Raw genomic sequence first — 569,106 nt, 5'->3', positions numbered from 1 at the left:
CCTCCTCACACATGTGCATGCACCTGCCCCACAGGGCTGTCTCACACCAGCTGAAACAGCCGAGCCCCCGGGGTGGGGCAGGGGTTTTTTCTGCTCGGGAAGATTTCTGGACCACCTGCCTCTCTGTCCACACTTGCAGAGGCTGTGTGACCTGCCCCAGGTCATTTGGTGCAGATGCTGTGTTCTTTGGTAGGAGGTTTATCTGAAACTTTCTGGAATTTCAGGAATTTGGGGGGGGTCTCCTGCCTGAAGGCAGAAGGAGCAAGGTGATAGGAAAATTAACTGGGGACAGGGCCATTCCTTGTGGGTGACAGCCTCCCGGCAGAGGTGCGGTGGGGATGGCGGGGGATGGGAGGAGGAGGGTAGGGTCTCCCAGGGGCGCACTCCTTCCCTCAACAGGCCCAGGAGAAGCAACGGAGTCTCGGTTATTAGACCCGTGAGTATGGAACTTGGCCTCAGGTGCAGTTGGATTCTGGTGACTCTGAGTTCTAAGGGACAAAAACCTCTAAGCTCCCCAGAGCTGTTCCCCCATCTATGAAATGAGATGTGGTGAGAATTGGCTGGAATTAGCATGAAGTGACTTAACACAGAGCCCGACGTGTAGTCAGTTACAGACGAAAACACAGTCCGGAGAGGTTAAGCAACATGGCTAGGGTCACACCGCCCCTGAGGGGGAGCCGGACCTCAGTGTCAGCTCATCCCGCCTCCCCTCCGCCCCCATCCCACAGCATCACGTGGCTGGGGCAGGGACTGGCTCCTCTGGGTGTCCTGGACTTCCCACGGCCCCGGCTCCTGGACCACAGCAGAGAGAGCCGAGGCTCCAAAGGGTGTCGGGAGGGTCTGACCGCATGCGCCCCTGCTCAGGGGCTTCCTGGGGGGAACCTTGGGGCCAACCTCTCTCTCTCTGGTGTCAGGTCTGCCTTCTGGGGAGAAAGGGCTCTTGGCAGCTGTCAGACGTTCTGCTCAAGTGGGGCGGCCGTGAACACGCCCAGGCCAGGCTCCTCTCACCGCCGAGGCTAGCAGACCTCACTGATCACACGGTCCCAGCTTTGGGCCGGCCTCACACTTCCACTGCCCAGGTGGCCTTTCTGAGGCTGGAAGCTGCCAGTGGTCCCCGCCGCCCGCAGGGTGGAGTCTCCACGACGTTCTCCGAGGTCCCCGAGGTCCTCTGTCCCCGTCCCCTTGGACTTTGTGTCCCCAGCAGAGAGCCAGCCGACACTGGCTGATACCCCGGGACGTCCACACCTCGGCGCCGTCACCAAGCTGCTGCCACTGCCCGGGACGCCTCCTCCCTGTCACTCTGGCAAAGACTTTCTTACCTCTCAAGACACAGCTTGCCCGCCATCTCTGCTCTGTAACTTTCTCTGAAGCTCCTTTCAAGCCCCCAGGGCCACCCTAACACCCAGACACTGATAGAGCATCTGCACGGCCCCCCAGGTCCTGGCAGCGGGGGCACCAGTGTCAGAGCCCGTTTGCACCTGTTCTCACCTCTGGGGCACTGAGCCAGGCCAACTTGGGGGTCCCGTTTCTGTCCACTCTGGCACAAAGCTTTGCAATGATTCCCCCCCGCCCCGGAAAACAGAGAGCTCCATTAAACAACCCAGCCAGCACACACCCGCTGGAGCGGGGCCATCTGGGGAGGGTGCTGTCCAGGGCACGCCCTTCTTTGAACCTCGGTCCACCTGTCTCCTGGTCTGCTCTCAGGACAGATGTCCTGGGTCCGTGAAGGGGGTGCCTGGGAGCTGCAGGCCCGTCTCCACCCATCGTGGCCCCTGCAGCTCCATCTCCACCCACCAGGCCTCACACCTGGGCACCTGCGTCCGGCTACCTACTGGGGGCTCCACGCCACTCCCACGGGGGTGCTGGTTCCTCCTCCCCTTTGTCATTCCTGGGGAGGAGGCGGGGCCGCGGCTGGAGGTGGGAGAGACCTGGGAGGAGCCTTGGGAGGCGCACCTGGGCCTGTGGGGTGTGGTGCCGTGCTGACCCAACAACTTCGGCCATTATCTGCACTCTCGTCCCTCCTCCTGGGACATTCTTCCCTGCTCTTGTCTACTGGTTCCTCTCGCTCAGCTCCCAGCTCTCCCGCGGCTCAAGTGCCTTCTTCCCTGGGAACCTCCCCTCGGGCTGGGTTAGCTGCCCTCTCTTGAGGGTGGAGGCCGGGCAGCCACAGGCCACACCTGGCCCGTAGGCTGTTTGCCCAGCACCATGTTTCAGAAACATTTGAATTAGTTGCCAATGTTTTGAAACTGTATGGCTTCTCTGGAAAGACTGGGCGCTGGGCTAACTCGGGGCCCACATTCCCAAACACTAGGGAGGGGCGGGGCTGAGTCCCAGCAGTGCCCTCTAGAGAGGACAGGGTCTCACAGTCTGCGGCCAGCTGCTCACGGGTTTCTAGTGCCTGCCCGGACCCCGTCTGCATTAGAGTTGGCCCTCCTGGGTTCCAGAATGTAAATTCCTCTGGGGAAGGGCCTGGGGTCTCATCCATCCCTGAATCTGGGGTCTAGCACAAGCATAGGTCACGGGGACGCCCACTAAGTATTGGCAGGATGTTTCTGAAGAAGGCTGGCCAAACACGGGGGAGGAATTGTTTTTAAGAGAAGGGGAGGCGGGGCTGGGTCCCGAATGAGTGGCAGAGATAGGACCCCCTGGAGAAGCGCCTTCCAAGCAGGAAGAGCAGCCTGAGCAGAGGCTCAGAGGCGGGGGCTGGAGGTGGCAAGGCGTGGCTGCAGTCCGGGCGTCCACAGGGACATGGTGGCGCATGAGGTCAGAAGAACAGGAGCTGGATCTTGAAGGGTGAGTGGGTGTTTGTGAGGATCCAGATAAGCCTCGGTGGAGAATTCCAGGGGGAGGGGTCATGGAGTGCAAACACAGGGACAGGAAGGTGTCCCTCATGTTTGTGCACAGCCGGGAGTTCACAGTGACAGAGCGCAGGGTGTGTGTTGGGGACAGGGCTGCTGAGAGGGGTGAACATGATGCAGGTGGTGAGTCAGGCCTGGGCAGAGAGAGCTCTAACACAGGCCTAGCTAAGGGTTGCCCGTTTTTTCTCTTCGTTGTTTTTTCTTTCCTAAAAGCACTGGGAGTGAAGTCGTTGGATTTTTGTGTGAGAAGGATTGCTTTAGTAAACCCACAATTGGACTTGTCAGTTTAAACACATACTTCTCAGAAACTGATTGATCAAGTGGGCCAAAAATGATATAGACAGACACCATTAATAAACTCAGATTTCCATAGGCATGTAAATGTTGCACAAGAATGTCAAGGTTATCCAAGCACACATGGAGCCGTCACAAAAATCGTCCTTGCGCTGGGCCTCAAAGGAAGCCTCCATGCACTTAACACGACCCACTTCACACCCACTATGTTCTCTGATTACCATGCAATAAAATCATAAATGAGGGACTATAGAATCAGTGCAAACATTCCGTGTGTCTGGGGACTAGACAGCAGCTTGGTCAATTACACCTGGATCAAAGAGGAAATCACCAGGAGGAATTATAAAACAATTAGACCTGAATGACCTTAAAGGTACTCTATATCCAAATTTTAAGATATAGCTAAAAAAAAAGTACTCACAGGAAAATATATAACATTAGATACATTTATCAGAAACAAGAAATAATGAAACAAATGAGCTAAGCATTCAACTCCAGCAGTAAAGCAAAACAGAAGAAAGGAGGGATGAAATAATAACATTTAAAAATCAAAGAAATAGAGAGCAAAAATGGATGGACTACTGAACACCAAAAATTGCTTCTTTGAGTAAATTAATATGACTAATCGAGGCAAATAGAATAAGCATTCAAATACGATGTATAATAAAAAATAATAATAACTACAAAAATGATATTCTATGAATATAGTAATAAGAATAACCACATGATGATAAATTGATAAACCTGAGCAAAATGAATAAATTCCTGGAAGACACAAAGCAATGAATAAAGTCAAGAAGAAATAGAAAGCTTGAGTGGGTCAATAGTTATTTTAAAAATTGAAATGATAATCACTGATCTTTTTACCAAAAAAGTCTAGGGCTATTCTGTCTTGCATGTGAGTTTTGCTAAAATTTCAAGGAATAGGTTAAGTGTTCTCTTACAAAGTCTGTTCCAGAATTAGACAAAACAGGAAAGATGCCAATCCATTTAATAAGGCTGGTTAATATAACCTGGATTCTGAAACATGTTTGGGACAGTACAGGAAATTATAGGTTTATTTCATTTATGAGTAATGGACATAGGGTTTATTCTGGAATGCAAGGATGATTAAGTATCAGAAAAATCTAATGATGCAATTCTTCCCAGTCATGAATGAAAGAATAAAATCATTTCATTATTTCAACAGCACTCAAGAAATGTCGACATCCATTTCTGATTAAAAACCTCTTAGAAAACCAAGAATAGAAGGAAATTTCCTTAACTTGATCAAGGCTGTGTACCAAAACCTACAGCAAAACCATAATTAATGAAGAAACTTTAGGCTCATTTTCATTAAGATTTAGAACAAGGCAATTCTACTCATCCTATCAGTACTGTTTTTTTTAAAATTATGATTAACATAGTATTACAGGCCAAAGCTATAAGACAAGGAAAGGCATGTGAAATATAAGGATTAAGAGGGAACAGACAAGACAGTCATTTGTGGAAGATATGACCAACTGCATGGAAGCCCAAGGAAATCAACAAGGAAGTATTACAACTGGTAAGAAAACCATCAGGTTTCAAGAGGAAAGACCCACTTAGAAAAATCAACAGAATTCCTTTATATTCGTTGGCATTTTCCTTTCCTTTTCTTTTCTTTTACTTTTCTTTTTTCAACAACCCTTTAAATGCATAAAAACAATTTTTAGCTGATGGGTCACCAAAAGACAAGCCGTGGACTGGATTTTAACTGCAGGCCATAGCTTGCCCCTCCCTACTCTGTAACTGCAGTGCTAGCCAGAACACAGAATCAAAATAAGCAACTATTCACAGTATCATAGGAACCATAAACTATCTGGACTTACCCTAACAAAAAACGAATGAGACTTTCTTGAAGAGCATAGCCTCTCTACTAAAGGAAATGTTTTAAAATTTGAAAAATGAAGACACGTTATACATTCACAAATGGAATGACACCTAGCAAAATCTCAATAAAAAATGTCACTAGATTTCTCAAAGAAACCAGCACATTCATTCTAAAGCTTATATAGAAAAATAAAGGTCCATGGATAGTAAGTCCATTTGGGGAACGGACAGCAAAATTGAGTGTGTGTGGCAGATAGGCAGCTGGTCCCCACTTTGAGCGGCACTGATGGAGACTGTTCAAAGAATTCTAGATCAACAGGATAAAGACAGAAAACCCAACAGAACAATGGGCAATGGCTTTGAATAGGCAATCCTCAGTAGAGGATTCCCAAATGACTAAAGCAGATGTGAAGAGATGCTCCAGCTCACCAATAATGAGTGAGATGCAAATCATCATTATGCCCATCAGAATGGCAGATTAGAAGCGTGAGGAATGGATGCCAGGTGTTAGCAAGTATGTGGGGAGATGGGGACTCTGCACCGCTGAGTGTAGGATGTGAACAGGTATAACCAGTCTGGAAAATATTCTTTATTTTAATTAAACATGCACATGCTTTTTTGGCCTAGGACTCCACTCCTGGTTATGCATCCGAGAAAATTCTTCAAACAGGGCCACGAGCGATGATTCGCAGAGGCATTGGTTACAATAGTTAGAAGTTGCCAGGGACCCAGGTGTGCATTCTGAGGGGGTGGGTACCATGCAAATGGACGCAGCGTTTGGAGCAATGAAAGAGTTGTATTTACAGCACAGGGAGGGGCCTTGAGTCGTATGCCGAGCGCAAAAAAGCAGAAAGAGCAGAAAATTGATCACACTATACCAGAGATTCTCAAACTTTCATCTCAGATACTCTGAAAAATTATTGAAGACTCCAAAGAGCTTTTGTTTTTGTGCATCTATCTATCTGTATTTATCATATTAGAAACTAAACATTTAAAACAATTTATGAATTCATAAAAAACAAATCTATTACATGTCAATATATGTAACATATTTTGTTAAAAAAAGTTTTATTTTTCCAAAATAAAAAATACAGTGAGAAGCAGCATTGTTTAACGTTTTTGCAAATCTTTTGAACATCTGGCTGAATGAAAGACAGCTGGATTCCCATATCTGCTTCTGGATTCATTCTGTCGTGATATAACACATCCTGTAGGCTCTGGAAAACTCCACTGGACATTCAGGAGAGAACGAGATGAAAAAGGCCAAGAACACCGTAGTATAATCATGAAAACAATGTCAGCCTCCTGCATCCCTGGGCCGTACTTTGAGAACCACTGCATTATACCGTTCGTGTCTATTGACAACACGTAAGTACACATAAAATTTCACTACACATTTTACGTTTCAGTCATATTCAAGGCTGTACGTAAAACGTACAGAGGTCAGAGCCTGTGCGGTGCAAGAGGGGAACAAGAGGGGCATAGGATAAAAGGGAAAATAAGATAAAACAAAGCAAGACAGAATCTATATGTGTTTTACCGAGGATCACAATTAAACTCAGGTCTCCGCACCTGAAGAACAAGAATGCTGAAAAACAAAATGAACTAAGAAGACAGTCCAGGAGGCTGACCGGCCAGGACTCAGCAAGGAAGCAGGGAGGCCAGGGTGTGTGTGTGCGCCTACGCGCACGCACGTGTGCATGGGGGCTTAGAAGTGACGAGGTCTAATGGGGACAGAAATGCATCTGTGAATTCATCTGGACCAAATCCAGGTTAGCCAGGGCCGGGAGGGAGGAAATGCAGCTTCCGCCGCCTCTGTCTCCTCCTCTCTCCAACACCCTCCAAGCTCCGGGGGAGGACCCTGCTCCCCTCAGGGCAGCCAGCCTCCTAGTTTGAGGCTGGGCCAGTGTGGAGAGGTCTGTGCTCACAGCCCACTGCTGCAGCATTACAGACCCTACTGCAGGGCTGAGTGGAGATGCTCGGGTGACCCCAAAGGCCTTTCCAGACCTCTAGGCCTTGACGTCATGATCATTCGGTGGCCGCTGAATGGTGACCACAGCTCCCGGGCTGCACAGAGCCGGACTCCTCCCTCTCGGCCTGCGCCCTGCCAGGTGTGGCTCAGGCAGGTAGCAGGCATCCTGTATCACCGTGTCAGCCGTAAGCAGCACCCTCCCCAAGGTGACCTCCCCACTTGCCTCAAAGCAGGGCTATGCACTGTGCCCAGTCCCCTGGAGGACATCCAGGCCCCCCTGGCACTCAGAAGCAGGAGGAATTGACTTGCGGGTCCCTGGCTGATGCCAGCCAGAATCCATGGCCGCCCGCTTGCTCACAGGTGGCCCCGCTGTGCCTGCCCGTCATCTTTAAGAAGGCAGGTGTCCTGGACAGGCCTCTTGTGGACGCCCCCCGTGTGCTACTCAGCCTCTGCCCCGTCTTCACCCACTTCCCCCTACGGGCTCTTTGTCAGTCTGCCCAGGTGTCCTTATTCCCGGACCCAGTGCTCCACCCACAGGTGTGTCCCCCAGCTGTGCTGTGAGCGATTGAGAACAGGGACATTCTTCCTTCCTTCCTGTGTCCCCAGGCTGGCCACTCAGGAGGGACCTGGCATTTGAGAAACAAATGAAAGAAGTAAAGTCCTGTGCAGGCGTGTGGATGTAAGGGGCCGGGGCTGGGGGCTGGGGGCTGGGACTGGTCAGGAAGGCGGACGGCTACCTCCGGTCACATCCCCGCTCCCATCGTGGCCAGGGACTCTGTCTCTCCTCTCCTCTCCTCCCGTTACAGTCAGCACCCTTCCTGCCTTTCACCAGAAGTAGGAAGCATTTCAAACAGGCAGAAAAGTCGAGAATCATGTCACGCATGTAATGAACACCCATGGACCCCAGGCTTGTATTCGGCTGGGATGGTCCGGTGGTTAAAGCACTGAACTCTCCATATGTTCAGATAGGCTGGGAAACGAGCTGCAATCCTGAGGCCTCAGATGACCTGTGCCCTCCACCAGGGCCCTCCCGCTAGACACCTCTGCCACCCGGCAATTAAAGGGTTAATGCCAGCCCAGCCCAGGGGTGAGAGGGCACAGCCTGGTGCCAAGATCTCAGCAGTTCCTATAGACTGCCCCTGCGGGACCCACTTCTCAGCTTTGTCAGAGGCGAACATATTTGCCTATTTATTTCAGATTTTCTTTAAAGAAACAAAACAACAGGGAATCTGGAAGCTCCCTGTGGACCCCTCCCCATCCCATCTCCACCATAATGAATTTCTTGCTTTTCATTCCCTTGCATGTGGTTGTATTTTTGCTCTAGAGATAAGTATCCGTCAACAAAATATTGTACTGTTTTGCATAGCTTCAAGCTTTATATAAATGCTACCAAGCTGTCCACATCCTTCTGCAACTTGCTTTTGCGCCCAGTGCTGTTTTGAGAGGGTCCACGTCGACACACGTGGCTCCAGCGCACCCCTCCCCACGGCTGAAGGGTATTCATGCCATTGGACGAATAGACCATGATTTGGAAAATCTATTTTTTTCTTATAAAGATTCGGATTGTTTCCAACGGTTTGCTTTTACAAACTGTGATATCCTAAACATCCTTGTGCATATCTTTTGGTGCACACGTGCATAGATTTCCATTGGATATGGTTCCAGTTATCTGTGGCTGCAAAACAAACTACCCCCAAACGTAGCAGCTTTGTAACAGCAACCATTTCATCAGACCTCACGAGGCTGTGTGTCAGGAATTCGGGGCAGGGCTCAGCTGGAAGGGGCTTCCGGTCGACATGGCACTGACTGGGGTCACCCGATGGCATCCCTCTGCGTTGACCTGGGTGGTGGTTTGGTGGGGACGGCTGGAAGACTGAGCATCTCTCTCTGGTCTCTCCAGCGTGGAGGTCTTAGGGTCCTCAGACTTCTTATCTGATGGTCCAGGTCTCCAGGAGTGAGTGTCCCGGACAGCAAGGCAGAAGCCCTGTGGCCTCTTATGTCACCTAGCCTCACTTCCACTGAAGTCATTGACTGCAGTAGCCCCAGACCCACCCGGATTCCAGGGGACGGAGCCTAGACCCCACCTTTGGGTAGGCGTGTCAAGCAATTTTCAGCCATTCTTAGAAACCACCTCCTGTACTCAGGGGCAGAGCTACTGTGCTGGGGGCCTGGGCATCCTCAACAAACCGCACTGGGCGTTGCCAGATCGCCCTCAGAGGTGAGGCACAGCACGTTCTCCACACCCTCACCAACACTTACTAGTGTCAGACTTTTTCTTTTTTGAGAAATGGTATCTTACTATAGTTTTAATTGATTTATTTAAGTGTAATCATAGTATAGCATGATTAGTAATGAAACTGAATGCCTTTTCATATGTTTATTGGCCATTCAGGTTTTCTTTTCTCCAAATTGCTCTTCCTTATCACTTGCACATTTTTCTCTTGGGTAGTTTGTTTTCCTCCAATGTATTTGTAAGTATTGTTTTTATTTCTTTCTTTATTTTTGGCTGCGTTGGGTCTTTGTTGCTGCACGTGGGCTTTCTCTAGTTGCGGCGAGTGGGGGCTACTCTTCATTGCGGTGCACGGGCTCTAGGTGCACAGGCTTCAGTAGTTGTGGCTCACGGGCCCAGCCGCTCCGTGGCATGTGGGATCTTCCCAGACCAGGGCTCGAACCCGCGTCCCCTGCATCGGCAGGCGGACTCTCAACCACTGCACCACCAGGGAAGCCCAGAAAGGAATACAATCTAAAGCAAGACTTAAAGAAATAAAAACATCAAATCACATGCAGTCTCCTTTGACACTGAACTCCACGATGATTAAATGAAACTTGGCGTTTCTTCTGGAGGGAAACCATGCTCCTTTGAGCTTCTGGGGCCAATGCACGGGCACGTCTTCACAGCTTCCCACTGTGGAGGCAGCTCTGGACATTTCCGGCCCCCCCGGAGCAGCTGGCTCCCTGTATAGAGATACAGCTACATGCTCTTATGGGATCACTCACTCTCGGCCCTGTTCCTTGGGCACTTAGCCGCACCTGGATCCACCCTCTTTCCTGAGCCCAGCGCCAATCCCCCAGCATCTCCAAGGGAAGATGGTAGCCGCAGCAGAAGGAGGGGATGTGCTGACCCCTGCTCAGAGGCTGGGGCTCAGTGAGTGAGCCTCCACTGGGCAGGGATGTAAGGGGCAGGAAGTGGAGGGTCTTGCCAGAGGTCAGGGAGGAGTAGACTTCGGTGCTGCTGGGCAGGAAGAGCACGGGGAGAAGAGCGTGGGTGAAGGGGGCCCAGACGGCCCTGCAGGAGGACTTCAGGAGGGTGGCCAGGCTGCCGGTGCAGAAAGACGCTGCGCTCCCATGTCAAGGCTCTGATCCTTCTGCGCCCGCGCTGCCTCACCTATAAAACAGGAGAAGGAAAACGTGACGTCCTTCCTAAGGTTTTATGAAACTCAAGCTCGTTTTACTAGTAAGAGTGATTAGCATAACGACCAGCAATTTAGGGGATGTTTGGGTTTCCTTTTTCCCATTAAAAACAAGTACCGATTACTTGGATGGATGGGGCTGGCTATGTTCCTTATTTGATAGGTGGGGAAACTGGGCCCCAGGGACTAGGGGGTGCCCTTCAGGGAGAGCTGGAAGCCACTTTCAGGGCTGGCCTGGAGGATTTTCCCACGAGGCAGGGTGGGAAAGCATTCTGGCCCCAAGTGGATGCCAAGCAGGGGTAAGCTTCCATGTGGCTCCTGCTGTGATAACGCAGTGTGGCACCCCGTCTCTGGCAGCAGAAAAGCTGAGAGCAGAGGGAGGGGCCGCAACCCGGTTGGTTCCCAGCAGGGCCGGCTAGTTCCGTTCCCTGCCATCCACCAGGAGGAGGGGATCCCGCTGCTCGGAGGGAGTCGTGTGGCCAGCCTAGAGATGGCAGCCTTCCTTGGAGCTGGGGAGGGGATATGCCCACACCCTCCCGGCTCAGGGGGGGCTGCCCTTGACACCCCCTTCTCAGCACTGCCCTCCCCCTGGGCGGGTGGGGGGCAACTGATGCAGTTACTGCCACAGGCTGCTCAGATGGCAGAGAGGCCCTTCCCACGGGACTTGAGGCTTAAAAGTGGGTTGGATAAGGGCAGTGTTTACCCTGAAGGAATGAACTGGGAATTGTGGGGTTTTAGGAGCAGCAGGAGGCCTAAAGGGCGGGGGGTGGGGTGGGGTGAGGATGGGTTTCCCGGCACCTATCAACATCATTCAAACTCCCGACTCCTGCCCTCCTGGCAGACACCGGCAACAAATGAGCTCTTAGCCTCAGGCTTCAGCCCGTCTTCTGCAGCCACCCCTACCTACCCATTTGTTATTTTCTTCATTCTGCACCCATCCATCCATCTGCCCACCCACCTACCCATCCATCACCCCCCCATCCATCCATCCATCCATCCATCCCCCCCATCCATCCACCCATCCACCTATCCATCCATCCCCCCCATCCATCCACCCATCCACCTATCCATCCATCCATTCATTTATCCATCCATCCCCCCATCCATCCATCCATCCATCCACCCATCCATCCATTCATTTATCCATCCATCCCCCCCATCCATCCATCCATCCATCCACCCATCCATCCATCCATCCATCCATCCATCCACCCATCCACCCATCCACCCATCCACCTATTCAATTCATGCTCATCAAGGGGCCGTAAGGTCCCGCCATCAGGAGCCAGCAGTCTGTGTTTGCAGTCCCCGGGCCCAGCACTTACAGGTTGGTTGCCCTTGGGCAGATCACTTCACCTCTGTGTCCTCAGTTTCTGCAAGTGTCCAGTGGGGATGACAATAGTACCTACTTCATAGAACCTTCTGTGAGGCTCAAGTGACATGACTTACCCAGCACACATACATACACCTTCTCGTGTTAGCAGTTTTTTCTTTAAACTCTTCTTCACTTCACTCCTTTATTCAATTTCTCTATTCACTCATTCATTTATTCACAATCACTGTCTTAGTCCCAGGAAATGAACCTGATTTTCTTCTTAGTTTTTCTTTCATCACTTCCCATCTCTGGCCTTTGGCTGGAGGATTGATGCTCTTCTTAGAAAGTAGATCCTGAAAGCTGATCCTGGAAGCCAGGGTTGTTTTTTGTTTTTTTTTTAATTTATTTTATTGAAGTATGGTTGATGTACAATGCTGTGTTAATTTCTGCTGTAGAGCAAAGTCAGTTATACATATATACGCATTCTTTTTCATCTTCTTTTCCATTAAGGTTTATCACAGGGTATTGAATATATCAATAGTTCCCTGTGCTCTACAGTAGGACCTTGGGTTTATCCATTCTATATACTGGAAGTCAGGTTTTAAGAGAGACCAGAAGAGGGGAGGACCCTCTCAGCAAATTCCCAGGACCCTGCCCACCAGTTTTCCTTGCTGACCAACTTGAGGCTCCTCTTGGGTTCCTGGGTCCCCTGTACCCACCTTTGTCCCGTCTCTTCCAATGGACAGAGATCAGAAGGCAAAAGGACCAGAGAGGGGTTACCAGCCTCTTTTCTACGCCAGGCTTTTCCTAGACCTTCTCTGATTTAATCATCCTTATAGCCTTTAGAGGTATAGGGCTGGTTCCAGGTTGTCATAAGAAAACTGAGGCTCAGAGAGGTGAAGTGACTTGCCCCACGTCGCACAGCAAGTAAAGAGCAGAGCTGGAACTCACACCCGGGTTTAGTAGGTTGCGAAGTTCAGAGCCCTCCCCCCGCTCCGAAAGCCCTCAATTCTCTGGCTGGAGGAGAGGTGCTCAGAGTTGAGTGTCTCGGCTATGGCTCGCCTATTCCCCGCCTGCCGACCCTTGCTGCTGAGTGTGCAAAGCCCCTTGACCCGCCGTTGCCTGAAGCCCTAGGAGCTGGTGGGGCTGCAGGAGCTGATCTGCAACAGTTTCAGCTGGGGTGTGTGGGGCAGGAGGGCGAGTGACTCCGGACTGTCCTGGGAGAGCGAGGGCGCTTGGTTCTCACCACGGGGTCGAGGGCAGCCAGCTGGCCCGAGACACCAGCTGAGGGTCTGGAGAGGTGGTTCCCCCACGTTCCCTGCTCGCGCTCAGTCCCCTGAGGGTCCAGCTTGTGAGGATCTGCCCCCAACCTGCCGACTGTAGCAAAAACAGACGCAGAGTCCGCCCTCGTCCTTGCCAGGCTGGACCCTGGCCTCAGGCCCAGGTGGATCCAGGCCTCTGGGAGTTCGGGGGTCACATCCCTCTCATCATCCTCCAGCCTGGGGCGGCATCCCTGTGTCAACTCAACTCAATTCCATCCATTCCACACGTGTTTCTGGGGCCCCATTCCCACGCCAGCCCTGTGCCAGGTACAGGGGACACCTGCCCTCAGTGGATCGACCTCATCCCCGTGTCACAGGAGGCCCCAGCTTATCTCCATTGGGTGGCCGAGAGCAGAGCTGCCCAAGGGGCCCCGTCTGGAGAGGCGCGGGGAGCACCGAGCCAAGGGTGCGGGACGAGGTTGGCTTTGCCCCATTCCTTCCACAGCTCACCTTGGCGCCCACAAGTGCAATGTGCCGTGCTGGGGGCTGGGGTGGGGCTGGGGCTCCAGGCGGGGAAGACGATGCCAGCGCCGCAGACGACTCCGCAGCAACGACCAGCCCCCCTCCCGCCCCTGCCTTGGCGCGCACGTCTCCCACAGGGTCCTTCTCGGTTTCACTACGAGCGTCTTAGATGGGTGGGTGGTTGGCTGCTGGGGTACAACCTGGCTGGTCTGACTGGCAACAGCCACAGCGTGGCATGTCCCGTCCAGACCTCTTTTCTGGGCTCCATGCAGTGCCCACGGGGCATCTCCACGTCGAGGCCCCACCGCTCTCTCCCTCGTGCCCGTACTTCCGGCGCTGCCCGTCCAGCTAGGGGAGGGCCACACAGCCAGCCTGCCTTTCACTCCAGGAGCTTTGCAGCACCCTTGCGGCTCCGACCGCCTCACCCCCATGGGTCCTCCTCTGCCAGCCCCTCTCTACGGTTGGTGATGCGGGTCCTGAGCAGCCCTGGGCGTCCGGCCCCCTCACTTCGACGGCTGCAGCCTCTCTCAGCCCAGTTCGCTGCCAGCATCTGCTCTCTCCCTGTCGGCCAGAGCGGGCTTTGGAAAATTAAAATCTAATCAATCATGCCCCTGACTGTCTAGGTCCCGTCAGTGGGCCCCCTTTGCTCTCAGCTTCCAAGGCCCACAACTCGGTCACGCAGGCATCTCCAGCCACGCTCTGGCCACACGGGTCCTCTTTCAATTCTGTCTCCCCGCCCAGGTATGTCTGTACAAACCGTGTCTCTCATCTCTTGTATTCTGATGCTTTGACATCTGGGGCCTGGCCGGCCCTGGAGGGACTGCCCCTCTCAGGTTAATTCCTAAGGATGGTAAACCAAGTGAGTGTGCTTTTCAAATACAAGCCAACCAGTCCAGTCCCCACCCCACCACCTCCTCTGTTGGGCCTCATGCTCCAGGCCACTATCCCCCTGCCCTGATCACCCCAGGGCCAGGTACTGGGCAACCAGGGACAGCCCCTGTGTCCCAGAGCCCACGGAAATCATTCGAACTAGCCAATCCTAAGCCTGTGGACCCTGCCTGGCCCATTGCATCCCATGGAAACCACAGTCAAGGTTCTTGTCCACATTTTCTCCTGTTCCTTCTGCCTTCTGGACCAGACCCAGTGCTCCTGGGACATGATGTGCCCCTTGCCTTGGGATCTGCGAGGATAACCTATTATTTTCAGTGTGTTGGCCTTCCCATACCAAAATCACAGTAAAACCTACACACCAGCCTCCCGTGCCTCTGCGCCTGGCCCACTCCTCCACTTCCTCCAGCCTTGCTTAGGCGTCCTGCTTCTGGCGGCCTTCCCGCCACGGTCCTCCGGGGCTTCCTATGCAGGTCCCATCACACTGTACTGTCATTGGTGGTTTCAAAGCTCTGTCTTCCCAGAGAGGATCTAATCTCCCATGGAGCAGCAGCCACTGTTTTCTTGCTCACTGATGGTAATCCTGGCACATAGTAAGTGCTCAATAAATACCAGCTGTGGACTGAGCAAACACGTGCCGCTCACAGGCCACGTTATAACAGAGCTCAGCGACCCTTCTGGTCAAGAGGGGGAGGAATAAAGCTGTCTGCAAAGTGGTTGCCACTCTCCTCGGTGCAAGGTTGGGTCAATTTCCCCTCCCCTTGGATAGAGGCTACCTTTGACCCACAGAATGTACCAGAAGTGACATTGCAACTTCCAAGTCCAGTCCCAGCCCCGAAGAGGTCTTGCGCTTCTTCCTTGGCATCTTGGAATGTTCCTCCTTGGAATCCAGCAGCCACATAGAGCATCCCACGTGTAGAACGGACGTGCCCGCAGCTGACGGCGTGAGCTGGGTTCCCCAAGGAACCTGACTGTCATGTGCGTGAAACCGAGGAGGACCCTGCGGGGCTCTGGGGCGTGGAAGCCATTTTTTGTCCCCTGTTTCTTGTAGGCAAGACTCCAGCCTCCGTGACTTTCCCTGACTTCCAAAGGGTGGATTTGAACAGTTGCTAGTTGAGGGAAGAACAGCCCGGAAACCACCTGGGGCGCGATGACAGGGACTAGAGAAGCTCGTCAAGGTCAGTAGACCCTGCGCACACCCTCCTCTTGTCAGCAACCCCACCCTTGAACTACTGCTAGAAAACCCCTCATCACGTCCTCCCGGGTCGGGACCCGTAGTTTTGGAGGGCAGGAGCCCACTGCGTCCCCCTCTGCCTGGCAAAGCAATAAAGCTCTTCTTGTCTACCTCACCCAAAGCTCTCTCTCTGGGACTTGACTCGGCCCCGGTGCGCAGAGGCTGAGCTTTCAGCATCGCGAGTGGGGCCTTTCCGGACCTCTCCGCCCAGAGACCCGCTCGAGCGGGTGAACGAGCCTCCCCGGACGCTGCACGTAGCAGAAGAGCTTCCTACCGGCGCCGTCGATGTCGCTGACCCACAAAACTCATGAGCAAGTAAAACGGCTGCTGTTTCAGCCGCTCAGCTTTGCGGTACAGGGCTAGGCAGCGACGGCCACGGGGACAGAGACCCCGCTGCACGCCGGGTCGTGGTCTCGCACTCTTTATGAAGCCCAGAACAGCCCTGCCGGGAAGACAGGGTCACCGTCTTACAGAAGGAGACTGAGGACCAGGGATGAGATCATTTGCTAACGTCACAAAGGTGGAGAAACGTCACAAAGCAGGATTTTTGTCTGGCTTCAAGCCTGTCTTCCTTCTGTCCATCCGTCCACGTGGTAGAGAAATGACTTGAGACTGGGGCCGGAACCCAAGAGCCTTTGTGGTGGGCAGAGGAGGGGAGGAGGATGCTGGGAAGGTACCCCATGACCAGCCAGCACAAAGTGGCCCCAACCCTGGCTGGGCATGGATGCCTGGCTGCGGGTCTGGGTGTGAAATCACATTTTCTCCACCAGTCTGATGCTTGGTCGCAGGGTGCCTCTGGCCTCACACTGTGCTGCTGGCCTCTGCTTGGCCTGGGAACAGATGCTGTCAGCAGCGAGGGGACACCCCAAGGCCCAGCCTCGCGTATTGGGAGGCATTAGTAGGAGGCTTTGAAGTGGGGACCTCGGGCCTTGCTCAGGATGCTCTTTGCAGGGTTTGCCCTACCCCTTTCTTCCCTTGGGGATGGGGGCCGTCCAGGGCTGGCGTGGGCACTCGAGGCTCTTTCCTCGGGGACTTTGGGGGGCTCGGCCTGGCATCGGCTAGCACACTGACTCTTCCATCTCTGGCCAAACCAACAGTCACAGGTGCAACTGTCAAACGTGGCCCAAACTGAGAAGACAAAAAAGATGAACAGTGAACTACAGTCTGATTAGCTGCACCCTTTGGCAGAACTCTGGGTCTTTCTTCTTCAGATTCTACAGAGAAGATTCTTGTGATTTCTTCTCTAGGGCATAAAGGCCTGGCTGCCAGCATTCAGGAGGAAAACGAAGGCATAGAAAAATTAAGAAATGTGTTCAAGTTCGTACGGCTGAGTCAGTGGTGGGGCTGGGATTCGAACCCAAGTAGACTGCTCCTGAGGCTGCTGTACTAGCTTAGGGAGCACGCAGGAGGGGTCATCACTGTACTAAACAGACACTTGGTACCTACTTTCGAGTTAAGGACCAGAGGGGTTGTAGAATTTATAGTCACGTGTCTCTCTCCTCTTCTTCCTTTTTGCCATCACTGAGAGTTATTATTGAAACAAACCAAACTTTGTACGTATCCTTTTCTTTTTTGGCCGCACTGCAGCGGCAGGCAGAACTTCCCTGAGCAGGAATTGAACCCACGCCCCCTGCAGTGGAAACGCGGAGTCTTAATCACTGGACCGCCAGGGAAGTCTGAAACAAACCGAACTTTGGTAGCATACCTGAAGCTATTAGAAAAACACAGAATGTGCAAGGAAAAAAAATGCTTATTTCATGGATTGGATACAAGACTTCAGAGAGGTTAATTAAGCTGCCCAGAATCACACAGCATAAGGAGAAGGACTGGGGTTTGCATCCCATACCGTACCCACTGCCCTATCCAGTCACAAAGCACTCCGCTCTGGATCATCTCTTCCCTGTATGGTTCTCATCTGCCTCAGTCACCCTGTTCTTTTCACTCCTGGGATGCGTCTGACTTACCTTTGAACTCACAGAGGTCTGTACAGTGCCTGGCACATGCTGGGCGCTCAGCACCTACTTCCTGAAATGAACAGTGCCTGTAGAGGTTGGGAAACAGAGGCTCAGAGAGGCCAGTGACTTATTTCAGGTAGTCACAGCACAGGGACCAGGTCCCACGACTCCAGGACAGGACCCTGGCGCCGCCCAGGAGGCCAGATCAACACACTTAAACCCTGGATAAAACCCGGAGGGGTGAGTGATTTGGTCAACAAAGGCCTCGTGTGTTCAGAGAGCACCGGCAGGGTAGGGCTCTGACAGGGAGAGGGTTGGGGAGGCTGGTGCCAGCGGCCTGGAAACAGGGGGGCTTCCGGAGCCCAGAGCAGGGGTGGGAGGATGGAATAGCCCTTTTTCTTTCTCTTTTTTTTCCACCTTGGCCTTGGTGCTAAGGTTGGCAGATAACATACAGTGCACCCAGTTAAATCTGAATTTCAAACAAGCGACAAATCATTTTTAGTACACGTATATCCCCAATATTACATGGGATAGAATTATACTGAAACAATGTACTCCTTTACCTGCAGTGCACATTGAACTGGGTGTCTTGTAGTTTTGCTTGCTAAACTTGGCAACCCTGCCTGGAGCTGGCGGCCCAGGCTGGTGGATGGGGCAAGGCAGGACTGGGTTCGCCCTGTGGTCTGACTTCCTTGGCCGTGTGGCCAGGGGCGGATTATCAGCCTGAGTCCTCACTGCGCACGAGGAGCCCGAGCCGGGGCCTCTCCTGGGCTCCTGTCCGCCCCCCTTTTTCCCTACACTCACTTCGCTTGCTTTTCCTCCCCTCCCCCACCCCATGGCAAGCATCACTCTTTGCAGTACATTTGTATGTATTTGATGTTCTGTTTTTATGTTCCCCCAGATGGAAAGCACCACGCAGACAGGGCTTTGATTTTTATCTGATTTTTATCATTCATCTGTGCACGTTTGTGTCCCAAGATCACGCCGTAGGGCTCATTGTACACTGTCAAAGGAAGCAGTGAGGAAGGGGAAAGTCAGAGAGGGGTGCTTGTCCAAGGCCACGCAGTCGGCCAACGGCAGAGCTGGGGGTGTCCGTCGGGGCCCTGAACACACGTGCTGATGACTGACGCTGCGCTTGAGGGTGTGCATGTGTGACGCTGGAGGAGAGAGCTGGGCTCAGTCTGCCCTGCGGTGGTTGGCAGGGCCGGCAACGTGCTCTTCAGCCCTTCCCGACGCCCCTCCCCACTCTGGGAGCCTCCACAGATGACTGGCTGATGGCTGACCCCAAACCTCCCAGACGGTGGTGGGGAGGCAGAGGGGAGCTGGGGGGCTTTGCGGGAGGCCCGCCTGGAGCTGTCTAGACGCCAGCAGTCTGTGTGGACGGCGTAGCAGCAGCGGCAGTGGGAGAGCCGGGTGGCTTTGCCGGGGAAGCTGCCCCCATGACTGTCACGCCAGGACAGGCGGCCGGAAGGCAAGTCAGCACCTTGCCAAAGCCTGGTCTCCTTCCCTCCTTCCAGGTCCCCTGGGGCACCCCTGGAGGTCCAGCGGGTGATTTCCTGCACTGCCCAACCCTGGGGGGAAGGGCTGGACTGAAGCACGCCAGCACACAGGATCCCCGCTGCGGAATGCCGTGGGGACGGTGCCTGGCCAGGGCTGCGGGCCTGCCGCACGCTGTGCTCACACCAGCTGTGAAAAAGAGAACCGTGGGACTCCCCGGTGGCGCAGTGGGTAAGACTCCGCGCTCTCAGTGCAGGGGGCCCGGGTTCCATCCCTGGTCGGGGAACTAGATCCCACACGCCGCAAGTAAGGAGCCGGCGAGCTGCAACTAAGGAGCCCGCCTGCCGCAACTAAGACCCGGCGCAACCAAATCAATCAGTCAATCAAATAAATATTAAGAAAAGAAAAAGAAAAAGAAAACCATTTCCCCACTGCCTGGTACAGAGCCTTTGCCTGCACAGCAATGCCACGAGTCACTGAATGGCCTTGTCAGCGGCCACTGCAGGTAGATCAGAGTCCTGGAGGTGTCCCAGGGCTGCCGAGTGGGCTGATGGCCAGGCTGCCTGCAGGATGAGGGGCCTCTTCCAGTGGAGCCGGTGGGAAGTCTGGAAGCCTGGATGCTGGGTTGTCGGCGAGGTCCAGAGCGGGCTCTCTGGGTCAAGGCCACGTGGGAAGCTTTGGCGCCTAGGTGTGGTGACCACCAGGGCTCTGAAGACTCTCGGCCTGATGGAGACAGTGGGGGAAGCTGGACGAGGGCCCCTGAGTCAGATCGGGGCTCAGACCTCGGCCTTGTTCATCTGGTGACAGCTGCAGCCAAGCAGAGGCCCGGGGAGCAAGTGAGGGGGACGCCAGGCTGACCTGGGTGAGAGGTCTGGTTCTGAGCGGCAGCACTGGGGAGGCAGTGCTGGGGGAACGTCGAAAGCATTTGGCAAAGTGCAGGCGACACACTTTAAAACCTTTCGTGGATATCTGAATTTACATAACAGCCCCTGGTGTTAAACACTTTGCCATGCCTGCCGTGACTTGGCTCTTCCTGTGGGGGTCACGGGCAGTGCCCAGGGCACAGTGGTGCCCAGTGAGTACAGACCGGCCCAAGGGCAGGGAGGTCCGTACTCTGGCACATCCCAGAGGCTTGGCAGTGGCTCGAGAGGCCTCTGGGAGTCCAGGGGTGGACCATGGCCCCCAGTTTCCAGCACTGGGATGTGGCAGAGAGGAACCAACAGGGCCTGGGCACCCTTGACCCCAATCCCTCTGGGTATAAGTGATCTGAGGCCTGGCTCCTGTCCCATCGGTGTCCCATGTGCAGGAGGGGACGAGGACAGACAGCTCCTCCCTGGGCTGCTGTCCTGGTGGCTTTCTGTCTTGGCTGCCTGGCCCCATCCCCACACCCCAGCTCCCAGCCCGGTGAGAGGTGGCTCTGAGGTCACACAGTCTTGGGGCTCAAGATTCATGAGCTTACAAAGGTGACACAGTTTTCTCACCTGTAAAGGAGATGAATCTGAATCACAGAACCGACCTCTCAGGATGATCCTGGGATCAGAGATAAGGCCCAGCTCTGAGCAGGAGTTCCATCACGGGACAGGGCTGTGTCCACGCTTCCATCCGTGGGTCTTTGCCCCTCCCCACCTGCAGCGGCCCGTCCGGTGGCCTCTCCCCTCCCTAGGACACAGTCTCGAGTTCCGCTGTGGCCCCGTGGCCCCGCCTCACACGCCGCCCCTCCCCCCTCCTCCCCCCTCACACGCTCCCCCTCCCCCGCTCTGCTCTAGCCACCCAGGCCCCCTCCTGGCTGATTCTCAAACCTGCCGCTCGCCTGCCTCAGGGCCTTTGCACATGCTGTTCCCTCTGCCCAGAAGGCCCACCTCCCAGATGCCTCATCCCTTCACCTCCTTCAGGCCTCTGCACCCCCCTGCCAAGGGCCCAGACCCACATGCCCTCTCCCCTAACTGTGGCTCCCTGTGCTGGCTTGTTCCCCGCGGGGACGTGTGGCTCCCTCACCCGTCTCCCAGGGGAGGAAGAGCCGCGAGCACCCAGCAGGTGTGATGGACAGGAGGAAGCAGCCACCCCAGGGTCCCAGTGCCAAGACTGGTGAGGAAGCTGGCGCTCTGACCAAGGGCTTGGGAAGGAAGCAGTACAGGGGCTGTGAATCTAGAGCCCTCGGAGTCACCGCCAAAGCAACAGGCCAGAGACGGGCACGATGCCTGCCGCCCGGCATCCAATGCCTGCTGCCCGGCGTCCACCCTGCAGAGAGCACGAATGGCTCTGCCTGCCTGTCCCTGGGCGTGGGGGACACAGCGCCGGCACCCAGCACCTCCACAGCAGCTCTGCCCGAGTGCCTGGTGGAGAGCATCTGGGGGGCGCCTGGGGAGGACCAGCCGGCAATGGGAAGGCCAGGGGTGCAGGACAGGCCCCGGGGCTTCCTTGCCCTGCAGGCAGCCTCTCCAGCCTGCTGCCCACCCAAGGGCATCCGGCCTGCGGTGCCAGCACCTTCAGGCACAGCTGCCTGCAGGACCAAAGGCCCTGGGCACTGCTGGCCAAGGTCACTGCCTTCTGTGCCCATGATGACCTGGGCCCGTGGCCCGGCCTTCCCCTGGGGCCGAGACTCTTGGGCTCTCCTCCACTGCCCATCCCCCTCCCCCCGCCCATCATCAGCTCAAGGACTGAGTAATATGTGTGTGTGGCCGTGGTGGGGGGGGGCAGATTTCAAAGTTTCATGCAGACACGAAAACTGCCCAGAAATCTTGGGCCTGGGAGAGCCAGGCACTTACTGTCATCCAGGACGTGTCGGCCTTGGGAGACCCGAGGTGGAACCTTTGCCCCTGGGCCCCAGCTGAGGGCACAAGCACCTGCCCCCGGGGGAGGGTCCCACTCTCTGGGCCTGAGGGTGTCCCCCGCCACACCTGGGGAGATGCTGCAGTGAGGCCCGCCCCGGAGGGCGCCGGGAGGGCCGCCCTTGTGTGGACACCACCCTCGGGCAGGACTCTGTGCTAGGCGCTTTCCCGCCATGGTGGTCTCTGGAGGCCCTGTGTGGCAGGCACACTCGGCGCCCCCATGGGAAGACTGGGGCTCGGAGCGAGAAAGGACCCAGGGTCCCCATCGGCAGGGCTGGGCTAGGCCCTGGGTCCGCCCAGAACCCAGGCTTCACGCCGGATCCTCCGGGGCCTCATCCCTCACCACACAGAGCATGAGGGGAGGCCCAGCGGCCCAAGTCCCCTGCTCGAGGCCCCTGCAAGGGAGAGCTGAGCCAGCCTGGCCTGGCCACCGCAGCTGCGTCTCGGGCATGTCACTGGGAGAGGGGCCGAGACCCCTCTCTCTGCCCCCTTGCCAGCCGCAGCTGGACCCTTTGGAGGGTCACACCTTTGAGGCCATCAGGGAAGACCTGGTTGTCACCCGCATGTTACAGGTGAGGAAACTGAGGCCCAGCGAGGTAAAGCTTCTTATCCACGGTCACGCAGCAAGTCAGCTGCCTTGCGCCCAGGCCTCTTGTGCCCCGTGGCCGTGGTTAAAAACAAGGTCGTTGGATGGAAACCTGAGTTCCTAATCCTGACTCTGCTCTGTGAACTTGGGCAAGCTGCTTGGACTCATGTCTCCCATTTTCAGAATGGGAAGAACGATGCTACAGGGGGGCGCTGGGGCCCTTAGCCTGGCACATTCTACGTGGCACTTAGAAGTGCCTCAGGAACAATGGCCATGATTGCTCCTCAAAGGCCAGCCAGGGCCAGGGTGGGCGCCGGCCCTGTCTGACCCGATTCCCAGCCCTCCCCCCCCGCCCGGGTCCCGGAATCTAGGCCTCCTGACGGGCTGAGGCCGCCCTGAGGTGTGGGGCTTCCGACGGGGCTGGGGAGGTGCACGCTGCTCCCCTCTGGGGGGGGCTGCCTTTGTTTTCTTCCACCCCAATCTGTTTTGAATAAACCACGTTTTCATCATCTTGAGCCGTAATCCCCGGCATCAGAGGAAGATTGTGAAATGTCAGCCCTTTCTGGAGGAATCTCAGCAACATGTTTTTTAATGTTCAGTGTCACATATGGGGACAATAAATACCGAAAATATGTGGAAGAGAACAAGGATGGGAGCGTGCTTGGCGCTCAGCTCTGCTTTCCGCCGCCCTGGAGCCTGATTTTTGCATCACAATAAATTAGCCCCAGAGGCTCCCTGGGAGGCCCCGATCCTGGGAACCAGGTCTTGGGTCCCCAAGGCCTCAGCACCAGGTGCTCCTGGCAGATCCCTGACTGGGCAGTGCCTCTTGGGTCGTATCTGGGTCTACCCTGGCCACACCTGCTAAGCCAACGCCATCTCCTCACCTCGCAGCCAAGGACACTGACAGCCAAGAGTGGGGACCTGGCTCGCCCCAGGTTAGCCTGCTGGCGGGTCGCGGGGCAGGGATTCCAGCCTGGCCTTGAAGACTCCGTGTCGTGTTCTTTCCATGTGAGGGTCACAGACCGCCCCCCCCCCGCCTGTCACAGCCAGGGGGCCTCAAAGATAAAGTCCTGTCATCCACCCTCCTCTTCCCAGAGGTGAGGAGACTGTGGACTCACACCAGGCACGTAGCACTGTTACTCCCACCTTCCCTCACCCTTCACACGGTCTGTGCTTGAATCAAGTGTGGCCTCTTCTGAGATGTGTGACTTGGAAAAGGCATCTAACTGCTCTGAAACTCAGTAGGCTAATCTGTAAAATGGGGGCACGATGCTTCCGCTTTAGAGTGACCGGGCGTATGAAGGGAACCGCCCACAAGAGGCTTTGAGAACTGAGTCCGGCTCTGGGAAGTAACGGTGCTCTTCCTTCCTGCCCTGCCCCGGGGCAGAGACAGTGCTGTTCGCCCTGCCTGCCCCATCTGGACGTAGACCCTGGAGAGGGATGGGCCTCAGGAATCATCAGGAGCTGGTCCCTTATAGTTGAACATCAGTACTGTTAGTGGCTGACCGAGCTGCCAGGCTCCGAGCAGATGGTGTCCGCCAGCTGACAGGCCAACGGTAGGCACGGATGCCCCTGTGCAGTGCCCGGCACAGGTGGCAGGTGGGCATTCTTCTGCTGACTGCAGCCTGCCCTGGTGTCAGAAGATCATTCTGGGGACACGTACTCTTCCTTTGCAAGGCCGGGAGCCTCAGGTTCAGAGCAGGGAAGACACTTGTCTGTGGGCGCCCAGAGGGACTGCCACCCCTGACCAGAGCCCTGAGCCCCCAGAGGCCAGGCCTCCCTCCCCCTGGGGCCAACCGGCCACGCCCTGCTGGCTCGGCCCCTGCAGGTGCCTGGGAAGCTGCCCAGCCTGCCCTCCTTTCTCCAAGGTTTGTTACCTGGGAGCTGGCGTCTCCCTGGGGTCTCCCTAAGAGTGCACGTCCAGCTGTCTCAGGGGCATGGCCCCCTCAAAACAAGGACCAGAGTCGGTCCTGACTCTGCCCCTTGCAGCTGGGAGACCTCGGGCCGGTAATCTACCTCTGCTTATTTCCATTCCTGCAGGATGGCGTCAAGCCCCTCCCTCCAGGGCTGCTGGGGACTAGGTTTCTCCTACTACGAGCCCTAGTAGATGCTCAGTAAATGAGTCACTGCTGCTTTCTGGGGCGAATCCTCAGGCTTTTCCTCTTACTCAGCTCTGGCCCCATCTGGGCGGGGCCTGTTTTGACCCTGTCTGGGCTCCCCAGAGTGCCCCGAGCAGCATGACTTTGGCTCCCGTGTCCAGCAGCCCCCTCTGCCCAGCTCCCCGCCGGCAGCAGCTGGCTCACCAAGGCCATGCACACCAGTGAGTCATCTGTTTTGGTCTAGGCCCTGCCGGGAACACTGTTGGCCCCGGGTCAAGTGACCTGGTTCCTCACCAACAAATAAGGGGGCCGCTCAGCACCCCACCCCCGCCTCAGCCCCCCAGCCTCTCACTCAGCCTCTCACTCACCCGGTGCCCCGGCCCCAGCCCTGCCTTCCCCCTTGGGTCCCACTCACTCACTCGGCCAGCTCTTCATCTATTCAGTCCCTTTACTGCCCAGAACGGGCCTGGCACACCAGAACTGCCCCGTAAACATCTGTTGACCGGTGAGGTCACTCATTTATTCCTTTGCTCCCTCACCCAGGCTTTCACGCCTAAAACATCTACTGAGCCAGCCTCCTGACCTCCTGGTGGACTTGCAGGGCTGAGTCTTGGCAGGGGGAGGCCCTTGCAAGAGGCAGAGAAGGAGAGAAGAAGGCGTCCCAGACACAGAGGATGGAGGGAGAGGAGGTGGTCCACGGTGTTGGCCAGGATTCATGGCGAAGTTTCAGCTGAACAGCAGGGTTGGAAGAGCCTGGAGGAGATGGGAACCTGGCAGGGGCAGGTTACTTAGGGCTGGGGACCCCTGGGCCTGTGGTGGGTGGGGTAGGTAGGGCCACGGAGACAGGGAGATAGATGAAAGGGCAGGAGCAGGGGCCAGAAGATACCGGGCAGAGGAGGCCTGGAGCTCATGCGCCCACAAGGGGCCAGCCTGAGCAAGGATGGAGACCCAGCACGCTCTGTCCTGGGGCAGGGATGCTGGTTGTAGGCAGCCCAGCTGGATCCAGCTTGCTCAGTGCTTGAGGGGGAGCCACCTGGTGGCAGCGTACCCAAATTACCGACTAAGTCCTCGGACCAAAGCCAGGAAGCTAGACTTCCTCTGAAAGGCCAAGGGGTCAGGCCCGCATGGCAACCCATGCTCTTATCCCTCTTGGTCCCCAGGGTGTGAAGGAGCAAGGGGCAACGGCCAGAGTCGCAGGGTTCTGGGAGCACCCTGAGGGGCCTGTCGGGCCTCAGGTGTCTTCCTCACACTGCCGAGATGATCGCCACTCAACCCCCCACTCACGGAGCTTTTGTGACCTGGGTGGGATCAAAGGTCACCACCGGGTGGGTCCCCTGTGAAGGGCCGCCTTTCTCCCCACAGCCAAGGGCAGCGAGGGGTCCGGCCCCCCACAGTGTCGGGCAGGGTCTCCCCTGCCCAGGCAGGGACCATGGGAGTCACAACCATCTGAACAAGCCGGGCTGCTGTCCACACACCCCCCACACAGAGACAATGGGCCCTGTGGCTCCCCTCACACAGGGCAGGGCCCTGGGGACATGGGATAAACCCACTCAGGCCAGAGGAGGACAGCAAGGCTTGGCAGTGCAGGCCAGGACCACCCTCCGGGGGCCTCTCTCCCTGCTCAGCCACCCCCGCAGTCGGCCATGGCCGCAGCCTCGCCTCTGGGCTCTGCCGTCCATCCCGGCTCTCAGCATTGGTGCTAATGACCATAACGTCAACCCTGACTTCCTGGGTTCACTATTCAGACTCATTTAATCCCCACAACAACCCCATGAGGGCGGTGCCACGGTAAACCCCCTTTTACAGATGGAGAAACAGAGGCCCGGAGAGGTTAAGTAATTTGCCTGAGGCCACATCCCGTAAGCCCCGCAGCTCCGGATCCAGCCCTCTCCAACATGCTGTAGCTGGGGACGGGCGGTGGAAGCCAGGGCTGCCGTCCCCCAGCTTCACTGCCACACGGTGGCTTCATTTCATCACTTGTTAAAGGTAGAATGTTGCAGGAGGGTAGCCGGGGTGACGTTGAGCAGATGTCAGCAGGAGCTGCAGGTGGGGGGTCTGAGCCCTCTTTGGTCCAGGAGCTGTGAGCAGGATGTGTCCTAGACCCTCCAAGGGTCCATCCTGGCCCCCAGCCCCACCCTCATGCCTGCGGACGATGCCCTGATGACTATGCAGTCCCACCGCCCCATCCGGTGTCTCCCAAGGTTGGGCACTTGTCCGTCCTCAGTCCTCCAAACTCAACAGGCTTCAAACTTGGCTTTGTCACACTCCTGCCAGGAAGCCCCTTCCAATCACTCTCTTTTACCAGCAGTTTCACCATTGCCCAACCCGAGGCTGGGGACCCGTGTCCCCTCCGCCCTGGGCCTCTTCTTCCCAGCTTGACCAAGTCTCTTGCCTTGTGAGACCCCCTCCGGGCTCTTCCATCTCCCAGCCCTAGAAGCTCTCCTTCATGGCAGAATGATGTTGCAGCTCCTTGCCATTCAAACCCCACTGTGGTCAGACCCCAGCCAATCACTCCCCATCCCTGCTTCCTCCAGGGGACCAGGTCTGCGCACCCCTCCCCATCTCCATGCCAGAGCCCACACTGTTCCCACCATCCACAAATTCTCCCTGCTCTGCCCTCTACCTGGATTCACTGACACCCTGCCGATCCCTGGAGACCCATTCCAAATGCCGCCTCCTCCAGGAAGACTTCCCTGACCTCTCCTCCAGGGTGGATTTTGAACCCTTCCAGGCAGCACGTCCCTAGGTGACAGGCTTGCAATCTCACTGGAGACGGTGGAACAAGCCTTCAGCTCCTGATTCCACTGCCTCTTGGCTGAGTAAGCTTGGGAACAGTATCCAACTTCCATAATAGGGTCTAATAAATACCAAATGAGGGGCAGGGCGGGCGTCTCGAACTGATGTTCGGCTAAATGGTGGTGCTCTGAGATCTCACTTGTGAGCTGTGTGTCCCCCTAATTTCTTCGTTCTCTCAGAGGCATGTGTGGTGTATGGTTGGGTGGGGGGCAAGCAATAGGGGGCACCTCGGGGCTCTCAGGTTTGAGGGCCCCTGGGCACGTCTGTAGCTCCAGGGGCTCGAGAAGGGAGTAGGCAGAGACCCTCTCCCAACCCTGCCGTCCCAGTGGGTGAAAACCCAGAGGGCAGCCCAGCCAAGTGGGTCAGTCCAAACAAGGGAGATACTGGGAGCAGCCCAACGCCCTGCACCTGGCCCGACAGGTGAGGGCGGGGGTGGGGTGGCGTGGGCAGCGCCGCACCTGCCGCCTCTGGGACCCTCCACCGAGCGGTCACTGGCGCAGCCCGTGGTCACTGGCGCAGCCCGTGTGGGTCTCAGCTCTAGCCCTGTCCCGCTGCCGAGCGAGGGAACCCCAAGCCTGGCTGAGGTCTCTCGACCCCGCTTCTCCTCCCCAGAGCTGCAGGGGTCTGAGCCTTGAAGTGTGTGGAGGCAGCCTGGAGCCCCACCCCCAAGCTCCGGGCACTGCCAACTGCATCACCAGCACCTTGGGCTGCAGGCTGGAAACCTGGTGGCTGCGGCCACGAGCTGGGGGGCGGCAGTCCCGCCCCCGCGCCAGGGCTCAGGATCGAGCTATCTCCTCTCCCAGCGCGGCTCTGAAGAACCCAGAGGGCGGAGAGGCTAATAAAAGGCCACGAGGCGGGTCCAGGAAGGGACCCAAGACTTCCTAGGGGGGTGCTGTGTGCTCTCAGGTGGGGGCTTGGAGCCTGGGGCCCCAACTCCACTCAAGTGCACATCCCTTCCTTCGGGATGGCGTCAAAGTTTGAAAACCACTATCCTGGGACTTCGCTGGTGGTCCAGTGGTTAAGACGTCGCCTTCCGATACAGGGCGTGCGGCGTCGATCCCTGGTCGGGTAGCTAAGATCCCACATGCCTCGCGGCCAAAAAAACAAAACATAAAACAGAAGCAATGTTGTAACAAATGCAATAAAGACTTTAAAAGAAAAACCAGAGGAACCCGCTCTGGTCCCTCGGCCCACAACCTCCCTCCCCATTAGCCCATTTTACAAAAGAGATGAACTGAGGCCCTGAGAGGCCTGTGGCAATCGAGCGACAGGCCAGGCCCTAGGGCCAGCACGGGGCTCTGCCCCTCGTGTCACCGTGTCCCACGGCGGTGGGGGGGGCAGGCACAAGCCCACTGGGCTTGCTCGGCCGGGCGGCTCTGACCGCTGCCTGTGTTCTCCCGGTACACCTGGATTCCCTCCCCCTGCCTTGCCTCCCTCCTGCCCCCACCCCTCCTTCCCCGACAGGCCCACAGTAGGGGGATCGCCAGCCACGGGGTGGAGGTGGGGGTGGAAGGTGACACGTACACACGCGCACGTGGGTGAAATGTAACATTTCCCGTGTGCTGAGTACAGCGGTAGGAGCAAGTGAGGGTGGGCTTCCTGGAGGAGGTGACGCCTGCTGTCAGAAAAGGCGTCCAGAGCTCAGCAGGAAGAGACGAGGGCTGGGCTCCAGGGTGGGGGGAGACAGAGTGGGAGGATGGGCTTTGGGCAGCGTGGCCTGAGGGCCCAGGCCTGGCCTCCGTCACACTCCAGCTGGAGGCCGGGGGGTGGGGGGTGGGGACGGGCAGCCCCCTCCTGAGCCTACCCCCGCCCCCTCCTCCACGGCCCTCCTCCTTCTGGGCCCTTCCCACATGTGGAAGTCTGGGAGTCGTCCCGGCTCTCCTCGTCCAGCACAGTCCCCCAACCAGCCTGTTTCCGAGGACCAGAGGACCTGCCCCCAAGACATCTGCTCGCCCTACTCTTCTTACCAGCCCCGCGCCCCGCGTCTTGGTCCGGGCCACCCTCCTCTGGCCTGGACTCCTGCAGTCGCCCCCCAGCTGGTCCTTCGTCGTCTGCCCGCTTCGGGCAGAGCGAACAGCTAGCGTGCAAATCAGACCTCAGCCCGTCCCCCAGACCCTCCCGTCATCCCTACTGCTCTCAGGGCGAAGTCCACGTGCCTCATCAAGTCCCTGCTGACCTCCGAGAAGCGTGGGGTTTGGGATCAAGACCCCAGAGGAATGTGGGCCTCGCTCATGAAGAGGTCAGGATGCACAGGGTTCCAGATCCGAGAAGGCGAGAAGAACCCCGCAGTTTGTAACTGAGGGCAAACTGGGTCTCTGACTTTGGAAGGAGCCCACAGCCCCATTAGCAGAGCTTTAAACCGATACAATTTGTCCAAGCAGGGTGGATCTGAGCTACAAAGGCCTCAGGGTTCTGCTCCCTGGCCCCCAGGCCTCCCTCCTGAGTCATTTACGGAAGGCCTTCATCTACGTGGGTGAATGTCGAAAACTTGGGAGTTAGGGCCTCTTTGGGAATCTGTGGTGAAGGACCACTTGGTCACTTAAGCGAGGCCCTCACCCACATGGAGAAGAGCTGCTCTGAGGGTGAAACGCTGACCGAAGCCCCGGGTAATCAGGGAAAGACTCACAGCCTCTGGCCCGCGTATGCAGGGGGTCACATTTGCAGTAAAGGAGTGATTCGGTTGGACAGCGGGTGCATAAACTTGACCGCCCGGTGGTTTCACAGTCATAGCCCAGGTTTACAGCGATATCTGTGGCCTCGTTTGTCCCCTGCTGTGGACCCAGCGGGCAGAGGGCGGTCAGCTGCACCCGAGTCCCTGAGGCCAGCTCTTCACCTGGACACTCAGCCACAGAGTGTCCATGGGGCAATAACCAGTCCCGAGGCCTGGCGAGGGGTGGGGAAGGGATGCTCCCGTCTCCAGGAGGGCCTCTCTGCAGGGGTCCACAGTCAGGAAGCAGTGAAGCAACCCATCGCACCACCAGAGAAGGGTCGGCAAGGAGACAGAGAAGGGAAAATTTTTTATCCCAGCCCCACGTACATTGGGGGTGACCGTATAATTTATTATCTAAACCAGGACCCTTCTGAGAGTAAAGGCACAATAAATAATCATGCTGGGGTCACAGGTGTGACTTGGGACGGTCCCAGGAAAGCTGGGGTGTAAGTAGGACTTCCTTGTACTTATACATAGGATCTCACGGAACTCCTAAACCAGCCCTATCGCTGGATCTGATTCACTCCTTGTGAGTGGCCGGTGGCTCTGAGAAAGTCATTTGTTCCAAGTCACAAAGCGAGAGCTGGCATGCGACCTCTGAGTGGTCCGATTCCAGATCTGCTCACCTTCCTTCGTCTCAGCCTAAAATCTGCCTGTACAGAGAAGAGGTTGCTTGCTTGGGGAGTGGGTGAGGGTGGGGTGCTGGGCTGGGGGGTAGGGGGCTTCCCAGAAATGGCAGGCTGGAAAGATCAGGAAGGATTTTCCAGGGAGCGCCAATGCGGAGTGAGCCTGGGGGCCAGTTCCAGGTCCGGGCTCCCGAGAAGCACAGGGAATCTTGAGGCTCCGGCCTTCCCATGCTGGCGAGATCAAGATGGCAGATGCACATCCCCCTGACCTGGCTGTGCTCCTGAGCCCACGAGGGGTGCCCAGGTGCAGTGCGCGCCTACAGAAGTCTGTACTTGGGGTCACGCCCTGCGAGCGTTGGGTCAGTGCAAGCCATGTAGGTGCAACCTGCTTCAAACACGGGCACAGGAAGACACCCACGACTGCACAGATGGGAGCAGCGTGAAACCAGAAATACACGCACGCCAGTGGGGACACACGTCCACCCGCGTGTACCGTCTACAGGCCCGGTCGCCCTCGGCCCTACCTCACGGAGGGTGTTTGGCTGAGACGTTCCACAGTTACCGGGCGTCTAACCCCCATGACACGCCCAGCGTCTCCCCGGGGAAGCCCCCTCCCTCACTAAGGGTGGCAGCCTCGGGGCCCCAGCCTTTATGCAAACGCCAAACCGCAGCTCACTCTGTCTTTTCTCTCCTCCCTAATTGACTGTTTTCTCTCCTTGCTGGGGCTGCGGGGAGCCCGGGGTCGGCATTCAGGAGGGATCTCGCCCCCACGGCCCGGCCCCTCCAACCCGGGCTCCCGGCGCTTTTATTTAATCTAGTTACTTTTCCATCAACACACCGGGAGAAAGACACAGGGGCGTCATCTTCTCTGTGGCTGTTGACGTTCAATTAACCGCATAACCTTCAGGCGCTGCCTTTCTGTCTCTCTTTCCCTCCCCGGACCCCACCCACACCCCTTTCCAAGCCAGCTGCCCCTCTGAGCCTGACTCTGCCCCAGGGGCCCTGGAACACCGCAGCCCCCAAACCTGGAGCCTGGGGGGATGCCCCGACGCTGCGGGGAGGCAAGCCACCAACCGCAAACGCAGCCGCACCCGCCTCTTGCCCCTGCTGCCCTGGGCCCTGCCGGCCCCCGCGGCCACCCGAAGGCCCACCGCAGGGCCGGAGCGAGGGATGCCCCGGAGCGAGGGGTGCCCGGGTGCGGGCGCCTGCGCAACCCCACTTTCTGGCCCTCGTCTGGGGCCAGCAGCTGTCATTTGCCGGGCGTTCCGCTTTCTCCAGTGTACCATGCTAATTTTTCGAGGGACAATTTTTCGACAATGAGCCCTCCAGCCCGAACAGAACCCCTTTATGGGGCCGGCCCCAGGGAGGCCGTGGCGCTGCCAAGGCGAACAAAGGCGCATTGCAGCAGGAGCATGCCTGCGCCTCTCAGGCCCGAGAGCGCAGAGCGCGCCGCCGAGCGGACACCTGGTCCGTCGCCTCCTGGCGCCCGCTCAAGTCATCCGTCCCGGCGGGAGGGGGGTGCCGCGGAAGGCTCCAGAAGCCGCGTGGGCAGGTAGGCGGCCGGCAGGCGCGGCTTGGCCGGGAGCGCGCGGGTCTGCGGAGACATTGAAGCCCCAGAGCTGGAGCACTTAATTAGGCTGATATCATCCCGCACAAATGTTCCTCCGAGAGGGAAAGGCTTCTGGGCACCAAAATTATTTTGTGATTAGAAGTGAAAGCGAAGGAGAAATTATTCCGCCCTCTGAAGACCCTGGAGGGGTGAGGGAGGCGGCGGGGGGCGAGCCCAGGGGGGCTGGACAGGCTCAATTGTCCGTTGGTCCCTTTCACTCTCAGCCTTTCCACTAGACCTATATCGTTTAAAAGAGTGACAGGAAATGTCCCGATGCCTTCCTATAGGTTGTTTCTTTGAGCTTCAGACCAAGCCTGAAAGGCAATACCTGCTCTCGTCGCCCCCTTTTGTAGAATCCCAAAGTCCCACAGTAGCCAGTGGCGAATGGGGCCAGTCCTGCCAAAGGCTCTTGTTCCTGGAAGACGCTGTCAGGAGTTGCCGTGGCCCCATTGCCAGGTGCACGCCTGTCTGTCCTCTGAAGACCTAGCTCGAGGAGGGCGAGCATCCCAGCTCTGGAGAAGAGGACCCTGGGGCGGGGGCGGCGCTTGGCTCAGGCCACGCCTCCTGAGAGCCAGCGCCTCGACCAATCCCCAGGTTTGTCCCAATCCCCGGGTTTGCCCCAGGGACCCTCAAACCCCCCACCCCCCAAACCTGGTGCCTGGGGGGATGCCCCGACTCTGGGGGGAGACAAGCCACCAATCCTGAAAATCACGCCGTCCTGCCGGCCCCTCCCAGCACCTGCGCAGGTGCAGCATGCCGGCCATCCACCACTTGTGTGGCCGCATGCTGCATTGTCCCAGAGGACACCTCTGCGGGCCTGGTCCAGGGCCTGGTTCAGCCACTTTCTGGCCGTGCGACCTCCTATGAGCAGCTTAGCCTCTGAGTCTGTCTGGGTGTCCTCGCTAGAACATGGGACAGTGGTAGTCCCTCCTGCCTTCTTGTGCCCTTTGAGGATGGAAGGACCTGAGCGTGAATCTCAGCCCAGAGCCGGCCATGGGCATGCTCAGGAAACTCCACGTGCAGGGCTGCATCCACCAGCATCTTTGCAGAGACGCTTCTGCAAAGTGGGTGAAGAGCTGTGCTTCTCAAGCGCCCCTCCCCACTGGCCATTTTAGTCCTTCCCTGGGACACGCCCCTGACCTCCCCAGGGTCCAGTGGGGGCCGCAGGACCAGATCCAGCCCTATGGGGGGTGTCCTCCCTGATTGGTTGGTGCCCATGCTGTACTGCTTGTTAAATATTTGAATATTACCCCAATTATGTATATGATAAAATATTTCGCTATGACATATTATATATATATATATATATATATATATACATATATATACATAAAATTGGGATACAGAACGTAGGTAGTGTCCCATTCAACCAACCAACCAATCATTCATGACCTAAGTCACTCATTTACAGAGCTATTGATGATTGATTCATTGATTTCTGTGCATGTTCCCTCATAGGCTCAGTCATTAATTATGCTACAGTCACTCCACCTACATATACAAATCCCTTTTCATGGATCTGGGCGTCCCAGGCGGGCCTAGAAGTCTCTCTTTAAGAGCCTGTGGGCGATTACAGGGCATCAAGTGTGTGTACTGCCTTCTGTAAACCAAGAACCCACAGGTGGCCGGCAGGAGAGAAGAGTTCCAGGCGTGCAAGGAGAGGGGTCAGGAGGCTCCATGAGGAGGGGCAGCCGAGCTGAGCTTCGCAGGATGGACGGGACAGGGACACTAGGGTGGGGGCCCTTGGTAACCTGAGAGAGAGGTCAGATCTGCCTTGTAAGCAGAGTTGCTTGTGACATCAAAGATGAATCCAGGGGCTTCCCTGGTGGCGCAGTGGTTGGGAGTCTGCCTGCCGATGCAGGAGACACGGGTTCGTGCCCTGGTCCAGGGGGATCCCACATGCCGCGTAGCGGCTGGGCCTGTGGGCTGTGGCCGCTGAGCCTGCGCGTCCGGAACCTGTGCTCCGCAGTGGGAGAGGGCGCAGCAGTGAGAGGCCCGCGTACCGCAAAAAGAAAAAAAAAAGATGAACCCAGGAAGGCAGGAGGGGCACCAGGGGTACTTCCGAGCCCCCGGGCCATCACACAGAGGACCTGGGCTGAGCTGCGGCGGTGCCAGGCTGGCCACCAGTGTGGGCTCTGGGACAAGCCTGGGTTCTAACTTGATTCCCTACTTACCCAACTGGGGTGACTCAGAGAGGTTACTGAGCCTCTCAGCCTCTTAGGCGCTTCAGCTGTAAAGCGGGGACAACACACCTATTTCATCCAGCGGTCATGACTCTTCCGTGAGGACTCAAATGCTGCATCAGGAGCAGGGCACACAGTAGGTACTTTGACACACAGTGGATGCCCAGTAAAGGGCCCTTCTCGCTCTGAGGCTGCTGGAAATAGGGACCAGAGAACAGAGGATGAAAAGGGAGAGATGTCGTAAGATCGAATCCGCAGGTGGGATGCAGTGAAGAAAACACGGACTCTGTGACGATTGAGATCTGAGGATGGGGAGAAACAAGGACACTGGAGGGCAGATCGGTTTGCAGAGGGTGTCAGTTCTCTGTGACAAATGACTCCGAAACCTAATGGCTTAATCAACAGTTAATACCACTCACGGTTTCCACGGGTGAGAAATTTGGGAGCAGCTTAGCAGCATGGTCCTGGCTGGAGATGTGTCTTGAGGTTAAGTCAAGATGTTGTCCAGGGCTCTGGTCCCCCGAAGTCTTGACTGAGGCCGGGAGCCTGTCTTCCCAGGTGGCTCCTTGGCAACGTGGACAAGGCAGTGCTGCTCGAGGGTCCTCGCCTGTTCCCTCGCCTGATGCCCTGGCAGCTGCTCCCACACACAGCGGTCGGGGGGAGCTCCCCTGTGTTCTCTCCGTGTCACAGATCAGCTCCTATTCAATGGGAGAGGAGCTCACGCAGATCAGGAATCAGGAGGCCGAGGTTGTGGGGGCCATGCTGGAGGCTGCTCACCACAGGTGGTGATTTGACACAGTTTTTGACACGTAGACTTTGGAGTGTTGGTCAGGGACCTGCACAGGGAAGACCCGCAGGCCATTAGCGATGCCTGAAAGCAACAATGTCATCAGAGCGTTGGAATCAGGGCAGCTCTGGAGACCTTTGTCTTCAAGCAAGGCCACAAATGTACCTGAGACTGGCTTTCAAAGTCCTGGGGAGAAGGAATCTGATTGGTTCCACTTGGGTCAGGGACATTCTCTGAGACCAGTCGGCTATGGCCAGAATACTTGATGCAGCACGGGGGTGCCTGTGTGTGTGCGTGCATGCATGCGTGTGTATGCCAGCGTGTGCCCATATATGGGCTTGCATGCGTGTGTGTGTGTGTGATTTCCCAGAGAAGCCACCTTGAGAGGGGCTTCTGGCCCCACAAGTACCAGCTGGAGCAGGGCTAGCACACTTTGTCTGCAAAGGGCCGGGTTGGGACTATTTTAATCTCTGCCAAAGCAGCCACAGGCAATAGATGTAGAACAAAAAGAATGAGCGAGGCCGTGTCCCAGTAAAACAGTTTCCAAAACAGGTAGTGGGCCAGCTTCGGCCTCCGAGCCATCGTTTGGCAGTCCTCGAACTGTGTGCTAAAATTGTTCCATGTTTGTTTGAGATTTTTCTTTCTTGTCTGTGGTGGACAGTGGAGATGCACACGCCCTGGCCCCCTCCCCCGCCTCGCTGCAGATCCTCCTGTAAGGAAGGACCGGCTGCCCAGCTGCAGGCAGTGTGGACAGCAGACAGCCCTGGGCGGGGCGGAGGGTGCTCCTCAGGGTGGCCTCAGCTGCAGGAGACTCCTCGCCAGGCCACACCCTGGCCCTTGCTGGGGGACAGCCAGCAACAGGGTGCAGTGGAGAGAGGTTCGGCCACTTCCGCCCAGAGTGCCTCACCGCTTGGCCCAGCCTTCGAAGGGGCTGCCTCACGGTTCAACGTCCAGCTTTGTCCAGTCCTGCCTTTACCATCTTATGCATTCCTTGGAGAAAATTTTTTAAAAAAACCAAATTGTAATGTCACGTGAGTGTGGTACCAAGAATAGTTGCTCTGAGGGACCAGAGGAAGAAGACATCGCTGAAGGCTGAAGCAGTCAAGGATGGCTTCCTGGAAGAGTTGGCGTTGGAGCCGCCCTTAAACGATTCCTTAACGAGTTAGTTTGCTGAATGCTGGTGCTGAGCTGGGGTCACATGGGGTGACCACGTGGGCAGAGACACTGCCATGGGGATGAGGGCTCGCCTGGAGGAAGGAGCTGTCCTGAGGGGGAAAATGTCAGTGCTCCTCGGGAAAGGGGGGTCCCATCACTGCTGGGCACTGAGGGCTTGGTACTGGGGGGCGGTCCTGGTGACCCCGTTGCTGACTCTGGGATTTCTGCACATTTCCACCACAGGTAAGAACCCCTCTATTCCTGAGTTTCCAGCTCTGGGTGCATTTCTGTGCTTCTGGTTTTGTGGTGTCACTGAGCTGGGTGGTACAAGAGCAGAGAAAAACGAGCCTCGATTCCCCTCTCCTTCCATCGTGCTGGGTCATTCCGTCGCAAACTCTTCTGCTGAGCCCTGTGCTGTGGCCGCTGTTGTCAGAGGTCACAGCCCAGTGAGGGACACACCCTCGTGCTTCCCACACAGGTGCCCGGGGACGAGAGCCTTCCGGAGGGCTCCACAGGGTGGCGGTCATGTGGAAGGGCGAGTGGGATCTCAGCAGGCAGGCGTGGGTGGAGGATCTCAGAGAGAAGAACAGGCGGCACGGGCCCTGTCGAGGACTGGAGAGTGTGTCTGGGGGCAGCCTGGGCAAGGCTACTTGGGTGTCGGTGCTCCGAGCCCCCGGCCTCTCTCAGCATCTCCCCCGTCACAGGCCCAGGGACGTTCTGCTCCTGCCCTGAACCCTCTGAGCTCTGGGCCACCCCAAGGCCCAGGACATCTGCTCCCAAGGCAGTCGTACCCCTGGTTTACCCGTCATCCCGACACCGGCCAGCTGCATAGGGGACAGGGGAGGTGGGGGCATTTGGCAGGAATCGGTCACTCAGTAGAGCGTGATGCAGTGCAGGTGTGTGACAGGTGATGGATTCCCTGGCGAGCGAGGCTTCCACGTGGGAGAGCCCTTGACCCTGATATTCCTCTTCCTGAAAGCGACCCGTAGGTGAGCGTCACAGCCGAGCCGGGAAGCCCTTGGCCGTACTGAGGGTGCCGGCAAATCCAGGGCCTTCCCTCCCCCGAAATGAGCAGAAAATAAATGGAAAAATGAATGGAACACTTCAAACAAGGCCTAATGCAACAGGGGAAAGCTAGGACTTTGCCAGATGTCCTTACACTGATACTACTGCTTATATCGAATGGTGTGCCTTCTGGGGGGAAGGCCGGGTGAGAGCTCCAGATGCTTCCAGAGTCTTAATCTGCTGTGAGAAGGGTCACGGGGTGGAGTCTTGCATAAAAGGAGGAAAAATTAGAAACAACCCCAATGCCCATCTGTGTGGGGTCGGTTCCCTACATCAGGGGGTGCGGCCGGGCTGTGCTCTGGGTATTGTGAGAAAACATGAGGACGTGGTGTCCTGCAGAGCTGCCCAACTTAACAGGCAGCAAAGTGTGCCCGATATCACCCACTTGGGTTTTGTTTCTTAAAGTGTAGAGGCACAGAAACGCCTGAAAGGAAGCATTCCATAAAGTAAGAAGTACACACCTGCAGCTAGTGGAATTACAGGGGGTTTATTTTATTTTATTTTACTTTTGAATTTAAGTTAACTTTATTTTACCTTTTTATTTTATTTTACTTTGTAATTTTACTTTATTTTTTAATTGTATTGTACTTTATCTTACTTTGTAATTTTATTTTCATTTGTAATTTTACTTTTTTATTTTACTTTTAAATTTTCTTTTATTTTCCTTTACATTTTTTTACTTTAATTTTATTTTACTTTACCTTATTTCATTTTACTTGATTTGCCTTTATTTTATTTTTGCTTTTATGTGTTTTCCAAATTTTCCACAGTGAATAGATGCCACTTTGGTGATCAGTTACAAACGTCAGTGGTTCCTGAAAAGCATCAGCACAGCCGTTCCTGAGCTCCCCAGGGCTGCTGCTGAGAGCTGGGTGGAGGAGGGGTCAGGTAGGGGCCTCCAGCCCTGGAAATAGAAGTGCCCAGAACACTTTTTCTGAGCAGCCCCTGAGCAGGAGAGCTCCAGTGAAGGGGGGGCCAGATTCGGAGCCTTGGGGTCCTCCACACGGACAGTGTGAAGGAAACAACCCAAACCAGAAACCGCTCGAGTTGGTTGTGAAGACACACACCCGAGACTGCAGCCCCAGCTCGCAGGTATCCACTCCTGCTTCCCGCCTGTTTAGCTGCCCAGGGGAGCTCTGGGCACCGTGCCAGGCCCACCCGCAGCCCGGGCACACCCCCGTGCATCCCTGGCGGAGCGGGGCCCAGGGAGGCTCCGGGAGACCCGAGGGATGCTCAGGCCGAGGCCTGCAGGATGTGGCATCCGGTGCGAGGACTGGCAAAGCTGAAGCACCAGCTGCCCACGCAGGACGTGGGGGAGGACGCCGGCTGAGAGCCTGAGAGGGGAGGAGCGGGGCAGGCTGGGGCCCCGCAGGCATGCAGAGGAGCTCAGAGCCACCCTGCCTTGGTCGTCAGAGCCAACACAGGGTCACCGGTAAGGCAGGGCAGGGGAGCCGCGGGACGATGCCCCGGCAGAGGGGAGGCCCCGTCTCTTAGCGTCTGCCTTGCCCCGGAGTGTGGAGGTCTCAGGACAGGGGCCGTCAGGGGCTGAACGGCGGGGGTGCTGAGGGGCCTCTGTGTACTGGGCAAGACCGGTCTCCAGGGGAGGGGGTCCTGGACGCAGCAGGAAAGGGGCAGCACCGCAGTCACACCCTAGCGTGGCTCTTGGATTCGATTCGACTTCCGGCTTCTGGTCTCAGCTGTGTGTAGCTGGGCGCTCGCCCCTCTCGGTAAACATTTTTGGTTTTTTAATAATTTCCCCATTTGCTTCTTACCCCTCTGGTGTGTGGCTGCCCCTGCAGGCTCCGCAGGTCTGAGGCAGGAGGAGAGGACACCCCGCCCTCTGGGTCCCTGCCGCCAGGGGAGGGAGCCGTCCTGGACCTGGACCCCCAGCCCGGGTCCCGCCTTTGGATGACTGCAGTCCCGCTGACGGCAGCCTCCCTGGAGGCCCCGAGCCAGAACGGCCCAGCTTAGCCGCTCCCGAATTCCTGTCCCGCAGAAACCAGGTGAGATAATAAATGCTCTTGTTGTTTTGGCTACCGAGTTTTGTGGGAATTTGTTATGCAACCATAGAGAAAACGCTAGAAGAGCACAATGGCTGAGTGAACAGAGAGAGCGGGTGGAGTCCAGGTGAGGCCGGAGAGGTGGGCGGGCTCTGGCCAGGGGAGGACGGCGGTGGGCCTGAACCTGAGATCCTTGGGGAGCCCTGGGTAGGGGGGAGAGGCCGGGGTGGGGGGCCTTCCGCTCAGGCAGGACACAGTGAGGTTTCATACCGGAGCTCCTGCGGGGGACGGGCGGGGGTGGGGCACCGTGTTAGAGCCTGCGGGGGGTAGGCGGGGGGGGCAAGCAAGCGGGGCTCGCAAAGTGCCCGTCAGGCCCAGCAACCAGACGGCCAGACGGGGGCCCTTGGCCAGAGCCGTTTTGGTGGGTTGGGGAGAAATCAGACCACGTGGTTTGAGACGTGCGTGGAAGGTGGAGGAGCGGCTAGATGGGGAGTAGCTGCTGCGTCACGGAGGTGGCTGCGAGGGCGGACAGGGGCAGGGCAGGGCCCCCCGCAGGGCTGTCAGTGCTCCCTTCCCTCCAGGAGTGTTCGATGCCTACGACCCGGCGTTTGCGCATGGTGATCCCCAAGGGGTCCTGAAGAGTGGGCTTCTCGAGGGTGAGCACGGGCCGCACCTCCTCTGCGTTCCCGGCGACCCCCACCCCCACCCCGCCCCCCAACGGGTCTGTGGAGTCAGTGAGCGAATGAGTGTCTGCTTGGATTGTTATGGTGGAGAGCAGGCAATTTGCAGACCGGCATTCACAGACGACCGAGCAGGTGGCCACCACGTCCCTGTGCGCTTGAATGCGTCCTGTTGATGGCCGAGCTTCCTTCCCACGTCATGACACGGGCGGCAGTTCAGAGGGGCACGCGGCTGGCAGTGCTCTCTCAGCTGGAGAGCCGGTCACAACGCTCACCTGAACGACCTCAGACGTGGCTTCGCCATCACTGAGTGAGTGAAGGCATGAGGGCACGGCCACGTGCCAGCAGGGTGTCCAGGTGAGAGCCCGTCTGGGCCCCAGTCCAGGGGCATGGCCTGACTGGGGCTCTGATAAACCACAGCCTCCTCCAAGCCCAACCCCGACAGCAGATCTGGGGCCCCATTCAAGAGGCCATTTCTCAGCCCTACCGAGCAATAGCACAAGAGCTGACAACAGCCCACAGGGTCTGCTGTGAGGACTTGGCCGACATGGAGAGGCAGCCAGGAGGTGGTGGGACAGGCAGAGTGTGTGCACAGGGCTTTCCCCCTCTCCAGGCTGGCTCGGCCATGCCACCTCGGCCATAAGAGGGGGTGTGGCCAGGGTCAAATCCAGTCTCTGACTCTGAGCCTGTGTCCTCTGCTCTGGGCAGACAGAGTTTGAACTGGATGACAGAGGAGAGGGTCCAACGGTCTCAGTGCGGGGAAACCACGTGGTCAGACCAGGCCTGTGGGTGGAAAGGCCTGCTGGGGGTGGCCTGAGACCATGAAGGGTTAACCTGGGGGCCGTCAGTGGTGGGGAGCCAAGGACTGGGAGGGTATGAGAGACAGCCAAGGAAGAGTGGGGAAACCATGGCAACTGCTCCGCCGAGGGGAAAGAGGGGCAGAAGAGAGAAAATAGCCTCAGGGTCAACCCCAAGGGCAGGTGTTGGGGTCTCCCAGCAGGCAGGCAGGGTGGGGCGTCCTGGGGGCCAGGGAACCAGAAGAGCAAAACAATTTTGAAAAAAGAATAACATTGAAGGGGCTTCCCTGGTGGAGCAGTGGTTAAGAATCCGCCTGCCAATGCAGGGGACACGGGTCCGATCCCTGGTCCGGGAGGATCCCACATGCCGCAGAGCAACTAAGCCCATGTGCCACAACTACTGAGCCTGCGCTCTGGAGCCCGCGAGCCACAATTACTGAGCCCGTGTGCCACACCTACTGAAGCCCATGCGCCTAGAGCCCGTGCTCCGCAACAAGAGAAGCCACCACAATGAGAAGCCCACGCACCACAACGAAGAGTAGCTCCCGCTCATCACAACTAGAGAAAGCCCGCGTGCAGCAATAAAGACCCAATGCAGCCAAAAAAATAAAATAAATAAATTTATAGAAAAAAAAAGAATAATATTGGAGAACTTAGATGACCTGATTTCTTCAAAACAACAGCAATCAAAACAGAGTGGTATTGGCAATGGGATAGACACATAGATCAATAAACAGAATCGAGAGCCTGGAAATGGACCCATATAAATGGCCAGCTGTTTTGCAACAGAAGGGCAAAGGCAATTCCGTGGCCAAAAGATAGTCTTTTAACAACTGGTGCTGGAATAATTGGACATCCATAGGCAAACAATGAATTTCGATCCATACCTCACACCATATACCAAAAATGACTCAAAATGGACTGTAGATCCAAATGTACAATCTGGAACTATACATTTCTAGGAGAAAATATTTGTGACCTGGGTTAGGCAAAAAAATAATTTGCAGCAAGAAAAATCAATATATTGGAATCTACCAAAATTTAGAACTTCTTCAAAATGAAGAGGAGACTTGGGTTCAGAGTATATTAAGAACTCTCAAAAGTCAATGATAAGGAAATAAATCACCCAATTAAAAATGCACAAAAGAAGACATACAAGTGGCCAATACGCCCATGAAAAAGATGGTCAGCACAGCTAGAGATATGCAAATTAAAATGATCCCAGGACACACCTATTAGGTTGGCCAAAATAAACAGACAAAACTGACCGTGCCAAGGCTGACAAGGATGTGGTGCAATGGGGTCTCTCATACATTACTGGTGGGACTGCAGAAACGTACAACCACTTTGGAAAACAGTTGGCAGTTTCTTAAAAAGTCCAACACAGCCCTACCATACGATTGAGCCTTTTCACTTCTAGATATTTACTCAGGTGAAATGGAAACTGATGTCCACACAAAAACCTGTATGCGAATGTTCATAGAAGCTTTATTCATAATCAACCCAAACTAGAAACAAACTAGATGTTTTTCAAGAGGGGAACAGGTAAGCAAGCTATATCCTTACAATGGCACACTCTTCAGTGATTAAAAAAAATATATAAGACAAAACTGCATGGATGAATGCATTCTGCTAAGTGAATGAAGCTAGAAATAAAAGATAACATAGCGTATGGTTCCATTTATGTGCCATTCTGCAAAAGACAAAACTATCAGGACAGAAAGCAAATAGGTGATTGCAGGGTTGGAGAGAGGGGTCGAGTACAAAGGAACAGCTCAGAGGCAGTTTGGGGTGACGGAACTATTCTGTTTGGTACTGTGCTGGTTGGATGTACAACTCTATGCATTTGTCAAAGCCCTTGGGACTGTACACCACACAAAAAATGAGTTTTACTATCAACAAATTCTAAAAAATCAACCAGGGGAACCCAAAATGGAACGCAGATTGTGACCAATGAATCCAATTTTATTACAAATGAGTGACATAATCACATTTAAGGAGGTGGGAGTGAAAGTAGCTACCTAAAAAACTTTGGAAAATAGTGTTTTATTTGGTTCCTGTAAGGCTAAATAAAATGGACTGTCCACAAACACTGTACTCTGGTTGGTGAGTGTGTTTCTCACACGGTACAGGTTAATGTTCTGACACTCGTGTACATGTATGCTAGGGTTGAACAAATAAGTAATCTACTGTGGATAAGGGCAGGTTTATCCCTTCAGAGAAAGAACTTACAAATAAGGAAGGAGGAAATGCTAGAAGGGACCCCGAGTTGGAAATGTCAGTATGAACTCATGTGTACACACACACACACACACACGCACACATATAAATGGACACATAAATAAACATAGATGTGGGCACATACATGGGTTAGTATATATGCACACATTTCCTGCCTCTGTCCACAGAGAGGGCCTAGAAGCAGTGACACCTCAGGAGCAATGAGTGTATCTAGCACACAGATCTTGGTTTCTAAGTATCACCCTCCAATAGGAGGAACCACGGTTCTTTGGAGAAGTGGTTGATTCCAGGGCTGGGGCAGGGAAAATATAATGCTAAAAAAATTGGTATATATCAGAACGATACAGGACACAGGAGAGAATTTCTAGTGCCAGGAAGATGAACTAGATGTGCTTTCCCTGATTCCTATGACTAAGCACAACTAAATCCTCCAGGCTATATATACTACAAATATAAGAAGACTCTGAAAGGTGGAGAGCAGGGGGCACACTATCTAGGGACAGCTGGCTGCTGTGTGGTTGACGTAGAGCAGTTATTGACTCAAAGTTTCATCTTAACAAACCCTCAACTATATGGTCAAAGGACTTTGGACAAGGGTTCTAAGACTATTCAATGGGAAAGGATAATCTTCAACAAATTCTGTTGGGAAAATTGGATATCCACCTGCAAAAGAGTGAAGATAGAACCTTATACCATAGACAAATCAAAGACCTAAATGTAAAAACGAAAACTATAAAACTCTTAGAAGAAAACATAGGGGAAGAGCTTCATGACATTGAATGTATGAATGATTTATTGGATATGACACCAAAAGGCAACTAAACAGAAAATAGGTAAATTGGACAACACTGAAATTAAAAAAAAAACTATGCATTAAATAACACAATTAATAAAGTGGAAAACCAACCCATAGAAAGGGAGAAAAAAATTTGCAAATCGAATATCTGATAAGGGGTTAACATCCAGAATACATAAAGAACTGCTGCAACTCAACAACAACAAAAAAAAACCCTGATTTTAAAACGGGCAAAGAATTTGAACAGACATTTTTCCAAAGAAGATATACAAATGGCCAGTAAGGATATATTCAACATAAATAATCATTAGGGGAATGCAAATCAAGACCACAATGAGATACTACCTCACATCTATTAGAATCATTGCTATGAAAAACAAAACAAAACAAAAAAACCAACCCAGAAAATAACAAGCATTGGAGAGAATGTGGAGAAACTGGAACTCATGTGTTTGCTGGTGGGAATGTAAAATGGTTCAACTACTATGGAAAACAATATAGTGATTCCTCAAAAAATTAAAAATAGGATTATCATACAATCCAGCAATTCCACTTCTGGGTATATACCAAAAAGAATTGAAAGCAGGGTCTTGAAGAGATATTGGTGTGCTTAAGGTCATAGCAGCATTATTTATAATAGCCTTTTGGTGGAAGCACATCAAAGGTCCATTGACGCATGTAGAGACAAAATGTGGTATAGTCCATACATATAATAGAATATTACTCAGCTTAAATAGGGAGGGGATTCTGACACCTGTTATAACATGGTTGAACCTTGAGGACATTAAAATTGCTAAGTGAAATAAGCCAGTCACAAAAAGGCAAATACTATATGATTCCACTTGTGTGAGGTACCTAGAATAGTCACATTCATAAAGTCATAAAGTCCCATGGTGGTTGCCAGGGGCGGGCGGGGAGGGGGCCTGGGGAGTTACTGTTTAATGGATACAGAATTTCAGTTTTGCAAGATGAAAAGAGTTCAGAGATGGTTGCACCACAATGTGAATGTGCTTAATGCCACTGAACTGTAAAAATGGTTAAGACTGCAAATTTTGTGTTTTGTATATTTGGCCACAATTGAAAAAAGTTTTCTGTCTTGCTAGGTTGCCCATTTCCTGAAACTTTAGTTGGAGAGAGCAGGCTTTTTTTCTTTTTTTCATTTCTGTCCATTGGTATTTCTGGGTTGTTGACTCTTTTGCTCAATGTCTGGGGTATATGAGGCAACTCTCTGCTATGTGGTTCCTCGGGTCCTGAAGTCCCTATCCAGCTGGTCTCTTCTCTCCACTTTTTTTTTTTTTTTTTTTGCGGTACGCGGGCCTCTCACTGTTGTGGCCTCTCCCGTTGCGGAGCACAGGCTCTGGACGCGCAGGCCCAGCGGCCATGGCTCATGGGCCCAGCTGCTCCGCGGCATGTGGGATCCTCCTGGACCAGGGCACAAACCCGTGTCCCCTGCATCGGCAGGCGGACTCTCAACCACTGTGCCACCAGGGAAGCCCAATCTTTTTTTTTTTTTTTTTTTTAATTGAAGTATAGTCAATGTACAATATTATATAAGTTACAGGTGTGAAATACAGTGATTCACAATTTTTAAAGGTTATGCTCCATTTATAGTTATTATAAAATGTCGGCTATATTCCCTGTGTTGTATAAGATATCCTTGCAGCTTATTTTATACCTAAGAGCTTGTACCTCTTAATTCCTACCCCTATGTTGCTGCTCCCCGCCTCACGCACTGGTAAGCACTACTTGGTTCTCTATATCTGTCTGCGTCTTTTTTGTTATACTCACTAATTTGTTGTATTTTTTTAGATTCCTCATGTAAACGAGATTCTACCGTATTTGTCTTTCTTTGTCTGTGAGTCCTCTTCTGTTCGTGTGAGAAATGACGCCCAGTGTTTTTAGTTGTTCTAGGAGTTGGGAAACTCCTCCATCTCCCCAGAGCAGAGGTCTTGGTCGACTGTGTTTTGTTTTTTTTTTTTTAATTTATTTATTTTTGGCTGCGTAGGGTCTTTGTTGTGGTGCGCAGGCTTCTCACTGCGGTGGCTTCTCTTGTTGTGGAGCACGGGCTCTAGGCACGTGGGCTTCAGTAGTTGTGGCTCGCGGGCTCTAGAGCGCAGGCTCAGTAATTGTGACACATGGGCTTAGTTGCTCCGTGGCATGTGGGATCTTCCTGGACCAGGGCTCGAACCCGTGTCCCCTGCACAGGCAGGCGGATTCTTAACCACTAAGCTACCAGGGAAGCAGGTCGGCTGTGTTTTTATTGGTTCTCCAGGCAATGCTGATACTCACCAAGGTCTGAGGACCACTGAACTTGCATCTGAGCCCCAAGTCCCCAAGGGCAAGGACTGGGCCTTCCTTGTTTACAGCGAGTCCCCTGAGCTTCCCAGAGTCCTCACACAGGGCCCCCCAAACCCGTCCTGTGTCTTCCAGGTGGTCCTTGCCCACGCTCACTGCTGCATGAGTTCACTGATTCCCTCCCCGACTCCTCGGGCCACTGGTCCTGAGCTTTCTCTTCTTGTCCTCCAGCAAGAGGTCAGACCCTCCCCCAAGGCCTCGGGAAGGTGCTGCAAAGCTCCCCCAAAACCCAGCCTCTCCAAGCCTCAGCCAGGCCCACTCCCCAGTCCCCAGCCTTTGACCAGGAGGGACTCCTTTCTTCTGGGTCCTCTTGGTGCTGGTTCAAACTCCCACATTTACTGATAGACAGATCGTGGGCTTAGCGGGTGAACAGCATCATGCTGCCCCGGATTCAGCCCTTCCCAGAGCTCTGGGTTCTGGCCCTTTACTGAGTATAGCCTCATTGAAATCCTCCCAATTCTTCAAAGATCAGACTTAGTGCCAATTCACTGAGGAGAAAGTGGAGGCTCAGAGAAGTTAAGTCATCTGCCCAAGGTCACACAGCTGGTGAGTGGCAGGGCTGGGACCAGGAGCCAGGTGGCCTGACTTTGTGGCCCAAGATTTTCTGCATGTGAGAGAAGCCCAGATGCGGGCTTGTCCTAGGGACCCAAAACCTCATGGAGAGTCCAAATACCATCAGTCTAGACCATTATCCAACCCCGAGGACCAAGTACAGAGCCGGATTGACCTAAATCCTCTCGATTGTAACCCCTGTTCCGCCTGGTTCGGGGAACAGGTAGATACCACGTGATTTCAAATGCCAAGAAGAGGAGAAAGAGGCCAGCTGACGTCAGGTTTTCTGAGGGGCTCTGGGTTTCTATTTCCCCCGCTGCGAAAAGCCTAGCTGGGTTCAGGGTTAGAACCACCGTTTCCTCTATAAAGCAGTTAAGCTGCTCCAGAGAGAAACGGTTCTGTTTGGTCCTTGAATACCATTCCTGAGAAATGATGGTAGCAGATAATGTACATTCAGCAAACCTCTCGTGTCTGACGACTGGCTGGCTTTGGACGTGGTCCAAGACCTGGTGTGCTGTTGGTCTCTGGTTCCAGTCCCAGCTGGTCCCGGCTGCCCTGGGTGAGGCTTTTCGCTGGGCTGGATTCTTGGGACTTGACTTAATACATACCAAGCTGTTTGGGTCTTCCACGAAAAAAAAAAAAAAAAAAAGAGAGAGAAGAAGGAAGGAAGGAAAGAAAGGAAGGAAGGAAGAAAAACATTCCCTGGATTTCAGGAACAGTCATCGTCGTAATCCTCACAACAATGACGACGCAGCTTCAGGGCAACCAGTTTTCCTGAGGCCCGCCGTGGGCCAGGCTGCTCGGGGGTCTGTCTGCTGGCCCTCGGGGCAGGCACTGTTATTGCCCACCCATTTCACAGATGCAAAAGCAGAGGCAAAGAGCAACTTCAAAGTAGCCCTGTTTTTGAAATGCTTCCCACATTCAGGTCCTTCTTTTAGTGTGAACTGTATACCCAGGAGAGTAAAGTGGCACAGAGCATTCAACAGTAAATTTTGGTCAAGTGAGTCAAATTCCCACTCAGTGCAGGAATCGCTTCTATAACATCCCTGGCGACGTCATCCACCTTGACTACCTCCAGAGATGGGGAGCTCACTCCCTCCAGAGACAGCTCTTCCCACCTTTGGACAGCTCAAACCCTCAGAAAGGACCATAGTTTCTTATTCTGAGCTGGGCTCTGTCTGCATTTGCTGGGTCACGATTGGTTCTGGTTTTACCCTTTGCTGTGTTCAAGCTCCTTCCGTATCTATAGGTCTGTCCGTAAACAATCAAAAGGAGCCTGGCTGCTTTTCCGCCAAGTTTTCCCACCTGGAGACTCGAGGAAGGCTGGCCAGGATGTTCAGAGTCTGAGACCCGGCAATAGGGTGGCCGTTGAAGGAAGAGCTGCGTGTGCTCAGCTGGAAGAAGATGCGTCTGTAGCAACGTGACGGTGCGTGATTGCAGCCCGCGGCTACTTTCAAGGCACTGCAGACACAGATGAAGAAATCACAAGAGTAATGACAAATAATCATTACTGTGGTTCTGGGCACTGTGTCATCTCATTTGATCCCCATAAGAACCGTCCGCAGAGACCCTTATTGTCCCCACTTTACAGATAAGGGAAGCGAGGCCCCGAGAGCCCAAGTCCCGTGTGCGGTGTCACTCAGCTGATCAGTGCAGCAGCTTCCACGCAACCCCAGTCGCTCTGACCGGATGCCGCCCTCCCACCCGCCCCGTGCACGGGGACACGCCGCTCTCGGCGGCCAGAACCTGGCTGGCAGGTAGAAGCTGCAGGAAGACAGGCTGGAGCCCTTTCCAGAAGCCAGGAATGTTGGGCGGATAGAATTGGCCACCTGAGAAGGAGGAGACGCAGCTGTGGCAGGCCGGTCCAGGAAGTCTTGGGCAGGCCTTTGGACCACACTTATTCAGCTGAAGCCGGAGCAACCTTAAAAAGAAAAAAGGAGAGTGAGGTATGAGTGGAGTCTGCAGTGTGTCTCTGAGGCCAGTGGTGTTACGAGTGAGCTGGAAGCTCCTTCTTTGGTGCCTGCGTCTCTGAGTCTTCCCCCAAATGCTATGAGCGCCTAAACACTGGGGCCCTCGGGAGGTGGTCTTGACCCTGCTTCCGGGAGCTCGGAAGCGGAGAAGGGTTGATGGGTCTTTCGCTGCCTCACCCTCCATTCCTGTCTTTGTCCAACCAGGGTGGCCCCTGGAGGCCCGAGCTGGCTCTCTTTCCTCATTGCAGGCCCCCCCACCGGAAGGCAGAGTCTGTGGGTGCCCGGAGAGGGGAAGCAAGGATCAGGAGAATGTCACCCAGAGGCCGCCGGCCCCCTCCTGACCTGGGTTCAAATCCCGACCCTACTACTTCCTGGCTGGGGGCCTGGCGCCGGCTCTGTAACCTCTCCGTTCTTCCTCTCTAAAATGGGGATGGAACGCTAACCAGTAGAGAGGAAATTCTCAATGAATGGTTACTATGTTGTCATTATTCTCGTCCCTTTTGTCCTTGAATCACACTGGTAGCTCCACTTGGAAGTTAGGGACAACAGAAGGAGCAAGAAAAGTGAATATAAAAACAGTGAGGAGGGTTTCCCTGGTGGCGCAGTGGTTGAGAATCTGCCTGCCGATGCAGGGGACACGGGTTCCAGCCCTGGTCGGGGAAGATCCCACATGGAGCAACTAGGCCCGTGAGCCATGGCCGCTGAGCCTGCGCGTCTGGAGCCTGTGCTCCGCAACAAGAGAGGCCATGACAGTGAGAGGCCCGCGCACCGCGATGAAGAGTGGCCCCCGCTCGCCGCAACTAGAGAAAGTCCTCGCACAGAAACGAAGACCCAACACAGCCAAAAATAAATAAATAAATTAAAAAAAAAAAAAAACAAACAGTGAGGGGCTGACATAGAGAACAGACTTGTGGTTGCCGAGGGGGAGGGGGTGGGGAAGGATGGAGTGGGAGTTTGGGGTCAGCAGATGCAAACAAGTATACATAGGATAGATAACCAGCAAGGTCCTACTGCAGAGCACAGGGAACTCTATTCAGTATCCTGTGATAAACCATCATGGAAAAGAACATAAAAAAGAACGTCTATATGTGTAAAACTGAATCACTTTGCTCTACAGAAGAAATTAACACAACATTGTAAATCAACTATACTTCAATAAAAAAAGTTAAAAAAAGCAACAACAGGGAGGGGTATTCAGACCCTCCAAATGTTTACGGAGCTATTTTGTTTGTTGGACAATTTATATACATGCTATTCAATCTTTACAAAAGCCTACAGAGCAGATGCCCTTTTATTTCCATTTTCTGTAGGGTGAGATGAGCCTCAGAGAAGATAAGTAACTTGCCCAGGGCCACACAGCTCATACACAGCTCAGCTGGGGACCCGGGAGAGTGGGGTCGGGACGGGGCTAGTCCTCATCCAGTCTTGGGAAGCCATCCCCATCCCCTCTGGGTCACTGGCTCTGGACCCTGGAATTGTGTGGTTAGAGAATTTCGGTCTCTGATTTCTTCCTGTTGGCGAATCCCAGGCTCATGAATATCAAGCTCTGAGCATCTCGAGAGCTGGGGGTTGGAGGCATGTCTGATCTATTGCTGCCGTCGAGGGCCTGGCTGGCGCCCAGGCAGTGCTGGGGATCCTCTGGGAGATGGCCCTGCGGTCAGTGGACGCCTGCTCCTCCAGGCTCTGGGCCTTTTCCCACCCGCCTTTCTTCAGCTTCTCCTGGTTTTAGGGACTCATTACATTCGTCTGTGCTTCCGGCTCCGTCCCCTGCAGGCTGCACAGTGACCTGGCATCTGGGTGGCAATGGGGCCGCGTCTCCTCCTGGAGAGGCCAGGGGTGGGGGCCTGGGAGAAGGAGGCCTGGGGGTGGGCAGGACCTCACGCTGCTGCCCCCCAGGACCCCTCCGTCCAGGAGCCGCGGTGAGGGAGGCTGCGTGGGGTCACTTCTCAGCACAGGAGGCTGAGTCACCTGCCTGAGGCCGCGTGTCTGGGGAGTGACCGACTGTGAACCGGTGCGGTCGGCGTGACCCCAGGCCCGCGGTGCCGCCACGGAGCTCTCTTACCAGGGCCCGACATCGTCACCCGGCCAAGGCGCCCCTCCCATCGCCTCACAGGCCCCTCGGGGGTCAGAGTAGGCCCGAGCTTCAGGCCCCGGAAGGGGAAGGGCCGCGGAGAGTATCTTACATCTTGTTTGATGGACAAGAAAACTGTAGCCCAGGGAGGGTGGGTGGAACCCGGGTGTCCTGACAGCCAGGCACGAACGCTTGTAGGTAAGGCCTCCCCAGCCTCCCCGTCTTCTGGGGCTGATAGCTTGTCACAATAAACGTGGGAAGGACCAGCCCTGTCTGCTCAGCCGTTTAAATATTCTAAGAATCCATCAAAAGCAACAGTTTCTTGGTGGGGACAGTTATGGCTCCCAAATGCCCCCAAGTATCCACCAGAGGCACCAGAGAAACCAGAGAAGCGGCAGAAATCACACCCCAGCAGTCCTCTCATCTCATTATTCCCCACGTGAAGAGTGAGGGCTTGCGCCAGTGGCCCGGGCTCCTTCCAGCCACCACGTCCCAGATCCCTATTCTGTGCCCCGGTTTCCCCGACTGGCTTGTTGGCCGCATCAGCAGAGGCAAGGAGAGTCGGGGATCAGCTGAGCCTCCGGTTCCCACTTTTTTAAAAAAAATGTATTTCGTTATTTTTATTCTTTGCAGTATGGAAAGTTAGCTTTTTAAAAATTTTATTGGAGTAGGCTTGCTTTACAATGCTGTGTTAGTTTCAGGTGTACAGCAAAGCGATTCAGTTACGCATCTTCTTCTTCAGAGTCTTTTCCCTTATGGGTTATTACAAACTGGGGACCGCTGTGCTCCAGCCTCGGCCTCTGCTTCGTTTCAGGAAGCTCCCTCCTTGCGCCAGGGACCCACTGACCTCACAGGCTGGCCCGCAGAGGGGCCCTGACATCTCTGGGAGCAATGTCACGGGTTCACCTGACAGACCGTCTGCTTTCTTCCCATCTCGGAGAAGAGCTCCCGCTAGGAGCCGCTAAGCCCAGGGTAAACGGATGACCTCGTGGGGCCTTTCTCCCAGAGGTGGGGTGAGCAGCGAGCCCCCAACTGTGCAAACAGAGCGAGCCTTGCGCCGCAGGGGCGTGGCCCTCTCCCGGCCCCTCCTCCTCCCTTTGTGGTTTCAGACCGAATGGGGAGAAGCTGAAAGGCAGGGCAGGGAAGGTCAAAGCCAATTTGCAGGGCCAAGCGTCGGGGAGGAGAGAATGGCAGAGACCAAGTGTTTCCGGAGGCCTGACCTTCACCTGGAAACATCCCCTGGGGCCCCTCCCAGCTCTTCTGCTGGTCAGCGTGGTGTCCTTGCTGCTCCGAGACTCAGTTTACTCATCGGAGACACGGGTGAAGACACCCATCTGTTAGGGCTGAGCTCTCAGCCAGGGGCAGTGATTTATGCGCCGGAGGGCCATGGCTGAGTCTGGGAGCTGGAACCAGGTGCCTACGGAGCGGGGAGGGTGTCCTGGGAGGGCCAGGCTGAGCTAGGACAGAGGCAGTCAGCTGGGGCTGAATAGTGCCTGTGTGGGACACAGGGAAGAACCGCCCTCTGCAACAACATATCCCACTGCGGGTGGTTGTCTCTGGGAGGGGACCCGACTCCCCCACTTCCTAGCCGCGTGACCTTGGGAAGCCTCCTGGGCCTCCCTGTCCCTCGGCTTCCTCCTTTATAAACGGGGGTGAGAACTTTGATTTCAAAGGGCTCTCACGAAGATGAAAAGAACCTGATACAGAGTAGACACTCAATAAATGTTAGTTCCTGGCGGCTGAGGGAGGGCAGGTCCTTCATCCCCTGACAGCAGTGGAGGAGTCTGGGTGGGCCCAAGACCTGGGGCCCCCTCCCCGCTCACTTGTCACAGACCGACAGTGGCCCTCCCCCGGCTGCAGGGACCCGGCTGGGCCCTCCTATGGCAGGAGCGCTGAGCACCCCGCTGGTTGCAGGGCCTGTGTCTGTGGGCCTCCCCCTCCACCCTCTCCTGGCTGCACCCCCAGGTCTTGCTTGTCTTGCCTGGGCACCCAGGGCATGTGTGTCTCCCAGCCCCTCTCTGGGGTAGAGAAGGTGAGAAAGGCTTAGGTTCTGTTACGTGGGCCAGTGTCTCTCTTAGCATCAGGCCCTTGGCTCAAACATGCAGTGTCTTCCTGTACCCTCAGCTTTCTTTTTCAAAGGCAAGGAAGGAGAGAGAAGAGGCTATGCAGGGAGGGGATGCCATATTTGATGAGCATCTTAAAGCACGCTCATAGCCATCAGCAACATGCTTGGCTTTCCTTAGCAAACTCAACGTACGGTAGCTCAAGCAAGTGGAGCTTTCTCTTCCTAACAGATCAGAATTCTGGAAATGGGTGGTTGCTTGCTCAGCTGCTGGTGATGCCAACGAGGACTGGGCTCTTTCCAGCTTTCAGCGCATCATCCGTAGCACGGGCCTACGTTTGGCCTCGTGGTGGCAAAATGGCTGCCTGAGCTCTATCAGGAATGGAGAGGGTCTCCCCGAGTCCCCTGTTGGTGTCTCATTGGCCAGAAGTGGGTCACGTGGCCACTCCTGGCGGATGCTGGGAATGCAAACACTCCAGCCTCCAGCAGGGCAGGCAAGGGTGGCGCGTGGGAACCAGAGGAGAGAGTGCCACTCACATCCTAGTCTTACAGATGAGAAGCTGGTGCCAAGGGCAGAGAAATACTTACTCAATACGCAGTTGGATTGATTTACTTTGACATTCTGGACCAGCAACCAGAGATGCGAAGATAAAAGCCACTCCCTTGCCTTCCAGAGCGGGGAGGAGGATAATAATAATAATTAATAATAATAACAATATAATAGTTGAAATTCACTGAGCATGCACCAAGTGCCAAGTGCTTGCTGAGTACCTTCTGGACTTTATCTTGTCTCTTGCTCACTCCAGCCTCAATCGACAGGCATGATTCTTTCCGCTACGGAGGAAGCTGAGGCTCAGTGACGCTCACAGCACATGGGCCTGCCCCGCTGTGCTGCACCACGCAATGGATGTAAGGGCCCAGGTGTGAATGAACCAGGCTCTTGGGCAGCATGGGAAGAGGGAGCCACTATCCCTGGAGAAGACATGGAAGGTTTCTGGAGGCGGGGAGATGTGCGTAGGATCTGGAAGCACCAATTGGAATTTCCCAGGCAGACAAAGTAAGGGAGGTGCCCCAGGTGAGGATAAACATTAGAAGTGATATCAGGAAGCTCTGAGGCACCCCTAGGGTCTGTCCACCCACACTTCCCCAGAAATGTCTGTACTTAAAAGGAGCGTTGAAGATAAAATCATACTTATAACATCAGGTAGCAACATGAATAATAGAAAATGAAAAAATATTGAAAATAAAATCTTTTAGTTTATAGAATTGTCAAAAAATTTTAAAAACACATGAACGCTTTTTTTTTTTTTTTTTTTTTTTTTTTGGTGGTACACAGGCCTCTCACTGCTGTGGCCTCTCCCGTTGCGGAGCACAGGCTCTGGACGCGCAGGCCCAGCGGCCATGGCTCACGGGCCCAGCCGCTCCGTGGCACGTGGGATCTTCCTGGACCGGGGCACGAACCCGCGTCCCCTGCATCGGCAGGAGGATTCTTAACCACTGAGCCACCAGGGAAGCCCTCACTGTAGTTTTGATTTGCATTTCTCTAATAATTAGTGATGTGGAACGTCTTTTCCTATGTCTGTTGGCCACCTGTATGTCTTCTTTGGAGAAATGTCTATTTAGGTCTTCCACCCATTTTTTGATTGGGTAAAAGACACATGCACACTTGATGCTGGTGAGAGGGGGAACTGGTATGAACGTTTAGACAAGCAACTTGAAAAATACTCTTTAAAATGTGCTGGTCTTTCACCTGGACTTTTAGAAAGATATCCTCAAGAAATGATAAATAAAAGTAGACAGAAAACTTTGTGCAAGACAGATAATTAACTGAACTATGAATCTGTGTTTTCTCCCTTGTATTTTTCCTCTCCGTGTCCCAGATTTGTAGCCAGACCTATTTCTACTCCTTAGTCCCAGGGGCACTTTTAGAACCCTACCAAACGCTGCTTAAAGGCAACATCTTTTTCTGCCTTTCGTGAAAAAGGAAAATCAAGAAAGAAAACATGCAAGCAGTCTCAATAAAAGGTGGGAGGAGAGCTGTGAGAAGGCAGGAAGAAGGGACCTAAGTTCCAGAGGTGGGACCTGGGTCCCCTCCACAGCAGCAGCGCAGGACGTGGCATGATCTCCCAAAGCTCCCTGTCCAGGGAAACTGGAGTCATAGCTACTCCCCAGGGTCCCGAGCGCCCAACCTGGCACATAGCACCAGCCACTGGGTACCAAGGAACATGCCCTCAGCCAGGGAGGGGTGGGGGGCGAGGGGGGCACGGGTATCTCTGGGGCATCCTCCGTGGTGCCTGGCAGACTGTCCAAACCCCAGGGCCTTTGCACGGCCCCAGGAGACAGGGAGTTCTGAAAATGTCTGAGGTTGATTTTTCAGGCCAGGCGTCCAGTGGAATTTAAAGGAAACTTTGAATGTGACATTCTCACATATCTACATTCTCGAGAAGAAAGGTTTTTAAAGGCAATGGAGTACAAAGTGATAATCTCGTTTTGATTTCATTTTTAGCTAGTAGTTAAATATTTTCCATAGGAAGATACCAAAGTCCCTGCCCTGTGTGTCCTGAACTCTGGGCACATATGTCTACCCTTGTACAGACCCCGCTGGGAGGGTCCTTATCTATATTTAGTGGTCACTGCTCTTCGAGGTTCTTGGGCCCCAGAGACTCATCAGAGCACTGTCTTGTTTAACTCCCTCTCCCCAGACCTCGCACAAGTCCTGGCAAACACTCAGGGGATGAATGAGGGAAGGATCGAGGACACGAATGAATGAACGAATGAATGGATGAACTCACAGGTGTCTGGTGTCTGAGATAAAGGGCCCGATGAGGCCGGCCCCTGCCGTTCTCACACAGCTGCTGCTGGCAGCCCTAAGGGCTGTGCCCTCGGCCAGCGGAACAAACTGCAAACACACATTTGGGAGTGTAAACAGCCCTCCTCCGGGCCAGGGCCGGCTGGCAGCCTCACGGGTAGCTTGCACAACCCTGTGGGCTGCTGTGATTCTCATTTTTGGGGCATGGAGTCATCTCTGCCGTGGGCCTCTCCCTCCTTGCCCTGGATTGTCTCTTGGCAACATAAAAGGAGCTGCGTGCCTGTTGGCAGTGGGAAGACGTTCAGACCCCCAGCCCCTCCCGGAAGCCCGTCCTGATTTCCTAGATCTGCCCGAGGACCCGGAGAGCTTGGAGCTGAAAGGGAACTCTGAGATGACCCAGCCCCGCCCCTCCCCCTTTCCAGATAAAGGACCCGAGGACTTAAGAGGTGGGGACGCTGAGCCCGCTGCCAGGGCGAGCAGGCTTGGCAGGAGCCGAGTGTCCTGGGATGGCAGCTGCTTTCGGAACCAGCCAAACAGGGCTGTGAATTCCTTCCTGCCCAGCCACCATCCAGCCGTGTGAACTTGGATCAGGGCCGTGTCCTTCCTGAGCCCCAGTCCTTTGGTCTGCACTGCGCCGCACGCAAGGTTGATGCGGAGACTTAAAAAGATGCTGTCCCTAAAGCGTCAGCGCGGCGCCTGGTCCAGACGAGTCCTCCCGTCTCCCGCTTCTCCACGCTTCTTTCTCAGCGCGAGGTGCCGGGGCTTCGTTCTGAACCCTCCACTGCAGGGAGCGTCCCCTCCGCGCTGGACCACGCGTGCCGTGATTGCCTCTGAGCTTCCCAAGTGTCTGCCTGCTTTCTCTCACGCTTTTTCTCTCCTCACGCATCTCGTGGTCTTGCCAAATTTGTTCAGATTGTCCTTCCTCCTTCCCTTCCCCCAGACTTTCCCAGGCCCCTGCTGCATGCCAGGCACCTGCTGGGCAGAGATGCTCATGGCCAGCGCCCGCCCTTACAGACCTCATCCACTGCTTGAGAGGCCATGCGGGCCAGGACCGGAGAGGAAAGCCGAGGGGCAGAGGCAGTGCCGTGTGTCCACGAAATCCTGGGTCCTAGCTCTGGTTTCTGAAACTCCCTGGCGGGCAGAAGAAGAGCCCCTTAAAGACAACCACGTCCTGATCCCCTGAATCTGTGAATGTTGCCTTGTAGGACAAAAGGATGTGACTGAGTTAAGGATTCTGAGATGGGGAGGTCATCCTGTATTTTCCATGTGGACACAAGGATCCTTATAAGAGAGAGGAAGGAGGTCAGAGAGGAGAGGATATTTGCTGGCTTTGAAGCTAGAATGAAGGGACCACGAGCACGTAGGTGCCCCCAGAGCCTTCAGCAGGACCCAGCCCTGTTGACACCTTGATTTCAGCCCCTAAGACTCATTTTAGACTTCTAAGCTCCAGAACTGTAAGAGAAAAAATGTGTGTTATTTTAAGCCACTAAGTTTGTGTTAACTTGTTACCACAGCAATAGGAAGCAAATACATACACGGGAGACCCTGTCCTCCCTGTAGTGAGGTGGCCACGCGACTCAAATCCTGGCCAATGCAACGTGAGTGCAGGTGACGCCTTTCTTTACCCTGAGGCTTGACCCTCTGGCTTCCCTCTTCCCCTGTCACCAGCTGTTGAGGATATTACAGCCGGTCACAGTACAAAACGGTGATGCTGCGGGCAGCCTGGGTCCCCGAGCAGACGCCCAGCTGACTGTCCAAACCTGTCAGGACTGGGGCTTGTTCATGACAGCAACAAACTCAGGCTTTCCTTACCCTGGGAGCTCTGATGAGGCTCCTGCTTCACAGGGGAGGTGACAGTGACGCCTCAAGAAGACTCCAGGCAAAGGCAACATTGCCAACAGGGGCCTGGGGGATGGGTTGGAGTCTGTTTGGAGGACGGGGTGGTGATAGGCGTGGAGGCTGGCTGCAAAGCTTGGGGCCGCCGGGCACAGGAGACTCTCAGGCGAGGAGCATGGTGTGTGAGCACGGATCTGGGTGAACGCAGAGCCTCTTAAAGGCACCAGTGCTGGAACAGCTCTGGACGCGGTGGTAGCTCGGAATGTGAGGCTTACCACCCCGTGGCAGCCTTCAGAGCTGGGCGATGATTCGTAACCCTGTGCCCTCCCCGGAGGTGACTGGCTGCTGTGTGCGCCTGGCTCCTTCTCCAGGGCCGGCGCGGGGCAGAGGACGCCCCATCCCGTCTGTCCCTCCACCGGTCAGGTTTGCACGATGTAGGTACTGGCCTCGTTACTCACTAGTTTGTTACCTGCAATACATGTAATTCCTACAATACCGAGCACTCGAGGGCATAGATTCCACCACGCGTGCTCCACGACTTTATCGCAGGTTACAAAGCAGCTGCCCCGGACAGATGACGCGGCCTCTGGAGCCAGACCCGCAGGCCCGACCCCCTCTCCCTCGTGTGGAAGTCGTGCGGGGCAGTGTGTGGTCACAGGCAAACATGTTTTCTTGCACGCTTACAGCAGCTGTGAAGGTAATCTTTTGTTTTCTTGGCCCATCTCTGGGATGCCGGAGGGCTGCTGTGCCCCCCACTGGTGTGATGTCCTAGACCCGAGACGGGTGCCTGCTTTACAGAGAGTCCACTGCAGGCCAGGGCGTGGCTGAGGCCTTTCAAGGCTCTTCTCTCTTTTTTTCTAAATTCTTTTTCATATTCTTTCCCATTATGGTTTATCACAGGATAGTGAATATAGTTCCCTGTGCTCTACAGTAGGACCTTGTTGTTTAGCCGTCCTATATATACTCGTTTGCATCTGCTAAACCCAAACTCCCAATCCATCCCTCCCCCACCCAACTCCCCCTCGGCAACCACCAGTGTGTTCTCTACGTCTGCGAGTCCGTTTCTGTTTCATAGGTAAGTTCATTTGTGTCATATTTCAGATTCCACGTATAAGTGATATCATATAGTATTTGTCTTTCTCTGTCTGGCTTACTTCGTATGAGAATCTCTAGGGCCATCCATGTTGCTGCAAATGGCATTATTTCATTCTTTTTTATGGCTGAGTCATATTCCATTGTATATATGCACCACATCTTCTTTATCCGTTCTTCTGTCGATGGACACTTAGGTTGCTTCCATGTCTTGGCTATTGTGAATAGAGCTGCAATGAATGTTGGGGTGCATGTGTATTTCTGAACTATAGTTTTGTCCAGCTGTACGCCCAGGAGTGGGATTGCTGGATCATATGGCAGCTCTATTTTTATAGTTTTTTGAGGAACCTCTATGCTGTTTTCCATAGCGGCTGCTCCAGGCTCTTGTCTCAAAGCAGCCCCCGGTCCCCCGAGGGTGAGGGCTGCCATCCTCATTTTCCTATGGGGAGATGGTGGCTTCCAGAGACCAGAGGAGCTACCCGTCCCACCGTCCACCCAGACAGGCCTGACTCCAAAGCCCGGACTTTCTTTGCTTTCATGCCGCCTTGCACCTTCTTTACGTGCCTGCCCCTCGGTTTTCCCATCCCTCCTCTACCCACGCAGCCTTACAGGGCCCTTCAGGATCAAGTGAGATGACCTTGAAGTGTTGGCCACGCTGGCAGGGCTGCAGGAAGGTTACTCATTCTTCTTCTTTGTTTTTTCCATAACTTTTGCATCTTTCGTGAATGGCTGTGAGAGTCTCCCCTGCCCCCAGCCCGCTCAGCGCAGGGCTGGTGAGAACAGATGTCAGAGCCCGGGTCGGGAGAGTGGTCCAGGGGCTTGGTGGAACTTGTCTCCCGCCCACCCAGCACACACACTGCCTTTGCAGAACACGATTCCCTATCTGGCAGAGGGCAGTGTTTGCCCTGGGATAGGACCTTGCAGCCCTGTGCCAGGCCCTGTTTGTTCTGGCATGAGCCGTGGTGATGCCCAAGGCCTCCAAGTGTGTTGAACTTCCTGGATTTCTTATCGTGCAGCCGGCCCCGCTGGCGAGCAGGTGAGACGCTGCTGTGTGCCCAGGAGAAGATATGAAGAAGTTCCACAAACACCACCCCGGCCCCCCCAGCTCCGAAGGGGCGAGCGGCACCGGGCAGGGCTGCCGAGGGCGGGTAGGGGCGAGGCCGCGGAGCAGCTCAGACACGCAGGTAAAGCGTGCCCCCTCCTGCACCGGGCCTGAGCACCCCCTTCCCGTCGCCGCGTTCCCGCTCCCCAGTCCTCTGCTCTGGTCAGGCGGGTCTCCTCGCTTTTTCCAGAGCAGATCCTGCCCTGTCTGGCCTGCACGCCTTCGCCTGGGCCTGCCCACCACCTGGAATCTCCTCCCCAACCGGCTGCCCCGTTGTTGAAATCCTACCTGTTGGGCAGAAGGAACGAATGGCTGGAAGGTTTGAGGGTGGGCCTGGGTAAGGACGGTCCGTGCCCCGCACGCCTTGTCTGTCCGGCTCCCTCCCCCAGGCGCCCTGAGCCTCAGGGGCTCATCAGGATGTCAGGGTGAACCCCCAGAGAGCCCCCCAGAGACGCAAGAGAACTCGTCTCTGCCCCATCAGGCTGGCGTGGGGCAGGCGGGGCTTCCAGGCTCAGGTGTCAGCCAGGGTCAAGGCCAACTCGCAGCCTTCTAGCTCCTGAGCCTCCGGAGGCAGCTCCAGCTTCCTGGGCCTCAGTGCCATGAACGTAAGGGCAGTGCCTTCCTGAGCGGGACCTCTGCTCACCTGGCCTCCTGTGTCGGGGGCCGGGGCAGGAGCGGCAGCTGCCAACGGGAGTGACCCCAGGGCCTCCCCAGGGTCCCCTCGTCAGACCCCCTCGTCTGCCACGCTCCGTAAACGTCAATCCGTGCTTCTGCTGCCGTGGCTCCCACAGCGTGCGGGCAAGACCCCCAGGGGCAGTGCCACCTTCTATCTGCCTCTGGTGGCGGCTGGCCAGGCTGTCGATGGACACAGCGGCCCCTGGTACCCGAGGAAGGGGTCCCCTGAGCCAGGGACATTCTGCCGGGGGAGGAGTGGGGCGCTGGGGGCAGTGTTCCCGCACTGGGAACGTGGCTGAGGAAGTGATTTCCACCTTCAGGCGGAGCTGGCTGGCCTGCGTGGACCAGAGGTTTCCAGAGAGGAAGCGCTGGCCCGTGAGTCAGGGGAATGGCCAGAGGCCCCGGGGGTGCTTCGGGGGGTTAGTCATCCAGGAGAGCGGCAGACAGGCACCCATCGAGAGGGCTGCTCCACCCCCCCGCACTTGAGATGGGAAAACAACGGTGCCCAGGATGCATGAGTCACTTCCTCCCTGGGACGCACCCCCTCCGTGGGAGGGGCGCCAGCTCCTGCTAGCACTGGGGGCCGTGTGTCTCCACGGGGCTGTGCAGTTGGGCTGCCCCAAATCACTCACATCGCCTCACTGGACCCCACGGGGCACCTGGGGGCTCCGTGACATCAGGCTGAGTAAGGGACGCCTCCACCAAAAACAGATGTGAAGCAAGAATAAAGTTATTTGGGTTCACTTTAAAAGTAAACTAGGATCTTAGAGAAAATTGAGGTAAAATAGTGAAATAAAGGAAAGAGAAATAATTGACCCAGAGACAACCTCTTCTGCCCAGCCCCCGATACGCGTGTATTTGACGTTTCTCTGTGGCCACTGTCATCGCCACCTTGACCGTGTTCCGAGCGCCCCCAAGCTTCCCCGCATCTTTCCTTTACAGGCTCCAGCCTTTGGAGGCAGGCAGTGTAGCTTCCATTTATAGATGGACAAGCGGGAGCTTCAAGAGGTTGACAAACCCAGGCCCACACGTAGTAAGAAAAAGGCAGAGAAGGGGTTAAACTCGAAATCAACCTGAGCACCGAGTCCAAGTTCTTCATTTGCTCTGTAGTCACCGCTGGGTTCCAGCTCTCGGACCTAACATCTCACCAGAAGTGCTTCCCCCTCAGATGAGAAATTCAGCGCAAACACCAGGTTTGATACCTGCACATTATTCCAGCCGGTGGCCGTTCCACAACGGTCACCACCTTCTCCTGGGGCTGGACCTCTGTTATTTCTAAATTCTCACCATTATTCTGCGAAGAATTGCTTTGGGCCATTCCCTGGGGCCGTGCTCACAGTGCTGTTGTGAGGTCAGAGGGTGGGGACACTTTGATAAGCTCCTGGAAGCACCGCCCCATGTGGGCGTTTGATTTCACCTGCTGCGGCTGAGCAGCCGGGCTGCTGCTTCAGAGGCCCCTCGCCCAGCATGGAGCCCCCAGGCTCAGACTCACCAGGAGGCTGAACACACTGCTGAGCTTTCCCTGGGGGGCAGGTGTCGGGCCCTCTATCACACCTCTGGCCTGTTTAAAGGTGAGAAAACTGAGGCTCAGAGAGGCAAAGTCACTGACCCAAGGTCACACAGCTGGGACCAGAACCCACAGAACACAGCATGTCTCATAGGGTCTGCAGAGCGCCTAGCTCTAACTCTTCAGAAGTCCTAGTTAACTTTCCCGGACGGCTCAAGGTCCCCGACCTCCTCTTACTTCCCGCAGCATCTTGGGGAGACTGTCACAGAGGCCGGGTTTGGCTTGGTCCCCGCCTCCTGCCCGCCTCCCTCTGAACTATATTTTAGACTCTGCCTGCTTCTCCCCAACACTCTGCCCGGGGCTGCTGCCGTAGCCTCGGATGACTCACCCGAGCCCACTCTTGCCCTTTATCCACTCAGCAGGCAGGGTGGTCTTTTAAAGACCCCAGGCCCACCCTGCGGATCCCCTGCTCCAGCCTCCGAGGGAGTCCTGGCTGGGTGTGAGCTAACTCACCTGCAAGCATGCAGAGATGGGCGGATTCCACACCTGCTCCAGGCCGAGCACAGTGCGGGCGCTGCGGGGATAACTCACCAAAGACAGGACTTGGAAGGAAAACCGGACTCCTTAGCCTGACCTTCCAGGACCTGCCTCCCCTGCCCCTGGCCTCCCTCCCCGACCTCCGCCCACCCCTTCCCGGGGGCCCCATGGCCTCCAGTTCTCAGCCTCCCTCTGCACAGACAGGCTGAGCTTCCCAGAACAACCTCGCTCGTACACTCCAAGTTCTGGCTGCCTCAGTTCACATGCTGTCTATTATCTTTTCAGACGCACCCCCCGCCAAAAAAAGACACCACACACACACTCACCACAGCTTCCGCAGGAAAACTCTCAACTCAGGAGTTTTAGAGGCTATGAGAAACAAAGGTTTGGGGGGAATACACCTATAGCTCCACGCTGATCATTTTTTGCATGACGCATGTTCTCACATTCATTAAAAGAAAGAAATCCAGCAAAGGCGTCACGCTGAATGAGTTGACGTAGGGGCTAGCGGACGCATCCTGAGCCAGCAGTAGCCGTTCATTTCCGTGGATCTCCCCTCTGGCTGCAAACCCTTCCACACCCACACTTTCAACAGGATCCTTGTCAATTACCTGGTGAGCTGGGTGGCCTTTTCTTCTTGTGTTTGGTCTTCCACGAATCGGCCTCACTAACTCTGCTTCCAGGCCCTCTGTGGTCCCAGAGACACGGCTCAGGAAAATCTCCTGGCAGAAATGTGACTTGAAGGCCCCTAGCTGGAGACAGGGCCTGGCCCCCTGGGTGCGGGGGCAGTGCAGCCGGCCACGTCTCTTCCTTCGCCGGCCTCTGCCTCCTTCCGACCCCGTGCGGGGCAGTTACAAGGCCCCGACTCGTGTCTCCGTTTTCACTGGGCTTCTCAAGGCATCAGTGCGAGGAGCCCTTCTCCTGGCCCGTCCACTGGTCCTCTCTGCTAACATGCCCATCCTCCAGTTTCCTCCCTTCCTTATCCTCCTCAATAAGAAAGTACAGAAGAGCCAGGCAGACGTTCAGTCACGTGCGCTGAACTGTGATGGCGCCAGGGGGACATGTGACGGGGAGGGACAGGCCTGCCCGGAATCCTGTGGGAGAAAAACAAACCAGCCTAATCACAGAAATACAATTTTAACTGAGTTGAAAACCATGAATTCCAACATACTGCAGTTAACGAAGAGGTTGCCTGGGTGAGTGTGAGCTACAGACCAGTGGGCTGGCCCTGCGTTCCCGCAAGGTGTCCCGATGGGGAGCCAGCCCTGGGCTCTGTGAGAACCAGACCTGGATCCTGGTAGGTCCCAGAGGCGAGCGCGGGTCTGGACCGAGCCTTTGTTCTCAGCGCTCTGCCGGACGCTCCCTGTGGGTAGCTGCTGTTCCGCCCCAGCTGAGAGGGGGGACTCTCTTTGGAGGAGCCTGGCCTCCCTCCGTGAAGCCATCTGTCCTCTTGCCAAGGGCACAGGTGAGGTCTCTCTCTCCTTTCCCATCTTGAAACTCCGTTCAGGACCCCAGGAAGGGCCCCGGGCATTCCAGCTGGGCCCTGAGTTCTGCCTGAGCTGGGCCCCCCGTCTGCCCCGGGGTCTGGGTCCCCCTCACCCATGTTCCAGGTGGCAGGACCTGGGCTTACCTGGAGGATGGAGGGGTGCTTGTGAACAAGTCCAGTGTTCCACGGTGACCCCAACCAACACCAGGCTTCAGGGCAGTGCAGTGAGGCCCTCGAGAGCAGCTGGGGACGGGGGTGTGAGGGCAGGGGGCGTTGCAGTCATCCCCAGGGCCCAGGGCCAGCAGTGCTGGGTACCACCCAGTGCGTGGGTGAAAGAGAGATGCATTCAGAGCCAGCTCCTCAGGGGCAAGGGCTCTGCTTCAGGGAAAAGGCGCATAGGGGTGTGTGTGTGTGTGTGCCTGTGCGCGTGCGTGTGTGTGTGTATGTGCACGTGCGTGTGTCTCTGAACCACTGAGACTTTCACGTTGGAGCCCGGGAGATGCTGCTGAGGGGCCCCTCCGGAGGCCCAGCCGCCAACACAGCACCCGTGCTCAGCGCCCTCCACAGAGCAGGCACACAAGCCATGTTTGTCCGCTGACGGCCTGGGCCAAGGCCGGGGGCGGTGTGGCAGCCGCTGGGATTCTGGGGTCACTCTTAGCGGCAGAGGCCCTGAAGCCTCGTGACCATGGGGCTGTGGGGGTGATGGCCTCAGGCTGGCTGGTGGGACCCGCTTCCGCCGCTGCAGGGCAGGTGGGCGTGGATGGAGCTCTGGCCCTAGGTGGGCCCCCCAGGGAGGTCTGATATGTGTGGAAAGGGACACTCCAAGTCCAGCAGAGTTTGGGTTGAAGCCTTCGTGGGCATGTACCTTTGGTGCTGATTCCGTTCATTTACCGAATATTTATCGAGCTCCGGCCAGATGCCAGGTGCTGGCCTGCAGAGCCGGCGTGAGGCTCGCGGGAGGTGATGCATGGCAGAAAGGGCTCGGTGCGTGTCTGCAGGGGAGCCGTGCTGCCTGCAGGCCCCACCCCTCGTGGGAGCCCTGGAGCGGGGGTCCCTGCACCGTCAGAGGAGCTCTGCCTGCCTCTCTGCTCTCCTTGGACCCACGTGGCTACGGAGCTGACAGATCCGGGCTGCCCACGTGGGTGCTCTGGTGAGAAAGACCAGCGGCAAAGGGCCATACGTCTACCCTGAGGCCTTCTTGCTGTCGACAGCCTGTACGAGGCTGGAACTGACCACTCATTCTTCCTTCCTCCTTAAATTGCAGCCGGCTTCTTGGCCAAGTGGTAGCTGAAACCTCCGGGCCCTCCCAGAGAGCATCAGAGCCGTGAATGACTTTGCCCTGAGCTCAGGGTCTCGTTTCCCCCTGTTCCACTGGCCACTGAGGTTCTCTCTCCCACATCTCTGCCAGGGGACAATCCGTATTTGAAGACCCCCAATGACAGGGAACACCAAGGTGGGCTTAGTAGGGTGGCTGTCCTGCGGCCAGGAGGCTGGGATGAGGACCTCGTGGGGACTCAGGAGATGCTGGTGCCCCCCGAGAGGCCGCAGGAGGCAAGGGGAGGGAGGCCCAGGGCTGAACCTCGGGCTCAGCCGCTCGCCTGACCAGCCTGAGGGCCAGGGCGCAGGACAGACGGACTCACCACAGACCACCTGCTGCCTTGCGCCGTCCACGACGGGACCCCTGGCGTGGGGAGGGGGAGGACAGACTCTCCACGACCCCCGGCACAGCACACGCGTGGGAGCCTGCTCGGACACGCAGGAGCCACGCAGAAGGCCGAAGGACAAACAGCCGTCACGCCCACCGTGCAGAAAAGGCCAGAGAAGGGGCTTCCCTGGTGGCACAGTGGTTGAGAGTCTGCCTGCCGATGCAGGGGACACGGGTTCGTGCCCCGGTCCGGGAAGATCCCAGATGCCGCGGGGCGGCTGGGCCCGTGAGCCATGGCCGCTGAGCCTGCGCGTCCGGAGCCTGTGTTCCGCAACGGGAGAGGCCACAACAGTGAGAGGCCCGCGTACCGCAAAAAAAAAAAAAAAAAAAAAAAGGCCAGAGAAATGTCGAGGGTCCATCCAAGACCCTGGTGTCCACGTGGGCCCGTGTTGACCGAGCCATGGAGCAGATTATCAGCTCCTGAGCGCCTCTAATGAGGAATGAAAGTGACTAAATTGAGTTTCAACAAACAAGCCATTGACCTTAAGAGCAGCAGGGCCAACAGGACCCAGAGGAGGAATTTGCTCTTTGTTCTGCCGGAAGGGACCCACAGAGCTGCTACAGGGAAGCGCAATTAAGCATTTCTTTCTTACGTCCCTACCCTGTCTTCTATTGGCAAATCCGGTAGGATGAGGGCCAGTTTTCTAAGGTAACCCGATTTGCTCCGCGGCTGCTAGAGCCTGCTTCTGCTGATGGCTTCTAAGACTTTCTTGAGGTCAGTGATGTGCTCGGGGACTTGTGAGCCGCTTCCTGGCACACACGGGGCATGTCTGGTTCAGGAGTACCAGTTTGCTTTCCAAAGTCACCTTAAAAACATCCTTTCTGGCCCCCCTTCCCCGGCCCGGCCCTATAAGGCTCTCTGTCCCAGGCCATCTGCACAGTGGGGAGCCAGGAACTGCAGGGTCTCAGGAACGGGCCTCAGATGGAGGTCCCCTCACGTACTAGTTGTTTGCTATCAGGCAAGATGATGTTTGCAGACATTGTGTCTGTAAACGGGGATAATAAAACTGGCCAGGCTGTGGGCTGAAAAGGGGGCCGAATGGGTTAAGATGTGAGGGCCTTCACCCGGCTTGGGGTCTGGACTCCACAGGTGCTGGTTCCCGGCATGCGCCCCGTCACTGGACCACACCAAAGCCCCAGTGTGTCAGGCACCCACCTGGCCACGGACCAGGTGTGCCCACACCTGGTGCCCCTATTCTAGGCCTGCAGTCAGCCGGAAGCAGACATGGGCACCACACCCCACTGCCGAGCTTCCCCTGGAGATGCTATTGTCTGGGCAGCCGGAGATCCCTAGGGCAGCTTCGGAACAGACCTGGAGCATGTCCACCCCACCATGCAGCACCTGCTGGGCAGGAGGTCACAATTTGCCTGAGCCAGGCAGACGCTGGAACAGCACTCTGGTTCCGTTCATGTCAGCGTAACCGAGAATTCTGGCAAAGTCTGACCGGGGCCCAGAGGAGCCCAGAGGAAGAGGGAACAGGGAGTCGGCCTCCACTTTGCCACTTCCTGATCGGCTTAGCACACGGGAAGCAAGGAGAGACCCAGATCGTCTTCCATTACAAACTTCTGTGCTTCTGAGCTGCAAATCGAGGGGGTTTGCTTGCTCAGGTATTAAAGGGCCGGAGTAGTTCAGTGGTTTCCAGGCCTCACTTCCCAGAGCCTGGGAGTTCAGCGGGGTAGGCCTCGGGGTTGGGGGAGGGAAACAGCCAGTGGGCAGCAACCCAAGATCGCCCCATGGCTTAACTCTTCAACCGGAATGGATCAGCAGTTACGCTTCCTTTATTGAGATATTACGTTTAATTTGGAGCAGATTAATAACCCCTGGATTACTTGAATTCTCAGGTCTCCAAGCTATTCAGAGAAGTAACACTGAATGTGCTTTGAACGTAAGAAAGGTGATGCGTGGGGTCAGGAGACTCAGCCTGCCCCAGACGGGCGGGTTGCTCTTCCCAGTGCCCATCCGTCTGTCGGTCCGTCTGTCGGTCCCCACTTGCTCCTCCAGGTGGTCTCCAGGCTCGTGCGTCTCTCAGTTCAAGGCGCAGGTCTCCGTGCGTCCTGTCTCCCGACTGCAGGCTGCCTGTTCACCTGCTGCGCCTCGGAAGGGCCGGCCATGGTTCTCCTGCTGAAACAAGGCTGGCGGGACGGCACCGAGGCCACCCGCCCAAGCTTGAAGGCCCATTTTGACTGAGGGTGCGGAGACCATGCTGCAGAAACTCTGGGACGCACCGTTCCGTGGTGAATACGGCACATGGAACTGTGCACGGCCTGGGCGCCTGATAGACGCAGGCACGCACCCTCTCTTTGTCCCCCTGGGGTGGACAGCCGTCTTCCTGCAGCCCTGCGAGGCAGGAACTGCCGCTGTGAGGGAGCGAGTGGCCTGCTGAGGGTGTCAGAACCTGTCTCGGACCCAGGACGGAGCCCAAGCCCCGCGCTTTCTAATCACCACCCTGCTTCTCTCCACACAGCAGTCCCCGAGCTGAGGCTGGGGGCAGGATGGAGCTGGGCAAATGGGGAGGTGGGGCCAGCGCCCCCTGATTTGCACTCTGAGGTTTAAAGTTCCAGACGCTCGGGGCGAGGGCAGGGTCGAGCCAGGCTCTGGAATCCAGGACGTGGCTGCAGGGTTGGGAAAACCCTGGCGGTGGCGACTTAGCCACAGAGGAGCAGGTCCCAGGGGTCTGGACAGCCCAGGGTCAGGCGAGGCAGGTCGGTACCACCTGGAGCAGCGGACTCAGAGTGAGAGTGACGTGGGTCAGCTGCAGCCCCGATTCCCACAGTGAGAAGCACAGAGAAATCGGAGACGCCCGCGGTCGCCGGCTCCTGCCCGCCTGCCCCTCTCTTCCCACATCCCAGTCCCTTTGCGCCGTGCATTGAGCTCTTGTGTCCACTGACAGATTGCGCCCTGTCCTGGCGTTGACCTTTTGTACATTCCGTGTCTCATTTCTCCAGCTCGAAGCCTGTTGAAAGCAGGCCTGGGGTCACTCTTTTCCTGATCCCCTTCCTGCAGCTCCCAGCCCACTGGCAGGGAGCCCAGGGAACCCCCCCATCGCCAAGGTGCAGCGCTCAGGGGTGCCGCCTGGTGGGAGAGGGTCCCATTTCTCCCTGATTCCCACCCCTACCCCCGCCAACCCCGCAGCCGCCACTCTCTGGCTCCAGGCTGTGGAGCCCAAGCCCAGTGCCCTGGACGGCTCCCGGCGTACACCAGTGCCCTTGGCCTTCTGCTCCCGGATGCTCCGTGCTGCTTCCTCAGATCAGCTGACTCTGTGATAAGCCCTTTCTAGTGCTGGGAGCTGAGGAGCTTTTAAATCTTGGATATAATGGTGAGAACCTGGAGCCAAGCTGCTGGTTCTGGCTCTGACACTCAGCATTTAAGTCTATGTAGGCAAATCTCTTCATCCCCCCGGGCCTCTATCTTCTCATCAGGGAAAGGGGTGACCACAAGGCTGCCATTCCCACAGCAGAGGTTCTGGTCAATGTCAAATGAGATACAATAATATGCTACGTGAAGGCCCTTAAAAAGGTTTTAAAAAGTACAGTGAGAGATCCCACCCTCCTCGTCCTCCTCCTCCTCATCCACAGCATCCACGGCCAGAGCCCAGGGACCCGAAGTGAAATTAACAAAGGCGTGAAGGCTCTGGTGCAGCCAGGCTCACGGCCGGACCTCAGAACACATTGCTTCTTGGGACTTCCCTGGTGGCGCAGTGGTCAAGACTCCGCGCTCCCAATGCAGGGGTCCCAGGTTCGACCCCTGGTCGAGGAACTAGATCCCACATGCATGCCGCAACTAAGAGTCTGCATGCCGCAAATGAGGAGGCCATGTGCTGCGACTAAGCAGCCCGACTGCTGCAACTAAGACCTGGCACGGCCAAATAAATAAATAAATAAATAAAATTTAAAAAGAGAAAGCATTAATTCTCTTCCCTTCTTACCCATTCAAAACCTTCTCAAGCCGGTGGGTAAATAAATACCTGCCCGGTGACCCCCGAAAGAGAAATCAATACATAACATGATGTTCCTGGGCTTGGAGGTCCAGCTGGACTCCCAGAAACATTCCTACTCGTCAGCCGGGTTTGTATACCGGGTCGTGATCCACCAGGGCGTCGTCTACCAGGGCACGCACTGCCGGGTCCGGAGGCGAGCTCAGGTCACTGTGTTGGCACCAGGTCCAGTTCTGCCCCTGGGGCCTCTGGCGCAATGATGCCTGCTGACACACAGTGTCACCCTAGGGGACGAACCCCGGGTCCCCAAACAAACAGGCACACCTGGCAAGCCTGCTGTTTGCTCTCCACATCTTTCTGAAGACTTATGTTTTGGTTTTTTTTTTTTTTTTTTTGCGGTACGCGGGCCTCTCACTGCTGTGGCCTCTCCCGTTGCGGAGCACAGGCTCCGGACGCGCAGGCTCAGCGGCCATGGCTCACGGGCCCAGCCTCTCTGCGGCAAGTGGGATCTTCCCGGACCGGGGCACGAACCCGTGTCCCCTGCATCGGCAGGCGGACTCTCAACCACTGCGCCACCAGGGAAGCCCAAGACTTATGTTTTTATTTCCCTTTCTTTTTCTCTGACTCCTCATACAAATACCATCATGAACCATGAGCTAAATTGAAATTCAGGTTCCGGCTGTGTGTGTTTGTGTATGTGTGTGTGTGTGTGTGTGTGTAGCTTTCTTGTAAGATCAAGAATCCCTTCTAAGATGGAAAGATAGAAGTTTACACACAGGCACCATGGACTGCTGGCTGTTTGGTTTGCATGTGTGTGTGCCATGGCCAGCACATGCCTTCCTGTTCTTGGAACCTGTGTGTTTGCAAGTCCCCGAGCACTGTTTTTGGAATTGTCATTAATTTGGCCCTTAACGGGAAAGAGGTGCTCTAAGTCACCTGAGTGCCACTGCTCTCGATACCATGTGACCCCCTGCACCTGTGAGGTCAGCCAGTCTGGGCTGGGCCCCTGGAGGAAGCAAAGGCAAGGTCTCCATCCAAGGAGCATCTCCTGGGTCTGCCCGAGTCAGCCACGTGCAGAGGGGCCATACCTTCATTCGGAGGCCATAGCGCCAACCAGAGGGGTTGTATACATCTCTGCCTCGCATACAGGAGGGGTGAGCAGGAACTTCAGGTGTTTTCTCTGGGGCCCGAGGCTTCACGTTCGAGGGAAGTTGGTAGGGGAGGGTCAGGAGGACACACCTGCGTGTATCAGGAGGAGACACTTGGCTTGGATTTGTGGAGAGACTTGTAATGGAAGAGAATTTGCAGAGATGCCACTGAGGTCAGGGAATGAAAGGGTCGTAAGGCACCCTGGCCACCACGGGAGCTGTTCCCACCCCAGGACCTCAAGGGGCAGGGGAGGAAGCTGGCTTCAGAGCTGGAGATACGGGAGGCCGAAGAGCTCAGAAGGGCACAGCCAGTCCCAGAACAAGACAAAGGAGGGCACGCAGGATCCCCTGACCTCTCTCTCCTCCACCATCCGGTGTCCCGCCAGGGCTTCCCATCCAGCAGGCTTAGGCTTAGGCTTAGGCTTAGGGTTAGATGTGTAGATAGAGAGTGTCTTCCTGGAGCACAGAGCAGGGCAAGAAAGGCAAACAGGGATCCAAGGAACACACAAAGCTCTGGGCCAGACTGGGGGACAGGGTTCCAACTCCAGCTCAGCCACAGATTCCCCTCGTGATTTTAGCAGTTGCTTTGCCATGCTCTATCTCAGCTTCCTCCTTGGGGGCATGGAGATGGTGGAGCAGTCAGCGTTTCTCAGAGCTCGGAGCTCTCTCTCCACATCTCTCCACCATGTGGTCCAGCCCATGGCACACTTGAAGCTGCACCTCACAGCTGATGGGGACGGAGGGACCTCTGTGGGTCCAAGGCCCAGGGAACTTGGGTCTGGGGTGAAGCAGCTCTAACGGATGCTCTTGGTCTGTCAGGGTGAGAGGTGCAAATGCCACTGGCTTCTATTTATGGTGGGGATATAAAGTTTCCTCACACCTCTATTGGAGTTTTTAAATAGTGAGTCTATTTAAAGAAAAGCACGTGGATGTGGACAGAGGATGTGAACTTGGCAAAAGCCATGGTGGTCGTAGGAGTGATGAGCAAGCGATCAATGACTGAAATTTAAGGAAGAAATCATGCCAATTCTATGCAAACCCTTCCAGAAAATTAAAGAACCCGTTTCGCAGCTCATTCTAGGAGGCCCGCATTACTCTGATACCAAAACTAGACAGAAATATTCCAAGAAAAGAGACTTCTCCCTCAAGAACATCGATGCAAAAATTCTTAAAATTTTTGAATCAAATTGAATCCAACAATATAGAAAACGAGCAAATGGGCTTGATCACAGGAATGCGTGGTGGTTTAACCTTTGACAAATCCATCAAGGAAATTCACCATATCAGCTGAGGAAACAAGAAAATCATACGATCATCTTGATAGATGAAGAACACATGTGATGAAATCCAACACCCATCTGTGACAAAGACTCAGCAGACTAGGAACAGAAGGGGATGTCCTCGATCTTACATAAAGGCATCTGCAGAAAACCTACGGCTAACATCGTACTCAAAGGCAAAAGACTAAATGCTGTTGCCCGCTAAGATAAAAAATAAGGAAACAAATGAATAAGGACTAATAAGGAAACAAACCTTTTGCCAGATGGGCAACAGATTCCAACAAACACGTCACCAAAGAAGGTCTGTATATGGGAAGTCAGCACGTGAAAAGATGTGTAATTGCATTAGTCACTAAGGAAACACACACCTAAGCCACAGGATACAATGTATATACACCTTTGAGAATGGCCCTTCCTTCAGGCAGGTTCTATTTTATTTGAAAATATCTGCCTCAGGGGAGACACTTGGGTACCTCTGATTCAACCTGGAAGACACATCCTACCCCTCCAGACGCACTCGTTGAGTTTCCCTCGGAAAGCTCCACATCATGCTTCACTTTTTTCTTTGGCATCTTTAGGGGTGAAAGTGTTATCTTCAGTGTGGATAAGCAGTGGGCTCTGTGTAACAAGGCAGGGCCGAGCGCGGTGGGGGGAGGGTCCAGGAGAAGTTGCTGGGCGGCTGGGCTTCAGTCCTATCTCTCTGCCCTGACTTCCGGGGGTACCTGGTCTGACCCTGGTATTGTCCCTCATGTGACCCCCTACCCCGGCCCCCACCCATGAGCACTCCAGCTCCCATCTGCCTGTCCGGCTCCCTGGGGCCTCCCAGACCCGTCCTTCCTCCTCCCACCCCGTCCCTCTGAGCAGACACTCCGGACTTCCTGCAGCATCTTGAAGATACAAACGCTCCGTCCTCAGGACTCTGTATTTGCCGACCTGCCTCCTGGAACGCTCTTTCCCCAGAAAACTGCACGATGGACCCCTTCCTTTATTTGTTTATGGCCCGTTTCCACTGAAATATGAACGCTGGGCAGGAGCCCCCAGCAGCGGTCGCCACGTGCTCGGCGGCGTCCCAGGCCGTACTGTCAATCGCGGCCTGAGCCTGGCCCAGGGCTGGGTCCCCGAGCCCGCTGTGCTCTCCGGACCCCACCTGCAGCCCCGCGCACGGGACAAATGACGGGCATGTCTCCTCGGGCGCCACGGACCGGCCCTGGAGGGTCTCACATTGTTCCCGGAAATTGGCAGCGGTCCCTGCCGTCAGGGGAATTGCTCCACCCCGCGGGCTGCGGCACCGGGGCGGGGGGTGGAGGAGCGGGGAGAGAAAAGAAAAGCAAGATCCCCGGGCAGGCCAGGGCCGGTGCCTTTTCCCTGCCCGCGACGCACACTTCATTTAATTTTCATAGTGCAGGGAGTCGCGGGGTCTTTTGAGCGTAGCTGTCCTCGTGGGCGCGTCTGAGCGTCACACAATGCGCGGAGGGGCGAGCTCAGAGCTGTCAGTCTTGCTGGATTAACGACTTCATCCGAGCCTTTGTTGATATTGACACTCGGTTGCTAGGTAACATGTTTACTGCCCGGTGAATAGGGACTTGAGGGCCAGGGGGCACAGTCAACAGATTGGCAAATCAGGCGGACGTGCTGGGACTTGATGGGGCCTCCGTGGTGCCCGGAGCCGTGTGGGGACCAGATCTTCCTCTGCCAGCGGCCGGGGGTCAGAGTGGCCTCGGCCCGCGGAGGGCTTTCTCCCGGAGTCCGTCCCCATGGTGACGTCGGTGCTCCGGCCCTCTTGACCTGGACTGTTGCTATCCAGCCATCCCGTCCGACCATCTCCCTGCAGTAATCTCGGGCTCTGGGCAGCCCCTGCCCCACTTCACCCCGTTGGCGGCAGGGAGGGGTGCCGCCCTGATGAGGACCCGCTGCTGCGACTCAGAAGGCCATGGGTCATGCTTTAACCCCTGGGCCTGTAACCTGAGAACCTAGTGCCCGCCTGCCCACACCACCAGGGTGTTCAAAGGACGGGGCAGGGGCAGGACCACCTGGCTCTTGTGAAGTGCCAGGCACCGTGGTAGGGGCTCCCTTTAGGCCTTTCGACCGCCCCCAGAGGTGGCTGTTCTTGTCACCTCCTTTTGATTAGACACAGGGGCTCTGGCCGTAGGGAGTGATCGGCCTGCGGGTCCTCAGTGAGGATTCAGGCTGCAGAGGTTGGAAGACAGTTTTCCCACCGCCCTGCTCTCAGGACACGGTGATCAGGGCCTCCCACCCAGACCCCAGGCAGGATGTTGACCCACTGGCCCCTCCTGGAACTACCGAGTGACTCGAGGGTATGCAAGGAAAGGTCTAGGTGGTGCACAGACGGCAGAGCCGTCGTGGGCACAGGGCGACACGGATTGGGAAAGCAGAGCTGCTCAAGGAGATGGGGTGAGAAACCCAACTAAGGGAGATGAGAACAAGCTCAGAGACAGACTCTGCAATCGTGACCTTCCAGGCCATGGGGGGAGGGGAATGAAGCTTAGCAGTGGGTGTGGGAAGATGAGGAGGAGGGAAACGGGGACCAGTGGAGGCTGGGGACTAAGGGCTCTCACATCCCGGAACGAGAAGAGTCCGGGCATGTCTGCGCCAGACGTGGTGATTCCTCATGGTGTGCGGCCAGGCCTGAGCCAGTGGAGGTCCAGCCTTGCTCATCCTTCTCCTCTGCGGCCTCCAGAGGGTCTTGATGGACGAGCCTTCATGTATTCACACATTCATTCACGTGTCAATGAAAACGTGTCGCTGCTTTCATCAGTAAACAGAGGATGCTGCAGCCATCAAGCCACCACATTATAGCCTGCCCGACGGGGGGCCCCGAGGGGACTCAGGATGGAGACAGGAGGCCCCCCACTCCCAGCAGTCAGCCGCTGAAGCCTCCTGGTCCGTGCACCCCGAGGGGCCTCAGGATGAGAAAGCACAGGATGCTGGCCCCAGAGAGCTGAGGTACCTATCAAAGGAATGATTTCAGTGAGCCCAGATTCTGGCATCTTCCCATACGTAGAAAAGTGCTGAATTCCTTAACCTGAGATGCCTGGTGTTCTTGGATTAACAGTAACCTTTTGATGTTCTGACCACTTGGTCTCCACTGCAAAAGCTCCTATAGATCCTGGCCCCTCCCTTGCCTCTTCAGAGCCGTCCCTCCAAGCCATCTGAGATGTCGTCTCCTGGGCTCAAGTCCTTAGTTTTGTCCGCTAAACAAAACATAATTCTCCGCTTTTAGTTTGTGCGTATTTTTCGGCCGACACCTCCACAAATATTGCTGCCTTCTCTTTGCCAGGCTGTGTGGCTATCGAGGCTAGAGCAGCAAAGGAGACGTTGGGCCTGTTCCCTACGTTCATGGGGCCTTCAGTGTGGCAGAGGACGTAGAAATGAGACCTAGGGCTACACACCTGATTACACCTGATGACAATCGTGCCAAGTGCCGCGAAGAGGTTGGCGGTACAGTGTGCGTGGTAAGGCGGGGGGTGGCTCACGTCACCCAGGGGGCCCAGGAGGCTTGCTGGGGAAGCCAGGATGCAGCTGAGCTGGGAAGGATGACCTGGAGGTGCAGGTGACGGTGAGGGGGGTGACTCTAAGGCCGGAGAGAGATCAGAATGTCGGGGGAACTGGAAAAATCCAGTTGGACCAGAGCTGAACTTGAGGGGGAGACTGGATTAGAAGAGACAGGTGGTCGGGGGCTTGTCAGCTCTGATAGGCACTTGGGTTTTGTTCCAGGAATAAAGTAGTAACAGGGCACCACTGCAGGGGAGTGACATGGTCAGGTCTCGGTACTTTTACAGACACCGACTGATGAGGTCCATCACGGCCGGGATCCCAGCACCCAGGATGGGCTGACCAGGTGGGAAGCCCCCTTCCACAGGCCTATTTGGGGGAGCTCCTCTGGGGACCCCCAGCCTTGGTTAGGTCTCTGTTTATTCCCAGTGTCTAGCTCAGAACCTGGAACAGAGAAGGCGCTCCATCCATGCTTGCTGAAATGAAGGGAACCGTTTTGGAGACCCCTGCACTTTCCGCACACCATGCGGCTGTAAGATCTCTGACAACATTGCTTTCTCTCCTCTCCTGTCTTCCAATCCATGCTCCCAGCCACTGTGAAAATGTGCCAGACTCCCTACCCCCTGGGACCCCTCCACGATTCTCCTGACATCTTCACTCAGGGAGCTGTAGCACCCCAACCTCCCAGGATGCTTGGAGGGTAAAGTGTTCTGGGTAACTGACATTTATATGTAATGGATAATTGACCCTCTAAAGCCAGAAGTTTTTCTCTTATCTGTTTTGCACCAAACACTTTCTAAAACATACATTTTCCTGACCTAAAGGTAATTGAACCAGACCTATGAACTGTATGTCATTTTAATATCACTTATTGAACTGAACAAAGACTTCATTGCTGAGAGTCAAGGAAGCTGTTGAACTGAACCTGAACTGAATAAACCCCTTAGAGTCACAGTGTTCCTGTTGCAACTCAGCAAAGATATGGCACAGACACCCCCATGCCTCAGTCCGTCACCAGTGGCAGACATTGCTAATCAATGACCGGCCTCTTTCCTGCTGAGTCTGGGCTCGGCTTCACAGCTCAGGCGGCCACAGCTGACGGGTGGGTGCTGAGGTTTGAGATGCACCTAAGTTAGTCGCTCAAGTGATTATGTTTGAGGTTCTTCTTTGCAGTCATCTCCCCACTGCCCCTGCCCTGGTTTGGTCTTATGCTACCGCTCACTCCCCTTTCTACCCTCTCCCACACCTCCTCTCCTCCCTCTGGTCCTCCTTCACCTGCTTCTTCTTTACACACTTCTTAGTCTTGGCCTCCAGAACCACCAACAACCCTGAGAGATGGCAAATCACCCTATGTCTCCTTGGACCATCCAGGGTTCGGACCCTTGGGTTGGATCAGGGATTCTTGTAAGAGGACATCCAACAGCTGAGAACTAGCTCAGAGGCTCACTTTTCTGGGAATTTACTCAGTAGAAATGTTTCTAGTGCTTTCACATCCTGCCTCTTGCTTCCTTAGTTGGTCTATATCCTCTCCGAGGAGAGGAAGGAAAAGTGAAAGGAATTCACAACTATTGAGCGTGTACTTTCCCGTTTCATTTACTGCTCAAAACAACTTTTCCAGATGGCGCTATTTGACAGATGAGAAAGCTGAGGCTTGGAGAAGTTAAGTGATACTAAAGGATACTTACTTCACACATCATGGCTGGAAAGGATGTGCAGCCAGTCGCAGCCCACATGCCCGCCTACCGTCTTTCTGGCCCTCCACTGGTTGCTTCCACCGTCTCTGACTCACTGGCTCCCAGCCTCATCCCCCCATCCCATCAGGGCAAAGAGGCTCGGCTCCTGTTGTGGCTATTTGAGCCCTGGGAATTTTTCCAAAGGCAGAGGTTTTAAACTTTGACGAAATCCAATGTACCGTTTTTTTTTTCTTTTTCTTTTATGGGCTGTGCTCTTGTGTTGTATCTAAGAAATGACAAAGATTTTCTCTTATGTTTTCTTCTGGAAGTCTTATGGGCTTAGGTTTTACATTTAAACCTGTGATCTATTTTCAGTTAATTTTTGTGTAAGATGTGAATAAAGATTTCTTTGAATATGGATATCCAACTGTCTCAACACCATTTGTCAAAGATTGAATTGCCTACACTTCGTCAAAAAACAATTGACCATATCTCTGTGTTTCTATCTCTGAACTATTTTTCTCTTTCAATTGATATGTGTCTATCATTTTATCAAGAACATCCTGTCTTTTTCCCCCAGTTTTATTGAAGAATAACTGACATACATCTATGTATAAATTTAAAGCACACAGCATGATAGTTTGATTTACATATATTGTGGAATTATTAACACAAGTTTGGCTAAAACCCAGCTTCTCATATAGATACAATAAAGAAAAGAAAGAAAAAAAGAAAAAAATTTTCTCTTTCTGATGAGAACTCGGGATTTACAATCTTAGCTTTCCTATATATCATCCAGAAGTGTTAGCTATAGCCACCATGCTGTACAGTACATCCTGGGGACTTATTTATTAAGTTGCCTATTTATCTTGTAACTGGATGTTTGTACCTTTTGACCACCTTCATCCGGTTCTCCCTCCCCGCACCCGATACCTCTGGTAACCACAAATCTAATCGTTTTTGTCTGAGTTTGGGGTTTTTTTGTTTGGGTTGTTGTTTAAATTCCACATATAAGTGATATCATATGGTATTTGTCTTTCTCTGTCTGACTTCACTTAGTATGATCAACTCTAGGTCCATCCATGTTGATGCAAATGGCGTTATTTCATTCTTTTTTATGGCTGAGTAATATTCCATTGTATATATGGACCACCTCTTCTTTATCAGTTCATCTGTCGATCAACACTTAGGTTGCTTCCATGTCTTGGCCATTGTAAATAGAGCTGCAATGGAGATGGAGGTGCAGGTATCTTTTTGAGTTAATGTCGTCATTTCCTTTGGATATATTACCAGAAGTGGAATTGCTGGATCATATTGTAGTTCTATTTTTGATTTTTTGAAGACCCTCAATACTGTCTTCCATAGTTGTTGTACCAATTTACTTTCCCACCAACAGTGCCCGAGGGTCCCCTTTTCTCCACACCTTTGCCTGCACCTATTATCTCTTGTCTCTTTGATGACGGCTAGTCTAACAGGTGTGATGTGCCTGCTCATTGTGGTTTTAATTTACATTTCCCTTAGTGACTAGTAATTTTAAGCATCTCTTCATGTACCTGTAGGCCACTTGTATATCTTCTTTGGAGAAATGTCTATTCAGGCCCTTTGCCCATTTTTATTTTTATTTTTTAATTTATTTTTTAAAATTTATTTTATTGAAGTCTAGTTGATTTACAATGTAGTGTTAATTTCTGCTGTACAGCAAAGTGATTCAGTTATACATTTACATACATTCTTTTTTATATTCTTTTCCATTATGGTTTATCACAGGATATTGAGTATAGGTCCCTATGCTCTACAGTAGGACCTTCCCTCCTCCACGCCGCCCCCTGCCCTCCAACAACCACAAGTCTGTTCTCTGTGTCTGTGAGTCTGTTTCTGTTTCGTAGATAAGTTCATTTGTGTCATATTCTAGATTCCACATTTAAGTGATGTTATATGGTATTTGTCTTTCACTTTCTGACTTACCTCACTTAGTATGATAATCTCTAGGTCCATCCATGTTGCTGCAAATGGCATTATTCCATTTTTTTTTATGGCTGAGTGGTATTCCACTGTATATATGTACCACATCTCCTTTATCCATTCATCTGTTGATGGACATTTAAGTTGTTTCCATGTCTTGGCTATTGTGAATAGTGCCACTATGAACATTGGGGTGCGTGTATCTGGTTGAATTAGAGTTTTGTCTGGATATATGCCCAGGAGTGGGATTGCTGGATCATATGGCAACTCTATTTTTAGTCTTTTGAGGAACCTCCATACTGTTTTTCTTAGTCCTTTGCCCATGTTATTTTGCTATTGAGTTGTATGAGTTCTTTACATATTTTGGATATTAACTCCTTGTCAGATATATGGTTTGCAAAGATTTTTTCCCCATTCTGTAGGTTTTTTCACTTTCTTGATGGTTTCTTTTGCAGAAGCTTTTCAGTTTACCGTAGCCCCACTTGTTCGTTATTTATTTTGTTACTTGTACTTCAGGTGTCATTTCAAAAAATTCATTACCAAAACCCATGTCAAGGGGTTTTCTTTTACTCCTGTGGGTTTTTTTTTTTAGGTGTTTCATGGTATCAGGTCTTAATTTAAGTCATTAATACATTTTAAGTTAATTTTTGTGAGTGGTGTAAGATATGGGTCCAGTCTCATGCTTTTACAACTGACTACATTATCCCAACACCTTGTATTGAAGAGACTGTCTTTTCTCCATTGAGTATTCTTGGCTCCCTTGTCAAATATTAGCTGACTATATTTGCTTGGGTTTATTTCTGGGCTCTTGATTCTGTTCTATTGGTCTATTTGTCTGTTTTTATGCCAATACCAAACTGTTTTGATAACTGTAGCTTTACAGTATAGCTAGGAATCAGGAAGTGTGATGCCTCCTGCTTTGTTCTTCTTTCTCAAGATTGTTTTGGCTATTCAGGGTGTTCTGTGGTTCCAAATAAATTTTAGGAGTTGTTTTTCTGTTTCTGTTAAAAATGCAATTGGAATCTTGATGCAATAGGGATTGCATTGAATCTATAGATGGCTTTGGTAGTATTGATATTTTAACAGTGTTAATTCTTCCAATCCATGAACATGCGATACTTTTCCATTTCTTTGATTTCTTTCATCAGTGTCTTGTAGTTTTCAAAGTAGAGATCTTTCATGTCCTTAGTTAAATTTATTCCTAAGTATTTTATTGGTTTTTATGCTATTAAAAATCAATTTCTTTATTTTTTAAAAAATTGTTGTTAGTGTATAGATATGCTACTGATTTTTGGATGTTAATTTTGTATCCTGCAACTTTACTGTATTCATTGATAAGATCTAACAGTCCTTTCGTTGAGTCTTTAGGATTTTCTATATATAAAATCCTGTCATCTGCAAAGAGAGACAATTTTGTCTCTTCCTTTCCAATTATGATGCCCTTTGCTTCTTTTTCTTGCCTGATTGCTCTAGCTGGGACTTCTAGTACTATGTTGTATTGGAGTGGTGAGAATGGGCACCCTTGTCTTGTTCCTGATCATAAAGGAAAAGTTTTCAACCTTTCACCACTGAATGTAATGTGGGCTTGTCATATATGGCCTTTATTATGTTGAGATATGTTCCTTCTATGCCTAATTTGTTAAGAGTTTTCATCGTGAATGGATGTTGAATTTTGGAAATTGCTTTTTCCGTGTCTATTGAAATGATCATATAATTCTTTTCTTTTATTCTATTAATGTGGTGTATCACACTGATTGATTTGTGGATGTTGAACCATCCTTGCATCCCAGGGATAAATTCCACCTGATCGTGGTGAATGATCCTTTTAATGTGCTGCTGATTTTGGTTTGCTAGTATTCTGTTAAGAATTTTTGCATCTATATTCATCAGGCATATTGGCGTGTAGTTTTCTTTCCTAGTTGTGTCCTTTTCTGGTTTTGGTATTAGTATAATACTGCCCTCATCAAATGAGTTTGGGAGTACTCCCTCATCTTCAATTTGTTGGAAAGGGTTTGAGAAAAATGGTGTTAATTCTTTTTTTAAATGTTTGGTAAAATTCCCAATGAATCCACCCAGTCCTGGGCTTTTCTTCTTTGGGAGATTTTTGGTTACTAATTCAATGTTATTACTAGTAACTGGCCTATTCAGATTTTCTATTTCTTCCTGATTCAGCCTTGGTAAGTTGTACATTTCTAAAAATGTTTCCATTTCTTCTAGGTTGTCCAGTTTGTTGATATATTTACCAGTGCCAAGGGGAAAGGATCACACAGCAAATTCTTTCCTAGCTTTTAGCAACTCAGCCACCTCCATGCCTCTAAGCAGCTCCCTAGCAGGGCTCAGAGGAGAGCAGGTGTTGGTTGGGGCATGACCATGGGTTTTGGATCCTGCAGTTCTGGGCTCAGATCCCAGCTTGGCCTCTATTCACTGTGCGACCCCAGGCAGGGCATCACATATCTTTGAGCCTCGGTTCACTCAGCTATACACTGAGCTGCAACAATCTTGGAGGATTATTATGATGACGGGCCTGGGACACAGACATCTGAAAAAAAAGGAGCTTGGGGTGTATGGGCCTAGGCAGGTCCACTCTGCAGGGGTGCGGCCACAGAGCAGCAGGAGGGCCCTGGTGAGTCATGGCTCCCTGGATGAAGCTTTTAAATGCTTCATTCAAGGGTACTTGAAAGAAGAGATCAGGGGGCTTATGGGGTCAGGATGCTGGCTTTGACCTCCTAAGCCTTCATTCAACTCCCATCTACTGAGCACCCACTACCTGCCAAGCCCTGGGCCTCCTCTGCGGCCCCAACATGTCTGAGAGGCAGGCCCTGCCCTTCAAGGCCCCCTCTGCCCAGTAGGCAGTGCTCCTATGGAGAGGTGCCTGAATGCTGCAAGACCCAAGTGGACTGACCCAGGTTGTGTCCTTGGGGACGGCTTGTGTGATGGGTGTCACACACAGGGGATGTTTCGCTGTAGTCACAAAGGACCATCAGTTCATCCAGGAGGCAAGTGGAGAAGGTTCCCCCAGGTGGCAGGAACGGCAGGTGTGGGGCTTGGGGTCCCACATGGGCTTGGAGGGCTGGAGCTCAGCCTTGGTGATGCCTTGGCCTGGGGTGTGCATCGCCAGAGAAGAGCGTCCAGGGTACCGGCTGAGGGGTCTGATCACCTGGACTATGGGAGGTCATGGAAGAGGCTGACACAGGAATGGACAGGGTGAGATCCTCGTGATGGAAACATCAGCCCGGGGACTATGTCAGGGGAGAAATTAGAAGGGCCCAAAGAATGGATGCCTAGGTTCCCAGTCCAGGAAAGCCACCACCTGGCTGTGTGTCCTGGCCTGAGTTTCTCCATCTGCAAAGAAGAGAGACTGCTCCAGAGGATGCTAATGGTGACTTCCTGCTCTGAGACGCCGTGGAGCTTCTCCCTGGCCCTCACAGCTTTGTGTTCCAGGCCAGGCCTGTGGCAGCCCAAGCAAGCGATGGCGGAATGGAATTCTCAGAGGCTTTCAGGAGGAAGGGCCCCTGTGTGTCCCTGCCAGCCCCTGGCATGGCTGGAAAGGCTAAAACCGAGGTGCCGTAGAATCCGGGCTTCTGTGAGTCACACCATTAATATTCCTTAACAAATAAGCCTTGCCAGACGGGGGGAGCCAGGGGGCAGATGGGGCACGGAGAGGCCAAGTAATCTGCTTAAGGTCACCCAGCAAAGCAGCAGCAAGCTGGACCAGGCCCCAAGCCTCCAGATGTCCAGTCTGATGCCCTGCCCACTGGACCATGAGGCCTTTAATGAGGCCACCTCCGCAGGGGCTGTGAGCTGGCCCACCGCCCAGGGCCGGTGACTTGCCAGGCGTCCCAATCAGCCGTTCTGAAAGGCCCTGCCCTTGGCCGCCAGGCTCCCTGAGACCGGCAGTGAGCGCGTCCGCCGAGACTGGCGTTTCTGCGCAGCGGCCCCTGGGTCCAAGCATGCCCGGCCCTCTGGCCAGGATCCCCAAGGAAGAGGGCGCTGTCCACAAACCCGCCTGTCTCCGAGGCTGGCGGGGGTCACCTGCAGGCTCCCTCTCCTTCTAGACCCCCCAAGGGCCCCCTTCTCCTGAGCTGTGGAGTCCGCAGTCCATGTCAACAGCATCTCTGGGCAGCACAGCCTGGATGCCTTCCTCCTGGAGCCCAGGACCCTTTAGGTACAGAAGAGAGCACAGAGGTTGGGTGGGGAGCCCGGGCCTGGGTCACACGGGGAGATGGTGACAAAGGCAAGGTTCCCGTGGGCTCTCCCAACTTCCAGGACAGCCCTCCTGTCCTGCCCTGTAAGGTCTGTGCTTTGTCCCCACCGGGGGGACCCCTGCAAAAGCCACCCAAAGCAGGCAGAGGGGCATGGACCCTGGGCTCCTGGGTGGGCGTTGGCGGGAGCAGAGAGAACACCTCCCTGGCTGCCGGGGCAGCGGCCTGGATCTGAGTCCCGGCCGTGCCACCTCTTCAGCTCTTCGGGGCCCTGGGCCTTGAGGAATTACTGGGTAACCCACCACAGGAACGCCCCCGAGGACCCCTCCGTCTAAAGCTGAGTCTCCCGGGGGCTCCAGGGCAGCCGCGAGCACGGCTGGCAGCCGGGCCCAGCCCGGGAGGGGCGGAGGGGTGCCACTTTCTTCCCAGGGCTTCACCTCCCCCTCCCTCCCCTCTCCCCTCCCCCCTCCCCTCCCTGGGGCTTCCACACCCTCCCCCCACACACACCCCTCAAAGAGGCTCAATTCATGTGGGCCCCTCCCCCAGCCCAGCCCAGCCCCTCCCAGAAAGTGCCCGCTCCGGCCCCCACTTCCCCCGGGCAGCCATTTGTAGGGGTGTCACAGAAGGAGGGGGCCGGGGGGGGGCGCAGAGTAGAAAAGCACATGCCCGACGAGAACAAAACCCCCGACACCCCACATTGCGTTCCACAAAGCTGCAAACACACAACAGCGAGCGGCATCTGTGCGGAATAATAAAGCGGGTGTGGACGTGTGGTTCTCACAGGGCATTGGGCCGAGCCCGGGCAACGCGAAAGCATGCATAGCTAACGCTCCTGTCTGTGTGAAAGCCTTTGTCGCGGCCCCGCTCCGCCAGGGACCCAGGGCCCACGGCTTGGCAAGGGCCCGAGACATTTCTTGGAATGGGTTCCTGTTCATCACTGACACTGGTAATGAGAAATTTATACACCATCCTAAGCGGATAAATTAATTTCGAACACTTTAGACTTTGGAAGACAATGCTTCCTGGCAGGACCCTTTATCACCCCTTTTATTAAAAAAAAAAAAAAAAAGAGGAAAGAAACAAAGGAAGGAAGGAGGAACTCCCCACCCCGTCCTTGGGACCATCCACACACAACCTGTGCTCCTGGCCCTGGCGCTGCTTCCCTAGCTGGGGGAGCCCGTTCAGCCCCCTGTGGGCTGGGGCCCTGGGTCACTTCTTCCACTTGCTTTTGGTGTGTGCTGTCCCCCTGCCCGGTCGGAGCATGACTTCCGCTCACCCCTGGCTCCATGCGAGGTTGGCATTGGGGCTGAGGACTGGGGTTTCTCAGGCTGCGATGCTGAAAGGTAATTAAATTGTGATAATGTTTCCATTCAGACACGGCTCCGGAGGAGGCTGGGGACTCATCACACAGGCGTGTCCTTGCTGTCCACCAGCCCCGCAGGCCAGCCTGGCGAGATTCCCTGCCGGGGGCCACCGTGTCCTGAGCCATCCCCACCGGCGGGGGCTGGCCGTGCCCTCAAGGTCCTTGTCACCCCCTCAGGATGACACCGTCTGCAGCCGGGGCTGTGGCAGTGGATCGGCGTGGGTGTCAGAGGCAAGGAGGTGGGATGCTGGGCCCCAGACCCCGCAGACCCTACCCCGGGAAGCTGGGCACATTTGTCCAGGGCAGGAAAGCCTTTCCTGCTTGGCTGGAGACCTCTTTTTTTGGCCAAGGCACTTCGCTGGTCAGAGGAGTGTCCAAGGGCTCCTCCGACGAGTAGCCCCCTGGCCAAGCTCGCCTTCTTGCAGCTTCCAGTGGCAAATCTTTCCTCCTGGTGGCACCCTCCACCCCATGACTATATGTTCTCAGTGTTACCCAAATGCCACCCACCTTTCACGTCCAGGCCCACTGAGCCCCTCCTCTGCAGGCTGCCCCGTCCTTGGGCTCCTTGGAACCCCTGCCGGGAGCCTCGGAGAGGTCCTGTCATCCCCTGACCTGGCTGAGTCCAGCTAGTCCCACCTCCCAGACAGCGACTCCCACCCTTTTCCAAGTTAGAGCCCACGTAGAAAGTTAGCAATTCACTGAATGCACTTTGGAGCAAAGGGACATTAAGTACAGTAGAGGTAAAAAAAAAAAAAAAAAAATTACATTTTCACTCTATTTGATAAAATTATGCTAAGAAAATAAAATAAAACTTGTAAGGTAATGTACTAAATTTAAATAAGCATTCAAAAAGCAATCTTTAAAAAATTAATTAAATGAGAAACAGCTGCTCCCATAACAAAAGTTGTTTGTGTCAGATTTAATGCTCGAGGTGGCTGTACGCGATTCCAGAACAAGAGGGTTTTTGTTTGTTTGTTAATTTTTATTTTGAAACCATTGTAACTCACATAATGTTGGGAACATAGTAGGGAGAGGTCCTGTCCACCCATCACCCAGCTTCAAGCCATGGTGACGGCTTATATAACCACAGCACACCATCCAAACCAGGAAACCAGGTCTTCATAACAACGATCTATATCCTCAAACTCGCGATAACCCCCCTGACAAGAAACACTCTTCACACAAATAGGAGATGAAAGTTTAAAACTACCTGACAACAATTGAAACTATATTTTAAAAATCTGACAACTGTTTTTCTCTTTCTTTCATGGACAAAAGTGACGTTGAAATGCCTTGTGATTATACAGCAGAGGTTGTACCCTATTGTATTTTTTTCCTGCAAAGCGTCTTTCCGTCGTGATTAAGCAGGTCAGGCTTTTGTGGTTGGCTCAGTCACCTGCAGTGGTGGGGGATCGACAGAGAGGCACCCCTACTTGAGGCGTGCGAAGTGGGGTCTGAGGGCTGCTGCGGGGCTGTGCGACTTCTCCCGCATTCCTGCCTGCGTCTCAAGCAGCAGGAGCCCGAGCCCCTCCGTCCATGCCTTCTGCAGCTGCCGGGCAGCTCCTACTGCTTCTCGACACCTCCTTCAGGAAGCCCTCGGTGATTTGGCCCATCTCTTCCCCAACGCTGAGAGCACAGATCACACTCCATGGCGTTTCCCCTGTCCTGGTCTCTGTCTGCCATGGAAGCTCAGCATCCTGAGGCCAGGGCTGGCTCTGATTCCTCTTGGTTCTCCAGGCACCCTGCCCCACCCGGCCCACGGTTGGGGCTCAGCATTTGAGGAAGGCAGAAAGCTCCTGCCTGGGCGCTCTGTGGTCTCTCCTCCTCCACCCCAGCAGCCCCAGCTCACAGGCTCCCTGCTTCAGCAGCCAGCCTGTTGCCATGCATGACTGTCAGAGCACACTGCCCCCTGCCCTCTGCCCGCTTCCTGCCCCAGCGCTGCAGCTCCCCCGGCAGACGTTCTGAGCCTCAACCTTGCTCAGCCAAGAGCCCTCGGACGCCACCCTCGGGATGCTGCTCCTGGGGAAGCTGCCCCCGCCTCCTTGGGGACCAGGTGGGAGCCGAGCGCAGTGGGACATCGGCTCCGCCAGCAAACACGCATCTGCGCCGGGTCCGAGCCGGACTTCTCGAGGCCGCCGAGCCCCAGGTCGTGGGGACCATCGGGAACAAGCAGTAGCCCGGCCTGGCCACCCTGTCGCCCCCTCCTACCTCCCCCGGCCTTTTCCTTGAACTGCACCGCTGGGCCAGCCCCCTCGCCTCTGCTCGCCCACCTTCCCGTCTCCCCCCTTCCCTGCCCCTGCTCTCTGGTTCCCACCCCTCCCTGGGCCACCCCCTCTCTCCTCTCCCCACTCCCTGCCCCTCTGACTCTTTGGACTGCTTTTCGGAATCCAAGGGCAGAGCCTCACATTTTCTTGGGAAATCCCATCTTGGTGGGTCCGACTCCTTGTGCGGATGGGGACAGCAAGGCCTCTGGGTCTTGACTGGTGCCCCTGACTGTGTGTCCCCCGGCCGCCCCGCCCCGGCATCAGGGAGACTCCCCAGCGTACCCTGAGCTCGGGGAGGACCAGGCTCGGCCCCGGGTTGTCCCCACCTGGGCGCTCAGATCAGGCCTCGGACCCCAGCAGACTTGGGTAGGGTTCTGAGCTTTGGAAATCTGAGTAGGAAAAGCAGAGAAGGGTCAGGGAGATGCAGCAGCTCTGGGCTGTGGGCTGGCCCAAGGCTGTGCTCAAGTCCCGTGGCACCGTTTCCAAGCCGTGTGGCCCAGGACTCCGTGGGAAATGGACCCCGATCACTCTCCTCTCCTGCATAAACACCCACTTGGACTTTTCTTCACAGGAGGGAAAAGAGTCCAAGCTCTTTGCCACAACCTACAAACCCTGCACGTCCACCTGTCCTTCACAGCCCTAGGACCCCTGACCCCTCAGGGTGGGCCAGCCTGGCGTCTTTCTGTGCCTCACCCTGCAGATTCCTGCCTCTTGCTGCACCCCTGCTGTCCCCCTGGTCACATGGCTCTGGGCTCCTCTGTCTGGCTCTGACGTCACCCCCACTTAACAGCCTTCCCTGATCACCCTGCTAGCGTTATCTGTGTCTCCCCGACATCCCTCCAGCCGACGTCCTCGGCCCTGCTGTGTCGTGGGATGGCCGAGCAGCGTGCTGTGCAGGCTCCAAAGGTGAGAGCCCTGTGACCTCAGGCACTCGAGCTCTCTGTGCCTCAGTTTTCCTCATCTGTAAAGTGGGAACAATGACAGCACAGACCTCATAGGATCATTGAGTTTAGAACACTGCCTGGCATTTAATAAAAGTTTTGGCTCTATTATCATCTTCTACAATTGCTTAATTCATCTTTGTGTGTAGTTTTTAACTGCTCTCCTCCGCCAGCCCCCTCCTCTCCCTGGACTGTGAGGGCAGGATACCTCTGGAAGCTCTTGCTTCCGCTGTATCAGCAGGACCCAGAACGCGCCTGGGGCATACTAGGCATTCGCTGAATATCGTTTAGACAAAAGGATGAACAAAGCCTGAATACGACCCATGCCTTGCCTTCTTCTCCACGCCCTTGAGTTTCAGATGCACCCAGAGGAGCTGATGTTTCACGGGCGGTTTCAGGATGAGCTCCATGGGGCCTCTGTTCAAATTTGGGTCCTACTACTTCCCAGCCTCGTGGCCTTGGGCGAGCCACCGAACCCGTCCAAGGCCCAGCTTCCTCAAATGTATGATGAGGATAATTAAACCATCCCAACCTCAGGGGGTGGCTGTGAGGATTAGACAACAATAGGTTTATAAAAGGACCTCATCGTTTTTGCCTCCTGCTTGGAGGCTTTCTGTCACCTGAATATTTGATGAACACCTTTTCTAGGTCTTGACTGAATGCACGGTTAACCGTGTTCCAGTATGGAGCGGGCCACGGTAACCGCGCCCTGTGTCACTCTGCCAGAGACCTCCACCTGGCTGACCTGAGGCCAGTGGTCACTCCCTTGGGAACACAATCGTTTACCCAGTTGAGAGTCCAGCAACCTGTTGTAACATGGCCTCAGCATCCCTGACATCCTCTCCATGCTGGCAGAGCCGTGAACCATCCGGGTCGGGTGTCACCGATTCCAGCACCCCAAACGCTAGAGATGCTTGCAAATACTTTCTTAAAACAAACACACTTTTTGTTTGTTTCAGAGGACACCTCCTCTGACCTCTGAAGCCCACAGGTCCGAGAGAAAGGGAGAGATGAGTTTGTCGTAGCCTTTTCTCTGGAGGGACGCATTCCTTCCCAATTCTTTCCAGACCCTCCTTCAAGTTTCAGAAGAATGTAGCTGTCATCGAATGCAAGTCTATGTGCCTGACAGACAGTAAGGCCAAACAATCCTGAAACGTTGGAATCTGGAGCAGAGAAAGGTTTATTACAGGGCCAAGCAAGGTGACAGGTGGCTGGTGCCTCCAAAACCCCCGGGCTCCCCAAAGGGTTTCATCGAAGCAGTTTTAAAAGCCAGGTGGGGGAGGGGGTGTGGTTGGTTGCTGCAAACTTCTTGGTGCAGGAATCCTTTGTCCACGAAGGTCAGGTCACGGTGTTCCTGTAAACCTCCAACAAAACAAATGTCGTTCCCTGTTCTGCAGCTTTTTATCTCTGTAGGAATGGACCTTATCCCCTTAAAGGTCAGGGCCTTGAGAATGGGCTCTCCTGTGTATTTCAGGCTAGAGGCTACATTCTTAACTCGAAGCAAAAGCAATAGAATACAAAGGTTACAGAAAAAGAAACTGATCTAATATGGAGTCAGGTTTGTTCTTCCCTATGAGGTGGCTGGTTTATAGGGGCAGGGGAAGGAAAGTGACATATTTATCAGCCTTCTTGGAAAGTCACGTGCAGCTCTCTCCTGCACCTGTCAGTATCAGCCTGCAGGCAACGTGTGATCATCCCCATTTCACAGACGAGGAAAGTCAGGCATCACCACGTGTTCAAGCTCACACACACCAGCTCCATCTAGTTCCAAACCCCGCCCCCTTTCCCCGACGCCATGCTGCATCCCACCAGCTGCAGTTGCTAAAAATGTACTTGCTTCCCACCTGGGAAGCACCAGGTGCTTCCCACCTGGGAGATGACAGATTTGGTCCTGTGTCCTGCGTCCACGACTTCCGCAAGGGTCCTGAAAGGAAGGTCGGAGTTCACATCTGCGAACCGCCCTGGTAGACTGGGAGCTCACCTGTCTGGGCCAAGAAGCTGGGGCTTTGTTTGGGGCCACCAGCTGCTCTCTGGCCGTCCCCTCGCCTGTCCTGGGGCTGCCTTCCCTCTCTGGGATGCGGGGCCAGCCCCCCCCATGGGACGACCCTTCTTCTGGCTGACACAGGGAGCCTCAGCCTTCTCTGCCTTTCATCCCCACCATATGAACATGATTAAGCCCCCAACATGCTCTTACTCACTGCGGGGATGCCCAGGAAATGAGAAAGGCCTCCTTTCAAATCAACAATGACCACTGTTGACAATGGAAGTATAAACATGACCTTAATACATGAATCGCCCATCATCAGCCCTGTTAAGAAACACTGTCTTTGTCATACACACGTGTGGTTCAAACATGATGCTTGCATTGGCTGGGAGGGGCCGGCTAGGGCTTGGGGCCACCCAAAATGCAAATCAGAAAAGAGGGGCCGCATTCCCTCAGCCCCCAACACTGTCCTGTGGGGTGACCAAGCTGACTTGCTGGGTTGCTCAGAAGACCAGCGGTCAGGAAATCTGGTCTGTACTCGCAGCCTGGGAGAAAACTTTCTCTGTTTAGCTCAGGACAGATGGGCCCTCAGAAGACCAGCACGCAGCCGCACACACACACCTGTGTGAGGCCCACGTGTATTTTTCCAGGGACCCCATCCAGTTGTGTGAAGTGATTAGAAGGCTCTGGAAGCCTCCTGTTTTCATACATCATGTGATTTCTATACAGACAATGCAGACTTCCATCAGGCCTTTTTTTTAGTTTTGGTTGTAAAGTAACAGAGACCAAAATAACCACGCTTAAGCAAGATAGGATTTGATTTCTGTCTCAGAGGAAAGTCCAAAGGGACACGCTCTAGGCTGGCTTGGCGGCCCTCTCTGTGAAGTCCTCAGGGGCCCAGGTTCCTTCTAGCTTTTTGCTCGGCCATGTGTGGTCTCCGTTCCCAAGGACACCTTCATGGCCAAATGGCTATTCCAACCATCAACCCCACAGTCCAGCCCACTGGATAAAGGAAGGGATGGAGGGGAAGGGAGTAAGAGTCCACAGCTGTCTCTTTTTAAAAAAAATTTATTGAAGTATATTTGATTTACAGTGTTGTGTTAATTTCTTCTGCACAGCAAAGTGACTCAGTTATACATATATATTCTTTTTCATATTCTTTTCCATTATGGTTTATCACAGAATACTGAATAAAGTTCCCTGTGCTCTACAGTAGGACCTTGTTGTGTACCCATCCTACAGATAAAAATTTGTATCTAGTAACCCCAAACTCCCACTCCATCCCTCCCTCACCCCCCACCCTTAGCAAGCACAAGTCTGTTCTCTATGTCTGTGAGTCTGCTTCTGTTTCGTAGATAAGTTGATTTGTATCGTATTTTAGATTCCACATATAGGTGATGTCATATGGTATTCGTCTTTCTCTTTCTGACTTCCTTCACGTAGTATGATAAACTCTAGGTCCATCCATGTTGCTGCAAATGGCATTATTTCATTCCTTTTTATGGCTGAGTCATATGCCATTGTATATATGTACCACATCTTCTTTATCCATTCCTCTGTCGATGGACACTTAGGTTGCTTCCATGTCTTACCTATTGTAAACAGTCACAGCTCTCTCTTAAGTTCCCAGAAGCTGTCACATGACACATCCCTTAGCCAGAAGTTAGTTCTGTTACCACCTTTTGCTGTAAGGGAACCTGGGAAATGTCCTCAGTCCAGGTGACCCCTTGCAAAGGAAGAAAGAAGAACGGGTACATCGAATCAGGGTTCCATCCTGTGCAGCGAGGTCACTTTTTGGCCTGGTGAAAGGATCCACGACCAGTATTCACTTCTCCTGCAGCCAGAAGCGAGCTTAGGAACTGGCCAGTTCAATCTCCTTCCCTCCTGTTTCACCAATGCTAAAACTAGGCCAAGAAAAGGGAAGTGACCCTCACAGATGACGTACAACCCGTGGACGGAAACGCTGAGAGGCGTCCTTTGGTCTCCACGTTCTCAGCCCGGAGCCTCACTCTCTGCCCCCAGGTGCCCTTGTGTCCTGGCTCCCAGCCACAGCCCCTGTGTGACGGAGAAGGTAGGTCAGCAGAAGAGGTTCTGGTGGCAGAGAGGAATGGGGGGAGAGCTCCTGAGAACCTGTCAGAGGCCAGACGGCAGCCCAGACGTTTTACATCCATCACCTTAGTTAAAAACTCCAACCCTCGGTAAGGAGATAAGGACTACTGATTTACAGATGGGGAAACTGAGTCTTGGAGAGGCTAAGGGCTTTGCCCAAGGTCACAGCTGCTGAGCAGCAGGGCTGATGTGTGGGGGGGGAGGCATTACTCGGGTCTGTCTCGTATTTCTGCTGCACCTAGAACCCTCTCTGTCACCCCCAAGCCACCCTTGTCCCCGGGTCCGAGCGGCCCTCTTGCGGGGCACACGGGAGGGAGCGGCGGTGTCCAGCGTGGGTCCCGTGCCTCCGGGCGGGGCCCGGCTTCTCCTCTCTGAGTCCCTTCCACCCTCTCCCACACACGTCCCCACGCTGCCTGCTCTCCGTGGTCCTGGCCACACAGGAGCATGCGCAAACCGCAGCCCCCCTCCGTCTAGTCGGTCAAGGGATCGTGACTGAGCCCAGAAACATTCCAGGCACTTTGGACAGGCAGCCTCTCTGGACTCAGCATCCTCATCTGTAAACTGGGCCCAACGGTACCTGCCTTGCGACACTGCAGGGAAGAGCGGGTCAGTGGGAGCTCCCCCTCCCCTCCCCTCCCCCATCAGCCCAGCCCCAGCTCTGATGATGCCTTTGGGGCCTTGGTGTCCTCTCCTTTGTCTGCTGTGCCTAGAGACAGGCTGGGAATGTCCTGGAGAGCCTGTCTTACCGTTGGCTTTCTCCCTGCATCCCGCACCCCCTTTCTGAGCACCCCTGTACCCGACACTGGCCATGCTGAGGGGAATCCATCCTGGGATGCCTCGAGAAGCTCCCAGGCTGCCAGATGGCTGCCTGGAGGTGTGGGTTGTCCAGCAGGGTCAGCTGGTGGCCCTCAAGGGCCTGACCCCAGATGGCTCCCCCGGCTCTCTGGGGAGCCTGGTAGGTGTGCTCTGTGATGAGACCCCCCAAAGCCCTGATACCATATGAATGTCACCTCCAGGGGCTGGTGCAGGAGCAGTCACGGCCACTGCCCTGGGCCGCAGGGCAGGGGAATGTGTCAGAAGAGGGCCTGCTGCCTGCCAGGCCCCTGCTGGGGATTCTCGTGTGGGCTCGAAGACCCTTCCCCTCCTGTCTTTGCTCCCTCTGCCTGGAGTGCCCTCCGTGACTGCTTTTGTCCAGATGAATCCTACCTGTCCTCACAGTTTAGAACAAGTGCTACCTCTTTCAGGGAATCCCCCCATCCCCAGGTGATTAGAGACCCCCAACGGGGCCCGCTCCGCTTCATCAGAAAAATACCCATCATCTGAGCTCTCATTGCTCGGGTCCCTCCTGCCCATGAGCACCTTGGGAACAGGGCCCAGGCTCGGTTCACCCCTGGGGGTTCTGGAAAAGTCTGTGAAATGAGTGAATGGACTTTTCAGGCCTGGAACAAAGTTGATCCTTAGCAAATGTTGGCTGGAAGCCTGAATGAGTGATGGTAGAAATGAATGAAGTTTCCGGGAAATGGGGGTGGGAGATGCACAGGAACGGTAAAGACACAAACCTCACCTTCGTTCCAGTTTTATCTGGGACCACCCTAGTGTCCACAGTAAGTGAAAATAGCTGTGGACGCTCATTTATTGCCTGCTCTGGACCAGGCACCACTCTCAGCACTTGGTATGCAACCTATTTAATTCTCACGACACCATTATGAGAAAGGTGCTTGTGTGAGTCTGCTTGGTCTGCCATAACCAAATGCCGTACATGGGGGTCTTAAACAACAGAGATTTATTTTCTCCCAGTTCTGGAAGCTGGGTGTCCACGTTCAGGGTGCCAGCAGAGTCAGGCACTGGTGAGGACTCTTCCTGGCATGTAGACTGCCGCCATCTTGCTGTGTGCTTATGTAACCTCTTTGTGTGACACAGAGAGGGAGGGAGAGTGTGTGCTCTGGAGTCTCTCCTTGTAAGGGCACTAATCCCATCATGGGGGACCCCACCCTCACGACCTCATCTAAACTGAATTATCTGCCAAAGGTTCCACCTCCAAATACCATCACGTTGGGGGGAAGGGCTTCAACATATGAATTCTGAGGGCATATAATTCAGCCCATAATGCTGCTAAATGTGTCCGTCAGTTTAGGCTGGGTTATGCCATGGCAACAAACAATCCCAACACCTCAGTGGCTGAAAGCAACAAAGGTTGATTTCTTGCATTTGCTACATGTCCAGTGCAGGTCATCAAGGGGCCTCTGCTTCTCATGGTCATTTCATTGGTCACCAAGGGAGTGGTGATGGGGGAGGGTGTGGCAAATCACTTAGCATTTCATTGGCTAAAGGAATTCACAAAGCTATTTCTAGGTTCAAAGTAGGTAGGGAAACAAAACTACTGTTCTGAGTGTTCCAAGAATGTCTAAAAGACATTAAAAAAAAAAAAAAAAAGTAGAGAAGTACAGCGCTACCATGTGTCCAGAAGGAGAACTAGAGTATTTGTGGACAGCCCAAATGACCTCTGTAATCTTACCCCCATTTTATAGATAGGTAAGCTGAGGCAAAGAGAAGTTAAGAAACTTTGCCCATCGTCACTGAGCTAATAAGTGGAGCTGGTGAGCCTAACACTGCTCCATATCTCCTGTGCTGTCCTAGAGGAAGGCCACGCCATATTCCATGGGCCCTAAGAGGAGCCCAGGAGAATGCCACATTCACACACCACTTGCCCTGTAACCTCTCCCACCATGGAGCTGCCACTCTCCGCCAGAGCAACACAGGAAGCATGTGATTCATTGGACTGGACCCAACTGGACTGAAGACAAGCCACTCATCTCATGGTTTTGCCACAGGCCAGCACTGATACATACATACAGCATCTAAGCATCTGGAGTTTCCCATCCAGTCACAAACTCAAGCACACCTCTGTTCCGACAAGTGCCCCACAGTCCTTGACACGGAAGACTCCGTCGCTCCGCTCCACGGTCCTTGAGATGCCTGGCATGTCGTTTTATCCATTGGCACCAAGAATGAACCTCCAGGCAAATCCGTGTGAACGTGGAAGGGCTGGGCCCTGGTTGCCGGGTCCTCTCTCCCCGCCCCCCTGCCCCTTGCAGCTTGGCATTGCTGCCCTCAACATTCTGCTGGTCTTCTTGGTGGCTTCTCCTTTGGACGGGTCCCTAGTGCTCAGGATGACCCCGGACATTCCTTTGTTGGCTCCTGCAGGGGCCCAAGCATCTCCTTGGTGGAAGTGAATTTCATTAAAAGTGTGCATGGAGTTGCCGTGAAGAGGTTCGAATGAGGAAGAGCTCTCGTCTGGATGTCAGTTTCCCCCAGGGGTGGCTGCTCAGCACAACCCGGGTGAATGTGGGTGAGGCTTACTGCCTCTTGACATCGGTGGCTGGTCAGTTTGGAAACCTACTCTGTGGTAGACGGACAGACAGATGGACAGACGGATAGATGGACAGACAGATGGTTGGAGGGATGAATGAATGCATGGACGGATGGATGGATGCACGGACAGCCAGATGGAGGGATGAACGAATGCATGGACGGACGGACGGATGGACGGATGGATGGTGGGGCTGTAATCCTATGCGGTTTCCTACCAAGTCTTTGCAGGACTGTGAGCCTGTGTGATCCTGGCACATGTCCGGTCAGTACCTGCTTGTGGAATGAATGAATGAGTGAATGAGCAAAGCCAGAGACCAGCACGAGGTCTGGGCACGATGCACCAGGAGCTCCAGCCGGCCCTCGGGTTCTCGCCCTGCTCCCATCGCAGCCCCATCAAGCGCTCCTGTCCCCTGACGATGGGGACTCCACTGTGCCCGGCATTCCTGGCCACAGCCCTGTACGTGAGGCAGGCGGAAGCGCCCGGGAGACTCGGAGGGCGAGCGCCTTTTGGACAGCTTACCTCTTGGCAAGATTAAGCCGGCTCTCCACAGAGGGGCCCGGCCTGCAGGCCTGTGGGGAGGGCCAGGCCCGCCGAGTTTGCACCTTTTACCCGGCATCTGTCCCTGGGATCAGGAGAGCCAGGAGGCTGGATTAGATGGGTCAGCGCCCTGATTGACAGTGACACTTCCTCCCGCGGCCCCAGCTGCCCCCCCAGCCTCTCCCGCTGTTCCTCTCCTGCCTCACCCGGGCCCCATCCTGTTCCCGAGAGCGGCCGATGCTTCCTAATCTCCTTACCAGGAAATTATTTTCCTGGGTGTGAAATCCCTGGCCCGGGCAGGGGCAGGAGGGATGGCAGGAGATCAGCCCGCCCTGGCCTGGAGGCTGACCGCGGGGCCGTATCCCAGAGACATCTGGCACGGGGGCGGAGACAGTACAGCTCGGGCAATGCTACCCCACGTGTGACCCTGCCCCCCAGAGTGGGCTGTCCCCAAACTGCCTTCCCCTGTCTCCATTCAAGGGGCTTTTTCAGAATGGTACGTGTCTGCCAGGCGGTGACTGTCCCCTTCAGGAGAGAGCAGCGTGGGGATGGGAGTGGGCAGGAGCCTGGCAGGAACCTGGCCCCCCGGGAGGCCGCCTGGGACCCCGCCCTGGCCCTGCGCCAGCTGCTCTGTGACTCTGGACACACCCCAACTTCTGCGACTCAGTTTCCCCCTGACGTAACCACAGACGGACTCTGAGGTCAGGTGTGGGGTCTACACCTCACATCCCCATACCTGGGTGTGTACGATGGAAGAAACACGGCTGGGGGACCAGGGGAGCAGCCCTCGGCCCCAGAACGTTCCTCAAAGGGTCTCAGGTGCAACTGGTGACACGTTTTGAGGGGACGTGTCACTGATACAGTTATTAAGACCGTGAAGAAAAGCCTTAGAGGAAGCAGTGTGGAAGCCGGGGCCTCTGTGTGAGTCACAATGTCCCAAACCGGTGGGCAGACCACGAGATGAACAGGTCCGAGGACCAGGGGAGGGGCAGCTCTTTAATGCACGCGCTGGCACCCACCCGTCAAGACCCCCACTGGGTGTCGGTGGCTGAGGGGGTGGAGGAAGTTTGGTCCGACTACACCACGGGGCTGAGTGACCTTGGACCATTGGTAACTTCTCTGTGCCTCAGTTTCCTCAACTGTGAAGGAGAGATACAGCAACTCTTAATCATAGGCTTGTGGTGAGGATTTTGATCCACGAATATGTGTAAAATTCTTAGACTGGTCCCTGGGGTGAGTAAGTGCTTTATGATAGCTACTATTACTATATGGTTATTGTCACAGAGAAGTGCTCAGCTCAGTTCTTTCAATATTTTTTTAATTGAAGTCTAGTTGATTTACAGTGCTGGGTTAATTTCTGCTGTACAGCAAAGTGATTCAGTTATACATATTATATATCTCTATATACATTCTTTTTAATATTCTTTTCCATGATGGTTTATCACAGGACACTGAATATAGTTCCCTGTGCTCTACAGTAGGACCTTGTTGGTTATCCATTCTGGATGTAATAGTTTGCATCTGCGAATCCCAAACTCCCGCTCCATCCCTCCCCCACCCCTTGGCAACCACTTGTCTGTTCTCTGCGTCTGTGAGGCTGTTTCTGTTTCATAGATAGGTTCATTTGTGTCATATTTTAGATTCCACATATAAGTGATATCACATGGTATTTGTCTTTCTCTGTCTGGCTTACTTCACTTAGTATGATAATCTCTAGTTGCATCCAAGTTGCTGCAAGCGGCATTATTTCATTCTTTTTTATGGCTGAGTAATATTCCATTGTATATATGTACCACATCTTCTTTATCCATTCCTCTGTTGTTAGACATTTAGGTTGCTTCCATGTCTTGGCTATTGTAAATAGTTCTGCTGTGAATATTGGGGGGCATGTATCTTTTTTTTTTTTTTTTTCCTTTTTGCGGTATGCGGGCCTCTCACTGTTGTGGCCTCTCCCGTTGCGGAGCACAGGCTCCGGATGCGCAGGCCCAGCGGCCATGGCTCACGGGCCCAGCCGCTCCGCGGCATATGGGATCCTCCCAGACCGGGGCACGAACCCGTATCCCCTGCATCGGCAGGCGGACTCTCAACCACTGCGCCACCAGGGAGGCCCGCATGTATCTTTTTGAATTATGGTTTTCTCAGGGTATATGCCCAGGAGTGGGATTGCTGGGTCCTATGGTAATTTTATCCTCAGTTTTTTAAGGAACCTCCATACTGTTCTCCATAGTGGCTGTATCAATGTACATTCCCACCAACAGTGCAGAGGGTTCCCTTTTCTCCACACCCTCTCCAGCATTTGTTATCTGTAGAGCTCAACCCATGTTTTCTTTAACTGCTGTGGGTTGAATTGTGTCCTCTAAAAAGATGTGTTGAAGTCCTCACCCCTGATACCTGTGAATGTGATCTTTTTTGGAAACAGGGTCTTTGCAGATGTAATCAAGTTAAGACGAAGTCCCGCTGGAGCAGGGTAGGCCCTTTTCCAGTACGACTGGTGTACTTATCCAAAGAGGAGGGCGACGGACAGACAGGCACACGGAGAGAAGCCCTGTGGGGACGGGCAGAGATCGGGGTGATGCTGCTACAGCCAAGGAGCCCCAAGGCCACACTGAAGCTGGGAAGAGGTGAGGAAGGGCTCTGCCTGGAACCTCAGAGGGAGCAGGGCCCGGCGGACACCTTGCTTTGGGACTTCTGACCTCCAGGACTGTGAGAGAATACCTTTCTGTCTTCAGCCACCTGTTGGTGGTACTTTGTTAGAGCAGTGCCTGGAGGCTGTTGCAATACCCAGAGGGCTGACGGTGGACCCCAGAGGCCCAGCAGACGATAGGTGCCCATCAGGCCGGCTGATCAGCACGGGCTTTGGTGTGGCTGACCGGGGCCCTCAGGGCTGCTGGCCGGGAGGAAGCACGGCTTTTTGATGTGGGTGCCTGACCTCTTGGCCACAGGTCAGCCATCAGAGGTGAAGAGGGTGTGACTGCGGGGTCTTGCTGGCAGAGTCAAAGTCCCCGGGGTCAGCGACACCTTCGACAGGTTGCAGCTGCCTTTGAACCAGGCACTCTGGACGGACAGACAGAAAACAGGCCCTGGGGCAGGGCTCCCTCCTCCTCTCCCACACTCACCCTCACAGGACCCCCTGTGCCCCTGCGACACCTCGAATCTTTGCAAGACCCCCGGAGACGGGGCTGCCATGCTGCCTGTCCTGGGAGCCCCGAGGGGGAGGTGCTGGGGTCCCAGGAGAGAAGGAGAATTTCCCACATCCTCCCAGGCTGGGGGTGGGGTATCTACACAGGGCATCTCTGCCGGGAGGGCACAAGCATGCCGTCCTACAGATGTGGAGACTGAGGCTCAGCCGACCATGCACCTGTGGCCCAAAGCTACGCACTGAGCAAAGGGGCATTAGGCTTTGACCCAGTCCCTCGGGCCCCACAGCCCGAGCCCTCCGTGTGCTGTTTCCTTTTTAAGCAGGAAAATTTCCCCTCTGGCTCTTCTGAAAACTTCCACCCACCCTGTAAGCCCTTCCCTTGTCCAGTACCCTGGAATACCAATGCCGTTAACTCTCCCTTATAGGTACAATTCTGATTCCCCTCCCGGATCAATATTTTCCTCCTGGGCCCTTGAGATTTCAAGCTCTACAGAACGAACAGACACAGGGCCTGGGGAAGGTGGGAGGGACCCTGGGGGCTTGAGTCCTACACTTGACGAAGCCATTAACTTTCTCTATCATTCTGGGCAGAATACAGGACCTTCTTGTGCCTTGAATGCCCTATGTACCAGTTACCTACTGCCAAACTGTCCCAAACTTCATGACTTCAAAGCTTTGGTCTGCTCGTGATTCTGCGGCTGAGGGAGGCTCAGCTGGGCTCAGGGTCCTCAGTGGCTACTCGCCTGTCCGGCGCGCAGCTAAGGCTGGCGGCTGGAGCAGCTGGCTTCCCCACTACGGCTCCCCAGCAGGACAGCCCTGTCTCTCACGGGGCAGCAGCGCCCGAAGGGGGCAAGGCCCGCTCGGCAGGCGCTCAGCGACCCTCTGCTGCCTGCCTTACCAAACAAGGCACGTGGCCAAGTCCAGGGTCACGGTGGGCGGGGACCCACAAGGGCAAGTAGAGCAGGAAGTGGGGTCGACGGGGGCATTGACGTAATCGTGGGCCCCATCCTCTGTGTCCTAAATTAAAACATTTTAAAGCCAGAAAACCATACCTAGAAGATCAGGTGGTCAGTCCCTTCATCTGCCATCACACAGCAATCACGTAGGGCTTTACAATTTAGGAAAAACTCACTTTCAACATAATGATGCTGATTGATTTCTCCACCAACCCTCTGAGACAGGTATCCTTAGAGAAGGGGGATTCAGAAAAGCAAGAGGCTAAGAGGTGGTGAGGGAGGTGCGACCCAGGCCATGTCTGTCCCTCTGAGCCATCCCCCTTGGGTCCTTCCCAGCGGCAGGGCTCAGCCCAGCAAAGGGTCTCTCCCTGGACGAGGCAGCTCTAGAAACCGTTTTAGAAAGACCAGGGGCAGCGGCCAGTTTTTCCAACAGCCCTGAAGAGGGGGTGAGGGGTGTGATGGTCGCTGCTGCCCTGGGGGCCACTCCCGGGGATGCTGATGGGTGTCCACCTGCAGTATCTCAAACTGCTGCTGACTAAGAGGGCTCTGAAGCTCAGGCTGAGGTCATGGAGATGGGGAGAAGGGCATGGATTCCCCAGCCTCGGTGGCCAAGACCTCGTGGCCTGGTTTCCCCACAGGGCGTGATCCAGCAGCGTGGGCTCTAGCTGGCCTTGTGCCGTCACCGGCCTCAGAAAGTCCCCGCCTGGACCAGGCGCTGCTTCCTACTATAGACCTGGGCTGCCGCCTTGTCCGGGGTCTCCTCGGGGATGCATTGTTCCTTCTGGCTGTGACGCCATCACCTGCCCATTCACGCAGCGGCTGCTGAAGAGGGAAGATCCAGTGTTGACAACTGTTCGTGTAAATAACGTGTGTGCCTGCTGTGCGGAAGGGGAGACCACGCTCCTGTGATGCTTCTCAAGGAACAGGGTGTGTTCTGCTTTATCGTCCTTTCTGAATGGATGTTAGGTCACCAATATCTGAAAACACAAACGTCACACCGGAATGGGTGCACATATACACGCCTGCTATGTGGGCGTCCGATTGGCAGTGTAGACACTGCTTACAGTGACATATAGTACGTGGGTACCTTGCTCTGAAGTCTGTTTCTAAGCACCACACAGGCAGTCTCATCTCGTATGTGGATCCGGTTATAGACACACACCCACAACAGGGATGTGCTGTGTACATAACTAGATGTGTCATCTTTGGACTTGTGTACCCACGTGTACTTCACCCACACCCACACATGCATAGCACGTGTTCATATGTACTGTACGAAATTTGTCTGGAAATGTACACTGGGGAGCCCGTATGTGTGTACCTGCTGTGTGTGTGTGTGTGTTCCCATAAGCACGCAGTACGTTTACTCTGAACCCCTCTGTGATCAGACCACGTATGGGCGTGGCCACACAAGCACGTGGGTTCGTGGGGCTCTATGGACACCCAAGTGCCACCTCTGTCTGCTGAGTCAGCTGTCACCTCCTGGCCACGCTCCTTGGTGCCCAGCTCCCTCCTTTCAGTGTTTGCAGGCAGTCCTGGCGCCGTCCCTCGGTCCTTAGCCCTCCTAAACCCCCCGTGACTCAGTCCCCTCGTCACAGGGTCTGGTCTCCCTGGAACATCCGCTTGGAAAGCAGGGGCTTGTGGCTGGTCCCGTGGCTATGGTGAGCAGGGAGGGGACTCACTTCCAAACACTGCCACTCCTTCCCCCGTCCCCACCCCTAGAAGCCTAGGACCTGGGGGAGGCGCCCAAGGGCCAGGCCCAGGGTGTCCAGGTGCTTCTAGCTGGGCTCACCTTGGCCACCTCTCTGGAGCTGTGCTGCTTCCCTCAGGACGCACCAGGCGGCCCCCCACCCCCGACCTGAAATGACCCATGGCTCTATCAGCTCATGTCTTTCACTCCCTCGCTCTACATGGGTTTCATCCAGCATCCGTTTCTCATGTATCATGAGGGTAGAATGCATCCCCCTTTCCTCAGGTCCGAGGAGGTGGGATTGTCCCCAGCATCCCTGGCCTCCTGCCCCACTTCTCACCCCAGAGGGGGCACGGGCCACCTGCCTGGGGAACTTAGCATGAGGATGGGGGCAGCCCAGCCACGGGGAGGGCACACACGGCTAAGCTTTTCAGAGCTGCCAGTGACCGGGGCAAGTCCAATTGGAGTGTGTCACATACCTAACCACAAACTCCGGTCCACCTCTTCTCGGTAAAGCTGGTAGTTTTATCTCCATCTGCCATCATTGTACCCTCCCGGTTAGTCCCAAACTTGAAAGTACACGGTATTTTTTTTTTTATAAATTCAGTCTCCTCTAATCCCAGATTCCTGATCCCCCATTTTGTGCCAGGCGCTGCATCAGGTCCTGGGGACACATAGACGATAATGCAGATGTGGTCTCTGCCCTCATGGAATGCACAGCCCACGGAGGAGGACTGCACGCCTATAAATGGATACCTAGGACATAATGACCCAGTGGCCGGGGCTTTAAAGAAGAGGAACAGACTGCAGAGGCAGACAATACTGGTTTGGTCAGGGAGGGTTTAGACAGAGCATTCAGTGAAGATCTATCCAAGGAGAAACCAGAAAGATGAGGGTCAGTCCTGCAGAAACAAGGGAAAGAGCGTTCTGGGATGAGAAATAGCATGTGGAAAGGCCCTGAGGTAGAGTGTGGCTGGAATGGGGTGAGTGAGAGAAGAGAAGCAAGGATTGAGTTTGGAGAGAAAAGCTGGCTCATCCCTCACAGGACACAGAGAGTAGACTGGCTTCCAACTGAACTAGGCTGGGGAGCCTTGAAAGTTTGGGGAAAGGGTAGTGACAAGACTCATGAGTTTTAAAGAGTGATCTGGCAGCTGTGAGATCTAAAAGAACAACCCCTCTGGGCAACCACGGAGCAGGTAGAGGGCAGGCATCATCTCAAATCCTGGGCTCAGCCCAGCAGAGCAGTGCTGGTGGCTGGAACCCTCCCCCAGCCATCAGCTATTAATACTAATACAGGCACTTCCCTGGCGGTCCAGTGGTTAGGATGCTGCGCTTCCACGGCAGGGGGGCACGGGTTCAATTCCTGATCAGGGAACTAAGATCCTGCATGCCATGTGGTGCGGCTGAAAAAAAAATTACTAATACAACAAGAACAGCAACAAGACAGCTTCTCGCCTGTGGGCATCATCTCATTTAATCCTCGCCCCCAGGAGCTAGGCATTATTTTGTATCTCCATTTGCCAGATGCGGAGACGAGACTCAGAGAAGTTAGGAAACTTGCCCAAGGTCACCCAGGCTTTCAGGCACCAAGCACAAGGGCGTACACCGCTGCAGAGTTGGGGTGTCTATCCTCGATCTCCAGAAAGGGATTGATTTTGCTCCTGGTGAGAACTTTTCCTTGGATGTGTTACAGAGTTTGTTCTCAAACCTTTTTAAAAGGCACAATAACTTTGCCATAGCGTTTGCTTAGTTCAGAAAAATATATGGATTTTCTGGGGGGGTGGTCCAGGGTGGGGCAGAATCATGTCTGACGAGATGGGGGCACAGTTTCTACCCCTCACCCAGCAACCTTCCAAAGTGGTGCTTCTCCATGGCTGTTAAGATGAAAATCGGGAGGTTGGAGTGCTGGGGAAGCAGGTGAAAGCGGGAGCCGCAGGGGTGCCTTTCTGATGGGCTTGTTTTCCCATCAGTCAGAAGTGCCCTAGTCCAGGCTCCCTCCCTTGGATGTGAGAATAGGGCAGGCCATTAATGGGGGCCCTGAATACCCCCAATGTCCCAACATCAGGTCCTGACCTCCCAGGAGGGGGGAAATATAATTGCTGGAGATTTGATAGAATTATCAAAAATACATCAAGTCAGCTACCTAAATTGTGAAACATGCTGGAAAAACGTCCTACCGTATAAGAAAGCATCTCAAAGCAAGGTCACGACTGTCGTCTCTTAACAGATGTCCACCACCGTATCCACGTTACCTGTGCCACCCCCAACACACACACACACACACACACACACACTCACATACACACTTACACAAAGACCTACATTTTTCTTTCTTAGCCTAACATTCTGAAACACATGGATTCCCCATGTCTGATCAGCCTTCCATGCAATCAACATTTTTCTACCTATATCACACTTTTTTCTTCCAGTTCACCAATTCTCTTTTCAGCTGTGGCCATTCAATGGTTTTTAATTTCGAGGACTGGCTTCTATGTTAATTTCTCAGCTTAGGGTTCCTGCTTGAAGCCTGCCGCTGGCATGCCTTTAAGGCCCACACTTCCACCTGGCACAAGCTTGAGCTTTCAGCTTCTCCCGGAGGCTTTAAAAATCCCATTCAGAGCCCCGAGCAAAGGGAATGCACCCCCTTTTCTGAGTTAGTCTCATTTTCAGAGACAGTAGCTGCCTTTCCAGTGGTCTAGCTTTCTGCAAAGGTCCCCTCTCCAGCCTCCCACCTGCTCAGGCCCCAGGCCATTTCTCCTGCCCCAACCTGGACATTAAACCCCAGCCCCAGCACTGCACCCCGCCCCCCGCCTCTAACCCCATGGGCAGCTGAAACAGCTGTGGTCTCTCTTGGAAGCTCCCTTTCCTTTAAGGTTAGCTCTGCACTTGAAATCTGTTTTAAATGCCATGTTGGCTTGTATGCAGCATTTCCCTATGCTTGCATCAGAAGGTGGTGGGCAGGGGAGTCCACATTCACTCCGTCTGCCATGTTGTCAGAAATCCACATTCTTAGATATTTCCCTTCTGTGTGTCCTTATCAGTTTTTAAACGATTGATAAGCATGAGTTTGAGTGGCTACTGTTGTGTCTTATTTATGGCAGGAAGAGTCGCAAAGTCAGGGTGTGTGAGCCATGGCAAGTAAGCAGATGCTGTAAGCCCATCTCACAGATGTAGAAACTGAGTCAGCAAGATGATGTAATGTGGTCCAGACCGTGGGCCTGGCGGGGTGGAGGGGCCACAGTTCCAATCCAGGATGTTCCAGTCCACGTGTTTCCACCCACCGGAGGCCTCCTTGTCCATCACATGGGAAGACTAAGAAAGACAGTCATTGATGGATAAATAGACGAATCTGTGAACAGCGGGGCTGGGCCTCTGCTCAGGAAGCCTTCCCAACAGGAAGGGCACCTATTTCTTGGTAAAGTCCTCAAGCGGCCAGAAGCCTGCTTCAGAGGGTCCTCTCTCCCGTTGACTTGGTGTCCCGCGCTCCCCAGCCGTCCCCCTGCCCTGCCGCAGAGGGAACACTACTCAGTCAGCTGAGCGGTGGTGAAGCCCCCCTGCCCCGAGAGTCTGCCCCCAGCAGGACATTCTGTCCACCCGGCCGTGGAAGGCCTGCCCGCCAGTTCAGACGAGCATCTGGCATCTGTGGGCACCTGAGTTTGGGCAGCCGCCCTGGCCAGGGGCAGCTGAGGCCACTCCCTGACCCTTAGTGTCCTGCGGGGAGGGTCAGCCTCTCCCTCAAAGCCGTGCAGACCAGAAAGTCCCCGGGGAGAGCCGACTGGGAAACTCACCGCGGGCTGGACCAGAGCTCCCGGAACCAGACTGAGACAGTGCGGACCAGGGAAGTCCCCCAGCTTCGATGGTGGGGGAGTGGCTCTGAGTTCAAATCCCAGCTTTGCTTTAACCTCTGTGGCTCAGCTGGGCTCACAGTGCTGCCTCGTAAAGATGCGTGAGAATTACTGAAGAGCATATGTGAGGTGTGTCACTGCGTCTCAGGGACAGAGCGGACGCTCCGTGAATGGGGCCTGGGCTCTCGGAGCGTCCTGCGAGGTCACGGAGTCCCAGGGAGTGGAGGAGGCTTGACAAGCTACTGTCGGCTTCAGCCTTGGGATATCGGAGAGGGATCGATGGGGGGCGGGGAGGAACAGAGGCAGGGAGAGGGGGTGCCTCAAGTCCTAATGCGCTCGGAATCACCGCAGTGGAGACGGGCTGTGGGGTATATGGGACCCTCGGACTCTGTTCTCAAAATCCCGTACACTTTTCTGAAACTCGAACGCTGCTCTGACGTAAAAAGTTTACTTCGTGGGCACAGATCTTGTTAGTGGTTCAGCTGGTCTGCGTGGGGCCTGAATATCTGCATGGCTCAGACATCCGCAGGTGACGCTTATGCTGTAAGTCCCCGGACCTCAGCTTGGGGAGCAAGGGAGTAGGGGTCCACGTGGGAGCCAGGGCTCCCACTGGGCCCCCGCAGGAGGGAAGGGTCTTGGACTTGTTGCACTGGGCGGCCGTTTGGCCCGGCAGCACTTTCACTGGCTGAGTCCAGTCTGCTGCCGCGGCTAGTAAGGACGCTGACGACAAGATGAAGACGCGGGGGGCTGGGCGGGTACGGGGCGGGGCTTGGCTCATCCCTCACCCCTGGGCCCTGCAGCAGTGGTGGGCAGCGGGCTGTCCCTCCTCCTGCCCCCGCAAGAAGGGTGTCACTGGCTGGAGGCCAGAAGACCCCTGCCCCAGGTCATCCTGAAGCTTTAAGACCCCCAACGGACCTTGGGATCTTCTAAGGCTGGGGCCCCTTCCCCATCATAGGGAAAGCTGGGCGCAGTGCCTGGGATTCCTCCTCCCCGCGTCCCAGGGACAGGGCCTGTGATACGGCTGCTTCTGCCCTTGGGAGTCCAGGGTGAGTCCTGAAGGCCCTCGCAGGTCGGGCTCCCCAGAGCGCCGTGGAGAGCAGGGCCTGGGTCCATCCTGAGATCCTGGCGCTGAGCGTCCACGGCTGCTGCTGGGAGCCGTAACCCCCTCCTCCACCCTCGCTCTCCCTCCGACTCTCTCTGTCTGCTGTCCCTCCCCACATCACCCACCTGCCTCAAGGTGGGCTCTCACTGCTGTGGGCCAACTCAGACGGCCGCCAGACAGCGGGGGCAGCTCTGCGGGGGAGCTGGGGTGCTTGCGGCTAGTCGTCCATGTGATCTCCCCTTTCCATGCCTCAGTTTCACCAGCTGTGACTGCAGAGGTGGTCAGGATGGATTCCAGAGCCCCTCCAGCTCTAGCATCTCTGGTCTAGGGCAGTGGGTTGGGAGCCAAAGGTGGGGGGCGAGGGCTTCCTGGTCTGCATCTGAAATACAGAAAAAGCTTCATACACAGAGCTGCTTCCCAGAGCATCACTTACAATCGTGAAACACGGAATAAACCGGCAAGGCTTCTAAAAGGGGTTTCGTTCAATCAACTAAGACACATCCCTTAGACCAAATATCTGGCAGCCGTTAAGATGATACTTCTCAAGACTTGCTCACGATAGTCAGTTGGGATGGTCTGCACATAGCAGGAAAGTGTGCTGTGTCACAGAGCCAGCGGGAGGGTCGTGTGGACCCCCTTCTCTCAGCTCTCCACGCTGATGTCCTCTGCTGCTGGTCTTGGGTTGCGAGATGCGCTGGCTGTTCTAGAAATCAAAGCCAGATACAAGGATTCATACAGGAAGGATGAGGACTTTCTCCTCCAGGATCAAGGGAACCCACGTGGCCCCAGTGCGTCCTCCTTGTCCTCACGGCCCTCAAACAGGTGCCACCCATGGCCGGTCTGGGGCTCCCCAAGACGGGCTGTGGCCAATTCCTGGGGCGGCTGCTGGCGGGGTCTCCCATTCACATGGGAAATCATGATACCACGTGAAGGGGAAAAAGCAATTCAAAATCTATGTGTAACAAGAACTCTATGATCATATTTGCCACTCTCCTGTAAATCTAAAATTGTTTCAACGTAAAAGTTTTCTAAAAATCTAAGACCGTTTTCCTGGGCTAAGCTTTCGGAAAATCAGTGAAAGGTGAATACACCTTACTGGAGGTGGTGATATATCTTTCCCTCACTGCTTCTTCTCCTTGACTGATAAAGAGGAATCAGATGTGATAATGTCCCTACTGCCCCTGGGGCGTGATACTGAAGCTAAACCTAGAGCATCTAAATAAGCATAGGACAAATTTTAAAAAATTGTTTTTAAATTATATATATAGTAAGATCACTCACTGTCTTAGCCTGGGGTCCCTGAATGCAGAGCCAGGAGCCAGCACACAGGTGGTGGTTGATTTGGGAATTGTCACCAGCGGCTAGAGGGAGGGGTCCAGAAAGTGAGAAGAGAAGGGAAAGCCAGTTCAAGATACATCCTTGAGTTGACCACCACTGTGGGCAAGTGGGGCTCCACCTGACCGGAGCCTCAGGTCCCGGTGGGCGGGAGCGACAGACACAGCTACCAAGACCTCGGATGCTTGGGCCCCGGCCCATCCCCCACCCTGCCCAGTGCACTGGCCAAATGCCCAAGGTTCTACCGTGACTGTCGATAAAGCAGCCGAAACAAGCAGACATCAGCTCTATTCCTCCCCTGGGAATTAGGGGTAATAACAAACTCTTCCCCAGGACACTGCGAGGACCCAGAGAAGTGACGTGCACGGTGGGTGCTTGGTGAACGATCATGGTTCGTCACCGGAGTGTCCCCACCCCAAGCCTGGGGGGCAGGGGGGACCTAACTCGCCCAAGGTCACACAGCCAAGAAGCAGCCAGCCTGGGAACTGAGCCTGAGCCCTGATCCCCTAATGCACGTTGCCATCTATCTCTGCTTGTTCGTTTCCGTGGCCATAGCTGTGGTCGCCAGCACCCTGTGCCTACGTAAGGCCGGGCCCAGCTGGAGCCGGGAGGCTGTGAGCTGGCCCTTTAAGCCTCGCAGTGTGGGGAGCCTGCCCTGTGGTGCAGTCATGTTCCCTGGAGCTGGCAGCATTACAGCTGCAGTGAGGAGTGTCCTCTGGGGAGATTTAGTGCCTGGCGATAGAGTGTGGTCTTGATTTAGCCAGGCAGCTCCGTTCGGCCCAGAGCAGGCATCGCATGGTTGCAGAGTGGCTGAAAAACTAGAGGAGACCAGAGGGGTCCACGGGGAGCTGGGTGAGGGGGCAGGAAACTTGCATTTGAAGAGCATTTACCTGTGCCAGGCCGTGATCTCAGGGGTTATGCAAAGCAATCCCATCAGGTAACCTACCCATTTTACAGAGGAAGAAACTGAGGCTCAGGAAGGTTAGGGAACTTGACCAAGGGACGAGTCAAAGAAACGAAGGAAATCTTTGCTTACTGTAAGGAAGGGCCTCCTGAGGCCATAGCATCTGCCGGGACCAGGCCCTGGGGGCTCCACGCCATTGCCCCTGGCCCTTAGCCCTGCCAGCCTGCCTGTCATCAGAATCCAGGCCCTTTTACAGGGCTGTCAGCTCTGCAAGCTCCCTGTCTCCAGCTGGTGGGAGACCCCCTTCATTAGCCTGGCCAGGGGCTCAGCAACCTGCCAAGCTGACGCTTGGGCCCCACAGGCTGTGCCTTTGGAATGGCTGGTGTGAGTGACCCAACGTCCTCCACCAGCTGTGTGTCTTTCCACCTCTTCCCTGTCCCCTCTGCCCAGCCTTCCAGTCCCGCCCGGGTGCTGCCCACTCTCAAGGCCTTTGTGGATGCCATGGCCCTCAGGGTGCCCCCCTCCCTGCCGTTTTCTACTGCCTTGGAGCCCGGGTGGCCCCCAAGGGTGGCGAGCTGCACCCAGCTCCGTGCGGTGTGGCCTTGCTCCTAAGCATCTCATCTGGCTGCCTTGTCAGCAGGGCTTCAGGAAGAGACCCCTTCAGGGCACCTGGAGAAATCAGAGAGGTGTCACGGCTCTTCCTCTCTCCTCTGGTCCCTCCAATGCACTCGGCCTGGAGGGGTGACTGTGGGACCCGGGGCCCTGATCCTCAACAGCTACAGGATGTTGTAGGATGTGGTGACCCAGTGGCCTGGAGGGGAGCCGATCTGACGCAGCGCGGGCGCCTCTGCCTCGTGTGCCTGGACGGGAGATGAGAGGGCTGACCGAGCTCTTCAACTCATCCCTCTGGGAGGCTGAGGTCCGCTGCTGTCCACCACACTGTGCTAATTGAGGCAACAAGCGGAGGGCTGGTCGTGGCCAGCTGTGGCCCATCGCTTGGCGTTTACTGAGGGCAGAGTGCCCCGTGCTCCCTCCCGGTGGCCTTGGGAAATCTCAAGTCCCCCCCCACAGTGGTGCAGTCCTCTGTAGACGCTCTGCCTGGGTGAGGCTACCTGCTGTCACTGTTCTAAGTGGGGAGAACTACAGTGTCACAGGGAAGACTCAGACCCGCCTTTTCTGGCCCTGACAGGAGAGCAGTTGGAAGGCTTGATTCATTCATGACGTAGTAATAATGCACAATCTGTTAGATTTGCTGTTGCTGCCATTGATTTACCACCATACCTATTACCAGCAGCATTACTTCAGGCGAGTGATTTCAAAACCTACGCATCGGGGGCATTATGGCAGGGTTGTTGCTGTGGCCACTGGGTAGGGAGTCAAGAGACCTGCCTCTCTGTGTCTTTGAATTATTTACCTTACCTTTCTTTTTTTCTTTTTTGGAATTTGTCCATACCATCTATATCGCTAGGAACAGAAATTCCCAAACAAACTGGTTTCAATAATAACACCTCTGAAAAAGAGAATTTGTTGGTCCACATAAATGAAAACTCCTGTAGTTAGGTAGGCTTCAGGTACAGGTTGATCCAGCAATTAACAACGGCTTCAGGCTCTGGTGCCATTCTCTGTCATGATCATTGCCAGTACGCTGGCTTTCTCCACAGGCTCAGTCCCTGCAGGATATCAGGAATGGGTGCAGCAACCCCACTCTGCATGTCCTTACATCCCTGGTCCCAAGCAGAGAGCATCCGCCTCCCCTCACGCCTAGCAAAAGCCTTGATATCCACACTGCTTGGCCTCTCTTAGGTGTCAGGCTGGCCCCCAAATCCATCACCACGGCCAGAGAGATGGAACATGCTGAGAGGTAGGGGCCTGTGATCCCTGGACCATATGAAGAGGTCGGGAAGGAGGAGGTGGTGATGGGTGGAGAAGCGGCAACAGCTCTTCACTTTGTGCTTTGGATGAGTCACTTAGCCTTTCTCTGTCTCTACTTCTTCATTTAGGAAATGAGAGAATTTGTCTAAAGTCCCTTCTAACACTAGCATTCTGGACCTACCAGTCATCTTTATTTTCCACATCGAATCACTGAGACCAGAGCAAGAGCCAGAACTGGCCTTGCACTACCCACGGAGAAGGGTTTTCCTGCCCCAAACGCCGAAAACCAGATCTTCACCGGCAACCAAATAGCCACTGTGTCCCTGTTCCACGCAACACCACGTGCTGCCACCGTGAGAGATGCCCGGAGTGTAAGACCCAGCCCCTGGCCTCGCGGGCCTTATGGGTAAATCAGCGGCATTCAACAAGAATTTACTGAGCACCTACTGTGTGCGATGCAAATCAAATACAACAGTGACATCTTCCAGCTGTGAGCTTTCCAGTTACAAAGTCAATCCTGTGGGGTTGACATATGTCACTAGAAAAGGACAACAGAGGGAAAGGCGGGACGGCAGCTGATACGGCAATGACAGTCCTCGGTGTCCCAGGCAAGGGCCCTGGCTGTGGAGTGAAGTGATTACAGGAGGGGGTGACTTGAATGTGCTCTGCAGGCAGGGCTGGCTACAGCATTTACGGGGGTCAGTGCACCATGGAAAGGCGGGACTCCTGTTTAAAAGGCAGGAAAAGGGAATTCCCTGGCAGTCCAGTGGTTAAATCTCCGTGCTTCCAATGCAGGGGACACGGGTTTGATCCCTGCTTGGGGAACTAAGATCCTGCATGCCGTGTGATGTGGCCAAAAAATAAAAAATAAAATAAAAGGCAGGAAAAAGTGTCACTAAGGCTACTAAAACTTAAAGCTTTTTCCTTTCTTTCACGGTGCCTTTCTCTCTCAACTTGTCATGGTATTTGCTTGTTGGCCATTTAATGTCATTCTAAGTAATGAAAAGTAAGCATTTTATATGCCACCAATGAACTTATCTATGAAAGAGAAACAGACTCACAGACATAGAGAACAGACTTGTGGTTGCCAAGGGGGAGGGGGGTGGGGGAGGGATGAGTTGGGAGTTTGGGGTTCACAGATACAAACTATGATATATAGAGAATGGATACACAACAGGGAACTCTATTCAATCTTCTGGGATAAACCATAATGAAAAAGAATATGAAAACGGATGTGTATATATATGGATAACGGAATCACTTTGCTGTGCAGTAGAAATTAACATTGTACATCAACTATACTTCAATTTTTTTTAAAGTAAACATTTTAAATGATGAGCATGCATTTTGCTGGTCATCTCTAGACTGCACCAGCAAACGTAAGTAGAAGAACCTTTAACTCAGAGGCGGAATTACCAGGATGACACAGTTCATGCTTCAGAGTTAGTCCACGCGTGGGTATTTCGTTCTTACTAGAGCAGCAGAAATGCAGCCCGACACTCACTCGACTGTTTTTATTTCAGTTCTTGTTATGCATACACTCTATCAACAGGCTCTACCTTCAGCTTCCTGCTGGGAAAGGCAAGACCGGAGGCAAAGGAACCCTGGGCCGCCTTATCTTTCCCTGTCCTTTGGCCCCACGTCTGGCGCACGAGGTTGGCAGGTACAGGAAAGGGAACGTGAAGGCTCCTCAGCCGTCCGTTTCCCGAATGCCAGTGGCCTTCCCTCTGCAGTGGGAGGGAGTTCTGGTCCAAGTGGAGAGCGTGCCCTTTCAGGGCTGTCCACGTGCCCACTGATGGCCCCCGCCCCGGACTTCACCTACAAAACTCAAGATCAAAGACAAAATGACTAAGCACTTCCAGATGGCAGCCCAGAGCATTAGACCAAGCGTGGGAGCCTTTGGTGAGGGGGCCTTGGGGGACTGCACAGATCAGACGCCCATGGCCGGGAAGGACAATGGGATCTGTCCTGGCAGAGACGGAGAGGGGGCATCCCAGGCGGGCGGAAGGAGCGGCTTTCACAAGGATGCAAAGGTAGCAATTCTCCTGGTTGGCGGGGAGAGGAGGGAAGAGCGGGGCTTGGGGGCGGGGCTGCACGGTTAGGGGCGGGGCTGCACGCCGGCTCTGCGCAGTCGACAGCGCGCAGGATGTCGGAGCGAGGCTCATTCACGATCTTGACCTTGACCTGAAAAACCTCAATATCACTTAGCCCTGGGCCCTGATCGTGAATGATGCTGCGCTCGTAAGCCATCCCTCTGGTCTGGCATCAGCTCCTCCCCCGCGGGTGGGGGCGTGGGGAGTGCACCTTCCCCTCCCTGGGCTTTTTGCGCCTGTGTGTCCTTATTTGCCAAATGGGGGCTGACCCCACTTAACGCTAAGCTCCTGAACAAAGGGGTAGACGTTACACTGTATTTCAGAACTGCCCTTTAGGGCCTGACATTAGCACTTCGATAAAAATGTTGTGGAAGGAAGAAAGGAGACCTCACGCCTTGGGAATTATGCTATTTTAAAAAAATTGAAGTATAGTTCAATTACAATGCTGTGTTAGTTTCAAGTGTACAGCAAAGTGATTTAGTTATATATATATATATATATATATATATATATATATATATCTTATTACAAGATATTGAATATAGTTCCCATGCTGTACAGTTAGTACTTGTTGGTTATCTATTTTATATATAGTGGTGTGTATCTGGTAATCCCAAACTCTTAATTTATCCCTTGGGAATGATGCTTTTTTAAGTGTTTCAATCCAAGTAACTGATTCCTTCGAATATTAAAATTTCATCCTGAAAATGGTCCAGTCCTCCCGTTTTCCATTCATTCCAATGGGCTTTCCCTTCGGTAGACAAAAGGGAGCCGCACCTGGGCAGAGTGCCTGCTAATGGTACACGGGTGGGTCTTTCTGCTGTGGGTGACATCTTCCCGCAAGGCTTTAGGAGAGTCACAGACGTGTGGCCCTCCTGTGATGGTGGCTGAGACATTGGCTCAGATCGCCCCTGGAGATCTCTGGGAAGGAAGGAAAGAAATGTTTACAAGCCTCCGTGAAGAGAGTTGCATGGTTAGAAAGAAGGCAGGGAGGGACAGCCTTTACCAGATTGTACGTTGGCTTAGTGCTACTCCCCCGGAAACAATTAGCTAAACATGTGACGTTGCCCTGGTTTGGTTTTCACAGTTCCAGTGCAGAATATACACTTAAGTTCTTGGTGGATTTTTTCCCTCAGTTTCCCTCCAGGTGTTTGGAGGGGTGCAGATACCACAGTACGTGAGCAGGTTTGAAAGGCCAGTAAATTAGGCAAGAGGGTGTGAGGATGTGCCCTTCTGCTGGGCTCCCCTGGGACAGAGACACAGCCTGGACCAGGAGGTGTCTTGCACCTTCAGTATGGTAGGGGGAGGTGGGGAGCCAGGCAGAAGGGTTCTGGAACAGCCAGGCGCTTTAGGCAGCAAGGAATGTTCCGGTGAGGCCGACACCCACCTGAGCTGTCAGAATCCACACCCTCGAAATGCAGGCAGGAGCTGAGGGGGTGCGGGGGGGAGGAGGGCCTGTGTACGTAGGAATTGTGCAGAAAGACGCTGTGTGCCCTGGGGGCAGCTGTGGCCCGTGCTGGGCTGGAGCAGCCTGGAGCCGGGTTGGCTCTGGAATCCACCTGTCAGTTCCTTGCTGCACGTGTCAGCTCTGGGGCATCCGTGCTGCTGGGCTGGGGAAGCCGACAAGCGGCGGTTGCTGTCCGAAGGCTTGATGGAAATTGGCTCATGCTGCCCACTAAGGGCCTTTTCTGCCTTACGGCCCTGGGGCCACACGAGTCTGCATGGGGATGTGGTACCCAGACAGCCTAGCAGTCCGAGGGAGAAAGAAAGGGTTGTTTTATGTGGTTTTAACTCTGAGATTGGGGAGGAGCAGCAGAAAAAAACTGCCTGGAGATTGAACGAAACGAACTCAGCCCTGTTGGGGCGGGAGAGAGCTTCCCTCCCCACCTCGTCCTGTCAGGTGGGGCCCAGAGCATCCTCTCTCAGAAGGTCCCTGGCTGCTGGGGAAGCAGAAGCCACTAAAAATGACGTCCGGCTGTCAAAGGATGCACTCAAAGGCAAGCAGGACCTGGGAATGCCCCACCAGCCTGGAGGACCTCCTTTGCCATCCCGCTGTCCCTGGCTGTTTCCTGGGGTCATTTGCTGGCTTGGATATCCCGGAAGTAGAGTTACTCAGGTTGCCAGCTTTGAGACTGGATGCTGGAGAGCTATCGGTTCATTTACGACTGCTGGGCCCCAGGGTAAGGTGCCCCCAGATTGGGATCACTTCCTCACATGCCAGGGGCCCTGAGTTGAGCATAAGTGGGTCAAACGCCTGCAGCCCAGAGCTGACCAGCCCTCGGAGAGGCTGACCCCTGGCCCGGGGCTTCACCGAGTTCAGCTTGCCTGCTGGGAAGTAGGGTTTGCCCTCTTGCAGGTGGGGAACTGAGGCCCAGAAGTAGTAACCACTAGAGAATGGCAGTGAAGAGCATGGGCCTTGAACCTGGAACTGAAACCAACACCTGCCCCTACTCACGAGCCAAGTGACGATCGATCCTTCTAAGGTCCGTTTGCCCATCTGTGAAATGAGGTGGTGATGTTTACATCATCTCAGGACTCGGCTGTGAGCTTCAGTAGGGATTCCTGTGTCATGGGTGATTTTCTGAGAAATCTATTGCTATCTTAACCTTTTTACTGTTAATGAATTTGTCTCTGGGGCAGCCACACCCCTGAGCCCCAAGCTCCAGCTTACACCCTGAATTTGGGATCCGACAAGGAGAATTCGCCTGTAGAGTCTCAAAGAGAGACGGGGCAGAGGTTTTGGGATGCCCAGCAAGAGAGAAGGCTGTGGTCCCGTCCAGATGGCTCATGACGAAGGGGAGGGGCACAACACAGGGACCAGGAGACATGGGAACGCAAACGTGGAAACGCTCAGGTGGCCCGACCTGTTGTGGAAATGGCTTCCGTGGTGCCTGGGACTTTGGGGGTATAAGCATAGGGGGCCCCGGATGGCTGGATGGCTCGGAGCAGGTATGGCTACCAGCGGGAGCTGCCCTCCAAGGCCAGGCAATGCTGGTGTGGCCTGGAGGCCGGCTGGCAGTCCTACCCCAGAGCTGCTTGTCACAGCCTTGGGGACGTCACTGCCCGCCCGCCACACAGCCAAGCGGCACCACCACCTGTGGCTTCTCGGGAGACCTCCAAAGCCCCCCAAAATGCCCAGAGGCCTTAGGAAGGGGCCCAGAAGGCCCAGCCTGCGAGCCGATGTCTCAAAACTGACTTCATCCTATGTAGATAAGTGAATGGGGCATTTCTTGTGTCCAAGTATCATGGAGCTGTTCACATCTGTCACCCACATAAGGAGCTGGCACAGAGTCTAGGACAGACCAGCGTTCAGCAAATGTCCTGCACGTGACTCTTGATTAAGGGCCCTGAACGGCGCCCATCAGCTCTAGGGTATTTCTGGCGGATGAGCCCGGAGTTGCTGCTGCTAACTCCTTCCCCGTGAGCTCATGACCAGGTTACCATGGAAGCAAGTCTCTGTCCGAATTCTGCCTCACAGAGGCCTTTGGGGGACAAGCATTGCATCTCAAGGCCCTAGTGGTCTGTACAGACTCCTGAGTGGGTGGCATCAGGGGACTCTCAACTCTCTGCCCTTTGAGGAGCTCCCGTTTCTGCACGAGGTTACCTGTGACGGTCACACTCTTCCAGGACAGGACCCGGGGGTCCTCACTGTCCTTGTAGTCAGGCAACCGGAAACTCTCCCAACCTACAGACAGTGGCACGGAGGACCGCTGTGGGGGTCAAGCTTTAGGGACCAAGGCTACAGGCTAAGCCTCCGGGCATCTCTGGATTCTAACCCTCAGTTCATGCAGCCTGGACAGTGTCTCTAAATAATGCAGCCAGTCTGCAAGTCTGGAATACCTTTATTTTCACCAAGGAAAGCTTATTTCTCACGTCATCAGGCTGATTAATGGGCAACTATTTTTATCAGAAAAAGCCACACAGCAAAACACACCATTTCTGACATTCTCTGTGCTTGTTGGCAAAATGCGGGGTGTATTCTGAGGCAAGAGAAGCACTTACAGTAGGGTTTCCTTGCTTAGGAGTGGCCTCCGGGCCTGGGTGTCATGATTTGCAGCTTGTAGCACTTGCTTTGTGGTTTAATCTAAGTGGCATCCCCCAATGTCACATCAGAGCGGGCCCTTGGGAGGTTTGGGGCAGGATCAGGACTAGAACCTGGGATGTGAATTGGTGCCTCAATTAAAATATGAACTGAAGGGTCCTTTTTCTTTTTTTCTGGTATCTTAAGTCTTGCTCCTGGTTAGCTTATGAGCTTTTCGGGAACAGGGCCAGAGTTTTAGCAACATGATGCTAGATTCACTGTATTCGCTGTTTCTTTAAATAATTATTAAGCGGCTTTTGGGAGAGTAGAAAAGTGGGCTGAAAAGGGAAAAGGAGGGTCTTGGTGGCCAGGTTAAAGAAGCTGGATGTAATCCAGCTTCTTTGGAGAAGGGAAGGGATTTGACCAAAGTGACAAGGAACGCTTCGTGGTCTGAGCAGCCATCCAAGGGTCCCTGACGTAAACAAAGCATCTCTCTCCCCAGCCAGGCTTCAGTTAAGCAACTTCTTTTTTTTCTTTTTCTTTTTTTTAAAATTTTTTGGCCGTGCTGTGCGGCATGCAGGATCTTAGTTCCCCGACCAGGGATTAAACCCCTGCAGTGGAAGCGCAGTCTTAACGACTGGACCACTAGGGAAGTCCCTAGCGGTTTCTTAAGAACAGGAACCACGGAGGATCTGCTGAGTGCCAGGCTCTGTGCTAGGAGGAATCCTAGGCACCCGGATGAATCCTCACTCTCCCCATTTTCTAGAAAAGGCACAGCCAAGGCTAAGAGTGGTTGAGTGACTTTCTCAGAACCCCAGACAGGGAGGGGGGAGGGTTTCTGCCTGATACAAACCCTCCCCACATTAAGCCTCCAGTCACCCCCAAGCCGAGGCATCGGATTCTGAGTCGCTCAGAGATATCTGGAATCAGAGACAGATGCAAAGCGGGCCGGTTCCAGCTCTAGCTTGGGAACAGAAAGCAAAACGCTTTCAAGCCACAAAACCCGTTCTCTGCGTCGCAGCCCATCTGTGCTCCGTGGAATTCCGCGGGGATTATGGTCCTCTAGGGATGGGAGGAGGCATTTGATGGGCTGCGGCATCGAGACAGGACCTTTGCCAATGACAAGTCCCGTTAGACGATTACATCCTTAGCTCCTGGGAGCAACGCTTGCTGGGTTGCTGGTATTTCTTCTGGTTGCAAGATGATAGTGCTTAATTAGGACATTTTGCATAATGAGCCCACGTATTGAATTGAACTTGCAGTATTTGGCACATTAAAAATTATTTTTCAGTTGAGATTAAAAAAAAAAAAACCCATACTTTCCTGCTTTAAATTTCCTTCAATCCAGAGACCCTTAAGTTATTCTGGGTGGAGATGGATTATTCATCCCGATGGAGGGCCAGATAGAAGGCGAACCATTTAAATTAAAAAAAAATGTCCTAACACCCAGCATGTCACGAGGGGAATCTTATGGCTCAAGATAGCTATTTATACCCTCCCCGTCTTAGGCCCTGGGAAGTCCACACATTGCAGGGGGTCAACAGGGACCCTGGGGCAGACAGACCTGGATTCTGGTCCCCGCTCTGCCATTTCCTAACTGTGTGACCTTGGGCAGGTTACTCAACCTCTCTGAGAATTGATTTTCTCCTCTAAAATATAAGGCAAGTAATTGATTTCCTGAGGGATTAAACACGGTAACAGATACAAAAGCACTCGATCCACCGCTGCCAGGGGCATGTTAACTCGTGGCTGGTAGTTGACGCTTTCTCTTTTTCGGGAATTCCCAGCTGGGGAGACGGTGAATCAGGATTAGCTGTCAAGTGGAAAAGGGGGGAGTAGGGGGGAGTCATGGGCTTTGGGGTCACTCAGATGTAACTTGCACACTACTGATCACTAGCTCCATGTCTTGGGCAGTTAATACAGCTCTTAGGGCCTCTGTGTTCTTATCTGTAAAATGGACTTATCACACGACCTGCCTGGCAAGGTGTGTTAGGGCAGCTCATGCCTGAGGAAGGGCAGGTTTATATTAAGACTCCACTGGGAATTCCCTGGTGGTCCAGTGGTTAGGACTTGGCGCTCTCACTGCCAAGGGCCCGGGTTCAATCTCTGGTCGGGGAATTAAGATCCCACAAGCCACATGGTGCGACCAAAAAAAAAAAAATAAGAGACGCCATTTGTTGGAGACCACGCAGGTCCCCAGCCTGGAGGCCCCCAGCACAGGTTTCCACCGAGACTCTCAGGGCCCCAAGCATTGTCTGGGGGCTGAATAGACCTGTCTCAGCCATACATGCTGAAGAGTGTTCTCAGGTACACAGATGCTGTTGTGATCAATGGAATCCAAGTTCTAAGGCGCTGCTGAAATTATTTTCTCTCAGACAATGGATGTGGGGAAGGCAAGAAAGAGGAGCGGAAATTTTATTTGGCGCCAGAGAGCGTCAGCCAGAGAGGCTGGACATTCTGGTCCCCAGACCAACTGGTCGCATGTGATGCCGGACCTGGGGACCGCTGAGGGCAGAGGGAGGCTGGGAAGGAGGCCGGTTCTGGGGTCACCCAGCCCGCCACCCACCAGCTCCCTCACTAGGCTCCCCGGGGGAGGAGAAGCCACCCACCTCACGACCAAGAGCTCTGGGGGCAAACGTAAGAGCTTCATTATGGGGGCCAGTGTTTCTACCCGGGCCCGCTTCACAGCGGAGGAAACTGAGGCACGGAATGGTTAAGTGACTCATCCCAGGCAGCAGATTCAGGATTCAAGCCCAGGCAGAGCTGCTCTCAGAGGCTGGCTCCCGTCCAGGGCTTGGGAGAAGAATCTGGGGGCACAGAGGCTGTAGCAGCAAGGGCGGGGGTAGAGAAGCAAATCGCCGAGAGGGCGCGGGTTAGGCAGAGGCCAGTCCTTCTGCATACCCAGCACTGCCGCTCCACAGCCCCATCCAGGAGGCGCGGAGCAGCCAGAGGACAAAACTCTGCAGCTCGCTGAAGGCCTAAAGTTCTTTCTCCCTTTCTCTACCCTTCAGGTCAGGAAAGCAGGAAAGTGGTGTGAATTGCTCCTGCTATAAATGTGGGCGCCAAGACCCACAGACCTGCACATGTCGGGTGCCCTTGCCCGGCAGCCCTAGCCCTAACCTTAACCCGACCCCTACAGAGCAAGGGCTCCATCTAATATGAACGGGGGCGGGGCCAAAGATCTCGTGAAGGATGCACACAGAAGGGACCGGCTGTTCAAGGGCGGCTCCGCTATGGATGTGGATGTGGCCAGCCTTGGGCCTAGCGTGGCATCCAGAAGGCTGGGGCAGCAGGTGTGGAGCGGGACTGAGCTGACCAGGCCATCGCAGGACTCCGGGGAGGCCTTCTGGAAAAGGCCAGCCAGCAGGTCTTGAGTTTTGTGAGCGTCTGGGGAAAGGGCCATGGAGGGAGCGGTGCGGGGATGCTGTGAGCCCAGGTGTGGAGGCAGATAGGCAGGGCCTGTCTGGGAGGCATCAGCCCACAGGCGGTCTAAGGAGGCTGTTTCCCGGTCCTCGTGGCCTCTGTGGGCCAAGCTCTGGGAGCCACTGAATGAGACGCAGCCCCGGCCAGCAGGGAGCTCACAGCCCAGCCGGGCAGCCAGGTCATCCCAGTGATTCTGCAACTTCTGTGCACATCAGAACCCCCATGCCACCCCCGGGGAAGGGCTTGCTCACGTGCAGATTTCTGGGCCCCGTCCTCAGAGTTCCTGCTTCAGTAGGTCTGGGGCGGGGCCTGAGGGTTTACATTTCTAACCAGTTCCCAGGAGATGTTGCTGCTGTTCCCAGTGACGGCGCTTGGAGAACCACGGGGTTATAAGATGCAGGGTGTGGTGGACCACTGGGCCACGTAGAAACCAGACCAAAGGTGGTGTCGTGAATCGAGAAAGCAGAGGACCGAGGAGGAGCTTGCAGTGGAAAGAGGTGTAGAAGCAGAAGGTTCGAGGGGGCGGGGGCGGCGCCCAGGCGGACCACAGTCAGGGGGAGGGGAGCCTGGACTCAGCCGGGGGGGGGGCGACATTTCTCCTGGGAGCACTGAGGACCTCCCGACTGAGGAAGGTGGACCAGAGATGCTAGGGTGTCAGAGGAGAACAGCAAAGCTGAGGATGGAACCCGAGGGGCACTTGCCAGCGCGCAAAGCGTCCCCCACGGCAATCACCGCGCTCGCCTGCCCGCAGCTCTGTGGGGTCTGATTCGACGTGTTTCACCACCCGCCCCGCCTGCCTGTTCCAGAAAAGGAAATTGAGGCGCAGAGGTGATGGCAAAGGCGGGTACAGCAGGGACTAGGTCAGCTGGAGTTAATTCCATGATTCCGCCACATCCTCCAAGTCCAGGGTCAGGCGGGTCCTTCCCTTGTTTCCCCTGAATAGACGTCTCTGTCCTGTTCATCCTGTGAATAAAATAGCAGGAAGCCAATAGCAGGCCACGTCATGTGAGAAAGGTAATCGTCCCATGTCAGGAAATCCCGTCGCTGGGAGTCCCCTGGGAATGTTCACTTTCCCACTATGCCCCCCGCCTCGTTTCCTGACCTTCTGCACGGTTGGCTTCCTCAGGTGAAACTGGGCCAGAAATGCTGGGCCCTTGGCCAGACTCTGACCTTCACCCTCTGGTAGCGAAGAGCCCCTTCCCCGTAGCATCCCTGGGGAGGAGGAGACAAAAGAGGGGGCCACCAGGAGCCCCCCAGCTCCCCGCTCCTGGACTCTGCCCTCCCAGGTGGGTCATGGGCGATGCCTGGGGAGGGAGGCGGCTGCTGGATGCTGAGACACGCGTCCTCCCTGGGCTTCCGTTTCCTTGCCTATAAGTGAAGCAGCGGAGGGAAGTGAGCTTTACCTGCGTGAATCGGCACATGGTAGGTTCTAGCTAACCTGCGGGGTGGGGCTGGAGAAATAGGAAACATGCATAGGTCTGAGCCCCTGGACTCAGGAACTGCAGAGGCGGACCCCTCGGCAACCCCTGCTCTGGAGAGAACCTGAGCCCTGCCCACGCAGGCAGCTGATGCCACGGACTTATGGGCTCATTTGCTGGTGTTTTCTTCCACTGCGTGATCTTACTTGATAACTTGTATGACACGCATTGATTTTCACACGTCATTACACCTCCCTTCTTCCGTCAAACAGCCCTGCAAGTTAGGCGCTATTTACTCCATGATCCATCCCCTCGGCAGATAGGATACTAAGGCATCCTCCAAGGGCCAGGCATGGGGTGGTGCCTGGAACACAGACGCGGTCCTGCCCTTGAGAAGGTCTCCGTCTGCTGGGGAGGTGAACTCTGATAAACGAATCGTGCGCTCAATTAGCTAATTACAATGATAGAAAGAGCTTCAAGGGAGAAGGGCTAGGTGCTCAGCCAGCCTCTAACAGGAGACCTGGTTGAATCTGGCTCCACGCACACCCTGAGCTGGGAGCTGGCAGGGGCTCCTCTCTCCACTTTGCCGCAGTCCCCACCTGGCCCATTCGCCCTACATCGGTAACCGTGTTGCCCTCCTGATCCCTCTCTGAGCTGAGTTTGCAGTGTCTGCTATATCATCTTGCTGAAGCTGTCCTTTTTTTCATGGTGCCAACCTGAACCTGAACTCTAAATGCTGTCTGTCCTTGCAGGAAGACATCTCCCACCCAGACTGCGATCTCTACCTTCCAAAAGTGCAGCAGCTGGTTCCCAGGATCAGGAATCTCTGCTGCAGAGATGCCACCCTCCTCTCCTCCTGATCCCCCAGCACGCCCACCTCTTGTTCACCGTCACGTGTGAGGCATTGGGAAAAAGAGAGGCTCCCATGTCCCAGGGCAACCATGCAGCATGGCAGCATCAGGGAACCATGACGTGACCTGACAGAGGATGGCTCAGGGCACGAGGGCCATCAGGGCCCCCATTCTCTGTAGGGTCCAATCAGAGAAGGCTCCCTGGAGGAGGTGACACCTGAGTTGAGTCTGAAAGAATAAGAAGCAAACAGGGGCAACATTCCAGCCAAGGAGAAGCAGTGAGGGGTGACAGGGTTGGTGGAGAGAGAAAAGCCTGTTCTAGGAATGACAGATAGATGGGTGCAGCTGGACAGCAGAGCGTAAGGGCCACTTAAGCTAGTTGGGGGCATTCAGGGAGGCTTCCTGGAAGCGGTGGCACACGAAGTGAGACAAACTGAAGGACCAAGAGCAGCTGGCAGGAGGGAGGGGGAAGGATGCCATAGACACTGAGGAAGGAAACTGTAGTCACCGAGAGTTTCTCCACCGACAGTCGCTGAACCAAGGAGTAAAAATCTCCACCCACAACTCAGAGAGAAATGACAACCTCAACCCCAATGGGTTTGGGAGCTGTATTCATTTCCCAGCAATACCGTAACAAATTACCACAAACTGGGGCACTTAGAACAACAGAAATTTTTATTCGCTCAGAGTTCTGGAGGCCAGAAGTCCAAAATCAAGGTGTCGGTTCCTTCTGGGGGCTGGGAGGGAGAAGCTGTTCCATGCCTCTCTCCTGGCTTCTGGTGGCTGCTGACAACCCCCGAGGACCCTTGGCTTGTGGATGCCTCCCCCCACCCCACCACCACCTCCCCCCCACCCCAGGATTCTCTGCCTTCAGTGTCACATGGTACTCTCCCCCTGCATCTGTATGCAAATAGCTCTCCCCTTATAAAGACACCAGTCATCAGATCAGGACGCAGACCAATCTGACTACATCTCCAAAGACCCTGTTTCTAAATAAAGTCATAGGTACCGACGGTTAGGACTTGACCAGATCTTGGGGGCGGGTGGGGGGGTGGGGCACAGTTCTATCCACAACAGGAGTATGGGATTATTCTAATGGTGGGTTTCCTACATCATTAGAATTGGAAGGAAGACAAATATTTTAAAATTCACATTTCATGCATCTGCCTTTCTCAAGCACTAACAGGAAGCAGAAATCCTTTTGAAGAAAAGCGAAAAAAACAATTAAATAGTTCCATTCTGTGTTATGATCCGACGGGGGAGAGTAGCAGAGAGAGCCTGGGTGAGGGGAAGAGGGGTGTGGGCCAGCCGGAGACCGAGGCTGACAGATAACCGTGGAGATGCAGCGAGCAAGAGAGAGAAGACAGTGGTGAGGGCTCTGAGGATGGGCCCGCCACTGGAGAGTTCCACAGCCCCGCTGAATCTCTGCAACAAATGGCTTGAGTGGGGAGCTCCCATTTTGTTGCTCTGTCCTCGGGGTGGTGACTTTGTAAGAACAGGATGTGGCCGGAAGGCTGGGCAGCCCCCACTCCTGCTGCAGACATTGTTGCCCGGAACTTCCCAAGCATACTTTGGTACTTGTCAAGAGAATGTCAACACTGGGAAAGTCGGAAGGGACTGAAGTGAGTCTCTAGGTCAGGAAAGGCAAACAGGTTTCCTCTCTCATGCCCCGCCCCCATAGGTAGTCGTCCAGGGCACCGTGGAAAGAAGTATCCAGGCTCAGAGAACCACAATCGATTAGTGATGTCTGCCTGGGGTGCAGGAAGGACAAGTGGCCTCTTTCGACATCTGCTGTTCTAGATCCAGCCCAAACAGTGTATTCTGAGGATGGGAAAAAAGACCAAAGGAGGAGAAAAGAGCACACTGCGATCTCGTTGCTAGTTCATAGTAGAGCCCAGGTATGCCCCACTCCCCACGCCCACCTCAAACTTGATTCTCTCTCTTGTTCCCCACATCAATGAGTGGCAATGACATCTGCCTGGTTGCCTGGGAGTCATCCGCCCCACCTTCCCCTCCCTCACCCTGCACATTCAATTGCTACCTTCTGTTCACCTCCACCTTACCTTTCCCTCGAGCCAGTTCTCCATCCTCCTCCTGGTCCAAGGTGCTCAACAAGGAGCATGTTTCTTCCCCAGAGGACATTTGGCCATGTCCAGAGACATCTTTGGTTGTCACGGTGTGTGTGTGGGGGGGGTTGCACTGGCACCTGGCGTGTAGAGGCCAGGGCTGCGGGTAAGCATCCTACAGTGCACAGGGTGGCCCCACGTCCAGCCCAGAGTGTCAACGATGCTGAGGTTGAGAAACCTTTCCCTGGTCCAAGCCACCACCATCTCTTGCCTGGACGAGCTCAAGGGCCTCTCAACCAGCCTTCCTGCCGCCATCTTGCTCCTACAGACCCTTCTCTACCCAGAAGCCAAAGTCACCTTAACACTCAATCTTACTACTGTACTTCCGTGCAGACCCAAGCTCTTCCCCGGGGCCCAGCAGACCTGGTGTGATGTGGCCCCGCCTCTGCAGCCACCCTGCCTTCTCCCTCCGGCTCCATCTGTGTGCTCCTGTCTCACTGGCCTCCTTCAGGGCCTCCTCCTTCCTCCCTCAGGGCCTTTGCACAGGCTTCTCCCAGTGTAGGAAGCATCAGCCTTCCACTCCAACCTCCCTGCCTGGTTAACTCCTGCTCACCCTCCTGACCTTACTGCTTCCTCGGCCCTTCCTCACCCCGGCCCTCTTCCTAGCATCTGGTAGAGTCTGTAGCTATATATGTATCCGTGAGGTTGTTTCATGTCTGTCTTCTTCCTCTCACTGCTCTGGAAGTGTCCTGTAGGCAGGAGCAGTATCTGTTTTGATCAGTCCCATATTTTCAGTGTCTAGTATTGTGCCTGCAAACTACTAGGCTCTCCATAAGTATTTGTTGAATGAATGAACAAATGGATGGATGGATGGATGAATGAATGGATGGAAGGATGGTTGGATGAATGACTGGATGGATGGATAAATGAATGGATGGATGCATGCATGCATGGTTGGATGAATGGATGCATGGATGGATGCATGGATAAATGAATGGATGGTTGGATGGAAGGATGGATGGATGGATGGATGGATAAATGAATGGATGGAAGGATGGATGGATGAATGAATGGATGGAAGGATGGATGGATGAATGACTGGATGGATGGATGGATGAATGGATGGTTGGTTGGATGGATGGATGGATGGATGGACAGATAAATGAATGGATGGTTGGATGGATGGATGGATGGATAAATGAATGGATGGATGGATGGATGGATAAATGAATGGATGGTTGGATGGATGGATGGATGGATGAATGGATGGATGGATGGATGCATAGATAAATGAATGGATGGTTGGATGGATGGATGGATGGATGGATGGATGGATGGATGGACAGATAAATGAATGGATGGTTGGATGGATGGATGGATGGATAAATGAATGGATGGATGGATGGATGGATAAATGAATGGATGGTTGGATGGATGGATAAATGAATGGATGGATGGATAGATGGATAAATGAATGGATGGTTGGATGGATGGATGGATGGATGGGTGGGTGGATGGACAGATAAATGAATGGATGGTTGGATGGATGGATGGATGGATAAATGAATGGATGGATGGATGGATGGATAAATGAATGGATGGTTGGATGGATGGATGGATGGATAAATGAATGGATGGTTGGATGGATGAATGGATGGTTGGTTGGATGGATGGATGGATGGACGTATGGATGACTGGATGGATGAATGGATAAATGAATGGATGGTTGGATGGATGGATGGATGGATAAATGAATGGATGGTTGGATGGATGGATAAATGAATGGATGGTTGGATGGATGGATGGATGGATGGATAAATGAATGGATGGATGGATGAATAAATGGATGGTTGGTTGGATGGATGGGTGGATGGACGTATGGATGACTGGATGGATGGATGGATAAATGAATGGATGGATAGATGGATGAATGAATGGATGGTTGGTTGGATGGATGGGTGGATGGACATATGGATGACTGGATGGATGGATGGATAAATGAATGGATGGATGGATGGATGAATGGATGGTTGGTTGGATGGATGGATGGATGGATGGGTGGATGGATGGACAGATGAACAACCTCAGGTCTTCGGACCCCTTGGCTCTTTATTCGCCTTATTACCACCAGGGTCTCTCCCTCTTTTTCTTCTTTTCTATTTCTCTGCCCTTCAAATTTCCCTTCTACCCTTTCTTTCTCCATGAACTGTCATCTCATGCAGCCAACGACGGTCTGTAAGTATTTATTGTGCTGATTAAATGCCGTTCTTTGTGAAAGAAATTCAGTTGATTTTCTTATTTGCATAGCCTTCAACGGATGTTGCCAGGAATGAAAAACAGTCAAATAGAATAAGGCATCTATGCTGGATGGATGCCTGGCGCTGCCTGAAGGCAGGCACCGGACCACGTGGCCTTGGGCTCAGAGTCAAAGTCAATGGCCAATAGGTCGCCAGCCCCAGCCCCGAGGGGGACAGAGTTGCTGGCTCCCTGGCCCTGAAAACAGGTCATTCTCTGGCTCTGCCCAAGGCGGGCATCTTCTCAACCTGCAAGTCACAGTCAAATGTCATTGCCTCAGTGAGGTCCTCCCAGACTACCCATCTGAAGTGGCCCAAAGACCAAAAGCTCAACCCAGGAGGTAGAGCCCAGAACTGGGAAGAAGCAGAAGCCCTGACAACATGGTGGAATCACATACCTCCGTGCTTATGCTCATTAAATGTCTCCTCGGGTCAAACCATTCTGAGTTGGATATCTTGTTACTTGCAGCTAAAAGGACTCTCACTGATACACCTTTTACCACATAGGTTAGTTGCCTAGGGTCACATTGACAAAGCACCACAGACTGGGGGCTTAAACAACAGAAATTTACTCTCTCACAGTTCTGGAGGCTGGAAGTTCAAGATTAAGGGGTTTTTTTGTTTGTTTGTTTTTTTGTGGTACGCAGGCCTCTCACTGCCATGGCGTCTCCCGTTGCAGAGCACAGGCTCCGGATGCGCAGGCTCAGCGGCCATGGCTCACGGGCCCAGCCACTCCACGGCACGCAGGATCCTCGTGGACCGGGGCACGAACCCGCGTCTCCTGCATCGGCAGGCAGACTCCCAACCACTGCGCCACCAGGGAAGCCCCAAGATTAAGGTTTTGACAGAACTGGTTCCTTCTGAGAGCCAGGTGAGGGGAGGATCTCTTCCAGGCTCTCCCCTTGGCTTAGAGATGTCCATCTTCTCCCCGTGTGATCACACGATATTCCCTCTGTACATGTCTGTGTCCAAATGTCCTCTTCTTATCAGGCACCAGTCATCTTGGGTCAGGGTCCATCCTAATGACCTCACCTTAGTTTAATTACCTTTTTAAAGGCCCTATCTCCAAACACAGTCACAGCCTGAGGTACTAGAGGTTAGGACTTCAACATATGAATTTGGGGGGTTCTCATAACACCAGTGGAATTCTTTTCCATCACACAAGGCTGGGTCCTGGGGATGGAGATAGAGACCAGGCCATGGAAGCTGCCTTCTCCGGCCTCCCCCACAGTAGGAGTTCTTGGTGAGACTCCTGTGTTATTGGGCCAACTGTCCAGGGTGAGAGAAGGCAGGAGTGAAAAGCTCGCCAGGAGCTTAAATCTCAACAGCCAGGGGAGGAAGCATACCAATAATGATTAAAAAAAAAAAAAAAAAAAAAATATATATATATAAAATATATATCTATTATCTATATCTATATCTATATCTATCTATCTATAGCAATAATAATACTGGAGCAGGTGCTGTGTTAGGGGCCTTGGAAACACAGTTTCCAGCTACCCTGTCAGGGCGGCTCTGGTCCTGGTTCACACTGAGCTCAGAGCAGTTAAGTACAGGCCAGGGGTTCCACAGCTAGTGTGGCAGCCACGGAGACGCCTCTGCCCTCTGCTCTCAATTCAGAACCTGTTGTTCAGCTGTGGAAACACAGGCCTCCAGCCCCAGGGCAGCATCTGCGGGACCTGTCTCCTCATCTGGGTGGAAGCCCCGGCCTTCGGGGCAGCTCCAGCCAGGGTCTGAGTTGGGAGGAGGGATTAGGGCCTGACCCCTCCTGCCCAGCGGGGACTCCCTGAGGGGCCATCTCTGCCCTGCGATCTCTGGCCAATCTCTGGCCAAGCCTCTGTGGTGTCTGCATGTCGGTCTGAGGCTCTCCCTCCAGATTTTGTCTTCCACAGGCCTTATCTCCATAAACCTGTCCCAGTCCCAGGCCTGTCACGGTGTCTGCAGCCCAGAAGACCTGAACTGGCCCTGCTGGGGAGGGCAGACCAGGGTGAGAGCCGACACCTCCCCCAGGGACCCATCACAACCACCGCTCCAACCGCTGCTCGGCCTTGAGGGCAAAGGCTGGAGGTTTCAGAAGGACAAGAGGTGGGGCCGGGCTCTGTGAGCCCTGGAGCGCCCGGGGTGGGGGGGCACTTCCACCTAGGCTGATGGGGGAGCAGCTAAGATACCCGGGCTGGAGGATGGGGAGCGGTGAAGGCCTTGCCCAAGGTCACCAGCTGCTTAGGGACAGACCAAGGCCACAGCCCCGGGTCCCCGAGCCCCATCCGAGTTTGGATCTCCTGCCTGTCCAAACTGACCCAGAGCTGCAGCCCTGAGGAGGGAGGAGACCGGGAGGCTGGGAAGCTGCGGGTCCACCCCTGAGCGGCAGAAGCAGCGAGGACCCTTTGAGGTCCTCCCCCCGGACCTCCGCATCTCCCCGGGCAGAGCACAGACGGGCAGCAAGAGGTGGGGGATGGGAGGGGGAAGCCCCTCCCCGACCCCTGCATTGACTTTGCCAACTGAGGCAGCCTCTCTCATCCACAACAGGCAGAGAGCCCCTTCCTTGCAGGGGAATTGGCGGTCTTCAAAGAGATGCAGTGTAAAGAGCTCCCGGCCAGGCGTCTGGGGCTGCTGCCTGGGACCATCTGACCATGCCTCACCGGGGCCTGCGTGCCGGCTCCCCACACACTGATTTATGACTGGGGTGACCTGAGGCCTCTCCCGGGGGCTCTGGATGCCGGCTTATCGTCCCACCACCTCCAGGGCTAGTTCATCTTATGACCAGCAGGAGAGAAGTTTGGTGAAGTGGCTTGACAAGTCTCGACTTCGGCAGGTGCACAGCACAGCTCTCCCAGGCAGGGTCCCTCCATCCCTCCCGCCCTCCCTCCCCACCGCCACTGGGTCTGAGCTATTAAAACGTGCAGTGTGTGTGGTGTGTGTATTTCCAATAGGCAGACCGCCTGGCGTCACACAAAGCAGAGGCTTTGGAACCAGTCAGATCTGGTTCAGTTACTTCAAGTTATTCCCTGAGCCTTGGACTCCTCATCTGTAAAATGGGCTAGTAATGCATCGTTAGGCTGTGAGGATTAGATGAGATTGTGCAGCAAAGCACTTAGTCTGCTGTCTGATCTGGACTCAGTAGGTTTATTCATATTCATGAAGAATGAGGGAACCAGAGAGTACAGGGCGGCCCTGGAGGTGGAGCTGCCTGTCCCACTGACTCAGGTGGGCCCCTTGGCAGCCTGCATTTTTTTCCTTTTTTTTTTTTTAAATTGAAGTATAGTTGACTTACAATATTGTGTTAGCTGTAGGTGTTCAGCAAAGTGATTCAGTTATATATATATATATATATATATATATATATATATATATATATTCTTTTTCAGATTCTTTTCCATTATAAGATACTGAATATAGTTCCCTGTGCTATGCAGTAGGTCCTTATTGATTATCTACTTTATCTATAGTAGCGTGTATATGTTCATCCCAAACTCCTAATTTATCCCTCCCCCCAACATTTCCCCTTTGGTAACCATAAGTTCATTTTCTATGTCTGTGAGTCTGTTTCTGTTTTGTAAATAAGTTCATTTGTATCATTTTTTTCAGATTCCACATATAAGTGATATCATATGGTATTTTCTTTCTCTGTCTGACTTACTTCACTTAGTATGTTAATCTCTAGGTCCATCCATGTTGCTGCAAATGACATTATTTCGTCCTTTTTATGGCTGAGTAATATTCCATTGTATATATGTACTGCATCTTCTTTATCCATTCATCTGTTGATGGACATTCAGGTTGTTTCTGCGTCTTGGCTATTGTAAATAGTGCTGCAATGAACATGGGGGTTGCATGTGTCTTTTCGAACTAGAGTTTTCATCTTTTCCAGACATATGCCCAGAAGTGGGATTGCTGGATCATAGGGTAGCTCTATGTCTCTCTGCATTTCTGAACACTGATCTGATGGCTGTGGTTACTGTCCTGTTTGAAGAATTTGCACAAACAGAATCCTCTCGCACACACACTCTTGCATATCCAGGTGCATCAGCCTGTATCTGGGCACACACCTGCCTGCACACTGGAAACCACACTCTGTTACAGAAGTGGCTTTGCATGCACTCCTGCACATCCAGATACATGCACACATTCACCACGCCACACAGGCATCTCATGTATGTTGCACACACAGAGTCCTGCAGACACATGCCGTATACATACACGTGCACACCCCTGCCCCCACGCGCGCACACACACACACGTGCACACACAGGGTCCCATGCCTCTAGCATACATGCAGGTACAGAGAAGCAGGCTGACAAATCCCAGAGCCAGACCAGTGAGTGTGGTCAGTTCAGAGATGCGGGCCCAAGGAGAGGAGGGAAGAGCAGACGTTTTCAGCTGCTGAAGGACATCCCAAAGTAAAAATAGCCCAGCTCGGGCCTGCCCGGAGGGGTGCTGGGCAGAGCAGTGGCCCTGACGCCCCAGCACACCCACCTCTCCAGCCTCTAAACCAAGGTCTTCAGAGGACTTGCTCATGCAGCCCAGATGCCACGCGAAGGAGATGCAGTGAAAGGGCGGGACGCCCCCAGCTCATCCCCAGTGTCAGGGCACGAGTGGGATGGCTGGAAAGCTGGAGGTGGGGGGACCCCAGCATTCAGGGGCCCTACTGTTGCCCATTTAGCCCTGGAGTCGTCTGAAGACCGCAGGGCGAAGGCACATGGTGACCCACTGTCCCCGCTGTGCCTGGCTGACTGCTGTGGTCCTAGGACTGCAGGGAGTGGGCAGAAAGCCAGGGTGCGGGAATGAGGGACCTGGCTGGCAGGAGAGGCCAGCACTCGGGGGCCACACTGGCCTTTGTGTTAGGAAGAGTGTTCAAACCTTGCCAAGCAGGGCCCTGGCTCCTGTGGGTCCCAGCTTGAACAACCTCAGCAGAGGGAAGGGAGATGAATACCAACGCTACTCTGACTCATAATACTGCATGTATGTCATAAACAAAAATACATTGCCATCCTTGACTTGTACATTTCAAGGAGGTGAATTTCACTGTATGGGAATTACACCTTGGTGCAGCTGTTTATACACGGGTCCTCTCACTCCTCCAGACCCCACTTAGCAAGACTGGTAGGCTGGGTTTTTCCTTCTCCCATTTATTCAGTCAACATTCTGTCACTGAATCTAGATGTCCAATATCCAACTGGGCCAGGGTTTCCCAAAGTCCAGGATCCAGCACAAACATCACCTGGAATGCTATCAAAACGCTGATTTCAGACCCACTCCCAAGGTTCTGCCTCAGTGGGCAGGGCCACACCTGTTTGGACCCCCTCCACCCCCCAACCCCCGGGGCCAGGTCCCAGGCTGGGCGGGGGTGGGGTGCAGGCTCCTGGGCACCAGGACAGGACAAGGCTGAGTCACAGTGCGTTTGTGTTCGGGTATTAATAGAAACAGAAAACCCCCGATCAGCCGTTTCTTCCCTCTCTGGACAAGCCCAGACGGCACGGACCGCTCTTCAGAGACTCTGACCTCTGCCGTGTATTAAACAAGAGGCGGCGGGTCACATGGACACCTCATTAAATCGCCCTCACCGAGCGACCTTGGCGGAGGACGCAGGAGAGGGACAAGTGTCCCAAGGGGCGGGGCCTCTGTGAAAGGATAAATTAGCGCATCCTTTGTTTGCCAGTCAATAGGTGCTTCCAGGGGAGCTGGGGAGGGGGGGGCGGACTTTGTTTGCCCAAAGCACTTAAACAATACCCCTGCAATCCTGTTTATACTCTTCATTTGCTCAGCAAACCTGACCCTCTGGAAATCGCTTGGGGCTAAACTCGGGCCCAGCTGCTGGTGGAGATTGCCACGTGGCCTGTCTGAGACCCCATGGGGCAGGGCTGCTCTTGGCTTGCACAAGCGGGGCAGGGGCTCCAAATGTACACAGGGCCCAGCTGGATACACACACACACACACACACACACCACCACCACCCCCAGCCCTTACCTTGCAGGGCAAGGGAGAGTTAAACATCCCGGTTCAAGTTCATTCCATCTTTTAGCTAAGTACCTGACTTTTCAAAGGTCAGAGCAGCTGCCAGTTTGTCTCCTGCTCTCCAGAGGGCAACCCTCCTCCCTCTCCCTCTTTGCTAAGCTGCTGGTCCCCGGGGTGCAGGGGACAGGCCATCTTGCTCTCAGCCCCCCTCAGTCCTGTGGCCGGGGTCTCAGGGTCTGTTCACTGCACCTAAGCCGTGCAGGGGGATTGATTGCTCTGGGCTCTGCTTCTGGGTTCCCCGCTCTGGGGGCTGCTGCCCAGAGGTCCAGCCATGACCCCTAAGGACCCTAGGTAAGGCTGGCTGCTCTGCAGTTCTTGGCTAGACGTCTGACCCCTTGGCAAGTTCACGAGGCACTCGTCAGCGTCCTGCTGGTTCTCTTCCACGAAGCCTGGGGGTGCCGGTCCAAGCCCCTCTCATGTTTCCTGAACCTGTGTCACTCTGGAGGGCAGCCCTGCTGTGAAGGCTGGCCCCAGGTTCCAGGAGCACAGGGGACAGGGAAGGGGGGAAGTGCAGCATCCCCTTTAGCCTGTGGACTTTCTTTCTTCCCCCTCTCCTGGGATCCGGCCTGGGCTGCCCGAGGCACCGGGTCCCGAGGAACCCAGCAGCATCCTCAGCTGCGTCTGCCCCCGCCTGACCCCTCTCTTGCCCAGCTCCAGCTCACCTTGTGGTCACATTCTGTGTCCGCTCTACCGTACAGCAGCTTAGAGTAGCCCTCAGGGCTCAGACCTCCAGGCGTTGGACCTGATACATGAAGGACAGCATGCAGAACTCAGCAAACCTCTTCTTCTGCTGCAGAGCCCGCTTCCAAAGCTCTCGTGCTGCGGCTTGGAGGTCCTAGTCTGGATCCACGCTCACTTTCTCTCTGTGCCTTGTTACAGCCCTGGTCCTCCCTGCGGCAGCGGCTGCCTCAGGCAGGCTAGTGGGAAGGTCGCATATGAAGCAAAGAAGAAAAAGCCTGCACAACCCCGCTGTTCTAGACGTGGATCTGCCCTGGGGGGAGGGGCTGGGAGGGCAGGGGCTAACGCAGGAGTGTGTGGAGGTGGCCCCATCTGAGCCCAAGGACCTCCTGGCATCTAGAGGACAAAGGAGCCCTGCCCCTTAGCAAGTGGGAATGAGAAGGCTGGTGTCATCAAGGTATGAGGATTGAGAGATGAACTCCTGAACTAGACTAGGGGCCTCAAGAGGGTGTCCACCCCTTACCCCTGGGCACACGTGGAGATGCCCCTCTTCTTGCTCCCCCTTGGGCGGATCTTAATGCCCAGCTAGACCACGTGGGCCCTGACGGCAGCAGTTGGCCCTGCCTGCCCCTCAAAAAGTAAGCTTTGGTGGTAATGCCGAGGCAGAGGGACACTGTCCCCAGGTGTGCAGGACAGAAAGGAGTCCTCCCAAAGCAGGAGTCCTTGAAGGATGAAGAATCCCGCGAGTCCCGTCGCTGGAGGCAGATGCTGGTGCTCACGTCCCACCAGGCCACCCTGCACGGGCCCCACCCCCGCCTCAGCTTCCTCCCTGTGTGGTGGACACCCAGCTGGGGCCAGAGGGTGGGGGGAGCAGGGGGTCTGCAGCGCACCCCCGGTAGGAAACCAAAGGCAGTCTTCTTCTTGTGGCACGTTTGTACAATGGAATACTACTCAGCCGTCAAAAAGAATGAAATAATGCCATTCACAGCAACATGGATGGACCTACAGATTCTCATACTAAGTGAAGTAAGTCAAACAGAGAAAGACAAATACCATATGATATCACTTATATAGGGAATCTAAAAAATGATACAAATGAACTTATCTACAAAAGAGAAACAGACTCAGAGACATAGAGAACAGACTTGTGGTTGCCGAGGGGGAGGGGAGTGGGGGAGGGACTGGGAGTTTGGGATGAGCCGATGCAAAGTATCATGTACAGAATGGTAAACAACAAGGTCCGCCTGTGGAGCACAGGGAACTATACTCAATAGCCTGGGATAAACCATCATGGAAAGAATATGGAAAAGAATGTGTGTACGTGTATAACTGAGTCACTTTGTTGTACAGCAGAGACTAACACAGCACTGTCAATCAACGATAATAAAGCATATTTTTTCTTAAAGCAACCCTCTCCTGGCTGCTTGCGAGGGTGGCTTCGCCTGAAGGTCAAGATAAAGCCCGCGATGGGGGGGTGGGAGTGGGGTGGGGAGAAGCTGCCAGGGTTTTGTTTGGTGCAGCGGCCGGCGTTGCCTCGGTAGCTGAGAACATCAGCTCTGGTCACGCTCCCCTCCGCTCCAATCCTATTACTCCCTGCGCTTGGGCTCCGAAAATAGTCCCTGTCAGCCCCATCATCACAGTTCAGTGTTTCCACCACCGGCCACTGATTGTTCCTCGGACACAGGCCTCGTTAACCCCTCCGCTGCCAGCCAGCCAGGGGCACCTGTGCTGAGCGGCCACCTTTGGGAAAATGGTTTTATTTTCATTCCCTTCATCACCGCGGGGAGCTCCAAAGGGCGCTGAGGGACCTCCTTGCCAGACACTGCCTACATCCTTTCACTTTAAGTCGCTCGATAACCTGCCCTGCAACGTTGGCGGTTCTGTCTGCGTTTGTTGGAAGGAGGAGGGGAAGTGACGTGCCCAAGGTCATCCAGCCGGTGTGCGGCTGAGCCCAGGTACAGAGCAGACCACCTGACTCAGGACCCCGGACTGCGCCCAGGAGTCTGTACTTTTAACCAGCACCACACACGAGTGTGATGATGAAGTCCGTCAGGGACCCACAGCTGTCCTGACATGCTGCCGGGCCCCCAGACAGTGAAAGAAAATTGGCCTTTTTGCCGTCCAGCGGGCTCTTCAGAGTATTAACAGACATCACTCTACTTCTTTTCATAACAAGTAAATTTTTCACATCAGAAAATGGAGATTTCTTCCATGGCACCAGATTGTTCTCTCTAAAGAAAACAGCCAACAGTTTTACAGCAAAAGACCAGCCTGGAAAAAGAATGCATGTGTCACACGGTCCTGAGTGTGGAGTAGGCTCCCAAGAGGAAAGCAGCTGAGACGGTGGCTTTGAGGACAGGTTCTGGGACCAGACAGCCCCAGAGTTGTTGGGGGCTTGAGTGAGATGGTGTGGGTCTTGGGGCTGTCACAGGGCTTACCGCTAGTGGTAACATCTGAAATACACTGAGGCCTTGATATGTACAAGACTGTCCTGAGAACTGTCTATTTATTAACTCATTTAGACTTGTCAGGCAGATTTTGCTATTAGCCCCATTTTACAGGTGAGAAAACAGAGGCTACTTAGTCCCGGAAGTACGGTTGGAAACTAGGCACCTGGCTTTGGAGCGTTGGTCCTGTCATCATTAGATGTGTCCTCCCGATGACCTTGACCCATCACTCAGACACACCAGTCTTTCTGCACCTGCCGGGCCTGGACCAACCACTCCTGGGGGCCCGTGGGGTGGCCTGGTAGGACGGAGGGATGCTCCCGCTCACTGGATGCGTCCCTTGCTGTCAGGAGGCTCTCTCCACTTGGCTCTCTCGCTGGGATCTGTGACGTTCCCCGCATCCCCTTCCCTTTAGGCCTGGAGGTGGGAATAGATACCTTGTGGGGACCAACAGCTTGGCCTTAACTTTGCAGAGAGTTCTTTTTATTAAACTCTCCAATCCTTCTACTTTGAGCGCGTGATCTGTTTCCTACTGTTACCCTGACTGGTACGGTAGCTAAAATATACAAAACCACTGCAATAAAAAAACCCAGGTTTTAGTGGACCAGAGCTAGAGGCCCTGAGATGGGTGGCTACCTGCCCAACTGTGCCCATGAGTTAGTGGCCCATGTGGGCCCCCCGCCTCCTGTGCTGTTCTTCACACCTCAGGCTCTCTGGTCCCAGGGGGAGAAGGGCGCTCAGTCTGCCCACGGAGAGGAAACCCCAGACCCAGGAGCAGTGGACGCTGGACCCTGGGAGTCCTGGGAGCTAAGGGGATGGGCCTCGCTCGCTACAGGCCAGCTGTCCCCACCCGAGCCAGAAGCTGGTGGCCGATCAGACCTCAGAGGCTTTTGTAGGGCCTCTCCACTTCGTCTGTGAGCTTTCTGCCATGTTACTTCATCTTTGGGTTTTGTCCCTTCTAAGGGAAAGCAGTGGGCTGGCCAGGGGCCCAGAATGCCCCGTTCCCCTTCTCTCTCTCACCTGCATGTGGACACAGTAAAGCTCCCACCCTGAAAATAATGCCCAGTGTCCCACTCAACGGCTAGTGATCAGTGCCTACTCCATGGCTTAGCCTAAGGCTCCGATTACACCTGACATTCAACTGCGACAGACGGAGTGAATTGGCACCACTGTATAAGTGAGCTTAGCAGAGCTCCACCTGGGAAAATACCCTGATGAAAGGAAGGACGTATTAGTCACAACGCTCAACGAAAACTTGCTCAAGTCTGAAAGGGCATTTGTGAGCCTTAACCTCCTTGTCTCCAGGCTCAGGCTCTGGGAGTCTCCGTGCCCCCCTCTGTCTTGGCACTGCTGCGTGCCCAGGCTTGGCTGTTTGCGGGCTGTTCCCCCACTAGCCGCAGCCCCTCCAGGCCCAGGGATGTGTATCGGAATTAATACGAACACCTTTCTTCACCCCCATCTGAACTTGGTAAAAGTTTGCCTCCCTCTCACACACAGCTCAACATGGCTCTTCCTAGGGCGTGGGGGCCCTTCCACTGGGTCATGCAGCAGCCCCACGGGAGCCTTCTCACACCCCTGTGCACAAGTGCCTAGGGCACATTTGAAATATGACTAGCACAGCGGAGGAACTGAATTTTGCCTTTTACTTAATTTCCATTTACGTAGCCACATGTATCTAAGTGGCTGCCATCTGGGCTGGTACAGCCTTGTAGCTTTTTGCTGGATCTTCTGATTCCAGCTGGAAGACGGGGGAGGTTTGGAGATCATTCTGAGACAGGCCTGGGACGTGGCAGTTGCCTCTTTTGGCCATGTTCCATCGACCAAAACTCATGCCTTGACCACATCCACCTGCAGCGGACCCTGGAGCTATAATCTCGCAGGCGCCCTGGAGATAGAGGAGTGAGTTTGGGCGAGAATGTAGCAGCCCTTGCCCCACACCCTACTGATCACCTCCGTGCTTCCCAGACCTAAAAGTGCCTGGCAGGAGGCTGGCATTCAAGAAAGGTTTTTTGAATGAATAGATATGAACATGAGTAAGTTCATATGTCTGAGTATGAACATGGATGAAGTGGTGAAAAAACGAGTGAAGCCTGGGCAGTGGATTCAGCTCCCAGTGGCTGCTGGGAGCTCCAGGCCACTTCACTGACCCCAGGTGCTCCCTTCCAGGACCCAGAATACAGGGCAAAATGCAAAACCTCAAACACAAGCGAATAGCATCATTTAAATAGCAAATATTGACCCTGCAAGGAGATAAGTAGAATACAAAGTGCAGAAGCACCAGGGCAAACTCCCAGCCAAGCCAAGCATGTGGGAGGCCATCTCAGAGCTGGGACCCCGGGGTCAGGGACAGAGTGGGCGGTGAAACCTTTAGGTGAACCTGCACACAAGCCACCAGCAAGGGGCTTGTGGGATGCATTCTAGGAACCAGGGTCTGTGTCAGAAGGTGGGAGTGGCCACAGGAGGGGTCCCGGGGCAGGGAAGGGGTGTGGGGGGAACCCAGGTTGGGGGTCAGGGGTCCTGAACTTTAACCTGCTGTGGGCCTGCAGGCAACCTCCTCCCTGCCCTGGGCTTCTGCAGCCTGAACAAGGAGAAGGCTGGACATAGGATTTCTGAGGCCCTTTCAGCCTGAGAGACATGAAATTGAATCTCACCTCTGCCCCCAAGAAGCTGTACAGAGTCCAGCAAGACCTTTGACCTTCAGAGGCCTCAGTTTGCCCGACTATGAAATGGGAGGAATGCTGCTAACTTGGGTCTGTGGGAGAAAGCAGAGCCTGGGACTTAGGCAAATGGTCAGAGTAGCAAGAGATGGATGGACCACCTCCCTGATAAGCCTGGCCTCCCCGCCCCCAGCACTGAGGACCGGGGGGTCTGTGGGGGTGACGTGATCCCATGAGGTCTGTCTCCTTCAAGGAGATGGGAGATCCTTGAGGGCAGAGGCCCTGCCCAGCACGGAGGGGTCGGGGGAAGCCTGACCTCCATTTCTATGGTGTGGATATCCCCACCACGGCCAATTCCGAGCCACCAGGGCGTCACGGAACATGGAGCTGGAAAGAGACGTCGCGGGTGCAGCAGGCTGGGGGCGGCCCTGGGGTCGTCCTCACAGGCAGCCTGAGCGAAGCCTCCCCTTCTGCAGGTCAGACCCCGTGTGAGTGCGTTGGAGCCCTCAGAGCAGGCCGAGGCATCTCCTGGGCCCGCTTAGCCCCCGCCCTCAGCGGCCAGCCCACCCCTGCCCCTCCCCACTGCCCCTCCCCACAGGGAGGCCTCGGGCAAGACTCTGCACGGCATTGACCATGGGTGGGCCGGACTGGAGGGTCCAACAGGACTTCACTGGCACGCTGGCATGTCTGGGTGCAAACTCAGGGTCTCTCCAGGGTGGCTGGTACTTGGGCTTCTTCTGGGATGGCTGGCTTTCCCAGAGGGAGCATCCCGGAAGAAGGAGGGGCAGCCACGTGGCCTTTTCTGATGCAGGCTCAGCACCCGGGCAATGTCACTTCTGGCCCTGGATTCAACTGGGGCGGTGGGGGGCTGTTGGAATCCAACTTCACCTCTTGACGGGGAGTGCAGGGCCAAGTGCAGAAGGACACGTGGGGTGGGATACAGCTGTGGCCAGCAGGCACCAAAGGGGACCCTGTAGCCAAGCTTTCACCCAGGTCACTGCCTCTGTGGCAGCCTAGGGAAGGGCCCGATTCACAAAGTATTACTAAGAAAATGCTGGGTTATGACTGTCCAATAACATGATAGTTAAGATGATTTGAGCAATAACTGTGTGCCAGGCAATGAGTCCTCAGCGTACACACAGGTTATCTCATTTCTTTCTCACAATAATCCTATGGGGTAGGGACTCTTATTCTCCCCATTTTACAGATGGGAAAACCAAGGTCCATAACAGTTAGGCAGTAGTCTCAATAACTTGCCAGGGAGAAGCACAGGCAGACACCAGCATCGGTCCCCGGAGCGCAGCTGGGCCCATAACCATCGGCTCTTGGGTTTCCTTCCTGGGAAGACCAGGGAAGGAACGGCAGGCTGACCGCAGGCCTGCCACTTCCTAGCTGTGTCACTACTTCCCTGAGGCTCTCTGGGTCCCAGCTTCCGTGCCCATTAGACTGGATCCCAGGGCTTGCCAGGGGATGATATGGAATCACGCATAGTAGTGTCAGGCATGGGATTGGTACAGAGCAAACATTAAGTTCCCTTCCTTGGCCCCCTCAGGAAGGAAGCTTGAAGGCACTGCACAGAACAAAGCTCTATTGTTCCCCAAGAGGGTGGGGACGGTGGAATTCTAGTGATGCTGTGATGAAAACAACAGTGAACCCCACCTGGAAAAGGTAAAAGGGGTGATAACTGTAGCTAATCCTTACCAAGTACATCTGAGCGCCTACTGTGTGCCAGGCTTCCTACTAGGTGCTTTGCATCCTAAGCCCTCCCAACAAAGCTACAGGATGCAATAAAAGCGGCTGAGATTCAGGGAGTTTAAGCATCGGACCCAAGTCCCAAAGCAGTAACTGAAGAAGAAAAATTCGAACCCGGCAGCCTCTCATTTCCTGCGTGCCCTGCGTCTTGTCGGGGCTCCTGAGAGGCAACGCTGAAACACATAAGCTCAGGATTCGGAGGAAAAGTAGTTTGGGAATCACCTCTGGGAAGGGAAATGACAGCCTGCTGTCAATTACACAAATGAGTTGTTGGCCTGTGGCCAGCTGGTGTCAGATCCAAACTCCTCTTGGAGCCCGGGAGCCCCTGCCTGCTCTGGGTCCCTGGGACCTCTCTGATCTCATCTCCTCCCGCACCACCTCTGCTTGCCCCCTTGCTGCTTTTGCCAGTCACACTCCTGCCTCAGGGCCTTTGCACTTGCTGTTCCCAGAGTTTGGAGCACTCTACCCACACACCTGGGCGTGGTCCCCCTTCACCTCATCCAGGTCTCTGCGCCAAAGGTACGACCTCAGCGAGTTCTTCCCTAACCATTCTATGCATCATTATACCCACCGCATTCTGTCCCATTGTCCTGCCTTTTTTTCTTCTTTTGCCAAATAGCACTTGGTACTACCTGACATTACATTTATTTATATTTATTTTCTGTCTTCCCCACTACAATGCCAGCCCTCGGAGGGCAGGGGCTTCTTCTATGCTGGATACCGCTGTATCCCTGGGGCCTGGAGCAGGGCCAGCACACAGCAAGTACTCAGTACAGAGTTACAGTAATAAAAGAAAGACTTGATTAGCAGGACAAAGGGCAGGGCACGGGGCTGAGAGCCTTGTGACTTAAAAATCACGCTGAAGGAGAATCTACTTAAGGTCTCATTTTTTTGTTGTTGTTGTTTTTTTGCTGTACGCGGGCCCCTCACTGCTGTGGCCTCTCCCATTGCGGAGCACAGGCTCCGGATGCGCAGGCTCAGCGGCCATGGCTCACGGGCCTAGCCGCTCTGTGGCATGTGGGATCTTCCCGGACCGGGGCACGAACCCGTGTCCCCTGAATCGGCAGGCGGTCTCCCAACCACTGCGCCACCAGGGAAGCCCTCATTTTTGTTTTTAATCAAAGCTTCATTGGTCTCAATGGATGGACATATCCTTGCCCACTGATTCCAGAATGTTCAGCAGGTCTTTCCTAGTAAGGGAAATGTTCCTCCACGGCTGAGCATGACCACCTTACAGGCATTGCCCCAGAAAGGGTAGTGGTCATGATATCTTCACAGGACACACTCAAGGCATCTATTGCCCAAGACCCAGAGGCCGGGCTACTTCCCAGGTGTGCAACCATGCAGGAGTGCAGGGCCCGTGCTCAGAAGGGCTGCATGCTGCATGTAATGCTCTGTGGTCACCATCTTGAAATTCTTAACGTTTAAACAAAGGGCCCGCGTTTTCACTTGCAGTGGGCACCGTAAATGGTGTAGCCAGTCCTGCCCAAAGAATTGACCAACGGTGGAGCCTTAGGCTTTCCAGATGTTGGTTATTTGTGGACAGAGGTTCCTTGGGGCGTGCTGCTCATCCACAGCTCCCAGAGTGCCATCTGCATCGCCAGATGAATTCACTGGGCATCTGTTGTGCGCCGGGCACTGTGTTAGATGCCGTAGGAGCAGAACGAAGGAGACATGGCACCTGCCCCTGGAGCTGCCAATCAAGACGAGAGACTGGCAGGTGACGGGAGAGGTTACAGGGCTCTCGCGGGGGCAGGGTGGGCACAGAAGGAAGAGCAACGTCGGCCTGCGTGGGTCCAGGTGCTGTTCAGCCCCAGGCAATCTGGCCCCCAAGCCCACACTGTCACCATCCCCACTAAAGCCTCTGCAGAGGCACCAGGGGGGAGGGAAGGAGGGGGACAAAGAAAGCAACATGGCTGGTCCTGGAACCACGAGTTCTGGACCCGCCTGGGGCCCCGGTGCCCAGGAGGAGCCGGAGCCAAGGATGCTGACAGGCTCAGGGGCTCGGGCTTCGTCCGCTCCGTTTGACGGCTGTTTTGTGGGTGAGAGGAGCCCTGCAGGGGGTTAGACAGAGGACTCTGTGTGATGACCTCTTGTCCGAGAGAGCTTCGCTGCAGCTACCGCAGCCCCTGGAGGAAAGCAAGGGAACTCCCAGGAGGGAAAGAGAAATTCCTTTCAAAACATCTTCTCTGCTCCCCACGCCCGAATCTCCCCTCCTTCACGGGGCCTTGACCGTGAATCTCCTTCCATCCTTACAAGCAGCCGGCGTGTTTGTTTGTTATTAGCCCCACGTGTCGGAGAAGGAAACAGAAGCATGAGAGCCGGAGTGCTGGGCTCCAGATCACACGGTCACAGGGCCGCAGGAAGAGAGCATCTGGGGGCCCGAGGGCATGGGCGCCCCAGCAGGGGGAGAGGCTCAGGCCAGCCTCCGGCTGGCGACTGTTTGCCACGGGGGTTCCCCACGTGGGTCCTCGGAGCGGGTGGCCGGCGCCCTGAGCCCCCGGGAGGAGCCGCCGAGGGGCGCGGGCGCGGCAGGAAGAGAGCCTCCAGCTACCGGGGCGCTCGGCATCTGCGCGCTGGGGGTTCACGGCGCCCGCCCCGGCGCCCCGCCGGCCGCGCTTCCGCCTCTTCCGGGCTGTGACGAGCGGACGCGCCGCCTGCGTGTGAACAGGGCTTGTTTTCCCTTCACGCCCTCGGGCTCCGTTTTTGTGAAGAACTTCCTTCTGTTGGCGCTTTGGGAATATTCATTCCTGGCTTGCGCAGCGCGCGGGTGACACTTGGGCTGGGAAATGTACCCGCGGCTGAATTAGGGCATCAGCAGGCCGCGCCGAGAACCCGCCCCCGGACCCCAGGGACCCCAGAGCCTGTCCCCCGCTGCGGGAGGGGGCGTCACTGCTCCCGCCGTTGTGCGCACCATGATGGCTTCTGCTGCAGCCCGCGGGCCCGGGTCCCCAGCCTGCCCTCCGCCCTCTCATCCCAGCTCCTTCTACCCGCCTCCCCCAGCCTTCACTCACCCACCCGAGGGAGAGTCCTTCCCCGCCAGTGGGCGTCCTAAGGCCTCCTGCCGCCCTGCTCCTCAGACAGCCCTGGGCAGATGGACCGTGATGGACCACCTGCTCTCTGTTTCCTGCATCCTCACCAGGGCATCCTCAGGAGGATGGGATCACATGGAGGTTTCACCTTGATTTTGAGGAAGCTGAAAGTGACATTAGCAGGAATGCTGGCAAAGCTGGGTATACACATCATCAGCCTACATGGTTCAGGCCAGGGTGAGGGGAGACCTCACACCCCCAAAGCCCAGAAGAATACTGCAGAAGAAGGCCAATTGGATTGACAGTAAATGTCAAGCCAAAAAATAAATATTGAAAATTTGACTGCATATTAAATTAGAATCCTGCTATAAAAAAAAATCTGGAAAAATATTTGCAACACATATGGCCGAGGGTGAGTTTCCTTAAATGTTAAAGCGCCACTACAGTAGGATGACATCAACAAGCCCAAAGAAAACGAGCAAATAGCAACAGGCACTCTCTCAGAAAGGAAGCACAAACGGCTGCTGAAGAACTGAGATGTGCAGCCTTACGCGTAGTGACAGAAACAAATGTGGAGGGGGGAAATGACATGGTGGTGTGAATTCGATAGAGAAACCTCAAGATGTGTGGTCTCCTGGGAGAAAAGGACTGCAGGGGGGCGCTGTGAGCGGCTCCCACTGGATGGAAGGCCAGGACTGCATCCTGAGTTCAGCGGATGGCGGGTCACTCACTCCTGGTGAGTACAATGGGCTGTGCAGGGGTGAAGCCTGGGGTGAGTCTTCAGCCAGACTCTGTGCAAATCTCTGCTCCATCACCTCCCAGCTGCATGACTGCAGGCAGCTTACTTCTATTCTCTGAGCCTCAGTTTTCTCATCTGTAACGTGAGGTCAGGATGTGCTTCCAGGGAAGATAAAGATGCGGTTAGCAGAAGGGAAGAGTCCAGGAATGAGGCTGAAGCTGAGAGAGGGAGACCTGGGAGGAGACACAGAGGGGGCAGCCCTGGGACTGCGGAGGGGATGGGGTGAAGATGGAGTTGGCCTTGGAGGTCCCACTTTCAAGGTTATCTGGTGGTGAAGGAAAGGGGAGAGCTTGAAGGAGGGATAGGATACAGAGGGGAAGGTGGTCAGGTTGGGGAAGATGAGCTACCTGCAGGCTGTGAAAATGACTTCAGGCTCCCAGGGCCCCTGCTCTCCCAGCAGCATCGGAAAGCCAGGCCTACAGCTAACACTTACAAATGAGCATATTTTTTTCCCACTTATATTTTATTCTTTTAAAGAAAAAGATAAACAATTCAATAGAAAAAAGTGAGCAAGAGATTAGAACAGGCCCATCATATAGGACTGTGTGTAAATGGCCAATAAATCCATTAGAAATAAGGAAAATGCAAATCACTACCAGAAGATACTGCGAATGAGCATATTTTATATGACCCAATCTAGCAGAAGTCCTGGTTACGCTTGCAGGGCCGAGGTACACACAAGGCCCATCGGAGGATGGGCCAAAACCCAGCCTCCTGGGCATTGTTGGAGATGATGACATTTAACCCAGAGCTGCAAGGACAGCAAAGCCAGAGGAGCAGTCTGAAGCTTATGTGAAGAAGGAAGTGAAAAGTCTGGCCTAAGGAGAGCCAGGCTCCATGGCCAAACAGCAAGGCCGACAGGAAAACAGATCCCGGGACCAGAGCGGGGAGCGAGCCTGAAGCACGTGCTCGTGGAGTGGTGATGGACACGCTCAACAAACACTAGTCAAGTACATCCCTGGAAGGAGGCTGTGAGACTTATGAAAACAAGCTGTTCAAGCCCGTGCCCATGAGTACAGTGAGGATACAAAGACACGGTGGCTGTGAAGCCAAGAGCTGCTGGAAATGTCGCCGCGGGTCGCAGCACTGACCGGGTCGGGCCCAGTGGCCCTGCCCTTGCAGCTCTTGAGGCAGGCATTGTGCCCCCACACCCCCCGAAAAGTGTAATCGGAACGGGCAGAAGATGTCTTGCTAGGGCCACGCAGCGGAGCCCAGGCTGTCCGGATTCACAGGGTTGTGTTCCTTGATGCCGTGGGCTCCTTCCACAGAGCAGGAAACCCTACTCGCCTTGGAGAGAGAAAGGGAAAGGTTATTAGAGCTCCAGGGCTCACAGATTCCAGGGGCTGTAGGGGTGTGGCAGGCAGGGGGGTGAGGGAGAAATGAGGGCAGCAGTGGGGACCTCAGGAACAGGTCGCAGGACGCAGACCGCCCTAGCGTCCCCGCTGTTGTCTGGCCTCGGTTCCCCAGCTCCCGGGGCCTCCCGAGCAGACTTGGACAGACCAACAGACATATCTGTCCAATCAGCTCCAGGCTGGGCTTGCGGAGGGCAAGCCTGGTTGGGGAGAGGAAATGGCACGAGACAAGCAAATTAACTGACGTCTGGGTCGTCCTGAGCGATGTGTGAGATGGAGGAGTGCCTGGCAGTGGGATCAGCCGGCCTGGGCTCCATCCTGGCCTTAACGGGCTCTGTGAGCGCAGTGCATTCTCTCTCCGAGCCTCAGTTTCCTAGATTGCAAAATGGTAGGAATAATGCGTTCATCACAGGATTGTTGTGAAGGGAAAATGACATAATAAACAGGAGAGTGTTTTGTAAACCGCAAAGCTAGAGGCCAGTCGTTTTATTTCACACCAAAGGGAGTGAATGTTTTGGGGTTTTATTATATTTTACAATGAACCTTGGTCCACCCCCAGCCGACGCTGGACACAGGTCAGACCTTAGAGCTATATCCTCAGCCTATGAGAGAAAATGCATACAAGGTTTCCTCCAGAATGCACCGGGCTGCACAATCTTAGCTCTGGTGGCACCTCTGCCTCCGGGGAAGCTGGTTAGGCCCTCCGGGTCTCAGTTTCCCCATCTGCAAAGTAGAATCCTTGCCCCGTTCACACATTGCTGGAGGATGAACTTACTCTGTTTCCTCTTCCCTCTCTTCCTGTCTGGGGTTCCGTGGTTGGTAGCAGCCCTTGGGAAGGAAGGAGCCCTTGGAAACTTCCGCATCCTCACCAAGCTCTCCCTCTTCCAAAATCCTCTGACACTCTGGCCATCTGCCCGCGCAGCCCAATGCCAGACAAGGGTGCGTTTTGCATTCCAGTTTTAATGTTTCAAGTGCATCAGTGACATTTTCACAACTGGATTATAAACCTGAGAGATTGTCTTTAACCTCCTTTGTGGAAATCACAACTGTTTTGTCTGCGTGACCAGAACGGGAACCCAGCAAAAGTTTGTTAGAGGAACCGGAACGGAGCAGCCATCCTACAGCGGGGCTTCCGGACTCAGGGCTCCTTCCCGTCCTGCTCGCAGCCTCCTGCTACCACACGGTCCTCAGCAGCCCCACAGCTTCAGTTTCCCGGACCTCGGATCCTGGGACCAGGCGAGGAGGGGCTGCGGCTCCCAGCTCTCACCCAGCCCTGCAGGCCCGGGTGTCATCTCCTGCAACAACTGACAACGACGCCTCTACCGCGCTGGTGTCACTTTTAACACTGAACGTTCGCACCCCCGGCTGTCTGCGCAAGGAGGCCCCAGCAGAGCCGCGTGCAGCCGCACCCCACGTGTGGAGCTGCTAATCCTGCAGTTGTTCAGCAGGTTCTCTCCGCCCCACATCCAAACGTGTTACTTCCGGAACGGAGCTGCACGAGCACCGAGAAGCAGCAGCGGGACCTGCCTGTCCCGCGCCGGCCTGGGGAGGCGATGGCAGGCAAAGATCTGGGGCCTGGGCCGCTGCCCCCTGCACACAGCTCCCCAGAAGTAAGAGGGCGAAGAGAAAAAGGAAAGGGGAAGCGCGTCACCACAGCACTTTAAATGTTTTATCAGAGCTGCATGTTTACCACGTTTTCAAAGAATATTTCATGACGTAATGGTTAGAGACAAAAGCGGCAGGCAGGAGCCTACGCACAAAGTGACAGGAACTCTGTAACGTGCGGGGTAGACGTCACCACTGCTCACCTCTATCCGCCCCCCGCCCTCAACTGCCAGGCGCGCTGGACGATCTCGCTTCCTCGTCCGCGGAGATCAGGCGTGGCCACGTGACTTGCTTTGGCCAATGACGTGTGAGAGAAGTCAAAGCGTCACTTCCTGGTGGTAGCCTTTAATTGCTGGCTCGCGGCTCCCCAGCTCACACTCCTGCAGCTTCAGGCGCCCAGGGCCAGTGGTTCGTGTGCAGGGGCCTGGAGGCCGCAGGAGCCACCGGTGGGGAGCAGCACCCCTGAGAGTCACCCCGACTCCTGTGGTGTGGGTATGAGCAGAAATAAACCTTTGTGCTGTTAAACCACTGAGATTTTTGTAGGGTTTCCCCAGCAGCATGAACTATCCTATATTGACTGATATAATAAATAGACGAAGGGAGCTCCCTGGTGGCCTAGTGGTTAGGATTCTGGACTTGTACTGCTGTGGCCCGGGTTCAGTCCCTGGTCAGGGAACTGAGGTACCCACAAGCTGTGGAGCCAAAAAAAGAGCAAAAAAAAAAAAATATCATCAGAAAACATTGCAGTCATGGGCGATTTTTGTTTTTGAACTTTTCTAAAATTTCCAGATTTTGTATAGTCAACACATATTACTTTTATGTATTACTTTTTTCTTTCACTTTTATTGAGATATAATTGACATATAGCATATGTTTAAGGTGTTCTTTTGTGATTTTAAAACGTTGTTAGTTTTATCCATCACTAGCTTTTTAAAGTAAATACATGTGTCCTTGGAGCTGTGCTAGAGGCTTCAGCTATGTCATTTCATTTCATCCTCAGAAAACCCTAAAAGGATTTTCTTGTTTTAAAAAGGAGAAGTCTGAGCTTTAGAGAGATTAGGAGTCAGGTAGTCTACACTCATTATCCCATTTATCTCCTCAGAGGCTCCGAGTATTTTGTTCCAGTTTCACAGATGAGGCTCAGAGTAGTTAAGTGAGCTACCTAAGGCTAATCACTTGGGAATTGAAGGAACCAAAATTGAAACAACAATAACCAGGACGTCAGACGTCTTTATTGGATGCTTCCCTGTGCAGGGCCAGGTATGATCTCATCTTATCCTCTCAGTAACTCGGTGATGTAGGTACTAGCATTATCTCAACTTTCTAGATGAAAGAAACGGAGGCTCAGAGAGACTGAACAACTTGCCTAGGGTCACAAAGCTAATAATTTGCAGAGCTGGGACTGGCATCTTGGTCTGTCCAAATTTTGGTCAGCTCATTTTGCCGAGAGCAGAAGTGGTACAAAAGGTGCCTTTAGGTGTTGCACACATGAACATTTTTAAATTAAATTTCTATTTTACCAAAATATTTATGCAGAAAAAATTTTAAGTCAAATGGTTCCGTGAAAGTGATAATAAAAAGCAGCAATCCTCTCTTTCCTCTCACCACCCAGCCCCCTCCTCAGCAGCACCTACTTTCAACTCATTTAGCTCTTCCTTCTGACATTCACTTTGATATTTCTAAATATCATTCTTGACCATTATTTTTTAGATACTTATTGGCTTCCTCCTGTGTAAGATTGCTGATGCTCCACCAGACATCACACACAAACCCACACTTTTCCTTCCAATCTAGTTCTATGACAGGTGCTAAATGAATACTCAGTACTTACATTATTTATATGTATATTATTCATAGCTAAATAAAATAGTATATAAGGGTTGTAATTGCTATCTTCTACAGTTTTTTGTTTTCCCTGGAGTTAGTAATTCCCTCAGTTTTTCGTTTAATTAGTTTTTTTAGGTAACGTCACTAATCCATCCCACAGACATGTCTAAACATCTAGTGATATATTCAGACACATCTGGTAATGCATTAGTTCTATTTTTTTCTTGAAGCCCTCTGTCCTTCCTCTCCTGCCTGACCAGTTGCTCTCCTGGCTGGCTGTCTAGTAGAAGTACTGACATTTCTGTTCATCGTTATCCTGAGATTTCCCTTCACCTCTTTCTTGTGTTGATTCCTTGTTTCTTAGCTCCTAAGCCATCTTCTTTCTTGGTTGACTCCATTCATTTTGCTGTAATATGTACGCCAGTAGCTTCCTTGGAAACTGCATATGGGAGTTCAGTTATTGGATAATTGATTGACAGTTTGGCTGAATGCCTAAATCTTGGTTGGAAATCATCTTCCCCCAGAATTCTGAAGGCAGCTCTCTATTAGCATCTGGTATTCTGGGTTGATGTTAAGAAGTCCAATGATCCACATTATGTGTCCTTTTCAGTCTCTGAAGTCTTCTAGAATCTCCTCTTTATCTCTGATGTTCTAAAAGAATTATTTAATAAAATTCAATGTTTATTTTTATTTTAAAAAAGCTAATTTTAAGGGGGACTTCCCTGGCAGACCAGTGGTTAGCACTCCGTGCTTCCACTGCAGGGGGCTCGGGTTCAATCCCTGGTCGGGGAACAAAGATCCTGCATGCTGTGCAGCACAGCCAAAAAAAAAAAAAAAAAAGAGCAAGTTTTTAAGAAGTTGAACTAGATAGATAATGCCATGAATTGACTTTTATATATTTTAACCCCAAGCCGGGGGAGATACTAGAAACTGGAAAGGAGGTAACCTATCAGTTTGAAGATTATTTGACTGTTTACTTGGAAATGCCACAAGAATCAACCACAAACTTATTGAAAATGACAAAATAATCGAGTAAGGTAACTGGATACAAAATTAGTTTTCTATTATCAATAGCTTTGAAATATACAGACAATAGCCAGTACTAAAATACAATGGAAGAAGACTCCATTAGCAAAAGCAACCTAGAAATAAACTTCTTTTAAGTGCAAATGCTCTGTGAAGAAAATTTTTGAATGCTACCAGAGAATACAAATGTGAACTTATACCACATTCATGGAAAAAAGATTCAGCATTATAAGGATGTCAGTCCGCCCTAAGTAACATAATCATAGTTGACAATTCCAGCAGGAGTTTTCATGGAACCAGACAAGTTGATTCTAAGGTTGATATGGAAAGATATCCAAGCAGGATTAACCAGGAAAAGTTTGAAAAAGAAATATAAAGAGCAGAGATAACTCTATCAGATATTTCTGTGTATTTAAAACCTATTATACAGCGAAAATAATTAAAAGTATAGTGCAAGTCCATGGATAGACATATAATGTAGAAATGATAGGAAGTCACCCAATATATATATAGGAAGTTACTATATAGTCAAGTTGGCATTTTCAAAACAGGATTTATCCATATTTGGTATTGGGACAATTCGCTACCCATCTGTAAAAGAAATGAGTGTACACCCTCACTTCATATGTTACACCAAAATAAATTCGACATGAACTGAAGGTTTAAATGAAATCATGAAAGCCTTAAAGGAGCAGGAGAAAACAGAAGACATTGACTCTCGCTATTCCAGCTCAATGCCTGGCAACGGTGAGCAGTCCCAACTTGTGGGTTGTTGACTGAATAACAGATTGATTGTCAGCTTCTGGACTAGATGCCATACGAGCAGCTGCGGATCAGAAGGCCTGGACTAGCTTTGCTGCATGGCATTCGTTTGGTTCTACCAGTGTTAAAACATTTTTGGCCTTGAGCTAATGTTTGGGGGTTTTTTAAAATATTTATTTATTTATTTATTTGGCTGCCTCGGGTCTTAGTTGCAGCATGCGCGATCTTTAGCTGCAGTTCGCTGGCTCCTTAGTTGTGGCCTGTGAACTCTTAGTTGCGGTATGTGGGATCTAGTTCCCTGACCAGGGATCGAACCCAGGCCCCCTGCATTGGGAATGTGGAGCCTTAGACACTGGACCACCAGGGACGTCCCTGAGCTAGTATTTTAAGACTGAGAGATTGCCCATACAAATGGGGATTTCAGACTTCCCCTGAAATGTCTAAATGTCTGGCAGCACTGGGCCCTCACTGCTGCACTGCACGGGACAATCAAATGAGCCTGAGGATGTGGTGTGGACTCCAGTGACCAGAGCGGGTGAAGGGGCACAGTGGCCCATGAGCCGGAGCCCTGGGGTGGGGGTGAAGGGGTGAGGCTGTAGTTGAGGCGGGGGGACGGGGGGCAGTTCTTAGGTTGTCGTCACTCAGGCAAGATGTCATAGCAGAGGCAACAGAAGGGACAGGCTTGGCCAGAGGCAATTTAGAGTGTGAATCCACCAGGCTTGGGGACAGATGGGAGGTGTGGCTGTGTGTGTGTGTGTGTGTGTGTGTGAGTGTTTGGGGTGGGCAGGGGAACTCTTGGAGGAGGAACGAGGAAAGGACCTCCAGATTCTCCCTCAGGCGGGTAAATGCTCGTGAACACGGAAGCCAGATCAGGGCACACTCCTGCTTGAAATCCACACCCCTTGCCTGAGCCGTGTGGCCACGGCTCATCTCTCATCCTTTCCTCTCACTGTGCTCCCCTTGCACCCCAAGCTTTGGGCCATCGCAGAAGCTGCCGGGGGCTTTTTTGCCTCAGAGCCCCTGTTCTGGCTGTTCCCTCTGCCTGACACGCTGTTCCCCTGACTCTTTAGCTGGCTGGTTCCCCCTCACCCATCAGGTTTCCTCTTTAACATTTTCTCCCAAAAGAGGTTTGGAATATGCCGAGGGATAGTAAGAAGGCTGATTCCATGGGACTTTGGGGGCCCTAGAAAGACATGTAGATTTCCGAGTGCAAGAAGGCTTTGAAGGGGCTGGCGCTGCTGGGGGCACAGCGACTGGATCTGATTTACCTCCTGAAAGGCTGCCTCTGCCACCTGCTCGGGCAGGAGATCCCAGGGCCAGAGGGGCAGCAAGGAGGAGAATTCAGGGTACCTGTCCGGACAAGGAGATGGGAGTAGCAGTGGCCTTAAGACAGGTCAGGAGGTATTTTGTGCATGCGCGGGGGTGGGTGGGGTGAGAGCCGTGGGTGTCGGCAAAGAGAGTCAGGGGACTGCTTGGGTTCCAGCCCCAGCAGAGGGGAGGGTGGTGGTGCCGGGGTCCTAAGGCAGGGACCCTGGGGCAGAAAAGCACCAGGCAAGTGTTGAAGAGCCCCCTTCCGTGGTGGGCCTGGAGACAGTCTGATGGCGGCGGTGCTGGGGGCGGGGGAAGGGGGCATCTCAGCCCCACCAATCACGCCGGAGGGTGTGCACAGGTCTGCAAAAGGGAAGGCTGTGGCTGCAGAGCCCCTGGCCTGGCTGCAGCCTGACTGAGAGAAAGCACAGGGCCAGTGACCGGGGAGCAGGCAGATTCCACCTGTGACACGCCTCCCGCCTGCCCCTCACCGTGTTGGTCAAGCTCATCTGGAAAGTGAGGGTCTGGTGGGGAGACACGGAGGCTACCGCAAGGGGGCCCAGCACCCGAGGACCTCTGCGTTGTTCCCAGAAGGGGTGGCATTTAGTTCAGTTAATGTGCAAAACAGGAGTTAATGCTGTCCTTCAGGTGTAGCTGTGCACCTTGAGACCACATACCGCACCTCTCTGGGCCACCGTTGCTAGTCCGGAACACTAGGAGTTCATTGTTATGGAAATCAGGTAACTGGAGAGTACTGAGACTCCTAAATGTTTCTGATCTGAGCTTACTGCTCGTGACCCATTATTATGCTACTAAGCCTTGAATGAGGCCCAAAGCCTCACTTCCTCACACTCAGAAGCAAGCCCAGTTATTCCCATTGTACAGCCGAAGTCACTGAGGCAGTGTAGTTCACACAGACGACCCAGCGCGTATCCACCTGGATGCCTCCCAGGCCTTTGGTATTTTATTAGGCAGCTCCCTCCACTGGGAACATCACCTCCAAAGGCAAAGTTCTGCTACCCAGGCACTGTCCCAACCCTTCCTTGTGCCTCCTGATTCGAGAAACTTAACGGAGCTCTTAACTTTGTGCCCGAACTCTTCTAGACTCTGGGGATTCCAGAACAAAACCGGGGATGCCCATATCTCGAGGGAAAGTGAGCAGGAAGAAAGGGTGGAGCTGACAGGCTGGCCTCTCTGTGGAGGTGACGTTGGAGCAGAGACTGAAGGAAGTGAGGGGGCCGTCAGGGCAAGGGCAAAGGCCCCGAGGCAGCCACCCAGGAGGCCGGTGAGACTGGTAATGTAGGAGCGCAAAGGGGCGTGAGTGGCCGGGATGGGCACCCGGGTGCTGGCTGACACTGGGGTCACCTAGTCTGGGTGTCAGGGGTTGCCAAGCTCCCAGGGGATCCCCTTGGCAGTCAGGATGACTCAAAGTTTAAACTTGGCTCTGCTGGGGTTTTGAGCAGAGAACCGACACGACCTGCCACCCTGACATAAAGGTTTCTTTATTTCAAGTTTAAATCCTTTTGTCTTTAAGCACTGATTTTACAAAATGTGATAGTTCCAAAGGGGAACTTCATTTCCAACTGAATTTGTTCATGTTAATTGCCTTCCAAATACATCGCAGCTAAGATGTGTATACGTTTTTACGTGTGCGTTGGAAGAAAGCACACAGAAGCAGCTGCTTTTTCAATATGCTTGGCTGGTTTCGCATCTCTGTCGGTCAATCCACCAGTCATGCGAGGGGAGAGTTGTCTGGACCTCGTTGTACATACTGAGCCATCCGGGTGATGATTCATCTTCTCTGCTTGTACAACAACTCGGGACATTAAGCCAAATGCCTGATTACAATTTTTGAAGGAGGACTCTTTTTTTTTTTTTTTTTTTTTTGCGGTACACGGACCTCTCACTGCTGTGGCCTCTCCCATTGCGGAGCACAGGCTCCGGACGCGCAGGCTCAGCGGCCATGGCTCACGGGCCCAGCCGCTCCGCGGCACGTGGGATCTTCGCAGACCTGGGCACGAACCCGTGTCCCCTGCATCGGCAGGCGGACTCTCAACCACTGCGCCACCAGGGAAGCCCCTGAAGGAGGACTCTTTGTAGATGGCATCTCTCACTCAATTCCGACCAGCCTGCTGCTTTAAGGTCAAGTATAACTTGGTTCCTATCCTCTGCTGTCAGCCAATCAGCGTCTGCTGACAGGGCCCAGAGGCTCTGGCTCCAGCCCCACGGTGTCACCCACGAACAGCCTCCCACCCCACATGCCCAGGGTTTTCTTCTGACACAGGGTTTTCTTGACAATCCCTCTGATTGTGTGTGGAGACCAGGTTGTAGAGGGACAAAAGGAGAACTTGGGAGACCAGGTAGGGGACTGTAGCAATAGATGGGTGCAGCTGTGGGGAAAGTGTCAGATTCTGGAAAGACCCAGAAAGACAAGGGTCAAGGATGACGCTTACGTTTCTAACCTGAGCTACTTGGTGAACGGAAGGACCGTGGGCTGAGAAGGGCAACTCTTTTGAGAGTTCTGTGTCTTACCCCTCCTTCCAGGGCAGCACATCTCCAAGGGGAAGAAAGGAGGGTTTCCAGGTCACACGTGCCCCCTATACACACACCCTCCATGTTTTAGAGCTTCCTGGTCTGTTTCTGATCCAGGCTCAGAACAATCCAGCCTTTCCAGCATCAAACAAGCCAAGCATAGGGTTACCCCATGCCTTCCACAAAAATCCCAGGCCCCTTCGATCCCATGTGTGGCCCAGACATAAACCACACACGCAAGATGTGGAAAGCCCACGGCTGACCTTGCTGCCTAGCGTCCACTATGGGTTAAGCAATGCTCATCAAGCATTTCCATTTTCCATATCTCCTCTTTTGCCTCCAGACAACTTACAGAAGCATTAAAAAAGCACAGCTCGGGGCTTCCCTGGTGGCGCAGTGGTTGAGAGTCCGCCTGCCGATGCAGGGGACACGGGTTCGTGCCCCGGTCCGGGAGGATCCCACCTGCCGTGAAGCGGCTGGGCCCGTGAGCCATGGCCACTGAGCCTGCGCGTCCGGAGCCTGTGCTCCGCAACGGGAGAGGCCACAACAGTGAGAGGCCCGCGTACCGCAAAAAAAAAAAAAAAAAAAAGCACAGCTCACCTCTTCTGGCCTCAGCTATGGTGAGTGATTTCCCACAGTGCTACCTGTTGTTGGCCCCAAGGGTCTGACCTGGGATTTGACACCCTCCACCTACTGGAGGCCAGATGGCCTTAGGGACAAGTGAGGGCCGCCACCAGCCCCTCTGAGCTGCGCCCAGGCCCCAAGCCCACCAGCCCAGAGGAGGGGGTGCCTTTTTCTAATTCCCATGAAGGCACCGTGTGGGCTGAGAGCAGTCCTGCTCGTGGCAGGGGCTGCGGGTTCATCTCTAGTGTCTGTTCCCTCCTCCTTTCTCAGTGTCAGGAGTTTTACCAGGATCCAGGTTCCCCTGGAACTACATTTCCCAGCCTCCCTTGCAGCTGGGTATGGCCATGTGACTAGGTTCCCACCAATAGGGTGGGAGCAGAAGTATCATGTGGCAGCTTCTGGGAACCGTCTAAAAGGACAGCTGGTATATGACCTCTACCCCCCTTCTTCTCCCATTTTATCATGAAAATTGTCAACTATACAGAAAAATTGGAAGAGTTATATAGTGAACACTCACACATCCATCCCCTAGATTCTGTATGATCTAGCATCAATCTCTGTACCTATGTATCATCTATCTATCCATCCTTTTATCCCTCCATCAATATTCCTATTTTTGATTCATCTCAGAGTAAATTGCAGGCACCAGTATACTTCCCTCCAGATACTTCTGTGTATATTTGTGTATATATACTTCTTTACATATAATGAAATGAACAAACTTTCAGTGTACATTTGCTGAGTCCTGACAAATACATGGAGAATCAGCAGTCCAGAAAATTCCCCCACACCCCTTCCCAGTCAATCCTCGACCTTCTCCCCACTGCTAGGCAACCACTGTTCTGATTTTCTCCACCATCAATTAGCTTTTCCTGCTCTAGGATTTCATTTAAGTGGATCATGCACACAGTATATACTCTTGTGTCTCATGGGTTTGGGTCAGCATCCTGTTTTTGAGGGTCATCCTCGTTGTTGCTGTTTCGGTGGTTTCTTTCTATTGGTGAGTGGTAGTCCACTGTGTGAATATATCCATGCCCCTGTTGATGGACCCTGGGCTGTTTCCAGGCTTGGGCTATCGTGAGTAAAGCCATCTTTTGAAGGATGTTTCTATTGTCAAGAGTCTTGGAAGAAAACATGTCTCCCAATGGAGCAAATGGTGGGTGTGCTTCCTTCCCATTATAAAAGCTCCAGGTTCCCTAATCCCCTGTAACACACCTCACTGCATGTGCAGCATCCATCTGGGCCCATCCACGTTGCTTCCTGGGACTTGGGAACAAGAGGAACTGACGCAAATATGCTGACGCTCTTACTACTTGCTGTGCTGTGAGTAATAAAGTCCATGGTTCTCACATCTTCTGCCAACCTCTGTAAAACAGTGGCAGGCTGACACACTAGCTTTCATGTTGAGTAAAAGCCCCTTCATAGCTCTTGACACTGAACATTCTTGTAACGCGTGTTTTGGCGACCATAGGTTTGCCCCCTTCCTCTTTGTCCTTCCATCCTGCTGCCTGGAGTGCAGATGTGATGGCTGGAGCTCTAGGCACCATCTTGGCCCATGAGGACCAGAGCTTTTCTCTAGGGATAGTGATGCAGGAAGGTGCAAGACCTGGGTCCCCCAGGTCTTTACAGATCAAAATCGCCATACTAGCTCTGGAATTTCACATGAGAGAGAGATGCTTTGCTTACTCTATTGTTACTATGGTGTTTTCCAACCCTATCTAATGCAACCCACATTTTCACTCATCCCTTCTGAGATATCTTCCCTTCCACCACTCCTCCCCTTTCCCTGTTAGATAACGTACATTGTGCTCACCTCAGTGAATGACCCTGTCATGCCTCTAGCCCTTTCCACAGTGATCGCTTCCTGCATCCCAGTGCCTAGTATAGTGTCTGGCACCCAGTAGGTACTTAGGAGATGGTAATTGACAAAGTGGACAAATCCATAAAAGAGAGACTCAGCTTAGTAATGGTGGAAAAGGCCCATCCTCCAAGTGGTGGAACAGGAAAAACATCAGATTGATATATGGAGGGAGTCAGAGCTTTAGGCCTGTGCTCTGTGACCGTGGGCATAGCGCCTGCCTCTCTGGGCTCAGTTCTCTGGCTCTGCAATGTGGGCTTTGGCTCAGGTGATGAATGTCCATGGACCCCACTGATTCTTCTTTTTTTTTTTAAGATTTTTTTTGATGTGGACCTTTTTTTTTTTTTTTTTTTTTTTTGCGGTACACGGGCCTCTCACTGTTGTGGCCTCTCCCATTGCGGAGCACAGGCTCCAGACACGCAGGCTCAGCGGCCATGGCTCACGGGCCTAGCCGCTCCGCAGCATGTGGGATCTTCCCGGACTGGGACACGAACCCGCGTCCCCTGCATCGGCAGGCGGACTCTCAACCACTGCACCACGAGGGAAGCCCTGATGTGGACCATTTTTAAAGTTTTTACTGAATTTGTTACAATATTGCTTCTGTTTTATGTTTCGGTTTTTTGGCCCTGAGGCATGTGGGATCTTAGCTCCCGGTCCAGGGATCGAACCCACGCTCCCTGCATCAGAAGGTGAAGTCTTAACCACTGGACCACCAGGGAAGCCCCCCCCACTGATTCTTAAGCCCTGTACTAACCCTGAAACCTTGGCCTTCCTGGCCATGCTTCCCTGCATCCTCTCCTATATCTTATGCTGGACCAGTAGCATCTCTTGGTGGCCAAGGGAGGACCATCCCTTGCTTTACCCTGGACTGCTCTCCACCCCAAGGTTGGGGAAATGTAGGTGCCTGGGCCACTTCGCAGCTGGGGGAGACTGGCAGCTGTAGCGGCCCAGCTGGTGGCATCATGTTGCTGGGTGCCTGGTCACCATGTCAATCTGCTCTTGGTGCCACTAATACCAATTTGTGATTAGACAGCCAGGATCAGACAGGCCAGCTGTCGGGCAACTGTGGGCAGATCAGTATGTGGTTTGATTTTATGGCTTAGGGCGGGAATTAGAAATTAATTAGCAGACTTAAGTTTCTGGAGCTGTTTCAGACAGGTAGCTCCCAGGGGCCAGGTGACACCCATTCAACCTAGTGACCCCAACCCAACCAACCTCCTTCCATCCTGCTGCCACCGGGGAGTCGGTTCTGGCTCCAGCTCTGTCTGCTGGGCGACCTGGCTGAGCCCCTTTCCCTCTCTGTGCTCAGCCTCCTCGTCTGGACCACAAAGGACTTGGGCTGGATGCTCTCTGCCATCTTCCCAAATCCAGCCTCCTGTGATTCTCATTAGGCACAAGATGCCCAGCAGAAAGTAGAGCCCAGCACGTCCTCTGTCCACCCCCTGTCCCCAGTGGGACCACTTCCCCCACGGCGCCCCTGTAATCTTTGCTGAGCTCCAGTATCCCCGTTTCCAGAAAAACCAGGCAGTAACGTGGAATGATCTGCAGCCACAGTGCAGCTGTGCCACCCCCTCCACTGAATCCTCCACCCTTGCTGGGAAGGAAGCCCCTAACTTTGGCTGCAAGGCCTTGCCTGCCCGAGTCACCCCTCTCATCTCACAGCGCCCCCGCTCCCCACCATCGCTCACAGGGCTCCGGCTATAGCGACCTTCCCGCTAACCTCTAAGTGCCACCTTCCTGCCGGACACAAGGGCCTGCCACTGTCTGCTCAGTGGGAACCTCCCCACTGGCCCCCCCACCCTATCCTCCTCCAGGTCTTTGCTCTGATCCCTGCCCTCCCCGACCCTCGTTAGCGCTCCCTGTGCGTTTCCATGGTACCACTCAGCATAGTGGGAAGCATAACTCTTAGGGTCATTTGTCATTTGATGTCCATCACCTCATCTGGCCGTGCGTCCCCTCAAGGCAGGAGCACGTCTGTTTTATTCGCCAATTTTGTCAGCACCCACTAGTTGTCCCCCACCATTTATTCTCTCTCTCACACAGTGACAGACCTGATTTTTAGCTTGACCAGTGTTCACCCCAAATAAAGACCCCCTTCCCAGCCTCCCTTGCGGTCGGGCGTGGCCATGATCCCGAGTTCTGGCCGACGGGATCTGAGTGGGAAGATGGGTACCACAGCCAGCTGTGCCCATCCTCCTGCACCTCTTCCCCTGGTGGGATGCAGGGGTAAGGCAGGGACCCCTTTGGGCCATGCGAACAGGGGCTTCACTCCAGAAGTGCCGAGCAGCAAGGCAGAGGGGCCTGAGCAACAGGCCGGCTGGGACTTTGACAAGAGAGAATGTCATGGTCAGGGTCCTCCATAGAAACAGAGCCAATGGGATATATAGAGATATACCCAAGGGGAAACTTCTTATAGGCATCGGCGCGTGTGGTTGTGGAGACCGAGAAGTACCACCACCTGCTACCTGCAAGCCGGCACCCAGGGGTGCTGGTGGTATTGGCCCAGCCCAAGCCCGAGGGGCCGGGGACCAGGGAGCCCATGGCGTGAGTCCCAGTCCGAGTCTGAAGCCCCGAGAACCTGTTACAGGGCGGGTATCCTGTAACCGTGCTCAGTGATCTGTACTCGGTGGGTGTGGGTTTGGGAGCTCACTGAGCTGATCCAGAGCTGGCCTGAGTGGAGGGAGGGGGAGGGAGTGGGGGCTGGAAACGAGGAGGGAGGCCAGAGCTGCAGGTCACCTCCCTCCCAAACTGGGCTCGGGAAAGGTCGACAGAAGCATGGGGCACTGACACCTACTTTGCCAGGGAGAAAAGACAAGTGGCAGTCCTTCCACTCCATCAGGGATTCTAGGTCCCTTTGGGGGGTGCAGGGCAGTGGCTCTGAGCTCCCCCAGTCACAGTTTGTCCCCAGCGGGAAGGGTTCCCTGAGGCCACGGGGGCCAGCTCCCTGCCTCAAGGCAAAGATCCACCCAGGCCAAGCTGGATGGATGTGCACAGGCCGACATTTAGGCTGCACGTGTCAGGAGTTATCCACAGAAGCCGGGGCTCAGGAAGATCCCACGTGGCTTGGCTTTGCCACATCCCTGCAGAGATGCCGTGCAGGTGGGCCAGGCCCGAAACTGGGTAGACCAGTGTGCCGGCTCAGCCAGAAGATGAGTCAGCAGGCGGTTGTGTACTTTGTGCAAGTCTCACCATACGAAGGGAACCCCAGGCTTCAGCTCACAGCAGGCTCGGCCGGGGAGGTGAAGCTCCATCTGTGGTCACGACAGTGCAGAGGGACCGGGGCTAAGTGGGGAGGAAGTGAGCATCTGTGGCCTGGATCCTGGCCCCCAAGTGTACCTTGCTCTTGAGGACCCTGAGGCAAGTCACTGCCCTGCTCTGAGTTCCGCGTTCCTTCCTGAAGAGGCTTTGGTCTCCACCACCCCCAAGGCTGATCAAGTCCGTCAGGGCTGCTTATGAGCTGTGTGACCTTGCACAAGTGACTCGACCTCTCTGAGCTCCAGCCTTGTCAGCCGTGGAAAGAGGAGCATCACCACAGCTGTCTCGGAGGCTTCTTTTTTTTTTTTTTTAAATTTGTTTTATTGAAGTCTAGTTGATTTACAATGTTGTGTTCATTTCTGCTGTACAGCAGTGTGATTCAGTTATATATATTCTTTTTCAGATTCTTTTCCATCGTGGTTTATTATGGGATATGGAATAGAGTTCCCTGTGCTCTACAGTAGGACTTTGTTGGTTATCTGCGTTTTTTAAATATTTATTTATTTTATTTATTTATTATTTTTGGCCGCACTGGGTCTTAGTTGCAGCACTTGGGATCTTTGTAGCGACGTGTGGGCTCTCTAGTTGAGGGGCGCAGGCTTAGTTGCCCTGCAGCATATGGGATCTTAGTTCCCCAATCAGGGGTTGAACCTGCGTCCCCTGCATTGGAAGGCGGATTCTTCACCACTGGACCATTAGGGAAGTCCTGGTTACCTGTTTTATATATAGTAGTTTGCATCTGCAAACCCCAAACTCCCAATCCATCTCGGAGGCTTTTTATGAAAATTAAAATGAGGTACCAATGACAGGCACCTGGAATGAAGAGGCTGACCCATTCAATACAGTGAACGGGCCCCTTGGTCACAAACCCCGGCTCCGGACCCTGCTGCCTGGTCGTCTGCTTCTGAATCGCATCACTTAGTTCCTGGTGTGTCTCCACTGCACAGGGCTCAGGGCTGGCCCCAGGACTCAGACCTCAGACTTGCCTGCAGCAAGGCTGTCTCAACCTCCAACCAGTATTTATTTATTTTTAATTTTTAAATTTTTTATTTTTTATCTTACATATAGTTTTTTTTAACATCTTTATTGGAGTATAATTACTTTACAATGGTGTGTTAGTTTCTGCTTTATAACAAAGTGAATCAGCTATACGTATACATATGTCCCCATATCTCTTCCCTCCTGCGTCTCCCTCCCTCCCACCCTCCCTATCCCACCCCTCTAGGTGGTCACAAAGCACCGAGCTGATCTCCCTGTGCTATGCGACCGGCCAGTATTTAAAAAGTCAAGACCTCTCTCTCTCTCTCTCTCTCTCTCACACACACACACATAGACGCACACACACACACGCACTCAAGTGTGCACACATACATACATACACAGACACACACCTTGCATTTCTGCCTATTCTAGATAAATCAGAAGACTGGGCCACCCTAGGTGCCAGTTCCTGCCGGGTACCAAGCAGCTGTCGCCCTTTCAGGCAGGAGCCTGGGCTCTCCTTCCCCCCAGGCCCCCTCCCCGCCCTCTAGGTGACCTCTCACTTGCCCCTTCCTCGCGCCCTGACTGCCCCTCGGGCCACTGCAGTCCTGGCATCCTCCTTGCTGCTCTATGTCTGCTGGGCTCATCTCTCTGGCATCCTCTCTCTGCACCCACTAAGCCCAGCCCAGCCTGCAGCCCGGAGCCCGGAGTCGGATGCAGCCAACACCCAGCGACTGTGGTGCTTTGCTCTTTCCCCACAGCGCCCCCCTGTGACCACGCGTGGGGCTGGCACACGCTTCGGGACAAAGCAGGTGCTCACTGTGGACTGGCTGTTTGAGCCACTGAAACTGGTGCCTCTTTAAGGAAGATCAGAACTCAGTTTCTGTGCCCCCTGGGGTGTAGGGTAAACACGTGGCATCGGGCTGGCCAGGGAGGGGCATGGGGCCGCCTGCCCACGCAGACCCTCCAGCTCTTTCCTCTTCTCAGCTGAGCAGGCTGGCAACACCCCGGGTGGCCTTTGAGGCCCCGAGAGCTAAAGATCTCAGAGCTGTGGGCAGCTTGGATACCCAGAGGGCTATGTGGAGCGAAGCCCCTGCCAACCTAGTACCTGCCCCCTGGACTGTTGGACGAGAGAGTGATATGTCTCTCTTGAGCTTAAACCATCACATTTTGGGGTCTCTGTGCTACAGCAGGTCAGCCTGTCCTAACTATTACCATCTTCAAGAGCAGACTTCCAGTCTTGGAATGTCCGCTTGCCCAGGGCTATCAATTTGGATGTGCACACAGGCGGGGCACACACAGGTGACAGGCCTGCCGGCCGGTCACCACAGACAAGAGGTCCTCACCGGGCAGTGGGAGGCTGGCGTGAGGGCCCACTGGCCCAGGAGTGGCCACGCCATGACCCCGTGGTGGCGTCCCACCCTCCAACCCTGTGACACCCTGGCTATGTCCCACCCTGCGGGGGGCTGGGCCCTGGCCCTGTGGCTACTGCAGCTCAGGTTCCCACCCAAGCACCCTGGCCACCCTCCTCTGTGTCTCTCTCACACACAGGACCTGGACAGCCCCTTATCTGCCCTCCAGAGTGGACAGTCGCTCACTCCGTTTCCCCCAGAGCCTCTGTAGATGGAGGTTGGTGACACTGGTTTCCAGGACTCAGAAAAAGCCAGAACACTGCAAGGCAAAGCTGTTGGGTCTTCAGAAACAGAGTTGCCTGGGGAAAGGTGTGGGGAGGGATACATTAGGTGTTTGGGACTAACATATGCACACTATATAAAATAGTTAACCAACAAGGACCTACTGTACAGCACAGGGAACTCTACTCCATAGTCTGTAATAACCTGTAAGGGAAAAGAATCTGAAAAAGAATGGATACATGTATGTGTATAACTGAATCACTTGGCTGTACACCTGAAACTAATGCAACACTGTAAATCAACTATACCCCAATATAAAATTAAAATGGTAAAGAAAAGATTTTGCACAAGAAAAAAAAAGTACTCAATGCATATTTTGAATAAACAGACAAACTAATGGAAAAAAACATGTGGAGCTGCCTCTCCCCCTCTTGCTGGCTGTGACAGCCCCACCCTGCCACAAAGCCCTGCGTGGGAAAGGCTGTGGCCAGCCTCACAGCCGAGGGAGGGACCACAGGTTTGCATGTGGATGGATATGGGAGCTGGGAGCATCACCCACGCTGATCACAGCTGCAGTGGCAAGCCTGGGCAGTGGGATGGTGTCAGGCCAGACGCAATGGGACACCCCAGGGCCAGGTCCTTACAGCTGATGGGCTTCCAAGCAGCCCCTACACAGCTGCTTTTTATTTTCATTTTTCATCCCTTTCCCCCCCAAATTATGGACCTAAACATGACAAAGGTGCTGATTTTACAGCCCAGGGACCTGACCTGAGGGGGCTCTATTGGGGGAACCAACCCCTTCGGCCTGATGGAGCTTGACCGTGTTAGTCTGCAGGACTGGTGGTCACTCCAAAGCCAAGTTAGGAGGCTTCACGGCCCCAGAGGTTCCCGAGTCCCATCTCTGTGTCCCTCGCGAGGCCACTTTGCAGAAGGCGGCTGAGGGCTGGGTGGAAAGAGCGTAGACACTGGAACCCAAGCGCCCTGGCTTCCAAACTGCGTCCACACATAGTAAGTGTCTAGGCGTCAGCAAGAGTCATTACTCCCCAAGGTCTCAGTTTGCTCATCTGCAAAAGGGGAAGAGGAATGCTCACTACACAGGCTTGTTGTGAGAATCAAGTAACTGCAAGTTTCCAGCATCTGTCATGGACCAGACATGTGACTATTAAGAATGACAAAGCCCTTCCACTCTCATCTCACTCACCCCCTGGTGATGGCGGCTTCCTTCGTGGCACCAGGGGTCCAGCCCTTGATGCCCCTCCTTACTTGAAGCTTAGTGATGGCTCCTGACCTCTACCCACCCACGTGTGCATACGCCTGTGTGTGTGTGTGTGTGTGTGTACGTGCGTGAGAGGATGAGGGGGCGGGGCCAGGAGCAGGTGTGTGTGTGAACCTCGGCGGAGATGTCAGGTTGGCAGCTCCACCAACCCTGGAGTCCCCTTATTCGGGGACACTCCCCAAGGCCCTTCTCCTGGCATCCCCAGCGCCCCTTCTCCAGCCCAGCCCAGACCCCACACTCCATTCTGCCCCCAGCAGGCCCCCTGAGATCAGACTGCCCCCCTTTCCTGCCTTATCTCTGTCTCTGCAGGGCAAACCTCATCTCCTCCATGCCAGGCCTGGGGCCTCCTGCTGGCGGACCCCGAAACACAGGACTCGGGCCCTGCCTGCCTTCAGGAGCCTCAGAGCCTCCCGGGGAGGTGGGCGGGGTCACCAGAGCATGGATCAAGGCAGGGCATGCGGAGGGGAGGGTCTGGGCTGCAGTGGGGGGCTTTCAGTGTCTCCTCTCCCAAGCTGGGGTCTCCAGCCCCCCCTCCCCTGTTCAAGGCAAGCCCAAGGGCCTTGCCTTTCTTTTACAGCTTGTCCAAGCTAATAGCACAAACTGAGCTCTGAGAGGTAAGAATGGTTCACCACCTTTCCAAGTGGGCCCAGCCTGGAGCCTGGCCTGTACATCTGGCCGTCTCCTAGGTACCAGCCTTCTCACCAGCTGGCCTCTGCCGCCCACCTCCAGGCCTCAGGCCAAGGCTAAATGCTGCCCCGCTGGCTCCACCAAGAGCAAAGTCCACAGAGAGGTCTCATCGCTGTCCCAAGAGGCCATGAGGGCTGGTGTTCTCTGTTTGGGGGCACAGGTGGCACTGTCTGCAGAGAGGACCCACCCGTGGGCTGTGCAGTGAACCCTCCAGCCCACCTACGCTAAGTACTGAGCATCAGCCACGCTCCGGCCCTCACGTTCAGAGCGGCAGGGACTCACAGAGTCCAGAGCAGTCCCTGCCTCTGGGGGGATGGAAGATGAAGTTGGAGAGCTGGGTTGCAGTGGGAGGTGGGGACCTTCAGGGACAAGTTCTGTGGATGCTCCAAGGAGGGAGAGGGCTGAGGATCGCAGGTGGAGAGGTGGTCAGGGAGGGCTTCCTGGAAGAGGTGGGGAAGGGACCACAACTCTGAAAGGAATGAGCTGTCTTCTGTGTATGTGCCTGCTGCTCTCAACCCCTGAAAATGTCCCCTTCAGCACATTTAAGGGTTACAGCTAAATGGGTAGCTCAGCGCACAGGGTTCAGCTTATCCAAGGAGTGGGCCCGGGGGCTGTGGTCCATGGAGCAGCATCCCTGGCTGCCTGGCAGCAGCTCGGAAGCTCGGCCACATGTCTGGCTGCCCCTGAGCCTCCGCTTCAGCTGCTGTGTCCCAGCTCTTGTGCGTCGAAGCCTCCAGTCCCCGCACCGTCTACTCCCCGTTCCCAGGAGCAGTGCTGCCCCACAGTCTCTGCACACGGCCTGCTCTCACCTTCCCTCTCTCCGCTCTCTGGATCCTTCTCTGTGTGTTTTGCATCCAAAAGCTCCAAGAGAGAGCATCTGTTTTGCTGGACAGACCCTGGGCTCTGGGCCATGCGCTCAAGCCAGGCTACTGACAGCTGCCCGGGGTCAAGGCTCCAAGTCTGGTGTCCCCAGCTGAAGCCAGAGCCTAGGGTCGCATGGAAGTGCTGGCCCTCCTCGGGGCAGCACGAGGGCGGCGAGAGCCCGGCGTGCATGGGGGGTGCCTTCTCAGGAGCCCTCACATCCAAGATCACCCAGCGATCCCAGAGCCCCCCAGGGCAGCCTTGGGCAGTGCCGCAGCCCGGCAGGAACTGAGGTTGGCAGGAGCTGTGAGACGCCCGTCTGCGATGCTGCACCTGGGATGCTTTGCCTCGGGGCCTCTGAGGGACTCAGGCGACCACTGCGTGGCCCTCGACAAGCCACGAGCCCTGTCCTCTGACCAGAGTCAGGGCGACAGACACTGCGAGCCCCTCGGAGCTCGCCAGACCTCAAGACTTTTTGGGCAAAGGAGTTTGGTTTTTTCCGCCACACGGAACACTTTTCTTTGATCTTGCCATGGTTCTTTCCAGGGAAATCTATTTTTAAAACCAAAAAAACATGTTTTCTAACCCACAGGACACAGGCGTGAGCCAACAAATATTTGATCTGAAAGCAATGCCTTGCTCAGTTTCAGCTTTGTTTTGAAGGGACGGGACAAAACATCATCCCCAGCTGTGCAGAGCGTATGTTTGGCCCCCGGGAAGCTCTATGTTCCTTTCAGCTCGGAAATCTGGCCAGAGGTGTCTAACCAAAACCCCGTTGTGAGGGTCACATAGTTTCCAGTCTGGAGGGTGAGGTGGGGCTGGGTGGCAGCAAGATCTTCCCTTTAAATAAGGAAGAACCAAAATACCCCGGGCTGCGGCGTTATCAACCCCAGATGCCGTCTTCACACACAAGGCGGCTTGTAAGGCACAGCCACTTCCGCGTTCAGGCTCAGGGTGACGCTGTGGACGGTGCAGCTAGTAAGTAACCTGTTGATGGGTGAGATCGAGCTGTTTTGTTTTGTGGGGGTCTCTCTGTCTCTGGAGCGGCTCTTCCACCTCTGGGGGATCCCTTCCTGAGCCCACCTCCTCCCTGCTCCAGAGATGCTGTCCCCCCTGGCCTGGAGTTCCACTGACGTCGCTGTCACCTAGGTGTTCCCAGCCACTGTCTCGGGGGCCAAATCACACCCTGCTCCCACCCTGAATAAGAGGGAAAACTGCCAGGTCCATCCAGTGACAAGAAATCTTGAAGGTGAAGGGTGAGTCTCGGGCAACCGGACTTCTCTGAGACCCGGGGGGAGTCTCGAAGCAGAGGCAGGTGTGGGGCAAATCCGAGAGGGTGGTGGACGCTCAGCCCCTCCCGGGCTGAGGCCTCGCACACCTGCATGGAGACTCTCTGAGCTGCAGTGTCTTCTCCAAGCCACGAAGCCAGTATTTCATGCCTCGCAAGACACAGGTGAGGTGAGGACATGAGGCCCCGTGGCTGAGGTTGCGTGTGGGGACCCACCCCACCATGTCCATTCTCCCACCTTTCCCAGTAACACAAGCCTGGGTTTCACTGGGCACAGAACCGCCCAGAATACACTACGTTCCCCCAGACTCCCTGGCACCTGGGTGTGGCTGTGCGGTTGGCCAGTGGGAGGCTAGCACAACTGCTGCGTGGAGCTTCTGGAAATTTCCTTCCAAGACAGGACTGAAAGTTCACACTTGGCCCACTTCTTCATCCCACCCTTGTGCTGTGATAAATCGTGATAACCAGTCTCCTCAGAAATATTCCCACCTATCCCTGCCGGCCACGAAGTCCAGTACTTTATGGACGTCATTTAATTCACCTTCCCAATAACTCTACCATGAAGACATCATATCCCCATTTTACAGATGAGAAAACTGAGGCTCAGAACAGTGGCTGATGCATAATTTGAACCCGTGTCGTAGAGACTCCAAAGCCATGTGCAACTGCCATCCATTCGGCGAACACCAATTAGATGCCTGCTCTGGGCTGGGCTCAGGATGGGGCCCTAGCAACAGAGCCATGAGCCACACCCATGAAGGGCTGTGGGTTCCCGTTCCGCAGGGGGCGCAGGATCCGGCTCCCAGGCTTCACCCTCCTCTCCACTTTGGCTCAGAGTCAGGTGGTGACGATTGTCAAGCCTACAGACTATCAGACCAACCTTCTGACTCCCCATCTTTGCCACCTGTGAGCACCCACGTGTTCTTTCCTGCCCTCGTTTGGGATAAGACAGGAGCCCCTGGGAGGGATGCTGTACTTTGGCCATGTGGCTTCTGGCGTGTGTCTCCCAGGACCACCAGCCGGCAGGAGGATGGCGGGGCGGGGCATGAGCATGCACAGCCCCCCATGAGATGTAAATGGGGACACCCCAGATCAAGCAGACCCAGAATCCCTTGGTATTCGGAGTCCGACCCCTCAGAATCTCTTAGGACCCAAGAGCTGTCAGAGTTGGGATTTTCCACCTGGTCCTGCCCTCTGCACCGTCCACAGCACAGCAGCTCAGCATCTTTTCTTAAGAAGGCTCTGCTACTGGCTCCAGCATTTTCTCTTGAGCCACGGATGCCCATCCTGCAAGTTTGGATGTGGGTGCCGGGAAAAGACAACAGAGTCACAACAGCAGCCTGGCCTGACAAGGACTGTAAAATGCCCCCAGATTGCGAAGACGCCAAAGTGTAGAAAGGGTCATCGTAGAGTCATCAAACATGGCAAGACAAGGAAGGAGGGTGGGTGCCGTCTTGAGGAGAGACCAGCCTGGCAGTGACCTGTCCTTGGGCTCTTCCCCTGGCGGGCTGGCTGGGCTGTGTCAAGACCCCGGGTGGCCACTGGGGTCGGAATGCGAGTGCTGCGTGCTGCTGGCTGGGTGCCCTTTGTTGACCTTCCTGGGCCTCTTGTCTCCTGGTGTGAAACGGGTCCTATGATACCCAACTCATAGTCGTTGTGAGGCCTCAGAGAAAATGTGTAGAAAGATGTGTGTTGATGCTTAGCAAATATGGGAGCCTCTACATATCTGGTGGTCAGAAGGTTGAGAGGGGGCATCAGACAGGCCTGGCCCAGCTCCTGGCGGCCCGTGTCCGTAACCCCTCCGCAGATGCAGGACAGCCACGAGCCCACCTTGTGGGGCTGGGAGGGTAAATGAGGGAAGAGGACGGTCCATGCGCAGCGGCCACTGAGTTCCCGCTGGCCCCGGGCACGGCCTCCTTCCCCGTATCCTCGCCCTCGTCCTCCTCAGCGGTGCGAGCGGGCACGACCGTCCCGGCCCCGCTGCCCGGCCAGCACCGAGCGAGGGCCTCGGCCACCAGCACATCTGCCCACCACCCCCGCTGGGTCCCCCTGGCCTCTGGCCTCTGGCAGTTGTTTCCAACCTTTCGAATCGCCAGCTGATCAGCTCCCTGAGCTCAAGGACCAAGGTCAGAGGCAGAAATAAAGACAAAACAGCTTAGCTGTCTTCAGTCACATTAGCTGTTGTGGGAAAGGTCAGTAAAACAAAGAGGAGATATCAGGTCTGACACAGAAACACAGAGCAGAGTGACCCGGGGGCAGATGGCAGGCTTTGGAAGCAGGCAGCCCTAGGTGCTATCTGGACAGCCTTGGGCGAGCCCTGCCCCCCCACCCCACCCTGGGGCCCGGCCCTTTGGGCTCAACACAGCAGTGATTACTACGACTCTTAGTATTTTCAGTCTCATACATGTAGGAGGCTCAGGGCTCCGTCCTGGGCCCACGGCTCTTCTCTACACCGCCCCACCCCCACCCCGGGTGTCTTCACCCGCTCAGGACTCTAGTCCCATCCAAGGTCTGCTTCCAGCTGGGTTTCTCCCCTGAGCACACACACACACGTGCCCCTGTGAGCTGGACATCTGCCCCACGGCCTGGTACCCGACTCTACGTCGGCGCGTCCAGAACTGAGCTTCCGGCCGCCGTGGGTATGGACCAGGTACTGTGGATGCATCTATGAGAAGAAGGGGGTCCAGGCCTCCTAGGAAGGGGAACCCGAAATCATCGGAGGGAGGAGGAGAGTTCACAGGGGCTGCTGAACAGCCCCCCACCCCACGATCGCTGAGCTGAAAGGGTGACGCCGGAGCTGGCATCCTGCCACGTCTTGCTGCTGGGGTACCCCTGCCCCGGTTGTGCCGGGAGACGGGTCCCTGCGTCTTTGCTGGGGTCAGCTCTGCCCCTGTGACTCCCACCCTGGAGATGTGGATTTCATCTCTCTCCAGACAAAAGAAAAGGGGGGCGATAGGAGTCCACCGCCCGGGATTCCAGGGAGGCCTCTGCGGCGTCTGCCGCTTGACTTCCACAGCCAGCAAACCTGCCCTGAAGGTGCCCTGCAGTCACCCAAGGGCTCCAGCCGGCCCACGATCCTCGGGCCTCCCATCTTGGCCTACCAGCATCACACACCCCAGCCGCATCCTTCCTCAATGAGTTCTTTTTTCCTTACTGGAAAATGACAATAGTGGTATATGGTAGTTGCTAAAATTCTATGATAAAGAAACAAACAGGAAAGATGAAAAGTCAGACCTCAACCCACCTCTCCCAGGACTCCCTGCTGTTGACGGTTCTCTGGACAGGTGTGTGTGTACGCACGTGCAGGAAACGCTGCAAAGGGGGTCCTGCCAATGCTATAGTTCTGCATCTTGCTTTTATTTTCACTTACTGAGCTCAGAACTTTTCTCAGGGCCAGAGCAGCGTCTTGTTATTGGCTGTTATAGTTCTTTGTCATGCAGCCACCTTCCTGCCGCGGGACACACAGGTGGCTCTGCTTTCTTCTTGCCCTAGTACAGACCACGAGGCATGGGACACCTTCGGCGTTTGGCAAGGATATGTTCCTAAAAGTGGGACTTCCGGGTCACAATGTGCGTGCATTTTACATGTGGCTAAGCCTGCCCAGCTCAGCTTCCCGCTGAACGAGGCACTACGCCCGTCCCGTTGTCTGTGGCACAGGTGCGTCCCTGACCCTCCTTTCAGCTCTGCACTCCCCCACCCCCGCCGTGGGTTTTTCCCATGACTGCTGAGATTAGGGCCCTAGTCAACTGTTCACCGGCCAGGGGTGTTTCTTAGTCTCTGAGTTACCCCTTTCTCTCCTTTGCCCAGTTTTCTCTACTGGGCTCTATGTGTCTTACTTATGGGCTCACGGAATCTCTTTAGAAGTCACACTATTAATCTGTTGTCCGTTGTACATGTTTTAAATATTTTCTCACAGTCAAATGTCCTTTAACTTTGTTTCTCGTGTAATTTTGCCACGCGTCAGCTTTTTATTTTTATGGCCTCAAATCTGTCAGGCTTTGCTTTTCTAGCTTCTGGATTTTGTCTTGCTTGTGACGCTCTTCCAAGATCTTGAAACTATTCTCCTCTCTTTTCATCCAGTGATTTTATAGCTTTGTTTTTCCCTTTCACAGGCTTGATCCATCTGAAATGTATTTTGTGGTGTGACACTCCCTTTCTTGGGAAACCTGGTCCAGCCTGGGCATACACACAGATGCTCCCACTGGTCTGTTCTCCCATCCACCCATTCCTTCACTTGTGCCCTCCACAGCGTTCTGAGGCTTCACTACGCCCCCAAACACTGAAGATACAGCAGGGCCTGCCCTCACAGGGGTCACGTCTGCGTGGGGGAGACTGGTGGCAAACGAACAAACACGCGGTTAGCTAGTGCGACTTCAGGTAATACGGCGGGGAATGGGACAAGGGGACAGAAAGTTAACACGGAGGTGATATTTTCAATAAGGTAGTCAGGAACGGCCTCTCTCAGAAGACAGCCAAAGCCAGGTATGCTGAGACATGAGGGAGGAGCCGCCTGGCTGCCTGGGAAGGGGCTCAGAATGGAGAGAGCAGCAAGTGCAAGGTCCCCGACGGGGACGTGCTCCCCCAGGTCAAGGACAGCGTGAAGGTCGTGTGCTCCAGGTGGGGGCTGGGGGCTGGGGGGTGGGATCACGGGGCCTCGGAGGCCCCTGGGAAGGGGCAGGTTTCACTCCGTTATTGGGAGTCTTTGATGGTGGCCTTTGGTACATGCAGTGTCTTAGGAGGAGGTGGGCGGGTGGGCGTGTGTCTTTCTTTTCTGTCGGCCTTAATGTGGGTGCAGGGGCCCCACGCCGCACTCCCCACACTGCACTCTCACTCCTGTGGGCTTTCTTCTTTTAATTTATTTACTTTATTTATTTTTGGCAGTGTTTGGTCTTCATTGCAGTGTGCGGGCTTCTCATTGCGGTGGCTTCTCTTGTCGTGGAGCACGGGCTCCTGGCGCGCGGGCTCAGTAGTCGTGGCGCACGGGATCTAGAGCGCAGGCTCAGTAGTTGTGGCGCACAGGTTTAGTTGCTCCTCAGCATGTAGGATCTTCCCAGACCAGGGCTCGAACCCGTGTCCCCTGTACTGGCAGGCGGATTCTCAACCACTGCGCCACCAGGGAAATCCTCTCCTGTGGTTTTAATAGCCACTAACGTGCAATGTCACACCCTGGCATATAGGGAGCCTTCCACGGGCATCCGAGCACACCTCATTGGAGCCTCACACCCAAAAGCTGCCACTGTGAACTCCTTCACTGCCTCTGCAGGCTCGAGAGAAGGAGCTGGGGATGGAGGCTGGTCACCGGCTGGCCGGGGAGGCCACGCAGAGGACAGCAAGCCTGCCACCATCTGGACCAGCGGAGGCTCAGCCTTCGGCTGCACACTGCTCCCTGGACTTGGGAGACTGTGACAGCGGGTCACCCAGGTGATGGCACCCGTCCCTCATCACACTCCGGGAGGGTCTGCAGAGCTGGCCAGGACGAGGAGGGAGCCCCGAGCCAAACGTAGGAGGCATAGCTGTCAGGGCTGGCCCAGCGCTGGGCCCAAGGCCCATGCTGAGAAGCAGCAGGGAGGGGCAAGGAGACCCTCAGTGTGGGGGAGGGGAGAAGAGGGGGGCTATCCCAGGGGAGGGGGCAGGGACCCAGAGAAGTGGGGAGACAAGGAGCGACCCCACAACATGGAAACAGTATCACAGTTCACCAAGGGCTCACGACACCAGGCTGTGCTGAGAGGTGTCGCTCAGGGAAGGCTCCACGTCCCACGGGCCTGAACCTGAGATTCCAGCCAGGCCTGCCTTCACCTCCGGGCCCCTTTTCATTTCTTTATTAACTCTTGTCCTTCAGAGGTGCCAAACCAAAGCCTCCTAATGCCATCTTTGTCCATCCTCAGGAGGGAAGGGTACAGCCAGCAGCAGAGGCAAGCAAGGTACCTGGGCCAGGGGTCATTTGGAGAAAGAGAGCCAGGCCAGATGCACAAGGTCCGGGAACCCAGGCCTGGGCAGACACAGATGCGCTTGGCAGGTGGGGGGCCTGGGAGGGAGGGAGCACGGGGACAGGAACGTCCCAGGGCCAAGCTTTCTCGGGCCGGCTTCCCACGGAGGGGCTGGGTGTCGTCCCTGGCCGGAGTCCACCATCTCCCCCCACCAGGAGGGCCGTGTGGAAGGGACACTGGGGGCGAGGTAGGCGGCAGGGCCTCCGGGGCAAAACCACGTAAGCTCTGGCCGACAGACTGAGGTGAGGGCTGGGCGGGGGCGGGCAGAAAGGCGAAGCAGGAGGAGCCGCAGCCCTGGACCTCGCAGGTCGCGTCCACGTGAGTGTGGACGCAAGTCTCCTCTTCTGCATCGGGGCCTGGATGTGGACGCACTTCCGCTCAGGTCTCTGGAACTAATGAAACCCTTAGGCAGAGAAGGATATAGATGCTCCACACGCACATTCCGGAACTCAGAACCATTCAGCTGTCTCTCCAGACCCCCTGACCATGACCCACAGCATCCTCTTCAGCCTCAACTTCACCGCGGTCCCCAGAAGTTCCCAGACACCCGGCCTTGAACTTGTCCGGTCCTCTCCCCCCACCCCGGGGTCCTTGATCTGGCGCCTCTTCCCCCAGGACCCCTCCTGCGGAGTTTTGACGACTGGCCTCCTCTCATCCTCCCGGCTCTGCCCTGGTGAGACCCTTCCTAGACCCCCGTCCACCTTCTCCAGGATTCCCTTCCCACACTATACACAGGCTGTCATGCTTTGTCGCACATATTACTAACTACAAATAGTCGTTCCTTATTAGCTAGTTAGTTGGCTGCTTAATCAGTTATTTGGTTCCTGGTTTATGTCCGCCGCCCCCCCCTGCCCCGCAACTTGGTCGTAAGACCCAGAGGACAGGGACCTTGCTTGCCCTACTCAGCACTGTATCTCTTTGCTTAGCACAAAACGGCACAATGTCTCTGTTGAATGAATGAATGAATGATTGCATCTACTGGACACACGTCCCCTGAGCACTTACCGAGCTTTCCAGCACAGGGCAGCTCAGAGGAAAAGGACACGGCTTTCCCCCCCGCACCCCCAGGAGCTCCCAGCCCCGGGGGTCACCTCTGTTGTCAGCCTGGCCCCGACCCAGAACCTCAGCCCTGACAAATGGCCTTCTTCTTACTTCCAGGCTGCCGGGTGGGCAACAGCTGCAGGCCCCTGGAGGGTGGATGCCCTGGAGGGGGAGGGGCACGGTGTGAGCCGGCAGTGGAGGGGTGACCCCCACCCACGCAAGGGATGAGCATGAGGACCTCCAGCCCTCGTGCCCTGCGGGCCAGGGGTGCCGAGGACACGGGCTCACCTCACCTCTGGGGAAGGCCTTCGGGCTCAGTACCCTCGTCGCCAAAGCACACAGCTCTGGGAAAATCCAGCAATGCAGCCTGGACACTTCAGCAGCTTTAGCTCAGTTTCTTCAGAGTATGAGACCACTCGATTCCAATCTCTACGGCTCACAAAGAGGTCAAAAGAGGCTGTAAGCACATGGAGACAGGGACCCCATCAGTGAAGATGCTTCTGCTGCAAGGAACAGAAAAAACCAACCAGAAAAGGCACTGAAGAAAACTTTACAGAACAAGAAGGCTTGAGGAAGGACAGCACCAGGTTGATCAATTCAGCAATTCAGTGACATCGACCCAGGTTCTTTCCGTGCTCCAACTCGGTTCCTCAGTGTGTGAGCTTTGTCCTCAGGCTAGCTCCCCTCATGGTTTCAACACAGCTGCCAATGTTCCAGGCATCACACACAGACACCACAGAGGGAGACAGAAGGCACATCTTCTAACGTGTCTCTTTACTCAGTGGGAAACCTCTCCCGGAAGCTCCCCCCCCCAGCTCATTTCCTCTCACACCCTATTGGCCAGAATTGTGTCACATCCTTACTCTACGCCAATCACTGACAAGGAGCTTGGGATTGCCGTGTTTGGCTGAGAATAGTTGGGGTTACCCTTGAACCACAAGTGGAGGAGGCATGGACACCAGCAAATCCAAGTCGTACCAGTAAGGTGGACAGCCGTTGAGGAAGGGACTGGCTTCCAGAGCAGAGAGAACAAGGGGGGCCTTCAGAACGACAGAGTCCCAAGGGCCCCATGCACGATGGGTGTGTGGAAGACTGGAAACGCAGCCCTTGACCACCTAGCCTCCCAGGTGACAGCCCAGATGCGTGTGGACCCCCGCCAGGGCCGGAACTGCAGATTAACAGACGAGGGAGCTTGTGAATCAGACTGGACGCCCGACCCTCTGGGCCGATGCTGTCCGGTGTGGAGCGCTGGGCTCCATAAACCTTTTGTCAAAGGAGCGCCTACAGAAGGGAATGATGAGGCTGATGGGGTTGGCCTCGACTCAGAAACCAGGGCCTCCACCTCTCCAGAAGCACCCAGCCCAGGCAGCTGTGGGCACCTCCCATGCTCCCAGGAAAGACAGGCCCCTCCCCGGAAGGTCAGTGAGGGAAAAACCCCACCCTCTGGGACTGCATCCACTTCCTGCCAAAGAATCTTCTCGGCCCTTTACAGGCGGGCGGCTTCCCAGAGACTCCGGAGGCCCTCAGCCCGCCATGAGGCTCCGCAGCACAGGAAGGGGCAGAAATGGACCCCCACCCCCACCCCCCGCCCGGAGTCGTATCTCCCCGCATCTTTAGCCGCTGTTGATGGAAAGTCAAATCACCCTTGACTGGGAGGCAGCACGTGGAGGAACCTACATGCTTTTGGGGCCCGTTTTCCCATCTTGTCATCTGCTCTTAGCTCAGGGCTGAGCTAAGGCTGGTTCTTCCCAATTCCCAGCTGCAGTGTCGTTTGACACTTCGGAGGAGCCCAGAAAGGCAACAGAACAGCCCCCATTCGGGCCATGATGTTGCAGCCTTCAGAGATTTCAGGGTGAACTCAGGCGCAGGAGTCGAGGAAAGCTGGAAGCTGAAGCTCTTTTTAATTTTCAGATGAGTTTCTTATCGATGAGCCCATCTAATTCGCTTTACAGCCCTGTAAGGCGGGTGACCTGGGGATTTTCATGCCCATTTGACAGATGAGGAAATTGAACGAATTACAAAGTCCCACCTTGGGTGAGTGACAGAACTGATATTAGAATCCTCCCAGACCTATATATCCAGACAAAATTATAAGTAAAAAGATACATACACCCCTATGTTCATAGCAGCACTATTCACAATAGCCAAGATATGGAAACAACCTAAATGATTCACTAACATATGAATGGATAAATGAGATGTGGTACATATATACAATGGAATACTACTCAGCCATGAAAAAAAGAACAGAATGATTCCATTTGCAGCAATATGGATGGACCTAGAGATTATCATACTAAGAGAAGCAAGTCAGAAAGAGAACGATAAATACCATCATACAGTATCACTTATATGTGGAATCTAAAATACGACACAAGTAAACTTACCTGTGAAACAGAAACAGACTCACAGACATAGAGAACAGATCTGTGGCTGACAAGGGGAAGGAGGGTGGGGGAGGGATGGATCGGGAGTTTGGGATTAGCAGATACAAACGAGTATATATAGGACGGCTAAACAACAAGGTCCTACTGTAGAGCACAGGGAACTATATTCAATATCCTGTGATAAAACATAATGGGGGCTTCCCTGGTGGCGCGGTGGTTGAGAGTCCGCCTGCCGATGCAGGGGACACGGGTTCGTGCCCCGGTCCGGGAAGATCCCACATGCCGCGGAGCGGCTGGGCCTGTGAGCCATGGCCGCTGAGCCTGCGCGTCCAGAGCCTGTGCTCTGCAACGGGAGAGGCCACAACAGTGAGAGGCCCGCATACTGCAAAAAACAAACAAACAAAACATAATGGAGAAGAATATGAAAAAGAATGTATATATATGTATAACTGAGTCACTTTGCTGTACAGCAGAAATTAACAGAACCTTGTAAATCAACTAGACTTCAATAAAGTAAATTTTTTTTAAAAAAGGGAATCGTCCCAGCCCTGGGCTGTTCAGTTACACCACTCAGGATGCTCTGTGGGTGAGCAGGCCCTGCACTGGGAGGGGCCCAAGGTTGTCCTCTCCACGCAGGCCCCCTCCAGCAATGCCTCCTTTTCATGAGACTCTTTCCCAAGGCACCAGGCTGTCCCTTCCGTTGGTTGAAGCCTCACGAACAAGGCTGGCTGATGCACTCTTGGTGGTGATGCGATGCTTTGAATTTAGCTACCGACTGGGGGAGTCACTTGTGCCCGGTTGACACCTTCCCTTGTCAAAGATAACCGAGGCAGGACTTGGCCCACTTGGCTCCATCAGCAGAAAGGACACAAAGTCTCTCTCTCTGGGGTGCCCAGAGCCCCAAGATGCCCAGCCTGCTGGCACTGCACTTGTTCGGCAGCTGATCTTCTGAAGGACATGCGCTCCCTTGGACCGATAAGGCAAGACCCAGCTCCAGCATCCTTGGTACTGCATTGCGAGGGGCTGCCCCAGTGCCGCTGGGACCTGAGCCACCAGAACACGGCCAGCCTTGGTCTCTGCCGTGGGCGTGCGCCCCTCCCGTCTGGACCTGGGACAAGGATGAGCCCTGGGCTCCCCTCTTGCCCAGGAGCCCCAGCCTTCCCCTCTGGGTCCACCCGTCGGGAAGGCAGCATTAGAGGTGCTCTGTGCTTTGCTCCTTTCCTTAAGCCCTTGACTCCGGGGAAAAAGCCATCATCCCAAAGGGACAAAAGCTGCCTCGAGCTCACTCCAGCGTGTCTCCCTGGCGGCTCTCAAGGCCCTCCGTCTCTCCCAACGCCAGGCCCCCCTCTCCCTATCTGTGAGGCCCGGCCAAAGCCCCTCCCCACCCGCATCCCGGGCCTCCTCGACGACCGCCAAGGGCCAGCTCAGGATTTTCAATCCCACCCCTGTGCGGACAACCCCTGGATCTGAATCTCCAGTCGGGGTCTCTCTCCGGATCTCCAGACTGGAAGTGTCGCCCGGCCTAAGCCGCAAAACCGTTCGCGGCCCGCTTCCTCCTGGGGGAATCATGGTGGACGCCCCACCCCGACTCTGCTCCCCAGGCCAGTCCCAACCCCCCACCCCCCAGCCCCCGGAGCTTTGCTTTCAATCTCCGACATCTCCTCCCGTCCCCCGCACTCTCTTTCCCAATAGGGGCTCCCCTACTGGGTCCCATTGCCCGAGGTGGTCTCCCAGCTGAAAAGTGAACCCACCGTAACGTGCTGTGGGTCGCCCACATCATAAATATTTGCAACGCTACTAGAGATTTGGGAGAAGTGCCTCGGCCCAAAGGACTGGACAAAATGGGTGAGGTCGCTGACGGCAGAGGCACTGCGGTGGGGGACGGGCGGCGTCTTCGAGCCCTCCACCCCTCCCCCACTCCGCCTCTGCCCTCGGCCAGCTCCTGGCCTGGGGGATGAGCAGCAAAGGACCGGAGGCTCGTGTCCCGATCTTCCCAGCTCCGCTCCACCCTGGCCTGGGACCCGTGCGTGCAAAGCCAGGTCCCCGGCTGGAGGAGACCAGGTGGCCAAGGCCGGAGTCCCACGAGCAGAGAATTCAGGGCTTGAACCTTTCAAAGTCTGAGTCCAGTTAGAAAACACAACTTCCGTTCCTTAAACATAAAAGGGGAGTGATGGGTGGGGAGGGGTGGGGAGAGAGCGCAAAGCAGCTCGTGAAAGGGCTGCGGGTCCGCGGCACATCCCCGAGCTCCAGAGAAGCCGCCTGCGGGCGAGCTCAGGGGGAAGGAGTGATCACATATGGGCGAAATCCCTTCTGCATTATGCACCCGCCAGAGCGCAGGGGGGACGGCACACAGCACGGCCCCGGTTCAACGAGCTGGAGGGTGCTCTGAGTCACGGAGGGACCCCAAAGGCAATCAGCGCTCCCCGCCATCCCTCTCTGCCTTCCGCTGTGGAAACACCTGCGCTGGACGACGCCGGTGGGGCTGCCCCGAATCCCCGCGGTCCTCCGCTCTCCCGGACACCTCGGCCCCCAGCGCAGCTGGGCTCGCGGCCCGTGTCTGTCCTCCTGGCCCTCCCACTCCATCCCTGGGCGGTGGTCCTACCACCCTCTCGGATCCTTACGACAGCAACGGGCCTCAATGAGGCGGGGCAGGAGGGCCTCCCGCACCCCGTCCAGCAGGGATGCTCCAGCAGGGATGCGGCTTCATCGTCCCCAGGCCTTCCTCCTGAGCTAGGCCTGTGCTGCCCGCAGCGAGCCCTCCTGGGTGGCAGAAGCTGGAGGCCTCCCTGGAGGAGGGGGCAGGGCTTCCTGTTATGGAAGGACCCCGCTGGGCCCCTGGACCCACTGCTCCCATCCCAGCCTGCCCCACGGCTCGTGTCCTCCTTCTCCTAAATAACTGCTCCTTCCAAATTCATCACCACCCTCCAGGACTTTCCGAGATCCCCGTCCCCCAGGAAGCCCTGGGCTCACAACAACCACTCCTGCCCGTGGCTTGTGCCCGCGCCCCGTCAGAGTTGAGGGCAGGTTCTGTTGCTCCATCCTGGCGTTTGGCTAGAGGACCCAGCAATGCAGGATCTGGCTCCGTTCATCACCCCGCCTCCTCTGAGGTCCTCAGGAGAGATGCGCAAGGAAGCACGAGAACAAGGTGGCTTCGCGGATGCCTCGCTAGATCCCACTTCAGGAAGGGAGGACTCCTGCAGCCGCTGGGAGTGCCGCCCACAGTCACCTCTCTCTACCTTAACCCCCTGCAGGATCCCCTCCCCGAGGACACGCCCCCTTCCTCAGCGGGACCGCTGCCGTGAGTGAGGGACAGCCTCAGAGATACAGAGGCTGGGGTTGCATCCTCAGGAGCCCCTCAGGGTGGGCCCAGGCCTTTGTGGGGGCTGCCTGGCAGCTGCGCACCCCTGCGTCTGCCCTTTCCTTCCATAGGGGTGTACCCCCAGAGCGCTCGCAATAAACATCCTACAGGCAGACCTCCTCTCCATGGCAGTGGGCTCCCCGGGGACCCCACCTGCAACACATGCCAAGCAGGAGATGGAGAAAGGGCCACTTTAGTAAAAACCGGTCTCTTCCATCTTTCCATGCAGAGATCCGGAGAGCTGGGTGGACAGCACATGTGGGTCCTCAGGCCGGAGAGGCTTCCCATTTCCCTCTAAACACGAATCCGAATCTTTCTTGACAGTCATGCCCTAACCCACACTCTTAGTCAGCATGCAGCGGGATAAAACAGTCCAGGATAAGCCGGGGCCCTCTTCCGGGGCCAGGAGAAACAGAAGACCCTGGAAGAAGGCAGCCCCATTCACTGCACATCTGTGAGGGCCAGGGTCCTGCCCATTGGTGCATTTTGCCATTGAGCAGAATAGTAGCTTCTCTTCCCTTGGAAGGGACGTGGAAGGAAGCAAGGAAGCCAGTGGGGCAGTGGAAGGCCGGCTTCGCCTCCGAGCCTCTGATCTGAAGCTGAGCCCAGGGACCACCACAATTGTTTCCGTCTCCACTCAGAGATTATTATTAAGTGGACAGTGATTTTAATCCTCGGAGCCTTGGTTCACTCCACTCTAAGATGGCAACAGCTGCCCCACCCTGCCTACCCGGGACCCGGGTGAAGACGCGCTGAGAAAATGTATCAGGAAAGCTTTGTGAGCCGTGAGGAGGTGCACAAGAACAGAAGCCTACGATGACAGTGATGCTGAAGTTTCTCCCACGAGCTGGTCTGGTCCTCCGCTCCAGATTTCCACCACTCAGCAGGGCTGGGCTCAGGCACCTGGGCTTCCCGCCAGCCAGCAGAACCAGCCTGGACACAGGTGTTCACCAAAGCTGGCCACATGAATGAATTCAGGATTGAAAGGATCGGCGAGCACCCATTCACTTTCTCCCAAGGGCCCGAAGGCACACGGACAGATGGGAGGGTCAGCGTGACACGGAATCTAGCCCAGCTGTTAGGAGACTTCGTGTGGCATTCCTCTCCATAATTATTTCATTCCCTCTGTCCTAACACATCTTGCGTGTTGGTTTCTGTGCTGTTTGTGGTTGGGCTGAGACAGGGTGGGGGAGGGGGAAGGAAAAGAGAGACTTGGTTAATGCACACAGGGGATCTGTGGACTTTATGAAGAGTCCACGGCACCCAGGATACCACTCCTCAATATACAGACTGGGCACTGCACCAAAATGCCCAGCTGGGGGGGCGTGGGGAGGCTCAGGTCCAGCCTGCAGTCCACGGGTCAAGCCCTGTGCCCAGAAGGGCATTTTTCTCATTCTTACAAAGATGCCCCATAGGTTGGCGGTGCCTTCAGAGGAATGGTGCTGTTTTACAGCGGGAGAAGCTGAGGCTCAGAGAGGTTAGGTAACTTGCTCAAGGTCACACCACAGGTAGGTGGTTACAGCCAGGACACAATTTCATCTCTATCTGACTCCACCCGGCTGGTTTATCCCTGAGTCATACAATCTGGGCACGCAGATCATCCCTCACATGGGATGTGTTAGAGTTCTTTTGATTTCAAGTAACACAGACCAAACCAGAAAAAGAAAAAAAAATCCATTAGAAAGATGCTGGGAGGCCTGGTGGAATCTGAGGAAGGAACTAGAAATCCCAACAGGAAGACCCAAAGGACAGAATCTAGGAATGTCTGGGACAGCTCCGAGGACCCCAAAGGTGGAAGTTCATGGCCTTCCGTCCAGAACTCTGTCATTAACTTGATTTGGTTTCTGGTCCCTTGATTAAATTTCCAAAAAAATAATCTTTTTTTTTTTTTTGAGAGAGAGAGAACGTGCTTGGGCAGCATGGGTTAAATGTCTGCCCTTTCTTCCATCTTTTCCTGGGGTTGGGTCCCACAGGACAGTCATGACAGCCAACAGCCTATGGGTCATAGGACAATTGCCAGACCAGGTGCCTTAGACCCAGCAAGAGGGGCCACAGCCCTGGGCTCCATGCTTCAGAGGCCTACATATGAAACACACACACACACACACACACACACATACACACACACACAATCGTAATAGATCCTTTTGAATTTTTTAGAGAAAAAATACTTTTCTGAAAACATGAAACAAACTTTTTTTCCTTACATTTATCATAATTCAGATTTTTTGATGGAAATATATTCAAATTTTATACACTTTAAATATAATACAATGACACTTTCTTTTCAATCCTTCGGGTCAGGGCTGGCCAACTTTTTCTTAAAGGGCCAGATAATAAATATTTGAGGCTTGCAGGCAATATAATCTGTCCCAACTACTCAGAGGGACTGCAAAAAGGAAAAGGTTTACCAGCTCTGATGCCTATCAGGATATCTCATCTAAAATAACAGCTGAAATTGAAACGACCACTTGAATAAGCTTACATGATCTGTATTCTCCAAGATGGATCTGTGCTCTGTACCAACTAAACAGGCAAGCTGTATGAGAGTGTAATTGAAATCACTTCCCTGAACTTTTCTCAAATGTCCCACGTTGGCACAAATATCTGAAATTCTTCAAGGGTGTGGCATTGTATGGGCTGATGGCCTTGATAGGGAGGTGGAATTCTGGAAGCTTCCCCATGGCCCTTCCCTACTATAATTGTCACTATTCCACAAACCAAGGAGTCCGTGTGGAGATTCTGTCAATCCCCAAGCATGTCCAATCAAGTGAGTCACTCAAAACCTTGGCAAATAAACATGGGGTAGATTCTGGTTCCCATTGCCTTCACTGAGGTGGATTTGAGTCAAAACTCCAATTATCACCTTAGCCGCAAAATCCTCTAGCTGGCCACAGTGATGTTTTGAGTTTCCAGGAATCAGTCTCAGCTCAGAGCCAATGTTCAATAGCCATTTCTCCAGTGCAGAATTACCCGGCCAATGACCCGGCTCACTTTGTGGGAGGTCAGGAGGAAGATTCACATTCCTGCAAGGTCCTGCTTTAAGGGTGATGGATTCTTTCCATTGATTCTGGGTCTGTGCATAGAATCAGGTCTAGGGATTGATCGGTTAAGAGGCCATGTCTCTCTGTCGTCATGGCCCAAGCCAGGTCCGAGGGGCTGTTAGCAGACTACCTGTCTATTTCAGCCTAAGGTCCCCGAAATCAAAGCCACACCCAAGATCCCCGCAGGTCAGACGATCATCATTCCAGCCCTACCCTCTCCAAGGGTCACCACGCCCATTGCCTCTGATGGTCCAGTGCCACTGCCCGGCCTCTGCCCCTCAGGCTCCTCCACCCTTGAAGTCAGCGCCTGTTCAGCCACACCATCTCTGACCGCATCCCTGGTCTTCAGAGAACAAGCATCGCAGCACTTTCCAAAGATGCTAGCACGTTCCTCACCAATGTGTTTCTGGTCTAAGAGGTGCCTCTTAGAGAACAAAATTAAGGGAGGGCTCCTGTGTAACAGACTCACTTCAGAAGCGTCATTTTACGGGGAGCTTCTGGCGTTTCGATGGTGGCCACCACTGAGTCCAGGCTTCTGTCACCAGCCAGAAAAGAGAGCTGCTTCCAACTGCTTGGGACGCACACTGGACCCGCATCTCCGGGAAGGCCCTGGGGTACCCCCGATGTAAAGCCCAAGGCTTGAAAGGCGCTTAGAAATAGAGCCCACAAAACACACTGATCGTGTGCCCTGGAGTCTGAGGAAGAGGAGATTTCAGAGATGATTCCCGGGTTTTGTCAAGAGCAGCTGGTGGATGGCATTTTTCTTTGGTGACACGGGTAAAGTGACAGGGATGCAGGTTTGAGGTCAGTGCTGCTGGTATGCCCACTTTGAAGAAGTGGAAATAAATGTCTCAAGGATGTAAGCAACTTGACTGAGAGCATACAGCTGCTAAGTGACAGTGCAGGATTTTTAAATTTATTTTATTTTTGGCTGCGTTGGGTCTTTGTTGATGCGTGGGCTTTCTCTAGTTGCGGCGAGTGGGGGCTACTCTCTGCTGGGGTGCACGGGCTTCTCACTGCGGTGGCTTCTCTTGTCGCAGAGCACAGTCTCTAGGCGTGCGGGCTCGGCAGCCGTGGCTCGCGGGCTCTAGAGCGCAGGCTCAGTAGTTGTGGTGCACGGGCTCAGCCGCTCCGCGGCATGTGGGATCTTCCCGGACCGGGGCTCGAACCCGTGTCCCCTGCATTGACAGGCGGATTCTCAACCACTGCGCCACCAGGGAAGCCCCGACAGTGTAGGATTGAGCCCACCCCGCCCCCGGCCACCCTTTCCTGCTCCCTCGCCTCTTTGGCTGTCTCCGACCCAGGTCTGCCCAGCTCTAGACGGTGCGTTTGGAGGATTCAAGCTAAGCACTTCGCATACTGTTTAAACTTAATGCTCCCTGTGAGGTAGATTCAATCATCCCCAATATTCCAGATGAGGGAACTGAAGTGCAGACATGCTAATTAACTGCTTAAATCTACCAATGACTAGTGCTAACTCCTATGCTTTATCTCACCAGGCTATTAGGAAGATCAAAAGAGAAAGAGTTTGTGAAAGTTCTTCGAAAAGTTTGCTTCCCCGGGTATAATGCAAAATCAACTGTCCACGGTCCTTTCTGTGGCTTCTTGCTCAGCGGCTGGGCAACTCTGGTGAGTACTGTGGCCAAGGAGACATTTCCTGTGGCTCAGGGGTGGGGGCCCAGGGCCCACCCCACGACTTCAAGAGAGCAGCCAACAGCAGTGGCCAGACCCCTGCTGCCAGGGTTAATGGGGAGGTCCAAGGCCTAGGCCTGCTCCAGTCAAGTGCCACCCTCTGCTCAGCCTGGTCCTAGGGAGAGGGCTGGGCCGGGGGAGGGGAGCGGACGCGAGGCTTGTGGATTTGGTGGGAGGAAAGGGCTTTGCGATGGAATGTGTTTCCCTTCCCTCCCCATGGAGAAAAGGGTGGCCTCCTGCCACGGTTGATTTTACACATCAATTTGACTGCACTAAGGGAGGCCCAGAAAGCTGTTAAAAACATTATTTCTGGGTGTGTCCGGGAACCGGGAGGGTGTTTCTAGAAGAGATTAGCATTTGAATCAGTTGACCCGGTGAAGACCACTCTCCCCCACGTGGGTGGGCATCACCTGATCCACGGAGGGCCTGCATAGAACACAAAGATGGGGGACGGGTGAATCTGCTCTTTCTGCTTGAGCTGGGACCATCTTATCCTGCCCTCCACATCGGCTCCCTGGGTTCTCAGGGCCGTGGACCCTGGCCTTACAGCATCCGCACCTCACCCCCCATAACAGGTTCGCAGGGCTTCAGCCTCAGACGGCGAGCTCCACCGCGGGCGCCCCTGGCCCGCAGTTCTTCCGACTCGGGCTGAACTCCACTCTCTGGTCCCTCACCTTGCAGGTGGCAGATCATGGCATTTCCTGGCCTCTCTGATCTCGGGACCAAGTCCTGTAATAAGGGAGGGATCCGCGTGAAGGGGAAACGGTCCTCGGGAAACACCCTTGTGCTGGGTGTGTGACCACCACGTCAGCTCCCTGCCAGCTGCAGAAACCAGGGACAACTTCCCGCTGTCCTCCTCCCCTGGCCTCACCGTGAGGGTGGCCACGTCCAGAAGCCAGGCCGGGGTGAGGCGAGAGGGAGTGGATGTCTCAGAAGAGACCCCTTTTGGGGCGTTCCTGCTATGACAAGTCTGAGCGGGGAGCAAAGTAAGATGTACTGAGGTTGGGATGGGAGGCTGTAACCAGAATCTTCTACTAAAAAAGTCGCTCAATCCGCTTGCCACGTGGTTAAAGATTCAACAAAACTCGCTCGCCGACAGCCACGCGTTGTAGAGTTAAACCTCTCTAAACCGACCCTCTTCCGTGTAACTCCCCACTAGACGATCTGGCACATGGCCCCGCCCAGGTGGACGCTGTTTCCCACAAGCCCTCTGTAGAGGGAAACCTGCAGGTCCCAATTCTCTCCTGTTAGCCTTGGCTGTGACCCCAGGCCTGCGGCCGGTGCAGAGAGGAAAAGGAGGAGATGCTGGATGTTGGCTCAGAGCTCAGTGTCTCCCACCCCACTGACAGCGACCAGATGGCGAAGCCCTGTCCGGGACCACCCAGCGCTCACCGCGGAGCGTGCCTGTCCATCACAGGCCAGCAAATTAGCCCTTCGGGACCGCTGTTTGCAGCCCAGGGCTTGCTTCTTTAAGCCTTGTCCTCTGTGTCGGCTGTCTGTCCGTCAGAGATGGGTTTGAGAAAACCAAACCTAACACCTTCCCTAGGAAGCAGAGGTCGAGGTCAGAGGCTGGTGGCTTGGGAGGATTCTGCTCGTTCCTTCTGGCATCCGACCAGGCTGCATGGCCCGATGGCCCTCAACGTACGGCCCGGCAGTCAGCGCCGGCACTGTGATCACAGCCACCTGTAGTCAAGGCCCGAGGGTGGGAACCAGGCTTCACGCGTTTCAGCACAGAGACGCTGGCCTGCCTGTTGGTCTGCAGGGGAAGTCAGATGTGGTCCTCAGCAGCTTCCGTCACTTCCTGTCGTGATGCTTTGCGTGGGATGGAGGGGCAGGGCCGCCCCATTCCGGGCCCAGCCCTTTGCTCCCTGCACCGCGCACACAAGCAAGGGCTCTAGGCCGGCCTAGGCCACGTCCAGGCTCAGAGTGCGTACAGGAGATGGGGGGGATCAAACAGGGAACCTGGAGCTGTCTTCTCGAAGGCTTCACGCAAGGGGCAACGAGCCCCAAAGAAGGATGAGTTTCAGGGTGACTTGGGGAGCAGGCCGGGGGCGGGATGAGACTCACGGATGTGCTGGCCGAAACTCCAGGGAGGTCTCCTGCATCCAGGCCCCGGGCTGCGGCCGAGGATGCGACCACAAGGGGCCATCAGGACTGCGCCCTCAGGAGCTTCCTGAGAAGACACAGGAGCGAGCAGCCCGGACCAGGGAATGGTCCTAGCGGAGCGCTCGTGCGGGTGCGGTGCCGGAGGACTCCCAGGGGGGCCCTGCGTGTCTAGGAGGCTCCGGACGAGGCCCCGCCCACCGCTGCAGCCTCCCCCCACCTCCTTCCAGCCTCGACTGAACCCTTCCCCCTCCACAGCTTTCTTCTTTGGTGCCTTGGCCGGTACTGTCCAAAATGCTCCTCCCCGTCTCTGACGGGCAAACCCCAACTTATCCTCAGCCTCTCTCTGAAGCACCACCTCCCCTGTGCCCCTCGCCAGACGGCATGGGGGGCCCCTCCTCTGGTCTCTCCCAGACCCTGACGTGAGCGTCATAAGGGTATCAGATATTAACTCATGTTATCCTCCTCCTAACTCTGTAAAGAGACATTAGCATCTTCATCTTCGAGATAAGGCCATCAAGGCACAGAGAGGTTAAGTGCATTGCCCAAAGTCACACAGCGACTTCCTCTATAGCAGAAAACTCTTGTAACTGTTGACAGGTCTGACTCCCTTCCTGCCCAGGAGGGTGTCCAGATGCCAGCGGGCCTTCCCCACCTGGCTTCACGGTGCTTTTCTGGGCCAGAGTCCAGGGGATGTTTGTCCAGCAAAGAGTGCACCCTGGCCCACAAACTCCCACCAGGTGGCGGGCACGGCAGTGATGCCTGTCAGGTGATGTTGCCTCTGCTTCCCCAGGTGCTGCCCTCCCATTCCAGAGAGGGCGGGTGACGGCGGGGCACGGCCTCCAGCAGCAAGAAAATAAACCTCCCCCATTTCTCGGAACTGGATGCTCTCCTGGCTCTCAGGCGTGAAGGCATTCTTCCAAGGGGGACCAGGGAGAGGCAAGAAAGCTGTAGACGACACGGAGTGAAACATGGGCCAGGCCTCATGAACCATGCTCTGGACCTTTGCCTTGACGTCAGCCCCTTTCACCCGGATGCCACCGCCCACGGTCTGTGCAGGCAGGTGGCTGGTCCCACGCCTGGGGACAAGGGAGCCTCAGGCATCAGCCCTCAGCCCACATGGCTTCCATCCTCAGGACAGGCTGGCTTCTTCTCTTCCTGGGTCCCCAGGTCTGTCTGTTTGTCATGCTGGCACCTTCCCAGGTGCCTGATTCCCAGCACGGTTGCATTTAGGCACATACCACAGGGCCTATCTGATTTTATTTTATTTTCGTATTTATGTATTTATTTTTTGGTTTTGGCCATGCCATGTGGCTTGTGGGATCTTAGTTCCCCGACTAGGGATCGAACCCTTGCCCTCTGCAGTGGAAGCCCAGAGTCCTAACCACGGGACCGCAAGGGAATTCCCAGGGCCAATCTGATTTTAATCATGTCTCCATAGGCTGGATGTACCCCTGCTCTTGTCTGCCTCTGCCTTCCTGACAGATACAACAACAACTAGTGGGTAAGCACAGTCCATTGGCCCCACCAGCCTCTCTGCAAACACAGGCAAGCACACGGGGCCACTCACACGGGGCACACGCATTTGCACAGATATGCACACACAGGCTTGGGAGTTCTGATCTCTCCCAGTACTCTGGACAGGCCCACTCTTCACACAGAGCTCTCCCAGCCACATCAGGATGAAAACAGGTCCCCGTTAGTCATGGATGGCTTTCCCAGAAGCCACTGCCTCAATACTCTTAAATAATGGGGAACTCAAGCAAGGCCATCAGCAAGGCCATCGCAGCCATGACCAGTCAGAATTAGGTTCAGCCAATAAAAGTGGCTTACACCAGTGTTTCTCAAACTTTAAAGGGCGTACAAATCACTCAGGGATCTTATTAACCTGTGGTGTTGATTCAGCGGGTGTGGGTGGGACACAAGATTATACATTTCTAACAAGCTCCCAGGAGATGCCAATGCTGCTGGTCCTTGGAACACACTTTGAGTAGCAAGGGCTTAAACAAGATAGCTTCTTCCTCCCTCATGTTCTTGAAGTCCAGAAGGAGTCAGCCCAGGGCCTGTGTGGTGCCCCCTGGTCTCACAGACCAGCGCTGCTCCACCACGTGTGATTTCCATCTTCAGAGTGACTCTCATGATCCAATATGGCTGCTGGAGCTCCAGCTATCACACTGCATTTCATCCAGCCCCTTTCTCATAAAGCAAGAGCTGACAGAAGAGTATGCCCCTTCCCTATGAGAACACGTCCGCATTTGCACACTTCCACTACTAGCCACAGTGAAATCACATGGCCTCATTTATCCCTGCCCCCTTGCCCCTTTGGTAACCATAAGTTTGTTTTCTATGTCTGTGAGTCTGTTTCTGTTTTGTAAATAAGTTCTTTTGCATCTTTTTTTAGATTCCACATATAAGTGACATCACATGGTATCTGTCTTTCTCTGTCTGACTTACTTCACTTAGTATGATCATCTCTAGGTCCACCCATGTTGCTGCAAATGGCATTATTTCATTTTTTTAATGGCTGAGTCATATTCCGTTGTATATTTGTACCACAGCTCATCCATTCGTCTGTCGGTGCTGCTCCCACCCTCTTTGCACAGATGCCTTCATCAATGTTCACACGTTCGCACACAGAGCAGCCCAAGACCCTCCTGCGTTCCAGGTGCCAGGCCTGATGGTGAGGATTTCGGGCCATTTCGCACGTGGGCCTGCCCGCCCACAGTCTGGTGGGGAGACAGGTAAGTCCGTAGACAATTTCAACCTGGGGTGGCAAGAGCCCCAGGTGAGGGACAGCGAGCACAGACCCCTTTGGGGCCCAGAAGCCAGCCCCTCGTGCAGCATCAGAGGGGTGAAGACGGGGGAGGTGGCCACGACATAGCCTGCCCCAATCTGCTCTCAGCGGACCCTTAAGATGCCTCCAACACGGCCCTGGAATGTTCCTGCAGGCTGAGAGCTCCCTGCGGTGCCAGCCGTGAGCGGTCCTGGGGGGTGGGGGACACTGGCCCCACTACTGCCCCCTCCTCCTGCACCAGGACCTGGCGTTCTCGTGCCCTCCCCTTCTTGTGTGTCCTGGCCACTCTGTGCCCAGACCCCCTTTCTGAGCACTCCGTGGGTTGAGGCAGACTCTGTCTCCGATGAAATGAAATGATGGCCACTGAGGAGGGTTTCTGAAGGGGCCCCTGTCTCTTCTGTCCGAGGTCTTAGCCCAGGAGGGTTTTCACAGCAGCCGTGGACGGTGCTCAGCGTGAAGCATCTTCAACACACTTTGCTCAACAAACCCTTCTCTGACCATGTGCTCATTGCTGGGGATCCAGAAACTCACAAAGCCCCAGGCCTTGCCTGCCCCCAGCCCTGCGCTGGCCAGCAGGCCCCGGCCTGAAGGGTCACACGCACCCTGACGGACGTTCCTAAATCCTGGAGTCCCGGCCTGGGGACTCCCAGAGACACCAGACCCCAGGGGGCCAGCTGCCCTCACCATGCGGGACTCATGCCCCCTGGAGAACACACAGCGCGCTGGGTGGAAGGCGGGGTGGGGGGCGGCGGGTGGGCAGGACCGAAGCCGCTTGTCCCTGTTTACTCACCGCCAAGCCAGAAACACTCTGAACTTACTGGAAAGCTCCTGGGACCTTGTTTTCCTGAAGCAAGACAAAAACAGGTTGGACTTCTCCAGTGTTTACTCAAAGACTTAATTACCTAATTATGAACTGGGTTGCCTGGCAGGCTGGCAAAGGTCGAGGTGGGGCAAATGCATTTGTTTCTCACATGACCCTAAGAAGTCTCAGGAGGGGGGCCGCCCTCCCCAAGACTAGAGGAGAAGGCCGAGGTGGGGCTGGAAGGGTCCTGGCTGCAGAGGAAGACAGGGCTGGTTGGAATGCTGTGCAGCTCTGAGCAACTTACTTAACCTCTCTGAACCAGTCTTCATCTGCTAAGTGGAAATAGCAATACTTCCTCCACTGGGTTGTTGGTTAAACAGTGGTGGCCTAGCACCCAGGACCAGGCAAAGGTGGCTGTTGTTAGTAACAAAGTCCTCATCTGGTCAGGCTGTTGGGGACCCAGATGTTCTGGAGACCCACCCACCGCTTTCAACCTCCTTCACAGGTTGATTCCACCCCAGCAGGCACCTTCACTGCCCACCCAGAGTTTGCTCCCAGCCTCATTGCCCCCAGCATGACTTCAAGACAGCAGGTGATGTCGTTGGCAGATATGAAATTGCCACTGATGATGGGAAACTCTTCCAGCTGCTGGGAGAACGTTCCCCCAGGTCACCTCGGCCACATCAGGACTCAGTTCCCTTCTGCTCTCATCTTTCTGAATGCCCGAGGTGCCATGTGCGTCCCCTGTGCCCCGATGGCATCAGGCTATCCCTTCCTTCAGTCCCCTGGGGCCATCACCATGTTGCTGCTTGGGCCCCAGCACCATGGATGGGGAAGAAACACAGACCTGAGTACAGTGAAATTCCTGGTGGGACTCAGGGCCATGCAGATGGCTCAGAACACGTTTACATGCATTTTTAGATTAAAGTGAAAATGAAAACACACCGTGTCTTAATCCTCGAGAAGAAGCTGCTGACTCCAGTCTGGGCAAGTGTGGATTGGGGCCACCAGGACCTGGCACAGACCACCTGACCGTCCACCCCACGTGTAGCACCTCTGGCTCCTGACCCTCTGGGCACACGGGAGCAAGGGTGGGGGTTGGCCCAGAGCCCTCACTGTGACCACAGGTAGATCGCAAACAGCAGGCGAAAGCTTTCTTCCGTCCTGTCTCCAAGTCCATGCAATGAGGCTGCCGCGTCTTCCCCCAGGGGGTGGGAGAGAGGTGTCTGCTGCCCAGCCCTTGATCCAGGCCGGCCGGAGCCTTGCTCCGACCAGCGAACACAGGAAGCAAACCTGCTGGGTCTGAGCCAGGCCTGAGGCCGGCGGCCTCCCCCTCCTCATTCACCCCTTGGCTCTTCCCTCTAAACCCAGAGTCCTTGGCGTTGGTAAAGTGACTTGGAAACCACAGCCCCTTTCCTGTGGGAGAAGCACCTGGCTCCTGTTTCTGGTGGGGAGAGGGTGCCGAGCAGGTGGTGAAGGGAGCTGGAAACGTACAGGCCTCCAGCCCCGAGCTGCAGAGGGGCTCACAGGGCCGCACTGGGCCTCCTTCCCCGTCGGAGGGGAAACTCCAGCAAGCTGAGTAGCTCCCGGCTACAGTGATGCTCCTGCACAAGGGCAGGGTGCCTCGTCTGCCTGCGTTATGGCTGGACTGCGAGGGGACCAAGTCCCCTCAGGGCAGGAGCCCCAGCTCTTCTGGAGCAGCTGCTGCTAAACCGTGTCATGCTGCAGAAGGGACACTCCCAGCCCAGAGATGCTGTGTCCCTTTCCCAAGCCACGGAGCAAACGGGGGGGCGGGCCTGGACCATCTCATGAGCAGACGCGTCCTCAGCCTTTCACCAGGAGTGGCAGGTCCCGCCCCGGCCCTGCCGCCCGCCCCTTCCCCACAAAACCCTGGACAGCGCGGATCTGAGAGTCTCTCTTAAAGACAGGAGCTCCTCGGGAGCTGGACTCCTGCCTGCTTCATTTCTCCGTCCTCCTGGTGTCCAGCGCTGTGTCTGGCCAGAGGAGGGACCAGGACCGGGCTGCTGAAGCAGCTCTTCTGACTCACTATCCCTGGGTGCAAGGTCAAAGTCTCCTGAACAGAATATACAGCTCTCTTATAGATGAGCGGTTATCTGAAGATGTACGTTTGTGAGTATTCGTGTGTGTGTGTGTGTGTGTGCACTTGCGCACACCCATCCTTGTTACTGGATTGTTGAGTTCCTTGACAGCGTGGGCTGTGAGATAAATGATTGATAGATAGATAGATAGATAGAGTAGATAACTGGGTAGGTGAGCGGGTTGGTAGGTGGACGGATGGATGGAGGGAAGGATGGATAGATAGACAGATCCAGCTGTTCATCCCTTATGACCCCAGCATGGTGATTTGATAGATAGACAGATAGATAGTAGAAAGGACTCAGATAACACGGGAGGAAGGAAGGCAGAATCCAGGGCAGTCCTCGTCCCTGAAAGAACAGGAGAGCCAGGAAGACGCTGCAAAGCAAAGGCTCAGGGCTTGACCTAGAGGGCCCAGTGTGGTCTGAGCCACTCAGTTTCTCTGACCTTCCGTTTTCTTCTGCGTAGAAAGGGAATGGTGATAGCAGGCTCTGTCTGTCAAGGATAAATGGGAGGATAAGCCTAGAAGACCATGGTTCACGGAGTGGACAAGCCCAGGGCTTTGAATCCAGACGGGGACAGGGTCCAGCTCCGGCTCTGCTACTTAGGTACTGCTGGACCCAGAGGACACTGCTTGACCCCCTCAAGCCTCAGCTGCAAACCTGGGAAAGGAAGTGGCTCCTTGGCAGGGGTTTGTGAACGTAGACGCAGGTTCCAGGTGTGGGGCGGGTGCTCAGCAACGGTGATCGCCCCGTTGCTGCTCTCAGGATCCTTGTCTAGAAGGCCCGGCTCCAGGCCTCGCGGTCTGGAAGGTCAGAGCGATGAATGTGGAGGCGCAGCCGCCCTGGAGAGTACAGGCTGCAGAGAGGGGCTGAGGTGATAAAAGCTCCTGCGGAGCTCCCGGAGGGGTACCGAGGGTTTGTGAGGAAAGCCCTTTCCTGCCCAGCTGACTCCCAGCAATGGGGAGGTTGGGAGGGAGGTGTTGACAAGGCAATAAGAAGAGAAATCTTTTTTTTTTTTATTTTTTGCGGTACGCGGACCTCTCACTGTTGTGGCCTCTCCCGTTGTGGAGCACAGGCTCCGGACGCGCAGGCCCAGCGGCCATTGCTCACGGGCCCAGCCGCTCCGCGGCATGTGGGATCTTCCCAGACCGGGGCACGAACCCGTGTCCCCTGCATCGGCAGGCGGACTCTCAACCACTGTGCCACCAGGGAAGCCCAAGAGAAATCTTTTAAAGGCAAAAAATAAAAACCAAAACAAATGACAGGTCTGGAGGAGATGCCAGTGTTTGCTAACCTGTGAATCTGTTCCCCCAGGAAGGGGCTGGGGGCTTGGCTGCTGGAGATGGCTGCTAGCACAGCGGGGGGCGGACCTGGCTTCCCTTGTGGATGCAGACCTGGAGTGGGGACCAGGGCCACGTCATGGGGGATAAACGGGGTCTGGGGGCTCCACAGCCCTGGGTCCCCAAAGCGGGTGAATAGAGCTGGCCAGCCAGGGGTCCTGGGTTCTTCCCATCTGGTTAGGCCTCTTGTTCCTTTTGGGCCCTGAGATAATTTGCTTCCCTTTGGCCACCTACCTGTCCATGGTGTGCCCAGCTCACACCATGCAGTCCTTGTGTTGGAGGGACAGTCCTGTCCACTCAGCCCGCTCAGAGAAACCGGCCACCCTCAGCCCCTCTACCGAGGCCACCAGGGTTTGGCCAGGGGTGCCCCTCCTCATCACCTACCCTGGCCCGTGGCCAGAGAAGATCAGACCTGCCTGGCCCAGGGCAGCCGACCCAGGGTGGCTGGTTCCCAATAGTAGTCAGTCATAAGCTCTTCTCTACGTACCTGAGCTCCGACAGAATTTTCCAGGAAATGAAAGCCTGGATGCAGAGGGACTGCTTAGCACAATGGTGCGGATGAGGGGATGCAGGGGCTTTCTGTGGGAGAGGAAGAGATGCTGAAGGAGGGAGGGTGGAAGGGGGCCAGGAGGGGAGAGAGAGAGAGCCCAACCCCCTAAAATACCCTTCGTGGGGTCCCAGTACCAGTCCCCACAAATCCTTACATGAAATCTTACCATGTTAAAAAAAAGTATAGACTTTATTCTCTTAGGCATTTGTATTTTGAAAAATAATATATAGAGAGAAATATGCATAAAATAACTCTTCAGCTTAACAAATTATTGGTGAGCTAAATCGTAGGCCAGCTGGAGAATGGAGATTGCAGCCCCAGCGAGCCCTTCCCGGTCAGCATCCCCCGTCCCTGCAAAGGTGGCCAGCATCGGGCCTTGCAGCTTTTCTTTATTATCTTATAGAGCCACCCAAGCACGCGACCTTAAACACTGTAATTTAATTCTGCCAGCTTTTCAGCTTTACAGAAATAAATTGTACCTACGTGTTCTTTTGAGTTCAGCTTCTTTCATTCAGTGTAATGGCTTCTGAGATTAAATCACGGGTTTTTTTCCTGTGGTTTAGCTCGTTCGTTCTCAGGGCTGTGGATGGTTCCATGGACCACATTGCAACGTGTGCATCCGTCTTCCTGTCGACTGACGTGGGAGTTGTTTCCAGGTGGAGACTATTACAAATCTCCCTTCCTGTCCTACCACCCAAATTTCTGTGGGTGTCCTAAGAAGAGCTCTCGTTTTTACCACCAATAAGCAACTTGAACATGAGGAAACAGCAGCTAACTTGAAAGTGGGGAAATCCAGAGAAATCCTAGTCCTTCTGAGGTACCCGATCCTGGACCGCTTAGGGAATGGAGATTCAGATTCATTTCACTTTCTGGGCCAAGAAATCAACACAGGAGGACAGGGCCTCAGGCTTCCAGAAGGAAGCAGTCTTTGGGATGGGCTGAGAAGGAGGATTCATTTAGAGTAACCTGGAAATTATTTCAGTCGTTTGTACAGAAACCCCTAGAAACGTCTGAGTCTCCTGGCTTCCTTGTCTTCCCAAGCCAGGTGGGTGCGGAAACCTCTCCATCCCCGTCCAAAGGAGCAGCTGGTCACACCTATCTGGTCGTTGGAACCCACTGTCTGCACCTGAGGGCAATGGGGGCCCGTGGGTAGGGACCACACAGGATGGAGCTTGTCACCTGGCAGCCTCCGCAGAGAAGATGATGCACAAAACAAACCAGCTTGTGAACTTCCTGCAACGCTGCTGTCCAATCTGAGTTCTTGTAGATGAGAGTTTGGGTGCTTGGGTTCAAAGATGGGAATTGGATCGCGTTCCCAGGCTGGGCTCTATGGATGCTGAGTGTAAACGCTTGGGATGTGCTCTGTACAGCTATAGGATGGGGACTTGAAAAATCCTGCAGGGCCAGAGGGACACATTCAAGAGACGGTCTGGATTTGTGTCCCACCTCTGACTGCGGCTTGGGAGTGACCGTCCCCCTCTCTGGCCTCAGCGCCTCACTCTGTAGAATGCGGGGCAGAGTAGGAGACCTCTAAGGGCCATTCACTCTCCAACATTCTGTGACTCTATACGTGCTCGGGGGGGAGAAGGCCTCCAAAATGAGCCTGTACAACATGAGAAGACTTTTATGATCAGGGCTGGGTGTTATACACCAGAGCCTTTCAGGAAGACCCAGTGGCTAGCAAGGGTTCGGTTGAGAGAACCCAGATAAACTCAGACCTGCCCTTGTGGGCTGTACTGGTCATGGTCAAGCATTGCAGATGGCTTTTATGGCTCGAAGAAAAACACACACACACACACACACACACACACGCACACGGATAAACTCGACACCTCACCACACAACCTTCTTCTTCACTTCGGATGTCAGGAGCCTCCCTCTGGGGGGTGCACAGAGCTCAAGCTCATAATCCATGGAACGGATATAACACAGTTTATTCAACCAGTTCCCCATAATGCACATAGAGGTTATTTCCAGTTTTTTGTTTGTTTGTTTGTTTGTTTTGCCAATGGTGATGTAACAGACAGCCTCATGCAGTACGTTCTCACATACTGTGGTTTCTAGCCCACAGGTCAGATCACATCACTCGCCTCCTCCAAGATAAAACACAAACTCCTCAGCCTGGGTTTCCAAGCATGATCTGACCCTGCCGCCTTCTCTGAGCTCACTTTGGATCACCCTCGTGCCCATCAGCACCAGTTACACCCACTCAGTTGCAAGACCTTGATCTTGCCAAACCCAATCCTGCCTTGAGGTCCCTGTGCCAGCTGTTCTCTCTCCTAGAAGGCTCTTCCTTGATCATCAGTGACTTCTTCCTCACTGTTCAGAGCTCAGGTTAAATGTCACCTCCTCCGAGAAGCCCTCCTGCTTGGTCAAGTTTAAGTACCCACCCTCACTCTCTTATATTATATTGATATTAATTCTCCACACAGCCCTCTGAGGCTTGGATTGTGTCCTTTAAAAAGATACAGCTGTTGAAACTAACACAACATTGTAAATCAACTATACTCCAATAAAATTAAAAGTAAAAAAAAATTAAAAGAAAAAGATACAGTTGACCCTTGAATGATGCAGAGGCTGGGGGCCAGGACCCTCCACAAAGTTTAAAATCCGTGTATAACTTACAGTCAGCCCTCTCTATACGTGGCTCCTCCAAATCCAAGATTCTGTATCCATGGATTCATCCAACCTCAGATCATGTACTACTGTTCTTTACTATTGAAAATAACACACGTATAAGTGGACCCACACAGGTCAGACCAGTGTGGTTCAAGGTCAACTCCCGGTACCCGTGAAAGGGACTATTTGGAAACAGTCTTTGCAGATGTAGTCAAGTTAAGATGAGGTCAGACTGGACTCGGAAGAACCCTAATCCAATTACTGATGTCCAAATAAGAAGAGATCATTTGCACAAAGACACAGAGAGGAGTAGGCCATGTGACAACAGAGATCAGAGTGATGCATCCACAAGCCAAAGGCCACCAAGTGTTGTTGGTGGCCACCAGGAGTGAGAAGAAAGGCAAGATTCTCCCTCGGAGCCTCCAGAAGGAACCAACCCTGCACACCTTGGTTCTGGACTTCCGGTCTCCAGAACTGTGGCAGCGTATATCCCAGTTGTTTTAAGCCACTCAGTTCGTGGTAATTTGTTACGAATCCCTAGGAAACTAATTCACAGCCCTGATCCCAACCCAGTACGTTTCTAGTTTCTTTGTTTATCTGTGGTCTGCCTCTCCCACAAGACAGTCAGCCCCATGAGAGCAGGGCCCTGTCTGTCCAGTTCGTTGGCTACACCCTCAGGGCCTGACACATTGTCATTTTTGGAATGGAGTGACAATGTGTTACGTCTGAAAGAAGTAGATTCCTAGAGGTGAGCTGACAGACTTAAAATGTAAATGCATGTTAATTTTAACCGACCAGTCAGATTACCTTCCCTCAAATGTTCTAGCGTTGCCCTCTTCCCAGCGGGGGTGAGGGTGCGCATTTCCCACATCCTTTTTGGCTCTGGACACGTGTTACTCTTTTTAATATTTGCCATCTGGAGGGTGTACAAGGGATCTCATTTGCTGCTCTTTCATTTTCCTGACTATTGAGAAAGATGATGACCCCAGCACTGAAAGAAATGAATTTCCAGACTGAAATGGCCCATCAGGCCCCAGCCCAATGGAAAACGGAGACCCAAGATGGAAAACCATCATGCAATTTCAGGATACGCAGGGTAAAGAGAAGGTCCACAACTTCCGGGGCGAAGTGGGTTGTGTGCGGACTTCTCAGCAGAAACACTGCTAAGCTAGAATGTTAGCCTCAGAGCAAAGCTTTCAGAACTGCCAAGGAAAAGGATTTCCAACGCTATCTGTTACTCTTGCCTCATAACAACTTACTGCAAAACTTCATGGCTTTAAATAATACACGTTATTATTTCACAGTTTCTGGAGGTCAGGCATCCAGGAGTAGCTTAGCTGTGTGGTTGTGGCTTGGAGTCTCTCACGGGATGCTGTTCAGCGGTGGACAGAGCTGCAGGCATCTCAAGGCTTAGCTGGAGCTGAAAATTCGCTTCCAAGCTCGCTCATGTGGTTGTTGGCGTGAGGCTGCCTTTCCTTGCCGCAAAGGCTGCCCCATGGGGCTGCTCATGACGTAGCCTCCCCCGCCCAGCGTGAGTGATCCGGCAGGTCGGGAGAGCCCAAGACAGTCTCTTATCGTCTAATCTTGGAGGAGATATTCCATCACCTCTGCCGTATCCCAGACTCCAGACCACTCCAGCACCTCTGAAGCACATGACAGAGTCACGGCGACCACGTTCTTGCCCTCATGGGAGAAGGTCCTGCCGCAGCCTGTGACAGGCAGGAGTCCTCTGGGGTTCGGGAATCCTCCCCATTCCATCTGTGCCCACTTCCCAAAGCCACGTCCGCTCTGCAGCCTCTTCATCGGGCTGAGTGCAAGGATCCTCCCCAGCACGCTGCCTGTCCAAACCCCACCTGGCAAGTGAGAGGCGGGGACCCAGTCATCTGGGGAATTGACGAGCAGCCTCACCTCTGAGCTAAGCCCAGGAAACCACCAAGAAGTGGGACAACACTCAGGTCTCCCCATTATCCGAAGGCTCGGTGTTTGTAGAGCAGAGGAATGGGGGGGACGCAGAGGTGACTGAACGTGAAGAGATTTCTATAGTTCACCAGTTCTTTCAATCATTGCACATTTTTGGTGCACCTGCCAGGTGCTGGTTTGCTAGAAATACCAAGATGAAGTACAGACCCTCAAGGAGGAGGGAGGTTATAAACCAGTAATTCCTGTACCAGATGGTGAGGGTAGCATGGATGTAAGGAAATAAAGCATTTATATCCCTAACCTACAACAGGCTTCCGTGAATTGATAAGAAAATTCAAACATAGTACGCTCATTTCTGTTTAAAAAAAAATTTTATTGAAGTATAGTTGATTTACAATGCTGTGTTAATTTCTGCTGTACAACAAAGTGACTCAGTTATACATATATATACATTCTTTTTTATTATGGTTTATCACAGGACATTGAATATAGTTCCCTGTGCTCTACAGTAGGACCTTGCTGTTTATCCATTCTGTATATACTAGTTTGCATCTGCTAATCCCAAACTCCCGATCCATCCCTCTTCCGCACCCCCTCCACCGCCTTGGCAACCACAAGTCTGTTCTCTATGTCTGTGAGTCTGTTTCTGTTTTGTAGATAAGTTCATTTGTGTCATATTTTAGATTCCACATGTAAGTGATATCACATGGTATTTGTCTTTCTCTTTCTGACTTACTTCACCTAGTATGATAAACTCTAGGTCCATCCATGTTGCTGCAAATGGCATTATTTCATTCTTTTTTATGGCTGAACAATATTCCATTGTATATATGTGCAACATCTTCTTTATCCATTCCTCTGCAGATGGACCTTTACGTTGTTTCCATGTTTGGGCTATTGTAAATACTGCTGCTATGAACATTGGGGTGCGTGTATCTTTTTGAATTATGGTTTTCTCAGGGTATATGCCCAGGAGTGGGATTGCTGGATCATATGGTAGCTCTATTTTTAGTTTTTTGAGGAACCTCCATACTGTTCTCCACAGTGGCTGCACCAACTTACATCCCCACCAACATTGTAGAAGGGTTCCCTTTTCGCCACACCCTCTCCAGCATTTGTTATTTGTAGCATAGTGCACTAACTTCTTATTGCTGCTCTAACAAATTATCAGTTTTCTTCTCTCTGCATAGTCTGTTCTTTCAGGTTGTTTTCTTTGTTTGTTTTCTTTTCTCTCTTTCCTCAGGTTGGAGTTTTCCTCAGATGTCTGACGATCTTGGTTTACTGGTTGGTATTTAAGAGTGGAACACTCAAGGGCTTCCCTGGTGGTGCAGTGGTTGAGAGTCTGCCTGCCGATGCAGGGGACGTGGGTTCATGCCCCGGTCCGGGAGGATCCCACAGGCCACGGAGTGGCTGGGCCCGTGAGCCATGGCTGCTCAGCCTGCGCGTCCGGAGCCTGTGCTCCTCAACGGGAGAGGCCACAACGGTAAGAGGCCCGCGTACCGCAAAAAAAAAAAAAAAAGTGGAACCCTCAAGAATTGACTGGAAGTTCTTAGGCTTTATTGGGTAGAATGTAGTAGGCAGTGACCAACCTTTTCTCATGCTGCACCAACCAGAAAATAAAACTGGATAAATTACAAAAACAGTATTTTAGAGATATAGGAGCTCTGTGAAAAGTAAGAGGGCAAAATGAAACTAAAATTCCAGAGATAGAAGACTTCTTCCTAGGTGAGTTGGGTTCCTAGTCCTTTTCTTCCATGAGGACATCGCTGAGTCAGGGTCCACACTGAGTGTTGAGCAGAGAGGTCTGCTAGGGGGAGGGAGAATCCAGCAGAGCTTTGGATAGCCACGTGGACGAGCCTGAATGGCTTTACTGGATTGAAGCTCGAAGGCTGGGGGATGAAGGCTTGCTCACTGTCTGGCATCTGGGCTGGGGAGATTCCAAGAAGTGGGAGCTCCAACAGCTGCAGCTCCTTGGGCCTCTGTGTGTTTCTGTGTGCTCTCCCCACCATGGAAGCTTCGGGGTAGGTGTTCTTACGTGTTGGCTCAGGGTTCCCAAAGCACGAGTCCAGGAGGAAGAAGGAAGAAGCTGTATCACTTCTTACAACGCAGCCTTGGAAGTCCCACCATTTCTCTCCTTGAAGCAGGCACAAAAGCCCACCCAGGTTTAAGGGAAGGAGAGTAGACCCCACTTCTTTTTTTTTTTTTTTTTTTTTTTTTGCGGTACGCGGGCCTCTCACTGTTGTGGCCTCTCCCGTTGCGGAGCACAGGCTCTGGACGCGCAGGCTCAGCGGCCATGGTTCACGGGCCTATCCACTCCGCGGCCTGTGGGATCTTCCCGGACTGGGGCACGAACCCGTGTCCCCTGCATCGGCAGGCGGACTCCCAACCACTGCGCCACCAGGGAAGCCCGACCCCACTTCTTGACAGGAGAGTGTAGAATTCTCACGGAGCTTGTGGGACAGGAAATACTGTCCTGATTGTATCTGCTTTCTGATTGTCCTACTGATAGCCATTTTTGATACACACTATCCTAATTTTTATGTATACCACGTCCTCGAAAAGTCATTGTATTCATTCCCTATTGCAGTCGTCACAAGTGTGATGCTTTTAAAAACACAGATTTATTATCATATGGCTCTGGAGGCCAAACTCCAAACTGCGTCAGAGGTCCAGCTGGCCAAATCAAGGTGCTGGCACAGCCTCAGCTCGTCTGGAGGCTCCAGGAGAACCCATGCCCCTGCCTTCCCTGGCTCCCTTGGCTTCTGGTCCTTTCCTCTACCTCCACAGCCCATCACTCTGCTTTCACTACCACATCCTCTCTGCCTCTGACCCCTCGCCTCTCTCTCAGAAGGACCCTTGTGATGACTTTGGGCCCAGCTGGATAATTCAGTAAGTCTCGCCACCTGCAAAGTCCCTTTGGCCATGAAAGGTACCATGTTCACAAAGTCTGGGGACTAGGATGTAGACATCTTCGGGGGGGACATTATTCCGTCCCCTACACTCACATACGTAGAGCCGCTTGTACGTGTCTTTCTTGGCTGGCAGTCCTGAGGGGCTGCTCCAGTGGACCTAAGAACGCTTCACCCTTATCCCTGGGGTGCCCACCCTCCAGCCAGAAGCATCCTTCACCACGTACAGACCACCCCAGGACTGGCATCAGCTCTAACACCTTCCTCCCTGGGCATCAAGCCTGCTCTCTGCTCCCAGAATTCTGAGCTAATACGGCTCTGTGGTCTCTCGTGAGCCTGGCCCAGTCCCGAGAATCTATATGGCACTGTGATGCAGGGTCCTTTTTACACATCTGGTGAGTCCTTGGGTAACACACTGACCCTCTTTAGGTTTTAACCTGAGAGGTGACACAAGCTGGAATAGGTGATCAAAGCCAAGTCTCACCTGTATTTAAATTCAGCTCTGTTAATAGGTCCCTGATGGACAGGTCAGCAAGGGGACAATATGAGGGAGGTGAACGGGGAGATCCTCTCAGGAGGAGGCCTCCTCAGCCTCTGCCCGGGGCGCCCCACTCAGGCTGGGCCACCCCTGTGCTTCAGCCCCTGCTGGACCCTGATGTCCCCGCCTCCCCTGCTCCGATCACCACTGCCCACCCTTCGACTCCCTCCCAGAGCAGACCCTCTTCCCACGTGACAAAGACACTCATTTCATCTCTCTCCTCTATAATAAGAAATTTCAAAGCTACAGACAAATGCAGAGAGCAAAATACACATCCATCTGCCACCTGTTCAGTGGTGATAATTTTAACAAAGTTTGCCTCCGATTTTTTTTAAGGCATAAAACACTACAGGTATAATTGAAGTCCCCTGTGTGTCCCTTCTGAGTTCCTTTGTCCACCCTAGACTGAACCCTTCCATCCCTAGAGGAAACCACTCTCCTGGCTTGGATGTGTCCAAAAAGAGTGTGTCCACATTCTTTCCACGTACATGTGCTTCTGTAAACAATAGATTACAGACATGATCTATGGCTACCTACTAATTCAGTGTAATCTCTATCAAAATGTCAACAGCTTGGGCTTCCCTGGTGGCGCAGTGGTTAAGAATCTGCCTGCCAATGCAGGGGACATGGGATCGAGCCCCGGTCCGGGAAGATCCCACATGCCGCGGAGCAACTAAGCCCATGCACCACAACTACTGAGCCTGCGCTCTAGAGCCGGTGAGCCACAACTACTGAGTCCATGTGCCACAACTACTGAGCCTGCACTCTAGAGCCCGTGCTCCACAAGAGAAGCCATCACAATGAGAAGCCCGTGCACTGCAACGAAGAGTAGCCCCCGCTCTCCACAACTAGAGAAAACCTGCACATAGCAACGAAGACCCAGTGCAACCAAAAATAAATAAATTAAATAAAAATAAATTAAAAAAAAATGTCAACAGCTTTTTTCACAGAAATGGAAAGGCTGATCCTCAGATTCATATGGAATTGCAAGGGGCCTTGGATAGCCAAAATAATCTTGAAAAAGAAGAATAAGGTGGTGGGGTGGCGTCTCATGCTTTTTGATTTCAAAACTTATGACAAAGCTGTAGTCATTAAAACAGTGTGGCACAGGCATAGGTTATATAGACCAAGGGGATGGAATAGACAGCCCAGAACTAAACCCTCTCAAATATGGCCAACCCCCCTTTTTTTTTATTAGCATATAGTTGATTTACAATGTTGTGTTAGTTTCAGGTGTACAGCAAAGTGAATCAGTTATACATATACATATATCCACTCTTTTTTAGATTCTTTTCCCATTACAGAGTATTGAGTAGAGTTCCCTGTGCTATACAGTAGGTCCTTATTTGTTATTGGCCAACTGATTTTTGACAAAGGTGCCGAGATCATTCAATGGGGAAAAGACAATCTTTTCAACAAATGGCGCTGGGAAAACTGGATACCTACATGCAAAAGAAGTTGGACCCCTTACCTAACACCACACACAAAAACTATTCAATATGCATCAAAGACCTAAACTTAGGGTCCAAAACTTTAAAATTCTTCTAAGAAAGAAGAGAAGTCTCAACATTGAATTTGGCAACAATCACATGGATTTGACACCAAAAGTACAGGTAACAGAAGAAAAAATAGATATATTGGATTCCATCAAAATTTAGTCTGTTTTAGGAATAAAGACACAGACCTACTTGAGAATGGACTTGAGGATATGGGGAAGGGGAAGGGTAAGCTGTGACAAAGCGAGAGAGAGGCATGGACATATATACACTACCAAACGTAAGGTAGATAGATAGTGGGAAGCAGCTGCATAGCACAGGGAGATCAGCTCCATGCTTTGTGACCGCCTGGAGGGGTGGGATAGGGAGGGTGGGAGGGAGGGAGACGCAAGAGGGAAGGGATGGGGGAACAGATGTATATGTATGACTGATTCACTTTGTTATAAAGCAGAAACTAATAAAAAAAAATTTAGTCTGTTTTTCAGAGAACAACAAATACCATAATATATTGCTTATATGTGGAACCTAAAAAATGATATAAATAAACTTACTTACAAATCAGAAATAAACTCACAGACATAGAAAACAAACTTATTGTTACCGAAGGGGGAAGGGGTTGGCAGAATGATAAATTAGGAGTTTGGGATTAACAGATACACACCACTATATATAAAATAGATAACCAACAAGGACCTACTGTATAACACAGGGAACTATACTCAATATCTTATAATAACCTACAATGGAAAAGAATTTTAAAAAATAGATGTATATGTATATGCATAACTGAATCACTCTGCTGTACACCTGAAACTAAAATAGCATTGTAAGTCAACTATACTTCAATTAAAAAGTTTTTTAAATTAAAAAAAATTTTAAGAATATAAAGCTAAAAAAGGAGGATATGAAAAGAGAATATGAAAAGGTGTATTACTCACATATGAAGGTTTCTGGGGAGAACCTGGAAACTTCCCAAGCAGATCCAAAAATGGCTTAAGAGAGGAGGGAAAGGAGACTGGCTTTGAGGTCATTAGAGGGTGGGGCGGGGCTGAGGGGTCACATGCATTGACCAGGGCCTGCATGATTGGAACTTCCTGATGAAGCAGCACACCAGCTTTCTGATCAGCTAGATGGATCTAAGACAGGAGGGAAGAGGGAGTGGTGGGGCTTGAAAGACAACAGCAGTCAAATATCAACAATGGAGCCAGACTTTCTATTACAATCTGTGCCATGGACTGAAGGTGTGTGTTCCCTCAAAATTTATATGCTGAAGCCCTAACCCTCAATATATTCAGAGGTGGGAACTTTGGGAGGTAATTCTGTTTAGATGAGGTCATGAGGGTGGTGCCCTCATGATGGGATTAGTGCCCTTGTAAGAAGAGGAAGAGACACAAATCATCCTCTCTCCACCAGGTGAGGACACAGAGAGAAAGTGGCCATCTGCAAGCCAGGAAGGAAGATCTCACCAGAAACGGAAGTTTGATCTGGGACTTCCAGTCTCCAGAACTCTGAGAAATAAATGCCTGTTGTTTAAGCCTGCCAGGCTGTGATATTTTGTGATGGCAGCCTGAGCTAACTGAGACACTCTGTAAGTCTGCTGCTACTGTATTTTTTCTCGTGTCTATTAGTCTCATGTTTTCCACCTATTCACATGACTTGTAATTTTTTTTTTTTTTTTTGGCCATGCCGCAGGGCTTGTGGGATCTTAGTTCCCTGACCAAGGATCGAACCTGGGCCCCTGGCAAGGTTTATCACAAGATACTGAATATAGTTCCCGGTGCTATACAGTTGGACCTTGTTGTTTATCCATTCTATATATACCAGTTCGCATCCGCTAACCCCAAACTCCCAATCCATCCCTCCCCCACCCCCCTCCCCCTTGGCAACCACAAGTCTGTTCTCTATGTCTGTGAGTCTGTTTCTGTTTCATAGATAAGTTCATTTGTGTCATATTTTAGGTTCCACATATAAATGATATCATATGGTGTTTGTCTTTCTCTGACTTACTTCACTTAGTATGATAATTTCTAGGTCCATCATGTTGCTGCAAATGGCATTATTTCATTCTTTTTTATGGCTGAACAATATTGTGCTGTGTATATATACCACATCGTCTTTATCCATTCATCTGTCGATGGACATTTAGGTTGTTTCCATGTCTTGGCGACTGTAAACAGTGTTATTATCATATGTTTCTTGACGACCTTTTCCTCTGGCTGTATTTTGCATCCCAAGGACTGAAAAACTGTACCTTGAGAGCCCAGCCCCCAGCATCCTATACTACCCTAGCACACAGTGTCCAGTAAGAAAGTGTAGAGCAGCAGAATTCTCTAGTCATTCAGGATCGTCCACGTGGCTGTCCAAAGTCCTGCTGGATTCTACCCTCCGCCCGTAGACCTCTCTGCCCAACACGCAGTGTGGACCCTGACCCAGCAATGTCCTCATGGAAGAAAAGGACTAGGAACCCAACTCACCTAGGAAGAAGTCTTCCATCTCTGGAATTTTAGTTTCATTTTGCCCTCTTACCTTCCACAGAGCTCCAATGTCTATAAAATAGGATTTATGTAATTTATTCAGTTTTTTCCTAGTTGGTGAAGCATGAGAAAAGGTTGACTGCTACCTACTACATTCTACCCCTAAGTAGACCCTCTCTGGCTGCTTCATTTTTACTGCTGTCTATCATGGGACCATCCTTATGTAGGGGGTGGAGAAGTGTGAAAACGTGGTCAAGACAATAATACAACTTGGTGGATGTTTTAGCTAGTTGAACAGCTCCAGTGGAATTTCCAAATAGTTTTCTTTCTCACTCATGCTAGGGAATTAATGCCTTCCTCTCACACAGGGAGACTTGAATTTTAAGATTCTCATGGCTCAAGCAATGTTTAACTCAAAAAAATAAATGTCAGTGGTGGTGTTTCATCCATCTGCAATGAGGTGAAGAATAAAAGAAGGTAAGTTCAGGCGTGAGGTCTCATGGTCATCCTTAAATCTTTCTTGCTTCGCAACTACTGTCTGCATCTACTCCTTGGGCTGGCTCAGGATCTGAAGAAACAGTAGAATAACTGAAAGAGGGTGAGTTTGAAGTCAAGCAGACTTGCTCTTAAAGCCCCGTGTTACCTTAAGGAAATGACTTAACCTCTCTTAAGTTCTGGTTTCTTCCTCTGTTAAGTAAGACAGACAATGCCCACCTCCCAGGGTTGTTGTGAGAATTATGTGGGGTCTAGAGTCCCCCCACCCACAGGAAACATCTATACATGGTCCTCATCTTACTGTTCTGCAAAATTAAGGTGGTGCCAACGGTGCAGAGTTGTTTTGATTGTGTGGCTCAGAGAGGCCATGTCGGTGAAGGCATTTGTAAATGGAAAGTACTACACACAAAGATTTGGTGCTCTTGGTGGCTGAGGCACCAAGTGCCTTATCTCACAGCAAAGTCCAAAGGCTGTTCTGGTTGATTTTTGTTTCTCCAGGCTCTTCACTGTCAGTGCAATCCTCAAGTCCCCCCATCTACAAAGAACAGCCAAGGGTCACCTCCCGTGGGAAGCCTCCTTGCAGGGGACCCAGCTGGTACCTAGTGTGCTGGTACTTCAGAGCCCGGTGGGTTACTGTCACCCATCTAATCCCTGGGTTACTCTCACCCACCCCTATTAGGTTGCCACAGTGGTGCAGAGCCTGGACTCACACAAAGCAGCAATCAAGTCAAACCCCTGCAACTTACTAGCTGGGTGACTTTGGGCAAGTCCCTTAAACTTTCCGCCATCACTTTCCTCATCTGTAAACCAGGGACGTAATTATACGGGCACACCTCCGAGATACCTCAGGTTCCATTCCAGACCAGTGCAATAAAGCAAATATCACAATAAAGTGAGTCATATGAATTTTTTGGTTCCCAAGTGCACATAAAAGTTTTGTTTACACTATACAAAGTGTTAAAAGTTTTGTTTACACTATACGAAGTCTATTAAGTGTGCATTATGTCTTAAAAAATGCACATACCTTAATTTAAAAATACTTAATTTAAAAATACTTGCTAAAAAAACAACGCTAGGGCCTCCCTGGTGGCGCAGTGGTTGAGAGTCCGCCTGCCGATGCAGGGGATACGGGTTCGTGCCCCGGTCTGGGAGGATCCCATATGCCGCGGAGCGGCTGGGCCCGTGAGCCATGGCCGCTGGGCCTGCGCATCCGGAGCCTGTGCTCCGCAACGGGAGAGGCCACAACAGTGAGAGGCCCGCATACCGCAAAAAAAAAAAAAACAAAAAAACAACGCTAACCCCCATCTGAGCGTTCAGGGAGTTGCAGTAGTGACATCAAACATTGCTGATCACAGACCACCATAACAAATAGGAGAATACAGAAAAAGAAATATTGAAATATTTCGAGAATTATCAAAATGTGACACAGAGACACAAAGTCAGCAAATGTTGTTGAGGAGATGGCGTGGATAGGATTGCTCAAGGGCAAGGTTGCCACAACCCTTCAACTAGTAAAAAGTGCAGTATCTGTGCAGTACAATAAAACGAGGTCTGGCTGCACCGATTTTGCAGGACTGCTGTAAGCAATGGATAAAACAACAGGAAGCCTGGTGTACAAGGCAGATATCTGCAAACGGCAACTGTCCTTCTCCCTGGGTCCCTGTCCCCTCCCGCGCCCACATGCCCAGCTCTGCGCTGGGTCAGCATCTACATTTCCTCTCCGCAGCCAAATCTCCTTGAGGCCCAGCTCACCAAAGAACGGCGCCCCCTCGGCTTCCCCATCTCCCTGGCAACAGGGGGCGCGGCATTAAGGGGACGGGGCCAAGGGCCAGTGGGAGCCAATGAGAGCGCGAGAAGGCCTCCAAGGAGCCAATGGACGCGAGGTGGGGCGGGGCCGGGTCCTCTGGATGCCCCTCGCGGGGGCTCCCTGCCGGCCTGCGCTGTCCGTGGGGATGCGGGCAGGGCGCCGGGCCAGCCACAGGCTTCCACCCCCTTCCCAGCCCGGGAGAGCACGAATAAATTAGCTATTCTTAGTAGGGCCTGAAAGGGAGCCCTTTCTGTCTAATAAGGAAGCCGAAGGTTTGTATCTATTTCTCAAACCCAAACAGTACAGTGATGTGGTCTGCCCGGTTCCGTGTCCGTGGGTCCCGGGCAGGCCCGGGGTGCTGGGTGCCCAAAGGGGCCTCCTGGGCAAAATCCGAGTGGTTTCTGCTCTGCTGGGCTCTGGCGAGGAGAAAAGATCATCTGTGGGGTTGGGGCATCCCCCCTGGGGTTCTGGCAGCAGGCGGCTTCAGCCCTCCGCCAGTTTGGTCCCCGGGCCCTTCCCTCGGCAGCGCCTCTGGACCGGCCTAAAGTGGGCGGGGGCTCGGGACTGCCGGTGGCCCCTGCGGACCTCACAGCGGACCTCACAGCCTCAGCCTGAGCCCTGCCCCGGCCCAGCTGCTTCTGCGTCCTCCTCACCCACCACCCCCTGCGCCTGGGCTCCTGGGCTCCTCACACAGAGCCCTTCCCCACGTTCCCCGCAAGGTCTTCCTCGGCTGCCGCTTCTCTTCCTTCCGGCCTCAGCTTCCCTGACCACCCACCTGCAGGAGAGCCTTCCCGCCCCATCATTCTCCAGCACACCATCTGCAGCTCCTTTCCGGGGCTTATCCCAGTATGGAATCATTAATTCATCTGTTCGCTGTCTACTCCCCAGCTAGTGTCAGCAGCTCCACCAGGCCGGGGACCGTGCCATCTTGTGCACTGTGTATCCCAGGACACAGAGTAGACACTCAACAAATACACGTTGAATGAGTGAATGAATGAATCCAAAAATGCCACTGGAGAACCTCCTGGAACCATTCTTACTGCTGATTGACGAGTGTGACCAACAGCCCTGTCCTCCACCTTCACCAGAAGGGAGGCTCATCACTGGTGGTGGAACCACATGGGGTCCTGTATTAAGTGACACTGTGGTCCAACACGTCGATACCGCTTAAAGGAGGAAAGCTCCTGCCAGCATCTCAGACCTTGGGAATTTTCTAGAACTGTGGTGGATGGGATGTCCAGAAATTCCTGAATATCTTGCTGATATTTTATTAAGTTGAGAGGGTCTACACTTGTCAAAATAATAATAAAAGTGACCGTTACATACTGAGTGCTTGCTATGTTCCTGTACCAGGCATCTCCCTGTCTCAGTTCAGGATAACATAAAGAAACACCACAGACTGGCTGGCTTAAATAAGAGATATTTACTTCTCAGTTTGAGAGACTGGGAAGTCCAAGATCAAGGTGTCAGCAAATTCAGTTCTGGGTAAGGGCCTACTTCTTGGCTGGCAGGTGACCACCTCCTTGCTGTGTCCCCACATGGCAGAGAGAGAGAGCTCTGTTCTCTCCTCTTCTCATAAGGGCACTAATTCCATTATAGGGTCCCCACCCTCATGACCTCATTGAAACCTAATTACCTCCCAAAAGCCCCACCTCCTAATACTATCACATTGGGAGTTAGGGTTTCAATATAAAAAATCTGGGGGCACAGGCATGCAGTCCATAACATCCCTACAAAGACTATAGTCTCTACAGAAATAGCACAAAGTAAATGATTAATCTCCTTTTGTAGAACTCAGGTGCAGGGAGGTGATATGACTCATTCAAAGTCACACAGTAAAGCCAAAGATCAGTGGCCTCCCCCTGCAGTAAGCTGCTCCCTCAAACGTGCTAGCTAACCCCTATCACATGGAGATCACACAACAGGCCCCGGACTCTGGTCTGCCTGGTCAATTAATCATGGAATTCGTGGCTGAAAAAAACCCCAAAAACTCAGAAAAATGGCATCCTGGATTGGATGGTACCTTTTGCCCTAAGCATCCCATTTTATTTTTAAGGTATATTCTTTTTTTTTAATTAATTAAAGTATTTATTTATTTTTGGCTGCATTGGTTCTTCGTTGCTGTGCGCGGGCTTTCTCTAGTTGCTGCGAGCGGGGGCTACTCTTCATTGCGGCACGTGGGCTTCTCATTGCAGTGGCTTTTCTTGTTGTGGAGCACAGGCTCTAGGCACCCAGGCTCAGTAGTTGTGGCACGTGGGCTCAGTAGTTGTGGCCCGTGGGCTCCAGAGTGCAGGCTCGGTAGTTGTGGCACATGGGCTCAGTAGTTGTGGCTCACAGGCTTTAGAGCGCAGGCTCAGTAGTTGTGGCGCATGGGCTTAGTTGCTCCGCGGCACGTGGGATCTTCCCGGACCAGGGCTAGAACCTGTGTCCCCTGCATTAGCAGGTGGATTCTTAACCACTGCGTCACCAGGGACGCCCCCAAGCATCCCATTTTGGGTTTGTTCATTTATTCCTTCATCCCACAAGGGTGTGTTGAGAATCTGCTCTGTATCTGGGGATACACACTGCACAAGAGAGCAGAGGGTCCCCAGCTCCACAGGTGTGTTTCTGAAATTCAGGGGCAAGTGCATCAGAAGGACCATCCAGGCAGGGCCGCATCCCAGGGCCCAGGGTTTGCTGCTTCTCTGTCCCCAGGGTCTCCCCCAGGTCCACCTTCCCTCCGTCAGAGCCACCGGCGCCCCACACCTCCCCTTTGTTTCTTTATTTTTTCACCACATCGGAGGAGTTTTTAATGGGGGAAAGGGCCTAGGAATGGGGTTGTTTGAGGACAAGGAAACGAGTCACTTGCTGTGATGAATGTTCTTGAAAAGCAATGTATTTTTTCACGGGTAGCTTGCCGGGCTTGGGAACAAAAGTGCTTTGGCTGCCTATCAAATATTAACAGAGGCGAACTGTTTTCTCGGCGGTTCCCTTTCCCCACACACGCTCGCTTGCGCCTCTCCCTAGGCATGACAGAAATGACATCGAGTTCAAGGGCTCCCTGGGGTCCCCTCCCGGGATAAAGTGGTGGCTGCTTTCGTGGACCCTGGGACCCTCTCCCTCGCACCCAGCCTCTCCCCTCTCCGCTGCAAGGACATTCCCCCCCTTCCCCATGGGAGGGGAAGGAGTGGATCCCCAGGCAACCAAAGGTCGAGTGGAAACCCTGGATGCACCAACACCTGCCCGCAAGTTCAGCTAGAGAGGAAGTAGCCCTGCCCCTTTGCCCCTGGACCCCAACCACATCCCCCATCGAAGCAGCCATCCTGACGTCTTCCCCGGTTTTCCAGTCCCCCTCCTCCACCCTGAGCAGATTCACTTCCCACCAAGGATGGGCCCCAAGGCATCGAAGTGCGTCTGCCGGGAAGACCTCTCAGGCCACTGATGCTCCTAACCACTCGCTGGGACTCCGCTTTGCCAAATGATGGTTGCATCTGGCTGTCTGGGGGAGGCCTTTCCATCCCTGTGAAATAGGAGCTAAAGCAAGACAGGGCCTTCCCAGGACCGGGGAGGAGCGAGTGTCTGAAACTTACCGTGACGAGAGCCTGAGTTTTAGAAATAATTCCAGGAAGCCAGAAGTCTCCAGCTAGCTTGCATCCTGCGAGGAAGACCAGAACAAACCCCGCCTCTCACTCCGGCTCCCCTTTGAGCTGACTCCTGCTGTTCCATTTGCCAAAGGGACAGTTGTCAGAAACAAGAAGCCAGTGGAGGGGAACCCTCAGCCTGGACACAGAACAGACCTCCCTGTCTAATCATATCGGCCACGTGTCTGGAGGAGTGACCTACCTTCCCCAGCAGAGAGCTGCGGGCAGGGACTTGGGTTTGTTCTCCCGAAGGGGGACTGACTTTCCCATCTCAGTGATTACGGAAAAGAAGCCTTTATCCACTCTGACAAGAACGTGAGACAGGAGCAGGGGGTGGGCTTCCCTCTGCCCACTCTGCCAGCCCCGGTTCTGGAGCTGCACAGATCTCTGGACTGAGGTCCCCAAACCCAGCTCCTGGCAGAGCTGCAGAGGCGGGGCGTGGAGGGGGCAGGTCTGGGCCCTCCTCCTTCCTTCTGGGACTGGTAGCCAGACTGCAAAGAGGGCCTCCAAAAGAGCTTGGCCTCCTGGTATCGCCCACTTTCAGAGTCCACTCCCCTGCAGTGCCGGCTGAAGCTTTTGTCTAGCAGAATGTGATGGCAGTGATGCTTGGACTTCTGAGGCGAAGTCCTAAAAAGCCTTGCAGCTTCTGCCAGGGTCTCCTGGGTGATGCATCTGGGGGTAGCTGGGCTCCATGTAAGAAGTCTGACTCTCCCGCCAGGCTTGGAGGAAGTCCATATACAGAGGCCATGTCAGGAGAGAGCTATCCGGCTGGTCCCCAGTCCTCCCAGCCACCCCAGCTGGAATGCCAGGCACGCCAGTGACACAGCCCTGTAGGATGAGATGCCCAGTGAAGCCTCAGGACTCCAGCTCCAGCCACCACCTCACGACAACCACAAGAGAAGCCCCAAGTGAAAACCGCCCGGCTGAGCTCAGTCAACTCCCGAAAGAAAATGATAACTCCCTATTGTAAGCCACTGTGTTTCAGGGTGTTTTGCAATGCAGCACAGAAACCTAGGACAGAGATCCCGGTCTGGAGAAGCAAGAGTTTTGCAAGGAATTCCCCAGGCCGGCTGGCCAACGGTTTCAAGCAGTGGCTTTGAACTCGCTCAGTGTCCATTGGAAATCATGGTTAGAACTCTGATATGGAAAAGAGATAAAAGCGTGGTAGTAGCTCTCCTTTTAAAAAGGTGCAGGAGCAATCTCCCCCTTCCGCACCGGCCCAGCAGCAGCCCCCGGGCAGTGAAGGAGGCTCCACCAGCTCTCCCAGGTGTCTGTCTCTCTTGTTCTCTTTTCTTTTTTCCCAACAAAACAAAACAAAACACGTCACAGCAGGCTTCCTTCAGCCAAGCTCCCCTGGTCCAGAGGGTATCCTGATGGGGCGTCCTGTGCCTCTGAAAGTAGCACACTCAGGCTCTTCCCTTTTTCAGGCCCCATGTCCTCTGGCGACGCCCTACCTTCCTTCATCAAAAGACACCAGCAGGGGGCTTCCCTCGTGGCGCAGTGGTTGGGAGTCCGCCTGCTGATGCAGGGGACGTGGGTTCGAACCCTGGTCCGGGAGGATCCCACATGCCGCGGAGCGACTGGGCCCGTGTGCCACAACTACTGAGCCTGCGCTCTAGAGCCCAGGAGCCACAACTACTGAGTCCGTGTGCCCCAACTACTGAAGCCCGCGTGCCTAGAGCCCGTGCTCCATGACAAGAGAAGCCACCAAGATGAGAAGCCCGTGCACTGCAGTGAAGACCCAACTCAGCCATAAATAAATAAATAAATAAATAAATAAATAAAAGACACCAGCGGTCCAGCCAGCCCCCCTGAGATGCTAGAACACCTTTTCTGGCAAGAGACACTGTTACCAAGAGACACTGTTATCAACAGACGTTGTTATCAGCTTCCCTGTTAGACAGAGGAGAGGCGAGTAGATATCATCCCTGTGGTGCCAATGGGGAAACTGAGGCCAAAGAAGTTCAAGGTCTCGGTTGAGCAGGAGAGATTTCTCCAGCCTCAGTCAAGCCTCTCTTCAAAGCGGCATGTGCTGCTCGCCCAACCCCTGCGTGCATGAAGGCAGTGGGCCTGAGGGCAGGACACACGTTGCTCTTGCAAAGCAAAGCCAAGCTGAACCCCAACTCTTCCCAGGACCTCACGGGGCAGAGTGACCCGGCACAGCCCCTCCCTGGCTGGCTTGCCCTACTTGATGCCGGAGACTCAGCTCCTCCACGAGAGGCGGTGGCCACGGCCCTCCCCACGGAGACAGTACGTCCCGCGTCGATCTCGTTCCCTTTTCATCTTTAGCGCCGAGTCCCCAGATTCTGTTTTGCTCCTGGTGCTGACTTCTCGGGGAGAACAAGCCCTTGCATAACAAGCTCTTGACTTGTCTCCAAAGCCAAGGTTTGTTCCAATGGCTACGACTTTCAGCCTCCCCACATGTCCTTGAGAAGATGAACCACGCTTTTGTACCACAGGACATGCCAGGAATAGCTCCCACGCAGTGCTTTTGGGAGGGGAGCTGTTTGAGAGGAAGAGGCCACAGCTCAGCCAGACATCTAAAAGGTACCATTAAGATGGCGGATGCCTTTTTCCGTGGTGCCTTGAGCAAGCCATTGCGCTTTATTGCTTATCTCTTCTGTGGGGAGATCATGGCGTGAGAGTGTCCTGGGCTGCTTTGCCGGGACGCGTGCTCTGGGGTCCACACGCACAGCCTGGGGAAGAAAGGATGAAGCAGCAGGGCCTCAGGATGTTTTACCTCTGCATCCCTGCCTGGATGCAGGGCTTGGGCGAAACAGACAAGGGTCCTTTCCATGCCTCTGTGGCCCCGTCACAGCCACCATCTCTCCCTCGCCGCGATCACCCCCCCCCAAGATCGGCAGATTTTCCCAACTGTCTGCAACTTCCCATCAAGTGAAAAATCCCAGAGGCAAAACCAGATTTCTGACCAATTTAGAAATGTCTGAACACACTCCACAAACAACAATAGTGATAGCCACCAATTACCCAGTCATTACAACGACCAAGGGCAGTCCCGGGCGCTGGACACCCCCTGCAAAGGGTTTGGCCATCTCACTTGTCCAGAGTCTTGGTGAAGTTAAGAAACTTGCTACGTGGTACAAAAATGGCAGAGCTAGGATTCGAAATGACCCCTGGCTGGTTCTGCCCATTGGTGGCACTGCCCTTGTGATTCAGGGGGCAGAATCTAAGAGAGAAACGAGGCTGGATTCAAGGCCTGGGATGATCTGGGTCAGCCTGAGCCAGACAATGGGGGTTGGCGACCTCCCTGCCCCCAACCAGCACTCCCTGGCTGGCCTCCACCAGGCAGACATGCAGGATGCGGAACCGGGCGGATCCTTGGGGAGCATCTAGTGGAAGAAAGGGAATGAGGAGCTGAGGACCCACTATGCAGTAGGGCCATCCCCATAGGAACTTGGTGATCCCTAGAGAAAGCCCATGAGCTGGGGGTTGCCTGACCCATTTCACAGATGGGGAAGTAAAGCCTCACTGGGAGTTGCAGGACCCAGGAGACATGCACATTTCAGGCCAGTCCTGTTGAGTCCAAGGACTGTGCTTTCCCACCACTACCCCACGCTGCTTCGACGTGGAAAGAGCCTGACTTTGACCCCAGAGGGACCCAACTCCCTGTTAACCACCACTGGGTACCACTCTTAGGGCCCTAAGCAAACAAGGCTATGTGATATCTGCCTGCTCCCCGAATCACCTTTACGCTCGTATGGGATGACATCTGGGTGATTACTGTGAAAAAGAACAGTTTCTAATTCCTTCACTGTCCAGAAATGGGTTCGTTGCTGTGCTTAAAAAATTGTTTTTTCCCTCCTTTGGTACGTTAAGCCTTCTCTCCTGAAATATTATAATTTTCCTTGTTGACACCGTCACCTAGCTTTTTAAGGTCTTTCTGTGTAAATACAGCAAAGATAAATTTCAGGCCAACTCCCATCTGAATCATTCCAAGCCTGGAATGCTGAGGGGTCCGGGTGCGTGAGCTTTGGCTGTACCTCGAGTCAAGAGGAGGAATACATTAACCCTGACCTTTCCAAGAGGAACTGGATGACTGAGTCCCATCCACTGGGGAAAAGTGAGCCTTTCCCGGCACCGACCCGACTCTGTGACCTGAGGCTCGCTCCCGGAGCCTGGAGATGCTCGGAGACAGGCAGGCACAGGGCAAGGTTCACGCCTGGGTCTGTGCTTGTCGCCTTCAGTTTGCAGCCCAGGGCCACCCTTCGCCGGCCCTGCTCTCTGCCCCAGGACACAGACCCATCTGGGCTCCCTGGCCCTCCACCTTCCTGTGGCTTTGGCCCTGGGAAGCCCACCAGTAGATGGGAGGAGATTGAGGCTGGGACATTTACGTTTCTGAGGCTCCCTCCCAGCAGGTCCCCCAGCCTAGCAATCCTCTCCACAGCGGTTCCGCTGACCACCTGCACACACCACCACCACCACCTCTGCCTGGTCAGGGCCCCTCTGGGACCAGCTTCAGGCTGCTGCACTGGTCTTTGCCTGGGAGCCCTGATACTAGGGATAGGAGCCACCATTTACAGAGGCTTCTCTGCTCAGTCATTTTATCTACATGATGGTGCATCATTCTTACAGCAGCCCTTTGAGGAAGGCATCCTCGTGTTTCAGATGAGAAAACCAAAGCGGCAGCGCTAAGTAGCTTGTTCAACGCGCTCACTGGTAAATGGGGAGGGCAGGATTACAGAGTTTCCGCCGAGCAGGCCACCTCCCACTGGAACCATGGCGGTAGCTCCCCAGGGCCAGTAACAGCCTCCACCCCCCAGGGCAGCCATCCTTGTCCCAGCACCAGTGTGACACTTTTCTAGACCCTCCTACTTCCACTCAAGACTCCTGACCACCTGGGTTTTCCCCAAAGACTGGGCCATCCTTGCTCCCCACCAGTGCCAAGGATGGGGTCCACCACTTGGCTAAGATACTTGCTGTCCAACCCAGAAGCAGTGCATTTTGACCTCGACGGGATTGGAACCCAGCAGTCTCAGCCCCGTCCCCACTTCTGTTCCTGGATCTGCATCACATTTGACCTTTTGGCCTCCTCTCCACACTAACCTCTCACTCCTTTCTCTTCCCCTCTTGTGGCTCCATTTCCCAAAAGCGTTCACAAGTGTAGACTGACAAAGAAAGAAAGAGAACTACCTGCTTTATAGACAATGAGTAAGGAATGTCACCAGTAGACATAACAGTCAACATAAAGTGCATCAACACGATATCGAAATCAGCCCATGAGGAAATAGGTAGGATTGACTAACAACTAAAGAAAGAATTAAATCTTCCTCATGAAGTTTAGATCTGTACCATGTGCTCAAAAGAAACTGGACTTGGGCTTCCCTGGTGGCACAGTGGTTGAGAGTCTGCCTGCTGATGCAGGGGACACGGGTTCGTGCCCCGGTCCGGGAAGATCCCACGTGCCACCGAGCAACTAAGCCCAAGTACCACAACTACTGAGCCTGTGCTCTAGAGCCCGTGAGCCACAACTACTGAGCCCACGCACCACCACGACTACTGAAGCCCGCACACCTAGAACCCATGCTCTGCAACAACAGGAGCCACCGCAAGGAGAAGCCCGCACACTGCAACCAAGAGTAGCCCCTGCTGGCTGCAACTAGAGAAGGCCTGCGCATAGCAACGAAGACCCAACAATGCAGCAGAAACAAAAAGCAGAATAAGCAAACAAAAAAACTATAACATCATCCAAGATGAATAGGCTCTGGAGATCTGCCATACAACACTGTACCTATAGTCAACAATAATGGATTGTAGGCTTAAAAATTTGTTCAGAGGGTAGGTCTGATGTTAAGTGTTCTTACCACAATATAATACATTAAAAAAAAAAAAACTAACATCATCTAGACTCTCAAATGAACACTCTTTAGAATACAGTGTCTGGCATGCAATCAAAAATAATGAGGTGTTAGATGACAAGACCAAAAACCAGGAGAAAAAAATAGACAGTAGAAACAACAGACCCACAGAAGTTCCAGAGAGTGGAGTTATCAGACACAGATTTTAAATTCTCGCTTAATATACTCAAGGAAATGAAAGAGAAGGTTAAAATTTCAGGAGAAAACAAACTATAAAAAAATTCAAATTCTGAAACTGAAACAAAAAGGGAAATTGAGAACACAGTGGACAGATGTATGAGCTAATTAGGCCTGGCTGCAGAGAGGATTAATGACCTGGAAAGGGCAACAAAAGAAAATATCCAGAGGAAAGCTCAATGAAACAAAAGGATGGGACGAATGGAAAAGCTCATGAGAGACATGTGAAACATGGTGATGATTCCAGGCCTATAACTGGAATTTAAGAAGAAGAGAAGAGGACTTCCCTGGTGGTGCAGTGGTTAAGAATCCACCTGCCAATGCAGGGGACATGGGTTCGATCCCTGGTCTGGGAAGATCCTACATGCTGCTGAGCAACAACTCCTGAGCCTGTGTGCTGCAACTACTGAAGCCCGCATGCCTAGAGCCTGTGCTCCACATCAAAGAGAAGCCACCACAATGAGAAGCCCACGCACTGCAATGAAGAGTAACCCCCACTCGCTGCAACTAGAGAAAGCCACACGCAGCAGTGAAGACCCAATGCAGCCAAAAATAAAAAATAATAAATAAATAAATAAATAAATAAAGATACTGCCAAACTATTAAAAAAAGAAGAAGAGGGAAAATGGAGCAGGAGACCCTTCTGAAAAGAAAGAGCTGAGATTTTTCTTCATGTGTGTGCTCTTCCCATTTAATCCATTCTAAATAATTCGAGTTTCTGGATTCTTTTGTCTTTGCTTTCCCTATTCTATTTCCCACCATCCCTTGTTCCTAATGGGTACCTTTTGAGACAATTTAGGGTTCAGATGTTGGCCCCATGCAACATTAGTGAATTAGAAGGCAACATTTTCTGGGGCCTTCAGGGAACTGTGAGAAAGGATGATCTTTCCTCCCCTGGACAGTAGAATGTGAGGCCTGGAACTGCTGCAACTATTTTGTGAGCATACAAGAGTAGTCTTGGGAGGTGGTTAATACTACAGACACAGAGAAAGTAGTCTCTTCTCTCATTAGATCACCCAGTTAAGGCATGCCTGAAGCCAACAACACACACACACACACACCCACACACACATCTCTGATTATTTGGAGCAATAAATTCCTTTTAAGCCAGTTTGAATCAGTTTGTGGGTACTTGCAACCAAATCTGCCCTAAGTGATACAAAATGTTGGAAGTAAAACTTCTCTCTAGAAAGTTTGAAACCAAATCTATCTTGAAGTATATGCAAGGGCCTCCTGCACCCACTCCAATATTTAGTATTGTCATTTTGAACTCTGCTTCTGATAGGCAAAACAGTAATAATTTCTCTTTACTTTAAATTTTCCTATCTCTGATTTCCTGTGAAGTAGATTTTAAGATGTTTATAAACATTTTAATTTCCTCTGTTGTATATTGTTACCTTATGGCTATGACTTCCCAAGACCTTAGATTTCCATTTTTTCCCACTTGCTTCCATTGTTCAATTTACTTCAATAAACAAATGTGGTTTTTTTTACAAGCCTCATCAGACTGAGGGCCAAACACTGAGCTGCGTGGGACAGGAGCCACGGAATCAAATGGACAGGGCTCTGTCCTGGAGAAACCAACTCTCTGGTAATGGTGGACAGACAATGATGCAAACATCTGGGTCAAAGGCTGATGACAGGCCTGCAGGAGGAGATACATATTATGCTTATTAGGACTCTTCCCTTTTATGATCACTGAGTAATTTGAATTATTTCTACCATCTAACCTTGTATTTTGTTTGTATACGCTTTTCCTTAGCTTATTTTTTCCCCCTCTCTTTCCTTGTCTTCACTTTACTGATTGAGTTTTCATTGTTTCTTTCTGTTCAACCAGTTTGAAAGTTATATATTCTATTTCTCTTTTTTTACGTTTCAATATATATTCTAGCGCTAACCCACTATATTTTAAGATGCATACCTAAGCCTAATCAGTGTCTCTATCCTTCAGCCAAATGATACATGGAGCTTAAATTATTTAACTTCAATCAACCAATTAACAATTAGCATGTTATTGCTGTACAGTATTTCACTTCCACCTCATTTTTAAACCCCTTCAACAGATTATTTTTTTTAAATAAATGCTTATTTGGATTTACCCACAGGCTTACTAATTTCTTTGCTTAGTTCACCACTTTCATCACACCCCTTCCTCTGGACCCAATTTTCTTGTTACTGAAGAAGATCCTTTATTGAATAATCAGGTGAGAGGCTGTGAGTAATAAACTCATTCAATTTTTTTTTAACTGTCTTATTTCATCCTCAGCCGTGAATGATTGTTTAGCTGGACACCAGTGATCAAGGTGACAGTTTGTTTTTCTTCAGGTTTTTGATGATTTTATCCCATTGTCTCCTGGCATCAGTTGTTTCTGCTGAGAAGTCTGCTGTCAGCCTAATTAGCATGCCTGTTTCGTTTCTCTCTGCTCTGCCTGCTGTGTTTGCCATTTCATAATGATGTGTCTAGGTGTTGATTTGGTTTTATTCCAGTTTTTTGGAACTTGATTTGTTTCTTCAATTTTTCTTCACTATTCCCTCCTCCTGGAGAGAATGTGTATCTGGACTATTTCATTCTATCTCCCAGTCTCCTAACATCATGGTTACAGCTTTCTTCTCCTTATCTCTTCCTGTTGAGTTTTCCCAGACCTATCTACCACCTCCCTATTTCTCTCTGTTTAAATGATCCATTGAGTTGTGAGTGTTAATTACTACATTTTTATTTCTCAAGATCTATTTGGTTATTGTTCACATTTGTCTCACTTTATGTTTTCTTATTTTATCCTTTTAAATATTTTGCTCATACTTATTTTACAGTCTCTTTTTGTTCAATTCTAGATTATTCAATCATTTCTAGTTCTTAGAATAGGAATCTTCTCTTTATTGACTCTTCAGGACTATTTTAAGGGACAGAAAAACCCCATATAAAACAGGCCTAAGCAAAAGTAAGCCAATTTGTTCATATAACTGAAAAGTCTGGGTTATCTAGTCTTTAGTCACAATTTGACTCAGGACCAAAACACAGGGCCTAATTTCTCCTTTTTTTTTTTTTTTTCTGTCTCTTGGACCCACTTCTTCTGTGTTGGCTCTATTCTCAGACATATAATTCCTCATGAATGACAAGAGAGCTGCCAGCAAGCCAGCAAGAGAGAACCTCTGGTCCCATAGCTCCTATAAGAGTCTTAATATTGCCTCTGGTTAGCCCAGCTTAGATCGTGTGCCCACATCCGCACCAAGGACTGTGGTCACGGGAAGGAGACGGGCTGACTGGCTTGGCCTGGGGTGGAGCCCCACCAGTCCACCTCGTATGCAGGAAGAGCAATCACCAAATGGGCCACTGGAAGAAGGAAGGATAATGGATGCTGGGGGGCATGGTGTGTGGGTGAGGGTAAGTTTCATTAAATGTTGAAAGACTGAATGAGTTTAGTCTGACTTTTCTCTGATTCATGGGTTTGCCTTCTGCATGTGTCCTTCTCCACACACACATGCACACACATGCACACAAATGCACACATCGAGATAGCTCCATCCCCTGTCTTGATAGATGAGCAAGCCCAGACCAGAAAGCTCCTTTCCCAGTGGTTCTCATTACAGCACTGGGGCTGAGACGCTGGCCGGATTAGACCCCAGGCCTTCTCCTGAACTCAGCAGGGTCACTTTGCCTGGCCACGCCTGGGTCACATCCTTCCCCTGCAGCCAGGGACAGGGGCAGCCCCACAGAGCTGCACAGTCTGAGAGTGGGGGAGAGGTGGTCCCTAAGGAAGGTGGGGTGCTTTCCCGAGAGAAGGGGGATGGATGCTGTCAGGCAGAAATAGTAGTTGTCCTCTTCAAAGAGAAACCCACCAGTTCCCAAAGCCAACCTGTTCCCATTGGGCAGCTCAGCCCGCCATGCCCTGCTCAGCCTCCCTGGGCCTCCCACCCCCAGCCTCACCATGCCAAGGACACTTTATGGTTTCTCTGGTATCTCCCATCCACAGATTTACTTTGAAGCTTTTCTCTAATTTCAGCTTGAACCACCTTCTAGAGTAGTGAGCTCCCAAATGGGTCATCCCCTCTCTGAAGCACGGCTTTGCTAGTCACTGGGATCATGAATCCTCACCGGCGCCTCTTTGGAAATCCCTGGTCCAGAACACGATGGATTCCATATTCCTCTGATCAAATGCCTTAATGACTGCATCCAGGCCTCAGGCAAGCCTCTCCTCTCCCGAGATGAGCCGCAGCGTACAGACCACCCTCTCTTCTGTGACCCGGCCCCTTCCTGTGTGGTCAGACAGACCACTGCTGGTCCCAACCCCACCACTTAGAAACGGTGAGACCTTTGGTGATTTACCCAACTTTTCTGAGCCTCAGTTCCAAACCTGCAACATCAGTATAAAGATGCTCACCCGCAAGGTCAGGGGGAGGAAGTACTAATGGCACGGCTGGCAGGGTGGCCCAGGCACCTCGCCTGGCTCGCGTTAGCCCTCCAGGTGGCAGGGCCTCCTTCTCTCCTCCTGATGACGCTGGCTTTTTGCTCAAGGACTGGTCAGTCCTTGGCCTCCAGCTTTTAATAGCCACATGTCTTTGCATCGATATAACTGCCCATCTGACCTTTGATCTCTGACCTGTGACACCTGCTCCTCCCCCCTGGGATTTCCCTGCTGGCCCCTCCCCTCCTGTGACCCCTGACCCATGAAATCCAGGCGTGGATGCGGCCACCCCAGAACGGGTTAGGGGAAGAAGCAGGAGATGAGGACAGGTGACGTGGAGGAGGTGATGGCGGTCACACCAGAGATGTTGCCAGTAGTTCTTCCTTTCATCTGGAGAGAACAACTGTGGCTTCCACGTTGTCACAGAGCAAACAGAAGTGAGCTTCGTGTTTCACAATTCAGGCAGCTCGTTTCATGGACCTTTGACAGTTCTTTCATGTGCCTGACAGTGGCCAGTATTTTCCCCAGGGAAGTTAGGGACAAGCATCGGCCCCCCATGGCCCCGCTCGCCCCGGTGACATTCTACCGGCACGCCCAGCCTGAGGACACTCTGCAGTCACCTTTCCTGTGTGAGCAGAGGTTGCCGCATAGGTTTCCAGGTGGTCGAGCCACATCCCTGCTTCCTCAGGACCCCAACCCTCTGACGCGCGCGGTCCTCCGCCAACAGGGGCCGCCTGCTCCGCCTCTCGTGGGCAAACCTCCCAGTTGTGAAGGAACGCGTTTCCGCCCACAACAGCCTTTCCTGGGGCCTCAGGGGAGGCGGAGCCGGGTGGGGGTGGGTGCTGGGTGTCACCCTCTTGCTACGGTTGGAATCACAGCCTAGGTCTTCCAGTGGGACCCTCAGACTATCCCCTGGTTTGGGGCTCATTAGTGTAGCTAATGTTTACTTCCTTCTCCTCTCCTGCCTCCCCCTCCCCCCATGCTTCCCCTCCCCAGCCTCCCCCTTCTCCCCCTGCTTCCCCTCCCCAGCCTCCCCCTTCTCCCCTCCCCCTTCTCCCCCTCCCCCAGCCTCCCCCTTCTCCCCTCCCCCTGCTTCCCCTCCCCAGCCTCCCCCTTCTCCCCCTCCCCCTGCTTCCCCCTTCTCCCCCTCCCCCTGCTTCCCCTCCCCAGCCTCCCCCTTCTCCCCTCCCCATGCTTCCCCTCCCCAGCCTCCCCCTTCTCCCCCTCCCCATGCTTCCCCCCACCAGCCTCCCCCTTCTCCCCTTCCCCCTGCTCCCCCCTCTCCCTGTTTCCCCTCCCCCAGCCTCCTCCTCAAGGGACCACTTCAGGTCACGGTCCCTCCGACAAAGCTGTGATCAGCCCCACGGGGAGGGAGGGGGCTGTGATGATGGCTGGGCTCCTGTCTGACCCTTCCCTGCCCCTCACCTGCTCCTGCTGCACTGCCCACCCTTCCGCTTGCAGAGCAGGACCAGCCACAGTTTGGAGCCAGGAAGCACCCTTCTCATAGGGGTGCAGACTTTTGCTGGGAAGCCCTGGGCAGTTTCGCCCTGCTCTGAGCCTCCGCTTCCTCACCAACGCCCACCCTGGACAATAGCCATGAGAGTTACAGGAGGAAAGAGGTCTGAAGGGATGGTTTCCAATCCAGCATCATCACGCAGCCAGACTATCGCAGCTCATGTTCTCGACATGCTGACCACACAAGGGACACGCGGAGCACCGGTGAACTCATCCAATCTGCACAGCAAGATCCCACGAGGTACCCGTCCTCCAGCTGAGGAGATCACTGCCCAGAGAGGTCACGCAACCACATAGGGTCACACAGCTGGCGAGCCCAGGCGTCTGCCCCTTTTCCTCCAGTAGGGAGCCGTCCCCATTTCTCCGAGAAACGTGTTCTGGTCTCTCATCGCCCCGCGTGGCCAGTCTCCCCGGTCCCCACCACCTTCTGGCTCCGCCGGACACACAGACGGGGCTCTGGCTGGGCCGGGCACCCACTCCCCATGCTCCTCTGGCGCTGGCCCAGCCGGAGGCTCAAGACTCAGGCCCCTCTGATTGGGCAGGGGACTGAGTTCGGGGCCACACAGTGGCTCTCGGCCCCCACGGCCCGGGCAGGCAGCTCTCGCGGGGGTGCACCGGGCCCCAGGTGCTCCCGGGACGTGTGGCAGGAGGGGAGCCCCAGGCGAAGAGCCCGGGAAGAAGGTGCCTGTTGTCTCCCCCATCTCCGGGAACAATTCCCCTTTTGAGCTTCTTGGCTGCAAGAGTTGAGAGATTCTTTCTCCAAGGCTTCTTCCTGACAGATTGATTTATCTGTTTTGGTAACTTGGCCTTCCTGAGAAAGGGGGGCTGTGCGCCAGGGCTGGCGTGTGGGCTGACCTGGGGGCAGAGGAGGACCCGTCCCCCAGCCCCACGCAGCCTTGGACCCTCGGGCCACCTCCCTGCCCCCTGCTACTGACCAAAGGGAGGATGAGACCCATGGGCAGACAGCGGCGTCCTCCTGCTGCACCCCCCACCCCTGGCCTCCGCTCCCCAAGGTGGGTCCTGGACCCATTTTCTGGATGGGAAAGTTCAGTTCCTACTGAAACCCACTGCCCAAGGACATGGTGAGCATGAGGCAGAGGTCAGATGTGGTGCTGAGCTTGGCCGCCTCCACACCGGTCCCCGGGCACCTGAGGAAAGGACTCTGAGCCCCAAGAGGGACGTGGGCTGCCGGGCCCGAGCTGAGATGGGTGTGGCCTCCCCAGATGGGGCGAGACTGCAGGCTGACAGTTCTTCCCGGGTGCCCCTCACTGTCTCCTAACAGGAGTGCCCACTTCCTGCCCCTGCCGGCTGTCCCCCAGCGGTGTCCACAGCCCCACAGTCTGACCTGTATCCCAGCACAAACCCCTGCCCACTTCCTGTCTCCCCATCAGACTGCCCGCTCCTCCAGATGGGGACCCAGGACCCGAGCAGAGAGGGAAGGAAGGAAGGAAGGAAGGAGGGAGAAAGGATAAAACCCCCAGTGGGAGGCTCAGGGGTCCTAGGGCCATGGAGAAATCTACAAGGCAGGCTGTGCTTGAAAAATCTAATAAAATACAAAGGCCCCAAGAGCAGTTTCTTTCCTGGGTGAGGACACTGAGCCACTTCCTCAGGCAGACGACACAGCCTGGTCCTGGTCGTCTTTGGAGGAGGGGGAGTGGCGACGAGGCTGGGCATGAACTGGGGGTCTGAAGCCTCAGCAACCCAGACGCCCTCGCCCCAAGTGTGCGCCAGTGGGCATGTCACGTCTCCCTGCTGATCCCCACTTCCCATCTCTGTAAAGGGGGATCCTGGTGACACGGGGTCAACCAAAGTGGCACGTGGGGTTACACCCCAAGTTTTGTTTTGTGTATCATTGCAAATAACTCTAGGTCCTTCTGGGAGCAAGACAGGACTCTGTCGTCACAAATAAAACAATGTGTGATAAACACTGGGTGATAAATGAGGAGTTTGGAATGAACAGATATACACCACTGAACACAGCCTAGGCAAACAACAAGGCCCTGCTGTACAGCACAGGGAGCTATACTCAGTATCTTGTAATAACCTATAAGGGAAAAAGGATCTGAAAAACAATATATATATAAAATTGAATCACTGTGCTGTATACCTGAAACTAACACAACTGTAAATCAACACTACCCCAATACAAAAGGAAAGAGAGAAAACACTATGTGATCAGGGGCCGCTGCTGGTCCTGGGGGGCTCCTTTAGGCGCTGCTTCAGTCCCACCCTGAGAGCCCTTTCCTCCTCTCCTGGAGGGTTTTCCCGCCCCTCCCATACTGTCCCCCGGCCGCCAGGTCTCCTGACGCACGGTGACCTTCCCAGGGCTGAGGCTGCCCGGGCAGCAGGGGCAGCGTCCGGGCCCCAAACGGCTCTGCCCCCGGAGCTGCTCTCGGCCACCCAGGGGGCGTCTCCCAGGCCTCAGGCCACCTCTGGGCCAGTCCCCAGGTGTCCCCTCTGTGTGGCCTGGGGTCCTCACAGCGGCCTTGTTGGCGGCTTGCCGATCCTTGGGAGTCCCTTCACAGCCGAGAAGACGGATGCCCACAGCCAGACCCCCGGCACCCGCCCCTCGGGGTCCCCCACGGTCCTTCCACTTGGCCCCTTGGCCCCCACCTCAGGGATTTTCTCTTTACACCTCACGTTTGGCTTCAACTCCTTGCATTTTTAAAGACACAATTTTAAATTGTTTTTTAACTTGTGGTACGCTCTCCATGACATGAGATTTACCTTGTTAACCATTTCCAGTGCAGCTCGGTGACAAGGACATCCATGTGGCTGTGCCGCCATCGCCACTTTCCACCTCCAAGACATCTTCATCCCGCAAAAGTGACTCTGTTCCTGTTGAACCCACCCCCCGCCCCAGCCCCTGGACCCATCGTCCTCCTTTCTGTCCCTCGGAGTGTGACAACTCCAGGGACCTAGTCTACACGCCATCACACAGCGTTTGGCTTTCTGTGACTGGCTTCCTTCACTGGGCACAAGGTCCCCGAGGTTCATCCACGTAGTAGCAGGTGTCGGAATATGTCACCTTTTCGAGGATGAATAACATCCCGCTGTGTGAATGGACCACATGTTCGTCGTCCCTCCATCCGCTGAGGTCCTTCTGTGCTCTGAAGCCGGGGCTGCCCAGCGGATTCTTGCCCCTGGTGGGGCTCGCCCCCCCCCGCCCTCCCCACCCACCAGAGCAGCACAGGGAGACAGGCCGGGCCAGGGACCTCTGCCCCCTTGGCCCCGTGGGAGGTGGCCGCTGCAGGGCATCGACAGGCCTTGCTCTGCTGGCGGCCCTCCCCAGGGGGCCCCATCCCACCCAGGCTCGTCCGCTGCTGGTTTCTCCCCACAGGGCCCCGAGTAGGATGTCAGGGGCACATGGGTGGCAAGGGGACTCAAGGAAAGGGCCGGGCGCACCCCGAGGAGTCCGTCTCTCCCTCCAGGGTGAAGGGGTCAGCCGAGGGGGCCTCGGCCGTGCCCTGGAGGTGCCTCCCACCCAGCACTGCTCAACAGCTCAAGGCTCAGCGCAGGTGCTTGGATGGCCCTGACGCTGAGTCCAGCCGAGCAGCGCTTGAGTCCTGGTCTGCCCAGGACACCTGTCAGGCCCTCGGAGTAACCCCCATCTCAGAACCCCGGTCCCCCTACCCATCCTCTGCTGACCTAGGAGGAGCCTAGGGGGCCTGAGAGCAGAGGGGCCCTTGAGCCTCAGCAGAAAAGAGTGGAAGGAAAAGCAGGACCTGCACCTCGCCCACCCCTGCAGAAGGAGCTCCTGAGAGCCAGCCCCAGGGCCCCCGCCGCCAGCCGCCAGCCGCGGACTCAGCGTAGGAGGGCTGCGTCCTCGGGGCTCAGCCCCTCCCTGGCCGGGCAGTCAGGTCAGGCCCACGCTCCAGGTGCGCAGAGGTGACCCCCACCCGCACTGTGCCGGGAAACCTCGAGGCACCACGGTGACGGCACTGAAGGCACACAATGCCCAGCACCAATCGGTGTTCCCAGCACACAGGAAACAGACACAAAAGCTACAAGGGCACAGAGGATGGCATGGTCTAGCCCTGTGACCCAGAAGGGCTGAGCTTCGGTACTTACTACCTCTGTTATAACAATTTATTTAATTGTAAGTTTAATTTAATGTGTGATGACAGTTCTCAGCATTCCAGATCATCTAACTGCCCGTCAGTTCTGCGACCACCAGCAGAGCGCCGCCCACCCCAGATGCCGAACCTGCAGACCAAGCTTTCAGCGGAGGCCAGCTTCACATCTGAAGCTCCCGACCGGAGCCCCCAACACCCCCGTGGATGGGGGGTCCCACTGACATGCCCACTGCCCAGATGAGACCCTGAGGATCATCACAGCCTCATGCGGCTGGTACTCTGGAAGGACGGTGCCCTCCCATCCGTGGTCTCTGGGTGTCAAGGGGATGCCCTGCTGAAGCCCCTCCCCTGGGGGTAGACAGGCAGTCAGCGAGGTCAGCTGCAGCTGACAGAGAGCAGCACAGGCCCCCAGCCCCACACCTGGGAGGATGAGGGCTTTGCGGCCGGGAGCCTCCGACCCTTCCACCCCCCACCCCCCAGGGCCTCGCTCACCAAGCAGCCTTGGAGGGTCATCTTCTCACCCAGAGAGACTGTGAAGGCCAGAGACAGGCTCCTTGGCAGACGCTGTATGTTAATCAGGTGGCTCGTGGGTGACAAACCAGCAGGCCACTCTGGCACACCTGGAGTGCCCACGGCCTGAAGCCCAGGGGCAGTAGGTGAAATGGGTGCCTCCCTGTAGGGGTCCCTGGACCCTCCCTTTGGCTGTTTTCCACTTGGGCCCCGTCCAGCTTTGCCCTCACAGAGCTTCTACTCTGAAGGGGAAAAAAATAAGGTGCAAAAGGGGTCGGGAGACTGGGGGTTGCTTGTTCAATGATCTCATGTGATGAAAGAAAACAGCCACACCCACTGGAAAGGGCCGCTGATTCTGAAGGAGCTTAGGCCATTGGGGGTGGGGGGTCTGATCCTTCTTTTATAAATATGTTTGACTTTTTCTGTAAAACGCCAACCTCCCCCAGAGGGGTCTGCAAAATGAAAATCAATTCTGTTTTGGGGTTTCTTTTTTTTCTTTTTTTTTCTTTTTTTTTTGTGGTACGCGGGCGTCGCACTGTTGTGGCCTCTCCCGTTGCGGAGCACAGGCTCCGGACGCGCAGGCTCAGTGGCCATGGCCCACGGGCCCAGCTGCTCGGCGGCATGTGAGATCCTCCCCGGACCGGGGCACGAACCCGTGTCGCCTGCATCGGCAGGCGGACTCTCAACCACTGCGCCACCAGGGAAGCCCTTTTGGTTTTTGTTTTTTGTTTTTTTTTTTAATGTAAGACGCCCCACGCATCCCTCTTTAAAAGCAGTACGTTTCTCTTCATGACCTACAGTCCATCACTTCTTCCCATTCTGACCTTAGTCTGCACGAAACCAGTCGGTCCAGCCAGCCTCCAAGCCGGCCTGAGCACCTGCTGTGAGCATCCTTCACTGGGAGCTGAGGGCATGTGATCAGCCCCTGCAGGGTGGCTTACTAAGAAGGGCTGGGGCAGGGGAAGGAGTGGGAGGCTGCCCCGGTGATGTGGTGTAGGCACGTCCCAGGAGAGCCCGGAGGAAAGCCTGGCTGCCAGGCCCAGATAAACCCAGGCAGAGGGGAGAGTCCCAGGGCCGCCGGGGCAAGAGCGAGTTTTCTTGAGTAGCAACCCCCTCTACTGGTCACCTCGGGTATTGTAGGCAGGACTCCTGAACCCTCAGATGGTTGCGTTTTCACATCACTGATAGATGATAACACATCCCTACCTTAGCACCTCTGGTTGGAAAGGATGAAAGCAAGGGTGAATCTTACCCACCTGCCTTAAGAAATAAGAAATGTAAGTCCCCAGAATTATCTCCAGACACCAAAAATTCTTCCGGGGGAAGCAACACCAATTTTAGACAGAGGCCAGAGCTCGTGTGGATGGACCCACTGCTTGACGGTATCCGGGGAGCACACCTAGAGCGGGCCTGTCGGACACACGTCTGGACCTACACAGAGGCCACCTTTGCTTTGCCAGGGACTCCTTTCAACTCTGAGTCTTTGCCCAAGAAACTAGACTTGCCTCTGATCAAGCCTCTAGCTGCAGTGACCAGGGGGAGAAAATACACACCACGGGGCTGCAACCCACAAAGCCCAGACTTTCCTGTGGGAAGCTCTACAGGACAAACAGCCAGTTTCTCCAACAAATAATTTGTGCAGGAAAAATGAAAAGGTGGAGAGGGACATTTGGGTAAAAAGAGACTTGAGAATGAGAGATTGCCAGGGGATATCGCTGAGTAAAAAACAATGCAAAGTGGGAACACGTATCTACCACATGAGATAAAAGGGAGTGAAAAGGGCAATATACATATACCTGCTCATTTTTGCAAAGGAAACACAGAAAGGATAAACGGACACCACTGAGATTGGTTAGCGACAGGGGTGGGAACAGAGTGGAAAAGACGGGTGAACAGGGCAAAGGAGCTAGAGGGGGTGACACTTGAATACACCTTTTTGAACAGTTCTGATTTTTAGAATCATGTTAAGAGTGCATGAACTCAAAACATTTTTTAAAAATAAATTTATTTGTTTGTTTATTTATTTATTTATTTATGGCTGTGTTGGGTCTCCGTTGCTGCGCACAGGCTTTCTCTAGTTGTGGTGAGCGGGGACTACTCTTTGTTGCGGTGCGTGGGCTTCTCATCGTCATGGCTTCTCGTTGCAGAGCACGGGCTCTAGGCGCGCAGCCTTCAGTAGTTGTGGCACGTGGGCTCAGTAGTTGTGGCTCGCGGGCTCTAGAGCTCAGGCTCTGTAGTTGTGGCACACGGGCTTAGTTGCTTCGCGGCATGTGGGATCTTCCCGGGCCAGGGCTCAAACCCATGTCTCTTGCATTGGCAGGCAGATTCTTAACCACTGTGCCACCAGGGAAGCCCCAAAACATTTTTTTTTAATAACAAGGATGTAAAGAAACCCAAAATGGAATACAACCAGCAGTCAATGAAACTAGAGAGTTTTACAAATGAATCATATACATACACTGAAAGGTAGGGAGGGGAAAACTCATTGAAGAAGCCTTGGGAAACAGTATTTTTATTATATCCTCTGAGGCTAAAAACATAAAAACCTGTATACCTCTATTATGCCTTAGGTGGTAGGTGTATTTTTCACAGGGATACAGGAAAACAATTCTGGGTATATGCCCAGGAGTGGAACTGCAGGATCATATGGCAACTCTATTTTTAGTTTTTTAAGGAACCTCCATACTGTTCTCCATAGAGGATGCACCAACTTACATTCCCACCAACAGTGCAAGAGGGTTCCCTTTTCTCCACACCCTCTCCAGCATTTATTGTTTATAGAACTTTTGATGATGGCCATCCTGACCGGTTTGAGGTGGTACCTCACTGTAGTTTTGACTTGCGTTTCTCTGATAATTAGCGATGTTGGGCATTTTTTCATGTGCCTCTTGGCCATCGGGAAAGCAATTCTAAAACTAGTTTATGTGCATCCCAGAATTGAGCCAATGAGTAAATACATTGTGGATAATGAGATCCAAGTCACTCCAAATTGGAGAGAGGAATTATAAAGAAGGAGAGAAGAAGCTAAAAGGAGCCCTGTGGTGCTGGATTGGAGTTGAGGGTATCAGCATGAACTCAAGGTTTTTAATATATATACAGATAAACATATCATACATGCATATATAATATATTATATACATATAATAAATATAATAGTGTATACATATAACTCATGGTTTTAAATACATATACAAATATAACATAATATATACTTATATATTATATACATATAATATTCAATACATATAACTCATAGTTTTTAATATATATACAGATATTATATTGATATATGTGCATGTGTGTGTATGTATAGAATTTTTTTTTTTACATACATACTTTTCCTAGCTCTGTCTGGTGAGAGAGCCCAGGAGCAATGAGCACACCCAGCACCCAGATCTTGGTTCCTACAAACCATTCTCAATGGAACAAACCAGGGCTCCTTAGAGAAACAGCTCATTCGAGGGCTGGCTCAGCAAAGGTACAAGATGAGCCTGGAACACCTTGTGATGGCAGAGAGCAAGGAAACACTCAAAAAATGATAAGGACACATCAGAAAGATACAGAAGCCGACCTGAAGGAGCTTCCGATGGCTAAATCTGGGACAATCTGAACAAGAAAATAAAGGATGATAGTAATGGCCTGTAAGCCATGGAATAAAATAAGAATCCATGAGTTACACTGATATAAAGATACGTGAATAAATACATAAGTGCTGGAGAAAGAGACGCTCTTTCTCACAGAGAAATCTCAAGTATTAAATGTAGAAGGAGCGATAGACACAGAAACATGGCTATTTAATTAAAACCTCAGTAGTAATTGTTTCAAGCAAGGATTAACCACGGATGCTAAAACGAGTAGGCAAAAATATGACGAAAAACAAAATATTACTCACTCTTAAATTATCTCCCCACAGGTTTGGACCTACAATTACAAAGAGACCTACTAATTACAAAGGGAAAAATGGTAACTTCATAGTAGAGCAATCAGACATCATGCACCCCCGAAAGGATACACTGAAAGGATGCGGCATCCCTGCCAAAAAACGCATAACCCAAATTGAATCACGGGGAAAGACCAGACAAACCTAAATTCTACAAAATAAGTGGCAGCTACTCTTCCAAAAAAAAAAAGGATAACGCCAGACTCAGGAATGCTTCCAGATTAAAGGAGACAATTGAATTGGCAAAATTTAAGCAATATCTGTAGGTGAGATCACAGTATTTCAAGCACATTAATTTCCTGATTTTGATCATTGTACTGTGGTGGTTATGCAACACGTTAACATTTGAAGAATCTGAGTGAAGAGTATAATGGGAATTCTTTGTACTATTTTTGCAACTTTCCTGTAAGTCTCAAATTATTGCAAAACGAAAAGTTGAAAAGGGAAGTCCTAGCGGGGCCTCACTCGGTCACTCTGGGTGGATCCTGACTCAACCTGGAAAGGAAATTCTGCCCCCTCTCAGATAACTGGACATCGGACCCTGGGCGTCTGCTGCTGCAGCCGTGGCCCTGCCATCTTGTAGAGATGCGTACCGAAGTATTTTCAGATGGCAGGATATGATGCCTGAGGTTTGCTTCAAAATAACAGAGGGGCTGCAGGAGGTGTGAATGTGGCAAGGCAGGGTGGCCAGGGGTTAATGGTTGGCGAGGCTGCCTCGTCGGTACCAGTGTTCATAATACTGTTCTGTCCACTGTGGTGTGGGCTCGAGCTTCCCCCAGATAAAACGTGTTTGAACATACTGCCCAGAGGCGGTTCTCAGCCTGGACAGGGGAAGGCAGGAAGCGTGCTGGGGTTGCCGGTATTCCTCCCTGGACCCTTCCTCTCTCCGTGCCAGACCTTCCCGGGTCCTGGCCCGGCGGCTTGGGGGCTTGTTCAGCCCCTCCCACGCCCCGATTTCAGAGGTTCTCAGTCACCTGCCCCTCCCCCCAGGAGAGCAGACTTCAGACCTGGGACCACTCGTCACATCTCCCCAGAGCAGCCCCTCCCGCACTCCCTGCCCCCATCCCTGTCCATCGGCAGCGCGGCACGTTTTCACGACAGCTAAATTCACCCCTTTTTTCTGTGGGCAGGGATGCTGTGGGAGTGTCCTCTGGTCCCCTGTGGGGGCGCCGGGACCCAGGGAGAGGGCCATGACTGTGGACAGAAGCATCCTTTGCATCGCAGGAGGCTTGGCATCCCCGACCCACCCTCTAAAAGCCACTCACAGCCCCAAGTCACTGGGACAACCAGCCAAAGTGTGCCCGCAGCCCTGGGAGCTGCCACACCCCTGTTCCTTGGTCTTGGTCTTCCAAATGTCTCCTGTGGGCAGAGAGCACACGCCTGGTCAGATAAACGCTGGAGAGGACCAGCGGGCGTGTTTTCCACCACCCCACCACCACCCCAGCCCCGCAGCAAGACCAGGCAGGAGGCTGGACACAGCGGTCCCAAACGGAGAATCCCAAGATAGCCTCTAGGGACCCAAGGGCAGAAGGGCCCTAAGCCCACCCACCACGGAGAGCTCTGGGGAGGGACGGGCTGCAGCCTGAGTGCTAGCCATTTCCTGAGTTCCCTGCCCACCCCCTAGGTGGCACAGAAGCTGTAGGGAAAGCTTGGGACTTGAAGGATGCTGGGGACGGTGACAGGGAGCCTCACTCTGAGGGGCACCAATGGTACCCAAGACCAGATTGATCTCTCATACACACGTACACACACACACACACAGCACACACATTCTCACACTCACTCTCACCCTCTAAACTTGAAGCCAGAGACCGTGACCAGCAAGGAATCAGAATGCATTAAGGTCCGTACTCTGTTGGAACAGACATATGAAATAGACACTAAGTTATGGAAAAGAAAACAAGGGACCCCTCTTGCATCCCTGAGTTGGTATAAAAGATTAAAAGGTATGTGTCATCATTTCATGCTGTATGTAAGTCAAATCATTATGCTGGTCACCTTAAACTTATACGGTGCTGACTATCAACTATATCTCCATAAAACTGGAAGAAAAAAATAAAATAAAAACATACGAGGGGGCTTCCCTGGTGGCGCAGTGGTTGAGAGTCCGCCTGCCGATGCAGGGGATACGGGTTCGTGCCCCGGTCTGGGAGGATCCCATATGCCGTGGAGCGGCTGGGCCCGTGAGCCATGGCCGCTGGGCCTGCGCGTCCGGAGCCTGTGCTCCGCAACGGGGGAGGCCACAACAGTGAGAGGCCCGCATACCGCAAAAAAAAAAAAAAAAAAAAAAACATACGAGGGGCTTCCCTGGTGGCGCAGTGGATGAGAGTCCACCTGCCGATGCAGGGGACACGGGTTCGTGCCCCGGTCTGGAGGATCCTGCGTGCCACGGAGCGGCTGGGCCCGTGAGCCATGGCTGCTGAGCCTGCGCGTCCGGAGCCTGTGTTCCGTAATGGGAGAGGCCACAACAGTGAGAGGCCCGCGTACTGCAAAACAAACAAACAAACAAACAAAAAACATACAAGAGTGCATTTTTAAAAATATTAAAAAGTAGGAGGCAGGAGCGCTTGATAAAATGCCTGCTACGGAGAAAGCCTGCCCTGTGGGTGGGGTCAGCCTGGAGTCTGGAAAATCAGACAAGCAGCTGGCTGGAAACACAGTCTGTCCGCGGGGGTCCACGGCCCCCTGATCTGGCACACACACCACGCGGTAAGTCACTGGACCTTGCAGGTAGGGTTTCCGGGGTTGATAGGTGTAAACTGGGATGGAGAGAAAGTAAAGGTGTGTAATTCGGTTTTTACTCTTTTCTCCTATGTCCTGACTTTTGGTGTCACTGAACGTGTTTGGGGCAGTGTAGATGGATAAGAAGTGTTGAGTGGTGGGGACCTGGGAACACACTGAACTTTTACAATTAATTATTACAAAACAATGTCCCATTTTAAAGCCTCCCTGTTGTCAATTTCCTGGAGGGTAAATGGGAAATAGACCACTGCAGGTGGGCCCTCTGTAATCGATAGCTAGTGCTGGTGGGCTCATCCTGGCCCAAGCCTCGAGCACCTAGGTCCCTGGATAAGGGCTGGGTCATGTGCACAAAGCCCACCCCGCCCAGACCCCCGCTCCCTGCCTTCCAGGCCGTTCTTGATTTTCTTCTGAAAGAAGAGCATCAGTGAGATCAGATGTCCCAACTGTGGCCTCAGGGCGCCACCTGGTGGTCAGTGTGCGCAGTACTGTTCCCCCATCCATCTGCTCTGTGTGTGTGTGTATGTGAGAGAGAGAGAGAGAGAGACAGAGACAGAGACAGAGACAGAGACAGAGACACAGACAGACAGATGACAAGGGGAGGGTGGTCAGGAGCAGCTCTGGAAGGCGCAGCCTTTACTAAACCTAGTTTCAAATCCCAACTCTGCTATTTACTTAGTAATTGACCTTGGACAAATCACTTAAACTCGATGAGCTTGCTTCTTCATCTGGGAATTGGGAATAATATTCCTTCCCTCATAAAGCTGTTGGGTGAGTATATGGGGCATAGAGGAGCCCTCCGATTCTTCCACCCGTGGTCAGCAGGGGCGCTTTCACATGAGATGGGGGTCTTCTACCAACCAAGTGCTGCCCCCCCCATCCCACACCACCAACCAGAGCAACGCACAGTGAATGTCCAGCCCAGCACAGCCTGTGGCTCCTGAGCTTGGTCTACAGCTTTAACTAGCTCATACTTTAACTGAGGGCTGCCGTTTCCCTTTGGAGCTGGTTCCATACCAAACAGCATTAAGGGAGGCTCATGGGAGCTAAGGGTCAGGCCTGCCAGAGCGGGGCCTGTCTGCAGATGCACAGGGCACAGAGGAGGACAGGAAAGCAGCAGGCAAGAGCCAGGCCTGGTGGGCAGATGGGCCACCAGGTGAGCCACTTCCATTAACTTGGGGCTGAACTGGGGTCACCACAACCGTAAAAATGGGCCCCAGCTGCAAAGTCCGAGGTGGAGTCTCTTTTCCTGATAAGCCTCAAGGTCCCTTTCTCATCCACCATGATGTCTCGTTAAAACTGGAAGAGATAAAGCTCTAATTCAAAAAGATACGTGCACCCCTATGTTCATAGCGGCACCATTTACAATAGCCAAGACATGGAAGCAACCTAAGTGTCCATCAACAGATGAATGGATAAAGAGAATGTGGTACATATATACAATGGAATACTACTCAGCCATAAAAAAAGAATGAAATAATGTCATTTGCAGCTACATGGATGGACCTAGAGATCGTCATACTGAGTGAAGTAAGCCAGACAGAGAAAGACAAATATCATATGATATCACTTATACGTGGAATCTAAAATATGACACAAATGAACTTACCTATGAAACAGAAACTGACTCACAGACATAGAGAACAGCTTGTGGTTCCCAAGGGGGAGGGGGTGGGGAAGGAATGGACTGGGAGTTTGGGGTTAGCAGATGCAAACTAGTATATAGAGAATGGATAAACAACAAGGTCCTACTGTAGAGCACAGGGAACTGTATTCACTATCCTGGGATAAACCATGATGGAAAAGAATATGAAAAAGAATGTATATATATGTATAACTGAATCACTTTGCTACACACCAGAAATACAACATTGTAAATCAACTACACTTCAATAAAATAAAATTTTTTTAAAAAGACAAAAAGATCTGGACCTTCTGTAGCCCAAAACACGCTGGCCGGAGGGGTTCTGGATCAAGGGCTAAGGGTCTGTAGTAGAAACTGACACTGTCTCCTGGCTTATCCACAATGTGCATCCCTTAGAACTGTTAAAACTGAAAATTCTAATTCACTTGCTTCTTCTCACCTCTATTACCTTGTGGCATATTCTGATTTCTAGTTGTATATTTACACAACTTTTGTCAATTTTCTGGTCACTGTCAATTAGACCATGTTTCTTGAGGCTCAAGTTTGAGGTCAGCCTTTGGCCGAAAACAGCTCAGAACAGCCTGGTCCTTGCTTCCTGTCTCCCGGACCATCCCAGGTGGGGCCAGCAGCCCATCACCTGCCAGCATCTTCTCTCTGCCATTGCCCATGAGCTCTGTCCTATTTCCTGGACCTTCTGGTCCCCTCTGTGAGCCCATGGAGCCCTCTTCAAGTCAGGGTTTCTAGATATTGAAATCAACAGGGCTGCAAGGAAAACCGATGATACAGGAAAACAGTAAATGCAAAGTAGTGGTGACTGCAAAGGTGTTCTGAGTAGTCTGCAACGACTGCGCTGTGAGATGAAAATGTTTGTGACTGAGGACAGAGCCATGGGTCCTGCTAAGGAAACTGTTTTCTTTTCCTTTTTTTTTTTAAACCCGCGTACTGGAAGGGAACGTGACATTTCAGTTAGAGGTTACGAAAAGTGCAATTTTTTTCCCATACAAGTTGTGACCACCCTGACTTCTCTCCGTGGACCCTCAGGGTCCAGGGACCCAGATAAAGACCCCTGAGCCAGTGGTCGCTGCCCTGCCATCAGAGCACGATTGTGCCTATGGGGGACCCTGCAGGCAGGTCCTCACGGAGTCCCGGGCAGAGCACGGCCCTTGGAGCACGGGAGGCTGTTCTCACACCTCGTGTGCTGGTTCCGTTGCCACATGCAGCCTGGTAGCCTGGATCAGGTGGAGGGGACCTGGTTCCCTCACCTTGGGCAGAGGGGAGAGTCGTAACTGGACAGGGTCCCCAAGGCCCTTTGGGTCCTGCTGATGCTGTTTCCTGATCTGAGTGCAGTGCCCTAGTGATCTTTGCAAATTAATGGAAATTAAACTTCTATGAAAACTTTACTTTAAAAAAAAAAGGCAAGGAGGGGTTGGAGGGCTGACCATAGGGTCTTCTTTAGAGAGAGATGAGCCCTGAGCATGGAGTCTGAGGAGAAAGGGGCAGGTTTGGAGCTGTCCCTGGAAGAGATGGGAGGGGTCGCTGAGCTGGGACAGACTGCAGGGGGTGGGGAGGGATGGTGGGGGAGGCCTGAGGGTGGAGCAGGCTCCAGTGACGCTCCTCATCCTCTCGGGGAGATCCAGACGGCAATGCAGGACCCACCCCTCCGTAGCCATGGCAATGGGACCCTGACCTGGTCCAAGAGGGGCATTGCTCAATCGTACACCAGGTGTTAGGGCAGGGGCTGGGGTACCAAGATGACCGAGACAGACACAGTCAGCGCCCTCCCAGGGCCCACGGGGCCAAGTGGGGCAGAGAGAAGGGCACGCAGTTCTAGGGCCATGTGACTCAGGCCGGAGGTCAGGGAGAGGAGGGCACATAGGCTGAGACCCAGGGGAAGGGTCAGTCGTGTCCAGAAGGAGAGGAGCCTGCCCGAGGCCCTCTGGGGGGACAGCAGAGCAATCCCCAAACCCTACCTCACACTGTGAGTTAGAGATCTCATCTCACCTGCTCATTGGCTTATATGACCCCGAACTGTTGTCCATCTCAGGGATGATCTGAGCATCAGAATGGTGATGGCTACGATTTTATAATAGAAGGCAGTGACCAGGATCTCACTTGATGCTGCTGTTTAATCCTGTTGGTTTCATGTTCTTCTCCCCCTGGTCTAGGCCTGACTGTTGAACAAGTCAGTTGAAACCAGCTTCTTCTCTGTTACCTGGAGATTCGTGTGTTTTCTTTCGCAGGGGCTTAGATGACTTTCTGGAAACACGGAAGCATGACCTAAAGAAACATCATGCCAAGCTCTCCAGCTCGGCACAGGACAAGGGAAAAGCACACTGACTTTGCACAAACCCTTCCACTGCCTTAACATTTCCAGCCAGTGAAGAAAACATGGCCCAGCCATGCGTTCACCTGCTTCCCTGTTTTTTCCACATGTGATGGGCCTCCCTTATATCGAGCTATAAATAAACTGTCATCCTTCTGGGGGGAAAAATCACTTCATGAATGCTTTGCTGGATTGAAAACAGGCAGCTTTTTTTTTTTTTTTTTTTTTGCAATACGCGGGCCTCTCACTGTTGTGGCCTTTCCCGTTGCGGAGCACAGGCTCCAGACGCGCAGGCTCAGCGGCCATGGTTCACGGACCCAGCCGCTCCGCGGCATGTGGGATCTTCCCAGACTGGGGCACGAACCCGTGTCCCCTGCATCGGCAGGCGGACTCTCAACCACTGCGCCACCAGGGAAGCCCCAGGCAGCATTTTTAAAGTGAAAATTTTCACTTTGTGGATGGTGGTTTGGTATTCATAAGGCTATTAACCCGGGAGAAGCTCCAGGACATTCCTCCTAACCAGAGTCACCTCTCAGCAGACTGACCCGGCAGCAGCTGGGGGATTTTATGGCTGTGTGGCCTGAGCGGAGGGGACTGCGTGAACCCCAGCAGTGCCACCTCCTGACCTCTGTGCCCTCCCCGCTGCAGGCCGGCACCACGGCGACAAGGGGAACCCGGCAGGCGAGAGCCTCCAGAAGCCAGCTGGTCCGGGGGCCCCCTGGGCCTCTGATATCCCTGCCCTCACGCCACACCCGTGACCAAGGAGGCTCAAGATTAGCTTTGGGCTTTGAAGGTCCAAGACCATCCACATTTTACACACGTGGGGTGGGCTGGGGGGACAGTGGAGGGGACAGCAGCTCCCACCTGGGGGCCGAGACAGCCCAGGCCACCGCGCAAGATGCACCGCAATCCCCAGACCAGCCAGCAGACGCCTGGCGCCCTGCCTGGGAAGGGGCCTCCGCATCCCTCTCTACATCTCAGGGCCAGCTCACAGGACGGGAGATGGGGGATGCGGGGCCCTGGTGTCTGCTCCCTACCTCCCACCGGCGAAAACAGCCCCGGGGGAGGGCGGAGGCAGCGCGGAGACCCCGCTCCTCTGATGGACGTCCCATCCCTGCGGCCTCCGCGTCCCACATTGCAACTCTAACCCGCCACGAGGGCGGAAGGCGCGTCCTGCGGGCTCTGGGTCATCAGTGCAGCTGGAGACGCCCCCCCGCCCCGGTCCTCTCTCCGCCTGAGAACCCCGGGGTGGAGCCTCTGCGTTGGACGGTGTGACACAACGGTGTGACGCTGAGGGAACCCCTTTCCTCCCGGGGTCTCGCGGCCCCACCTGCCGGGAGGCTGTGAGCACGGGGCTCAGGTGTGGAGCCCGGGGCAGAGGAGGAGCCTGAGCCTGGTGGGCACGCGGGGGCGGCCGTGGGCAGGACAGCGTCCTCACCCGTCACTCCTGAGGCTCGTGCGCTGAGCCCATCTCCTCACCTGTGTCCCCTGTGGCCCATCTCCACGTCCCCAGGTCCGAGGTCTGCTCCATCCTGCTCCGGCCGGGGCACCTTCCCTCTGGAACAGATGCCCCCCGCTCCACGGGGCGCACCGTGCGCTCCGCCTGGTTCTCAGCACATCCCCCAACAGCCCCGTGGGGGAAGCCCCACTTCTGCTTCCCGTTCACAGCTAAGGAAACTGAGGCTCAGAGCGGTTACTGCACTGGCTCGGGGACCGCATTGTCGGGTCACAGCGGGATTCGCACGCAGAGCCCACGATCTTGCAGCCTGTCCGCTCAGCAGGCTCTTCTCTCTGGCCAGCTTCTGGGGTTCTCCATCCTATCTCCCAGCTCACTTGCTGCTGCCTGAAAATAATCATTATATTTGCCTTTTCTTTTTTCTAACAACTTAAGCAGTACAAGGTCATCTTGCAAAAAATCTAGGTAATACAAAAAAGTAAAGAAAAAGATAAAACCCACCCACCTTTGCGTTCCCTTGTGCCTGGCTCTGTTCTTTGGTTATTATAGCCACAGGCTATATACACGGTTTCTCAGACTTTATTTTTACTTATAAAAAAAGTGTTATATTGAGAGTAATTTTCACATCATGAAATATTTGTGGGAAACGTCATTTTCGTGGCTGCTCAGTGTTCCGTGAACAGCTGAACTAAACTGTGTTCAATGTTAAGGGATTATAACTAATTCACCATTCAAAAGGCTGGCAAAGGGTGGGCTCTCGTTCGCCCCCTGGTGGGAGGGTAGAGCCATGCAACCGCTTTAGAAAGCGGTGAGCATCTGGGCCCCACTGGGTTACCGCCCAGCAGCCCGCCTTCTCGGGACACACCTTAGCAAAACTCACCAGCACGGGCATCAGCAGATCAGTGCTGCAAGGCTGAGGTCCTCAAGCATGACGTGGAGACAAGCTGCAGAAGAATAAAGACTATGCTGTTTATATCAAATTTAAAAGCATGCAAAGCAACACTGTGTTTTTTACAGATGCACGTATCCTGGAGGACTCATGAAGAAATGCGTGTGAACTCTGAGCACGGTGTTCAGGACGGTGGCTGCCTTTGGTGGGGGAAGGCAACAGACAGAGATGGCTTGGGTGTGGACTATACCCAGCTACCCAGCTACAGACTGGATAGGTTGATTTATGAAGCTGTGTTATCGGGTACATAGGTGTTATATTAACAGATTAATTTTATTTTGTAAAAAAATTAAGAAAGAAAGAGAGGGAAGGGATCAACATAACTGGCAACGCTTTAGCTAGATGGACTAAGAAAAAAAGAAATTAGAGGCTAAATAAATGGAAACACATTCATGGATTGCCAGATGTCACTACTACCCAAAGCAATCTTCAGATTCAATGCCATCCCTATCAAAACCCCAATGATGCTTTTTTTCAGAAGTAGAAAAACCCATCCTAAAATTCATACAGAATCTCAAGGGCCCCTGAATAGCAAAAACAACACTGAAAAAGAAGAACAAAGCTGGAGGAATCACACTCCCTGATTTCAAACTTACTACAAAGCTACAGTAATCAAAACAGTGTGGTATCGGCATAAAGGCAAACCAATGGAATAGAATAGAGAGCCCAGAAATAAAGCTCACATATATGGCTAAATGATTTTTGACAAAAGACAACACCATTCAGTGGGAAAGAACAGTCTTCTCAACAAACAATGCTGGGACAACTGGATAGCCACATGCAAAAGAGTAAAGTTGGACCCTTACCTATCACCATATACAAAAATTAACCAAAATGGCTCATAGACCTAAACATAAGAGCTAAAACTATAAAACTCTTAGAAGAAAATACAGGTCAAAGCTTCAGGACGTTGGATTTAGCAACAATTTCTTGGATATGACACTAAAGGTGCAGGCAACAGAAGAAAATATAGACAAATTGAACTTCATGTAAACGTTTAAACATTGTGCATCAAGAGAAACTATCAACAGAGTAAAAAAGGCCTCCCAAGGATAGGAGAAAATTTTTGCAAATTAGAGAACATCTAAAACTCAACACCAAAAAAACCAACAACCCAATTCAAAAATGGGCAAAGGAATTGGGGCTTCCCTGGTGGCGCAGTGGTTGAGAGTCCGCCTGCCAATGCAGGGGACACGGGTTCGTGCCCCGGTCCGAGAGGATCCCACGTGCCACGGAGTTGCTGGGCCCGTGAACCATGGCCACTGGGCCTGAGCATCCGGAGCCTGCGCTCTGCAACAGGAGAGGCCCCAACAGTGAGAGGCCCGCGTACCGCCAAAAAAAAAAAAAAAAAAAGCCAAAAAAAAAAATGGGCAAAGAAATTGAATAGACATTTCACCAAAGAAGATATACAAAGGGCCAAAAAGCACATAAAAGATGCTCAACATCACTAACCTTTAGGGAAACACAAATCAAAACTACAATGAGATAACTCCTCACACTCATTAGGATGGCTACTATCAAAAAAATAAATAAAAACAGAAATTCTCAGGTGTTGGTGAGGATGTGGAGAAACTGGAATTCTTGTGCACTTTTGGAGGGAATGTAAAATGGTGCAGCCACTGTGGAAAACAATATGACAGTTCCTCAAAAAATTAAAACTAGAACTACCATATGATCCAGCAATCCCACTTCTGGGTATATACCCAAAAGAATTGAAAGCAGGACCTTGAAGAGATATTTGTACACCTGTGTCCAAAGCAGCATTATTCACAATAGCTAAAAAGTGGAAGCAACCCAAGTGTCCTTCAGTGGATGAACAGATAAGCAAAATATGGTCCATACATATGATGGAATATTCCTCAGCCTTAAAAAGTAAGGAAATTCTGACACCTGTTATAATATGGGTGAACACTGAAGATATTATGCTAGTGAAATAATCCAATCACAAAAAGACAAATGCTACAAGATTCCACTTACATGAAGCACCTAGGAGAGTCACATTCATAAAGACAGAAAGTAGAAGGGTGGGTGCCAGGGCTGGTTCATGCTCTTACTTCACTTTAATTCCGTATCATTAGTTCCACACCTCTCCAGCTTTACGTCTACACGGCCGATCTGGTGAGCTTGTGACAGTTCGGTCACATGTCCTACTGCTATGCTCATCACCCAGGTGTACTAGAGGAGAGCTGGTCTATGGTTGATAAGGGGCTGGGGTTTCCCTGATAAAGGGACCCCGCCCAGCCAGTGGCCCCTCTGTTTTACTTCCCTCTCTCCTCTCCCCAGGCTGGGGGTGGGGCTATGAAGGGCTCTCCAGGGTAGAGGTAACAGGACAAAGAGTGAAGTCGATTGGAAAGCAGACTATAGCCACCTTTGTGGAAACACACCAGTTCTAAGTCCAATATTTAAAAAATTGAGGATTTAGTATTAGGGTAGAATCAGGGAGTAGAATACTTGTGCTAACTAGACTGGGGGTTCCCTGTGAGCAGGACCCATGTCCAATTCATTACTGGATCCCAGAGTCCAGCATAGGGCCTGACCCAGAGCTACCCAGTTTAGTCAGCATCTGCTGAACAAATATTGAAGATCTCCTCCAGCACCACATTCTGTGATTGTACGAAGAAGGAGAGATGTAAGGAAAAGAGGATAGTTTCAGGATCTTTGAGTTTGAGTTGTGACTCACGTGAATGAAAAGTCCTGGGTAGGTCATTCAGCGTGATTCAGGCACGGCTTGATCCAGGTGTGTACATGGGGTCAGGCACCAGATTCGATTCTCTCCATCTCTTGCCTCTGCTTTTGTCTGAGGTGCCTTTGGTCTTAGGGGGAGACTTGTCAGGAGGGGGGCAGAGATGGTCCACAGCATCTCCTGGTGACATTCCAGCAGCTTAACAACCATAACAGAAACAAAGCTGCTTCCCTCTAGTTCCAGAAAGGGGAAGCTGAGACAGGAAGCAGAAAATAACTGAGGCTCTGTGTTCATTATCCTGAGATAAACCATAATGGAAAGGATATTTTTTTAAATGTATGTAAACTGGAATCACTCTGCTGTACAGCAGAAATTAACACCACATTGTAAATCAACTATACTTCAATTAAAAACAAAAGTGAAAATAACTGAGGTCCAACCTGCAGGTTAAAGAAAGCAGAAACACAAGTCAACCTCTGTGCAGGCAGTTAAAGCCTGCAAACCAGTGTGTCTTGTACTTCTAGGCCTTTTTAAGACAGATGACTTGGGATCCAGAAGACTTTGGGAAAAGTAGAGCCGCAGGACTGGCTGCCAAGGAGAACTGCTCTCACCCCAGAGCCCCAAGACAGGAGGGGCACAAAGAAATTCTGTTCCAATCGTTTAGAATGTCAGTTCCTCTTCAGGAATTACAACCCGTCACGGATGCAAACTACACAGAGTCCGCCCCACTGTGGCGGTATCCGCTCCCGCCTGGGCGCAAATGGATCACCAAGCTGTCACCCCTGCCCATCAGAGCTCTCAGCGCAGAGGCTCCAGGGAAAGCACGTGGCTTGGGGCTTGGCCAGTGAGAGTCCTGCATGCGTCCCCATGGACACGGTGATTGGTTCAGGGAAGGACACAGGAGCCAAACCAGGCCAGCCAATCAGAGGCTTCTAGGACACGCGAAGGCAGGCAGGATCTCAGCGCAGGATGTCAAGGCAGGTGGGCTGCTCAGAGGACCGCAGGGTGCTGGCTGGTCAGGAGCCCCCTGCTACTCTCGGTCAGAAACAGGGTGCTGGCGGCACTGCGTGGCCACAGAGCTCCCGGGTTTTCTCCTGAGGACACAGCCTCGTCCACCCTTTCTCTCCTGGCCCAGGTCCCTGATGCATCTGCCACCATTTCTTTGGCCCCCAAGAGGACTTCCTGTCTTACAAATGTCACCCCAGAAAGTGCCTCAGGCCACCTATACGGGCTGGGGAGGAGGGAAGGGGCTCCCGCCCGCAGCTGAGAGGATGTAAAGCTTGCTGAGCAAGGGGGAGAAATACGACTTCAAACAGTGTGAAGGTTACTTTGGTTTCCGTTTTGGCTGAGGCCACAAAACAAGAGATACCTCATGCTAAAGGTGGGCTGCAAGAACGCCATGAAGGACTTGCAAAAAGGGGGGTAGAGGAAAATAGAGATCCAGGAGGAGGCCTGGAGGGGCTTTTGACTCTGAAGGGGGGTGGTCAGTGGGCAGAGCAGCCTCGATCAGCCCCTCTTCCCCGGGAGGCACCAGGGTCCAAGCTTGCAGATCCTTCCTTGCGGTCCCCGGGACTCCCACCTCCTCCAGGCTCGGCCAGCGGTCTGGCTCAGGGCATGGGCTTCTCACATGTGAAGCAGGTAGAGCCAGCTGCCTTGCTAGCATTCCAGGAATTGCTGGGCTCCCCTGCTGCCCCGGTGGAACGGTCCTAAGGGACAGCAGAGGTTTGCTGGCTGAGGTCCAAACACTGATCTCCAGGCACCCCCAGCCAGCCCAGGCTCACCCTGAAATGCACCAGACAGGGGGCTCCACTCCTGGCCCCTCCCGGACTGCTGTCTGTTTCTGTTAACGGGGGAAGAGCTGCCATCTCTCCGCCAGGTGTCCAAGCCCCTAGCTTCTCTTCTGGGGCTTAAAGAGCCTGCAATCCCGTTGGGAGAATGAGCAGAGCTTCTGCGACAGGAAGAACCCTCCAAACCAGGGGGTCGCGTCCCCCACGGGGAACAGGAAGGCTCCCCCAGAAGGTCCGGGTTCCTCACTCCTCCAGACCCACCCGGTCCCTTCCCCCTCCTCCCCCTTTCCTCCGGGGCTGGGGGCGCAGGAAGCCCCCTGAGGGAGAAGGCCCCCAAATGCTCTTGTACGACGCATCCTCACAGCTATGGGCGTTTGGGGGGGACCTGGGGGAAGGGAAAGGCGTTGAGGGAGCAACTGGAACCTTTAAGTGGTGGTGAGGGGATGGGAACACCGAGCGACACTCTCCTCCAACTTTTCAACGGCAGGACTTTGAGATTGGACCCCGCCTCCGAAAGTGCAGCCTGAAAGCCCGCCACGAGGTGGCAGCGTAGAGCTAAGGATCGACTCACTGCGCGCGGTCCTCGCCTGCGGGACAGGCATCCCACCGCCCAGGGAACTTGTGATTCCAGCTCTGCCTTGTGCAAAGTGTCTGGGACTTCACACCCCGCGGCCTCTCCCTGTCCAAGGGGAAATGACCCGGCATTTACTGAGCATTTTCAGTGTTCCAGACCCCGTGCTGGGCCCTGGGCAATCGTGAGTCGTTATATTGCAGCAGCCCCAGTGACCGTGGCATTTTGAACCTCGTTTTGTAGCCAAGGCAACTGAAGCTCCATGGAGGCTAAGTGGCTGCTCAGTGGCAGAGCCGGAATCCAAGACCAGCGGTCCGTATACAAGTTAGTGTCTTCCCGGCCCATTGTGCTGTGGCTCCAAAAAACCTGAAATGACAGAGGCCCCTTGGCTTTTCCCCTCTTTGGGGGCAGAGGGAATGGACCTGAAGGCTGACCAGGGGTGCAGACAGATTCCCTGAAGACAACACCCCCGAACAGCAACAAAACCGTGCAACACAAACAATAAGGTTGTATCTCACTTCAGCACTTTGTTTTATCTCCTGTGGTCTCAGCATCCCTGGCGTCCTTTCATTTTATGGAAGAGCTAATTGAGATTCAGAAGGGTTAGTCCCTCGGGCAAATGCCCAGAGTCTCCTGGTCAGACTCAGACCTCCAACCGGGACCTCTAAATCACAGCCTCGGTGCTTCTGTACGAAAAACTAGAACTGCGTCTCTTAGTTGGTTAAGTCAGGGAGGATATCACTGAGTCTGATTAGAACTTCGTTCCCTTGTTGGCTGGTGAGTTCAGACAGGAAGGTAGGGGCCAGGGAGAGGAGGAGGGGACCAGGGAAGGGACGGGAGGACTTCCTGGAAAAGCTGGAGAAGTTGGGGGATCGTGTCTCCAACCAGTCTCCACTGAAAGAGGCCGGTGATCAGCACATCTGGGTTTGAATTCTGGTACCACTTACCAGCTTCCCACGCTTTAGTTTTACTATTTCTAAGACTGGGCGTGATTAATCATAGTCTGTATCTCAAGAGGTTTTCTCAGGATTAAATATTTAAAAAAATACATTTAATCCCTTACACCCACTATGATGGCTCCTATCAAAAAAGCGGGAAATAACTGGTGTTGATGAGGTTATGGAGAAATTGGAGCCCTTGTGCCCTGTTGGCAGGAATGTTAAACGGGGCCGCGTTGATGGAAATCCGTAGGGTGGTTTCTCAAAAAAATAAAAATAGGGACTTCCCTGGCAATCCAGTGGTTAGGACTTGGCGCTTTCACTGCCAGGGCCCCTAGTTCAGTCCGTGGTTGGGGAACTGAAATCCTGTAAGCCATGCGGCGAGGCAAAAAAAAAAAAAAAAAAAAGTAGAAATAGAATTGCTATATGATCCAGCAATTCCACTTCCGGTTATATACCCAAAAGACTTGAGAGTAGGGTTTTGAAGAAACATTTGTACACCCATGTTAGCAGCAGAATTATTCATAATAGCCGAAGCATGGGGGCAATCCAAGTATCCATTGAGAGATGAATGGATAAGCAAACTGTGGTCTATACAAAAAAATAGAATATTATTCAGCCTTGAAAAGGCAGGAGATTCTGACACATGCTGCTACATGGATGAACCCTGAGGACATTATGTTAAGTAAAATAAGCCAGTCACAAGAAGACAAGTACCGCATGATCCCCCTTACATGAGGTCCCTAGAATACTCAAATTCATAAAGCCAAAAAGTGGAAGGGTAGTTGCTGGGGGCTGGGAGAAGGGTGGAGAGGGGGACTTAGTGCTTCACGGGGACAGAGTTTCGGTTTGGCAAGATGAAAAGGGTGTTCTATGGGTGGATGGTAGTGATGGCTGCACGGCAGTGTGAATGCGCCCAATGCCACTGAGCTGGGCACTTAAAAATGGTTAAGGGGGTAAATTATATTTATGTATATTTGACCACAATTTTAAAATATAAAAAAATAAATAAAGATGATCACATTATGAATACATAATGAAAAACTAAAGATAATTAGTGTGTATATATATATATATATATATATATATATATATATATATATATATATATATAAGTTTTTCTCAATGAGCCTCTGGGTAACTTGATCCAGAGGTGTTTGTTCTCCCCTTGTGCGCCTACAGATTCTTCAAGAGATGGGGGTCTATGCCCCCTTCCTTGAGCTTGAATCTGAGTGGACTTGTGACTAGCTCGTCACCAAAACAATGTGACCGAAGAGATACAGAGTGACTCGCACGTAGATCAGAAAAGTCCATTCAGCATCTGCCTTGTTTGCTGGGTTATTTGTGTTTGGACCCCTGAGCTTCCAAGGAAGGAGTTGGAGCAGCCCCCAGGGCCATCACACTGTGAGGAAGCTAAGATGTCACAGATGGTCCACGTGTAGATGCTCTGGTCAGGCGGCACCAGCTCCAGTCCTGGCCTGGTGGTCCACAGAGCACGGAGCGGAGACAAGCCATCCCTCCGGGGCCCTAGCTAAGCGCCTGACCCACAGAACCCACGAGCATGGTAAAGGAGTTGTTTCTAGCTGCTAATTTCCTAAGTTGCTACTGCTACACGGCAATAGTTACTGGAACGTGTGTAACACATCTGGAAATGGGTGTCCCTTTGAAATATCTGCCTAGTAGCACACTTCCCCTCTCCCCGTCTACTCCTCCTGGACTCCCTCCCTCTCCCCTTTCTACAGAGACACAAACAAGTCAATCTAAAGTGTCTTCTGAGGGTGACCCCAGGTTGGGTTACAAGGAGCCTTGCAGGACCCTCTGCTGTGGAAATGTCCTCTGAGTTCAGGCTTGAAAACGAAGTTAGGTCACCCACCTTCATGGGAAAAGACACTTTGTAGGGAAGGTTTCCTGTCCATTCAGGGTCTGTCGTCAGACGTTCTTTTCCCACTGGTGTCCCTTCTTGTTGCAGGGATGCTCTCTGGCCCTTAGGCTTTTCCAGGTTAAGCTCCACTGGACATGTGCTTCGAGCAGCTTCGCTCTGAGCATCACTCAGTCTGTCAGGTAAGGGAGCAGACCCCAGCCCTTCCCTGGAAGCTTGCAGTTTCTCCAGGAAGCGTGGGGGGGCCACCACTGTTTGGCTGTGACTGTGCTGTCCCCGAAGGGCACAGATGGGGCATTACTGGGGGGGCAGGGTTTCACTCCCCACCCTGCCTCACACCAACGGGTCATCTGAACAAGTCACCTTGGCCCTCGGCCTCCCTCCTGTTTGCCGTGCATGACGTGACAAGCACCAGCCCACTTTCAGGGCCCGAGGTGTGCCATTCACTGGACAGGTATGACTGTTTGACACCTGAGCTGCCAAAGGGGACAAAGCAGACCCAAACCCTGCCTTCCTGAAACTTAGGTGCTCGTGGGGCAAGGCAGACATCTGAAACCAACCAAGTATTTACAGGCAGGGAATTCCCAATAATCATAATTTTTAAATGCCAGATAAAATTTAGTGAAAATCTGGGCTTCCCTGGTGGCGCAGTGGTTGAGATTCCACCTGCCAATGCAGGGGACACGGGTTCGTGCCCCGGTCCGGGAAGATCCCACATGCCGTGCAGCGGCTGGGCCCATGAGCCATGGCTGCTGAGCCTGCACGTCCGGAGCCTGTGCTCCGCAACGGGAGAGGCCCCAACAGTGAGAGGCCCGCGTACCGCAAAAAAAAAAAAAAAAAAAAAAAAAAATTTAGTGAAAATCTGGACTTCCCTGGGGGTCCAGTGGTTAGGACTGCACACTTCCACTGCAGGCGGCACGGGTTCGATCCCTGGTTGGGGAATTGAGATGCTGCATGCCTCACGGCATGGCAAATAAATAAAAAATAAATAAAAATTATGATTATGAACAGTAAGAGAACCAGCCTGACGCGACCACCCAACTCTTCTGCCAGAATCAAAGCTCTGCCGGGGGACTTGACCCCTGTCACATTGTCAGCAGTAGCATTTTATGACAAAGCTTATATATTCTGGTAAGAATCAGGTGGTTTCTAAATGATCTATATCTCCTAAAAGTCTACTTTATGAATGCAGCCTGAGAGGGCATCCCACTGTCATCTGTGTGCCTGGACTCCTGCTCTGTTCAGTGGGCCAGAGACCACCTCTCAGCCCCCTTGACTTCTGCTACTCTGCCCCTGGAGCGACAGAAACGGTGCAGCCCAGCGGCCTCTGTACGGGGAGCCAGTGTGGGGGATCTTGGAGTTTGCAGCCCTTAACGTTCTGCATCTGAACCCCTCTCTCAGACAGAAGTCTTTCTGGAAGGAAGATTGAACTTCTCCCTAATTGCTATTAGCACCTCATTATGAATGAAGCAGCCCCCCAGCAGCTGTGATGCCCTCCCGGGGTGGGCAGTTTTAAGGGCTCTAGAAATGCACTTTCCTGTAGGGTAGCCACTAGCTACCTGTGGCCATTGAAGTTTAACTGTAAATTAATTGAAAATAAAGAAAAATGCCTCCTTCAGTCATAAATAGACACATTTCAACTACTCAAAAGCCACAGGTGGGTGGCTGTCGGGTTAGACAGCGCAGGGATGGAATATTGCCACTGGCACAGAAAGTTCTGTCGGGAGTCCCTGATCACCTGCTGACGGAGCATGGGATGCAGGGATGCAGAGATCCCCTTTCCCCGCCCCGCCTTCCAGCTCCTTCTCCCAGGCTCACCCCTCCCTTGGAGGGACAGAGGCAGCTCTTTCAGCCAGAGTGGAATCCAGCTCTTTCTAAGAGGGCTCCGCTGGCACTTGGAGCCTCTGGTTCTTTGCTCAGGAAGGCCGGTGCGCTGGAGGATGTTTTGCAGCTTCCCGGCCTCTGTCCACTGATGTCAGTAACCGTCCTCCCTCCCATTGTGACGACCAGAAAAACATCTCCTGACATTGCCAGATGTGCTCAGGAACGGGGTAGGGGTGGGGGCCAGAACTGCTCTGATTGAGAACCACTGGTTTAACTATAAAGACCTACGCTAATCTCGAAGATGGAAGCATCCTGCGGGGAGGAGTACAGGTTAGGCTGCTTCAGCCGTTAGCATCTCCCCAGAATTAATTGCTTAGGCAGGGCCTTGCCCCTTTTCCTAGTCAGGCCTTGAAGCCTTGAGGCCTTGAAGCAACGGGACCAAGAAAGCTCTGAGGGAGGAGTGACAGCAACAGAAGTGACCCAATTACTGACCTGCTTCAGGGCCTCAGGCTCAGTCTTGACGATTTACCTGGGTCCTGGTGGCCTGAGACCCCGATGCATACTTCGGGAGACGATTCAATTCAGAAGGGCACCGGGGCTCCCATTTATTTCCCCCTCAGGGGCTTATCAGGCAGATAAGCTCTGAATGTCGATCTTGGCTCCTTTCCTCCGCCACAGCTGGCTCTGTTGCATCTTTTTTTTTTTTTGCGGTATGCAGGCCTCTCACTGTTGTGGCCTCTCCCGTTGCGGAGCACAGGCTCCGGCCATGCAGGCTCAGTGGCCATGTCTCACAGGCCCAGCCGCTCCACGGCATGTGGGATCTTCCCGGACCGGGGCACGAACCTGTGTCCCCTGCATCGGCAGGCAGACTCTCAACCACTGCACCACCAGGGAAGCCCTGCATCATATATTAAAACGGGAAAGGACTTCCCTGGTGGTCCAGTGGTTAAGACTCTGTGCTTCCACTGCGGGGGGCACAGGTTCGAACCCTGGTTAGGGAACTAAGATCCTGCATGCCTGGCAGCGCGGCCAAAAATGAATAAATAAAAATAAAAAGGGAGAAATGGTTAATGTGCAACCACAAGTAATCCCCAAGTGTCTACTTTATGTGTATGCAGAGCCATCGCCGGCTGCCATCACCACAGATGGCCACAACAGGAGAGCCTGCAGTGACCCGGGTGTTGAGCCACCCTTGCCCAGTGGTGGGTGAGTGAGGAATGGCCCCTGTACAGCCTAACAATTCACGGAGTAATTGGTCCTCTGGGAACTAAGCCCAAGAAATATATTTTTGCAAGTAACGGCAAATAAGAGCCGAAACTCAACAAAGATGAAGACCCACCTCCTGCCACCACCCCCAGGAAAACTCACACGTTTTGACAAAGGCAATCTATAAGCCCGCTATGGACTCTGCAGTGCCTGAGATGGGATTGGAAATTGTATTCGTTGTCAGGCTTGTAAAGCCCAGGGGAGCCCAAGGGAGCCAGAAACCTGCCCCTCCCCACAGATGACTCAAAAGGCAGAGGTTACCCCATTCTTCTGCTCCGAGTTGGAGGGGGCCTAGACCTGCTGGAATTTCGGGATTTTCTTCAAAGTCTGTGTGAATTTTCCAGCTGGTGTGTGATGGGTGGAAACTGGGGAGGGCATTTGGAATAACTTCCCTCATCGGGTTCCCTGTCAAACTCCTATTCATCCTTCAAAACCCTGCCTCTGACTCACCTCCTCTGTGCAGCCCTCCCTGGATCCCCCCACTATTCCCCCAAACATGGCTAGGACGAGAAACGAACTTTTCCAGAAAAGTCTGGTAATGGCAGGAGGGAATTACCATGCAGGAGAAAAAAGCTTCAAATTGGGCTGGAGCACCCCTGCTCGGCAGACTGTGCAGCCCCACCCACCAGCTCGAGGGAGGGGCGCTCTCCAGGTCTGCTACGAAGGGCCTCCCCCAGGATCCAGCCCAGCCCTCTCCCGGCCCCTTGAGGCCAGAAAGGATCCCTCCCTCACCTGGTTATGGGCTCTTCTCCCTGGTCACAAAGATCACCTGCTCAGAAGCAAATCTTCCCCCCCCCCGCCCCCCGCGAGGACAACCAATGACAGTTGCAAACAGGACGACTTAGCCCCTGAGTGCAAACTTTCAGGACAGGAGTAGAATATCTGGCTTTAATTTCACAGTGTTTTCCCCAGTCTTTTCCCAATTAGGAATCAGAAGCTGCCAGAGGCTTACAGTGGGAACTTAGCCTCCACACCATCACAACTGTAGGTGTGAGCATGTGTGGCCGCTCGGTCCCCTTGGGGGCACGGCCTGGGCTGTCACAACGGCAGGCTGTGACAATCCCTCGGACAAACGCTGAGTCTCCTGAGGGCAGGACAAGACTAACTCTGTCTGTGTGTTTGCCAGGCTCTGTCCAAAGCACGCAGCTCGTGTTCACTTGAGTTCATAACACCGCCCTCCAGGCAGCTGCCAATGGCTCCATTTACTGATGGGGAAACTGGGGCAGAGAGAGGCTGAGTAGCCTGTCCAAGCTCACAGAGTCGGCATGTGGCCGGGATTGGGGCCCGGAGGTCATGCACTGAACCACTACACCTGCCCCTGCCCTCCAGAAAAGTGCAGTTTGCCTTTACTTTGGCCTTCGTAGAATCTAGGACAGCCTGGCTGGGGCTTGGAAATGGGGGGCCGGGTTTCCACTGGGCGACTCTGAAGAACACTAGGGTCTCTGCCAGTGACCCCCAGACTCTCACTGTACACCTCTCCTGTGTCTGCCGTGTGCCAGGCTGGGCCCCAGGGTGGATGTGAGGGCGGGCGCAGGTGTGTCAGAGCAGAGGCTGGCCTTCCAGCAAGGAAGCGACCCATGACCTGAGGGCTGTGGGGTGACACGGTCCCCAGGCTCTCCAGCTTTCTGAGGGGCCAGGTGGGCTGATCCCCAGGACAGTGGGTACAGGCGGCTCAGCTGAGGGGGAGGTGAGGGGCCCGGAGGACCTGCAGGTATTCTGGGGTCAGACACCTGGCTTTTGCATTCCAAGCCTCTGAGAGGCTGGAAAAGGATGAATAGAACGGGGACAGCTCAGCCTCTCCGATGGGCAGCTTCCTCCCCTGGACGGGCAGCTTCCTCCCCTGGACGGCAGGCCTTACACTCCCTCACAGGGCAACAAGGGGCATCAAAGGAGGTGATGGATGCAGGGACTAGCTCCGTTCCTGGTGCCAGGTGGGTTATGGGTTCGGCCACTGCATTCTGAAAACTCTAGCCTAGTGAATTTGGAGAGCCTCCACCTTCTTTCTTAACCTTTGGGTGGGCCCTGTGGAGGGGTGCTGAGGAGGAGAGGTTGTTAGGGGGAGCCCGGGGCCCAGGCCCTCTAGTCTGCCTGTCCAGCTGCTCTCGGCCTCCCTCTGCAAGGACTAATGGGGCTCCCAGCCCTTGGGCCCGCCGTTGCTGTGCGCTGGCCACCAGGGGCTGCCGCCTCTCCCAGCACTTGCCCAATTCCAAGGCCACTGTCATCTAATCCCAGCCCCACGCCAGGAGCACGGGGGGAATTAGAATGATTGGGAGGAAAGGAAACCCAGCAAGTCTGCTGCCCATGGTCGATGCCGCGTCTGGGGTCACCTGGATCCTCACGTCCTTTGATATCACAGATCCAACCCTGTTATTCTGCTCGTGCTTAAAGTTCTTCGGGGGTCTCCCGTTGCTCTTAGGGTCCATTTCAAAACCCGTGGGGTCCAGGGCCTGCCTACCCTCATGTCTCATTCCTCTCCCCACACTGTGGTCCTTCCTACTCTGGGGTCTCTGCTTGGAGCGCTCCATTCCCCCACTGCTACGCCCCACCGCACCCCGCGCACACACACCTGTATTTGTTTAATCCCAAACTGGGCTGTATCCCAAGCCCAGCCCAGCGCCTGTCATTGGGAAAGCACTCGGTAATTATTTTATGAATGAATGTCTTGATTAATGGGTGCATTTGTGAAGGAAGGGAAATAAGACCTGAAATTAACTAGTTTGGCCTAAAGCCATTGTTACCGCTCCCCCAGCTTCCTCACCGGCCACATCCTCTCACCCACCAGCGGATTCACATGCGCATTCTCGCTGGACACCTGCCACTTCCAAAGCCACAGAAATGACAAAACCAAACCCAAAAGCATGTCAAAACCCCAGCAGGTCAATTAGCAAAACAAAGGGTTTTTTCATTAAGTACTCAAAGCTTCGGGTTCCTGTTCTAATCCGCATCTCAGATGTCGCCCTGCCCCCAAAGCCGTTCTGGACCTTGGAAGCCTGAGCATCCGACTGGTGGGAGGGAGAGGAAGAAGCTCTGGGAAAAGCACCGGGAAGCTTGGCCGCTGGGAGCTGCAGCCCAATAGCGCTCCAAAAAGGATGCGCCAGCGCCCAGTCCCAACCGGCCTCAAACGAGTAAGGAAGGCCAATTCATTGTTGGTGGAAGTTGAAAAGCCCTGTGGAATTACTTTCCAAAACTTGATATACCACCTGACCCAGCCATTCTAACCTGAGTTTTCTATCCCTAACTATTTTTCCACTTCCGTGCAAAGATCTGTGCACCAGAATATTCTTTATGACATTCTCCATTATCGTGAAAAGGGAAACAACCTACCTGCCCACCAACAGGGGAAGGGTCCAGCACATCAGGTGCGTCCTCACCGTGGGGCACTGGGAAGCTCTTAGGACAAGGGGTCCAGAAAAAGTTGAAGGGAAAAAGCACATTTCAGAGCAATATTTATAGTATCATCCAGTTTATGTCTATCATATTTGAAAGAATGGGTCATTCTAGGACATGAAGCGGAGTTGATGGGCCATGGGGTCACAAGGAGAGGACGGCTTCCAGGAGGGACAAACATTCAGCTACCGCTAGGAGGACGAAAAGGGGAGAGTGGACAAGAGGGTGCCCAGCCGCGAGCATGGAGGTGTGACGGCTCCGAGGTGGGCTGTGGACCCGGACAGTAAGGCAGGGTCCTTGCTGGGCGGGGGGGGGGGGGCGGTGCAGAGGGTGCCCAGGCAGTAGAGGAGGGCGGCAGGCTGCTGGCATCACCCAGGACCTATGTGTCCAGAGAGCAGGAGGGATGACAGGGTGGAAGGTGAAAGATGATCCTCTCCCTCTCATAGGAAGGGGAAATGCTCAGATGCAACCTGAAGCCTTGGCAGAAGCGGGCTGGAAGGGCGGCAGGAGCTGTCGGGCGGGGGGGGGGGGGCGGGGGAGTGCTAGGCCGGGTCCTGCAAGGGGCATTGGCCTCTGCTGCCGGGAGGGAGGATGTCCCTGACCCCTGGGCTTGCAGTCAGGTCTGCACTGCGGGGGCCTCTGTGGGCGGACTCGGCAGGCAGGCGGGAGAAGAGGACACGCAGGGATTGGGGGAGGTTAGTCCCTGAAAGATGGGAGGTGGCGCTTTTCTCCCGGGACCCTTAACTCCTGAGTAGGGAGCCCTCAGGATCTGGATAGTGATATGCGCCTGGCCTCCGGCTGGAACTCGTTGCTTCCTCCTCCAGAAAGAGAAAAGGCTTCCCCATTCCGACTCAGTATCAGGACATCCTGTTTTCAGGGAAAATGTGGGGAGCGGACCTTTTGTTATGTCCTAGAAGTCACTGAAACCACCAACTCCTGTCACTTTAGAGCACCTCTCTGAAGACCAGCGCAGGTGACCTCGATCGGTATTGATTGATATTGTACTTGCCCCAAAGGAAAACGGTAAGGATGTTATCCCTGTACACTCCACATTCCCAGGCAGCGGAGGAGTTTTTTACAATGAGCACACATCGCTTTTATAATCCAAAATACAGAAAAAAAAAATTACTGACCTGAGCAACTGTTTCAGCACCACCCTTTCTAGTTGTTTGTCCATGGGTGGGACCCCAAGGCCCTGGCTGATGCCAGGATGGCTGAAGACAGGTAGACTCCTGCCCCACAGAATGCAATCCACTCTCATTGCATTTGCATTTATGTGCTTCATAGAATTTGGTATTTGCAGGAGCTATGGCAGTAATTTCCTAGTCCAACACAGACACAAGATCATAATCATAATAGGTGATTCTTTATAAAGGATGAGACCATGTACCAGGCTCTGGGCTGGGCACTGTGTGTGGAGTGGGGGGGGTTCCCTCTTTTCACCCTCACAGCCATCCTTTGCAGTAGGTACTGTGATCTGCCCATTTGACAGATGAAGAAGCTGAGGCACAGTGAGATATTGCCACTAAAAGTCTCTGAACTTATTTTTAAAACAAACGAAAGTTTAAAAAGGAAAAAGGGGGCTTCCCTGGTGGCGTGGTGGTTGGGAGTCCGCCTGCCGATGCAGGGGACGCAGGTTCGTGCCCCGGTCCGGGAGGACCCCGCATGCCACGGAGCGGCTGGGCCAGTGAGCCATGGCCGCTGAGCCTGCGCGTCCGGAGCCTGTGCTCCGCAACGGGAGAGGCCACAACAGTGAGAGGCCCGCACGAAAAAAAAAAAAAGAAAAAAAGAAAAAGGAAACTACACTGCTGGTGGGAATGTAAATTAGTGTAGCCACTATGGAAAACAGTATGGAGGTTCCTCAGAAAACTAAAAATAGAATTACCTTATGACCCAGCAATCCCACTCCTGGGCAAATATCTGTAGAAAACCATAATTCGAAAAGATACATGCACCCCAATGTTCATAGCAGCACTATGTACAATAGCCAAGACATGGAAATAACCTAAATGTCCATCAACAAATGAATGGATAAGGAAGATGTGGCACATATATACAGTGGAATACCACTCAGCCATAAAAAAAGAATGAAATAATGCCATTTGCAGCAACATGGATGGCCCTAGAGATAATCATACTAAGTGAAGTAAGTCAGACAAAGATCATATGATATCACTTATATGTGGAATGTAAAAAAATGACACAAATGAATTTATTTACAAAACAGAAATAGAAGACATAGAAACTAACATGGTTACCAAAGGGGAAAGCGGGGAGGGATAAATTAGGAGTTTGCAGTTAACATACACACACTACTCTATACAAAATAGATGAACAAGAACGTACTGTATAGCATAGGAAACTATATTCAATATCTTGTAATAACCCTTAATGGAAAAGAATTTGAAAAAGAATATATATGTATGTATAACTGAATCACTTTGCTGTACACCTGAAACTAGCACAACATTTTAAATCAACTATACTTCACTTTTTAAAAAAATGGTTAAAAAAAAAACCCTCTAAGAGTAGATATCAACCAATATGGTATTGATCTGATGCTGAGTACTTAGGACCTGTGTTGACATCTTTTAGTCAGTCATGTGTTTCTTTTGGAAATTGTTTAAGACGATGGTTTTCAAAATGTGGTCCCCAGACAAGCATCACACCATTACTGTCACTAGGGGGCTTGGAAATGCACATTCTCTGGCCCCGGCCCAGATGGACGGAAGCAGAAACTCTGTGGGTGGCGCCCAGCAAGCTGTGTTTTAACAAGCCCTCCAGGGGATTCGGATGCACCCAAAATTTGAGAACCTTGGTTTAGGCTTGAATTTTAAAGACAATAAACCATTCATCGTCCGTGACTGAATTCTCATGGGATCTCTCAGAGCTAAGTAATTCCTCCAAATACTTGGAGCTAGAGATTAGTTCAATGCTTCTCACACTTGAAGATGCACAGAAGCCTCTGTGGGGCTGGCTGGGCCCCACCCCCAGAGACTGTGATTCAGCAGGTCTGGGGTGGGGCCTGAGCATTTGCATTCCTGACGAGTTCCCAGGCCCTGCAGGTGCTGCTGATGGGGGGGGAGGGGGCAGGGGGCACACACGGAGGACGACTGAAAGAGTGAGTGCCCAGGGAGGACCTTGGCAAATTCAGACAGATCCCTTTTTACTTTTTGAATTAAGAAACTGAGGTTTCTAACTGTGAGACTGCTGCAAAATAAGATCTGATTCAGGCACATCCAACTAGAAGAAGTGCATCCGGGACACAAAGTGAAGGGTTGGGGCGGGGGGGGGGGGTCCCTTCTCTGCAGGCTCCTTTCTGACAGCCCTGCATGTCCCTTTGAGGCTGGGTTCCCTGCCCATCTCAGACTCCCTTGGGGGAGGGAAGGCAAATCCGGGAGACTAATCTCAGGTGCAAAGGGCCGGGGGGGGGGGGAAGATGGTTTAGGGGACTGTTGTGGAGCATCTGTGAACAGCCGGGAAATAACAGGTCCACACGGGCCTTCCAAGTCACTCCTGCACACAGACTGCAGCTGAAAAGCAGGTAGAATTGCTGCCTTCCTGCCGGAAGGACCACGCAGGACTCTCCCGTGGGATACAGGAGCACGCCGAGGGCAGCGCCTCAATGACTTGCTAAGATCACACAGCGGGTCCTGTGCTGAGTCGGCCTAGGAGTCAAGAGAAGAGTGATGTGACAAGAGCAGAGCCGTGAGTGGAAGACCTACGAGGTGTTAGATGGTGAGACCTTGGTCCTATCTTTGAGGAAGGCCAGAACCGAGGGTACTGCATGGCTGTGTATGGAACAGAGGTCAGCATACAGGAGGGGGTCTAAGGCAGGGGGTGGGCAGTGGGCAGGGGACACAGGCCTCTTGGAAACAACGCAGCTGAGCCTGGTTAGATGAAGAGGAGGGAGCAGGGGGTGATAAACAGGACGGGAGCCCTGATGGGAGCCTGATCCTCTGAGAGGATCACAGCATTTTCCGTGGCTGGAGGAGGGTGGGTGGTGGAGCCACCGGCTCCTGCGCTGATGCTGTGGGGACTGGACCAACGCAGGGCTGGGCAGTCCGGGAGGAGGGCTGACACAGGAGGGGTGCTCAGAAAACAGGAGGGAAGGAGGCGGCACAACTTCTGAAAGAACGACATAGCCGTTGATGACATGACAGAGACTAGTTAGAACCCACTAGATCCAAGATGGCGCAAGGGTCAACGTCCAGTAGACCTTGAGCCTCCTTCTATGCTCACTGTAATGCATTAGCTACATGACACACCCACAGACGCCATGACAGTTCCGAGGCCAAACACAAAGGGCCAAAAAGTGGGTGGTGGCCCCATTCCTGGAAATCTCCACCCCTTCCCAAAACTAGTTGGACAAATCCTCCCACTCATTAGCCTATGAAATTATGCAGCCCATAAAAACAAACGAATTCCGTGTTTTGGAGCCTCTTGCCTTCTGAGACGGCCCACATTCTGTCTGTGGAGTGTGTTTCTCTCTAAATAAATCCACGTCCTACTATCACTTTGTCTCTCACGGAATTCTTTCTGGGCTGAGACATCAAGAACCTGAGCTTCAGTAAGTCCTGAGACCATGTGTGTGACCTCAATGAAAAGACAGTGGGTTCGGGGCTTCCCTGGTGGCGGAGTGGTTGAGAGTCCGCCTGCCGATGCAGGGGACACGGGTTCGTGCCCCGGTCCGGGAGGATCCCACATGCCGCGGAGCGGCTGGGCCCATGAGCCATGGCCACTGAGCCTGCGCGTCCGGAGCCTGTGCTCCGCCACGGGAGAGGCCGCAGCAGTGGGTTCAAGTTCCAGTCTGGGTTGTGTCATTTCCCTTAAGGGGAAAGTCTGAAGGACTTGGGAATTAATTGGATGTGGAGCAGAGAGGAAAGCAAGGGCATCGGGGGACCTCTTCGATCCACTCATCATCCTGTGTCTACTTATTAAGCTCCTGCTGCATACTAGACCCTGGATGGCAGCACTGGATTTCTACACTGGAAGATTCCAGAACTGCAATCTGGTCCACGGGTGTGGCTAGGGGACTCATCTTGAAGCAAACACATTGTTTTATCTGAATTTCCTGTTTAGTTGGGGTTGGAAAGAGTGCAGGTAATGAAGATAGCAGAGGTCTAGACTCTCCCAAATCAACCCAAGTAGGACCTCCACTAGGTCCTAGGGATTCCAAGAAGATTGAAATGTTCTCCCTGCCCTTAACAGCCTCACAGTTCAGTAAGAGAGATGTACCAACAGATAATTAACATGTAACATGTCGAGTATGTCGAAGAGACACACACATCATGGCAGGAGAGTCTGCTGGAGAGTTATCTAATCCACTGGGGGAGGAAGAGTGGTCCAAGAAGACTTCCTGGAGGAAGTGACACTGGAGTTAGTTTTACAGCTTTCTGCCCAGGGCCTCCAGGTGTGGGGCTTGGCGGAGGGTGGGCCATTCCCTGAGGTGGAGCATGCCGATAGAGGAGCAGGTTGGGGAGAAGGATGTCAAGTTCAGGTTCGGACAGGTTGAATCCGAGGCTGCTGTGGAACTCCAAGAAGTGATGTCCAGGAGGTACTGGATACATGGGTCTGGACTGCCACCGTTCCCATTTTATAGATGGGAAAGTTCAGGCTCAGACTGGTTAAGGACACTGCTGACAGTGACACGGCTGGATAATGGCAGACTTGAGCTTCAAATCCAAGCGGGGTGGCGCCGAAGGCCGGGCAGCTGTGCTGTGGCCCTGCGGGGGTCACCCTCGACAGACGCTCGGTGGCCTAGTCAGCTGGCCCATTGGTCTGGAAAGGCCTTTCAGAGAGTTTCTGAAGGTGATCAACAGAAGGGAGAGGAATTAATTGATCAGAACCAGAGGGCAAACAAGATGCTCCTATTAGAATGAGCTCACACTCTCTTGTCTGATTTCCTTTCGATGGTGAGATAAGAAGGAGAATGGCAGAATGTCAAGTTCCACCCAAAGCACCAGGAATCCTTCCCCGTACCCAGCAGCCACAGCCTTCAACCCCCATGTCGCCCTCCCACCAGCACTGCGCCCTCAGGGCGCCCCCAGCCCCACCCTCTGTGCCATCAGCCTGTGCCAGCAGCACCTCAGGGAAAGGCCCAGGAGGCCCTCCCAACCAGCTGCACCGGAGGAGGTGGGCGGAGAGCTTTGCGGCGCCCCGTCACTTCCGTTTGGAGGAGAGGGAAACTGAGGCCCGCGTCACGGGGACTTGGGTCCCCAGCCAACATGGCTCCGGTTATGGGCGTATGTGACCAACACATACGCCCATAACTGGAGCCATGTGGTCCAGCGAAAAGGGTGATTCAGGAGGCGGGCGCAGTCTTAGTCAGGACCTTGGCCAGGTCATGTGGACTAAATGATCCCCTCTCAGAGAACGTTTAGCTTCCCCCAAATTAACATTAAATGTCCTTGTTTTTTTTTTTTGGCCACACCATGTGGCACGTGGGAATCTCGTTCTGAGACCAGGGATCTAACCCGTACCCCCTGCAGTGGAAGCGCAGATTCTTAACCACTGGACTTCCAGGGAAGTCCCAACGTTAAATTTTTAAGAAAAAACAAATTGTTCTTTTCCCCACGACCCCACTATGAGATTTTTTTTCCCCTCCATTTTTGCTGGTGGTCTCGGTCTTATTAAACAGTAGTGCTCTCAGGGGACCCTGTTTGGGGCTGGCGTGTGGGCCACTCACCCCTTGTGTTCAGAAAGGCTGCTTTCTTTACAGGACGCAGCTTTACAGGAAGCTCTCGGGAGCTCCTGCTCTGCGCACGTGCAAACTACAGAGCCCTCATCCTGCCAACAGTCAGGGCAGGGTGGCCGGCGTCCAACAACCAGGTTGCAAAGGGAGGGCCGGGGATGAGCAATTGCCTTGACAACGGTAGCCCGTTACCCGTGCTCACATCCTCTACCTGACGAGGCGTGGCATCACCCTGAGCATCCCCAGATCCTGATTCAGAGGCTGGGCAGGGGTTTTGGGTTGGCCCCTGCCCCCCAAGTCCCCAGGGTTGTTTTAATGTGCTCCCCTTGGCACCCTCCTGCCCTGTGAGACCAGCCTCCCTTACTCTCCCCTGTCCCTTAGCTTGGGTTCCTGACCCTGAGATGAAGCTCCAAGTGCAAATACTTTACCTGGCACGTCTAGAAAACACCCTCACGGGGGAAGTTGTCCTATGCCAGAGCTGCCATAACAAAGTACCACAAACTGGGAGGTTAAAACAATAGGAATGTGTAGGCTCACGGTTCTGGAGGCCAGAAGTCCGAAATCAAGGTGTCGGCAGGGTGGGTTCCTTCTGAGGGCTAAGCTTCCGGTGGTTTGCTGGCGGTCTATGGCATCCCTTGGCTTGTGGGAGCATCACCCCCATCTCTGCCTTCACCCTCACATGGTGTTTCTCCTGTGTGTGTGTGTCTCTGGCCAAATTCCCCCTTTTTATAAAGACACAGTCATATTGGATTAGGGCCCATGCAAATGACCTCATCTTAACTAATTACATCTGTAGCAACCCTATTCCAAGTAAGGTCCCGTTCTGAGGGACTGGGGGTTGGGACGTCAACATGTGAGTTTTGTGGGGGGAAATAAGTCAGCCCATAACAGGGATGGAGAAGTGAAACGGGGGAGGGAAGGAAGCCGATGCAGAGCGAACTGTCCCGCAGTTTTCCTCTGTGGGCAGCTAGTAGCCTGTGGGGACTCGGGAGGCGGAGCGGAGCCGGCGTGCGGGTGCTGAGGGGCTCACACACCAGCTCCCATGTATCCTTGGTGGAGGCTGCTCCCAAGGGACAGAATTCCTGGGGGTTTCCAGCTGCTGTGCAAGCAGAGAGGTTCCCAGTGTCCAGATGGACCCCCAGGCCAAGATTCAGGGGTGCTGGACGTCAGGCTGAGGGGGGAGTGCCCCAGATGGGAAGGGTGAAGGGATGCACTGCCATGTCCCCACCCCTGCCCCAACTCCCAAAGCCTTCCCGGTCACCAAGTCCGTGAACACAACTTAGGGGTCTGGACGGTCACACTTGGTCCTCAGCAGCCTCACCAGGATCTGATACATAGCCACCGTCTACTATGGCCAGAGCCGATGCTCACATTTCTTTGAGGGAAACCACACTGGGGTTTTATGGGGGAGGGGCCGTGGGGAAGGCTGACACTGACTCACCAAGCCTTGTTCTTACTACACATCATCCTGGCCCGGCCTCACTCCCCGGACGCCCCATCCTGGCCGCACCTGCCATGTGCCTCGGGGCAGACAGGCAGGGGGAGGCACTGGAGGGGCCCCGTCTTCCAGATGAGGCTCCCCGGGCAGCAGGCAGCGGACCAGGCCCCAGGCCCCGGGGTGCCGCCATCTCATTCGAGCTCCGTCCTGGCATCAGCCTCTGCTGGACCCATGTTCACCAGACCAGAAGGAGGGCGGGGAAACTGAGGCACCGCTGCAGAGACGATCCTGTTCCAGTTCCACCCGTTCATTCTAGACGTGGAAACAGAGGCCCTCGGAGAGAAGAGAGCTTCTCCAGTCCTCACACCGACTCCATCGTGATTTATGAAGGCCGTAGCTAATAATTAAACCCTTCAGATCTACTGAACAGGTCCTGGCACATTAAGTGCTCGTTAGACATTTTCTGATTTTATCATCATGACAGCCCATCGGTAAGTGTTATTTACTGTCTCTGTGTGACAGATGGGGAAACCGAGGCCCAGATGAACCTGGCCAAGTGTGGCTCTGGGCTTCCGGGGGGATTTCACTCTGCGGACAGGGCCACCCCAGGATGAGCCATGCTGCTCTGGCAGGGTGGGGAGCCCCAGACCACGCCAGCTTCCCACATTCCACCTTGGCTCGGACAGGAACAGACAGGGAGCACCCCGGGGCCTGTCTGCTGCCGGATCCAAAGCACCAGGGTGGGAGGCCACAGACGCGGGCGTGCAGATCAGAGCAGGGCGGCGGCCTCTGGGCCAGGGAGGCCCCAAAGCGGCCGGCAGAGAGCCACGCCCATGCCAGGCCCCCATCTCACTCGGTCCCCCAGGAGAGGGCCTGGGAGGAGACAGGGAGGCCTCAGCAGGCCTCTTCCAGGAGTTCTGCTTGCCCAGTGGAAACCCAGCTCCCAAGCTTCTAACTGAACCCTGCCCCACGCCCTGCTGGGCGGCCAGCAAGTGTGGCAGCGTGCACACACGCGTCCACGAGCAAACGTTGACCTCTCCTTGAAACGCAGCTGCGGGAAACAAAAGCGCAGCCGGACACCTGCAGTCAGAGCTCACTGGCCCCTCTGGCCTCACTGCCCTGGTGTCCCCTCACCACCCACACCCCAACAGTCACCTGGTGAAGGAGGCTAGGGGTCTGTGCTTTTCTAAAAAATTTGTTTCATTTTTTCCGAGTTTTATTGAGACACACTTGACATATGACATTGTTTTAGTTTCAGGTGTACAACACGATGATTTGATACATGTAGATGTTGCAAAACTCATCCCCACGATAAGTTTAGCCAACATCCATCACCTCGCAGAGTCACAGAATTGCTTTTCTTGTGATGAGAACTTCTATTCTCTCTCTATATATATATATATTTGTGTGTGTGTGTGTGTGTGTGTGTGTGGCACACGGGCTTCTCACTGTTGTGGCCTCTCCCGTTGCGGAGCACAGGCTCCGGACGCGCAGGCTCAGCGGCCATGGCTCACGGGCCCAGCCGTTCCGCGGCACGTGGGATCTTCCCGGACCGGGGCACAAACGCGTGCCCCCTGCATCGGCAGGCGGCCTCTCAACCACTGCGCAACCAGGGAAGCCCTTGTGATGAGAACTTTTAAGATCTACTCTCTTATCAGGTTTCAAATATACAGTACAGTCTCGTTAACTACGGTCACCATGCTGCACATTACATCCCCTGCTGTACAGGACTTATTATCTCATAAGTGGAAGTTTGTACCTTTTGACCACCCATCTCACCTGGTCCCCACCGCCCACCTCTGGCAACCACCAATCTGTTCTCTGTTTCCAAGAGTTCACTTTTTTAAGGTTCCACATGTAAGTGAGATCATGCAGTATTTGTCTTCCTCTGTCTGACTTATTTCACTAAGCATGATGACCTCAAGATCTATCCATGCTGTCACTAATGGCCGGATCGCCTTTTGATGGCTGAAAACTATTCCATTATATCTATAAATATCACATGTATATATGTGTGCATATACATATACACACACATATATATCTATATCACATCTTCATTATCCATTCCTCCACTGATGGTCACTTAGGCTGCTTCCATGTCTTGGCCACTGTGAACAGTGCTGCTATGAACACTGGGGTTGTTTCCATGTCTTAACTCTTGTGAATAACACGGCAACGAACAGGAGGGTGCAGGCATCTCGTCCACATAGTGTTTTTTTGTCTCCTTAAGAAGTATTCCCAGAGATGGGATTGCTGGGTCATATGGTAGTTCTGGAATTTCTTGAGGAACCTCCATGGGATCCTCTGTTTCGCAGCAGGGAAATAACTCTTTCCTCTGTAACATTCAGGGCCAATAAAGTACACGTGCCAAACAGAGCGTCAGAGCAGAGGGGGCTAAGAGATTACCCCTGGCCCCGAGTGGAAGGAGGGGTCCAAGGCCACACGGACACCCGATGGTAGAACCAGGTCTGGCCACCATGTCCTGACCCCAGCCCGTACTCTGACTATTCCTGCATTTGTTTTCTACCACTGCCATGACAAATTGTCACAGACTTAGTGCTTCGAAGGACACGAGTTTATTATCTCACCATTTTGTAGACCAGAAGTCGAGGACAGGTCTCATCAGATGAAAATCAAAAAGACAGCAGGGCGGCATCCCATCCTGGCAGGTCCAGGGGAGAATCTGTTCGCTGCTCATTTAGGCTGTTGGTGGAACTCAGTTCCTTGTGGTTGTAGGACTAGGGTCCCCGTTTTCCTGCTGGCTGTGAACTGAGAGCAGTTTCTATCAGACTCCTTGCCTCATGGCACCCTTCCTGTGTCTTCACAGCCAGCCATGGCCAGTGGACCCCTCCTCGGTGCACCTCTCTGACCCACTCTTTGGCCTCCTCTTCCCCTTGGAAGGACTCACGTGATGAGGCTGGGGCCACCTGGATAATAACACAGGGGAGTCTCCCCATCTCAAGGCCCTTAACTTCATCATCGCTGCAAAGCCTCTGTTGCCACGTAAGGTGACATAATCACAGGTCCAGGGTATTAAGGCATGGATATCTTTGGGGAGGGGCGTTATTCTATCTACTGCATCTCCCTGCTCACTTTCAAGGGGACCAAACACATAAAAAAGACAAAAAAGAGTGGACCTCCAGCCTCGCCAAGCAGCTTCCTGCAGCCACACCGGACAGGCAGAGCACAAGGTGGGGGGGCGGAGGGGCCGGGGGAAGAACTGTCACTCGGCCACCCCAGCCAGGCTCCGCCCACATGTGCCCGCCCTCCCCACCGTCCCCTCCTGCTCGCCTGCTTGCTGTGGCCCAGCGAGTGGGCTTTTCCATCACGTAAGAACTACATGAGCATGAAAGTTTGGAAAATACAAAACAAGTGCAAGAAAAAAAAACAACAGTCCCCCAAATAACCACGGTTATTATATTATATTATATATATTATAACCACAAGCTGCTTACTAAGCCCAGCCTTTTATACTAAGCATGGGGTGACGCTTTAAGACTAGAGTCATAATCATGTTATACTAATAAAATTGTATTTTGCTTTTTTCACACAGCATTCTCTTAGCTGTATCTTTGCCACATTGAAATAAACTATTTGCAAAACCTTTTCCATTGCCGACCTAATATTCCATTATGTGGATGAACAGACTACAGCTTACTTAATGATCCCCCACAACGTGGGACATTTAGGTTGTGGTCATTATAAACGACATTTTGATGAACATCTTTTGCATAAAGCCTCCCCCAGATCTGAGAAGCATTTTCCAAAAGAAAGGTTGTTGGGTCGGAGAGCATGAGCCCACTTAAAGGTTTAAAATGAGCTGGGCTTGGGGTCCAGCGGTTAGGACTGATGCACTTTCACTGCCAGGGTCCAGGTTCAATCTCTGGCCCAGGAAATAAGATCCCGCAAGCTGCACAGCATGCCGCCCACCCCAAAAAAAGAGCTGAGCTGAATTAAACGCCCTCAAATTTTTCTTTTGTTTCTGTCTCCCTCTTCCACAAGCATCGCTGCTAACCCATATCTCTCCAGTTTTTCTTCATGGGATGGGTTTTCTGAAGCTCAAAAATCTAAGATCACATTTCGCCAGTTTCTCCTCCTTCTTCCAGGGTGGTAAGGTCTTATCTTTTCAAATTCTGATCCTGCGTATTTCAATATGTATGTCTAAAAGATAAGGACTCTTAAAAAGAATAACCCCAGTACATTATCACCTCCAAAGAATCAATAATAATTTCTTATATTAATAATTCTCCCACCAGGGCTCAAATTTTCCCTGTTGCCTTACTTTTAGCCCTTTTCGTTTGATATTAGTTCAAATCAGGGTTCACATAAGGTTCATCATTGCAACTGGATGTTATGTCTCTAAAATCTTTTCTAATTTATAGCTCCTTCTCCAACTGTTTTTTCCTCCTTGCAATTTATTTGTTGAAGAAACTGCGTTGTTTGTCCTGCAGTTTCCCATGGTCTGGATTGCACCTCACTGGTGGTGTTTAGCATGCACCTCTGTCCCCTACATTTCTGCTAAATCACAGATTCAGAGGTTTGATCAGATATAGGTTTGATATTTTTTTAGCAAGAGTACTTCATAGGTAGGACTGTCTATTTTTTTCAGGAAGAACAAGGTGTTTACTGTTGGGATGTCTTTCTTTTCGCCATCCATCAATTCACTAGGGGGTATGAAATGGTGATATCCTGATTATGACATTCCTTCCTTGTTTATCAGGCTGGAATGCTCCTAAAAAGAGAAGCTTCATATATATATATATATTCAATCTGTCCTCCCATGGAGATATTTGGATTGTTTCCAGTTTTTTGATATTATGAGTAATGCTGCTAGTAATGGTCTTCTGCATATGCCCTTTTGTACTGTGCCTGAGAGAGATGCCTGAAAGTAAGATGTGTAGGTCAAAGGGGTAAACGCATATGAGATTTTGCTAGATATTCCAAATTTCCCTCCGTCAGAGTAGTCCATTTTGCATTTCCATAAGAGTGCCTATTTCTCTACAGTAGAGCCTCACTGACAGAATAAGACGTCAAACTTTGGGTCTTTGTCAGTCTGATAGGTGAGAAACAGTCCCTTGTCTAGTTTTAATTTCTAGTTATCCCAGCACAGCTTATGAGAAAGCACCTCTTTCACCCACTGATTCCTGATGCCACCTTTATCGAAACTGAAATTTCCATACGCAATCAGGTCTGTTTCTGGATTTTGTATTCCATCCCATGGGCTTATCTTTTTATCCACTCATCGATACCAAATTGTTTTAATTATAGATACTTTTAAAAAGTTGAAGTATAGTTGATTTACAATGTCATGTTAGTTTCAGGTGTACAGCATAGTGATTCAGTTATACATATATCTATTCTTTTTCAGTTTCTTTTCCCTTATAGATTATTACAAAATATTATTGAGTATAGTTCCCTGTGCTATACACTAGGTCCTTGTTGGTTCTCTATTTCATATAGAGTAGTGTGTATATGTTAATCCCAAACTCCTAATTTATCTCCTCCCTTTTCCCCTTTGGTAACCATAAGTTTGTTTTCTATGTCTGTGAGCCTCTTTCTGTTTTGTAAATAAGTTCATTTGTAGCTTTTTCTTTTTAGATTCCACATACAAGTGATATCATATGATATTTGCCTTTGTCTGGCTTACTTCACTTAGTATGATCGTCTACAGAGACTTTCCATTATGTTTTAAGGTCTGATAGGTCTGCCTGTACCCCCTCCCATTGCTTTTCATTTTCAGGGTTTTTCCTTATCTAGGCCTGCTCCCCCCACCCGCCAAGGAAAGACGGTACTTCTATTTGGATCGCAGGGATTTATACATTAACCTCGGGAGAACTAACTCCTTTACGATGCTGAATCTTCCTAACCAAGAACACATATCTTTCTGTTTGTTCAAGTCTACTTTCATGTGTTTCAATAGTGCTTGATAGTTTTTCACATACAGATTTTGAACATTTCTTTTTACATTTACTCCTAGCAGTTTATAGCTTGTTCCTCTCTGCTATCACAATCTTGCTATCTTCTGTTTTATTTTCTAACTGGTTTTGCTTATTTATATGAAAACTTTTGACTTGGATGTTAATTTGGGGGGGAAGATTGCTATCTCATACACCCTGTGGGTTAGCCTCAGCTACGGACCAACTCGCGCCTGCGCGAACCAGCTTCCTGCCTCCACTTTGCTGACACCGTCTGCCACGCGGCCTGACCCTGGGTGGCCCCAAAACCATCTCCCTCCTTCTTGGATTGATTCAGAGGCAGTGGGAGCTTGCCTCTCCCCGGCTGACTTCTGACAAACAAAGCTCCCCAAGTAACCTAGGCACAAAATAAAACTCTGACACCAAACATTTCAAAAGACAAGTTGAGAGAATTCCCTGGTGGTCCAGTGGTTAGGACACAGCGCTCCCAAGGCAGAGGGCATGGGTTCGATCCCGCCGCAAGGCCAAAAAAAAAAAAAGACAAGTTGAAACATTGAAAGAAATAATGGATAAAAACAGAGGAAGTATCAAAGGGGAGAAATGATGTGTATGCATTTGGGAAGATTTGAGTGTGAATGTTCTTTTTAGAAGCCCATATGATTTAAATTTATTTATTTATTTATTTATTTATTTATTTATTTATTTATGGCTGTGTTGGGTCTTCGTTTCTGTGCGAGGGCTTTCTCTAGTTGCGGCGAGAGGGGGCCACTCTTCATCGCGATGCGCGGGCCTCTCACTATGGCGGCCTCTCTTGTTGCGGAGCACAGGCTCCAGATGCGCAGGCTCAGTAGTTGTGGCTCACGGGCCTAGTTGCTCCGCAGCATGTGGGATCTTCCCAGACCAGGGCTCGAACCCGTGTCCCCTGCATTGGCAGGCGGACTCTCAACCACTGCGTCGCCAGGGAAGCCCGTGAATGTTCTTTTACTGAAGTCCATAAGTGACCTCCACATCATCTTTTTTCTGCTGGAGAGAAAGGAGTGGATGGAACCCCAGGAGGTGGATGCCTTGGAAACTGGCCATCTTCCACATTGAATCTCCATTGCTTCCTGGTAACTCCTCAGAGAAGTGACTAATTTAAGTTAAATTCAATACACTATGGGCAGGGAGTGTCTATCCTTAAGATCAACGTGTGGGTCAGTCCAGTATCTTGTAAAGATTTCATCACATTTTAATTAGGAGTCTTTAATAATTTCTCTTTTTTACATATAAAATTTTTTTATATACATCCAACAAATCATCACCACAATCAAGACAACAATCTAGAGATCACCCACACGTGTCCTTATGCTTCTTTGTTATCCATTCCTCCGTCCCCAATTCCTCTGTCCCTAAGCAGACATTGATCTGATTTTTTTTTTAACTGAAGCATAGTTAATTTACCATGTTGTGTTAGTTTCAGGTGTACAGCACAGTGATTACGTTATACATATATATATTCTTTTTCAGATTCTTTTCCCTTAAGGGTTATTACAAAATACTGACTATAATTTCCTATGCTACACAGTAAGTCCTTGTTGGTTATCTATTTTATATATAGCAGTCTGCATATGTCAATCCCAACCTTCCAATTTATCCCTCCCCACCCCTTTCCCCTTTGGTAACCATAAGCTTGTTTTCTATGTCTGTGGGTCTACTTCTGTTTTGTATATAAGTTCATTTGTATCAAATAATTTCTTTTTAAATTGTCTTAAAATAGTGTCTTTCGTTATTATGTGACTGGTGAGGACTACTGATATTCCTTAGAACCACTGACATCTGTGAGATGATGCTACTTCTTTCACTTCGGTTAAGAAACCCACAAGGGCACTTCCCTGGTGGCGCATTGGTTAAGAATCTGCTGGCCAATGCAGGGGACACGGGTTTGATCCCTGGTCTGGGAAGATCCCACATGCCACGGAGCAACTAAGCCCGTGAGCCACAACTACTGAGCCTGCACTCTGGAGCCCGCGGGCCACAACTACTGAAGCCCGCGCATCTAGACCCCATGCTCTGCAACAAGAGAAGCCACAGCCATGAGAAGCCTGCGCACCACAATGAAGAGTAGTCCCGGCTCGCCACAACTAGAGAAAGCCCACGCGCAGCAACAAAGACCCAATGCAGCCAAAACAAAAAAAAGAAAAAGAAAAAGAAAAAAAAAGAAACCCACAAGGCATCTTGAGAAAAGTTCTTTCAAGGGCTGGCCCTGAGGTGGAAGGAAGCCTGAGCAACATTCGCTGGATCTCTGAGCCCTGCTGATTTTGCTGCCTGCTCTCCACCCCAATGCCCTTCCGTTCTCTCCCCTCCCAGGACGGCTGCATCAATGTCCCTTGGTCCCTTTCCCCAGGTCTTTCCTTTCCTAAGGAAATCTTTCAGAGCCCTTATTGCTCTGAGGCAACACAGGGGCCAGTGGGAGTACCACCCGGACAGGGACTAGCAGGTAGAAGAAAGCAAGGGCTGTATCTCATTCATCTTTTCATCTCTGAAGTTCATGGTACATGGTAGAAGCTCAACAGAGCCGAATTGAATGAATACATGTGTGTGCATGAATGTACCCATTAGCCAAAGAGTTTTGGTCCTTCCACACTTGACTCCCTCCCCACTGTGTCCTCTAAGGCTGCCCTAAGAGGGAAAAGGATTTTCGCTGGTTGCTTCTGTGGGAAGGGGTTCCGGACATCTCCCAACTTGGCACAAATCCCCTGTGTGAGTCTCTGCATGGCTTCATCCCACAACGTTGTCTGGCAGGGGGTTGAAGATTTGGGCTATAAATCAGAAATGATTGTTGGTCTTTGGCCCGTCTGGCATCCTCCCTCTGTGTACCTGTCCTCCTATTGGTGCCCTTGCAGGTGCCATCTTTATGTTGCTTAGTTCTCCTACAGAAGCTGGTTCTTTGGAAAAGATCTGATAAGTTTATTCACAGTGGTAAAGAGTATCCCCTAGCAAGGGTCTGTGTTAGCCCTCTCAGGTGTATCTGCACTGTAATAACAGACACAGCCTAAAGTCATAGGACTCACTCTTGACTTCGCAGTGTCACTGGTCCCAGAGAGCCTGTTGGGAGGTATACTGGGATGGAAGGAGCGGGCGAGACTGAGGGCCATCTCAGGACCCCTGGAAGAGTGACACAGGATCAATCTCCTTTGGGGATTGGCCCTTGTTCTGACGCCTTCTTAGCCACTGCCCACCCCTCACTTACTAAATCATCTTGTGTCCTTCAGTTGTGGCCAAATCTGCGTGTCTCCTGATGAAAGTGTAGATTCCTTGAGGGTAGGGATTGGGTGTCTCACTTCTTTCTAGCGTGTCTAAGTGCTAGCTTCTGGGCCTTGTGGCCAAGCCACAAAATGACACACCTGGCGGGCTACCTCAGAGCCTTTTTCTAGTCTTTTCTGTGTCTCCGGCCAGATTTGTGTGGCAGATTGTGTGTTTCCAAAAGTAGCCCCGGCACCATTTCTGCCCCCACATGCTCTTCAGAATCTTGCCTTTCCCCAGTGAGAAGCAGGGTCTAGTTTTCCTGCCCTTGCATCTAGGCAGAACTTTGGGTCTCCATGAAAAGCATGCAGCCAAGTGATGCTGGGTGACTTCCAGAGGTTCCTAAAAAGCGATAGGGTTCCTGCCTGGCTATCTCTTGTGATGCTCACCCTGGGAACCCAGCTACCACCACGCTGTGAGGAAGCCTACACTAGTCTCAGTACTGAGACCACATGGAGAGGTCCAGACCAAACGGAACCGAGGCCCCCAGCCACCAGCCGGCATGAACAGCAGGCAGTGTGAGGGGGCAAGTCTTCAGAGGACCCCAGCGCCAGCCTTGGAGCCTTCTAGTTGAGGTCCCCCTACTGTGAAGGGGAGACAAACCGGCCCCATGATGCTCTGTCCAAAACCCTGACCCACAGGATCTTTGTGCATAATTAATGGTTGTTTTACACCGTTGAGTTTGAGGGTGATTTTCTACACAACCCTAGTAACGAACACTGTGCAAAGATGCACAAGCCACTTCTCTTTGCGCCTGGATTTTCCTGTCAACAGGTTCCTTTTACAGAAAGAGAAAAGGGAGAATCGGAGCACCGCTTCCCCCTCTTCCCTCCCCTCACTGACTCTCCCTCGGCCCTTCTATTCCTGTCCCCCCCCCCCACCAGCTTTATTGGGGTAGAATCGGTGTATCAAAATTGAACCTACTTAATGTATACAATTTGGCGAGTTTGGACACATGTATACACTCGTATTACCATCACCACAATCCAGATAACAAATATATCCTCCCAAAGTTTCCCTGTACCCCTTTCTTTTCTGTGTGGTAAGAACACTTAACATGAGATTTACACTTTCACATTTTAAAAATAATTTATTTATTTATTTATTTATTTTTGGCTGCGTTGGGTCTTCATTGCTGTGCACGGGCTTCTCATTGCGGTGGCTTCTCTTGTTGCGGAGCACAGGCTCTAGGTGCGCGGGCTTCAGTAGTTGCAGCACACAGGTTCAGTAGTTGTGGCTCGCAGGCTCTAGAGTGCAGGCTCAGTAGTTGTGGCACATGGGCTTAGTTACTCTGCAGCATGTGGGATCTTCCCAGACCAGGGATCAAACCCGTGTCCCCTGCATCGGCAGGCGGATTCTTGTCCCTTCCTTCTTTTTTAAGGACGTTATTCCATTGTGTGTTTATACCACAGTTTCTTTATGCATTTCATCTGATGATGTACGTTTGGGTCGTTCCCCTATTTCGATTACTGGGAGTAATGCTGCGATGAACATAGGAGTGCGGCTATCTTTTCAAGGTCCTAATTGCAATATTTTTGGATACATACCCCAAAGTGAGATTGCTGGATATTCTATTTTTAATTTTTTGAGAGACTGCCATACTATTTTTCATAACGGTTACACTATTTTGTACCATTTTAATTTTACTCCACATTACTTGTGCACTGACATTCCCACTGTCAGTGCACTAGGGCTCCATTCTTTCCACTGCCTCGCCAACACTTGCTAACTTTTGTTGTTTTGATGATAGCCATCCTAACAGGTGTGAGGTGATATTGCCTTGTGGGGTTTTTTGTTTTTTGTTTTTCCGGCTGAGCAGCACGTGGGATCTTAGTTCCCTGACCAGGGATCGAACCCGTGGCCCTTGCACTGGAAGCGTGAGGAGTCTTAACCACTGGACCGCCAGGAAGTCCCTTGCCTTGTGGTTTTGATTTGCATTTCCTGGACGGTGAGTGACGTTGAGCATCTTTTTGTATATCTGTTGGCCATCACTATGTCTTCTTTGGTGCAATGTCTATTCAGGCCCTTTGCCCATTTTTTAATCAGGTCATTTGTATTTCTGCTATTGAGTTTTAGGAGTCCCTTGCATATTTTGGAAATGAACTCCTCGTCAGTATATGGTTTGCAAGTATTTTCTCCCATTCCATAAGCTGCTTTTTCACACTGTGGATTGCTTCCTTTGCTGTGCAGAAGCTTTTTTGCTTAAAGTAGTTCCATGCATCGATTTTTGGTGTCTTTGGTCCTTCATCCCGTCTTCCTATCAGTGCAGCCTCGCTTCCTCAGGGAAGCCTGCTCGGCGCCCCCAACTGCGGCCTCCCGCTAGTTCAGGTCACCCGTCGTAAGCTCTTAGAGCACTTGGTATTTTTTCTTTACCCAGTTTGCGATTATGTATTTGTTTGTGGTTATTCATGAAACATTAAGCTCCATGAGGGGAAGGATCTTGTTCATTCCACTCATCGTGATGTCGCATCACTTGGAATGGTGCCCGGCACACAGAAAGTTGCTGACTGAATGAACTGGCACTCGCCCAGGGTCATACATTTAGCTCTAGACCTGGGGCCAGGACCTTGTGTCCAGTGTTCACTTCTCTGCTCTACCAGTTTGCCTCCGCTCCAAAACTTCTGTTGTTTTTGTTCAGTGCCCAGACTTCTGACCATCTAGAGATCAAGGCGTGATGTTTACACTCTCTCCTCAAACCAAAAGATTCCATCTTCTTCTCAACAGCCACCTTCTTGCCAAAATAAGCCAGGAAAGGTTATGAGAGTGCCTGGATTCCAGCAGGAGTGGAGCGGGTCTGAGAAGAAAAACAGAGAAAAGGAACCATCCCAAAATGTCGATTTGTTTAAACTTCTTCGCCAACTTAACAACACAAGGAAACCAACAGAGACAAGCTTGTAATGAAGTAATCAGCCAACGCTGCTAATACTCCAGTAACATGAAATGATTCTGCACATTTCATGGGGTAGATATGAATGGGGTCATTAAAATATGGCCAAGGAAGGGAGGGAGAGTTTACTTTTTCTGTCTCCTTAGTCTGTGTCTGAAAGCTCAGCAGGAATTTAAACAAATAGCATGGAGGAATGGTGAATCTGATCAGATTTAAAGAGAAAGTCCCTTGCAAACTTCTCTTCCCTTTAATAAATACATTGAGTTCTGCAAGTTTTGCTTTTTTAAAAACCCTGCAGGTTTCCCCCCCCACAAATCTGGAGAGCCTATTTGAGAAATTGCATCAAATTGTTGGGATAGTGGTCTGCATATATATATTTTTCTAGATGAAGAAGAAATTGTTCTGTCATGTAAATGAATGTAAAGAGAATAAAAGGAAGATAATGCTCCCTCTTTGATTAAAAAGTGAAAAAGTTAGAGGAGGGTTAATGGCAAATGGGGAGAGCTACTGAGAAAAAGGGATTACATCAGTAAGATAGGCTGGTGAACGGAGGGTAGAATTGGGCCTCTGAGAACTTGGTCCCCCTGCATTCTAGACAAGATCCAACTGTAGGAAGGAGGGCTGAAGGGAGAGAGCTGCTCTCACCCCCACCCCCTACAGGGTGAATTTAGTTGAGCCAATGGTTCACCTAAACCTGCTGAACTCGTGGAGGACGGCAGTTCAGTGCTCTGGCCTTGGACAAGTTACTTCACTTCTTTAAGCCTCAATCTTCTCACCTGTAAAATGGGGGAGAAGAAAACCTACTTCACAGAGTTTTGTAGGTTAAATAATGTAAAAGAAATATAACGCGTCACCCAGCACATCGTAAGTGCTCCACAGACGTTGGAGAGAAAAACAAAAACCCTCCCCCAGTGAGGCAGTCTTTGGGGGAGGACCCTCAGCCCTAGAGAGGCTGGGGGCCAGCGATGGGTTGGGGGACACTTCAGCCAGCTGCCCCCCGCCGCGCTTCTCCAAGCCGGGCAGCTTGGTGCTGGGCTGCGGTGCGGCCTGAGGGCCCAGGGCTCGTCACCTAGTTTGCTTAAGCAAGTTCTTTCACACACACACCCATACACACTTTGGCCCTAAAATTCAGTGAGGTTTTTTCTTCCTTCTTCCTCTGTTGTTGTTGGGTTCTGATTACTTCCATCTGGTTGCGGCAGCTTGACTGGAGTCTCTAAAAACAAAACAAAACAAACAAAAACCCTTCCTACCAAACACACAGGCACCGAACCTAGAAGGCTGCTTCGCTTCTCACCAGCAGGCGCCCAGAGGGCGACTCGCGCAAGTCGCGGCGGGGGGTGCGCAGGCCGCACCCCGGCACCTGCGCGCGCCGCTGGCCGCCAGAGGGTCGGCGCAGAACCAGCCCCCCTAGAGCCAGCCTCCCCCCCCCGCCGCCCTCCCGTCCCCCGCTTCCGCCCCGGCGCCCGGAGAAGCGGGCGCACTGGGAACAGCGACCCGGGCATCTCCCGGCGGAGGGGAAGAGGGAGGCGGGGAGGGCGGGGGATTTCAGAGATTGAAAACAGAGCCTTCCCCGCGCCTCGGCTCCGGAGCTCATCTGACTTGAGTTAGCGACGCACCCACCCCCGCCCCCGCCCCCGCCCCCGCCCCCGCCCCCGCCCCCAGCGCCTTAAAAAAAAGTGTTGGAGACTGGCGCGCTCCTTCGTTCTCTGCTCGAACTTTCTTCGTAGGTGTGCTCTCTCTCCCAGGCGCTGGGGAGGAGGGTCCTCGCCCGCCCCTCCCCTCTGGGTCCCTCAGGTCCCCTCCGGGCGGGGGCGCGCGGCGCGGGCGGGGGCCCGGCGCCCGGTGTGCTGCAGCCGGGCGCGCGGGGGCGCTGCGCCGTGCGGGCGCGCGGCGGGCTGGAGCGCGGGAGTGCCGCAGCTCGCCAGCCGAGGCAGCACGGCTCCGCGGACTTTTTTTCAAACTCCCATCAATGAGTCTTCGAGGAGGAGCGGGAGGCGGTGGCGGCGGCGGCGGACGCGAAGGAAGGCGAGGAAGAGCCGGAGGAGCGGGAGGAAGGAGCGCGGGCCGCGCGGCGCGCCCGGGCCTCGGGGAGCTGCTAGCTCGCCGGCGGTAGGGTGGCCCGGCCCCCGCCCGCCTCTCGGTCCCCTCCCCTGCCTGGCCCGCCCCGCCCCGGCCGGACTGAGTCCCGGCACACGGCAGCCCGCGGCGGCTCGCCGCGCCAGCCAAGTTGGGATGGGGGCCCGCAGGCACCGCTCGGCGCCCCGGAGGCCACCTGCGTGCTAGAGGCAAACTTTTGTCTCCCTCGGTAAAGTGTCTTTGGCCTTCTTTTGCTTGCTTTTCGTCGCGAAGTGCCCCCTACTCCGGCCGACCCCGGGCCGAGGGGATGCTGCGCCGTCTCGGAGGGTCCCTCGGCCGGGTACCCGCGCCACGGCACGGGGATCGGGCACCGGGCTAGCGGGCGGCCCGGGTCCGGGTTCCGGCCAAGCCGGGCGGGGACGTAAGGGGGGGGGTCCGGGGAACTCGTGGCCGGGGGGCGATTTTGCATCCCCCTTCCCACCTGGGGGAAAGAGCCAGTCTTCTTGGGGTGCGCAGCCAGCCGGCCTCCACCCCGTCTCCACCTCGCCCGAGCCCCGGGCTGTTTTCTCGGGAGGTGGGGGTAGCGCCGGAGGCTGGGGTGCTACGAAGCTCCAGAGGTGGGCGGTGGGAGTGTGTCTCCGGGGAGTGTGCCGGGGGTGGAGGGGCTGCAGCCAGCCGCTGCGAACTTCTAACTGCACTCCTCGGCGCAGCCCGTCCCGAGCCCTGCCTTTCTTTCTTTCTCGCTCCTTCCTCCCCCTCGTCAGGCCCTGTTGCCCCCTCCCCCTCGGTCAGGCTCTTCCCTCCGGCCTCCCTCCTCGCTTCTCTCCTCCGCCTCTATTGCCCTCCGCCCCGAGAGCCGCTTGACTTCCCGGAGGGATCCGCGCGTAATCCCTCGCCCTTTCCTCGGGTTCCCCCCACCCCGCACTTTCTTCCCCGCCCCCACTCATCGTCCCCCCCCCCGGCAATCTCTCAACAAGTATATTTGCTGAGGAATTTGAAAAATCCACTACTGCAACTTGATCTGTGTGTGATGGATGGGGAGAGGCGCGGAGAGAGTTGGGCGCCAATCCTATTAAGGGTTTAGAAAGGGGAGCGTTTTCCCCGGACTGGGGCGGGGGGGTGTGTAGAGGGGGGGGAGGAGGAAGGGGCGCGTGCTTGTGTGTGTGAGTGTGAGCGCGCCCGCCGCGTCGGGGAGCTGGAAGTCCACCCATCTCGGCGCCGTTTCAGCCCAGCAGTAATTGCTGTCATTTCCTAGGAAACCCGACTTTTACTGCGCGGGGAGCTCGGGATGGAGCCCGCGCGCTTCACCCCGGGTGACCGGCCGCAGGGACGCTCGTAGGCTTTGGGTCTCCCCCAGGGGGCCTTCTTCCACTCTCCTCTCTTTTGTGTCATTTTGATGTGGCTTTCCGAGTTGATCCCGGCTGGAAAAGTCGCCCCTTCCCTGGAGTCTGGTGCCGGGCCCCGGGGGTCCTTCCTGCGCTCCTCTGCCCTCCGGCCCGGGCATCCCGGGCGGTGCTCGGCCTGCGGCGCGGACTTTGCAGCCCGGTGGCCGCGGCCGCGTCCTGGGCCCCCGCCCCGCCGCCCCCGCCGGGCGTGTGAAGGTTTAATCCCGACAGCTCCAGATAAAGGAGCAGTTGTAAAACGCTCGTATGCTGTTTGCTGACGAGGCTCAGGGGGATGTTGGAGAATTTGAAAGTAAACGTTTCCCTCGCAAGCGGCATAAAATAGTGTTTAAGCAAATATTGTATTGGAGTGCTCAGGGGGCTCGGTGCCAGAAAGGAAAGTAAATAAACGGCGAAATCCAAAATGTACAGCCGTGGAAAGCCACGGAATAGGCGGGCTCGCCACCGGTGCCCCCGTGAGACCTGTTTGCTCTAGCCACCTCGCCTGCGAGACCCCTCCCCGCCCATTTCCTTACCTTGCCTGGGGGTTTCCTTCCCTCGGTGGCTTCCCTGTGTGGGCGCCTGGGAGCGGCTTTGCACTTGGCTCTGCCGGGAAAGAAGTCATTGTGTGGCTCCCTGGGCTGGTCTCCCCAGGGCCAGGGAGGGCACCCTGACTGTGCCTGGCTGCTGTGAGTTTTGGTGCCCTTTAGGCTCTCCCCAACTTCTGGTCCGCCCTGGGGCAGGAATTCTAGACTATAGCCTCTAGGCCACTGCAGCCACATCCCTGCGGAGCCTCCCTGGTCCCTTTCTTCTTCATCTTTCTTGCTTTCGTTTTCCCAGACTTAGTGCTTCCTCCTTACAGCTGAGGGTTACAGGAAATCATGGAGATGTTCTCCCCCAGATTTTAGGTCCCACTCAAACCTAGACGCATGGAGAGTTGTCAGTTGTCAGAGTGTTTCAGAGTTAGTTCAAGTTTGTGATCTTTAAGGTGGTTTGTATTTGCCCTTTGCTGGGAGAAGTACGCTCATTTCATGAGGTTAGTTAGTGACTCTAGGGGGATTTAAGCTAAGGCAGTGGAGGTGAGGGGCCCACTCGGCCAGGAAATAGCCCTCGGGTGACCCGGCGGTCTCTTGGTTTGGCATCTGAGTGACAGATGATCGTCAGAGCAGTCTGTTTTCAAAGTCTGTGGGCGAGGATACCAATGGTAGGGAGAGAAACGCTTCCAAAGCAGGGCTGGGCGTGCCGGAACAAGGCAGGACTGGCTGTTAGGGATGTTTTTTTATCATCCGTGGGGATTGTTTGGAGGGGAATTTGCACAGGGTTCAGACTACTTCAGCAGGGCCTCCCAGGCTGCTTCCAAATTCACACTGACCCTGCCCGTGGCCTTGGAGGGGACTCTTGGCTTGGCCCACCTTGAAGGGTGTATGGGGTTAGCGAGGCCCTTCTGGCCGGGCGGCCTTAGAAAGGCGGGCCCGTCCATGTTCTCAAGGATGCTGCAGCCCACCTGTGGGGAGGACACTGAACAGAGAAAATCCTTTGGGTTGCCTGGCTGGAAGAGGGGGCCGCAGGGCCGCTGGTCAGCGACTCCTTGCCCGGCTGCAGGGGCCTTGGGGGCTGTGTACTGTAGCTGGCTTGTTTGCACTGCAGACTGAAAGATACACAAATACTTCATGCTTTGTGTACTCCCACACGTGCCCTGTACACAGTGCAGCCCCTAGGGCTGGATTAGCCAACCCGGGGATTCAGCAGGCAGACTGACAAAATTGAATATTTGCCTACTAAACACCGTTCCTCCAGCAGGGCTTCTCTTGACCCTCCGGGGAAGGGCGGGGGGGGGGGACCGTCACCCCACAGATGCCAGCGATTTCTTCCAACTGGGACCAGGAGGTTGTCATGCACACTTTGAAAGGCTGTGTGACCCCTACACACCCAGCTGGCTTGTTCAAGCACAAAACCCAAGTCCCACATCCTTGTGGACTCAAGGGGTAGGGCGGCCTGCCTTTTCCTTGGGCAAGTGTGTGTTCAGCCCGGTTTCCTTTCATCTGGATGACGCTCGCTCCTGCTGGTGACGCTGGCTCCGGGGAGGTGGAGCCACCTGCCCTGCTTCTTTAGGATGGGGACGGGTTCTACCTGGGCCTGGGCCTGTTTCCCGGTACGCGGGGACAGCCAGGCCAGGCAGGCCAGGTGGACCTAGCTGTGGACCACTGCAGCTGTACCTGCTGGACCCTTTGAAATGGAACCCCGGGGAAGCAGCTCCCCGCCCCCCTTCTCCTTTTCAGTAAGTGTCAGAGGCTGGCACACGTGAAACACGTGAAGAATGCCAAAGAGAGAAACTGTATTCTCAGATTCCAGAAAATCCAGAGAGGCCGCATAGGTGATTGTACTAGCCACCGGAATAGGCAGCATTTTCAGTGAACAAGGCTCTCTGGCTTCTAAAGAAGGCTCCCGGGAAGGGAGGCTTCTCTGTAATTGTGGCCTCAGGCTTGTTTAAAAGACGGTTTGGGAGGGGGTCCTGTTTGTTGTTAGGCAGTGTCTTTTGGTAAAGAGCAACAGCTTCGTGGGTTTTAAATAAATACGTGCCACCAGATTCAATACTGTTACGTATTCCAAAATGAATTTGAGTGTTTGCTGTGGACCATAAAGGATTAAAAAAAAAAAAACATTGATCATTGTTGTTAGATTTTGAGGGTGACCAAAACATCCTTAACCTACAAAACTATGTTTGAACCCCTGGGAAAATGCCCCAGCGATACCAGCAGACTTTCTGCATGTTTAGTGCATTATTGTCCCCAATTCCTGCGTCAACAAAAGCATCTTCAATATAGTGGGTTGTGTTTTGATTCTGGCTTCTTAAAAAAACACACATGGGGGAAAATAACTCACTTAAGATATGACCAAAGAGTCATATTAAACTGTTTCTGAGATTTTTGGTTTCAAGTGAAAAAGTTAATGTGGTTTTGTGTGTGTGTATATGTGTCGTTTTTTTTTAAAAAAAAAAGGTTGCTGGGAAGTGTGTTTTAACTGTGAGTGCCCTGTTACAGGCATTAGCATAAGAAAAAAGTTTTAGTGCATTTCCTATTGTCTTGAATGAAGAGTTTCAGCAAAGGGAGGGAAAGCAGCAAAAGGGTGATGATCCATTGAGACTCTTGGGCAGCCCGGGCTCGTCATCTGCCCCTGAAATCTGTGCTCGGATAGCACTCTGATCTCACTTTTCCATTCTCCGGCCTTTTTCACACGTTCACTTTTTGTCAAGGTTTATTGATTATGTTTTCTTCTCTGCAAATCTGTGGAAAATTTAATGAACCAAACACAGCAGTGAGATAAAGGGGGCTTTTTATTCATTAGCAAGGGATTGATTTCCCCCCTTGGGCCGAGGGCCCCTGGCCTCCAGCAAGTGAGTGGAGGGGGTGGGAGGAGGCGGTGGCCCTGCTCCGGGCTGAGGCGGGGCCTCCCCGCAGACCAGCAGCGGCTCAGCCCGGGACTCCCGGCCCCAGCGAATATCAGAAGCTCCTTCTTGATTGGTGTTCCGGGCCAGCCCCAGCCGCTGCCGCTGCCGACGCCGGCCTCGACCTCGGGGGCCGGGCTCCTCCGCGATCGGGGCTCCCTGGGCTTGGTGGGGGGGGTGGTGGAGGAGGGGGATGCTTGTCTTCCCCACCCTGACAAACCTCTCGAGTGCCTGGGCCTTCCCGGGGACACAGTTAAGTATGGCTCTTCCTCCAGCCCCGTCTCTCAGACCTGTAATTAAGCAAAGCCCCTGGTGTGATTATGCTTTGCTGACTCGGCTGGGTTTGGAGCCGTTTCTCTCCACGGAACAGGGTGGACGTTAGCTGTTTGCAGAGGCTTCCTGGGCAGACTGCACATCTGTCTGTCTGTCTGTCTCCCCGACTCCCCCATCTCCCTTCTTCTCTGCCCGCTTTGTCTCCTTCCCTTCTGTCTTTCTTGCCCCCTTTCTTCTCTCTCGCCCCCTCTCTGTCCCGCCCCTCCCCTCCCCGCCCGGGGTCTCCCTTCTCTCCTCCCTCCTGTCTTTTCTTTCTCTCCCTCCCTCCCCTCCCCGCCCATCTCCTCTTTCCTTGGGCATCTTTTTATTTCGCTCCCCCTCCTCCCCCCCCCTTCCTCTCCCCGCCCCCTCCAACTTCTGCCCCGCGGAGGGCCGGCCGGGAGGCCTCCGGGACGCGGCGTGCCCAGGCCGTGGGGACCGTGTCCGCGTCCGGGGACCCCTCTGCGCTCCGAGAGCCCGCGCGCCGGCCGCGCCGCGTCCCTCCCACCTGCCCGCCCGCCCGGTTTGTGGCGCCCGAACAATGGCCACATTGTCCCGGCCGCGCACCGGCCGCCCCGGCGGGTGGCAACAGGCGGGACCCTGCTCGTGGCGGCTCGGGAAGAAAGCCAGCGGCCCAGATCCACATCGGCCGCCTTTGTCGCCGGGTGGGAGACCGCAGCGCCCGGGGGAGCCGGCGCCCACCTGGGGAAGGCGCTTCTCCAAAGGGCGCCCTCCCTGCCCTCGGCCGCTCGCCCTCCCTGCCCCTTCCCAGTGGCTCCCCTCCCCCTTCTCCGAGAAGGGATTCATTCGACTTTAGGTGACAGTTTGCAGAGTGAAATGAGAGCATTTCGCTAGAGCCAGGAGAAGAGCGGCCACGTTACCGAACTTCGGGCGGCATCCGCAACTTTTTCCGTAAGGCATCTGTGCTGGTGCCGAAGGCCCCCTTTTGCCCTGACCCCCGCCTTCCCCACCGAGGCAGGGAAGGAGTGGTGGTCTCTCAGAGCAGTATCCCCCCCCCCAACCCATTCGCCGTGACCTGTAGGGATTCAAGACCTCTTAGCGCTTAGAAAAAGAGGGATCTTTGAATGCTTAGGATGTTAAAAGAGCATCCGTCCCTGCGTCCAAGCGGACGCTTAGCAATGCTCTTTTGTGTGCTGGACAATGCAATAAGTCAGGCCGACTTTTGAGCCACATTTATAAGGAACTGTAAGGGCCGCTCAAGTACACTTGTGCTAAGTTGAATTGATTGAAATTTAATGGCGGTTAGTGGCGATGAATGGTAATGATTTCCCAGCGTATCTTTGGCATACTTGACATTAATAACAGTGTGTGTGTGTGTGTGTGTGTGTACCCGCACCGGGGGCCTGCCCCACACGTGAGGCGGGAGCATTATTCATTTCCGGAGATGCCAGTCCTTTGCCTCCTTCCTCTCCTGAAATGCTTTTCCTTCTCACCATAATTCAGTTGTTCAGATGATTTTTTAAAAAACAGCAAAGGAAAAGAAGGAAAGAGAAAAATCTTTCTCCATTGAGTTCGTACATCATTTCAGCATAATTTTGTGCTCGTGATTTTTTTTCAATTCCTTCGTAAATCAGCTTCTCACATACCAAATATGATGAATTTGTTTTAGCTGCCATCATGAATTAATGTTATGCAAATAGAAGCTTTGCAGGTGAAATGATTTACTTAATAATTTCAACTTCTAATATTTAAACTCATTCATTATGTTGGGAGTTTGAAAAAAAACAAGTCCATATTTTTAAACCTGCGCTGGGGGAGATTGCTATGCAAGTATTTGCGGTGTAGGCAGGGCTTGAAGGCCGGAAAATGGCTCTTGATGTGTTGATTCTTTCTTGGAGAACCTATAGTTCACCACGCGGTGGCTTAAGAAGCAGGGGATAGAAGTCTTAACAAGTGCCGTCTGTGGGTGGGATGACACAAAGGCATTGAAATAAATCCAAGGTGACCATCACGGTGACATACCCCCGGGACTGAACATGCTCTGCTCTGGGCTTCGCTTTTGAACTGGTCTTGACTGAGCCGGGTGGTGAAGGGTGAAGGGGCTCCGATGCCCCCTGCCCTCATCTTTGTCATTTGCTGGTTGAGACCATCTTAAGAGCAAGTTTTTAATGCCTGCCCATGAAGGTAGCAGTGACATAAAAAGTTGGGCAGAGGACTGCCCCCTGCCCCCCCCCGAAAATGCTAACAAGACTTTCTTATGTGTGTCATCTTTTCAGGGTGCTTTCTTCTGGAAAAAGTTGAGGAAGAGAGTAAAAGGGATGGATAAATGCCCTGTGATGAGTAATGAGCCGAAACCCTTGGGGTTACATCTGGGAGAGTGACACCCATCACTCCAGAGCTGGGTGACCCTGTGCCAGTCGCTTGGCCTCTCTGTGGAGGGGGAGGGAGCTAGGCAGATGTGATCTCTCAGATCCTCCAGCTTCACCAGCCTGGGAGCCAGCACACCCGGCCTCTCACGGCTGTCTTTAAGACTCAGACATCAGGCGGGGTGGGGGGACCAGGGTCTGGGCAAAGTGGGGGGTCTGGGTCTTTGCCTCTGCTTCCGGGGAGAGTGAAGTGAGGCTCCCTCAAGGAATCTGCCTCCGCTTCCCATCTCCCCCTGCCTGTCACCCTGCCTAGTCAGCTGTAGTGCTCAGGGCAGGTCCGGGATGTGGTCACAGGGGGAGCGGGGATAGAGTGGACTAGGGGACGTTGGTGGAGGTGGGGGAAACGCTCGACAATGCCTTTTCAGACTCTCCTGAAATATGTCTCGGATCTCTGACGATAAGGGTCGAGTTTTGACTTGCTGTCTCCAAAAATTGAGGTCATCGTGATCGGACGATGAGTTGAAGGTTCATCACTCAGCCGCTTCTGCAGACGGCAGTGGGTTGTGTGGGCTTGATACATTGTGTGTCCAGGCAGCGACAGCGTATTTAGGGCTGGCCCTCGCCGTCTGCGGAGATCAAGGTGAGGGGACGGCACTGGTGCTCGCTGGCTGAGGGTGCCTCGTTTCTGCAGGGAAAGAGGAATGTGACTCAGCAGTTACTCAGTCAGGAGCTGTCGGATGTGCCGATGGTAGGATGGAACAGGATGGCAGGCTTTGAATGTAATTCAGATGTCTTCATCTTTAGAAGATGTCACACACGTGATGTCATAGGTTACACGCGTGAAGTAGTGTGTTAGGCTACTCTTCCGGTTAAGTGTGAATGTGGTGCGCGTGATATCTCTGCTTATGCGGATATACGTATATACCAGGAAGTCTTAACTACCAGGTCTCTTTATGAATTAGATATTTTTCTTCTCCTAAGATGCACTTCAACAAAAAGAGAAATAGCATAAGAGAGTGAAGTCAGAACGGGAAAAGAGCTATAGAGGCAAATCTAAGAAAGCCTCCAGCGGGCTTCCAGCCAGGGATTCAGATGGAAAGCTGGGGAAATATGCAGATTCTCGGGCCCCCACGGAGACCCTACTGAATGTGAATTCTTATGGAGGGGACCCTGAGATCCGCCTTTTATCAAGACTTTAGGGCGGGGTGATGGGAATTTAGTGATTTCTTTCTGTGATGTCCTTCACTTCCTCTGTGATTTTTGCATTAACAAAGGGAGAACGTTTGCTTCTTTAAGCCTGGATGGATAACTCAGGATTTAGACTTTCCAGCTATTTGCTGGACTGGAGGTTGGGGCACACAAACTAGCTGAGAATTGAGCTGCTTCTCCTCCAGAACAGCACAGAGAAGTGGGCTCTCTTTCTGAGACTGTCAGGTGGCTCTGGCAGTCCCCTGGTTTGCTGTGAAAGATACCTGAAGACCCCAGGAGAAACCACAGAGCAGCGAGCTTATTAAATCAGCACCTTTGTTTCTGTGCCGTGGGTTCTTGGCCAGAGGGTCCCTAGGATCGCTCCTTTGTTTTTTCCTGTATAAGAAACTACCTGTACATCATGATGGCTGTCTCACTGCTTCAGTGGCCAGAAGTCAGTCCCTCTTTGGGTCCAGTTCTGTGTTGCAGAGTTTGAGCAGATCTTTGGGAAGTGTGACCCCCACTGAGGTTTGACCGGAGGGCTTACCTGTGGTGTCTTTATGGTTCCTGAGAAGGACAGGAAGGATGAGTGAGGGGCTGGTGCAGGCTGTCATGCCTCCCAGCCGTGATGGCCTCAGGCCTGGAGCTGCAGGAAGTCTGCCTTGAGGAGGAGGGGCTGGTGGAGTGGCCTGGCCTCTCCTTTGCCCAGGTCCACCGTGAGGGAAGCTTGTGGCTGAGGTGATCCGCGGTGCTGGCTGGCATCTCGCCGCCAGCTCACAGCATCCGCTGCCTGCATCCTAGCCTTGGCATCAGCATATTTTGAGAACATCCCGTCTCCTCACTAGGACTTGAGTCTCCTTCAGAGTGAGAAGGCAAGAGAGATTCCAGAAGGAGTCTCTGATGAGTACAGGGCAGCTGGGTCATCAGGGTGGGCGTGGCTTCTCAGCTTAGAGTGGGCGTCCTGACAGCTGCCTTCCAGGTGTGTCTTAGTGTGAGATGGGGCTCTGAGTGGGAGCCTGGCGTGGCCGTCGCTCAAGGGCATGGTCCCGGGGATGGTGGCCTTTCCTGTCCCTGAGGTCCAGCTGGCCTTGGAGACTTGGGCTCTTGGGTGCCTCTGGCTCTGACGATGTGGACCAGCTTTGGGGAGCATTGCGATGTGTACTGTCCTGGCCTGCACACTGTTGGCTTTCTGTTAATATTTCAAGTGCATGTGGGCAAGGACTTCCAGAGGGAATGGAAAAGGACCACTTCCATACATTTGAAGCTGGGCCTTGTGGACTCACCCCGTCCACTCTGCCCTGGGTTCTGACTGCGGCCGCTTGGAGGCACTGGGCTGATGGAGAAGTGCGGTCTTCTTTCCGTGTTAGCTCAGTTCCTCTGCTTGGTCTAGACCCCCAAGGGCAGGTTGAGGGCACACTGCCCGGCGGCACCCCTGGCCCTAGGAGCCCAGTGGGAAGTGCGCTGAAGGCTGGTGGCATTTCCATCTCCCCTGAATCTCTGGTGTCCAGCATCTGGGTGCCGCATCCGTGTCCAGATCTGGCCCTCAGTCCCAGGACCCTTGGGCCCCCAGGGCCCAGCCTAGCTGTTTTACCAAGAACAGCTAAGGCCCCACGCTCTAGGGCGATGCTCCTTCATTGACACCCCTCTTCCCATCCTCCAGGGACCCCCCTTGAGCAGGCAGTCACTGGTGGGCAGGAAAGATGGAGGTGCCATCAGGCTGAGGGCCCCTTTGGAATATTTTTTTGTTCAATAAATTTTATTTATTTATTTATTTACTTCTGGCTGCGTTGGGTCTTCATTGCTGCACACGGGGCTCTCTCTAGTTGCGGCGAGCGGGGGCTGCTCTTTGTTGCGGTGCGTGAGCTTCTCATTGCGGTGGCTTCTGTTGTTGCAGAGCACAGGCTCTAGGTGCGCGGCTTCAGTAGTTGTGGCACGCGGGCTCAGTAGTTGTTGCTCGTGGGCTCTAGAGCGCAGCCTTGGTAATTGTGGTGCACAGGCCCAGTTGCTCCGCGGCATGTGGGATCTTCCTGGACCAGGGCTTGAACCCGTGCCCCTGCATTGGCATGTGGATTCCCAAGCACTGTGCCTCCACGGAAGACCCTATCTCCTCATATTTTATTTTACTCTCTTTATTACTTTGTTGGGCATTTAGGTTTTTTTCTAGTTTTTGTTATTGTAGATAACACTGGAATAGACATCTTTGTTTTTTTGTTTGTTTTGTTTTGTTTTTTTGCGGTACGCCGGCCTCTCACTGTTGTGGCCTCTCCCGTTGTGGACCACAGGCTCCAGACGCGCAGGCTCAGCGCCCATGGCTCACAGGCCCAGCCGCTCCGTGGCATGTGGGATCCTCCCGGACTAGGGCACGAACCCGCGTCCCCTGCATCAGCAGGCGCACTCTCAACCACTGTGCCACCAGGAAAGCCCTGGAATAGACATCTTTGTATATAAATGTTTACCTGAGATTCTAATCATTTCCCTAGAATAGGTTTTTTTTTTAATATTTATTTTTAAATTTATTTTGGTTGCGTCGGGTCTTAGTGCGACAGGCGGGCTCTTGGTTGCGGCATGCATGTGGGATCTAGTTCCCCGACCGGGGATGGAACCCGGGCCCCCTGCATTGGGAGTGCGGAGTCTTACCCACTGGACCACCAGGGAAGTCCCTAGGATAGATTCTTATAAGTGGTAAGTTGGTGGAAGTATTTGGACAGCTGTTCTTGAGGCCCTCAGTAGGGTTTAGAGGATTTCCATTAGTAGTTTTCTAGCTTTTGGAGAGAGACGTAAGATGTTAGATTGAGGTTCTCAGAACAGCTATGTACAAATCAACGTAGAGCAATTAGTTGTGTGCCTTCTGCCTGCCCAGTGACTTGCAAAATATGGACTCATTTTGCAGATGGGTGACCTGAGTCTCAGAGACATCGGATAATCCCTGCGTTTTGCTGAGCAGTGGGAGGAAGAGCCCTGGGCAGAGGCTGGTGCCCAGACCAGGACCCTCTCCCGGAGTTGGCTTCTGAGTGCTGCCCTGGCCCACCCTGTGCAAAGGCTGCAGCACTGATTCTCAACCACGGCTGTTTGTTCCCCAGGGGATATTCGCCCATGTCTGGAGATGGTTTTGGCCGTCATAACTGGTGGTAGGGGGTTGCTCCTGAGATCTAGTGGGTGGAGGCCAGGGATGCTGCTTAGCGGCCCGCAAGGCACAGGGCATCCCCCGCGACACGGGATGGTCCAGCCCAAATGTGCCGATGCTGCGACTGAGTGACCCTGGGTGGAGGTCACCAGCAAGGCCTGCTGTAGTGTTCCCCTTCCTGGCTGACACAGCAGGACGCTGTGGCCGGGGCTTCGGAGCAGGCAGCGGTGCTTTTTCACACCTCACTCTCTCACCAGGCTGGAAATCTTCAACCTTCTTTTCTGTGCCCTGAATTTGAAGCAGTGCGGCAGTTTCCATCAAGAGGAGTTCCTTGGGCAATCCGTCAGTTAATCAGCCTGCACTTACTGGAGCAGCTGTTCTGGGCCTGGCGTGTGTTGAGCTCACCGCCGTAGGCTCACACCTTGCTAACTTGGTTAGGAGCTGGCGGCCATCAAAATCCCAGCAGATTTCTCCAGTGTGCATCTGTCCTCCTCCTGTATCCTCCATGTCTAGCAGGAGGCTACTTTAGGAGAGCCAGGAATTGGCCGGTGTGACCTCAAAAGGCAGTTACCTAGGAATATGAGCCAGGAGCAGACACCGCTGTCATCTGAGGGAACCTGTCTGCTTTCCTGGCTTCAGGCTAAGTTTCCTACTTAACAATGAATTTTGTACCGGCTCTTCCTGGCTAGTCAGGGTTCATAGAGTCCTGGGTCCTAATAGTGAAAAGCCCAGGGGTGGGGGCCATTGGCGGTGGCTCATTTATTTAACCAAACAGCTGTGCCTGAGTAAGTCCGGGGAGGCTTCCTCTAAGAGGCCAGTGTCACTTGGAGGATGAAGTGTAGGGAGGGGACCCAGCAGGATACAGAGGGGCCCTTTATGAGAGCCTGAGATGCTTTGAGGGGTTGGCTTTGTGATCCCAAGGACGGCTCCGCCAGCTTATTGTCAGCCGTGGTTTATCTTCATCCAGGACCTGAGGTGTAAGCATGCAGGGGACTCAGGTTCTTTCTGGGACTGGAACCTTTGCGATCTGATGTGAAAGCAACAAAGTGATTATCACCTGTGCCTTTTCATTTTCCTCCTTTTGGGTTTGGGCCAACTTCATTTCTCAAGTTGCTTTTTTTCTTACAGTTAGGCTTTTCCCTCTTTTGTGGAAAAGAGGGAATTCCCGGCAAATATGCACATACCTCTTCTCATCCCACCAACCCTTGCCCATCTGTAGGCAAGGATATGGTGTCTGACCCTGCCTCCACCAATTCTTGACCTGCTCCCTGAAGATAACTCCTGCTCAGGGTCTGTTGGAGGGAGTGAGGGGTGGAAAAGGGATGAGAGGACTTCCCTGGTGGCGCAGTGGTTAAGAATCCGTCTGCCGATGCAGGGGACACGGGTTCGAGCCCTGGTCCAGGAAGATCCCACGTGCCGCAGAGCAACTAAGCCCGTGCACCACACAACTACTGAGCCTGTAATCTAGAGTCCGCGAGCCACAACTACTGAGCCCGCATGCCGCAACTACTGAAGCCTGTGCGCCTAGAGCCCGTGCTCCGCAACAAGAGAAGCCACCGCGATGAGAAGCCCGCGCACCGCAACGAAGAGTAGCCCCCGCTCACCATAACTAGAGAAAACCCGCGTGCAGCAACAAAGACCCAATGCAGCCAAAAATAAATAAAATAAATAAAATTTAAAAAAAGGGATGAGAAGATGAACCTGATTTTCAGAACACTCTTGCCTATGATCCTCAGGAGCACTTTCAGTGATTTAAGAGTAGTAGTTGTCATGCATCCCACCATCCATTCATCCATCCATCCATCCATCCATCCATCCACCCACCCACCCATCCATCCATCCATCCAACCATCCATTCATTTATCCATCCATCCATCCATCCATCCATCCATCCATCCATCCAACCATCCACCCATCCATCCATCCAACCATCCATCCATCCATCCATCCAACCATCCATTCATTTATCCATCCATCCATCCATCCAACCATCCATCCATCCATCCAACCATCCAACCATCCATCCATCCAACCATCCATCCATCCAACCATCCATTCATTTATCCATCCATCCATCCATCCATCCAACCATCCACCCATCCAACCATCCATTCATTTATCCATCCATCCATCCATCCACCCATCCATCCATCCAACCATCCATCCATCCATCCATCCAACCATCCATTCATTTATCCATCCATCCATCCATCCAACCATCCATCCATCCATCCAACCATCCAACCATCCATCCATCCAACCATCCATCCATCCAACCATCCATTCATTTATCCATCCATCCATCCATCCAACCATCCACCCATCCAACCATCCATTCATTTATCCATCCATCCATCCATCCAACCATCCATTCATTTATCCATCCATCCATCCATCCATCCAACCATCCACCCATCCAACCATCCATTCATTTATCCACCCATCCATCCATCCAACCATCCATTCATTTATCCATCCATCCATCCATCCACCCACCTATCCATCCATCCATCCATCCATCCATCCATCCATTATCTATCATCCACTCACCCATCCGTCTTCCACCCATCCTTCTATTGATCCATCATCACCCATCCATCCATCCACTCATCCATCCATCCATCCATCCATCCATCATCTGTCCATCCATCCATCATCATCCATCCACCCATCCATTAGCCATCATCCATTGATCCATTTATCATACATCTACTCATCCATTGATCCCTCTATCTTCTATTCATCCATTATTCATCCAGCCATCATCTTCCACTGTCCATCCATCCATCCATTTATCATACATGTGTTCATCCATTCATCCATCCATCTTCTATCCATCCATTATTCATCCAGCCATCATCTTCCACCGTCCATCCATCCATCCATTTATCATACATGTGTTCATCCATTCATCCATCCATCTTCTATCCATCCATCATTCATCCATCTTCTATCCATTCATCCATTCTCTCTCCATTCATTCATCCATCTGTCCAGTGACTACAGGAATTTTAAAGGCCTTTGCTGTTGGTCCTTGGCATACCCTTCCTCTCCTATCCATGGAGCCAGTAACGCAAGGGTCACATCCTCCATGGAATCATTCCTGTCTCAGATCTAGGCTTCCGCTTGTCCCTGGGGTTTCCCTTACTTATAACACTCATTGATACTGTCTTGCCGTTGTCTTTTTATTTGTGCTTAGTAATTGTTTGTTGATCAGTGGATTCTAGGAAATTTCTCAATGGGAGAAAATGACATTTGTTCAGTTTCCTTTGACAACTAAAGAAATATGAGCCAACCAAGCGGTCTCCAGATCGGCTTCCTTGATTTGAGAGAGCAAGAGTGCTTGTTTATAAAATTAGTTTGTGATATGGCAGAGTTGTATTTTATATAATCCAAGTATGTGTTGTAGTTCATTTGGACCCCCTACATAATCTCTGTGTACAATATTTTTATAACCACTCTGAGGGGTTTTTGGTGGGAGACAGGGTGTTTTAGCGGTTAAGGCGTTGGAAATGTAGCGAGGTAACCGGGGTTCTAGTCTGGCTTTGCCTGGAGGTTAATAGGAGACCTTGGGTGAGCCGTTGTCCCCCTCTGAGCCTCTCTTGGTTTATTCCTTGTCCATCAAATGGGACGGTTGGAATAGGTCATTTGAAGCAACCCTTAAGCCATGATATTCAGGGCCTAGGATCACAGTTTCTCTACTTTAGCAATTAGAGAGGGTTGAATTTGGGGTTTTTAGACTTGTGGATGGCCACATCACTGATTTGCTTGAATAAGGAAGCAGCCCTTGGCCTTGACATTTCCATAGGAGGTGCTCCATCTCTAAGCACCATGATGGCCTCTGGTGGCAGGGCCTTAGAGACCGTGCACTGTTTTAGCACCGTCACCATGGGTTGTGCTAGGGTAACAGCCCCATGCAGTAGGAATCATCATGTGCGTGTTAAAGATGCTGTGGAGGTTGTCTGGTTTTACTGGACTTGCCCGAGGTCCCACAGCAACAACAGTCAGCGTCAGTTTCCCATTCATGGGGGGCTCTGCCGTGTCCTCGGAGGGCAGAGCAGGGCACTGTCTTTGTCTCCGTAGAGACCCCTCTGTCTGGGAGGCCCGTCCCTGGCAGTCCTGATAGTGGGAATATATGCGTGGTCCTCTCATCGGTCCCGACCTGCCTCTTGCATCTCCCGAGCCAAGAGGTGGTCCTTTCTGTGGAGTCCGGCTCCCTGAGGGGGGACAGTGAGCCTCTCCCCTGGGCTAGTTTTTCCCCAGAGAGCACCCCCTTTCCGGGGCAAGTCTGGGCTCTCCACGTTCCACACGACGCAGCTTGGCATCCCTTTGGTGCCGTGGCCAGCACTCCGGAGGGGGACCGTCCAGACGGGAGCTTGCTGCTCCAGCTGTGGCGCAGCCATTGGTGGGGGGAACGGGTGCATCAGCCCTTAGTCTGGAAGGTTCAGGGGAGCAGGGGCTTCGGATCGGGCACAGGAGACAGACTGCGCATCCCAGCTCTGTGGCTCCGTTTTCTCATCCGTAAAGTGAGGATATCTGTGGACCCGTATCCTGGGGGGTTAATGAGGATAAAAGGGTTTATATGTATCAAGTCCCTGGTGCATAGCATGAAATCTTTTATTTTATTGAAACATAGTTGGTTTATGATGTTGTGTTAGTTTCAGGTGTACAGCAAACTGACTCAGTTATACATGTATATATGTGTATCTACATTCTTTTTCAGAGTCTTCTCCATGATAGATTATTATAAGGTATTGAGTATAATTCCCTGTGCTCTACAGTAGGGCCTTGTTGGTTATCTATTTTATATACAGTACTGTGTATCTGTTAGTCCCAAACTCCTAATTTATCCCTTCCCCCACTTTCCCCTTTGGTAACCATAAGTTTGTTTTCTATGTCTGTGAGTTTCTTTCCATTTTGTAAATAAGTCCATTTGTATAATTTATTTTAGATTCCACGTATCAATATAAGTGACATCAGATGGTATTTGTCTTTCTCTGTCTGACTTAACTTCACTGAGGATGATAATCTCTAGGGCCATCCATGTTGCTGCAAATGGCATTATTTCATTGGTTTTTTTTATGGCTCAGTAGTATTCCATGGTATATATGTACCACATCTTCTTTATCCGTTCATCTGTCCATGGACATTTAGGTTGCTTCCAGGTCTTGGCTGTGAAATCTTGATTACTATTAAGAAGGCAGTTCAATGGGCACCATATTTTTGCCAGCTACATCCTACTATCGACTCATTTAAGCTCCAGTCAACCCAGATCCCGGTTCTCATTTGCACATGCTGCTAGTTTAAACCAGAGTCCCCAGCACAGTTTCTGCTAAAAGACCTCTTAACAGGGGCAGAGCCTGTGCTTACCAGCACCTGGACACTTTTTGTGCCCTTGTTTCTGACTGGGAAAGCAGTCAGTTCGTTAGCAGGGGGAGTTTCTGAGAGGTGCCTGGCTGTGTCCTGTCTGAGACCAATGAGGCACCCCCTGGACCTTACCTTCAGGCCGCCTGAGGGTGATGGTGCAGCCCCACGTCTCTCCTGCCATGCTCCAGAGAGGTCTTTCCAAAGCAGGGCTCTTGGCCAGATCCCTTCACAAGCCAGGACGGTGGCCACGCTCTTCAGCTGATGGACCTGCTCAAGGTTGCAGGTAGTTGCTGGTCAGAGAACATGTGGCTTCACGAGGCCACTGACCACTTGGCTCCCACAGGGCAGCCAGCCCCCTATGGCCCCTCAGGGGTACTCTGCCCGACAGGACAGCTGGAGTGAGGCTCCCTAGCCTAAAATAGGCTTCTCCCCATTCTCACCCCAGCTCAGGGCTCTTGATGGCCCCAATATGAAAACAACAGATTTGTTCTGGATTTATCAAACATTTTGTTCTGCTTTTTGGTCTACTTAATTCTAGTCTCTGTTTTTCTGTTCCTATCCTTACCTCCCTCAGTATTTTACAGATTTAAGATTGTATGGTTTATGGCATGGGTCCCCAACCCCTGGACCAGAGATTGGTACCGGTCCGTGGCCTGTTAGGAACCGGGCCGCACAGCAGGAGGTGAGCGGCGGGCGAGCCAGCAAAGCTTCGTCTGTATTTACAGCCGCTCCGCATCGCTCGCATTACCGCCTGAGCTCTACCTGCCGTCAGCATTATGGTGCGTTGTATAAATATTTCATTACATATTACAATGTAATAATAATAATAGAAATAAAGTGCACAATAAATGAAATGCACTTGAATCATCCTAACTGCCCCCCCCACCACCGCCCCGGTCCATGGAAAAATTGTCTTCCATGAAACCGGTCCCTGGAGCCAAAAAGATTGGGGAATGCTGCTTTATAGTTTTGACCCTGTAATTTTTACTTAATACCTTTTGTAAGCATTTGTTGTAGGCTCTGTCAGAGTGTTTGTGCTTGATCCCCCTTTTTGGACATAGTTATTTTTTCACTATCGTAAATAACTCTTCTAAAAACACCTTTGTATATAAATGCTCTAAGTTTCTTAGTCTACTTGACTTTCCTTTTAAAAAAACAAAACAAAAAGAAATCACTTGGGGCTTCCCTGGTGGCGCAGTGGTTGAGAGTCCGCCTGTCGATGCAGGGGACACGGGTTCGTGCCCCGGTCCGGGAAGATCCCACATGCCGTGGAGCGGCTGGGCCCGTGAGCCATGGCCGCTGGTCCTCCGCGTCCGGAGCCTGTGCTCCGCAGCAGGAGAGGCCACAGCAGTGAGAGGCCCATGTACCACAAAAAAAAAAAAAAAAAAAGAAAAAAAAAAGATCATTTGTAAACTGTGAAGAAAGATTTAAAAAGAAGAAAGTTGAAGCCACCATGACCTCGGGGTTCTGCTCCCCTCATTTTCTGTGGGGACCCGCAGCACCTTGGTGGATGTTTTTCAGGACTTTTCTACTTATGTTCACTAATATTTTCTACACTCAGGGAATCACATCACACATGCTGTTTTATTGTGGGTTTTTTCAAAGTTTATTTTATTTTTGGCTGCATTGGGTTTTTGTTGCTGCGTGCTGGCTTTCTCTAGTTGCTGCGAGCGGGGGCTACTCTTCGTTGCGGTGCGCGGGCTCCTCATTGCGGTGGCTTCTCTTGTTGCAGAGCACGGGCTCTAGGCGTGTGGACTTCAGTAGGTGTGGCACGCAGGCGCAGTAGTTGTGGCACGTGGGCTCAGTAGTTGTGGCTCACGGGCTCTAGAGTGCAGGCTCAGTAGTTGTGGCGCATGGGCTTAGTTGCTCCGTGGCATGTGGGATCTTCCCGGACCAGGACTCGAACCTGTGTCCCCTGCATTGGAAGGTGGATTCTTAACCACTGTGCCACCAGGCAAGCCCCACACATGTTGTTTTATAATCTAATTTTTCACTCACCACCACATTTGTGTGTATGTTTCCCTGGAGATGTAAATCTTTGACTGTGACTGATGGCAACCTTTGGATAAATTTCTAGAGGTATTCTAGAAATTTTCTCTAGAAAATTCTAGAGAATTCCAGATCAGAGGTGAGGTCATATTTCAACTCTTTTCTCCTGTTTTTAGGTAAGTGGTTAAAAAATGTCACTGCCCAGGGGTGGATTCTTTTTTTTTCTTTTCTGTTACTAATAAACGTAATACATATATATATATATATATATATATATATATATATATATATATATATATATATATATATATATATATATATATATATATATATCTTTGTTATTCCGATTCAAACCTATACCAGTAAAAAAAATATCAGTTTTTTTCTGATACAAACCTAATACAAATGAAAAAGCTTAAACTTTCAGAAACGTATAATGTGGAGAAAGGAGGTACCCCCAAATCCTATTCCCTGGATATAACCACCCATTATGGGTATATACAAGTTTCCAGCGTTTCTCAACAGACATAGACCAATATTTTCTTGTCATTGTCATTTATTTTTACACGAGTGGGATCTTACTGCTAGTGATGTCCAACCCCTTGCTTTCTTTGTGCTCACTTAACAGTACTCCTTGGTGTTCTTCCTACAGCTGTCCGTGATACAATAACCTTACTCGTTTTATTTTTCACTAATCTTCATTGACACCTATCCATTTATTGAATAGTCGCGCATTCACGTGGTTAATAATCTCAGAAGGCATAAAGGGTTATCTATGAACATGTATAAAGTCTTTCTAGCTCTGCCGTAGCCCCGCCGCCCACATAGGTTTCCCACGGCCAGCCGGTGATCCTGGGTTTTGTGTGCATCCTTCCAGAAATAAGTTTTATGCATGTCGCATGCAAATGACTAGATAATCTTTTTTCCCCTTTTTATACCTAAATGGAAGCATAGGATACGACCTGTACTGTAACCTGCCTTTTTCACTCACCACCCAATGTGAGCATGTGAAGAGCTTCCCATTCCTTAGGTTAAGGACGTATACCTTTTTTTAAAAAAAAAAAAATCTAGTTCCTGTTGATGGACACTTGCCACTGTAAACAGTGTTATTTTTATTTTATTTTTAAAATTTATTTATTTATCTATTTATCTATCTATCTCTCTATTTATTTATTTATTTTTGGCTGCGTTGGGTCTTTGTTGCTGCACGTGGGCTTTCTCTAGTTGCAGTGAGGGGGGCTACTCTTCGTTGGGGTGCGCGGGCTTCTCATTGTGGTGGCTTCTCTTGTTGCAGAGCATGGGCTCTAGGCGCACAGGCTTCAGTAGTTGTGGCACACAGGCTCAGTAGTTGTGGCTCGCGGGCTCTAGAGCGCAGGCTCAATAGTTGTGGTGCATGGGCTTAGTTGCTCCGCAGCATGTGGGATCTTCCTGGACCAGGGCTTGAACCCATGTCCCCTGCATTGGCAGGCGGATTCTTAACCACTGCGCCACCAGGGAAGCCCAACAGTGTCATTAATACATTGAATAACCTTATAATACGTCATTGCACACATATGAGTATATCTTTGTAGATGACTTCCTAGAAATGAAATTTCTGGGCATAGAGGTGAGAGTTTCTGTAACTCAGGTAGATATTGCCAACTCACTTTCCATAGAAGTTTACATTCCCACCAGCAACCGATGAGTGCGTATTTCCCCATATCCACCCCAGTAGAATGTTGCAATCAAACGTTTGGATCTTTGCCAATCTGATAGTTGGAAGAAAAGCTACATCTCAGTGGAGTTTTTTTAAACTGTAAAATTTGATGAGTTTTGACTTACGTCTGCAAACCACAATCCCGAGCGCGGCCACATCCATCATCCCCGTAAGGTTCTTCTGGCCCTTTTGTAATCTGTCCCTCTCACCTGCTCTCCTTCCCCGGGCAACCACGGATCCGTGTTTGGTCGCTATAGACCTGTTTGCCTTTTCTAGAGTTAAATGGAACCATACAGCTTGTGTGCTTTTTTTTTTTTTTGGTCTGGCTCTTTCACTCAGCGCAGTTCCTCTGGGATTCATCCATGTTGCACAGAGCAATGGTCCATCCTTTTTATTGCTGAGGAGTATTCCATCATATGGATGTACCCTAATTCGTTTATCCAGATGCCTGTTGATGGACATTTGGGTTGTTTCCAGTTTGGGGCTATCACACATAAGGCTGCTACGAACATTTTGCACAAGTCATTGTATGGCCATATGCGTTCTTTCCTCTTGGGTGAATCCCGAGGGCTGGGACTTCTGGCTCAGAGGGTAGGTGTGTCTAGGTCATGAGGTAGGTATGACTGACTTTTCAAGAAACAGTAAAACTGTTTAACAAAAAGAATTGTACAATTTTATATTCCCACCCGCAGCATATGAGAATCCCAGTTATACCACATCCTTGCCAGCTCTTGGAATGGTCAATCTTTTGAATTTTAGCTATTTAAAAAAAAATTATTTTCACTCACATATAGATAGGCCTCTTTTTTTTAACCATATTATTCACCCATTTAAAGTGTACAATTCGATGGTTTTTTTGTATGTTACCTTATTTTGTAAGTGTAGTAAAATATATGTAATATAAAATTTGCTATTTTAACCATTTTAAGGGTACAATCCAGTGGCATTAATTACATTCACAGTGTTGTGCAAGCATCACCACTTATCTATTTCCAGAACTCTTTCATCACCCCCAAGCAGAAACTCTGTACCCATTAGGCAGTAACTGTCCATTCTGCACCCCCATCCCTGTAACTTCTACTTTCTTATTTTTTTCTCTCTTTTTTTTATTAGTTTCTGCTTTATAACAAAGTGAATCAGTTATACATATACATCTGTTCCCATATCCCTTCCCTCTTTTTTTTTTTAAATTGAAGTATAGTTGATGTACAATATTACACAAATTACAGGGGTTACAATATGGTGATTCACAATTTTTTAAGGTTATACTCCAGTTATAGTTATTATAAAATATTGGCTATATTCCCAGTGTCGTACAATATATCCTTGAAGCTTATTTTATACCTAAGAGTTTGTGCCTTTTAATCCCCTACCCCTATTCTACTTTCTGTCTCTATGAATTGCCTATTCTAGATATTTTATATAAGCAGAATCATATAATATTTGTCCTTTTGTGTCTGGCTTCTTATACTTAGCATAATGTTTTAAAGGTTCATCCTCATTGTAGCGTGTGTCAGAACTTCATTCCTTTTTAAGGCTGAAGAGTATTCCATTGGATGTATAGACCACATTTCGTTTATCCATTCATCTGTTAATGGACACTTGGGCTGTTTCCAACTTTTGGCTAGTCTGAATACACTGCTGTGAATATTGGTGTACAAATGAATTTTAGCTATTTTCATGGGTGTGTGGTAGCACCTAATTGTAGTTTCAATTTACATTTTCCTAATGAATGGTGTGCTTTTTAAAAAAAATTTAATTTATTATTTATATATTTTTGGCTGCGTTGGGTCTTCGTTGCTGCGCGCGGGCTTTCTTTGGTGGCGGCGAGCGGGGGCTACTCTTCACTGCGGTGCACGGGCTTCTCATTGCGGTGGCTTCTCTTGTTGCAGAGCATGGGCTCTAGACGTGCGGGCTCCACTAGTTGTGGCACGCAGACTCAGTAGTTGTGGCTCGCGGGCTCTAGAGTGCAGGCTCAGTAGTTGTGGCGCATGGGCTTAGGTGCTCCGCGGCATCTGGGATCTTCCCGGATCAGGGCTCGAACCTGTGTCCCCTGCATTGGCAAGCGGATTCTTAACCACTGCGCCACCAGGGAAGTCCTGGTGTTGTGCTTTGATGTGTTCTATTGCCATCTGCATTTCTTCTTGGTATAGTATCTGATTTACCCTGGCAACTCCCTTTTTTTTAAACCTTGGTTTGTTTTTTAATTAATCAGTTTTGAGAGTTCCTTATATATTCTGGCTACCAAGTTTCTTATCAGTTTATATGCTTTGCAAATATATTCTCCAAGTCTGTGGCTTATCTTTTCATTCTCTTAACAATATCTTCTGTAGAGTAAAATATTTTAATTTTGATGAACTCCACTTTATAAAATGTTTCCTTTATAGATCATGCTTTTGGTGTCGTATCCAAAGAATCTTTGCCTAGACCGAAGCCACAAAGATTTTCTCCTGTGTTTTCTTTTCAGAAGTATTAAAGTTTTAGGTCTGTGGTCCATATTGAGTTCATATGTATACAGTACAAAGTATGGACCAAGTTACTGATTTATTTACAGACATATCTCGTTTTACTGTGCTTGGCTTTATTGCACTTCACAAATATTGTGTTTTTTACAAATTGAAGGTTTGTGGTGACCCTGCGTCAAGCAAGTCTATTGGTGTCCTTCTTCCAAGAGCATTTGCTCACTTTGTGTCTCTGTGTCACATTTTGGTAATTCTTGCAATATTTCAAACTTTTTCACTATTATTATATTCGTTTGATGATCTGTGATGTTACTATTGCAAAAAGAATATGACTTGCTCAAGGTTCAGATGATGGTTACACTTTTTAGCAATAAAGTTTTTTTTTTTTTTTTTTTTTTTTTTTTTTTTTTTTTTCGGTACGCGGGCCTCTCACTGTTGTGGCCTCTCCCATTGCGGAGCAAAGGCTCCGAACGCGCAGGCTCAGCAGCCATGGCTCACGGGCCTAGCCGCTCCGCGGCATGTGGGATCCTCCCAGATTGGGGCACAAACCCATGTCCCCTGCATCGACAGGTGGACTCTCAACCACTGCGCCACCAGGGAAGCCCCAGCAATAAAGTATTTTTTAATTAAGGTATGCATGTTGTTTTTTTAGACAATGCAATTGCACACTTAATAGACTACAAGATAGTGTAGACATAGCTTTCATATGCACTGGGAAACAGAAAATTTGTGTTGACTTGCTTTATTGAGGTATTTACATTATTGTGGTGGTCTGGAACCAAACCCGCAAGAGCTCCGAGGTCGGCCTGTATTTATTTATTTGCAGATGGCTATCTAATTGCTCCAGTACCATTTGTTCAAAAGATTATTCTTTCTGCACCAAGTTGCCTTTGCACCATTATAAAAAAAAAAATCTGTTTCCCGTATATGTGTGGGCCTATTTCTGGACTTTCTGTTTTGTTCCTTTGATCTATTTGTCTGTGTTGGCTCCGACACCATACTTTCTTGGTTACTGAGCTTTATAATAAGTCTTGAAATCAGACAGTTTAGCCCTGCAACTTTGTTCTTCTTTTTTAAATGTTGTTTTGACTATTTTAGACCCTTTGCATTTTCATGTGAGTTTCTCCAAAAATCCTGCTTTTCAGATTTTGACTGAGAGTATGATGAATATAGATAAATTTGGAGAAAATAACAATACTGAGTAATCTGATCCATGAACAAGGCGTGTCCGTCCATTTGTTTAGGTCTTTTTTAAAGTCAGCAATGTTTTATAACCTTCAGTGTACAGGCATTGTGTATGTCTTTTTCAGATTTATCCTGAGATATTTTATGCAATTTGAAGCTGTTACAGTGATATTTTAAAATTTCAATTGGCTAGTATTTAGAGATATAAATGACTTGTGTGTATTGTTCTTTTATCCTCTTTTGTAGATTCTATCAGATTTTGTACATAAATGATCACATCGTCTGCAAATAAACACAGTTTTATTTCTTTCTTACAATCTGGATGGCTTTTATTTAGTTATTTTGCCCTCTTTACTGGCTGTAGACCCTCCAGTACAGTGTTGACTAGCGGTGGTAACAGCAGACATCCTTGTCTTGTTCTTGATCTCGGGACGGGATAATGTGGTGAATCACATTGATTGGCTTTCAAACCAGTTCTTTCAGTTTTTACTTCCTGTATTTTGAAGCTCTGTTGTTAGGTGCATACACGTTTAGGATTGTTATTTCTTCTTGATGAGCTCACTCCTTTGTTATTATGAGTGACTTTTTTTTTTTTTTAATTTTGTTTTTGGCTGCTTTGGGTCTTTGTTGCTGCGTGTGGGCTTTCTCCAGTTGCAGCAAGCAGGGGCCACTCTTTGCTGCGATGCACAGCCTTCTCATTGTGGTGGCTTTTTTTGTTGTGGAGCACAGGCTCTAGGCACGCGGGCTTCAGTTGTTGCGGCACGTGGGCTTCAGTAGTTGTGGCATGCGGGCTTCAGTAGTTGTGGCGCACGGGCTCTAGAATGCAGGCTCAGTAGTTGTGGCGCACGGGCTTAGTTGCTCTGCGGCATGTGGGATCTTCCCGGACCAGGGACCGAACTCATGTCCCCTGTATGGGCAGGCGGATTCTTAACCCCTGTGCCACCAGCAAAGTCCTGAGTGGCTTTCTTGATCTCAGGTAATAATCTTCGCTCTGGCTGTTTTTTTTTTTTTCTTTCTTTCTTTTCAGTTTTTCTTTGCATTTGTAGTTGTCATCAAATTTGGTACATCCTTAGCCATTATTTCTTCAAATATTTCTTCTTTCCACTCTCTCTTCTCCATTTCTTCTTTGGGGACTCCAATTACACATATATTAGGCAGCTTGAAGTTGTTCCATAGACCACATGCTCTTTTCTTTTCTTTTGTAATTCTCTGCTTTTCATATTGGTTAGTTTCTATTGCTATTTCTTCAGGTTCATGAACCTTTTTTGTGCAGTGTCTAATCTGCCACTAATTGCTTCCAGTGTATTTTACATCTCTAGAAGTTGGATTGGGTCTTTTTATATCTTTAGTATCTCTGCTTAACTTTTAGAATATACGGAATCCGGTTATAATAACTCTTTGAAGGCTCTTGTCTGCAAGTTCTAATGTCTGTGTCTGCTCTGGTTCAGTTTTGATTAATTGATTATTTTCCTCATTATGGGTTGTATTTTCCTGGGTTTTTTTTTTCATGCCTGGTTATTTTTTTTATTTTTTATTTATTTTTTTTAAAGCATTTAAAAACACTTATTTATTTATTTATCGTTGGCTGCGTTGGGTTTTCGTTGCTGCGCGCAGGCTTTCTCTAGTTGCGGCGAGCTGGGGCTACTCTTTGTTGTGGTGTGCGGGCTTCTCATTGCGGTGGCTTCTCTTGTTGCATAGCATGGGCTCTAGGCATGAGGGCTCCAGTAGTTGTGGCGCACGGGCTCTGTAGTTGTGGTGCACAGGCTTTGTTGCTCCGCGGCATGTGGGTTCTTCCCAGACTATTTTTTTTTTTTTTTTTTTGCGGTACGCGGGCCTCTCACTGTTGTGGCCTCTCCCGTTGCGGAGCACAGGCTCCGGATGCGCAGGCCCAGCGGCCATGGCTCACGGGCCCAGCCGCTCCGCGGCATATGGGATCCTCCCAGACCGGGGCACGAACCCGTATCCCCTGCATCGGCAGGCGGATTCTCAACCACTGCGCCACCAGGGAGGCCCTCCCAGACTATTTTTGACGGATGCTAGATACTGTAAATTTTATCTTGTTCAGTATTGAATATTTTTGTTATCCTATAAATATTTTTGAGCTTCCGCTGTGACGTCGTTGATTTACTTGGAAGATTTAACCTTGCTTTTAAGATTAGTTAGATGGGACCAGAGCCCAGGGCTAATGATTCCTCGCTCTTGAGGCAACATCCTTCTGAATTCTCCACCCAGTACCCTGTGACTTCTGAGGTGCTCCAGTCCGGCTGGCGGGAACAGGCAGTGGCCCTGTGTGAGCTGGGCACTGTCCCTCTCATCCACTCCTCTGCTCCCCTGGCCCTGGGGCAGCACTGCATGCACCGGCTGTATTCTGCAGTGATCCCAGGGGGACCCCTGCCGATCTCTGGGGTTGTCTGTCCTCTTGGCAGTCTGCCGTTCAATCTCTTGCTGCCCTGGTCTCCCTGCACTTCAGCGCTGTCTCCTCAGGTCAGGGGACCCACCAGGTCCGCTTGGGTTCCCTTCCCTGCCCCGCACCCTGGGGCATTCTAGTTAGCGCTCCCCGCCTTGTGTATTTATGTCTCTCAGGACGACTTTCCCTTTGTTGCCTGCTGTGCAGTGTCTTGAAAACCATGGTCTCACAATGTTTTGTCTGGCTGTTTGGTGGTTTCGGGTGGGACCCTAAATCTAGTTCCTGTTATTCCATCTTGGCTGGAAGCAGAAAGGTTGGTTTGTATTCTTCTCCCTCGGAGGACCTTTCCCATTTTAAATGGCATAGAGAATTCCACGGCATGGATGGTCCTCACCCTGAATATGCTCATGGCCTGACTTGAGCGGGCCTGGGGCCGAGCGGGGCAGGGGCACCTCCCTTCTTATCCTGGCCGGTCCCGCCTGGGGACAGCGAGGCCTCCGAGAACATTTGTGTGGGCCGGAGGCTTGTGTTTCACTGCTAGCCCCACACACAATCTCGGCAGCCTGTCCAAGGGCCGTGTGCACAGTTGAGCGTGGGAGCTGCGTCGGGGCAGAAAAACCCCAGAGCGCTCCGGCTGGCCAACAGAGGCTCTCGTTCAAGATGTTGTCATGGGGAGACAGGGGGGAACGGAAGTGGGAAGGGCCTGGAGTGGACCACGCAGGCCGGGAGGCCTGGCCCTCCCCCGCCCGGGCCTCTCGGGCCTGGCCGCGGCACCTGGGCTCGGCCTCCCCTCTCCTGTGATGGAGTGCTGATTCCTAGGCACAGAGGTTCGGCCTGGGCCCCTGGCCTGCCCGCGCACTCAGGAGATGGGACACTAGGGCCAGGCCCAGGGCGCAGACCCAGGGCCCCCTTGAACGTCGGAACTCGGCCGCGGCGGTGATGGAAAATGTCTGCTGGGCCTCAGCCTCAGGCAGGGCGGCCGGAGGAGGCTGTAAATCAGGCAGCCGGCCGTCAGCTGCCTCCGCCTTCCTTGGCCTGTGGAGAGGGCCGCGGGCAGGCCCTGGGGAGCCCATCGTCTGAAGGCTGGGCCAGGCCGGCTGTGGCCACTCTGCGGGGCCGGAAGCCCAGAGGGAGAGGCACAGGGCCCTGGGTCCTGCCCCTCTGGTCCTCTCAGGCGGCAGTGGCCTGTCCAGAGACACACAGCCTGACCCAGGGCTGGGTACCGCTGGCCCTCCCCCTCCTGCGGAGAAAAGGGGAAGAAAGGGGCACAGTGACTGGGGGCTACGCTCTTTCAGGGCCTGATCTCTCATGAATCGCCCTGTCCCCCGCCGCCCCGTGGCAGGTTTCCTTCTTTGCTCGCTCATCAAGGCGCCCTCGCTATGTGCGGCCACGCGGCCAGAGGGTGCGGGCGGACCTGGGCGTTCCCGCCTCTGCACCGTCGGGTGAGAGGCCCACCGGATGGCACCTTGGGCGAGTGAGGGGCCTCAGTCCTGGGGGCTGCCGCTGGTGATCGCAGAGGCCCTCCCGCGGCCTTCCTTCCTGGGCCCTGTCGGGTCAGCCCCTGAAGGGCACGGTGATCCATGCTCGCTCTGTGCCTCTGGGCAAGGCCCTTGCCTCTCTGGTCCTCGGTTGTGCATCTGTCAAGCGACGGGGATATGACCATCTCAGGGCCTACACCAGCTCTCAAACTCTTGGAGGCTCCCTTTGCCCTGGGGTGTGAGCTCTCCTTGGGATGTCCGGCTGGGGAGTAGCCCTGGAGTGGGCTCGGAGGAGGGCCTGGGGCCTCCCAGAGGACATCACTGTGCCTTTGAGGGGATGCCTGAAAGTCTGGACCTTCCAAGGATCAGAAGGGACGAGGCTTCCCCAGGGTGACCTCTGGAGGCTGTGTTGGGAGATCTGGGGGGATTTTTCCCCTTTGGCACCTGTGTGTGTGTCAGAGGGCTGTCTTCAGGTTCTTCTGCGCAGGTGACCACATTTGAATTGTCCCCTGTGGTCCTTGGTGACTTGTCCCCGTGAGCCCCTAACAGCCCCCGCTGCCTCCCCGCTAGCTGGGCCGCCCCCCGCCCCCCGATGCCTCGGTCAGCTCTTAGGCCACCGCTGAGGCAATCTTTCCTTCTCGGCGCTTTCTCAGACCTCACCTCGGTCTCTTGCTGCTCTGTTCTCATGCCCTGAAGTTGTGTGTTTGCCTCTTTGCAAAAGCAAAACAAAACAAAACTGCCACAGTACTTCCAGGTCCTTCTGGAGTCCTGCCCTCTCGTTCCTCTGCATTAGACACACTTTCCTCCTCTACACCCTGTCCTGGGAAGTTCTGACCCCGGATGCCCTGTCGTGCAATCCTGAGGGGCTGGTCCAGCGCAGGGAGAGTGGGGCCGGAGGGGGCGGGGCCGTCTAGACTGGGCTGCACCTCGGCGTTGCTGCAGCCGGTACTCTTGCCAGGCATTTCTTCCCATCGATTGCCGGTCTGGATCTTGGTACAGTTTCACTGCTGTTCAAAATAAAGGAGTTGGGTGACAGGAGAAAGGCAGATCCCCAAGGAGGAAGCTGCACTCATGTAGCCGTCTTCAGGCTGGAGTCTGCATGAGGTGGGAGAGTCTGGGGACTGACCGGGAGGGAGGATGTCCGGGCTGGGGCTGTAGCCTTGGGCTTGTGGGGCTCTGGAGCCAGGGAGGGGGCATCGGGACCAGCATGTCCTCATCACGAAGCCCTTGTCCCTGGCCACGGTGCCCCATGTGGCCCCAGCTTGGGACGGCTGCCCCCTCCCAACCGGCTCTGGCCGGGGCCAGTCTGAAACCCAACGGCGAGCGCTGCAGCGGGGCAGAGAGGCTGGAGGGTACGGCAACACCTGCTCTCAGCTGGGAGCCCCCTCCCCTTCCCCCCAGCCCCCTCCCTTTTTCTTCTCCTTCTCCACCCATCTGTCTGTCCGTCCATCCATCCAGGGAACACTATTGGGCGCCACTGGGAGCCAGCATTGTGCCCAGCTTCGGGGACGTTGACTTAGACCTGGTTCTTTCCCCCCTGGTGGTGGGGCTGGGGTGGGGGAGGACCCTCAGGATGTCAGGGGGCAGGGGCTGTGCTGGAGGGGGCTTCCCATGAGATGAGCTGTCGAGGGCCTGTGGCTGCTCCAGACTCGGCACCGAGCCCAGGCCTCCCGGCTCCATCTTTGCCGTGTCCCTCCCTCAGCGGAGCAGAACCCAGACCCTCTTGGGCCGTGGGTTCCCCATCTGGAGAGTGAAGGTGGGGGTCAGAGACCCTGAGGGCCCTGGCTCTGACGGGGGGGCCTAAGCTGATGCCGCGGGGCCGGAGGGATCCGAGGAGGAAAGGCTTCCTGAGCTGGGGGCTGGGAAGGGCTTGGGGGCCACGGTTGGGGTTTGACCGGATGGAGAGAAAGGCAGTGCGTTCCAGATGGCAGAGTGCTGGGGCAGAGCCCTGGAAGGTTCTGGAGCCTGGCACAGGAGGTCCGGGGTCTGGCCCTGACGCCTTCTCTGGTCTCATGACTCACTGCATCCCGATGCTAACCTATTGCTCCAACTGGACCGGCCTTGGGTTCCGTGGATATACCCGCACCGCTGGCCCTGCTGGCCACGCCCTCCCTGGCGCCAGGACAGACTCCTATCTGGCTGTCACACTTTTGGTTGAGTAACTGGGTCTCAGATCTCTGTGTCCCCTGCACGTGGCCAGAGCATTGGCTCTCATCAACCTCGGCTGAGGGAAGGAAGGAGGGAGGAGGGGGCGGTGCGGAGGGGAGAGGAGGTGATCATTTTGTAACATAGAAACATTGAATCACTGTGCTGGGCACCTGAAAGTCACATAGTGCTGTAGGCCAATTATACTTAAATAAATTAACTTTTAAGTAATAAATAAACAAAGTAGACATTACGTCCTGGGGGGGACGTACTGCTTACCATGACGGGCTGTAGTTAACCACAATGTATTCTACATCTGAAAGGTGCTGAGAGAGTGTATCTCAAAAAGAAAAGAAATATGTAACTATGGGATGTTTGCTACCTAGACTTCTCGTGGTGACATTTCACAGTCCATACATTTATCAAATCATCATGTTGTATACCTTAAGCTAACACAGTGTTATACGTCAGTTATAATATGTCTCCGTGAAATGAGAGTGGGGAGGGAGGGAGGGAGGGAAGGAAGCATTTGTTGGGTTGAGAGGGTTTGAAGGCCTGGGACCCACTGGGCCGGGGCTGCTGTTAGAAAAAGGCTGAGGGGAAGAAAAGGAAGCTTCTCATTGAGGATCCAGGTTACGAAGGTCGAGGATGGCTTGTCCTGAGCCGGAGTGAGGAGGGGTGCTCAGGGGAGCAAGGCTGGACATCCAGTGGGCACTCGGGGGTCCCGCTGCTGTCTGGCCCCTGGGGGGGATGGGGGTGGGGGAGAGAGCCCTCCAGGGAGGAGCCAGGAGGGGCCGGCTCAGAGCGAGGGGACCGCCTTCTAATGACAGCCTCTGGACAGAAGGACGAGGGGCCGCGCTGTGTCACCAGCATGTGCCATCTTGTCCCCGGAGGAGGCTCTGCGGACTTTGAGGCCTGCCTTTGCTCAAGGATCGGAGGCTGGATTTGGCGTGTCCGTCACGTGTCTGTGGGGTATGGCTGCGCGTGGCAAGTTGGGGCCAAAACCCAGAATCATTTTAAAAGGTTTGGGGGCAGGTTCTCTTCTCAGAGGGTTTTGTCAGCAAGGGGGCCTTTTATGTTTTCCCCAGACGGCCAGGGCTTTGCAAAGCCCGTCTCCTCTGTCCGTGGAGATAATCACAGAGACCTGGGAGGGCATCTTGCTCTGAAAACTTTCCTGCCAGGTCCCAAGAAAAGCCACACTGGTGATACAGGCCCTGAGTGTCCCCCAGACCTTTCCTGCTGGGTGGAAGTCTCCTGGGGCCTCCTGTATTGTCACCTGGATGTGTCCAGCATCCTCAAAGCTTCAAGGAGGACGGCCTCTGTTCTGATGGCACTGGGCACAGAAGGACGTGCAGATGAGGTGCCAGAGCTGGTGTGTGGCTTGCGGTGCCCGGACTTTGGTGTCGGCCAGGTAGGGCAGAGCCTCGGGTCGAGGTATGTGGCGGCCGCCCTCCACGATGGCCACCTTCCACGGAGCTACCTAAGGACATGCTGGGAAGGGCTGTCACAGGCTCGGGAGATGCCCGCAGGAGACCCAGGCTGCTCCTCCCAAGTTGTCAAGAGCAGGCTTCCTACCTCCAGAACCCAAGACTGTTAGGTGTGCCCCAGGGATTGGCTGATAACCCAGACATATTATATGTGTTAATGAGAAGGTTTAATTTTTTTTTTTTTTAAGAACTGACGCTTTTAGGTTAGCTTTTTCATGATGTCACCCTCATTTACTTGTACCTCCACCCAGATTGGGAGTGAGGGGTGGATCCCAGCGGGGCATCAGGTGGGCACGAAGCTTCAGGCCCTCCTGGGGAGAGCCCGGCCAGTCTGTTGTGCCCTGGGAGGGGGCAGGGAGAGGCCAGGACGGCTCCCTGGAGTTTGCTTTCTGCGGCTCCCCTTGTGCACAGACTCTGCAGACAGAAAGGGCCATGGCCCTTTTGGAGAAAGTTTGGGAGAAGCCACTTAGTCTGGGGCTTTCTGGGATCTTAAAAGCACGAGGTGCTATTTTGAAAGCTCTGCGAAGTCCTCCACTCAAGCAGCTTGTTGGATGCTGACCCAGCATTTCTAAAACTCACCGCATGTGGAGCCGTTGTTTCCTCGAGAGTTTTTAGGTGTGTCTCCCATCAGAGGCTTCTGAGTTAGCCCTGGTCTGTCTGCCTTTGTGTCTCTTGAGGCAATGACGCGCTGTCACGTTGATTCATTGCTCCTTGCTGCAGACGCCCAGCGGAAGAGCTGAGGGTCCTGCACCTAGTGTGTGGTGAGCGCTGCCTTGCTTCCAGCACTGAGGCCCCTGCCATCCACAAGGCCCGGGCTAGTGTCCACCCTGCCAGGGGTCTTTCCTTGAACCTTCTTCTGCCCTTGGGACGGAGGGTTCATCTCTGCCAGTCCCACCCTCTTCCCAGACATCCCAGCCTGGAACCACCGGGCCTTTCGCAGGTGCCCTTGGGGTCCAAGGCCCCATTCACACCCTGAACCCAGTCCTGGATGCTACGGAGTAGGTGACCTTTTGCCTATACCTCTGGGGACAGAGTGCCCTTCACTGCACGGCCCACTGCTGGCTTTTAGCCTTTGAGTGAGGCCTGTCCCAATGGCTAGGTTGAGGTTTTGGGAGTATTTTTATGGTACTTTAGAAAGCTTCAGAATTTGCAGGTTTCGAATCGTGTGGTAGGGCTTGGGGTCCTCTTGGAGATAAAAGTGGAGTTTCCTTCAGTGTGGCAATAACGCTGTGACTACCCTATGCTTACAACACCCCTGGTTCCTACCTGTCAAGACTCCCTGTGCTTGGAGACCCAGTGTCAATGCTGCCTCTCCCAGGAAGCCTTCCCTGACAGCCCAGGCTGCTGGCGCCTGCAGTGCCCACTCACCTCTGTGTCTTCCTTTTGCAGGGAATCTGTGAGGCCAGAACACTGGGGACCCCGGGGGATGGGGTGGGGGGGACCGGCCTGAGTAGCTGCCCGCCCATCGGGGCGGGGAGGGGGAGTGCGCCTGACCCTTCCCCCTCACCTGTGCTGTCAGTGAGCGCTCGCAGCCATCCTGCCTCTGTCAGGGCCATCAGGGCTCGTCTGGGGAACACACAGGAGGTTCTGCAGGATGAGATGGGTCTGGTTGGCCCCGCAAAGCTCTGGCTGCCTCAGGGGCAGCGTGGAGGTGAGTCGGAGTTCACGACGTATGTCAGAGACCACGGTCTCCTTTGTTTTTGAAGTTCGCTGCTTGATTTCCTTCTGGCGTGTTCCAGTGCAGGGCATGAGATAGATGTCGGTGCAGAGGGAGAATTGGGAATTGAAAAAGCAGCAGGAAAAAGGCTCCTGGAATCCAGACAGCATTTGTGTCACAGTGATAACTAACGCCTGTTTTCCAAACAAGAGTCCCTCTGTGGACGAGGCCTTGGGGGTGTCTGGGTCCCCTGCTAAGCGCCTCTCGAGTGGCCGATGGGGGCTTCCTTACATCCCATGTGGAAGGTTCAGAGGTTCACGCTGGCGAGGCCGGTCTGGGGTGAGTTATTCCTGCTGCTCGTCGGCATGTCTGCAGCCGGCCGACCCTTCCCGACCCCGTAGCCTTCAGTCCCGCTGTGGCGCCTCAGTCTGGACCTATCAGCCTCGCCGGGAAACGCAGCAGGCGGCACGGCCCTTCCCACCCCCTGGCGGTGTGCGGGCGGCCAGCAGGCCCCGCCAAGCACGTGCCCACCTGACGGGGACCCCCGGGACCTCCTCACTTGGGGAGGAATGTCCGCCAGCCTGTTGAGAGAGGATTCAGGGAGAAGCCCTGGGGTAGGTAGGAGGGCATGGAGGCTGCCGTCAGCGGAGAAGACATGACAGTGGTCAGGAGGGACCCCGTCTCAGAAATGGGAGAGAGGGTCCCTTCCCCTGTAGCACGCTGTGCTAGGTTCACTGTAAGTCTGAGAAAGCCAGGGAGGTGGCGAGGGCCGTGGAGGAGCGTCTCTGTGCTCAGGCTGGTCTGGTGGGATCCTGGCTCTGCTCTTCAAGACCTCGTGCCTCAGTTTCTGCATCTGTAAAGTGGGGATGTTATAGTGCTCCCCCCACTATAACAGCCAGGCAGGGTGATTTTTCACGAGTCACTTAGCGTGACATGACAGAGTCGGCGTCTGAAAAAAAAACCCAATGGCCGTCATCATCATATTATTATTGGGAAAGATTCCAGCGAAATTCTTGGGGCTGATTCTAGGGGCTCCAATCACGGGAGCTCGCCGTGTGGGGCTTGTTCCCAGGTCTGCGGTGTCCCTGGGTGGGAGCTGTGACCGAGAGGCAGATTCATCCTCCCACGAGAAGGTGGTGGGGGCCGGAGGGAGGCCGGGGCCTTCGGAGTCACACCAAGGCCTCACCCACAGGAACTCGGGCACCTGCCTCCTCACCTGTGCGCAGTGGGGGTACTCACGGGCTTTAGCAAGAGTGAGATGCGGAAATGGCCGCAAGGCCTGATGACCATGCAGCCGGCTCTGAGTCAGGGCAGCTCATCTTTCCCTCTGTCCGTAGTGGGCCTGGGGCTCTGTGGGAGGCGCAGACCAGGGCCCCTGAGCACGTGGCTGTGGCCCGGTGGGCTCAGAGCTTTTCCAAGTCAGAGCGGAGTCTGAGGCCAGGACTTTGGGTGCGCTGAGCAGGGCGCGGGGCGCAGAGGGGCGACAGCCTGCACCCCAGCCCCGTCCGGCACCGGGGCCCTAGCACGTTCGGCGAGATCTTTTTATTCCCGATCGGCCTCCGAGGAGACAGCCCCCACTCCCCGTCTGCTGCTGCAGGGAGGGTCACACGATTACGGGTCTCCTCATTTCCAAACCAACTGGGAAATTAAGCCGCATCTTCATCAGAGTGCTGCTAGTAATTTCCAAGGAAGGAGTAATTGAAAAGAAACGTTTTAATACCCTCAGCAAACTGGCATGGGGACACGGGAGCCAGGGGGCTTCTCCCCACCTCCCCATGGTCCCCCTTCCCCGCTGCCCCACCCCCCGCCGGCCTGTTGTCCAGCAGCCCCGGCCTCAGCCCTGGCTCCGTCCAGCACCCTGCCTGACCTTCAAGTTCTTGTCTGTTCCCTGCTTCTTGTTCTCCATCTGGAAAAGGAGGTTGTGCAGGACCACTCCCCGTGGGCGCCGGGAGGTGACGTCCCTGGAAGCCGGGGCTCCGCCAGGCATGTCCAGAGCCTCCGTGCCTGGTGGGGTGGCTGCGATTCTCCCGTCGGCCCCGGCACCCCGGCTGCCTCCGCGCCTCCAGGCTTAGCCCATGCCCATCGCCTCCCGACCCTCTCGGAACCCAGACCCACCCAGGCTGTTCTCCACTGAAGTCTTTTTACTTTGGTCTGCGCCGCGTACTGGCGTGTTGTCTTATTAGAAGCTGCGGCGCCTCTGGTGATGGAGTAGCAGTAGCGTTCCTAACTCACGCCTTTCTTGGGCATCCGTTGGGGGTCAGGCTCTGGGCTTGGTGCTCCTGTGCAGTGGGTGCATTTATCCCCATTTTACAGAGGGAGGCACCGAGGTTCGGAGAAGTGAAGCGGCTGGTGGAGCTGGGCTTCCCGGCGAGGCCCACCGAGCTTGGCCTGCGGAGCCTTCTCCCCACGGGAGGGCAGGGAGCTCTCCCTGGTCCTGTTTGCGCGTGAGAAGACGCACGCGTTCAGCCCGCCAGAGGGCAGAGGCCACGAACCCTGCTTCTCTGCTGCTGGCTCTGCGCAGATCGTGACTTGAGCTGCCTTCGGTGTCAGGCTGACCTGGTCACTTAGTGCGGCCTGAGCACTCTGTGTCCCTCTGTGCTTCCCTGACTTTGCATATGGGACGGAGGTCCTTGTTCTTGCTTCATAGGCTTGTCGTGAAGATGAAACAACAGTCGGCACTTGGATTGAAGGGATGGGTGGATGGATCTGTCGATGGAGGAATGACGGGAAGTCAGGAGAAGCTCCTGGGCCCTTAGACTTGCACTCGGCACTGCAGCTTCCTCGGCAAAGTGGGCGAAAGCCAGCACGCCCCCTACTCCTCAGCAAGCCTGCAGCCAATGCTGGGCAGTCGGCACTGCCCGAGTCCAGGGGGCTCTTTTCTTCTGCAGAGTGGAAGTTTCCAGGGCTTCCCGGGGCCTGGGGACACCCCCAGAACCTCAGGGCCCTGTGCATTTAGCCCCTTGACTGGGAATTCGTCTCTGCATGAAGCCTCCTCCGGGCCCTAGAGACCTGGGCCGGACTCCCAGCTAGGCTGGGGCACCATCTGCACCTGTCCCCCTGCTGCCGAGGCAAGTGCACCCGTGGGGCCGGCACTCCAGAGCCTGCCTTCTAGCGGCGATTTCCCCGAGTTACGGAAGGCAGGCTCAGAGACTTGCCCCTTGGGGTGATCCCGTGTGTGTGCACCAAGCGTGTGCCCCGTGTGCTTCTGTGTGAGGGCATGTCTGTTTCGTCTGCACGTTGTGTGTGGCTGGGGGTATTTATAAAGGTGCGAGCGGGTCTGGTATCGTGTGTGTTTGTAAGTGCATCCATTGCGGGTGAGTGCAGTTCTGATTGTGCGTGGATTTGGAGTTTGTAGAAGTTTGAGTGCACACAGGGTGTGTGTGTGTGTGTGTGTGTGTGTGCGTGCACGTGTGCAGACATAAATGCACAGACTCTAGACGTTGTCCTCCGCAGAGGGAGGGAGCGGCCCGGAGCAGGCTGAATTGAAGCCAGCTTGGCCAGGGTGCTGGGTGGTGGTGGGTCTTGGAGAGCTGGCAGGATGGGGCGCTCAGGACTTGGCCTTTGACATTGGATCTGAGGCTGAGGTGGGGTGGGATTGACTGAGCCGAGTACTGTGGGGTCTGTGAGTCGCTGGGGCCGGTAAGCCTTGCCCGCGCAGGAGCCCTTCCTACCCTGGGCCGAGAGGCTCTACTGCCCACTCCCAGCCCCGAGTCGTCTGCAGGCAGAGACCTTTCCAACTCAAGCGGGCTTGGCTCCCAGGCCGAGGCCCCTGGTGGACCCCAGCAGCACTCGTTCTGTATCCCGGTCGGGGCCAAGTCCACACAGACTACGCTGGGTGGTGCTCCCAGGAACTGTGCGACTTTGCAGCCCCACGCGAGGCTCGCCGACCCTCAGCTTCCATCTCCCAGCCCCGCTCCCCCCGGCAGACACTCACACCCTCTGTGCTGCGGGTCACTGGCTTCCCCGGCCTCCTCCACTCCTGGCCTTTGCCTGGCCAGGTCCTCTGGCTGGAGGGCCTCCCCGCCCCGTTGGCTCCCATCCAGGACGTCGCTCCGTCCGGTACTGCTGCAGGGCCGCCGGTCCGTCTCCCCGGCTGGACGAGGGGTGTGTGAGGGTGGGAGCAGCCCTGTCTGGGTCCTGCCTTGGGTGCCTTGTGCAGATGTAAAGGCACTCGGGGGCGTTGGTGAGTGACCAGGCGACCCGGGAGGGTGCCCTGCCTTTGGGATGTTAGTGCTGGGGGGCGGCGAGGTGCGGCCTGATGGGCAGGGGATCTGCGACGGGAGTGATGCGGGCCGGGACCTGGGTGCAAAGGCCCGATGCTTGCCCCTCTTTCCCTCTGTGGTCTTGGGACCCTCAGTTTCCTCATCTTGCAAGTGGGCCTGGGAGCCCTCTTGAGTGTCGTGTGGATCTGGAAAGGTTGCCAGTGGGCAACGCCCAGCCGTGTGCTGGGTGCCTGTGTGTGGCTCTGGTTATAGTACTAGTAACTGGCGCGCGGCCACCGCGCTGGCCCCCTCTGCCTGACGGATGGAAGGAGGCCTCCTCTGTAGGCCCACCACGCCCATCCACCTCCCACCTGCTGCGTCTGAGGTAATGTTTGGAGCCCAGGCATTGGTGCTGACGTGCATCTCGGCCCTGCTCGCCCAGGCCCAGAGCCCACCAGGAGCCCTCGTCTGGCCCGGCCACCTGGGCTCCCTGGTGGCGAATCAGAGCGTGTCTTTGGAGAACAAGCCCGAGCGAGCCCAAGGGCAGCCGTGCGATCCCAGCGCGGGTGCTGCTTTTGGGTGCTGCCTGACGCCCGGCTCCCCCACCGCGGCTAAGCCTCTCCACGTGGGCTCTGCACGCAGGGCGGGCTGGTGCACAGGGTGGCAGCCAGCGGCCCCGGGGCCAGCGCTCAGGCAGGGGGACCGATCCTGCACTGCCTTTCCCTGCATCCGTCTGCCAGTCAGGGAATGTGTGGGTGCTCCCTGGGCTCGGCACCCTGCTGGACTCAGGAGAGAGGCCACGCAGCGGGACACACGAGACTCGGGGCCCTCTCTGGCTTTGCCCCTCGCCTGCTCTGACCTCGGGCAAGTGGCTCCATCTAGCTGGGCCTGGCCTTCCCCACATTTGTAAGATGACCAGGTGACGCTGGCCGGTTTCCAGGGGCCCTCCCTTCCAACTCAGAGTCCTTGGGTAAATCAAGGGCCATGCCCTTTCTTGAAGACATTTGCAGCCTCCTGAGGAGACAGGACACGTGCCACTGGGGGCCGCATGCTCTGGAAGAGCTGTTTCAGAGAGTGGCTCAGACACTGCGCCGTCTGGGGGGCCGTGAGTCTTTAGGCAGGTGCCCGGGGCTGCCTAGGGGTTCCTTCTGCCCATCCCAGCGGTGAGCGGCCCGGTGCAGCCCTTCTGTGCATTCAGCTGCCTGGCCAAGCGCGGAGTCTCTTTCCTTCCAGAGGGCTGAGCTTGCCAGGCCTCCCCAGAGTTAGGAGGAGAGAGGAAGCCGGGCTCAGAGTGGGCGGTGTGGCCCCGTCCCCTCCCTCCTCGTCCCCTGCGCATCACTTGTGGACTGCACGCTCCAGGGCTTGCACTCTTACACAGCTGTCTCCGGCTGGGTCTCTGCTGCCGGCCCCCCTTGCGTCCTGAGTGACCCGCGTCACTCCCTTCCTTAGAAGCCGCGTTGCCCACTTGCACAGATGAGGGGTTGTTGCCTGTGCCAGGGCAGTTTGGCTGGGGGGCTGTTGGATGCCCTGCAGGAGAAGGACCCCCCCACACCAAGGGCTGCTGGGAAACGTGCTGTGATTGATTAGCAGTGTCTGCCTTGGGCCAGGAGCGGGGTTGGCACTGCCGGTCTTGTGCACACCTTAGTCCGGGATAATGCTCAAACTCTTGGTAACACCCAAGGCTTCCCTCCTCCACTCCTCTCCCAGCTCCCAGAGACGGAGGTTCTTTTCTGCAGTTAATTACTGGGTTCCTTGTTTTTTGCTTCCACTAAGCAAAGCCTTTGGCGGGTACAGACCACATTCATTTGGTATCCACAGGGGCTGGTGTGACACCCAGCAGCCAGGGGGCACTCAGTAAATGGCAGGGGCATGTTTTAGTAGAAACGGCTCATTCTCAGCCCCCAGGAACACCCACAGTGGCCAGTTCCAGGCTGAGTGGCTGGAAGGGGCTGCACGGATGCCCCGAGGCCTGGCCGCGGGCTCAGAGGCTCCCAGCTCCGGGGGACCTGTCACCTGGCTCGTGGTGGGGAGAGGAGAGTCATATCTCTGCTGTGGATAAATGGTCTGGAGTATATTTTTAATAATTATAAATGAACAATCCAGGCTCAAAGTGGAAAGTTCAGGAAAGTATACATGAAGAAGAAAAAAAGCCCTGACGGTGCTTTGATTCAGCAGTGACGCGTGGTGACAGATCTGTTTCTTTCCAGAACCTGCCCCCCATGCCCCCGCAGTAGGTGACATCAGTGAAGGCATCCTGCTTCATGTGCAACTTTGCAGCCCAGATTTTTTCACTCGGTATTTTAACATAGCCCTTCTCACGGCATTAAATAAGTCTGTAAATATGATTTTCAGTGACTGATATTCCATTGTTTGGACATGCTGGGATTACTTAACCAGCCCCTTATCTGGGGCCATTTGGAATTGTGTTCACTGTTTTGGGCTTCTGCATTTTCCTGTGACAAGCAACTTTGTAGGAATAGCTGTTGAGGTCTCTCTGTGGGGAGATTAACTCGAAGGGGAACAGGTGGGTCAGAGTGCAGCTGCTATGAAGGCCTGAGTGAGATTTTTAGGGTACTTTGGGGGAAAGGGCAAGCGAGAGAAGGTCCTCGAGTGTATGCCTATGGAATTGGTTCCAGGATTAGGGTAGCGGGGTGCCCCAAGGCGGGGCGCTGTTCTGAGACTCTGCTTTTCTGGAAAGGGAAGGCAAGGCCTGCAGCTCGAGTGGATGGCGTTGTGTGGCATCCTGTCGCCTGGGGTCATGGCTCGGGCAGGGTGCTGCCTTTCAGGTGAGAAAGTAGGTGTGTCTCATCCAGGCTGCTCAGCTGGATGTGCTGCCGGATGCCCCGCTGGCCCCCCTGCTTCTCCACCTCCCTCTGCACTCACCCGCGGGGGTGCGCTCCGGGCCAGGCACTGGAGAGAGATGATGATCACCGTTCATCCCTTGTGCGTACCCTCTGGGAGCCTCTCCTGTCCAGGGCCTGCCTTCAGGTAGCTCCCAGTTGGCAGGGGGTGGGGCAGGTGGCCGCGTCCGCAGAACTGCAGGTGCCCTGAACACTGTGATTCTGGTGGCACAGCCTCGGGGCTCAGAGCTGCGCATCCACCTTTGTGGTGGAGAAGCTGAGTGTGGACTGGATGTGGGAGGACCACCGGGGCTCCCTGGGGCTGGGATCCTGACCAGAGGGGCCTCACCCTGCTCCCTGGCCCCCATCAGCCACCACCCTTCCCTGAGGAGCATCCTGATTCCGAGGTGAGGAGGAAGCTCCCTGAGACAAGCTGACAATTTAGAAAAGCATCCCAGCCTCCACTGATGCTGGGGGTGGGGCTGAGGGCGCTGCTGCTGTCTGCCCAGCTCCTGACCCGGAGACATCCTGTACCAGCAGCCCCTCAAGACATGTCTGAAAGATGAGTGAAAGATGCATTGGTGAGAAATCTGGCAGCTGTTGGGTGCATTTGAGGTAAAAAGCATACCTCTTGTTTTTTGTAAGTGCCTTGTTGAGATATACTTCATCTACCATTCACCCTTTTAAAGCACATAATTCCATAGTTTTTAGCTGTACGCCTGAAACTAACAACACTGTAAATCAACTATACTTCAATAAAAAAATTTAAAAGAAAAAATAAAAAATTTAAAAAATAGTTTTTAGATTATTCACAAAGTTATACAACCATCACCACTATTTATTTTTATGACATTTTCCTCACCCCAAAAAGAAACCCCACACCCAGTGAGTAGTCAGCCCCTCATCCCCTGGCAACCATTAATCTACTTTCGATGATGACACCCTTTCGTGTGTATTTAGGTGCAGGAATTCCTAGATAAGAGGTCAAATACTGATAACCCTTAGGTTAGGCCTTCACTGTGTTTTAAAACTCGGGAAACCTGAACTAAAAATCCTATCCTTCACTCTGTTGAGAGTCTGGTACCCTGGGCCCTCACCCTCCCATGGGAGGAGTCAGCCAGAGGGGAGCAGCGGCTGTCTGCCCTCCACAGTGGGCCTCCTGTTAGCCACAAGCCTCACCACTCTCTATTGCCTCTTATTTGCTTCTCTGCATGACCCGGTAGGCATGGCAAGCGGGGGGTCCTTGCTCTAGACCCAGGTCCTTGCCAGGCTTAAAAATCTCTTTTTCCAAGGGTGGGTCTGTGCAGAAGTTGAAGGAACCACCCTCCACTGCCATCTCTATGCCTGGACACGCAGCCCCTCGCCAGGACTGGCGGGCACGGGCGCGGGGTTCTGAGGAGGGACTTCGCTGTCCAGCCCGCCTCCCCTTCCATGACGGGCATTCCATGCACTGAATCAAGCCGCGTGTAGACAGGCGCCTACTTAGCATCTTACGCCGTTTAACCTGCTGTGATGGAAGCTGCGGCAATCACGTTTTAATTGAGATGCACGCTGCTTCAGCAGACTTGAGACAGCTACGGCTATTGCTAATTAATTTTCTTCCGAAATGACAGCATTTAATAATTTTGCTCCGTGACGCTCATGTTATGGATGTAGTTTACCTCTCTGGGTGCCGTACGGTGGTTTCTACCCAGAGGTGGCTGGGGGCGTTCTCCTGTGTCCGCGTGGTGGCTCCAGACGTGAGCAGCCGGTCGTGCCCCACAGCTGGGCAGTTCCTGGTCCTCGGGGCGTGGGGGCACCTTGCTCCCCTCTCCCCTCAGCACAGAGCCCAGGGCCTCTACCGGCCTCTGATCCTCCAAGGCAGGAGGGCAAAGTGATGGAGTGCCTGGGACCTGGAACGTCCCGTATGTAGACTTGGGTTTTAACTGTGAACTTGGGCAAGTGGCCCTCAGCTGCTTCACTTGTAAACGGGAATAATGGTGCTTCTCCTTGAGGTGACCAGGAGGCTGCACAGACCCCGTGTGAGCCACTGGCCCAGGGCGTGGGCCTTGTGGGCACGGGCTCTGGCTCTACCTGAGACAGGGACACCGCCGGCTGTGGAACAGCCGCCTGGAACGCTTCCCATGGGCCCCTGACACTCCTTTTCCCCCCGGCGCTCGGCTCCTGGGCCTTTTTTAATGCTGTCGCCTAGGCAGGTACAAATTCTGTCCTGGGCTCAGCTCTGCCTGGGCGCTCAGACTGTCCTGTTAGTGAGACAGGGACCCCGCAAGCCCTCTGAGATGGGACTGAACCAGATGCTAGTTTTTGTAGTAATGGCAGCTCCTGAACCCAGGCCAGCACCAGCAGCTGCCAGGCAGGTGGGAGGTGGCACGGTGTGGGGAGAAGGCAATGGCATTGAGCACCTGCTGGGCACCTGTCTTGACACGTATGGACACATTTAATCCTCCCAGTGTGGAATGGTTTACGTTATACCCAATTTCCAGATGGGGGAAGCTGAGGCTCTGAGAGGTTGGGTTACGCAGCTGGTGAGAGGTACTGTTATTAGCTTTGGAATCCAGGTCTGTCTGACGCCAAGCCTGAGTGCTTTCTCCGCTCCGTCACCTGTTAAGGGGAGACCAGCAGCCTCCAGCCCTGGGAGGGGACCGTCTGAGGTCAGGTAGGACAGGTGTTGAGAAGGTAGGACAGGTGTGTGCCTGTGAAGGAGGTGGTCAGTGTTTGTGGAACCCAGGGCTCTGGTCTGGGAGCATTTCTGGCAGTGGGTCATGGAGACGCTGGTGAAAGCTGGGGTCCCCCTGCCAGCAAACGCCCCGGGGCCATCTGCACACTTTGTGTGCTAGTTGTGGGGCTCCCCCATCTGCCTCATCCGCTGTGCTGCTGTGCTGCCTGTGCTCGGTGACTTGTCCTGGGGACCCCGCTGACACAGGCTGGGAGGGCTGGGGAACGTGGGAATGGACGGCCGGGCCCTCCCAGGGCAGGTCAGAGTGGGTGCAGGCCTCCTCGCGCTTTCATTTCCTTGACCCCCACCCCCATCCCAGTCCTGAGCCCTGGATGTACTGTGAGGGAGGGGCCGCTGCTGGGAGGGGGAGGTGAGTTCTGGGCCAACCCTGCTGTGCAGCCCCAGGGAAGTGTCTTCCCCTCTCTGGGCTTGAGATCCCCACCTGGAAGATGGGGGTTTGGTGAGAGGCTCCCTTTCAGCTGGAAAGTACTAGGTGGAGGGCTGGGAGTGTGGTCATGGCGGGGGGTGGGGAGAGGGAGGGGGGCAGAGGCAGATGAGGGAGCTGTAAGCAGAAGTACGTTCTAGAATGGAGAGACCCGGGCACTCCCTCCTTCAGAAACCTCGAAGGAGGCCTTTTCCGTGAGCCCACCCGGCCGAGGGGTCGTGCGAGGGTTCAGAAGGGACCAAGATGCAGTCCTGGCCCCTGGGGGCTGTTCTGGGAAGGTTGGTCCCAGCTGTGTCCTGGAGGCCTGGCCGCTGCCCGCCGGCTGCCCCGAGCAGGCTGCCCGCTCGCCCCAGCGTGCGGGTGGCTGGAGTGGGTGGCTCTTTTTTCCCTGTGCTCCCAGCAGACCCCTGGGCCTGCCCCCTGCCCTAGACCTGTGTGCCTGGGGTGGGGGTGGGGTCTGATTGGGATGGGGAGCAGCGCAGTGAGTCTTGGGTGGCAGCTGGGTCCTGTGGACGGAGGGTGAGACGCAGGGGGCCTGGCCAAGACCCCAGACTCACCGCTGGGCTCTGATCCCCCCATCCAGCCACCTGCGCGTCAGCAGGAAATGGCCGGCTTGGGGCCGTGGAGGCTGGGGTGGGCGCGGCGCGGGCAGGCATCTTGGTAGCCCTTCTCCCAGAAGGGAGCGGGAGGGAAGGGTGCTCTGGGGCAGCCCTTGTGCGGCGGGCGGGGGGCCTCGGAGGCTGCACCGGGAGCCCTGAGCAAGGAGCGTCCCCTCTGCCCCCGAACCTGGGGCCTCTCCCACCCGGAAACCCCCTCCTGTCTCAGCTGTGAAGCTTCTTTCTTTACAGGGACCGCACCCGGCCCCCTCCCCAGCAGTTGGAGAAGCAGTGCTGGCTGGGAGGGCCCTGGGGTCCCACACTGGGGGCGGCTCTGTCGGGGGTGTGTGTGTGTGTGAGTGTGAATGAGTGTGTGACTGCAGGTCCGTGTGCAGGTGTGTATAAGTGTGCCAGCATGAACCCGTGTGTAAGTGTGAAAGAGTGTGTGACTTTGTGTGTGCTTAAGGACCGTGTGAGTGTATGTGTGTAAGCGTGTGTGAGTTGCTGGGGGAGTTTATGAGTCTGTGTGCGTGCGTGTGAGTGTGTGCTGGAGGGGCTGGGGGCAGGGGTCCCGTGCCCCCCCGCTCTCTGCCCGGGTCCTGGCCCCGTCGCGGCTGTGGGGCTGCTGCGTCTCCCGGAGCGTGGGTTGGAGATGGGGGCGGGGCCTGCAGGCGCCCTGAGACCCGTGGATCTGCAGGCTCGTGCCCTGCACGGCCTGGGGAGGGGCAGGGCAGGGGAGCACGGTGGTGGCTGGAGATAAAATGTGGGGTCTCAAGCAGACATTTCCTCCCTGTTCGGGGGATGGGGTGAGTGCATCTGCGCTGTAGCTTAGGGCACCTGAGCCCAGGGTGGGTGGGGCAGAGGGAGCAGAGACTCTGGGACGGGCAGGCAGGGCCGCCTGGCTGGCTGATGCGTCCCCTCCTGCAGCCTCTCGGCCTCCTGAGCCGGCCGGTCCCCGTCCTCAGAGACTGGGGCTGGCGTGGGCTGCTCTGGCCTCCCGGCCTCCCTGTCCTGGCCTCCTCCCCTCCTGGCCTCCTCCCCGTCCTGGCCTCCTCCTCTCCTGACCTGCTCCCTGTCCTGGCCTCCTCCTCTCCTGGCCTCCTCCCCGTCCTGGCCTCCTCCTCTCCTGGCCTCCTCCCCATCCTGACCTCCTCCCCTCCTGACCTCCTCCCCATCCTGGCCTCCTCCCCGTCCTGGCCTCCTCCTCTCCTGACCTCCTCCCCATCCTGACCTCCTCCCCTCCTGACCTCCTCCCCGTCCTGGCCTCCTCCTCTCCTGGCCTCCTCCTCTCCTGGCCTCCTCCCCTCCTGACCTCCTCCCCTCCTGACCTCCTCCCCGTCCTGACCTCCTCCCCTCCTGACCTCCTCCCCGTCCTGGCCTCCTCCCCTCCTGACTTCCTCCCCGTCCTGACCTCCTCCCCTCCTGACCTCCTCCCCGTCCTGGCCTCCTCCCCTCCTGACCTCCTCCCCATCCTGGCCTCCTCCTCTCCTGGCCTCCTCCCCTCCTGACCTCCTCCCCGTCCTGGCCTCCTCCCCTCCTGGCCTCCTCCCCGTCCTGACCTCCTCCCCGTCCTGGCCTCCTCCCCTCCTGACCTCCTCCCCGTCCTGGCCTCCTACCCTCCTGACCTCCTCCCCGTCCTGGCCACCTCCCGTCCTGGCCTCCTCCTCTCCTGGCCTCCTCCCCTCCTGGACTCCTCTCCACCCTGGCCTCCTCCCCGTCCTGGCCTCCCTGTCCTGGCCTCCCCCACTCCTGGCCTCCTCCCCGTCCTGGTCTCCTCCCCTCCTGGCCTCCTCCTCTCCTGACCTCCTCCCCTCCTGACCTCCTCCCCGTCCTGGCCTCCTACCCTCCTGACATCCTCCCCGTCCTGGCCACCTCCCGTCCTGGCCTCCTCCTCTCCTGGCCTCCTCCCCTCCTGGACTCCTCTCCACCCTGGCCTCCTCCCCGTCCTGGCCTCCCTGTCCTGGCCTCCCCCACTCCTGGCCTCCTCCCCTCCTGACTTCCTCCCCTCCTGGACTCCTCTCCACCCTGGCCTCCTCCCCGTCCTGGCCTCCCCGTCCTGGCCTCCCCCCTCCTGGCCTCCTCCCCTCCTGACCTCCTCCCCGTCCTGGCCTCCTCCCCTCCTGGCCTCCTCCTCTCCTGGCCTCCTCCCCATCCTGACCTCCCTCCTGGCCTCCTCCCCTCCTGGCCTCCTCCCTGTCCTGGCCTCCCTGTCCTGGCCTCCTCCTCTCCTGGCCTCCTCCCCTCCTGGACTCCTCTCCACCCTGGCCTCCTCCCCGTCCTGGCCTCCCTGTCCTGGCCTGCCCCCCCTCCTGGCCTCCTCCCCGTCCTGGCCTCCTCCTCTCCTGGCCTCCTCCCCTCCTGACCTCCTCCCCATCCTGGCCTCCTCCTCTCCTGGCCTCCTCCCCGTCCTGACCTCCTCCCCTCCTGACCTCCTCCCCATCCTGGCCTCCTCCTCTCCTGGCCTCCTCCCCGTCCTGGCCTCCTCCTCTCCTGACCTCCTCCCCTCCTGACCTCCTCCCCGTCCTGGCCTCCCCACCTCCTGGCCTCCTCCCCTCCTGGCCTCCTCCCCTCCTGACCTCCTCCCCGTCCTGACCTCCTCCCCTCCTGACCTCCTCCCCGTCCTGGCCTCCTCCCCTCCTGGCCTCCTCCCTTCCTGGCCTCCTCCCCTCCTGACCTCCTCCCCATCCTGGCCTCCTCCTCTCCTGGCCTCCTCCCCTCCTGACCTCCTCCCCTCCTGACCTCCTCCCCGTCCTGGCCTCCTCCCCTCCTGGCCTCCTCCCCTCCTGACCTCCTCCCCATCCTGGCCTCCTCCTCTCCTGGCCTCCTCCCCTCCTGACCTCCTCCCCGTCCTGGCCTCCTCCCCTCCTGACCTCCTCCCCTCCTGACCTCCTCCCCGTCCTGGCCTCCCCCCCTCCTGGACTCCTCTCCACCCTGGCCTCCTCCCCGTCCTGGCCTCCCTGTCCTGGCCTCCCCCACTCCTGGCCTCCTCCCCGTCCTGGTCTCCTCCCCTCCTGGCCTCCTCCTCTCCTGACCTCCTCCCCTCCTGACCTCCTCCCCGTCCTGGCCTCCCCCCCTCCTGGCCTCCTCCCCTCCTGACTTCCTCCCCTCCTGGACTCCTCTCCACCCTGGCCTCCTCCCCGTCCTGGCCTCCCTGTCCTGGCCTCCCCCCCCTCCTGGCCTCCTCCCCTCCTGGCCTCCTCCCCTCCTGACCTCCTCCCCGTCCTGGCCTCCCCCCCTCCTGGCCTCCCCCCCTCCTGGCCTCCTCCCCTCCTGACCTCCTCCCCGTCCTGGCCTCCTCCCCTCCTGGCCTCTTCCTCTCCTGACCTCCTCCCCTCATGACCTCCTCCCCGTCCTGGCCTCCCCCCCTCCTGGCCTCCCCCCCTCCTGGCCTCCTCCTCTCCTGGCCTCCTCCCCTCCTGGCCTCCTCCCCTCCTGACCTCCTCCCCGTCCTGACCTCCTCCCCTCCTGACCTCCTCCCCGTCCTGGCCTCCTCCCCTCCTGACCTCCTCCCCATCCTGGCCTCCTCCTCTCCTGGCCTCCTCCCCTCCTGACCTCCTCCCCGTCCTGGCCTCCTCCCCGTCCTGACCTCCTCCCCGTCCTGGCCTCCTCCCCGTCCTGGCCTCCTCCCCTCCTGACCTCCTCCCCGTCCTGGCCTCCTACCCTCCTGACCTCCTCCCCGTCCTGGCCACCTCCCGTCCTGGCCTCCTCCTCTCCTGGCCTCCTCCCCTCCTGGACTCCTCTCCACCCTGGCCTCCTCCCCGTCCTGGCCTCCCTGTCCTGGCCTCCCCCACTCCTGGCCTCCTCCCCGTCCTGGTCTCCTCCCCTCCTGGCCTCCTCCTCTCCTGACCTCCTCCCCTCCTGACCTCCTCCCCGTCCTGGCCTCCTACCCTCCTGACCTCCTCCCCTCCTGACCTCCTCCCCGTCCTGGCCTCCTCCTCTCCTGGCCTCCCTGTCCTGGCCTCCCCCACTCCTGGCCTCCTCCCTGTCCTGGTCTCCTCCCCTCCTGGCCTCCTCCTCTCCTGGCCTTCTCCCCTCCTGGCCTCCCTGTCCTGGCCTCCTCCTCTCCTGGCCTCCTCCCCTCCTGGACTCCTCTCCACCCTGGCCTCCTCCCCGTCCTGGCCTCCCTGTCCTGGCCTGCCCCCCCTGCTGACCTCCTCTCCATCCTGGCCTCCTCCCCTCCTGGCCTCCTCTCCATCCTGGCCTCCTCCCCGTCCTGGCCTCCCTCCTGGCCTCCTCCTCTCCTGACCTCCTCCCCTCCTGACCTCCTCCCCATCCTGGCCTCCCCCCCTCCTGGCCTCCTCCCCTCCTGACCTCCTCCCCATCCTGGCCTCCTCCCTGTCCTGGCCTCCCTCCTGGCCTCCTCCCCTCCTGGCCTTCTCTCCATCCCGGCCTCCCTCCTGGCCTCCTCCCCCGTCGTGGGGCACTGGTTTCAGCCCCCCAGCTTCCTGGCTGTCATCTCCTGGCCACGTCCCACCCCTCCTGTGACTCAACCTGCTCCCCTGTTCGTCCTGGCTCAGTCTCAGAAGCTCATGCTGCTGCCCACACAGGCAGAGAAGATAATTAGGGGAGCGAAGTGGGTTCTCTGCCAGGTTCCCAGGGCAGGTGACGAAGGTGGGGGCTGCGCGGAGCCCTGGTCTCCGTGGCCTGCTTCAGGAGAGCGGAGGCCGGGCAACAACAGGAATGATCGTGGTTGACATCTGGCATCTGCTGAGGGCTTTCTCTGAGCCAGGGGTGCCATGTCATCTAGCTCACTGTGCACAGAGACGTTAGCCAGCTCACCAAGGACACACAGCGAACTAGGGGTGGGGCTGGGGTGTGACCCTCAGCACGTGGCGGTCCTGCCCCCCCAGACCTGGAACCGCCGCCTCTGTTCTCCTGCCCACACCTGGCGGAGGGCAGGTTGGTGCTGTCTGGGGTCAGCGTGTGTGTGTGTGTGTGTGTGTGTTGTGTCACGGGTGTGTTTGTGTTTAGGCAAGTGGGGAAAGAAAACAACACCCGCATCCTTTCTCAGCCCCGTAGACATCACTGCATGCGGAAGGAATGCGGATCCGGCAAAACATTTATTTCTCCACAGTACGTAAATATCTTGGGGTTTCTCAGTGCTCAGAAAGGCATCTATTACTCAGGTCTCACTTAGCATCATGAAAAGGGAAGCCCGGTGTGGACACACACACACGCACACATGCACACAGGCACGCACCCTTTAGCAGCCGGAAAGCAGACGCTCCTTGGATTCGGATGAGGCAGGCGTGTTGAGACCAAGGTCTAAGTGCTGGGCTCCGGCTGGGAGGTTGGCCTTGTGTCATCTTCCGTTCCTTCTTTCTGTTGGGCAGACAGCCGTCTCTGCGGACACGCAGGGCCTGGTGGGGTGTCCCTTCCAAGGGTGGGAGAAGAGGGGAGGAAAGAAAGAGAGAAAAAAAGGGATGAAAGAGAGTAAGGAAGGTAAGGGAGAGGGATAAAGAGAGAGACATGACTGCTCAAAGCAGACGCTGCGGAAGCCTTTCCAGGGGCGTGGGGGTGGCTGTCACTCACTCCATCTCTCCAGCAGGAAGATGGATTTCCCCGCAGGCGGGTGTCCCGGGATCCGAGGGGGGATGACGAATGCGGAGGCCCTGGTTCCCTAGGAATCGATGGAGTTCCTGGCAGATACAGATAGGAAACCTCAGTTCGTAGAGGTGAAGCCTCCTGCCGAGGTCCCCCAGCTGGTAGGTGGCAGTGCTGGGCCTGGGAGCCTCATCTGCCTGGCCCTGGCCAAGCTGTCCCCTGCCACTAGGAGGACACTGTTCCCCTGATTCAGATCCCCGTAGCCCTCTCCGAGGGTCCCTCTCGGGTGAGCCTTCCCCATGCTCTGGGCGGGATGGCCCTGCCCGTCCGTCACCAGGAGTTACCGTGACAGGGACCACGACAGGGACGCTCGCTGGTGGACCTGCTCTTCAATCCACCCTCACAACTGGATACCTCTGGAAGGGCTCAGAAACTGCAAGGTCGGGGGCTTGGCCCAGTAGAGGTAAAGTGGAGGGGCTTGTGGGGGACCCACAGGCCGTCTAGAATAAGCCATTGGTTGCCAAGTGTCAAGGAGCATTGGTATCGGGACGCAAAGCTTCGCCGTGTAAACGCACGTTAATCCTGTCTCCCCTTGGCTCAAAGCCTTCAGTGGCTCCCAGTTCCTTCCGTATCAAATCCAGACTCTGGCCCCTGTTCTCCTCCCGTGCAGCCTGGTCCCTGGCTGTCCCCTGCTACCTGGACTTCTCAGCACCTGTCTTACCTTTCCTACCTGTTGTGGGCGTTGCCTTGCTGTGAGTGCTCCGCGGGCAGGCTCCAGGGCGGGCAGGCTCCAGGGACCCCTTTTCTGTCCCCAGGGCCTGGCCCACAGACCCCCAAATATGCCGGGAACAGAGCCAGCAGCCAGACCTTGGCTCTCTCTTGGCTCTTCCCCAGGCCCTGGGAGCTGAGCCCCAGGGGCCGGGGCTCTGGCTCTCCTGCAGGCTTGTCTCCGAGCCCCCCTGATGTCGCCCCGTGCCCGCCCTGCTCAGATGCTCCTTCCCTTCCCTCGGTTCCAGCACGTAAACCGGAGCCCGAGGGGGCCTGGAGGGTGCACGGAAGTACTGGAGATGTGGAAACCGAGGCCCGGAGCGGAATGTGAGTTCTCCAAGCGGTCGTGGCACAGAGGTTCCCAGGGCCCGGTTCCTCTCTCCCAGTGAAGCACGGTGTCAGGCTCTGGGGAGGCTTTTCTGACGTGTTTCTGAGCAATGTTACGTCTCAGGGGGCTGGCGAGGTGACCCCCTCCCCCGGCTCCGTGCCCACAGCTGTCAGGCTGTCTGCTGACCCCAGCGAGGCATCCTTGCTGTCCGGGCCTGATGCACCCGAGTCCTGAGTGGCTGCCACGGGTCCCCCGCACGTCTCTTTACTCCCCGTGGGCTCTCGGCAGAAGCCTCTCTCTGCCACGTTTACGCGTCTGGGAAAGGAGCAACTAGCTGTGCCCACACCTGGGGCTGTCGGGAGGATGGGCTGGGAGATGAAAAGTCGAGCACCCAGCAGGGGCCAGGCCCTCCCAGCTTCCAGGGCCCGTGTGGAGGGGGCAGGCGTGTGGGACACCACCTGTGGGCGGGGGGTGTGATGAGTTCCCAGGGAAACAGGGCTGGGGCTTTGGAGCCAAACCTGCCCACACTGGCACTGGCTCTGCAGCTCGGGGCAGTTTACTGTTGACTTCTCTGAACCTCAGTTTACTCATCTCTAAAATGGGGATCAGAACAGTACCTTCCTCGTGGGTGTCAAGATGCAAACCAGTGACGTGGAAGGGGCTCTTACACGGGAAGGAGCTCAGTAGTTTTGAATCCCCCGACTCAGTTTTCCTCTGGATCTCTTAAAGGTGTGGCCATTTTAGCCAAGCCTCTTGGAACTGAAAAACAGGACCCAGACAGGTAGCCTCTTGGCGGTGGGATTTCATACCCTGGGGGTGGGGTGCGTCCTGGGGAATTTAGGAAAGGCGGTACCTGTCGGAAGCAGCAGTCATGCCTGAACCTGGAGGCCTGGGTCGGAGGCGTGATGTCACCCGGGCATGGTGCTGGATCTTTCTGGCAGTTTCTTACCTGTGCAGGAGGCTGATGGCCTCTGCCTTGCTGGTGCCTGGTCGCTGAGAATGGGTGGGCGCTTGGCTGCTGGTGGCAAGAAAGCAGTTTCATTGTTGGCGGCTCTTCTTTTACCTTTAATGATTCTCTTGTTCTACGAGGAGTGGGCATGCGGCCCCCAAGTCCTTATCCCCCTTGGGGTCCCCTCGTCAGGTTTGGGAGATAAGGCATGTCCGGTCCCCTTTGGGGAAGGAAGCAGGGGTTTTTCTATAATATCAGCTCCCGCCGGCTCTACCCCAAATCTTCGCCCCTTGGCTTTTTCTGGATCTCCTGCTCCCTTTCTGGGCCCTTCCACGCCCAGCACTCTGTGGCCATTGTCTCTCCTGGAGGGAAGGTAGGCAGGGGTCCAGAGGGTCCACCTCCACCTCGGAGGGTCTCAGCACAGGCTCCCCCGACCTGGCCGTACTCCAGCCCTCGTGGGGCCTTGGTCACGGGCAAGGATGGTTCAATGGCTCTGGCTTGGGTGCTCTGGGTCACAGGAGAAGCAAAGCGGCTGGCACAATTCTGGACTTTTGAACATTTCCTTTGGGGATGATTGGAGTGGGCCCTTGGTGGGAGGGGAGATGTAGGGGGAGACTGAGGTTTTGAAGACCGTTTTCACAGTATTTCTGATAAATTCAACTTGGGGCTGCCCAAGATTTGGGGCCCGCCTGGAGGTTTCCAGCCCAGTTTCCTGGCCTCTGAAGGGGAGGGGCCTCATTTAGGATGGGAAGCCAGACACCCTGGTGGATGCTGGACCCCGTGGGGGCTGTGAATGGGAAGTGCTCAGACCCCCAGGCTGCGTCTCCTGCCTGGCTTCTCTCTGTCCTAGGGTCTCCTCTGTAAGAGGAAGGTGGTGACGATTCAGAGTGAAGTTGTAGGAGGGGAAGCCTGCTCTGGTGGCCGTTGAAGGGACCTCCTCTCTGCAGGCAGAGGAGCTGGGCGGGCCGACCTTCCTCCTTTGCCCTGCTGCTGTCGGGGCACCGGAAGCAGTAGCCCCCTTTCTGAGGCCTGGGAGGCCACGCCCCCTCAAAACGGGTCACTTTCCGAGATTACTCCTACACCCCTGTCCTTCGTGGTTAGAAGTAAGGCTAGATTTGTAACGTCTCCTGGCATTTTCTCTATTTTCATTACTAAAGAGCATTTTAACGGAAAAAGCAGTGTGACTTTACATTAAGGAACATTGCCAGAACCCAGCATGACCCCAAGTCCCATCATCCTAACGCAAGAGTTTTTTCCCTCTATATTGTCTCCAGTTTATTCTCCAGTTGCAGTTACGGGATGCATTCAAGTTTGCTTTATTTTCACCTCCCGCGCGACCTCAAACATTTCTGTCTTTATAACAGTGACCTAAAATAGCTGCAATACTCTTCCACTGTGTTGCTAAAATACAATGTATTAGAAACGATCTCCCTCCTGTTACCATGGAGGTGGCTGCCAGGGCTTTGCCAGCATGGATGGGGGGACATGTTGCACGTGGTCTGGTCCGTGGCAGGCCTGGGGCTCAGCAGATGCTTTCCTGCAGGTGGTGGGCTTTTAGTAGTCAGGCTGGCTGGAGTTCTGCTCCCTGGTACACCCTAAAGCCACGCGCCACCCAGCAGATCTCCTTTTCTTTAAGTACCTTCTGCTTGTGAGGCGCTGTCTAGATGTTTCATAGTCATGAAATCACAATCATTCGTAACAGCCCTGGAACATCAAATTCTTAGCTCTGTTTTCCATCAAGAGATTCTAAAGTAAGGAGGAGCTGGGTCACTTGCCCACAGTTTCCAGCAAGAGGCCGACCCGGGCTTTGGATCCGGTGCTTCCCTGCACTGCGTCTCCTTTGGCGAGCTCCCCATCCTCTGGGGGTGATCACGCAGAGGCTGGATGATGAAGTGTCTAGAGGACTCTAGATCAGGGTTTCTCGACCTCGGCTGGGTAATTCTTTGCTGTAGGCGGCTGTCCTGATCCTTGCAGGATGTTTAGCAGCATCCCTGGCCTCTACCCACTAGCAGCTAGTAGCACAATTTGGAAACAATAAAAAATGTCTCTGGGTATTGTCAGTCATCCCCCTGGGGGTCAAATTCACCCCCAGTTTCTCACCTGCTGGAGTGGATTCCTGAGTCGGATGGGAGGTTGGTGACTGGATCTCTGACGACCTCTGGGACCTTGTGGGGCTCCCCACCTGCTGGGATCCCTTGGTGGACTCTCCGCATCTGTGGTGGTTGATTGGAGAGACTGGGTATGGTGACATTGGGGAAGGAGTCGTGGGACCCAGGTTCAGAAGTGCCTCTTCTACGTGTGGACCCAAAGTCCAGACGCAAAGCCTCCCAGTCATGCGACGTGCCTTGGGGCGGGTACCCTGCTCCCAGTAACCACGGTGGGTGACAGTCCTGTGACCCGGGGCACCTAACCCTTTACCTTCTCTGTGGCTTCTGGCCATTTTGGAGGACTCGCCTCATTTGAGGAGAACTTGCGTGTCACCCTGGTCTCTGACATGGGCTGGGATGTCCTGGAGCATCTTCCCGGGGGTGGTGCTGTCAGGAGTCCAGAGCCTACCCACCCGTGGCACCCCGACTCACACATCAGGCCGGGGTGGGGGGCGGCTCTGGCAGGGAGCCTGTGATCTGCGGGGCCGCGAGTAGACTTGGGCTTTAAAGAGTCCTCTCATTTCCTCTCCGGAAGCCTTCCAAAGGCCCTGGGAACAAAAGGGGCTTGATTGAGTGTCCCTTGGAGAGCTTCATCGAGGGGGGGGAAGAACAAGCAGCACACACTACAAAGCCACTTCATTCTGCGTGTGGTGTCATGCCAAGAAGCACTGAAGTGCGGGTACAAGCAGAGAGGCGTGCTCTTTTCATCAGGAGAGTGTGGCTTGGCGGTTAGAGCCGAGGACAGCCATCAGCAAACTGTGCAGGGATTTTGGCACCCCTCACTCCCCTCCAGCCTCCTCCCTCCAGTCCGCTCCATTCCTGTTCCCTTCTACGTAGAGACATTAACTTTTTATATGAGAGCCACTTAAGGCCCGACCTTACCTCAGGGCACTTTGCATTTCAATAGGCTGTTCTTGAAAAATGAAAAAGCTTCAAATAAGTGAGTCTCTAATGGTAGAATTTCAGGTAGTGAGTAGGAGGTGACTTTTTTTTTTTAGCCAGAGAAGTGACTCTCTAATGGTAGAATTTCAGGTAGTGCGTTCTATCAGGCACCTTCTAGGCTGCATCTTTCTGTCAGACTCTCAGGGACAGTTAAATAACTTTAACAGCCATCGACTGTGTGGCAGGCAGTAGTGGGGGATGGTTTAGGAGACGGCTGACTTCAGAACGCTGGGTTTATTACTCTGATGGCTCCCACTCATTGCATATTTGTAGGACACTGACCGTGTGCTGGGCAGTGTGTCAGGGGCTGGGAGCAAATGTCAAAGAGCCAGACCACCCGGAGAGATGGTTAAGCACAGACTGGAAGTGTCTCCCGAGTGCTGTGTGATGTGGGAACCCTGGAGGCCCTCCTGGAGGAGGTGGTGCTGGCCTTAGGCTTCAAGGTATAAACAGGAGTTCATTGGGCAGCGGTGGGGAGAGCATGATCGCAGAGGCTGACAGGCAGTGTCTGGGGGTTGCAGACTTCTGGAAACACCCCCGTGTGAAGGATGAGGTCTGAGTTGGTGGGAACAAGGCTGAAGACGTAGGGAGGGTGTGGGCCTTGGGGGTTCCGTGTGCCCAGATGTGCAGTTTTCCACAGGCTCTGAGGGTCAGTACTCACCCTCTGCTGGACACCGGCCTCCAGCTTCCCGCTCGCAGCCCAGACACTGCCCTCCATCTGCTTTAGCAGACCTTTCTGGACCTCGCCTTCCTCCCTTTGAAGATGCTTATTCACCTATTTCTCCAGCAAGCCTACCTGACCTCCCTCAGGTTAGCCCAGGCCCCCTGTGGCCCCCTGAGCTCATCTATCAGGAAGCATATTCTCATTGTCACTGTCTGTCTCCTTTCAGGACTGTCCCCCCTTGGCTGGGCGCTCTGGGAGAGCAGTGCTGTGTTTAATTCACCTTTGCGATCAAGGTCCCAGCCCAGGCTTGCCACACAGTGGGCCCTTGGGAAATGGTGATCTCGCTCTTGTCCTGAGTCGTGAAGCCCTGGGACTTCCCTGGCCTCCCTGAGTGGGCAGGTCCTCAGGCTGCAGCCCATCCACCTAGGGCTGAGTGGGTGTCAGGTTCCAGGCCTGGGGTCCCAGACAACCGGTTTGAGCTGTGATGTGTGACGGCCAGGGGACGGGAAGGGAGTGTGCCGGCATGTGGTCTCCCAGGCGTGCAGGAAGCCCAGGAGAGGTGGGGACTGGCCGGGCAGGGTCCCAGTCCCACCTGGGACAGCTTAGCAGGTGTGCAAAGCTGCCAGCCAAAGGCAGGACACTCCTGTTGGCTTCAGTGGCCAGGGTGGTGCTGGCACAGCCTGGGGAAAACCCGTGGCTGAGTCTGGCAGAGACACCGATGGAAGAGCTGGGTGCGGGCATCACCTGGGCCATGTGGGGAAGGCCGTGGCCGGGCAAGTCAGAGCAGGGTGCTGCGCAGGCTGAAGCAGGAGATGCCGGCCCACCCACTGGCCTGGGTCCCCCCAGAGCCTTGAGGGCGGAGCAGCCGCCGTAGATCTGCAGCCAGCCCTCCCCACCCTGCTGTGCTCCCTATCCCGGGCCCAGCACCACCTGCGGAGAGGGAGACCTCAGGCCTAGGAGATTGTTGGTGCTCAGTACACAGTTGCTGGTCCATGGATGCAGGTGGCTGGGGTCTGTTTACTTGTGTCCTGTCTGTGCTCCCCACGTGCCCAAATTCCTGTTTCTACCCAATTGTGGCATGACATGACACTCCCCGGGGGGTCCTGCCTGCCCATCTCGCTGGTGGGGTGCTGAGCCCAGAGATGGGGGGACACTTACCCAGAGTTGCACAGCGAGCGAGTCACGGTGCTCTTCGGACAGGGGAGTGACGTGGTCAGCTGAGGCCAGCCAGCCGAGGCATGAACTGGTAGGGAGCCTTGTGATAGTTCCTTTGCATCATTGGCAAGGAAGGGGCTGCTCTGTATATGAGCTGCCTGGGCAGGGGACGTTACCAGGTGACCTCTGGAGGCTTTTCTTGGTGCTGGACTCTGGGATCAGAGGAAGATGTGTTTTGGGCCCTAGAGGGGCTCCTTGCCTGGCAGCCTTGTGATGTCAAGGGTCCTCAGCAGGCCTGAAGCAGGGAGATCAGACCTAGGTCCTCTTCACCTCTGGACAAGTTTAGCCTCTTCCTGCAGCCAGCCCAGAGCTGCCCCTGCCACCCAGCTGGGGGCCAGCGCTGCCCAGGCCGCTGCTCAGGAGAGCCTCTGTGACTTTGGTCGCTTGCGCCCAGATGTTTGGAGAGATTTGTCCAGGGTCTGCACCTGGACACCGCCCCCGCGGTGTCCCAGACCTGGGCCGAGGCCGGGGTCCCCCTGCACCTAGGGGCCATGGTCTGGGTTATGATTAGAAGCACGTGGCAAAGCCACCTGTTACCGTGCCTCTGACTCCAAAATGCCATTCCCCAGCCTACAGTTCCACTAGGGGCAAAGAGCTCCTTGCGATGCGTAATGGCTCAAAAAGCAACTTTTAACCAACAGACACTCAATTTTTTATTTGTCTTGAAAATAGTGTGGGCTTACAGCAAAGGAGGTACGTTTCCATAGACTTGGGTCCTCAGCAGTGTCCACGGCAAAGCCTTCCCTCCCAAGGGTTTACGCGTTAAGGGAAGGCGTGCAGTTCGTATGCCAGGAGCGGTTTTGCCCTCAAGACCTTTTTCATTGCTGAGCTGGCAAACGCTGCCTGTGATAGGCATTAGGGGTTGCCGACAGCGCCCCCTCCTGGCCTCACAGCCAGCCTGTGCTGCCGTCCACCTCCCCTGTGCTGCTGTGGGTCCCAAGAGCGCCAGAGCCTTGTGGGCAACGAGGCTCGAGGTGAGGCTAGGAGAACAGGAGGGTTCTCTCAGTTTGTGTGTTGTGTCAGTCATCAAACGTGGACTAAGCCTTTCTCCGGAGCCGGCGTAACGGGGGTGGCCACGGCAGCGGTACTCAGTGTACGGTCACATTGGGACTTCCCTGGCCGTCCAGTGGTTTAGACTCCACGCTTCCAATGCAGGGGTGCAGGTTCGATCCCTGGTCGGGGAGCTAAGATCCCACAGGCACTGTGGCCAAAAGAAAAAAAAATAAAAGAATACAGTGACGCGGGAGTTTGCCCTCTGGGGGGCAAAAGGCAGAACTGGGCTGGTGGGGGGCTGGCAGGACAGGCTCTGGGGAAGTAGCATTGCAGGCAGAGCTGGAAGCGCGTTAAACTGGGCGATTTCGGGCGGGACCTGGGGGCGGTGAGCCTGGAGGGGTGGATGGGGGCAGATCCCGGAGTGGGGCCTTGGTGCCATGGAGAGTATTTGGACCTTGCTATGCAGCCACTTCCCCGCCTTTCTGGTCCTTTTCCCGCCTCCGAGCCTCCTTCGGGGGTTTTCTCCACTCACTGGGTCTCTGTCCTTGGCTCCCGCCCCTCCCCAGGCTCGGATGAAGGGGCCCTGGCGGGGCCTTGGGGCCTTGGTGCCGGTGACGCCGGTTCGCCAGGCCCGTTCCCGCCGCGCCCTCCACCACCGGGCCCCTGCGGGTGGGCGCCTCCCCGGCCTGCAGCCTGCCCAGGGCCTCTGTTTTTCCTCCTTGGGGCAGAGGCACAGCTTGTTTTCCCCCGGCTCAGGAATCGCACCTCAGAAGCACACAATGCAGCTGTTAAAATACCTGGGTCTGGCCTGGCGGCTGCACAGCGGACCCCTTGTTCACCTCGCAGACGGCGCGCCCAGGGGCTGCGCTGGGCCTGCCTCTGCTGGCCGCCTGCTGGGGGGGGGGGGCGGGGCGGGGAGAGACCCCGGGCCTTGCTCGGGACTTCTGCTGCTTTGGGCCTGTCCACGGAGGAAGGGGACAGACAGCAGCATTTGGAATCAGCACAGCACGTTCCGGAGAGATGCCAACCTGAGCGTTTGCACGTTAGAGCCCAGAGGCCCAGACGCCTGTGGTGGTGGGGGGTCAGGATGGAGAGGAAGGGGGGCCAGGGGCTGCCTTGTCCAGTCTCGGACAGGCCTGCTGCCGGTGCCGGGGCTCCTGAGTCAGGTCTTCCTGCCCCAGTTGGCAGACAGGTGTGTGGTCTCGCTGGGGCTGCAGTTAGGAGAACGTGGTGAGCGTTTGAGTCGGGATCCCTGTATATGCCAGGCCCTGTGTTCTTAATCCTCTCCATGAGGGACACGCCGTTGTCATCCCCATTTTACAGATGAGGAAACTGAGGCTTGGGGGGACTCGGTTCTTATCCATCGCTCTAGGTAGCGCTGGGATGCGAACGTGGACCTCCTTTCTCCAGAGTCTGCCGTCCCCGTGTGCCCCCCCTCTGAAGGCGCCGGCTGCTGCTGACGTGTGCAGGGGGTGTTGTCAAAGTCTCAGAAGCGGCACCAGGAGGTGGGTTGGCTCTGACTAGGGTTCAGGTGGGAGGGCGTTAGGGCAGGCTTCCCAAGTTTTAAAGCGCGGCTTCCTTCCATAGAGCAGGGAGGAGAGAATGTTCTGGGCGGGAAAGCAATGGCATAGAGGCAGGGGGATGGAGACGACCTGGTATTTCCAGGGAGTGAAGCCGCGTGCAAGGGAGTGGAAGCTGCAATGCCATCTGAAGGGTGAGCTCTTACGCACACCCTCCCGGAAAGAAAAAGCCTCTTGCCCAGCTCCGGCCGTCCTGACACCCATCTCCCCTTATCTGAGGCTGGCTGCTGCATTTCCCATCGTGGGGCCTCCTGGCTGCTGTTCTGGCCCAGCAAGTCAGTGCATTGGGGTCATGATCTATTTTCCTGCGCACCAGCAAGCCCAGGGGCCGGGCACATGAGGGAGCTTTCCTACTTGGAAAAATACATTCAAGGAACGATAAAGAAGCAGGTGCCCCGCTAGGAGAGTGGTTTCTGCATGGTGCCCGCCTCTGGCCACAGCAGGTAGAGGGGAGGTCTTTGACCTGAAGCTCCTGGGAGCAGCTGGGCTTGTGGCAGCCAGGCTGGCTGGCTGGCGCTGCAGAGGTGTGTCCGAGACTCCAGAGGCACAACTCCTCACCTAAACCTCGGTCTCCCCCAATCCTGTCTTCCTTGGAAAAGGGTGCCCGCTTGTAGAGGTTCGCCTGCCTGGCCAGCCTTGGGCCAAACCCCACTGGGGACCTGATGTTTGCAGAGCCACTGCTGCAGGGTGTTCACGGCCCTGCGGGGAAGCTTGACCGCCTTCTTAACCATGCTGGGAGTAGGGAGGATGCTCTGTGTTACAGGGGTGGGGACGGAGGCTCAGAGAGGGAAAGCCGTGTGGCTGGACACACCGCTGACGTGGACCGCGCTGGCCCAAGCACCAACGTCTCTCACCCTGGAGAGGAAAATACACACATTTTAAAAGAAGATTATTTTGTCCCTGGCCGTGAAGGGCAAGCAGAGTGTCCCCAGCTTGGCGCCGTCCTGGGGAGCCCTCCCCTCACCCCCTCCCCGGTCCCTTCAGGATGGGAAAGCGAGTGTCAGTTTGATCCGGGGGGCTGAGCTGAAGCCCATGTCTGGCTCCCTCATGCCTCCAGCATGACGGGCTAGGACGCCCTTTGCTTTCCCGTGGCTGCCCCGGCACTGTGGCGCTGGACGGCTGTCCCTAGGGTCTGGAGCGCCCTTTAGAATGTCCATTTTCCAGATGGCAACACTGAGGTGACGGGAGATGGGAAGACTCAGTCATCCACTCAGGGAGGATGTTGACGAGTCCTCGGGACCTTGGGGCCATGAGAGAGAGAGTCTGCTACCATCTTTTTAGTTACAGTGTCGTTATAATTATCATTACCAGAACTTCCCTGGTGGTGCAGTGGTTAAGAATCCGCCTGCCAATGCAGGGGATACGGGTTCAGCCCCTGGTCCGGGGAGATCCCGCATGCCACGGAGCAACTAAGCCCATACGCCACAACTACTGAGCCTGCGCTCTAGAGCCTGCCAGCCACAACTACTGAGCCTGCGTGCCACAGCTACTAAAGCCCGTGCACCTAGAGCCCGTGCTCTGCAACAAGAGAAGCCACCGCAATGAGAAGCCCGCGCACCGCAGCGAAGAGAAGCCCCCACTCGCCACAAGTAGAGAAAGCCCGCGCGCAGCAACGAAGACCCAACGCAGCCAAAAATAAATAAATAAATAAATTAAAACCCCCCCCAATTGTTAATTATTATTACCTTTCATCAGTGTTGCATTGGCGACGCATTTTTCACTCCAGAAACTTTCACGTGTTTTATCTCATTTGATCACAAAAATAAGTCTATGATCAAGGCTGGCCGGGTGTTTATTATGTGTATGTGTATCCAGGGTATGTGTGTGTGTGTGTCTGTATCTCTCTCCACATACGTGTATGTGTGTGTGCGTGCATGTGCATCTGTATGTAACTGTGTGTGCACTTGTGGGTGGCCCTGTATGAACGTGTGACTGTGTGTATGTGTGCCCACGCTCACACAGGTGACTGGGTACGTGGTCACGGTTGTTGCTGTAGGTTGTGTGTGCTCTGCGTGTGTGCCCATGCGTGTGGGGCCCAGGCAGTGTGCCGCACGGGCGAGATCAGACAGGAGGTGAGAACACCAGGGCCCCGAGTGGCTGGGATCGCTGGGAAGCGAGGTTTCACCTCTCTCCCGGAGGTTGATTTCGCCTGGGGAAGATGCTCTCGTTCCTGTGACTCACTCATCAGGAGAGCTCAGAGCAGCCAGGTGGGGGGATTGCAGGGTTCAGAGCGATTCGGTCATTCTCCTCTGATTATTTTTTTAAATAAATTTATTTATTTTTGGCTGCGTTGGGTCTTAGTTGCCGCGCGCGGGCTTTCTCTAGTTGTGGCGAGTGGGGGCTACTCTTCGTTGCGGAGCACAGGCTCTAGGCGTGCGGGCTTCAGTAGTCGTGGTGTGCGGGTTCATTAGTTGTGGCTCGCAGGCTCTAGAGCGCAGGCTCAGTAGTTGTGGCACACAGGCTTAGCTGCTCTGCGGCATGTGGGATCTTCCCAGACCAGGGCTCGAACCCGTGTCCCCTGCATTGGCAGGCGGACTCTTAACCACTGAGCCAGCAGGGAAGACCTCTGATTATTAATTTATTCTTCAAGCCCGTCCTTTCACTCCAAGTTCTTCATCTTTGCTGTGCTGTGGCCCCCTCCTCAGGATAATGCTGTAAATGCATAGGATAAAATGCATAGGATTGGGATGGATAAATTAGGAGTTTGGGATTAACATATACACACTACTATATTTAAAATAACCAACAAGGACCTACTGTATAGCACAGGGAACTGTACTCAATATCTTGTAATAAAATATAAGGGAAAAGAATCTCTGTGCTGTAAACCTGAAACCAACACAAATTGTAAATCAACTATACGTCAGTAAAAAAATAAAATGCATAGGATTACGAAGGAGGCCAATGGTACTGACTGCAGCGATCATAGGTTAATAGATGTGCTTCTTTGCTGGCACAACTGGCAAGGTGCAGGGGTGGTGTCTAATGCCGACCTTGACCTTGAGTGCAGCACCATGGTGAGCACAGGTGATGCCCTGTGACGTGGTGTGAGCCCACCCGTGGCTTGTGCTGGGGGCAGGCTCACAGGCTCTATGCCTTTTAACCACCTTCATGCCCAAGGGAAACACCAACTTCCGGCTCCAAATTAACAAAGATAAAAATACATTTATTTCCATTCATTTGCTTTAATTGGAACTTACCAATTATTTAGAAGCTGGAAGCAGTCTTAGAAGCACCCCATGTAGTTTTTTGCTAAACCTGCCTGTGCATCAGAAACACCCGTGGAGCTTTGTTTAAAAGTTTGGATATTTTGTCCCCCACCCTCTGCCTGAACCTGTAACATCGGAATCGGCAGGAGAAGGACCAGAAGTGTTTTCAGAGGCTCGGGGTGCTGCCAGCACCCCCAGGGGTCCCGAGACCCTGGGGGGCAGGGGCCCTGTGTGCAGCTCCAAATGGAAAGGGATCTTCTCCTGGCTGCAGGTCCGGTGTCCCCCCTTTCCCCGGCAGAAGCCCAGGAGCGTGGCTTCCTGGGTAACGTGGAGGTGTTGACTCTCTCCTTGCCCTGTGGGCGCTGCGCTCTCAGCCCCTCTTGTTCCGGAAGCTTTTGTGGAGCCCATGGGCAGTCCCCCAGCCTATACCACAGGCCGCCAGCTGAGGTCTGGGGACCCGAGGTCCCGCTCTGCTGTCCCCAGGTGGGCTTCCTGGGACCCCGGGCGCCTGGTGTTTACCCAGAAATTGTGCTAATCCCGGTAATTCCTGTGACTTACGCAGCCTCTGTCTGCTGCCTTCCTCTCCTGGGAGGGAGGGGGAGGGGGAGGGCCGTGGATGATCTGTAGAAAACGAGGCCTGTGACACAGTGGTCCCTGCAGGGGACACCCCCCACCCCGACTGGGTCAGCTCCCCCTGGGCGCTCGTGGACGCCCAGGCACTCCCAGGCCCACTGCCGTCTGAATATCTGAATACACCCCCTCCCTGCTACTATGTCCACCTGGTCCTGGGGTGGCCTCGCTCTGAGGCTTCGGGCAGCATTCCAGCCGGAGGACCTGGCTCTAGACTTGGCCCCTCTCCCTCCATGGAGACTGGCTTTGGGCAGCTCACCTCTTCCTCTGTAAGAATCGGGAGGATGCCATTCCCTCTGACAACGTGAGCCGTGGGGAAGCTGGCATGAGGCAGCTGCGGCTGCTGGGCCCCAAGAAAACCCTCAGGCCCTCTTCTCTCCGGTCTCCTCACGTCCCTTATCAGACGTTGTCGTGGTCCTTTCTTGACGGATCCTCTTTTTGGCCCTGGCATCCCTGATGCTAAAGTCCAAGGATTCTGAGTTGCTGGCCTCAGTTGCCCATCTGCCTTTGGGGATGCTCCCCAGCAGCCTGGGTTTGGTCACTTGGGCCGACCCTGTGGGGGCCTTGAGTCCTGTCCTGGTTTCTGGTCCTTCAAGCCTGCTGCCCTCCAGGTGCTGGCCTGGCTCCCTGGACCCATCTTGTCCCGTCCACAAGGGGTCTGAGCACGTGCTCAGCTGGACCTGGGGACCCAGGGGCGCAAGGCCTGGCCCTGGCCTGGAGGAGGTCATGGTTGAGCAGGGAGCCAGGTGGGTACATAGCAGGTTATGGCCAGGCTATATGAGAAGTGCCGGACCGGGGGGAAGGACACCCAGTTCACTTGGGGTGGAAGCCAGCTCCTGGCCTTCTGCAATGTGAGGCACGAAGCTGATTGTCCATAAAGAATTCTGAAATAAAGAGTTAGGGGAAGAATGTACAATTGCCAACTCCTCCCCCCCACCATCCTGGTCAGCCTCAATGGACGGTGCCACCCGCAGGGGCGTGGTGTTGGCAGGCGGTCCTGGACAGAGCCTCAGCTTTTGCCTATCCATTGGCTGGTGGTCCCCGTCCACCAATCTCGCTTCCTTGGGTGCAGCACTAGGACAGGGCCTGTGTCGAATCCTCCTGGGCTTCTGGCATAGGCTTCCTCAGACTCAACAAGCACCTTAATGATGCCAGGGAATTCTGGGGCAAATCCCTTTGCACTGCAGGGTCCTCACTCGAAGGACAGCTCTCTGTGATGCTCCAGAGTACAGCTTTGGGGCCAGACAGCCTGGGTTCAAGGCCTGGCACAGACACTTTTAAGCTGTGCGTCTTTGGACAAGTTATCCACCTCTCTGAGCATTGGTTTCTTCCTATGTAAAGTGTTGTGAGGATTAAATGAACTCACTCTTGCAAAGAGCTTGGCACCTGGTCAATGCTTGTTCAAGGCTTGTCGTTCCAGCTTCATTTTGATTTTTGTCCTTACTTCCAAATTCAAGGTGTATTTCAAAGTTGAGCCTAAATTCCTTCACCTGACCTTCTTGGGAAGAAAACTCCAATTGTTCACAAAATCACTCGTATTTCCAAGAGCTGTGATTTCCTGCCTCAGAGGTGCAGGGTCCTTGCCCAGCACTCCTGAGCTGTTGATCCGTGCCAGCCTGAGTGGGGAGCAGCTCCGGACCTGGTGGTGATGATGAATACAGATGGGGGTACTGGGATGCTGTAGGGATCTGGAAGCAGAAGTGACCATGATTGGGCAGGAGCTGGGGGGCTTCCCAGAGGAGGTGACATCTGAGAGGCATCTTGAAGGAAGGGTAGGAGTCCATCACACAGAAAGGGTGAAGGGTTTCTGGTGGGTGGTCCAGGGTCAGGGCTGGCTGCTTGTGAAGGGTGGGGGTGGGGGGAGATGAAGCTGCAGGTAGACCCAGGAAGACTTTGCCTGAAGGCCCCAGGGGCTCAGCGAGGCCTTGGCCAGCTTTGGTTCGGGGAAGGTGCCTGGCTGTAGGGTAGAGGGGAACCTGGAGGGGGACCAGAGGTGGCGTGAAGGTGCCCAGGACCCAGAGGGAAGGATGCCTGGCAGAGCAGCCAGCTGGGAGAGGCCCCGCGGGCCAGGTGCTTTGCAGGTGAAATGATGGGAATTGCAGCTGATCAGATGAGGGGGTGAGGATGGGGTGGGACAGTGGCCCGAAGTGCCGGCCACGTGGATGGGAGGGTGGTCCCTGCGGCCAGGCTAAGGGGGCAAAGACGGTGGAGCAGGCGTGGCCCAGGGGCTGTCGCTGGTGGCAGCTCAGCCAGCCAGCCTCTTACAGCACAGATTATACAAATAGGCTTAAAGGATCAGCTGGCAATCCCGAAGTCTCCAAGCCAGAGGAAATCTTGTAACTCACCAGAATCCTCAGGGAGATTTCCCTGTCCCTCATCTATCTTGGGTTTTCTGGACGGGGGTTTTGAAAGACTGGAAACCAGACAGTCTGGTGGGTGAGGTAAATCCGGGAGGTCCAGAGCTTGGGCTGTTCGCTTAGCAGGCTGGCCAGGCTGCAGCCGCCTCTGGCTTCACACCCGTCACTCTCGTAGACTCCCGCTTTTTGCTTAGAAAACCATGAGAGTATCGTGCAGACGTTTAAAAGGTGAGGTTCTGGGGCCTGCGGATGTAAGATTTGCAGCCGCCGGGGATGGTGCTGACCATCGCCTTTGGTTTCTGCCACCCGCGATCCACGGGCTCTGCCCAGAACCCTCTCCTCCCACCAGCGTGCAGACCCACCTGCCTTCCTTCTGAAACAGCAGCTGTGGACCTCCTTTGCTCTCTCCAGTGGCTGCCCATTTTTTCTTCTTTTCATGGCAAAGATTCCTGACTAAACGTCTGTGCCTCTGTCTCTCCCTGAGCCCACCTGGGCCCTGGTCACCACCGCGCAGCGCTGGGGCCTCTTAGAGCCTGTGATGGAGATAATCCTTCCTGGCATTTCTTTCTTGGGTTGGATTCCTGGCCCCCACACTCTCCTGGTGATTTTACTTTCTCTTCCTTCCTGCTCCTCCATCCCTGCTCACTTCCTTGGCTGGTTTCTCTTCTCCCTCCTGGAAATGTTGGAATGCCCGGAGTCTCGTTCTGGAACTTTCTCTACTTCTCCCCTCCGCCCTCTCCCTTGGAGATCTTGCCCTGTGGCTGCCATATTCCCATCTCTAGCCCCTGCCTCTCCCCAAGCTCTGCCTTGCATTTCCAACAGTCTTGCTTATCTTGAAAAAAAATTTTTAAACCCTTTTTATTTTCTATTGGAGTAAAGTTGATTAGCAATGTTGTGCTAGTTTCAGGTGTACAGCAGAGTGATTCCGTGACACGTAATATATGTATCTATTCTTTTTCAAATTCTTTTCCCATTTGGGTGGTTATATAGTATTGAACAGAGTTCTCTGTGCTACACAGTAGGCCTTTGTTGGTGATCCATTTTAAATATAGCCGTGTGTACAGTATAGCCGTGTGTACATGTCACTCCCAAACTCCCTAAGTATCCCTTCCCCGCACCATTCCCCCCTGGTAACCATAAGTTCGTTCTCTAAGTCTGTGAGTCTGTTTTAAGTTCATTTGTATCATTTTTTAGATTCCACATATAAGCTATACCTTTCTCTTTACATGATATATCTCTTCCTCTGACTGACTTGACTCAGTATGACATTCTCCAGGAATATTACTCAGCCATTGAAAAGAATGAAATAATGCCATTTGCAAAAAAGTTTTATTGAAGTATAGTTGATGTACGACATTGTGTTAATTTCTGCTGTACAGCAAAATTATTCAGTTTTACATATATATTCTTTTTCATATTCTTTTCCATTAGGGTTTATCACAGGTTATTGAATAGAGTTCCCTGTGCTCTACAGTAGGTCCTTCCTGTTTCAGTCTCTGCGTGTCTTAATAGGCGTCGCAGACTTAACGCGGCCCAGACCCAGCTCCTGGTTTTTGCCCGAACCTGCTTCTCACCCACTGTGCTCCATCCCAGCAGACGGCACCGCACCACTGTGCAATCGTCCAAGTGCTCAGCCGAAAATCGGAGCCATGTTTGACACTACCCCCATTCTTTGAAGAAAATTGGCTTTCAAATGTCTATTCTGTAATATTTGATACAAATACTGAATTAGCAGTATCTGTACATGATGAAGCATCACTTAGTAAAACGCTTGCCTTCAGAGCCACTGTCCCTTTAACCCAGGCAACCAATATCTCCCCAGGTCATTGCAGTCGTGCGCCATCCCCCAAACCTGCCCTCCATACACTGGCAGAGTGACCCCTTTGTGCTGTGAGTCCTGTCGCCTCCCCCTTCTGCTCAAAACCCTCCAGGGCTGGCACTCACCTTCCTGCTCCTCCTCCAACAAGCCAGCCTCCTCCCCACCAGGCCTGCGGCTCCCGCCTCTGCCCTCTGCCTGCCTGGGGCTCCCTCAGACCCTCGTGTGGCATCCCATCCCTTCCTCAGAGAAGCAGGGCGGGAGCACCCCCTGCCCTTGCCACCCCGCTCTATCCTGCCCCCCTGCTTTCTGCCCTTCTCTCTCACTAATGAGAGACGAAATATACATCTGTCTTCCCCCTTTACGTATTATGTCTCCCAGGTAGGATGTAAACTCTGTGGGTTGTATCTTCTGCACCAGGCACAATGCTTGATGCATAACAGGGGTTTGAAAAGCTATTGGCTGAATGTGTGCACGTGCGTCAATGGTGAAAACTCTGTGGAATGCAGGAGTGAACGAATGAATGAAAGAAGGAACAAACACACCCGTGCGTAGGTGAGAGGTGGAGCGTAGGTGAGAGGTGGAGTGTAGGTGAGAGGTGGAGCCGGTGAGCTGCAAAGAAACGGGAGAATGAGGGCTTGCCTCTGAGGACCGCTGGGTCGCGGTTCCTGTATTGATTGTTCTCGTCCTGTGAGCCTGAGAGGAGGGGCATTACTTTCTGACCCCATTTCTCAGGGTGGTTCTTGCTGGTCGCCACGCGTGGTACTAGGAACTTGTTGCTTAGATTTGAAAAATCGGGGGGAACAGGCAGTGAAAAACGCTCGGCCGTGGTCCGTGAGGTCGCTCAGAAGACCAGATGAACCTCAGAACGAAGAATTCTCAAAATTGATTAAACCCTCCTTCGCAATGATCAGAGAAGGCGCGCGTGGCGGTGGCGGTGGCGGCGGGTGGGAATCTGCGTCGCGCGTCCCGGCTGGGTCTGGGGGCCGCGTTGGTGAGTGTCTTTCTCTCCTCCTCCAGGGCTGCCATCCAGGACTATGCGTGGCTAGGATGGAGACGTCCGCCTCAGCCACGGCCACGGACAAGAAAGAAGCCAAAGGTGGGATCCTGGAGGGCGTCGCTTTCCCCGACCCCGGCAGGAAGGCCTCGGCCCTCGCGGTAGCCACCCAAGGAGGTACTTTCTGTTCTGCATGGTTGGCGGGGGGTGTTTTTCATGAGCCCGTTCGCACTGAATGAGACGGGAGGCCGATGTCATCGGGCAGCCATGCTGGGTTTTTGGGGGGGGCGGCCAGGAGGGCGCCCCAGCTTTGGGGACCCCAGGCACCGGAATGGATGCCTGCGGGTGGATCTCGAAGGTCCAGCCGCTCCAAATCAGGGGGTTTGGGCATCTCGGGCTCCAGCCGGAGAGGGGGAGACAGGGGAGAGGGAAGGCAAGGGAGGCTCTGGGCTGTGGGGCAGCCCTGGGGTGCGTTCTGTCGGCACAGATGTGCCAGAAAGGCTGCTGCTTCCCTCCGGCCGCCAAGGGCTATTTTGGAAAGTAATTGTCTCCTGATCCCTTCTGGCTGTAATTAGAGGGTCAGGTACAGAATTTAGCATTCTTAGGTGAATTTCTGGCCAACTTAATTATAACAGAAGGACCCCCCCGAGCCACAGCCTCTCATTTTACTGCCCCGAAGAGAAATAGTCTCTGGTTTCCACTGGTCCGTGCCAGCATCCCATTGGGAAAGCTTGGCGGGAAGACGAGACCTCCCCTTGTGCCTGCGCGGTCCATCTGGAGGCCACAAAACTATTTCTGTCTCCGAGGAATGGAGAGACTTAGATTTCTTTTCTTCCCCTTTTTATTTAAGTGCATTTACTCATATGCCCTGTTGCTCTGGCCGCTGAAGCACAGCTCCCAGAGCAGCGGCGGAAACGCGCCTTCGCCGGGGTAGGGTGTGAGTGCCGGCCGCGCCATTCACATGTTGATGTCTGCAGATCGTGGGGGGCTTTGCTCAAGTGCAGACCCCCAGTCGGTGAGTCGGGGCGAGGCTGAGTTTCTGAAATTCTAACCAGCGCTCGGATGATGCTGGGACAGCCGGTCCACGGGCCGTGCTGGGTGCAGCTTAGGGCCAGAGTGCAGGGATTTGGAAAGACACTCAGAGCAGGTAGGAGTCAGTGTTTCCAAGAGCGAACTGGAGGGCCTCTAGGTCATTGTTACTACACTGTTTTTATTTTGCCCCCGTGATTCTCAGTTGGAGGTCATTATCAGGATGTGCCACCCAAGTCAGGAGGGGGAGAGCCCGGGCCAGCCTTCGGGTATTTGGACTTCTGCTCTGCGTGACACCCCTTGACCCCCGTCCCCGCTAGGAGCCGGGCTCTCTAGGCCCTCCCTCTGTGAGGGTGGAGGAAGGAGCCAAAGCCCAGGGTGGACCACATGCAGGTGGTGTCGGGAGCCAGGGGATGAGTGGAAGGAGGGGATGGAAGACCCAGGGTGGGGGTCTGGCGGTGGTCCCAGGGCTGGCTTGTCCTGGGCCCTGGCTGGGTCTGCACGTGGCCTGTTCCTTCTCCTGGGTCAGGGCCCACCCTGGCCTGTGGCGACACCTCAAGCTGTCCCTCTGCCTGATGCAGAGGCACCTGGGCCTCTGAGGCCTGAGTGGCCTCGGTGCATCTGTGACCCGCCCCCTGGGCCCTCAGCTGTCCCCGCCTCGGCCTCTCCCTAGCCCGGACCCTAACCCCCTCTGGAGCCATCAGTGGATGGTGAGTTGCCACGCAGCCCAATTCACTGCCATGTCCCGTAGCCGAGAGCAGACTCAGGTGGTCATTAGAGAGAAATTAGGGCATGATTGGGAAGAAAGTCCTCTAGCATCGGACCTGGCTGTCAGCAATGGGGCAGTGATTGCAGGTGCTTGAGGGGGTCTTGGTCTGGGGGGTCAGGCCACGGGCCTACAGCTTGGGTGCAGCAGCTCCCCGGAGGTACCGACCTCTCTCTACTTGCCCCCCCCAGGATGCGGTCCTGCCCACCCCGCAGGCCCCGTCCCCAGGGGAGCGCTTGACTGGTGAGGTTCCGACCCTGGGTGGACGTGGCCCTCAGCCCAGTCGCCCAGGACGGGTGGCTCGTTGCCATCAGAGCGAGTCAGGTACATCCCTTGCTCCCTGTAGCGCTCTCTGGACAGCTCATTTGGGAAGGGCCATCCTGCAGTCAAGGCAGAGCAGGTGGCATCCGGAGTGGGTCCCCTGGGGCTGGGGGACCGTGACGTCCGCGTTCTGCGGGTGGGGCAAGGTAGGCCGGCGGTGCAGCGCCGAGTCGCTGGCCTGGGTCCCCGTTCCAGCCCCGGCCTCGGTCCTGGTGTGGCAGGCCGTTCCCTCCTGGGCCTCGTGTTCCTAATCTGTGTTGTGGGGACGTTTGGCAGATGTTATTCCAAGCCTGTGTGATCTTGCGACGTCAGATCTTCCTTAAATCTTACCCCTGGGGGCAGAGGTGCTGTGAGCAAGCCTCCTCTTTTACGCAGCAAACCGGAGTCCCAGACGGCTCCAAAGAGCCTCTGCTGTGGGCCCCTCTGCCCGCAGGGGGGTAGGCCTGTGGACAGGTGTGGTGGGGCGCCCGGCAGCACAAGGGGGTCCGTGCGTGTCCCCCACACAGAGGTCCTCTCAGGGCCAGGATGCTTGCACTCTGCTCTGGAGCTCAGCACTCGGCTCCAGGCCTGGCGGGAGGCAGTGCCTGAGGGTCCCCTGTGGCCCTGAGTGACGTCAGGGGAAGGTGGCCTCGGTGAGGAGCTGGCCGGAGGCGGGGGGAGCTCAGCCCGCTGGCGTGGGGCTGGTGGAGAGGGCAGGGAAGCTGCACAGAGGCCTGGGAGACGGGCAGTGCTGCCCGGTGTGTGCTGGGCTGGGGCAGGGGTGCGGGGAGCTGAGAACTGCCTGTCCAGGGCCCTGTCCCTGAGTTGTTTCTGGAAAAGATGGGGTAACCATCCTGGTCTGGGAGGCCTGTTTGCTGAGGCAGGGGCACGACTGAGCTCATTCCCTGTGGCTGAGCAGGTGACCACTCACTCGGACACCTGGGCCTTCTGACACCCAGTTTATCCCTTCCGAGTCCACGAGATCGTGCCCATGATCCGCACCGTGGTTTGCAGCTTTCCCGGAAGGAGAGGATGGCTTACGCAAGCTCAGTGTTCCAGGGCCTGTTACACATCTGTCCAGAGTAGGGGGAGTCCTGTCTGAGGATGTCGGGGGCATGGGGTAAGGAACGCAAAAGGGCCAGACCCTGTGAACTGGTGGGGCAGTGATCACCCACCTCTGCAAGGTTGCCCAGAGGTGGGAGGTACCCTGTCTTGCAGGCCAGCTTCTGACCCCTCATCTGCCCCCTGCCAAGTGCCACTGGTTTCGGGAGCTTCAATCCCATCCCTGGAATTGTAGGACTTTGGTTCTAGGACTGAGCATACCTTTAGGCAGAAAGATTTCATTTCTACATTATTTGTAACTGTGAACATTTGTAACAACCTAAGTGTTCAGTGATAGGGGATTGATTAATCAGACTGTGGGACGGCTGTTGAATGGAACATTATGTAGACCCTGAAAATGTTAATCAAGCCTTTATCATAAGGGGGGGATGTGTCTGTATTCTAATATTAAAGTGTAAAAAAGCAGGATGCAAATTATATCTCACCTCTGTTGTTACCGACCAGGGTTCTTGGCCTTCCCCAAGCCATTGAAGTTGACTAGAGGCCAGACAAGAAATTCAGGCAAGGCTTTATCTGGGCCCTGCTGTAGCAGGGGGGAGCAAGAAAAAGCAACAGGTTCCCTTGCTTGCTGGGGGGTGAGCTTTTTCCTTATATGGAGTGGGGGTAGGGGTCTTCCAGGGGTCCGGTTGGAGGGGTGGCTTAGGTTCTCTGCACACCCCCTTGGTGGTGCTGGGTGCAGGGGGCATGCGCAGGACCCTCCTGTTGCTCCCAGCTCTTCAGAAAGGGCAGTTGGGTTTCTTTGGTCTTTTTGTATTTTGTTGTCCAGAATTTACCCCAGCTGGGCGTGCACGCAGTTATTTTTAGTCCCTTACAGTCGCTTTGTATTTTGTTGCTCCAGGAGACGTTTGTCCAGGTGCAGGCACCGCAGCAAAGGTCCCAGGTCCCAGCCTGTCTATCACAACTTTATAGTACATAGAGGTACCCTTAGCAGTGGTCGTCCAGATGTTGGGACTTGGGGTGATGTACATGGCACATAGGAAACTCATCCCTTTGGTTCTTAAGGACCTTCAGCCTTCTAGAACCCACTATTCGAATGTCAGTAAAGGGAATTGCCTGACGGTCCGATGATGAGGACTCAGCGCTTTCACTGCTGGGGCCCCGGGTTCGATCCCTGGTCAGGGAACTAAGATCCCCCAAGCCACGTGGCATGGCCAAAAAAAAAAAGGAAGTCTGAGAGGCAGAGGTGCGCCGGAACAAGACTGTGCCAATGTGGGAGAGCCAAGTGTACACTCTCTCTTTCTGTCTCTGCCATCTGCGACCTTAGGTAGGTCACTGGACCTTGCCGTGGTCGGAGTATTTGCACCATGAAAACTGGCAAGCCCATGGACATATATACACTACCCAGCGTAAAGTGGAGAGCTAGTGGGAAGCAGCCGCATAGCACAGGGAGATCAGCTCGGTGGTTTGTGACCGCCTGGAGGGGTGGGATAGGGAGGGTGGGAGGGAGGGAGACGCAGGAGGGAAGAGATATGAGAACGTGTATATGTATAACTGATTCACTTTGTTATAAAGCAGAAACTAACACACCATTGTAAAGCAATTATACTCCAATAAAGATGTTAAAAAAAAAATTGGCAAACCCTAGGCATCAGGGCTGCCTCAGCCCCTCTCCTCTCCCAGAGCCTGTTGTTAAATTTCCCCCAGCACGTGACCCATCATATCTGGAGACTCACTCAGCTTCCTTGGCCTTGTTTGGAATGAGGAAGGGAGTAAGGGTCCAGAGCGAGGAGGTGGGCGATGAGGGATGTGGGTGTCCCTGGTGGCAAAGCTTGGAAAGGACAGTCAGGAGGTCCTGGGTGTCGGGCTACGGTGCGGGGGTGGCCGGCACGTCTGATTCATGGGCGGTCAGAGCCTCTCCGTGTGTAGGTGGGACCGAGATGAGGTGGGGCAGGGACTTGCCCAAGGCCACCTGCTGCTTCCACGGAGAGCGGGGTCTGGGGCTCGGGGCTCCTGCCTCTCCCACACTGAGCATCTCCTTCCTGAATCTGCTTTGAGATCGTGATTTTAGATTGTTCGCGGGTGATTTGGGTCTTAAAGCCCAGCCCGCCGGTACCGTGTGTGAACGTCCAGCCTCTGCACCAGCCCTGGACAGGTCTCATCTGTCGCCATCCTTGTCATTCCAGCGGGCTAAGAGCGCCTGCTCCCCTCCAGCTCTTGGAGGTCTGGGGCCGTGACTTCTTTGCAGGAGGACCTTAAAAGCCTCCTGGCTCACCCGGCCTCATGAGGCTAGACGTGCTCGGGGCTAGGTGTTTCCACCGGGAGTCCCTACTTACCTGGTCATGATGTGCATCAGAAACACCTTTGCATCACAGGGCTGTACCCAGGGGACAAGCGGACCTGCGGCCAGACCAGATGGCAGAAGCCTTGGCCGGTGGGGGCTTTCCCAGCCTCTTGAGCTGATGTGCTAACACTTGGGAGGCCATCAAGCAAACTTTAAAAATGCATTTTGACCCAGAGCTATTTTTCCCTTTAATTTTTCACATGGCGTAATTTTAAAGGCAATTTGATTCAGATGTTTCTCATTTTTTTTTACTCTGAAACTTCTCTAATGCTGTCGTATTTCCCTCTTCAACAGTGGATTTTCTTTCCAAAAATATTTCCGAACCTCTCTGTGTGCTTCAGCTGAGCGCCAGAGACCAGCCACCCCACGCCTCCAGGGTGGGACGATCAGAAGGGCTGGAGCCATAAAGCTCAGAGCTGGGTCTCGATCCAGTGAGCTTTCCTTGTCCCCGAAGTCAAGACAGGCTTTAGCGATCCTATGACGCACCTGTGGCGGGTGCCCACCACGTCCTGGCCAGGGTGCTCCCAGGGTGGCCCCTCCATCAGCACCATCAGCATCCTCGGGACTTGGGCCCCACCCCAGACCTCCTGAAGCAGGGCCTGGGAGTGGGGCCCACTGAGCCTGGGTGATTCTGATCACTCTTAAGTGTTGGGCCCTCTGGGCCCTAGCAGCGGGAGGCATGGCAAGTCTTTCTACCTGAAAAGTGGGACTTACACGCAGAGCGGCTGTGCAGAAATTACAGGCGATGGACAGCGTGCTCACACCTGCTTGGCATGGGCCTCTGGGGGGTAGGAGCTGCCTCTCTCCTTGTAGGCAGTGTGGAGTCGTAGTCAGAAGCAGCCCAGCCTCTGGATCCAGACCACCTGCTTAAGGCCCAGCTCTGCTGACCTCAGGCAGGTCTGTGCCTCAGTTTCCACATCTGTAAAATGGGCACAATAGCGCTACCTGCTTCATAGCGTTGTGGGAATTACCTGAGTTAGCACATGTAAGGTGCCGGGTACAAAGTGAACTCCAAGTTAAGTGTTTGCTTTACTAACTATCACCAGCTTTCCTTTCCTAAGTCAGGCTCTGCCTGACTTACAAAGCCTCTCTTCTTTGGTAACCCTCACTAGTGGACCTCCCGAGGCCGGGCAGGTCGTGGGAAGCCTAGATTTCTGGTGTCTTCCTACTCAAGAAGGCGGAGGGAGTGCTGGGCTGGAAATCAGATGTGGGTGGTTCCTGTCCTGCTTGGCTCCCGTGGGGCATCCTGGATCGGTGACCTTAGTGAGTCCCCGGCCTCATTAACTCAGCCTTGTGCACTGGAGGGTAGGACCAGATCAGAGGATGCTGAAGCTTGGCCGCACCTTAGAATCTTGTGAGGAGACTATAATAAATGCAGACTCCCAGGCTGCCCAGACCTGCTGAAACAGAATCTCCCGTGCCGGGGCCTGGGCCTGTGTATGTTTAACAGGCTTCCCAGGTCATTGGCCACGGCATGGACAAGACCCCTGGAGGTGGTGAACTGGTGCGAATTGCAGCTGGTAGTCCTGGCAGGGTGGAGCCCTGCGTGGCTGTCAGCACGGCACTCCCTTGCTACCTGAGGCCTCTGTATCACTAAGCTCCCGCTGGCCACGCCTTCTTCTTGTTCCCTGGCTGTTGGCTTCTTGGAAAGTTTCTTCAAAGTACGTTTTTGCCCAGAAGGGAGGCATCCACCTCTGTCTCCGAATGCTGTGCAAATGCCAGAATATGGAAATAAGATGCTGGGTGTTCTCTCTGTGATGCTCAGGCCAGGACATCCCAAGTCGCAAAGACCCCACCCTGCCCTGTCCTCCTTAAGTATCTCAGTCCCTGGTGTGTCTGTTTCTGGGCCTCCCCCAGTCCCCCACCCCGCCCCGATGCCTCTGTGACAGGGCTCTGTTTGTTCCCCACCGCATCCCCAGCAAGGCAGACACATAGTAGGTGGTGGCTGAGTGGGGGGAGTGAGCCTGGTGCTGTTACGCCAGCTGTGTGCCAGGTGGGCTGGGGTGGCCGGCTGCCTCTGCTGCCCCTGAGGTCCCCTGGGACGAGGGTCCTTCGGGCCTGGCCTGCTCCTGGGCCCTGGCTCCCGTCCCGAGGCTCCCTGGACGGCAGGGAACTTGCTGTGTGGGTCAAGCCTCCTTGGCCACCTGAGCTGCCCGGCTGGGCCACACACTTGCTTTGGGCTCGAGGATGCACTCACGTGTGACTAAGTGGACAATTACTCTTATTTAAGTGATTTTCAGGATGGCTGTTGGTGCCGCTTCTGAGCTTGTTTTAAAGGCCCAGCCACACGGAACAGCCGGTTCCCATAAGGCTTTTCCAGAAAGCAGAGCTCGGTTATCTGTGACAGCTCTACCCAACCAGGAAGCAGAGTACAGCACAGTCGCCTGGGCGTTTTCAGGGTGGGTTCTGAATGACTTTTTTTTTTTTAATTGAAGTATAGTTGACTTACAATACTGTGTTAGTTTCAGCTGTACAGCAAAGTGAATCCGTTATACACATACATATATATAACTCTTTCTCAGATTTTTTTTCCACTGTAGATTATTACAAGATACTGAATATAGTTCCCTGTGCTACACAGTAGGGCTTTGTTGTTGATCTATTTTATATATAGTGGTGTGTATCTGTTAATCTCCAATTTCAAATTTATTCCCCCTCCCTCGAAATGACTCTTGATGACGATCTGGCGCGGTCTCTGGTGCCAGGGGTGTCCTGGAGGGTCGGGGTACCTGGGTAGAGGGTGAGGGCTGGAGCTTCCTTCTGGTCCTCCGTGGAGTGTGGGGTGGGAAAGAACGTGGCCCCTTTCCAGTTCCTCACTTGTTAGCTGTGTGTTCTAGGGCAACTCAGTTAGCTTCTCTGAAGTCTGGAAGATGGGGATAATGGTCACTCCTTCTGGCCACAATGGGGTGAAATGGGACAGCCTTTGCGAGTGGCTAGCAGAGCGCCTGCCTGGAGGCCAAGTAAATGGTGAGGACGTGGATCTGAACCGGCTTTCCTCTTGCGTATGGTGGCCTCAGGCTCGGCGCTGAGACCTCGTGCTCTAGAAGCCACTCAGAGCGGCTGCCACCCCCTGTCAGACGGGACGCCCGCTTGCCCTGGTACAGCAGGCTTCTCCACCCCCCACCCCCGCTTCCAGCCCTCAGCGTTCGAGGCCAGCCCGGGTTCTGCGCTCTGGCCGCTGCCCCTTGGTTTATGTTTGGACTTCAGACCCGCATTGCTGTGCCGTTTGCTGGCACGTGAGCTGCCCTGGCAGCATGAAGGCGTCCCAGGCACTGCTGTGGCTTCTGGTCTTGTTTGTCCCCGGGACATGGGCCCCGCCTCGCAGACGCAGCTTCATTTCTCCTGGCTCATTTGCATGTTAAACTGTTGCAGGGTTTGGGGAAATCTTCGAAGTCATTTCCAGCGATGGAACTGGAAGAAGCTTTAGCCATCATCTGGTTCGAATCCATTCATTTTACAGATGTGGAGACTGAGGTCCAGACACTTGAAGCACAAACGGTCACCAAGGGACACCATTGGGACTGGAAACTGATTTCCCAGGCGCTGCCTATGGGTTGCGGGGGGAACCCAGCTGCCCCCCCAGCCCTGCCCCCCTTCTGGCCGCAACCCCAGCTTCCCAAAAGGACGGTATTTATGTTAGAAACATTTTTCTGAGGTTTGGTTCTGTCAAAACTAATTTTAGCATTTCTAAAGCTTGGTGAAAATACAGCCTCATTACTTTGATGTCAGCGCCTAGTTTACTATTAGTATATTCTGGGGTTTATCATTTTAGGCATGTTTAACACGACTGCACCAGGCATGCACTATTAAATCTGGCTTATTTTACATTCCTGTCTGGAATTATTTATTTGTAACAATTTCCTCTCTATCAGAAGACACAGCTAATGCTGCGTTTTAATGTGTTATTTACACACAAAATAACCTATTTGCAACTCAGTATGTGCCGGAGGGAGGATGGATGGGTCCCGGTTTCCTGCGTTCTGTTGTATCGGAGTTTAACAATCTGGTTTGCTAATAGAACCATTTATCACTGGTGTGGGGAGGATAATTTATTTTATGTTTGTGGCCAGGTCTCACGGCGTCTGATCTTGGGAACATCTGGAAGATAATGAGGGCAGGCCTGGTGTTCGGGGTGCCTGTGGGACCCCTGGCCTTCCCGAGGCGGCCTGGGGGCCTCGGGGTTCCCTGAGCTCACGTCTACCTCCCACGGATGGTTCTGGAACTCCGATCAGAAATGTGATGGCGGAGACACTGCCTCTGCCCTCTAGGGGCCCCCGGGGTGAATCCTGCCCAGGGAGGCTCCTGGGGATGCGGCGTGAGAGCGGGACCCATAGGGATGCTCGGGGTTTCTCCAGGTGGGAAGAGGAAAGGGGGTGGTCCTTGGTGGGGGAGCAGCAGCAGAGCGGCTCCTCGGGGTGCAAGGGCTTGGGGGTCAGCGAGCTGGCCCCCTTGCCTCTACTTTGGGGTGGGTGGCCTGAGAGGGGTTGCAGCCTCGGTGGCAGGTGGAGTGCTTACACCTCCCTCTGCTCCCCAGGGCACCAGGGAGCCAGCCACAGACGCTGAAGGCAGGTCCCCGCCACGTCACGTGGGCAGAGCTGGCTCGGAAGCCCAGCCTGCAGTGGGAAGGAGCCTTAGGCAGAGCGGCTGGTGGCAAGGGGTCCAGCAGCCAGGCGTGGCGAGGTGGGCAGTGGCATCTGGGGACCAGGCAAGGAGGAGGCCTTCTGGCTGCCCTGGCCGGGGCGCCCAGGTGGGTGTGTGGCCACTGGACCACGCGGGCTGAGGTCCTGTGGCTCCATCAGGGCCCCCCCCCCTTTTCGGCACACCGATGGGTAAGGGGGGGAAAAGCGGTGCATCTGAATGCCGACACCAGAGGGGGCAGGTGGGGGTAGGGTGAGAAGAGTCATCAGGACGCAGGAGCCGTAGCGCTTGTCACTAAGGGCTTGGCCCACGGAGAAGCCAGACGCCTCGACTCTCGACGCCGATGCGGCACTTGCCTGATGCCTGGGTGATCAGCAAAACTGCAGGGAAGGCGAGGCCCTGAAAGGACCCTGCGGGCTGAGTCGGCCCTGGTAAGGCCACGGCCTGCAGCTGTGTGCCGTGCCTCAGCTGGGGTCCTGCTGGGAGCAGCTGCACACTCGGATCAGATGGCAGGGGAGAGGTTACCAGAAGGGTGTTTGCAAAGTGTGGCGGGGCTTAGAGCAAGCCACGGGGCTGGCGCACGGAGCACAGAGCTCTGGGGCGGCCGGCGTGGTCGGGGGCTGACGCTCGGGCTCGGACAGGTGAGGTCTGAATCCTTGCTCTGCTGCTTTCCCGGTGGGTGACCTCTGCTGACCTGGACCCTGGTCTCCTCACCTTAAAAACGGACGAAGTACTTATCTTTTGAGGGCTGCAGTGTACCCGGTGTACAATGCTTAGTAGTTGGCACGTGGTAGACATTCTGTAGGTAGTGGTGGCCGTTAGTGTGTTTGGCTGTTATTAGGATTATTCTAGAACTGTTTCCCAGAGTAGCACGAACGCTTCCAGTAGGTATCTGAGAGTGAAGGGATGAAGGAATGAATGCACAGGTATCTGAGCAGAGTCTTCACAGGAGGGGCAGTTTGCCCGTGATGTGCAAGGGGGATGGCATTCTAGCTGGAGGAATGGCATGTGCAAAGGTCCTGGGGTCTGAGATGGGTTCGGGGTGGCTGGGCCCAGCAGCCCCTGGGGGAGGGGCTCCCTTCACTCCCCAGCACAAGTCTCTGCCTTGGGGCGGGGAAGCTCTGTGATGCTGTATCCAGAGGCCCCGGCTCCATCTGTGTCCTCCAGCTGCTGCACAGCTGTGCGTGGAGGCTGGAGACCCAGCCTGGCCTGACCCTGGACCCCCCTCCGGGTTCAGCCAGCCTCTCCTCCAGGGCAGGCAGGGAGGGAGGGGGCCAGAGGGGCTCCATCTTGAGAAACTGCCCTTGGCTCTTTCCCTGTGCCTGTGTGCTGGCTGGCACTGCTCCCAGCAGGCGTGGACCACCGGCTTGTGTTTGCGGGGAATGGGCCGTCTGAAGCCTTGACACCGGACACAGCAAGGCTCATTTCCACATCTGACTTTCCATCCCATTTGAGCAGCCACGTTTGAGAGGAGGGTTTGGGTCTGGTGTGGTGCTGGCGGTGGACAGCAGGTTTGAGCTTTGCAATCCCGGCCGTCCTGGAAATGAAGTCTCGTGCGTGCAGGGCAGGTGTGATGGGGGGCAGGCAGGGTAGCACCCTCTACTCCCCACCCTTAGTGTCGCCTTGCCTCTGGGTTCGTGCAGAGGCCCACGCGGTCATTCATCCTTCTTTGTGACCTAGGTTCCCTGGTGCCAGTGTCCTCCCCGGGGACAGCCTGTGGGCACCGGAGCACCAGGGCTGGGGCAGCTGAGTAGGGGTGGAAGAGGGCCCTAAAGGGAAGCACAAAGGACCATAGATGCACCTTGCTGCCTCTGCGAGTTCTGAGGCTGGGCGCAGGTGGGACCTTTGTCCCGTTTCTGGTCCTGAGTCTGCCCATCGGTCACAGTTCTCCAGACTGCGTTGGCGCCAAGGAAAACAACAGGTGCCTTCAGTCAGGTACGAGCGTGGGCCACCCTTGCCTGATGTGGGAAGTGGGGGTGACGGGGCTCACCTGGCCAGCCTGTAGGGGGCGAGGGCCTGCATGTGGGCGACAGGGGGCTGCTGTCATTATTCTCACGGGACGGTGACCTCACCTGCAGAAACTCCTGGCTGTGCCATGAGCGGCCAGAGCGGTGTGGTGCTTTCCAGCTGACCTCTGCCCACAGCGGTGCCCTCGTGCCAGGCCCCCAGCTCTGCCAGCTCTGGGCTAACGATGGGATGGAAAACAGGGAGAGAGGCCCTAGCAATTCCGCTCCTAGGTATCTACCCAAGAGAATTGAAAGCATGTGTTCGTACAAACCCTGAGAAAACCGTAATGCAAAAGCACACGTTCCCCAATGTTCATTGCAGCGCTGTTTACAATAGCCAGGACATGGAAACAACCTAAGTGTTCAACGACAGATGAATGGATAAAGAAGATGTGGTACATACATACAATGGAATATTACTCGACCATAAAAAGGAACGATATTGTGTCATTTGTAGAGATGTGGATGGACCGAGAGTCCGTCATATAGAGTGAAGTAAGCCAGAAGGAGAAAACCAAACATTGTGTATTAACGCATATATGTGGAATCTAGAAAAATGGTACAGATGAACCTATTTGCAGGGCAGGAATAGAAATGCAGCCATAGAGAACAGACGTGCGGACACCGGGGGAAGGGGAGGGTGGAACGAATTGGGAGATTAAGTTTGACATAAGTACATTACCATGTGTAAAATAGATAGCTAGTGGGAAGGAACCTGCTGTAGAGCACAGGGCGCTCAGCTCAGTGTTCTGTGACGACCTACATGGGTGGGATGGGGGTGGGGGGTGGGAGGGAGGTCCAAGAGGGAGGGGATATGTATATACACATAGGGGATTCACCTCACTGTACAGCAGAAACTAACACAACATTGTAAAGCAGTTATACTCCAATAAAGAAAAAACTTGCATATAAATGCTTACGACAACATGATTCGTAACAGCCCAAATGGAAATAAATGTCCGTTAGCTAATGAATGGATAAAATGTTGTCTGTCCACACAATGGAATATTAGTTGGCCATGAAAAGGAATGAAATCCTGAAACATGCTTCAACACGGACGAGCCTTGCTGATAACAGTATATGCTCAGTGAAAGAAGCCAGATGCAGAAGGCTGGGCATCGTAAGGTTCCCTTGGCATTAACTGTTCCGAATGGGCAAGTCCGTAGAGACGGAAGACAGACGCGTGGTCGCCAAGGGCGGAGGGGAGGAGGGAACAGGAGTGGCTGCTGATGGGTGCGGAGCTCCTTCTGGGGCGACGAGATGCTCTGGAATTAGACAGAGGTGAGGGTTGCACAGCACGGTGATTATACTAAAAACCACTGAGCTGTATGCTTGAAAAGGGTGAATTTTACGGTATGTGAATTACATCTCGGTTTTAAAAGAGAAGGAAGGAAGGGAGGGAGGGAGGAGGTGAGGAAGGAGGTAAAAGGGGGCAAGGGGGGGCCTGGGGCACCTGGGACCGACCTTGTGGCGGCCCTGAAACCCCAGCGTGAGTCCCTGGGCTGCGTGAGCACCGCCGCCCCTCAGGGAGGACCCCGCTTTCCCTGGCCAATGAGCAGCCTCCCCAGCCGATTCTGTAGGCTCCAGAAGCTCTAAAGTCACTGGAGTGGAAGGACGGTGTTTAATGACAAAGTAAATAATTACATTAAGGGTGTGAGTACGGAAGGGAGCCGAGTAAATCACTTTAGAAGGGGTACCAGCCTCCAGCTCACTTCTGGTCCTTTATCACCGCATGACGGCCTCCCTCGGACTCCAGATAATTGACCGTGGCCGGGCTGCGGGCTCTGCAGCAGCGGGGGCCGGGGGCCTGGCGCGGCTGGGAGAGGTGGCTTGCCAGCATGCCAGGGTGACCCGGCAGCCCTCCTCCTGCTTCGGGTGGAGGAGCCCCGGGGTCCCTGTCCTGCTGGACATCAGATGCTTGGCTGGGAAGGGCCGGCTTCTTCTGAGCTTCCGAGTGGGAGGGGCTCAGGGGCCACCTGGTCCACTGAGGCCCAGAGTGGGGAGCGGTCTGGCTGAGGCCACACAGCGAGCACAGGGTGGACCACGGTAAGGTGCCGACCTGGGACCCCCAGGCCAGGATGCTGTCCCTGCCCCAGGGTGGGGCTCCCGGGAGGGGTGGGTGCCCAGTGTGCGGGGTCCCACGCCCTCTTCAGAGAAGCCCCACAGAGGGCAAGTGCCAGATGTCTTGCAGTTGCTGGGAAGCGGGAGATGTGGCCAGGGTCGGCGTGATGAAGGTTCTGGGGTCCAGCACGCCCTGCAGCGTCCCCTGGCCTGGCCTGGCACCCCAGTCTGACTCCTCCCTTCCCTGGTTTCCCTCCACCCCGTGGCCTCAGCCTGTCCTCAGTGAGTCCCTCCTTCCTCTCCCCAGCCCCCTGCCCGCCCCTCAGGCTGGCTCTCAGCCAGCGGCCATGGAAGATGGACAGGAGGCCGGACTTAATGCTGAGCCCCAAGGGGGCCATGTGTGATGTCTGAAGATGCAGGAAATGGCGGTACCCTGGCCTGAAAGGATGACTCTTGATGCTCGGTGGCAAGTGACAGAAACCCACTCAGACCCTCCAGAACTAGCTGCGCCTGAGGCCCCAGTGATGTCACTGGGACACTGGCCCTTTCTCCCCCGGCTCTTGGTGGGATGGGTGGACTGGTGTGTGATGGGGTCAGAGCTGTGGCTCTTCAGGCAGCAAGTTTCCTGGTCATTCTGTCTGGGACCTCCTCCTGGGGCTGCCCCTGGAGTGACCAGGCCTGTCCCCAGTGCCTCATTGCCCTTTTTTTTTTTTTTTTTTTTTTTTTTATTTTTTTTTTTTATTTTTTTGCTGTACGCGGGCCTCTCACTGCTGTGGCCTCTCCCGTCGCGGAGCACAGGCTCCGGACACACAGGCTCCGCGGCCATGGCTCGCGGGCCCAGCCGCTCCGCGGCACGTGGGACCCTCCGGGATCGGGGCACGAACCCGCGCCCCCTGCATCGGCAGGCGGACTCTCAACCACTGCGCCACCAGGGAAGCCCCTCATTGCCCTTTTGAGCCCCCCATGGGGGAATGCAGAGCGCCCCTGAGAGTTGCCAGGTGAGAGCCTTAGAGAGGAAAAGCCAGAAGTCTCCGGGGGCGGCATCACTACGGAGAGGTCCTCCAGGAAGGAGAGGCCTGTGGGGGAGGGCTCCGAGAAGGGGACAAGAGCGGAGGCCCGGGGTGGGGATGAGATAGCGCACATGGAGGGCGGGGACCAGGGTGCCTGCTTGCCAGGGGCTTTCACGCGAAGGGGTGGAATGAGAGATGCAGTTGGCAAGGGAGCTTTGTAAGCTGTGGGGAGCCTTGGAGGCGCCTCAGAGGCATCTGGACTCTGGATAGCAGGGAGCCATTGAAGGTCCTTGAGCAGGGGAGGATGGTTTCGAATAAACTTGCTTTTGTGCCGGGTTAACTTAAGTCCTGTGGCTTGAAGCACCCGCAAGGGAAATGCCCGCGTTTCGGGCTGGATGTCTCTGCTTTGCAGATCCCGCTTGTCCCTTCCTGCTTTCCTCTCCCTCCCTGGCTTGCTTCTGTCTTCCGCACGCGTTCACTGAGGGCCTAGTGTGTCCCGGAGGATGTTATGGGCACCGGGTCTCAGCAGGGGACACTCAGGCAAGGTCCACTTTTCCTGGGGTGAGACAGTCTAGTTGGGAAGACAGGCAGGTCCTCCCATGAAAGGCCACACCGCCGAGAACCGGAAACAGGGACCCTGGCTTTGGGGAGGCAGGGGTGGGGGGAGGTGGTGTTTCCCAGGAGGGTTAAGGCCACCGCCTCTTGCAGGTGTGCTGCTGAGACAGCATGGAGATGGCTTCCTCTGCCGGGGGAGGCCAGGGGGGAGAAGGGACTGGGGGGCCGGCTCAGGCTGTCCCCGTGCCGAGGGTCAGTGTCTGTCACACCCGGTCCAGCCATCCCTGCGTTGGGAGCAGGGCTGGAGTGGAGCCCGGGGATCCAGACGCCCTGGGTCCAAGCCGCTGTGGCGGCCCGGTCTTTCACTCAGGAACGGGCTCGCCCTGCCTGGTGGGGCCGTGGTCAGGACTGGACCCCTCCTCCTGGGGCTCCGGAGAGGCCGGCCGCAGTGCCAGCGCAGGGGACCGCAGGCCCATCTCTCTGTTTCTGCGGTCATCGTGCCCAGAGCGGGTCCTCTGTTCTTTGGCTGTGATGACGCCTCTGGGTGACATCTGTGAGGGGGTTCTGAAGAATTCTTAGTGTGCCAGGAATGGAAGGCGTTAGAACTCTCCCATCAGTGCTTGGAGCAGCCCTGACCAAGTGTCCCTGCAGGGCTGTAGGTGGTCAGAGATGGTTTTTGTGCCCGTATCCCCAAGGAAGAGTCAGAAGCTCCTGGGATCTTAAAAAAAAAACAAAACAGAAAACAGAGTCGGTGTTTCCTTGTGCTGTGTTCTGGGTGCTCCATTGCTTTGGGGCTGGAGTGGCCTTTGCAAGTTCTTCCCAGAGGAGGTGTGGGCGGGGAGGGCACCACCTGTGGATGCGGCCACATGTCCTTGGGCTCCGCCGTCCGAGAAACATCCCAGCTTTGCAATCCCGGGATTGCAAAGCTCAAGGAACAGCCTGAGCCCCTCAGCTGGCTGTGTCTTGAGAGGAGAGAACCAAGCCCAGGGGCAGACTGAGACTCTGGGCCCTGCTTGTTGCAAGAACTTAATGGCTGAGTGGCTGCCTGGGGCAAATGGACGCCACCTCGCACGTCTGCTGGACCAGCCTCTTGCCAGTGGCCTTACACGTACAGCTGCCTCAGGCCCTCCATCCTCAGATGCCCCCTCCCCACCCCGGCCCCCACCGCCAGTCTCTTGAGTGCAGGCTCATCCCCACCACCAGATCGCCAGGCTGTGCCAGCCCCGTAGGCCGCCTCATCCTGAGGAGAAGGTCACCCCAGCCTCCCAAGCCCATCCAGGGAACGTCTCGGGCTGTGCCCCGCGTGTGAGGTCACTTGCACACATAGTTTGCGTCCTTGGAAGCTCTGAGATGGGGTTCCAGTGCACGTGGTTTACTGGGAGGTTAAGGAGGGGGCTGGCACGTGAGACAGGATGGGTATGGGGTACCTCAGCCAGCCGCTACCACTAGGAACTACTGGGGTTTCATCCCTCAGGGAAACCCCGGGACCCCTCGTGATCTATCCCACCCAAGGGGAAGGGAGCCGAGGTCTGTTCAAACACCCGCTCCTGTCACTTCCGGCCTCTTGTGCAGTGGGGCAAAATGGGCTTGGGAGGTAGAGGAAACCCTCAGACAGTTAACCTCAGGGGCTAGAGATTGGAAGCTGGGCGGGCGTGTGTGTGCATCACAGTGGTAGGAGTGTGGGGACATGAGTGGGCATCACAGAGCATCGGCCACACGGAGACAGAAGTGGTGGGTACTCATAGGTCGTGACTGTTGCGGGGTTAGGAATCGTCTTCCGTGTCCCTCTCTGTGATTTCACAGAGGTGCATTCAGATGGCTTAGCGATGGATAAGTGTGGAGCCGTAGACTCCCCAGGGAGAGGCAGCAACTGGGCTGTTATCAGACATCAGTGCCTCAGTGGGAATGAGTTTATCAAGATTCTGTGTTGAGAGAACAGGGTTTAATGGGGGTGAGCCCAGGAGGACAGGAAAGAGGCTGCTGGTTGCAGAAGGGGCCGGAAGCGGGCCTGAGGGACCTGCAGGGCCCCCTTGGTGCATCTTTGAGACAAGGTCCTGAGGACCTTCAGTGCCAGAAGACCAGAGCACCAGCCTGGCCTGGAATGGAGGGGACCCCAGACCCCAAGCGCCAGGGATGAGCCTGATTTATAACCAGTCACTAAAAACATACACAGTGAAATGAAAACTGCCGCCACTGAGCAGACTCATGCTGGCCATTGTAAAGATAAGTAACGGCAGTTATAAGGCCACTTAAACCCTTGCCTTTGGGGTGTGAAGGGGCCTCTGCAGACAGTACATCTTTATCAAGAAACGTTTACTCATAAAAAAACCACCAGGAAGCGGGAGAGAAGGTGGCTCAGCCACAGGGCTTTTCTGCCTTTATGGAGCCGCAGCCCATCGGGAACCAGAGCCACAAATCACCGTGTCCAGAGATGGGGGTGGGAGTGAGTTAACCCTGACCTCAGCCTTCCAGACAGTGACCCAGCCCCCTCCTGCATCGGTGCAGGGGACCGCGGTCGTCCGCGTTGGCTCCCTGGCACCACGGGCCAAGCGCAAGCTGTGGGCACGCGTGGCCCCTGCCCACCTCTCCAGCCTTGTAATGTCCCTCCCACATGACGGCCTCTGTGCCTTTGCGTGGCTCCCCCTCTTACCGGATGCCTTCCTCTGCTCATCTACCAGGGCCTCCTGCTGTCTTTTGCACATGCCTCGTGGTCCCCTAGACACCCACTTCTGTACCAGATGCAGGTAGATCGGGGAACAGAGCCGCTGTGAGTGACACAGGACCAGGGCTGCGATGGGACCAGCCCCCACCGAGCTGCAGGAGCCATGGAGTTTCTGGACGGCTGTGGCCTCTGTATCTGGTGCCCGGCCTAAGTTGCTGTAGGTCAGTGGGGTCTGCAGTGAGGAGAACGTGGCTGTGGGGACAGAGCTCGTGTCACCTTCTGCGAGCTCCCAGCCTCGGGCTGGACGGTTGCAGGGGAGCTGCAGAGGCAGCCCGCCCCTTGCAGCCGTTTCTACATCGGGCCCGGGAGCTGGACCAGCCGTCTCTGCCCACGTCGCCAGGGCAAGCCAAGGATCAGGGTGCCTGCTGACCTTTATCATGGGTCCCCAAACTTTTTGATCCCTGAAATATGACTGAGGACCCCAAAGAACTTCTGTGGGTGTGGTTTATATCTCTTGATATTTACCTTGCTAGAAATGTCACATGAGAAAAAATTTGTATATTTTAATTTTTAATTCATTTGAAAATAACAATGGTAAATCCATTATTCTTATGAAAAATAACTATTTTCTAAAATTTAAAAAAATTGGTGAGATGAATGGGATAATTCTTTTGTAAATCTCTCTAATGTTGGGCTTAGTGGAAGACAGCTGGATTCTCACACCTGCTCCTGCATTTTGTCTGTTGCGACATGTTGTTTTGGTTGAAATATGGGAGGACATCTGGCCTCACATAAGGCATAGAGTTAGAAAGTGGAGGGGTATTTTTAAAGCCTTTTCAGCTAATTGTAGATATTCTTCTCTGATATTACACCAAAACTTGACACGTGGGTGTTTCTGAAATGTTACTTGCGATGTGGCATCTGAAACCATCTCGAAGCCCTTTCCATATTCTGTTTGTTAAAATCCACTGGTCTACCTTGCACTTGGAAGGGATATTTTTTGCCCAGGCATCATTTTGTATCATCACGCTTTCGTCCTTTGGAAATATTGGCTCACGGAGTCGTGAGGCTATCCAAACGTACCGACAGAGATGAGAGAGAAAGACACACCACTTCTCGGTATTATTATGAAAATGCTGTGACTTTGCCCCTGCCCTGAAAGAGGACCACTGCTTTACAGCATCCTTGCTACTCATCTCACACACGTTTTGCCGTGGCCAACCCTGAGATGGGAATTCTCAGAAATGAAGTGTCAGCTTAGCGATGCTGCCCCGGGGGTCTCTCCCCCGTGCCCCTTGGTGCCACCTGCCCTCTGGCTGCACTTCCTCTCTTCCGCTTCATTCCTGACTGTCTGTGCTCCCTGGCTGAGCACATGTCCATCAGGACCCTGCCCCATCTCTCCACCCAGACGGCGCCCAATCCAGTGGGTGGTCTTCATCCCTCCTCTTCTGCTTTCACGGTCTCACCAGCTCCCTCCCCTTGACCCTGGCCCTGGCCACCCCTGCCGGTTTTCCTGCCCCCCCACCCTTGACCCAAGGTCCCGGGGGCGTGTCCTCAGCCTCTCCTCTTCTCATGGGAGCCTCCTCCCCGGGTTGTCTTGCTCTCATCTGGTGGAGGGGGTCCCGCCTTCTCAGTCATCTCTGCTCCCTGACACCCGCAGTCACCTCACTGGCTCTAGACCTGCTTACCAGTGGCCCACCCGACATTTCACCTGTCCTTAGGTCCTAGGTATCCTGGGCTGAACGCGTAATGCTCCCTCACCACCCACACCTGGACCCCCGCTCCCCCCACTGGGGGAGGCCCCTGCCTGCCCTCCTCTGAGGGTCCAGCATCATTTACCTCTCACTTGTACATGATGGAAACTTAAGGGACCTGTGCCCCGGATGATGCAAGATGCAGCGTGCCACGGGCCCTACTGCGGATGGACTTTCCTTAAAGCCTCTGTGTCCACTGGGACACAGGAGGCCCAGAGGGGTCCCCAGACTCGCCCACCAGGTCACCACGAGCAAGGGGAAGACTGGAATTTGATGGGGTCCTGAGCCCAGACCCGCACTCCTCCCCTGCTTCATGCCTTCCCAGGCTTCATGTCCTTGGTCCAAGGGACCGCTTGGCTCCGTGCCTGCACCTGGCAGAGGCCAGAGCTGCCTGAGCTTTAGGGCCCAGCGCCTGGCAGCAGGGACGCAGCAGGAGCCAGAGAACTCCAAGGAGTGCCAGCTTCCCCCCCGGGAGCAGCAGTACCCCCTGTGAGGCTGGCAGCGGGCGGTGGGGGTGACAGTACCTGTCCTGGGTCTGATAACATGGCTGCCATCTGCAGTCAGGAGTTTTTTGTCTCCGTCCAAGAAGGCATCTCTAAGAAGAAAACAGCTCTGCCATCCCTGAGCAGCCTCCGGGCAGGCGTGTGTAGGTGCCAGGGGCCCAAAGCAGAGATAAGAGTGTGTGCTGACCTTTTCAGCTGGCTGGGTTCTCAGCTGGCGCTCAGTGTCGTGGGCATTTAGGGCAGACAGGGCCAAGAGCCAGGCTGGGCCCTGACATTGGGTAGGTCCTTACAGGGGAGGGGGTCTCGGCAGGTCGGGAGCCAGGGTGTCGCTCTATTTCAAGACCAGCAGGGCCCACTAAGATGCTGTGCCCACCTCTCCCTGCCCCCCCTTACTCCCCGCTACACCCCCAGCCCAAACACAAAGGCCTTCTGAGCCTCCTGACTTTGGGCTCCCAGGCACGTCTCTGCAGGGGACCCCTCCCACCTCCCACCCGCCCCCAGTGTCTTCCTCTGGGCCACCTGCCTCTCCAAATCTCAAGGCTCCTTCAAGGCCAAGTTCAGTTAGTCAATTCTGTTTAATTCAAAAAGCATTTGGTTGTTTATGGAAGGCCTGCTGGTTAGCCTGTTGCCAAGGCCACCCGGCGATTAAGTGGTACAGCCAGGACTTGAACTTGAGTCTGTCTGAGCCCTAAGAGCAGGACTGTCTTCCTTCCCACTGCTGCTTCCCTACTCCTGTCTTCTGCTGATAGCCTGCTTATCTGGAGCAGCCACAACCTCCTGCCCTCTTTAACTTATACCCACTTATGTCTAATGGATATAAACCTGTTAGAATTGTTTCAAGACCAAGAGTCCAGGGTCACTGAGTAAGGAAGGGCCTCTTCTGTGGATGAATTATACACTACTTGGTGCAAGGCCTCTGAGGCCTAGGTCTGGGGGCTCAGGGGCTTCTTGTCTCTTTCTGGGTTCCTGGCTGCAGTTGATAGACAGTTGCCCTGAGAGGTGAGCGACCTCCTGATGGGTGCAGTTTGTTCCACACTTAAAAAGTACCGATGGTAGATAATTCAGTGTGATAGAACGCTAGTCATCGGGACTAGCGTTTGTGTCTTCTCTCCACCCCCTCTATTTTTCCCCCTTTGCCAGTCCTCTGCCAGCGGCTGAACCCCGACGGCAGGCACAGAGAATTCTCCATGAACCTCGGCTTCAAGAACAGCAAATCTGAGGGGCTCTGTGACAGGCAGTTTCTTCATCTGGTTGCAGGCATTCATCAGTGTGCAAATGCCCCACCATCCAAACCTCAGGGAGCTCACCAGCCAGGAGGAGGGAGTCGCAAGCACAGGGCTGGCATCTCAGGATGGTAAGGGCTTCCAGAGAGGTCAGCTCTAGATGCTTCTTCCCGCCCCTGGGGGAAGAGAGGCCAGGAAGGCTTCCTGGAGGAGGCACGCCTGTGCTGGGTGTTGAGGGATGAGTAAGAGTTCACTAGGCAGAAAAGTGGGGCATAGAAAAAGAACATGAACACAGTCAGAGGTTAGGGTGGCAGCTGAAACGGTGTGAATCCGGGAACCGCTGATGGTTTTGCTGAGGGGACCGTCTTCAGCAGCTTCTCCTGAAGCCTCGTACCCGAGAAAGACCAGGGTTGCCCAAGGCAGGTGAGGGAAAGATTCCAGGAGGTCCCTTTTGCCTTCTGTCTGGTTTTCTCAGCTGTGTCTGTGTTCCCTGTGGCTCCCTGAGAATCAGGGCAGTGGAATGAGGGTGGGTTTTTGGACCAGTTTCCCTTCCCCTCACCCACCCAGGCCCTGCTTTCCCATCTGATGTGAACCCTCAGCTGTTGCCCTCATATTTGCTGAATTCACAGCGCCTGGGCTCTGGGGCCCTGTTAGGGGGACTGTGAGCTTTCATCCTGGTTGGATACCCTGGAAGCCTCAGAGGGTTAAACCGCCGAGCCAGCTGGGGAGCATCAGTCCCCTCTCCTGGCGATAACGTCAGAGGCTGACGCCGGGGACGACAGAGCTGCCTGGAGGCTCTCTCTGGGGTGGACTCGGGCCGGGACCCCGTAGGTAGGCTGGCTGCGGATGTATGGGCCTCCGGACGCCCACGGGGACGGCCAGCATATGGATCCTGGTGGCCTGTGTGTCTGGTTTCTTCTCTGGGAATTCCTTCCGCGGTGGCCAAAACTTCAGTGGGGAAGGAGAGGGTGTGGGTGCTGGAGGAGGGGGCTTCTCCTTCTGGCGGGGAGGGACTGGCTTTTCCTTAAACAGACACTCAGCATCCCCTCGGCGAGGGGCCCGTGTCTCTTAAGCAGCGGAGAGAAGCAGAGAGGATGGGCTGCCCTGTGGCTCTGGGGACCTGGAGGGGGAGGTGCTCCGTCCGACCCGGCCTGCCAGAGCAGCAGTCCTTCAGTTGGCTGAAGTGCCTGTTTTCTCAATTGGTCTGTGATCGGGAGGCCTTCCGACGGGGCTGCCGGGTACCGACTCAGGGACTAGTGCGTGGCCTCCCCGTGGTTTCATATGCCTCGCCGAGACCCGGGAGCCCCCCTCTCCCGGGGAAATGGGAAAAGTGTGTGCGGGGCCCAGAGCACCAGGCCCGGCCATGCCGCCACCAGGATGTGACGGGAACGGTGTTTCCTGGGGGCGTCTGTGCCGGGCAGGCTCCCGCGGATGCAAAGGGGTGGACACTCCTGGTGGATCAGTGGCTTCTGGGCTTCGTGGATTGAGTTTCTTCCACCTGGTACGTGATGTGTTTTTCTGCACTGACTGGAGGTTGGCAAGAAATGTCCAAATTAGGGATGGGCCTGTGGCTTAGCCGAGCAGCATGATGAGTGAACTTCCACCGTGGAAGAAATGTCAGATCCCAAGAAGGAAATCCCAGCTTTGGGGAGGGGGTTTGGTCTGGCCTAGGCTGTCAGACCCACGGAGGGGCTGGTAAACTAGTGTCCGGCGGGGCACCCGACCCCAGACCCAGCCTTACAGGTGTGTGGTGGGGCCCACCTGGACACCTGGCTGAGAGCCAGGCATGAGGATGAGTGGGGAAGCTTTGGGGGGCCAGGGAGGGCAGGCACACTCTGCCTGGCCCCCTCCACCTTCTTTCATTCTTCCTTCTTCATTAAGTGGATGGTAGGCTGGCTTGCGTCCCTTTTGTCCGCTCTGTGCCAACCAGCCCTTTACGAGGTTGCCTGAGTCTGTGCAATGACCCCCAGAGGCAGGTGCAATCCCATTTTACAGATGGGGCAGCCGAGGTTCTTCAGTGTCAGGTGACCGGCCCCGCCGGACAACGCTGGGACGCGGTCAAGCCGAGCCTCCCCTGCGCTGGGCCACCATCCACGCACGGTACCCAGTGGGGGTTTTCGGGCTTTGACTCCACGAGCCAGAGAGGAGAGTTGCCTCGGGGAAGTGGGTTGCTGGTGCATCGGTGTTCGCTGTGTCCCATGCCTCCGACTTGGAGAGGAGGCTGCTGTGGCTCAGACCGGGCCTCGTCCAAGTTCTTTTTTATTTTTTTTAATTCTTTGGCCGTGCCTCACGGCATGTGGGATCTTCATTGCCTGACCAGGGATCGAACGTGCGCCCCCTGCACAGGAAGCGTGGAGTCTTCACGCCTGGACCTCCAGGGAAGTCGCTGGTTCAAGTTCTTGCGCTGCTCCTGACCAGCTGGACAGGACTTGGAGCGCGTAGCTTCGCCTCTCCGGGCCTCAGGGTCCCACCTGCAAAGCACCCACCTGCTGGGGGCCCGGATCATCGTAGGCTGTTATCAGCGAAGCAGTTGTAACGGTGCCTGGCAGGTGACATGCTCACGGAAGTGTGTGGGTGAGAACAGCTTTCCAGAGGGAGCACCCCGGTCCCTCATACATCAGGCTGCGGGCGCAGTGCTAACCCTGCACACAGTAGGTGCTCCGGGCAGCGCCGGGAACAGGCGTGGGCTGTGGCTCAGGGCACGTGGACGGAATGGATTTGGAAGCATGTTAGCAAGCAGCCTGGTGGGCCGAGGGCTCCAGAACCCCTGTGTCCCCGCCAACTTTGGAGCCTTGCCCCCATCAGGGGAACTCTTTGCACCCACTTGCCACAATTAATGAGAGACATGGTGACCCCCGCCTTCCCTTAGTACATGGCTGAAGGTCATAAGGGCAGCACACAGGGCTGCTTCTGCAAATTACATGTTTGCCTTTTTTTTTTTGGCTGCGCCTCGCGGCTTGAGGGATCTCAGTTCCCTGATCAGGGACTGAACCTGGGCCCTGGCAGTGGAAGTTCCATGTCTTAACCACGGGACCGCCAGGGAATTCCCATACATATTTACCATTTTTCTGATTATTAAAGCGATCTGAACATTTGATTAATGCAGAAAAGCACAGTGGACGTGGTAACACTCTTCCTTGCTTCTCCCTCCCATCATTCAAGTGTCAGCATATTTTTTTCCCAGTTCTTCTCATTTCTTTTTTCAGCGTTAGGTTCAGTGAAGGAAATTTTAAAAACAAGTCCTTGGGCTTTTGGAGCTCAAAGCTTCAGAGGAAATGTAGAATGCAACCCAAAGGACGAATTTCCCGTCGGATTTTATTTTCAATAGACACCAAATCCATCTGCCGCCCCTTACCCTGGCTCTTCTGCAGGGCCCCCCAGATATCCCCCCTTGCCCAGTGGGCCTCTCCGCAGAGTGGTTCCCGAGAGACAGCCCAAAAGGGTGTTGGGGGAGACACCTGGCAGGTGTGCCCAGCGTTTGCAGTGAGCGCCAGGTGAAGGATGGGCAGGCATCCCTCCTGGGGCGCCCGCTTCCGCCCCTGCTGGCTGCCTGTGTTTGCAGCGGGGCTGCACCCCGTCTTTGGTCTGCCGTTTTGTCCCTGGACTTAATGAGTTCTGCAGGGACGCGCCACTGTAGCTAAAGATCATTTACCTGAATTGCTTTTTAATTTCTGCCATGGGGAGCTGGCCCTGGCGCAGTATAATTACACGATAATTTACAGCAATCCCAAATCTATAAATTTGGCCATGCCGGGTTGGGGGTAGGGACCAGAGCTAAGTGAGGGCTGGAGGCAGAGGACCCCCCCCCATTGTTAAATTAGCCTCCGTTTCTGGGTGCAGGTTCCAGGTGCTGGGTGAGCATGGAAGAGGCAGAGAGGGATGCTTCTTGCCCAATAGATGCTGAAGTTTTCTTTAACACCAAGGACGAGTTCGTCTTGAGCTGGCCTGTGGGAGAGGACGTGTGTGTGATTTCACATCTCTTCTGATCTGCCCGCGTGGAGCAGTTTTCCTGCGGGGCCTGGGGAGGTGGGTGGCCGGGGGTCGTCTGTGAAACACATGGCACTGGAAGGCAGGGTTCAGAAGGCTCCCCTGAGTCTTTTAGCACAAACCCTCCCCCCATTCCGCCACCGCAGGCTCAGGAGAGGAGAGATGGTCCTCGGGGCGGGGCGCAGGGCATGCTGGGGGGTCACCCGGACACTCCTCCTGGCTGGGGGCTGATGGAGTTGGTGGTGGCCCTACGAGGGTGGAGGGACAGTGCTGAGGCCGCAGGAGAAGTGAGGGGCTTTCCTCTCTGCGCCCACCTTGTGAGACCCACCTTCTGTGCCCACGGAAGGATGTACACGTGTGGTGGCCCTTCGTTGTCCGTGTCATCGGGTAATTTGCTCCTTTCCGCTGAAACCACCCACAGAGCAAAATATCCATATTTTCTTTGCACAAAGGCAGTTTGTTAATTAACAGAATTCCGTGGTGAATTAACCTTATATAATAAGGAAAAAATAGGCTTTTCTGATTTATTGGTTATAGAAATCTAAATGTTCATATCTTGGGTGTTTTATACTGGGATAACGTTTGTTTTTAATAACAGTGGGAGGCCATAGCTGTAGCCAAAAAGCTGTGGAGCTTAGGTTCAGAGAGGTGAAGTCACCTACCCCACATCACACAGCTGGTGGGAGGAGATAAGGCATCTGAATAACTCACCTACCCCCAGTTCGCTGCCAGGCTGTCCAGTTGGAGCGATGGGAGGAGCAAGGAACAAACAAGAATTCATCTTTTCCTGGAACCGGAGGCAGGCGGTGGGGGTGGTGGGTAAGTGTCTGTCTTGATGGTTCTCAGCAGAGCTGGTTGTATGGTGGTGCCCCCGGGGTGCCCTCCCCGCAAGGATGTGCAGCCCCTGTCTCACACCAGGCACTGCCCCTCTCCCCCAGGAGGCTGATGGTCCTCAGGCCTGGCTCTTATGCCCATGAGCGCTGGTCCTCAGAGGTGGCGGAACCGTGGCTGCGCAGGGACCCTCCAAACACTCCAGCCTGTGCCCCTCACTCTCTCTGGCTGGAAACCCTTTCCTGCCCCTCGGTCTACACCATCCCCTCTGCAGCTAGCCCTGAGGGGGTGTTCTAGGTGCTCTTTGAGGGTCTGAGCCCACCTGGGGGGCTTGGCTGTGAGCTAAGACGTCCCCACGTCATGATGTCCAAACCACAGGGAGTCGTCAGGACTCGAATCCCCCTTGTCAGCAACACCACCGAGAGGGACGTCCCCACGGCGTTTCTCACGTTGGAGCCCGCAGGCCTCTGGCCCCATAGCGTGACGTGAGGATTGGGGGAGAATTAAAGACCCTGCTGAGCGTCGGAGAGAATTTACTGCTTTTGAAGGAGGCTGCTCATCCCTCAGGTTAGAAGCGTAGGCCCACGGGATAGAGCCCCTGACCTGGCCCTGTCCACCTCTGCAGCCACTCACCTGCAGTGGCGCCCTAAGGCACCCATCCCATCTTTTGCCTGCCGCCTCCTGGAAGCCCTCCCTGATTGCAGCCCTCCCCCACTTGCCCCCTTCCCGGTGAGTCCCTTTGCCCCCAGAGCCCTGTTGTGTCCCCTCCTGCAGGGGTGTGTTCTGGCCGGGAGATGTCTGGATAACCGGGCGGAGGACCACAGGGATGCCCCCTTCCCTTGTCTGCTCTGGTTCACAGCTGTCCCCCACACGAGCCTGGGCAACTCAGAGCTTTGCACTCCGGCTGTGGCCCAGCAGTGTCCTGGCGACAGCAGGATGCGGGGGCTGAGAAGCCCACGGGCCCTTGTGGCTGGGCACGACAAGAGGCAGCTGCCTTTGTTATGACAGAGCAGGGCCTTGGGCCGCGGCCAGCCTCTGTCCAGAGACAGCTGTGACGCTGACGGCCAGCCCGGCGGGCGGGTTGGGTGGGAGCCCGTGGCCGAGCTGGCTGGGGATGCAGACACACCGCTGGGGATGCAGGGGGCGTGGTCTCCGTCAGGTCACGTCCACTCCCGCCTCCCGATTCAGGAGCTCCTGGGCCACCTCGTACCTCTGTTGTCTGCACGTGGAGTTTTCTTGCGCGGGCCTCTGAACTCAGTCAGCTCCCTCGGGGGCTGCTTGCCTGGGGGCAGCGTGTCTCCATACCGAGGAGCCCCCTGAACCGGACTGGTGAGGGGACAAGTCCACCCGCGTGGGGTCTTCTTGAGGGTGATTTGGGCCGGTGGAGATTTTTGTCCTGTGTCCAGACTCTAGCCTCCAGCCCCTGCAAAAGATGGGAATCCCTCTATTCCTGTTTACACATTAGGCACCCGAGACCCAGAGAGAGCAGGTGCTCCGGATCACGCAGGTAGGAGAGGCGGATCTGGACCCAAGCCCTTAGGATTTCAGAGCCCGTGGCCTCTCCAGGTCACCCCAGGGAATGATTTGAGAATCAGGCAGTTGATTCTCTCTGTGGTTATGTAAGGCCCCAGTGATAACCTTTGGAGCCCATTTCAGATCAGCACCACACCCCCTCCCCGTCCCCCTCCCTCAGACGCTGGCACATCCTTCCCCGTGACCTCCTTGGAGCTGGGTCTGCCCACACCTCAGTTTCCAGGACCAGTGGGGTCCCACCGTCTCGCTTTCTCATCCTGAGTCCATGAGGGACCACTGTGTCCCCTGTCTCCAGAACAGTGCCTAGCACGGTGCATGCCCATAAATGTTTGTCAGGTGAATCAGTGATCAGATGAGTGCTTCAGGGACTCGTCCAGAGCCAGCCCAGAAATGCACACCTCTGGCCCTGTTATCATGCCCCATGGCCATCCTCTTTCAGGCTGGTGGGATGGCCCACGTGCAAGTTTCTGCTGATGCTTCTTGCTCAGTGGCGAACTCAGCCTGCCTGAGCCAGGGCTTCTGCTTGGAGAGAGTGATGGAGAATCAGGAAGATCACACTCTCTGAGGTGGCCACTCTCAAAACCCAGAAAATATTACAAGTGTTGGTGAGGACACGGAGAAATTGGAACCTTAGTGCATCGCGGGCAGGAATGGAAAATGGTGCAGACACTGTGGAAAACAGTCCGACAGCTCCTCCAAAGATTAAACCTAGAATTATATGATTTGGCACTGCCACTCCTGGGTATGTACCCAAAAGAAATGTAAGCTCTGGATACCCATGTCCATAGCAGCATTAACCACAATAGCCAAAAGGTGGAAGCAACCCAGGTGTCCGTAGACAGATGAATAGATCGACAGAGTGTGGTCTGTAACATACAATAGAGTATTACTCAGCCTTGAAAAGGGAGGAAGTCCTGACACAGTCTACTGTCTGGATGAGCCTTGAGGACATTATGGTGAGTGAAATCACCCAGTCACAAGAGGACAAATACCTTGTGATTCCACTTAGACGAGGTCCCCAGAGGAGTCACATTCACAGAGGCAGAAAGTAGAAGGGTGGGTGCCAGGGGCTGGGGGAGGGGGCACCGATGAGTTACTGTTTCATGGGGATAGAGTTGCAGCACGGGACTGTGTGAAGAGTTCTAGAGATGGATGGTGGTGATGGTGGCACAACGTCAATGTACTTAATGCCACTGAACTGTCTACCCTTAAACACAGTTAAAAGGAGACACTTTGTGCTATGTGTATTTTAGCACAATTTTCAAAATTAAATAATAATCAAGAAAAACAATGAGTGGGGAGCCAGGTCCAAAGACCCATGGACTTAAAAAAAATGTATTTTACTGACGTCTAGTTGATTTACAATGTTGTGTTAATTTCTGCTGTACAGAAAAGTGACTCATTTATACCTATCCGTACATTCTTTTTCATGTTCTTTTCCATGATGGTTTATCATAGGATATTGACTATAGTTCCCTGTGCTCTGCAGTAGGACCTTGCTGTGTATCTATTCTCTATACATAATAGTTTGCCTCTGCTAATCCTAAACTCCCAGTCCATCCCTCCCCCACGCCCCCCCCCCCCCGCCTTGGCAACCACAAGCCTGTTCCCCATGCAACTCTCAGGGACTTTTAAAGCTGGGGCAACCATGGGGCCCCGATCCACCGACCGGCCTTGTTTTACAGACAAGGACAGCCGGCTGGGACCCTGCCCCGGCTTTCCCGAGGAGGTGTTCTCGGGGACTCGAGGCCACTGTTCCAGAAGGGAACAGCCCCTGTCTGAAACCCCTTGCCTTGAGACTTCCATGACATTGGAGCTCTCAACCCCAGACAGACGACGCTAAGGGCGAGGCTGGTGGAAAATATGTTGGTTTGAGAAATTTAAATCTGATTTTTCTTTTTTTCTTCTCTGTGAAAAGAATGAAAATCCAGAAGAAGCTTATTACAGGCGGGCTGAGGTTATTTCGGGAAGCAGCAATTAACGGTTTTATACTTTTCCTCTCCCGTTTGCCCTTGCTGCCCGCACAGGTCTGGGAAGCTATTAAACCTTCACCCAGCCTGCAGCCCAGAGGAGTCTGTCCTGCCCTGTTTCTCCTCCGCTTGCACGCCTTGGGAAAGAAAAGAAAGTTCCATTCCTATTAATTACAGCCTAAGCCTCTCAGTAAGCACTTGGTGAATGTGCTCGGAGCGGAGGTTTAAAGCCCTCTTCTGAACAGAAGAGTAAAACGAGAGGAAGCGTGTATTTGGGCAGACGCTGTCATTGGCCACGTCACCCACTTCTCTTGTTGCTAAAATGGATGCTCTGCTGCGGCCACGACTTCCAGCTGCTCCAGATCACTGTCCACGGTCACACCCTCCCCGAGAGGTCACCTCGCCCCTCCAGGCTGAGGCCGGCTGGGCTTGGGAGAGGCAGGCAGCACACACACACACACACACACACACACACACTCACACGGTCTCACACGCGTGTGGATGCGGACAGCAGGACGGTAGTTCAGTAAACTCGCTCTTTCTATGTGGGCACGTTGCGGGAGTCTCTGAGTGTATTTCTGACCGCGGTTTGTGTCTTTTTTTTTTTTTTTTTTGGCCGCGAGGCATGTGGGATCTTAGTTCCCTGACCAGGGATCGAACTTGCGCCCCCTGCTTTGGAAGCGCGGAGTCTTAACCACTGGACCAGCAGGGAAGTCCCGTGGTCTGTGTTTTTATGAGGCCAAATGACTCAATGATGCTTCAGTGATTAAGCCCTCAGGCCCGGGAGTTGGACAGACTTGGGTTGAGCCTCAGCCCATCCACCTCCTGGCTTTGTTCCGCAAGCAGAACGAGCCCCCAGCCTCAGCTTCCCGTCTGTAAATGGGGATCACAAAGTGCTGACCTCATAGGATGCTTGGTAACTGTCTTCCACGAGGTCTTATCCGCGTCTGTCAATATCATCCTCATTCTCTACACTTGCGTGATGCCCGGGGTCCCATCGCTTCCCTGGGTTCCTTGTGGCTGGGGGTAGGGATGAGGGCCTGGGGTGGAGGACAGCCTGCCCCCTCCAGGCTGGCTGCAGGAGGGGGCCGTGTGGGCTGGAGAGCCTGCATGCTGGCCAGGACCCTTTCCTGGGGGGCCTCCTTCCCGGGGGCTTTGGGGTGCCCAGAGGCAAGCGCGGGGCCCTTTGAGCCAGCCCTGTGCCGGGCACTCGGAAGAAAAGGGTGTGGCGGGTGGGAGGCACGTGTGTCGGGGAAGGGCGAGGTGTGCCTGTGTGTGTGCCCTTGTGCACACGTGCTTACAAGAGGTAGCTTTCGAGGAGAAGTGCTTTGGGCGAAAATTGTGGCAGGTTTGGAGGTCAGCGTTTGCTGCCGCCTGGGGGGAGTCCAGGTTGTGGCGGTGACCTTTCCGATCAGCCACCAGACCCTGGGCAGGTCACAAGCCATCTCCATCTTCAGTCTGAGTACCTGCCATCCAGGAGGACAAGTGTCGGGCTGGCTTCTAGGTGCAGCCACGTGGGCCGTGCAGTGCCACCCTCAGGGACCCGGTGTCCCTCCTATGTTGCCTGTCTGACTTAATGGCTTAGCTCCCTCTGCCCTTGGAGGGTCCCACCCTGGCCTCTGCCCCGCGCCATGCCCGAGGCCCTGGAAGGTCCCCAGCCCTGGGGTGTTGGATGCACAGAGTGGTGGCTGGGCTCCCCCAGGTGGCAGGTTGCTCAGCCTGTGTGTGTGTGTGTGCGCGCGCGTGCGCGCGCATGAGTTTGGGCTGCAAAGACACATGCAGACTACAGGCACCTGCCAGGCTGCACCCCATCCATGGGGGAGGGCCACATGGTGCTGGCGACACGTGTGCAGCCCAGCGTGGACCCGGGGGCCCACTTCAACCCGGCAAGACTGGCCGCGCTCAGGGCAGCCGGGGGACAGCGGGCTCGTCTCCTGGGGCTCTTGTGGGCCAGGCCAGGGCCGTGTACTGCGGAGGGAACACGAAGGTGGGGGACGAGTTCCCTCTCCAGGACCCTCCCGGCCAGGCCAGCCTGTGGGGCTGTGTCCTCCTGCCTGTGTGTCCCCATCACACTCTCTCTGCGTCTCAGGTAGCTGTCCCCACCGCCTATGTCCCGTCCCCACTGTCCTTCTCTGCATGCGTTGCAGTGCCTGCCGCTAGGTCTGCTTGTCTATCTGTGCCTGTCCTGCTATCATGCTGTTTCTGTCATTCACTTCCTGTCCCTGTAGCCCTCTCCATCCCCCGCTTTCACTGCCTCGCTCTCTGCCTGTCTTTTCTCCTGGGCAGTCTCTTTGTTTCTCTGTTATTCCTTTTCTTTCTACCAGTCTCACTTCCTCTCTCACTCTGTTTGTCTCTGGCCCATTTAAAAACGTTTTTCATTTATTTACTTATTTATTTGGCTGTGCGGGAGCTTAGATGCGGCGCGCAGGTGGGATCTAGTTCCCTGACCAGGGATGGAACCCGGGCTGCCTGCACTGGGAGTGCCGAGTCTTAACCACTCGACTGCCAGGGAAGTCCCTGTCCCTGACCCTTCTCTCCCCACATCTGCCTCTCTCTGCACGCGGAGGTCCGTCCTGAGTGGCGGTGGGCCCCGTCCTTATGCCTGGCCTTCCCTCTGCCGGGCCTCTCGAGCACACTTGAAGTTCCTTGAGGGCATTCAGTCCAGGCCCCTGGTAACTGTCCTGCTTGGGCAGTCGGCTGGCGCTCCTCCAAGGAAGACCACGGTGCAGTGACCTCACCGTGTTGGGGACGGGTGCCTGCCAGGATGGCAGCCTCGGCCAGGGCAGCCCCTGGATCTTCCCGAGAGACAGACTGCGTGCGTCACGGCCAACGGGCTCACACTCAGGTTGGAAAGGCTTGGCTCGGAGTATTTTTAGTCTGTGCGTTTATTTTGGTTGGGGCTGGTATTGAGCAAAATAATAGTTTCCATTCGGAGAGCATCTTCAGTGTTCCTGAACCCATGGAAAGAACTTTATGTATATTGTCTCTGATTGTCACAGCCCCTGAGGATTTGTGTCGTTGTCCCATGTGATAGTGGCAGAGAGAGGGATGGGAAGGGAGGTGGTGCACGCGCTGGTGGCTGGGAACTCAGATTTGAATCCCGCTTGGACACTTATGAAGTCCTGAGCCTCCCCAGGCCTCGGTGTCTTCATCTGTAAATGGGGTGCGTTGTGATTCTTGCCTCCCAGGGCTGATATTGGAGGTCCTTGAGGCCATGCTTATAAAGTGCCAGCCTGTAGTAAGGATCCTCTAAATGCTGCCAGCATCGGGGAGATTGGAATATTGCTGCCCGAAGTGTGAGGCAGTGAAGGGACTGGTGGGTTGGGCCCCTGTTGGGCCGAGTCCACCGCGGTACCTGGGGGAGGATCACAGCCCCTACAGGCACCGCAGTGACTTCTCGTTGGCTGGTTCTCCCAACCAACAGTGAAAACCCAGGCCATCCTGTGGCGTTTGCCTGGTGATGAGGGAATCACCGTGGATGGGGCCCCCGTTCGTGCCTGCCCGGTCCGGGGCTCCAGGCCTCTCCTCCTCCACGGGGCTGACCCAGCCTGCACGCTAGGGGAGCCAGCTCCAGGTAGCTGGGAGCGCAGACCTCCCTCGCCTTCCCCTCCAGGGCACTCGAGGTCAGACAGCGGCCGTCCCCCGGAATCGTGGCTGTTTGGGGATGGCCTTTGTGTCTGCACCGCGTGTCCACCTCTCCGGCACCGCCCCTGCCTCCGGGGTGCGCCTGGCTGTGACTCTGTGCAGTGTGTTTGGGCAGCTGGAAAGTAAACGACTTGCTGTTCAGAAGGGCAGCTCTGCACCCGCCCCGCCCCCCCGGCTGTGTGACCTGGACAGGTCACTTCACTGCCTGAGCCTTGGGAGGGAGGACACCTGGGCTGAGTCAGGTGGCGGCTGGCCTGGGGAGAGGGGCCCTCCATGGGGCAGCAGCCGATTAGAGAGTCCTGAAGCTCTGTGTCCTGTCGTCCGGAAAGATGGGGACAGCTGGAAGAGATACCCTCCCCCCTAAGGCATGGTGACAGGACACTGTGTGTTCAGGTGGCAGGTCACAGAGACGCTTGGGACCGGGAACCTGGGTTTGCAGCCCTGTCTGCTCTTCCCTGGGCTCTGTGTGACCCATTTCCCACTCTGCAGGACCCAGAAGGTCAGGGCTGTCATGAGATTGGCTGGATGAGTAGGTCCCCTCCCGTGTGCTGCTCCCCTCGGAGCCCTTTGCTCCCTGTGGACAGAGGTGTGCAGGCGTCCGGCAGCCACTTTGTGCCGTGGAGGTCACCTCCCTCCAGGCTGCTGGTTGCCAGTGGGGAGCTGAGGACTGCCAAGGCCCCTGGGCCAGCAGTTTCTTTCAGCTCTCCCTTCCTCCTCACTGGTGGGTAGGAAATATGCAGGCCATTTAGGGACACTCAGCATTTGAATTTCAGATGCACTTTCAATAGAATCCACAAACCAAGATTTAGAATTCAGTTGGAAACCAATTCTCAGGCCTTCCAAAGCAGTCTTAGTCCTTAAAACTAGCACGTAGCACGTAAGGGGTCTGTCGTTGGCTTGTCTGGCCCGGCTGAGGTCAACAGTGTGTTGGCCTACTTCTCGGTCGGATTCAACATGACTGTGAATGCCAGTGCACAGCTCTGGGGGTGCGCCCCCCTCAGACCATCACACTCCGGGGTCCTCTGCAGAATGTACAATCATGTTCTAAAATGTAGATTTTAGTAAATATTATTCAGGTATGGTGAGGCCACCAGATAGGAAACAGTTGTCACTAAAAGGTAGTGTTAGTCACAAACCAGAAGAGGATGGGGCCCACCACACCCCACAGGGCCATGTGGGGGAGCGCCAAGGCCCAGCGTCAGTCAGGGGGCAGAGGGGGTGGGGAGTTTGGGCAGGAGCCTCTACGGTGGTGTTTGCGGGCAGGAGTTGGGTGAGGCAGGATCAGCGGGCTTAGGATGGGCTAGTTTGAACCTTTCCAGTGGGCTCTGGTATGTAGGGCGATCTCAGCTGTCTGGGCTCTGGGGTGATTAGGGCAGAGAAGTATTGCCTCCTGGGATATAAGAGCCAGATCCAAGGGGTGGTCTGGGGTATGGGCTCTGGACTGGCTGGCTTGCATATGAAAGGCACACTCCCCTGCCACATTTGCAGTCTTTAAGAATTGACCAGCCCTGGAAGGGGCAATCTCTCCCCAGTCAGTGAGGCCCCAGATGCTAGAGCATCAGGAACACAGAAAATAAGAAAATGTAGTTAATAGAAATAATCCGGAGCCGTGAGATGGGGTCCGGGTCACTATAGACCCCTTTGCTCACAGACCATTTTCTGGCCTCCGTGGCGTGTGGTTTCTGGCAGCTCTGTCCCTTGCCACGTGGTCATCGCTACAGGTGTACGGGCCACCAGTTTTCTGTGGGGGATCTTTTGCAGTGTCCTGTCATGGTCCTGGTTTCCTGGACTGGCAGATCGCGTGTAAGGAAGGACCTTGCCGTGCAGCCCTCACGTGGGCGTTTCAGTGACCCTGTGGGCCAGGTTTTCAATTTAATACTTGTGACTGATCTCATTGTAATTTGCACCCCCTCATTCACGTAGTGGACATTGTGTTTTCTTCCCCCCAGGTTGGCCCATTCATCCGTCTTCTTTGCCTAGCTTTCTATTGGATGTCTGCTTTCTTCTTATTTTTTTTTTAAGAGATACTAATCACTTGTTGTTTAGATGTGTTATAAATAATTTCTTCCAGTCTTTGATTGGCCATTATGTTTGCTTATGGTATGGTTTATCGGGACAAAGTTTTACGTTTTTGTTTTGTTTTTTTATTAGTTTCTGCTTTATAACAAAGTGAATCAGTCATACATATACATCTGTTCCCACGTCCCTTCCCTCATGCATCTGCCTCCCTCCCACCCTCCCCATCCCACCCCTCCAGGCGGTCACAAAGCACCGAGCTGATCTCCCTGTGCTCTGCGGCTGCTTCCCACTATCTATCTACCTTATGTTTGGTAGTGTATATATGTCCATGCCTCTCTTTCGCTTTGTCACAGCTTACCCTTCCCCCTCCCCATATCCTCAAGTCCATTCTCAAGTAGGTCTGTGTCTTTATTCCCGTTTTACCCCTAGGTTCTTCAGGACATTATTTTTTAAAATTCCATATATATGTGTTAGCATACGGTATTTGTCTTTCTCTTTCAAAGTTTTACGTTTTAACATAGCTGAGTGTATCATTCTTTTCCTGTGGCATACGTTCGTATCTTAAGAGGTCTTTTCCTACCTTGAGGTCATAAAGATGTTCTCTAATATTTTTTCTAAAAATTATGAAATTGTACATTTACATGTAGTTTTTTTTGGGGGGGGGTACCAAATTACTTTATTTGAAGGAATGGTACTAAGGAAAAGACTTGTAGATATTTTGGTACAACTTACAGAAAAGGTAAAGGTAACCCAAACATGCATGCACGGCCTTGGTGACAGGGAAGTCACCCCTGTGGCTACGGGAAGCCAGCCTAAGGCTTAGCTCTCGTTATCACTATTTCCCAGGGTGTGCTTGTCAAAGAGATACAGGGCCATGCCAGATTCGGGGGCCCCCATCGTGCGCAAGTTGGTTACGTGGTCACCCAATTCTTTAATGGATTTCACCTGCTCATTCAGATAATGAGTCTCAATGAAGTCACACAAATGGGGGTCATTTTTCTCAGTGGCCAGTTGGTGCAGTTCCAGTAGTGACGGATTCACATTTTTTCCAAGTGTAGCGCACATTCCATTGCATTCAGCCCATTCTCCCAGTCATCACGGTCTGGTTTCCTGGAGGACGATTCGGCCACCCCGTTGCTCAGCATGTTCCCTCTCCTCACAAGATTGGTGAAGAAAGTATTTGGCGAAGTTCTTCAAAGCCACATCATCGCGGTCAAAATAGTACGACATGGACAGGTGGATGCAGGAGGCGTAGAGCTCCAGGTTGATCTGGAGGCTGATGGCAGCCTCCGAGTCCTGGGGGTAGCTCTGGCGCACCTGCGAGGGGGACGCGGTCGTCATGGCGGGCGGCTGAGGTGAAATGGTGGCGGTGGCTGCGCGGCGCTGTAACGACGGCGGGGACCTTGGGGCGGTCGGAGGGCGCTGTGAGGTGGTGGCGAGGGCAGGCTCTGAGCGGCCGGCGGCCGGACGGAGCGGGGAACGAGCGCCGGGTTCCGTCCAAGCACTGTTGAAGCAAGAAACCGCGGCGACTCTCCGCGAGGACTGTCTACATGTAGTTTTAAAAACTAGCTGGAATAGTTTTGTCTTTGACGTGACATAAAGTATCAAATTTTGTTTTCTTTGTCTATGTGGATGGATAAGCAACTGTTCCAGTATTTCTTTGTCTGTGTGGATGGATAAGCAACTGTTCCAGTTACTGCATTTCCTAATTTGTAAATGCAAAAGCTATCCCGTGTGTTGCCCTTGTATACACGTGTGTCTGTTTCTGGCCCATCCACTTCTCCATTAGCCATCCTATACCGTCTTAGTCACTGTAGCTTTATGTGAAGTGTAATATCTCATGGGATGAATCCCCTCACTTGTTCCTCTTTCAAATTGCCTTGGCTCTTCCTTGGCCTTTGTTCTACCATGAGAATTTTAGGATAAACTTTTTTTTAGATTTCCTGAAAAATCTCCATTGGGATTTTGATTGGGGTTGAAATGTTTTGATTGGTATTGAATTGAACTGATTTGATTAACTTGGGGAAGACGGCCATCTTTGTCATATTGAATTTTCCCCACCTAGGATCATAATCGTTACTGTTTCTTTTATAAGAAAGTCTTTTGAGTTTTAGTTGTGTCATAAAGCTCTTACATATTTTTTGTTAAGTTTTCCCCGAGTACCAGTTTCGTTGCTTTTGTGAATGGTAAACGTATACTTGAAAATGACAGTTTCTAATTGTTTATTGCTGGCGTCTAGGAATGTAGTTGCATTTTGTATATTAATCCTGTTTCCAGCAATCTTGCTGACATCTTATTAAATGTATCCATATAGATTTTATAGGTATTTTATTTAGTCTTGTTATTCACAGATTATGGAAGTCTTTTCCTACCTTTCCAATTTTTACATCTTTTATTTCTTTTTTACATCTTACTATGCTGTCTAGAATATCACTGTCCAATAGAAATATAATGTGAGCCATTTGTTTGATTTAAAAGTTTCTGGTATCCACATTTTAAAAAGTAAAAAGAAATAGGTGAAATTAATTTTGATAATATATTTTATTTAACCCAATATACCTAAATATTAGCATGTTGACATGTAATCAATATAAAAAATGATTGAGATAGTTTATATTCTTTTTTATCCAAGTCTTCAAAATCCAATGTGTGCTTTATACTTAGAGTACATCTTAGCTTGGACGAACCACATTTCAAGTGGTGAGTGGTTATTGTCTTGGACCCCAAGGTCTAGAATCTTCACTGTTGAACAGAAATTTGGTGAGTGGGCATTTTTATCTTGTTCCCGACTTGAAAGAGAATGATTCTGAAGTATTACCATAAGAATAATGTTTAATGGTTTTTGGTAGATTTCCTATATTAGGTTTAAAATTTCCTATTTTGTTAAGGCTCCACAATTGTGAAGGGAGGTTGAATTCTATCAATGCTTTTCTACAAATAATGAGACAATGATAAAATGTCTTCTTTATTCTCTTATTGGATTGACTTTTATACTGACACATTTCTATTATTGTACTAGCATTAATTCTAGGGATGAACCCACTTGAGTTTACTTTGTTGGATTTAACTGGTAATATTTTCATTAAGACGTTTGAATCCGTGTTCATCAATGAGATCAGCCTATGAATTTACTTTTTTTCTGTTCTTATTTAGTTGAAGTATTCACCAGATTAGCCTTATAACATGCTAAGGAATATTATTCTCTCAAATATTCAGATATTTGTATATGTTAAGAATTTTCCTGAATTATTTATATATGTTAAAGTATTTGTATATATTTGCATATATTCACATTAGTGTATGTCAAATATCGCTAAGGATTGTCCTCAAATATTTGCATTATGTTAAGGATTGTTCATTCCTGTGAGGTTTGGAAAAACCCAAACTGCAAAACTGCCTGGTTTTGTTGGTCTATTAAGAGTTTTTTTTTTTTAAACTGCTGATTCAGTTTGTTTAATGGTGAGAGGTAATTCCCATTTTTAATTTCTTTTTGTTTGTCTTCCATAAAATCAATCAATCCCTCTCTCTTTAGGAATGTGTCAGTTTCTCCTGTTACCAAATTCATTGACAGTGTCTCTAGTTATGTCCCTCTTTTTATTCCTAACGATGTTGATTGCTGCTTCTCTGTGTTTTGATGAACAGAGGTGTGTTGGCTTTATTAACCTTTTCCAGTTGCTCGATTCCCTCTTGTTTCTTTGTTTTCTGTTTCATTGATTTCTTCTCCTGTCCTGTATCCTGTTCCTTCTTTAGGTTTGCATCAGTGTTATTTTCCTGATTCCTGGAGTTGGGCCTCTAGATGACTGACTTTCATTCTTCCTATTTTTCTGCTCTCCCTGACATCAGCATGTATCTAAGTGCTGCTTCAACTCCATCGCAAGAGTTCTGATATATTGCAATTTTATTCTTTTCAGATACTTAATTTTTCTTCAGTTTTGGAAATTGTTTCATCCATCATGTCTTCCCATTATGCCTTTCCCACTATTCTCTCTATTCGTTCCTTCTTAGTATGTTCCATGTGGTATCCGTTGACTCCTGCTTGTGGGTGTGTAGGTGTGGTTTGTAATTTTGGATTGTACTCCAAGCCAAAGGAATGACTCTCTAATGGTGAGATTCCAGGCTTGGTAGATTGTGAATAGAGATTTTATCTGTCGGAAACCTCTGTGGCCTGAGTGAGGCTTTCTCCCTCCAGAGTGGTTTTCTGTCTAACTCTGCCATGTTCCTCAGGGGTGGCACAGGAGTGGGATCAACTTTGTATTCTTTTCAGAGCTTGGGGGTTTCTGGAGCATGGGGACTTCAGTTGGAGCTATCGCCCAGTAAGAAGGGAGGCAGGTTGTTACTGACACTCAGAGGAGACTTTTAAAATCTGCTGACCATTTCCCAGGCAGAAGTGCAGGCACCCAGGCAGTCTTGGGGTGTCCCTGTGCTGGTGGGCATTGAAGGGTGTCCACCCCCCCCAACGCTGTAGCCCTGCCAGTGACTTGACTGCACAGGGGTCTCCCGTCCTCTCCCTGCGAGGGACCAGTGGGTTGCAGAGATGCCCTGGGAACCCCCAGCACCAGCTCACCTGTTCCCGCTTTGGTCTCCAGATTCCCTCTAGGTTTTCTGCACACCCCCTCCTTGTCTTCCGGCTCAAATGTGCATCTAAATAGATATTCATTATATTTATTGAGCTGGAGAGCTTACCTTGTCAAGTCTCTATGCTGATTTTTTTTTCATATGCAAAATGAAATGTAGGGAATGAGGTTGATGGGGAAAGAAACCCACGTTTTGGGAAAGGGCTGTCATTATTGTCCACTCCAGGCAAAAGACCCATTAAGCGATCGGTTTTCAGGAGAGGAAATCCTTGGCGTCTGCCTTATTCCCAAATCCACTGGCTAAGTCCAGGACTGACTAAGCCTTCTTGGACAGGGACCAAGGCTCCTACATGCCACACCAGGGCCCAGTGTTTGGGGTCAGGACGGCGGGGGTGGGGAACCCGTTCCGCCTCCTTGCAATCTCGTGCTGGGTCCTCTTGCCCCTTCCCTGCTGAGTCATCTTTGCAGGTCACCTGACCGTTCGGTGAGCGCATCCTTCTCGAGAAAAAAATATTTTGGTGACCGTGATTCCCCTGACACTGAATTCACAGGCTTAAGGTGACTTCAGTGGGATTCGGGGGGATTATTATTGATTTTGACTTCCTGAATTTCTTCCTTGTCTTCATTCATTCATAGAATATTTACTGAGCCCCTGCGTGTTAGGTGCCGTTCTCGGCGTGGCACTGTTGAAAACTGCATGACTTTTGGCATGCCAGGGGCTGGAAAGGCAGAGGAGAGCTGGACTTGCCTTTCAGGCTCACCAGAATGTGGTGGGGACAGGGCTGTCCCCAGAGTCCCAGCAGCAAGAGTGCAGACACGGGCCAGCTGGGGTCTCCAGGTCCTCAGCAGGGATGGCGTCCGTGATGAAGCCAGTTGAGAGGGAGTGTGAGTGTGAGCGTGTGTGTGTTGGAGTGTGAGTGCGTGTGTGTTTGTGTTCTTGCCGGGGTCTGGGAAGGATGAATGCAGCCCCTTCCCCTAGCTCCAGTTCACCTTTTATCGGGGACAGTCGGAGGTCTTTGGCTTTTTGTTAAGTTTTTAATTATCTCATTATCAGAAATAGTGTATCTTTCACGATTCCAAATTCAATTGTTACAGAAGGGTTTATGGTAAAAAAAAAAAAATGTTCCTCTCCACCCTGTCTCCCCACCAGCCAACTGCTTCTGCTCCCTGGAGGCCACCGATGCCACCAGTTTCTCACACGTCCTTTGCGAGATATTCTCGATGTACACATGTACCTAATACATATATTTGGGAATATTTATATACATGTGCCGATCTATAAATTTACACACAGACATACATATATGTTTTTTAATGCAATTGTCAGCATCTAGCTATTTTGGCTTGACAATGTATCTTGGAAATTGGCCCATATCAGGCCTGAAGTGCTTCTTCATTTGTTTTTATGGCTGCTTGGTATTCCATTATATGGACAGACTATAATTTATTTAACAGGTCCCACTCTGATGGATATTTAGATTTCCAGTCTTCTGCTGTTTTCGAACAATACTGCAAGAAATCGTCTTGTGCTTCACACATTTGAGAGTATGTGTAGGGTAGAATGCAGCATTACTAACTTGCTGAAATAATAACCAGAGCTCCAAGTCAAGGCCCCCGGCATGAGGGCGGACTGGCCTTGGCCTCCTGAGCTTCCTATGGGCTGAACCTGCAGTTATAGGACTTTTCCTAAGACCTTCATTCACAGACATGCCAGGTATCGTTTTTTGAGGGAGTGAATGACAATACTTACACTTCAGAGAAATTACAGTTAGTAGCAGTCACAGGAAATAGTTTTGTCACTTTTACAGATTATCCGCGAATGAATTCCAAGAAGGGTATTCTAATTGTATTTCAAATGAAAGCATCGCAGGAGAGCTGCCTAATTAGACATTCCGTGGTCTGGGTAGAGATCTGGCCAAGGAGTCGTTCACTGTTGTAAAAGTCGGCTTGTTAAATTAAAGATGATACAGACGATGGCACGAAAACAATGTGAGCATCAGATTTGGTGGAAACTTCATTTTTGACCTAACGTAAGACGTTTTTCCATAAGCTACTGTGTGCACCGGGGCAGACCTATAACTAAAGGGCTGGCTCCTGTTCTTCTGGCCCAGAATGTGGTGACCGTGAGGGATACCACTTCAGAAGTCTGTGTTGGGGACCGGCCTCTTTGCTGGGATGCTCTCGTCCCGTCCACCCGACAGCCCTGTCTTCATCCCCACTTTACAGACAGGCGGCTGTGGCTCAGGGGGTGATATTACTTTCCTGAGGTCCCACAGCCAGGATTCATGGCCAGGACTCCGGCGGGGCTGTTGAGAGCTGAACCCTTCCCCTTGACTCCCCGGGACCCACCTGAGCTGCGAGGTGGCAGGTTTTGGCCAGGATCTGTCTATACTTAGAGCTGTGCTGTCAATCAAAGTAATTCCAAACAGGACATCAGAGGTGCTGTCGAAGGCCGTTAAGTCCCCTGTGTCGTCTAGAGAAACATTGCAAGAAGGAAAACAAGCACCCTCCCCGCATTTGGGGTCCCCGCAGTGAAGTCGCAGGAGAGCTGTGATGCTGCGGATGCCTTGTCTCCGGCTGAGGGCGTCAGAGGGGCTTTGGTGGGGGGAGGCCGGGCAGCCTGTCCCTGCCGCAGCCTGCAGCGTGGTCCCGGGCTGGGCCTGTGTCGCTGTCTGTTACCGGGGGGCTGGGGTCCTCTCTGATGTCACAGCAGAGCCCCAAGTAACCCCTGGCAGGCTGTGCTTGCTATCCCCCAGCTCTAGATCCGCGATCAATACACTTGGACTGTCAAGGGCCAGACGGTAAATATCTCAGCGTTTGCGGGCCATACCCACGGTCTCTCTCACACCTCCTCACCCCTGCTGTGGATGGAAAAGCAGCCTGGACAGTCTGTACCTAATGGAGCAGGACTGGGGTCCAGTCAGGCAAGGGCTGGGGGTTGATTTGTCCCTCAGGCTGGAGTTTGCTCACCCCGCTCCAGCTGACACATGACGTTAGGCTGAATCTACACCAAACGAGAGAATCCAGCCCCACTTGGATACAAACCCCACTTTCTATGTCCTTGTGGGTGCAGAACAATTTGGAGGGCCTCCACCCTCTGTCCAGACACCTCACAACCAAGTGCAGGGGGAGAGCTCTGGCTGGGGAGCCAGAAGACCCGTCTCGAATCAGTCGTGTAGCCTGGAGCAGCCTCTGCTGCTCTGAGCCTCACTTTCCCCACCTGCCAAATGGGAAGGTTGTCTGTGATTTCTCAGAGATGCCTGCCAGCTCCAAAGTTAATATTCTCTTCCCTGGAGGTTGTAGTTTTAGTTCGTGTCTTTGGTCACCATGACAAACTGGATAAGGTAATTTGGTGTTGTAACCTGTCCCCCGAAAGGCCCTTAACCTTTGGGGTACCCCGTCTTAGCAGACCCGAAACCTTTAGTTGCCAACTGGGAGGGACTGTTCTTGGTGCTTCCTTGGCCCACGTCGTGTCGTGAAAGGATGCACCTGTAACTTTCTGGTGAAGCATGTGTTAGCCCCTCCTCTGCTGTCTACCTGGAATTGCCCCCTATGTAGCCAGGAAGGATGAGCCAGTGAGACAAACAGGGGGAAAAGATACTTTGGAAGAGCGAACAGTGCAAAGCTTTATCCTTGCTTCTGCTTGTATTTTGGCTGTTCCGAGGGAAGGTGCGCTGCACTAGGAGGTAGCCCGCTCACGCTCGCCCAAGGAGCTGCGTCAGTCAGGCCCCATCCAGCAGCCACCGCTCAGCCAGGCCCGGGGACGCCCAGGCTGGCCCTGACCTTCAGCTGATGCTCACGCACGAGCACACGGCAGTTGCCAGCTCGGCTGGGTTGGTGCCTCCGGTCTTCTCCTCAGACACTTCCCCCAGCCTCGGTGGCCTGGGGGCTGGAGGAGCCCTCCCTGGGAAAGCTGGAAAGGGAACCCCCAGGCGTTGGGAGCTGCATTCACTTCTGGGGCTGACGTCTCTCGTTACACCGCTAGCGAACTCGGGCCTTCATGGGGACCTTCGGTTTCCTGATTCAAATCACGGGATGGGGGGTACCTGCCTGGAGACCTGTTTCCATGGTAAATATTCATTATTTACTAGGCTCCACGCACTGTGCCAGAATTTATGTGTAATACGATAGATATTATTAGACGGTTTTCCTAATTGCCGGGCACCAGGCTGAGTATTACCCAGATCAGCTCATTTGGTCCTTACAAGAACCTTCTCCATTTCATAGACCGGAAAACCGAGGCTTAGTGGTCTCTAGGGTCACAGCTGGGTCTGGGCCGGGCTGACTCCAGAGTGAGTGTCATTGGGTGACTCTGCCTTCCCCCCTGGTCGGCAGCCGGCATCACTGGCAGGGCCCCAGGCATAGACTAGACCTGGCCATGTGCTGTCATTCGAGGGCTGTGTGCTGCTTAGGTTCTCCCGAGCCAGCAGGTCACTTTCTAGCCATGAGCTGTCTCCCTTCCACCTTCCTGAAAGCCCCTCGTCTGGGGGTCATTCTCTGGAGTTCTGGAAGAGCCACACTGTGGCCCTGGGCTCTGGACCCTCCATGCTGTGGCCACTGGAGGAGAAAGACTGGACTCTGGTGCACGAGGGCTCTCAGAAGGGGTTTCATAAAACCCTCCACAGGCTCCAGCCCTGCCTGGCTGGGTCTGGAGGAGCCCTGGCATCTGCATTGTTAGGGAGGCTGCTCTCCATCGGCTCCTGCCCTTCTGGGCCCCTGGCCTCTGGGTGGCTTGGTGAGGCCAAGTGCATTCTGGGTGGTGGCACCATCCTTGTTCTGCGGGGGCCCTGAGGGGCCAGCACCTCTACCAGGCCCTGCCAGCCCCTGTCACCCCAAGGCGCCTGTCCTGCCCACTCGTTCCAGGCCCCTTGACCGTGCAAGGTCAGGAGGTGGGAACGGCAGCGCCGTCGGACCCCCCCACCCCCACCCCGGAGGGTCTGGCCCTAGCAGAGCCAAGGCCCAGGCTTGGATCCAGGCAGACGCCGGCTTGGCCCTTAGCACCCCTTGCAAAATAACTCCCTTGGGTGAGTTACCGCCTCTCTCTGAGACACGCTTTCCTCACCTAGAAATCGGTGTCCGTAACTCCTTCCCAGAGTTGCTGTGAAGATGAAGGGGTCTGTGTCCTCAGAGGGTGACAGTGGACCACGTGTCCAGCCCAGGCCTTTGCGTGGAGCCCACCCTCCGGAAGAAGGGTTTGTTCCCAGCTCTGATGCATGGGCCTTGTTCCTTGGAACAGACCCAGGTTTCAGCTGTGTCTCTCCAGCTCCCAGTAGGGTCCTGACCCGTGACAGAGCCCAGCCTGGTTTGGTTTAGTCTCCAGGTTTGGGGCGTGTCATGGTTACACTGCCTTGTCTGTCTGTGTTTCTGGGAGACTCTGGGCCTGAAACAGGAAGGGCAAGTGGGCCACCCTAGGCCAGGCTGGCCCTGGAGTTAGGCAGGGTCAAGGTTAGCTCCTCTTAGGCCCTGTGGATGCGATGCTGAGGGCCCACGATGCTGTTAGGGGCCCATAAAAAATGTTAAATTTTTTTTTTTTTTTTGTGGTACACAGGCCTCTCACTGCTGTGGCCTCCCCCGTTGCGGAGCACAGGCTCCGGACGTGCAGGCTCAGCGGCCATGGCTCACGGGCGCAGGCTCAGCGGCCATGGCTCACGGGCGCAGGCTCAGCGGCCATGGCTCACGGGCCCAGCCGCGCCGCAGCATGTGGGATCTTCCCGGACCGGGGCACGAACCCGTGTCCCCTGCATCGGCAGGCGGACTCTCAACCACTGCGCCACCAGGGAAGCCCTTAAATTGTTTTTTAAATGAGAAGAGAGTAAATGACTAGAAGTGACTATGGAAGCCTGTGTTATATTCATCTTTAAACCGTACGTGTGTAAAATAGAATTTTACAAATGAAGGGGCCCCCAAAGGCTATAGAGCTCAGGGCCTCGAGGGTAGCCCCCCTCCCCGGATCCCTGCCCGGGGCCCTGAGGGTCAGGAGGAAGGAGAGCTGGCCAGAGGGAGAAGGGGGCACACAGCCACGGGCGTCCGGGCGGCGGGGTCCCCCCGGGGTTCCAGCCGTGCAAAGGCAGCGACGGCTGCGTGTCTGGGCCTGCCGAGCCCCAGAACTCTGATTGGGAGGCAGCACGTGAGTGGTGAAAATCACACCCACCCTCCCGCAGCAAGCCGGGAGATTCTGGTCCTCGGATGCTCCTGGTGCCTGGAGGGCCGGGGTGAGGGTTCCTGTTTGGAGCCAGGGAGTTGATTGAATCCAACCAAGGCCAGGGCCCCGTGCGGAGGCTCAGAATGCAGCTGGGTCCCTGCCAGCGCCCCTCCCCTCAGCACATGTGGTTCCAAAGCCCAGAAAGGGGGGAGACCCACGGGGGCCGCAGCAGATGTCACAGTCCCCCGCAACGCGCTTCTCGTTTATCTTTTATTAATGGCAGGCGCTTAGGCAGGGGAGGAGGGAGAAGCCATGAACAATACAGGCTGCATCTTGCTGGAGCTTGTCGGGCGGTGCTGCAGCCGGCACCGTGCACACCTGAGCCCGTCTCTGACGCTCCTGGCCTCTGACTTGGGAGGAAAGCTTTTCTCCGCCCTGGATGGCACTTGTGGAGCTGCCTCTGGGACAGTCCTGGGAAGACGAGGCCCCGGCCCTGGCCTGTGGTTTGCACCAGCGAGGCCTGGGCCTCCTCCATGAGCAATCCTGTGATGTCTGGGGCTATGGCGCCCTTCCCCTCATCTCATCACCCAGGAAACTGGCGTCCGGAGCAGTGATGCTCACATAGTGTGTTCACAGCGGTGTTGTACCCGACCCCCTGACACTGGTCTGGGCTTGTCTCCAGCCTTTCATTTTATTTTTGGGTTGAGACAGGGTATTTGGGCCAGAGACGAGAACTTAGGTCTGTTTTTCATTGTTCTTTCTATTCTTGGCAACTTTTGCCAAGGGACCTGGCAGAAAAGGGACGCTGGGGAGGGAAGAGTCGAAAGAAAAAGAAGTCTCCTTGGCTCCTTTGCCTTTTCTGCTAAAAATGGTGGCAGTTCTGTGTTTCCACTAAAAATAGCTAGTCCTCTGTCAAGGCCACCCACGCAGAGGATCTGGGGACTGGGGGAAATGAGACACGGGTCCTGGACGTCGCCCACCTGTGTGGAGAGGTCTGGAAGCTCCCAGATAGACACGTTCATGGGAGACAGGGCAGGATCGGGGAGTGGGCCGGGGTGCTGGCTCTGAGGACCTGAGCTGCACACCTGCCCGTGTGTGACAAGGACAGTACTGTACTGTCGCCAGCTAATCCTCGAAGTTCCCTTAAGAGTAAATGGGTGGCAGATGAATAGGTAAACAAACTATGTACAGACCTACAGCAGAATATTATTCAGCCTTAAAAAGGAAGGAAATTCTGACACATGCTACGTCATGGACGAACCTTGAAGACATTATACTAAGCAGAAGAAGCCAGTCATAAAAAGACAGATGTTGGGCTTCCCTGGTGGCGCAGTGGTTGAGAGTCCACCTGCCGATGCAGGGGACACGGGTTCGTGCCCCGGTCTGGGAAGATCCCACATGCCGCGGAGCGGCTGGGCCCGTGAGCCATGGCCGCTGAGCCTGCGCGTCCGGAGCCTGTGCTCCGCAACGGGAGAGGCCGCAACAGTGAGAGGCCCACGTAGCGCAAAAAAACCAACCAACCAACCAAACAAACAAACAAAAGACAGATGTTGTATGATTCCACTTATGTGAGTTACCCTAAATAGTCATTCACAGAGACAGAAAGTAGAGAGATGGTTGCCAAGGACCAGGAGGATGGGGGATGGGCAGTTAGTGTGTGATGGGGATGCAGTTTCAGTTTAGGAAGATGGTGGTGATGGTTGCACAAGAATGTGAATGTACTTAACCTCACCAATTGTGCACTTAAAAGTGCCTGAAGTGGCAAATTCTATATTATGACTATTTCACAAGATTTTTAAAGAAGATTCAATGGGAGGTGGCACCTCTCTTCCTCGTGACCCCCCCAATGGAGAATGACTGAGATCGGGTGTTTATCTTTTATGCCAGTTATGACTTGATAATTGGCTTCTTCTGCAGAGAAACTAAACTGACTCTCTTGGGTCACCAGGGCAGACGATGTGGGTGGTGAGCCCCAGAGCCGAGCCTCATGCACCCTGGCATTTAGGGATCCCCCAGTGGAATAGTGAAAGCCTCCACTGGACGAGCCCCACTCAGCGTTGTGGAATTCTCTCATCTTTAAGAATGAATAGACGTCCAAGGTTTAACCAATATCTGGAGAAAGCCTTCTCCATGAAAGAGCAAAGTCAACATAAACCATGGGCAGAGTATTGTTCCAGGAGAAACAGAATCAATAAGAAATGAAAATCTAAGTGACAAATAGAGCCTTCTCATTGGTGTTCTCAGAAAAACTGAGAAAGCATTGCATCCATAAAACAAGAACAGGATGCTATGAAATAAGAATTTTTAGAGAGCAGAAAAACAGCTTATTAAAAATTGAAGTATAGTTGATTTACAATGTTGTGATAGTTTCTGTTGTACAGCACAGTGATTTCAGTTATACATATATATATATATATATTTTTTATATTCTCTTCCATTATGGTTTATCACAGGATATTGAATATAGTTCCCTGTGCTATATACTGTAGGACTTTGTTGTTTATCCATTCTATATATACTAGTTTGCATCTACTAACTGCAAACTCCCACTCCATCCCTCCCCCAGAAAAAACAGCTTTAGATGAACAATATGATGGTGGAAATAAAAAGTTCATTAAAGGAATGGACAGTGACTCATGGAAATATCATGGAAAGGAGAATAAACAGGCAAAGGCAAAGAGAAATAAGAGGAGAGTTGGGAAAGCTAGACTATTAAGGCAGGTGATTGAGCATATAACTAATGGAAGTTCCAGAAAACGGATGAGAGAAAATTATAAAACAATTAATAGAAGAAAATTCCCCATATCAGAAGGGCAGAAATCCTTACATTAAAATACTCTTCTGGGGCTTCCCTGGTGGCGCAGTGGTTGAGAGTCCACCTGCCGATGCAGGGGACACAGGTTCGTGCCCCGGTCCGGTAAGATCCCACATGCTGCGGCGCGGCTGGGCCCATGAGCCATGGCCGCTGAGCCTGCGCGTCTGGAGCCTGTGCTCCACAACGGGAGAGGCCGCAACAGTGAGAGGCCCGCGTACCGCAAAAAAAAAAAAAAAAAAAAAAAAAAGACATGGTGTTTTAATGTATTCCTTATAAGGGTCAGGTAGCTGTCAGAAGAGGTAAAAGTAGAAAACATTTTAAAAGTTCAAAGTATAATAAATAGACGCCTCCAGACCACGGCGGGTGGGGGGGGGACGTCGCTGTTCATTATAAACCTTTCTGTGCTGTTTGATTTGTTTTTTCATTGTATGCAGAATTGCTTAGATTTTTTTTAAGTTTAAAACAGAATCGTGAAAATGAAAATGAAGCAATGTGAATGAGCCATGGTTTGCAACAGGAACTTTCTGGGTTCAACCCAGGGAAGTCTGGACTGGGCTGTGGACCCACCGGCTTGAGCCTGTTGATGAAGCCCTGCTGGGCTTGGATTGAAGTGATCTCTCAAGTGGGGACTTTTCAGTTCTGGTATTTTGCTCTATTTGGGTTACTCTTTGGGGAGACAAATATGCAGACATACAGCCATTGGGCCTGGGCAAGTTCAGAGGCGGTGGAATGGTAGTGGCCTTGCACTTGGGGAGGCCTAGCAGACACTGTCACCTGTGGCTTGGGCACCCAGCTCCTCTGGAATGTAGGCCTGCCCAGGAAGCCTTTGTTGGGGGCACCTTAGGTCCTGAGAGGACCCATAGGTGAGGCAGGCCCAGTCCCCACCCTTGGGTGTGAGTCAAGGTGGAGTGGGAGGCCCCACCATGGAGCGCTTCCTGGAGGAGGGTGGCAAGTGCCCGCCAGGCAGTGGGCAGCAGGCAAAACCACTGTGGTCCCTGCTTCCACAGAGCTCCTGTGCCCTTGGAGGGTGGGGAGGGTAGACAATACACAGGTAAAACACACATGAGACCATTTCAGCGAGAGCTGCTGGGAAGGAGATACAGAGAGCAGGGCAGGAGAGGGTAATCAGGGAAGGCCCCTCGGAGCAAGTGACATCTGAGAGCAGAGAGCCGTGGTGGAGCCTTAGGAAGACGGTTTGCAGAGAATCCGACTGCGGATGGGCAAGGCGGCGCAGAGGCCCACGGGGAGGGAAGTGGGGGTGTCCGGTGGTGGGGAGGCTGGTCGGGTGGGAGAACATCATCACATCGTGCAGAAGTACACATGCCCACAGGGGATCCCGACGGAGAAGGACAGACGGAGTCTGATGTCCGTATTCCACCCAGGCCGATGTCAGGCAGGGACAGGCATGTGAGAGCCATTTCCTGGGCAGGGAGCATCCTCCTGGGCCCATTCGTGGGGCCAGCTCCGCACTGGGCCTGGCCGGGGCCCCTTCAGGCCAGAGGAGGTGCTGCAATCCTACCCTGCCCCCTCCGGGCTGGGGTGCGCTGCCCTGCTCCAGCCTTGGATGGCATGCCATGTGGGCACCCATAAAGTCAATGCAGGATGGAGGAACGGCACTGGGAGCCAGGGCTGGTGTTCCAGAGGCAGGGCCGCCCGTAAACACAGACAGACGAGGCAGCTCTTCCGTGGTTGGCTTGAGGAAGGCCTCTCTGCCCACAGACATCTCTCCTGCCCGCCTCTCCCCAGCCCACTTGGGACTGAAGCCTGGAATTCCGCCATTAGAGGTTCATTCCTTTGGCTTGGAATACAAACATCCCAGTGAGGAGGTAAGCCTTGAGCCATCACTGGTACTGAGCACCTTGTATGCCTCGGCGGGGCATCAGGGCCTTTGCCATTCCACGGAACAGCTAGCCTTCACCCCCTGTGCCCCGGGGAGCTGTGCACTGTGCTGGCTCTGGGTGTGCAAAAATGCGTCAGTGTCTTGTGAGGGTATCATGGGTGCTGAGAGAGAGGAGCAGCCAGGAGCAGGGGGAGCACCCCTCCACTCGTTATGGCGCGTGTGTGCCGTTCAGCTCATTGGGGAAAGTCAGTTACGTCGCTGTGCTTGTCTGCATTTTACAAAAGGGGGAAATGAGGCTCGGGGAGGCTGTTACTTAAGCACGGCTGCACAGCTTGAGCTCAGCCTGGGCTGCTGACTCCAGGGCTGAGCTCTCCCTACCGTCCATCCTCTCTTCTCTTCTGCCACTTCAGGCCAAGAAGCTTGATGAACGCCCTCCTCCCCCTTTCTGCTCCCTTTGCTTCCTTGGAGCTCCCCTCGTGACACAGCCCAGGAGCGTTTGAGGGTGCTGGGATGCCTGCCTCAAGCATCTCAAGTAGATGCTGATGTGGACTCTGGCGGCTGTGCCTGCAGTCTGAGCCGTGGTTGTTGCCCAGCTCATCACCCACGGCCGCGCTTTTCCAGCTCCTTCATGCCGGGCCCCAGGTCAGGATTTGGGCCACCCATGTATGGCGGGTTTGGGAAGGCTGTTCCTGAGCCATGAGGCGGGACGGCCCACAGAAAGGAAGCTGGGCTGGGGAGAGACTTGGACAGTTGGGGCTTCGCCCTAAAATGGACCTGCACCCTCCCTTGGGTCTCTACTGCCTGTAGGCTGTGCAGCGCCTGGCTGGCTTTGGCCTGGGACCAGCTACCGTGAGGGAACTGGCCTGATGGCCCACCGGCCACCCCCACTGTGCCAAGAATCCCCAGGCCTTCTGAGTTCCGGGGTACCGAGTCACAAGCCTCGCCTGCCCCCCACTCTCCCAGTATTCTGCACACCAGTGTTTCCTGGCTGCTTCTGTTGTGTATTCCTCATTCTCGGGGCATCTCAAGAAGCCTTGTGTGGCTGGAATGGGTTACAAATCCAGACAGGTAGGCCCCTGATGGGTGACTGGGACCTTGCAGACCCGGCTTCTTCTCAGGCCCAGAGGGAATGGCTCTCTTTGGTTTGAAATGGACCCAGGGGCCCTTTGATTTATGTCAAGTGGGGAGCTGCCTGGGCAGGCAGAGGTGTGGGCTGGGGGCTTGCGGGAGATGGGGGCGGTGGGGATGCTGAGAGGAAGAGCTCATTCCTCCATGCTTTTTGGCAGTGCTAGTCCAGGGGAACGTCTCATGATGTGTGTGCTCCAATCTGGGTGGGGCTGGGGATCTTGGTCTTTGAAGCCACTGTCCTTCCTCTGTGGGCACCTGCAAAAGATCAGGATCTAAGCTGAGTGGCTATGGAGGAGAGAAAAAAGGAGAAGTGAGGTGGGGTTAAGAGTCAAAGACAGAAAGGAGGAAATGCTCTGATTAGAGAGCTTCCGTCCATCCACATCCCTGTCTACCCACCCACCCGTCCATCCATCCATCCATTCATCCATCCATCCCTCCCTCCATCCACTCATCCACCCATCCATCTGCCCATCCCTCCATCCATCCATCCATCCATCCAACCATCCATCCATCCATCAGTCTATCCATTCATCCAGCCAGCCAGCCAGCCATCTACCTACCCCCATCCACTCACCCATCCATCTGCCCATCCCTCCATCCATCCACTCATCCATCCATCCATCCATCCACTCATCCATCCATCCATCCATCCACCCCCATCCGCCCATCCCTCCCTCCATCCATCCATCCACCCATCCACTCACCCATCCATCCCTCCCTCCATCCACGCCTCCCTCCATCCATCCACCCACCTATCCAGTTCATTTTTATTGATCACCTGCTCTGTTCTGCTCATTTCCATCCAGGTCCCACCTCTCAGTGTAGCCTCCAGGGATCAGCCACCCCCTCACCGGTTTTTTTTTTAAATCTCTTTTTGCACTTACAACCTGACCATGACCCTTGGCCCTTGCAAGCCCTCCTTACTATTTTCTTGTGATTCTCCTTGTTTCTCTTTGTGACCCCCTCAGAGACTGTAAGCCCCTTCACTCAGAGGCATGGTTGCTTCTAATTCTCTTGGCGCTCTCCCTGGAGCAGTCACTCAAAGCATCTTTCGTGGGTTGATGGAAGGGTTACTGCAGACACTTAAATCCCTTGAGATCGGGGCTGCCTGGCCTTGGTGGAGAGTGGTTGAGGTGGGAAAGGAGTTCACACTTGCTGGTGCTCAGGGCAGGGGGTGGTAATACAGAGCACAGCATACTTTGGAGCCAGGGGAGAGTGGGATTCATTCCTGGGGCTGATGACCTCAGGTAAGTCACTTAACGTCCCTGAGGGTCATTGTCTTTATTGTCGAGAAACAAGATGTAAACAATCTGTGCAATGAAATCTGTACTCCACGTGGTACCTGCCACGTGGCTGGTGGGTGATGCCTCCCCTCCCCCATGTCCATAGAGCCGAAGACTGATCAAGGCCTCCTTTGACAGCCCCAGTCCACCTTGTGGAGTCGGGATGGGCGGAGCCAGACGAAGCTTTCTGATTTCTGAGGGCGCAGGACTCCTGGGCCAGGGCCAAGCTGTGAGCGCCGGTGGGCGGCCTCTGGCGGTTCTCGTGGCTTCCCTCTCCCAGCTCCACCCTCAACTCGTCCATCCTGCTCTTTTCCCTGTTGGGCCCCGGAGCCCCCCAGGCGGGATGGGGAAAGGGACACGCTGTTGAGTGACAGGACGGCTTGGGTTCCACCTGGCGCCTTGTGTGGGCCCTCCAGCTGGGGCCTCCTGTGGGCCCTCCAGCTGGGGCTTCCTGTGCAGCCCGGTGGCCCGCAGGCTGGCTCTCGGTACCTGGGAAGCGGTGGAGGTGAGCTCTGGCTCAGAAGACGTCAGGAAGCGGGGAGGGGGCCTCAGCCTTGGGGAAGGCGCTAATTGCTGGGGCCCACAGGCGTTTTACAAACTGGGTTCCCTCCGCCCCTGCCCGATTACCCATTAAATAAGTATCTCATTTAGAAAGCGTTTCTTAACAGTAGGGCGGACTCCACACCAAGGCACGGGTTTTGCAGTGGATTGTAGCCTGTGTGTTCCAGGCCCGGGCAGGACTGGAGCAGCCTGGCCCCGACAGTGCCTCTGCACCAGGCTCAGTCCCTGCTGGGCTTTGCCAAGGCACAGCAGGGTGGGGCATCGCCTCCCCGCGCCCCAAGATGACCTGGCTAATAGCCTCATTACAAAGATGCTCTTCATCCATCTCATAAAGGAGGTCGCCTGGCACTGGGCAACCTCCAGTTACTTGCTGTTTTCTGGGACCCTGCCCCTGGGTCCCTCAAACATCTGGCAACATCAGAGTTGGGAGGGCCCTTTTTCCTTTTTACAAGTGAGGCCATTCAGGTCCTGGAGGTGCTACCCTGAGGTCATAACTGAGTTGGTTGCAAAAGCAGAAGCCAGGGCCTCCTGCCTGAGAGTCCAGAGTTTTCCCCACTTCATCCTTCCTTGGTCTCGGAATGTCACGGGCACCTAAATGTGGCCCCTTCCCCCTCCTGCAGGAAGAAACTGTTTCCTGAAATGTGAGCTGGGAGGCTGTGTGGGACGAGTGAGTGACGAATGAACACAGCTAAGCCTCACAGCAAACAACCCTATGGATGAGCCTCCTTTTTTGTTATTAAAACGTTATGCCTACTTTCTAGAAAACGTGTGAACAGTACCGAAGCCCATACAGAAATGCAGGCCTCGCCGGCTCCCAGAAGTCACTGCAGTGGCCGGCAGGCACGCGCCCTCCCCTGGCTGCAGGGTGGAGAATGGATGGGCTTGGCGGCGGGGACCCAAGAGGTCTGGGGAGTTTATTGAGGTCCCCCAGGTGGATCGGTGGTAATGGACCAGGGCGGCGTCCACTCTCCTTTTCTGACCTACAACCCACACACGGCCAGGGATTTCTGGTTCCTTCCTACCCCAAGATGCCCCAAGGCACAGCTTTGGTCCCAGGGCCGCCGAGGAGCCGTGTGGCTCTCCTCGTCCCACCTGGCCTCACCTGGGACCCTTCATCTGCACGGTGGGGTCCCTCACCCTTTCCCTGCTTTCATCCTGGCCCTCAGATTCACTCAAGCCTCTGGCCCAGGCCCCGGAGCTGCCTGTGCTCAGCCAGCTGTCAGTGTCATTTATAAAAGCTCTAAAGGCTCCCCTTGGACTTGACCCAAAGTCAGGATTCTGGGAGTGGGACTCGGCAGTGGTCCCCATCCATGACCTGGAGTGGTGAGGGGCCCTTTGGAGAGGTGGCCGGCTTGAAGGATGAAGGGTGGAGCTGTGCAGAGGGACCTGGGGCAGGCATTTCCGACAGCCGTCCTGGTGGGTCACAGATGGGGGGGCGGGAGGCCTGGAGGTAACCCGTTGGCCTTGGGAGAAGGTCCTGTGGAAGAGTCCCTTGTGTGCAGGCCAGGGCTCATCCCAGAGCCTGGGCCCAGCCGCACCGGTAATAGGGAGTCATGGAGGGTTCTAGAGCAGTGGAGGTGCCAGGCACCTGGGAGAGCAGAAGGAGTCAGGCTCCGTAACTCGGTTCCCCGAGAGCTCGGATGAATCACCCCACTTCTAGTACTGTAGGGGCTGATGTCTCTACCTCACAGGATTGTTGTCAGAATTGGAGCTGATTTCCTTACGGCCCCCGATGCAGTGCCCACAGGCGGGAAGTGTGCAGTGCTCATGGTGGTGATGTAACCCATGTGAGTGATGATCAAGGCTGGGGGCTGGACCACCAGGCCCTTAAAATCTTGGAGCCCCAAGACCCATGCCCCCAGGAATAAAACTGTCATTGATTGTTCGGTGGCAGGTGATGGATGATGGATTAAGGCTCTAAATCCCTCTGCTCTGCGCGCCATCCCAGGGCTGTCCGTGTTCAAGGCGCTGCTCTCCTGCCAGGCTCCAAGGCTGCCTGTAAAACACTGCAGTGGGCATAGGCCACCCTATGTAGTGGGTGCTAAAGTGAGTATAAAACACAAAAAGTACTGGCAGGCCGGCGGGAGAAGCCGGGGGTGCCCTCTGCCGTGTTTCCTTTGCCCGGGGCCTGGCTTCTCTGGGATTCAGCTCAAGGTGAAAAGAGCTGGGAGGTGGTCCTGGTGCCAGGCCGACGGCTGAGGCCAGCCACCCTGTAGCCATCTGGGCTCCTGTCAAGTCCTTTTGTTCACTTCCTTGCTTTTTAAGACCAAAAGGCAGTCTCATGTTTTAGTCTCTAAGCCCGTCCGGGTCTTGGGCCCCTTCGGGGACGTGGATGCAGTGGACTACTGATACCACAGCGGGGTTGATTGACTCTCCACGGCCCCAGTGCTACTCTCCCGCCTGCCTGACCTTGGGGGCACGGGGGCCGGCTGAGCTGAGCCCCTTTGTTAATACAGATGAAAAAGGCCTTAACCTGCGGGCCCCACACAGCCCACCCTGGAAAGGTGCTTGGTTGCCCGCACGGTAAGCGCTAAGAGCCTCCCGAGCTGGCCTGTCCACGCTACAGACTCATTAGGGCTGGACCACAGAGGAATCGCAGAGCTAGGCAGGGATTGTGTCTGCAGGCTCCACAGCTTGGCAGATGTCAGTGAGCTGATCGTTTGTCATTTTTTATTAATGAGCGAGTGCCTGATTCATTATACATCTGAGGGGTGAGCCAACCCAGATGGGGGGAGGAACATGGAGACGCACAGCCACCACGGGAGGGGGGACGTGGCCCCGTGTGTGAGTCTCTTCTTCCTCTTTCTCCCCAAAGGAAACAAGTAAGAAAAGGCGCCTGTCTTGGGCAGGCCAGGTGCGTGATGGCAAAGGGGAGGTGGCCAGATGGGATGGTCCCTTAGCCCAGGGACTGGGGCTCCTGGGGAGCTCTCTGTGGCCACTTTCCCCTTCTCTCCCGTTCAAAGTCCCCCGCTTACCTGTGCCTTGGGGGTCAAGCAGGGGGAAGCCAGGTCCCCCAGGCCCAGGGCTCTAGATGGAGGAAAGGCTTAGCCCAGATGTCTGTGCGGGAGCCCTGCGAGGAGACCTGGAATGCACTTCGGGTGAGCTCTGGCCCCAAAGGCATTTACTAAATGTTTGTGGGGTGAACACATGCCTGCACAGAGATGCCTCCTAACAGAAGAACGCAGCTCTCCCGCCACCCTGCCAGCCCTCACTCTGCGCCAGGCTTCCTGCTGGGCGCTGGGGACACAGCAGTCCTCGCTCTCCGGGAGCTCCTGGGCGTCCTGGGTTCTGTCTGTCCTGCCACCACGCCGGCCGTGGGATCTCAGGCACTCTGGTCTCCTTATCTGTAAGATATGCTGAGCAGTGTCTGCCTGGCCGCCTCTCCCGTGGGGTGGATTGGCCAGAGCTGCGAGAGCTGGAAGCCCTGGGCAGTGGCCGTGGGTCCGCCAGGAGCACCTGGCGTCCAGGTGAGCTGGCCAAGCGCACCTGGCCTGGCCGGCGCGGACTGAGCTTTTGCGTTCTCAGATCTGTGAAGAGATATGTCGCATCTTACTCATCACTGCTTCGCTGGTGCGCGTGCTGAGCGGGCGCTCCGCAATTCTGGGCGAACGAGGGGGTCTCCAACAGCCCCGGGGGAGTGGGAGGTGGGCCCCGCCGCCATCAGTTGCCCGTGGGTCTGAAGTGTGAGCGCTTCACAGGAGTGGCCACTTTCTAGCTGTTTTCACTGGTGTTCACAGTATCTGCTTCCTCGGGTTGCAAGACGATCAGAGCCCTGGAAATAGCCCCTGCTGTGGCTGGACCACCAGAGGACCTGGCATAGACTACTCACAACTTGACCTCGTTAAAGTTGAGGAAGGCTTCTTGCCCCAGGTCGGCAGGCCAGTGAGAAGATGATGTGCCCATCCTGGGGTTGGGAGGGGCCTTGGGAGACCCCGGGAGCACGAGGGCTGCTTTGAGGTCCCCCGAGAAGGGCTGTCACAGACGCTTCTGCTGCCCGCCCCTGCCCCAGCACCCCGAGAGGACCAGCCCCGGCTGTGGAATCCACCCCGGCCATTTCTGCTTTGATGATGCTCCGTCTGCTTTGTTTCAAGCCCTAGGATGCAACAGACGTAACAGACAGATCTTTATTCTCTTGTAATCAAATGCTTAATGGCTTTCAGTCGGCTTCATTATGGGGATTGTACTTTCTATTTTTAATTTTTTTAAATTAATTTTTATTGGAGTATAGTTGATTTACAACGTTGTGTTAGTTTCAGATGTGCAGCAAAGTGATTCAGTTATACGTATACATATATCCACTCTTTATTTAGATTCTTTTCCCATATAGGTCATTACAGAGTATTGAGTAGAGTTCCCTGTGCTGTACAGGAGGTCCTTCTTAGTTCTCTATTTTATATATAGTCGTGTGTGTATGTCAATCCCAGTCTCCCAGTTAATCCCTCCCCTCTCTTTGCCCTTTGGTAGCCATAAGTCTTTTCTACACCTGTGACTCTATTTCTGTTTTGTAAATAGGTTCATTTGTACCATTTCTTTAGATTCCACATATAGGTGATATCATATGACATTTGTCTTTCTCTGGGGATTGTACTTTTTATTGATTGATTGATTGATTGATTGGTTGCGGTATGCGGGCCTCTCACTGGTGTGGCCTCTCCCGTCGCGGAGCACAGTCTCTGGACGCGCAGGCTCAGCGGCCATGGCTCACGGGCCCAGCCGCTCCGCGGCATGTGGGATCTTCCTGGACCGGGGCACGAACCCGCGTCCCCTGCATCGGCAGGTGGACTCCCAACCACTGTGCCACCAGGGAAGCCCTGTACTTTTTAAATAGAGGTTTCAGCTGCCGATATGCAGTATCCTAGCACGTTGTGGGTCACCTGGAAACCTACTCACATGACAGTATTCAGCGTGGGAAAATGCATCCAGGGTCCAAATCACTGATTTGCAAAATGCTGAACTTGAGGAACACAGTGCATTTGTAAGTGGGAACGGCCTGGATTCAGAATCAAATCAAGGGTCTGATGTATCCTGTCCCACGCAGGCACAGACAAGCCACGGGAGGGCGAGGCCGGGGGAGCCCTGCCCGGAAGGCTGGTGCTCTGAGGAGGTGGGGTTGCGAGGGCCGAGGGCCGGAGGGAGGCTGTGTGCCGGTACTGCAAGCACCTTAGGTCAGCGAAAAGGCCCGTCCAGCAGCCCAATGGCCGGTGTGTGGGGAGAGCAGAGAAGTAGGCGCTTTCCAAGGGTGGGAACTCGATTTGGCCATCATCTACTGGGCTTTAGTGGAGCCAGGGCCCAGGGTGAGGAGAACCCGTTTCTGAGTGGGGGGCTCCGTGAGGGTGGAGTGGGGACAGGAGGCAGTTGGGGGCCTGGGGGCTGCAGCAGTCCTCCCGCGGGGCCTGTACAGGCCACACGCCTGGGCAGGGCAGCTGCTTCCAGGGAACGTGGCCCCTGTAGGCGAGGGAGCACAGTGGCCACGGCTGTGGCTTTGTAGCCAGGCTGTTCTACTCTTGTACTCTCTGGTATGGCTTCCTCGGGGCCAAGACAGCTCAAAATGATCCTCCGGGTCTGTGAGTCCCGTTCTGTGCTGACCCGGCTGCGTCTGTTTGTCCGGGAAAGAGAGGGAGGGGAGTGGTGGGCTTCCTGGAGGAGGGTCCCCTCTCTTACCCCTGAGCCGGGCATTAGACACAGCGTGGCGTTCGGCCTCTCTGGGGCTCTTTTCAAGTCACAGAAGGACATTTCTTTAAAGCCCCCTTAAGCTTGGTGGGAGAGGACCAGCTCAGAGTCATTGCTGCATGTGGAAGGTCTGAACAAAGGGTAAGCAAACGCCTCGGGAAGGGGTATCTGGGGATTGTTGGGGGCGCAGAGAGCAGCCCCTTTTGTGGAGTGTTATTCATGGTTGGGTCAGGAGCCGTCTCCTTCTGGCCCCGGGGGGAAGAGAGGACAGTGATGTCCTGCGGTCCTGCCCCCTCAGGCCACCTTGTTTCCGTCTGTGAGTAGCCTTTGGGGTGGGGGTGGGGAGGTGGGGCAGGCTGGATAAATCCAGCTTGAGCTTCTAGAATGTTCAGAGGCGGGACTGTAGGGCTTTGGGAGGCTCCAGAATGGCCACGTGCCCTAAGTCAGGAAGCATCTCGCTGGATGAGCTCAGAGCACGTAGCTTCTAGGCCAGTCCTCAGCTGTCTGGGGAGGACTCCCTGCCGACCCTCACCACTGCTGCCGGATCCTGCGTGTTGTTCTCACCACCGGCAGGGAAGTGGCCGCTCTGGGCGAGGGTTCCCTCAGGACAAGGACCGAGGCTCTGGGCCTTCAGCCTCCGTCCCGCCCCCACTCCCAGACCTTGTGCTCCCTCGAGGCTGAGGCAAAGTTTGGGTCACTTCCCTTGTTTTCTTTTTGTGGGCTTTGTGGTGCCATCTGAGGCCGTACCACCCAAGAAGGGGTCTGCTTTTTCGTTTTGCTGACCCAGGAGGTTTGGGGATGAGCCTTCTGTGTAATCGACCGAGACAAACCTCTGACCCTTTGCATCTCCACCAGTCCCATCTGCTTTGGCCGTCTCCTGCACACCCTCCTATCCCAGGAAGCAGCCTTGACTCAGCACAAGCCCTGCTCCTTGGAGTGTGGGAGGAGCGTGCAGGCCTGGGATCCGGAGGCCCTGGTGATGCCCGGCCTGCGAGGCCAGACCCGTCTGGGTGTGGGGCCTCGCTGGGGGCTCTGTTCCTGGGGCCAGTGGCTGGCCATGTGCCCTGGGCAGGTCGGAAGAGGGGCGGGGGTGATGGGCACGCGGGCCGCCTCCAGCCCGATGCCGTCTGCCCACGGGCAGCGCTGTCTGGACCTTGCGTGAGGGAAGCACTGGGTGTTTATGGTACGGGACCGACCTTTTCCTCCTTAGACTGAGGGCGATGCACACAGTTCCTTCCCGATACCAGGGAGGACCGTGCAGGCCTGGGCTGTCTTCCTACCTTAGGCGTGGGTCCCACAGCCTCCGCCTTCTGTGTAGGAATGTGTCTTGCTTTTTGGGCTCACGTGTGCTCCTGAAGGCATATGGGGGAGGGCCCAGAGGGCTGGGGCAGGGCTGGAGTTTGGTTACACTCAGAGGCGGTCTCTCGTGGCGGCGTGGAGCTGGGGACCTTCTAAAGAGGAGTGGGACCCAAGAGGGTTAGGGTGTGGGGAGGGGGCGGTTGGTTCCGGAGCCTCCCTCCTCCAGGTCCGTTCCTTCCCCCACCCTTTTCCAGTCCTGGGGTAAATCTCTAGCCTCTTGTACTTCAGTTAATCCCTTTACTTAAGGCAGGATCTCCCTTTGGGGGACAGAATGGCCGCTTTTCATGATGCCTTGAGATCAAATGGGGGAAAGGGTACAGCATGGCGTTGGGGGTGGAAAGGGCTGAAAAGGACAATGATATTGACCCCTCCCCCCTGTTAGCAGAAAATACAGAATCCTTCCACCAGCTCAGCACCTGGCAAGAGTGGGCAGGGTAGAGGCTTCGCAGGATCAGTGACGCTGGCAGACCTCCCCTGGCAGGTCCACAAGCTGTGTGTGATGGGCACTGCTTGTCCCAAGGTAATTGCCACGTCCCCACTCCCTGTGGAAGGGAAACGAGTCGGGGGAGGAGTGAGCTTCCGCAGCCTGGAAAGGACTCCACACTCAGGAGACCAACTCCGTTAGTGACGTTTTAGCTGGTTGGGGTTGGTGTCATGCTCCCGTGACCTCTGTGTATGAAGGGCCACCCTGCCTGGGGTGGGGTCTCTGCTCCCTGGCTCTGTGGCTCCCAGTACCCTCAGGGCGCCAGGGAACCTTCCAGAGATGGCAGGGGTACAGTGGCCCGCGGTCCAGTCTTTCACCACCTCACTGGGCACCTTGGGCGAGTCACCTTCTCTTCCCAGGCCTCCGTTTCCCTTCTTAGCATCACGCCCTCTGGTCCACATGGGCCCCTAAGATCCCAGCCAGCTCCCTCTCCCTCTCTGGGGGTGGCAGAGTGGCGAGCCTGAGGCATCACAGCCCCCCAGCTCTGGACCCTTGTCCCGGGACAGCCCAGGCCCTGGAGGACCAGCAGGCACGCAGCTTCTTCCAGCAGGAAGGTGCCTGCAGCTCCCAGGCTGGGAAGGGTTCCTGCAGGGAGGAGTACACGCTGCCCACAGCGGCAGCTGGATCCCCGCAGGCCAGGCAGCCTTTACTTTAGCTGCTTTCCTGAACGCTCCCGAGCGCACCAGCCGCTCGGGTCATCAAAGATTCACGCGCCCCGCCTCCCTCCCGGCGGCCGCCTGATGTCCCCTCCCGCGGCTCCGTCCCCGCTCCCTCCCGGCCGGGTAAGTTGAAGGAGAAAGGCAGCTCTCCGGCGTCGCTTCAAGTGGAAATGAGGAGACGGCCGCTCTTGTTTGCACAGGCCTGGCCTGCAGCTTTCCCCGGCCCCGCCCTCCCTGGGTCGCCGCCCTCCAAGTTTGAAGCCAGGAGATTGAGCTGGGCCGAGGCCCGGCGAGCTGGCTGGGGGCGGGGAGGGGGAGGAGAGGGAGGGAATGAAAAGAGCTGGGAGGGGTGGGGGGACGGGACTTTGCCCCCCCCCCCCGCCCCGAGAAAACAACGCGAAAGTGAAGTGACTCCTGCTTGGGGACGGGGAAGGGCTAGGTTGTCAGGGAGCCGGTGGAAGGGAAATTGACATCGTCAGTCGCCGGATTTCTCCCTCCCGACAGCCAGCCGCTTAGACTCTCCCGGTGCCAGCGAGAACTCTGAACCGGGAGTTTCTTCTGAGACCTGGCAAAGCTGAGCGTCTGGGAGCTCAGACTCCGCCCCTGCAGTTCCCCGGTGGTCTTAGCAGCGAGGAGGACTCGCAGAGAAGCATCTTTATTGTCTGCGGAGCAGCTCCGAGTTACTTGGAAAAACATGTGGGTGTTAAAGCTGAGCTTCCCTGGGAAGATGCTGTGTTCGCATGAGGAATGAATTTGGGAAAAGTTGAGCTGAGGAGAGGAGGAAACAAAATTGCATTCAAAGAGAATGTTCTCGAGGCTTGGCAAAATCTGCAGGATTTCTTTCATGGTCCTTTTTTAGCATCCTTTTGATTCTTCCTTCTTTTGGCTTCCTAAGAGTCCGTACTTGGCATGGCCTTCAGGGCCCCAGGAAAGAGGCCCCCAGGGGTCCTGAAACTGGGGCACTTGTTCCAGTCGGGGTGATGGTGCCCTTGAGGCCTTGTGAACTGCTCCCTGGTGTAGAGGAACTCAGGGGAGGGACAAGCAGGGACAGAGGCCCCCTCAGCCCCTGTCGTCGTGTGGGCTGGTCCCTGGGACATTTGTGTTTTCCCCTTTGCCAGGTGGAAGCAAAGTTAGTAGGGAGGTGAGGCCTTCCTGGTGGCTGCCTTTGGGGGCAATGGTGCTACGACCCCATACCAAATCAGAGTGTGATCGTGCTAAAGGAGAAGTGTCTGGAAACCCACAGGTAGTGGACAGTAGGGAAACAACTGCTGTCAGCTCGAAAGGTGCTTCTCAGTAGGGGTCCCCAACCCCGGGGCCATGGGCCGGTACCGGTGGCCTGTTAGGAAGCGGGCCGCACAGCAGGAGGTGAGCGGCGGGTGAGCCAGCAAGCTTCGTCTGTATTTACAGCCGCTCCCGATCGCTCGCATTACCGCCTGAGCGCTACCTGCCGTCAGCATTATGGTGAGTTGTATAATGATTTCATTATTTGTTACATGTAATAATAATAGAAATAAGGTGCAGGGTAACTGTAACGAGCTTGAATCATCTTGACACCATCCCCCACGCCTCCCCCATCCCGGTCTGGAAAAATTGTCTCCCACGAAACCCATCCCTGGTGCCCGAAAGGTTGGGGACCGCTGTTATAGAGGGGGAGACCCTTCCCGGCCGAGGGAGCAGCCTGTGGTCACCCTCTGAGGGGGCAGGAGGAGAGAGGACAAGTCATTGTCCCTGGAAGGTGGTGAGGGGCCAGGGGAGGGTGGGGATGAGGTGGGAGAGGAGATGGGCCCCCTGATGGCACAGACCATGAGGGTTGGGACCCCGATCCTCAGGGCAGCAGGAGGACGTGCCCGGGTGTAGTATGGGAACATCCCCCTGGCTGCCACGGTGGGGCAGGGCTGGAGGGACAGGAGCAGAAGGCCTCGGAGGGGACCGAGACGGGGCCTGGGGGCGATGAGGGTGGCCTGGCCTGGAGCGGGCTGGGGAGGTGTGCTTCCTCCTGCCGGCTGTTGGTGAGTTGGGGCAGCCTGCAGTCAGGGGGCCGGGCCCTGTGCATTTGAGTACAAAGTGCCATTCGGTAAAATGGACACAGCTCAGTCTTGCCCGTTTGTGGTTTTTAAACAAATTGGGATCCCTACTTTCCAAACAATTCAGGGTTTTTTTCCTAACCAGCCCCATCGCAAACTTTTGAAGCATGAAATGAATTTTGCTGGACCCCGCCAATAGGAGCCTTTCCCTAGATAATGCGCTTTATGAAATGGCTGTAATCCTCCCAGGTAATGAGCGAAAGCTACACTCTCCAGTTGGACCCAGCATTCCTCCTCCTGATTTATGATATATTGGCAAAAATGGTAAACTGATAGCAGTTGCAAAATAGTCATCCATTCCCAGGTGGTGTTGCTTCAAGTATAGGAAGGTTCCAGAAGGGGGGTGCCAGTGAAGGAACAGTTTGGCAATCCCAAACACATAAAGCAGCGGTGAAATCAAATCTATGCATTTGTACTTTGAAGTCGGAGGAATGGAGTCAAGAAGGAACGGAATGCAAGCAAGCCCGTTCTCAAAGGTCAAGGGACGTCCCCTCCTGGGCTCCGGACTGCAGCGCGTCCACGGCTCTCTCTGCTTGGTTTAGTATTTTGTTTCTCTTTCTAGACATTTTCGGAAATGTTCCCCATTTCTAGTATGTATAAGTCTGTTGGGCTAATGTGTAGTATTGTGTTTTAAAGCCAAGTATATCAAAGGTCTAAGTGGCATCTGTGTATTTTAACTAGGGTTGGAGTACAGAGCCTCCAAGTGTTAGTTGGTGCCTGAGAGACTAATGTTCTTAGGGGAAAAGCTAGGTTTGGTTTGCGGCATTGTTTTCACGAAGTTGCCTGTCTCGGTGAGTTATTTCATAGCTGTGGATTACTTGTGTCAGTGCAAGAGGAAACCATGTCCTTCATTGGCTGAGTGAATGAATGAATGAATGGGGAAGACTGTGGGGATCCGTCTAGTGTCTAGGCAACACCCCAGCCCCCCGCCCCGCCATTTTATAGCTGAGGAAACTGAGCCCTGGGAGAAGGGAGCAGCTTGGTTTGGGTCTTTTGCTTGAACTGGCGAAAGCGATTAGAGTGGGATGGACCCCGGCCAGGGTGCGATTCTCAATGACATTGACCCGAACTGGAACTTCACAGGTGACACTGACCCACAGCTGTGTCAGCCTAGTCCCAGCCCCTCACGGGAGGGCAGGGTGTAAAGTCGGCAGTACGGGCCCCTGTGCTGAGGCTGCGTGGGTGTCTCAGCCCCTCCCAGCCCCACGTGCCGGCTCCAGACCCTGCATCTGCCAGAGGGCCACCAGCTCCCAGTCGGAGCCCAGTGCCTGGATCCTCGGGGCCTTGCTCTGGAGGGCTACCGTCCTCCCACCATGAGCTTCCCCTTCCTACAGAGCTGGCAGCCAGCAGGCATGCAGTAAATGGCACCCGTGCCCACCTTTCAGTTCAGTGAGCAGCTGTCGGTCGCCAACACTGAAACCCAAGGTTCCGTAAGAGATGGTTGGAAAGGCAGAGGCCACTCAGGATTTGGGACAAGGCTGTCAACCCCTGTCCTTGAGGCCAGGACTCCCGAACTGAAGAAGGCAAATCCCAGGACCTGGAGAAACTGATTGGAAGGAGTGACCCATGGCTGCACTAGCGTTGAACGGGGGGATCCAGGAGAACGAGGCAGCCCTACCCTCGGGCCTGTCCTCCAGGCCACAGCCCCTGGGCTGCCGCAGGGGCCCTGACACTGACACCCCCGGGAGCCTTCCTTATCCCAAGGTCATGGCTTTTTCCTCAAAGAGAGGACTGCGTCCCCCTGCCTCCCCGGGGCCTGCGCTGAGCTGGGCGCGCCCCTGTGAGCATTTGCATTGCGGATGCGCGGGAGGGTCTGGCTCCTTGGAAACAGAGGTGAGACCTTCCCTCCGGGGGTCCTTGCAGGGCTGGAGATCCTGGCCCAGGCCTCCCCCACGCCCCCTCCTGCCAGCACCTCTGTGTCCTGACACACGGCCAGCCACACCTGCCCAGGACAGAAACTTTTCTCTCCCTCTGTGCACCTGGGCTGTCCAAAGGTGAGCACTAATCACGGCCGATCTGTGCTCTTACAGGTGTGGGTTTGCGAAGGACGGCTTTTGTTCTGCTAACGTCGAAATCTATTTAATACCTCCTCCCTCGTTGTCCGTCATCATGACACATGATTTTCCAAAGGATTTACTACTAGTTAGCAGCACAGGGCTTTCTCCCTGGGGTCGCAGCTACTTGCAGTGAGAAAATGCATGTTCAATGTAGCAATTTGTCTTTTTATATATTTATATATTTATTATAAGAGTAAATGAGTTATTGTTGGAGACTTCAATATTATTGCAAATTAGGTGCTGCACATGGCGCTGGGGCCATTTATTATGTTTTTCAACTCCCACGGCAAGCGTGCCCGCTCAGAAATGAGTGGAGAGTTCAGGCCCTTTCTGCGGGGAGCCCAGGGGGACGAGCAGGGACTGGGCATGACGTGGCACCGTGCCAGGGGCGAAAGAGATGGGGAGCCGCCTGCGGGGGCAGGGAGGGAGCACGGAGGTTGTCCTCATGCCAGGCGGTCAGCAGTGGGTAGCTGATGACCCGGGTCAGCAGACTGGAGCTTCCTCCATGTTGGCGGCAACATGACCCCAGGCTGTGACACCTGCCCTGTGACCTGCTCCAGGTCCACGTGGGGCGGAGGTCAAGGAGCTGAGGTGGAAGGTCTGGGCCCGGGGAGGGACCCCTCAGCCGTGACCTCACTTCCGGGCTGGTGGTCCCCGCCGCAGAGGCTGCATCTGGGTTCTGACTTGGGATGAGCTTCTCACGGATGGGGTGGTGGCTTGACCCCTGCTGAGGTGCTGCTGGTGACCCTGTCCAATAGCCACCTGCCCGGTCTAGAGGTGGACACGGGGGCTTCAGGATGCTTAGAGGAGAGCTGGGCCCTTGTCCACCAGAGTTAAGTCCACAGGGCAGCGTGAGAGGGCCACGTGCCGTCAGAGCCAAGGAGGGGTAGGGCAGAGGCCCTGGTACGCAGCCGCTCCTTGAGGCTGGAGGCCCGGGGGAAGGCCGCCAAGCCAGTGGTCAGGGACGCAGGCTTCTGGAGACCGACCAGCCCAGATCGGAGTCCTGGCTGTGCGTCACCTCGTGTTTGCGTGACCATGGACGAGATGCTCAATCTTGCTCCAACCTGCAGTTTCTGTGCTGGAAAACGAGGCTGATAACCCATAGGTATCATGGGGATTCAATAAACTCATGTCCCTGGACCCCTCAGCGTGGTACCAGCCCAGAGGAAGCCTCAAGATGTCACTTGTTCAATTTACTCTTCCCTGGATTTTTCTGAAAACGGGACACTAAACCTTAAACATTAATTATTCACTTGATCTGGTTACAGTAGTAACATGTGAACGGCAGACCGGAGGGGTCTATCCACAGCACCACCCAGACAGAGCCCGTGGTGAAATCTCGGACCACACGCTTGTCATCTACTTCTGTGTCCACATATTATACACACACATCTGTCTTCTTTTTTACAAAACGGGATCTTGTCGTATTGGCTGCTTTGGAACCTTTTCATGGGCCAGGGCATCCTGCACACTTCATGACCCCTTGTCATTAAAATTCTACAGCTGCTGTCCTCAAACTTTTGGGTCTCCGGACTCCTTCACACTCTTAAAAATTGTGGAGAACTCCAAAGAGGTTTTTGGGAGGGGGTTGTATCTATTGATATTTACCATTTTCGAAATTCCAACTGAGAAATTGGAAAGATATTTTCAACTCATCTTAAAAGAATAGTCACAAAGCCACTCCATGTTAATGAAAACAAGCCATTTTCATGAAAATATTTTCCAAAGCAACAAAAAAAAATTAGAAGAATGGCATTCTTTCTGATTTCTCATACCTCTTAACTGTCTGGCTTGATAGAAGGTAGCTTTCTCTTATATTTTCTGCTTTTGATCTGGTCCATGGTAGCCTCTGGAAACCGCCGCTGTCCACTTGGGAGAGAGCAAGAGTGAACAAGATAACATCTTAGTCAAATATAAAAATAGTTTGACTTTGGGGAACTGCTGAGAGAGCCTTGGGGTCCTCGGGGATCTTTAGACTACGCTTTTTACTGCTTACAGTGTTTTGACCTTCACGCTTGAGGCTGGGCCGTGAGCATCCCGAGAGCGGTCAAAGGCTCCCTGAACCCCTCCTCTGAGCATTTGGCTGCATCTTTCTCCCCATTGCCTTAAAATGGGACGGACGTAAAACCTTTCTTGTTTGCAGAGTGTGTATGGATGCCCCGGGTTCTCAGCCGGCCCAGAACCTCACCCGGGTCGACTTCTATGTCCAGAGGCTGGTCCAGGAAGGAGCTGCTGCCCCCGACATCTGGCCACCGGGGAAGGCCCTCAGCTCCTGCCCGTCCTCACCCCAGAGGGCTCCCAGCCTCAGGCTGCCTTCCCAGCTGGCACCCCACGGGCCAGAGTGATGGCGTTGAACCGCACGGGGCCTCTCTTCCAGAACCGCCCCTCAGGCCAACAGAGCCTAGTCTGTGAGGGCTCAGTTGGGTCTGTGCGAGGGCCCCTGTTTGCCTTGGCATTGGTCTGATTTCTCGACTGGCTGGCCAGCCCTTTTCAGAAATTGGCTGGCGTGTTCTGAAACCTTATTTTTCAAAGAGAAAAATTCCTGGACCTGGAGCAGGGGGAAAAGAGAAAAAAAAGTGAGGATAATAATCAAAATAACCAGTAGCCAAAGTAGAATAGTGAGGGTTTGGAAATACTGAAAGTCGTCCGAGAACAGTGTAGCTCACCCGTCAGGAGAGAGGCTCGTGGTGGGTGGGTGGGAGATGTGGCCCCCCATTTATGTGGAGCAAGGCTATGCCGACATCTCCCCGCGTCAGCGTTTGGGAAAAGATGGATGTGCCTGGAGGTGGCCTCAGTCCTGTCTGTAAGCAGGGTCCACGTCGAACATCTGCAGGTGGCATCCATCATCCATGACCTGTAGCATTTGTACTGGTTGTTTATGGTCTCTTGGCATGCGTTGTTTTCTCGGGGCTGAAATGTAGCACGCTAATGAGGTATCTCTCTGCTCAGGAGGATGCGCGTGGCTCGAAAGATGCCTAGGCAGCATGCTGCCGAGTTTGTCAACAGTGGCAGCTGCTGTACCCGCAAAGAAGAAAAGGGAGTGGCAGGGGCAGGGGAAGCTGGGAGGAGCTGCAGCCGGGGCACAGTGGGGGCTGGATGCCCGGGAACCTCCGCTCAGCCAAGGGTCTGCCTGGAGGTGACTTTCATTCGGGATGTTTGGGTCTGGGACTGTCTGCCCTGGGACCAGCGATCACTCGGAGGAATGTGGCTCGGGGGTGCCGGGACGACCTGGGTTTGGGTCCCAGCTTTCTGCCCTTTCAGCCTGAAACAGGCCCATTTCTTCATCCGTCAGATGGGGAGAGGACACCCCCGTTTCGGGAGTTGGGAGACTTAACCGTGGCCTGGGACTGTGCTGGGCCCGTGGAGGCGGGGCCGCTGATTTTGTACTCGCACGGCCTCCTGATCAGGGACCTGGGCGTGGGCAAGTGCCACCGCCGTCAGCACCCAGTGTCTGAGCAGCATGGAGGCTGCGGCATCTCCAGCTGGCTACCGGACCGACAGGCACAGGGCGGGCTCAGGGGCCCGGAGAGGTGGACCAAACCTGTGGGAAGCCCGAGGAAGGACCTCAGGCTGGGTGTCTTAGCCAGGGGACTCGTGCCCTGGGTGCCAGAGTGGCCGAGATGCTTCTCACTTGGAGGGAGGGCACACAGAAGGAAAATGGCCCAGGCAGGGAAGGGGAGGGGCTTGGGAGGAATTCGAAAACAATTTGCAAGCCAGACAGAGAAAGACAAATATCATATGATATCGCTTTTATGTGAAATCTAAAAGAAAAAGACCCACAAATGAACTATTTCCAAAACAGAAACAGACTCACAGACACAGAAAACAAACTCATGGTTACCAAAGGGAAAGGGGGTGGGGGGATAAATCAGGAGGCTGGGATTGACATATGCACACCACTGTGCATAATGTAGATAGCCAACAAGGGCCTACTGTACGGCACAGGGAACTGTACTCAATGTTACGTAGAAACCTATAAGAGAGGGAATCTGAAAAAGAATGTATATATTACGTGTAAGATATATATAAACTGAATCGCTGTGCTGTGCACCTGAAACTTACACAAGGTTGTAAATCAACTATACTTCAATAAAAAAATTATTTTAAAAGAGAGACACTGGGCTTCCCTGGTGGCGCAGTGGTTGAGAGTCCGCCTGCCGATGCAGGGGACACGGGTTCGTGCCCCGGTCCGGGAAGATCCCACAGGCCGCGGAGCGGCTGCGCCCGTGAGCCATGGCCGCTGGGCCTGCGCGTCCGGAGCCTGTGCTCCGCAACGGGAGAGGCCACAACAGTGAGAGGCCCACATACCGCAAAAAAATAAATAAATAAAAATTAAAATAAATAAATAAATAAATAAAAGAGAGACACTGTATCCTTGGACTAGAAGAGTCTTGGTAGACGCACCACGTCCTGGGCGAACTCTCCCTGCTCGTAGCAAGAACAGCAATGATAATACCAGCCGCTCCTGTTTAAACCCCACTAGCCATGGCCCCAGCCCTTTGCAGACACCGTCTTGTTTCTTGTCCTCACACCCAACCTGTGTTATTACCTATAAATTCTGTGCAGTCACAGTCCACATCCCAGGAGGATTCTAATGGAATTCTGCAAGCTGATTGTAAAATTCACGTGGAAGAGGAAATCACCCCAGAGAACCAGGCCTGTTCTGTCCAGAAAGACAAAAAAGTGGAATTGGGAGTTTAGGCTGTTTTTAACAAGGATGGCTGTTCAGATCAGCAGAGAAGAATGGATTGTTCTGTTGGTAGAATTAAGACAATGGGTTAGAGAGAGAAAAAAATTAAATCCGTACCCCCTACTCTTTACAAAAATACATTAAAATGGATTCAAGATCTGAAATTTTTTTAAAAAATCCAACTTATGTAAGTGAACTTCTCCATTCACCCCAGCGCTTTAGCTGCCATGGGAAGCCTTACACAAGACACAGATGTGAAAGCCGTAAAGGAAAAGATGAATACATCTGACTATATCAAAAACGCATACCCTTCCCCTGACCTTTTTATTATGAGAATTTTCAAACGTTCAACAGCGCTGAAAGGACTTTACATGAACATCCCAGCCCCAGTTCTGCTGTGAATGTGTTCCTCTCCTGGACCATGTATCTGTCTGTCCATCTGTGCCCCTTTCCTACCTTGGCTCCATCTGATGTTTGAGGCATCTCAAAGGAGATTTCTGCCATCAGTGAAATTGTAAACTTTTGTATGAAAAAGATGCCCTAAAAAGAGTTGAGATGTGGCAGCCTGGGAGAAAACACGCCACACACAGTTGAAGGGTAGGAACCTTCATGAAACAGAAAAACATGGTCCCACTTTTCTAAAAATTGGATAAAACACAGGCATAGTTAATTACTAGAAGAGGAATTGTCAATGTAATTCGAATAAAAGGAAAACCCCTGAACCTTCTTAGCATTTAGGGAATAGATCTCAAATTGGCAAAGACTTAGAAGTCGGCTAATTTTGAAGGAAGGGCAGGGTGCGTGGAAACAGCACTCTCTCCGCTGCTGGTACAGTGTCAGCTGGGTGTGGGGCTGGGGGCGTGTGGCAGTGGCTAATGACAGTTTCCCTTCTCAGGGTCTACCCTGGAGGAGCAGCTGCCCACGGAGCCCATGAGGCCTGCACAGAAAGGTCCCTTGTAGCATTGTTTATAGTAACCAAAGATTGCAGACCACCTAAGCAATACAGAAATGGTTAAACAAACGACGGCGTTTCCATTTTGAGGAATCATACACAGCAGTTGAAAGTGAATGAGATCTCTTCCTTCCGACGTGGGCTGATCTCTAAGAAGCATTGCTAATGGAGCCATAAACAGAATATATCTCTTACTTGTTCAGTGAAAAGGAGAGAAACTTGGAAAGATAACAGCCAACCTTTACTGGGTCCTTGCGGTTTCAGGCTCTTTCTGGCATCTCTGTTCCTCAATATGTCTATGTAGTACTATTCTTCCCATTTTACAGATGAAGACAGTGAGGTGAGGCTTGCCAGGATCACACCTGAACTTGGCCTGCCTGCAAAGCTGTTGCTCTTTCTACAGCGCCTTTGCTTTGTCCAGACCTGAAAATATGGTACCTGCACAGAGCAATGGCTCAGGAAATTGAATTCCCTCCCCACCCCCAGTTTTCAGACCTTGCTATTCATTCAAATACTGCAATATCTAAAAGCATATACAGCTGCAGATCAGACACAGCATTTAGATGCAAGCTGGAGAAGGCAGGGGGCATGTCATGGGCAGTACACTTTGCAGAGGGACGAGTGTCCGGGGGCCGTTCCTTCTCCTTCAGGGCTGGCCGGAACTTACCTAGGATGCCTTACCGGCTGAGCAAGCATCTCTGCTGGAGAAAACAAACTCCTCAGGGTGGTGTCATGGACGGCCACTCCCCCTAGTGTCCCGCTGGGCATGCCCTGACCCGAGGGGCTCACAGAACACCAAGCTGGGTTCAAAGCCTTGATCCAACAGCCAGCCTCTCCCTAAAGCTCATCAGAACCCTCCCGCTGCAAAGATGCATGAGATCGAATCTTGTCAGAGGAACATGTTAAAGTCCCTTCACTGGGTTTAAAACATTCACCAGAGAAAGAAGACGAGTGAGGGATGACAGATGGGAGGGGGCTTGTCTCCCCAGGGTTTGTAGCAGAGGGATAGCCTGATGGAGGGATGCAGGGGCAGCCCAGCTGGCAGAGGTGGTGCCTTCTCAGGCGTGGCCTTGCTCCGCTCTGTAGGCTGGGTCTGGCCAGCCGGCAGGGAAGAGGAAGGCTCTGCTGGCCCCAGCTGAGGCAGGCTCTGGAAGGTACCCGGGGGCAGTCGGGGGCAGGCCAGCGTCAGGGCAAGCAGCCAGGTTCCAGCAGAGCGGTGACCTGCTCAGCAGAGGCTGATGCTTCAGGGCCCTGTTCGCACGGCCCCCTCCATGGCCTTATGATGAAGCGTAGACTCATTATTTGGTCTCTTTCTTTTTTTTTTTTTTTTGCGGTAGGCGGGCCTCTCACTGCTGTGGCCTCTCGCGCTGTGGAGCACAGGCTCCGGACGTGCAGGCTCAACGGCCATGGCTCACGGGCCCAGCCGCTCCGCGGCCTGTGGGATCTTCCCGGACCAGGGCACAAACCCGTGTTCCCTGCATCAGCAGGCGAACTCTCAACCACTGCGCCACCAGGGAAGCCCCTCTTTGGTCTCTTTCTTAAAGAGCCTCCTCCACCCCAGCTATATACGCTTCAGACCCCCTGGAGCCTGGACCTGTCACTCACACGGCAGGCAGCAGTGGGTTGCAGTGCAGGAGGTCTGAGAAGCCTCGCAGGAGTGGGCCTGGGGCCTGGGAGGGGCTGGGCCCTTGGTCCGCAGGTGATGCCTCTGCCCCAGGCTTGATCCAAGCCCCCCTGGGGTGACCGTGGGGGCCGCTTCCCCCGCAGACCCAGAGTGGGAGGCCCTTGCTGCCCACTTGTCCCTCATACCGTGTTAGTCTGAGCTTCCTGAGACTGGCCTCCAGACCTGGGCGATGTCCGTGTCCTTTATTGGTTTCTCTGGGGCCTTGACCGTAGACACCTGAGAAGGCCTTTGAGTAAACTCCTTGGATGAAGGCTAAAAATGACCACACATCCTTCAAAAGAGTTATGAGGATATAATATACATACAGCAAACAGCACACATCTCTTTTTTTATTTTTTTGAAATTGAAGTATAGTTGGTGTACAATGTCATGTTAGCTTCAGATGTACAGTGGAGTGATTCCGTTATACTTACATGTATATCTATTTTTCTCAGATTCTTTTCCCTTATAGGTTATTATAAAATATTGAGTGTTGTAACCTGTGCTCTACAGTAGGTCCTTGTTGTTTATCTATTTTATACATAGTAGTGTGTATATGTTCATCCCAAACTCCTGATTTATCCCTCCCCCGCCCCCCTTTCCCCTTTGGTAACCATAAGTTTGTTTTCTATGTCTGTGAGTCTGTTTCTGTTTTGTAAATAAATTCATTTGTATCATTTTTGTTTTAGATTCCACATATAAGCGATATCATCTGATATTTATCTTTCTCTGTCGGGCTTACTTCACTTCATACGATCCCCTCTATGTCCATTCATGTTGCTGCAAGTGACATTATTTCATTCTTCTTTTAGGGCAAAGAGCACACATTTTAAGTGTACAGTGTGGTGAAATTTTTTCATTTGAACACATCTATGTAACCAGCATCAGATCACAAAACAGACCAAGGCCAGCATCCGGGAACCCCTGTACCACTCCTAGTCTCTACCCGCCGGGGCAACCCTGCTCTCGTCTCTGCCGGCATCTCTTGCCTCTGCTTGCTTTCGTTATTTATATAAATGGAATTATGCACCGTGTGTACTTTTGTGCCTGGCGTCTTCTTTATGTTTGGGGGATTTGTTCATGTTGTTACCTGTCGTTGTGGTTTGTTCATTCTCATTGGCGAATAGTATTGATTCCTTTTTTGGTGAATACAGTGACATACACTGATCTGTTCCAGTCTTGATGGACATTTGGGTTGTTTCCAGTTGGGGGCTGTTCTGTGCTGCGTGTGGACACCCTTGTACGGTCTCAGTGGGCATACGTGTGCATTTCTGCTGGGAACCTACCTAGGAGTGAAACTGGGGTCTTAGGTGTGTGTGTGGTCAGCTTTAATAATTACTGCCGGTCTTCTGAAATCGTTGTACCAGCTGCCTCAGTTTTGATACTGGGATTTGCTATTAAAAGGTTGTTTTTTTTAAAAAAATTATCTGTATTAACATCTAGGAAAAACCATTCGGATAGAGATGGATCCATTACAGTGTTGGCTGAGCCTGTGAGTCACTGATGGGAAATCAAAGAATTGTGAACTTCAGAAAATAGACCTGGATGAATATTCACTTACACACTGACCCAACCACTCACATATTTGTTCTTCCCCCAGCCACAAATATTCACTGTGGCCTCCTCCCTCCTAAGAAAGAAAAAAAGAAAGACAGAATCCTTTGTACAGTCAAATGTGTTCGTTATTTCTTGTGGCCAATAACGGCTCTGACCAAGGAAGCCCATCTCCTTATACAATGAGGTCCATGACGAGCTGCCTAAGCAGAATCATGGATGCAGTAAAGTCACTTGTAAAGTGTTGAAAGACTTGGCTGAATAAAGGGGAAAGTTTAAATAAATTGATGCCCGTCTATGGAATGAGACGGCATGAATCCGCTAAAATGATATTTATGCAGAATCTTAATGATAATATAAAAAACTAAAAGCAGAATATAGCATTATGTACACTGTATGAAACATATTTTTAAAACTCATATTCTGTAGCAGAAAGAAAGAAAGCAAACTTGGTTTAATTTTTTCTAGTTTAAAAAAACCTTTCTTCTACTTGACACCCTCTGAGCTCCTGGATTCTGTATCCTTTCTGCCCTGTCGGCACTGCCCCCGTCTCCGGGTGCATCCACGGAGGGGCTGTGTGCGTGTGTGTGCGTGCATGCGTGCGCACCGGGCACTGCACCAGGGGCCCCGCCTGGGGTCGCCTCCTGGATCTCAGCGGTGCATGTGGTTTGTCGCCCAGCCAGGGCGGGAACTTCACTTTCTGTGGCTTCTGTGTGCACCCTGTGCCCGGACCTGTGCCTTTCCATGGCCGGCTTTGGCTTAGGCGAGAGGCCTTTGGCCAGGCATTGCCCAGCCTGGAGGAGTTTGCAGAACAGTGGGGGAAACGGATCTGGTGTTAGGGAGTCTCCTAGTGGAAAAGACCAGGTGTCAGGAAGGCCTGGAGGGTCAGTGCAGCCGTGTCTGGAGGGGGGCTGTGCCTGACGCTGGCCGGTGAATGGCAGGAGGTGGTCAGGTGTGCCAGGTGGAGGTGGAGAGAGAGGCCTGTCCGGAGGCTGCCACAGGGTCTCTCCAGGTGGGGTCGATCCAGGGTGAGCCTGGATCCCAGCGTTGTGTGGGGAGAGCTGGCCTAGGAAGGCTGTGTAGACGATGGACAGCACCCCACGTTCACCAGTCTGCCCCGGCTGCAGCTCTGCCACAAGCTGGGCTCCTGGGCAGTTCTCAGGCTGGACTCACTTAATGGCCAGGCTGTAACCCTGCAGTAACTGTTACTACTTAGCGACCGCTTAGGAATTACTTGGTTACTCATAATTACTACTTAGGAGTTTGTGGACCAAAACCCGTCCGTCGATTGCAGTGCAGTGTGTTAAACCCTGTTTGCAGGCTCCCGCTCTAATGAGGAGCTTTGAACCCACCAGAGCCACCCTGCCACGTGACGGGGACCCTTCAGCCAGCGGAGCAAACCAGTCATTTTCTTCAGCATTTAGCTGAACTTCCACAGTTGGCTGTATTTCAGCAGTGAGGATTTTAAATGCCGGTTAAAATGCCCGTATGGAGAAATGTGTGTGCATTTCAAACGTGTCAATTTCGTATGCGAATTGCGCGGGAGTCCAAGGCAGGGAATAAATTGGAGTGTCCAGGGATGCCCTCCAGCACCCCGTGACCTGCCTGCATGCACCGTCTTGATCGGGCGGGATGTGCCTGACTTTCTAACCTTCATCCCGTTGGGGGCTCTTATGAGGAAGGAGAGGGTTTCTTTAAGGACCCTGAGCGTGAGGGATGGGAAGGCAGAGGGTGTTTCTCTCTGCAGACAGGCAGCACTGAGGGGCTGCCAGCTTAGGGTCCACTGTCCACACGCTTGGTTTCCTCCCAGTGTTTTACCTGAATGTCTAGCCCCTCGCCACGGGGGTTCTACTTGTCGGGAATTTCAATTAGAGAATTGGACAGACTTAATTACTTTCCCTTCAGATTTAAAGCAAGGGGACAGATTCATTTTTCCTCCTCTTTCCCAGCCTGGGCAGGGCCACCTTATCCAGGTCCGGTCTCTGCGGTTTTACCCTGTCGTCTCAAATCCCCCCTTCCTGCCCTGGGCCCCCAGCTCCGCCCTCAGGAGGGGAAACCAGGTCACTCTGTGGTTATTAACAAACAAACACAAGCCTTGTTTGGCCCCACTAAAAGGCAGAGCTTGTGGGTTTGTGTCCGTGCCCTGGGACACCCCAGACAGCAGGGATCCTCCAGAAAAAGCAGGCGGGCCTTGCGTTAGGACAACTGAGGCGTCTGCGTACGAGAGAGATGATCAGTGGCTAGATCATGTCTTTCTCGCGCGGAATTTGATTTGTACGGTTTTTTTTTTGTTTTGTTTTGTTTTTTTTTGCAGTACGCGGGCCTCTCACTGTCGTGGCCTCTCCCGTTGCGGAGCACAGGCTCCGGACGCGCAGGCTCAGCGGCCATGGCTCACGGGCCCAGCCGCTCCACGGCATGTGGGATCTTCCCGGACCAGAGCACGAACCCACGTCCCCTGCATCGGCAGGCAGACTCTCAACCACTGCGCCACCAGGGAAGCCCTGTACGGGTTTTGAAAAAAAAATTGGTTTTGTTTTTTTTTTAATCTAAGGTGCTGAATCATTGTTTTTCGACATCATTGTTGTGTGCAAGACCCAGCTCGGCGTCCACCTAGGTAGAAATCTAGATGTTTCTACCCCAAGGAGAAAATTTTGAAAGGAGTCCTTCTGTTCAGCCATCCTGAAAGGGCAGCATCTCTTGGTGGAAAAAGCTACTTGTGTTAACCTAGTAACACGGCCTCTCGGAGCCTCAGTTTCTGCATCTATAAAATGGAGGGTGAGGCACGAACCCTATAACGTGTTGAATCCAGTTATTTGCGCGAGCCTGTCTGTGCACAGAGGTCCCATTAGTGTTATTACTTTTTCACGGGAGACCTTGCTTGTGATGCTTTCAGGAAAAACAGCTCGATTCGGAGCTTCTGGGCCCTGCTTGCCAATGCCCGGTCAGTTACCCATGCCACACCCAGAAGTGCCAAGGCTGGTACAGTGTCCAGCAGGAGGAAGGCTCGCCCTTCCTCCCACCCCGGGGCACCCCTAGACATGGGAGGGCAGGTAGGAGGAGAAAGGGAGGGCAGAAGGAGCTGGCCGCACAGCCATGCTGAGTGCTGAGGGGAGCAGGGCCCCTGACGACCCAGCATCTAAAGAGCGCTTGCAGCGGGCCAGGTCCTTGGAGATGGAAGGTGACGATGGGCTGGTGAGACCCGACAGTGTTGGTCGATTCCAGAGGACACTGCTGTTCAAGTACAGGGTGCGGGAGACACTTCCCTGTTGCTTGGAAATCAAACAGCTCAATTGACTGCAGGGGTCTTACTTGACTGTGAGTCTACGGCGGTCTCTGGATGGACAGTTGGGCCTGGGGCGGGGACGGTGGGGGGCACTCACTTCTGGAGGAAGGGGTGTGTGATGGCCCCGGAACCCGTTGCAGGAGTTTCACCTTCAGAAGAAGCCCAGGGCACGGCGAAGGGTGGGCGAGATCAGGCATCATGGGGCAGGAGCTCCCCGTGGGTCACCAGGATGCCTCACCCACCAGGAGGGGGCGAGGGTGGCAAAAGCGGAAGCAGGAGAGTGGTGTTCAGGGCGGGGCCCCCCAGCTAGCAGGCGGGGGGCGGGGGCTAGGCTCCGCTCTGGTCTCCCGGTGAAATGCGGGCAGTCCCTGAAATTCCCTTGAAGCTCCGTGAACATGTTAAACACAGCTGGAGGGTTGAAGACAGAGCTGGGCAGAGGGCAGGGGCTGCGGTCACAGGGCAGAGCCGTCAGGCCCCTGGGCAAGGCCCGGCCCAGCCGTCTTTGTGGGTAAAGGGTCCGCGTACCCGCCCCCCCGCCCCCGGCCTTGTCTGTCGTCTCCCTTGGCCGTCTGTCCCTAGTCAGACAGTGGGACATCACCGCCTTCTGGGATGTTCCCTCGTGGGTCCCGCAGACATTCTGGGCGTTGTTCTCCACCCTCCTCTAGCCTCCAGGACTGACACGTCTGGTCTGGCCTCACGCCTGGACTCACATTTGCTCTTATCTGGGTCTTTATTTTTTCTTTTTCTAAGTCAGGTTTATTAAGGTATGATTTACATACAGTAGCATTCACCCTTTGGAGGTGTACAGTTCCATAAATCTTAACAAAGGCATATAGTCATGTAATCCCCAGCACAGTCGAGATATACAACAGTTCTCTCCCCCCAGAATGTTTCATCCTGTCCCTTTGCAGTCTCTCCCCTGCCTCATCCACAGCCCCTGGCAACCTCTGTTACGTTTTCTGTCCCTGTAATTTTGCTTTTCGCAGAACATCATGTAAATGGCATCATATAAAGTATGTTTAGCTGGGATTTTGGAGAGAGAAAGAACAGGGTCCCTTCAGTCCCTGGAAGGGGGTCAGCCTTCTATCTGCACCTGCTCTAACGAGAACGTGCAGACTCTAGTCAGGCCTACGAGGAGGTCACCTGGAAGACCGGCCTCGCTGCAAAGGGAGTTGTGATGTTGGCAGAGGTTTGTTGAGCATTGGCTACGTCCCCTCCTTAAATCCCCGCAAGAGGATCGGTATCGTTATGATTCGGTATCTAGGAGACAGAGGCTCAGAGAGGTTCGGTGATTCACTAAAGTTGCACAGCTGAGATATGAGCCCAATTCTGTCTTCTTCACTAGTTTGTGCGGTTCTTTAGCCAAGCCTTGGACAGATGTTACTTACTAGTGACAGGTACGACTCTGGCACCTGATGGGTGGTGGTGGGTAGCGAGGCGCCTGGACCACGTCTCCAGTCCCTGTCTAGGGCCGGGGGGCTTCCTTCCAGGTGAAATAATTTGTGCCTCGGACCCTCCCTAGGAGATGTGTTTGTTGAGGCATGACTTGGGCAGGGGAATTTGCACCCTGCTGCAAGCCCCTCTGTGTTCTGTGTTGTACGTTTGCAAGGCTGTCACCTGAGGTTCCGCAGGGGGGCGGGGGTGCTCCAGGGACCATGGGCAGCTCCCAGCAGGCAGCCCCTCGCCGGGCTCATAGCCACACAGAGCAGGTGGGGTCACACTCACCCCCTGCCGGGGCCTTGCCAGGCCGCACCAGACAGGGGAGAGGGTGCCCACCTTGGAGAAGTCAGGGGCCGGGGCTGTGGGGTAGTGAGGTCTCCCGCGCAGATGGCAGTGTGGACACATACGGTACCAGAGGCTGCCCCGGCACACATGCTGGCCAAGGGGAGGGCTCAGGGAAAGGACAATATTGCCGTCCGGGGACCAAGTGCCACTAAACCTTATGGGTAATGGGTTTTCCATCCCCTGGGTAATAGGAGACACCAAACAATGAGGACATTACTTAGTGAGTCCCTCACCTCCGTGGCCCCATTCAGCAGACTCGGAGGAAGGACATTGTCCAGCATTGAGCCGTGTGTGGATTTAATGGGGTTTCCAGCTAAACCTTTCATCAAATTTACGGCTGTGCCTGTCTCCTGACCTTCCCGCTCTCCCACATTCTTTTCGGAAATGAAGCTGTGTGCAGGCTGGGTGGTGTCACTTCCCCAGCATCGGAGATATACAGCTGTGGGCCTGGGTTGAGATGGTGGATTTAATCAGGTTGGGTCCCGCAGTGCACCTTCCCCTAAGCCAGGTGACATTAGAAGAGCCGCCGGGGTCCAGCTGACCTGCACAGAGCCAGCGAGTTCTTATCCTGCCAGCTACACACCCAGGCCCAAACCTGGCCCACCTCCCTGCTGGAGCGAGGCCTGACATCTGCTCATCCCGCTGGCCTGGAGGACGGGTCACTGCACCAGATTCTCCCAAGAACCCCCAGCCTCCCTGTTGCTGCCCTCAGCGTGGGGCTCCCGGACTCACTTCTCCTTCTTCCAGCCCCCGTGCTGCTCCTCAGCGCCCTCTCTGCCCATTTCTTCCCCTAAATGCCCCTCCTACCTCTCTGCCCATCCACATCCGACTCCCCTTCAACTGCCTGCTCAAACATCACCACCTCCAGGAAGCCTTCCCTGATTGCCCCTTTCCCCAGCAGGAAAGTTCTCCTTTCTGGGAACTGCGGGGGTACCATAGGCACTGCCTCTGTGAGGCATGCTGCCTGTTAGAATCTGTAGCCCCAAGTGGACTGTGGGCCTTGAGGGCAGGCCTGTGTCTCTGTGTCCAGTTGCCGCTGGGCCTGGTCCACAGAAGGCACCCATTATTGTGGACACTGTCCCTATCATTGCCATAAGGCCTTATGATCAGACCCCTGCCCCAGAGAGTGAGGATGAGGATGTGGTCGGGCTTTGTGAATGTCCCACCGCGAACGGGGCAGGCGTCAGGCTCGCAGATGGCCCCTCCTCACTGCCAGGGCACCAGCCTCTGTGTGTCTAGACTCTGAAATAACTGGCCCCACGGGAGGTACCCCTGCACCTGTCTGCTCCAGCCTGGAAACACCAACCAGGCCTTTCTGACTGGCCTGGCCGCCCTCCCTCCCGTCCCTGGACGGGGCAGGCAGCTTCTCCTGCTCCTCTCTGCTCTCTTCGGGGGCAGCGTGTGTCTTCCCGGCCCTTCCCTTTCTGACCCCGTGTTTGTCTGCCTGGCTGCCTAAGAGGCCTGTGGCAGAGGCCATAGCAACAGGCAGCATCCAGCGCCCACTTGGACAAACACAGCACGCGAGGCGGCTGCTGGCACAGGGCGGTGTCTAGCAGGTGGGCAGAGTAACTCAGGCTTGAGGCCTCGGCGGGGGATTCAAAATCAGATCGTCTCCACTCCCTGGAAGCCGAGGGAGCTTTGAGTTGGAAGCACCAAACTCTCCTCGGACGTGTGAGGGACGGGCGCACAGACGTGGGCCGTGGTTGTTACAGTCAAGTAACCTCTGTTAGTACAAAGGACCGTGGGTTAAAACTGGACTTTTCTCCCTCTATAGCTCTAAGAGAAGGAAAAAGGGAAAGCACACCTGTTTACTGAGCACGTATTATGTGCCGGATCTTTCTGCGCCCATCAGCCTGTGCTCCTCAGGCCAACCTCACGGAGGGAGGATTCCTGGTCCCCTTTTACCAAAGAGTTTAGGAAGGGGAGGGCCACGGTCTGACCTGTACCGGGGAAAGGTCACACTAGCCTTCCTGATGGGCCCAAAACAGCAGGCGCAGAGTGGTGAGGCCAGGAGACTGCTTAGGGGAGCTACGACTTAGACAAGCATTAACGAGGACGGGGGCAGGGCTGGGGTCGGTGACAGATGTGCTGGCCCCGAGCCACATCCAGGGTGTGGACTCGGGCAGGGAGCAATCCAGGACAACACCAGCTGAACGGATGGCGGTGCCTTCCCCAAGATGGGGGGCCCTGTGAGAGAGGGTGCGTGGGGAGGACATGCCGAGCTCTTTCTTTGTTGGACGTGTCACCTCCATGACGCCCAGGGCTCGTGCGAGGGATGGACAAGGTGATCCCATACTCAGAAGAGAGGTGTGGGCCCAAGATGCAGCTCCAGAAACACGTGGTGAGAGACAGGCACCCAGCACACCCATGTGTTTTCTCTGTAGGGGCCAGGGACCCTCCAGGACAAGGTCCGGCTTCTCAAACGAACCTCGAAGCTGGTCCCAAAGGATCCCTGTGGTCACTGAAGCAGGTGCCTAGAAGCCCTGTCTGAACACTCCTCCATCGCAAGTGGTGGGCAGTGCCAGCCACGGGGACCCCAGCGCGAGGGAGCATCTGTAAATGCAGCCCAGGGGCAACCTGGGAATATCCCCGCATAGCGAATCTGGATTGATGCTCAGCAAGTTAGATCAGTTCCAGCCAGAGCAGCGAGCCTGTGATTATAACCCTCTTAACAGCGTCCTTTTCCTTGCTGCGCTGGGTGTTGGCATTCCGAGGGGCTCGTGTGATCAACGTGGGGAGAGCTGCGCGTGGCTGCTTGCTGGTGCTGGCAAAGCCCAGGTCGGCCCCGTTTGAGGTTAGCCTTGAGTCAACTTGAGCCATGTACTTGGGAGCCTCTGAAAGGACACGGGTGCACACAGATCATTATAAGGCTAATCAGAAGTTTGGGTATTTAGTGGGCTGTGTACACAGCAGTCATTGTTGGCAAGGGCCCTTCTCCCACAGAGGCCATTATTCCAGAGCGGGGTGCTGTTTGCCTGGTTTTGTCTGGACCACGATTTGCATCCACTTGATGGATTGTCAGGGTCGGGGGGTCTCTTCCTGGGGAAACAGTGGAGTGGCTGCTGAGTAAACCCTTGAGCGGAAGGGGAGTGCTAATACCAGCGTTTGCCCAGGTCCTCCAGAGGGCTGGGCTCCTGGCGCGGTGCTCCATCAATATGACAGGCGGCTCCGAAGCTTTGGACGTGCGCTCACAAGCCCCTTTTATTGCTCGCTCAGACAGGGACCCGGGAAGTCCACTCCCGGGCGGGGAGAGGCCGGACAGCAGCGGCTCAGGCGCAGCGAACAGGACCTGCCTGGCCTGCGGGCTCTTGGTGTGGGGACAGCTCTGGGGGCTGCGGCTCAGTTCAAGTTTGCAGAGTGGTCTGGAGTGGCCTTCCTCCAGTCCATCCCCGTAGGCTCCCCTAAGCCCCTGCCCTGTCACCTGTCTTCGTGTGTCTGGCGGGCTGCTATCAAGAGCTTCCAGTGGGGGATGGGGCAGGGGTGGGAGCCGGGGGCTTTGCTCACTGTGGGGAAGCCCCACCCCGACCCCCCTCCACCGGGATAAACACTTTCAGTTCCAAAATGCCCTGCCATCCAGCGCTGTGCTGTCTTTTTTGGCGAGGCAAGAGGTGTTTGGGGTTTCATTTTGGGTGTTTTTCTGGGACATCTGTGACGCCTGGTGGTGGTTCGTTTTCCTCTTGATGGGACATCGTGGCCAAGCATTAGGACTGAGACTCAAAGTTTTATCACTTATTTTTCATTGCCTTTTCTCCTCTTCAGACACAAAAGACTTCGACCCTAAGATTAAGGGCAGGGCAGGCAGCAGACACAGACCACAAGGCCACGCTCCCCTAGGCAGCCTGCTGTTCAATATAGATGCGCCTGCATTGGGGTTTGGTTTGGGTGTGGAGGGTGGTACGATTTTTTAAATGACAATTTACATTCAGAACCATCAGGGATTTTCTTTCATCACAGTCAGAACCGTGTGATACAAGTTGTTTATCATCAATGATGCCCGTTTTCCTGGAACAGGCTTCTATTCAGAGTTGCCACTTGTTAGGGGTCCAGCTCAGGGCTACAAGTCACCGCTGGAATCTGGGCTCCACTGCGGGGCTCAAGGTGACCCAGACGAGCCGGTGGTGGAGAGTGACCTCAGTAGTGGATCTGTCTTTCCAGAGACCCCAGCCATTCCTAGGCCTGTCAGTTAGCAGTGACTTCATGGTCCTCATTCTCTCCATTTACTGGTAAAATGGAGGCAGGTGAGCTGCCAGCCCAGCACCAGGTGGGGACCAGGTCTCCTTGTCCCTGGGGTGGGGAGGGTACAGTGAAGAGGGGCCAGGCTAGGTGGCTGTGAGGTCATTAGGTCGGGTCCCCAGGGGAACAGAAGAACGCATCGTATACCTGTCCTCAGGGGCCACAGAGAAAAAGTCTCCTCTCGTTCAGCTCTTTTCTGGTCCTGCCTATCACAAAAGGCTGTTGCGTAAAGATCAAGGTATGTGGGGGCTAGTTTAGCCTGTTATGATGTTCCAAGGGAGTTTAAATGGCTCTTTCTTTGCGTCTCATCTGTCCTACCACCTTGTCAGCCACCTGAGCCAGTCCTTAGAAGGTGGTCGGCAGGCAGAGGTGGAGAAAGAATACTGCCCACCTCAGGGGGTGCAGGTTTCCTCACCCAAGGGGGGAATGAGAGATCAAAACACCATGTGGATGTAACATCTAAAACGACGAGGCTTTTTGAGAAAAACAGTCTTCAGGATCCAGGGCCAGGCACAAGATTGGGACACCAAAAACATGACTTGCAAAAGGACAAAAAACAAACAATGAATTGGACCTCACCAAAAATTTTAAAGTTTGCTCTTTCAAAAGACCCCGTGAAGAGGATGAAAGCTACAGACGGGGAGAAACTATTTGCAAACCATGTCTCTGACAAAGGACTGTTACCTAGAACATACGAAGTGCTCTCAAAACCCGACAGTAACAAAAGAGACAATCCAATTAGAAACTGGGCAGAAGACATTTCACCAAAGTGGATGTATATAGATGTCAGATAAGTACGAGGTACGCGAGCTAAGAGCGCCGTGATATTTCACTGCCCGTCTATCAGAACAATTAAGATAAAAAGTGAGTGACAACCCCAAATGCTGGTGAGGTTTTAGAGCAACTGGATACATTGCTTGCTGAAGGGAAGGTAAAGTGGTGCAGCCACTCGAGAGGAGGGTCTGGCCGTTTCCTACCAGATTAACCATGTACATGCCATATGATCCAGCCATTGCCCACTTGGGCATTTATCCCAGAGAAGTGAGATTTTAGGTTCCTGCCAACACCTGTGTCTGAATGTTTTTAGCAGCTTTATTTGTAATAACGCCAACAACCCAGGTGCCCTTCAGTGGGTGAATCAAGTGTGGTCCATCTGTACCGTGGAATACTACTCAGCAATCAAAAGGAGCACTTTCCGGATATTCACACTAACTTTGATGAATCTCTGGGAAAGGATGCCGAGTGAGAGAGCCCATCCTCAAAGCTTACAAACCGTACGATTCCATTTAGGCAAAATTTTTGACATGACGAAATGTTAGTGATGGAGAACAGATGGGTGGCTGTCAGGGTGAAAGACAGATGTGAGGGCGGGAAGGAGGTGGGTGTGGTTGTAAAAGGGCACATGAAGGATCCTTGTGGTACTGGGGCCGTTCACCGAGGTGGTGGATACACCAGCCTGTGCGCGTGTGTGGGCACACACATGCAGGAGTACCAGTAAAGCTGGGAGAATCAGAAGATGGAGGGATGGTACCATTTTCAACATTAGACTCCTGGAATGGGGCCCCCTCTTTCCCCCGCACCCCCATGGATGACCAGCACCAGACCCCACTGAGGCCCCGTCCCCTCCCGACCCTGCAGGACTGTCTTCCTCCTGGCCCGTTGCCTGACTCTGCAAATTCTAGTTACCTCCTTGGACTACTTAACCCAACACTCCACGTGGGCGTTTATTAAAGTATTGTCCTGTTGTGTGTGTGTTCCCCAGCCCACCCCACTGAGGGTGGAGGGGAGGGAAGGGAAGATTTGACCTCTTGACTCTAGTCTCAATGACCTCAACTGGGCTTTGACCTCTTGAACGTTCTCCTGGCTCACAAGGGGGAAGTTTGTTTCAGGAGAGGTTTCAGCAGGTGGAGGGTGGGCTGGAGCCCCGCCCCCCGCCCAGGTCTGGGAGGGCTGAGATCTGGGTCATGGACCCAGAGGGTCCATTCAGTGTTGGTTTTGTGATGCAGGGAGCCAAGAAAGCCTTGTGGGGTGTTGGGCAGTGCACAGGCCTCTATTTGCACGTTGGTGAAGTGGGTGCGTGAAGCCTGCTGTGTGCATCGCAGCCAGCAAGGGGCCGGCACGGGGAGGGTTCTAGTGCTGGTCTAGAGCTAGACCACTAGTGCTGGCGGCAGCTTCCCACCGCCTCCTGACCTGGGTCCTGGCACCTGAGAGCTTTCTCTTGCTGCTTGCCTGGTGGCAGGCCAGGGCTCCAGGAAGTAACCCCTGAAGCCCGTGGCCGTGGCAGAACTGGTGTATCAGTGACCAGCTCCCTCACCCTCGATCCCGTCTACACCGCTCCCAGAGCGTCCCTGCCGTGTTAAGCCTGGCTTCCCGGTGGGTAGGGAGTGTGCTGATGCCCTGGTTAACCTCCTTCCCTTGCTTGTCCCTGGCGTCGTACAGGTGGCCTGTCACCTCCAAAATAAACCCCGTGGACTCACGTCCTTGTCTCTGGGTTGGCTTCTGGGGTACCCAGGCCAGGTGGGGTTGATGCTGCTTCTCCAGCAGGCACTGTGGACTTGAAGCCAGGTGGGGTACCCCACAGTCACAGTGGGGCGGGCCTATCCACCATGCCTCGGTCTCCTCCTCGTGTGCAAAACGGGGACCATGACCCCTGCCTAGCCCAGCTCCTGCCACCCGCTCACATAGTTTTTATTATTATTATTATTATTATTATTATTAGGCTGCGTAGCATGTGGGATCTTAGTTCCTGACCAGGGATGGAACCTGCGCCCCTGAAGTGGCAGTGTGGTGTCTTAACCACTGGGCCACCAGGGAAGTCCAGTGACTAGTTTTTTAACTAAGGTGTCTTAGAGGGACTGGCTCAGATATCTCAGTAGCCCAGCCTGTCCCCAAGTAGTCTGGGGGGAAGGCTGAGTTGCCACAGCTTCTAGAAGCTTCTTTTTCATGTTTCTATTTTAATTTTTGCTGGTGGACGGAAGTGGGGGGAAAGGTGGGCTCAAGGCAAATTCAGCTTCCCAAGAAAGGGAGCGTAGTTTTCAAAACGCGGTGGGCCTGCCCCTCGGCTTCCTTGCCCCGCCCGGGGTATGTGTGTGGCTCGGGACAATTAGGGTTCTTGCTGGGCGCCCATAGCCCCCCGCCGCCGCTGAAGCCGCTGGCCACCGAGCCTGTCTTGAAGGATATTCTGAGAACCGGCTCCTTTCTGGGAGCGTTTATAAGAGATTTCTCATGGCTCAGTTCCCCTATAGAAAAGTGGGGATTGTAAGTCTTGCTCAAGAAAGAAAGTGAACGGAGTGAGTCCGAGCCAGGCAAGAATACGTTAACAGTATTCAGGGCAGCGTCTTGGGAGGAATTACCCAAAAAAGAAAGAAGAAAAGCTGAACACAAAACCAACCGAAAAGCAAAAAAAAGAAACCTTGCGTCAGACTAAGAAAAGATGGACAGGACACATCCAAACTCCCGGACCCAAGCCGTCGAACAAGGGGGCAGACATTTTTGTGGGTCTCTGGATGCGTTCGGCCTCCTTAGCCCAGGCCTTTGTGGGCCCCGTCTGGGGGAATAGTTAGCAAAGCTGTTTCTTTTGCATAAACCCAAGTAATGACTGAGCCTAAGGGGAGAGGAATTGTGTGGGGCTGACAGCAGTGATTTAACGAGGGGCCACCTGACCCCCTGCGCCTCCCGGCGTCCCCTGCAGAATAAATTCCCGTCCTTGCTCGAACTGCTGCATGTTAATCACCGCAGAAGGCTGAGGCCCAAGGGAGGCCCACTGTGGGGACAGAGGTCTTGAAAGGGGTGGCTGGGGTCCTGCTGGGGCTATGCAACAGCTCGAGCTGAGTTGGGGGGCATCACTCAAGTTTCCTTTCTCTTGACCGCTGAAAACCCGACTTGCCAGCAAGGGTGTGAGTCTTACTTTTGAGCTCCATTTGCCCTCCTGGCTCTTCCCAAGCATTTGCTTGCTTCCCACATCTGTGTGCTTTCTTTTTTTATTTATTAAAAAACATTTTTTTTAATTGAAGTATAGCTGATTTACAATGTTGTGTTAATTTCTGCTGTACAGCAAAGTGACTCAGTTATACACATATATACATTCTTTTTTTATATTATTTTCCATGACACTTTATCCCAGGAGATTGGATATAGTTCCCTGTGGTCTACAGTAGGGCCTTTTTGTTTATCCGTTCTAAATGCTTTCTTTTCTTTGCTTTTCTTTTTTTTTAATTTATTTTAAAAATTTATTTATTTTTGGCTGTGTTGGGTCTTTGTCGCTGTGCGCAGGCTTTCTCTAGTTGCAGAGAGCGGGGGCTACTCTTTGTTGTGGAGCACGGGCTCTGTGAGCGCAGTCTTCAGTAGTTGTGGCACGCTGGCTCAGCAGTTGTGGCTCGGGGGCTCTAGAGCGCAGGCTCACTAGTTGTGGAACATGGCCCTAGTTGCTCCGCGGCATGTGGGATCTTCCCGGACCAGGGCTCGAACCCGTGTCCCCTGCATTAGCAGGCAGATTCTTAACCACTGCGCCACCAGGGAAGCCCCTCTAAACGCTTTCTGACTGCAACTCATTTTCCTTATTTTTTAAATGCAATCTTGGTGGCAGATATCCGGCCTTTTAGGAAGGAGAGCTTCTTGGTGCCCACATGATGGCTGGGTTGGCCAGGGCTAGGTTTTCCCTGTGCCCTGGAGGCCTGTCCTAGCTCTTCGAAGTGCCTGCTCTGTTCCCTCTCCTGCATTCTGTCCCCTTGCCTCTCTTTCTAGGGCACCACCAGGGCTGCCGGGTCAACCCTTACTGCTAGGGGGTAGGGGCTAGGGGCACCGAGTTCCGTGGTGCTAACCTATGGATCGGGTAGGGGTTGGAGGGGGAGGAATTTCAGCAGCATCAAGAGACCGCAAATGAGAGAAGATGGCTAGGGGGCCTCAGCTGGTTTCAAGCCCACACAGAGACATCCACACTCCCTCATTTTGCCTCTTTCCTCCAGAATAAGCCCAGTCCTGCTTTCTCGGCCCGGTGGGCCTCTCCCTAAGGGCGCGGCTGACAGTGAGGGAGGGAACTTCCCGGAAGGGGCCCTGGCCCCAAGTCTGTGGACCTCTCACAACCCCCACCCCAGGCTGCCCTGGGTCTCCGTCTGCTGCGATGCCCACGGTTCTCTCCTCTTGGGAAACTGGGAGGAAAAGGACAACAGTAATGATGAAAAAAACCCTGAAAATGCAAACTTGGTTGTAAATATGGAGCAGAAAAGTTTTGCTTGGACTCGGCACTGAATGGATGTGTGGAGGGAATGGTCCAGTGTTGGGAGGGGGAGAGGGGAAGTTAAACGTTTTCTTTTGAGAACCGGGATGAAAATCTAATCAAGAAGAAATATGCGTTTCTGACTCAGTGTCCGCGAGAGAGGATGGGCCTCAAGGAAGTGGAGGTCTGGGAGGCCAGACACACACCCCTTGCTTTCCTCTTTGTAAAATAAAGGATCGCATCCCTCTGTGACTGCTGAGGTTTTCCAACAAGTGACGTGTCGATATATGCAAAAGGCTCTGAGGTCAGTACTCCTTGTCTTTCTCCTGGTGGGACAGATGGGGCTCTGCCCTCGCGTGATCTGGATGAGGAAACCGAGGCCAGGAGAGAGCACACGAACGTTGGCAGGAGGCTGAACCGTGGGCAGGTTCTAGGGATGTGGTTCAACCTAAGAGCCTAGCTAAGAGTTAGAGTGTGTGCTTTCTTCCCCCGTCTCCACCTCTCCCTCCCTGTGAGAGTCTGGACAGGTGGGTTCCCAGATATACCTGGTCCTGTAACTCTCAGCATCAGCTGTGGCTCAGATTTCTCCCTCCCTTCCTCCCATCCTCCTCCCAGCCCTCCCCCTCTGTCCCCCACTGAGGACCCCCTGGAGGCAGCCGCCACCCCACCGCAGACCTAGTCCCAGACCTCATGGAGCTGAGGCTCAGTGGGAGAGCCTCTGGGGAGTCACGGGGCTGTTTAGGGTCCAGAGGGGCCCTGTCTTCCCTACCCGAGCTGGTGTGGGGCGGGCAGGTCTCGGGCAGAGTCCTGAGAGAGGAGTGTCAGCCAGGCTGACCAAGCTGGGGCAGGGCGTGTATTTACAGAGGCAAGGGAGGTGGCCTTCCTTTCTGAAGGATGAGACTTTCAAGGCGGGCTTTAAGGTGCCATGGTTACAGCGTCACAGTTTCCAGGGCAAAATTGCACTCCAAACCGATGGCATTTTGTCCCCTTCCATTCTAGGTGGGAGCAAAATAAGGAAAAGGGCTGAGCTGGAGCTTCAGTTCTCCAGAATGTAAGAAAACAAAATCTAAACATCTGAACTCTCAAAGGTCTACTTTTTAACTGAAAATGTAAATTTATATATATATTCAGGAGTTGGAATGTTGTAGTTACCTACTAAGTAGGCGGCAATTTTTGTATGTTATGAACATGCGGTTCATTGTTTTGTGGTTTTATTTTACTTTGTACTTGTGTTTGCTTAACCAAAGTGACTGTTTGGCTTATAAACACGTTGAATGCGCTTTACTGCCCATGGGATATGTGGTGTATATCCTTCAGAAAAATTTGCTGGATCAGGAGGGAGGGAGCCTGCACCTGGGGGCCCCAGAAACAGGAGACCAGGACTGTCCTCTGTTACTATACCCCAAACACCCCAAACGAGGGTGCTTCCCCCCAAGCACCTCTCCCACTGGTGCTCCACCGCGCACCCCTGAATCACAGGTGCATCCAGAGTTGCTGATCTCGCCTGCCTCAGCCTCAGGGGAGGAAGCTCCCTGAGTTTATTTCCTGGGAGCGGAAATAGGGCTCCATCCTTTCGCTCCTCAATCTTTCTCCCCGCCTGGAATATTTTGGAAAAACAAACAAACAACAACAACAAAGGAAATGGGCTGTCAGGCTTTGCCATTAACATCTGTGACCTCAGGAAGGCAGGTGACAGCTGGACACTTTAGTTTCCCTGTCGATACAGTGAGTGGGTTTGACTGATAATCTCTTAGGTTGAACTGATAATATCTTTGATCCTATACATGTATACTTTGATTTTGTCTTTAGGGTCCTCAAAGTTTATGAGGCCTTTCTCACTCAGTTTCATGAAATCGTCTGGTATTCCACCCAGTGGAGTGGCATTTCATCTTCAATGGCAACGTCATGTCCAATTAGATTGGTCCTTGTGCTGATCCTTGGGATTTCTACCTTTCCAGCTTCCGCTGTTCAGAAAAGTAAAGGCAATATTATTTTCCCAATGAGGATCCCTTTACCTGTCGCGTTTTCTTACTGTTAACGCACGATGCACTTCCCGTACACACCCCCTGCTTCCAAATTAGAGTAAAATGGAACGGCATGATGCACTGCTAGAGGAGATTTAAAAAAATAAAAAGAGTATGATAAAGGAAATCATTCCATTCCTGTGAGTTTGGGATTATATTTTCCCTAGACATTTGCCGTGTTTACAGAGGAAAAGAAATGTCTCTGTAAACATAGGTTGTATTTACAGTGAAAAATAAATATCGAAATAAATGTCAAGCTTTTAAAACTGGAGCACTGGCAGAAGTCCATGCAAATGGATGGACCCGAGGGCTTCCCTGACTCGGGGTATGCGTTCTCAGATTTGCTCTTAACTCTGGGGGGTTTGTCTTTCTCTCCCCAGCGCCGAGCCCGGCTTTAGGGAGGGGAAATGAACAGTGATGGAGCATCCACTATGGGCTTGATATTTTACACACAGAGCCTCATTTTCTCACCACCCTGATACTGCTACTAGTCTTTAGATGGGGCAGCTGAGGCTCAGAGAGGGAAAGCAACTTGTCCCGAATCACACAGCCAGCGGTCGGTGTAGCCGGCTGTCTCCCCAGCCCAGATGGAAGGGCGAGCGGCTGGACCAGTGCATGCTCCTGCCCTTCTAACCCAGATCCAGGGCAACAGCCATCTTGCGGCACCTCCAGAGATGGGGCCGAATGGAAGGGTGTGTCTGGTGAGCAGGGTAAGAGTCTCTCTCCACTCCCTCGGCCTGGGATGCCCGCTGTGTACACGTTTGTATCTTTTCACTGAACTCTGGGGCCTTAACTGGAACCTCTTCCAGTGGGCAGGTCGCCTACACATGCCCCAGGACAGCTCTTGCCTGCGGCTCACCGTGAGTGAAACTGCAGCTGGGCCACATTTGTGCCTTTGAGTTTTACAAGCGGGCATCTCGGTGGGAGATGGGTTTTGCAGATGCCTGCAATATAGAAGCAAACACCCTGAAATAGGAGGGAAAACACATTTCTCACTTTAGGGGTTTGCTTCTGAGGGCTTCTTTTTTTGGAAATGTGTCCTCTCTCTCTCTGCACCCCCGCCCCCCCCACACACACACACACTATTCCTCAGGCTGCAGTTGTGGAAGGCAGGCACCGGAGGATGGATTGGTTCCCCCCTCACCTTCCCCGCCCTGAGCATGCTCCTGGCTGGACCAGCGTGGGACCATCACCCCTCCTGGGACCTGGAAGGCCTCTTTGGCTGTGTGACTGCAACTGGCAGTAAACTGAGAGCGATTGTGTGGCCATAGCAGACAGGGGAGGCTGGGCGCTTGCAGCCCGGGGACCCGCTTTCCGCCCAGGCCCGGCTTGGACCTGGACATAATGGGGCCTCGGTTTCCCATGTGCTCGACAGGAATGCCTCTCTCTTGTGGCGGCTGTGAGGGTTAAGTGAGGTCCTGGATGGAAATACGCCTTAGAAATGAGCCTGCCCGGGGAGCATAAACGCAGGCTGTTTTCCTTACTGGTGTCCAGCCCAGGTGTGGGCCCACAGTGAAAAGTCAGCGCTTCTGGGAGGGCCAGGGACCCTTTGTGGGGGTGGTGCCCCGACTCTGTGTCTGGCTTGTTGAACGCCAGCTGCTGAGCTGCAGCTCCTGATTTCCTGGATCTGGGCTGATGCCCGAGCGTGTGGGGCCACCCTGAGAACTGTGGGCCAAGCGTGCTTCGCTTTGGGTTCCAAGTAGGGCCGGGCAGAAGCTTCTGGGGAGCTGGATGAAGGCGGCTTCTTTGCTGCCCCCGCTGCCACTCGAATTCCTTCCCCCATGTCCTGCTGCTGCTGCTCCTGACTTTTCCTGTCTTTTCTCGTTCCTTCTTTAACGGACTATAACCCTTCAACCGGTGCTCTCAGACTTCAGTGTGTAGACGAATCACCCCCAGGATCTTGCTGAATTTAGCTTCTGAATCCGTAGGTCAGCATGGAGCCCAGGAGGCTTCATTGTCAACAGACACCAGCCGATACCAAGGCTGCCAGGGCGTTGGACCACACCTTGAGTAGCAGGGCCCAAGACAGGCGACTTCCAAGTATTAACGTCACTTCTAATTGGCAAACCCAATTGTCATGGTCTCCGTGACCTCAAGGCAACTCACCCACTAGCTTGGTGACCCTGCGCACAGGATCTGAGCGAGCGCTGCCTTGGTCACCTCTCTGTGCAGTCGGGAGGATAAACCCAGTCCCGGGAGGGTTGTGTGGATGAAACAAGATGAGGGGACATTGCCTACGGCCTTGGAGGCCTTGGAGGAAAATTAATTGCTGTCCGTCTTTTGACTCAGCCCCTGGTAGAATAGCCAAGAGATATGGGTGGCTAGAGTTGTATCAAAAAAGTGGAAGGTGTGTTGGCTGGTTTGCCCAGGATGGTGGAGGAGGCCCCGGGGGAGATGCCCGCACCTGCTGACCCCCAAATTCAGCATCGTGCCTTGAGAGTGATGAGTTAAGACCCCTCAGAGCATCTATCTGATCGCTCAAATCCCTTTGGACTTTTCAAGAATTTGAAATCACTTTTCCTTTTCTTTTTTAGGTCAAAATACCCAGAGGCTTTTTGCCTGACGAGTATCCATCTTAGATTTGGGGGTTTGCACCAGTGAGTTCTTCTTCACACATCCACGCACTTACCCTCACCCCCACTCGAATCTGGAAACAGTTTTTAAATGTGTATTTTCTTTCAAAATAAAGCCACTAAAGCTTTACCAAGATGAGCCGCTGCCATGAAATCCACACTTGGCAAACCTCTGTCATCTCTGTTTTACTGAGTGTAGACTATTATAAATTAAGTGAAGTCACTATGGGTTCCCCCCCCCAAATGGTTATGGAAGTTGAGCTGCTCCCAAGTAAAAGAAAAATTATGGCTGGATGTAAAGAGGCATCATTTAAAAAGTGTCAGGATACAATTGGGTTCTTAAAAACCACGCAGAGCTGCTAAATTCACATGAAAATTGAGTGGTGAGAGATTGCCCGGGGTCACAGCGTCCTTGGCATTGATTTATCCCATCTGTTTGGCCAGCCCATTACTTCAGGGCTTGGGTGGAGACGCAGCATCCTCCAGGAGGGTCTTCACGGCCCCAGCCCCCAGCTAGGACCTCTGCTGAGCACCGGAGAGCAAGGGTCTGCCCAGACCCCCGGGAGGAGGGTAACGTGTGTGGAACCTTACTTCACCGATATTTTGTATTGGAGTCTAGTTGATTGACAAGGTTGTGTTAATTTCTGCTATACAACAAAGTGACTCAGTTATACATATACATTCTTTCTCATATCCTTTTCCATGATGGCTTATCACAGGATATTGACTATAGTTCCCTGTGCTCTACAGTAGGACCTTTTTGTTTAGCCATCCTGTATGTAAGAGTTTGCCTCTGCTCATCCCAAACCCCCAATCCTTCCCTCCCCCACCCCCTCCCCCTTGGCAACCAAGTCTGTTCTCTGTGTCTGTGAATCTGTTTCTGTTTCATAGATAGATTCATTTGTGTCATATTTTAGATTCCACATATAAGTGATATCATGTGGTATTCGTCTTTCTTTTTCTGACTTACTTCACTCTGTATGATGATCTCTAGGTCCATCCATGTTGCTGCAAATGGCATTATTTCATTCCTTTTTTATGGCTGAGTCATATTCCATTGTATATACGGACCACATCTGCTTTCTCCATTCCTCTGTCGGTGGACATTTAGGTTGTGTCCATGTCTTGGCGACTGTGAACAGTGCTGCTGTGAACATGGGGGTGGTGTGTGCACTTATCTTTCTGAATTATACTTTTGTCTGGGTTTATGCCCAGGAGTGGGATTGCCGGATCATGTGGTAGCTCTATTTTTAGTTTTTTGAGGAACCTCCATACTGTTCTCCACAGTGGGCTGCACCAGTTTACATTCCCACCAGCAGCGAAGGAGGGGAACCCCACTTCAGAAAGGGGACGTCAGCCACGAGCACGCCGCTTATTATTTATGATCAGATCCTTGTGGTATCATCTTGAAGGTTGATTTGAGGCTGAACTGAACCACTTCTGCCTCAGTAAACTTTTAGGCCGCCCACAATCATTTGGTATTGTAAGTTCTACCGTGATCAAAATCTCTGTGCCCGCACTTTTCACCACTTAGGTTTTTACCCTGGAGGAGAGGAAAGAGGTGGCGTTGCCGAGTCGAAGGGTATGATTCTTGAGATGTATTTCCAGATTATTTCTAGCAGTCATTTCCAACACAGTGCTTCAAAATGCCCTCTCTAGCATGGCGTATTCTCATTAAGAGAAAAGTCTTGCTAATTTTTTTAGGTCGGAAATAGTATTATTTAATTTTCAGGACACCACGACGTTTTTGTCTTATTTTTTCAAAAACAAAAGAAGAAAGTCCTTGCTTAAGGAAGCTTTGAAGGTTGTAGAGACCCAGCTTGGTGGAGTCTTGCTGGAGCCCGCTCACGGCAGCTCGAGGGAGCCTGTTCTGTACGTTTCCGGACTCCCGGTTCTGTGATCACTCCTTGGTAGCTGGAATTCAGCCACGGTGAGAGCCTTTACACTGCAGAAATTGGCAAATGATGCAAACCAGGCCTCCTCCCTCCCCTCGCTCCAAGAACTGGTCGCTAACATTATCAGCTCTGCAGCCATTTAACGTGTGGTTAGAGAGGGCTTGCTGAGAAAACACACGATAGCAAGGAAAGCCTGCTGTCTAGTTAGAGAAGGAGGAGTCTGGTTAATAGCAGTGGACACTCTGCAATCAAGGGCTGGATCTTTGCAGCCCTCCTAGTCCCCACGTGGGAGAGAACGCGTTCCCTTCAGGCTTGAGTATTCAAGGAAGGAAGATTTAGAGCTTAAGCCAGATCTCCAAGAGCCCGCAAAACACGGACGAGGGAGGAGTGAAGAGTGAGAGGCGCGGCGTGTTTGAGGGGCCATCAGGAGGCCCTCGTTTCTCGTCACGGGTGAAGGCTCACGTGAAAATCCCAGCTGGTGCCGTGAACCTGGGCTATGACATCAGCAAGGGCCCCTCGAGGGTCCGTGCTGCCCACCCCCCGACGTCCCTCTCGAGGCTGGACCGTGGTGGCGGGATGCTGTGTGTTTCCCAGTCGTGGCATCTGGTTCCTATTGCGTCAGAGGTTGGGGTTCACCGTCCATAGTCTGCAGCCCTCATGATTTCAAAGGCAAGGCTTAATTGGTCCCCAGTGCTGGGCTTTTTTCCATCTCCCAAGGAGAAATGAGTTCTGTTGTCATGATGGATGGAACAGGACACGTGGAGCTTGCGAGTATATTTGGAAGTTGCAGAAGGGGTTCATTTTGAGACTCTGTGTGTAAGACACGGTTCAAGCTGGGGCCCAGGAAAGGAAGTGAGACCCAAGAAATGGATGGCAAAGGAGGGGTTTCTTGAGGCCAGCTCTCTGTGGCAGAATTGGGCCCAGACAGCCAGGGGGAAGTATTCAGGTTTGGGCTTGGTTTGGTTTAAACAGGCAACTCAGGGTCACTTTAAACTGGCCCGTGGCCTCTCTGGGTGCTGGGTGCTGTGTGCTGGCGGCTGTCCCCGTCAGAGGCCTCAGTGATGGAGCTGGGATCCAGCTCTTGGGTCTGGCCATTTCCAGAATCTTCTGCCCTCGAACCTTCGACTTTGGTCCGGGAAGACAGGTTGGCTGAGGATGAGGCCCCCCAGCCCCGGCTGGTCTCCAGGTTCCTTTCCTTTCTTCACGTCTGCACGTTGTCTGCACGGGCAGGGGACGCCGAGTCTGTCCACCCTGGAGAAACACAGAAGCCCGCTCCGTAGAGGCCCCAGAGCTGGCAGTAATGCAGGGGGAGGGGAGACGTCCACGGCCCCGTGATGCTCCTGCTTTCTGCCCACTTCTTTCCTATCTGAGGGGTTATGACAGAAGAACCCACGGGAGAGGGCAGGAAGGAGACGGGTGTGACGGAGGAGGCGTTGGTGGGCCACGGAAGCAGGGGCTCGCTGACTGGGGGCTCCTGTAGGGGAGGTGGGGAGGGAGGCTGGGGAGCATTGGAGGGCAAGGTGCACGGCAGCCTCGATTGTGACACAGGGGCGGGAGGGGGCCGTCCTCCGCCCACCTCAGTCCCGGGGGTGCGTTCATCCGTGAGGGGAGCCGTGGGCAACGGGCACAACCTGTGAGTGGTGCCAGGAGTGACCATGAGGATGGATGGCGGCCCTGCCTGCCTTGAGATCCGATGCTTCTGGAAAGTGAGCCTTTCAGGAACACCAAGTTCCGTCCCTACCTGGAGGACACCGAGACGGTTGAACAAGCTTCGTGTAGATGGAAGCCATTCGTTCGTTTCTTCTTCCTCACCCCCTGAACACTGACCTTGCCTTCCACCCAGATGCTTACTTCAAACGCGACCCCTTCAGACTGGAAGGACAAGGGGCCTGGGCTCTGAGGGCAGGTCCCTTCCTGGCTCTGCTTGTGACCTCGTGACCTCTGGGTTTTGGTTCTCGAACCATCCAGTACAGAACCACACGCCCGCCCAGCACCTCCTGGGTGCAGGACGGGGTGTCGTGTGAAGGTGCACAGCTGTTCTCAAGGCCCACGGCCCCTTGGAATCCCCCGGGGAGCTTTCAAAAAGGCTGATGTCCAGGAGCCCACCCCAGAGGCTCTGTTGGCCACAGCTGGGCTGGGTATTGGCATTTGTAATTCCCTGGTGTTTCGAATATGCTTGTAGACCCTGCGATCCCCTGAGGCTGAGGACCAGGGGGCAGAGGGGTGATGGCCTCCCTACCGCCTGCCCCTCTGCCTGGGCCCTGGCCCCGCGGGGAGGGTGGGGTCTGCGGCCGGCCGGGAGGGGGCCCAGGAAGGATGGAAAGTGCCCGCACTGCAGGCTCTCCCTCAGCCATTAAAGTTTATCGTCGCCGCAGACAGTGATTGAAAAAGGCTTTTTGCAGGACTGAAATGTGAGCAATGAAACTTGCCAGCTGATACAGACACAGGGCACTTATCTCATAAAAATATCCTCCGTGTCAAAAGGTTTCAGTAAATGTGGCTGGTCGTTTCTGCCAGCCTCAGGCTCCCCCAGGGCCCCCACGAGGGGCTATAAAAGGGGGCTCAGTTCCTGCAAAGGAGGAGGGAGGGAAAGGAGGAGCAGGGGAGGGGAAGCTCAGCCCTGCCTGCTGCTGGCGGGGAAAGCGCCGGCTCCTCGGTAGCCCCGCGGTTTAACCGGGAAGGTGCTCTCTGCTCTCCCGTGTGTATCCTCCAGTTGCCAACTTCGAGGGTGACAGGGCCGCTCCCCCAGGGGCAAGCGTGCCGACAGCCAGCCAGGGCGTGAAGTTCCATTTGTGTGAGCTCACTGACCTCCCCCAGTGACCCTACAAGAGGAGGAAGTTACATAGGCTGAGCCTCCGAGAGGTTAAGCAATTTGCCCAAGGTCACACAGCTAGAAAGTGTCAGAGCTGGGATTAGGAAACCAAAACCCTCCTCTTTTCTGGACACCCAGAGCCAGGGATGAGTTCTCACTCGGTTTGGAAGCTGGGTCACTGCCAGAGGCCCAGGCTGATCTGGCCAGGCCTCTGCCCACCGCCCCGGGGCTGCTCCAGGGCCTGGGCTTGTGGTGCATATCAGGCTGAGGAAAGACTGCCTGTCTGCCTCTGGGGGGCTCCTCGGTGGGGACGCAGGTTTTCGAGGCGGGCTCAGGAGAGGCCAGTCTGTGGTGTAGGGGCTTGACTCAGGTGCGGCTGCCTCCTGGGGTCACCAGGGACTGCTGAGGAGTGGGCTGCATCCACCCCCATCCCAGTCCGAGTTCCCATCCAGGTGTCAGTGCACCAGCACATGCTGCCCCCCGTCCGCCCCTCGCTGGGCTCCAGTTACCTCCTGAGCCCACTGCTGGCTTGGACGGAGGTGTGCGGTCCAGAGAAGGGCCGGGACTTCTCTCTGAGAAGGCAGCTGTGCTAACCGTGGGCAGGGCCCCTCACCGCCCAGCCTCCCAAGTCGGCATCCCCTGGGAGCCAGGTCCGGCCCTGGGCTCGGGCACCACAGAGGCAGTGGGAGAGCCTGGGCGCGTGGGTCCAGTAGGAGGTCAGGGGCTTGGGCACGCCGGGGGCTCCTGAGCCCTGACCCAGGGGAGGCGAGGGTCCTGTCTGCATATGGGTTTCCCTTCTCCCGGCCCGCACCCACGCGTGGGTGATGAGGCCCGCTGGACCCTGGGGTCAGCCCTCCTCCCGGACAGGGTGCCAGGCAGGCTGGGTCCAGAGCAGAGCCCCCAGGACCCAGGCCAGCAGCCCACAGGCTCGGCTTCAGCGTCCGAAAGCCCGAGGGGCCAGGTGAGCAAGAAGCAGCTGGGACAAGAGCCTGGCTTCCTGGCTCCGGCTCTGTGCCACCTGTCCCCGCCCCGCCCCCGCCCCCTGTCTTTACACACTTGCCTTGTAGGACTTTCTCACCGAGGGTTCCAGCCACCACCCAGATCACAGCCTCTTCCAAGAGCTGTCCCCTAGCTCAGGCCTCATTTCTACAACTAGTCCCTGGACGTGCCCTCCCCGCCGTCCCCGTGGTCCATGGGCATCTCAAACTCAGCGGGTCAGAAACCACCCATTTTCTGGCTCTCAAAGCAGCCTTTCTCTCCCATGTGTCCCCGCATAGTTGGGGACACCACCACCCACCTCAACCCCAGGATGCTCCACTGGACCTGTCTCACGCTTCACTCACCCCCGCACCCTGCAGCCTGCACTGGCCGTGGCCTGTCCCCTCTCTGCCCCCCGCTGCCATCCCTCCAAGGTTAGGTCTGCTGCTCAGTCCGTCTCCTGGCCTCCGGCATCATCCTGCACACAGCCCACCCTCTGCGCCCGTGGATGTCAAATGCATATCTGACCCCGTGGCTCCCATGCACAAAACCTCCTGCTGTGTCGCCATCACCAGCAGGCTAATGTCAGTGTCCTTTTTTTAAAAATGTATTTTATTGAAGTATAGTTGATTTACAATGTTGTCTTAGTTTCAAGCGTACAGCACAGCGAATCAGTTATATATATATGTATTCTTTTTTAAAAATTCTTTTCCATTATGGTTTATCACAGGATATTGAATATAGTTCCCTGTGCTCTACAGTAGGACCTTGTTGTTTATCCATCCTCTGTATAAGAATTTGCATCTGCTAACCCCAAACTCTCAGTCCATTCTCCCCACCCCCTCTCCCCCTTGGCAACCACAAGTCTGTTCTTCTATGTCTGTGAGTCAGTTTCTGTTTCGTAGGTAAGTGTCAGAGTTTAGATTCCACATATGTGATATCATATGGTATTTGTCTCTCTCTTTCTGACTTACTTCACTTGCTATGATAATTTCTAGGTCCATCCATGTTGCGACAAATGGCCAAATTTCATTTTTTTTATGGCTGAGTAATAGTCCATTGTCTATATGTACCACATCTTCCTTATCCATTCATCTGTCAGTGGACATTTAGGTTGTTTCCATGTCTTGGCTATTGTGAATAGTGCTGCTATGAACACAGGGGTGCATGTATCTTTTTGAATTATAGTTTTGTCCGAATATATGCCCAGGAGTGGGATTGCAGGATCATATGGCAACTCTATTTTGAGTTTTTTGAGGAGCCTCCATACTGTTCTCCATAGTGACTGAACCAATTTATAATGTCCACTGTCCTTAACATCCTGTAAGGCATGCCATGCCCAGTGCCCCCACCACCACCACCACCACTCCCCTGCTGTTGATTCTGTGACAACACCAAGCACTCCTGCTGTTTCTCATCTCTGTGCCTTCCTGGTCCCCTCCTCTCTCACCTGTCACCTGTTGCCTTGAGTGTCTCCCACTGGCTGGCAGATCCTTGAGATCAGGGCTGGTGCATTTTCCTTCCTGCATCTCCAGAACAGAGCCTGGGCCCAGGAGCTGAAGATGTGTCGTATGGTGGAGAAGACAGAACAGGGAGCTGGACGCCCCCAAGGACTCTGAGTGGACGTGGCCTCCCTTGGGAAGACCACGGGGAGTGCCTTTTCTGTGGCCAGGGACTTGAGCTTCTCCATTTGTCCAGCCACACTGTCCTAAGGAAGCAGTCACAACAGACGGGCAGAGTGCGAGGGTGGCTAAGCCTTAGGCTCTAGAATCAAAGACAGGGGTTGAAATTCTTTCTTGCCTGTGACTTGCTGTGTGATCTTGGACAAGTTACGTACTCTTCAAGCCTCGGTTTCCTCATCTGTAGAATGGGGGCAGTCATAGTGCCCCCTCCCCCACATAGGGTTGATGTAAGGGAAAATAAACATGAATGTCAAGTGCACAGAATTATGCCTGGAGTGGCACTCAAAGCCATTTTTGTAATTGTACGTCATTCAACTGATACTCTTTTGAGTTTTTACCACTGGACTTCTGGGCGTGGAAAAACAATATTATTACTACAGTGAACAGTACAGACACGGGGTGCGCAGTGGCCAGAAGGCCGGTGTGGATGACACATCGCAGCCTCGTTTCCGTGTGGGACCCCACATGATCCCCTGCCCCCCGGCACTGTGAGGTGAGCAGGGACCATCCATAGTGGGCTGTCGCCCCGTGGTGATGAGGGAGGCCCTCAAGTCCTGGTCCGGTGGTCTGTCCACCCAGCTTCGGCCTGAGCGGTTGGCCAAGGGGTGCCCAGCTCCGTGGCATCTGCTCTGGAGCTGTGGTCTGGGGCAAACCAACGTTATGGGAACAGCTCCTGGCTCGGGCTGCTGTTGGTCTGGCCTGGAGGTAGATTTAGGGTGGGGGGTTTTGGTCTGAGAATCTTATTTTGCCTGGAAGGGAAGGAGAATCAGCCGCCGGGAAGCTCACTGCAGTGCTCAGCTTATGGCTGGTGGCGCAGACTGTCTGCAGGGGGACGGGGGTTCAGCTGAGTGCCGGAGTGCCCTCCTCCTCTGACCTGAAAGGACATCTCCAACCGGTGGGGGACAATCGGCTTGTGCTAACAGTCTGAGCCCCGGCAGAGTGGCTGCGAGGGTCCCCCGGCCCCAGTCCCCTGTGTCTCCACAAACCCCAGGATGTCATTCCTTATTGGAAATAAACGCATCCTCCACCTTTTGGCCAACTAGATGATGAGGGTCCCACAGGGAGATCACCTGGAGGTGCCTCCCAGACTCAGGAAGCCCCCCTGCTGCTCCCAACCCGGCTGGGCCCCCTGGCCTCTGCCCGAATGTGGCCCTGTTGTCCCCCCACCCCACTGGAAGCTCCGCTTGCCCTCTAGCTGCCCGGCCGGCCCCGCCCTGTCAGTTGTATCCCTACAGCGTGTGGCTCTTCCAGAGCGCCCTCTGGAGAGAGTGTGAAATAGTCAAGGGCCCTGGAGAAGGGCTGTGGATTTCACAGCTCCAGGCCTGTGAAGCTGATGCTCAGAAGAGTGAAAACACACACATCCATTCACACGGCTGCTGGGTTGTGCACCTCATTTACACCCACTTTGCACACGGGGGTCCTGGCCCGTCCCAGGCCACCTGCTGGTCCTCATGCTGGTGGGCACCAGCACTGGATGGAAGAGCTCCCGGCTGTAGCCATAACGACAGCTCCTCCACGGCACGCAAGTACCAGCCTGGCCTTGGGGGGCGGGGGGCGTCCACCTCATTTACCTCTGGGTGCCTCCAGGGCCACTGATGACACCTGCAGTCTCCCCGGGCTGTGGTTTCTTCCTTCCAGCCGTCCTGGCCCAGCCTCGATCCTGCGGGGCATCTGGCCCACCCCTGCCGTGGGACCTTTGCCGATCCGAGCCATTTGTAATGCGAGCAGGCAGTTGGGGTCTCCCAGTGGCCCCCCAGGCCTGCGGCAGGGTTGATGGCAGGGCCCTCAGCCACCCTGTCCCTTGGCAGGTGCGCAGGGGTGTCCCCTCCTAATCACAGGCTGCATTTTAATTTATGCAGACGGGGGAGGGATGTTGGCAGGAGTCACAGACATCCATCACCCCACCTCCCAGCACCAGTCAGTTGTCAGCGGGGCCTTAAAGATAATACACTCTCTGTTTAGGGCAGTTACTTCATCTTGACAAACTCCTGTGTTAAGCAGGTCTCTTAGGGGAGCCATCATTAATCAGCACAAAACCAGGTGGGTGCCTTTTCTGAACTGTAGTTGCCCCTGGGGACCCGGGCTGGGCCCTTTGCCATCCTCGCCGCCCTGTTTACACACGCAGCATGCTGACCCCGTGGAGGCTGTGAGGTACCCAACCGTGGCGGGGGAGGGGCCCATTTGTAACACCGCGGAGCAGCACATTTCCAAGCCCGGCAGAATGATCCATGGGGGTGATTAGCAGGCCCCAGGAACCCAGCTGGGGAAAACAGATAACCCCATCTCGTGCGTCCCTCCTGGACTCGCCCCCAAGACTTTGCTGGATCCTTGGGTAGCACTTAGAAGCTGCTGCGGGAAACACTCCTTGCATTTTGGGTCGGGGGGGGGGTTCAGTCCACTTTTGGAAAGGCCACCGACAAAGTGCAAAGAGCAAGTTCAGCCCTGTGTCTCCTGGAGTTTGTCAGCTTCGCGACTCTGCCTTCCCAGGTCACCTGTGCCTCGCTCCTCCATCACACACCGTGGCTCTGGTCACACTGAAGCCCCGCCCCAGGCTGCCTGGACCAGGAGCCGGCAGCGGGACAGGGCCCTGGGCCTCCTCCTTGGCTCACGTCGTATCTTCATGGTCCTAGAAGAGCTGTCACTGCCCTGTCGCGGCTGTAAGGACGTGGCTGGAATTTCCCTGGGTGGCCGTGACACTGATGCGCTGTGTGACTGACCCCGGCCAGGCTCCTGCACCTCTCTGCCTCAGTTCCCTCACCTGTAAAATGGAGAGGATGATGATGAGGATGCATTCCTCGTCAAATGCTATGAGGATTAAATCACTCAGGAAGCCTCCAGCATGTAGGAAGCCTGGTGCCTGTGCCGTCAGAACAACTTTCGATTTCAGTCTGTGAGGAGGGCCCAGCTGATGAGCTGACGCTTTGTCCTGCTCTTCCTATGACTACTGTTCTAAGACTACCCTGTGCGCTACGACGGCTCTGTCTAATGCTACCCTGCCTGGTGCTGCCGTCCTGCCCACCGTGTGCGCATCTGTGCAGCAGGACTTTCCTCTCCTGTTAATTTATGCAAATTTATGCAGAACATGGGCAGCTACGGGCCCCCTTCTTATCCTCAAGTCTCTGTTCCAGGAGCGAGACGATCCCCTCATTCGTTCACCCCTCATGTATTCACGCCCTCCCTCTGTGCCAGGCACCAGACTCTGGCTTGGAGGGGATGGTCCAGGGGGCATATCTTCTGCCTGATCTGGGGAGGGGGCAGGAGACCAGGGAACATCACAGGCACATGTGATCTTGATCCGGACCAGGGTTCTTAGACTCCTAATCAATAGAAGTTGACTAGAGGCCAGACAGGAGATCCAGGCAAGGCTTTACTGGGGCCCCGGCTGCAGCAGGGGGGAGCGAGAACAAGTAGCAAGCTCCCTTGCTCTTCCCCAAGGGGGGGCGGGCTGGTTCCTTATATGGGGTGAGGGTAGGGGCGTGTCCAGGGGTCCGGCTGGAGGGGGGGCTTAGGGGGTCTGCCCACCCCCTTGGGGGTGTTGAGTGCAGGGGGCATGCGCGCAGGACCCCGTTTTTGCTCCCAGCTCTTCAGAAGTGTCATTTGCGTTTTGGGTCTTTTTGTATCTTGTTGTCCCTAATTGTAGTCCCTGACTACACATGCACGCAGTTCCTTTTAGTCCGTTATAGTTTCTTTCTATCTGTTGCTCCAGGAGACGTCTGTCCAGGTGCAGGCACTGCAGCAAAGGGTCCCAGGTCCCAGGACCCAGCCGGTCTCAGACTGGATTTGTTTTGGGCAGCATGAGGTGGCCGTGATAAGTAGGAGATGGGCTTGGTGGGAGGAGCGGAGTGAGCCTGGGTAGTGGGCTGGGAGCTCTCTGGGGTCTGCAGGGGTCCGGCCAATCCTGGGGGCGGGATCAGAGGAGTGCGAGGGCCGGGCCGGGCCCTGGACTCCATTCTGCCTGTGACAGCAAGGCCTGGGGGCCACCTCCCAAGCAATGGGATCCCTCTTCTGGGTCCCCTTGGCTGGGGCGAAGCTGGACCCACAGAGTAGGGCCGTTGCCCACAGCACCTTGAATGGGACGAAGAGGCCAGACTGCTCTGGGGTTTGTAGCAAGGGCAGCCCTGGCTTCTCTATCCGCCAAACACATTGTGTGTGGGAGTTTGCCCCTAGATGTTAAACCTTGTTTGTTTTAAAGGAAGTACACTCCGTCTGCTTTTAATTCACACACTTAGTTCATCAAAATATTGTTTTGCAAGAGGATTTTTTGGTGTCCAGGAAGCCTTTGGAGTTTTTCCCTGACTCTCCTCTAGGAAGAGTTTCATTCTAGGAAACAAGATTCTGGGCCCTGCTCAGGGCCAGAGGGTCGGGTCATGAGGCCGTGTTTTCTGTGTTTGTTTCTCCACCAGCAAAATCAGAGGAATGGGCTTTTCCTGGGGGTTCCATGGGTGGTGTACAGTCCTGCAGGGTGGACATCCACTGTGCCCCGGACGCAGCAGTGGGAGGTCGTGGGCCGGTGTGTGGGGAGGGGCGGCGGGAATGGCATGTGCTGGGACCATCATTCAGACAGTTGGGTCCAGAATCACGCGGAGTCGGTGCTCCCCAGGGAGCTGGGCTTCTGGAAGTGTTACAGGGCTTAGCCAGTGTTTGTTCACAGCCCTGCCCGCACCGCTTCCCGCATGTGCTTTGCTTTCTGGGGACCTTCTTAATTGTCATAGGGTCTCAGGAGTCCAGTGGCCCACTGCCTTGTTTGGGAATGCCTGCCCAAGCCAGTGGGAAAGGCACTGTGCAACAATCCAGGGCAGAATTCAGGGAGACGCTGCACACTTGCTCTGCTCGGCCCCGACGGGTCAAGGGTGGGGAAGGAGTTTGGGATGAACATAGACACATGACTGTATGTAAAATAGAGAACCAACAAGGACCTACTGTACAGCACAGGGAACTCTGCTCAATATCTTGTAATAACCTGTAGTGGAAGAGAGTGTAAAAAAAGAATATGTGTGTGTGTGTGTGTGTGTGTGTAATTGAATCACTTTGCTGTACACCTGAAACTAATGCAACATTGTAACTCAACTATATTTCAATAAAAATTTAAAAAGTAGATAAGCAACGTGGATATATTGTATACCAGAGGGAAATTATAGCCATTATCTTGTAATAACATTTAAAGGAGTATCATCTGGAAACACACTGAATCCCTATGCTGTACACCTGAAGCTAATAAAATATTTTAAATCTTCTATACTTCCATTAAAAAATTTAATAACTAAATAAAGTCAATAGATTTAAAAGAACGATAAACAAGCAGAAAAGGGTGTGGAAGGGATGAGCCTGGGAGCATTTGTGACGTAAACGGATGCAAGCAGAGGAGAAACTGAAGGGAAGAAGATTAACTGCTTGTCAGTCGGCTAATTTAAGGACCAAATAGAAGTCTGCAGGGAGCTCAGATTCAGAAGCGAGGAAGGAGTGGGGTTTGGGAGCGCGCTCGTCACCGTCATGTGTCGATGAGACTTTGCTTCACCCAGACTGGAATTCAAAAGCAAAGTCCAGTAATGATACCTGGTGAGGCCTGGGTCATCCAGTCAGGTGACCACGAGCTACGCGGGCTGTCCTGCACTTCATATGCAGCCGATTTGAATTGAGATGCGCTGTCAATGAAATACATAACCGACTTGGAAGACTTAGTGCAAATAAAAGGAAATAAAATAGCAGGTTAATGATTTGCATGTTGAAAGGATAATATTTCTGATATACTGGGTCAAGGATATTGTATTATGAAAAGTATTACCTGTTTCTAGTTTTTTTTTTAATGAGGCTACTAGAACATTTAAAGTAACATAGGTGGCCCGCATCACACGTCTGTGAGGCCAGGGCTGTCCTTGACAGCAGAGGAGACTCGTTTTAGGTAGAGGAGGTTGGAAGGGAAAGCACCCTGTTGAGTCACGTATAATCGTCGGGACCATTCTGACAACGGTCTCCGAGGAGTGGTCCTTAGGGGTCTGCCTCAGTGAGGGAATGAAAAGCATTTGGGTTTTTTGTTACTGTTGTTTTTTGTTTTTATTTATTTTATTTTGGGCTGCCTGGGGTCTCAATTGCGGCACATGGGATCTTTCATTGCGGCACGCGGGCTTTTCCCTAGTTGTGGCTCGCGGGCTGCAGGGCGCGTGGGCTCTGTAGTTGTGGCGCACGGGCTTAATTGCCCCACGGCATGTGGGATCTTAGTTCCCTGACCAGGGATCGAACCCGCGTCCCCTGCGTTGGAAGGCGGATTCTTAACCACTGGACTGCCAGGGAAATCCCGAAAAGCATTTCTAACGAGCTGTCCATGGCAGGAAAGTGAGTGCCGCCCACAGAGCTTGGAGGTGCTTGGAGGCTGTTCTCACAGCAGATGCCACTGCCTGGTTTGGAATCTCGCTGGCTGGCTTTGGCAGGCTCCGCCTCAGAGCACGCCCTGGAGTCGGGGGGTCTTGGCCAGCCTGGGGAAGCATCACCAGTGCCTGGTGGGGACGAGATGCTGTGGCCTGCTCGAGATCCACAGCACAGTGACCCCAGGCTCTCTTGGTGCCCTCGGGAGGGTGGGAGCCAAGGCCAAAGCCCAGACTGGGGGGATCTTTGGCTGGAGCTCTGTAGGAAAGGGCAGACGCTGGGAGGGAAGCAGAGTAGCAGGTGACACCCCGGGGACCCATGGGCAACAGGCAGAGGAGGGGCATAGGCGTCCTCCTGAAAGGGCTCAATGCCCCCGTGACAGGTGGGCTTTTCAGACAATGACAGGACAGCATCAAAGCTGCCAGCTGACGGGGCTGCTGGTGCAAGCTGGCAGGTGAGTCAAGGGCATGTCCCAGCAGGTGAGCCCGTGCAGCGTGGGGTCCACACTGGGAAGCTTGCATCTGTCCCGGGCCACCCGGCCCACCCCGGCCTCTGGAGCAGGTGGAAGGAGCATGGGGACAGGTCACTCTTCTCCAGACCCCGGGCTGGATTCGTGCTTTCTGCAAGGCTCCTTAGAGGGCTGCAGGGGACACCTTTGGAGCCATAGTCCCCTGGGTCTCAAATCTATTGTAGATTTTGGGGTTCTGCATACTGTCTTCTTTGGGACAGATTCTGTGGCCAAGACAGCTTTCAAATTTAATCAGGCTTGACCTTCTCCAAAGTTTCTTTTGGTCTTAAGAGTCTGTAATGTGGGACGCCACGGGCCTACCCCGGCAGGCAGGCCACTCTTCCCTTCTCTACGACGGCAGAGGTCTCCCCAGGGTCCCCCTGCAGATCCCCCCAATCTCCCAGTCCTCACTGAAGGAGTGGGAGGTCTGTGGAGATGGCCAGGTTGGCACTGCTGGGGACCCACTCTGCGCCTGGCCTGCACAGGCTCTGACATGTTAGCTGGTCTCTGCTTCGTGCCTGCCTCTGACCTCGGTCCTGTCACCGCCACCATTTTACAGATGAGGAGACCAAGGCACCGGAAGGTTAAGTGCATCAGCGGTGGGGCCGCTGGGCCAGGGCGCCAGCTGCAGCCTCGCTGCTGTTCACCACAACCCCGAGGCCTCTGGCCCAGGTGCTGTTGGCCTCCTGTGGCCTGTTTCCCTCCTCTTACCACTGCCCTCTGCAGGTGTCTCGGTCAGCGCAGGCTGTGTAACAAGAACACCAGATTGGTGGGGGGCTTAAACAACTGACATTTATTGCTCACGGTTCTGGAGGCTGGGGAGTCAGAAGTCAAGGCGCCAGCAGATTCACTGTCTGGTGACATCCCACTACCTGACTTATAAACTTCCCACGTCCCGCTGTGTCCTCACACAGTGGAAAGGGACATGGGCGTCCCTTTTATAAGAGCACTAATCCCATCATGAGGGCTCCACCCCCATGACCTCATCACCTCCCAAAGGCCCCGCCTCCAAACACCATCATATCAGGCATTCGGATTTCAACATAAGAATTCAGGGTTGATGAAAACATTCAGTCTATAGCGGAGAGAGACAGGTCCCAGGACTGCCCGGGCTCCCTTGCGGTGCGGGCCACGTGGCATTTGCGTCTGGCCTCTCCCCGGGGAGTCTGGTCCAGCCGTGGACCGTGCACGCCTCTCTGCCTGCCCACCCCACCCTCCAGACCAGCCTCAGGGCCCTCCCGCCGTGGAGTGGCTCGTGCTGGCCCAGCCCAGCTATTCTGTCCTATTTTGTCAAGCAGCACCTTGGAAAGGCCGGCCCGTGGCTGTGGTGCGGGCCCAGCCGCCGCCCTGGTCCTGCCAAGCCCTGTGTGGGCCTGGGCCTCCGCCCGCCGGACACCCGCCCGCTTGTAGTGTTGGAATTTCCTATCCGACGTTAATTCCCCCCCACTATTTTTCCCCCCAAAGTGAGACAAAAACTCTTTTTAATTGCATGCTCTGGAGTGCCAGTCAGGATATTATGGTTCTTATTAGGTGCTTCCCGTGGGGCAGTGCCAGGCGTGGGGCAGGCTCTGGAGGCAGCCTGTCCCGGGGCTTATGATTGGGGGTAATAGTGCCATTTGCGTAAGGCCTGGCCACCGGGAAGGAAGCTGTCCCTGGACTTGTCTGCACTGTCCTGCCTCCCAGCTCTGATGCTTCGGCCATTACTTGGGTCCCACTGGGAGAAGCTGTGGCCATGTAAGTCCACACGTCTGGAGGGCTGGCCTTTGAAACTGTCCAGGTTTGAAAGTGGACTGAGAACCCACAGTGAAGGGAGGTGTGCCCGGGGGGTGCTCCACATGGTTTCTTCAGCCCTGAGTGCACCTTTGTTCTTGTACTTGGAAAAGCACAGTCCCTGGGTTGCATTCCTCGTGAGCCTCCGGCCATATTCAGAAGCCCCGGTAAATGGGGCAGCGTGGCGGTCCCCGGGGTTCAGATGTCACGCCCAGGGCCGTCTCTCTCATCAACCATGTCTAGTTTCTACAGCTGCAAACGTTCTCCAGCCAGGACAATGCACAGTAGGCAGAAACGTGAGAAGTAATCTCTTACTTAACTGGTGCCAGTGGGAATTCTGGGGCTACAGCGGTAAAACGGATCATCTAAGCCAATCATTTTCCAAGGGTGGTCCCTGGCAAGCTTGGTCAGCATCGCCTGGGCACGTTTTATAAATGAAGATTCTCAGGCCTGTCCCAGGCCCACGGAGGCTGCGACTCTGGGGGTGGGGCCCAGCCATGGGGTTTTAACAAAGCCTGCGGGTGATTCTCAGGTCTGAAAAGCACTGAGGTTAGCGCCTAAGTAGGTGCGTCATAGGTGTGCCTCTTGTTTTATGTATCGCATCCTTGAATCCCTGAGAGGGTCCCAGAGAGAGGCAGCCCTCATCCTGAATATACGGCAGAGGCCACGTGGTTTGGGCCAGCATCCACACTGCCTCCCAGCCTGAAGGACCCAGCATCCTCTCCAGCTCTCCCAGTCCTGGCCCCTTGAGGGCCCAGCTGCAAAACCACCTCCTCCAGGGAGCCTTCTCGGCCGCTCTGGGTCCCACGGAAATGGGCCTTCCCTGACTCTGAGGCTGTTCTGACAGCTGTGCCCGTGGACCCCGCTGAATCCCACGGGGCCAGGCTCTCCAGCTTTGCAGACGGCCTCCACCGAGGCACCCGGTGCACTACCTGTGGGCAGGAATGCTGTTCCTCGCTCTCTGGAGCTTCCAGGGCCCTCGAGCAGGGTCCCCCTATTTGGACAGAGTAGAGGAAGCCGTTGCACCACGGGTGTGACGTTCGCCCTCTGGGCTGTGATGGGCCGGAGCTGAGAGCTCCGTGCAGGGTGGTGTGCAGCTCCACTCTGGATACCCGAGAAAGCTGAGGAGCTGGACTCATGGGGCCTGCAGCCGGTGCCAGTCAAGGCCATTCTAGAGGGGTCACGTGTCCGACCTTCATCGTGTCCCTGAGTCAGACCTGCGTGCTGAGGGAGGGAGCATCCAGTCTCTTCTTTGGAGCTGGTGCCTTCATCTCTGGGATCTTCGGGGAAGGCGTGAGCGCCGCCTCCCCCAAGGGCGAGGTCCTGGGATCTCTACAGGGATGGGAGGGGGTGTGGGATTCCAGAGGAGCCCCGCTTCAATGGCTGAAACATCGACCTTAGCTGTGCACAGGCCCCGAGCTAGTGTCCAGTAACCGCTCGAGGGCTGGTGGACCTTCCGGGTTCACTGGGGCACAAAGTAAAGGTGCGGATCACCATCCCTTCCCTGCACCATCAGTCCTTTTTCTCTTGCCAAGCGTCTTCACCTTCTCATTCCCTGAAGAGTTAAACAGTTTAACTGACCAAGCTGGGCATTCAGGGTGGAATGGAGACTAGCGACCTTCTCTCTGTTAGGAGAGTCCTCCCCAGAGGTGCACTTGTCCGGACCGTCGATTCCCCCCTCGCTTCTGGGAGGGGAGAGCGGGGTTTGATGCCAGGAAACTGGATCATCTGAACTGCCACCCTCCAGCACAGGGGAGCCATCCCCTGCCTGGGACCGCTCGGCCTCGGGCTTCTTTGGCCACTGCCTTTCCCAGCAGCGGAGTGGCTGCTACAGCACGGGATGATGTGGCTGGCTGAAGGCACATGAGGAGAAGGGATGGATACGATTCTCCAAAGCTGCCTTTTAAACAAAATTCACAACGCTGTTCATTGGAGCCATCTGGCCACCTGCGAATTCCCTCCGGTGTTTGTTTCGTCTAGGGCAGCGCGGCACAGGTTCTAGGCAATGAACGGCAGGGAGCCCTGGAGTTTGCAGCAGCCGGCCTGAGCCTCCTGCCAGTGAGCCATGTGGGAATGGGGTGGCTTCAGCAGGGATAAAATTGTAGAAGAATGTTCCCGCAGTGCCCCGAAGCCCATGGCCCGTCATTTCTGCCCTTCCCCACTCTGTAACGCCACGGTTCCCATCGCGGGCGCGTTCAGCAGTGGCCAGCGCCTCTGAGATCCAGCTGGATGCATCTCGGGGTCTCTTACCCCAAGAATCGCAGAAAAGGCCCCGCCATGACGCTTGTTCACCTCTCCTGAGATTCACAGTGATGGAGAAGGGGGCTCCTACTTGCCGAGCTCCTGACCTGTGCAGACACTGTCACAGGCTGCCCAAGAATTGGGTGTGTGTCGTCCCATTTTACAGATGAAGACTGAGGCTTGGAGCCCTTGTCCCTTGCTAGCAAATGACAAAACTGGGGTTCACACCCAGATCTGTCTGGATTTATGGCTCACGTGCTTTCTGCTCTATCCCAAGCCCCTTAGGCCGTGGGGACAGGTCATCCCTTTCGGACTGTCCTCTGACTGATGGGCAGCTCAGGGGTAAGGCGGATTGCAGTCAGCTGTCAAGTCCACTATGCTGGACTTCGAGCCTTCTCGTCTGCCGTTTTTTTTCTCCTTCTCCTCCACACTAGCCCCTTCTCCAAAGATACAGATGTTTCTTGCTGCCTGGGTCCTTCGGTTAGGGGGAAGTGACCTGGTAAGTCATCCGTGAATTTTTCACATTAGTGTGAATTTCCCAAGGTCCATTTGCTTTTAAGAAAAAGAGGGAAACAATTGCACTGGATATTTCTTAAGATGCAGGGAATTATAGAGGACAAGAACGTGATCAATGAGTCATGAAAGGGGAGTCCCAAGCAGAAATGGGGGGTCAAGAAGCCCTTTCCTGGTCCCCAGAGCCATACCTCCATCTCAGCTTCTCAGAGGGCACCGGCACCCAGCAGATTGTCCCTGACGCAGCCCCAGCCGCAGCCTCCTGCACAGCCACCCCAGGACATGGTCAGCTGCCCGAGAAGGACGGGGATCGGTGCCCTGCCCTGGCCCCTGGCCTCCTGCCCAGGGCCCTGCGGGCTGCGCTCAGATGTGTTTGTGCCTCATTGTAACTCAGCCCTGTATCGAGCCAGGACCAGGCCTCCTTCTGGAGACTCCCGCCTGCACCGCCTTGGTCACTGCCAGGGCTGGACAACTCTTCTCGCAGACACCCATCTCTTGCCTGGTCCCAAGCCTGGAGCCCGTGTGCTCTCCGCTCATTCCCTGCTATGGTCTTTTTTGTTTTTTGGCTGCATTGGGTCTTAGTTGCGGCATGCGGGATCTTTGTTGTGGCATGAGGGCTCCTCATTGCAGCATGCGGACTTCTTTCTAGTTGTGGCATGCAGGCTCAGTAGTTGTGGCTCGCGGGCTCTATAGTTGCAGCACAAGGGCTCCAGAGCACATGGGCCCTGTAGTTGTGGTGCATGGGCTTTCTAGTTGTGGCTCATGTGCTCAGTAGTTGCAGCACTCTGGCTTAGTTGCCCTGTGGCATGTGGGATCTTAGTTCCCTGACTAGGAATCGAACCCCCGTCCCCTGCATTGGAAGGCGGATTCTTAACCGCTGGACCGCCAGGGAAGTCCCCTTGCTGTAGTCTTGATGGGAATGGCCACATAACTGGAGCCCATGCTGATCTCTAGGGACTGGACAGCCCAGAGGGCTGGGGCGCCCCCAACACGTCCCAGGAGATGGTTGCTTCCCCCAGCCTGGCCCCTCTGTCTACGTCTCTGAGCCCAAGCCTCAGGGCAGCATCTCCACATTGTAGTGACACGTGACTTCATCCAAGGAGAATTCCTCCAGCTGCTGCCCTGGCTTCCTGGTCGTGTTTCGATGACCCAGTTTTCCTGATTCTTTGTCGGAACCCTCTGCTGACACTCCCACCCCCACCCCATACCGTCCATCCGTAAGTCGCCAGAGTCGTCATTAACGGGGCATCCACTAGAGCCAGGCTTCCAGGGGAAGGTCCCCCTTGTCCCCTTTCAGTGTCCTGCTTACTCACACAGCGAGATCCTTATACCAAGGACACTCCCCACACAAACGTGCCCTCACCCCTGGGACCACCAGCCAAGGAGCATTTAGCATGTAAACCTTAGTGCAGAAAAATCCTGGGGTTTAAAAAAAAAAAAAAAGCCATCACGCCACCATCGTCAACTTCTTAAACTGTTGGTCTTCTGTGTAGGATCAAAACCAAATGTGCATTTTTTTCAGAGGGGGCAGGGAGTTCCATAGAAAATTCCCATCTTAGAGTTTCTTCCTCAGAAACTTAAAAAGAGAGCCATTTCTTTGAAATGGCATATGGGTGTGTGTGTGTGTGTGTGTGTGTGTGCGCGCGCGCGTGCCCCCCCCCCCCCATCATGCTGAAAGGACATGATTTACTTTGGATTTTTTTTGAACTTAAACAAAGAGCCCACAATGAAAACAGTGTGTGGACGGGTCCCACTCACTATGTTTCTGGAAGGCCGCCTTGTTCTTTCCGTCCACCTTCGCTGTGTCCCTTGGGTGCTGCTGACGGCCTCTGGATGACGTGCTGTCTCGCAGGAGGTCCGGAGTGGGAACTCTTCTTCCTTGGCCTGCCCGATCGGCTCTGGGCAAAGCAGTCCCCGCTGAATGTTTCCATCAGGGCCGTGGGGGCCGGTAGGGGTCCGTGCTGGTCTGAGAGGGTCCTGAGTCCTCAGATTAGCCAGCGTCAACCTTCATCCCTCAGTTTACCTGTGGTGCAAAGCTGGTCCCAGGGACGGTTGGCGGATGTACAGGGCTTAGGGCTTAGGTGATGGGGCCAGGGGCTGAGTGGATTCAGCGGGGCTGCTAGGTCAGTGAGTTGTACAGAGAGGACCATAAAGAGGAAACAGTGCCCAGCACGGGCCCCCTGCCCCGGCCCCCCTCCCCCCTCCCCCTCCCCCCTCCCTCCTCCCCCCGACCTCCGTGACCTGCTCAGAATCCTTCCTAAAGCCTCACTGAGTCACCGGCTGGGACAAGCATGGCTCTTCCCCGGGGGAGCGGGTGACCTTTCACAAACAGCAGGATCTGGGAGGAAGGCGCATGGAGCTCATCTAATCCCCGTTGTACGAAAGCATAACATGAGACCCAGACAGGGGACGGAATGTCCCCAGAGTCCCAGGGCCGCCTAGTGGCAGGGCTACTCTGGGATTCCTGGATAACACATGCCCGGCCTCCCTCAGCCTGACTCTATTCATGCGGCCTTTTGAAAAGTTTCATCAGAGCACGTGACTCCCTACCCAGGACCCCCCGGGGGCCTCCCAAATCTCCCAGAAAATAATCCCGAAGTCTTTCCCAGAGCCTGCCTGCCCGGGCTTATAGGACCTCCTAGCTCCACCCCTCTGTTCCAGCCCAGGTGGCCTTGTGCTGAAATCACCAAGCTCTTCCCCCCACCAGGCTCTGGGCCTTTGCGCTGGCCTCGCCCCACCAGGCGCACCCTCTCTCGGAGAGCCCTGACTTCTCCAGCGTCGCCCGAGCCCCCTCGGTTCCCCTGCCCGACTCGGTTTCCTTCCCACTCTCAGCGCCCTGATGTGAGGGTATCAATGTACTTCTGGTTTGCTCCTGTGCCCTCTTCCGGGCAATGTCTACAGCTCTGTGCCGGCAGCAGCGCTGCGGCTTTGTGACCTGGGGCAGCGCTGCTACACAGCAAGCACTTGGTACAGGCGGATGAGTGAACGAATGAATGGCTGTTCCTACAGTGACTGTGCCCAGAGGTAGTCCCCCCCGACGTGAATGGTCCGGTGGTTCTCTGAGGCGGGCAGAGGGGTCCGGACAGCGGGTCCCCGGGTTGGACTCTGGCTGATGCGAGGCGTGGCGCTCCATCCTGGACCGACACTGGGAGCTGCTGGGTGGGAAGTGAGCACTCCCAGGCCCTATTTGCTGAGGGCCAGCTTTGTGCCGGCGCTGTGCTCCAGGAAGGCACACGGGAATGAGTGCAGAGAGACAGTGAAACCAGCGGTCACCAACGGCCTGATCGTGGCTCACCTAGAGGTACAGACACGCCACTCTGAGCCTTGATGTTCTTTCCTGAAAAATGGGGATAAGGACAGGGTTAGTGGTCAAACTAAACGAGACGCCATAAGCAAAGCCCCACGAGGCAGCTGACGTCACTGAGGGTGAGCACCTGAGGCACGTCCCCTCCTGACCCAGCTGGGGACTGCCACACTCCAGCTGCTGGCCGACCCGAACGTCCCTGCCCGGATGGGAGGAACCACTGACACGAGTTCCCAGGCTCGTCCTGAGGATCCCAAGCGGGTGAGGTTGGGGTGCGGGGGTGTGGCCAGAGCCCCTGCTGCCTGCTCGTTCCATGGGTGTCAGCCATCCTGGGAGCAGCAGGGCGGGGGGAAGTCCTGCCCTGCGGCCCTGACTTGAGAAAGAGGAAGCCGTTGCCTCCATAACCTCACAGGCTGCACCCCAGGACCTGGCAGAAAGGAGGGGCAGCCCCAGCTGCAGCAGGACCCTGCAGGCGGCTGTCCCTTATGCCTCTGCTGGGAAGCCCCAGGGTCCTCCTCCCCAACCTCTCGTGCGCGTGCGCACACACGCACACACACACATGCACACACATCACAGCCTGGTCTTGTGCAGCAGCCTGGTGACCTCGGTGCCATGTCCGCTTCATGTTTGCCAGGTCAGCTACCATGAGCGCTTCACTCCTGGGGGTTTCATTGCTCTTTAGACCTGGACGAAGTTGCATGACTTCTGAGAAGAGTACTGCTATAGCTGGGGCAGAGGGGAAGGTCTGGGCTCTTGTGGCCTCAGGGGACCCCCTTCAACCTCTGCAGGTTCGAGATCGGGGGAAAGGAGCATCCCAGGGCGCTGGAGAATGGTCGGTGGAAAGACTAGGAATTCTGGGGTGAGTGCAGCCTGAGCTTGCCGTGAAGACCCAGGAGTTGCTGTTTGCAAGCACTGAGAACAGGGCCCAGTGCTGTGTGAGCGCTTGTTAAATATGACACATAAGCAAGGTCGGGACAGAAAGACCCCGGGATCACCCTTGCACTCGGGGAGTCTCGGAGTGTTCGTTGGGGTGGCATAGAGGGAAAAGCCCATGCCCAGCCGTCCAGAGCCTTGGATTCACCTCCTGGCTGTGTTGTCTTTCAGCCTCATGACTTTGGGCTGAAATCACCCTTGGCCTCCATTTCCTCATCTGTGAAATGGGCACAGTAACACCTACCCTGGCTGCCTCAGGGGGCTTTCGGATATGCAGGGAAACAGAAATAGACAAAAGCAAATCATGTTTATTTTGTTAACAGTACTGTAATCTGGTCTGCCTGGCTGCATTTAAAAAAAAAAATGGAAACAAAAAAACCATAAAGGCTCTTTCCTGCAGGTCTGGGGAGGTGAGTACTGCTTCCCTGCTGACTCCCCTGGGGATTTGGGGAAGCCCAGTTTGTCTCCCAGGCTGTAAGCCGGCGAGCAGGCCCTCCGCCCTCCCCAGGGTCTGCAGGGAGCAGAGGGTGACTTGTCCCCTGCCCCACAGCCAGTAAATGGTGTAATCATGGTTTGATTATGGACTGCGGGGCTCCAAACATTAGTAACAATTGTCATCAGCAGCAGTAACACGTGCAGAGTGCTTCTTATGTGCACAGGCACCTCTCGGCAGGAACGTTTTATCTTCAGGGCAACCCTAAGAGTAGTTGGTGTTACTTGTTTGTGGATGGACACAGGGAGATGCAGAGGTAACGGAGTTTGCCTGAAGCCAGGCAGCTGGTGCGCAGCAGCTTTGCTCCAGGTCTGTGACTCCCAGAGGGTGGCTGGTCCTCCTGTCACCGTTTTCAGAGTCACAGCTGCACGCCCAGCCTCACCTCCTCAGAGGACACGGGCCTAAGGGGAGAAGAGGGTGGTCATTCCCACAATCACCAGCCCCAGAAGGGAGCGCCCGACTGCAGGGATGGGGCAACGCGCCAGTGTCAGGTTTCCTCGGAGCCCAAGATTTGTGGAGTCTGGGTTTGGCAAATTGATTTAATCAGAGTGAGAGGATTTGCTTTCTTTATTCCCAGTCGCCGTGGAGGGTGTCAGGATTGTGGAATTAGGGAGATAAAATTGAATATGTAAAAATTAAGGTTAAACGTCAGGAGGAAGGTTTCCTCTTGTTAAAAATTCATAAGCGATGAACCCAAGTGTCCGTTGGCAGGTGAATGGATAACCCAAATGCTGTATATCTATACAATGAATATTATTCAGCCTTAAAAAAGGAAATTCTACTACTCAGCCGTAAAAAAAGAATGAAATAATGCCCTTTGCAGCGTTATGGGTGGACCTAGAGATTATCATACTAAGTGAAGTAAATCAGACAGAGAAAGACAAGTATCATATGATATCACTTATATGTGGAATCTAAAATACGATATAAATGAACTTATCTATGAAACAAACAGACTCACAGGCATAGAGAACAAACTGGTCGTTGCCAAGGGGGTGGGGTGTGGGGCAGGGATGGGTTGGGGGTTTGGGGTTAGTAGATACAAATTGTTCTATATAGGTGGATAACTAACAAGGTCCTACTGTAGAGCACAGGGAACTATATTCAATATCCTGTGATAAACTATAATGGAAAAGAATAGAAAAAAGAATATATATATATGTATAAGTGAATCACTTTGCCGTACAGCAGAAACACAATTGTAAATCAACTGTACTTCAATAAAAATATATTTTAAAAAAAAAGGAAATTCGACACATGCCACAGTGGATGAACCCTGGGGACGTTAAGTGAAATCAGCCGGCCACAAGACAACAGATACTGTGTGATTCCACTCATACTAGGAGGAGTCAAATCCATAGAGACCGAAAGGAGAGTGGTGGTCGCCAGGGGCCAGGGGAGGGGGAGAGGGAGTTGGTGTTTAATGGGGACAGTTTCAGTTGGGGACGATGGAGAGTTCTGGGGCTGCATGGTGGTGGCACACTCAACTGTACGCTTAACCATGGTTTAAAATGGTAAATTTTATGTTATATGTATTTACCACAATAGAAAAGGAATTTGTAGTACTTACAATACCAGGATCTGCTTGTACAGACACAGTCGGCAGCATTATCTGTGTGCATTTACCACCATAGGCCTGGCAGTCAGCTGACCTGTATGCGTGGAAAACGAACCCACTGGATGTCTTTAACCTCTTGAGTAATTCAGACTCAACACTCAGCCTCACTGGCCCGTGGCCCTCAGCCTGAGCGAGAGCTGACTGAGAAATCTTAGCCCTTTTCCCCGTGTAACTACTTTTTCAAGAGCCTTGTTTTCCTAAGGCCTATAATTATGCTTGCCTCCAGGGTACCCAGGAATTTTTTTTTTTTAATTAGCAGAGAGCATCCTTACACGTATCATGATTTGTGGAGGCTGACGCACTCTGGCAGCCAGGTCTCACGTGTCGGCGTTGGCATCCCGGGGGCCGGCGCACTTGGGGTCCGTAATGCATATTGAGAGCTGGGGCATTCACAGACCCACAGAGGTGTCCACTGTGGGCTGCCCACAGGACGGGGCTCGGTGGCACTCGGCCTGCCTGAGGCTGGCCGCAGCCGGGAGCTGGCCCTGCCTCCACAGACAGTTCTAGGTCAGTGTCTCCAGCATGGGGGGCCGCAGCGTCCGGAGGCCGTGCCCCGGGGCTGCGGGCGCCACACCCGGCCGAGGCCAGGATGGGCCGAAGCCTGCCGGCTCTGTCAGCCCTGATTTGCGGCCAAGTCTGTCATCTCCCCGAGTTCAAAGAGCGCTTAGCTGCTTGTCTTTGTCAAGAGCGCAGCTGGGGGTCTTTTATGTGAAGGATGTAGGGTTCCCGGGCTGACTTTGATTATTTATTCATCCCCCTTTGTGGGTGTGTGATAGCCGGGCACCCCGGAGCCCCCCCTGTCCTGAGCGCTGTTGCTCTGAAATTCATTGAGCTTTAAAGCCCTTTGAAAAGTGCTTTTCGAGGGAGGGGAAAAGTTTTTGAAGTCCTGTTTCTCTCTCCCCTCCGCAGTGCCGACACATCTCCTGCCACCGTTCCACGCCCCCTTCCCGATTGACATGCGACACCCGGAGGGAAGGTGCCATTACGAGCCTCACTCCATCCATGGCGCGCACGGGTAAGTTCTGCCCGCCGCCCCGGCCTCGTCCCTCTGTTCTGAGCTCCTGATCAGCGCTGTCCACCTCTGTCACCCCGGCGTGCGCTGGCCCGGTGTGAAGGCGGACTGTGGGGTGTGAACCCCGGCTCCCCTCTGGTTACCGGAGAAGGAAGCGCACCCATCTGCCACATCACGGCTTCCAAGGATGCAGGGGGCCCTGGTGTGTCCACAAGCGCCCCGAGGCTCTTCCCCCATCCAGGCAGTGGGGACGCCCTGCAGATCAAAGTCCCCCTATAAGTACCGTGACTTTGGATCAACATTGTCCCAACACAATCATCCATAGTGCCCCGCCCCCCTTTCATGCTCTCAAGTACCCCAGTTTGGACAGTGAATTACAGGGTAACCCTACTGGTAAGGACACGCTCAAGGTTATTCTTTGGGGCCTCTCCTACTCCCTGCTCTAGGACCCCCCAGTGAAGGCGTGTGTCCCCTGTGTGTCTCTCTCTAGACCTGTCCCTGCCCCTCTTCACTCCCACCCAGGGTCTCGGAGCCCGTAGCTGATGTCACTTTTCTTGGTCTTTATGACTCCAAGACTCGACCCCTTGCTACCTCATCCATTTTGCTTCCAGGAGAGAGGCTGAATCCTTCACCCCACCCCCTGTATCTCCACTGCGCCCCACACCTGCCTCTTGACCCAGACACCCGACCTGTCCACACCAAGCTGCCGTTATGGTTCTAGCCCACCTGTACCTGGGTCTCAGCCCCTACTGCCCCACCTGCCTGGAGCGGCCCCTCCTCCTGACCACCTCCTCCAGAGTCCCGAAGCCTCAGCTCAGGGGCCACCTCCTCCTGGGAGCCCACCCTGAGTGGGGGTCCTTCCCTGGATTCCTACCACACTGTAGCACTGGAATGAGGTGTCTTCACCCTCCGTCCAGCGGGCTCTGAGCTTTGCTCTGAGAGCCATCGACACCCGCTGGGCATTCCACCCATTGAAGACAGACCCCGCTTCCTCTCCCAGCTCCCGCTGGAGTAAAGCCAGTCAGAACTCACTGAGACCCCACTATACTCAAAGTCCTGCGCCTGAGAGGGGGGTAGGTGACTCCTGTTTTGGGGCACCCGCTGCTCACCCCAGACAAGGCAAATCTGGGACTTCGGTGTGCTTTTTCAAGAGGTCTCGTATGTTGCAATAATCTCAGACATATAAAAACTTTGCAAAACTAGTGCAAAGATTTCCCGTATACCTTCACCCGGTTCCTCAAACGGTCACTTCTTACATAACCAAAGACTGGGCCAGTGCTGTTAACTAACTCGTAAATCGTATCTAAATTCGGTCAGTTGCCTGCGGACGTCCTTTTTTTCCGTGGTCAGGATTTAGCCCTTGCATTTAGTTGTCATAACTCCTTCGTCATCTTTAATCCAGGACATGGCTCAGTCTCTCTTGCCTTTCATGACCTTGACACTTTTTCTTTTCCATGATGGTTTATTACAGGATATTGAATAGAGTTCCCTGTGCTCTGCAGTAGGACCTTGTTGTTTATCCATCCTCTGTGTACTAGTTTGCACCTGCTGACCCCAAACTCTCACTCCATCCTTCCCCACCCCCTCCCCCTTGGCAACCACAAGTCTGTTCTCTATGTCTGTGAGTCTGTTTCTGTGTCGTAGATAAGTTCATTTGTGTCATATTTTAGATTCCACATATAAGTGATACCATATGGTATTTGGCTTTCTCGGTCTGACTTACTTCACTTAGTGTGATAATCTCTAGATCCATCCATGTTGCTGCAAATGGCATTATTTTATTCTTTTTTATGGCTGAGTAATAATCCATTGTATATGTATCACATCTTCTTTATCCATTCATCTGTTGATGGACACTTAGGTTGCTTCCATGTCTTGGCTATTGTAACCAGGGCTGCTATGAACGTTGGGGTGCATATTAGAGTTTTGTCCAGATATATGCCCAGGAGTGGGATTGCCGGATCATATGGCAACTCTCTTTTCAGTTTTTTGAGGAACCTTCATGCTGTTCTTCGAAGTGGCTGCACAAATTTACATATGACCTTGACCCTCGAAGAGGAAAGGCCAGTTACTGTATAAAATGTCCTCGATTTGGGTTTGCCTGGTGTTGCCCCCTGATAAATTCAGAGGATGCATGGGGTTATCCCACAGAAGTGGTGCTGTGCCCTCCTAGGGCATCGTGTCGGGGCCCATGACGACCATACTTCTCATCCCTGGAGATGGCTAACTCTGATCGTTTGCTTATGGTGACGTCTGCTGGGTTTCTCCACTTTAAAGTTCATCCCTTTGTAATTACAAGTCCCTTGTGGGACAATACTTGGGTAATATGTAAATTCCTGTTTCTCATCATATTTTCACCCACTCACTTGAACGTCCATTGTTGATTCTTGCCAAAAACAGTAACGTCTAGTATTTGCCAAATGGTGATTTTCTATTTCCGTGATTCCTTCCACATTTATCGACTGGAATTCTCCTATAAGGAAGAGCTGTCCCTTTGCCCCCATTTCTCTATTTATTTGATCATTTATCTGTGTCAAATCAATGTGTGGATATTTGTCTTCTTCTGTGAGTTATACTCTATTGCTGTCGCTATTTATTGTGTTGCTCAAACTGTCCCAGATTTGTGCAGTGGGAGTCCCTTCAAGTTGTCCCCTGTGACATGCTGGGATCTTTGCGTTTTATTTTGGTGCATGTAGCTGGTTCTCACTTGACTAGGACCTGCTGCTGACAGGCCTGTGTCCCCCTGGTGGGTGGTGGGGCTGTTTCAGCCCTCTGCCCACCTCCCACGCTTCTCCAGCTGCAGGTGGCTGAGACCACAGCTCAGGCGGCTTCTGGAAGGTGCGTACTCTTAGAGCTGGTACATCACCCCAAAATTGCTCAGTTGGTGGCATCTGAGAATCCTGTGAGTATCAAGGGAGCTGAGTCCCTTTCCAGGAGGGGGTTGGAGTGGCTGATTCTCTGCTCGAGAACTGTTTGGCTGGTTCCGTGACACAGATCCTGAGCACGGCAGGCCTGCAGCAAAGTGCTCCCCGCAAGGGGCCCTGTGCTGGTCAGAGACATGCGCACTGCTGAGAGCTCCCTGGGGGAGCGTGCAGGCAGGTGTGCGTCACTGCAGGGGAGCATCCTGGCTCCCATGTCCCCACATACCTAGGGGCAATGACAGAGATGTAAGAAGACGTCACCATTGACGACTGCCGTTTCTCGAAATAACTCTGACCTTGTGGACAGGCTCTGCTGTAGACACTTCCTGTGTTCATCTTACTTAATCCTCTCAACCCTAAAAGATACGCATTTCATGTCAGCCCCACGTTACAGATGAAGGAACTGAGGCAGCACAGAGAGGTTAAATAATTCATCTTAGGGCCCCCACTGAGGAAGTGGGAGAGTTTGAAATCTAATTACCGACTCCTGAGCCCTGGCCCTTGGCCACATGCTGGCCTCGCTCTTGGGAGCACATGTATGACCACAGGTCCCCTGCACGGGTCCAGACGATTCCTTCATGAACGCTCACCTAGCCCTTTGTTAGGGCACTGCCCCCAAACCTCTGGACCAGCCGCCTCCCCTGGGAGCCTGCTAGCAATGCAGAGCCTCAGGCTGCAGCCCAGACTTGCTGAGTCAGAGACTCTAGGATGGGCCCACCGTTTGTTTTGTTTTGGGGTTTTCTTTGGTTTTTTAAATAAATTTATTTATTTATTTTTGGCTGCGTTGGGTCTTCGTTGCTGCACGCGGGCTTTCTCTAGTTGTGGCGAGCGGGGGCTACTCTTCGTTGCGGTGCAAGGGCTTCTCATTGCAGTGGCTTCTCTCGTTGCAGAGCACGGGCTCTAGATGTGCGGGCTTCAGTAGTTGTGGCCCGTGGGCTCAGTAGTTGTGGCTCGTGGGCTCTAGAGCACAGGCTCAGTAGTTGTGGCTTGTGGGCTCTAGAGCCCAGGCTCAGTAGTTGTGGTGCACGGGCTTAGTTGCTCCGCAGCATGTGGGATCTTCCGGACAAGGGATCGAACCCGTGTCCCCTGCATTGGCAGGCAGATTCTCAACCAGTGCGCACCAGGGAAGCCCTCACACATTACACACATCACACACACATTACAGGCTTGAGATGCTCCGGCTGCAGGCAGGACCTTGGCACTGAGTCAGGGACCCTCAGTACTGTCATTCCCCAGGCTAGTAGAGAGCTGTGGCCAGGAGGTGGCCCCCCCAAGTTTTCTCCAGGCTCTGCCATTCCCCAGGTCAGGACTGGACACAGGCCATGTCCCGTCCCGGGGCCTGCTTCCCTCCTGGCCAGTGAGGGACAGAGAATAGGTGGGGCACCCAGAGAAGCAGGAAGTGGAGGTGGCAGGCAGCAGGGGAGGGCTGGCCCGGCCAGCAGGCCTGTGGAAATGGCCTTGTCACTCACTGGCCTGGATGGCTCTTTACTTGTAGGGCTGTTTCCTGCTGCTGTAACTGCCTGTCTCCAACTTGGTGGCTTAAAACGATGCAGATGTACCCTCAGAGAGCTGTGGGGGACGAAAGTCAGAAGTCAGTCTTCTGGGCCTAAAATCCAGGTGTTGGCAGGGCTGGTTTCCTCCTGGAAGCTTCCGGCTCCTGGAGAGAATCCATTTCCTTGGCTTTTGCAGCTTCTGGAGGCTGCCTATGCAGCCCCTCACTCCCTGCCCCTCACCACACCGCCTCTTGGCCTCCTGCGTCTTTCTCACGTCCACTTCTTCCTCGTCTGCAGGAGTTTCCTGCCTTTGCCTCTCTTGTAAGGATGGCAGTGATTGCTTTTAGGGCCCTGAAATCCAGGACCACCTTCTTGTCTCACAATCATTAACTCAGTTCCATCTACAAAGTCCCTTTTCCCATAGAAGGTGGCATTCAGAGGTTCCCGGATTCGAACACGGACATCTCTGCGTGTCATTATTCGGCTCATTTGTGATCACCAAGCCCCAGTGCTAAGTCTGGCATCACCCAGCACAAGACAATAAAAGGTGTCCATCATCTGTGCAGGGCCTGCAGGGGCCAGGCTCTGCACTGCAGCCTGGCTGTGTGCTATCAGGTGCCCCTCCTGACGGCCCCGTGAAATGGGGCTGTAGTATGCATCTTACCGATGCAGAGGCTGAGGCCCAGAGGGCTGCACCGACCCTCCCAGGTCACCCTTGCACGGGGGGCCTGCTTGCTTCCGCTCCAGTGTTGAGGGGCCCAGCCCCCCAGCCCCCCACCCCCCAAAGCCCGCCTCTGGCTGGGGTGCGCTCCCGGCATCTCTACGTTATCCTGGAGGCCGTTGGCTCCTGCCCAGGCCACAGGAGGGACACAGCACGTGTTCAGGGCTAACCTCGGGCCCTGGAAAGCCTACCCGTTCATCCCCCCAGGTGGGTGCCCCAGGTGGGAAACAGGATAAAGCCTGGGAGGAAAACGGGCCCCCTGGCCGTGGCTTCGGTGATCAGTGTGGTCGGAGCCTGGCGCAGCGCCCGGTCCCTCAAGCCCCTGCTGTAGCCGCGCCTCCTCGCCGGCACCAAACGCGTCTAATCACGCAGACGTTGCGCAGCAAATGACGTGGGCTGTCGTCTCCCGTCCTGTCGCCAGAGCCTCTGCGGCCGCTCCGGCCCGGGACCACTGCCCATTGGCTCGCCTGGCCGCGGTGGGCGTGGCTCCGGGCGGAGCGCTCCGCCCCCGGCCCTGCCAGGCCACCTGGGCTTGAACCCCAGCGCTGGACGCAGCAGCCTTGGGGTGTGACTACCTGACCAGCCTGAACGGATGAACCTGTTTTCTCATCTGTAAAAGCGCATGATAATAGTACCTACCCCATCTACTGCGTTATTTGGAAAGTTAAATGGGGTAAGAGGAAGAGCGCATTTAGAACAGTTTGGAAACATGCACTAGATGCTAAGGAGGACTGTGATTACTGTCGTTATTAGACGAGGAGGTTCCTTGTGGCCGAAGCAGGCCGTGGCGGGACCTTGGAAGAGGATGCCGTCTGGGGGCCGCGCCGCGCCAAGGTGGAGAATGGGGATGGCGGGAGGAGGGGTCTCTTTTCCCCCCAGTTGAGGAATTTGGACTTTACCCTTTGGGCAACCAGGAGCAGAGGGGGGTGGACCGGTTCATTTTCAGGGTAACCATGGGAGCTGTTGAAGGAGGGGCGTGGGATGGACACCGGCTACAGCTGTCACTGTGGTTGGGACGGAGGAGGAGCCGGGCCGGGGCTGCCCGCGCACCGGCCGAACCGGCAGCTACACGGGGGCGGCGCAGGCAGTGGGTCCAGGGTGCGGAAACCCACCCCGTACCTCCCATCTGGACGGCTCCCTATTAGACACCCACCCTCCAGCCCTCTCCAGAGCTACCTTCCTGGAGGTGCAAACCCAGCACCAGCCTTGCGTGGCTTACTAATGCTCAGATGGTTCCAGAAGGGTAAAGGACACTGGACTTGTGGAGCGGCACCTGTCACCTGCATAAATCACAGGTGATGGGGAGACAGATGGTTGGGGGGATGTTCTTGCCGGTCAGGTGTGGTTTTCCTGTGACCCTGCCCCCCCCCCACCCCGTGGGGACGCGCTCCTGCGTCTCCAAGAGTCCGTTCTCAAGGGCGGGGAGGATGTCCTGCAGTGTCTCCATCACCTGGTAACCGCTAGCAGGGAACAGCTCTTTGGATCCCCTCCTGCCCCTGCCCCTTGGAAACAGGCTCAGCGGGTAACGTGGGGACCAAGGCTGAGGCGGGGCACGGCAGGGCCCTCAGCTGGAGCCCCCCTACCTCCTCGGTGTGTGCGGGAGTCAGGGCCGCCTTGGGCCGGGACCAACTCACGTGTTTGCAGGGAGGGTAGAAGCTTGTGTTGCTGGTGCAGGGCACTGGGTAGATCTCAGCTCCTCACCCTGCTTGTGAGGTCCTTCCCCTCCGAGCCCTGCACTGGGCCTTCAGAGAGGACCAATTCCAACTGCTCGCAGCCCAGAAGGGTTAGAGACACCAGCTCGTGGAGCAGTTCTCAAACCTGGCTGAAAATCTGAACTAGGATGTGTCTCAAAGATGCACATTCCTAGGCCCCGACCCCAGAAGTTTTGGCTCTTTCAGGCTCAGGTGAGGCCTGGGAATATGCCTGTTTGTAGACACCCACAGGCCAGAGTTAAGGGCCACCCTGCTTATTTTATACCCAAGAAAGCGGGCCCAGAGCTGTGTTTTGGTTGTCCAGGGTCAGAGCCAGCAGGCTTTTCGGGCTTTTCTCTCCATGATAACAGCTCTGCAGTATGGGTGTTAAACATCCCCCAGTTCTGCCTCATCACCCACTCACAGGTGCCCACGAGTTGACCTAAATCTCTTCATATTCTCAGTCTGCGGAAGGAGGTGCGCATGCTGGAGGGGGGTGGGGGGGAAGGGGATGGCCACAGCCATCTCACCCGTAGGGAGGACAGTCCCCCGCCGGTCTCCATACCTGACCTCTGACATCCACGACCCCCAGCACCTGCCTGGATTCTGGACCTGAAGATCACCCGATCCTGAGCTGTAATGGGCGAGCAGTGCTCCAGCCGTCACAGCCAAGGCCACCCTGCATGGAGAAGGAAGGGAGCAGGGCTCTTGCTAGGGACAGATGGCCCCAGGACTTAGCCGTCAGTTCTTGAAAAGTCCACACGTACTTTAAAGTCCCAGGTACTTTAAGGAGTGCCAGCTGGTGGGTGTGAAGGCCTCCGCTTCCCACCATCTCCTGGCCGCTCCGTCACGCGTGTACACTGCCCACCCCCACCCCCACCAGAGCTGTTCAGGACGGCTGGACCCTACCTCGTCCTGGCGACTGCATATCAGTGGGGATGGTCCTCCCCGCTTCCCTCAAGAAGGTAGTTTCTTGGCTGTTGCTGGCTGAGCTCACGAAAGGTCAGGTCTGGGGGGATTTGAAGATGGCTTTTGCCAAGGTCAGGGTTCCATCAAGACGGCACCGGCTCGTCGTGAGAGTAATAAACACGCAGTCGGCTCGGCTTGCAACTCACCTGCGTTGTCCCGGGCCCCTGACAACCCTGTCCTCAGCCAGCCACCGAGGGGAGCAGAGAGATACACGAAGATTTTCTTCTTGATTCTTGGCCCAACACACCAGGTTCACGGCTCAGAGAGGACTGGCTTTGCTTGTGTTTCGAGAAGACCGTTCTCTGCCCTCTGCCAATGTGCGTGCTTTTGTCAAGCGACAGATAGAAGAAAGGAAGAAACTTCCAAAGGGCATGTCTGTCCGCCTGGATCCCGGGTCAAGATGCTGCGGGGGCTCCCGGTCGCCCACCAGGGGCCTTGTCCTCCTCCCCCTCGGCCCACACTGCCTCTCCGTCTCCAGGGAGCGCTCCTTAAAAGCCACGTGGCTGACCGCATCTTCAGAGGAACTGCCCGGCAGGTGGACACGGAGCCCAGAAAAGCCCAGGACTATGCAGTTTGTAGGGCAGCTCGCCCTCCCCCCATGGCTGTCTGAGGGCCGAGTGACAGATAGATGTGGAGCGTGGCTCCCGGTGACGGGCGTGGCCCTCAGAGAGACCTCCAGGCACGTCCCTTCCTGTCTCTGGGCGGCAGGATGCTGGGCTCTCAGACTAACTGAGATGCAGCCACAGCAGCCTGTGTCCACCCTCTGGATTATGTCATCTGACCCTCATCAACACCACATAGAAAGGCAGCATGTCACTCCCGCTGGATATGTGGGGAAGCGGAGGCACGGCGAGCGTGACCGCTGTCTCCGGGGACATTCTGCTAGTAAGTAGCACAGCGGGGACTTGAACCAGGGCAGCTTGACCCTAGAGGGCTGTTCTCCGCCCTGACCCCTCTGGAGAAGCCTCCCTCCTCTGAGAGCTTCAGATCCCCAGCTCCAGGATCTTGCTCAGCGGCGTGGGTCGGACAGCTCATTTATAATGGAATCTGCCCGTAAAAGTTTAATGAGGAGCGTGTCTGATAAGGCGGCCCACCCTTTGATCTTTGCTGAACGCTGGCCCTCGCAGAAGGGTTGCTGCCTGACTCTGGGCTTTGCAGAGCGCCCATGGTCAGCCGAGGGCAGGAGAGGCCCCAGGAGTGAAGCAAATCTTGATGTGCAGAAATGAGGCGGGCCTACAGCAGGGGAGGGTGCACAGAGCAGGCGTGGGGAGGCACTGCCTGGTGGAAAGGTCCTGCAGGGTTGAGAGGTGATCTTTCTGGCGCCCCTCCGGACCCGCTGGGCCCCCATCATCTTGGGCAGTTCCCATTCCACACCCTCAGGATGTAGGAGAACAGGGTGGGGCCAAGGTTCAAGTCCTATGCCATCTATATACCCTTGACATCCTTGGGCTGGCTGTTAACCTCCAGAGCCTCGGTTTCCCCATCTCTAAAATGGAGACAAAACAGTAGCCCACATGGGGTGCTTGTGAGAATTAGGTGAGTGAGTGAGTATAGAGCACAGAGGACAGGTCCTGGTGCCCAGTGATTGCTGGACAATGGCTTTCTCTTGCCACTCTCCTGTTGACACCAGAAGGAAACCCACATTTCATTCCAGGCACTCTGCTGGGTGCTGGGCAGATGATATTAGATCCAGTCCTCTCAATGCCCCGTAAGGTGGGTGATATTCTCCCCCATTCATAGAGCAGAAAATTGGAGGTTTCCAGAATTTAAGGGCTTGCTAAGATCCCTCAGCCAGAAAGTGAGATCTGACCCTCAAGCCTGAGCTCTTCTCTATGCTGTGATTATCCTCGGAGAGGAAGAGGCATCTCATTGTAGGTCTTAGGGCTACGCTGTGTTATCTTGGCTGTAATCAATCCAAAGGAATTAATCACTAACAGTAAAATTTCAGGTGTTGGCGGACAGATTGGCCTTTGAGGGGGGAGGGGGCGTCTTTTCCCACTGTCCGCCTCCGTGTCATTCACTCCGGGTGGAAGCTGCTGCCGGTGCCCAGAATGCATCTGTTTATTGAGCCTAATTCATTCTTGCTGGATTTATCGGTGTCCCAAGTGCTGTCACTCGGGGTCACTCCTGCCAGCCTTGGTCCACACTGGTTGAGAGAATTCGTGAGCAGTGCCCTGCCCCCGAGTCCTGTTGCAGCCATTCTCCAAGCCTCCATCACTGCAGCCAGCATCGCTGTACCAACTATGTGCCCTGGGGCCCACAGGGAAGAAATATGTCCGCACCATGTGAGCTCCTTCCTTCATCTTACCCTTCCAGGAGCTGTATTTGTGAAATGTGAACTGGACCTGTCCCACACAAGCAAAGTAGCGTTTACTTGTTGCTTCCCTCAGTGGGGAAGTTCTTAGCACTTGTTCATTTCACGACACTCACCCAGTGCCTGTGATGTGCCAGCCTTGCACCGGGGATACGGTCCAGGGAGGTGCAGTCTGGGTGCTCACAGACAGCTCATGGCCTGGGAGGGGGAGGGGGGGAAATCGAGCAGTTACAGAGTGGTGTGCAGGTGGGAGAGGAGGGGTCGGAGGAACCCAGAGCACCAGGAAACCAGGAGGGGAAAACGTTTGTCAGCAGGAAGGCACGGAGGCCTGCCTCTGTCCGTCCCACTGTTAGCCCCAGAGTTGCTCTTGTTCCAGTGAGAGGCCTCGACTCCCGGGCCCTTTTCAAAGCACACGCTAATGGACTCCAAAGCTGGGTAGAAATCGATAGCCCACCCCCCTCTAAGAAGACGGGATGTCTTATCTAAACTATTTGGGATTATCCATCTCGTTTTGACAGGCATCCAGGAAAGGAAATTCCACACACCCCGTTGGCTGGCCAGGCCAGAGTGGAAGCATTCTCACCGTGGAGGAGTTTCCCTGCATGTAGCCCACCCTCCGCCCAGGCCTGTTCTCCTTGCTTAAGCCCAGACCCCTAGGGAAACCTAACAAAGCCCCTCCCCCAACCCCACGACCAAGTGTCTCACTCCCATCCGTGCCTCCCCCCTCCAGCCCCCTGCATTTGCCCTGTGATGGGACCATCCCCATAAAGCCGTGACTTTCTGGAAGATTCTGCTCAGCTGTGCTCAGCCAAGGGTGGCTCCTCTTACAGATGCAGGACCCACATACCCAGAGGCTAGCTCACACCTCAGGTACCTGGGCGGCTCCCCAGACAGGTGGATGGAGCCCACCACCTCCCCTCAGCCCCCCAGCTCTGCACATGTCATCCCTCTGCTAGGAGAAAAGGCTCCTTGATAACTCACTCTTGTTTCTTCTGCTTTTTTGGGTTTGTATGTTTGAAAGCACTGATCACCTTCCCATCCTTGTGCTCCAAGAAGAAAGTGTGATCAGGGGTGGGTGACTGAATTAACCCCCGTGGCCTGTGTGGCTAGAGCTTAACCAAGTCCATCTGTATGGCCTCCTTTGTAGGTGCAATTTTATAACCTAATTTCCCGACCAAAACATCAGTGTTTACTTAGTAAGAAATCTGCTCTTCATCAGCTGGACACAGTGATTTCTTTATTATGGCTCTGCCCTGCTCGGGGAGTGACAGCTGAGAGCTGGCGCTCAGCTAGGTCTGGCGGAACGTGCATGTCTGGGATGGGAACGGGGTGAGTGGAGGGTCGGAAGGATTGCATGTGTATACAGACGTGTGTCGGTCGCAGAGCAGGGTTAGGGTTAGGGTTAGAGTTAGGGTCTGGGGCTGGCTGGGAGGGAACCTGGCAGCAGAGAGATGGAGCAGCCAAGGTGAGCCCACTGGGTGACCCTGGAGACAACCACTGGACCCTCAAACCCTGCTAGCAGCCCACACAGGTTCTCCACAACAGCCCTGCGGTCTCTCCACTCCCCACCCCAGAACCCCCGTCCGCTCGGCCAGCTTCTACCCAGCCATCCTTTTTAAAAATCTGATCTTAGGGGCTTCCCTGGTGGCGCAGTGGTTGAGAGTCCGCCTGCCGATGCAGGGGATGCGGGTTTGTGCCCCGGTCCGGGAGGATCCCACATGCCACGGAGCGGCTGGGCCCGTGAGCCATGGCCGCTGAGCCTGCGCGTCCGGAGCCTGTGCTCTGCAACGGGAGAGGCCACGACAGTGAGAGGCCCGCGCACCGCAAAAAAAAAAAAAAATCTGATCTTATTACACTGAAGATGTACAAAAGGATAGTAAAAGCATGGTTACGATGTAAAGAGTATGAATGACCATTGTCCCCTGCTCTGCCCGGGAACGGGGTATGTGCCAGCACCTTTGAGGCCCCGTGTGGCCCTCCAGGGTCCTGCCCCGGGGCTCCCCCTCCACCACCCTCTGGGACTTGGAGTTATCACCCCCTGTGTCTGTAACAGTTGTACCTGATGTCTGACTCTTGTAATAATACATTGTTTGGGTTTGCTCTGTGTGCTTATATAAATAGAGCAATTCTATTCTATATAAATAGAATCATTGCAGATGGATTCTTGGGGAACCTGGTTTTCACGGGTCATGGAATGTTCCAGGGAGTCATCCCATTGGTGCGTGGGGCTCTTAATTCGTTAATTCTCACTGCTCTGAAGCAGTCTGGACTGACAGGCACCTGGGATGCGTCTGTGCTTTTGCTATTTTGAACATCATTGCAGTGAAAGCTCTAACACCATCCTCCGGGCCTCACATACCACCCATTCCTTAGAATAAATGTGTGTTTGAGACTGAAATTGCTGAGTCATGGGGTAGTCACGTTTTAACCCTCCTCCATGTTGCCAGATTTTTTGCCGAGCCACTCCCACCAGCAGTGTTTGAGGGTTCAGCCTGCTCCGCACCCTTGTTATCAGGGTGATGTCATCCACATTTTAATTTTTGCTTAAATGGCATCTCCTGTGATTCAATTTTTTTACTTCCCATATCACTAATGATGCTGACTACATCCTTTCATATGTTTCTTGGCCAATGATGTTTCCTGCTCGTGAAATGCCTGTTCAACTATTTTGCCCATTTTTCTGTGGAGTTGTCTTTTTCCTATTGATTTGACTAAGCTTTTTATATATTAAGGCTACTCCTTTTTTTTTTTTGGCAGTACGCGGGCCTCTCACTGTTGTGGCCTCTCCCATTGCGGAGCACAGACTCCGGACGCGCAGGCTCAGCGGCCATGGCTCACGGGCCCAGCCGCTCCGCAGCATGTGGGATCTTCCCGGACCGGGACACGAACCCGTGTCCCCTGCATCGGCAGGCAGACTCCCAACCACTTCGCCACCAGGGAAGCCCCAAGGCTACTCATTTTGTGGTTGGTTATCTCTGGTGCAAATATCCTCTCCCAGTCTGTGCCCAGTCTCTTTGCTCCCATGATGAAGTGTCTGGGTGACGGGAAGTTCCTGTTAAAACCCGGCTCAGGTTACCAACATTTGCTTCATGGTTTTCCCCACGTGCTCTCCCCCCACCCAGCTGTCTGGTATGACCTTCAACCCTAGGACTCTGCTACCTATTCCCCGATTTGACCTGCCCTTTTTTCAGCTATTCTCCTGTCTCGAAACACCAAGCCTGCACCACTCACTGCTTCCTTTCCATTCCTCTGTAAGAGTCGAGGCCCAGCTCAGATGCCACCTCCTGCAGGAAGCCTTCTCAGATTGCACCAGCAGAGTGAATGAATCCTTTCCTTCCCACCCCTCTTTCTGCTCCAGCACCTTGTATACTGTTTGTAGGCTGCAGTCAGTGTCCATGCTCCCACCCTCATCCCAGAGGTCCCAGCATGGTGATTTTGTTTTATTGAAGTATAGTTGATTTACAATATTGTGTTAGTTTCATGTGTACAGCAAAGTGATTTGGTTACATATATGTCTTTTTCAGATTATTTTCCATTATAAGTTATTACAAGATGTTGAATATAGTTCCCTGTGTATGCAGTAGGACCTTGTTGTTTATCTATTTTATGTATATTAGTGTGTATCTGTTAATCCCGAATTCCTAATTTATCCCTCCCCCACCTTTCCCCTTTGGTAACCATAAGTTTGTTTTCTATGTCTATGAGTCTGTTTCTGTTTTGTAGGTAAGTTCATTTGTATCATTTTTTTAGATTACACATATAAGCAATATCATATGGTATTTGTCTTTCCCTGTCTGACTTACTTCACTTAGTATGATCATTTCTAGGTCCATCATGTTGCTACAAATGGCCTTATTTCATTCTTTTTTATGACTGAGTAATATTCCGTTGTATATATATGACACATCTTCTTTATCCATTCATCCGTCAATGGACATTTAGGTTGCTTCCATGTCTTGGCTCTTGTACATAGTCCAGCGTTTGTGATTTTGTGGGGGTGTCTTTTTCCGAACAGCTTGTCATCACCACGGCCTCTTGGACACTCATGCCCTTTGCTGAGATCTGTGCGTGGGAGGGGGGCTTCAGAGGCAGGGGAACATCAGGGTTGACCAGACACCCCTGGTTCAGCACGTGTCAGTCAGGTTGGCAGACACCTGCCCCACTTCCTGGGAGCGGGGTCCTGGCCGAGTCTTCCTCCGACCTCCAGCTCCCCGCCCAGCATCGTCAGAGGCCCATACTCTGAGGTTGGCAGAGGGAATGATGCGTGACCACAGGAACAAAATCAGTGAATGGCCGGCTGCTTTGGTCCAGCTCCTGTTTACAGGTGTCCTTTTTGCTGGTTTTCAGAGCCTCCCCATGTGGACAGGGTGCAGCCCAGATGCACCAGAATGTGCAGGTTGGTCTCTGATCTGGGGAGAGGCAATTCTCCAGTGATTTCCAAGAGAATTCACTGCACCTGTCTTTACAGTTGCAAAGCCCCTTAGTATATTTTGAAAAGGACTTGATTTCTGGAACTTTTAAAATTAATGTATGAAAAAGGTGGTAAGCAACCTTGCCAAGGTACAGTTTCACATGCAAAAAAAAAGGAGACAAGCAAGAAACAACAAAACCAACAAACAAAAGCCTTGAAGAGGGGACTTCCCTGATGGTGCAGTGGTTAGGAATCCGCCTGCCAATGCAGGGCACACGGGTTCGAGCCCTGGTCCGGGAAGATCCCACATGCCACAGAGATCCCGTGTGCCACAACTACTGAGCCTGCACTCTAGGGCCCGCGAGCCCCAACTGCTGAATCCCACACGCCTAGAGCCCATGCTCCGCAACAAGAGAAACCACTGCAATGAGAAGCCCGCGCACCGCCACGAAGAGTAGCCTCCACTCTCCACAACTAGAGAAAGCCCGCGCGCAGCAACAAAGACCCAAGGCAGCCAGAAATAAATAAATAAATTTATTTTTTAAAAAAAGCCTTGGAGAGGAGATTGAACTCCACCCAGCGGGGCACGATGGAGCTCTGTTTCTATCTATTCATAGGCCAAGGGCGGCGGCCTTGCCGTGCAAGGGTGCCTGTGAGAGCAGACACATGCCCACCCTGCCTCCCGGGTGCGGAGGAGCCCCAGTTGGGGGAGGAGCAGCAAGGCCAGCTTTGGGGATTCATTTACTTTCTGGCACATCAGTGGGCCCGAGGCCACCTGCCCGCTGTGTCTGAGAAAGTGCATGCTTGGCCCTGAGCGGCTTGGCAACAGCAGAGGGTCCTGGCCTCCCCACGCTGAGCCCGCCAACCCCGCCCATGGCCCTGGGATCCTGGTGGGTGGTACATCTCAGCCCAAAGGCAGGACCGGTGCGTGCGAGCACACGGTCCCCAGGGTGGGCAGGGTGGGTGTGTCGGGGTGTGTGCAGGGCGCGCTCAGTTAAGCTAAGGGAAGCTGGTGACCGTGTAATCTGGGTGGCTGGCGGGAAGGCACGCTCCGGTGCCCTGTGACGTGGGGGATGGGACCTAGTGCTCAGGTGCCCTCCCAGTCTGGAGGGGAGCTCCTCCCTTTCCTTGCCCACTGGCCACTGATGGAGCGCCCACTGTGGGGTGCAGGGCTCCTCCAGGAAATAACACGCCGGCCCTGCTTCCTGTAGACCTGACCTGCTCGGAAGAAGTGTGACAGTAATGTTAGCAGTTCCCGCTGCGTCCCAAAGGCCTCCCCCCCCACCAGCACCATAGGCACGACACACCGTCCTGGCTCCTAACAAGTTACCGCAAACTCCGTGGCTTAAAGCAACAGAAATTCATCCTCTCACGGTTCTGGAGATCAGAGCCCAAACAGTATCACTGGATCGAAATCAAGATGTCAGCAGGGCTGTGCTCCCAAAGCGGGCTCTGGGGGAGAGTCGCTTCCTGGCCTCTTCCACCCTCTGGGGGCGGCTGGCGCTCCTTGGCTTGTGGCCGCATCCCTCCGGCCTCCGCCCCACAGTTACAGCCTGCGCCTGGGGCTGCCTCTCCAGAGGGGAGACAGACCTCCATGTGAGCTCATCGCCACGTGACCCGCCAAGATGGACGTGCCCAGGGTCCAGGGCACGAGCCATCCTCCGTGTCCGGGGCAGGGTAGGGATGAAGAGGAGAAGGAGTGGAATGGAGGAACAGGCAGGCGTCCAGGGCCAGCGCTGTGAGGAGTGAGTGAGTCAGGGCGCAGGAGCAGAGAGGGAGCCGCGAGGGGCACGCGGGTGCAGGGGGGGCGCGGGTGCTGGCCTCGCGGGCGTGTGGTCTCCTGCTGCCATGAGGGCCGTGGGTCACCCCGAGAAGCAGGCCGGAGGTGAGGTTCGTGGGCTCGTAGTCCCAAGCGACCAGACCTCTCCTTTTTCATTCTCAGTGAAGGGCCCTGGACCAGGCGAGGAGAGGGTGATGCCCAGCACTCGGGGGTCAGTGTTCTGGTCCTGCTGTTCCCACCGACCTCGCCATGGCTGTGCCAACTGTCGCTTTGGGTGTCAGTCGTGCTGTCTGTGAAATGGGGCGCAAAGGGCTTACTCCTGCCTGTTCTGGCTCTACTGCCCCGCACAGGAAGAGGTCTTTGAACAAAGCCGCCAGAAGGAGTGCCTCTGGGTGGCCAAGGGCGCTTCCTCCCAGCCGCCGACCCCGCGTGGGGGATCCTGCCCTGACAGCTCTGCTGAGTCTGGGTGAGTCAGCTCCGCATTGTCCTCCCTCCTCTACAGACAGGCGCAGTGGGTGGGGTCCAGGGGCACGAATCCCTGCACGTCGGTCCCCTCCTCTCCCCGAATTAAGGAGCACGTTGGTTCCTGCCCCCGCGCCTTGGCTCAGGCGGTGCCGGGGGTCAGACGCCCCCCCCCCGACTCCTCCCATCAGCGAAGGCCCCCCAGCCCCGACCCCCAGCCTGGCGGAAGCCAACGCCCTGTAGGAACGCACCCCATCGGGCCAGCGCCCAGGGACGGTGCCCGTCCTCAAGGGTCTAGGCGTGCTCGCTCAGGCCCAGACGGCTCAGGCTGAGATACACACGGATGTGCAGGGTTCCCAGCGCCCTGGCCTGCCTGCAAAACTTTTGTGCCAGCGCATGGGAAGGGGCCTGGGGCTGGATGCTGGGGGACGCAGGCTGGGGCCACTCCGCCACCCTCTGACTTCCTTCCATTCGCTCATCTGTTAAACCTAAGAAAAGAGACGGTGGGCGCAGGCCGAGCACCTACTAGGCGCCCAGGAGCGCAGCGTGCACTTTCCACACGGAGCTCCTTCCCTCTCCCAGCCGCCCCATCCTGCCAGCCCGGTGGCGGGGGGGGGGGGGGGGGGGGGGGGGGGGGCGGGGCTAGCACGACTGACATCCACAAGGGGTGACCGAGCCGTAATTCATGCCCAGAGTCCGGGCTCTGCCCGCCTGTGGGATCAGCTCCCCTCCGCCTGCGCCCCGGCCCCCAGGGTCCAGCTGAGGCCGCGTCTGCAGAGGGACACCAGGCTGGGCTTGTCAGGGGCAGAAACAGCTGTGGCGGGAGCTTGCCTGTCCGTGCGCTCCGGGGGACGTCAGAGGGCTGAGTCTGCCTTCCCAGAGTCAGAAAGGCGCTCGGCCGCTTACAGCCCTGCACCCTCGGGCGAGGCTCCAGCTGCCCGAGCCTCGGGTCTCCTCCTCTTTGCAGTGGGGGCACCGACCTGCCTTGCGGAGTTGCTGGGCGCGCTGCACGCCATTGGCGTCCAGCGAATGTTGACCACGTGCTCAGGAATAGCATCCCTGGCAGCGCCCACTTAGGCTGGAACGGCAACCGGCCAGCTAGGTCTGCACTTGCTTGGTCCCTTTTCCTCCTTTCTTGGCCCGGCTGGTGGTCTAGCCCTGAAATCTTGTCCAGGGGGTCGGCAGGGCCCTCCGAAGAGGGAGGGAGGGAGGGAAACAGGAAGGAGCCTACTAAGGAGAGGCCCTTTGCTGGGCTTGCCTCCAGGGAGGAGGACACACACACACACACACACACACACGTGCACGTGCGCGCGTACACACACACACACACAAACGGAAGGGCCAGCAAAGCTGCCCGTGCCACCCAGCAGCTATGGGCAGGATGCCAGCAGGCCAGAGGGTGCACAGGCCCGAGGAACTACGGCTCGGGTCTGCCTTTCAGGAAGCCGGGCCCCTGGATCACTCCGGGCAGGGGGAGGCTGATTAGTCAAGGCTCGCCTTGACAGGCCCTGGCAGTTGCCTAAGACAGAAAAAGTCAGCTGAAGCTGGTTGAAACAAACAAACAAGTGCATTGGCTCAGAGAACTGAAAAGGCTGAGGGTACCAGCTTCTGGCAAAGCCAGATCCCTCTCCAGGGGCTCAATTCAAGAAACCGGTTCCACGGCGTTCAGCTCTGATGTTTGTGTATCATCTCTGTTCCTGGCCTCTCCCCTCAGGGCCCCCAGTGGCTCCACCCACACAGCAACCTCTGTGGACAGAGCATACTTCTTTCCCAAAGGTTTCAGCCCAAGGGGCTGTCTGGGGCACATGCCCATCTCTGATGGTGCCCGGGGATATGGAATGTCTGATCGTCAGGGCAGAGGCTACATGGCGCCCACCCACAGCAGAAGAAGGGAAGTGGGTCCAACACAGATCCGGCCCAAAGCTCTCTGTGGGCTCTGCTGCTCCCCTCAAGATATAACCTTTGCACACACGTTCTTATGCTCTAGCCTTTCTCTGCACGTGCTGCACCCTTTATTTGCAAAATGTGCTCATGAGCTCCTATGCATCCTTCAGAGCCCAGCTCAAGATCACCTCCTCTGAGGAACCTTCAGGCAGAGTTAGGGAATTTGTTCCTCTGCTGGAACCTTTAAACTGATTTGTGTTTGTGCCTCTTCCACTTGGGCTCTGAGCTCCCTACAGGTCGCTGGGAACAGAGCAAGGGCTTGGGGCAATTTTCTTGGGAAGGTTAACAAATATGGGAAGAAACAGTTGATAGAATCAGGCTCAGATGAGCTCAGAGCTGGGCCGAAGGGTAGGAGGGAAGGCATAAAGGTAATGTCCAAACCGAGCAGCCTGCAGAAAGGCTGACTTTGCCGGTCCGTTTGACTGAGGCCTGCAAGCGTGTGAGTGTGCACACGTGTGTGCCTACAGCCCGGGAGAATGTGACCATCTTTTAAAATGAGCTCACACATCTGGTCCCTCCTCCCATCCTCAAGGTCCCTTCCTTGAGTCTCTGCCCAGTTGCCAGAATTCAAGGCCTGGATGGGCCACGGCTAAGACCAGGGTCAGGATCCCGCAGCCCACAGCGTGGAAATGGAAGAAAGGGAGGCTGTGGCTGAGGGGTGGCCTGAAGCAGCAGCTCCGATTTCGCGGCATCTGCCTTGCCTGGTAGGTCCGACGGCAGTTCTTGGTTCCCCAGTACTGGCAACACCGCCTGTGTGGGGACTGTCTGTCAGGCGGGATGGGGCAAGCGTCCAAGAAAGAGCAGCTCTGGTCCCTGAAGGACCAGCCTTGAAGGGTGGCTGTGTTGCTGGGACTTCAGGGCTGCTGGGAAGGCCCCTGGTCCCTCCAATGCATTCCTAATGCTTCGAATTCTGCCATTTGAGATTCATTCCTTCGGCTGTGTTCGGTCTGTTAAGACGACAGTCTCCTGGGACATTTGTGACCGTGGAGCCTATCGGTCATTCACAGCACAGTGTGAGGGAGAGGCTCCATCTCCCTCCTGAAAGCGGACTTGATTGTGCGTGGTGATGGGATGGGAGTGGGGGTGAGGATAGGGAGCTGGAGTGGGGCGGGGGATGGGGGGGTAAGTTCTTTTCTTCCCCGGGGCCGCCGCCACCTCCCTGATCCTGCACCCGCCAGAGCCCCGCTCGCGCACACAGTGTCGACGTCGCAGTCATCAGGAGCACCTGCTTCTCTGCCGGGGGACGGGCCCAGGTACAGGCTCGGGTCCAGACCCGCCTGGATTGGTTGTGGTTCCGATACTTGCTCTCTGAGTGACCTTGGGCAAGGGACCTAGCCTTTCTGAGAGTGTTCTCATCTGTAAAATGGGCATAAGGTGCCTACTTTGTGGATTTTTAAATTTAGATTAGTAAACGAAATACATGCATGTGACCCCGTGGCAGCTGGCAACCAGTCTTGAGGAAATGCCAGGTCAGGGCACAGCTGAGCGGTGCCATGCAGAAGGGACATCTAAGGAGGCTTCCCAGAGGAGATGTCTCAACAGTCGTCTGTAGCTGTGTTAATGGGCCTGTTGTCTTGGGTCCCACAGGCCCAGGTCAGCAGACGCTCCGCACCCCGAGCTGGCTTGTTGCTGAAAAGGGAAGGGAAGGGGCTTAGTGCTTGTGAACCCCCTACCATGTGCCCAGCGCTGGTCTTTGTCTACCACCTGGAGAGGCACCAGAGAGGACCAGCGTCCTGGCCGCGGCCACCCAGCTAAGTGGGAAGGATCGGGGTTGGCCCTGTCCCGCTGCTTCCGGACGCCGACCTGGGTCCCCCTGGACAGCCTCCAGAACCCAGCTGTGCCCTGTGTTAAGGACTCACCTTTGCTTCTCTCCCCCCTGGGAGGCTCTGCTGGCCCAGACCCCACTCCCAGGCCTGGCACCGGAAGGGTAGGGGCTGTTCTGTGCACGCTGTCATCAGCTTTGTTGTTACCTAACCCACCTCACGCCCATCCCCTGTCGAATCTGCTTAGGGGCAGGCAGTGGCCTCTCCGAGCTTCCTGCTGTGTCACACCAAGGGGACAAGGAGTCCTCGACACTGTTCCCTGTTGGGGCAGGGAGAGCCTGGGCTGAGGGCGGCACCGTCCCGGCAGTGAGGCAGCTTGGGTTGAGTCCCGGCCTGCGTCTCTGGCCACACGGCTTGGGGGGTGACCTCCGTCTCTGGACCCAGAGCCCTCGTGGGTGAGGTGCATTGTTGGTGCCCGAGTTTTCATGTCTCCTCCCGGCAGCCATCAGGCTGGCCATCATCACGGGCTGCTGTTCTGAAGTCAGCATCCCTGTGGGGAGGGGCGTGGCCTGGAAGAACCTCGAGCTCCTCCCCGTTTCCTTGGAGAATGATGTGATGAGAAGGGGATAACAGAGGTCACTCTCCTCCAAAGGATGGTAGCAGAGATGTAGAGAGAAAAGTCCGAGCTCCTCAGCATGGGGACTCGGCCCCCACCTGCCACCTCCGGGCCCAGCTGCTGAGGCTACACTGATTCCGGCCCCGCCAGGCAGCCCCACAGTGGGGTGCACGTTGCCACGACAAGACCCCCTCCAGCCTCCTGTTTGGCCGGTGGGATGGGAGTCACCTTGGACAGACCAGGGCCACCATGTGCCCCCCATGTGTTCCTTTAAATCCCCACATAATCACTGGCTTGTCTTGTGGGGCCTTAGCTGTGGTCCTTGCACCCCACAGGGTGACGTGTTGCTAGGGAGGCCTGGCCAGGCCACTTAGGGCCACCAGCTTCAGTAACGCCAGGCTGCCCTGCCCTCGAACCTGGCCAGCATCTTGTGGGCCCTGGAACCTACCCTGCCTTGAGTGCCCAGTGGTGGACCAAGGCTCTGAGGACAGGAGACGCATCACACACTCGCTCTTCTCCCCTGGACACATGGCCTCTGTGGCCCAAAGCGGAGCCACTTCTTTGGTCCCTGGCACTCAGTGCAGTTTCCTCACAGGTGGCCTGGCCTCTGATGGCGGCTTGTGAGTGAGGATAGCTGGAGGCTGTGACTGGTGGCGGAGGCTCCCTTCTGCCAGGCTCAGTGCCTGGTTCACAGATGTGTCAGCATCACTGGCTCTGAAGATACCTCTGAACACCTGTGGGATAACAGTTGCCTGCCAGATGCTTGATGCAGCGGTGCCTGGGACACGCCCTGCTCCCTGGTTGCCTGGGAAACACACCTGCCCACCTAAGATGGGACCCATGCCCCCCCGGGGGGAGCAGAGACCTCATGCCAGGGGAAGGGGTTTCAGGGAGAGCACCACTGACCACCGGGGTCCCTTGACCCAGGCTTGCAGGGAAGAGAAGGAATTGCCCTGACGAGGTATAGGGTGCAGGTGGGCCACGAATTGGCATGGGCGAAAGCACCACAGCGTGGAAGTGCCCCGGCGGGTTCATTGGATCTGTACATCCGTTGCAATTACATCTGCAAAAGCTCAAAAATAAAGTAGCAGAATGCATACACCCAGGCCTGTAGAGCGGCCTCTGAGCACGGAGCTTGTGTAACCCAGATGTTAAGACATCTGGATGTCACCTGTTTGGGTCCTGGTTCGCACTGTGTCATAAGCACAGTTCTCATGCCCTGTTGCACATCATCAGTAATTAGCTCTGGGGTGCTCCAGCCCGTGGACAAGTCATGCCCTCTCTGAAGTAACCGGTCCTCACAGCCCCTTTTCACCCATCCGACGTCAAGGTTCTGAGGGCTTCCCAGGCACATCTGGGCTTTGCCTTCAAAGTGTGGTACTAATGCTGTAATAACAACTCTCACTTGTTGACCGGTGGCTGTGTCTCAGGCACCATTTGGGGGACTTTCATCCTCATGGCACCCCTAGGAAATGGGCACTGTTGTTATCCCCATTTTACAGATGAGGAAACTGAGGCTTGGTGAGGTTAAATTACTTGCTCAGCGTAACTGAGCTGATGAAGGCTAACGTTCTTTTTTTTAGTTTTTATTGAAATATAGTTCATTTACAGTGTTCTGTCAGTTTCAGGTGTACAGCAAAGTGACTCAGTTTTATATATATATATATATATACACATATATATACTTTTTTTTCTAGATTCTTTTTCATTATAGGTTATTACAAGATATTGAGTATAGTTCCCTGTGCTATACACTGGGTCCTTGTTGTTTATTTATTTTATGTGTAGTAGAGTGTATCTGTTAATCCCAAACTCCTAATTTATCCCTTCCCTTACTTTTCCTCTTTGGTAACCATAAGTTTGTTTTCTATGTCTGTGAGTCTATTTCTATTTTGTAAATAAGTTTATTCGTATCATTTTTTTAGATTTCAAATATAAGTGACATCAGATGGTATTTGTCTGACTTACTTCACTTAGTATGATAATCTCTAGGTCCATCATGTTGCTGCAAATGGAATTATTTCATTCTTTTTTATGACTGAGTAATATTCCATTGTATATATGTACCACATCTGCTTTATCCATTTATCTGTCAGTGGACATTTAGGTTGTTTCCATGTCCTGGCTATTGTAAATAGTGCAGCTATGAATATTGGGGTGCATGTACCTTTTCAAATTAGCATTTTCTCTGGCTATATGCCCAGCAGTGGGATCACTGGTAACTCTATTTTTAGTTTTTTAAGGAACCTCCATACTGTTCTCTATAGTGGCTGAGAGTCTAATGCAGGTTGGTCTGATTTGAACACATATTCTTTGCACTGTGTCAAGTCACAGAGAGGCCCCTATTTTCTGAAAAATCGAAAATGAAATCTTTAGATTTGGTTCCAGTGACTTAGTTGTGCTTTCACAGCAGCTTCCCCCAGTCTGATTTTTACTTTAATATGGGCAAGTTTTGGAGTAGCTGACCTCAAAATACCCCTGTAACTAACATGCTAACAGCTGCTTGCAGGCCCCCGGGGAGCAGGCCTGTCCTTTTGTTGAGCTGAGCAGGTACCTCCTGGAGGGCTGACCATAGAGATGGGCCACGGCCACACCAGCCCCAGCCCAGGGGACCACGCCAGGTGCGTGCCCGATTGTCAGTGGGCGTCAGAGAAGGGAGACTCTGGGAACATCAGAAGGAGTTCCATGTAAGGAAAGCCAGAATGATATTCCAAAATTTTCATGACGGCTCAGCGTTTCCAAATGCTCCTTGAATCCTGATCTTTTCTTGTACAGCCGATCCCTTGGCTGACTGCTTCACTGCAGGGATTGTCCCACGGAAGCCCCAAAGTCTCCATCTTTCAGGGCATCTCCTGATTTCTCTTTTCCTCAGTTCTGTTAAGAAGATGAGCTCTTTGTATCTTCCCTCTGGTGTTAGTATTTTCACGGTCTGTTTTTCATACCAGTTGGTAGGATGCGGGCGTTTGTCCATTTCGTAGACTTACTTGTTAATGCGTCTGGTCCCGAGCAGCCACCGGGGAAGCAGTGGTGACAACTCGCAGAGGTGTGTGGCCTGCCGAGCTTGTGGTCCAGCAAATCCAGCTCTGTGTGTGCAGAATTCCATTACCAACATGAGACGGGTGGGTGGGCAGCTGCACCAGCCCCGGGAGCTTTCCACCTGCGTTTCCTGGCTAATGTATGAGATTTGAGACTCTGTATGAGGGTGACCAGGGGATGTTGGCGAATAAATAAAGGTGCAACCGCCAAGGTTCTGCTCGTTGACGGGGTTCCCTGGGCATCCTCCTGGGTGGGCCACACCTTCTTAAAACGTTCCCCGTTGTCTCTGCAGGCCTCCCGCCCTGAGTGGCAGCCCGGTCATCTCAGATATCTCATTGATCCGACTTTCCCCACACCCTGCCGGCCCTGGGGAGCCCCCCTTCAACGCCCCACACCCGTACGTGAGCTCCCACATGGAGCAGTACCTCTGCGCTGTGCACGGCAGCCCCACGCACCCTGCCATCTCTGCGGCCAGGGGCCTCAGCCCTGCGGACGGTGAGTAGGGAGGGCCTGGGGCACCGGGGTGGGGGGAGAGATGCTAACTCTAATGCTGGTCATTCCTCAGCCGCTGTCCGTAGGATGGTCAGTGGCTGGCCTTCCTCCCTGCCCCCCATCAACAGTAGGTCTTTCGATAAATGAGCGTTCCAAGACAAGGGAACCAGGGATGCATTGGTTTTTGCACTCATTAAAGAACTATTCGTAGGACTTCCCAGGTGGCACAGTGGTTAAGAATCTGCCTGCTGATTCAGGGGACACGGGTTCGAGCCCTGGTCCGGGAAGATACCACATGCCACGGAGCAACTAAGCCCGTGCGCCACAACCACTGAGCCTGCGCTCTAGAGCCCGTGAGCCACAACTACTGAGCCCACGTGCCACAACTACTGAGCCTGTGCTCTAGAGCCCACGAGTGACAACTACTGAGCCTATGTGCCACAACTACTGAGACTGCGCTCTAGAGCCCGCGAGCCACAACTACTGAGCCTGTGCTCTAGAGCCCATGAGCGACAACTACTGAGCCTGCATGCCACAACTACTGAAGCCCACGTGCCTAGAGCCCATGCTCCACAACAAGAGAAACCACCACAATGAGAAGCCCCTGCACCACAACCAAGAGTAGCCCCCACTCGCCGCAACTAGAGAGAGCCTGCACGCAGCCACGAAGACCCAATGCAGCCAAAAATAAATAATAAATAAATAAATTTATAAAAAACTATTCATAAACAGCCTTGGCATGCAAATTACGTAATAAGAATGGTGACGTCTGTTTATTCATGGAGGTCCTATCTTAGGTGAGAATTACTTGGTTGCAAGATGCCAAAGTCTGCAGAAGCTGGTGTTAAGCAGAGTAGGTGTTGTGTCAGGGTGTCTCAGGGCCCCCCCCCAGAGCAGAAAGAAGGCAGAGCTGGGCAGGTTTCTGTCTGCATCTCTGGCAGGTCAACGCATGGCCTCTAAATGGGACCCCAGCCCCAAGGCTCCGGGGTGACCACCAGTGACTTTGTTTCCCTCCTGAGAGGATGCTGGGTGGCCCAGCTCAGTCAGATGGCAACCCTGTTCAATTCATTTGAGACAGAAGAGGGCAGAGTCACAAAGAGAAACCAGACAAGGTGAATGGCTGCAGCCGCTGGACATGAAGACGTCCAGCCAGGATGGGGCCATTCGGAAATGGCCCTTCACCACTGCTCCTGGCCCTGAACTCTGCGTGGGCCCCCGAGTGGCCGCGACCAATCCAGGATGCCCCAAAGGGTGTGACACATCCACACAGAGCCCATGTCTCCTGGGAAGTGGACCGGAGCTCCCCAGCCTCTCCTGGCGATGCAGGCCAGGGTCCAGATGCTGCTCCTGCCTTGAAGTTCACACGTGGTGCAGCGGGCGTCATGGTGCCCTCAGGAAGATACGTCCACGTCCTAAGCCCTGAACCCGAGAGCGTGGCCTCATGTGGAAAAGGGCCCTGTGCCGATGTGATTAAGTTGGGGATTCTGAGTCGAAGAGATCATCCTGGATTATCCACGTGGGCCTTAAATCCAATGACAAGTGTCCTTATAAGGGACACATAGATAAGGAGACAACGCAAAGATGGGAGTGATGTGGCCACAAGCCAAGGAAGCTGGCAACTCCCGGAAGCTGGAAGAGGCAAGCAACAGGTTTTCCCCTAAAGCCTCCGGAGCGGGTGGCCCTGCTGACACCTTGATTTTGGACTTCTGGCCTCGAGACCTGAGGGAGAATAAAAATCCGTTTTCACAGCAGTTAGCAGCAAGCCTGTACTAACTTGTTACAGCAGCCCGAGGAAACTAATACACACGGAGACGGGGTGGTCCTCTCGAGGCCTGGGTCAGGGAGGGCCCTGAGAGATGTCTGTAGGAGGCAGAGGGGTCCGCCAGACCAGCCTGTGTGCGTGTGTGTGTGTGTGTGTGTGTGTGTGGACAACGGGCACTCAAGGAAGGCTTCAGTGAAGAGGCACGAGCCAGAAGGGGAGGGGAAGGCATTTCAGGCACAGGCTGGCCAGGCAGAGGCCGTGGGGCTGCAGACCAGGGCTGTCCCTAGATGATGCAGCAGGAGAGGGAGAGGAGGAGGAGGGGCGGGGAGGCTGACTGCTTCCGTGGACCGGCTGCTTCCTTCTGCCCAGACTGTGTGCATCTCCTTTGACACCTGCCAAGACTAAGAGCAGGGAGGCCAGTTCCCGGGCTCTGGATTCAAACTCCCTGCTGTGTGGCCTTGAGCGGCATCTTTATCTCTTTATGTGCCAGAGTCCTCATCTGCTGAGGGGATCAGCTCATGGTGCGATGCTAGTGAAACCAGAGAATGGATGTGATCCCCTCAGCCCTGTGACTGCACCCACCCAGCGGAACGCCCCGCACAACGTTGGCTGATGCTATCTTTTTTTTTTTTTTTTTTGCGGTACACGGGCCTCTCACTGCTGTGGCCTCTCCCGCTGCGGAGCACAGGCTCCGGACGCGCAGGCTCAGAGGCCATGGCTCACGGGCCCAGCCGCTCCGCGGCACGTGGGATCCTCCCGGACCGGCGCACGAACCCGTGTCCCCTGCATCCGCAGGCAGACTCTCGACCACTGCGCCACCAGGGAAGCCCTATCATTTTTAACAGTAATTTGACTGGTGGGTATTATTACCCCCGTTTTACAGATGGAAAACTGAGCCAGCTCAGAGAGGTGGCACCTTCTTCATTTTGCACACCTGGTAAAAGCCAGGACCCCCGAGGGGTATGTTTGGTTTCCAAGCCCCCCTTTAACTAACGCCACACCCCTGAGTGCCAGGCCCCCTCAAGATACTCTGAAGTTCATCCTCCCGGCCTCTTTGCTAAGCCCCGGCAGGGCTGAGTGCGGGACTGGAGGTGGACCGCCTGCCCCGGTTCTGACAGGCCAGGAGCTTTATCTGGCCAGGGCGGGCGAGCGCTCGCCTGCCATCCTGCTTTGAGTGCTGAGTGAGTCTGACCTGGCGCCCAGCTGTCTGGCCACCCTGGCACCTCCGACTGCATCTTCTTTTTCCTTTGGAGACTATGCTGGACCACGGACCCTGGAGCTCTGGGCGTCTGTGGGGCTGGGAGGAGGAAGCAGTTGTTTACGGCTCTGAGCAAGCGGAGGAATGCGCAGGCTGGGATCTGGCTGCCCCATCAGCAGAAACAGCCCCGCCCCAGCCGGCTGCTCGGGGGCTGACCAGGGATGGCGGGGGAGGGGGACCCAGGGACCCGGGGGGCAGGGGAGGGCCGCAGGGCAGGGCCCGGAGGGGCCTCCTCGGGCCAGGTGCATGTTTCTCTTCTTTTGGGCCAGGTTCTGACAGTCTCTTCCTCTCCCTCCCTCCTGCCCACAGTGGCCCACGAACACCTGAAGGAGAGGGGGCTGCTTGGCCTCCCCGCTCCAGGCACCAACCCCTCAGACTATTACCACCAGATGACCCTCATGGCAGGCCACCCCACGCCATATGGGGACCTGCTGATGCAGAGCGGGGGTGCGGCCAGTGCACCCCATCTCCATGACTACCTCAATCCAGTGGATGGTGAGTGCTGGGCCAGGGTGGGTGTGGGGAGCAGGACAGGGGCTGACGGCCCCCCTGAGGCCGAGGAGGGTGCTTGTTGCTCCTTTTGTGGTGGGGGGGGAGCCCAGTGGAGGAATCTGGGCTTTACCCCAATCCCTGCCATGACTGCTGTCCTTGGGACACTGCGTCTGAACAACACGCACAAATACTTAGTGAGTCATTATGGGCCAGGAAGTGTTGTAGGAACTGCAGTCACTCCAGGGAACCAAAGGGACTCATCTCTGCCTTCATGGAACTTACTTACAGCTTAGTGGGGAGAAACAAACAGTTCAGGAATGGGGTGAGGGCACTGGGTGGACGAGGGTGCCATCCTGAAAGAGGAGATCCAAAAATCCTTACTGAGAAGATGATATTCAAGCAAAGAATTGAAAGGGATGAGCCGTGCAGAAATAAGCCAAAGAGTGATACAGGCAGGAGAGACAGTCAGTGCAAAGGGCCTGAGGCCGCAGTGGGCCTGCTGGGATCAAGAAAAGCCCGGGAGGCCAGTGTACCTGGTACCCAGTGAGTGAAGGGTCAGTAGCGTAGGGCCAGAGTTCGGGGGCTGGCTGTGCCGGTCGGTCAAGGCTTGGTGAAACGTTGGCTTTCACGCAGAGTGAGGTGGGGCCCGTGGACGGGGTCGGACTGAGGAGGAATGAGACCTGACTTATTCTCAAAAGGAATTCCATTCTGGCTGCTGGTCGGAGAACAGATTTAGGGGCAGTGTGGAAGCAGGCCGTCCAGCTGGCAGAGGTGGGAGGAGCGGTCATGTTTCAGATGGACCTTGAAGGAAGAGACACAGGATTTGTTCCCGGATGGGATGTTGAGTCAGGGAGGAAGAAAGGCACTGAGGAGAACACTGGGGCCTCAGGCCTGAGTGGTTGGAGGACAGAGTTGTCAGTAACTGAGCCGGGAGGCTGCGGGCCGGGCACGTTTGGGGCCGCGGCCGGTCGGGCGTTCCGGGGAGATGAGGTGCCTGGTGCCCATGAGGTACCAAGGCCCCCGCCCACCCCCAGCCATCCTCACAGCTGCTTTTACAGGGGCAACTGCACCCTAACCGTGAGCCAGCCCCTGGGGTCAGATGGAGCCCCCTATGTGGGGCAGAAAGCTAAAGACATCTTCCCCCCTCCCCAGTCAGCGCTGCTTCACCTGCCGGTCCTGGAGCTCATCCCAGAGACCCCCAGGGATCCAGGCCAGGCAACGGGGCTGGAAGCCACAGCGAGGGGCCGGCAGGCGGCTCCTGTGGATTTATCCTCCTCGAGCCCTTTTTCACTCCCTGGTGGCAGGGAGCAGACAGAGACCTGCAGGAGACCTGCTGGGTTGCAGGCAGTCCCGTGGGGCCAGGCAGGGCTGCAAGACTCGGGGGGCGCCCTGCACCCCTCAGCCACCTCCCGTCCCCTGATGCTCCGTCCTGGGCTTCCAGTCCACACCAGCCACTGCAAGTCCACCTGATCGGCTGGATCAAAGCCAAGCCCCTCACTTCCTAAGGCCTGGCTGAGATCTCACCTCCTCCAGGAAGCCCCTCTGGATGCCCCCTCCCTCCCCTGCTTTCCTTGTGACCAACCAGGATTCTTGACCTCCTCAATCAATAGGAATTGACTAGAGGCCAGACAAGAAATTCAGACAAGGCTTTATGGGGGCTCCTGCTGCAGCAGGGTGGGGGGAGGGCGAGAACCACTAACAAGGTTCCCTTACTCGTTGGCTCCCTGAGGTGGGGTGAGCTGGTTCCTTATCTGGGGTGAGGATGGGGGTGTGTCGGGGGAGGCGGGGCTTAGGTGCTCCGCCCACCCCTTTGGTGGTGCTGAGTGCAGGGGGCATGCGCAGGACATGCTTTTGCTCCAGGCTCCTCAGAAGTAGCAGTTGGGTTTTTGGTCCTTCTGTATCTTGCTGTCCATAATTTGCCCCAACTGCACATATACACAAGTTGTTTTTAGTCCCTTATAGATTCTCTGTATTTTGTTGCTCAAGAAGGTGTTTGCCCAGGTGCCAGCACTGCAGCCAAGGGTCCCAGGTCCCACCTGTCTCATCGTCTCTGTGCCCTGCTCACCTCACACTTAGGGGCCACCTCCAGCGGTCCCTAAGCACCGCTCCCCTGCAGCGTTCCCTGCCCTCCCCCACAGGAGTGTCCCTGGGCAGGACCACGGCAGTCCTCCCAGTGCCAGCTCTGTGGGTTTTGTCCCGTGTGTCACCCTCAGCCTGCCCTGAAGGGAAGCCACAGCACGACCAAACGATGCCACCAGAATCTGGTCCCTGGGTCTGTCTCGCCCCCGTGTCTTCCCCAGGTTGGTGTTTCGCCCAGGACGGGCACACAGTGTAGGGGTACAGTGAGGCCTGTCGGCCCCCTGAGTGCGTAAATCTACATGCTTTTCCCTCTCCTCGCCTTAGCAGCCCTACAGGTGCCCCCCACAGGGAGCGGGAGGGCTCTGGGGGGGACATGCACGCTTGCTACTCATCACAGTTAGACACCAGACAACAGCGACAATACAGGGCATAAAGTTTGCTGCCGTTGTCCAAACGTCAGATTCCCCACGCGATGTCCGCCTTCGAAGGCCTCGGGCTGGGTGGCACCAGGCCAGCCGGGCAGACATGGAGAAGCCGTGGCCGAGGGGTCTGGTCAGGCAGGTGTCCCCAGAGGGCGGGAGAGGCCGAGTCAGCACCTGTGAGCGCCTGCTGTGTGCACCTGTGAGAGCATCCAGGTGAGGTCTGCCTGTGTGCCGTGCCTTTACGCACACTCCCCGGGTGACTCCCCTCAGCCCCCTTCCGAGGCCAGAATGACCGTCCCTGCCATAAGGTGGGCTCCCTGGCATTGCCAGCATCCACAGACTTGCCCAGGCCGCAAGTCAGGGTTCCAGGCGCCGCTCCGTCTGTCACCAGCATCACGGGCTCTCCCTCATGCACACCACCCCAGGCAGCACAGCACATCTGAGGGGCCCCGTGAGCCATGGCCTCGGGGAGAGCCCAGTGGGCAGAGCAGCTGGGCTGGAGGCAGCGTGCTGCAGGGATGGTGGTGCTGCGGGCAGGTCTAGGCCACGCCGGCTTGAGCTGCGTCCTCGCTGGGACAGCTGGTGCTGCTGGGACCCGGCGGGGCCTGGACAGTGATACCCTGCCTGCTGTGTGAGCGTGGCTCCGTGCCAGGTTTACAGTGGGTGCTCCACGCATGCTGGTTCCCATCTCTTTCCACCGGTATCCTTTCCCTCTTTCAAATCTACCACCTTCTGCAGGGTTTTGTCTGCCGATTGCCGGCACCACCGTCCACCCCATGTTTGGGCCCCATGCCACACCTCCTCCTGGACACCTTTTCCTCACCACCAGCCCACCACCCCCCCAGGCCAGCCCACCCAAGACCTGCCAAGTCTGCCTTCTCAGCACCCCTGCCGGCCATCCAGTCCTGTGCCAGCTCCCAGCTCAGCCTCCCTCCGCCCCTCCCATCACCCTCGGGGTGAAACCCAGACCCTAGCACATGGCCAGCGGCCTTCCCTCCAGCCTGTCTCTCCCCCGCTGCGTCCCTGCGCCCGTCCACCGTCCCCGCAGGCTGGCCTCGGTCCGTCCTGCACGGGGTCCCAGGACTCGGGTCAGCCAGCACTGCTCCCCGGCCACCGCCCGCATCAGCTCCCCTTGGGCTCTGCATCTCCCCCCGCCCACCTGCAGGACCCGAGGGGCCCCAGCTGTAACTGGCTGGCCCTTCTGTCTTCACGGACCCAGAGCCCCGCAGGTCCAGGAGCACCTGCCAAGGGGCAGGGCTCTGTGTTTGTCGGGGATTGGAGGGAGGGAGGGAGGGAGCTGCAGTCACAAAAGAACCCGGGGTAGAAACATGCAAACTAATCGGAAGAAACTGCGAGGCCAGCAGCTGTCGGCCTGCAGGGAGCCTGGAAGGGGACAGGCAGCTTTGTTCTGGGGCGCTCAGCGTTTGGCAGTGTCTGGGCTGAGCATCTGACACACGGGGGTCGGGGGTCGGGCGGTGGTGAGGAGGTGAGCTCACCATGGGCGTGGGAGCCGCCCCGATGAACTCAGCGCAGCCCCCGGCATCCTGTCTCCGCCTTGGTCTTGAGGGTGTGATGGGCTTCAGTCGCAGAACAGAGCTTCACCCCCTCCAGCCTTGGTCTGGACGGACACATCGGTTTCTCCGGCTGAGGTGGGGGTTGGTGGCGACCCGGGGATTTTCAAAAACCCCTGTGAACATGAGGACCAGGTGGTTTCTTTTCCTTCGTTCCCCATCACTTACCTCCAAGGAAATCAGAGTGAGGTCCAGCATGAATTCCTATATTTGTTGTTACTTAGTTTTTTCCAAACCAGTTTCAGCCAGAACTCTTGCGTCCACTATTTAAAGTTTTAGGCATTTCTGTGCAGCTTCGATGCCTACGTGGCCCCGAGAGACTCGGGCCCAGACCTGCGCCCGGCTGAGCCCAGACCTGCCTCTGTGTGTGTGTGTGTGTGGTGGGGGGGTCCCTGGTCCCTCCCCTCCTGTGAACCGTGGGAACTGGGAAAGCCCACCAGCTCTGGTGTTTTCGGCTGGTCCCAGCTGCACGGGTCTGGGGAGAGATGCTCCCGGGAAGCCTCTGTCCACCCGTGGAGATGTGAGTGGGTCTTCCAGTCGAGTTTCTTTGTGCTCAGATTCTCACAGGGAAAGGTGTGCAGGCCTGGGGCCTGGGCAGCGGGGCTCACGGGACCACCTGGGAAAAGGCCCTGAGGCTCTGAGGACATGTGTGTTCACGTGAGGAAGCTGCCCATAAACGTGATGGGGACACGTAAGCTCTCTGCCTGTGCAGGGGCCCTGAGGGTTGGTGCGGAGTTGGGGAGACTCCGTGTGTGTGTCTCTTCGCTCTCTTTTTCGTGCACACATACACACACCCTACCTACATACCACATACACACCCACACCGTAAACACGCACACACCATACACACGCACACTCACTCCTCATTCATTCATGAATGAGGGTATTTACTGAGCACCTACTACGTGCCAGGCATGGTGCCAGGTGCTAGCAACACAGCATGCCAAGCCCCGCTCTCGTGGTGCTCCAGGGGGGCTGCTCTGTGGAAGCTCCCTGTCGCGGCAAAGAACACCTGTCCCGAGGCCGCCCTGCCTACTCAGCCTGTTTCCTCAGCACCCGCACTTCACATTCCAAGAGGAGGCGGAGCCATGGGGGAGAGAACATCCCAGGGGCGATGAGGGTCAAGCTGGGGTGTGGAGGCCAGGGGCACCCGGCTGTGAGGAGGCCTGGGGAGAGGGTGTCAGGAAGGCCACCAGCTCCACATCCGGCAGAGCAGTGTCCCCAGCCCACCCGCTGGCAAACCACCCGCGGTTTTACCTTAGCCAAGTGCCACCTACATAGTAACTTATTTAGTCTTATATTTTTAAGAGACACCTTAAAATAGAACTTTATTTTTTTTTCTGAAGTGGGAAACCCCATAATATCTGGGGAAGATGTCCCCGTCTGTGTCTCCGCAATGCCTAAACGATCTCCTTTGGGTCGTGTGTGTGTCCTACGCTGGGGAAGATGCCACAGCCTTAGCGGCAAGGCTGGAGTCGGAGGGGTTCTTGCTGAATGGAAAAGCCAAGCCCTCCGTCCCCCGCAGAACACGGGGCCGGGCTGTGGGCGGGACAAGGGGCATCTCCAGCAGAAGTCGTCCCCCCTCTGCCGGGAGCCTCCTGGCCTGCAGGTGGTCAGTGAAGGCCCATTGCCCCTGTTCTTTAAGGAGTGATGTGGCTTTGGAAGGTGATTGATAAGCAGTCCGGGGATCCGAGGTTATTCTGCCTAGTGGTCCTCTAGAGGGCGAGGAGGTCACTGCTTGTCACTGGGGCCCTAACGTGGAATTTTCTTGCGTGATGCCGTCTAGTATTGGTGATTTAACGGCGGAGCCGCATCCGCCACCCCCCCCGCCCCACCACGCTGAGGAGCTTGAAATGTCTCCGCGTGAAATGTTGTGTGCTTACAGCCCGTATTTCCTACGAGCTGTATATTTTATGGTCGTATTGACACTCACTTCACTCGGGTGTCGCCTCCGTTCTGACGCCCGTTCCTTATGCTGCCTGCGGGTCTGGGGAGGTCTCAGGAACCAGTTACACTGGTCACGCCACCGAGGGGCAGGGGAGCTGACGGAGGGGCTGCCAGAGGCCCCATCCTGGGAGGGCGTCCGCACCCAGCCTGCCGACAGGAGGGAGACGGGGGGCACGGTGCCAAGGGCAGGCTCAGGCCGAATGGTGTGTCCGGCTCACCTGGCAAGCCTGCCCAGAGTCTCGTGGGACAAGCGTTACGAAGTCACTTTCCAGTTGAGGGGCCTCGAACCCAGAGCCCTAAGTTTCTTTGTCTCCATCACAGACCTGGGAGATGCGCTCGTAGGCCTCAGCCCCACACCAAAGGGCTCCAAAGCCTCGGCGCTTTCTACCCCCCGCAAAAGGGGGTGTGAACAGCTGAGTGTGGGCCAGGTCAAGGCCCTCAAGCTGGATTTCCTTAGAGCATCTCCTTAGTGAGTCCAGAAACGATCCGGGCGAGGGGCTGGGCCATGCAGGAATGCTCCCTAAGCAGTGGGGATCAGGGCTCACAAGCCCTGCCACGAGACTGTGCCCTGCCGTCCCCAGGGAAGGTGCGTCCCGGCCCCGAGGAGGCCCATCCGGAGCTGTGGGCGCTATGCTGCTCGGTAGTCCATAGTGACCCTGAGGTGGGCGCTCTGGGCGCATCTTCTGGGTGAGGAAACAGCGCAGAGAGGTCCAGCGACTCGCCCAAAGACACCCAGTTAGAGCTGGCAGGCAGGGTCGGAACCTGCGTCTGCCCGGGTCCCGGGCCTGTCTTTGCATTTCCGACTATCCCAGGGACAGAGATCCCCCCGCCCCCACGAGCACTCTGGGACTACCTGGGGTAACCCTGCTTTGGTGGTGTCTAGTGATCCTGCCCAGAGCCACAGGTACCACTGCCATCTCCCACCAAGATGCTGAGCTCCAGGAGACGGGGCTGAGCACCCTTGCTTGCGGCTCCCCCAGCATCAAGGCCCGTGCCTGGCAAACAGACTGCTGCAGGAGGGCCCGATGGGTGTGTGAGCTAACGCGCGAACGAGCGAAAGAAAGAACTAGCGGACAAAACGGCGTCCAGGTCAGGTGGCGTCTGGCGTTTGCCCAGGTGAGGGCAGGCAGGTGGCTGGTCACCCAGCGGCTGTCGGCTCTCAGAACGGGGGCATCCACAGATGAATGGACATGACGAGTCTGCCAATCCTGGTCATAAATCACAGGAGAAGCCACGGGAAATGAGTGCCAGGCTTTTCTTTCTATTTAGTAATTTATCAAGGGAAGAGGCGCATTAATAAACATATTTCCCTTGAGGGGAGGGCATAACAGAGATGAATATCACTGTCAGATCTGGCCTGTTTCGTCTTGTTAGGGGCACACGAGAGGGTGGGAATCCAAATATTAGTAGCAAAATCTTTTTTTAAGTGTATTACGAAGATGTGTGTGTATTTCTTACTTTGTATGATATTAGATCTACCCCCCTTCTTGTATCTTCCCATTTACCACTCAGTTCATAAGTAACAGGAGTGTTCTGGAAGATTCACTTTTATATCTCGGAGTTGCCTTTAAAGTGAGGATGAACAAGGAGTGAACCCAGTAAATAAGAATGAAGAAGCTTGGAGGACACCCGGATAGGCGGATGAGTGTTTAGGGACAGATGTCCTCCGCTGTGGCTCAGTCGTCTTCTCTAGATTTGCTGCCCTTTTCCCCATTATTAGCTCTCAGCTCACCCTGCTCACCAGAGAGGCCTCCTAACCCCTAAAGAAGCCGTGTTCATTCACAGTTTCATTCTGGAAGATCTGCTGGGTTCAAGGCACTGTCCGTGGTGCTCCCCCTGTGTCCTCAGGACGTACCTACTACACTGCCCCCATTGTGCAGATGGGCAAAGAGAGGCTCAGGAGGCTGAGTAATGCACCCCAGGGCAACCACTAAGGTTCAGGCTGTCTGTGTGCCCCCACTGGTGTGTGTGTGTGTGTGTGTGTGTGTGTGTGTGTGTGTCCCCGCCCTGGGCCCCTGCACCCAGGAGAGCCCTCCCCTGATACCTACCCTCCCCACCTGAGCATAGGCAGTGCGGGGGCAGTTCTGGTGTCCACCTCCCTGCTTTCCTATCATTCTCTACTTCCCCCGGCTGCGTGGCCTTCGGCAAGCTACTTGTCTTCTCCTTTGTAAGATGAGGCTCATAATAGTTCCTTCTTTATAGGACAGTTGTGAAGATTAAATGGCTTTATACTTGAAAATGCTTAGAACAGTCCCGAGCATTCGCAGGGCACTCAGTAAATATGACTCTGGATGGCTGAGCCTCCACTGTCCCTTGACACACCACGCCTCTGCCCCATACCCGGCTTTTGGCAACTCCTATTGGACTCACCACCGAGCCAGCCGGATCCTAGTGCTGGGATATAACGGTGAGCGGGGGGACCGAGTCCCTAGTTCACAGAGGCGGGAGAAACAGAAGCAACCAGACATACACAAGCAGGTGCGAACCCCCGAGCTGCACCTATTCACAGAGGGGGGACCGTGGTGCCCTGAGAGCGTCCCAGGGGGACCTGCCCAACTGCAGGAGGTCAGCGATGGTTTCCTGGGGAACGTGATGACCCTGCTGAGGGCAGAGTACTGCAGACAGAAGAAGCAGTATGTGCAAAGGCCCTGTGCAGGAGGCTGGAGAGGGAGTCAGGGGCACCCACGGAGCCACCGGGTAAGCCACACTGAGGACTTGTGCCCTTTTCCTAATAGCAGTGGGAGCTCTGGAAAGGTTTGGGGTGGGCAAATGCAAAAACATGATCTGATTTGGCCGCAGTGAGGAATGTGTATTGGACAGCAGTTAACTAAGCGCCCCGGGATGCCCCAAGCACGTGGGGGGCTGGGCTGGTGGAAGTGGGAGATGCAACTGTGAAGGAGGTGAGGAGGGGGAGGCGTCAGGCCAACTCCCGGGCCCCCCCCCCCCGCTCTGCTGCTCTATGGGTGGCGGGCGCCTGCCGAGCCCAGCCCTCCAGGAGATGAGCAGGGTGGGCTGAGCTGCGGCTGCCCTCAGACGCAGGAGGCCAGGTAGGCAGCTGGCTGTCAGGAAGTTCTCTATCAGAGCCGCTAAAGTGAGGACTTAAAAGCTGTTTGTGGTGAGAGCGTCTTCCTGGCCCCGCCTCTCCCCTCTTCTCTGAAGGTACACTCAGGACAGAGGAAAGCCACACAGCAGGGCTTCTTTGGACCTTGGTCCAAATCCTGCCCTTGAGCAAGTCGCTAACCTCCCCAAGCCTCATTTTCTTATCTGCACAGCTGGGTTTGCATTTGGGGGGGCAGTGATGGCCGTTCATTGCAACAGTGGATCTGAATGTCACTAAGGGGTGGCTGTCGCTGGCTGTTGCTGGTTCCGTGCACCAGAATTCAGAAGCAGGGACTTATCCAAACACCACACCAAAGGGACACACGCTGTCTCTAGTTGCTGATGGGCTAGGACACATCTCTGCGGTCCGGGATGCTTGTTCAGATGGGTGGTCATGTCTGCGGCACAGCCCAAGCGCCGGCTGGGGAGGGGCTGCTCCGTCGGACCCTGTGAAGCAGAATGCGGTTGTGTGACCTTGTGTCCCTAGGCGTGTGGGCTGGGGTCCTTCCCGCCGCAAGACCAAGGTGGTGACACGGCCCGAGTGTGTCACCTGCTGGCCTGGGTGCCAGCCGTGCTCCCAGGCCCCTCTGCGGGGCAGAATGAGCTGGTGTTCACCAAATGGGAGCACCTTCCGTGAACCCACCGTAGCTCTGCTTGCTAAGAGATCTGTAAGCCCCAGGCCTCAGAACCCAACAGAATCAACGGACGGCCAAAAACAAATATGTTCAAGGGAAAGAATACCCTGAGTAACTCAACCTTTTCTCCCAGCTGGGAGCTTTCCCACAGGCGCTTCATCCTTTCTGGTTGAAAACAAAGTCTGTGATTACACGCGTGCACTTGTACAGACATACGTGCAGGGTACTCACCCGCAGCTGGTCTTGGACCCAGCATCCTTCATCCACAAAGGAGATGGTTAGCAAAGAAGACCCCAGAATCCCCTTCCAGCCGGAGGATTCTGGTGGCCCAGCCTTAAAGGGGCTTCCCAGATTTGCCAGCCAAGGATGGGGTGGGGGAAGGGCTGGGCGTGGTTGCCCCCCAGGGCAGGGGGCAGTGGGCAGGGGCTCGGCCGAGGCTGCTCCTGTTGGTGGTGGTGGGCTTTCTAGGGGGTCGGTTGGTCCTGGGAATGCGGGCCCAGAGAGTCACAGGGTGTTGCTCCTGCCCTCAGTTCTCCTGCAGTGGTGGAGACAGCCCACTGACTCGCAACCCCGCAGCCAGGACACCCTGCATCTCCCTGGAGGAGGGGACCTATGGGGTCTGGGCAGGGCTGAGCAGGCAGAAAGGAGGAAGGCGGGTGTCGCAAGCCCGGGAACCGCCGAGCGCGGGTGTGGGTGCTGATGCGCTCTTCAGCACAGCCCTGGAGGTCGGCACTCGGGGACCCTTTACAAAGAGGAAACGGGCCCAAGGAGGGTCTGGGCAGGATGGGAACCTTGGCATGTGGATTCTTGTCCAGCGATGTGGTCAGACCATTTCTCGGCTGCTGTGTGCCCAGAGGCGAAACCAGAACCCTGGTTGGGAGAGGAGGGGCTGTCAGGAGGAGCGGTCTGGGGCCCCTGGTCCTGAGGAGCGGGGAGCCCGGTCTGGGGGCAGGCCCTCCTCCCTCCCTGCAGCTCCGTGTGTATGTGTGGGGAGGGGGAGAGCGCGCCCACGGGCAGTCGGGTAGGGCACCGCGCGCGTGCGTGCACGCGTGTTTAAGGCAACAGGTCCCCGAGGCCCAGGCGACTCCAGAAGGGAAGGGCCTCGGTGTTGGAGAGCCGTCTGTGCGCTGCCAGGCTGCCTTTTGCCGTGGCATCCTGCGTCCTCCCCACCCCAGACCGGCCAGGAGTCTAGGGCCTCTGCTTGGCGAACGTCCGATCGGGGCATTTCGGGGCGATCCTGGTCGCAACGTGATCCGTGACCCTGGAGCACGTGACTCCTTTCCCTCTCCTTCCTGTGGAAAAGTCACCCGCTGGGATGCTCTACAGCAATAAAAAAAGTTGCCGGTTCCTGCCACGCACAGCTGCGTGGAGAAACCTCACCGATAATGTCGGACAAAAGAAGCTGTTGGAGAAAAAGCATTGATAATTCCATTTACGTAATAGACAGATACGCAAAACAGGCAACGCTAAGCTGAGTGTGAGAGGCCAGGTTGGTGGCTGCCCCGGGGAGGGTCCGGATGGGGCAGGGGTGCTGCTGGGCGCTGGCCGGGCCGTGCTTCTTGGCCCGCTGCGGGCTTCACTGGTGGGTTCCCTTTGTGAGAGGCCACCGAGCAGTTCACCTACGGTTTGTGACTTGGCTGTTGTGCCTCAGGCGTTGCTGGACCCGGTCTCGGCCTCTGCGTGCCCAACAGGACAGGCACTAACACAGATCCTCAGCACACCAGGTGTGGACCAGGCCCATCATACAGATGAGCAAACTGAGGCTGAGAGAGGCCCGTGCCCCAGAGCCGCCAGCTGGACAGGGGCGGATCCGCAGTGCCCATCAGACTGTCCCCACCCCCAGTCCCCTTCCCCCGTCACGTCACCCCCACAAGTGCGGTCATGCTGACGCGCCTTGGCTTGGCTGTCCTGCAGTGTCGCGTTTCTCCAGCCCCCGGGTGACGCCCCGCCTGAGCCGCAAGCGGGCGCTGTCCATCTCCCCGCTCTCGGACGCCAGCCTTGACCTGCAGCGCATGATCCGGACCTCGCCCAACTCGCTGGTGGCCTACATCAACAACTCGAGAAGCAGCTCGGCTGCCAGCGGCTCCTACGGTCACCTGTCGGCCGGCACTCTCAGGTGAGCCCAGCCCGCGAGCCGGGGCCAGGAATGGAAGCTGGGCTGGGGCCCAGTGGAGAGGGTCCCCGCTGGCCCCCCGGGAGAAACACAGGACTTGTTTTGGGGGGGGGGTTTATTGAAATATAGTTGATTTACAGTGTTGTGTTAGTTTCTGCTGTACAGCAAAGTGACTCAGTTATACACATATATACATTCTTTTTCATATTCTTCTCCACGTGGTTTATCACAGGATATGGAATAGAGTTCCCTGTGTTCTACAGTAGGACCTTGTTGTTTATAGGACTTGTAAGTCAGTCTACTTTCGACTATTCTAGGAATTCAAAACCAGTAGTGATGACATTGAAACATGCCAACATTTGGGTATATCTTCATGGGCCTCTTTTTCACTCACCAAGTGATTTTTAGTAAACCTTACCAGGCCTGTCGTGAAAAATTCCATCATGAAGTCAAAGGGGACTTTCCTAGTATTTCAGCAGTGTCACTGACCAGCACTGGGACCGCTGGAGGTGTGACACTGGCTTGGCCTGCACGCCTCTGGGCTGGCAGACGTCTCCCTCTGTGGTCACCTCACAGGCAGTCCTCACCATCACCGCCCGTCCTGTCCCCTCTGTGCAGCCCTTGACTCTTCAGAGGATTCAGACCCCAGCCAGCTTGGCTGAAACCCATGTCCTTACCCTGGCCCTCCTGAAAGAGGCCAGGGTTAGAGGAGCTTAGGAATGCCAAGAGAGCTCAGCCCAAGGACCCAGGGATAAGGGATGATAACAATTATATCAGTTATCTTTTGCTGTGTGACAACAAAACAAAAACAAAAACAAAAAAAAACCCCGCAGTTTCAAACAACGAGCAGTTAGCCTCTCGCACCATTTCCGAGGGCCAGGAGCGCGAGACTGGCGCAGCTTCAGGTCTCTTACGACGCTGCAGTCCAGATATTGGCCAGGGCTGTGGTCCCCTGGAGACTTGACTGGGCCTGGATGTCTGTTTCCAGGATGGCTTGCCCTTGGGCCTGTTGGCACAGGCTTTAGTTCCTCTTCATGGGAGCCCCCTCACATGCTGCTTGAGCGTCCTCACAACATGGTGGCTGGCTCCCCCTCCCCCCCGCCCCCAGAGGGAGTGACCCCAGAGAGCAAGGAGGAAGCCACGGCATCTTCTGTGACTTAGCCTCGGAGTGTCCTGTTCTGGAAAGAGTGGCCCGTATGCAGGTGGCGTGGTAGAGCTCCGAAGACAGAGGACAGGGGGAACCGGAGGGCTCGGGACACACTTCCTGGACGAGGGGGCATTAGAACAGGGTTCAAATAGTCGGGGAGCATCAGCGATGCAGGGGCGCATCTCAGGCGACAGAGCAGTGAAGGGCCAGGGACAAAGGCTGCGTCCTGGGGCAGGGCCTGGGGGCTCCGCACAGAAGTGGAGGCCTGAGACGGCCGGCAGTGGGGAGCCACGGGTGCTTGAGTGGGTAAAGCCACGGTGACGGGGCAGTCGGCAGCGTGCCCGTCCCGATCCCCGGGCAGGGTCCTGTCTGCCCAGGCAGCGTGAGCCTCACAGAGTCCTGCCCCCACCCCGCCCCACCCCTCTCCATCACCTTGTCTGCCGTTCTCTGCAGCCCGGCCTTCACCTTCCCCCACCCCATCAACCCCGTGGCCTACCAGCAGATCCTGAGCCAGCAACGGGGCCTGGGCTCGGCCTTCGGACACACGCCACCCCTGATCCAGCCCTCGCCCACCTTCCTGGCTCAGCAGCCCATGGCCTTCACCTCCATCAGTGCCACGTCCACGCAGCTCAGTAGCAGCAGCAACTGTCTGAGTGATGCCACCCAGGTAGGTGGGGACGGGGGGCGGGGGGCCACCAGGTACTCATCCGCACCGAGCGAAGGCCAATCGTGGCCATCTCATGCCAGGAACCTGTGGAAGGACTCTGGGCACGGGTCTGGCTGGCACCGTACCTCTGGGCAGAGGCCACGTGATCAAACGGGCCTCCGGCTGGATCCCCAGTCAGGAGACCGGGGCTGGGTCCTCACACTGCCCTCACGCACCATGGGCCAGCACCCAGCCTCAGTGCTTTGGCTGCCTGTCCGATAAGCATAACGACTAAATGGAGAAACCCTAGCATTCAGAGTCAGGCATCGTACAGGGACCTCATACACGGCATGTAACATGGATGGCTGAAACAGGTAATTAATATTGTACAGCTTAGTTTGAGAGCATGAGTTTACCCAAGGCCATCTTATGTGACCTTCCCAACGGGCTTTTGACACGCCCAGGCCGGCTCGCAAGTGCTTGGCATGCTCGGTGCCATGAGCATTTGATGAATGAACAAAGTCCTGTTTTGCAGATGAGGAAATGCAGTTGGAGTCCTAGAGACAGTATCAGATAGTAGGAAGGGCGCAGGCCTCAGAATCAGATCGTGTTTTGAACCCTGACTTACCTGAAAGCTCTTTCAGCCTGAGCTCACACGCCTGCAGAGTGGGGCTGCCACCGGTACGGGGTCACTGAGCCTGGGCCCACCTGGGTCCTGGTTAGAGCTCACGATGACCGTCCTTGAGGTGAAGCAGCTGCCCAGGCCACCCAGCTGGCAGGGCAGAGGCTGGAAGTGACCACGTGCTGGGGAGGAAAGACCAGAGGCTGTGTGGTCTAGCAGCGGCCCTCTTCTAGAAAGTTCTCCCCGGGGCTCCAGGCGGCCACCTAGCCCCTCCCCCAGGCGGTGGCTGTCGGCTTTTGTCGCGTCCCCTGACACCGCAGCTCTAACCCACGGGTCCTGAGGAGCCAAGCTCTTCTGTCCTGCTCCCTGGACTGGCCGGCCCTGTTGTCCTCAGACCCAGAGCCGCCCCTGCCTGGGAGGGCTGAGAGGGCATTTCTCAAAGAGAGAGTCTCTGCTCCATCTCCGTTGGCGGGGGGGTGCTGAGTGGTAGGGAGGAGGGTGCTGACGGGCCCGGCCCTGGGCTCCCCGGGCTGTGCCCTGGGCACGAGGACCAAGCTGTGCAGCGACTCGGTTTCTGAAACTGCAAGCACAAGTGTTGGCCCGGATGGCCTAGTGGAGAGGGTCCAGGGTAAAGCCCAAGCAGAACTTTGGGGTGCCCCCCTGTGCTCCCCTCTCCCAGAACAAGCAGAGCAGCGAGTCGGCCGTGAGCAGCACCGTCAACCCCCTCGTCATTCACAAGCGCAGCAAGGTCAAGACCGAGGCCGAGGGCCTGCAGCCGGCCTCCCCTCTGACCCTGACGCAGGTAACCTGCTGGCCGTCCTGGCCAGGCTCGAACTGGGGCCGGGCCTTGTCTTCTGGGGCAGCTGCCTTGTGGCCATGACCCTGTTGAGAGTGGGTGATGGACGGCTGCCTGCATGAATGAATGAATGAGTGAGTGACTGGACCCAAGAGGGCGGGGCAGGCACGCCAGGAAGCTCAGGGAGGACCAGAACTTTGTCCCCAGCTCCCCGCACCCACCTCACACGTGCTCATCAGACGCCTGCCTGAGGGGGAGGGGGGAGGGGGGAGGGAGGTGGGGGAGGAAGACGGAGGGGGAGGGAGAGGGAGGGAGGGAGGGAGGGCTGCAGCTGTCTGTCCCCACATCACAAGCCCCAGGCCAACTGAGTTGCTCACAGCCCCTGAATGGCTCAGCCCCCCGCCTCTGTGCCCTCTCCCTGGAAATCTGAACCCCACCCTATTCCCTGAATAGTAAGACTCACATCTGCCCAGACACCCCCCACCCCTCCCCGCCACCCAGCTTCTAGGTCACTGTGTCTCCTGCGCTGCACGGTAAGCTTTGGAGAGGTGGCATTTGGGAACAGTGCCTGGTTTGGCTCTGCGTCACCGGGTTTGCCTAGGGCCTGGTGCGCAGCGGCTGAGAGAGAACATTCTCTAAGGACTCAGCGCACATTTGAGGGGGTGAGTGTTACAGTGCCTGGGAGGGGAGGGGGGACAGTTGCTGGCGGGACGGCGAGGAACCGAGCATCCCGCAGCCCAGAACGTGCCTGTGGCGGGGCTGAGACCCCAGTGCAGGTGTCTTTCTTTGGAGAGCCTGCCAGTTATTCCAACACCAAGCCGACAGGCACACAGCCCCAGCTCCAGGGGAGGGGGCGGCATGCATGCTGACCTCTGGGGCAGGCCTCTCGTGGTGGCCCGGTCTCCACCCGTTACTGCGGAATCCGCAGCTATGACACCACGGGTCCTCGGGGCCTCTGGCCCCCGTCTCCCCTACATCTGCCGGACCATCCTTTATCAAACCTGTAAACCGTAGGGCGTGCTCCAGGCACTTAATTTTGATGAAATATTGGGTTGTGTTATTGTCAGCCAAACAGAGAGGTTGGTGACAAATTCTTCTCCCCTCACTGACACCAGAGCATCTCTGCGTGATGCATGGTTTCCACGCGGCTGGCCATCATCAGGGGCCGTTGAAATTGATGAGGACGGTGAGCATCTACGGGAGATAAACTCACTGGAGCCATGGGGCCAGGGCTGCGGGGAGGCGCTCAGCACCGGGGAGCCCCCTGCCCCGCCCCATCAACCCGGGGGGCTGCAGAGCCCACCCTCCTGCCCAGCTCCACTCCTACCTCGTGTCATGGAAGGACAGCCGTTTATCACGAGGAGGTTGTCACCATGTCACTCAGTGTCCTGACTCTGACCTGACTCCTTTGCTCCCTGACTCATTTGCAAGGTGGACGGGCTTGCTTTCTCTTGGCAGCAAATGCAACAGAACGAATCCCTTCTCAGCTTCAGCCCTCGGGTTCCTGGGCTGGGGTGCTGCTCGGCTGGAGGCCCAGGCCCACCCACCGCCCCTGCACTCTCCTCGGATCATGTCCACGTGACAGCTTCTTCCCGTCTTCTCTGAAATAAGCAGGGCAGGCAGCTTGAGGAGTAATACGTCTATTTCCAGTTTTTCTGCAAGTGCAGAGGCATTAGGGGGCCCCAGCCCTCCCACGGCTGGAGATTCGGGAAAGAGGCCTTCCTGCCCCTGCTTTTAATGTGGACCCAGTACTGCCCGGGGACTTACTGGACAACACGTCCTTTTCCTTTTCCAGAACACGTGCATTAATTGTAAGGTGCTCTGGGAGACGACACTCAGAACCCACCCCCTGGAGAGACCTCTGCAGCCCCAGTGGAAAGCCAGTCTGGGGTGCGAGTCCGCACCGGCCACAGGGTGGGGGTCACAAGGCCAGTTTCTGCTCCGAGAAGTGGACTCAACTTCAGGAGGGAGGCTGGGATGGAGGCTGCAGTCTCCGCTTCATTGAGTCCCTGTAGCCTTTGGGAACTGGGGTGCCTGTCTCTGGGGAGAGGGTGTCTGTCCCCTCTTAGCCTGAGCTATAAATGCTTTCCCCTGAGGCTCTTCTGAAAGACAGACATTCCTGCCATTTTAGAAATCGTTTAGAAGTAAAGCAGGTCCCCCTAACGTCTGCCCCTTTGCCTGGCTTTGCTCTGAGCCTGCCCCACAGGCCAGAGGATACTGGGGAGGCCTCAGCCTGCTCTGGAGGGCCTCGCCGGGCCTCCTTCCCAGCCTGGCCATCTGTGCCTCTCCCCAGGTACCCGTTCCTGGTAGCACTCAGCCTGTCCCATGTGCCCGCCTTGGAAGCTGCCCCTGGCCAGCTCTGTTGGCGTCCGCTGGGATGGGGGGGCTTGTGGGGTTGACCCTCAGTCTGTTGCTGGTTTGGGAAGAAAAGCCTTTGTCCTCTTTGAAAGGAATTTCGGGTGCCTGTGATCAATGGAAGGCCCATCTCAGGGGCCTTTCCTTTACCTTGAAACGGGCATACGTGGGCCCCATCGTGGCCGGGAGACATGAGCCCAGATCTGGGCAGCCTCAAACTCACTGTGTCCTGGAGGGAGCCGGTCGGCCTCTGCTGGAACGTCAGGGTGCCCGGCTGTCATACCAGAATACAAACACCCGCATTTTAGGGCTGTTACAGGGAAGCCCGATGCTGGGAGAGTATGTGAGTGCCATGTGTGCCCTTGGGAGGAGGGGACAGTGTGAGGGTAAGGCCAGGCCAATGCGTGTGGAGTTTCCTCTTGCCTCCAGACAGGAGCCGACCCCGCACACACTCTAAATACAAATGCCTGCCGCCCCCCTGAGCCTGGGGGGCCTGCCTCAGCTCTCCCCAGGGAAACCCCACCCGATAAGCAAAAGTCACTGCCCTCCTGTCTCCTGTCCTCTTTGCCATGGCCATTGACCCAGGATTGATGGGACTCCGTGTGGATGACCGGCCAGCATGTGTGCATGCTTGTGCGTTCATGCCTGTGATGTGCGTGTGAGCACGGGCGTGGCCCCACCTAGACCAGCCCACGGGTCCTCAGCACAGCCTTCACGGGGCTAGAGTGACCTTCCTCAGGGCCAGGTGGCTGGATGTGGCTCATGTGTGTGTGCTTTGCACCCCCACCACCCCCACCCCAGGAGCAGCTGGCTGACCTCAAGGAGGACCTGGACCGGGACGACTGTAAGCAAGAGGCGGAGGTGGTCATCTACGAGACCAGCTGCCACTGGGAGGACTGCACCAAGGAGTATGACACCCAGGATCAGCTGGTGCATGTAAGCCCCCGAGCACCCTGGCCTGCCTGCCGGGACCCAGCCCAGGCCCCTGCTAGAGAGAAGGGGCTCCCGGAGATGCCTGGGCCACCTCCTGTGCAAGTGGAAGGCGTGATTAGTTACTTAGGCCGTGCTTGTTTCTAAAAGGGGACTTATAAGTACGTATGTAGTACAAGAGATTAACAAAAATAATGGAAAATTAGAAGGAAAGGAACAATAAAATGAAGCCCAAAGTAAAGGTAGTATTAAAAACCAAGTGCGTAACTTGGATCGATTACTTGAGCTCTTTGTGCGTTGGTTGTTGGTTTTCTCCTCAGTGGTTCTGTTTTAGGTTGTCCTAGAACTAAAGGAGTTCATTTCAAAGTGCTTAAAGGAGCTCATGACACCAAATAAGCATTTAATAAGTTTGAGCTAAAATACAAACTTGAGAAACATCAAAAAAAAAAAAAAAAAGAAACCAAGTGCTCTGAGCTTGGTCTTTTTTTATTTTTATTTTTTTCTGGAGCTTCCTGGCAGCCAATGCAAAGAGGGAAATAAGATTAGGTAAGCCAGCCAGCATCCACAAGATAACAACAAACCTGACCCTGAAACCTGAAAGAAGTTTCTCCCATGGAGGGAGGAGTTGGTCGTGTCCTCTTGGAGACCATGCACGCACAGATACCCAGTGTACATGGGTGCAGCTGGGTGTTTACACCCATACAGGGAGGGGGCTGCTATATGATGCCTGGGTGCTGACGGATCAGAAGATCAGAGAAGGCCGCGGGAACTGGGTGTGCCCTTTCAGGGTCTGCCTGTAAACTTTCTACAACAGCAGCCACTGTGGGCTTACTCATGCAGTGCAAACAGCAGGAACGGGAGCTCAAGGTAGGAGATGCCTGGCTTCCGACCTGGCTCCACCACAGCTAGCCAAGTGGTTCTGAACAAGTGACGGAACCTCTATGAGCCTCGGGTTTTTTCTCCTGTAAATAGAGGTGAAGCCCACTCTACAGAGGGGTGAAGGTTGACCATGATACCAGCATAAGCACTTAGCAGAGAGCAACCCTCCATACACGGGCATTCCCTCCTGGCTTCTCCTCCCTGTTCCCCAGGCAGGCCCCGAGTGGTTCCCTCTTCTCCATCCAGGAAAGAGATTAAAGTCAAGAATAAACCTCCCCCAACCCCAGTGCACACTCCTTGGTGAGTGAGTGTCTATAAAGGTGAACCTACACCAAGCTGGAAGCTCAATTGCTGGGTAGATCCCCACTCGGCAACTCTCTTACATTTTAACCAATTTAATTGTACATTTGAGTTAGCTACCTGACATTTTTTAAATATTTAAAAAATTATGTAAGTATTATATAAACATGTTCTCTTTATAATCAAATTGAGCACTATGGAAGTATACAAAATGTAGAGTAAAAATCCCCCTACCCTCTCCTTTCTCAACTCCAGAGACAAGCATTGTCCAGAGTTGAGCGTGGATCCTCCAGATGGCTTCTGTTCACACGCACGCACACACACACACACGCACACACACACGCTGGTCACACCCAGGAGCCATCCCACAGGAGCCACCTCCTCCCTAGCTCTGTGAAATCAACATTTAAGACACCACCCACTCCCCCTGCTTCCTTTTCTCATGGGCTTGCTCTCAAAGACTGTAGGTTTCTTTGGTGTTGGGGTTTTTCTCCCCACATTCTCACCCAGGGGACTGGACTTTCCCAGCAAACCCATTGCCGCTGACATCAAACCTGTAAAGCAGGGTCTTATCTAATCCCCCTGGGACTCAAACATAATTTTTCAACCAAGTGCTCTGAGCTAGAGTTCACATACACATCTTTTTTTTTTTTTTTTTTGAGCTTCCTGGCTGCCAGTGCAAAGAGGGAAATAAGATTAGTTCAGCCAGCCAGCACCTGCAAGATAATAACACCTCTTTGGGTTAAACAAGTCTTGAGGTGGAGTAGGGGCCACTGGAGCTGTGAGCTGTGGGACAAATCAGATAGATGAAAGGGGGAAAAGAGAAGATCTGGAGCCAGGAGGGGTTGCAGGCAGAGAGGTGGAGGGAAGGCTGTAAAAGATGCTCAGCAAGGAGTGGGTCAGCCCTAAAGAGCGGGGAGGGGATTCCTCAAGTAAAGGCAGGGGGTCCAGGTGTGGGAAGAAGGGTTCCAGCTGCAGGCTCCTGCCTGGGTCCCGAGGCTGTGGGTGACCACCTGCAACTGGCCCTGAAAGGAGCAGGTTCCTGTGTTGGGGTGTGGGGAGCAGGCTGGTCTGCTCAGCTCCGTCTCTCTCTCTGCTCCCTGGGAAGATGGATGGCCTGGGCACGCACGTGAACTGGAGCCCCTAGTCAATTAACAATTTGTTGCTAAGCAAACCAATAAGAAAAAAATGAAAGGTATTGTCAGGAAGCATTTTTATCATTTGAAAGGCTTTCAAAATGGAAAGTGAGGCTAATCTAGTAAGATTTCCCTGGTAGTTCAAAGCGCCGTAGATTTTGCTTGCTCTGATGTCGGCATTTGGATGCATGACGGTCCGGCCTGTCACCCAGGGCGCCAGGGCCCAGTGGTTTTCTGTCTTGCGGGAAGAAGATGCTGCTGGACCCCAGATGCTCAGCTCCGGCACAGCCTTGTAGGTTGCAAGGTCTACAGAAGCGCCGTCCAGTAGAAAGACACCACCGGCCCCAGTGCCAGCCCCACATGTAGTCTTACATTAGCTAGGGGCACGTTTAAGCAGAGTGAAAGGAAACAGGTAAACTTAATTGGATTCATGTATCAATATTTTGTTTAGCCCAATATATCTAATATTATCCTTTCTGCATGCAGTCAATATATCACAAAATTATTGAGATATTTTACAACCTTTTTTCATTCTCAGTCTTTGAAACAGGTGTGTGGTTTATACTTACAGCCCATCCTGGTCGGGACCAACCACCTTTCAGGGGTGCAACAGCCACGAGTGGAGAATGGCCACCAAATGGGACAGTGTGGGTCCAGACGTGGTGGCAGAGATGCCACCATTCCCACTCCCCAGTTAAACAGACAACCTGAAAGATTAAGGACATAAAGGTCCTGAGGCCCCACCCACGTATCAACACATCCCAAAGCTCAGAAGTAGTAAGAGCCCTGCTCCAGTGAGGACTGCAGCCTTCAGTTAAATCATGAAAGCAAGTAACAAAACCAAATGTCCTACTCAGGGCGGCTTGCTGCTCTGCTACCTGTGACAGAAAACCTCCGTGGCCTGTTGCTCCCCATCACAGGGAGAAACTGCCCCCCGGGGGGCGCACAGGTGATGGGCCCAAGGCAGAGGCCAGAAGGCGTGGGGGCAGGGGCTGAGAAGAAGAGAAAAGTCCTCCCCATGCTCCTGACCCAGGGCAGTGCTGGCTGGGGTGGGTCTGAGGCCCACTCGTCCAGGGAAGGCTTTCTGGCCATGCACTTCCCAGCTGCGCCTGAGATGCGCCCCCCACCCTGAGCACCGAGGGCCCCCACCACCACTGCAGGATCAGCTGGATGTCTTGGGCTGTCCCGCCTTGCTCTCCTGGGCCGTTTTGTCCCCCGGGCAGCATCACACAGTGCCCAGGGCACACCGTCAGGGTCTGACTCTAGCTCCATCCTGGGCAGGCTACTTTAACAACCTGGGCTTTTGTGAAAAGGGGACAAAGCTGTCATCTCATGGGTCCCTGTCAAAAAGAGAGACGAGGATGCATTTATGTTTCTGTTATGATAAAAATGTTAGGGAATTCCCTGGCGGTCGGGTGGTTAGGACTCGGCGCTTTCACTGCTGAGGACCTGGCTTCAACCCCTGGTCGGGAACCAGATCCCACAAGCCTCGTGGCCTAAAAGAAAAACAAAAATATTATTTAAAAATTTCTGGAACCATAGGGACAAGCTTGGGAGAGGCTGCTCATGCCCCCACTGTGTGCATGTCTGCAGCTAATGAGTGCCTCCTGTTTGCAGCCTGGAAGCATCATCATAACCATCAGTTCTCCATAGACCAGAGCCTAGAGCCCAGACTGGAATGAGCGGGGTATCTGTGACCATCATGGAGGGTCACTTTGATGACTAATTGGAAGATGCAGCCCAGATAACTCACGAGGAGGCATGGCCGGCACCCGGATGCTGGCCCATGCGGCGGCCGGTCTGCATAGACCCGGTGGGGTCTGGAGGGGTGGGTGGACGGGCTCACCCTTCCCTGTGGGCTTCTTCCCGGCAGCACATCAACAACGAGCACATCCACGGGGAGAAGAAGGAGTTCGTGTGTCGCTGGCAGGCCTGCACGCGGGAGCAGAAGCCCTTCAAGGCGCAGTACATGCTCGTGGTGCACATGCGCAGACACACGGGCGAGAAGCCTCACAAGTGCACGGTGAGCGGCCGGCCCATCGGCCCGCTGACGGGGCTGGTGTGGGCGACCCGGGCGGAACGGCGTGGGGACAGGCCTTGCCGACAGGCTGTCCTGTCTGCCCCCGCCCAGTCGTGGGTCCTGGGGGCCCCTCTTCTGTCTGTCTGTCTGCTGCCCCAGAGCTTTGCTTACTCTCCCTGAGGGGCAGCGCGTGCATCTCGGCACCTGCGGGGGTGGGGGGGGTGCTGGCGTCTCTGGTTGTGTCTGCGTTACCAGGAGCCCCACGGCGCAGCGGTGCCATCACCCAACAGGGTGACCCCGGGCAGGGGGCCAGCTTGGTGGCTCCCTGCAGCCTGTCCTCCGCACAGAAAAGAGTTTCACTGGAGCGTCCCAGATTGAGCGATGACGGATTAAAAGTCACTTGGGTTGAGTTTCTTAAAAAGTGGGGACTTAGTGATAAGACCTTTTAGACAGTCTCCCTTATGGAGTCAACAGGATTTGTGACGCTATTGGGTTGGCCAGAAAGATCGGGGAAACCCAAACGAACGTTTTGGCCAGCCCGATGTGTTTGGTTTGGTGAGACCTTTTTTTAAAATTTTTATTTTATTTATTTTTGTCTACAGCAGGTTCTTATTAGTTATCCATTTGATCCATACTAGTGTATATATGTCAATCCCCATCTCCCAGTTCCTCACAGCACCACCCCTCCCCCGCCACTTTCCCCACTTGGTGTCCATACGTTTGTTGTCTACATCTGTGTCTCTGTTGCTGCGCTGCAAACCGGTTCATCTGTACTATTTCTCTAGGTTCCACATATATGCGTTAATATAGGTGAGACCCTTTTTTTTTTTTTTTTTGCGGTACGCGGGCCTCTCACTGCTGTGGCCTCTCCCGTTGCGGAGCACAGGCTCCGGACGCGCAGGCTCAGCGGCCATGGCTCACGGGCCCAGCCGCTCCGCGGCATGTGGGATCCTCCCGGACTGGGGCACGAACCCGTGTCCCCTGCATTGGCAGGCAGATTCTCAACCACTGCACCACCAAGGAAGCCCTAGACCCGTTTTTAACACACAGGAATGGCTCCCTCTTTCAAAGAGCGGTGACCCCGTGATGCACTCCTGTGGCTGTGACAGAGGCCTCTGGGAAATGCTCTTTGTGAATTACCGTATGTCATAGATTCTGAGACATACACTTCGTTCTCATTTTAATGAGTCTTAAAATCGGTGGTGTCCAGGACTCAATGCAATACACTACCTTTGTGGGCAAGGTTTTGGTTTTTTTACATTGAGATAGAATTCACATACCATAAAGTTCACCCTTTTTTTTAAGAATGTACAATTTAGGGCTTCCCTGGTGGCACAGTGGTTGACAGTCCGCCTGCCGATGCAGGGGACACGGGTTCGTGCCCCGGTCCGGGAGGATCCCACATGCCGCGGAGCAGCTGGGCCCGTGAGCCATGGCCGCTGAGCCTGCGCGTCCAGAGCCTGTGCTCCGCAATGGGAGAGGCCACAACAGTGAGAGAGGCCCGCATATCGAAAAAAAAAAAAAAGAATATACAATTCAGTGATTTTGAGCGAATTCACAGACTTGTGCAGCCTTCACCACTAGCTAATTTCAGGACATTTTCAACACCTCCCCAAAAGAAACCCCATACCCACCAGCAATCACCCCCATGTCCCCCTCCCCTGCATCCCCTGACCACCACTAATTTGCTTTCTGTCTCTATCAACATGCTTATTCTGGGCAGTTCATAAAAATGGAATCAAACAATGTGTAGCCTCTGTGTCTTTTCCTTCATTGAGCATGTTTTCAAGGTTCATCCATGTAGTATCATGTATGAGTATTTCATTTCTTTTTGTGGCTAAATAATATTCCACTGTGGACAGATCACAGTTTTTTATCCATTAATCAGTTGGTGGCTATTTGCACTGTTTTCACTTTTAGGCTATTAACACTGCTATGAACATTCACTTTCAAGTTTTTGTGTGGCTATGTTTTCAGTTTCTTACCTATATACCTAAGAGTGGGTCATAGAGTCATAGAGTGGGTCATTGCTGGGTCATAGAGTAACTCTATGTTTAACTTTTTGAGGACCTGCCAAACTCTTTTCCAAAAAGGTGACAGTATTTTGCATTCCCACCAGCCATGGGTGAGGGTTCTGATTTCTCCACATCCACACCAAAACTTGTAGTTACCTGCCTTCCAGTTACCTAGTCATCCTAGTGTGTGTGAAGTTGCATCTCATTGTGGTTTTGATTTGCATTCCCCTAATGACAGATGATTTTGAGCATCTTTTCGTGTGCTTATTGGCCATTTGTATATCTTCTTTGGAGAAATGTCTACTCCAATATTTTGCCCATTTTTAAATTGAGTTATTTGTCTTTTTGTTATTGAATTGTAGTGATTTTACTAGAGCCTGATTGGATATATGATTTGCAGATAGTTTCTCACGTTCTGTAGGTTTTCTTTCTTTTTTTTTTTTTTTTTGCGGTACGCGGGCCTCTCACTGTTGTGGCCTCTCCCATTGCGGAGTACAGGCTCCGGACGCACAGGCTCAGCGGCCATGGCTCACGGGCCCAGCCGCTCTGCGGCATGTGGGATCTTCCCGGACCGGGGCACGGACCCGTGTCCCCTGCATCGGCAGGTGGACTCTCAACCACTGCGCCACCAGGGAAGCCCCTGTAGGTTTTCTTTTGATTTTCTTCATGGTTTCCTTTGAAGCATAAAAGTTTTAAATTTTCTCAAAGTCCAATGTTTTCTTTGCTTGTGCTTTTGTTGACGTATCTAAGAAACCACCGCCTAATCCAAGGTCACAAAGGTTTATCCCTATATTTTCTTCTGTGAGTTTTATAGTTAATAAGTATAGTTTTATTTATATAAACATATAAATATATACGTGTATATATTTAGTAAGGTAGTTCTTCCATTTAGATCCTTAATCCATTTTGAGTTAATTTTTGCAGAGGGTGTGAGATAAGGATCCAACTTCGTTCTTTCGCATGTTGTTACACAGTTGTCCCAACCCCATTTGTTGAAGAGACTATATTTCCCCCATCGAATGGTCTCGACACCCTTGTTGAAACCCAGTTGAGCCTAAATGTATGAGTTTATTTCTTAACTCTCAGTTCTCTTCTGTTGAGCAATACATCTGTCCTTATGCCAGTACCACACAATGTCTTTTTTTTAAATTGATGTACAGTTGATTTACAATGTTGTGTTAATTTCTGCTGTACAGCAAAGGGACTCCGTTATACACATATATACATTCTTTTTTATGTTCTTTTCTATGATGGTTTATCCCAGGAGATTGGATATAGTTCCCTGTGCTCTACAGTAGCTTGATTACCATAGTTTTGTCGTAAGTTTTGAAATTGCCAAGTGTCAGTCTTCCAAATTTGTCCTCCTTTTGCAATATTGTTTTGGCTCTTCTGGATCTTTTGCAGCAAGTTATTTTCTTAACACCCCGAGTGGTAGCAAACCATAGCCCTCTGATATGAGCTGTGAACTGCAGAAACAAATAAAAGGCATTGGAGCTAAGTGTGCCCAGTCAAACTGGTCCCGAGTAAAGGGGAGGATGTGAAGAATGAGACAGTTCCTGCTGGGGTTTACGTGTCATTCTGGGGGCAATTTTCACAGCTACACTGGATGCAATGGCGGTGTGTTTGGAATAGGTACCTCCTGCAGTGCTCCTTCCTTCCTCCCTCCCTCCCTCCATTCCTGCCCCTGTCTCTGGCTCCCTCTTTTCTTCCTTTCCTAAAATGTTTATTGAGCACCGCACATGTTTCTCTTCCTCAGGCACTAAGTCCTAGGAACACAGAAATGAACAAGACCTAGAAAGTACCTGCTCTCCGGGAGCTTGTATCCTAGTGGGAAGGCCATATAACAAAATGATTAAGATAATTATAAACTGTGTTAGGGAGTATAAAGGGAAAAGGGTGGTATTATAATTAAGAAAACCAGAGAATTGTTCTCGGAGGAGATGACCTCAAAGATTGAGAGGGAGTGGGCCAAGCCAATGCCGGGGTGGGTGGGGGTGGGAAAGAGGTTCCAGCCAGAGGGGACAGTGTGCGTGTGCAAAGGCCACTCGCCGGTAAGAGCTTAGCGGGGTCAGGGAGCAGAAGGGACCGAGGGTGAGGATGGCCAGCTCCCTCAGGGACACGGAGGACTCTGGATTTTATTCTCAGCACATTCAATGCACAGAACAGTTCTAATCAGGGAGTGGTGTTGGGAGGGAGACCGTTGAAGAGAACATTTACAGATTATTTCCCATAATCATATGGGAAGAGTCTTTACAGTGTGCTGTTGATTTTAACGAGCAGAATAAGTAACTGAACGCTCGAGATGTTCCCGATTCGGGTTTTAAAAACGTGCGGGGATGAACTGCAGAGTCCCCAGAATGAGCCTTGCCGGGGCCGTGGACGGTGTCATTTTCTTCCACGTTTTTGCGACGTGTCATCTATATAGTCAGGAAGGAAGGTAGATGCTGTCGCTGAGACCCGTGCGCCCGGCTGCCCATGCGGGTCAGAGCGAACGCCGGGGAGGGGGAGGGGCCAGCGGGCCGGCCGCCAGGTCAGGCTCCCTGCGGTGGATCTGGGGCGCCCTCACTGACTGAACCCGCCTCTTCCCAGTTTGAGGGCTGTTCGAAGGCCTACTCCCGCCTGGAGAACCTGAAGACGCACCTGCGCTCCCACACAGGGGAGAAGCCGTACGTGTGTGAGCATGAGGGCTGCAACAAAGCCTTCTCGAATGCCTCGGACCGCGCCAAGCACCAGAACCGCACCCATTCCAACGAGGTACCCGGCCCCAGGGAGGCGGGCAGCGGGCGGGCGCACGCCTGGGGCCCCGCGGACACGTGCGTGAACGCATCACCCTCATCCCACGGCTTCTAGACGCCCGTAGGCCATTCGGTGCCCAGGTGCCACTTCCCCCCGCCCCCTGGTGTGGGGACTCAGCACGCAGCGGCAGCCCTGTCCCCCCTGACAGGCTGGCAGCGCGGATGACACGCTCCAGCCGCTCGTGCCGCCCGGGCCTGCGGAGCTGTCGGTCCCTCCCCGCGTGGGGCACAGAGCAGCCTCTGTCTCTCCTGGTAGCCAGAGCCCCAGGCAGGGCTGAGGGAGCCCAGGAAGGAAAGTCGGGTGGGAGCTCGTGGGAGCTCTGGACCCGCCTTCCGGTCCCTGCCCAGCCCCTCAACTGCCGTCACTCAGGTAGACTCAGGAAAGGATGTTTCTAAACGTTTTGATACAGTTTGGACCCCAAAGGGACCTGCTCCAATGCTGGCAGGAGGTTCGAGGACTTCCCAAAGGTATCTGAAGCCCTCAGAGTGTCTAAAGACAAGAGCTAGCCTCGGATAGGGGTGTGTGTGGGTATGTGTGTTCGCAAGTATGTATGTGCATGTGTGTGGATGTGGATGTATGTATTATGTGTGTGGGTGTTTACATACGTGTGTAAGTGTGTGTTTACGTGGATGTGTGTGCTTGTATGTGCATACATGTGTGTACCTGTGTGTGTGTATGCATGTAGACAGAGTATGTCTATATGTGGATGTTGCTGGTGTGTGTGTGTATGAGCTCAGGACCGAGGTTCAGAAACCCTGGGTTTTCATCCCACTCCTGGGTGACTTGGGGCCAGTGTCTTTGCCTCTCTGAACCTGTCTTTCCTCATGAGAGAGAGCAGGTGTTCGCGCTGTGTCACAGACGTATAACGAGGTAATACACTCGCTACTGATACCAAAAAGCCCAGCACCCCAATCGCTATGCAGATCACACCAGGCACTGTGTGTCCCTTCCCTCCACAGGCTCTGATCCATGTCCCCGGTCCGTGGTGGGGCCCCCTTAACCACAGGCTTACCTGCCGGAAAAGGTGGCAGGCGAAGCCGGCGGGGCGGGGCTCCTGCGGGGCGGGGCTCCTGCGGGGCGGGGCTGACGTGGCTGCGTCCAGGGGTCCAGCGCCTTCCGACAGTGCCGCCAGCTCTGCCGAAGGACGCGGCTTCGAGAGGACGGACGGTGCTCCCACGCGGAGTCTGCCTTCCTATCCCATCCGTAACGCCTCTCCTCTTCCAGAAACCCTACATCTGCAAGATCCCAGGCTGCACCAAGAGGTACACAGACCCCAGCTCCCTCCGGAAGCACGTGAAAACGGTCCACGGCCCAGATGCGCACGTCACCAAGAAGCAGCGCAACGACGTGCACCTCCGCACCCCCCTGCTCAGGGAGAACGGGGACAGCGAGGCCGGCGCCGAGCCTGGCCGGGGCTCCGAGGAGAGCGCCGAGGCCAGCAGCACCAGCCAGGCCGTGGAGGACTGCCTGCACGTCAAAGCCATCAAGACCGAGCACTCCGGGGTAAGCAGGGCTGCGCAGCAGAGGCCCGGTCCATACCCCGCCCCCAGGAGGCCGTGCCCGGCAGCACCAGGAGCGCAAGGATGTCCCTCCTCTTTCCAGCTCAGCTGGCCCCCATCGCCACCTCGGACCCCCACGGAACCTGTTTCGTGCCAGGTCCCGTGCTGCTGGGCAGCCCGTGGGTGACGGGGATGCCTCCCCCGACGCGGTCAGTTTGCAGGGGGCGGGGCGGTAGCCGGTGTCTGCCTTTCCAACCAGTACCCGCCGCCGCCGCAGCCGCCCCCGCCCCTCTGTCCTGTCTCTGCGTCCTTGCCCCTCTGGCCTGCACCCCTTTTGTTCTAACCACCTGTTCTTTGTCTCCACCTCTTTCTCCTGACTGTACCTCCCCTAAGGATAGACGGTACGGAGGTGAGCGGAGCGGCGGGGTGGGCTCTGGGCGCGCTGGCGCGAGTGAGGGGGGCTGGGGCGCTTGTCCGGGCTCCTGACGGCCGGGAAGGCAGGCACCGCAGGTGGGGCCGTCGGAACAGCTCGAGGCCGGCAGCAGGGGTCAAGCTTGCAGGCACAGGAGGAAGCAGTGGGGTCCGAGCCCACGTGAGGGTCAGGGCAGGGTGGGGGTGTGAATCTGGACTGCGGAGCAGGGCGGGCGTGACCTACAGAAGGCCTTGAGTGCCGAGGTGAGGGATGTGGGCCGTGCTGTGTGCAGCTCCCCTGGAAAGGTCTGGAATTTGGCAGCCTTCAGGTTAGAAATGAACCAAGGATGCTGCACCCCAGGTGAGCCTCATGTGGGCTCAGATCCCAGGTCACGGTGGAGGGAGCCCAGGTTCTGTGGGGTTCCACCCCGTACACGTGTGCCACGAGCTCTCGCCTCGATTCACCCTGTTGCAGAGGGAGGGCTGGTTTGGGGTGGCCACTCAGGTCAAGGGCGAGGGCTGTGTCCAGCAGCTGCACCCTCCGCGGTCAACCCTTCCCTTTCTAGCAACCCACCTCCGGCCTGCTGGGCAGACGGCAGGTAGCAGGCCTTCACTGTTTCTTGCTTTATCGAGCGGCCCACCCCCATCGCTGTTGTTGGGGTACTTGAGTCTCCTCTTTCCTGTCAATTTCGCGCGGCTGCGGCAGCCTCTGTGGGGCTCAGCTTCAAAGGGTCCACATACTGAAAGCTCTACAAGCAGAGAGCTCCGGCCCAGACGTTGACTGGGAAAGCTTAGGAGCATAGCAGGGGGCTAGGGCGGGTGGGTGGTGGGTGCCTGGCGATTACCCGCTGCCTTCTACTCGCCGGGTGGTCTCCATCCATCCACCGACTCTCTCCAGGAGTCAGTTTGGGTCCCGCTTACAGTTGGGGAAGCCGGGGTTCAGAGCAGTGATGCTTTGAAAGCTCCTCCATACGGCAGCTTCCTGCCCCCGGGTGTGCAAGGGTGCAGCGTGGGTGGCGGGGCCGGTGGGTGCTCGCACCCTCTGAGTCTGGTGCCTTCTCACCACGCTCCCCACAGCTGTGTCAGTCCAGCCCCGGGGCCCAGTCTTCCTGCAGCAGCGAGCCCTCTCCTCTGGGCAGTGCCCCCAACAATGACAGTGGCGTGGAGATGCCGGGGACAGGGCCCGGGAGCCTGGCAGACCTGACAGCTCTGGAGGACCCCCCGCCGGGGGCCGACGCCTCCGCCCTGGCCACGCCCTCTACCGGTGGCCTGCAGCTGCGCAAACACATGACCGCGGTGCACCGGTTCGAGCAGCTCAAGAGGGAGAAGCTCAAGTCGCTCAAGGATTCCTGCTCATGGGCCGGGCCGGCTCCACACACCCGGAACTCCAAGCTGCCCCCGCTGCCGGCAAGTGGTGAGTGGAGGCCCCGGGCGTGCAGGTGTGCCTTGGAGAAGATGGATCTTACAGGCCCATTGCACAGGTCAGGGAATTGAGGCTCAGAGAGGTGAAAGTGCTTTGCTCAGATCGGTGGCAGAGCTGAGACTCAGCCCAGGCCTGAGTGGCTCCAAAGCCCACGCTCTTCCGGCTACAGCATGCTGCATCCCATGAGCCCCAAGGCAGGCAGACCCAGCTCAGCTCTTGCTCTCCTCATGAGCCATCCACTTGTCTATCAGGCACCTGCCGCGCACACCACAGCAAAGGCCCTTGGCAGGACAGTGATACGTTCCCGGTCCCTGTGGTTAGACGGCCAAGTTACGAGGTGCCGGATGAGCGAGTAGCGCCGAGCACAGAGCTCAGGGCAGCTCGAGAGAAAGCAAGGCAGCCGGGGAGGTGCAGGGAGGGCGTCACGGAGGGGGCGGCCCTGTGCTCAGCCTCGGGAAGCGTTGGCCAGGCTTTGAGGTGGAAGACGTCTTCACCAGGCATTTCTTGAGTGCCACCGTGCCAGGCTGCGTGCCGGGCGCCAGACACCTTGGGGCACTGAGCCTCCAGACTGCCCTCCAGGGCCCAGTGTGCACCGTGGCACTGAGCTATTAGGAGGAGACCCTGAGAGGCACCGCCGTGCTCCTCCTTGAAGGGGGGATTCATTGCCCCAGCTGTCGAGGGAACTGCCGGCAGATGGCCTTCAACTCCCCACCTCCTCCAGAGACTGCCTGGGGTGCTGACAGCTGCCTCACCCAAGGTCACCCTTCCCGGCATGGCCCACACCCAGGGATAGATCTCTGCAGGGCTGTAGAGGCTGCTCAGGGCCCCGAGCTGCCTGTGAGATGAGCCGCGGCTGGCGGTGGGCCCGCATTGCAGCTGTCTTCTCCCTAACCACTCCGCTGCCTCTCCGCAGCACCCCGCCGTGGCTGTGGGTCTCAGGACACTCCCCCTGAACAGCCTGCTGGGTAAACTCAGTCCCAGGGGAGCCCACCCGGCAACACCCATCCGTAGATGGTGGGGATGCAGGGAGGCTGTGGCCAGGGCCCTCCTGGGCTCTTGGGGATAACGCAGTGCTACGGAGAGGCACATCCCATCCACAGCTGGAGAAACTGAGGATGGGACCGAATGAGAGCACAGGGCCAGCCGGGCAGTGCTAGACGGGGACCGGGCCTCCTGACTTCCACCAGCCGCCCTGGCAGTGAGTGCCACCATCTGCTGACCGTCCCTTCCTTTCTTCCTCTCGTTGAGAGGTCATTGGCTGCGTGCCTGCTGGGTGCCAGGCCCCGTTCCAGGGCTCTAGGCCCGGCAGGCTCAGCGCGGCCCAAGCAGGCAGAGCACGCCCCTTGTCCCCAGTCCCCGGCGCTGACCCCTCTCCTCTCCCGCAGGCTCCGTGCTGGAAAACTTCAGAGGCGGCGGCGGGCCGGCGGGGCTGCTGCCCACCCCGCGGCTGTCCGAGCTGTCCGCCAGCGAGGTGACCGTGCTGAGCCACCTGCAGGAGCGCCGCGACAGCTGCACCAGCACGGTCAGCTCGGCCTACACCGTGAGCCGCCGCTCCTCGGGCATCTCCCCCTACTTCTCTAGCCGCCGCTCCAGCGAGGCCTCGCCCCTGGGCGCCGGCCGCGCACACCCCGCCAGCTCCGCCGACTCCTATGACCCCATCTCCACCGACGCGTCGCGGCGCTCCAGCGAGGCCAGCCAGTATGGCGGCAGCGGTGGTGGCGGCCCGGGGCTGCTCCAGCTCACACCCGCCCAGCAGTACAGCCTGCGGGCCAAGTACGCGGCGGCCACGGGCGGGCCGCCCCCCACCCCGCTGCCCGGCCTGGAGCGCGCTAGCCTGCGGACCCGGCTGGCGCTCCTGGATGCGCCCGAGCGCACGCTGCCCGCCGCCTGCCCGCGCCCGATCGGGCCTCGGCGGGGCAGCGATGGGCCGCACTACGGGCCAGCGGGGCCGGCGCCCTCCTTCCCCCACGAGGCGCCGGGTGGTGGGGCGCGGAGGGCCAGCGATCCCGGGAGGCGACCCGACGCCCTGGCGCCCCCGCGGGTGCAGCGCTTCCACAGCGCCCACGACGTGACCCCGGCCGCTCTGCCGCCGCCCTGCGCCCAGGGCCGAGGCCTCCGTCTGCAGAGCCACGCGAGCGCCGACGGCGGCCTGGCCCGCGGCCCCTACTCGCCCCGGCCGCCCAGTATCAGCGAGAACGCCGTGATGGAGGCCTTGGCGGTGGGGGCGGACGGCGCGGGCCCCGAGGTCGGCCTCGGGCTGCCGGAGGACGACCTTGTGCTGCCCGACGACGTGGTGCAGTACATCGAGGCGCATGCCGGTGGCGCCCTGGAGGAGAGCGCCCCAAAGGTGTACCCCCCGGAGACCACCTGCTTCTCCGAGAGCCCCAAACTGCCCAGCCCCGGGCTGCACGGCCGGCACACGATAGCGGCTGCAGACTCCAACGTGGGCCCCTCTGCCCCTGTGCTGGCAGGCTGCCCACTGGGTTACGGGGCCCCCTCCAGCCTGAACAAAAACAGCATGCCTGTGCAGTGGAACGAGGTGAGCTCCGGCACCGTGGACACCCTGGCCAGCCAGGGGAAGCCCCTGGCCTTCCCACAGGGCCACCTGGCAGTGGTGCCGCAGAAGCCAGCCTTCAGCCAGTACCCAGGCTACAGTCATCAGGGCCTGCAGCTGAGCGCCGGGGTCCTGGACAGCTTGCAGCCTCACCTGCAGCCCTGCGGTGGAGCACCCTCCGCGCCCAGGGTAAATTACATGCAGCAGCTGCGGCAGCCAGGGGCAGGTGTCCAGTGTTCCAGCATGGCGGCTGCTGTGAGCGCCCACTCCGGCTTCGGCCAAGCCCATCCCCAGCTGAGCCCCCTGAGTGGGACCCCGCACCAGTTCCCCCGGTCCTGCAGCAACATGGCGGCCAAGCCAGGCCACCTGGGGCTCCCCCAGCAGATGGAAGTTGTCCCTGACCCCGCCATGATGGTTAGCAGCCACAGGGAACTTGACGTCCCCAGTTCCAGCCTGGCTAGGATGCCACCACCTCACCTAGCCCAGAGCTACCCCCAGCAGAGCCATCACCTGGCCACAGCCATGAGCCACGAGGGCTACTGCCAAGGCCCCAGCCTTGTGCCTTCCCACCAGCCTGGCTTCGTGGGGCCTCAGCAGGGCCCGACGGGGGCGGCCGGATCGAGCTTCGGCCTAGTGCAACCCCGGCCACCCGCAGAGCCCGGCCCTGCTGGCCGCCGCCGTGGGGTGCGTGTGGGGCAGCAGCTGGCCTATGCCAGGGCCGCTGGCCACGCCATGGCTGCCCTGTCGGCCGACCAGGAGTTGGCAGAGTCTGTGCCCAAGGGGACGATGGGCGGCATGTTGGCCCTGACTCCCCAGGCACCCCCCCAGGATGCAGGCGGGGCCCAGGACCGCAGCACGCTTTACTATTACGGCCAGATCCACATGTATGAGCAGAACGGAGGCCTGGAGAACCAGGCTGGCTGCCAGGCCATGCGGCCCCAGCCTCCGCAGCCCCAGGCCTTGCCCTCGCCAGGGCTTAACCAGGTGTCCAGCACTGTGGACTCCCAGCTACTCGAGGCCCCCCAGATTGATTTTGATGCCATCATGGATGACGGTGATCACTCCAGCTTGCTCTCGGGGGCCCTGAGCCCCAGTCTCCTCCACGGCTTCTCCCAGAGCTCCTCCCGCCTCACCACCCCGCGCAACTCCCTGACTCTGCCCTCCATCCCCGCGGGCATCAGCAACATGGCCGTTGGGGACATGAGCTCCATGCTCACCAGCCTGGCCGAGGAGAGCAAGTTCCTCAACATGATGACCTAAGGCCCCGGCCCCTGGCGCTGTGCGGACCCCGAGGGACCAGCGCTTCCCAGAGCGCGGGGCTTTCATCCATTTCATCTTTTTCCCCAAAAAGTATTAAATAGGTCTGAGGGAGTTTGGCCAGTGTCTGGTTCAGACCACAGAGGCTTTAAGGGCAGGTTTATGTGCGTCCTGTCTGGTTTTCTTTTTAGATTATCTGTCGGAACTCTGAAAAAAGCCTCAACAGAAAAGGCAAGGCAGGAATGCAAACACGTTTACACAGCGCTTCGCAGCCTTTGGTGTTTATAGGACCACTCTGCTCTGGCTTTGTCACCTCTGTCATCTGGCTGATGAGGGGTTACGTTGGCCCAGGGCTTTCTGAGCACACGTGGAAAGAGGCGAGAGGAACCACATTTGGGTTTGAATCTGAAAGCCATACTAGGTATTCTAATCCAGGAAGATACGTTTCTTGTTCCAGTACCTGCAAAGTAAAGGAATTCATGGCCCACCGGAATTCTTCTATGAAGCTTAATTCTTGAGACCCCTCACATCCCTTGCCATGGAGTGGAAGAAAATTTTTACCTGGGTGATTTGGAAGCACATCCTGATTCCGGGTTTGGTAGAGCAGGCATCTCTACCCCGCAAAGCCAAGTTTACAGTTGGCCGACTGTCCAAGTGTGTGTGGATGAATAAAGTATGGAAGTATCACCCACAAAAAGGAAAGAAAACAGTGTAATACTCAGGACAAGCCCAGAAGCTACCCTGGCCTCTCCAGACCATGTTTACAGTGTTCCCGCGTGTAGAATGTAGCCCTTCCTGAGAAGAACACATTTCTAAATACCTCGGGGCTGCCGGAGCTGCTGTGGGTTAAGGATGGCCAAGGTGAGCTGAAGCATGGCCTGGGGCCTGGGTAAAGTGAGCACGCCAGGGGCCCAGCTTCAGGCTGCCCTGGAGGTCTCCCAGTAGGACGAGGAAGTCGCGTGTTTACCCAAGCCTGTTTCTCCAATGCACTACGCACCCACTTGACCATGGATAAACCCCAGGGCTTGACAGCAACCTCCGACCAAGTTCCTCCAGGCCGTGCTGTTCACTCGCCAGCGGCCCAGTGACCAACCCCCTAGCTACAGCATGCAGTCATGACGTCTTCTGGATTCCCTTCCGCCGCCCTCCTGTTCATTTCACAGAGAACGGTGGGTGATATGCATGGTGTTTTCGGTGGGGGTGGGAGGGTGAAGGGGTTGATTGTTGGGGCTCTGGGGGACATCCCTGAATTCTCCTCTTCAGCATTGGCCAAGCCGCACCTGGAAATGGAATTTGCAGCTGACATCAGAAAACATTGTTCCGGAACATACAGTAGGGTAAATAGGTGCATCCACCCCGCCACACACATGTACAAACACAGCGCACCTTTCCCATGTTGAATTCATGGCAACCTTGCCAAATCCACCTGCACCACTAAGAACTTGGAACCGACTCTGACCCTGACTTCAACCAGGACAGGGCCGAAACCTCACCTGGGCCTCTACATCCCAGAACAGCAAACGCTTTGTCAGGGTCCAAAGTCAAGGCCAGCTTCAAACGACAGCCCTGGGACACCTCCAAGGCTCTGGACTCCGTGTGGTGCATGGTCTTTCCCCCTGCTAGGATTTCACTAGCTGCTCCCAGCCTGTATATTGTCTGTACAGAAGGCAGCATCCCTGAAAATACTGTAGGTGAGTCATCCGGTCAGATTTATATGTCCAAAACATTTCTAGCTTTTTCTACTTGCGATGAATGGAGATGACATACTCAACTTGTAAATAAGTCTTTTTGTACATTAAAAAAGTAATTTTTTCATAATTTATTTGGTCTATCTGCTTCCTCCTTGACAGTAGTTAATGAAAACCTGGGCCATAAATTCGGTGCATTTGAACGGAAACGAGGCTGTATTTTTTTCTCAGCAGCGTCAAAATTGACTATCCCGCCTTGGCCAGGAAATGTTTAAAGCTGGGACTTTTACTGCCTGTCTGTTTGTTGTCTGGAGCGGGGGGTGGCTGGGGTTTGACGCGGTACAGGGGACGTCTGGCTGCTCTTTCAGCCCCCTGGACGGAACATCTGGGTTGGTTTGCTGACTGGTTGTTGACACGAGGTGCAGCTGTGGTCCCAAGCCCTCCCCATGTGGGAAGCCCCCCTTGGACGAGCAGTCGGCTGAGCACGGTTGAGTCGTGGGGAGTGGGGAGAGGAAGGCAGGCGGCCCCCTGTGCTCTGGTGCAAAAGCAGAGTTAGAGGGGCAGGTGTAGTACCCAGATACCCAGCAACCAGCCTGGGGCGAAGGGGCCCGTGGGGAGCAGCCATGTGCAGGACTCTGAGCCCCGGGGGGCGGCCCTGGCAGGTGCACAGGGGGACCCGGGTCTGGAGAGCCAGCAGGCTGCCATCGACAGCGTTTGGGCTACTGCCCTGAGCCTCAGGGGGACTGGGGAGGGGGGCCATGAGTCCTTGGATGAATTCTGGAGCTGGGAGGGGAGGGCGCAGGACCGGGTTGCCAGGGGTAGAAGGCACCCTCTGTAGGGCCAGGAATGCTGGGCCTCTGCACGCCCGGCCCGGGCCCCTTAGCGCGCTTCGCTCCCGGAGAGAAACCTTGACACCCAGCTCGGAGAGTCAGGAAGCCAAAACCACGTGCGGCGCATTCAGCTCAAAACTATTCTTGTGGATGTCATGGATGCACGGAAGAAGCCTTCTCTGGTAGTAAGTGTAGGAACACCCCCCCCACCACCACCGAGGGAAACAGAATTCAAAGGTTTCCTTTCTGGGAGCATCCCAGAGTCTTTGCTGTGCATTAGGGGAGCCTTCACGTCTGTGGCCGCATCTTCCTGGTGGAAAGACTACAGCCGACTCCCAGCCCCGGGGAGACCCTCTCTGTGAGGGGGTGGGTACTTACTTAGCTGATTGCACGCTCCGGAGGAGGAACTGAGCGTACCTGGCTGGGCCCTTTCCTCTGCTTCTCTCAAAGCCTGTCCTCAGGCTTCGCATCTCCCCTGCTTCTTAACGGGCTAAGTCCCCGGAAGCAGCTCTGCCCTGCTTTGGGGACGGGGGAGGCCAGGATGTTCAATGCTGCCTGAGACCGGATGGGCCACGGTATTAAGAAGCCCATAGAGGCCACTCAACTCAGCCACGCGCTCTGTGTCACTTAACCACAGCCACGGTCGTGCTGCTTAAGAATACTCACGCAGCCTCAGCACCAGGTCACGGCATCTGTTTGGCTGATGAATCTGGGTCCGCTGGGATTTGACTGATCCCGGTTGGGCTGGGCTGGGCAGCTCAGCTGGGAGCAGCTCATCCAGCCGGCTTGGCGGGGGCAGCTTGGCCGTGTTCCACATGACCCTCATCTTCCTCCCTGGTCAGGAGGCCGGCCTGGGCATTGCCTTCTCAGGGTAATAGCAGAGCATGAGAAAGCAAGCAGAAAAGGTTCTGCCTCTGCTCAGAATCAGGGCACCATCAGTTTCCCTGCATTCTTCTGGCAAAAGCAAGTCACGTGGCCAAACCCCTCATCTGCGACGGGACGTGTCCTCCTTCCACGGGCAGGAGGGCGACAGAGTGCCCATTTCTCAGCAATAATACAGTCTCCCGTGGTCCGCCCTCACAGACTCATGTCCCTCCAACAAGCAGCATGCACTCACGCAAGACCCCAAAAGTCTATCCAATCAGTCATTAGGCTCAAAGTTTAAGATCGTGTGGTCTATACCTGTTCTGGATGCGTCTCTCCTTGACCCAGAGACTCATGAACTAAACAGAGTTCATACGTACACCCAGCGCACAGAGTGGACCGGAGCTGGAAGCGCGGCAGTTGCCACTCCCGTCTCAGCCGCTGGTCCACAGCATCTGAAGTCCTGCTGGGGAAACGTCGCCAGTGGCCCTACCCTGGGTCACCCTATTCCTGGGTGGAATGTTCCCCAGTCTGTTGTACTCTGCCGCTCTGGCGTCCACATCGGGGCGTTCTTTATTTTCCATCTGCCTTCCCATTGTACAGAGGGCATTGAAAAGTATACCTCCTTGGGTAGCAAAGTACCGTCCAACCTCTTCCTGCCTGCAGAAGGTTGGGAGCCTGAGGTCCTTTATGTGTCAAACACCCTCATTGTGCTCCACACTTACAATACATGTGCCCACTCAACTCCCTCAGACATGATATTTGATTCCAGTCCACCCTGTGCGTCAAAGCCACACCTGTAATTCCTTTGGTGACATGCCCCATCTCTACATTGATTACTGACACCCCACATCAGGCTGTGTCTAGGCTCCGCATTGTCACTGAAGGGATATTCAACAGTCACCTTATTCCTTTCAAGGGCCACAAGACCAAGGGCATTAAAATCAAGAGCATACCCTAGATTTCGTCTTGACTCTGAGGCCGTGTCTCACCGGCACTGCCCTGGACTTGGTCTCTGTGCCCCAGGCCAGAGCTTCATCTGAAGATCTGGGAGCAGCAGGAGAAACAGGAAACAAGGAATCGTTTCATTTTCTAAATTCTGCTTGACACTGGCTGGTTCCTTTCTGAACTCATCTCTTACTTTGGGTACCTTATCATTTACAGCTCAAAGAAGCTGCTGTTTATAATATTTTGCCTGGAAACCAGCCTGCTGAATTCCACAAATTCATAGAAACGTTTTCTCCCTCCCCAAAGAACATAGGTACTCATTGTACCAACTGTTTCTTCACCACATCACCCAGGTCACCATTTTTCTTGCCATGTTTCCCACCCCCCCTAAATGTCCTCACTGCCCAGTTCCAGAACTATGCTCCATATTTTAGGACTTGTGAAAGCAGCCTCCCATTCTGGGTACCAAGTCCTGAATAAGCACCAGTAACGCTATCTAATAAAAACCGCAAAAGTCCTGAAACCTAAGCCACCCAGCATTTATTTGGTTCAGGAGTCTGTGGGTCAGCTGAGGGTGTTGCCCTGGGTGGGCAGCTGAGGCAGCTCAGCTCTGTTCCTGGGCCTTCTCCCCCGGACCCAGAGCATTGTTTGGACATCATGTCGATGGCGTAGGTTCAAAAGCGCAAGTGAAAATACAGGAGGCCACTTAAGACCTGGGCTTGGAACAGGAGGCCGGTCACATAACTGAGCCCAAAATCAATGGAAGAGGGAAATGCACGCCTCCTGTAGAATTATCACAGGTTGGTATCTGAATAATAATCCAACCTCCCGCATCAGACCAGCTTTGATCATAATAAGACTGAATTGTAGCCTCCATCTCTCTCTCCTGACTCCGTATCTTAGTTAGCTCTAAATCCAAAAGGAAGGAGAGCGGGGTCATTCATTGTGGCCCAGTAACCAATGACGTGCCAAAGTCAGCTTCTGAGCCGATGATGTGCCTCTCTTCCCAACTCTGTATTCAGAGAGTTCATAGTGATCACTGACATTGGCCGTGTAGGGAGAATTCATACCATGGAAATCAGCAAACACCACCAACCAGGGCTTCCTGCCTTCAACCGCAGAGAGCTGGTCGTTAAACATTTGCCAGTGTACCTAACAGCATGCTCGAGTCCTCTGAGTTGCCAACAGCGTGATACGTCCAGAGGTCTCTTCTAAGTTTCTACATCCCCAAACCCATTTTGTGGGAGAACTTTTTTTTTCTTTTTTTTTTTTTCTTTTTTTTGCGGTACGCGGGCCTCTCACTGTTGTGGCCTCTCCCGTTGCGGAGCACAGGCTCCGGATGCCCAGGCTCAGTGGCCATGGCTCACGGGCCCAGCCGCTCCGTGGCATGTGGGATCTTCCCAGACCGGGGCACGAACCCGCGTCCCCTGCAGCGGGGGAACTTTTGAGTCCAGAGTGCCATGGGCTTTCAGACGTTAAAAGTCATGCAATCTGGGCTTACCTGGTGGCGCAGTGGTTGAGAGTCTGCCTGCCGAGGCAGGGGACACGGGTTCTGGCCTCGGTCCGTGAAAATCCCACGTGCTGTGGAGCGGCTGCAACCGTGAGCCATGGCTACTGAGCCTGCACGTCCGGAGCCTGTGCTTCGCAACAAAAGGGGCCACAGCAGTGAGAGGCCTGCGTACCGCCCCCCCCCAAAAAAAGTCATGCAATCTATCTTATAATATTGCTTATATGTGGAATCTAGAAAAATGGTACAAATGAGCTTATCTGCAAGGCAGAAGTAGTACCACAGATGTGGAGAACAAACGTATGGACACCAAAGGGGGAAGGGAGGTGGGATGAACTGGGAGATGGGGATTGACATATATTCACTACTATGTATAAAACAGGTACCTAATGAGAACCTGCTGTACAGCACAGGGAGCTCTACTCAGTGCTCTGTGGTGACCTACATGGGACGGAGATCTAAAAAAGAGTGGATATACGTGTCCGTAGAGCTGATTCACCTTGCTGTACAGCAGAAACTAACACACCGTTGTAAAGCAACTCTACCCCAATTTGAAAAAAGGAAAAGTCACGCAATCTGTTGTTCAGAGGAAATTGACTAGCTGAGGTAAAGGGCACCGATGAAAGTGGAGCTGACCCGCTGGTGGTGAGAGCAGGAGACCGGAGCCCACCCCCCGCCCCCACCCCCACCCCCGGGTCGCCCCGCCAACCAGAGCAACACACACATGGGCCCACAGCGGGGAGTTTGCAAACCAAACCTCTAGTTTGGCCCCGAATGAATTGAGGCCCAGAAAAATGAGCACGTTCTAAACTTAGGATTAGGACTCCTGCTTCTAGAAGCCCGGGAGCAAGCTGGCTGCCCCAGCACCGACCGCACAGGCATGGCCCATGTGTACTATTCAGCCCTTTCCTTCCTTCTGGCTCTGATGGTCTCAGTTAGTCCTTTGAAGTAAAGAGCTGTGTCTGGTCCAGCCCATGAGAGCCCATCAGTGGTTCTGATTAATTCTGCAGAGTTTAGTTCCAAATCCGGTGGTTCTGGAAAGCTTCGCGGAGGTGGAGTGAACCAAACGTTAAGAGAGGAGCAGAAATTGGATCTTGTGAGCGGCCCTTGCAGAATGTATTTGAACCTGAGGCTATGTCCGCAGTCTACAAAGAATTCTGAACAGAGACCTGGAGCTGTAGAAACCTTGAGGTGTCCTTAAGAGGTACTGGGGTTTGTTTTTTAAATGGATTGGGGGTTAGGGGAAGGGAGGAAGAAGCCTGTGACCTGGCAGCTGGGGACCCGAGGTTTTGGGGCCAGAGTCTCACCGTAGAACTAATAGCTGTCTTGTGACTGTGAGCTGAGGGTCTCTGATGGGCCCTTCCAACTCCAAAATGCACTCCAATGGACTGCCTCGGTTCCAGAAAATCTATTACTGAAGCATGTTTCCTCTGGGTGCAAGCATTCAAGCCCACTGAAAAAGACACCATGGGTACCCAGATCATTCAAACGATGAAGGAATGCATGGAGGAGCCCACGGCAACACTCTAAGCCCTCATCAACTGCTTCCTGAGCCACCTGGGGATTTCTTGCAGCTGGGTAGGCGTGGAAGACCTGCTACATGGTGGCAAACTGGTCTTCTTCCATGCAGGGGACCCGCGTTCGCTCATTAGTTCAAGTTCAGAAACACGTTCTCTGGACTCAGAGCTCATCTGAGGTTACTGAAAGGTGACCAGTCTTCAGCTGCTTCTTAATCTCCTCCATCTTCTCCTCTCTTCCTCCTTCTCCTCCTATTTCTTCTTCTTCTTCTTCCCCTTTCCCTTCTCTTCCTTCCCTCCTCTCTTCCTTCCTTTCTTCCCCACCCCTCAGCTGGTGAACATGAGCAAGAACAAGTGTATGAGGCCAACATGGGATTGGGTCACTACAGGTAGGGTGATGTGTGTGATGACGTCACGCATAGGAAAGGCGTGATGGGCTTGAATCATGGGGCAGGGAGGGAACCCATAAAATCAGCATAGTTTGAATGAGAAATAAGACCTGATCCAGGTTTTGAAGATGAATAGGAAGTCACCTGAGGGGGTTGGAGACTTCTCATCAGAAACCATGGATGGTCATGAGGAACCCAGGGGTAAGATAGGAATAAAGACACAGACCTACTAGAGAATGGACTTGAGGATATGGGGAGGGGGAAGGGTAAGCTGGGACGAAGCGAGAGAGTGGCATGGACATATATACACTACCAAATGTAAAATAGATAGCTAGTGGGAAGCAGCTGCATAGCATAGGGAGATCAGCTCAGTGCTTTGTGACCACCTAGAGGGGTGGGGTAGGGAGGGTGAGAGGGAGACATAAGAGGGACGAGATATGGGGATATATGTATATGTATAGCTGATTCACTTTGTTATAAAGCAGAAACTAACACACCATTGTAAAGCAATTATACTCCCATAAAGATGTAAAAAAAAGAAAAAAAAGAAACCATGGACGCCAGAGGTAACTGGAATATTTTTTAAAAGCTGAAAGAAAAGAACTGTCAACACAGAACTCTATCCGTGAGAATATCCTTCGGGCATGAAGGTAAAATAGACGCTCTCAGATGAAGGAAGATGAAGAGAATTCACTGTTCATAGATCTGCTCTAAACCAGAAAGGAAATGATACCAGAAGAAAAGAGAACATCAGGGAGGAGGGAAGAGGAATAGAAATGGTATCATGGTAAAACAGTAGAGCGTCCTTCCCTCCTGAGTCCTTTAAAATATATTTAACGGTTGAAGCAGAAAGTGTATAACATTGTGTGATGGGGCTTTCAATGTATGTCAATGTCATAAGACAAATGTGTCATAAGACAAATGTGTCATAAAGGAGGAGGTGGTGAAGGGACTTAAGGGGCTAGATAACAACATTCCACTTGAAGTGGTAAAGTATCAATTATCAGAACACAGAAGAGTTCAGCATGTATATTGTATTTCCTGATATAATCAATAAACAAACAAACTGCAAAGTGTTGTATGCAGGAACATAATAGAGAAATTGAAATGGAATGGTTCCGATAGCCCAAAAGAAGGCAGGAACAGCAAAACAAAGACAACAAAGCATAAAACGGGGGAACTAAGGCCAAACATATCAACAATGACATAAAATAAAAGTGGTCTAAAAGCAACAATTAAAAGACAAAGAATCAAGTTGGAACACTCACCCCACCGGATTTTAAGAGTAAAACTGCCACAGTCAAGACAGTGTGGCACTGGTGACAAGGAAGACACATTTCAATGGAATGCAACAGAGCAGGGGTCTGCAAAATACAGCCCAAAGACCAAAGCTGCCCTGAGGCCTGTTTTTGTAAGACCTGTGAGCTCAGAATAGTTTTTATATTTTTAAAGGGTTGTTTTTTCAAAAAAGCAGATGGGCATCAGATCGTATGTGGCCCTTCTCAGAAAATGTTTAACCAATCCCTAGAATAGAGAATCCAGAAATAGACCCACACAAATATGACCAATTAATTTTTCCAATTTTTTTTTTTTTTTTTTTTTGGTACACGGGCCTCTAACTGTTGTGGCCTCTCCCGTTGCGGAGCACAGGCTCCGGACACGCAGGCTCAGCGGCCATGGCTCACGGGCCCAGCCGCTCCACGGCATGTGGGATCTTCCCGGACCGGGGCACGAACCTGCGTCCCCTGCATCGGCAGGCGGACTCTCAACCACTGCGCCACCAGGGAAGCCCGACCAATTAATTTTTGACAAAGATGCAAAGACAATTCCATGGAGAAAGGGTAATCTTTTCAACCAGCGGTATTGGAACAGCTGGATATCCATAGGCAAAAAAAACCCCAGAGCCTTCATCTAAACCTCATACAAAAATTACCTCAAAATAAATATACAATATAAAACCATAACACTTCTGGGAAAAATATCATTGGGACCTGAGTTTAGGCAAAGAGTCCTTATACACAACATGAAAAACATGACCCCATAAAAGAAAAAAACTGAGAAACTGGACTTCATCAAAATGAAAAAGGTGTTCTCGGCAAGAGACACCGTTAAGAGAATGAAAGACAAGCCACAGACTGGGGGAACATGGTTTTTTTCATCGCATATCCTAAGAACATCAGAAGCATTAGAGAGGTTTTTGCAAGGGCACGGCATGTGTTAAGACTTGCATGTTAGGGGAATTCCCTGGTGGTCCAGTGGTTAGGACTTGGCGCTCTCACCGCCGGGGGCGTGGGTTCAATCCCTGTTCTGGGAACTAAGATCCCGCAAGCAGTGCGGCCAAAAACAAAAGACTTGAAGACTTGCATGTTGGAAACCTCATCCAGCTTCAGGATGGGGAAGGGCTTGGCAGGATGTACAAGGCAACACCAGGAGCCCAGGCACCGGGCAGTTAGAGGCGACCAGGGAGGGATGGATGAAGGTTGCAGGGGGACCCAAGGACTACTCAGGAGGCGAAATCCGGAGGACGTTGTGGAGGAGTGAGAGACGGGGACGTTAGGAAGCTGTCCCGGGTGTCTGACTCACCTGCCCCTGAGAGATGAGAACTGGGCGAGGGCCAGTGTGACGGGTGGGGACGGGGTGGGGCAGGGCGGGGAGGAGGTTCTGGGAGTTCAGATTTGCACATGTTGAGTTGGTGTGTTTTTGAGACATCCCAGAGAGAGCTCTGAGAGGTGTTAGGATTGATGGGGCCGTGATGCCAGCTTGTGAGCCAACCACGTGAAGGAGGTTGAGATTACCTGGGACACCGTGGAGCCTCAGAAGGGAAGGGGCCCAAAGGGAGTCTTAGGAAACTCCAGCAATCAAGGGTCCAAACCAGGAGGCCGAGGCTGCCAGGGAGTCTAGAAGAAACGGCAAGAGATGGTAGCAGGAGAACCAGAGCTGGGGGCGGGGGAGGTACCCCAGAAGGCATGGAAGGAGCGTTTCCAAGGAGGGAGGGGCGACAACAGCGGGGAGCAGCCCTGATCGTCGCTAGGCTGGGCAGCCTTGCAGTCACCCTTGGCCTTGGCCTTTCTCTCACATCTCAGAATCCTTTTGGCTCTCACTTCAGAGAATATCCACAATCTGTTCACTTTTCACCACACCCACCCTGGGGCCGCTGGGGCGTGCTGGACTCCCCTAGATCCAGCTCAGGAGAAATTCACCAGCCAGTTGCAAGACCCTATGACTCTGCCACGGAGGAAGAGTTTCACTGTGAAGTGACTGGATCAGGGCTTTCTCTGCTCCCCCCGGAAGAGCCGGTCGACCAGCACTCCGTCCCACTGCTGGATCCCCATCCTACCCCAAGCCTCCCTGCTGCTCTACCTGCTTCCTCCACTGTCTGCTACGGCCTATCCTCATCCTCCAGTTGGAGCCTCCTTCCAGATCGTGTCAATTCTCTGCTTAGCACCGACCCTGAGCCCCTCTCCCACCCAGCCTGAGCACTACAGCCTGCGAGGCTCTCCACGACCTCGTTGTCTCCCACCCCACCCCCATCACCCTCCTTCACCCACCCTGGCCTCCTTGCTGTCCCGCAGACACTGCTGGCACTCTCTGCCTCACGGCCTTTGCACTGGCTGTTCCCACTGCTGGGAATGTCCCTCCCCAGATAGACACACGACGCGCACTTTCAGGCCTTTGCTGTCCTGACCACCCTATGTAAAATCATACACCCGCTCCATCCCTGTCTCCTTACCTGCTGTATTCTTCCCCTGAGGCACACGTGAGGTCAAGCTCACAGTGTAATTTACGCTTGCTGAGTGAGCTCACTGGCTCTGGGAGCAGGAGCTGTGGTGATGTGTGAGCCGGGCAAGGAGACGGGGAGGTGGGGAAGCAATGGGAGACAACTCTTTCAAGAAGGGTGCCAGCTGGACTTCCCTGGTAGCGCAGAGGTTAAGAATCCACCTGTCAATGCAGAGGACACAGGTTCGAGCCCTGGCCCGGGAAGATCCCACATGCAGCAGAGCCACCAAGCCCGCGAGCCAAAACTACTGAGCCCACACGCCGCAATTACTGAAGCCCATGCACCTAGAACCCGTGCTCCGCAACAAGAGAAGCCACCACAATGAGAAGCCCGCCTACCGCAACGAAGAGTAGCCCCTGCTCGCTGCAACTAGAGAAAGCCCGTGTGCAGCAAGAGACCCACTGCAGCCAAAAATAAATAAATAAAGTAAAATTATTTTTTAAAAAAGAAGAAGAAGGGTGCCAGCTAAGGGGAAAAAGAAAGAGAGAGCAAGAGCCGGGGAGGGTCTATGTGACTTTTTATGGGAGACTTAAGTGTGTTGGAGGCACACTGAGAGGCACCCAGCTGAAGGGAGAGGCCACTAGACAAGGAGGAGTGGGCCAGCTGGAGTGCATGGTGGGGATCCAACTGGACGGCCGCAGGGCAGGAGGATTGGCCTCAGATGGCAGGAGGGTGATGCCTCTGTTGGAACAAGAGGGAAGGAAGCAGGAGGGTAGCGGATGGAGGTGGGCTTGTAAGTTTGGCCCTGGGAAGAAAAAAGAGCTTCTATTCTTTCCTGGGACGTAGGAGTTGAAGTGGTCCACGGGGAGACCAGTGATCACAGGCTCAAGAAAAGAGGAAAATGGGACTTCTCTGGCGGTCCAGTGGTTAAGACTCTGTGCTCCCAATGCAGGGGGCATGCGTTTGATCCCTGGATGGGGAACTAAGATCCCACTTGCTGCATGGCCAAAAAAAAATGAAAGAAAAAAAAAAAGAAAACAGGAGACTGTTTGGGATTGTTAGTCACTGGAGAGTGAGTTGTCCCTGAGGACACTTTGAGGGTGATGACCAATTGATGGGGAGACTGCCTGCCCCGGGGTGGGGGCGGGTCTTGTCCAGCGGAGAGGTGTCACTCAGGGGTCTGGAGAGAGCAAGCTGGGGTCCCCGACACTGGCTCTGGCTGGGAAGATCTGACAATGGGGCGGTGGGCAGGGGTTGGCAGCAGTGAGCCCTATGGAAACGAGGCCCCAGCCACACATCGTGGGCCATTGTGGCCAAAGAGCCAAAGATGTCACTTCCCTCCTACCTGGGCATTTGGATTCCAAGTGCCAGCTTGGGATGTGGGGACAGAGCCTCTTTCAGGGAGCTGTCTCTCTCCTTGAAAGAAACTGCCCTGGGGCCAGGGAGGCACGATGGCTAACTGTGAGCTTTACACCGTGGTGCGGAGGGCGAGGAGGACCCGTTAGGCCTGCTGCCTTTGTCCCTGCAGCTCAGCCAGCTGCTGGAGTGTGAGGTAACCCCAGCCCCGTGCCCTTTATTGCCTCGGCTCTCTGGGAGTGCCACCAGGCCCTGCTTTACAAGCTGCCAGCACGGCTTCTATGCGCAGACCCGCTGTCAATAAGGGCTGTGTTTTATATTATGGGCAGGACGATTTATGGGCCAACCAGCCCTCAGCAGACAACCATTTGGCCAGGGAGGAAAATGACCTAACACTTCAGAAATTTGGAAGCAGAAAACAAGGGGGGTGTGTGTTGCACGTGGAGCTACGTCTGTGTCTCCTCCACATGATCTGCCTGACTTACCAGGTACTGGAAAACAGGAACAGCTCCGTTAAAGATGTTGGTTATAAAAATGAAATGAAATGACTCATTTCCTTCTGGCCTTTGCATCACACACTAACTATGAGGTTTTGGGGGAGAGAGGCAGGTAACCAGAAGGTGGTCAGTTCCTGCCAGATCAACCTAGATTCCTTTCTCTCTAGGTAGGTCTGTCTTTCAACAGAGCGTATCAGAAAATCTCCCATGGGAGCATTTGCCCTATTTTATTGAAATATCTGTTCAGGTCTGTCTTCCCACCAGACCGTAAGCTCCTAGAAAGCAGGGCTGTCTCTCACTGGACTTTTGCATTCTTGGTTCTTTTAGTTGCAGCTGGCCCAGAGCAGGCGCTGAAGTGGTCTACCAACAGCCAACCTTCCCCATTAGACAGTGAGCCTCTTGCCGGCAGGTGCCCTGTCTGGGTCAGCTCAGGCCCTGACTCATAGGAGGCACCCAGGAATGTTATTGCACTGGGATGCGCTGAACAAGCCAGAGAACTATGGGTCAAGTGATTGTCCATCCACTTAAGTGGATTTGCCACTGGTGGGCCGCCATCTCAGATGACGCTGAGAATAAGAGTGGGGGGATGGCTTCAGGGCTCTTCCTTCTTGGTCTTTTCGCTGCTCCTTCCTCCTCCCCCTGATCTCTGAGTGGCAGAGTGTCCCAGACACAGTCCCCATCCCTTTCCTATATTTTCTCTCCTCAGGTATGCTCACAAAATGTCAAGACTTTAAATACCGTCGATGTGCTAATGACTCTTAAATGCATACCTCACCCACTAGGCTCTAATATTTAGCTGCCTGTTTGACGTTCCCTTGGAAGTCTCAAAGGCATCATCAACTGAATATTGCCCATCAATCAGTTTGGGCAGTATTCATGCCCAAACTTTCTTCTCCTCCAGGATTCCTCATCTCAGTAAACGACACCACCATTCACCCGTTGACTAAGGTGAAACCCAAGAGCCATCTGAGATGGTAAACTTTGTGTGTCAACTTGACTGGGCCATGGGGCGCTCAGTTATTTGATTAAATATTATTCTGGTTTATGTCTATGAGGTGTCTACAAGGGTGTTTCTGGATGAGATTAACATTTGAATTGGGAGTCTGAGTAAAGCATATTGCCCTTCCCAGTGGGATGGGCCTTATCTCATCAACTGAGGGTTTGAATAGAGAAAAAGGCACAGGAAGAGAGAAACGGCTCCCTCTGCCTGTTTTCAAGCTGGGGCAATGGTCATCTCCTGACTTTGGATTTGGACTTGGACTATACCTACACCCTCAACTGCACTGTGTGTTCAGCTTGCCCACCACAGATCTTGGGACTTCTTAGATGGATATAGATACAGAGATGGAGATGGAGGGGGAGATGGAGATGGAGGTGGAGTTGAAGGTGGAGGTGGAGATGGAGATGGAGGTGGAGTTGGAGATGAAGATGGAGGTGGATGTGGAGAAGGAGGTGGAGATGGAGGTTGAGATGGGGAAGGAGGTGGAGATGGACGTGGAGATGGAGATGGAGGTGGGGGTGGAGATGGAGGTGGATGTGGAGAAGGAGGTGGAGATGGAGGTTGAGATGAGGAAGGCGGTGGAGATGGACGTGGAGGTGGAGGTGGAGAAGGAGGTGGAGAAGGAGAAGGCGGTAGAGGTGCAGGTGGTGATGGAGGTGGAGATGGAGAAGGAGGTGGAGGTGGAGGTGGTGATTGAGGTGGAAATGATGAAGGATGTGGAGTTGGAGATGGAGATGGGAGTGGAGATGGAGATGGAGGTGGAGATGGAGAAGGAGGTGGAGGTGGTGATGGAGATGGTGATGGAGAGGGAGATGGTGATGGAGATTGAGAATGAGATGGAGTTGGAAGTGGGGATGGAATTGGACATGGAGATATATAATTTATGTTTTTTTCTCCTACATTTACTAATGAAATTCTACTGTAAGAAAGAGCTGCCTCTTCCCTTCCATTTATGTATTTTTTTCTCTTTTATTTATATCAGTATAGACAGGTGAATAGTTATGTTATTCTCTTTTGTTAAAATTTAATAGCATCATTTACTTTTTTGCTCAAATTATTCCAGTTAAGACCATTGGGATGTGCCATGTGTCTGGGGCTGCGTTGGACTCTTGTGTGTGTCGTTTCCTTTAACTCTCGCCACAGAAGAGAGAGCTACTGTGATCTTCTCCGACAACTGAGAAATGGAGGCTTGGTTAGGACACCTGTTCACCCAAGATCACCTGAACAGATTGTGGAGAAGCCCAAGGCCTCTCATCAGGTGTCCCATTGGGGCTTGAGCCCCTGTTTCTCCCAAAGCTCAGCCAGCTCAGGCTTGGAGATGGGTCACCTGGGGTCCCCTGTCACCTTGAGAGAGTGGTCCCCTCCATTCTCAGGCAGAGAAACTGAGGCACGGAAAGGTCTTCTGGCTGTCCAAGGTCACATGGTGCCAACATGACTGGTAAGGCGGGGTGCCGAGGGTGTGGGTTTCTAAGGGCCTCCGTGTGGCCTGGAGGGTCATCCACACCATACCCTCCTCCACACAACAGAACTATTTTCAGTAATAATCTTGTAAAAGAAAAATATTAATGAACAGAGAAGAACACTGACAGCGAAATTTCTCTCTTGCTAACGTTACACACACACACACACACAATTAAGAAAAACTTTAAAGGAAAGGAAAATGAAAGAAATCAAATATTATAGTACTTCAAAGGAAAATTTCAACAGTTTATTCAATACCTCTCCTATCTACCTAGCAATTTGAACTTCGATACCTAGTTACAGGCTGAGGTAATAAAGTCTTACATAAATAATTATCTTGTAACTAACAAGTGACTTTTAATAAAATAAAAACATCTGCAAATGGTACAATTTAAGCAATTACTGACTCCTACGGTGATGTCATGTTTTATTTTGTTCCAAAATAACCAACAAACATTGAAAAATATAAACTGAAATTTTAAAGGGACTATTCAAATTCTGCCAAATAGTTCATGTATGAAATCTGCACTTACCAAACAAAAACTTTATGCTGTTTAAGTGCTTTTGGTTTCTAATACTAATTAGCACAAATTCTGGAATTTTCTCTTTCATCACTGGACTTGAGCAGTTTATTCCAATGAGCATTGGAAACATTTACTGTGCCTGAAAGAGGCTTGACTAATTCTGAATCATGATCTTACCCTTGCAACATGTGTAGCTGAGTCCGTATGTGTCAGGGGCTGACTGTATATAGGGGAGTTCTCAAATTATCTTCCATGTAAAACACTAAAAATAGAGTTACCACATGATCCTGCAAACTCACTCCTGAGCATATATCCAGAGAAAAGTATAATTCAAAAAGATACATGCACCCCAGTGTTCATAGCAGCACTGTATACAATAGCCAAGACATGGAAGCAACCTAAATGTCCATTGACAGCTGAACAGATAAAGAAGATGTGGTATAATGGAACACTACTCAGTCATAAAAACAAATGAAATCGTACCATTTGCAGCAACATGGATGGACCTAGAAATTATCACACTAAGTGAAGTAAGCCAGACAAAGAAGGACAAATATCATACGACATCTCTTATATGCAGAATGTAAAAAAAAATACAAATGAACTTATTTACAAAATAAAAATAGACTCACAGACATAGAGAACAAACTTATGGTTACCAAAGGGGAAAGGTGGGTGGAGAGGGATAAATTAGGAAGTTGGGATTAACATATACACACCACTATCTATAAAATAGATAAACAACAAGGACCTACTGTAGAGCACAAGGCACTATACTCAGTATTTTGTAATAACCTGTAAGGGAAAAGAATCTGAAAAAGAATATATATTATACATCATATATAACTGAATCACTGTCTTGTACACCTGAAACTAACACAGCATTGTAAATCAACTATACTTCTATAAAAAAAAATATATCTTCCATGTAGAAGCCAATGTTTTTAAAGGATAACTAATAAAAGAGTGCTCATTAAGCTTACAAGAATACTATGAAAACCAGAGAAATTACTCAGAACTTAAACCCACGAAAGATTCTTTTTCAGAGGAAACTCTTATCACTGACATTGTTTAGATTGCCGGTGCAGGTTGACAGTGAGAAGCGGAGCAGTTCAATCTGGTTTATTATTGCTGTCATACTTTCCATCAACCACACACCCTCATGCTGCGTGCACCCAGGGTGGACCCCTCCCTCCCATCACCCACCCTCAATCCTAAGGAAGCCTCACGTAACCTCTAAGCATCTTCTGCTAAGGGGATACGATAAAGGGAGGCCCCCTTTCTGGCCTTCTAGAAGCACCAACGAGCCATTCTCTGGACCCCAGAGCCCTCAGCTGAGTCACGTGCCTTCCCCAGCTCTCTTCCTCCTTCTTCCAGACACTTGCCTGCCTCATCAATGTGGGCACGTAAGACCCCAGCCAACCTGCACCTGCAGGTCACACTGGTCTCCACCAGGGTCCTTGCTCATCCAGCACCGAGTCACCCCTAGGTGCATTTCAGTTGGTGCCTGGTGTCCAGCTCTGTCCCCGCTGTGCCCAGCACCCATCATGCAGTCTGGCAGGGCTGCTGAATGAGAGGGGAAGGCAGGGGATGGGCGCTCCGCCCTTTGCTGGGGAGATCCACAAAAGAGCTAGATGTCTGGAAGACCTGGGGGTTGTCCTGCTATCCTCCCAGGCGAGTAAACCTTGTTGCCCCCACCCCGCATGTCCAGGCAGGCCATGCTGGTAGAAGGTGGGGAGGGCACTCTCTGCCCCTGTGCCATGCCAAGCCCCATGCCGAGCACTGTGTATGTATCTCCTCATTTCAAACTCACAACAACCTTCCCGGCCTCACGCCTGCCTGCTCACCAGCCTTCTGCCTCCCTCCAAGGGCCCAGTCCATCTCGAGGCCCCCTGCTGACTAGCACCCTCTCCTGCTTCGAAATCTCAGAGAGAATCTGCCTGACAACAGCCCTTCCCCTCGCCCCAGTGGTCTCTCCTTGGTCCACCCCACGGTGGCCAGGCCGCTGTCCTGATCGGGGGCTAGGGTCCTGTCTAATGCAACGAGGCCCTATTACTATTATGCCTCTCATTCTACAAATAAGGACATTGTAGAGAGGTTCCAAGCTTGCACGGGAGCCCACTGAAGGTGGGCCTGTGCTCCCCATCCTGTGGTCCCCACCCCAGGGAAGCCCCTGGAAGGCAGCAGTGTGCCGCTGGCTGGTCTCCGAGGTCAGCCAACCCCAGGTGATGGACTGACTTCTGCTGAGACTTATAAGCTATTTGAAGCCATCAAGGGAAACCAGCTTTGTGTACATATCAACTCTGTTTGGCAAAATAGCTGGAGCTGGATTTTATTTCTGCTGGGCATTGATTACGGGTATTAATTTGAGAATCTGAAAATTCAATAAAACAGACTAAACCTCCCAAAGAATGAGCGGAGACCATTAACCCGTGCTGCCAAGGGGCGTGAGAGCGAGGTGGGTGGGAAGGAGAACCCAGGGCTGGGTCAGGTCCTGCAGCCCAGCCTGCTCCTGCCCTGGCACTGAGGGCACAGTGACAACACAGCCCTCCTTCTGCAGGACACCTAGCCTGGCTCTGCAGGAAACCAACATCCTGGCGAAAAGGGGAGATTTGGAGATTCTTGTTTTTTTAAGTTTGATTTTTCTTTCGAGGTGTAATTGACATATAACATATTAGTTTCAGGGGTACAACATAATGATTCAATATTTGTAAACATTGCAAAATGCTCACCATAATAAGTCTAGTTGACCTCTGTCACCTTAACAAAGCTACAAAAATTGTTTTTCTGGGCCTCCCTGGTGGCGCAGTGGTTGAGAGTCCGCCTGCCGATGCAGGGGATACGGGTTCGTGCCCCGGTCTGGGAGGATCCCATATGCCGCGGAGCGGCTGGGCCCGTGAGCCATGGCCGCTGGGCCTGCGCATCCGGAGCCTGTGCTCCGCAACGGGAGAGGCCACAACAGTGAGAGGCCCGCATACTGCAAAAAGAAAAAAAAAAAAAAAAAAATTGTTTTTCTTCTGATGAGAACTTTTAAGATCCATTCTCTTAACTTTCAAATATACAATACAATATTAGTAACTATAGTCACCATGCTATACATTACACCCCAGGACATATTTATTTTATAACTGGAAGTTTTCATCTTTATTCATTTCTCTGTCTCCCCGACCATTGCCACTGGCAACCACCAATCTGTTCTCTGTATCTATGAGCTAGATTTTTTTTTTTTTAGATTCCACACATACATGAGATTGTACGATATTTGTCTTTCTCTCTCTGACTTATTTCACGTAGCGTCTTACCCTCTAGGTCCATCCATGTTGTTGAAAATGGCATTATTTTATTTTTTATGGCTGAGTAATATTCCATTGGTATATATGTACCACATCTTCTTTATCCATTCATCCATCAATGGACACAGGTAGTTTCCATATCTTGGCTAATTGTGAATAATGCTGCAATGAATATGGAGGTGCAGATATCTTTTTGAGTTAGTGTTTTTGTTTTCTTCAGATGAAAACCCAGAAGTGGAATTGCTGGATCATATGGTAGTTCTGTTTTTAATTTTTTAAGGAACCTCCATACTGTTTTCCATCAATTTACATCCCACCAACAGTGCACAATGTTCCCTTTTCTCCATATCATCTCAAGCACTTATTTCTTATCTGTTTGATGACAGCCATTCTGACAGGTGTGTGGTTTTGATTTGCATTTCCCTGATGATTAGTAATGGTCAACATCTTTTTATTTACCTGTTGACCATCTGTATGTCTTCTTTGGAAAAATGCCTATTCAGAACTTCTGCCCATTTTAAAATCAAACTGTTTGGGGTTTTTGTTTGTTTTTGGTTTTGCTATTGAGTTGTATGAGTTCTATATATTTTTTGGATATTAACCTTTATCAGATATATGATTTGCAAATGTTTTCTCCCATTCTCTAGGTTACCTTTTCATTTCATTGATGGTTTTCTTCACTGTGCAGAAGCTTTTTGATTTGATATAGTCCCATGTGTTTATTTTTACTTTTGTTTCTTTTGCTTTTGGAGTCAGATTCAAAACATCATCACCAAGACCTATGTAAAGGAGCTTACTGCCTATGTCTTCTTCGAGGAATTTTATGGTTTCAGGTCTTTTGTTCAAGTCTTTAATCTGTGGGTTGATTAGAAAAGTCCAAAGAGATTCAGCAAACTAGAGTCAACCTTGAGTGAATCCTGGTGCAGAACTGAAAAAAAAAAAAAAAAAGCAACTCTAAAGAACAGTCCTGGGATAATAGGTGAAATCTGAATATGGACTGGGTATTAGAAGACATTAGAGAACTGTTAAATTTTTGGGTGTGATAATGCTTTTATAGAAGAATGTCTTGATTCTTATGAGACACATGCTGAAGTATTTAATTAAGAAATGTCATGATGTCTTACTTTGAACTTACTTTGTAATTTCCTTTTCCTTTTATGCATTTGTCAGGTCTTATACCAGGGTTATTCTGGCCTCCTAAAACAAGTTAGAAAGTATTTCCCGTTCCTCGATTTTCTGAAAGAGTTTTGTAACATTAATATTATTTATTTTTAACTGTTTGATGGAATTCACCAGCGAAACCATCTAGTCTTGGGGTTTTCTTTGTGGGAAGATTTTTAAAATTATGAATGTAATTTCTTGAGTAGATATAAGGCTATTCTGATTTTCTATTTCTTACTGAGTCAGTTTTAGTAAGGCATGTTTTTCAAGGAAATCGTCCATTTTCTTTCAGTTGTCAAATGCATTGGCATAAATGCAAATATTCATAATATTTTCCTTTTTATTCTTTAATGTCTGTAGAATATGCAGTATTATTTCCTTTTTCATTTATCTTAGTGGTAATTTCTATCTGCTCTTTTTTTTTTTTTTTCTCAATTATTCTTGCTAGTGGCTTATCCATTTTATTTATCTGGTCAAAGAATCAACTTTTTTCCCCTAACTTCTTTAGGTGAAAACTTAGATCTTTGGTTTTAAATCTTTCTTCTTTTCAAATATATGTTTCTAACAGAAATTTACCTTTAGGTACCAGTTTAGGTACCAGTTTAGCAGCATGTCACACATTTTGATGTGTTCATTATCACTCATTAAAAATGTTTTAGATTTCCCTCATGATTTATTTTTTTGACCTGTAAGATATTTGTTACTTATAAATGTATACAATACTTGGGATTGTCTAGGGGTTTTTTTTGGTTTGTTTGTTCTTTTTTGCTTCCTGATTAAATTTTAATGTTGTTGAAAAACATCCTGTACGATTGCAGTCTTCTGAAATTAACTGAGAATTATGTTATGGTCTAGCAACTTGGTCTATCTTTGTGAACATTTCACATGCACTCAGAAGAAACGTGTATTTTGCAGACGACCCAGGCTTGGATCCAGGTCTGCTATTTACTAGCCCTGTGAGCTAAGCAATAAACACAGCTTCTCTGAGCCTCAGTTTCTCCAAATATGAAATGGGAATGAATGGTGATATAACTGACCTGACAGTGTGGTGGTGGGAATGAAATAAAAGGCTCTTAGCACCCTGAAGGCTCGTCCTCTGTTTCCTCCTGCTTCTGCTCATCGTTATTATTACTGTTGTGGCCATAATCGTTATTGTTGCTACTGCCGCTGTCACGTAGCTGCAATCACCTTTTGTTTTTAAACGTCTCTATTGCAGTATAATCGCTTTACCATGGTGTGTGAGTCGCTGCTGTATAACAAAGTGAATCAGCTATACGTACATGCATACATCCCCATATCCCCTCCCTCTTGAGGGTCCCGCCCACCCTCCCTAGCCCACCCCAAATCATCTTTTTTTTTTTTTTTTTTGCGGTACGCGGGCCTCTCACTGTTGTGGCCTCTCCCGTTGCGGAGCACAGGCTCCGGACGCGCAGGCTCAGCGGCCATGGCTCACGGGCCCAGCCGCTCCGCGGCACGTGGGATCCTCCCAGACCGGGGCACGAACCCGTGTCCCCTGCATCGGCAGGCGGACTCTCAACTGCTGCGCCACCAGGGAAGCCCCCAAATCATCTTTAATTGAACTTCTGAGACTGCCATTGAGCCGTGCCCCCAGGGGAGTTTCCAGTGGCTTATTTTACAGTCTGTTACAAAGCTATTCTCACCATGATGATGATTATCACCCTTATAACTAAATTGCATGTTTTACGTTCCACAGGAGGGGACTGTGGAGGGAGGCCAGCCCTGCCATATTCTTGAAGCCACAGGGGTCTCCCTGGCGCAGACCAGTGAGGTCTTCTGAGCTGACCAGCCTTCTGGGGACACCTGGTGTTTGATAACATAACTTTCTCACTCTTGACTTCTTTGATGTGCTACATTTGCGGAGGCCTAGATGGTGTGTCTTTGGGTGATTATCTTCTGTAGGGCACATGGATTGGAGGTCCTGATGAGACAGGCTGGGACCTGGGACCTGGGACCCTTTGCTGGAGGGCTTGCACCTGGACAAACGTCTCCTAGAACAATAAAATAAATAAATAAATAAATAAATAAACTGTAAGGGACTAAAAATAACTGTGTGCACGTGCAGTCGGGGCAAATTATGGACAACAAGATACAAAAAGACCAAAACAACCCAACTGCCACTTCTGAGGAGCTGGGAGCACAAACAGGGTGTTGGGGGCAAAAGCATGTACTGCGCACGCCCCCTGCACTCAGCACCACAAAGGGGTGGGCAGACCACCTAAGCCACGCCTCCAGCTGACCCTTGGACACACCCCCACCCTCACCCCATATAAGGAACCAGCTCGTACCCACCTCAGGGAGCAAACAAGGGAATCAGAAGCCCCAGTAAAGACTTGCCTGAATTTCTTGTCTGGCCTCTTATCAATATCTATTGATTGCGGAAGGCCAAGAGCCCTGGTCGGTATCACTGATCTCTTGCATATTAGAAGGCATTTTTCAGTTGTCTTCACTGGTGCCAGGGGATCTGGTTGGGTGTAATATCTCAGGCTGTGAACTTTCTCCTACAAAATTGCCTCTCCACGGCTCTATTGCCTTCTGACATTGGAAACAGCAGAACAGAACTCTGAGGTTAGCCTGATTCTTGTTCCTTGAGATACAGCTCTTATTTTTCTGTCTAGTAGCTTAAGGTTTTTTTCCTTCATAACACAATCCCCGAAGTTTTGCGTGGTGTAAGTATAAACATCTTTCTTGATCCATTTTGATCCACACACACAGCTCTCTAGCCGGGAAATCTCTTTTTGATAATATATTGATCACTCCTTCCACGTGTTCATTTATTCAAAAACTATTTATTGAGTACCTAGGTTCCAGGCACTGAGAATACAGCAGTGAAGAATATAAAAACAGCAGTGAAGAAGATAAAACTCCTGCCCTCAGGGAGCTTCCAGATGATAAGGGAAACAGTCAATAAGCAACAAATGAAAATGATAAACAAGAGCTCCAGGCAGCAGCAAGCAGGTCTTCGGAGGGTGGGTGCAGGTCAATGGACGCGGCACCCAGTCCCATCCCTGACAGCACAGGACGAGGGCAGCCCTGTCTGGAAACGCCCCCACTGCCTCGGGCAGTCACGCCGAACAGACGGATCCCATGGACACTCCCGGTGGCTAGAAAACGCTGTCACTGTGGTACCCACCTCTGCCTTGACTTGCGGGAGGGAATTTGGAGGGGCAGATAATTGCACAGAACCACATACTGTCCTGCCTTGAAGTTTCTCTTCTGAGCCCCCAGAAGCCCCAGGGCTGGAGAGGTTATTTATGTTAACCTCCTATTTAGAAATTAAGTTCCGATTTAGAAATTAAGGATTGTAATTTAGCATTAACCCAGACGTCAAGACATAATGAGACACACTGTGGGGGAAATTGGATTCCACTTTGCCAAAGACCCATTTTATTTATAATAACCAGCCACTCACATTCTGCCAATATTGATGGATCATATGTTTAAAATTTTGATAGCTCATTCATTTCTATAATTACATTTATTTCAAATTAAATAAGTCTCGTACACCCTTGATATACAAAGAGACAAAATTAATTTGTGGATCCGAATTAACCTGCCATTCAACCCCTGGAACTGTCCTTCCTAGAAGCCCTTGGAGAGCGACATTCTGCCATTTCGCAGATGACGATTTGCATATGAACCATTTTTAACCTGGAAGGGGTTTGTCCTGGGGCTTCAAGGGAAGTGTCATTGCAAACGGGTCGGGGGAGACGGGGCCATTTGCCAATAGAGCCGATCTGCCTGGAAAACAGCAAAAGCCATGAAGAGGCAGCTGCCTAGTGTTGCAGGTAAGGTGTGAGCATTGGCACTTGTCCCCAAACCTCTAGTTACTTTTGAGCAACCTTGAGCAGGATTCACGCAACTGCCCTTTCCTGAGCAGGGTGGTAAGGATGCCCACCGCTTCCTGCTTGCCCACACACCTTGCGGGAGGCCCGTCTCCTGGCCACAACTGGCTTGACCGAGAGTGGAGTCAAGGGCAGTGTGGCCGATCCGCTGGGCATGGAGACCCTGAACAGCTGGGCTGCGTGAATGACATTGAGGGGGCACTTCCTGTGTGGTCAGCCTGAGTTCACACCATGTACACTATGGAGAAGCTGGTCCAGAGAAAGGATGGAGTTGCCTTGCCGAGCTGGGCAGAAGTGGTAGTGGGCAGATCGGGGGGTGGGAGGGGAAAAGAGAGAGAGAGAGAGAGAGAGAGAGAGAGAGAGAGAGATGGAGAGAGAGAGAGATGGAAAGGGGGAGGGAGAGGCATTTGCCCTTGACTCTGGCCCCAGCTACCCTGCACCTCAGCTGCCCTTGGTTCCCTGTTCCTGGCCATCCAAGCTTGCTCTACATTTGCTCAGGACACCCTCCTTCGAGCCTGCAGACTGTGACAGGCTTTGGCTCTGAGCTAAGCCCCGGATTCAGGGCGAGGCCTCTGTCTCGTTGAATGCACCCTCTAGGGCAAGAGTCATCCCAAGTGCCACACAGTGTTCCCCAGCTACGGCTCAGGGTGCCCACCCTGCTCTGAGCTTCAGTGCTGTCGCCTGTGACGTAGACTTAACACTTTCCTGGCAGGAGCCGTGCAAAGATAAGGGTAATGTGTACGGAACGTCAGCCCAGTCCTGGTGCGTCTTAGGTGCTCCACAAGTGGCAAAAGAAAAAAAGACAAGGCTGTCAACACAGAGACATTGGGGGAGGGGGGATCATGATGGAGGTCCCTGAATTTGGGAGGAGAAAGGCGCAGAAGAGGGCAGCCATTCCTGGATTAGCTGGGGCTGAGAGATGTGGAACCCCGCATGTCCCAGCGTGATGGTAAAATGTGGGAAAGACTGCAGGGTGGCATCCAGGTCTCAGATGTGGCCCCGGAGAATGATCTGTCCATGGAGTGGCCTGGGAGGGCCCACATATTTTCACAGGCCTGGAGTGGGGAGCTGAGGTTATTGAGGGGTAAGTCCATGAGACCTGCTGGGGTCCTGGGTCCAGAAACAGCAGAGAGGGTTGCCCAGGGGATGGGAGGAGGGCTTGGTTCTATCCCAGGACTATCATGGGGGGGTCAAGGTGGAGCCCACAGACTGGGGCGAGAGAGCACTGGCCGTGGCCTGAGCCAAGGCTGGACAGGACATGACACACCTTGGTCCTTTACAGGGGCCAGCCGGACGGCCACTGAGACATGGAAACACCCTCAGGACACCTGCCTAATCTCCTCTCCCTCCCCAAATTCATCCTGGTCCCAGGGGTTGGGGGTTGGGGGGAATTGTGAATTATAGAGTTTTAAACCCACAATGGCTAAAAAAAATTGATTTTGACTCCGTTTACTTGTAAGTAACTAGGAGCCATCCAACAGAATGGGGCTCAGCATCAGAAATTAAGTGATGCACAGACATAGAGAACAGACTTGTGGTTGCCAAGGGGGAGGGGGGTGGGGGAGGGATGGATTGAGAGTTTGGGATTCACAGATGCAAACCATTCTGTAGAGAATGGATAAACAACAAGGTCCTACTGCATAGCACAGGGAACTATATTCAACATCCTGTGATAAACCCTCACGGAAAAGGATATGAAAAAGAAGGTATATATATGTATAACTGAACCGCTTTGCTGTACAGCAGAAATTAACACAACATTGTAATTCAACTATACTCCAATAAAATTTAAAAAATAAAAAAGGAAGGGCTTCCCTGGTGGCGCAGCGGTTGAGAGTCCGCCTGCGGATACAGGGGACACGGGTTTGTGCCCCTGTCCGGGAGGATCCCACATGCCGCGGAGCGGCTGGGCCCGTGAGCCATGGCCGCTGAGCCTGCGCGTCCGGAGCCTGTGCTCCGCAACGGGAGAGGCCACAGCGGTGAGAGGCCCGCGTACCACAAAAAAAAAAAAAAAAGAAGAAGGTTTGCTCTTGTATACTTGACTCTTGTGAGCATGAAACTTAGCCCCTGGACCCAGCATTTCACAGCATTTCACCCCTCCCCAGGAGGATAGGAGACTCTCCAGCGCTTGGGAATCATATTTAGCAGGAAAACCTCCACAGAGGCACGTGACTGTCTTCAAAGGTTTGAAGAGTTGGCATGTGGCAGAGGGACTTGGTGCCTCCTTTTCAGAGGGTCAAGGTGTTAGTAGTTTCGGGAGGGGAGACGTTTGCAACTCAGGCTGAGAGATAAAGGTTTCCTGCCCCCCACCCACCCCGTGCTCTCCGCCTCGGGTGGGTGGTCGGCCCAGGGATGGAGGACCCTGTGTTAGGGGCTGCAAAGAAGAAAGCGTTTCCAGGTCCTCTCTAACTTAGAGGCGGACCACTGCCTACCCAGAGCTGCTGTGAAAGAGTGAAGAGAATCCAAGGCCAGACCCTGGGGACTCACGGGGGTCAGCACTGCAGGGAAAGTGACATTCCTTAATTCACTCCTGCAGTCCCCACAACAATCCAGTGATAGTTGGAGTTATCATCCTGATTTTACAGTCGAAACCGATTCAACGGGAGTAATGAACCTGCCCAAGGTTACCCACTTACTAAGCAGCAGAATCAAAGAGAAATTGCACCCTTGTGCCCGTCCCAAACTTTCCACACCTCTTTAATGACCTATATTCTAAGAGGGAAAATTTCAGAAGACCAAACTTTTAAAACCTCTTTATTACATTCTGTGGACTTCAGAGAGAATTCTGACATGTAAATCAGCTCAGATAAAGCCTCAAGTGGGGACAGGCAAACGCGCGATTGTCCTGGCATCTTTCTGCACCGCCCGGAGTCCAGCGCTGTTTGCCTTCCCTCCCCAGAAGTCTCGAGCTCTTGGTACTGTATAAATATTTCAGAACATTTGGGCCTGCAGGAGGAAGAGGGAAGGAGCCCCCCCTTTGTGTGTTTCTGGGACATCGTGGGTGAGGCGCTAAGGACTGCAGGAGGGAGAACAGACCAGGCAATCGATCTGGGCCTCCTGCCCTGTCTCTCAGCAAAGCTCATCCACAGTCGTCGGGTGGTCCATCAGGGCTGAACCGCTCTGGCTGACTTACCTGCTAAGATGCTTTGTGGCTGCTACTTAGAGATGCCATTTAAAATTCAGTACTCACCGAGGGTTCCACGCACTGTAGGCTCTGGATAAATGTTGCTTATGAATTTGGGAGGGAAAGAAGCCATAGAATCCAGAGTGTGCTGCCCACAGGAATCTGACACAGAGAGCCCTGGGTAGGCCACAGGGTCCACGGGGGCCAAGGGTTCGGACCCTACCCTGCCCCCTGGCCACCCCTCTGCAAATGGGGCCATCACTTGTCAAGCTGCAGACCGACCAGGGGTTGTGAGCACTGCGGGGGATGGGGAAGGAGGCTCCAAGCTGGGGGGACTCTGTAGACCCAGTGTCCATCAGGGTCACCCAGACCTGGCGCTTTGGCCAGTTGTACAGGGAAACAGCTGTAGTTTCAAACAATGAACAACAACACCACCCCTCAGCTTCTCATAGTGTTTCCTAATTAATTTGACAGCAACTAGGCCTCTAATGCCATGTGTCAACTTGGCTGGGGCTCAGTGCCCAGGGATTTGGACAAACACTGTTCTTGATGTTTCTTTGAGGGCATTTTTGGATGAGATGTGCATTTATTTTTTTAATTTTTTTATTTATTATTATTTTTTTTGTGGTACGCGGGCCTCTCACTGTTGTGGCCTCTCCCGTTGCGGAGCACAGGCTCCGGACGCACAGGCTCAGCGGCCATGGCTCACGGGCCCAGCCGCTCCATGGCACGTGGGATCCTCCCGGACCAGGGCACGAACCCGCGTCCCCTGCATCGGCAGGCGGACTCTCAACCACTGTGCCGCCAGGGAAGCCCGAGATGTGCATTTAAATTGGTGGACTTGGAGTAAAGCAGGTTGCCCTCCATAATGTGGGTGGGGCTCATGCAATCAGTTGAAGGCCTGAAGAGCACAAAAGATTGACAAATTCCTGGAGCAGGAGGGAATTCTGCCAGCAGACTGCCTTTGGATTCCAACTGCAACTCTTTCCTGAGTCCTCACTTAACTGGCTTCCCCTATCAGATTTTGGATTCACCAAGCCTCTGCAATTGTCTAAGTCAATTCCTTAAGATAAATCTTTTTCTCTGTATAGTCACCTCCTATTGGTTCTGTTTCTCTGGAGAACACTGACTAACACAGCATCTAACTCTGTACCCCTTTGTCTGCTCCTGATTCTTATTTATTAATAAATATAAATAAGGTTTAAGAAATAAACCAATATTTATAAATTGAAAAAAAAAAAAAAAAAAACTAGGCCTCAAAGATGTCCCTCCCCAGATGGAAGCACCAGAACAGTTTTGTGACTTAGATTTTCCCCACGGATAGGAGGAGAGTTTTGCCCCCTGTGACTGGGGTGAGCTCCAGCGAGTGGCCCCCGCTGTGTCCAGGGAGCTGTTTCAGTGCCAAGTGGAAGGGGTCAGAAGCAGTTCGTCACAGGCCTCGTGTGCTGGCTTCTAGCACCTTCCGCAAGACAGTGCCTTGGAGAGTAATTGTCAGGGCATTTTCAGCTACGAGTAAGAGAAACTCTGACTCCACCTGGCTGAAGCAAACACATGAAACCCGTCGGCTCCTCTAACTGAAAAAGCCCACGGGGCCATCTTCAGACAGATGAGGGTTGGTCCAGGCATGGAGAGCCCGGCTATTCCCATGACAATGCTTTTCATGTCACGGTGGCAACTTCATCCTCTGTTTGCTAAGGCTCCTGTAACAGATGACCACCAACTGGGTGGCTTAAAATAACAGAGGTTTATTCTCTCAGAGATTGGAGGCTAGAAGTCTGAAATCCAGGTGCTCAGGGCCGGGCTCCCTCTGCAACTCTGGGCAAAATCCTTCCTTGCCTCTTCCAGCTTCTGCTGGCTCCCAGCAAGCCCTGCCATTCCTTGGCTTGTAGCCGCATCCCTCTGATCTCTGCCTCTATCGTCCCTCTGTGTTTTCTTATCAAGACATCAGTGACATGGGATTTAGGGCCTACCTAATCCAGGATGACCTCAACTTATTACGTCTCCGGAGACCCTCCTTCCCAGTATTTCCCAACCACATTCTGAGGTTCCAGGATAGCAGGGGGTACGCTTCACCCCACCCTGGTTGCCCGCCTTTGCAGAAACAGGAGAGCTGGAATAACCAATGAGGAAACAGGGCCTGGTGGACACGCAGGTGTATTCCCAACTATGGAATGAAAGCTTGAGGGTGGGTATTGTGGGGACCCTACCCAGACCTCCTGGATCCTTTTCACCGATTCTGTGTGCCCCTGCCTTTAAGTGCCTACACTTGACACTCTGTAGAGGCTGCCCTTGGGTCGCTGGTGAGGCTCATGCAAAGAACTGGGGGTACTTGAGAGTTTGCATTCCCAGGGGACAGTCCTTTGCAAGCTCAGCTCCCTTGCTTCAGGGGAGGGTCACTCACACCTGAGTTCCCCTATAGAACCAGCCACCCTCTGCAGCTACCTTCCCAAGACCCAACCTGAAGTCACACCCTGGCTTGGCTTCCGCCATACCCCCACTGACCGCCCCCCAGGAATATTTCCATCACAAGCACTTAACTGGGAATCCTCGTTTCAGGGTCTGCATATGGGTAGGGTTGCCAGATTCAGCAAATAAAGATATAATAATAAAAATAAAATAAAGATTAGTAATACTTAATAACAATAAGTAAAATTTAAATAGTTCATTTTATTTTAAAACTTTTTTAATTTTAATTTTTTAACCATTTTTAAAATTGAAGTATAGTTTTTTTTTTTATAAATTTATTTATTTATTATTTATTTTTGGCTGTGTTGGGTCTTTGTTGCTGCGTGTGGTTTTGTCTAGTTGCGGCGAGCGGGGGCTACTCTTCATTGCAGTGGCTTCTCGTTGCGGAGCTTGGGCTCTAGGCGTGTGCGCTTCAGTAGTTGTGGCTCGCAGACTCTAGAGGGCAGGCTCAGTAGTTGTGGTGCACGGGCTTAGTTGCTCCGCAGCATGTGGGATCTTCCCAGACCAGGGCTTGAACCTGTGTCCCCTGCATTGGCAGGCGGATTCTTAACCACTGCGCCACCAGGGAAGCCCTGAAGTATAGTTAATTTACAATGTTGTGTTAGCTTCAGGTGTACAGCAAAGTGATTCAGTTATTCGCGTATATCTATTCTTTTTCAGATTTTTTTCCATTATAGGTTATTACAAGACCTTGAATATACAGTAAATCAATAAAAGCCCAGTGAAATTTGAATTTCACATCAAGAACAAGTTAATTTTTAGTATAAATATGTCCCATGAAATAGTTAAGACATACTTATATGAAAAAATAATTTGTTCTTTACCTGAAATTCAAACGTTAGTGGGTGTCCAGTATGTGGTTCCCAGCTTCTGGGGACCCTAATTTCAGACAAACTGCGCTCTGGGTGAACCAACTTAGGACACGATCTTGTTCCTGAACCAAATCACTGTAACAGGAGACAGAGGATCCTGTCAGGATCCAGCCTGGGTCTGTGGGTGACACAAGTCCACCTAAACTGTAGGGTTGTGTGCTCCATGTCGGGGAGGCAGGTGACCACAAGGACTGTTACCACATGTAAGTGAACTTGTCTCATTGTTGGCGGTAGCTGTAGTCTAGAATGTCACAGTGAATCTGAGTTATAGCACTGAAGCATCGCTCCCAGGGAAGATACAGGATCAGGGTCCTGAGCCTGCAGTCACCACATTTTTGTCAACAAATCAATACAGAACCTTGAGTGTTTCTGTGTAAGGACACCTCATCTAATCTACACTCTGGATTCATTCACACTCAACTCACGGCCAACAGCGCTGTAACTCACGACTAAAAGAAACTCATCTAACACACATATTTTCTCCAAAAGGCACATACAGCCTTCTCGGGCTCGGGACACTAGATAGCATTTCAGCACATGCCGGAGGGCTGTTTCAAACAGTGAAATCACCCACAGAAAGCACAAAAATGTGACATTAAATAGACCATGAAAAGGACACTAGTTTACAGTCTGAGCTGACACGAGAAGGCAGACCCTCATTTTGTCCCACTCCAGCTGGGAACGGGCACATTGAGTGACTCAGATTTTTGCCCCTGTGCTTGTGCCCACAAATGACCCCAAAAGCAAGCACTGCGAGTATTGATTTGGGGGTTACAAGTACATTTTAGCAAGTAGTCAAATTCACAAATACAGAATCTGTGAACACTACTGTATATAAAATAGATGACCAATAAGGACCTACTGTATAGCACATGGAACTCTATTCAATATCTTGCAATAACCTATAAGGGAAAAGAATCTGAAAAAGAATAGACATATATGTATATGTGTATCACTGAATCACTTAGCTGTACTGAAACTAACACAACACTGTAAATCAACTCTACTGCAATAAAAATAAAATAAAAAGAATGAGGATGGACCGTACCTGTAAAACTTCGTTAGTGGCTATTTGCAGAGTTACCTGTGCTGGTTTCAAGCCTACTCATATTACGTTTACTCTTCGGAGAATCCCTGGCTATGAAAATAGAGGGGCCAGCTAGGTAAACACAGAATGCGGACAAACAGCCTATCACAAGGCATTCTGTTTGCACTCACTCTGTAAAGGTGGCACCTAGCCACGCACTCGGTGTACACACAGTAACTCGAGTGCCAGGCGCCACATTTGCCTGTCTCTTTAGTACCTGTGAGATACGGAATTCCTGAACTCAACGCATAGCTGCGTTGATCTGTAAACAGAGCTGCTTGCTTCTTTTAAAAGCAGGGGAAAGCCATGCCCTGAGCCACTTTACAAGTTGCTGCTACTGTGTACACAGCCATCTGCTAGCAACTCGTCTCACATATCCGAGGTCCTGGCGGGACTGTTTAAGCAAGAATCATGATTTTCAGGGTTTGGAAGGGATCATCCCCCCAAGCCTTTATTTAGCTCTTGAAAAGTTTTTTCTTTCAGATTGACTGTTTGCCCAAAACAATCAAAGCATTAAAGAGTTTTCCTTGGCTAGAGGGATGCATTGGGAGTTTGGGGTTAGCAGATGCAAACTATTATATAGAGAACGGATAAACAAAGTCCTACTGTAGAGCACAGGGAACTATATTCAGTACCCTGTGATAAACCATAAGGGAAAAGAGTATAGAAAAGAATGTACGTATATGTATAACTGAGTCGCTCTGCTGTATACCAGGAACTAACGCAACATTGTATATTAACTCTAACTCAATACAATGAATTGGAAAAAAAATGTTTTTTCCCTTGGCTAGAGCTGGCAGGCTTCTCCCACAGAGCTCTGCTCAAATGTCAGTCTGTTTTCCCAGACACAAGAAGGGTATCTTGGCAGAACTGTATTGGGGTGGGGAGGTGGGGCTTGGCATGGTCCGATGTTGTCATGGCAGGCCTCCCACAAAAAGGGTTCCTAATTTTTTATTTTCCCCAGTTTTTGAATTTCAACGAATTTCACCGTTTTAAAATTCCTTTTATCTTTCCTCCAGATTGTATATACAGACAGTTTTGGAATCAGCTGTTACTAAAAGGCTTGCCCAGCTGCGCCCTAACCCCCAGCCCCTCTCCCGACAAGGCAACTGCTTTGGACTCTCTGAGCCGTTTCTTCAGGCGCTGATCACCTTCTTGTTAGTAAGATGCTTCTATCTTATTGATTGATCCATCCTGGCGCTACGTGTTCATTTCCTGTTGGGTAGCTGAGTCTGTAGCTCTCCCGACCCTCGTGCACGTGCCTTCCCCACCCCCTGAATATAATTATATCATTACTCCAAGTTAAGTCAACAGTATTTATTTCCATCCTTGTAATCATATAAATAGTGTTTGCGGCAGAGCATGATTTTCATTTCTTTTCCGTGAATATCTTTTCTTCTTCTTTAATAACCGACAAATTTTTTCACCAGCTTAATTTTCTAGGGGCTTCTTGCTGGTTTCTCTTTTCAAATGCTCCACAGGCCTGACGCATGTCAGTAATAGTTTGTTTGTTTTTTTAATATTTGTTTGTTTATTTGGTTGCACTGGGTCTTAGTTGCGGCAGGCGGGCTCCTTACTTGTGGCACATGGGCCCCTTAGTTGTGGCACGCAACTCTTAGTTGCGGCATGCATGTGGGATCTACTTCCCTGACCAGGGATCGAACCCAGGCCCCCTGCATTGGGAGCGCAGAGTCTTCACCACTGCGCCACCAGGGACGTCCCCAGTAATAAGTTTTTTTCAAACCCCAAGCCCAGTTCTAACAGTGCCTTTCTACCTGGACCAGGCACCCCCCTGGCGTCCTCCCTCCCAGGGCTCCCATGCCCCTCCCCCTGCCTTGGGACCCCACAGCCTCCTCACTCTCAGTCTAGACCCTTCCTTTGCTAAAGCACATCCTCAGGTAGCTTCCTCGGGAAGGGTGGCTGGGAAGTGGATTTTCTGAGGTTTTTGAGGCTGACGATAATTCTATTCGACTGTCACATTCAAATCATCGTTTGGCTGGGTAGCCCATTCTAGGTTGGAAATAAATGTCCACCGCGCTGGAACCAGGGGTCCATTTTCTTTAGCACCAGGTGCTGCATGGAGCAGACCAGCGCCACTGTGATTCCCGTTCCTGGGGGTCTGACCAGGTGTTTTTAATTTGGAGGCTCCAAGAATCCTCTCTCCTGCCATAAGGATCATGCATTCCCACACTTCATCGTCCAGGCAGGAAACCTCGCCACGCCATGCCCCGGCTTGGATGGGCGCAGACTTCCTTCCTTCCACGTGCTCTGGGCATCTCCCTGCCTCAGTCTCACTTGCTAGCGTTTTGCAGCCTGGGCTCCACCCTTGGGGACAAAGACTTGCCACCTTGGACGCTGTTTTATGAGACAGGAGGCCAGGGCGGTACGCGCATCCCAAAGAATGGGGAACCAAGCAAGAGATGGTGCAGGTATCCGAATGTGTGCATCAGACAGGGTCTGATCTGAGCCTCTGAGGGCGGGGACACCCGGCCCGCACTGTGCAGTCTCTGTGCCAGGTCAGCACGGCCAGGCTGGACCACAGTCCCCAGAATGCCACTTCCAGTTTGCTTCCCATCACACTGGGCCACAAGGGCTGTCCCCTCGGGGTATGGAAGGGGTCGTGGCCACTTTGTAACATATACACACCTTCCCCCAATTGACAGGCCCACCCTGTCTAGCTGCTGGGGGAGGAATCCTGCAGATGGGGTTAAAGTCCATCATCAGCTGGCCTCAAATAATCGAAAGGGGGAAATTCCTGGGTGGGCCTGACTTAACCAGTTAGAAGTCCTTTGGGAGGACCTAGGTGGCACCGAGTAGAGACTCCAAACCACAGTGGGGGCTCCACTTGCTCTCCTTTACCCTGGGTCCTCCCTGCTGACTGCTGCCTGGGACCACAAGCCTCTGCTGGTGTCTGTGGGGTCCAGCCTGCTCCTCATCGGCCCTTCCTGACCTCCGACCTCTGGACTTTGACCTGCTTAGTCAGTCCCCATGATGGAGTAAGCTGACTCCCTGTAATAAATCCTATAATTTACATACATATCTCTCATGGTTCTGCTTCTGGGTTGAGCCCTGACTGATACTGAGTCCAGCAAAGAATCCACCTTCCCCTGGGGGCGCTGCTATGCTCAGGACTCCACTGTTGGGCTGGGTCCCCCGGGGCTAGCTCGGGGTGGGGGTGGGGGATGGTGTGGCCCAGGACTGTGCTCCCAGGCCATCCTCTGGGACTTAGAAAGCCAAATTCTCCACCCATTCCCAGAGACTCAAGTTTGAAAACTACTGCTCTTGGGGAATTGAGGTGTCCCATCCTCTGCTGATTTCTGTTCAGGTGCCCAAGTGGAGTGAGCCGGCTGTGCTGACCAAGCCCGGGACACCCTCAGGCTCTCTTCCTGTCTGCAAACCAGCCCAGGGATCTGCCCCCAGAGCCTTGTCCTTAGAGGCACAAAATACTAAATGGAGCCCAGGCTCTGAAAGTCAAGCCTGCCCCTGCCCCTTACAGTGTGAGGACTTCCATCCGAAGGCTGCCCGGGGTTCTCAGAATGAGGCCAAGTTCACGGTGCCATGAGGAGGCCCCGCGTGATCAGGCCCCTCCCGGTGCCTCCAGCTGCTCACCCCCCACCCTCTCCAATCACCTGCTCCCAGGGCCTTCGCACCTGCTGCCCCCCTGCCGAGGGCTCCCTTTCTTCACTGGGGACGCCTGCTCATCTTCACTCTCAGCCCTGATGTCACCTCCCCAGGCCTTTCCCCACCAGGGATTTTCCCAGCATCCTATGTGTTTCCACTCATCACAGCTTGGGATGATATATTCGTTCTATTTTTCCATATTTATCATCTATATTAACAGCTATCTTCCCATCGGCTCACCCAGGACAGACACCCACGCCCTAGGAGGTTCTTCTGGATAAAAGTTTGTTAAATGGATAAACGGTCCTCCGTGCGTCACTCCACATCTCCGAGGTTCAGTGTTTTTAGGGGGGAAACAGGGCTGATGACATCCACCTTGCAGGGCTACTCTGAGGATGAAATGAGATGACAGTCCCGGGCCCCGTGCGTGGCCTGCAGGGGGCGCTCAAGGGTCCCAGCAGGTGTGGCTGGCGGTTGACGCCCTCCCCCCAACTTGGCTAACCACCCCCCCACAGGCTAGAAGTGCCCTTCCCTCTGTGCCTCCCGCTCAGCCCCCGGAATCTGCTCCCCGTCTGTCTCCACCACTCCCTAAAGCTCCTCCTGCACAGGATCTGTTCCTTCATCATTTTCATCCCATTGCTGGGTATGGTGCCAGCACAGAAGGGACCCCAGGGGTCTTAGGTGGGGCTCCCCAGAAGCAGGTCCTGGGACAAGGGCCCCTGAGCGGGAGATGTATTGAGAACCTGCTCCCATTAGAAACCAGTGGGAAAACTGAACAAGGAAGAAAGAAAGGGGAGGGGGCCGAGACAGGGTGGAGCTTCAGCTTGACCTCAAGAGGGGCCCCCACCTGAGGCCAAAGAGCCGGGCTTTCATTCCGGGCACCGGCTAAGGGTGGGAGGGCAGGGGAGGCCGGCAGCTCCCAGGCGCTTGGATTCTCTGGGCTGGGGCCGGGGACTCCAGGGGGCTGAGGTCAGTCGCTCCTCCCAGGAAGAGCTGCGGGAGCCGTGTGTAAATGCAAAAGAATGAGGCGGGGCAGAGGAGGGCACGCAGATGGTGGAAGGACCCGGAGGGGGTTGGGAGAGCCCCACCCACGCATCACGCTCCACAAAGCTTCCTCCCGCTTCCCCGAAGGATCGCCCTGACGTGAGAAGGAGTCTCTTGAAGACTGCAAAGGGACAGCTCTCTGTCTGGCGTTTCAGTCAGGATGGCCAGCCTGGAGAAAAGCGAGCTATGCTTGCTTGGACAGTGGGTCAGCCTCCAGCCTTGCAAACTCCACTCGCCTCTGTGGCCCCGCCTGGCCCCTGGTGGCTCTGGGGCCCCGGGCTGGTGGGTAGGAGGAGGACCAGGAAGCCTGGCATCCCGCTGCAGCCTGAGAAGTGACCACTGCTGCTCAGGTGAGAGATGGCTTGGTAGACCTTTTTCCAAGGAGAGGGTGGGAAAAGCCAGATGGAAAATCCTGACTTGGCCAATTAATACGAGCAGCAGGAAAATTCCTCAGTTGATTCCCTGACAACGAATCTCTGCTCCCAGGTCCATGGGAAGGCAGAAAAAATGGATCCCACGTGAAGGAAAATTGAAGGGTGCCCAAAAGTTCATCAGGACCTTCCTGCCTTCCCTCTCTGGGTTCCCGGCCGGCAAAAGTTGCAAGAACATGTCTCCTTGTTTAAGCAAGGTAATTTGATCCGGGCAATAATCATCATAAATATTCATGGTTTCGCCTTAACATTAGGATAACATCTGTTTCCAAACATCTGCAATCTGTTTTCAATGCTTCAGTAAAATGTAAATTAGCTCTAACTAATACAATAAAGCACTAATGGGGATAATGGTAATGAAAGCTGCCCATTAGGGCAGGAGTCCAGCCCCGTCTCCAGTGGCCAGTTGTCTGGAATTCTCCAGAACTTGCCTCAAATGGAAGGGGCTTAGAAAGCCTCTCCTGGCCTCCTGGCTTGCTGCCTAAACCAGCTAACTCTGCACTGGCCAGGGCCCCCTCTGGGCCTCACCCTTCTCCAGAGGATGCTCACAGATCTTTCTAGAAGTCGCGTCCACCTAGGCAGGTCCCAAGCACAGAGCCCTCTCATGCTGCAGAACAAGGTCCAATCTCTTGGCCTGCAAACCAGACCTGTCACCTGTCCCTGCCCCAGCTCTTGCTAGCATCCCTAACCCCAGCCCCAGAATGCCCAGCACCCTCCGTTCCTCAAAGTTCCCAAACACCCCTTCTCTTTTGTTTGTCCTTTACCACTAGGTCATTGGCCCCATGCCGAGAGCACCCACAACTCAGTGAGAAGAAGACCAGCTGACAGTTGTGAAACAGACTGTCCCTCCCAGGAGAAATGCTGAGAGTTTATAATTTCACTCTCACTAGTCATAATTATTTTATTTTATTGAAGTTTAGTTGATTTACAAGGTTGTGTTAATTTCTGCTGTACATCACAGTGGTTCAGTTATACACATATATACATTCTTTTTCATATTCTTTTCCATGATGGTTTATCACAGGATATTGAGTACAGTTCCCTGTGCTCTACAGTCAGACCTTGTTGTTTATCCATTCTGTATATAATAGTTTGCATCTACCAATCCCAAACTCCCAGTCCAAGCTTCCCCCATCCCCCTCCCCCTTGGCAACCACAAGTCTGTTCTCTATGTCTGTGAGTCTGTTTCTGTTTTGTAGATA

At 54.1% G+C, this 569,106-nt stretch overlaps 1 protein-coding gene, 1 long non-coding RNA gene and 1 pseudogene across 7 annotated transcripts; 1 reads left to right on the top strand and 2 right to left on the bottom strand.

Annotated features, from left to right (window-relative positions):
- Window positions 1–274,793: 274,793 nt before the first annotated feature.
- LOC309809300 lies at window positions 274,794–280,809 on the bottom strand. 2 transcript variants are annotated; one of them, XR_014294839.1, is made up of 3 exons: window positions 280,554–280,809; window positions 277,248–277,772; window positions 274,794–276,466 (listed from the first exon to the last, which is right to left on the bottom strand). It is a non-coding gene; the product is annotated as an uncharacterized lncRNA (long non-coding RNA). The 2 variants fall into 2 exon arrangements; XR_014294840.1 differs by having other exon boundaries at window positions 277,674–277,772.
- GLI2 (GLI family zinc finger 2) lies at window positions 278,458–532,401 on the top strand. Of its 4 annotated transcripts, XR_014294838.1 has the most exons (15): window positions 278,458–278,864; window positions 347,248–347,401; window positions 467,764–467,869; window positions 492,280–492,482; window positions 495,809–495,994; window positions 507,659–507,860; window positions 509,458–509,671; window positions 510,952–511,074; window positions 514,225–514,359; window positions 518,542–518,691; window positions 523,293–523,457; window positions 524,724–525,002; window positions 526,487–526,823; window positions 528,218–531,812; window positions 531,907–532,401. XR_014294838.1 is itself a non-coding variant. In XM_082630344.1 (14 exons), the coding sequence occupies exons 2-14, from the start codon at window positions 347,278–347,280 to the stop codon at window positions 530,644–530,646; spliced, it is 4,578 nt and encodes a 1,525-aa protein (XP_082486470.1). In that variant the 5' UTR covers window positions 278,458–278,864; window positions 347,248–347,277; the 3' UTR covers window positions 530,647–531,833. The 4 variants fall into 4 exon arrangements, 3 of the variants coding, with proteins under 3 accessions (XP_082486470.1, XP_082486468.1, XP_082486469.1); XM_082630344.1 differs by lacking the exon at window positions 531,907–532,401 and having other exon boundaries at window positions 347,248–347,326; window positions 528,218–531,833; XM_082630342.1 differs by lacking the exon at window positions 531,907–532,401 and having other exon boundaries at window positions 528,218–531,833.
- LOC309809298 (ferritin heavy chain-like) lies at window positions 383,786–384,652 on the bottom strand (annotated as a pseudogene). The gene has a single exon. The product of its transcript is annotated as a ferritin heavy chain-like (transcript).
- Window positions 532,402–569,106: the final 36,705 nt, after the last annotated feature.

This window comes from Mesoplodon mirus (genome assembly GCF_964341445.2).
Source record: "Mesoplodon mirus genome assembly, chromosome: 8".
Lineage (NCBI taxonomy): Eukaryota > Metazoa > Chordata > Mammalia > Artiodactyla > Ziphiidae > Mesoplodon > Mesoplodon mirus.
The sequence above is the reverse complement of the archived record's forward strand: the minus strand, read 5'-3'. Positions and strand labels throughout refer to the sequence as shown.

Excerpts from the sequence above, each read along its gene's own strand:
- GLI2 (XM_082630342.1), top strand. The coding sequence starts at position 347,278 with ATGGAGACGTCCGCCTCAGCCACGGCCACGGACAAGAAAGAAGCCAAA. Across the intron at positions 509,672-510,951 it reads GTCTGAGTGATGCCACCCAG|AACAAGCAGAGCAGCGAGTC; the intron begins GTAGGTGGGGAC and ends CCCCTCTCCCAG. Across the intron at positions 518,692-523,292 it reads AGAAGCCTCACAAGTGCACG|TTTGAGGGCTGTTCGAAGGC; the intron begins GTGAGCGGCCGG and ends GCCTCTTCCCAG.